This window comes from Hirundo rustica, chromosome W, assembly GCF_015227805.2.
Source record: "Hirundo rustica isolate bHirRus1 chromosome W, bHirRus1.pri.v3, whole genome shotgun sequence".
Lineage (NCBI taxonomy): Eukaryota > Metazoa > Chordata > Aves > Passeriformes > Hirundinidae > Hirundo > Hirundo rustica.
Genome location: NC_053487.1, coordinates 10,626,133 through 11,202,848, shown reverse-complemented (window position 1 = coordinate 11,202,848; position 576,716 = coordinate 10,626,133). Strand labels below are relative to the sequence as shown.

Below are 576,716 nucleotides of genomic sequence, written 5' to 3'. Positions count from 1 at the left end.
GCCCCCGCAGTGGCCTTTGACCCTGGCAAAGACATCGATCGCGGGCTTAGGAGGAATGAAGCAATGCTACGTGAGCCAGAATCCCGTGACCATCACGAACCCGGAGGGACAGACGGCCATAATTTGGCCTCATGTTACTGAGATTCCTCAGAACCTTTGGGGGAGGGATGTTTTGGCCGCGTGGGGGGTGCGATTGGGAACGGATTTTTGATTGGGGCCATTGTGATGAAGGGCACAGAGTGTCCCATGCCTCCTTTACGATGGCTGGTGGACAGACCCATCTGGGTGAACCAGTGGCCCCTCCCTCATGACAAGCTAGTCGCCCTTTGTGAACTCGTACAGGAGCAGTTGGATCAGGGGCATTTGGAACCATCTACCAGTCCCTGGAACACTCCTGTCTTTTGTATCAAAAAGAAGTCTGGGAAATGGAGGTTGCTACAAGACCTCCGAAAGATCAATGCTGTGATGGAAGGCATGGGGACATTGCAGGCGGGCATGCCATCGGCTACCATGCTTCCTGCGGACTGGCCGGTCCTCATTGTGGATCTGAAGGATTGTTTTTTTACGATCCCTCTGCATCCCAATGACAGACCAAAATTTGCCTTCACGGTACCAACAATAAATAATGCCGAGCCCGCACAGCGGTATCAATGGAAAGTTTTGCGTCAGGGAATGCGAAATTTCCAAGTGTTATGCCAATGGTATGTAGCCCGTGCCATGTCTGGAGTTCGCAAGCAGTTTCCTCATGCTCACATCTGTCATTATATGGATGACATTTTAGTGGCTACGCCCACCCAGGATGAGCTGCTGAGGCTACAGCCTCAGTTGTTGAATGCTCTGCATTCACATGGACTGCAGGTGGCTCCAGAAAAGGTACAACAACAACCTCCCTGGAAATATTTGGGCGTCAAAATTCTGGAATGGACAATCCGTCACCAGGAGGTGCAATTTGTGCAATCGGTGAAGACACTGAATGATGCTCAGAAGCTGGTAGGTGTCATCACTTGGTTACGTCCGTACTTGGGACTGACCACAGCACAACTGTCTCCCTTGTTTGAATTGTTGAAAGGGGACACTGATTTAAAGTCACCTCGTGAATTGACCCCTGAGGCACGCAAAGTGCTGGAGGAGGTTCAGCAAGCTGTTTCGGCTTGCCAGGTGTACCGCATTGAACCTTCCATTGATGTCACTGTGTTCATTACCACTTCTGATTTACATCCTACAGGTATCATCGGCCAATGGAATGATGTTTGGATTGATCCTCTGCACATCTTGGAATGGGTCTTCCTGCCTCATCAGCCACATAAGACGGTGACGGTGCTGTTTGAATTGATTGCGCGCTTGATAATCAAGTGCCAGTACCGCTGTTTGCAATTGATGGGTGCAGTTCCCTCAAAGATCATACTCCCGGTTCAGAGGGAGGAATTTGATTGGAGCTATGCGAACAGTGTTTCGCTGCAAAGTGCTCTCGAGGGTTTTTCAGGGCAGATCACTTATCATCTGCCTAGCCACAAGCTATTGCAAGTGGCCAAAAATACTCAATTTTCTCTATGACCCAAAAATAGCCAAGAGCCAGTACAAGGACCCACCGTCTTCACTGATGGTTCGTGAAGAAAAGGAAAAGCCATTGTTACCTGGCAGGATGGATCTAAGTGGCAGGTTTTGGAAGGCCGTGAGGATGGGTCAGCCCAACTGGTTGAACTAAAGGCTGCTGTCATGGCATTTGAGACATTTTCCCAGGAACCTTTCAATTTGATCACGGACGCCGCCTATGTTGCCGACATTGCACAGTGATTGGGTTGTTCAGTTTTGAAGGAGGTCAGTAACCCTGCCTTGTTTGATTTACTGAAGACTCTGTGGTGTGCAGTTCAGGCCAGAGTTCATCCATACTACGTTCTGCATGTACGGAGTCACACTAACTTGCCAGGATTTGTAGCAGAAGGAAATGCAAGGGCTGACAAGTTGGCTAACCCAGCGTGGGTAGCCCCTCAGCCTGACGTGCTCGTGCAGGCCAAGGCATCGCATGGGTTTTTCCACCAAAATGTGCATACGCTGCAGAAGCAGTTCCAACTGAAGGCCACTGAGGCTCGTGAAATTGTCGAGTCGTGCGACGACTGTCATGCCCTTGGTGCGCCATTGCCGGCAGGGGTTAACCCCAGAGGCCTTAAAGCCTTGGAACTTTGGCAGACCGATGTCACCCAGGTCGCTGAGTTTGGCCGGCTCAAGTATGTGCATGTCACGGTGGACACATTCTCCTCTGCAGTGTGGGCTTCTGCTCACACAGGAGAGAAAGCCCGTGATGTCATTGCCCACTGGAGGCAGGCCTTTGCTGTTCTTGGCATACCTTCTGCTGTGAAAACCAACAATGGTCCTGCTTATGCCTCACAGAAGGTACAGCAGTTCCTACAGTCATGGGGTGTGTCACATAACTTTGGCATCCCTCATTCTCCGACGGGACAGGCGATTGTAGAACGCGCTCATGGTACACTCAAGCATGTTCTTCAAAAACAGAAACGGGGAATGCAGGGTGAAACCCCGCACAGTCAGTTGGCAAAGGCTTTGTACACCATCAGTCACCTTACGGTGCCGCAGAACTCAAATAATCCTGTCATTTTGAACCATCATCTCTTGTTGCAGGCTTCGGACAGTGTGCAACAGCCGCGAGCGAAGGTACGGGTCCGAAATTTAGTCACCAAGCAATGGGAAGGACCCTATGACCTAATCGCTATGGGGCGTGGGTATGCGTGTGTGTCCACGGACACAGGGACACGCTGGCTACCTTCAAAGTGTGTCCGTCCTGACCTGTGACCACAAAGCCAGAATTCGGCCAACAGGCGAGGTGGAAGCCGTGATCAACTTGAAAGTCACCAAGTGGCTGAATCCTCAAGTGATCACTCAGCTGATTCCTCCACAGACAGTGATTGAATTTGTATATTCCCTTTGTAACTTTGTTCATTTTTCTTTTTCTGTTTTTCTTTTTTGTAAAGTTTAAAGGGTGAGATGTCACCCTGGTTTTTTTGAATTTTTTAAAGCCTTCTGATTGTTCATAAGATGGAGTCAGTCTTTTTAGCTTCTGTACAATATTAGGAGCAGTTTTTGCCTTTTCTCACACATGTAACATAAACAAATCCTTTGGTTTTCATTCTCTGTCCTTTGTTTGCATATTTCTAACATGAAAACCATTGTAACTGAAAATTTGTCTGGCCACTGAGGCTGAGGGGTGGAAACCCCAAAAAGCCTATCTTCTGCTAGACCCACTGTCCTAGGGTAACTTTATGATGCTTGTATCCCCAATCGTCTGTTCTGTTTGTGCTGTATATTGAGTCCTGTGCCTTTAAGACTGGTTCTAAGAGCAAGGAGAAGCGCGGAGTTTGTTTTGAGAAAACTGCCTGACTCCTCCACATTCTTCTGCAGACAGCGTGTTCAGCGGAGGCTTGGAGAGACGGCAGGACAGAGATCTTGTTTTGCTTTTAGTTAGTTTCAGCTAGCTAGGGCAGAGAAGTTCCCTGGTCTGTTTTTTTTTCCTTTTTCTTGGAACTGTTTAAACCTGCTCTGGACTGAAAACCCAGGGGAGCACTGGGGGCTGCACTTGCGGCCCACCAGGGCCTGGATCTCGGCATTTTCCAGCAGCGCCGGAGAGACTGGGACTGAGGAGAGGCACTGAGAGAGAGAGCCAAGCTACACCCACGGCAAGGACTTTCTCAATTTGCCATCTCACTTCAGAAGGAGAGGTTTTATTGTTTCATATTATTCATTCTTTATACTTGTATGCACTTCATTTGTTTAGTAAAATAGTTTTTTCCACTTTTCTCCAAAGAGGTTTTTTTTTTTACCGGACCGGTTGGAGGGAGGGGCCACTTGGGTTTGCTTCCTTAGAGGGATCCTATACAGGAGTTTTCTCCCAAATTTGTCCCAAACCAGGACATACTTCTAACTGGCGCCCACTGCGGGGCTCGAGAGAGTGGAAAAAACTTGTATTGATTTTTATTAACTGCATTTTTTTGTTTGTCCTTTGGGTGGGGATTAAACAGTCAGTGGCCATGTTGCTTCTTGAAGTCCTAATGTCTCTTAGAATGGAGTCTTTTCTGCATTTCTGTTCCCTAGGCTTTTTTGAGGTCTTAATACCTTTCTGGTCCCTAGGTTTGTTTTCTTACCCAGAAATAGCTCCAATATTGTCCCTAACATACAGCTTTTACACTAGGAATGCACAAATTAGAATAGTTATTTTGCTGGGTTCGGTGATTATGGTTTACAAGAACCTTATAAAGACACTAGAGTTTATTCTGGGTATGTTCAGTTTATGGTTTTTTCGTCCCACCCTGCGTCCTAGTTCCAGCAGCATGTTTTGGGGATTTATCAACAATTGTACCCAGTTTGTTAGAGGAGGAGTAGGGGATGAGGCTCTTCAGCCTCTTCTTTCCTTCTTCTCTTTTGAGTCAGTTACATCACTTTTAGCGAATGTTCAGGGTCTCCTGAACGTTAAAGACACCACCTTCCTGGTATTTCACCTGGTGACTTTCCTCTATATAGTTTATAGCTTTTCTAGAATAAGTCACACACTGCTAAACACTGTAGGGCAGCAGATAGAGGCAAGGGAGCAGGGAGATAAATCAGTCACTCAGGCTGCAGCCAATCCCACAGCTGTTCAGGCTGCAGCTAAACCAGACAGTGAGGCTGAGACACCAGCAGTTGCTGCAGTAAAGAAGGAAAAGAAGCACACGGACAAAATCGATCGACCAGTAGATGATGATTCAGGTGAAGAATCCTCAATGCCTCCTGACACCCAGTCAGGAGTCAAACCACCTGACACACAATCAGAAGCTGAAGCAACTGATGATACACAGTCAGAAACCGAACCAACTGATAGAAAATCAGAAGCCCAACCAGCTGCTACAAGATCAGGAGCCCAACCAACTGCTACAACATCAGGAGCCCGACCAACTGCTACAAGATCAGGAGCCCGACCAACTGCTGCAAGAGCAGGAGATACTATTGAGTCCTTTTCCCTGAAGGACCTTCGTGGCCTAAGAAAGGATTATACTCGACGACCTGATGAATCTATAATTAGTTAGTTAGTCCGTCTCTGGGATCCTGCAGGCGAGGCTACAATACTAGATGGCAGTGAAGCGAGACATCTTGGGTCCCTGTCACATGATCCAGTTATTGACCAAGAAATGATGAGGGAGGCTAGTCCTTGCAGTCTCTGGGAACGGGTCCTGGGAAGTGTGGCACAAAGATATCTGTGTGCCGACGATCTCTATATGCAGCAAACCCACTGGAAAACCATTGAACAAGGGATCCAGCGCTTGAGGGAAATAGCAGTGGCGGAGATTGTCTTTTCAGATGACATAAACACTAGGAACCCCGACTTGGTACCATGTACACCTGTGATGTGGCGAAAACTTGTATGACTTAGGCCACAAGAATACTCCTCTGCTTTAGCAATAATGAAGCGGGATGAGACAGAGGAGACTGTGCTTGATATAGCGAAGAAGCTCCGAACATATGCAGATGCCGTGCATGGTCCAACACATGCAAGAATTGCAGCTCTGGAAATGCGTATGAGGAAATTAGAAGACAAGATAGAAGAGAATCACAAAGAACTCAAGCAGGACATTCTCCAGATCTCTGCAGTACAAGTTAGGGGCTCTGGCACCACACGCAAACGTTCCCTAGATAGAGAGGGAAAAAGCATCCCACGGGCTAAGCTGTGGTCCTTCCTGCGTGATTGTGGAGAAAACATGAAAAGATGGGATGGAGAATCTACTGATGCTATGACGCAACAGCTGCATGAATTGTTAGATAGCAAGACTGTGAGAGGAAATTCTAGCAAGAAGGAAGCAGCTCCGGTTACCCAGGGAAATAAGGATAATCAGGCTTAGAGGGGCCCTGCCTCTAGCCAGGTAGAGGCTAGGGAAAACCGTGTTTTTTGGACTGTGTGGATTCGTTGGCCTGGCACATCAGAACCACAAAAATATGAGGCCTTAGTTGACACTGGTGCACAGTGCACATTACTCCCATCAAGACATGTGGGGGAAGAATCTGTTTCCATTGCTGGGGTGACAGGGGGTTCACAAGATTTTACTTTGGTGGAAGCTGATGTGACCCTGACTGGAAATGAGTGGAAGAGACACCCTATTGTGACTGGCCCAGAAGCTCCATGCATTTTGGGCATAGACTTCCTCCGAAATGGGTATTTCAAAGACCCAAAAGGATTTAGGTAGGCATTCGGGATAGCAGCTGTAGAGACAGAGGGTGTTAAGCAGTTGAATACCTTGCCTGGACTATCAGAGAACCCATCTTCTGTAGGTCTTCTGAAGGTGGAAGAGCAACAAGTGCCAATTGCCACTTCAATAGTGCATTGCCGACAGTACAGAACAACTCGAGATGCTGTGATTCCCATCCATAAGATGATCCGTGAGCTGGAGACTCAAGGTGTGGTCAGCAAAGCCCACTCACCCTTCAACAGCCCCATCTGGCCTGTGCGCAAGTCTGACGGAGGATGGAGATTAACTGTGGACTACCGTGCCTTGAACGAAGTGACTCCACCGTTGAGCGCTGCTGTGCTGGACATGCTGGAACTCCAGTACGAGCTGGAGTCCAAGGCAGCAAAGTGGTACGCCACAATTGACATTGCTAATGCATTTTTCTCCATTCCTCTGGCTGCAGAATGCAGGCCTCAGTTTGCTTTCACCTGGAGGGGCGTGCAGTACACCTGGAACCGACTGCCCCAGGGATGGAAACACAGCCCCACCATCTGCCATGGACTGATCCAGGCTGCACTGGAAAAGAGTGAGGCTCCGGAACATCTACAGTACATCGATGACATCATTGTGTGGGGAAACACAGCAATGGAAGTGTTTGAGAAGGGAGAGAAGATCATCCAGATTCTCCTGAAGGCTGGCTTTGCTATCAAGAAGAGCAAAGTTAAGAGACCTGCTCGAGAGATCCAGTTTCTAAGAGTAAAGTGGCATGATGGAAGGTGTCAGATTCCCACTGAAGTCATCAACAAAATCACAGCAATGTGTCCACCAACCAACAAAAGGGAAACACAAGCTTTCCTAGGCGCCATAGGTTTCTAGAGGATGCACATTCCTGATTACAGTCAGATTGTGAGCCCTCTCTACCTGGTCACCCGCAAGAAGAACGATTTCCACTGGGGCCCTGAACAGCAACAAGCCTTTGCCCAGATCAAGCAAGAGATCGCTCATGCAGTAGCCCTTGGCCCAGTCAGGACGGGACCAGATGTGAAGAACGTGCTCTACTCAGCAGCCAGGAACAATGGCCTGTCCTGGAGCCTTTGGCAAAAGGGGCCTGGGGAGACTCGGGGCCGACCACTGGGATTCTAGAGCCGAAGCTACAGAGGGTCCGAAGCCAACTACACTCCAACAGAGAAGGAAATCTTGGCCGCCTATAAAGGAGTTCAAGCCGCCTCAGAAGTAGTAGGCACTGAAACACAACTCCTGCTGGCACCCCGACTACCAGTGCTGGGATGGATGTTCAAAGCAGAAGTTCCCTCTACCCACCATGCCACCAATGCCACATGGAGCAAATAGATTGCCCTCATCACTCAGCGCGCCCGCATTGGAAACCCAAATCGCCCTAGGATTTTGGAAATAATTACAAACTGGCCGGAAGATGGAAACTTTGATCTCACAGATGAAGAAGAGCAGGAACAAGTGACACGTGCCGAAGAAGCTCCACCATACAACCAACTGCCAGCAGAAGAAACACGCTATGCGCTTTTCACTGACAGTTCCTGCCGCGTTGTAGGGATGAACCGGAAGTGGAAAGCAGCCGTATGGAGCCCGACACGACAGGTTGCACAAGCCACTGAAGGAGAAGGTGAGTCAAGCCAACTCGCTGAGCTCAAAGCTGTTCAACTGGCCCTGGACATTGCTGAAAGAGAGAAGTGGCCAAAGCTCTACCTCTACACTGATTCGTGGATGGTAGTCAATGCTCTGTGGGGATGGCTGGAGAAGTGGAAAAAAGCCAACTGGCAGCGTAGGGGAAAACCAATCTGGGCTGCAGATGAGTGGAAGGACATTGTCACTCAGGTAGAGAAGCTACCTGTCAAAGTCCGTCATGTAGATGCCCATGTCCCCAAGAGTCAGGCTAATGCGGAGCACCGAAACAACGAGCAGGTAGATCAAGCTGCAAAGATAAACGTGTCAAAGATAGACTTAGACTGGCAACACAAAGGAGAGTTGTTTCTAGCTCGATGGGCCCCTGATGCCTCAGGCCATCAGGGCAGAGATGCCACCTATAAGTGGGCCCGAGACCGAGAGGTGGATCTAACCATGGACAGTATTTCTCAGGTTATCCACGACTGTGAGACGTGTGCTGCCATCAAGCAGGCCAAGCGGGTGAAGTCGCTATGGTATAGCGGGCGATGGTCCAAGTATAAGTATGGGGAACCCTGGTAGATTGACTACATCACCCTTCCCCAAACCCGCCAAGGCAAGCGCTACGTGCTCACAATAGTAGAGGCCACCACAGGATGGCTAGAGACCTACCCTGTGCCTCATGCTACTGCCCGTAACACCATTCTAGGCCTTGAAAAACAAGTTCTCTAGAGGCATAGTACCCCTGAGAGGATTGAATCAGACAATGGAACTCATTTCAAGAACAGCCTCATCAACAACTGAGCTAGGGAACATGGCATTGAGTGGGTGTACCATATCCCCTATCATGCACCAGCTTCAGGGAAAATAGAAAGATACAATGGACTGCTAAAAACCACCCTGAAAGCACTGAGTGGGGGATCATTCAAAAACTTGGAGCAGCATCTAGCAAAGGCCACCTGGTTAGTTAACACCCGAAGTTCCACCAACAGAGCAGGCCCTGCCCAATCTGAGTACCTACATACAGTAGATGGAGAGAAAGTCCCAGTCGTACATGTAAGAGGTTTATTAGGGAAGACAGTTTGGATCAATTCTGCTTCAAGTACAGAGGATCCCATCCGTGGGATTGTCTTTGCTCAGGGGCCAGGCTGCACATGGTGGGTAATGCAGAAAGATAGAACCACACGATATGTACCCCAGGGAGATTTGATTGTTGGGTGAGAACTGTGTGTAATTATCGCTGTGTGCTGAATGGTACTGCCACTGTATGTAGCTGAATATTGCATATTGTTTTTTATATAGATGTATGTGTATGTAGAGCTGGAGTATACATTAGTTTTAGTAAATTGACGATATGGGGATAAGGGGTGGAATGTCCTAGGGTAACTTTATGATGCTTGTACCCCCAATCGTCTGTTCTGTTTGTGCTGTATATTGAGTCCTGTGCCTTTAAGACTGGTTCTAAGAGCAAGGAGAAGCGCGGAGTTTGTTTTGAAAAAACTGCCTGACTCCTCCACATTCTGCTGCGGACAGCGTGTTCAGCGGAAGCTTAGAGAGACTGCAGGACAGAGATCTTGTTTTGCTTTTAGTTAGTTTCAGCTAGCTAGGGCAGAGAAGTTCCCTGGACTGTTTTTTTTCCTTTTTCTTGGAACTGTTTAAACCTGCTCTGGACTGAAAACCCAGGGGAGCACTGGGGGCTGCACCTGCAGCCCACTGGGGCCTAGACCTCGGCATTTTCCAGCAGCGCCAGAGAGACTGAGACTGAGAAGAAGCACTGAGAGAGAGAGCCGAGCTACACCCATGGCACGGACTTTCTCAATTTGCCATCTCACTTCAGAAGGAAAGGTTTTATTGTTTCATATTATTCATTCTTTATACTTGTATGCACTTCATTTGTTTAGTAAAATAGTTTTTTCCACTTTTCTCCAAAGAGGTTTTTTTTTTTACCGGACCGGTTGGAGGGAGGGGCCACTTGGGTTTGCTTCCTTAGAGGGATCCTATACAGGAGTTTTCTCCCAAATTTGTCCCAAACCAGGACACCCACAAATGTATAAAAAGTAAAAAAATAAACAAAGGAGTCTTCTTCTCTCCACTCTTTCAGCTGGGAGCTGGATCGGAAGAACCTCTGTGAAAATCTCTTGTCTACGTGTGATTGCTTTGTGTGTCTCGGTGACAATAGGAGTGGTTATACAAATTACTTCTCGGAAGTCATTAATATCATAAATATATGTGACGTGCAAGCACAGTGTACTCTGGTGGTCGCATTGAGGAAGGCTCCGAGTCTTCCTCAGGGATTGCTCCAATGAAGGCTGGTAGTCTTCTTCACTGCACTTTTCACCTTTATTTCTGAAGCATGCACATTCCTTCCTTGTCTGGTTCAGTGGTTTTTTTCTTAGCTTAACAAGGTGCATTCTGTTTTTCTTATCTTGACAGGGCTAAGGCTCATCCTACTTTTTAGGCTTGTGATTAATATTTGCTGACTCTTAATTGTTAACTCATGCTTGCATGAGTTAACTATTGATCAACTCCTTTCAACAATAGTCCACTGTCTGTTTCCACTCTCCATTAGACTTACACACAGGTCATATAGGGCTATTAAAGGGTGAGCGAGCCTTGTTGACCATTCCCTGGCTCTCCAGTGCATCTCGTGGATGGGGGTCACGGAGCACCAGTTGGTGCAGTATTATTGATAGTGTACTGTTGTGGTAGCAATCAGTACCTGTTGTTCTTTGAGCCTCAGCAGTCCTACAGCAGAAGGGTCCTCTGTGAGACTAGGCAGGCTAATCAGCTGTCTAGTGCCCTCTGTCAGGAAAATCCGCGAACACCAGCGGTTTATGTCCAAAAAGAAGACAGAGGAGTCCTTCAGCTTTATTTGAATAAAGGAAGAGAGTCCACTGGGACACACACCTGTGAGGTTTTCTCTCTCCAGGTGTTGGAGGGCACAGTCTTATCCTAAACTCCCACCACATGTTGCACTCTTCCTTTCCCCATTGGCTGAGGTACTGGGAAGGTACAGCCTTCCCGAAACATCTTCCACATACTCCCCCACTGAACCTACTGTTTTACACCAAAGTTCAGAAGTTCAGGCTTGTGCAGACCCTTGTCTGTTTCAGGAGCCAAGCTGTCTGGGCCCAGTAACAAACCTGCTGCCCAAAGTCAGTAGAGACATTAAGACCCATTTCAAAGACATTAACACCCATACCTTCACCCATCAAATTTTTGTAAAGACATTAGCACACATCTTTCCTCTCACCTCTCTCTCCACTGCAGCTATCCCAAAAGCCCACTGATGTCCTTTTGGGTCTTTGAAATACCCTCCCTGAGGTAATCTATGAGGAGGATACACAGATCCTCTGGACCAGTCACAATGGGGTGCTTTTGCCATTTGTTCCCAGTCAGGCTCACTTTGGCTTCCAGTACAGTCAGCTGTTAGGATCCCCCTGTTGCTCCTGAAATACAGATGGATTCTGCCTCTACATATCTTGATCGCATCAGGGTCCATTTTGGACCAGTCTCAACTAAAGTCTTATACTTTTGTCTGATGTGCTTGGCCATCCAATCTACATAGTCCAATAAATCCTATTGTCCCTTTCCCCACCTGGATGGAGGCAGGGCTCCTCTAGTTCTGGACATAGCACTCATTGCTCACTTCTTGTAAATACAACCTGAAGGTCCCTTAAAGCGGATCGGACATAACATCCTTCCTTCTATTCTGCCTGAGGACTTGCCCACCAGAAACTAGAGTGGCATTTATCCTCAAAAAGTTTCCTTTGGTGGTCATTCTTCCTCTCAACTCACCTACCCGTGCTGCTGGGGCAGAGATGGGTTTTTCATCTCTTCTCCTTATGCCTTTGACTTATTAAAGAAATATGGGTATTGATCTAGTATCGATACCCAACTGTGATGGACAAAAACTCTCTAACAGTTTAAAGTTAGAAAGTGTATGTTTATTACGGCCGGGCAGCACGGCGGGATCTTTCCCTAATTCACACTGCCAAATTCACAGGTAATTACAAAGCCTTTTATTTACAAAAGTGTTATATACCCAAAATACAAATGCATATTCATACCCCTGTCACCTCCCATTCCTTGCTTCGTATGCTAATTGGCGAAAAGGCTATCAAGCATGCATACTTTGTTTCTTAAAATGAGTTGGGGGTCTATTTTGGGGAGGGGTCACCCAAAATGAGGAAGTAAGATGAGTCTTCCTCGTCCTGACCTTTCTACCTTTTCAATGCATTCGTGACAAATGAATCCTTGGTAAAACTTATCGTTTCCTGCATTGAATGGGTTCTTTAAGCAGGAAGTCTGCAGTTATCTTATATCTTATTTACCGCATCTTGTTTTTTCCTTACAGGCACAGCTACATAAACATAAAGCTGACAAGCAATGAGTTACTAAATCCGGGGTAGCTTATCTAAGATCCGGCTTCTGTTAACTGCGAACAAAGCTTACCTACTTCAGCTAATTCAGCAACTTATTATCTTAACTTTCCTAAAAATCCTTAGTTCTTCAAAATTAACGTCTCATCTTCTCCATGGTCATGCAGGTAAAACCACAGGTTACCTCATGGTGTGTCCCCACTTTCTCAAGCAGGGGAGTGCCTGCTCCTAATAGCAGGGACTCTGGTCACTACTGGCAGAGAATGGGACATTTCCTTCTGAATTTTCTGGTAGTCCTCTTTAATTTTGTCTTTAAATTGCTGGAAATCCTTAGACAGTTTTTCCACAGAAAGGAAGCATGTAAAGGTTTTGGCTTCTTTTCTTTCTGCCAAGGTCAGGATGAATAATACTTAGGAAATGCCAAGCACGAGTTCGAACTTGGAATGGTTATTATATCTTATCTATTTACAGGCTCACACAACATGAGCTCTTAGAAAACAAAGGTAAAATGGAGTGCTTGTAACTCTTTCTAAGGCTATTTAAGCAATAATCCCCCAATAAAGAGACTACACCTGTATTATTTATACTTTTGACCCAATAATGACCATCCAAGGCCTGCAATGTGGAGCTTTTTCACCCAATTACAGAAAACCACCCAAACCCATGAAGAAGGGCTTAGACAACACCCAAAATCCTCCATCTTGACTCATATGTATTACTATACACAAAACTGTCGCGGTGCTGTTCCTCGCGCTGATGAGCGCGGCCACGGGCTAGCTCAGTCTCACGCACCGCGGCAACGTGTGAGGTTGGGGTGGCAAGCCGGGTGAGCCACCTCCTCCCTGTGGGTCTTGGTTCCCCTCTCAGCGACGGCCAGCAGATGGCGTATGCAACCCATGGCAGCTAATCAAAAGGCGGACTCCTCTGGGCTCAGTTAAACAGGATTTTATTCAGGGGGAGAGGCAGCACGGGGCTCAGCACTCTCTGACCCACCGCCCAGAGGAGACCCCGGGGGCAGGCGTGCACGAGCTTTTAAAGTGGGGTGGAAACAGGGGTGGCGACAACCTGTCAGCCAGTCACAGGAATCGGGGGTTAACCGGGGGTGTGAACCATGGGACTGGGGACCAATCACAAAATGAGGGGAGGGGGTCTCCCGGGCCCCAGCCTATCACTCGGCACCCTTCCCGGAGGATTCTAGAAGCCAGGGAAGGGTCTCTGAGTGGCAGGCAGGCGACCACGAGGAGGGGGGGGGGCGGGGATTGACAGCGACAGGTGCAGGGAAGGGATGAATGACAGAAAACGTCGGGTTTTACAATAGACAAAACAACCAGTGCAGAAGGGAAAACCAATGCAGAACACAGGGGTATACAGTGAACTAAACCATTATAAAATAACTTAATCTTACAAAAATAACTTAATAACTTAATAAAACAATTCTCACACCACCACATCTCCTTTTTTGTTTTTTCATGAGGAGTGGGACTGGAACGGAGGAGGGAGGTCAGTGATGCTGTGTTGGGTACCCCAGTCTATGCTCTTCTTCATCCGGATTTCGTTCTCCGTCTTCTGGGGTCCCCTCCAGCACCTCTTCCAACTCCAGTCCTTCCTCCTCATGGTCCTCTTCTGATGGCATGGTGACATGGTTAACTGTGGGGGAGTGTGAGGTGGCAGAAACCAAATTATACAACATCTTTTTTAAAAGTCCGAAAGCAAGGATAACAAGTAATAAAACAAACAAACACAGCAACCCAGTTTTATCATAGATGAAGCCCAACCGGAGATTCCCCAATTAGAAGACAGTCCGCCCAGCCAGTCCTTGGTCTCCCTTTTGATGTTGGTCACTTGTCGGATGGTGGTGTAGTTGTTCGGTTGGTGGACCAGCCATCCGACGACTGGGAGACTCAGGCTGAGCGTTGCCAAGGCTCCGAGGGCTAGGTGGAACCTCCTCGGAGCGGGGAATCCGGCTCGGGTTGCTGTTATGAAAAACTGAAAGACACTAAACAAATACGTTACTTAAATTTGACAACAGCAGGGAAAGGGATGGCTCCGCCTGGAGCTGATGTTCAGCTCTCCTCGTTTGATGTTTTCCTTTTCCGCCTCCACGCTGCCATGGTGACTTGCGGACTGTTGATTTTGCCAGACCCTGGGCTTTTGGGAACATAGGGCCTCACCCACTTAGCTGGAATCCATTTTGGTCCCATGGGGGTGGACACGCAGGCGTACCCACGTCCCCACGTGACCAGATCGTGTGGCCCTTCTGCCCCTCCAGACCCAGGATCTCTGACCATGACCTGCGGTCGTTCTTTGACCCCAAACAGCGAGCTCGCGCCGAAGTGTCGGACAATGGGCGGATTGAGACCTTCGTAAGAACAATTCAGGAAATTAATGGTAAACAAAGCTCTGGCCAGCCTGACCGATGGTGACTCTGTCCTGAGGACCCTCTGCTGCTGATGTAGTACACGCTTGATGGCCCCATGGGTCCTCTCAACCATTGCTTGGCCTGTGGGGGAGTGGGGGATGCCGGTCTTGTGCTCCACCCCCCATTGCTGCAGGAAGCTACGAAGCTCCCTGGATTTATATGCCGGGCCGTTATCGGTTTTCAGTTCTCTCGGAATGCCCATGAAGGAGAAGGCGTGGATGAGGTGTTTTATGGCATCCCCGGCCTTCTCCCCTGTGTGGGCAGAGGCGAAGACGGCTCCAGAAAAGGTATCCACGGATACATGAACATACTTTTGTCGTCCAAATTGTGGGAAGTGTGTGACATCCGTTTGCCACACCTCACAGCTCCGCAGCCCTCGGGGATTAACCCCTGCATGTAAAGTTGGAACAGCCTGCTGGGAGCAGGATGGACACGCGGCCACGATCGCTCTGGCCTGTTCCCGCGTAAGGTGGAAACGGCGAACAAGGCCAGGCGCGTTTTGGTGGAAGAGCTGGTGGCTGAGTTTCGCCTGCATAAAGATGTTTGGCAGGGGGGCCATCTCAGCGGGGGCAGCAAGGGCATCAGCCTTCCTGTTCCCCTCTGCGATGAACCCTGGCAAATCGGTGTGTGATCTCGTATGCATCACAAAATAGGGTTGCTCTCGGTGGGAAACCAATCTAACTAATTTCGAGAGCAAGTCATAAAGTGCTATGTTGGACACCTCCTGTAAAATCGCCTGATCTGCTCTGGATACCACCCCCGCCACATAGGCGGAGTCTGTGACCAGATTAAAGGGTTCGGGAAACCGCTCAAATGCCCTAACGACAGCGGCCAACTCAGCGACTTGAGGTGATCCTTCCACCTCGGCAATATCAGCCTCCCACTGCTGAGTTTGAGGGTCCTTCCAAGTCAGGACTGACTTGTGGGACCTTCCGGACGCGTCTGTAAAAACGGTTAGAGCCTTGAGGGGCCTCCTACTGCGAAACTCTTTGAGTGATAATATAAATTTAGTTTCCGAATTAAAAATTTTGTGGGCAGGCCGATGAATAGAAATTTGCCCAGTGAAGGAGTCCAGAGCGAATTGGAGTGCTTCATTCTCCTGAAGCAAATGCTCCAACATAGCTTTTGAAATTTGGCCCGATCTCAAGCCAATTGGGATGTGAATACATTCGAAGTCGCAGCCGGCCAATTCTCTGATCCGGAACCTTGCCTTCCGGATCAGCTCAGCAACCAACTCCTGTGGCCGGGTCATCCTCTTGGACCGATGATGACTCAGGAAGACCCACTCTATGATCAAGAGTGGATCATTCCCTTCACGGTCCTTCTTCGGGATGCTCTTCCATTGGAAGATCATCCCATGGAGGTGTGGCAACTTTCCCATTATTATGAATTTGAAAGGAAGCTCTGGGTCAATTCTGTGAGCTTGCCTTTTGGACAAAGCGTCCTGCACCTTTTCCAAAGCCTTTTCTGCCTCAGGGGTAAGCACCCTAGGAGAACTCAGCTCCTCTCCCCCTTTCAATAAATTAAAAAGGGGGGCTAGGTCATTGGTGGTGAGACCTAGCCAGGGCCTTACCCAATTCAAACTCCCACACAGCTGGTGGACATCTGCAAGGGAACTTACTTTTGTTCGAATTACCAATTTTTGGGGAACAATGGTCCGCCTTCCGATTTCGAGCCCGAGGTACTTCCAGGGCGACATCCGCTGAACCTTTTCTTCCTGTAGCTCAAACCCTGCAGCAACCAGTGCATCGACTGTCAGACCAAGCACATGGGAAAGCATGTCATCATTCGGGGCGCACACCAGGACATCATCCATGTAGTGGTAGATGATGGCCTGTCCCGCGGCTGCGCGGACAGGGGACAGCAAGGAGGCCACATACCACTGGCAGATAACAGGTGAGTTCTTCATCCCTTGCGGGAGAACTCGCCAGTGATAGCGTCTCCTCGGGGCTTCCCGGTTGATGGTGGGAACCGAGAAAGCAAAACGTGGGGCATCGTCAGGGTGCAGAGGAATTTGAAAGAAGCAATCTTTTATATCTATTACAGCCAATTGCCAATTTTGGGGGAGCATAGTCGGGGAAGGCATTCCAGGTTGGAGAGACCCCATGTCTTCGATAACATTATTAATTTGGCGGAGGTCTTGAAGGAGCCGCCACTTGTCCTTCCCCGGCTTTTGAATCACAAAAACTGGGGAATTCCAAGGGCTGTCGGTTTCTACAATGTGGCCCTTGGCCAACTGCTCCTTCACGAGCTCCTCGAGCGCTTTTAATTTAGGTTTTGAAAGCGGCCATTGCTCCACCCAAACTGGTTTGTTCGTCAGCCAATTAAGTTTCTTGGTGGGACGCTCGTCAATGGACGCTGCGGAAATTTCCACTGAGGGGTCGGGTATGTCAATTTTGACCCCCCATTGTGACATGAGATCTCTGCCAAGCAGAGGCTCCTTATAATCTAAAACAAAAGGACGGATGTTAGCCAATTGTCCTTTTGGCCCCTTAATTTGCACTATGCTCCTGGATTGTCTCGCCAATTGCAACCCTCCAACACCTTGAACGTGTCCAGCCACGTCCTGCAGAGCCCAATGTGACGGCCAATCCTGGGCTGGCACAACAGTCACATCTGCCCCGGTGTCTAAAAGACCAGTGATGTTAATTGTTTCCCCACCCACCCTGAACTCACAGTCTACCCGGGGCCTTTCTTCAGTGATGGCTTGCACAGGGCAAGCCACCGGGGTGTTGTTCAGTCCCCGGGTAGGGATGATTTGTGCGATCACCTGTCCCTTAGGAATAAATGTGGGTGGATGGGTGCAGCGCAGCCAGAGGACGAGATCTCCGGGGTTGTTGACGAGAACCCCTGGAAGAATCTCGACCTCTTGCGGGGTGTACTTACAGTCCCCGATGATGACAAGCTCCTTTCCTTGGACTGGCCAGGCTCCTTGTTCTTTGGTGTTTATGGAAAGAAAGGTCCAATCCGCTGTCCTCAGATAGAGCGCTTCGGTGAGCCACAGCCGATAAGGTTCATGCCTTGATGATATTACTAAAATTGGCTTTGAAAGGTCATGGTCAGTATTGTATGTCAAGTTCGGTGTGTCACATCCGGTATTATTGTCTGTCTCAGTGAAAGGCAGCGTATCATTGGCGCTAGATGTTTCTTCCCCCTCCCCCGCTGCTCGGTCCGCCCTATTTCTATCTTCGCGCCGGGCGGACCTGCGCTCCCCCCTTAGTTTAACTGTCGGGAGCTATCTCCCGACCCTCCCCTGTTCCCACTCCCCCCGCCTTCCCCCCTTTTCTTTTTCAAAGCTTCAATGGCATCCCGCAGTGGGCAGGTGTTCGCCCAGTGCCCGGGCTCCCGGCAGATTAGACACCGGTTCTTCTGGGGCACATACGGTCCGCGTGTCGGTCCCTGGGTGCCAGACACTGCTGAAACTCTCGGTGTTATTGATTTCTCTTCCCGGTCGTTTCCCTGCATGTAGGGGACCTTTAGCTGACACACCCTGAGCATATCTGGAAGGGTCGGAGGGGGGTCCAGAGGGAGACTTAAAATTGCACTCCGGCACATATTATTTGCATTTGCAAACACCATCTCCCTCAAGATCCCATCCCTTACCGCCACTTCCATTACTTGCACCTCGATTGCTCGGGTGAGCCGCTCGACAAACTTAGTGAAACTTTCCTTGGCCCCCTGCATGATCTTGTAATAGGGTACGACCGGGCCGTCTGGCACCATTCCAAAAAATGCGGAGACCGCATGCTCCCTGGCAATCTGGAGGGCTTTGATGGGGATATCTGAGGTTTGGTCCGATGGGTCGGCCCATCTCCCCTCACCCATAAGGTGTTCTAAAGTGAGGGGGTTCCCGTTGTCGTCCACCGCAGTCTCCGGGTCTCGGAGGAGACTGGGCAAGGCCTCCCTGAGTTGCTGCCTCCATGCCGCTACCCACAGTTTGAACTCTGTTGAGTCAAGCAGGCAGGAGAACAGCTGCTTCAGGTCCGCAGGAATAACGACAGCAGCATCGAGATCTGAACGGAGCAAACCCCTGAAATAGGGGCTGTCCCGCCCATAATCTCGATGGGCCTTGCACAGATCCCAGATGGTGGACTGGGGGAACGGGTGATGGATCGCTCGGACCCGCTGCCCTCCTCGGGAGCCCTTATAAACGACTGGGGATACCGAAGGAACAGGGGAAGGCTCATGCATCCCTGCAGGCTCAGGCCCTGGCCCCGCCCCCTCCGGGCCCAGACCGTGGGAACCGGAAGGGGGAGCGTGGGAACCAGCAGGGGGAGCGTGGGAACCGGAAGCCCAGGAGGCAGGTCTTCCGGCAGGGGGCGTGGTTTGGGAACCCAATGATGTCATGTGGGCGTTCCCGTGGGAGGAGTAGCTGGGAGGAGCTGTGGGAGTGGTCTTGGAAGAGGGAGGAAGCATGGGTGGAGTCTTTTGGGGGATAGGAGGGGCTGAGGAGAGGAAGGGGTTGGGCTCATCAAGGGCAGGAAGAAAGGGATTGCAGGAAGGAGGGTAGGGGGATGGGGAAGACCGTGACATGCGGTCTCCTCCATCTTGGGGATAAGGGGTAGGGGAGCCATTTTGTGGTTGGGGAGTCTCAGCTAGACTAAATCTGACACAAGGTTTATTAACTGGGTAAGATGGGGAAGGGTGGAATTCTTGAGCAGCCCGGCCAGGGCTGCCCAAGAAGCCCCCAGCAGTCTGGCTAGGACTGCCCGGGCGGGGGGGGTCGAGAATTCCTGGGGGAGCCTGAGCCAGCAGGTTGGGGTCCTGCTGCTCCCTTCAGAACTCTCTTCTGGGGACAAGGAGAAGGGACAGAGGGACAGGGAGAACAAAGGGCAGGTTGTCTTGGACGTGGCTGTTTCTGCACTTTCCTATTCATTTGTGCAACAGCAGCTGAAAGCTGCAAAGCCAAACTGAGGAATTTGGAGACTTGTTTGTCCCCTGAGAGTGCCAAATTATGGATTTTGTTTTGTACAACCGTCCAAAACTTGGGGCTGTACACCTGCTCCTGGGACACACGAGGAAAGTGCAGGAAAAGCCACCTCACAAACCCCTTGAGCTCGCCCCTCGAAACCTTTAACTGGGCGAGCTCCACAACCGACTTAAAACTATAATACACACCTTTTTGGGCAGCGGAGAGTTTTGCGCCCATCTCTCCGAAACCGAAACCAAAATCAGGGGCTCGGGGACACCTAACAAATCCCCCTTGCCTGCTGCCCACCCGATAACACCCAGACAAAAGCAAACTTAACAGAAAACGAACGCGGAGGTCACTCCCCTAAAACCGGGCAAAACCTGAAACCCAAACCCGGGGGGTCCGCACCGAAAAATAAAATCGCAGTGTCTAAAACCCCTGTGGACACTTCCACCCAAAAGACAACTGCCCGAAACTTAAAGTTTACAAAACGAAAAAGAACAAAAGAGCACCCCGAGGAGAGTAACCCGCAGGGGAATGAGGCTAACCACCACCCCCCCGAGCTGCGCAGCCTGGGATCCCCCCCACTCCTGGAGGATTCCTCCCGAAATTAGGGTCTCCACACCTGGAGCACCCTCCGAAAGTAAGCCCCCTCACGAAGAAGGCTTACCCCCTCCTGGGATGCGATAAAGCCTGGGGTCTCGAGATTAGCTGCCTGAAGAGGACCTGCTGGGCGCTTCAGGCTGTCCTCTTCGTCCCTTGGGAGCGTGATCTTACGAAGCCGCTCGACCAAGGGTAGCGGGGCGTCCAAGGACTTTTCTTCAGGCTCTTGCAGCCTCAGTCCGTGCCGCGGGGTCCGCCTCGTGACCGGGGGGTGCCCCACGATGGACGCCAAACCGCTGTCGCGGTGCTGTTCCTCGCGCTGATGAGCGCGGCCACGGGCTAGCTCAGTCTCACGCACCACGGCAACGTGTGAGGTTGGGGTGGCAAGCCGGGTGAGCCACCTCCTCCCTGTGGGTCTTGGTTCCCCTCTCAGCGACGGCCAGCAGATGGCGTATGCAACCCACGGCAGCTAATCAAAAGGCGGACTCCTCTGGGCTCAGTTAAACAGGATTTTATTCAGGGGGAGAGGCAGCACGGGGCTCAGCACTCTCTGACCCACCGCCCAGAGGAGACCCCGGGGGCAGGCGTGCACGAGCTTTTAAAGTGGGGTGGAAACAGGGGTGGCGACAACCTGTCAGCCAGTCACAGGAATCGGGGGTTAACCGGGGGTGTGAACCATGGGACTGGGGACCAATCACAAAATGAGGGGAGGGGGTCTCCCGGGCCCCAGCCTATCACTCGGCACCCTTCCCGGAGAATTCTAGAAGCCAGGGAAGGGTCTCTGAGTGGCAGGCAGGCGACCACGAGGAGGGGGGGGGCGGGGATTGACAGCGACAGGTGCAGGGAAGGGATGAATGACAGAAAACGTCGGGTTTTACAATAGACAAAACAACCAGTGCAGAAGGGAAAACCAATGCAGAACACAGGGGTATACAGTGAACTAAACCATTATAAAATAACTTGATCTTACAAAAATAACTTAATAACTTAATAAAACAATTCTCACACCACCACACAAAACCTCCAAATTCTAAGTTTCTAGGATTCCAACAGAAGCAGGTCCATATCTGGGTGGAGGTAGTTTCTTCAGATAGTCAGAGTTTGGTAAACAAATTGTCCACTTTTTGTTCTCCTTCCTTCCATGACTGAAGTACTAAGGCCTGAACAACAGACCCTGAGCCAAGGTTGACCTCTAGATGAACCTTCCAACCAAATATTATATGTATTCTCTCATTAACAAAGTATTAGCAATATGATATATGTATCCACTCATTGGCAAAACATGTATTTACCTTTCCATTTTTAGAAACACGACAAGGCCACATCTGGCCTTTTTGGGGGTGTAGGATCAAAGAAAACTCCCTTGGTTCCTCCTTGAGGCCTGACCAGGCTTTGGGAGAAACCCAGTAGGAGAATGAAACCAGATGCTCCCGCACTAGAAATTATGGTAGCTTGTTTATTCAACAGTATAAAAACAGGACCCTATCACAGTAAATTTGGCAACCTCTTTGCTTGTAGATGGATGCACCAGCAGATTTCCCAACTGCTGGGAGTGGTTCTCCAGTGATGTGGGAAACATATTCATATGAAAATTTAGAATTTTAGAAACGTATAATGTGCTTAAACAGGTGAAGGGGAGAAGAGAAATATATAGAGTTTATTTAGCAATTTTGTAGTAGTAGAAGAAACAACTTGTACCAGAACACATAGAAGTGTAACTTGCTAGGTAGAAATAATTAACAGAATACATAGGAATTTAGTTGCTAGGTAAAGGCCGTAAAGATAAGATATATATTGTTAAAATTCAGTAAAGAGGGACTTAGGTATTGTGAAGACCCAATAAAGCAGAACCAGTTGATTAAGAAACCAGCAAGAACCAGGGTCCTACTTTTGGCCAGGACAAACTGGCCCGGTGTCTTGGATTATGTAACCTAAAAATGTGTATTCTATTTCATCTGTTGAAAGCTGTTTTTTGGGAGATGTTTTATCCTTCTCTTGTAACTCCAGAGGGGAGGGGGGCAGATGCCTTCTGATAATGGCCCAGCCATTAAAACCAGGTGGGGCAGTGTTTTATCTCTTTCACCACTCCTCCATCCTCCAGGGGGACATCTTCTGATAATGGGCCATTAGGGCCCACCAATGACATGACACATTCCATCATCCCATTGTGAGATGCTCCACCCAGTGGGGGAGGAGCCAACTGTTCCTAGTTAGATAAAAACTGGGACTGAAAACCACCAGGTGTTGCTAGAGGACACGAATAAATAGTGATAGATCTGACTCCATGAGATGAAGGCTGAAGAACAAGAAGAACTTTGTTGTTTACAAAGACCTCACTTTTATAGGTTTTGAAGAATGACCAGGGATTGGAGCACAAGGTTAACACTTCTCCATCCTACTGGCCAGGTTAGAAGTCTATTAGTTGACTATCATCAGAAAGGAATGTGGAAAACAAGATGTTTACATTAGAGACTGTGAGAAATTCAGTTACAGAGCTATAAACATCTCACAAAGCTCACATAATACGGCAACAACCAGGTATCTGGTTTTTCCACTGGATTCCCGGAGGAAGACCAGACCCATCTCATCACCACTGGACTTTCTACAGGACCATGTGTACTCCACAGAACCACATCTGTTACTCCAGGAGGACTTATTTGGACTGCTTCCAACACCCTGACCAACAGGGTGCCAGGTTGTATCCCTGACTCTGTCAGGGTTTTTCCAGGATTTTTGTTTGCTTCCTTGCTTGTTTTTTTGTATTACATTTGTATTTTTCTTTTTTTTAATATTCCTAGTAAAGAACTGTTACTCCTATTCCCATATCTTTGCCTGAAAGCTCCTAATTGCAAAATTATAATAATTTGGAGGGAAGGGGGTTTACATTCTCCGTTCCAAGAGAGGCTCTAGCTTTTCTTGGCAGACAACTGTCTTTCAAAACCAAGACACCTGGGAATTAGCCAAACCTTTACTGCGCCTGCTCAGAGATGGAGGTCAAACAGTGAACACTGAGGAAGACTTCTTACTTCATCAGAAGACCCCTGCCCACAACCACCAGAAGGCGTGGCATCACAAAAGACTAATTATAATACGAAGTGCAAGAAGGCCGAGAACAGGCAGAGAATGAGTGGGCAGGGAGGTATGGTTTTTTTGATCTATGCATATTTGAACCTGGAACCTGTCTCAACCAGGTACGCATGTATGGTGGAAAATCCCCCATGCGTCCCAGCTGGAAATAATACATACCTGCTTTAAATTTTTAATTATAAAGTCCTTATTCGGCATTTCACCAGTCCTTTACTGTAAAAGCTTCCCTCAGCTTGTGCCGATCTGGATGATGCTGAAGTATTAGGGTAACTGATGATGTATCTTTCTTAATCATTATAGGCATTCTTTTGTAGTAATGATTAGGTGCATTGGTTAGCTTATCCTTTTTTAATTCTTTGCAGTTTTGCATTATAGTAAATTACGCTTATTCCATAAGTTGGTGTCTGTCTTTTTTGTTGACCCTGCCCACCAGCAAAACAATGACATCACTGCCAATAAGTATGACACTGGTGCGTTCTGTAGGAACTTTTGCTACGTGGTTTGTATACACTGGGTGTCATCTGGATTTATAGGGGATTGCTCATTATTTAAATCCTTATTGATTACCTCCAGCACAGCTAATTCTCTCAGGTACTGGATACCTTGCTCCATGGTGTTCTACTTATGTCATGGTTGTAGCTGGCATGCATCTGCCAGATAAATATGGCCGTACCAGACCCCCAAAACTCGACCAACCTAGAAGTAAAAACAAGTCCCCAGATAAGGCAGGGATAGGTTGGATTCAAACCCAAGCAGGGATCTCAGCCAACCCCATTTGATCTTAAGTGCAGATATATCACTGGTCAAGGAGCTGGGCAGTGTTAAGACCCAGGCCAATTAGCTGTCTAAACCCAGAAAATTCAGACCCCTTATAAAAAGACCTGCTGTAATAAACGGGCTGTTTGTCTAGTGGTCATTGGACTCAAGTGATGATCCTGTCTCCAACCCATGACCGCATGTAACAATTGGCTACATCTTTTGTCTCTTAATTGAGGTCCATTTGCCATTTCCATGACAACAAATCTGAAGAAAATTCCCTGAAGAAACCTAACCCCCAGCAACGTGTTACCATTTCTTTAGCCCCCTACAATGGAAGAGCAGTAGTGGGTAGTAGTCCATGGACCACACCAGGCTTGGAAGTTTCCTGGTGATATCCTTAACCCTGGTCTCGGGGAGGCAGCAGACCTCCCTATAGGTTGGGCTTGGTTGACATATCAGGGCCTGTGTTCCATTTAGAAGGGACTCTCCTGTCACCAAGACACACAAAGCAGTCACACGCAGACAAGAGATTTTCGCAAGGCAGAGGTCCTTCCGATCCAGCTCACAGCTGAGAGAGCGGAGAGAAGAGACCCCTTTGTTTATTTCTTACTTTTTATACATTTGTGGGTCTAGCAGAAGACTGGCTTTTTGGGGTTTCCACCCCTCAGCCTCAGTGGCCAGACCAATTTTCAGTTACAATGGTTTTCAGGTTAGAAATATGCAAACAAAGGACAGAGAATGAAAACCAAAGGATTTGTTTATATTACATCTGTGGGAAAAAGGTAGAACGGCTCTTAATATTGTAAAATAACAAAAAAGATCTGACACCATTTAGGAAAATCAAAAGGCTCAGAAAAACCAGGGTAACATCTCACCCTTTTAACTTTACAAAAAAAGAAAAACAGAAAAAGAAAAATGAACAAATTTACAAAGGGAATATATACAAATTCAATCACTGTCTGTGGAGGAATCAGCTGAGTGATCACTTGAGGATTCATCCACTTGGTGGCTTTCAAGTTGATCACGGCTTCCACCTTGCCTGTCAGCTGAATTCTGCCTCTGTGATCGCAGGTCAGGACGGACACACTTTGAAGGTAGCCAGCGTGTCCCAGTGTCCATGGACACACACGCATACCCACGCCCCATAGCGATTAGGTCATAGGGACCTTCCCATTGCTTGGTGACTAAATTTCTGACCCGTACCTTCGCTCGAGGCTGTTGCTCACTGTCCGAAGCCTGCAACAAGAGATGATGGTTCAAAATGACAGGATTATTTGAGTTCTGCGGCACCGTAAGGTGATTGATGGTGTACAAAGCCTTTGCCAACTGACTGTGCGGGGTTTCACCCTGCATTCCCCGTTTTTGTTTTTGAAGAACACGCTTGAGTGTACCGTGAGCGCGTTCTACAATCGCCTGTCCCATCGGAGAATGAGGGATGCCAAAGTTATGTGACACACCCCATGACTGTAGGAACTGCCGTACCTTCTGTGAGGCATAAGCAGGACCATTGTTGGTTTTCACAGCAGAAGGTATGCCAAGAACGGCAAAGGCCTGCCTCCAGTGGGCAATGACATCACGGGCTTTCTCTCCTGTGTGAGCAGAAGCCCACATCGCAGAGGAGTACGTGTCCACCGTGACATGCACATACTTGAGCCGGCCAAACTCAGCGACCTGGGTGACATCGGTCTGCCAAAGCTCCAAGGCTTTAAGGCCTCTGGGGTTAACCCCTGCTGGCAATGGCGCACCAAGGGCGTGAAAGTCGTCACACGACTCAACAATTTCACGAGCGTCAGTGGCCTTCAGTTGGAACTGCTTCTGCAGCGTATGCGCATTTTGGTGGAAAAATCCATGTGATGCCTTGGCCTGCACGAGCACGTCAGGCTGAGGGGCTACCCACGCTGGGTTAGCCAACTTGTCAGCCCTTGCGTTACCTTCCGCTACAAATCCTGGCAAGTTAGTGTGACTCCGTACATGCAGAACATAATATGGATGAACTCTGGCCTGAATTGCACACCACAGGGCCTTCAGTAAATCAAACAAGGCAGGGTTACTGACCTCCTTCAAAACTGAACAACCCAATCACTGTGCGATGTCGGCAACATAGGCAGAGTCCGTGATCTAATTGAAAGGTTCCTGGGAAAATGTCTCAAATGCCATGACAGCAGCCTTTAGTTCAACCAGTTGGGCTGACCCATCCTCACGGCCTTCCAAAACCTGCCACTTAGATCCATCCTGCCAGGTAACAATGGCTTTTCCTTTTCTTCCCGAACCGTCAGTGAAGACGGTGGGTCCTTGTACTGGCTCTTGGCTATTTTTGGGTCATAGAGAAAATTGAGTATTTTTGGCCACTTGCAATAGCTTGTGGCTAGGCAGATGATAAGTGATCTGCCCTGAAAAACCCTCGAGAGCACTTTGCAGCGAAACACTGTTCGCATAGCTCCAATCAAATTCCTCCCTCTGAACCGGGAGCATGATCTTTGAGGGATCTGCACCCATCAATTGCAAACAGCGGTGCTGGCACTTGATTATCAAGCACGCAATCAATTCAAACAGCGCTGTCACCGTCTTATGCGGCTGATGAGGCAGGAAGACCCATTCCAAGATGTGCAGAGGATCAGTCCAATCATCATTCCATTGGTCGATGATACCTGTAGGATGTAAATCAGGAGTGGTAATGAACACAGTGACATCAATGGAAGGTTCAATGCGGTACACCTGGCAAGCCGAAACAGCTTGCTGAACCTCCTCCAGCACTTTGCGTGCCTCAGGGGTCAATTCACGAGGTGACTTTAAATCAGTGTCCCCTTTCAACAATTCAAACAAGGGAGACAGTTGTGCTGTGGTCAGTCCCAAGTACGGACGTAACCAAGTGATAACACCTGCCAGCTTCTGAGCATCATTCAGTGCCTTCACCGATTGCACAAATTGCACCTCCTGGTGACGGATTGTCCATTCCAGAATTTTGACGCCCAAATATTTCCAGGGAGGTTGTTGTTGTACCTTTTCTGGATCCATCTGCAGTCCATGTGAATGCAGAGCATTCAACAACTGAGGCTGTAGCCTCAGCAGCTCATCCTGGGTGGGCGTAGCCACCAAAATGTCGTCCATATAATGATAGACGTGAGCACCAGGAAACTGCTTGCGAACTCCAGACAAGGCACGGGCTACATACCATTGGCATAACACTGGGGAATTCCGCATTCCTTGAGGCAAAACTCTCCATTGATACCGCTGTGTGGGCTCGGCATTATTTATTGTTGGTACCGTGAAGGCAAATTTTGGTCTGTCATTGGGATGCAGAGGGATCGTAAAAAAACAATCCTTCAGATCCACAATGAGGACCGGCCAGTCCGCAGGAAGCATGGTAGGCGATGGCATACCAGCCTGCAATGTCCCCATGCCTTCCATCACAGCATTGATCTTTCGGAGGTCTTGTAGCAACCTCCATTTCCCAGACTTCTTTTTGATACAAAAGACAGGAGTATTCCAGGGACTGGTAGATGGTTCCAGATGCCCCTGATCCAACTGCGCCTGTACAAGTTCACGAAGGGCGACTAGCTTGTCATGAGGGAGGGGCCACTGGTTGTCCCAGATGGGTCTGTCCACCAGCCACTGTAAAGGAGGCGTGGGACACTCTGTGCCTTTCATCACAGTGGCCGCAATCAAAAATCCGTTCCCAATCGCACCCCCCACGTGGCCAAAACATTCCTCCCCCAGAGGTTCTGAGGAATCTCAGTAACATGAGGCCAAATTATGGCTGTCTGTCCCTCCGGGTTCGTGATGGTCACGGGATTCTGGCTCACATAGCATTGCTTCATTCCTCCTAAGCCCGCGATCGATGTCTTTGCCAGGGTCAAAGGCCACTGTGGGGGCCAAGCAGCCAGGGAGAGAATGCTCACATCAGTCCCGGTATCTAGGAGACCACGAAGGCAAATCTCCGATGACGTGGCACCAACCATGGACACGGTACACAGCGTCTCAGGATGGTCTTTGGTCAGGACAGTAGTCCAGCGCACCTGAGGTGGCCCTGTAGAGCCGAAGCCACCATCTCCTCGCGACCGGTCCTCGGTCCTGGAAACAGAAGACTTAAAAGGAAGAAGTTGAGCAATTCGTGTGCCTTTTGGGATAGTCGGGGGGGGGGGGGGGGGGGGGGGGGGGTGGGTGTGGAGACCATTGCATGAATCTGCCCTGAAAAATCCGCATCCATCAGTCCCAGGTGCACTATGATACCCTGAATGGTGGCACTGGACCTCCCCATCAGGAAGACGCTCATGCCATCACCCAAGGGACCAAAGGCATCCAGGGGAACCTTGTGTATTTTGTCCGAATCAATCACGACAGGCTCGGCTGTGCAGACATCAACACCTGCTGAACCACGAGTGCTGGCTGCAAGCGTGCTGAGCAGGTCTCCATTGGTTGGGGCTGAGGCAGAGACATTTGTGTCGGCACGCGTCTCGCCTTCGCGCTCTGCGTCGCGTTTCCTGAACTGCCCAACAGCTGACCATTCACATGCATTGTTGCCTTACACGCATTCGCAGCGTGATTCGGCCTTCCACATCGTGCACAATAAAACAAGACAGCCGTAGACTTCTGTGCCTTTCTGCTCTGTTTCTTCCTGGTCCGAGCACCCCACTGCTGCTGTTGCACCCCCTGGGGAACGACCCAAGCAGGCTGCACAGCAGCAGCCACAGCCGGTTTCACGGCCGCAGGCACGGCCGGCTGGACCGCTGTAGTCACCGTCAGTTGAACAATCTTAGCCACAGCTGGCTGCACAGCTGTAGGCACGGCAACCACCTGTTGGCTGGAAGGGGATACTTTTGCACAGGCCCCAACCATGTCCGACATGGATGGTTCCCCGGGAAGCGTCTCAATTATCCTCTTGCAAGCAGCATTACAGTTGCCCTGAGCAAGGGACTGAATCATGAGCTTCCTTGCTGCCGGAAGGGTTCATCAATTCCCTGGATGATAGTTGCAAAGGGCTGCTGTGGAGTAGCCAGCTGTATGGTCTGAACCAGGGCTGCCATGCCTGTCTGCTGGCACTGCTCCTGGACCAAGGGTTTATAACCAGCTTGCCCTTCGGCCCTGGTATAATTGCCTGTTCCCATTAGCATATCGATATTCACCATATGCCTAGGATCACCCTGACCCAGTGTCCTGTTTCGTTCCACTGCTCTGACTGCCAAATGAGTCCATTTATTCTCAAAGAAGTCATATTCAACCGGTGGACAAAGAGCTCGAGCTAAGCTCCGAATGTCAAAGGGTGTCAAAAGACTGGCATTAAAATAACGGAGAACCTGCATCACCTCGACTGAGCCCAAACCATATTTCCCGACTGCATCACGCAGTTCTGTCAAGGCCTGCCAAGCTAAGGGTTGATAGGTGTTATGAGTAGCACCCTGAAGGACAGGGAAGGCCTGAAGACCCTCAGATGAAACAACAGCACCTGCCTTATCCTGCCCTGTGGACCCCACAGGGTCAGAGGCAGGCACTCAGCTGGGGACCGGCTGAACATCAGACACCGCAGGTCCAGCACCAGCATCAGCACCATCATTCAGTCCTTCAATCTTAGCTTTCACTTCTCCCCAGAACCGCCAGCGGTCTTTCGGGCGTACAGTCACCTGACAAGGGGGAAGCATCCAGGCTGTTGATGAGGAACCAACAGCGCGGGAACTTTTGCTCTTGCCAAAGACCGGCCACATTCCGGCCGTGTCTCCGTTCGCGCTGAACTTAAACACCTCGCCGCCCATAGCCGCTGCAATGCTAGCAGCGGGAAGCGGGGGCAGGGTCGGACCAGTTGCTGGCATCGGCCCCGCCGCATCCTCAGCGGTGCCGCAGCCCGGTCAGATGGCTCCACGGCAGACACACATACCATCGCGGCTGGGGAGCTTGGGCTGCATTCAGGCGGAGACGGCGACTGCACCTCCGTCACCAGCAGGGCCGCGTCGGTCCCTGCTGGCAGCTCATTAGAACTAGCCACATCAGAGCCACTCCCTGCCCCGCGAGCACCGCCTGCAGCCCATGGGGCTGGCGCGGGAGGCGGAGTGTCCGGAACCCCCCCGAGCGGCAGGCGGCACGGGGGAAGAGGCGGCCAACGCAGCTGCCTCCGGGCCCGGTCCAGGCGGCAGGGCGGGAAGCGCCGCTTCACCCGATTCCATCGGGTACGTGACGGTCATGCGGCAGAACAGACAATGCACAGTGACTGAATCTCGGTCAAACAACAGTGGGGGCCGCCCCCCCGGGCCGCCCCCCCCCACCAATGCCAGAAAGGCATGGAGAGGAAGCGGCTCCGCCCCGCTCTGGTGGCTCCACTGCGCGGGGACCGGCGGAACCGGCCCCGGGCTCGGCAGGGCTCTGCCCCCCCCTCTGCCCGAGACCAGCGCCGGAATCCGAGGGGGGAAAACCCCCCGCGCAAGAACGGGAGAGGAAGGGGAAGAATCCATATCACAAAGGAGCTGAAGTTCAGATTCCAGGTCTGACATAACGACCCCGCCCCCCTCCAGCCCTCCGTCCTGCTTCAGACCAGGGCTACTAGCCTGCGAGCCAGAAGGGGTCGACTTAAACACCGCTCTCTCAAATAGCCTCCACTGCAGCAACAATTCTTCAGTTTCTTCATCATATTCTATATCAAGGGTGTCTAACATATAGTCCCCCAGGAGGTACCACTCCCGTCGACTGAGCACAGACCCTGGAGTGGGAAAAAACTCATGCTGTCTGCCCCATGCAAATAGACTCTGGAGTCCCTCCCGGGAGATCTGAGCGTTCTTTCGCTCCAATAGATCTCCCCAAAGTTCCAAAACTAAGGAATCCTCCATAATAAACACAAAACAGGGAAAAAAGGGAAAGGAAAAACCTCACCAAACTGCTCTCCACACTCGGGGTCACCAGTTGTCACCGAGACACACAAAGCAGTCACACGCAGACAAGAGATTTTCGCAAGGCAGAGGTCCTTCCGATCCAGCTCACAGCTGAGAGAGTGGAGAGAAGAGACCCCTTTGTTTATTTCTTACTTTTTATACATTTGTGGGCCTAGCAGAAGACTGGCTTTTTGGGGTTTCCACCCCTCAGCCTCAGTGGCCAGACGAATTGTCAGTTACAATTGTTTTCAGGTTAGAAATATGCAAACAAAGGACAGAGAATGAAAAACAAAGGATTTGTTTATGTTACATCTGTGGGAAAAAGGTAGAACGGCTCTTAATATTGTACAATAACTAAAAAGATCTGACTCCATTTAAGAAAATCAAAAGGCTCAGAAAAACCTGGGTAACACTCTCCTACAAATAAAGTGCATCTTTTCTTCCTCTCAGAGCAATTGTAATACAGTGAGTTGACCTTACTGATTGTGGTGGTGCCTCCAGTGTGACCAGACCTACATCTGCTTCATCCTTTGGCTGTTCTTCAACATACAGAGCCTCATATCTATTGTGCAGAGGCACCTGGGGAAATGAGGTGAGTGAAAAAGGATTTTACTTGCCGCCCCAAATATGCACTCTGCTCCATTCACTTCTTGCTTCACAACTAGTACCTGTGGCTTGCTGGGGGATGGAGAGAGGATCCCCTTGATCTTCAGTTGTTTCTGATAGCTGCTCCTGTCTTAAGGAAGCCAGATCCTGGTCCTACCAGTCTTCCTCTCTAATTCTCTGATGCTTATCAGCCTTTCTACTTCATCTCATAACTCTACTACTAGGCTGAGCTGGTTGTTGACCTGGTCACATCTGATGCACAGCTACATCGCTACAATCCACTGAGGATTCGCCCAAGGGTGAGTTTTCAGGCCTCCTGGATCAAGATAACAGTGGCTGCCATGGCCTTCAGGCATCCTGAACAGCCTTGGGCAACATTGTCTAGCTGTTTGGGAAAGTAGGCCACAACCCTCCATTGGTTCCCGAGGCACTGAGCTAGTAACCCCAAAGCCACATTCAGTCTCTCATATTTTAAGACTTGAAAAGGTTAAGTTTGGCAGTCCCAGCACTCGAGCTGACATTAGAGAGTGTTTTTGCTGTTTAAAAGCTGCTCTAGTGTTTTCAGTCCATATGATAATTTCCTTTTTCAGTTGCTTTTAATGCTCCATATAGAGGTTTTACCAGCAGTCTATGATTTGCTATCCGCGAATGACACCAACCTACCATTCCCAGGAAAGCTTGCATCTCTCTCACAGTATGGGGCTCTGGGAGTTGACAAATGGCTTCTTTCCATTCTTTGGTGAGCTGTTGGTGTCCATGGAAGATCTCAAGCCCCAAGTAAACTACTGCTTCTTTAGCAATCTGTGCTTTGTCTTTAGAAACTCTGTACCCACTCTCTTACCTCCGCTGAGGTGTAGCGACCTGGTTCAGGAACGACACGGCAGCCACACCCAGGCTGCTCGGTCCATCAGCTCACAGACACCAATGTGGTGGACGGCTAATGGCGTTTATTAACTGGTTACATGGGGTTATAAAACCTCTGTTTGCTACATCACATCCGTCTGCTTACGTTACAAGTTAGGTATTGCTTATCTTATCAAGGACACTGACCAACTAAGAGTTGAGGGAGGGGTTCTGTCTGCCCGTACAGCGCGATATCTTCCTACCGCCTGTCCCTGATCTCCCACATTTCCCCCCCCTCTCATGACTAAATAAAAAAGTATAAAAGTATAAAAGTATAAATGTTATAAAAGTATAAATGTTATAAAAATATAAATGTTATAAAAGTATAAATGTCATAAAAATACAAAAGCTGTTAAAGTTAGTATAATAGGATACAAAAATAATATAAAATGTTAGTAACAAACACACTTCACTATAATTGCATGCGTTCGACAAATAGGATGTCGACTTTGTCTAAACGTCTTCTAACAAACGACACTAACTTGTTCAAAATGCAAGGCCCAAAAATCAATGTCAGGAGTATCATGGTGAGAGGGCCTATTAATGTGGGAACAAGGGTGGCTAGCCATGGGGACTGATTGAACCATGACTCGAACCATCCTTGTTGGGCCTCTCTCTCTCTCTTTCTCTGGGCCAGTCTTCCTCTCAGTTCGGCCATGGAGTCTCGCACGACTCCGGTGTGGTCTGCATAAAAACAGCATTCTTCTCTCAAGGCGGCACACAGGCCTCCTTGCTGCATGAGCAAGAGGTCCAGTCCTCGCCTGTTCTGCAAGACGACTTCCGAAAGCGAGGAGATAGATCTTTCCAGAGAGGAGATGGATTTTTCAATTCTCAGTAAGTCTTCGTCAATTGTCATTTGCAGCTGAGAAAGTCTTTGATGTTGGGTCACGAGAGCTGAAACACCTGTGGCTGTGCCAGTGGCTCCTAGGCCAAGGAGCATTGCAATGGTTATACCTGTCATTACTTCTCTTTTGCGGAGCAGGATGGTTTCTTCTAAAAAGTGATACATTTCTTCTTCTTGGTGATACAGGACTCTAGGAACAATCAGAACTTGGACACAAAAGTCAGCAAGGTTATTGAATTTGCTAAGGTACACACAGGGGGTTATTCCGATTTGTTGACAGACCCACATTCCTGATAGGAACGGAACTGCCCACTTATCAGTCTTTTGACTAGGTTGGATGAACTCAGTACAGATATTTCCCATCTGCTTTGCTACGGTTACACTGCCAAAGCATTTGCCTCGGCCTGTGACTTGACTCAGGGTAATTTCTCTCCGGGGTGTGTCCCACTTACAGTTGTGTGGATTGTTTGCTGCAGAGTATTCAAAAGGAGCATCAAGGGCGACACCCTCATAAAAAGGAGGTTCTGCATTATAACATAACCAGCATGATTTTGTAAAGTTTGGATTGGATTGGTTCAATGACAAAAAGGTAGCATTTAACACACTAAGAAACAAATTGTAAGGATCTGACTTAGGTTTTTGGTAGATAGCTAAAGGACGGGATGAGGAGGAGGTGCCAGATGTGGCCTCTCTCCTGTGTCTGCATGCTGTGAGAATCTGATAGGGTTTGAATGATTGGGGCACTGAAGGTGGGAGTCTGATAATTTGCATGTTTGCCGAATTTAAATGCCTGGCTGCATTTAAAGCATGCCATTTTTATCTTCTTCCAGTCTGTGAGGGGAGTTCGTTCTGACTTCCCCTCAACCCAAGTAGAAACATTGTTGTTACTGATTTTATATACTGTTACTTCTTCTTTGTCAGAGCCGGAGTCAGAGCCGGCAGCAGAGGACTGGCTGTCCCAGTCCCAGCTGAAGTCCGGTTCAGAGCCGGAAGTCGACTGACTGGCTGCTTCCGGGCTCTGGGGCTTTTTGGTCGGGCTCCGACCCGGCCCCTTTCCCTCAGGACTGGGCCGTCCCTTCCCTCTGGGCCCGTGCCCCTTTCCCTCAGGGCTGGGCCACTCCTTCCCCCTGGGCCTCCGCCCCTTTCTCTCAGGGCTGAGCCACCCTCTGCCCCTGCGCTCCCCCCGCCTCCTGCTGTGGGAGCTTCTTGCCTTAGAAAAACGCGCTTTTTGGCAAAGATTGGCTTCAGCTCTCTCTTTGCGCTCTCCTCCCTTTTTCTGCTCGCGCGCCCCCGCATTCGCAAACGAGCTCTCTTTGTTTTCAGCGCTATCTTGAGGCGCATAAGGTGGAGGTCCCTCCCCCACTTTTTCAGCATTCCTAGCTTCTTCAGCTAGACCGCTGTAAAATGACTGCATCTGTTTTATCTCTTCAGTGAGCGGCCTTGAGCCCGGGGGCCTCGAAGCAAGCTCTTGACCTTCTGATCCCGAGCCCATACATTCAGCCAAACCGACTTCATCAACACTCTGAGCATTATCACTAACATTCAGAGTACATTCTTTTACATTCTGAAAATTCTCAACAACAGTTCCCTCTGAGAAAGTTTGCGTTGCTGCTGCGATACTTAATTGGGGGGAAACCTTTAAACAATTTCGCGCAGCTCTCCAGGTGTCCTGTTCATGCAACGCCTTCTGTAAAGATTTTACGACCCTCCCCCATGCTTTAAGATTTTTCCCTGAGCTGGAAGACATTGTGTCTTCGGCAAGAGCTTTAGTACATTGATCCCAAACATCTGGGTGGAGGATATCCACCGGACGATCAATAATACTAAGTTGCAAAAGCCTCGTCACTGCGAGGGTAAAATCTTTTGCTTTACAATCAATTCCCCACTGCTTATGAATCTGAGAAACGACCTTCACGAGAGCTTCCATCCTCTGCGTGGGTCCGGAGGCGTCCCTCCCGCCGAGCTGGACCAGCCGCTCGGCCGTCGTTCACCCGTCCAGGCGACTCCCGATGTCCAGGGCGACTCCCGGGTTTCTCGGCACCACTTGTTACCTCCGCTGAGGTGTAGCGACCTGGTTCAGGAACGACACGGCAGCCACACCCAGGCTGCTCGGTCCATCAGCTCACAGACACCAATGTGGTGGACGGCTAATGGCGTTTATTAACTGGTTACATGGGGTTATAAAACCTCTGTTTGCTACATCACATCCGTCTGCTTACGTTACAGGTTAGGTATTGCTTATCTTATCAAGGACACTGACCAACTAAGAGTTGAGGGAGGGGTTCTGTCTGCCCGTACAGCGCGATATCTTCCGACCGCCCGTCCCTAATCTCCCACACCACTCAGTCCCAAAAAGTTTAATAAACTTACTGTAAGTCATATGCAGTCATTTCTGGTTCTGGCTGCAATCAGGATGTCATCCATATATTGAAGGATAACTCCTTCTGGATCCTGTCTTTTCCAGTCTTCTAATTCCTTTGCTAACTGGTTCCCAAATATTGTTGGGCTATTCTTGAAACCTTGAGGTAAAACTGAGCAATTAAATTGACTTTTTCTCCCTGTCTTGGGATTTTCTCACTCAAAAGCAAAAAGATCTTTGCTATTTATGTGTACAGGAATGCAGAAAAAGGCATCTTTCAGGTCTACAACAATAAACCACCCTAATTTGTCTGTCAGGGTGGCCAAAAGGGTGTAGGGATTGGCTACCACTGGGTGTATGTCCTCTGTAATTTTGTTAATTGCTCTTAAATCTTGTACTAATTGATAACTCTTACTATCTGCTTTCTTAACAGCTAAGATTGGGGTGTTGAATTTGGACTCACATTGCACTAATAAACCATGTTGCAGGATTTTTTCAGTTACAGATACTGGTCCCTTACGGTTTTCGAATTTCAAAGGGTATTGTTTTTGCCTTACCAGTGTGGCTCCTGGTTTAAGTGCAATACTGGCTCTGCCCATTTGGATCTTCCTGAGATATCACTGGCCCACAGTATTGGATTGACTACATTTTCAACTACATTGAGAATTTCACCACATTTTTCCTGTATAAAAAGTGTATCAACCTGGACAAATTTAGATTCAGGAATTACAACTTGTATACCCTTCCCCTTTTTAAATTTAATTTCTGCTTCCAATTTTTCTAACAAATCCTTCCACAGCAATGGTTTAGGGGAGTTAGGCATATAGAGGAATTGATGGATTACCCAGGGCTTCCCCAGTTTAAATTTTAAAGGTTAGAAGAAAGGCCGTGTTTTGCTTACCCCAGTCCCCCCAACAACATGTAGAGTATCTTGATTTAGTTTCCCTTCTAAGGTATTTAACACAGAATATGCTGCTCCAGTATCTACCAAAAATTTGTTGTCATCTTTCCCCAGCTTAGCTATAACTGAAGGCTCTGCTGGGAGGGGTAGCCTTTGGTCCCCATCACTCAGAACTCCAGCTGCTTGAGCTTTGTAATACTGGGAGTTGGGGAACTGGGGATTTTTTTTTTTTCAAGGCTGGACAGTCATTCTTCCAATGTCCCTATGTTTTGCAATAGGCACACTGATCTTTCTCCATAGACAAAGTTTTCTTGGATGACTTTTTCCTGAGTTGCCTTCTTACTAGGTGTGCTGGCTTGAAGGCAAAACCAGCAAGAGACTCCAAGTCAGAAAAAACAATTTAATAGGAGAGAAAAAAAAGTAAAATAAAATCAAATAAAACACATGCAATGGTACAAAAGGTCACTGACAGAGTCAGAATACAACCTGAAACCGTGGTGGTAGCAGTCCAGATGAAGTGGTCTTGTTGAAGCAGTGATCCCCTAGAAAGGTCTGGTAGCTCTTGTCCTCTGGGAATCCAGTGGGTAAGGCTGCCTGTGCTGTCCCAAATCCCAGATTATATCCAGGTGGGAATGCTTGGCTCCTCCCTCTGGGCGGAGCATCTCACAATGGACTGATATCATTTTATGAGTTTTGTAATGGGTCCTTGATTGCCTATTAAACAGAGATAGCTCCTGGAGGGAGTTATCTATGAGTCATGCAGCAGGGCATTGATGGGCCATTAACAGAAGATAGTCTGGAGGGAGGGGGCAAGGGAAACAGTGCACAACTTAGTTTCAACATTTCATGTAGATGGTGATAGAATACATACTTTGGGCACATTTTACATTGTAACCTAGGACACTAGGTTGGGGTTTAATTCTTTCAGTTGGGCACCTGTCTCGAAATACCTTCCAGGCCACCTCTAGCAATGTATCTGTGTCTCAAACTCCCTCTATCTTTTGCAGCTTTCTTCTTACATAATTATATAATATATAATATTTATAATAATAGATATAAAAATAGATCTTCTTATATAATATAAACAAAAGAACTGTTGTGTTCCTCTGAGGAATGGTTTTCCCCCTCAGAGTCCCCCTGAAACCTGTGTCATGTAGTTTAACCCTTTTTCCCTATCATACATACCCCTGACCCTATTGGTCAGGGCCAATATCTTTCCTTGGCCCAAAACTAGATATACCCCTGTTTCTTCCTGGTTCTCTCTCTCTCTTCTTGGGCTCCTGGAACATCACATCGAGAATAAAGCTTGGACTGGAGCTGGGGTGAGAGCCACTCTTTTGAAATCTTTATTCTGTCTCTCTGAAATATATTTCCCTAAACCCCCTGAATAACTGAGCTAGCGAGAGCCGGGGGGGTGGCTAGAGGGAAGTATATTTTCAGAGAACTAGATGTGATTTCCCATCAGAGGATTCAGGATCTAGATCTGTATATTTGATAGCAATTTCTCTTGACCTATTTAAAAAATTAGGGGGTGATTCATCATAATTTTGCCTTACTTCATAAAGCTTTGGCCAATTTATAGCTTTAGGGACACTATGTTTTAACTTATATGCCACAAGACTTTGATATAGTTTTAACCTCGCCATATGTTCTGGAATGTTTGGATCCCGCTCCGGGTTTTCTAGTGGGAATATCTGTGTAACTGTGCCTTGAATCAACCCATTTGCTATGCTAGCCTCTACTGACCTTGTGATGGCTTTATTAACCATCTGTCTCTCAGTGGGATCAAGTAATGTGTCTAACAGAGTTTAAATCATCCCAGTCAGGGTTCTGTGAGTTAATTGCCCTTTCTACTAATGTTGCCACCTTATCTGTGTTCTCTTTATATTTCCTCACAGTAGTTTTCCACTGTTCCAAGTCGATAAGGGAGTATGGAACCTTTACATATTTTGGCCTCTGGTTGCCGATTGCTTGCTGCAGCGAGGCTTGCAAAACCAGTTCTTTTCCTTTTTTCTTTGACATAGTACGTTTGGCTATGGGGCTGTGTTCTTTGATGGCCTTTTTAGCTATCGTTCCCCTCCTTCACTTGCTCAGGGCAGCAATAATCTCATCTTCCTCCTCCTTGGAGCTACTTGAGTCAGAGTTGTCTGACTGTTGACTCTGCTCTAGTAGTAGATCTGCTTCAATCAATCCCAATTCTAGAAAGTGCTAAGCACGACTTACACCTCTGTGGGAACAGGGTTGGGTGCCTGCGTGCTTCGATGATGTCATCTCCTGAGGCAGCTCCCTGGTGCTTGGGGTTGCTATGGAAACTCATGGCCTGAGAGTGGAAGAAGCACCACTCCCTCCATGGGAGGGCCCCTCTCCGCCCTCTTGGCAGAAGGCTCTTCCCCCCAGCTTCTCCTTCACTGGCTAGGGCCCTGCCAGAGCCGCTCCCCCCCTTGCTGCGACAATGGCAGTGACAGCAGTGAAGCATAGAATAAGGACTTTACAATTAGAAATTGTAAAGTAGGTATGTTTTATTTCCAGCTGGGACACACAGGGGGATATCTCCTCCAAACCGTGCGTACCTGGTCAAGACAAGGTCCAGGTTTAAATACACATTGATCCCACAAACCCACACCTCCTCACCCGCCCATTCCCCACCTTCTCTCGCTTCATATTCTAAGTAGCTGTCACGCCTCCTGGTGGTCCTGAGTTGGGGTCTTAGGAGGAAGGCCGATGTCTTCCTCAGGTTGATCTTCGCTTCTGGGCAGGCACAGTGGAGGTTTGGCTATTTTCCAGGTCACTTTGCTCTTGCCAAAAATTAGGAGCTTGATTTTACTGGATTCAAGCCACAAAGTTCTGCCTTATCAATTTTTGACAAATACCTAGGCCCCGCTTTGCTAAGTGTCAACATTACACATCTTATCTATATGACTTCTACTTAGTAACTACCTAACAACCAAGCTTAATAGCTAATCTTCTATGTGTTCTCAGTACAAGCTGTTTCTCTACTTCTACAAAATCACCAAAAGCTGCTTCTAAGATCTTGTATTTTTATATTCATAAACATCCTCCATATCAGTGGCAGGGGGGCCAGCACGACTGAGGGGCGGGTTTGAGGGCCTGCACCCTGACCCAGGCCTGGGCCTGCTCAAAGCAAGAGCGACTAGATCTAACTCCACCTCCTCCCTGTTTTTTACAAGCCCTGTTCAATATCGGCTCTCCCTTTTTACTTTTCCCTACTTTTTCCCTTAAAATCAATATATGTTCTCTTTTCTCTGTTGGCGGGTATTGCTGACGTGATAAAACCATAAAAAGCCTAGCATATTCTAAGCCGTCAAAATATTTATCTTCACATATGCAGGATATCAAGCTTGATATTAATTTTTTATTGAAGCTACCAAATTCAGGCCACATCTCATTGTTATCAAGTTCATAAGTTGGCCACACTTTTTCTGAGAGTCTGGTAAGTCTGGATTTAAAACACAATGACTCTCCACTGGCTAGGTCCCCCCAGTTTTTCAATACTAATCCTAAAGGGCTGTCTCTGGGAATATTACTTTTACAATCACAGGAGAATACACACCCCATTGTCTTAACACTTATGAGTAAGAAAGTCTGCAGAGATCAAAAGAACTGGAGAGAGAAAGCAAGAGAGCAAGCAAGAACAAGTAAGATATAGGATAAGAACTCATGACCTTTGGAGCTGCAGGGCAGGAGCTAACCCACTGTACGACCCCTGGCCCCAGGCCATCACTTACCACTGCAATGCTAAAGCCCTGCTTTGTAGCATTGTTGCAGGATGGTGAAATGCTGCTACCTTCTCAAAGCATCTCCTTCAGAAACTGCTCAGAGCAGGCCACAGGAACAGCCATTTCAAGTCCATGCACACACATATGCCTCAGCGGAGGAAAGACAAGAAGGGCCTCCTGTATGATATGTTCCAGCAGGTTTTATTCCAGCATGCTGAAGGGATCAGGAACAGAAGACTCCAACCATGTGATGCTCAGTGGTTAAGTATAGGGCCAGTGGCGAATGACCTTGAGGCACAGGGGTGGTACAAAGGCAAGGCAAGGGGCAGCAAACCTATGGGGGGGATGAGGGATGAACAATTGGAGTGGGCAGGGTCAACTAGCCAATGGGGAAGCAATCCAAGGTAGATTGGCAGTAGTTCTGCAAGACACCATGAAAGAAGTCTTTTTTTCAGCCTAGGCAGAAAAAACTCTATGGTTGTTGGGGGTTAAGTTTTCCTGTGGAATTTTTTCCCCCCATAAGTTGCTAGGAGACTAAATACTGATAGTTGAAGGGTGCTTAACCTGTACAAAAGAAGTGGATCACTTAGTTTAGTGGGAGGGAAAGGCTCCTGGGAGCTGAGGGTGGTGGTTCTTTTCGGCTCTCAGTTTTCCGGGGAGGACGGTCGGGTGACGGGTAGCTGCGTGGATTCCACGGTTAACGGAGGGGTTCGGTCCTGAGAATTCTATCATATGTTGGAGCGCCCAGGAATTCAGAGTTTTCGCCTGCCCTGCTGGATTTTGGGTCAGCCCGGGTCCAGCTGCCGCAGCTTCTTCAGCACTGCTCACTTTGCCTGCTGGGACGCCCCCCTGCCTGCTGGGGACAACCCACCGTTTCCAGCCATCAGCCCAGGAGTTTCCACTGTTTTGGTTTGGTGCTCTTAGGGTCCCAAGAGATCAGACTGCCCGGGACTTGTGAGACAAAGCCCCTCGGGGTTCTTGGTTCTGTTTTATTATTATTATAATTGCTGTTGTTGTTTGTCTGTCCTGTTATATTTACTAGTAAAGGACTGTTGTTCCTTTCCCCATAGCTCTGACTGAAAAGTCTTTTTTTTAATCTTCCAAATTCTAATAACACAGAGGGAAGGGATTGGAATTCCCCATTCCTAGAGAGGCCTGCCTCTCTCTAGCAGATACCTGTCTTTTCAAATCAAGACAGAATTTGGTGCCCAACGTGGGGCACGAGGGCATTGAGAGAAAAAGGAATAACAGTTCTTAAGTGTCTACATTGTTGTGTACTGTATATCATGTGGTCTGGCTTACCCTGGTTCGGGTGGCATGTGGTGGTGACCGTATTTCTCCCATTTGCAGGCCCTTACCTAAACATGGGCCCTGTAACTAAGGTTACTGTGGCTGTCATCCAGTTTGCTATATGGGTTAACGAAGTGAGGAAATCGTGGATTTTTAATTTCCTCTGGAAGGCAGGCACATGGATTCTGGGCTATCATACACTAACTGTGTGTTTCTGGGGTTACTTTAACAACGGTACCTACTGTGAAGAAATGACACCGGGGGAAATTTTTTCACAACCCTTCACCCAGCTCTTTGGGTCTACCCCACCAGTCTTTGAAGGGTTCAAATCTCTGAATGTTAATGATATCATACAGTGGCTGGTGTTGCTAGTATGCCTGTTCTGTTTAGCATTTAAAGATAAGGGGAGACTGACCTGGATAACCACCCTGATACCTACCCTAGGGAATAAGGATACTGCCCCACAGCCTGACCCCGTCCCACAGCCTGACCCCGCCCCACAGCCTGACCCTGCCCCACAACCTGACCCTGCCCCACAGCCTGCCTCAGGAATAAACCACCCAGATTGGGTGAAGGAGATACATGAGATGCTGAGGAAGTACATTTCCCCTGTAGTAGCCTCATTAGCCCCAGCTGCTGGGAAATCCTCCCCCTGCCCCGACAAAGGAGAGTCTGATGGTGCAGCAGCAGAACACACAGACGTTACAACCGTCCAAGTTCCAGCTGAACCACAGGGGCAGCCACAGCCAGCAGCAGTGGCCCCTGTGGAAACAAAGGAGTATAAAGTGAAATCAGAGCACCCAGGCAACAAGGATAAGAAAGGAGGGCCCTCACAACCCACAGGGGAGTCAGAGGTTGAGATCATCACTGAGTCCCTGACATATGAAAGTCTCCATAATCCGCAAAAAGATCTTGCACGACAGGGACGTGAGGCTTATGCAACCTGGTTACTTCGGGTCTGGGACCTTATAGGTACAGGCGTGCAACTAGATAGTAGTGAGGCAAGGAATTTGGGACCCTTGACCCAGGACTCAGGTGTGAATCAGGTATTCCTAAGGGAGCCAGGGCCCCTTTCCCTTTGGGAGCGGCTTTTAATGAGTGTACGGGAGAGGTTTGTCCACAGAGACAGAATGCAGGAGCACCATCATAGAATGCGCTGGAAGACCCTTGAGGAAGGGATCCAACAGCTGAGAGAAGTTGCAGTATTGGAGGTACTCTTTGGGAGGGGTGGACAGCATGATAATGACCCTGACAAAGTCAGGTGCACAGAGCAAATGCTGTGGAATCTGGCAACTCTAAGACCATCTCAATACGCCACATACATTGCAACAATTCATCCTGATAACAACCGAGAGACAGTGGGTTCTGTAGCCAACAAACTTAAAAATTACAAGAGTATCATCAGTGGCCCAATGCAAGCTCAGGTCTCTGCCGTGGCTAAAGAACTCAGGGAGAAGATGGAGGAAGTGACAGAGGAAATAAGGGAAGTGAGGGAGGAGATGAGGAGGAACAGTTCCCATGTGGCACCTGTGCGAGTTACAGGCCCCAGAGTCAGAGCTCAACAGCCCCCAGCTAGAGAGAGAGGGTACACCCCACGAGCTGACCTGTGGTTCTTTCTGCGTGACCATGGGGAAGACATGGGAAGGTGGGATGGGAAACCCACTTCTGCCCTGACAGCACGGGTGCATGAGCTCAAGGAGAGAAATACTAACCGAGGGGGTCCCACTAAGATGAAGGTAGCCTCAGCATCCCATGACCAAGCTCCCAGGTATTATAGAAGTGAGGATATGTCAGATCCCTGTGAAGGAACCTCTACCATGTATGGCCAGGAAGGGAATAATGACCAGTGCTAGAGGGGCCCTGCCTCTAGCCAGGGAAAGGCACGGAAAAACCGGGTCTATTGGACAGTGTGGATCCGATGGCCTGGCACATCAGAGTCACAGAAATATGAAGCTTTAGTTGATACTGGTTCTCAGTGTACACTGATATCATCAGGATATGTGGGGACAGAACCTATTTCCATTGCCGGGGTGACGGGGGGATCACAGGAATTGACTCTGTTAGAAACCGAGGTGAGCCTGACTGGGAAGGAGTGGCAGAAACATCCAATTGTGACTGGCCCAGGGGCACCGCATATTTTAGGCATAGACTTCCTCCGGAATGGCTATTACAAAGACTCTAAGGGACTCAGGCGGGCTTTTGGAATAGCAGTTGTGGAGGCAGAGGGCATTAAGAAATTGAACACCTTGCCTGGACTGTTGGAGAACCCATCTGCAGTAGGACTTCTAAAGGTAGAAGAGCAACAAGTTCCAGTTGCCACCTCGACAGTGCACCCCCGACAGTATCGGACAAATTGAGATGCCGTGATCCCCATCCACAAGATGATCCATGAGCTGGAGACCCAAGGGGTGGTCAGCAAAACCCACTCACCCTTCAACAGCCCCATCTGGCCGGTGTGCAAGTCTGATGGAGAATGGAGATTGACTGTGGACTACCGCGCCTTGAACGAAGTGACTCCACCGTTGAGCGCTGCTGTGCCGGACATGCTGGAACTCCAGTATGAGCTGGAGTCCAAGGCAGCAAAGTGGTACGCCACAATTGACATTGCTAATGCATTTTTCTCCATTCCTCTGGCTGCAGAATGCAGGCCTCAGTTTGCTTTCACCTGAAGGGGCGTGCAGTACACCTGAAACCGACTGCCCCAAGGGTGGAAACACAGCCCCACCATCTGCCATGGACTGATCCAGGCTGCACTGGAAAAGGGTGAGGCTCCGGAGCACCTACAGTATATCGATGACATCATTGTGTGGGGGAACAGGGCAATGGAAGTGTTTGAGAAAGGAGAGAAGATCATCCAAATTCTCCTGAAAGCTGGTTTTGCCATCAAGCAGAGCAAGGTCAAGGGACCTGCCCGAGAGATCCAGTTCCTGGGAGTAAAGTCGCAAGATACTGAGACAGAGAAAATAAAGTAAGGGTGCCTGGCATTCGGCCAAGAACACACTATATTAACAGAGAACTGTTCCTTAAAAGCACCAGTGTGTTACATATATAGCTTCAAATCCCCCCAGCAGATCAACCTTCTCTCTCTGGCCCCAGTGGGTCTTCTAAATTCCTCCTTTAGGGCTCTAGTCACTGTTATGCTCACCTGGTACTGATTTTCTACTCATTCTTTGGGCCCCAAAACTGGGAAACATGATACAGAAGTTTGGAAGATGGCCAAAAGAACAAAAGAGCATGCGCAAGGAGATGAGTTGAAAAGTTCAACTCAGAGGATGACTATGTGCTTCATCCCCAAAGACCCCCGACGACCACCAGAGTGATCAATAAGGAGCAGTGCGCAGCCGCAAATAGGCATGGAACTAATTTTAATACGAAGCGGGGACAGGCGGGGTTAGAAAATGAATATGTATTAGGCGTATCGTATAACCCTAGTTTGTAGAGATAAAAAGGGAGAAACAAAGCTCCCAGGTGTGCATGTCTTTGAGGAGTTATCCCCATGCACCTCAGCGCTGAATAAATTCATACCTACTCTCATAACCACTCTGTGAGTTATAGAGTCTTCTCTCCACACATCATTTTGGCGAGCCAGGTAGGAGGATCTCTGTCCGGCTGTGGGAGCGGCTGAGGAGCGGATTCCCTGGCACGCCCCCAGGACCTTCCTGGGAGGGACCCTGGACCTCGGCTCGCTCACCGCGGGGACAGACAACGACCTGCTGGCCTTGCAGATAAAGGTATGAATTAAATATCAAGAAAGGAGCGGCTGATAAGTCGTGCAGAGACGTCCGATGCTCAGCACAGTCCCGGTGGGCTTGCAAGCAGCCGGCCAGGGAGAAGCCGGACACAGAGGGGGAGGGATCGATCCCCGGCCGATAGCATAGCCGATGAGAAGGGGTCTCACTGAGCTGATAGAGCAGCCCGCTAGCGACTCTGGGGGTGAGTCGAGTGAACCCTTGTTTTGCTGCTATTTTGTGTGAATGCTAAGTCCGGACACATTGAGTCATTGAGTATGATCAGTGAGTGAGATGCACCAGAGGTGTGGAGCAATTGTGGAGCTCTATCCGCTTTTCTGACCTCGGGCGACTGAGGCGGCCAGAGAAAGGCAAAGTGACTGGAGTCAGTGTGGGGCAAACCCGAGTGTGAACAAGGGGTGTTATGTTTGCGTGTGAAGTGGTTAACATTTGTTTCAACCGTGAACAGACAAATTGATGGAGTCTCTCCTCAGCAGTGGTTTGGGCTTGATCCCTGGGAATCGATTGATCCAGTGAATCATTGGCTAGAAAGAGGGAATGAACAGGTCTATCTAGAAAGAATATACAGAACTTCTGCAGGGAGATTGGTGGCCTTGGACTGGGAATAACCTGCAGTACAGACCCTAAGTATTCCAGGGGAGGTGAATGGGATAGCCTGTTCTTGTGGGAGACTTAGAGCTGTCAGAGAATCAAGACATTGGCATCTGGCATGGGTATTATTGCAGTGTAGAGATTGTGAAAAACGTTGGTATTGTTACTCTAATAACCAGCAGGGCATATGCCCCCTGTGTAAACTGAAATATTATCTTAATCAGGTTGACGTTGAACCTAAAACTCTGAAGGTTGTATGTGGAAAGTCACATAGCGTGCCTGCAGATTGGGGCTGTGTGTGTGAAGATGATTGGGAAGTGACTCTGAAATTGTGCAAGGAAAAGTTTGGGCGAAAACGGGACGGAACAAGAAGGAGGAGATAATGGGTATTGAACAAAGCAGAGAGATCCCCAAAGCGAGTCCACTAGGTTGTATTATTGCACATTGGAAAAATATTGCTGGACGTGGGGGAACTGAGAACAAGCGAGATCTTATCAGATTTTGCAGAGATCGGTGGCCACTATATAAATTGGCTGATGGAGCGAGGTGGCCACCTAGCGGAACTTTGGATTATAACACGCTATTGCAACATGCTATTTCTTAGGAGAGAAGGCAAGTGGACGGAGGTGTCATATGCCGATATGTTTTTCTTCCTTCGAAATCACCCCGAATGGCAGAGAGATTGTGGGATCAGGGCTCCATCTGACCCTCTGGTGTTAGCCCCGGAGAAAGAGAATAAGACTAAGAGAGGAGGGCTTAAGCCGTGTTGTTCAGCATGTAGCATAGGGCAAAGATGTACAAAATCAGATATGGTTTACCAAACTGTGGCCCAGGAACAAGAGCTGGTAGATGATTTGCTTAAGCCTCTCCACATAAGACAAGAAAGGGATGAGGAGGAGGATGTAGACTCAGAGGGTGCAGACACTTTCCCGATTGCACACCAGACTAGACAACAGACACACATATTACAGGCACCTCTGCGTGAGGCAGTGGGAGCAGAGGGAGGAGTGGTATTGGTTAAAGTTCCCTTCTCCACAATTGATTTGGAAGCATGGGAAAAGGTCGCTAAAAACTATCGCAGTGATCCAGTTAACACAGCCAAACGTCTGCGATATATAATAAAACAACACAATCCAGATTGGAGCGATATGCAATTATTATTGGATGCACTGACTGAGACAGAAAAACAATTAATCATAAAAATGGCAGGGGATCTGGCAGAAGATTATTATAAAACCCAACAGCTGGATGTGAAAGATTATTTCCCACTCCAAAACCCACAGTGGGATCCAAACAGAACAGCAGAATTGAAAAAATTGGAAAGCTATCAGGAGGGGATGGCAAAGGGCATGGAAAGAGCCATTCCCAAAACAATAAATTGGTCAGCCTTATATGCAATCAAACAGGGGCCCTCTGAGTCGCCATCTGAATCCCTTGAGAAATTAAGAGATGCTATGCGTCGTCACACATCACTGGACCCTGGGTCTGAAGTAGGGATACAGCAACTCGTTAATTTATTCCTAGGGCAGTCTACAGGTGACATAAGGCATAAACTTCAAAAGCTTCGGGGAATGGATGGGAGGAACTTAGAGACTTTGTTAGATGAGGCGTGGAGAGTCTTTAGTAACCGGGAAGAAGGATATAAACAAGGAATGAGGAAGCTTGTAGCTGTTGTAAGTGAGAGAGAGAAAGGAAAACGTGGGCAGAGACCACCTAGGCAAGGCCCGTCCCGGCTGGGCAGAGACCGGTGTGCGATCTGTAAGAAATATGGTCACTGGAAAAATCAATGCCCAGAACAAAGACGGGGTGGCTTTCAGGAAAAGGGAAACTGAGAGAAAGGAAAGGTGACTGCATATGTGGAAGAAGACTGAGGAGGACTGGTAGATCTCACCCCAGAAGATCCACTGGTTATAAAATTGGAACTGGGGGAAAAAGGGAAAGAAGTAGAATTCCTGGTTGACACAGGAGCAACATATTCAGCCTTAAATAAGACTTTGGCACCTGTGGGGAAGAATTATGTTACAGTGATAGGAGCAACTGGCCAACCTGAAAAAGCATATTTTTGTAAACCATTAAAGTATAAGCTTGGAAAGCAATGGGGCATTCATAAATTCCTATATCTGCCCAGCTCCCCGAGACACCTTTTGGGGAGAGACTTGCTAGAACAATTACAAGTAACCATTAAATTTAAAAATAGGGAGGTCATTCTGGAGGTAAATGATGAACAATATATAGAGGCATTAAGTTTAATGTTGACAACCGTTCAAACAGAGGGGGAAATTAGTGAAGAAATAATAAATCAAGTGTTTCCTGGAGTATGGGCCTCCAATGTACCAGGGAGAGCAAAAAATACACTTCCTATATTAATCAAACTTAAGGAAGGGAAACAACCAGTTAGAATTAAACAGTACCCCCTGAAAAAGGAAGATAGGGAAGGAATTAGTCCCATAATTGAAAACTTTTTGCAATTAGGGTTGTTAAAAGAGTGCCTGTCTGAGTTCAACACTCCCATTTTGCCAGTCCGAAAACATGATGGATCATACCGGATAGTACAAGATTTAAGGGCTGTTAACAAAATAACTGAGGACCTCTATCCTGTGGTAGCAAATCCATACACTCTGTTAACATGCCTAACACTTGAGTTAACTTGGTTTACTGTTTTAGACTTGAAAGATGCCTTCTTTTGCCTCCCTATCCATGAGGACAGACAGAAAATTTTTGCATTTGAATGGGAAAACCCCAAAAGCGGGCGCAAATCCCAGCTCACATGGTCAGTTCTACCTCAAGGTTTCAAGAACTCTCCCACTCTGTTTGGGGAGCAATTTGCCAAAGACCTGGAATCCTGGGAGGCTCCCCCAGAAGAGGGAAAGTTACTGCAGTACGTGGACGATATCCTCATAGCTACCCGGACGAAAGAGGCATGTGTAGCCTGGACAGTAAGTCTTCTAAATTTCCTGGGACTACAGGGGTACAGGGTAGCAAAGAAAAAGGCCCAGGTAGTGAAGCAAAAGGTAATCTACCTGGGTTATGAAATCAGTGCAGGACAGTGGACCCTAGGGCAAGATCACAAAGAAGCGATATGCCAAACCCCGAGGCCTCAAACGGTAAAGGAACTGCGAACATTCTTAGAAATGACGGGATGGTGTAGGCTCTGGATACACAGCTATGGGTTGCTTGTGAAACCTCTGTATGCGCTCATTACAAATGGGAACAGAAACCTCCAGTGGACAAAAGAGGCCACCAAGCCTTTCATCAACTGAAGAATGCTCTAATGTCAGCCCCGGCTCTTGGACTCCCGAATGTAAGTAAACCATTTTTCCTGTTCTCCCATGAAAAGCAGGGAATTTCCCTGGGGATACTGGCCCAGGTCCTGGGTCCATACCGGAGAGCAGTTGCTTACTTCTCCAAGCAACTAGACACAACAGCCAAGGGATGGCTGGGATGCCTCAGAGCTGTTGCAGCTGTGGTGCTGAATATTCAAGAGGCACGCAAATTCACTTTGGGCCAGAAAATGACTGTATTTGTGTCTCACACAGTGTCTGCAGTCCTGGAAGTAAAGGGCGGGCAGTGACTTTCCCCACAAAGGTTCCTGAAATATCAAGCCATCATGGTAGAACAAGACAATGTAGAGATAGTTGTAACTAACATTATCAACCCAGCTTCTTATCTCAGTGGGAGTCAAGGGGAGCCAGTACACCACGACTGCTTGGAGACCATCAAAGCCTCCTACTCCAGCCACCTGGATCTGAAAGACCCCTTTGGATGACGCAGAAACCTGGTTCACTGATGGGAGCAGCTACATCATCAATGGAAAGCGACATGCTGGGTATGCAGTTACCACCTGCAGAAAGGTAATAGAATCTGGACCCTTGCCAACAGATACCTCTGCACAAAAGGCTGAGATAATCGCTCTAACCCGTGCTCTAGAGACCGCGAAAGGAAAGAAAGTAAACATTTATACAGACTCAAGATATGCATTTGGGGTTGTACACGCACATGGAGCCATTTGGAAAGAAAGGGGACTGTTAAACTCACAAGGGAAAAGCATCAAGCATTCTCAGGAAATATTTTGGCTACTGGAAGCAGTCCAGCTACTTGAGCAGGTAGCAATTATGCACATCAAGGCACATCAGAAGGTGAGCTCTGAATTGGAGGAAGGAAACGAGCTGGCAGACAGAGAGGCAAAAGAAGCAGCAAAAGGTGAGATAACGATTGAGGGAGCCTTAATTCCTGATGGACAGGTCTCCCTTGAAGGTAAGCCAGTATATACCAGAAAAGATAGAAAATTAATTCAGGATCAAGGAGGAAAGCATAACCAAGAGGGATGGGCTATTACTGCAGGTGGGATAATAGTCATCCCTTCTCATTTGTTATGGTCTCTAGTAAGAGAAGAACATCAGAAAACACACTGGGGAATAGATGCCCTGTATAACTATCTAATTGAAAAGATTACTGCCAGGAATTTATATTCTACTGTCATTCAGGTAACCCGGCAGTGTGATATTTGCCTCCAGACCAAACCCAAAAATACTCCCAAACCAAAACTAGGTCAAATTGGAAAAGGCCACGGGCCTGGACAACAGTGGCAAATTGACTTTTCAGAACTCCCAAGAAAAGGGGGGTATCGATATTTGCTGGTTTTAACAGATACCTTTTCAGGGTGGCCAGAGGCTTTTCCCACCAGAACTGCCAAAGCCTGGGAGGTAACCAAATTATTACTACAAGAGGTAATACTACACTTTGGAGTTCCAGCCACAATATCTTCAGATAGGGGGCCACACTTTATTTCAAAAATAGTACAACAAATCAGTCGTCACCTGGGCATAGACTGGGAGCTCCATACCCCTTATCGCCCCCAATCAAGTGGCCAAGTGGAAAAAAATGAACCATTTAATAAAACAGCAAATTGTTAGGCTGGGACAAGAAGCTAATTTACCCTGGCCTCAATCTCTCCCACTGGCATTGCTGCGGATCCGAACCAAGCCTAGAGCTAAAGAAAAATTAAGTCCCTTTGAAATGCTTTACGGGAGACCATATGGAGTGCAAAAGGGGTTGTCCACCCAAGTAGGGGAGGAAAGGGTGACTGCCTATATGATAGCCTTAAGCAAACAGCTCAAAGCAATTGAGAAACATGTGGCTGGAACTTGGAGCAGAGGGCTGGATGGGCCAGTGCATGACATACAGCCTGGAGATTATGTGCATGTTAAGTCTCTTGCAGAAAAAACTTTGGAGCCACAGTGGGAAGGACCGTTCCAGGTGCTTCTCACCACCTTCACCGCAGTTAAAATCAAGGAACAGAGAGCCTGGATTCGCCATTCTCGAGTGAAGAAGGCTCCAGAAACTCCTTGGAAAGTAACCCCGGGTGACAATGAACTGAAATTAAAACTTACTCAGGCATAATGAATACATTGTGGTTGAGAATATTCCATAATTTAGCATACAGGAATCCAATCAGTAGAATTGTTTTGCTTGTTTTGCCTGTAGCTATAAGTGCAACCCAAGAATTGGAAAGTGTCTCTAACCAGAAAAATGCTGAATGGCCTTGGTCCCAGGGTTTCATTCAGTATACTGGATCCATGGGAAATCATTCTGATATAAAGGATTTAAACCTATCAACCGTGGTTATGCATGAAAGCCAGATATATGAAAAGCAAGAATGGCAGAAACAAAAGTTGTGGACCCTTCAAGGGACTATAGGGGAGGTAGTCAGAGTAGCATGCTGAATGATTAACGGGACTAACTATGAAAAGGCAATTCAAATTAGTGTCTCAACTTCTCCTACAGATTATCACCGGGAAATTTGTGATCGTCTAAGTAAATCGGATTGTTGGTATAATTTTACGTTAGTACAGACGGTGGATATGATCTGCCTTTGGGGTCGTGGTAATAAAGGGCTCTCATTTAAATTTAAAATAACAACTATACCTATTGCAACAACCAAGTCAACTGTAACCCAAGCTCAGACCACACCACCTAAAATTGAACATAAAGTTTATGAAATTGGCCCATATGTAATAAGGAATACGGGACAACAACAACTGTTATTTAATCCAGAGTGGTCTCTTAAGCGTATTGAAGTACTAATGCAAACAAACATTTCTGAGATTCAGCCAGCCTCCTCCTCTTTCCTAAGGACATCATCTGAGGGCTGGACAACATGGTTACAAAAGCAAGTACACTTCAGGAGCAGAATGAGAAGAGATTTAACCAGAATATTAGGAACAGGATTGGGGGTCTTAAATGGAATCAATTCAGAAATATTAATGAACAAATTAGCCACTGCCACAAATGATTTGATAAAACTAAGACAACCCCTACAATCCTCTTTATTAGCACTAGGAACTAACCAATGGGAAATTTCCAAAATACTACCAAAGTGGAAAGAAGCTGAGGACCAGGACCATAAGCTAATAATAAACGCACTAAATATAGCCCAAAACAATGTGTTGTTAGCCCTCAGCTGCATACAGGCACAATTATGGATACAATCAATAGTTGCTCTAGTAATAAGGGAGGGAAATGAAGGTACTTTTCCAATTGAAATTCGGAAAATTGTCTGGGACAATGCAAACAACCTAGAAAGAAAACTTCAGTCTTGGTGGACTCTGGTAAATTTTACCTATGACCCTACCACCGAAATAGCTACTACTTTTGTACTGACTATACGCAATGCCACAATTTATAATATCCACCCTATTATTGCATTAGGATTAAATCATGAAAAAACAGTGCTCTACCCCTCAGAACATAGAGCATGGGCCCGGATAATGAATGAAAAGTGGCAAACTGTGAATTTGGAATCGTGTGTTACCCGGGAACAACAAGGGTTCATTTGTGAGATTAACATGATTGATGCACAAGATATATGCCTAGACACTGAGCAAAACATTTGCCACTTTGAGATTCATCCAGATACTAGTCAAAAGACTATGCTTGTATATATTGACCTAGGCTGTGTATGTTTAAGAACTGCATGTGTTTCTGTAGAAATAGATGATAACAATGTAACCTTGACTGCTAAGAACTATTCTAATTTTTTGTATTTGTAATTTTGTTAAGATTGTAGGGTGTGATTTTTCATATTTAGCACCGGTTACATACCACCAGTTGATAAGATCCAATTACACAATGTATCATAAGTTATCACCAGCACCCATTGGAATGAACCTTACATTAGTAAGACAACTAATGAACCACCAAGACCTGACAGAAATTCTGAAAGAGATTCAGGAAAAGGGGCAAAAGACTCTGGTCACTGTCTATCATGATGTAAAAGAAATAAGCAAAGTATTACAAAGGGTAAACCGAGACACAAATCACCACTGGTGGGATGCACTCTTTGGATGGTCACCGACTGCAACTGGGATTTTGAACACACTTTGCCACCCCATCATTGTCATACTGACATTAGTAGGTATAAGTCTGGTGCTACCAATTGCAATGCTTGTTTGGAATTGGAGAATGTTAAAACGGATAGATGTACTGACTTCCCTAGCAGCAGCCTATGGTAATGCAATGAGGGATACGTATCGAGATGGGCAGGCTGCGGAGGTAGATTGGGAAAGGAAAAGGCAGTAAAAGAATTTACTGATTTTCTAGAAAAGGGGGGACTGAGACAGAGAAAATAAAGCAAGGGTGCCTGGCATTCGGCCAAGAGCACACTATATTAACAGAGAACTGTCCCTTAAAAGCACCAGTCTGTTACATATTAGTTTAAAATCCCCCCAGCAGACCAATCTTCTCTCTCTGGCCCCAGTGGGTCTTCTAAATTCCTCCTTTAGGGCGCTAGTCACTGTTATGCTCACCTGGTACTGATTATCTACTCATTCTTTGGGCTCCAAAACTGGGAAACATGATACAGAAGTTTGGAAGATGGCCAAAAGAACAAAAGAGCATGCGCAAGGAGATGAGTTGAAAAGTTCAACTCAGAGGATGACTATGTGCTTCATCCCCAAAGACCCCCGACGACCACCAGAGTGATCAATAAGGAGCAGTGCGCAGCCGCAAATAGGCATGGAACTAATTTTAATACGAAGCGGGGACAGGCGGGGTTAGAAAATGAATATGTATTAGGCGTATCGTATAACCCTAGTTTGTAGAGATAAAAAGGGAGAAACAAAGCTCCCAGGTGTGCATGTCTTTGAGGAGTTATCCCCATGCACCTCAGCGCTGAATAAATTCATACCTACTCTCATAACCACTCTGTGAGTTAGAGTCTTCTCTCCACACATCAATGGATGGTGTCAGATTCCCACTGAGGTCATCAATAAGATCACTGCAATGTCCCCACCGATCAGCAAGAAGGAAACACAAGCTTTCCTGGGTGCCATAGGTTTCTGGAGGATGCACATTCCTGAGTACAGCCAGATTGTGAGCCCTCTCTACCTGGTTATCCGCAAGAAGAATGACTTCCACTGGGGCCCTGAACAGCAACAAGCCTTTGCCCAGATCAAGCAGATTGCTCATGCGGTAGCCCTTGGCCCAGTCAGGATGGGACCAGAGGTGAAGAACGTGCTCTACTCAGCAGCCAGGAACAATGGCCTGTCCTGGAGCCTTTGGCAGAAGGCGCCTGGGGAGACCTGGGGCCGACCACTGGAATTCTGGAGCCGAAGCTACAGAGGGTCCAAAGCCAACTACACTCCAACAGAGAAGGAAATCTTGGCCGCCTATGAAGGAGTTCAAGCTGCCTCAGAGGTGATTGGCACAGAAGCACAACTCCTGCTGGCACCTCGACTACCAGTGCTGGGATGGATGTTTAAAGGAAAGGTTCCCTCCACCCATCACGCCACTGACGCCTCATGGAGCAAATGGATTGCCCTCATCACTCAGCGCGTCCGCATTGGAAACCCAAATTGCCCTGGGATTTTGGAGATAATTACAAACTGGCCGGAAGGTGAAAACTTTGGTCTCCCGGATGAAGAGGAGCAGGAACAAGTGACACGTGCTGAAGAGGCTCCACCATACAACCAACTGCCAGGAGAAGAAACACGCTATGCTCTTTTCACTGATGGTTCCCGCCGCATCGTAGGGATGAATCGGAAGTGGAAAGCAGCCGTATGGAGCCCCACACGACAGGTTGCACAAGCCACTGAAGGAGAAGGTGGGTCAAGCCAACTTGCTTGAACTCAAAGCTGTTCAACTGGCCCTGGACATTGCTGAAAGAGAGAAGTGGCCAAAGCTCTACCTCTACACTGATTCGTGGATGGTAGCCAATGCTCTGTGGGGATGGCTGGAGAAGTGGAAAAAGGCCAATTGGCAGCATAGGGGAAAACCAATCTGGGCTGTTGATGAGTGGAAAGACATTGCCACTCGGGTAGAGAAGCTACCTGTAAAAGTCTGTCATGTAGATGCCCATGTCCCCAAGAGTCGGGCTAATGAGGAGCACCGAAACAACGAGCAGGTAGATCAAGCTGCAAAGATAGAGGTGTCAAAGATAGACTTAGATTGGCAACACGAGGGAGAGTTGTTCCTAGCTCGATGGGCCCATGATGCCTCAGGTCACCAGGGCAGAGATGCCACCTATAAGTGGGCATGAGACTGAGGGGTGGATCTAACCATGGACAGTATTTCTCAGGTTATCCATGACTGTGAGACGTGTGCTGCCATCAAGCAGGCCAAGCGGGTGAAGCCCCTATGGTATGGCGGGCGATGGTCCAAGTATAAGTATGGGGAAGCCTGGCAGATTGACTACATCACCCTTCCCCAAACCCGCCAAGGCAAGCGCTATGTGCTGACCATGGTGGAAGCCACCACTGGATGGTTGGAGACCTACCCTGTGCCCCATGCTACTGCCCGGAACACCATCCTGGGCCTTGAAAAGCAAGTTCTTTGGAGGCATGGTACCCCTGAGAGGATTGAGTCTGACAACGGGACTCATTTCAAGAATAGCCTTATAAACACCTGGGCTAGAGAACATGGCATTGAGTGGGTGTACCATATTCCTTATCATGCACCAGCAGCCAGGAAAGTTGAATGATGCAATGGCCTGCTTAAAACCACCTTGAAGGCACTGGGTGGGAGGACTTTCAAGAACTGGGCGATTAATTTAGCAAAGGCAACCTGGTTAGTGAACACTCAAGGTTCCACCATCCTAGCAGGCCCTGCCCAATCTGAGCCCCTGAGAACAAGAGATGGAGATAAGGTTCCAGTGGTACACATGAGAGGTATGCTGGGAAAAACTGTTTGGATTAATTCTGCCTCCAGCAAAGACAATCCCACTCGTGGGGTTGTTTTTGCTCAGGGACCTGGCTGCACATGGTGGGTGATGCAAAAGGATGGAGAGACCCGATGCATACCTCAAGGGGACCTTGTTTTTCAGTGAACACTGTGACTGTGTCTGTATTCATATTCACATGTATATATATGTATATTATTTAAAGGTTTAAATTCAATATAATATGTTGGTATGGGGAAAAAATTCGGGGTGGATAATATTGGGGGTTAAGTTTTCCTGTGGAATTTTTCCCCCCATAAGTTGCTAGGAGACTAAATACTGATAGTTAAAGGGTGCTTAACCTGTACAAAAGAAGTGGATCACTTAGTTTAGTGGGAGGGAAAGGCTCCTGGAAGCTGAGGGTGGTGGTTCTTTTCGGCTCTCAGTTTTCCGGGGAGGATGGTCGGGCGACGGGTAGCTGCGTGGATTCCACGGTTAACGGAGGGGTTCGATCCTGAGAATTCTATCATCTGTTGGAGCGCCCAGGAATTCAGAGTTTTTCGCCTACCCTGCTGGATTTTGGGTCAGCCCGGGTCCAGCCGCTGCAGCTTCTTCAGCACTGCTCACTTTGCCTGCCGGGACGCCCCCCTGCCTGCTGGGGACAACCCACTGTTTCCAGCCATCAGCCCAGGAGTTTCCACCGTTTCGGTTTGGTGCTCTTAGGGTCCCAAGAGATCAGACTGCCCAGGACTTGTGAGACAAAGCCCCTCTGGGTTCTTGGTTCTGTTTTATTATTATTATAATTGCTGTTGTTGTTTGTCTGTCCTGTTATATTTACTAGTAAAGGACTGTTATTCCTTTCCCCATAGCTCTGACTGAAAAGGTTTTTTTAATCTTCCAAATTATAATAACACGGAAGGAAGGGATTGGAATTCCCCATTCCTAGAGAGGCCTGCCTGTCCCTAGCAGATACCTGTCTTTTCAAACCAAGACACAGCGATTGAAGGACATGGGCCATGCTTTGCAAGCAAAGCCAGTTTATTGCACTAATCACCAGTATTTATAGTTCTCTAACATCCGTACAAAATTTTCCACTCAGACTCCTTTGCCTCTGTTTCCTTAGCAACGCAATCTTTTCGGTTATCAAGTCGCTGTTACATTTTTTACAATGTCCTTGTTACATCTTCTGTCAGAGCAGTCAGAGTGACCAGACATGATGTCTTCACTTTTGTTCTTGCCTTGAGTTTGTCTCCCATGGCTTCTACTTTACCAGGGCCAGGAGGTCTGCAGCGCTACCCAGCTCAGCTTCTGTAGCTGTCTGATCTTCCACATCTCCCCCTTTCTGTTCAACAATCATTATTTGCTTTATCGATTTATTGATCTGATGCCTTAAGTTTTAACTTTCATAATTTTCATATTCTGTACTGCCTTAGTGTGTGACTCTAAACTTAATATAAAGTGTTAGCAAGTTCTCTTCTTAGTTTAGTTAGACAAAACAATCCTTTTCCAGCTTGAGAACCAAGGATGCTGTTGCAGCTTCAGGCCCAAAAAGTATAAACAACAGTGAATTGAGGAGAGCAAACTGGGAGGATGGAACTTCATAACCTGAAGCTGCAATTGGACAATTAACCCCAATATGTAAATGGACAAAAACTTATAAAAGACTCATGACTGGTTGTCTGTCTTGGGTGTAGCCTCATCTGAGCTCTTGTACTGCCCGAGGTGTATCCTGTAAAGGCCTTTTAATAAACACCTACTTTATTCTTTTAACACTGTCCAGCCTCTGTTCCAGGTAGCCTCTTCAGGCATCAAATCAATCTCTGAATACATTGAATCAAGCAAGGCAGGCATTTCACTATAACTAATAGCATCCCTAATAAAAACATTCCCATTTTAATTAAATTCTTGCTCCATCCAGTGATCCCTCAGTTTCGAAAAAGGCTGTTAAACTAATCAGTTCCATCTTCTATTTCTAATTTGGCTACATTATCTTGTAAAGTTTTAATACTTGCATGAATAGATTGTGAATGATCAGAAAGATTTGTACAACACATGCCATCAAAATCTTCACATCTATGTCTATGTGCTAAAAGCAAAAACTCAAAAGCAGCTCGATTCTGCAATGTAGCATGTCTAATCGAATCAACATCAGTTAACAATCCTGTTAAAACAAAGTAGCATTAGTTGGTTGAACTAACCAGCAGCCTAGTCTGTTTAACAATCCCACTGCCTTTGTGGCCACTACTCCTGGAACAAAGAAGGAGGCAGCCCAATGCTGTTGTAATGACCAAAAGTCAAGGTTATCATCACAATCAGGGGTAAACACATGAATACTGTGTTTCCCTCTCTGAAGAAATCTCTGTCGTGAAATCATGGATGTGTCGGGTGTTAACAGCGAGAGCCACCTTAAACTGCCGGGGCCTCCCTTAATATGCAATGGAATAACAGCCCAAGCTCTGTCTCCACAAATAAAAAACACTCCTGCTGGTAACGATAATGGAGCATTAGTAGAGCAAGAGATGGTGGAAGTGCAATTACACCAGGTACTTTAATTTCTGAATATGGGTTGGCTCGAAGAAACATCCCATACTTTATATTGGTTGGCCCCAGAATAATTAAATTTAGTACAAAAGTCCATTTTTACAGATCCCAAAAGTTCTAATTCTTGGGGCTCAAGGGTTGCATGAGAGAGATATGGGACCCATTGATCCCAAGCATCGGCATGATTTTCAAAATGAAGGATATGAGCCAAAGGGGGATGTGGCCCTGTATCTAAAGGCAAACCAATGACACAAGTAAAAAATGGGTTTTCAGGAGAGGCCGTGGCCAAGCATATAGCATCTTGTCCTGTTAAATTGGCTGAAGTTACCCATACATTTTTTTTGCTGATTAACAGGCCAAGTAAAAGTAACAGGAGGAAGCACTAATACTAAAAAAGCCATTGCTAGAGTAAGCTGAATATTACTTTGAGGCAATGGCAATAGAGGGCTCCCCATTGCTGCTGCGGGAGGAGTTAGAACTAACACTACAAAACATTAACAACGGCAAGCCAACTGCTTGCTTGATAATTCCTGATGTTCAGGCAAATCATATCGATGCCTGTTGGAGTCCAGGGCTTGTGAAAAATCCCTCGAACTGCCCTGGGGGGTCCAAGACCCTGGCTGGGACCCCAGGAAAGCATTGCCTTTGACCTTGGTCCATGGGAAAAACTTCCAGCACTTAGAGATAAATTAAAAGCAACAAAGATTTGAAATAAATAGTAGTTTCGTTTGTCACAGGGAGAAAATATGTAGTTTTGGGTTTTTAGTATGGAGATAGATGAGAGCAAGATGGAGGATTTTGGGCAGTGTCTCATCTTCTACTCCATTTTCTGCTGTGACAGTGGCACAAAGACATTGGTAGAATGGGTTTGATGCAGAAATTGCGTGTTTAGAATAGGTAGCGATTATTGGCACAAAACTGTAAATATAGCATGTTTTAAGAGTTAATTGGACTAGAAACCTTTAAAAGACCTTGGAATTCTCTGGCTGGCGTTCTTGCCAGCTGTGTTTTCCAGCGTGCTAAGCTAGGTGTTAGCGGCATGCAGACCTTGAGATAAGAAACTGAATAAACATCTCTAAAGACCAAAAAGCTGCAAGTTCCATTCATCTTTTAACCCTGGTACAGGACTTTGTGTGAGAGAAAACACTCAACTCTCACATCTGGCGTCCCTGGGTGGGCTCCCAATGGCCGAACTACCACCAACAGACCACCAAGAGATGACCAAGAGACCACCAAAAGACCTTCAAAAGCAAAGTACCAGGACTCTGAAGATCAAGCAAAAACATAGGAAGACCTGTGGAGGTGCCAAACTCAGGAATTCGAGACAGAACGAGACGAGGACCTAGGGTGTGGCTGTGTTCTATCTCCACACCGGGTGGACGCCGGCCTCTGGCTGGCTCAGATCTGCACAGCGACCAAGATGTTCCCAGTTCAGATAGGCACGCAGGTTATCTTTACCTGCTGGCTCGGCTTCTCAGCAGCAGCTGGACTAAATAGTGTCGTGACAGCAGCGGCAGTAGAAAAGGATGGCTCTCAGCTTAGCAGGTTAAAAGATGTTTATTCAGGCCTAACTGTGGTAGCACCACAGCTAGCCCAAAACCACAGGCCAGAGAGAGTTTGAATCTCCCTCCTCCACCTTATAACTGGGGGAGGGGTTAAGGGGGGGTTACAACAAGGCAACGAATCAGGGGATTCAGGGGGCAACAAGGGGGGGGTCCCCCTCCAAGCCTCTGACCAACCATCCCCAGAGGAAAGGAATTCCCCCCGGGCAATCAATCACCTGAAGCCCTCTCCATATGATTTCTCAATCTTGGGAGGGGTCCTGAAGTTATAGGCAGGTTGTCCCAGAGCAAGGGGGGGCAGAGGGGATGGTCCAGGTCAGGTGAGGGGTGGGAGGACTGACATACAACACCTAGTTATACAGAAAACTCAAAAGGGGATGGACTGTTACAAAACTGGGGATACAGTGAACTGAACCATAACATAAAACTTATAAAAACCTAATAAAACAATTCTCGCACCGCCACACTAGGGCCCAGGGAATCGTCTGCCGTGACCTACTGGACAGCGAACAGAACAGACCGGAATGGACCTGAGGGCGGCAGAGACCTATATAGGTCAGGGTAAACTGTCAGATATAGAAACATGGGGGGATCCCTTTCACAAACACAGTTAAACACTTTTTCTGCTCTGCAAAATTTAATTTTGGTCCATCTGGTGGCTGTGTCCAGACAGGAATTGGAGTCCTTGTTATTCTGGGTCCATAATTTATACCCAGATGTCAAGACCCAGGATTTGTTTAAGCCATATTTATGGCAGGATGTAAATAGGCAAACCCAGAGTGTTTCTGCCCACTCAGGGACGCCAGTTGTTTGGGGGCTTACCCCAACATTGAGGTGGTTTCAGGGTCCTTGCTCCCCTGCACAGCTCCAAGCCGAGCCGAAGGAAGAGACGGAGTTCTCAGGTTTAGATTTTTCAAGGTTGCATACTTCGTTTATTGTTTCTTATCTTACAATTTTCTCGGAGTCCGACAAGATGTTCGCAGCTGCATGGATTCCTCACGTCTCCCCCTGAGCTGGGCTGTCCTTATCTTTTATACTAATTACTACGTATTTCTTGTTTACTATTTCTTACCAATGTCTATCACTATTACTAAAAAGGTCATCTTTACTTTGACCCAATCCTCACTAACTACTTTGTGCCACGTCAATGCAGCAATGGAGTGAGGGAAGGAGAAGGAGAAGAAGAAGGAGACAACGCCCCAGATTCTCCATCTTGTCCCCATTCACTTCAATGCTAGGAACCTAAAACTACTATTTTCTCATTCTGTGATAAGCTAAACTACTATTTCTCACATTCTTGTGGCCTGTAAACCTTCTCTCAGTGTAGGAAGTTTTTCCCATGGACTGAAATCAAAGCCAGTGTCTCTCTGAGCTCTGGGCTGGGGTCCCAGACCCCCCTGCCCAGGTCCCTGACCCTCCAGGGCAACCAAAGGAATGCCCTGGACTCCAACACCAGAGAATTCCAGAAAATCCTCAAATGCTGCAGGACATGATGGGGGGGGGGGTCAGCTGCCCTTCCACTTTCTGGCACTGAGCCAAGGTATGTGACCACTCCCAGTGTTCTGTTAAGGGAAGGTTTTATCCTGGCAGAAGCAGGGGACACCATTCACCAAGGGGCTCAAACAGAATTAGAGCAATCCCCATCTTCAACTCTTGGAAAATTGAAATTACTTATACACCCTCCACATCAAGAAGAATGGGACATGGCATTCTTTGAGGCTTGTCCCACTGCACCTGTGCAGACGCCCCAGGAGGGGGGTCTGGGGAAATGGGGTCTAGCGGAACAGATGTCCTAACTCCACCTTCCTCCCCTCTCCAATCTCCACCTCAGGGGCAGTCCCAGACGCCTCAACCTACACCGAGACACACAATCCCTAAATCTATATCACTCGCGCCCCTCGACCTCTTCCATCCAACAGGGGCGGGTCCCGAGCCGCAGCTCGGGAGCTCTTTTCCATCCTCTTCCCCCTACGTCATGGAGAAGGCAGTGGAGGGGGGAGCGGCTGCGCCAGCTACCAACGTGCCCAAGGGGGCAGAGCCACTGCACGGGGGGGCAGCGGCAGCAGAGGCGGAGCTGCAGGAGTCAGTGCGCAGGGAGGCAACGAAGGCAGGTCAGGCAGAGCAAGCACAGTGGGCGGCAACAAAGGCCGGGTGGTTCCAACCTGAGCTCAGCGGGGCGGGGGTTGGGCCGAAGGAGGAGGAGCGGGACCACGCCGTGTGGAGACCTGCGGGGTTCGCGGAAGACGCTGGTTTGATGACGGCAGATGCTGGCACGGGGCCAGGAGGGGCGGGAACGGGGCAGGAACAGGGCGGAGGTTTCCCTCTGGGCGCCTCCCTCTCACAGCAAGCGGCGCCTCACCCGTCCCCACCCATCAGCGCCGAAGCAGCGGCAGCGGCGCTGATTCCTAGTGTTCACCCGAAGCAGAGAGAAGACTCAAAGCTGCTTTCAGAAACAACAACAGCCGGGGCAGGGTTTTTTTTTCAAAAACACCAGGCAGTTTCAACCGCGACTGCGGAAATTCCCATTCCATTCTGCTCGGAGCGAAGCTTCTATCCACCGCAACAGACTGATCTAGTGCCAGCAGCACACCTAGTGACAGAACAGCACAATTGCAGCAGTTTTACCCTACGATTTACAAAAAAATATTTCAATTCAGGACAATTTCCAAAGCAATTTAACACCGCAGAACAAGGATTTTTGCCAGTTTCTGAGGAACACGGAGCTCAAAATATTACTGCTTCAGAACAGCAGCAGACGTATATTGCTGATGAAAACGTCATCAGAATTACAGCCGCACAAGGTATTCCTAAATAATCTCAAGCCTCATCTCATTTCTGGACCACAGCAACTGATGCTACAGCTCCTCGCATGCCTGGTCCAAGGCTCTGGTTTCCAGAACAACCAGAGCAAAAACCTAGTTCCTCGAGTCATCCACACTCCTTTCCATTTTCGAAAGACTTTGAGGCAATTTCTGTCACTAGAGGACACGAGTAAATACTCACATATCTGACTCCAAGAGGTGAAGGCTGAAGGAGAAGAAGAACAAGAAGAACTTTATTGTTTACAAAGACCTCACTTTTATAGGTTTTGAAGAATGACTAGGGATTGGAGCACAAAGTTACCACCTCTCCATCCCACTGGCCAGGCTAGAAGTCCATCAGTTGACTATCATCAGAAAGAAATGTGGAAAACGATGTTTACATTAGAGGCTGTGGGAAATTCAGTCACAGAGCTATAAACATCTCACAAAAGCTCACATAATATGGCAACAAATTTCTCCTTCAGTTAAAGGACTGTGCTTTGGAATTTTACCCAGATCTGGCAACACACTTTCCTCAATTATCCCTTCCAGCATAAGGTCACCTCTCCCTTCCCACATCCCCTGTACATACTCCCTACATGTCTATGCCGAGGTTACCTGCTGGGCCCTGGCAGTTTCAGCCATGGTTTCCCCTGGGTGTGCTCCAGATGAACTGTACCTCTCCATGCCTCAAACAGGAGAGGGAGGGGTGCCTGGGATGCAAGTAACCCTCGGGTCAGAAGGGGCTGTATCAGGGCAAAATGCACAGCAATTGACTCCACTTTATAGACATATTCCTACAGGTTCATCCAGTGCAACGGACTGGGCAGATATTAGGAAGAAAGAATTAAAGGAGAAAGATTTTGAAATAGCAGATACAGAAAGTATCACATTGCCAGTTGCTTATGGCCCACAGAATGTACACCGTAGATGGGAATGTTTAGACCATGAAGTAATTAAAGACCTCATGAAAGCAGTGAAAGACAATGGTTTAGGATCTCTATATTTTAAATAGCTTTTGAAAGGCACATTTAATACTTATGATTTAACACCATATGACTGCAGAGCCATCACTTCAACAATTTTTACAGATTCACAACTCCTCATATGGGAGACGAAATGGAGAAGAGCTCTTGGAGAACTGAGGAACAGATATCAAGGAGGACCACATGCAGCTTTCACCATACTTCAGTTGGCAGGAGTCCCACCCAATGACAGACCTGAAGATCAAACAGAACATCTGCCTCAACATGTGCTTGCAGATATCAAAGAAGCATCACGGAAAGCAATTTTGCAAATTCCACCAGCTGGAACTCCTGAAGGCATTTATACAGAGATCAAGCAAGGTCTTTCTGAACCTTTTACTTCATTCCTCGATTGTCTCACACAAGCAGTGGAGAGGCAAGTGAGTGACGAAGCAGCAAAGCCACATCCACTTTGGAGCCTTGCATTTGCAAACGCCAATGTGGAATGCAAATGCATCATCAGTGCCATGCCTGGTCAACCCACTGTGACTGAGATGGTAGAGGCATGCAGTAAGGTGGGCACACCTCAGCATGTTGCAACAATTCAAGCAAGCATTTGGGGAGAACAAGTTGAAAAAATCCTCAAAGCCCAGGATGAAAAATTTTCAAAAACTCTTGCAGCGCTGCAACCAGCACTGCAACAAATCAACTCTACAGAAGTGATGGTGACAACATTTGTAGGAGGTCCATGCTACAAATGTGGTAAACATGGGCATGTCAGGAAAATTTGCCCAGAACTTGAAAAAAACATGAAATCACCAGGCCTTTGTTGAAGAGGAAAACATCATGTGAGTCAATGTTATTCCAAAACTGATGTGGACGGAAGACCTCTACCTCTTCTAGGAAACTCGAACAAAAGCGCAAATTGTCAACATGTGATGACACAAGTGATGGTGATGACTCAAACCCAGATTCCACAGGGGACGCAACCATCAGGGAGAGTCAATCAGACTCCCTTAGTAGGACCATCTGCAGGATCCCCAGCGATCCAGAATTATTGCCCCCAGGAGTGCAATGTGACTTGGCAACTCCCAAAATAATATGCTTCATGTATGAGAATCATGCAGTGATACCCACAGGGGTCACTGGAGCATCATGGAAAAGGCAAGATTTTTTAATTATCGGCAAAGAAAGAAGCAATATTTTAGGGCTCATTTATCCATCAATCATTTCAGCAGATCGCAATGAAGAACTAACAGTTTTAGCTCAACCTCTACGTCCTCCATTGACCATTCCTGAAAATACTTTAATAGCCATAACCATTGCTTTGCCATCTCATGCAATGGAACAAGTTATGCCAGTGCTGGATCAGCAGAGTTCTCCTTGTAGTGAACATGTTGAAATTCATGCCACATGGGTGAAACAAATAGGTTGGGATCAACCCATCATTGTCTGCGACTTGAGTTGCGGTGAGAAGATGACCTCAATCAGATGTCTCATGCCCACACACCAGCTGTTTAATTTGTATATTGTTCTGACTGCTCCTTAAAGGGTCACAATCCCGACAATCAGCTCTTCTTTTATGAGATGCATAATACCAAAGGCACCCACAACTTTGACACTCATACAGAGTCCACAGTTGATGATCCCCTGTGTGACAGGCCAAGCAAGGAAAGAAAGTTAACAGACCTGCTGAAAACACATGTTCAAAAGAGGTTACAAACTGGCCAGGGTCTGGGTGTTGCCAGTCTAATGCAAGAAAATAGTCATCAAAAGGAAAGGGAGAACAGTACAAACCACCTCTGGACGTATGGTCGACTGGTTCTCCGAGGACGGAAGATTTATCTTTTATTACTTTGATGTCTCTAGGAAACCCAAACCACTTCTTCAAGGGCATTAATCTTTTTCTATATTTTGATCAGCTGGCTGTTCAGTGAAGGGTCTGATGTTCTTCTCTGGAACCCAGCAAGGAGCCGTATCTGTGGAAACACAAGCATAACCCCTTCCCCATGTAATAAGGGGGAATGGGCGTATGATTTTTCCACTTTCTAGGTCTTTTTCGAGGACACGTGCTTTTTTCCCTGTGTTTAATGATTTTTTTTAGAAGTAAAGTGTTTTATTATAGGGGGAACTTTGCTATCAGCATAGCAATTTAAAAAATCGAAAATATACAGTGCTTTGTGTAGCCATTCCATTGGAGCACATCCCTGCATTCCCTTTCTGTTGAGCTAAAAGGCACTTAAGCATTGAACGAGCACATTCAATAATTGCTTGTCCTGTGCGGGAGTGAGGGATGCCGGTGATATGAGAGATACCCCATAGGACAAAAAAGGAGGAAAGTCATTGAGAAGTGTAAGCAGGACCATTATCAGTTTTAATCTGTTGAGGAATCCCTTAAGTTGCAAAAGCAGCCAAAAAATGGTGGCAAACATCTTTAGCAGTTTCACCTCTTTAGCATGATGCAAATAATGCACCTGAAAAGGTGTCAATGGATGAGTGAACATATTTGAGATGACCAAATTCAGGGTAGTGGGTGACATCAGTTTGCCATATTTGGAGGCTTTGTAAGTCATGGGGGTAATTCCTGGTGAGCATGTCAAAAAATTATGATGTTGACAATCAGGGCAAGCAGCAATAATGTCCTTTGCTTGTTGGCACTTTAAAGCAAATGTGTGACAAAGAGCTGCAGCATTTTGGTGAAAAAAGGAATGGCTAAATTTGGCCTGTGCAAAATGATCAGGGAGTACCTGGACAGGTAAAGTAAGTAAATGAGCCTGTCAGTTTCCTTCTGCTATAAAGCCAGGTAACGTTGTGTGAGAGCGAACATGCATAACAAAATAAGGGTGCTGTCTGGAATCTAAAAGGAAAATGAATTGTTGTAACCACTGGAAAAGATTGGCATTAGAATCTTCTCTTAAAACAGCAGCTTCAGCTCTTTCAACAATACCTGCAACATAAGCAGAATCTATTATTAAATTAAAAGGTGTAGCCCATTTTTGGAAAGCACGAACAACTGCAGCTAATTCCACAATTTGTGAGGACCCAGAAACTACATTTACATCAGAGGCACATGTACCAGTATCATTATCCCTCCAAAGTAAAACAGATTTATGGGATCATCTGGAGCTATCGGTAAATACTGTGAGAGCTTGTAAAGGAGCTTCACTGCACTTTGGTTTTAACACGATATTAAAGTTAGTAGTTAAAAACTTGTGAGGTGGTGAATGGAGAGAAATCTGACCTGAAAAATCAGCAAGTGCAATCTGAAAAGGTCCTGACATTTGCAAAAGCCATTGCAGGTAGACAGTAGTTATAGATATACAAATTCTTTCAAAATCACAACTGGCCAACATTTATAATCTCTTTCATGCCTTAATAATGAGCTGTTCAAATATTTCATGTTTAGTAACACTTGTCTTTGTCATTTGATGGGGCAAAAAAATCCATTCAATGATAAGTAAAGGGTCAGCTATATTAGGATCCCATTGGAACAGCAAGACATGTGGTTGTTATAAAGGATTTAAAAGGATTAGTGAAAATGCAAGATCAGGCACCCATCATGAGGCTTGCCTATGGGCAATGGCATCTGCCACATTTTGCAAGGCCAACTGTGCTTCATGATTCAGATGTCTTGGGGAAGACAAATCTGACTCTCCTTTTAACAATGCAAAAAGAGGAGTTAAATCTGAATTTGTGATTCCCAGTAAGGGTCTCACCCAATTAAAGGTCCCTAGCAATTTTTGTGCTTCATGTAAGGTAGAAATTTTGTTTTGAATTTGCAGTTGCTGTGGTTGTATGGTTTGGGATCTAATATGCCAACCTAAATACTGCCATGGAGTCATTTGTTGAATCTTGTCCTGAGCTATTTGCAATCCTGCACATTTTACAGCTTCTGTGTTGAGGGCTAAAGTTTCCTTCATGTCATCTTGTTTTTCAGCTGCAATGAGAATATCATCCATACAATGATATAGTAACACATGAGGCTTTGCCTGTCATACTGGGCTAAGGGCCTGTGTGACAAACCACTGGCAAATTGTGGGACTGTTTTTCATCCCCTGTGGTAAAACTACCCGGTGGAATCTTTGCAAAGTTCTTACATATTTAAAATGGGCACTGAAAAGGCAAATTTTGGTGCATCCTCTGGATGCACAGGAATTGAGAAAAAGCAATCTTTCAAATCAATGATTGTTGAATGCCAATTTCGAGGAATCATGGTAGGCTATTCTCGGGTTTTTTTCCTGAGATTCAGGTGGTTTTAGAGTCCTTTGCCTTCTGAAAAGCCATGAGCAAGACGCGAAAAAGAGATGGAGTCTTCTGGTTCTGATTTTTCAAGGTTGCGCGCTTTGTTTATTATTTCTTATCTTACAATTCTTTCTGTGCCCAGCTAAGGTCTGTGCAGCTGCTCGGGCATCTGATGACTCCCCCCACACTGGGATGTCGCTGCCTCTTATACTAATTGTCACGTATTTTTTATTTATCATTATTTGCCAATACCTACTACCTATACTAAATAGGTCATCTCTGCTCTGACCCAATCTCCTTAAATTACTTTGTGCCACCGTCACTACAGAAAATGGAGTGAATGAAGAAGAAAGAAGAAGCATGGGACAACTCCCCAAATCCTCCATCTTGCTCCCATCCACTTCCATACTAAAGAACCCAAACCTACAATTTTTCACCCTGTGATAAGCTAAACTACTATCTTTCACACTCTTGTGGCCTGTAATTCATCTTGTAATGTAGGAAGCCTTTCCCATGGACTGGGATCAAAGCCAGTGTCTTCCTGGGCTCTGTGCCAGGGTCCCAGACCCCCCCCCGTCCAGGTCCCAGACCCCTCTGCCCATGTCTCTGACCTTCCAGGGCAACCAAAGGAATGCCCTGGACTCCGACAGGCTATTGGAGGCCTGGCTGCAGGGCTACCATATCTTCTTAGAGTGCATTTATTTTTCTGAGATCATTAAGCAAATGCCACTTACCACTTCTTTTCTTAATGACAAATACAGGAGAGTTCCACAGGCTTGTGGAGGGGACAATACATCCTGCTTGCAATTGTTCATTAACCAGGTTTTGTAGAGTCTTTCAGTTTGCAGGGGCCACTGATCCACACATACCGGTTTGTTAGTTTTCCAGGTCAGTTTCAGGGTAGTGCTCAAATGAGTGACCTCCTATGAAAAATCAGACCCAATTCTGACTCCCATCTGTAAGAGCATGTCACCGCCCCATAATACCATGTGAATTTGCAAAACAAAAGGCTTAATAGTAGCATTATGTCCTTCAGGACCTACAATGTGGATAAAATCCTTGTTTTGAAAGCTGGTACTATTCCCCCCCAATACCAGTGAGTGCTTGGGGAACTGCAGTAAGTGGCCATCTGGGGGACCACTTGGCTTGTGAAATCTGTGACAACAGCTCCTGTATCAATAATACCTGTGAATGTGACATGCTGCCCTTGCCATGACAGCTTGCATTTACAAATGGGGCACTGAACAGTTGACTGCTGAATCCAGAAAATTTGAGGTGTTCCTGTTGACCCAAAACCCTTCTCCTACCTCCATTTTTGGCATTGTAAAAAATATTAATTGAGCAATTTTAGAACTCCGGGATACAGTACATGGGGGGAAGGGAGTCCAGACCATGATTTTGATTTCTCCTTAGAAGTCTGCATCTACTACTCCTGGGAGCACAAACAATCCTGTTAAAGTGGTTGAAGAATGCCTCAAGAGCAATGCACTCTGTCCCTGCCCTAAAGGTCCATTAACACCTGTGAGGATCAGATGGAAGGAGGAATCTAATAGTTACTGTGCAGGCAGCTGGCAGATCCATGTCAGCACTGCCTCTGGTGGCTGCCTGTAAGGTGGCAGCACTCATGCTGCAGAGTTTGGCTGAGGGATTTGTGTCTGAGCACGGCGCCGTCTCGTGCTGGAATTGAGAGACATGGACCCTGCTATCCAAGCAAAGCCAAGCCATTTATTAAACTAGTTCACCAGTATTTATAGGTCTCTATGTTCTGTACAAAATTATCCACTCAGACCCTGTCACAGTTGAGATAGACACGACTTGACACGCTGCAGTTCATGCAGCAATAGCAAAACTTTGTTGTTCACCATTTGCTTTTATGTGGTTAACCTCATCTGGCTAGAATCTTGGTGCCACCCAGTTCACTGACCAATAGTTGCCTTTGTACATGCTCGTCAGGGATTGACTGGTGTCCGTTCTCTGCAGCCAAATCCCTCCACCTCTCAGTGCCCTCTGTCCCAAAGATGTTTCCTTTCTTTCACAGGTATAGGCTGATTGAGTTATGGTTAGGGTTACTTGTGCCTGTGAGGCTTTCAGGCCAGATGTTAGCCATCACAGTTCCCCCTTTTTGTCTTTCAACTTGTCCTGGTTTAGGGCAAATTTGGGAGAAAACCCCTGAATGGGATCCCTCTGGGAAGCAAACCCAAATGGCCCCTCATCCCAACCGGTCCGGGAAAAGAACTTCCTTGGAGAAAAGTGGAAAAAATGATTATTTAACAAACAAAGTGCCCACAAACATAAAGAATGAATAATATGAAACAATTAAACCTCTCGTTGCTGTGAAGTGGGATGGTAAATTCAGAAAGTCCTTGCTGTGGGTAGCTCAGCTCTCTCAGTCTCTTATCAGTTTCTCCGGTGCTGGAAAAATGCCATCCTGGGCCCCAGTGGGCCGCAGGCACGAGATCCAGGTGTTTGTCTGGGTTTTTCAGTCCAGGACAGGTTTAAACAGTCCCAAGGAAAAAAACAGTCCAGAGAGCTTCTCTACCTCAGCTAGCTAAAACTAAGAACGAAGCAGATCTCCGTGCCACTACTTGTCTGTGCCTCAGACGAACACAGTCCAGGAGCAGGAATGCAGAGTAGTGAATGCTGTTTTCAAAACAAACTCCATGCATCTTCTTTGTCTCCCTTTGCTATCAGAACTAGTCTCACAGCAGTGATTATCTCCAGGATCCTGCTTCATGAGTCTCTCTTCTTCATGAGTCTCTCTTCTTCATGCTCCTCAAGGTTGCTCCTCAAGGTTGCTCCTCAAGGTTGCTCCTCAAGGTTGCTCCTCCATGATGATCCTCCTCTTATCAGCTAACCCCCTCTTTTATCTCACTCATCCTTATTGGATATAGATGTTAGTCATCAGGGGCAAGGCTGTATTGGTTAATTAACACAGCTGTTACTTATCAGGGGTTACTTAGTCTTAAAGGTACAGAACTTAACATACAGCATAAACAGAACAGACAATTGGGGATACAAGCATCAAAAAGTCACCCCAGGACACAACTGCAAAGGCAGTCTTTTTCATCCTTTGAGGGGCCCTTCACAGACAGGACAACAAACACAGCACTATGAATGAAGCAATTATGATAACAAGAAAGTGATGAGCCCAGTTCCAATGAGGCTTTTCACCCCACTTGACAAGCCTAACCTTTCCAGCCATTGATCTAAAATCTCTCCCACAACACGTCATCAAATTTTTTACAACCATGTCCAGGAGCTAATGAAAAATGATCAGTAACAGCACAATTTCACCGGGTGGCATGCTGAAGGCTATTTACATCTATAACTGAATCACTCAAACTTAAGGAAGTTTCATTTACCTTTTTTGTTACAAACAATTCAATTCAGAAGCTATCAGAGGAAACATTTTGCTTTCTTGTTTCAGTTTGGTCTTACAGATCATATCCAAGTTTATAATTAAAAGTTAAACAACCTTCTGCTAGTAATATCTTTAAATTGTTTGACTCTTGAAGTTTGTGAAGTCATAGGTTAATTGTTCTTCCAAAGGTTCCATATTTCCATACAGCAGGGGTAAAAAGGTTGTTCTGGTTACTGTTCTATGGCGTCTGCTGTGGGGCCATCAGGGAGGCATTGTTGGTTGTGATCCAGGGCAGAGCGTAGAGCAGGATGCACACACCAAGCAGGTACCCACTGAATGCTGGCATCTGTGGAAATACAGGCGTACCCGTGCCCCCAAGTGACAAGGTCCCAAGGACCTTCCCATTTATTGGTAATGAGGTCCCTTACCAGTACCTTAGGTTTAGGAGACCAGATGTCACTAGAGGACTGTAATAATAAAAAGTGATTTAAAATGACAGGATTTGGGGAATTTTTCAGTATTGTTAGATGATTTTAAGTGTACAGGGATTTGGCCACCCTGCTCTGCAGGGTTTCACCACATGTTCCCCCTTTTTGTTTTTCAAGGATGTGCTTTAAAGTGCCATGGACACACTCAAAAGTGGATTGTCCTGTAGGGGAATGAGGAATACCATTGTGGTGCAACACACCTCAGAGTTGTAGAAATTGTTGAGTGTTCTGTGAGACATATGCAGGGCCATTATCAGTTTTTATAGTATGTGGAATGCCTAGGGTAGAGAAGGCTAATTGCCAATGTGTGATGGCATCATGGCTTTTTTCCCCAGTGTGAACTGAGGCCCATATGGCAGATGAAAAAGTATCTATTGAAACATGCACATATTTTAGATGACCAATTTCAGAAATGTGTGCAACATCTGTCTGCCAAACTTGTAAGGCTCGCAGACCACAGGGGTTGATACCCATCTGCGTTGGTGCAGCGTAGCCTTGACAATCAGCACAAGTATTAACAATATTGCATGCCTCTGTATTTGTTAGCAAAAATTGTCATTGTGGGGCTTGAACACCTTGGTGGAAAAAGGCACGTGATACTCTTGTTTGTGCCAGCACATCTGGCTGTGGTGCTGTCCAGGCAGGGCTAGCTAACCAATCAGCTCAGGCATTACTTTCCACTATAAAACCTGGCAAATTTGTATGACTCCGAATATGTAATATATAATAGGGACTAATTCTAGCTTGGATTGTATGCCACAAAGATTTTAACAGTTCAAATAGTGTGGTATTATCAATTTATTTTAGTAATGCTTGGTCCAATCTTTGTGTGATGTCTGCAACATTGGCAGAATCGGTCACAATATTTAAGGAAATGAGGAAAATGTTGGAAAGCCATGGCTACAGCACATAATTCCACTAACTGAGGTGATCCACTATCGTGACCCTCTAGTGTTTACCATCCATTGTCATCTTTCCAGGTCATGATGGCTTTTCCTGTTTTCCCAGACCCATCAGAGAAAACTAAGACCTTTCAGGTGTGTGTGATTACTTAGTGGTTTCAAAGACAACACAGTGGTCCCACTTAGCTGCAGCAGTTTGTGACTGGGTAAGTGATAGGTAATTTGCCCTGTAAAGTTTTGTAGGGCACTTTGTAGCGCTGTGCTATTTGTAAAGCACCATTCTAAGTATTTTTGTTGTACAGATATAATAATTTTTGAGGGATCTTTAGCATTCAGATGCAAGCACCTTTGATGGCATTTATTAATCAATTGTGCAATCAATTAAAAAATAGTAGGTGCTGTCTTTTTAGGTTGACGGGGCAAAAAGATCCATTCTAAAATGTGTAGTGGGTCAGACCACTGAGTGCCCCATTAACCAATGATACCTGTAGGGTGTAAATCAACAATAACAACAAACACTGTAATACAATCTTCAGGACATATCTGATAAACTTGTCTGTTCATTAAGGCCCACTCTACTCTTTCAAGTGCGGTTTTCGCTTCTGGAGTTAACTTCCTTGGAGAGGTTAATTCAGGGTCACCTTTGAGAATATTAAACAAGGGTGATAATTGTGGGGTGGTTAACCCTAAATAAGGTTTTACCCAGTTGATGATACCCAAATGTTTTTGTGCATCATTTAAGGTTTGAACTTTGCTTGAAAATTGAATTGTTTGCAGTTGAATTGTTTGCTCTAATATTTTAACTGCCTGGTACTTCCATGGGGGTTGCTGCTGCACCTTTTCTGATGCAATTTGCAACCCAAACTCTTGCAGTGCTCATATCAAACTCAGCCGAATCTCACAAGGCCTTCTTTGGTTGGGGTTGCTATCAATATATAATGATAACAGTATGCTCCAGGAAATTGTTCTCTCACTATTGAGAGTGCCCATGCAACATGCCATTGACAAATTGTTGGGCTATGTTTCATACCCTGTGGCAGCACTTTCCATTGATAGCATTTGACTGGTGCTGCATGATTGATGGAGGGCACTGTAAATGCAGACTTTGGGGTGTCACCAGGATGTAAGGTAGCAGGTATCATTTGGGGATGGCATTCCAGGCTGTAAAGCACCCATACTTTCCATAGCTGCATTAGTTTTCCTTAAGTCATGGAGTAATCTCCATTTACCTGATTTCTTTTTAATTACAACCACAGGGGTGTTTTATGAACTTGTTGATGGCTCAATATGTCCTCGATTTAATTGTTCCTGGAATAGGAATTTAGGAGCATTTAGTTTTTCTTTCAAGGGGCTACTGAGGAACCCACACTTGCTGTTCAATTAGCCACTTCAAGGCTAATGAAGGATGCTTTACACCCTTCAGCACAGTGGCCCCTGTTAACAATCCATTCTCACCTGAACTCCCCTGCTGTAATTCTTTATCAAGACCCAGATGACCGCCGATAGCAAAAGGAAAGAGCCTGCTCTCTCACCGGGGGGATATCACGGCTTTATTCTGGAGTCCTGCTCCTGCCGGCTGGAGCTCTTTCCCCGTGGCTCACCGGTGCCAGAGAGATCCAGGCTCCGCCCGTCCTGGGGCTTTTTCCCTGGGGGGGACAGGCCCAGAGGCAGGGACAAGCCACTGCCCAATCAGGGACAAGGTGGGAGTGGAACAGAGTTGGGTTACATTCCAGTGTGGGAGATGGGCACAGCCGATCAGGGACAAACCATGTGATACAGTTAAAGGGGAACAGGGAAAAAACATTACAAATCCAATATAAAAATGAAACACAATATAAACCAAATCAACACACTGTAAGATCTCCCCATGCTGACAAGACATCCCTTCCTCACAAGTTGAGTGGCACAGCAATAACATAGGGATGTATTGCGGCCATCTGTCCTTCTGTATTCTTAACTAACACAGGTTTACGACTTAAGTAACTTTGTGTGGTACCCCCGAGGCCAACAACAGATCCCACAGCTGTGGTAGGCCATGATTGAGGCCATGTGATAGCAGATATGATGGTAACATGCCCTCCAGTATCTATCATCCCACTAACCTTGATGCGGGATGAATTTGTCCGAGGGTTTATAAGCATACAACCAGGTTTGGTCTTCTGTCGGAAGCGACCTGAGTCCAGTACACTTGAGGTTCTCCCGTCGATCCAAAGCCTCAGTCTCCTCTTAGCTTTGGATCTGTTTTAGGAACACAAGACCTAAAAGGTACAAGTTGGTGTACTGGTTTTACGTTCACTAAATTTTGGTCTTAGTACTCACTCTTTTTCTGCGGGAGAGAGACTAGGAGAAAAACAAAACAGGCTCAGCCTTAAAAATGAACAAATAGTTTTATTAACACACACTAAAAGAATGGAAAAAAGAAAGTTGGGAAAAAACGAAAACAGAATGAAACTTAAAAAACACTTTTCCCTCCCCTTACAAAATGTTCACTTTCTTACAAAACAATATAAAGAGACAAAACTTGTAATTTTCAGTCAGTTTTACTATCTGACAATAGTCTTTTATCAATTCTTTAGGGGAAGAGTCGCTCTTAGAGTCATGGATCTCACTGACAATTTAGAACAGTCCTCTTGTGGGTTTTTTAACTGTCACAAAAACAACCGCCCAGAGAAACTTGCCTTTGTGACCCCTCCCATTAGCAGCTTCCTAAGCTGCTTATGGGTCATGGGTCTTAGACTTTTGCATACTGGGGTGTCACCTTTTAAAGATGAATAACTCCAAAGCAAAGGATTCTTCATCTCAAGGTACAGAGATATCTTCTCACTTCTTCACTGGTGCAGGGGGCTTCTCATCTTTATCTCTGTTCAAGCATCTTATAGGATATTACTTAGTTCATCACAAACACCTTTGCTTAAATCTACACACAAATGAAAACAATCATCTCCCTAAATGCATATCTTTCCCATGATTTAAAGGAATGACCTAAATATAGAGTTCATTTCCATGGCTCAAGTAAGAATAGAACAACTAACTCTTCAACCCTCTGTTCCAATAGTCTTTTCACTCTTGCTTTACTGACTTCATCTTGTTCTTTATGTTCACTCTGTCTTCCCTTACTCTCGCAGAGAAGGGCTAAGTTCTGGAAGCTTCATGTTGCCAGGAAAGAGTTAAATCTGCTCGGAGTCTTTCTCTCTCTCTCTGTAGCTCCTGGTGTTAGATGTTCAAGGCCAAGCTGATGAGGGAGGAAGAACTCACAGAAACATCAGAGATTGGAGCACTCAGGCAGTCCAGAATCACAAAAAATCCCCAGGCAGGATCATAAATGCCTTCTCAGCCCACCCGTTGGTGTAAATCGGGGTGGCTTCGGCCCAAATGGTGCCCATAGCTCTTATCAGGGGCCTAGCAGAGACTTCTCCCTGCTCCAGAGAAGTCTGAAGAAAGTAGCTGTTGCAAAAGAGCAACCTCTCTTTCCCCCCCTTCACCCGGGAGCCGATGGAATCCGGCCAGGCCTCAGGCCAGCTCCCCCCCGCCAAAAAGGGGGAAAGCAGCAAGCCCAGCTCAATGTTACCTGTCTCTCTCTAGCCAAAGGAAGAAGAAAAAAGACCCACCTACAGGAAATCAAGGGGTTTTATATGGTACTTCCCAAAGTCACAGCTAACAATTTCAGTAGTCAGAATAGATGCCAATATTCCAACTAACTCTTTGATAGGCCTCTGTCTCTTCCAAAGCAATCCCCAGGTCTTGACCTGGAGAATTATTCTACATTCTTCTATAACTAAAAAATCAAACTATACTAACCCATGACAGCCGTGTAGCTAGTTGTCCATTTGGCCCCTTAATTTGCACAACACTTTTTGATTGTTTTTCCCATTTCATTCCCCCTATACCTTTGACGTGCCCGGCCACATTTTGCAGTTCCCAATGTGAGGCCCACATCCTTTCCGGTACAATCGTTATATCCGTGCATGTGTCCAAAACCCCTTTGAGGTTTATTACTTCCCCACCGTGACAGACTTCACACTGTATTATGAGTTTGTCCCTTCAAATAACTCGTGTGGGGCAAACATCAAGGTGTTTGATCTTTGTGCTGTATTTTTCAGGGTCAGGTGCTGGAATTGCCTGAGCTATTATCTGCCCCTTAGGCAGAAACAAAGTTGGGCGGACACAGCACAGCCAGAGAACTAGTTGTTTAGGGTTCGATGAGACGAGACCCGGAAGGATCTCGATTTCTCTCGGTGTGTACTTGGTGTCCCCAAGGATGACATACTTACTGCCAACATGTTGCCAGGAGCCTAGCACTTGTAGATACAATGAACTTAAATGCCAGCCTGTGTCAGGTGCAAGGATTCTGTCAGTTGTAACTTAAAAGGCTTTTGGAGACATTCTGTGGTTAGACAGGGTCTGCTCACATCATGATCTGAAAGGGTCGTATCTGGTGACTTTTGCTGAAAGGTAGAACTGGTTATAATAGGATTATTTCATTTAACATCCGCATTTTTTTAGTTTTTTCTCCCCCCTCCTCGGATTTGCCCTATTTATGTCGACACGCTGGGCAAGTAAGCACTGACATTTTAGTTTTTTGAAAAATTCCCTTTGAACTCTTGAGACCCCCTGCCCCCATTGTCCAGAAAGTCTAGAAATTGCTTCTTTAAAGGGCATTGAGATGCCCAATGTCCAGCCTGATCGCACAGGAGACACGTCGTTCTTCTTTTGGGCAGTGGCTGTGGCACAGGCGCAGGAGGCATGGCGTGTGCTACGGCAGCTCTTTGCGGTGGTCTGAATGCATCTCTGGAACTGTGATTAAGGTGTGCTGTCATGAAGGGGACTTTCTGGGTACAGACGTGAAGCATGTCATCTAAGGTTGGCACTGGTTCCAAGGGCAGGCTGAGGATGGCTGCCTTGCACTGTTCGTTTGCATTGGTCAGTGCCATCACCTCCAGGACTTGTTCTTGGGTTCCTTCATTTTTAACCTGTAACTCGATAGCTCTGGTTAATCACTCTACAAATTTTATGAAAGGTTCTGTTTGAAGCTGCTTTATTTTACTGTAAGGTTGGAAAGACCCATTGGACTGGGTTGCTAATTGAATTGGCAGATTCTTATTATCAACAGCCGTTTCAGGATTTTGCCAAAGCTCTGGGAGTAAATCTCTTAATCTTTTTTTCCATTTGGAGTCCCAAAGCCTAAACTGTGTGGAGGAAAGGAGGGCAGAAAAAAGCTGCTGGAGGTCAAAGGGAACAATAGGATTCCCTGCTAAATTTGCTTTTAAAAGGCTGCGAAAGTATTCACTTTTGCGTCCAAATTTGGCTTGAGCTTTGCATAACTCCTGAATCACTTCCTGGGGGAAGGGGTCCCAATTACTGTGGACAGCACCCCCCCTTTTTGATCGTCAGCATGTGACAGGGGTGGCAGAAAAGCCGGGATTGCTTCCTGCTTCCGGGTTCCCGGCTCGCCCCCCCCCAGGGTGTGGGAACTGGGACTGTGGGCAGGGAAACCGTGGGAACCAGGGGCAGGGAGGGGCTGGAGGCTTGACTTACACGGGGTGGAGTTGGAGGGTGGAGGTTTGAGGGTAGGGGGCGGAGTCAGAGGAGAGGGCAGTGCCAGGGGCAGCACCGAATGGAAGGGGGTTCTGGGGAAAGGAAGGGATTGCGAAAGGGTTTATGGGAAGGAGGGACAAACAAAGAGAGAGGCTCCTCGTGACTCGAGAACACATGGCTTCGGCCATTTTGGGGAACAAAGGAGTCCCCTCCATCTTGTGACCCCCCTTCCGAATTAAGACTAGCTTGCGATTCACTAAGATGGGGGCTTTGTGCACTCGAGCTGCCTGCAAAAGTAAACCTAACCCGGGGTTTACCAACTGGGGAAGAAGGGAGTTTTGGGAAAGTTTAGGGGTTTCTCGAGGAATATCTGATTTTGGGGAAGGGATTTTGGGGTTGTAACGAGTTAATGCTTTGTTCATTGAACTTGCAAACACAGGATGACTCATGATTTTTAAGAGAGCCTTTAAACTTGCAAACACAGGATGACTCGTCATTTTAAGAGAGCCTTTAAACTTGCAAACACAGGATGACTCGTCATTTTGAGAGAACCTTTAAACTTGCAAACACAGCATGACTCATGATTTTTTGGACACATATGCTATTGCTTAGCAAGGCTTTTTTAGCTCCAGGAAGGAGAACTGTTGCTGTTTTCGGAAGATAAAAGACGGTCTCCTAGCAACAAGATAACATCGATATGATAACAGAAGAAAAGAAATGCATAAAACGGAACTGGAAGACCGTAACGGCGCGGCAGTCGGCGGAGTGCAGACTCTCCCTGTCGCCCAGCGCTGCATTTGCTTATGCCCCGCTTGCTGTAATTAATAAAATTTTAATTGGGACTAAATCTTGAGTCGTGCAATTTATAACAATTTGGTGCCGTGACTCGGATGAGAATGTTCCGGTAGAATAGGAATACTGGGGAGGCGCCCCACCTCCAGGTGGCCCCAGGATCTCTGTAACCTACCCCGCTCTCACCGACGAACCTAAAACTCGGGACATAAGCAAAGGAGACCGGTCGACCCTATAAACTTTGTGCACAAAGGTCCGGACGAAGACGCAGGACGCGTAAGTATTGCGTGGAATTACACGTGGGGAGCCGTTCGGTCGGGGTTGGGTATCCTGGAGTGTGCTGAGTGTGCTGAGTGAGAGGGGAGCCGGCAGCCGGACAACCCAAGTGAGTGTGGACCCTCAGTAGTGCGGTTCCCATTGCCCGCGAGGGCGTGGGCCACGAACAAGGGGAAGCGATTGGTTGCACACGTGTGATAGAAGGCACTCCAGAAGATGGGACAGGGGAAGAGCAAGCCCCCTCCACCCATGAAACTCCCACCTGTGCCTAAAGACAGTCCGTTAGGATTCATGCTAGCTGAATGGAAGCAGTATCCTGGGACTAGAGATAAGGATAAGGCCAAAATGATACACTATTGTGTAGAAGTATGGGGTGGGAAAGAAATATCTGGAAATGTTTTTTGGCCTGTATTTGGATCATCAGAAGATTGGGTTAGGCAGAAACTCAACTTATGGGTAAACACTAAGACCCCCTTTAGTCAGGAGGAGAGTGACTATGCAAGTATATGGGTTGAGACCCCAGGTGTGTTCCTATTCAACCTAAAAGAAAAACCTGACTCTCGTGAAGATAAGAAAAGAGGGAAACGAGAGGAAGAAGTTCCCTTAGTTCCACCACCGTATGTACCACCACAAGCCCCTCCACTCCCGGATAATGAAAATGCACAGGAACAGGCTGAGGCTCCACCTAGAGGTCCGATGACTAGACAAAGGGCGAGGCAGCAGAATTTATACCCTTTAAGGGAAATGCCCATGGGGGGACCTCAGGCTGGGATAGGGTTTATCTCTGTCCCACTAAGCTCAGGGGATGTACGGGACTTCAAAAAGGAAATGGGGAACTTGTTAGAAGATCCACTAGGAGTATCAGAAAGGGTGGACCAATTCCTAGGTCCCAACATTTATACTTGGGACGAATTACAATCCATATTGGGCATCCTTTTCACATCTGAAGAGAAAAACATGATTAGACGTGCAGGAATGCGCATTTGGGATGCCCAGCATGCACAAGAGCCACAAGCAGACCTTAAATGGCCATTACAAAATCCCAACTGGAATCATCAGAACCCAGAACACCGGGGACACATGCAGGATTTAAGAACAATAATCATCCAGGGCATCCGTGAGGCAGTTCCAAGAGGGCAGAATATTAACAAAGCATTTAACGAAAGGCAAAAGAAGGAAGAAACCCCAACTGAGTGGCTAGAAAGATTAAGGAAGAATTTGCAATTATATTCGGGGATAGACCCTGAAGCCCCAGTGGGGCAAGCCCTGCTCAAAACACAGTTTGTTGCAAAATCATGGGAGGATATTAGGAAGAAATTAGAAAAGTTGGACAACTGGCAGGAGAGGGGATTGGACGAGTTATTGAGGGAAGCTCAGAAGGTATATGTGCGGAGAGAGGAAGAAAGCTACAAAAGACAAGTAAGAATGATGGTCACTGCAGTACGGGAAAGCAGAAGACAAGAAACACCCCGAAGGGACAGGTTAGACAGGCCTTCTCATCAGAAGTGGGAAGAAGTGTCGCCAAAGAATAGAGAGACACGAGCTTGTTTTTATTGTGGAGGAAAAGGACATCTAAGAAAGGATTGCAGAAAGAGAATGAAGGATGAGAGAATGTTTAAGGAAGACTAGGGAAGTCAGGGGCTCTATTTGCTGGGGACCAGGACACACCAGGAGCCCTTGATAAAAATAAAAATAGGTCCCCAGCGCCAGGAATTTGAGTTCCTGGTAGACACAGGGGCTGAAAGATCAACCATTCAAAAACTGCCCCTTGGGTGCACCTTTGCCCGAGAAACTGCCCTGGTAGTTGGGGCAAAGGGGGAGCCTTTTGAAGTAAAATCAGTAAAGGATGTAGTAATTGAAACAGACAAAAAGATTAAATTGGGTAACTTCTTAATAGTGCCAGAGGCAGAATATAATCTATTAGGAAGAGACTTAATAATAGAATTGGGGATTAATTTAGAAGTAGTAGATAAGGAGTTAAAGATTAAGCTATGCCCCCTTAGAGTGGAGGACGAGCAGAGAATAAACCCTGAAGTATGGTATACACCTGAAAGTGTGGGACAAATGGATATACCACCTTTTACAGTTACCCTTAAAAATCCAGATATCCCTGTTAGAATAAGGCAATACCCCATATCCTTAGAAGGACGAATGGGACTTAAACCTGAAATTGATAGACTGGTTAGCAAAGGACTACTGGAATCTTGCATGTCACCGTTCAACACACCAATACTCCCCGTCAAGAAGCCAGATGGAACTTACAGGCTAGTCCATGACTTAAGGGAAATTAACAAAAGGACTGTAGCTCGCTTCCCAGTAGTAGCTAATCCATATACCTTATTAAGTAACTTGGGGCCTAATAATTGTTGGTATAGTGTAATAGACTTAAAAGATGCCTTCTGGGCCTGCCCCCTTGCAGAAAGTAGCCGGGATTATTTTGCCTTTGAATAGGAAGATCCAGAGACCCATAGGAGACAGCAATTGAGGTGGACCGTGTTACCCCAAGGGTTTACGGAATCCCCTAACTTATTTGGACAAGCACTAGAACAAATCCTCCAAGACTACAAGACCAGGCCAGGAGTAACTTTGGTACAGTATGTAGATGATTTACTACTAGCAGGGGAAAGAGAGGACGACGTTCGAAAAGAGAGCATAAAGCTACTAAACTTTTTGGGACTTAAAGGCTTAAAGGTATCAAAGGCCAAGTTGCAATTTGTGGAAGAAGAAGTTAAATATTTAAGCCACTACCTTAGTAAGGGTGAAAAAAGAATTGACCCCGAGAGAGTGAAAGGTATATTAGCCTTGCCACCCCCAAAGAACAAGAGGCAAATTAGGCAGCTTTTGGGACTAGTAGGATATTGCAGACAATGGGTTGAAAACTATAGTAGCAAGGTTAAATTCTTATATCAAAAACTCAGTCAAGAGGATTTAATGAAATGGACCCGGGAAGATGAGGAAAGCTTAAAAAGAATACAACAGGACTTAATCCAAGCCCCCGTACTTAGTCTACCTGACTTAAAAAGACCCTTTTATTTATTCATAAACACAGATAATGGAACAGCCTACGGGGTATTGACTCAGGATTGGGCAGGGAAGAAGAAACCTGTGGGGTACCTATCCAAACTGTTAGATCCAGTTAGTAAAGGATAGCCTACTTGCTTACAAGCAGTTGTAGCCTGTGCGCTCCTGACGGAAGAGGCACACAAAATAACATTTAACAGCGAATTAAAGGCGTTATCTCCTCATAATATTAGGGGAATTTTACAACAAAAGGCAGATAAGTGGATTACAGACTCCAGACTTTTAAAATATGAAGGCATCCTCCTAGACTCCCCTAAACTGACCCTAGAAGTGACGAGTTTGCAAAATCCGGCCCAGTTTTTATATGGGGAGCCAGATGAAAAGGAATTAGCTCATAACTGCATGACAACTATTGAAGAGCAAACTAAAATAAGACCAGACTTAGAGGAGGAAGAATTAGAAACAGGGGAAAGGCTATTTGTAGATGGATCATCACGGGTTACAGAAGGAAAAAGAGTGTCAGGCTATGCAATTATAGGGAGACCAGAACTAGAGGTTATAGAATCAGGCCCCCTGAATAAAACTTGGTCTGCACAAGCCTGTGAATTGTATGCTGTATTAAGAGCATTAGAAAGATTAAAAGATAAAGAAGGGACAATTTATACAGATTCTAAATATGCATTTGGGGTAGTGCACACCTTTGGGAAAATATGGGAAGAAAGGGGATTAATGAACTCTCAAGGAAAGGATTTAATACATCAGGAATTAATCAAAAGAGTATTAATAGCATTGAGGAAACCTAAGAAAATTGCGGTAGTACATTTGAGAGGACATCAGAGAGGAATAGATTTTAGAAGTAGAGGAAACAATGCAGCAGATCAGGAGGCCAAGAAAGCTGCTCTAATGATAATACGACAAAAAGAAAAAGGGGGGCCCGTGACAGAGTCATTAGATGAGGAGAAAGCAGAATACAGATTTACTAAAACAGAAGAGCAGAAGTTATCTCAAATGGGAATATGTAAAGACCAGGATGGAAAATGGAAACTCTCTGATAGACGAGAAGTATTGCCAAAAGCAATAGCGCTGGAAATTTTGCATAGAATACATGAGAAAACTCACTGGGGAACCCAAGCTATAGTAGATCAATTTGGAATTAAATATATGTGTATTGGAATTCATAACCTGGCCAAACAAATAGTAGCGGGATGCACAACATGTTTGCAAGTGAACAAGGCCAGCTTTAGAAAACAACCTCTGGGAGGACGACCATTAGCCCAAAGGCCGTTTGCAAACATACAAGTAGATTTTACAGAATTACCCAAAGTCGGGAGAGTGAAGTATTTATTAGTTATAATAGATCACTTAACTCATTATGTAGAGGCATTTCCCACCACCAGAGCTACCACGCAAGCTGTAGTAAAAGTGCTGCTAGAAAATATAATCCCCAGGTATGGGGCACCTGAAACAATAGACTCCGACAGAGGCCCCCATTTTGTGTCCAAAATCCTTAATGAAACAATGGAGTCCCTGGGAATTAAATGGGAACACCATACTCCATGGCACCCTCAGAGTTCAGGACGGGTGGAAAGGATGAATGGGGAAATTAAAAAACAGTTAACTAAATTAATGATTGAAACCAAACTATCATGGACAAAATGTTTACCGCTTGCGTTGCTGAATATAAGAACCCAGCCAAGAACAGACATAGGTCTATCTCCTTTCGAAATGTTGTACGGGATGCCTTATCATGTAGAGAAGCCTTTAACCCATCCCAGTGTAAGAGACCAAGACATCAATCAATACATCACTGCCTTAATGACATACCGAGAAGAAATGTGGAAGAAGGGTCTTATAGTACAACGACCCCCATTAGACATTGCACTGCATCAAATAAAACCAGGGGACTGGGTATTAATCAAAACATGGAAAGACACTACCCTAGCGCCCCGATGGGAAGGACCTTACCTTGTATTACTCACAACAGAAACAGCAATAAGAACAGCTGAGAAGGGATGGACTCACGCTAGCAGGATCAAGGGCCCTGTTAGAGAACCAACTACCGAGTGGAAAGTTGTCAGCTCACCAGGAAGCCTGAAATTAAGACTGAAGAGATAAGTAAAAGACTGAATGAACGGATTTACAATTGAATATTTACCCAATCCATATTTAGTAATGATGATGTTAGAATAAGATAAAGCGAACTGTAACTGTTACCCATTTGTATGTTATAACTGTAAAGTGTGTGGAGAAGGGTAGTGGACTCACTGCTATAGGGGAAGACCCCTAAAGGGGTTTGTACCCCTTGCTAGAAATTACAAAGAAATATTACTGATTGGCTACTAAACCTAAAAGTATCTCTTGGAGAATTAACTGTAGAATCCAGCGAATGGTGGGAGATATTTGCCAAAGGAGCAAATCCAGACTCATATTATCTAAACATGCCCAGTCCATTCATGGCAGAAATAGCTGAAGGGCGTTGCCAAAAGGAGCTACAGGAGCTCAGGTGCAACTCTCCACAAGTTAAAAAAGCGAACTGGTATTCTCATGTTGTCCAAAGTCGTAAAGCAGGGCAATCCCTCCTGAAGAATTCCCCTGCTGCCGAGAAGATGATACCCCTCGTGGCTCGATGCACCCGAGTCGACGAGCGAGGCAGAGGGAGAAAAACTGGTGGAGGAAAGAGCCTCGCTTATGGGACAACAAGGCAATGTTCGCTGAACTGCCAAAAGAATGGGACTGATAGTATTACTGAGTTCTGGCATTGTTACCACCAGAGAGAGCTTTCAGAAAAGAAAGAATACAAAATAGCCAGTGAGACCAAGCACCCGAATCTGCACACCATAATATGGATGCTATCATTATTAGTATGTTGTACTACCGCAGAGCACGATAACCCCCATCAACCCTTTAAGTGGTCCTTGATCCGATGGGAAGACCATAAAGTATTGTCCTCCATGATTACCCCAGGGAATCCCTCTTTTCAGTGTGAATTGAAAGATCTTTTTCCAGTTTGGCCACCTGTATTCCTTGGGGCCTTTTATTTTTGTCCTGCCTCAAATCCGGGAAAACCATATTGTAACTATCCTGGGCATTATTATTGTGCATACTGGGGATGCGAAACAGTATCCTATGGATTCCCCCCCGGAGGAGGAAAAGATCAATTCATATCCGTAAAATGGTATCCCTATGGATGTAAAGAACCCCAAATATGGCGAGATGGAGGGCTAGGACGGCGGGGGAATTGTAAGGGAATTTGGATAAATGTTACTAAAGGTGAAGATCAAGCTTGGGTAACAGGAAAACTGTGGGGAGCACGATTATGGGAACCTGGTACAGACAGAGGGGGACACTTCTTTATCAAAAAGGAACCAGCACCACAAGACTCAGAACTTATTGGGCCAAATTCTGTGCTGCAGAAAGAACCGGAATTAGAACAACAATATAAGGGCCAAAGAGACGAGATAAAGAATAGTAACGTAGCCCCGACTGTCAAAGGAGTTGTAAAAACAGGACTAGAGTATAGTGCATTGTGGAAAATAATGCAAGCTAGTTACCAATTATTAAATATAACACATCCGAATTTGACCCAAGAATGCTGGCTGTGTTATAGCATTAGGCCTCCCTTTTATGAAGGTATAGGTAGTACACAAAAAGTACGACGTATCAATGGAACCAATCCAGCACAATGCCTTTAGAAACAGAATAAAACCGAAACACAAGGGGTAACCTTATCCCAAGTAACGGGTAAAGGGAGGTGTATAGGAAAAATACCACCAGAAAAGGAATACTTATGTGGAGTAATTATGACACAAAGAGAAGAGAATAAACCTGCAGGATGGCTCCTCCCTGCAGCGAATACAAAGTGAGTATGCAACAATATAGGCGTTACCCCCTGTTTATCATTAAAGGTTTTTAATTATGCTCGAGATTACTGTATCCAAGTAACCATTGTCCCCAGAATAATTTACCACTCAACTGATTATATTTACCAGCAACATACTACTGCAGAGCATCATCTAGTAAAAAGGGAACCCTTTACGGCCCTGACCATTGCAACCCTGCTGACTATAGGAGGAATAGGAGCAGGGACAGGAGTAGCCTCCTTGATAAATCAGCAGAAAGAAATGAAGACATTGCGAATGTCAGTAGATGAGGATTTAGGAAGAATTGAGCAAGCCATCGATGGGTTAGTAAAGTCAGTAAGATCTTTATCTGAAGTAGTGTTACAAAATCGCAGGGGTCTAGATCTTTTGTTCTTGCAACAAGGTGGCCTGTGTGTAGCCCTAAAAGAAGAATGTTGTGCATATGCTGACCACACGGGAGTAGTAATAGATACCATGACAGAATTAAGAAACCGACTAGAGCAAAGGAAGCGAGAAAGAGAGGCAAACCAAAACTGGTATGAATCTTGGTTTGATTATTCCCCTTGGCTGACTACCCTGCTATCCACGATTGCGGGACCACTGATTTTATTGATACTTGGATTAACCTTTGGACCATGTATTTTTAATAAATTGATAACAATTGTGAAGGGACGCTTAGAAACAGCACATTTAATGCTTATTAGAGCAAAATATGAATCGCTACCTAAAGACTCAGAAGATGAGAAATTAGAATGGGCCCGACAGGAATTAGAAAGATTCAATGAACAAATTTAGGCTGAAAAGAAAAAGGGGGGATTGTAACGAGTTAATGCTTTGTTCATTGAACTTGCAAACACAGGATGACTCATGATTTTTTGGACACATATGCTATTGCTTAGCAAGGCTTTTTTAGCTCCAGGAAGGAGAACTGTTGCTGTTTTCGGAAGATAAAAGACGGTCTCCTAGCAACAAGATAACATCGATATGATAACAGAAGAAAAGAAATGCATAAAACGGAACTGGAAGACCGTAACGGCGCGGCAGTCGGCGGAGTGCAGACTCTCCCTGTCGCCCAGCGCTGCATTTGCTTATGCCCCGCTTGCTGTAATTAATAAAATTTTAATTGGGACTAAATCTTGAGTCGTGCAATTTATAACAGGGTCAGGATAGGGAGAAACTGAGGAAACTGAGGAAAATCCACAAGGAACTGGCTTTTTTTTCTTTTCATTTTGTTTTTGCATCGCAAATAGAATCTGCAAGCTCCAAAGGGCAAAATTTGCTTTTTCTTTATCATTAGGGGAGCTTGATTGAGACAATTTTTTTAAAACAGTTTCCCAAAATTCTGGGGAGCTTATTTGCTCAGATGATACATCGGGAAATTGAGCAAATAACTACCGAAGGAAATTTTTTAATTGCTTCTTGGAAAAATGGGTTTTCCCATCCTCTGAGATACTTAAAATTTGATAATAGGCTCTTTGTTGAGACATAGACAGCCTAGCACCCATTTTTGGCTCAGATTTTAAGTTTCTATGTCCCCTTTTTAACTGTGACTGAGGAACCGAAAGGAAAAAACCTCACTAGAGAGAGAAAAAAAAAAAAAAGCCAAAAAGGAGAAACAGTTTCCTTTTCTACCCACCCCCAGGCTGCCGAAAGAAAGCACTTCGAAGGTTTTTTACTCTGAGAGCAAAAACCTTCCGCGAAAGGAGAAACTCTTTTCTCTGAGGTTTAATGCTCCTTAAAAAGATTTTCCCTTAAAAAAACGAAAGTGGTACTCACCGAAAATCCAGTGTTCCTTTCCCTTCTTTCCCAATCACTCCTTTAGCCTGAGATTGACCCATTTTGGTGCAAAAAGAGCTTCCAGTCTCAGTTCCCAGGGTTAGTTTTCCACTAACATGTGGTCACTTTTTCTGGGAGCAGCCTGTCATTCAGGGGGCTTCTTTGCAGCACTCTGATGGGTTTTTTGAGTCCAAAGGAGAAAACTGCAGCCCTGGCCTGTAGAATCCTGTGTTTCAGAGACTCCACAGCAAACGCCAAGCCTGATGGGTCTGTCTCTGTGTGGGATTCCTCAGCCACGTGCTCCCTAAGTGGTTCTTCCAGCTTTTTGGGAACTTTTTGTGGCTTCGATCCGCATGTAAGGTGCCGGTTGTGGAAACTCTCCACGAGACTAGACGACCGCCGATGGCAAAAGAAAGAACCTGCTCTTTGTCCAGGTGGAAAATATTGCTTTATTCTCCAGTCCTGCCCTGCCTTGGCTGGAGATCTTCCCCAATCGCTTTCCGGTGCCAGAGAGAGCCCGGCCCCGCCCAAGCGGGGGCTTTTTCCCCAGGGGGCAGGGCGAGAGGCAGGGACAAAACACCACCCAATCAGGGAGAAGCAACAGTGGAAGAGTTAGGTTACAGATGAGTAAGGACAACCCACATGATATAGATTACAGATCCAATAAAACATAACACAATTAATGCATTACAACAGTGATGTTCCAGGAGCCCGAGAAGAGAGAGCGAACAGGAAGAGACAGAGGTTTATCTAGTTTTGGGCCAAGGAAAGATATTGTCCCTGAGCCAATAGGGTCAGGAGTAGGTATGATAGGGAAGAAGGGTTAAACTACATGACACAGGCTTCAGGGGGACTCTGAGGGGAAAAACCATTCCTCAGAGGAACACAACACCACGGTTCTTCAGGTATCTCCCATTCAACAGGCACTAATAATTCCCATCCACAAAAAAAAGTTATTATTTCAGGTTCTTCGAGTTCTACCTGGAAAGGACATTGATTTGGCCCTTGACACCTGCTGCAACGAGGGCATCGATTGTGTGAACTACAATACCAATTCTTCCCACAATCTAAACATTTACATTTAACCTAGCTAGCATGTCTAGTATTTGGGTGGATCAAGCAGGGTATTTGGTATGGCACTGATGGAAGTTGCAACTCCTCTTCCTCTTTGCATAAATCACAGGCTAAGGCGTGAATACAAGAGTTCTCTGTCTGAAACAGTCCTGATCCTCCTGTTTGGAGTGGAAGTATTCCTCCCCAAGGAGGGTATCGGAGGCGTCTCAAAGCTTGTCCAGGCGGTACTTGAAACCACTGATATAAGCTTGGCCTTATCTCCCAATTAGGTGTGATCCTGTGTATGTTTCTTGGATCATTTGGGTCTTCCCAGTTCACTACCCCCTAGTCCTTGTTTAAGAGTCAGTTTTGTATCACCCGGTTCAGATGTAATCGTCCACTCCTTAGGTTCTTCCACAGGTCCTTTGATTCTGCTGTTGTGGATCCACGCTCGTTCCTTGGTCCAGATCGCAGCCTCGGTCGTCAGCAATACCTGAAAAGGACTTTCCCATTGAGGAGTTAAAGATTGTTCTTTCCAGGCTTTTACTAGCACCCATTCCCCTGGATGAATATTATGGATTTTAAAGTCTAAGGGTGTGATTTGAGGGATTATTCCTTTTAACCGTAAGTTTTCAAGAGTTTTTTGCAATGGTGTTGACATATCTTTTAACACTCATTTCCCCTACCTCATAGGGAGCATTTTCATGTTGGGTGATCAAAAAAGGTAATCCAAACATCATTTCATAGGGTGACGCTCCCAGGTCTGACTTGGTGTCTTGGTTTGAAAAGACAGGTGTCTGCTAAGGAGAGGCAGGCCTCTCTAGGAAATGAGGAAATTCAAATCCTTCCCTCCGTGTTATTATAATTTGGAAGATTAAAAAAACTTTTCAGTCAGAGCTATGGGGAAAAGGAATAACAGTCCTTTACTAGGAAATATAACAGGACAGACAAAAAAACAACAGCAATTATAATAATAGTAGAACAGAACCAAGAACCTCGAGGGCAAACGGTGGAAGCTCTGGCACTGATGGCTGGAAGCCGGGCGCGGTGGACTGTCCTCCACAGGCAGGGGGGTGTCTTGGCAGGCAAAGTTGGCAGTGCCGGAGAAGCCGCAGTGGCTGGACCCGGGCTGACCCAAAATCCAGCAGGACAGCGAAGAAAACTCCGAATTCCTGGGCGCTCCAACAGATGGTAGAATTCCCAGGACTAGACTCTTCCGTTAACCGTGGACTCCAGGCAGCTAGCAGTCGCCCGATCTGTGCTTCCCGGGAGACTGAGAGCCATGAGACCACCACCTTCAGCTCTCCCCGGAGCTTTTCTCCCTCCCCCAAAACTAAGTGATCAGCTTCCTTTTGTCCAGGTTAAGCACTTTCTAACTACCGGTATTTAGTCTCCTAGCAACTTGTGGGGGGGGGGAAAAATTCTACAGGAAACTTAACCCTCAACACTTGGGTTGTGTTTGGATCCTTAATAAGGCTAAAGGTAGGCATTGTACCCATGACATTCGGGTTTCAACTATTAATTTAGTCAAAGTTCTCTTTAAAGTCGGATTCATCCTTTCTACATGACCAGAACTCTGTGGATGCCATGGGGTATGCAGCTCCCATTTTATCCCTGAAGATTGAATTATTTGTTGTAACACTTTTGACGTAAAATGCGTTCCTCTGTCTGAGTCTATTCTATTAACCATTCTGTATCTGGGAATAATCTGTTCCAAAAAGGTTTTACTTACCATGTTGGCTGAGGCCTTGGTAGTGGGAACTGCTTCCACCCAATGAGTACGATGGTCTGTCATTACTAATAAATAATTCCATCTTTGTACTTGAGGAAGTTCAGTAAAATCTACTTGGATACTTTGAAATGGTCGAAGAGCTAACTCATGACCTCTTAATGTTGTTTTTCTCATTACCTTTTTATTTAACCTTTGGCAAGTTATACATTTTTCAGTTACTTGCTTTGCTACTCCAAAAATCCCAATGCATCCATAGTTCCTTTAAAAAATGATCACACAAAGCCTGAATACCCCAGTGGGTTTTCTGATGCATGTCTTCTACCATTTTTCTAGTATTTTATTAAGTAACTGTCTTCCATCAAGAAGTTTCAATTTCCCTGATTCATCTTGTTCTCCTCCTATCTTGTTTAATTCTTTTTTCTCTGCTTCACTAAACTTTGGGATTTACAATTTTTCCTCATTTGGAGTTAATATTAACATAACTCTTTCAGCTCCATTTTATGCTGCATCCTTAGTTTCCTGATCTACCAAATTATTTCCTCTTATTTCTGGGGGTCACTCCTCTTTGGTGTCCCTTAATGTGTACTATAGCTATTTCTTCAGGTAGTTTTTATGCCTCTAAAATCTCTAAAATGAGCCCCTCATGTACTAATCCTTTTCTTTTTAAATTAAGTCATTCTCTTTCTTCCCAAATTTTTCCAAAGGTATGTACTACACTAAAGGCATACCTTGAATCAGTATATATAGTTCCTTTCTTGTGTGCTAAATATTCCAGTGATCTTTTTAGAGCATATAATTCACAGGTTTGAGCTGACCAGTTTGAAGGTAATTTTCCTTTTTCAATAGTTTGCATGTTTTTTCCATCAACTACTGCATACCCTGACATTCTTTTTCCTTGTAGACATGTGGAGGAACCATCCACATAGATTATTTCCCTTCTGAAAGGGCTTGTCCTTCAAGATCTTCTCGAACTTTTGTTTGGTATTGGATAATTTCTAAACAATTATGTATTAGGTTATCTGCTGGTTCTCCATATAAGAATTGAGCTGGATTTAAACTTCTGTTTACTTCTAGTGTCAGGTCATCACTGTCTATCAAGATTGCTTCATATTTTAACATTCTAGAGTCTGTCAACCATTTTTCAGCCTTCTGATTTAACACATTTTGAACTGCATGAGGTGTGCACACAATTAGTTTACGTCCAAAAGTAAGCTTACAACTTTTTTCTACTAGGATTGCAGTAGCTGCTATAGCTTGAATACATACTGGCCAGCCATGGCTCACTGGGTCCAACATCTTTGATAAATGAGCTACTGGTCTCTTTACTCCTCCCCACTCCTGGACCAGAACTCCATGAGCTACCCCATTTTCTACATTCACATACAGATGAAAGGGTATTTCTAGTGAGGGTAAGCTTAAAGCTGGTATTGAGGATAGTTTTAACTTCAATTTTTCTAATTTATCATCATCTTCTTTGGTCCATTTTATATTATATTTCCCTCTGTCAACTTTTCATACAAAAATTTTACTGCCTGTGTGTACCCCTCAATCCATAATCTACAATATCCCAATAATCCGAGGAGTTTTCTAATTTCTCTCTTTGAAGAGGGAGGTGGAAGGGATAAAATTCCTGCAATTCTCTCTGGATTGAGCCTTCGACTACCCTTACTTATCAAGTGTCCAAGATATTTTACCTCTGGTTCTACAAATTGCAGTTTCCCTTTTGATACCCTTAATCCTTTTCCCCCAAGAAAATTCAAAAGTTTTATTGTAGCTTCTCTAACTTCAACTTCATCTTCCCCAGATAGTAAAAGATCATCCACATATTGGATAATTTGTATTCCAGGAGGAGTGGAGAAGGCTTGCAGTATTTTTTCTAAAGCTTGCCCAAATAAGTTTGGAGACTCCGTGAACCCCTGCGGTAATTTCGTCCATCTTAACTGCTGCTTTCTTCCAGTTTTTGGATCCTCCCATTCAAAGGCAAAGATATCTCGGCTCTCCTTGGCCAGTGGACAGGCCCAAAAAGCATCTTTAAGATCCACTACACTAAATCACTGATGCTGGGGTGGAACTTTACTTAGAAGTGTATAGGGATTGGGTACTACTGGGTAACGAGACCGAGTTCTTTTGTTAACTTCCCTTAAATCTTGTACTAGTCTATAACTCCCGTCAGGTTTCTTTACTGGGAGAATAGGGGTATTATGGGGAGACATACAAGGTCCTAATGTTCCATCCTGTTGGGAAGGATGAAGCCAGAAAGCCCTATAAATATGATTGCTTAGATTCTGAGAATGTGAAACCTGTAACTGAGATAGAATTGAAAGTAAGTTTTGATGTTTGAGATGTCCTAGCTGCTAGATGCCTGCAAAAACAACCCTCTATGTATGATTCATCCCACACATGTAACCCCCCCGAAGTATCACGTATCTGTAACCCCATTGGCACAAGCCTGTTACAGCCCACCTCGAGACCCCTTATCAGGGGGCTGCAGAGTGAGCCTCGCTCTTGTCTCTTTGTTCTCTTCTCCTTTGCTCATCTCTCTTGCCTCTTGCATCTTGCTCTTGGAATTTCTTTATCTCTCACTGCCCCCACCTTCCAAGGCCATGCTACAGCTGCGCCTGGCGGCTCCGAGCAAGGCCTCATGTCCCATAAAATAAACCTCTTCTTCTAAAACCTAACTTCAGAGATCTCTCGTCTACATTCATCCACACCGTCCTGGAGTCCTCAGCAGCAAGCAGGAGGAGGCATTTCTACACCATCCTTTATTAATCCTTCTATTACTGGCTTCAAACCTTCCCGTCCTTCTAAAGATATGGGGTACTGACGTACACGTATGGGACAATCATCTCTATTGTAACACTTATAGGGTCAGTATTTAATCCTCCCCTGTTTCCTTCCCCAGCCCAAACTTCCTTGTTAATTTTTTCTTCATCCTCTTGGCTTAATTTTAAAACTTTAGCTGTCATTTTCCCATCTTCTGGTATAACCCCTATTCCTAATTTCACTTGTAAGTCTCTCCCCAATAAGCTGCTACCTGCCCTTGGGACCAATAAGACATCCCCCATCCAAATTCTAGTTTCCCCCCTCAATTACCACATCTTTAACGACTGGAACTGTAAAAGTTTCTCCTTTTGCCCATGTTACTTTTGCAGTATCTTTACCCTTTATTTACACTATAACCTTTTGGTATATTTAGCAGGCAGGTTTTTTCTGCCCCTGTGTCTACCACAAATTCCAATTCTTCTCCTTGGGGACCCACTTTTAGAGTTATCACAGGCTCTAGATGGTATTTTTCCCCTAACAAAATAGAGCCTTTGACCTCCGTATTCCTCCTCTGTGCCCATCTCTTTGAAGATTTTCAGATCTATTACCTGCTTAGGACAATTTCTCCTATAATGTCCTTCGCCCCCACAGTAAAAGCAGACATTCCTGGAATGCTCCTGAGACTTGGCTTGTATTGGGGTTCTATTCTTTTCCTTTCCCCTGTCTCTATGACCTTCATATTTAGAAGTAGTGCCTGTGTGGTTTTGATTTTTCTGGAAATTGTTTTCTCGCATGGTGACTGCCATAAGTTTTGTTTTCAGTTTAGCTTTTTCTTCATCTCTTCGGACATAAACGTTTTGAGCCTCCTTTAATAAATCATCTAATGATTTATTATGCCAATCCTCATGTTTTTCTAATTTTTTTCTAATATCTGGCCAGGCATTAGTAACAAAGTTAATGCTTAACAAAGCTTTTCCCACATCAGTTTCAGGGTCTATTCTGGAGTATTGTTTCATATTTCTCTTAAGTCTGTCCAACCATTCAGTTGGAGATTCTTCTTTTCCTTGCTGTGCCTCAAAAGCCTTTTTAGTGTTTTGCCTTCGGGATGCTGCCTCTTTTATTCCCTTGATTATTAAATTACGATAGTCATTCATGTGTTTCCTCCCCTCCTCATTATTTTGACCCCACTCAGGAGGCGCAGTTGGCATTTTGTCTTCTCCGGAGGGACCCTGTGGGTTTTCTTTTTCCCAAACATTTATTCCAGCTGCTCTGATTAATTGTGTGATATGTGACCTAAAGTTAATTCGTGTTAGGTATTGTGATATCTAATTAATTCACGTTAAAATGTGGTGATATGTAATATAAAGTTTATCTGCGTTCGGTCGGATTTAAGATCTGTAGAACGTAAAGTGTGTTTAGGGTTAAAGAAAAAAAAAGCTAAACTGCAAGAAGAGGACACGAGGATTGAAAGACAAGGAGGATCCCTGCCGGGAAAAGCCTCAGGACAACCAAAAAAACTAAAAGAATGGGAAAAATGGGGAGATTCTCCGTGTCTCCCCCAGAGATGGGCCTGCTAACGACCGAGCGATTAAGAGGAGATTGATATCTTATCTGTTCCAGCCCGATTTAACATTTCCAAACCTTCTCCAGACCTGGCAATCATGGCATTGTTCTACTCTGAGAACCTATTCTACTGACCTGGGACCTGAACATGAATACCTAATGAAGCTACCACGAAGCAAGAACGCTACGGTCGCCATCCACTCTCAGCGAAAGACTGTATAAAAATCAGCGGCTCTGGGCACACTTTGTGAACAGAGTGGATACGGAGTGATGGAGTCCGTTTCTGCGTTCACCCAGTGCCGAAACCCCGGGGTTCGACACTGTTCCTTTTAATTGTGGCTGTTAGAGACTGAATTTAAGTCTCGAAATAAAATTCTAAATTTTGATTTACGGAATTGGGCTTGTTCATTCATTACAATTGCCTTTCTTCCTGAGAAAATATTATTTTCATTATAGACTGCATCTCTTCCCAAGTATAAATGTTTGGACTTAAAAATTGGTCTAATTGTTCAGCTGTGCCTATAGGATCCTCCTTTTTAAAAATTTCTGACCTCAGAAGAAGTTAAAGGGGCATTTACAAACCCCGTTCCACCCCCCTCTCATTGGGACCTCTCTTAGTGGAAATAGACTAATATCTTTATCTCACGTTTGGGTTTTATCCTCTATAGTCTTTTTCTCGTGTTTTGAGGAAGAATCAGGAGAGGGCTGTCATTTAACTGAACTTCCAGTGTTTCGGTAAGGTGCCTCTTCTAGAGAGTCTCTCTGAGCAGTAGCTGTGGTTACCAAGGGAACGGAGCTCAGGGCAGGAAGGGGGGTGAGGGCATAGCGCCGAGGCTTGGTCCTCCAAGGGCGGAGCGTAGGCGTGGTGTGCTGCCAGGACCAGCAGAGGAGGGGGCAGTTCTGAGGGATACCAGAGGGGAGTGTGGACAGCCTGCACGGGGCTAATGGCGGCTGAGTCAGCGGCTCCCGGCAGAGACAAAGCAGCAGCGGCAGCGCCCATCGCAGCTGGCACGGGCAGGGCAGCTGGGGATCGGGCAGTGGGGGAAGCAATCGGAGATGGGACGGCTATGACTGACGGGACCCCCGGCACGGTTGGGGCGGTGGTCTTAGACTACGCGTCAGAAGGGACCCCCAGCATGGCCGTTAGGGTGGCCGCAGACCAGGCGGCTGGGGCAGACAAATTCACCAGCGGGGCCAGGGTTGGGGTGTAGGCGAGGACCGGCGCAGCTGCCGCGGGCTGCGAGTCGGCACTTGGGACGGGAACTGGGGCAGGCGGGGCTGAAGCGCGTACCGAGGCGGGACCTGGGGAGAGGGGGCTCGAGGGGGAGCGCGAGCGGGAACGGAGGGGGCAAGACCTGCAAAGAATCCCACTCTTTTTCCTTTTTTTCTTTTCTTTCCCCTCCCTTTTCTTTCCCCTTTTTCTTTTCTCGTTTCATCTCGGGGGTTTCTGATACGTTAAAGATTTTTATTCTCCTAAAATCTCCTGTCCAACATGTGGCATATTCTCTTTCTTCAGGATTAAACAGTTCCTTTGAATTTACAAATACATTTAGAGCCTGACAAATCCAATTTTCAAAAGAGCCGTATCTGGGCCAATAAACGTGGTCAGATCTTATTTCCTTCTCTACCCATTCTATCATGCAAAATTGTATCATCTTTATCTTTTCCTTTCTTCTTGTACAAGGGTTTTTATCCCAGTTAGCTAACATAACTCCCAGAGGGCTATCTTGAGGTATTTCCATTGGTAATTTTTTACTCCCTTTTTTCTTCCATGTATCCAACTTACTGTTTTTCTGTCCCATTTTTCAAGATCTTATCTATTTGTCCCCCACCTCTGTTTTTCACTTTCTCTTATGACCTAAATACCACTTACTTCTAACTACATGCACACACACAAAAAAAAATTAAAATCCCCTTTTTCTCACAAAACTATTCAATACAATACACCTCCCTCCAAGGAGATATAGTGAATTTTAAAATAAACAATCTACATTACATATACTTTTATTCATCTACTCTCACTCACTTTATTTCTCATTCACTTTCACACATTCTTCCACACCCTTAAGACATGAAGCACATCCCTGTTGCCAGAGAATCGTGGGTCTGTGTGCCCCCCGCCCCCTCGCCTTGGGGTTGGCCGCTGGGTTCCAGTATAGCTAGGCCTCCGGGGAGGGCCCAGAATCTGGTCGCCTCTGGTGCCCGTTCACCTATGTTATGGACAAATCAGTAGCCAATTTAATATAAAGTAATTTTATTTTACCATTTTAAAAATAATAACAGTCTGAAATAGCCACAATAAAAGAGACAACCTTGATCCCGGGTTATCGAAGTTGGGTGAACATAGAGACGGTCACAAATGAACCGGTCCTCTCCCGTTCACGATTGCTTAGATCTAGTGGTCAGGTTTTATACAGCTTTTCTCCCCTGAGGCAGTTTTATTGTTAGTTCATATCTGAAATACATATTCATGTGTTTTCTTTCTCTGGCCGCTTGGTCCTGAATGCTCCTTCACGGCAGAGTTGGACGCCTGAATAAGGTTCCGAGAAATCGGTATTGGGATGCTGATGGTGACATTTCTGGGTCTTCCTCTTCTAGATTGGTACCATGTGTTAATCACCGGAGGAGGAAGGTGACTCTTCCTTGATGGATGGGACATCTCCTGTTTGGCCATTCCTTTTGGTTGCTAATCTGGGCTTCATCCTGCTATTTTCTGGAGTCTCTACATTTGCAAATCAGTCTTGGCAAACAGGAGGGTTTCCACAGCCTGGTGGAAACTCTCTGCTTGTAATACAGTTTATAGTTTATAACATATAGAACACAAATTTATCTCAAAACATCTATCACAACCTATGAGGCTGATTTGCGTGTCACTTACACTTTTACCACGGCCCCCCCTCCACCCGCCCGGGGGAACAATGGCCTGTTTGCAGGTCACTTACACCTCTTGCCACAGTCCCACCCGCCCGGGAAGCTGAGGTAGATTTTGTGCGTGACTCACTCTCACACAACAAAACAACAATAAGGTACCTTTTACTTTCAAATCACCTATTACAATTTTAGGTGTTACTGGCCAGTCCCGGTGCTCTTGGATATCCCCTCAATCCAGCTGTGTTGTCCAACCCTAGATGCTCTTGGGCATAACCTCCATCTGGCAGAACCCTGGATGCTCTTGGAATATTAATCCCTCAACCCAGCAGGTTTCAATTCTGGATGCTCTCGGGCACCCTTATCCCTCAAAACAGCAAAATTTTTAGGAGCCCTTTCCACACTTTTTTTTTTCCCCCCAATGGATTATACTAGGAAAACCCTCTGCTTTCTCTCTCCAAGGGGTCCCACCCCTTCCCTAAGACTCAGTCCCAATTTCCCCGGGTGGGGATTCTCTCGCTCTTCTTATCACCCGCTTCGTCTCTTTACTGACCACCTTTCTCGTGAAAGAACGGAAACGCAGCATAGGAGACTCCGCACTCACTTAGCAGGTCTGGGATAACCAGCTGCCTCTCACTCACACACATTCATTCCCCCCTTATTTGCCCCGTCCAAACCAGTACTTACCTATCCTTTGTCCTTGAGTCTTTGTCTTCGTGTACGCTTTAGTCTTAGGGGCTAATTACCACGGTTTTAGGGAATCTTTTCCCTTTTCTTTGTTTTATTGCCTCCTTTTGTCCATCATTGTAACCTGTGTCTGTTGGTCACACCAGAGGAACACAGAGCGAGGCTTCCAACTGGGCAGGGCGCGCAGTCCTCACCCTGACTCCCCTAAGGCACCGGCAGCAAGGTGTTATAACCATCCTATGCTACCGTAATTGTGAAAAATGCCAATCACTTGTTTTAAAATTTTAAAAGTTTAATAGTAATAAAATGGTTATGAAAATAGTAATAGAATTAGAGTAATACAAATTTGGACAATTAGGGTTAGGACAATACGAGACAATAAAAACAAAGTTACAGATGTCTGGGTGCTTTTCCGGGCAAATAAGCTCCAAAAAAGGACGCCCGTTAACAGAGGATTAACTCCTAAAAGCAACGGCCCGTTGAATATTCATACTTCTCATACATGGTGCATAAATTTTGTTCAAACAAAGAATTCTCTCTGGTCAGTGTCACTTTCTTCCTCTTAATCCCTACAGCGACTTCAGGGCTGAGCGAGGCAGGAGAAGTTAGTCTCTTCTGATAAAGGAATAATAAATTATTTTTCTCTGAAAGATTTACGTATCCTGTGGCTGCTATCTCTTTGCGAGTACCCCCTTCCTCTCTTTAAAAATATATCCCACATACGTAGTTTCTATTTTAACTACAAAAACTACATTTTAGCTACAAAACTACATTTACCATACTATCAAAATATTAATACAGCACTACTAATCAATACAACATAATACATATAGTAAATATCTTGTGTAGAGCCATATAATATGCACTTTTCACAGTAGATAAGGCCAGATACAGAGAGGTGAAAGAAGCAATGGGGGAAACCATAAATTCCATAAGAAATCCACTAATTGATACAGACTATTACTCAGAACTGTGGTAAATCTCTGGATTTAGATAAAAATATCAGAGACACAATTAAAAAGAAAAATGGGGGGGATATACATTAGAAGGGGTCTTATGTATTAGTGTCTTGGTTTTGAAAAGACAGGTGTCTGCTATGGAGAGGCAGGCCTCTCTAGGAAATGAGGAATTTGAATCCTTCCCTCCATGTTATTATAATTTGGAAGATTAAAAATAAAACTTTTCAGTCAGAGCTATGGGGAAAAGGAATAACAGTCCTTTACTAGTAAATATAACAGGACAGACAAAAAACAACAGCAATTATAACAATAGTAGAACAGAACCAAGAACCCCGAGGGCAAACGGTGGAAGCTCTGGCGCTGATGGCTGGAAGCCGGGCGTGGTGGACTGTCCTCAGCAGGCAGGGGGTGTCCTCGGCAGGCAGAGGTGGCAGTGCCAGAGAAGCCGCAGCGGCGGGACCCGGGCTCACCCAAAATCCAGCAGGACAGCGAAGAAACTCCGAATTCCTGGATACTCTAACAGATGGTAGAATTCCCAGGACCAGACTCCTTCGTTAACCGTGGACTCCAGCAGCCAGCAGCCCCTGATCTCTGCTCCCCGGAAAACCAGAGACTCCTGACCCCCACCCTCAGCTCTCTCTCCCTGAGCTTTTTTTCCCTCCCCCAAGCTAAGTTATCAGTTCTTTTGTCCAGGTTAAGTACTCAGCATTTAGTCTCCTAGCAACTTGGGGGGGGGGGAAATTCTACAGGAGACTTAACCCTCAACATTATCCACCCCGAATTTTTTCCCACACCAACATATTATGTTGAATTTAAACCTTTAAATGATATACATATATATACATGTGAATATAAATACAGACACAGTCACAGTGTTCACCAAAAAACAAGGTCCTCTTGAGGTATGCAGCGGGTCTTACTATCCTTTTGCATCACTCACCATGTGCAGCCAGGTCCCTGAGCAAAAACAACCCCAGGAGCGGGATTGTCTTTGCTGGAGGCAGAATTAATCCAAACAGTTTTTCCCAGCATTCCTCTCATGTGTACTACTGGAACTTGATCTCCATCTCTTGTTCCTAGGGGCTCAGATTGGGCGGGGCCTGCTCGCTTGGTAGAACCTCGAGTGTTCACTAACCAGGTGGCCTTTGCTAAATTATTCTCCTAGTTCTTGAAAGTCCCCCTACCCAGTGCTTTCAAAGTGGTTTTAAGCAGGCCATTGCATCGTTCAATCTTCCCGGCTGCTGGCGCATGATAAGGAATATGGTACACCCACTCAATGCCATGTTCTCTAGCCCAGGTGTTTATAAGGCTGTTCTTGAAATGAGTCCCATTGTCTGACTCAATCCTCTCAGGGGTCCCGTGTCTCCACAGGATTTGCTTTTTAAGGCCCAGGATGGTGTTCCGGGCAGTAGCATAGGGCACAGGGTAGGTCTCCAGCCATCTAGTGGTGGCTTCCACCATGGTCAGCACATAGCGCTTGCCTTGGCGGGTTTGGGGAAGGGTGATGTAGTCAATCTGCCAGGCTTCCCCGTACTTATACTTGGACCATCACCCACTATACCACAGGGGCTTCACCCACTTGGCCTGCTTGATGGCAGCACACGTCTCACAGTCATGGATAACCTGAGAAATACTGTCCATGGTTAGATCCACCCCTCGGTCTTGTGCCCACTTATAGGTGGCATCTCTGCCCTGGTGACCTGAGGCATCATGGGCCCATCGAGCTAGAAACAACTCTCCCTTGTGTTGCCAATCTAAGTCTATCTTTGACACCTCTATCTTTGCAGCTTGATCTACCTGCTCGTTGTTTCGGTGCTCCTCATTAGCCCGACTCTTGGGGACATGGGAATCTACATGACAGACTTTGACAGGTAGCTTCTCTACCCGAGTGGCAATGTCTTTCCACTCATCTGCAGCCCAGATTGGCTTTCCCCTATGCTGCCAATTGGCCTTTTTCCACCTGTCCAGCCATCCCCACAGAGCATTGGCTACCATCCACGAATCAGTGTAGAGGTAGAGCTTTGGCCACTTCTCTCTTTCAGCAATGTCCAGGGCCAGTTGAACAGCTTTGAGTTCAGCAAGTTGGCTTGACCTACCTTCTCTTTCAGTGGCTTGTGCAACTTGTCGTGTGGGGCTCCATACGGCTGCTTTCCACTTCCGGTTCATCCCTACGATGCGGCAGGAACCGTCAGTGAAAAGAGCATAGCGTGTTTCTTCTCCTGGCAGTTGGTTGTATGGTGGACCCTCTTCGGCACGTGTCACTTGTTCCTGCTCTTCTTCATCTGTGAGACCAAAGTTCTCACCCTCCGGCCAGTTTGTAATTATCTCCAAAATCCCGAGGCGATTTGGGTTTCTAATGCGGGCACGCTGAGTGATGAGGGCAATCCATTTGCTCCATGTGGCGTCGGTGGCATGATGGGTGGAGGGAACTTTTCCTTTAAACATCCACCCCAGCACTGGTAGTCGGGGTGCCAGCAGGAGTTGTGCTTCTGTGCCAATCACCTCTGAGGCAGCTTGAACTCCTTCATAGGCGGCTAAGATTTCCTTCTCTGTTGGGGTGTAATTGGCTTCGGACCCTCTGTAGCTTCGGCTCCAGAATCCCAGTGGTCGGCCTCGAGTCTCCCCAGGCACCTTCTGCCAAAGGCTCCAGGACAGGCCATTGTTCCCGGCTGCTGAGTAGAGCACGTTCTTCACATCTGGTCCCGTCCTCACTGGGCCAAGGGCTACTGCATGAGCGATCTCCTGCTTGATCTGGGCAAAGGCTTGTTGCTGTTCAGGGCCCCAGTGGAAATCGTTTTTCTTGCGGGTGACCAGGTAGAGAGGGCTCACAATCTGGCTGTACTCAGGAATGTGCATCCTCCAGAATCCTATAGCACCTAGGAAAGCTTGTGTCTCCTTTTTGCTGGTTGGTGGGGACATTGCAGTGATCTTATTGATGACCTCAGTGGGAATCTGCCGCCGTCTATCTTGCCACTTTACTCCCAGGAACTGGATCTCTCAGGCAGGTCCCTTGACCTTGCTCTGCTTGATGGCAAAACCAGCTTTCAGGAGAATGTGGATGATCTTCTCTCCTTTCTTAAACACTTCCATTGCCGTGTTCCCCCACACAATGATGTCATCGATATACTGTAGGTGCTCCGGAGCCTCACCCTTTTCCAGTGCAGCCTGGATCAGTCCATGGCAGATGGTGGGGCTGTGTTTCCACCCCTGGGGCAGTCGGTTCCAGGTGTACTGCACGCCCCTCCAGGTGAAAGCAAACTGAGGCCTGCATTCTGCAGCCAGAGGAATGGAGAAAAATGCATTAGCAATGTCAATTGTGGCGTACCACTTTGCTGCCTTGGACTCCAGCTCATACTGGAGTTCTAGCATGTCCGGCACAGCAGCGCTCAATGGTGGAGTCACTTTGTTTAAGGCACGATAGTCCACAGTCAATCTCCATTCTCCGTCAGACTTGCACACCGGCCAGATGGGGCTGTTGAAGGGTGAGTGGGTTTTGCTGACTACCCCTTGGCTCTCCAGCTCCCGAATCATCTTGTGGATGGGGATCACGGCATCTCGATTTGTCCGATACTGTCGGCGGTACACTGTCGAGGTGGCAACTGGAACTCGTTGCTCTTCTACTTTTAGAAGTCTTACTGCAGATGGGTTCTCTGACAGTCCAGGCAAGCTATTCAATTTCTTAATGCCCTCTGCCTCCACAGCTGCTATTCCAAAAGCCCACCTGAGTCCTTTAGAGTCTTTGTAATAACCATTCCGGAGGAAGTCTATGCCTAAAATACACGGGGCCCCTGAGCCAGTCACAATTGGATGTTTCTGCCACTCCTTCCCAGTCAGGCTCACCTCGGTTTCTAACAGAGTCAATTCCTGTGATCCCCCCGTCACCCCAGCAATGGAAATAGGTTCTGTCCCCACATATTCCAATGGTATTAGGGTACACTGAGAACCAGTATCAACTAAAGCTTCATATTTCTGTGGCTCTGATGTGCCAGGCCATTGGATCCACACCGTCCAATAGACCCGGTTTTCCCGTGCCTTTCCCTGGCTAGAGGCAGGGCCCCTCTAGCACCGGTCATTATTCCCCTCCTGGGCATACATGGTAGAGGTTCCTTCACAGGGATCTGACATATCATCCTCACTTCTATAATACCTGGCAGCCTGGTCATGCGATGTCGAGGCTACCTTCATCTTAGTGGAACCCCCTCGGTTAGTGTTTCTCTCCTTGAGCTCACGCACCCGTGCTGCCAGGGCAGAAGTGGGTTTCCCATCCCACCTTCCCATGTCTTCCCCATGGTCACGCAGAAAGAACCACAGGTCAGCTCGTGGGGTGTACCCTCTCTCTCTAGCTGGGGGCTATTGAGCTCTGACTCTGGGGCCTGTAACTCGCACAGGTGCCACATGGGAACTGTTCCTCCTCATCTCCTCCCTCACTTCCCTTATTTCCTCTGTCACTTCCTCCATCTTCTCCCTGAGTTCTTTAGCCACGGCAGAGACCTGAGCTTGCATTGGGCCACTGATGATACTCTTGTAATTTTTAAGCTTGTTGGCTACAGAACCCACTGTCTCTCGGTTGTTATCAGGATGAATTGTTGCAATGTATGTGGCGCATTGAGATGGTCTTAGAGTTGCCAGATTCTACAGCATTTGCCCTGTGCACCTGACTTTGTCGGGGTCATTATCATGCTGTCCACCCCTCCCAAAGAGTACCTCTAATACTGCCACTTCTCTCAGCTGTTGGACCTTTCCTCAAGGGGTTTCCAGCGCATTCTATGATGGTGCTCCTGCATTCTGTCTCTGTGGACAAACCTCTCCCGTACACTCATTAAAAGCCGCTCCCAAAGGGAAAGGGGCCCTGGCTCCCTTAGGAATACCTGATTCACACCTGAGTTCTGGGTCAAGGGTCCCAAATTCCTTGCCTCACTACTATCTAGTTGCACGCCTGTACCTATAAGGTCCCAAACCCGAAGTAACCAGGCTGTATAAGCTTCACGTCCCCGCCGTGCAAGATCTTTTTGCAGATTACGCAGACTTTCATATGTCAGGGACTCAGTGATGATCTCAACTTCTGACTCCCCCCCGGGTTGTGAGGGCCCTCCTTTCTTATCCTTGTTGCCTGGGTGCTCTGATTTCACTTTATACTCCTTTGTTTCCACAGGGGCCACTGCTGCTGGCTGTGGCTGCCCCTGTGGTTCAGCTGGAACTTGGACGGTTGTAACGTCTGTGGGTTGTGCTGCTGCACCATCAGACTCTCCTTTGTCGGGGCAGGGGGAGGGTTTCCCAGCAGCTGGGGCTAATGAGGCTACTACAGGGGAAAGGTACTCCCTCAGCATCTGGCCCATCTCACGGATCTCCTTCACCCAATCTGGGTGGTTTATTCCTGAGGCAGGCTGTGGGACAGTGTCAGGCTGTGGGACGGGCTCAGGCTGTGGGGCAGGGTCAGGCTGTAGGGCAGGGTCAGGCTGTGGGATGGGCTTAGGCTGTGGGGCAGCATCCTTATTTTCTAGGGTAGGTATCAGGGTGGTTATCCAGGTCAGTCTCCCCTTATCTCTAAATGCTAAACAGAACAGGCATACCAGCAACACCAGCCATTGTATGATGTCATTAACATTCAGAGATTTGAACCCTTCAAAGACTGGTGGGGTAGGCCTAAAGAGCTGGGTGAAGGGTTGTGAAAAAATTTCCCCCGGTGTCATTTCTTCACAGTACGTACTATTTTTAAAGTAACTCCAGAAACACACTGTTAGTGTATGATAGCCCTGAATCTATGTGCCTGCCTTCCAGAGGAAATTAAAAATCCACGATTTCCTCACTTCGTTAACCTATATAGCAAAATGGATGACAGCCACAGTAACCTTAGTTACAGGGCCCATGTTTAGAAAAGGGCCTGCAAATGGGAGAAATACGGCCACCACCACATGCCACCCAAACCAGGTTAAGTCAGACCACATGATATCCAGTACACAGCAATGTAGGCACTTAAGAACTGTTATTCTTTTTTCTCTTAATGCCCCACATTGGACACCAAATTCTGTCTTGGTTTTGAAAAGACAGGTGTCTGCTATGGAGAGGCAGGCCTCTCTAGGAAATGAGGAATTTGAATCCTTCCCTGCGTGTTATTATAATTTGGAAGATTAAAAATAAAACTTTTCAGTCAGAGCTATGGGGAAAAGGAATAACAGTCCTTTACTAGTAAATATAACAGGACAGACAAAAAACAACAGCAATTATAACAATAGTAGAACAGAACCAAGAACCCCGAGGGCAAACGGTGGAAGCTCCGGCGCTGATGGCTGGAAGCCGGGCGTAGTGGACTGTCCTCAGCAGGCAGGGGGTGTCCTCGGCAGGCAGAGGTGGCAGTGCCGGAGAAGCCACAGCGGCGGGACCCGGGCTCACCCAAAATCCAGCAGGACAGCAAAGAAACTCCGAATTCCTGGATACTCTAACGGTAGAATTCCCAGGACCAGACTCCTTCGTTAACTGTGGACTCCAGCAGCCAGCAGCCCCTGATCTCTGCTCCCCGGAAAACCAGATACTCCTGACCCCCACCCTCAGCTCTCTCTCCCTGAGCTTTTTTTCCCTCCCCCAAACTAAGTGATCAGCTTCTTTTTGTCCAGGTTAAGTACTCAGCATTTAGTCTCCTAGCAACTTGGGGGGGGGGGGAAATTCTACAGGAGACTTAACCCTCAACAATTAGGCATCTAAGAAGCCTGTACCTCTCAAGTACCTGAGCCAATGGGGAGAGAGGGAAATGTGGCCGAGAAATTAGGATAAGAAGGAGGCTGCGTCCCCTAAAAATTTCAGAGACCCCAAGGGAAATGCCCCATGGCCTCTCCCTTTATTCAAATAAAGTTACAGGACTTATCTGTCTCCTTTTTGGACATAAACCTCTGGGGTTTGTGGATTAATTTTCCTGACACACTGCTGCTTGGGGGTTGCTGCAGGATTTTTAGGGGATCCTGGGTCATGCAAGGTCGCTCCTCAAAACCCATCCTTTGTACAAAAGCTGCTCTATTTTTGACCGTGAATGCCTTATCAGTGCAGCAGCACAGACTGGCCGTGCCCCACCCGTGACCCCCACAGAACACCACCCCCTCCATCCCACTCATGGCTCTTCACCCAGCTTTTATTCCGCCTCATACTACATGTGGACCTTCCCCTTACGGGCTGATGCAACGCCAGAAACCACACACTCACGCACTCCGGAAATGGTGTGGCGGAGAGCGGTGCCCCTTTAAGTGCACCGGTAAGGGCGGGGCGGGGCTTGCCGTGCGGCAGGGCGTGGTGTGGTGCGACGCAGCGCGCCGCGCTGAGGTCAGATGCGAGTGGGCGCCGTCACAAAAGGAAGTAGTGGCGGCGACGGTTGTCAGCGTGGGGTGGGGGGTCTGTGGGGTAGCGCGACGGCGGCGGGGCAGCGGCGGCAGGAGCCTGGGCGGCGGGGGCCGCGCCGCGCCATGGCCCAGCAGCAGATGAGCAGCTCACAGAAGGCGCTGATGCTGGAGCTGAAGTCGCTGCAGGAGGAACCGGTGGAGGGCTTCCGCATCACCCTGGTCGACGAGTCCGACCTCTACAACTGGGAGGTGGCGATCTTCGGGCCCCCCAACACCCTCTACGAGGGCGGTTATTTCAAGGTACGGCTTTTCCCTGCTCCACCGGCGGACCGGGCCTCCCGCCGCCGCGGATATCCCGGCGAGTTGCCGCTGGGGCCTGCACCACTCCCCTCGCCGCCTGCCGGGCGTCTTTGTCGGGTTCGGAGGGGCCGCGGCGGGCCTTGCGGTCGCTGTCAGCTCCTCCACCCTCCACGGGAGGGGGCCGGGGCCTACGGAAGGAGGAAAGGCAGGGCGGCTCGGCGCCCGTAGATAATGCCCTGTGAGCTGCCCTTCCCCGCTCGCTGCCGGCGGCGGGGGACGATCTGCAGGGCAGGCAGGCTGGGAGCCTGCAGGGCCTCTTCTCTCAGGATGCCCTCTGGGAAGAGAAGGCCGTGTTATAGCTGTCTCTATTCTGTTATTTCTCGATTTTAGCCCCAAAGAAACGCAGGTACCTCATGGTAGAGAGCAAACTCTTCCCTTTCCACCCCCAGGTTTGTTCTCTTGGTTCTAGTCTGTGTATATTTATTTCAAAGGGGCTTCCCTTGATAGCTTTGTTTGTCATGTGGGAGCAGCCTGTGTAGGATAACTAGCTCAAGATAAAAGCTGTAAGTTGTTTTTTTTTTTTTTTTTTTTCAAGACTTCGTGGACTTCATGACTGTTTTTCATGATTTTTTCTCCTTCTCGTTTCCTTTTCTTCCTCTCCAAATTTCTAGAGGGCAGCCTTCAAAGGGTTACAGCAACACATAATTGGTGAAGGTAGATAAATTAAAAGCATTTATCTCTGAGTCTTCCTGTTAATCCAAAAATGCATTTTTTGTTCTCTTGTAAATACAGTAAGCAAGAAATCTGGCACTGCTGCCCCAGAAAAGGGGGAAACTTAAATTCTCAAAACAATTGAAGGAGAAATTGCATGTTTTTTCTTAAAGGAAGCAATTGAAATGCCACAGTGCCTGCAGAAGATCTGTTGCATCGGGCAGACCCCTTTGCACTTGATGTCTGCTTGGTCTCTAGCAAAATAATGTCCGCTTCAGCTCCCTTCTCCCAGGAGTTATTGTTTTAGTAGTGGCTCTTGTGTTTCTCATTTCATGCCCTTTGATTTCTGTCAAACCGAAATAAATTTTTTGATGAATTTTTTGCTTGGCTGACATGCATCTTGGCCTCTCTGGGTGTCTTGGATTCAACTGGGATGGAGTTAATTTCTTCTCGGTAGCTGTTACAGTGCTGTGTTTTGGATTCAGAATGAGAATGGTGTTAATAACACACCAGTGTGTTAGTTTTTTGCAAAGTTGCGTTTATCCTAAGTCAAGGACTTTTTTCCCTTGTCTCATGCTCTGCCAGTGAGGAGGTTAGCAAAAGAAACTGGGAGGGAGCACAGCTGGGACCGGTGACCCAAACTGACCAAAGGGATATTCCATACTTTAGAATGTTATGCCCAGTATATAAACTGTGGGGAATTACCCAGAAGAGTGGCCAATCTCGGTCCGGGGGCTGGGGGGGTGGTCTGGCATCAGTCAGCGGGTGGTGAGCAACTGTATTGTGCATCACTTGTTTTTTCCCTTGTTATTATCATTATTATTATCATTTACCACGATTACTGTATTTTACTTTATTTTCAATTATTAAACTGTTCTTATCCCAACCTACAAGTTTTACTTTGATTCTCCTCCCCATTCCACCATGGTGGGATTGAGGGGGGTTGAGCAAGCAGCTGCATGGTGCTTTATTTCCAGCTGGGCTTAAACCATGATGCTGGGTCAAGGTTTAAGAGCTTTGTTCCACAAATCCAGACTTAACTTGTAGCATGTGGAATAATAGACTTGTGTTCAGTTTGGCTTCATTATTTAGAAGGAAGGGAAGGCTTTGGCACAAGGCTTGCTTTTTGTAATGAGTTGGTAGACATGCTCATGTAGGTGTGGTAGGTATATTCTTAGACTTGCCTCTATTATTACTTATTCAGGAAGTTGCTCTAGTCTTGGGTTGGTAATTGGGCCATTTTTACATCTGAATGGTTTGACAGCCTCTTCCGGCACTTACATTACTCATCCATTTTTTTTCAAAGAACATCACAATGGTTCAAAATATTTTTGCTTGGAGACTGTGTTTGTAATTGTTCTTTGAAAGAAGTTAAAATAACCTATGAGATAATCTGGGGATGTGTATTAACAAGTGTAGACTTTAGGCAAGGTTACCAGTTGCCTTACCTCAGTTTTATGAATGTGATATCTCTTTTGGTATTTTACGTCCTTGAAATGTTGTACCTTTCTTGTAAATCCTTCTGACCAGTCCTGTGATGCTTATTTTGAGAGTGGGAGATGAAGGTCTCATGATGGCTTCACCCCTCCACAGCAGAGGAATTCTCTTCAAGCATCATGGCTGAAGTCTCTCATATGTTGTTTCTGTCTCACCTTCCCTCCACGAGGAGCTGCACATGGATTTTGTTTTGGTCATGTTTGACCTTTGGTTATGCATCTTAAATTCTGAAAGGTGATTTTTAGACCCCTGTTCTGTCACTAGGGAGAAGGAGTCCTGTGGTCCCAAGAAGTGATGTTGTTGACTTTGTATTGGGCCTTCAGGCAAACTTTTAGATGTGTTAGACTTGGCTTGCTGGATCATTTAGAAATAAAGTTGGGTATTAATCTTGTGGGGTGACTTCTATGATATAGCATATGCAAGGTGAGCAGTAGTTCAGATCAGCATCTGATTTGTTTTTCAGATTTCTTGACTTGATGAAATATTTAGCTTCATCTTGTTTGCTTTTTCATTTCCTAAGATTAGGTAAACAGGACTAGAAATACGTAATCTGTAACTTTTTAAACTTTGTGGCGATGAGAGTTTGGGAATTTTCTTCCACTTGAGGTGTGGTTTGAGGATAAGAACTGGAAGGGAAGTACAAAGGCTTCTAGTTAAGCTAAAGTATAAATATTTTGAGAAAAGCCTGTGCTTAATGTGACCTTAATAAAGTGTTAGTGCTAGTTGGTTGGGAATACAAATGCTTGATTTGTGCTCGTGAAACACTTGGACCTTTTCACAGGTTGTTTTTTCTTGAATGAATATGACCTTTATCTCTGGGTTGATGAACTAGCTGAATAAATTGAAATGAGGGAAGTGTTTTCTTTGTACCTTTTTGACAGGAGCTATGTTGTTAAAGGCTGGTTCAACATGTCAACAGATTCTGCTTTCAGTTGCCAATCCTGTAACCAGTATTTGATAAATTGAAGCAGAAAACCTGTCCCCCTGAATGTTTGCTTAAATGGTAGATTATCAGTATCTTAGTGCTGTCTACAATAAAGGTTTGGGACTTCTTAAAAATTCAAGTACAGCATCTAAGCATATTTTATAAACTAATATAGCATGCTCAGGTTTACTGCAGTACTTCATAGTTTAGGACCTCCTATCTAGATAGAAAGGGCAGCAGTCTTCAGAAGCAACCACTTTGTGGAGAGCAGCTTGTATCAGTGAGAGATAGGAGCAGTCCTGAACTGCAAGCCCCCCTCATGCAATCAGCTAAAAGTTTACATCTGCAGTGAAGGTTGTCACAAGCTCAGATGTTTCTGAATGGCTGTCCCTATCCCTGTCAATCTTTGCCTTATCTAGTGACTTTATGCAGCTATTCATTATGACCAGGAATAATATTTTGGGCAACCCTTTGCTCAGGTTCCAGATCACCACCCTCAGGGAAGGAGTTGAATTATTTCATACACTGGTTACCTCCCATTCTTGTGCTGGAAGCCAATATTTCAGGGAAGGTGCAAGTGGGATATTTTATATAAATAGAAACTTCATTATTAGATGTGTAGTGCTGCCCAGAAGCACAGTTTGACCAAGTTTGCTGTGTCAAGGAAACAAGAAGAATGAACTGCACTGTTAGAGTTTGGTAGTTCTTAGGACAATTTATTTCATAAGGTATTTTTGCTATATGAAGGAGCAAATCTTGAAACAAATGGGGAAGGGAGGAACCCAAGCATTATGCTTAGTTTTTGCAAGTAATTTGGGGGCTAAATACTTGTTAAAGCATTGCTTTCCCTGCTATTTGTAACTTGTTAACTGTGTGCTGCTTAGAGTTCTGTATTGTTGGATCTCAGTTTCTTCCAAGTGATTTGTTTTGATTTCAAAGCAACTTGAAATATGTGGGAATAATTTTTTTTCAGAGCAGTGAATTGATATAGAACTTAGAGATAACTCATGGCAAGTATAAGCACCATGTTTAAAAGTTTTGGTCTTATAGGATGCTTTTTAGAGAGCTTAAAATTAAGCAAATAGGAGTTATAACTGGTAGAACACAACTCCACAAAAATATTTCTTGGTGCCAAGGAACAAATGTGTGGTACTCTGAGCATAAAAGCTGCCTTCTGCAGGCCTCTGCATTGCAAGGGGCTACAAAGCTTCTCTCTCAGTGTAATTAAGCTTCTATTTTTGTTTTCTTTAGGTATTGTTGATGCTAGTAATCAACCCGCCTATCCATAGGATAGGATCACCTCTTGTTGACTATCTCCAAAGTGAAAGAGATATGAAGCTGTCTGTAGGCAGGAAGGCAACAAACATCTGATGTTGGTTCATGGATCATAAGCATACTTTGATCTCACTCTCAGGCCTGGGGAATACTTGATTGACCCTCACTCTGCTGTTGCATGTAGGTTTTTGGATGGTTGGGTCTGTGGAACCCACAGAACGCCCTAGACTGTAGACTCTTTTGGACATCTACCTGGCTTCAGGAAGCAACAGGCAAGGTAATGATGGTAGCTAGCTTCCAGCCCTTCCCCTAGGACTCCTGTGATCCAAGTAGGGATATTGCGTATGCTAAGAAGCACAGAGAATGATTTCCACTTCTAATACTGCATGAGAACAGAAAATTGTGTGCACTTAGGTCTTGTATGGCAAGAGGAGACCCTGCCTCTGCCATGAGGATAAAAATAGAGAGCTTTCCATTTGGAAAGATTGAGCACTGTCAGTTTGCATAATTCATTGTTTGGCTCTATTTCCACGAGTCTGCACAGAGTGATCCTTGGATAAGGTAAAATAAAACATGACTTTTTCTTGGATAGCAATGTGAAGAATAGTGCCTCTTGAGATTTCTTGTAAGAAACCTCTCTGTTCAAGAGATAATAACTAAAAACATGTGCATAACTTTAGATCTGGTTTATATTATAGAAATTAATGGAAGCTTTTGACTCTAGTGTTAGAAGGGTGTTCTTAATATTTTGTTTGCCTGGTAAATCCTTCAGATCCCTGCTATTGCAGTGAGGTTCTGCCAGTGTGAGTGTGGGACCACATCTATAACTTCTCAAAAGCTCAAACATGTTTTTACCTTGCTGTTTCTGAAGTCATGTTTACACTGCCTGTTATTTTACATAGTGATATATTCACAGTGCTTTCTTTTTAGTAACACTTTAGTTGTAATCCATGATGCTAATTTTACATCTAGAGGGTAGGAAATGCCAGAAAAAAATGCTTGCAGAACTTTATTCCTTTCTTTGACATCCAGCTTGGCGGTGTAGTTTATAGCCATCATCAGATAGTCATAGTAATGTGCAGTATAGGCTAAACAGCAGAGATAGTATCTTGAACTGAAGTGTAACTGAGTTAGTTGGAAATGTAGCAGTTACCGATGGACTGCAGTATGGCTGAACTAGAGGTCATGTGACTCATAATATGGCATGTCCTTTTATAATTTGGGCTGTGTGTCATCAGATGTGTGCATATACATGCATGTACACAAAATTAGCTTACTATTTCCAGCGTGCTACTTCATTTTTTAAAACTTTAGTGTTTTATCCAGCATTTTGAGTTAGAAGAATTGCAATTACTAAGCTGTTATGGTAGTGACTGAATAAGAACGTCTCATCGCACCAGATCAGTTTAATAGTAATTTGGCACTGTGTACCTTCCCCTGAAGCATTAGTAGCCAAGATGAGCCAAATTGATTGCCTATCTCCACATTTTCTGAAATATTTTAAATGCATAAATATATGCCCTAAGGGGCCTACAAATAGGTGAAAAATTATGAAGCTACTGAATTGGGATGCATGTATGACATTTTGGAATCTTGATTTGAAGAAATGTGACCTTCAGACTTTCTGGATGTTTGGGATTTTTTAATTGAGGCCATCACATGGAAAACAAGGGGAATGTAAAAGGGCTGTTTTAAGCGAGTGACACTTTCAGATACTGTAGTATTTGTTAATCCCAGAGGAGGCTGCCTGGAAAGCAGGCTGTTCTACTCCTTAAGATTTTAGTACTAAAACATGACATGATGAGTTTCCATTGGGCTGTTTTGTTTTCTTAAAATGATACAAGTAATTGAGAATATTGGGTAAAGGGCTTTTGCTTGGGAGAAGAAACATAAGTTGATAGCAGTAAGGACGTATTTGCAATAGCTATGTGACTCTTCCCCAAGTTAAGATATGTATCCTAGTTAAAGTATTTAAGACATATGTTTTCATATTCATTGTTGTGGAGTCCTGTTTTAAGGAGGCTGAAATCTGATCTTACTCTCCTTGTGTTATCTCCTCCCTTGACCCAAACCCTAAGACTCCACCCTATAAAACCCATGACCCTGCCCCTTCTTACATTCTTTGTTTTCACTCCTCTTTGTCCCTACCCCCTCTGCAGCCTGGGGTGGGGGGGAATAAATGGATTCTCGAGCTTAACAACAGACTTGTCTCGTCTGTTTCCCTGCCGGTGGTTGTAACCTCCCTGGACACGATAGTCACTTGTTGCCACATGACGCAACACATTGTAGCAAAATATTTGGAGGTGTTAAGATGCAAAACTCTTTGCCAGAGTATTGGAACAGTGTAAGGACCAATGTTTAGTCAATTGGGCCACTTGGGTCAATTTTTGTGTCATATACATTGTGCAAAAATGTTTGGTTTCAAATTAATCCTTAGGCATCTCTACAGCTAGAAACCTTTTGCTGTCAGACCTAGGCAAATGCTATGAATAATATTCTCTTTTGCAGCACCGTCTTTGGCCTTGTCAAAGCAAAAGTCATGCAATGGAGTAGCTTTAACTTAAAATGCATTCTGTGAATATGCATTTGGTCTTGCATAAAATCTGCTTGTATAGCCCTCTAATTCATGGGTATAAGCTACACTGGTGTTCAAATGTTTGCTGATCTTGGCTAGAATAACTATCTGTGAAAGCACTCACCTTTATTAAAAGAATGCTATAATGTGTTGATGAAAACTGAATTTCATCTCTGTGCTTCCAATTACTTCTCTTGCAGAATATTAACTCTGCCGATACTTGTGCCACCATAGCTGAATGCCTTTCAGCGATGTGTTAAGCTTGAGAGGTTAAGGCTTCTTTTGTACTTGTTCCAGTGTCTTGTAGCTATTATCTAAATCCCTTCTAATTTGTCATTAATGTGGTAACAAAATGCCCATACACAAATGTTTGATGAAGGCTTTGTTAGTTCTTAATGATATAGCTACTTCAATGTGATCTCTGCCTAATCTCTCATGTGGTTTGTTTGAGTTTTTTGTGACCATAAGTTATTCAAAATGCTAAGCAGAAAAGGCACTGAAGGCTCAACTTTTGATAAAAGCATAGATTTATACAGCAGAAGAAACATTACCATCATCTATTGAATTTTAACAGTAAGTGTTAAATGGCTGTCTCTTGAGGCAACTAGTCATGTTAACAAGTCCTCTATAGGGAATTATTTGTCACTTTTTTGAAAGACCAATTGTTGTCATTCAGGAATGGTACTCCCCAATCTGTTGTTCCCACTGAAACATTTTAGACCATGCGCTGCTTACTCCTTCCTTCTTTGATGGGATGGAGAGGAGAATTGGAGGCACGAAAAGATCACAGGTTGTGAAATGAACAATTGTAATGGTTTTAATTCAATTCCCAGGCGGAACACCAATTAATGTAGTGGTTTCATGCTCGCTAACTTTTGGTTGCCAAATTTAGTCTAGGGATCTTAGGGTTTATTCTCTTTTTGTGGGAGAAAGATTAGGAGAGAAGCAAAGCAGGCTCAAGCTTAAAAATAAACAAATAGTTTTATTAACACACACTAAAAGGGTGGAAAGAAAGAAAGTTGGGAAAAAACCGAAAACAAAGCAGAATGAAACTCCAAAACGGTCTTCCCTCCCCCTGCGAACTGTTAACCTTCTTACAAAACAACATAGAGATACAACCTGTGATTTTCAGTCAGTTTCACCATTGAAACATAAGCTTTCATCACTTTGGGAGAGGAGTCTCTCTAGAGTCCCATGGAGACATTTGCCACAAGACTACAACAGTCTAGTGGCTCCCAATGTCACAAATCTGCAACCGCCTGGAATTTTTGAAGATTGTGCTGTTTCACCCATTCTCAGCCTTTCCCCTGCCTACTTATGGGCCTCTCCGTGTATTTGGGATACTGTATGAGAATGCTTTTGCCAGTACAAAACAAGGATTCTCTTCTTCTATCTCTAAAATTGTCTCTGTCTCAAAAGAAATAAAGACCTCCTTTTACCCCAGGAGCAAGGGCTTTGAGATTTTCACTTAAATCTCAATCATATCAGTCCCCAATTTTGATTAGAATCAGCATTCCCCCAAACAACATTAAGATGTTACAAGAAACAGTTCATTTCTCCATAGTTTACCCCAGAGAAGTCCAGTTAAAAATGTCCACTTCCTCAATCCATTTGTCCAATAATATTATCAGTTCTTTCACTTCTGATCCACTGACTTCATGCGGTGTCTTTTCTACGTACTCTGTCTCTTTCTTCTCTCTCTCAGGGAAGGGTTAGGCCTTGGAAGCTTCATGTTGCCCAGAAAGGGTTAAATCTGCCCAGACCTGCAGTAGCCATGTGATTCTCTGTCCTGGGCTGCAGGGTTGTAGAGACAGAAAGCCGGGGGAGGCTGGTGGATGTTGTCCTTTCTACCCCTCAGTCTCATTTAGGGTGTCTCGGCTTGGAGTTATTATGAAGCTGCAGGCTTTCTTTCTCTGCTGCCAGCGGCTATTAAGCCATGCCATGGCTTGACCCCTTCTGCCACAGCCCCGGGCATGTGGCCAGCACTGCCAAGCTGCAGCCTCCCCTCTCCCCTGCCGGCAGCCGGGTGACAGGGGGCTCAGCCAACTTGGGCCGCTCCCCGTGTGGGCAGCGGTTTCCGGAGGCCTGGCCGGGCCTGGCCCGGCCGCCCAGAGGGAAGTGGGGCCTGAGCCAGGCCCTCCTCTGCTGCCCATGATATTACCTTGTGGCCGGCCTAGAAGGAATAGACTGACCTGCAGGAAATCAGGGTTTATATATAGGTACTTCCTGAAGTTGCATTTGACATCCTCAGTGGTCAAAACAGATGCCAATATACCAAACTAGTCTCCTGAAAGGTCCCTGTCCTTTCTAAAGCAATTCCAAGGTCCTGACAGGGAAAAACACTGCATATTCCTTCCTAACTACAAACCAAACTGTGCCAACCCATGACAACAGCTTACTAGAAACAGCAATAAAATAGGAAAATGAACAGTAACAACAGCAATACTGATAGAGAGAAAAACGCCACTGCCCTCCATCCTTCCCATACATGGCATGAGGTGGTATCTAATAACCTCAGTCTTGGCTATGCCCCTCCTGGCTGCTGTGAAAATTAATCTTGTCCTGGCTGGAACTAAGACATTATCTACCCCTTATTCTATACCATCTATGTCATGTCCAGATCCTACAACTTCCAAATATATATATATATATATTTATATATGTATATATACACACACATGCATGGGTATCATTCCCTTAGACAATGGCTGTCCTTCCAAGATGTCTGATGACTTCATTAAGTCCATGACTGGGATCTATCTGTCCTAGATGTCTTCTAGGGAAGGAGGGCTGGTGTGCTATCAGCTGGTTGCTGCATCAGGAGCTCATGACTCGTGTATCTGGAGCAGTCCATTCTCATTGTCTATGAGAGTTATGACATACAGTGGCAGTATCATTCAGCAACCAATATTATACAATTCAACATTACAGGCCATTCTCAGTCAAAAATCAAATTCCCTTGAGGTACACATCATGTTTCCCCATCCCTCTGCATTACCCACCAAGTGAACTCGAGTCCTTGTGCAAAAACAATTCCATGAATGGGTTTACCTTTCCTTGAGGCAGGACTAAGCCAAACTCTTCCTTAACACATTCCTCATAGGCACGTGGATGTTTTGATTGGGCAGGGCCAGCTCGATTGGTAGAGCCTCTAGTGGCCTTTGCTAAATGTAGATCCTAGTGTTTGAATGTCCCACCACCTATGCTTTCAATGTGGTCCATTGTACTGTTCCATCTTGCTATTTTACTCCTAAAAACTGACTTTCCTGGGCAGATCCCGTGACCTAACTTTGCTTTAAGGCAAAACCGGCCTTTAGAAGGGTATGGATTATCTTCTTCCCTTTCTCAAAAACATCCTCTGCTGTGTTGCCCCATATGATGATTTAATCAATGTATTTCAAGTGATCAGTACCTGTTGTACTTTGATCCTCTGAGAGTTCAGGCAAGGTATTCAGCTGCCTAATTTCCTTTTGTTTCTACAGCAGCTATCCCAAAAGACCAACAATGCCCCTTTTGAGCCCTTGAAATACCCTCTCCTGAGGTAATCTATGCCAAGGATACATGGGGTCTCTGGGCCAGTCACAATGGGGTGCTTTTGCTATTCATTCCCAGCCAGGCTCAGTTCAGCTTCCAGTACAGTCAGCTGATGGGATCCATCCCCCTGTCACCCCAGAAATAGAGATGGATTCTGCCCCACTATATCTTGATGGCATCAGGGTACATTGTGCACTGGTATAAACTAAAGCCTTATACTCCTGTGAGTCTGATGTGCCAGGCCATCAGATCCACACAGTCCAATAGATCCAATTGTCTCTTTCCTCCACCTGGCTGGAGGCAGGGCCCCTCTAGTTCTGGTCATGGTACTCATTGCTCACTTGTTGTAAAAATGATGAACCGCAGGTCCCTTCAAGAGGATTGGAAATAACATCAGCACCTTCCATTCTGTCTGAGGACCTGCCCACTGGAAACTGGAGCAGCATTTATCCTTGAAGAATTTCCCGTGGTGGTTGTTATTCTCAACTCACATACCCATGGCTCCTAGGGCAGAGGTGGGTTTTCCATCCCACTTCCTCACGTCCTCTCCATGGTCATGCAGGTAAAAGCACAGGTTACCTACCTCATGGTGTGTTCCCTCTCTCTCTTGAGCAAGGGCATGCTTGCTCTTAATAGCAGAGACTCTGGCCTGTACTGGCAGGGCACAGGACATTTCCTCTTTAAATTGCTGGAAGTCCTTGGACAGTCTTTCTGTGGCTGAGATGCAGGCCCACAGGGAGGAAGAGAGACTTTCCTCATGTTACCAGTTGAGAATGCAAATTATCCACTGTTTGTTCCCTTTCTTTCCATGACATCACCGCCAATGAGTTTGCATACGACGATGGCATGCTCCATAGGAACTTCTGCCACATGGGTTGTGTGCCCTAGACTCCACCTGGATCTATAGGGGACTGCTCATTACTTGAATCCTTATAGAGTACCTCCAGCGCAGCTAATTCTCTCAGGTACTGGATACCTTGCTCCATGGTGTTCCACTTGTCTCAGTGCACTGATAGATCATCTGTGAAAAGATACCTTTCCCTCATGCTTGACAGGAGTCATCTCCAGAGGCTGAGAGTTTCTGTCTTTATCCCAATCCCCTGGTCAATGCCCACGTCCCAGGACAGGGATCCCAGCTGCATGGCTTCACTACCATCTAGTTCCATATCTTGGGTCATGATATCCCAGCACTGGAACAGTTAGGTCACTGTGGGCTCACCCTACTGGCGGCTGAAATCTTTTCACATATCTCGCAGCTCACCCAGGGATAGGGATCAAATTACTATTTCTGGCCATGCCTTTTATTCTTGTTGTGAGGACCCTACTTCCTCTTCATCCCTCACTAAGTGATCTGATTTGGTCTTGGATTTTTTTCTTCTGTATGGGGTGACTGCTACCAGCACAGGTTGTTCCTCTGGTTCAGCTGCAGTTTGAGTGGCCACAATGCCAGTTGCTCTGCTTTCCTCCTCCTCCCCCTGAGGGTGCTGTCTAGTAATGAGCAGTGTCTGATAAATAGCAGCCAGGGCCCAGCAAAATGAAGTAATTTGTGCCTCTCTGGAGTCACCACAGCATTTTCCTTTCAAATATTCTTCCAGTCTAACAGGGTTCTCTGGTTGTTCAGAGATGACCTTCCAAACCATTGGAGGAGAGAAGTCCTCCAAATACTGGCCTGTTTTCTGCCACATTCCATGCCACTCATTACTATCCCACCCTTGTGGCAAATCTCTATTCTCCCTTGAAATTTCTTTCTTGTCTCTTTCATGGTGTGGACTGCATTGAGGAGACCTGGCAAACTTTTATTATTCTAAATTTGGCGTGGCTACCTTGAACTGTGGCTTGACAAGATTAAGAGTATAAGAGTAGGTATTTATTAAAGGCCTTCAAAAGGTACAACTTGGGCCGTCAAAGCCTCCGAGCAGTGCTACATCCAAGATGGACAACGGTCATGAGTTTTTCAGACAGATATAAGTTTAATCCATTTACATATCAGGGGTTAATCCTCCAGTTACAGCTTCAGGTATCGAAATCATTTACCCTGACTTTGCTTCCCACAAATTCACTTTTGTTTATAATTTTTGGGGCCTGAGGCTGTAGGGTGTCCTTGAATCTCAGAGGGATTGTTTTGTCTGACTGTCGTGGGTTAGTACAGTTTGGCTTTTTAGTTATAGAAGAATGTAGAATAATTCTCCAGGTCAGGACCTGGGAATTGCTTTAGAAAGGACAGGGACCTATTAGAGGGTTAGTTGGAATATTGGCATCTGTTCTGACTACTGAAAATTGTTGGCTACGACTTTGGGAAGTACTATATAAAACTCCTTGACTTCCTGTAAGTTGGTCTTTTTCCTTCTTTCCTTTGGCCTGAGAGAGACAGGTAACATCGAGTTGGGCCTGCTGCTCCCCCCTTTTTGGGGGGGAGCTGGCCTGAGGCCTGGCTGGATTCTATCGGCTCCCGGGGACGGGGGAAAGGAGAGGTTGCTGCTTTACAACAACTACTTTCTCTAAACTTCCCTGGAGTAGGGAGAGATCTCTGCCGGGCCCCGGATAAGAGCAATGGGCACTATTTAGGCTAAGGCCACCCCGATTTACACCAAGGGGTGGGCTGAGAAGGCATTTATGATCCTGCCTGGGGTTCTTTCTGTGATTCCGGATTGCCTGGGTGCTCTGATTTCTGATGTTTCTGTGTGAGTTCTTCCTCCCTCACCAGCGTGGCCTTGAACGTCTAATACCACGAGCTACAGAGGGAGAGACAAAGACTCTGGGAAGATTTAACTCTTTCCTGGCAACATGAAGCTTCCAGAGCTTGGCCCTTCTCTGAGAGAGTAAAAAAGACAGAGTGAACATAAAGAAAAAAACAGCATGAAGTTAGTAGAGCAAGAGTGAAAAGACTATTGGGACAGAGAGTTGAAGCATTGGTTGTTCCATTCTTATTTGAGCCATAGAAATGAACTCTATATTTAGATTATTCCTTTAAATCATAGGAAAGATATGCATTTAGGGAGATCATTGTTTAGATTTGTGTGTGGATTTGAGCAAAGGTGTTTGTGATGGACTAAGTAATATTAATCCTATAAGATGCTTGAACAGAGATAAAGATGAGAAGCCCTCTGTGCCAGTGAAGAAGTGAGAAGATATCTCTTTACCTTGAGATGAAGAATCTTTTGTTTTGGAGTTATTCATCTTTAAAAGGTGGCACTCCAGTATGCAAAAGTCTAAGACCCATGACCCATAAGCAGCTTGGGAACCTGCTAATGGGAAAGGTCATAAAAGCAGGTTTCTCCAGGCAGTTGTATTTGTGACAGTTAAAAATCCAACAAGAGAACTGTTCTAAATTGTCAGTGAGATCCATGACTCTAAGAGAGACTCTTCCCCTAAAGAATTGATGAAAGACTATTGTCAGATGGTGAAACTGACTGAAAGTCACAAGTTTTGTCTCTTTATGTTGTTTTGTAAAAAAGTGAACAGTTTGTAAGGGAAGAGTGTTTTTGGAGTTTCATTCTGTTTTCGTTTTTTTTCCAACTTTCTTTTTTCCATTCTTTTAGTGTGCGTTAATAAAACTATTTGTTCATTTTTAAGGTTGAGCCTGCTTTGTTTTTCTCCTAGTCTCTCTCCCACAGAAAAAGAGTGAGTACTAAGACCTGAATTTAGTGAACGTGAAACCACTACATTTATCAGTGTTTCCACCCGGTTTCGAAATTAAAACTATTACCCTGACCAAAATGTGAAGTCAATTAACTAACACTTTATATGGAGTTTGGATTTATGCACTAATGCAGTGTAGGATTTGAAAAATATAAAGGCTAAAATCTTAAGGCATCACTGGTACTGAGTAGACACAGCAACAAGAACATACTTTCCTTAGCATCCAAAAGAAATTCAAATATCTCAAATCTGTTGTAACAACCCTGAAGGAGAAAAGGGGTAAAAGCTGGGGGAAATCACCCTCCCCTGTATTCCTACAGATTAGGTACAGTTATTAATGAATTCCTATAGGTAGCACCCAAAGCTGGGGCAGGTAAGTGTCCTGGTTTGGAGACAAATTTGGGGGATAACCCCTGTATAGGATCCCTCTGGGAAGCAAGCCCAAGTGGCCCCTCCCTCCAACCAGTCCGGGAAAGAACTTCCTCAGAGAAAAGTGGAAAAAACTATTTTACTTAACAAACAAAGTGCCTACAAGTATAAAGAATGAATAATATGAAACAATAAAACCTCTCCTTCTGGAGTGAGATGGCAAATTGAGAAAGTTCTTGCCATGGATGTAGCTCGGCTCTCTCTCAGTCTTTTATCAGTCCCAGTCCCTCTGGCTCTGCTGGAAAATGCGGAGGTCCAGGCCCCGGTGGGCCGCAGGTGCAAGCCCCCCCGGTGCTCCCCTCGTTTTTTTTCAGTCCAGAGCAGGTTTAAACAGTTCCAAGAAAAAGGAAAAAAAAAAAAAAAAACAGTCCAGGGAACTTCTCTGCCCTAGCTAGCTGAAACTAACTAAAAGCAAAAAGATCTCTGTCCTGCAGTCTCTCCCAGCCTCAGCTGAACACCCAGTCCAGAGAAGAATGTGGAGGAGTCAGGCAGTTTTCTCAAAGCAAACTCCACACTTCTTCTTGCTCTTAGAACCAGTCTTAAAGGCACAGGACTCAATATACAGCACAAACAGAACAGACGATTGGGGATACAAGCATCATAAAGTTACCCTAGGACAGTAAGCCACTCCAAATATATATCGCAAAACGATCCTCATTGCCCTTGATGTTATGTCCTAAACTGATATCCCACAGTACAGCAACAAAGCAATCCTGATCCCTCTCTCCCTGCTCTGAAGAGCATCATGAGGAGCACATAGTGCATATATGGGAGCATATACATGGTTAGGTACCACAACCGTGTAAACAGAGGAAACAACATTAAAACTAGTGGCTCTGTACCTATTACAAATGCTTAGATCAAATTTGTTTCCAACCTGCTCTCTGCAGATTTGTTATCTCAACCCTTTGTGCCCCACACTGAGTCCCAAATAAGTCTGTCAAGGTTTAGGAATGTTATTCCCCAATTTAGTGTTCCCACTTGGTTTGAAAGACAGTTGTCTGCTAAGGCAGGAGCCTTCCTTGGAATGGAAAATATGACCCCCTTCCCTCCAAATTGTTATAGTTTTTGAAATCAAAGGGCTTTCAGGCAAAAATTTGGAAAAGGAATAACAGTTCTTTACTAGTATGTATAACAAGGCAAACAAACAACAACAGTGGCAGCGACAACAAACAAAACTGGAAACCTAGTTGTAGCAGTGTGTTTTGAAGATGTTGGAGCTGCTACCTATATCCCCATAAGCATCTCCTCTGGAAAAGCTGCTGGGAAGGATTCAGGCAAAGCAGACAAGCTCACACGTCCACACATGCCACGGCTAAGCTCAGCAAAGAGAGGCAAGAAGGGCCTTTGTGTGATTCAGTTCCAGCAAAGGTTTATTCCAGGTGCCAAAGGGGAGATCAGGGACAAAGACCAGGCCATGTGCTGTGCGGAGGCTTAAGTATGGTGTCAGCAGCCAATGAGGTCATGGGGGTGGTACAAAAGCAAGGCAAAGGTCAGTGACCTATAGGGAAAATGGGGCCGGCCACCCAGGATGCCACCACCAATAGGGAAGCAGGGAAAGGAGAAACCATGAGAACCAGGGGCATTGGGAGAGGAGAGACTGGGGCAGACAGCAGTGTGCAAAGCACCATGGGGGAGATCCTTTCCTTCAGCCTAGGCAGGGAAGACTCTATGGTCCATTCTTCCAAGGCAGAACCCTGGGAATTCCTCCAAGAGGATCAAGGCATTCCACACCCAGTAGCAGCCTTCTTGACTGCAGGCACTTTCCCCTTAGGTATAGTTATTGTTGCAGCCGGCAGGGGTGCTGTTGTCTCCCAGTTGGGCAGGGCAGGTTCCGATGATTCCCCCATGGCTGCAGGGGGGCACTGTGGTGTGGATTTCAGTCATCTCCCTCCACACAGTAATGGCGGATGTAGCCGGCAGAAATGGACGGAGAAAAGGCTTCCTTTGTGAACTCACAGGGGGACCTGATCCTGGTGCCCCCTCTGGATAGCAAAAAGAGCTGTAGCAGGAACATCGGAGCAGCAAGCTTGGAAGGCAGGGTTGAGCAAAGTCCCGGAGTGGTAGGTGAGATGTATCAGAAACTCAGCAGCTGTAGCTGAAACTGTGAGGTGTCCCAGCAGGGCAGGGGGTATGAGTTACAGTGTAGCAAAGAAACTTTGGAGAAGTGGCAAAAAATGGCAGGGGTGGGGCAGGAGCAACCCAGCTCCTGAGCAGGGCAAGGAAAAGGCTCCCTGGGAGGGGAAAGGGGTCAGGAACCTAGGGTTTTCCTCTGAGGTACCTAAGCAGATGATGAAAGTCCATTTTTAGTGAGGTAGGGTGTTAATAAGGTTCCAGTGCAATGGCCGCTCTTATGAGCAGAGCTCCACTCACAGTAGAAGGCAGCAGAAGACAGAACCCCGCAGTGGTGGTGAATTCTTTGCACAGCAACTGCAGCCTCCTTCCCCTCTGAATGCTGAGAGCACAAGAGCTAGCAGTTGCCCCAGCCCCTTCTTCTTCCAGCCCAATTCTCATGGTATCTCTGCCCTTCCCAGAGAAACCCCCAGGCAAAGAGGGAGTAGCCAGATGGACCTCTCCCCCAAGCTGTGGCTTCTTCTTTTGTCTCAAGCATCCAGTTGTTATGGTCTCCTAGCAACACATATGGGGAAAAATTCTTTAAGAGAAAGAACCAAAAGGAAGAATCTTAAACCCCAACACCACTGAAATCCCCCAGACCATGCATGGCTCACTTACTTCCCCCCTCCCCTGAGGCAGGATAGGGAGGAGAACTGGAGACATGCAAAGGTAAAGATCACAGGTTGAGATACAAGCAATTTATTCGAAACAGCAATGAAATAAGAAAGCAAACCATAACAACAATACTATTAACAGTGTGTACAAGACAGACAGATAATTCACACGCAATTGCTTACCACTTGGAACTCAGTGCAACTTGACCATACACACCAGCAAAACAGGAAAGAACATCACCCCACTTTATGTTGTCGTGTCTGTCCCCCCGTCGTCCCCTCCCCCCCCCCCCCACCATGCATAGCCATATCTAATAACCCCAAGGTTTGGGGTTGTGGCCCTCCTGGCTGCTGCAAAAATTAACCCTGTCCTGGACAGAACCAGGACACCAGTGAACTTCTAAATGAAACCAGCCATTTTATGTTACTGTGTGATCTCCATTGGAGCATATGAAAATTAGAGTTCTGAGACCAACATATGAAATGATTTCCATTTCTCAGTGTGTACCAGAAACCTGAAAGCTTATGTGCTTTAAACCTTGGCTAAGATGCTTTCTTCTTTCTGTGAGATTTGATTTGTGTGGAAGAAGCTTGGCTGCCTTTGACCTGAAATGCAGCAATTGTGGCACTACTGGGGGAAGCTGGGTAAGTGGTCTAGGCTTTATTGAGGCTATGAACATTTGGGCTTTTACACTTTGGAACTGGCTGGATTATTCTCAAAAATTTGTTAATACTGAAGTTTGTTTTGACCCCCAGAGGATTAGGAGCAAAACACCAGCCATATGCCTGGTGTAAAGGATATGCTTATGCTTGGACCCTTCAACCAAGGACCATATTTTGCCTGCAAGAGGCAATTAAGTAACATGCTGCCAATCAACAAAAGCTCTGAAAAGCCATACTGCTTAATGATCATGTCCATGAGATCACATCTAGGCTGGTTGCTGTAGGTATGTGCTGCCTACTGTCGTAGTAGAGACAGATGCAGCACTCCAAGGTTGAAGCAGAAATAGCAATCTTTATTGTTCACAGCTCACATTTATATGGTTTTCAAAAATTGCGCATTTGATCCCAATTGGCTAGTAACTTATTACCACCCACTTCACTGGCCAATAGCTGCCTACGTACGTGCTCGCTAAAGATTGGCGAGCATGCATTCCTTGCATTTAAGTCCTTCTGCTTTTCAGTGCTTTCTTCCTTAAAGATTTTTACTTCCTTTCCTCATGAGTACAGGCTGATCAAGTCAAGGTCAGGGTTACTTGTGTCTGTGAGGCCTTCAGGCCAGCTGTTAGCTGTCACAGTTCCCTGTGGCTTGTCTCTTCCACAGAGCTCTCCGGCTCCTTTTCGCCCAGGCTAACGAGACAAGCTGCAGTTAGAAGGAGTTTCCTCAGGGTCCTAAAACCCGGGAGGCAGCTGAGAACCTTTCCCTTAGCACGAGAGAGCGAGACTCCGGCGACGGCAAAGGAAGGAGGTCTGCACTTGATCCGGAGGTGAAACCAGGGCTTTATTCAGTCTTTCTTCTGTGGTGCTGCCCCAGACCTAGCCTGGGTCACAAGCCCCGTCCCACTGTCCAAACCAGGAGAGAGCCCAGCCGCATGGTCTGTGGCTTATATCCAGGGAAGGGGCTCTGGGAGGGGACAAGCCAATACCCAATCAGGGATAAGGTGGGAGTGGAACAGAGTTGGATTACATTCAAGGAAGGGGACTGGGAAGAGTGTGGGAGATGGGCTGGGGGAAGGGCAGGGACAAACTTCGGGATATTACATTTTCCAGAGAACAGGGGAGTGCAGAACAAACCATTATAAAACCCAATGTAAAAATGAAATACAATATGAAACCAAATAACACACAGCAACAGTTTCCTCTTGTTTTTCAACTACAAAGGCGGTCTTTGTCATCCTCTGCAGGGCCCTTTGCAGATAGAATAATATGGCACAATGAGTGAAATAATTATGATAATACAATAAATGATAAGCCCAGTTTGAATGAGGCTCTTCACCCAGCTTGATAAACCTAACCCTTCCAGCCAGTGGTTTATCCCAGAAAATTTTCCATACAATACATGCCATCAAACTCTTCACAACAATGTCCATGAGCTAACAAAAGAAAATCAATAGCAGTGTGATTTTTCAAGGTAGCATGCCGCACACTATCTACTTCTATATCCAAAGCACTCAGAATTAAGGAAGTTTCATTTACTCTTTTTGCTACAAAGCAAGCCAATTTATTTAATTCATAAATGATCAGGGGTAACATTTTGCTTTCCTGTTCCAATTCAGTCTCACATATCATGTCTCGGTGTATAAGTAAAAAATACACATCATTCTGCTGATAATGTCCTTAAAATGTCTGACTCTTGGGGTTTAAGTGCAGGAACAGGTAAATTGTCATCCCAAAGATCCCATAGTTCTATACAGCAGGTTGTGGTATTACAATACCCTGTGAGAGACGTCTCAGTTTAACAACATCTTGTGTTATTTGTGTACTTAGTGTGCCATTCAAAGGTACCCCCACTAAGCATGTGTGAAAAGGTTGTTCTGGTTTTGCCATACATGCACAAAATCATGTCTGATTTGATGCATAGAGCAACAATGCCTAAACATTGTTATTGTCCCACGGTGTCAGCTGAGGGGCCGTCAGGGAGGCATTGCTGGTTGTGATCCAGAGCAGAGCGTGGATCAGGGCGTGCGCTCTGGGCAGGTACCCATCGAATGCCGGCATCTGTAGAAATACAAGTATACCCACGTTCCCAAGTGACAGGGTCCCAAGGACGTTCCCACTTGTTGGTAATGAGGTCCCATACTAATACCTTGGCCTTGGGCAACTGGATGTCACTAGAGAACTGCGAGGACAAAAAATGATTTTAAATAACAGGGTTTTGGGAATTAGGCAGTATCGTGAGATGATTCAGCATATACAGAGCTTCGGCTGCCCTACTCTGTGGGCTTTCACCACACATTCCCCCTTTTTGTTCTTCAAGTATGCGCTTCAAAGGGCCATTAACACGTTCAACAATGGCTTGACCCATAGGGGAATGAGGAATTACCAGTGAAGTGTGACACACCCCAGAGTTGCAGAAGCTGTCAAGTGGTCTGCAAGACATATGCAGGGTCATTATCAGTTTTTACAGTATGGGGGATGCCTAAAACAGTAAAGGCTATTTGCCAATATGCAATAACATCACGACTTCTTTTCACCAGCGTGAACTGAGGCCCACATGGCGGATGGGTAGGTGTCCACAGAAACATGTACATATTTCATGTAGCAGTGCGTAGCTACTGAGTTCATCATGTCCAGGGAGGTTGCAGCTGCTGACACTGGTAGGGGAAAGAACGAGACGGGTCTTCCTTTATTTAAGCTTGAGAATCCATTTATTTATCCCCGGGGCTGGGGAGGGGGGTGAAGACGAAAGACCAGGCAAAGGCAGGGTTGTGGTATTTTTATAGGGCAGAGCAGGGGTGGAGTTTAGGGCTTGGGTTAAGGGAGGAGTGAACACAAAAGGAGGGTAATATCAAGTTCCCGCCTCCTTAGAATGGGAGCACTCCACAATTTCAGGCATCCAAATTCAGAGAGGTGAGTAACATCTGTCTGCCAAACTTGTAAGGCTCGCAGACCACGGGGGTTAACACCCATCTGCAGTGGCACAGCGTGGCTTTGGTAATCAGCACAGGTATTAACAATATTGCGTGCCTCAGTGTTTGTTAACATAAATTGTTGTAGGGCTCAAACACCTTGGTGAAAAAAGGCATGTGATCTCGCTTGAATCAGCATGTCTGGCTGGGGTGCTGTCCAGGCAGGGCTGGCTAACCAATCAGCTCGGGCATTACCTTCTGCTATATAGCCTGGCAAGTTTGTATGACTTTGAATATGCAAAACATAATAGGGACAAGTTCTGGCTTAGATTGTGTGCCACAAAGTTTTTACCAATTCAAACAGTGCAGCATTATCAATTTCTTTTAACAATGCTTGGTCAAATAATTGTGTGATGTCTGCAACATTGGCAGAATCAGTTACAATATTTAAGGGAACATGAGGGAAACATTGAAAAGCCATGGCTACAGCACGTAATTCAACTAGCTGAGGTGATCCACTATTGTGACCCTCTAGTGTTTGCCATCCATGGTCATCTTTCCAGGTCACAATGGCTTTTCCTATTTTCCCAGACCCATCATAAAAACAGTGAGACCTTTCAAGGGTGTGCGATTGTTTAGCAGTTTCAAAGACAACACAGTGGTCCTGCTTAGGTGCAACAGTTTGTGATTAGGTAGGTGATAGGCAATTCGTCCCGTAAAGTTTTATAAGTCGCTTTGTAGTGCTGTGCTATTTGCAAAGCACCATTCAAAGTATTCTTTTTGTACAGGTATAATAATTTTTGAGGGATCTTTAGTATTCAGCTGCAAACACCTTTGACGGCATTTAATAATTAATTGTGCAATTAACTCAAAAATAGTAGGTACTTTTTTTTAGGTTGATGGGACAAAAAGATCTATTTTAAAATGTGTAGTGGGTCAGACCACTGTGTGTCCCATTGACCAATGATACTTGTAGGGTGTAAACCAACAATAACAATAAACATGGTAATACAAACTTCAGGACATATCCAATAAACCTGTTGGTTTGTTATGGCCTGCTACACTGTTTCAAGTATGGTTTTTGCTTCTGGAGTCAATTTCCTTGGAGAAGTTAACTCAGGGTCACCTTTGAGAATATTAAACAAGGGTGATAATTGTGGGGTGGTTAACCCTAAATAGGGTCGTACACCATTTATGATACCCAAAATTTTTCATGTATTGAGGTTCTTCGCTCTCGGAGTCAAATCTTGGCAGGCTCCAGACCCCGGTGCGTTACCCCGATAATGGACTCAAGGTAAAAGACAGAGGCACTCATTTTCTTCCTCGGGACCACGGTCCCACAGGTTTATTGTAAAACTCACAGCCCAGGAGGAAAAGAAAGAGTAGGAGATTTTTTTCACGGGGATTTTTAAACCCAAGGGGGAAAGAGGCAGGGAGAGGAACCACAAACAATGGGAAACAACTTGGCGGGGAGGGGGGCATAGGGAGGGACTGACCAGAGGATACCAACACCAGAACTTAGAGGGGGTATAGAACATACCATGTGCAAAATATAACAAAACTATTTTTGTGTACAAATATGATAAACCACCCAGTGCAATCTAATAACAAAAATGAACTAACTATTTAGTGCACTACAATATCTCACCCTTTTTTTGTTAGAATAAAGTTAAAAGAAAGGCATTGGGCCTATTTTGATTCAGAATATTAATTTGTCCACCACTTGTGATTTGCGGGCAAGTTAGGCTGCTCTTGGTCCGCATATTCTCCATGGTTAATTTCTGAGGTAGTAGGGATAAAACTGTTAAGGGCTTTTAAAATTAAACTACATAGAACTTCGAATGCTAACACAATTATAAACAACACAACAAAAAACAACAGAATTGTTTTAACTATTGAAGTCCACTACCCCAAGAATCCCCAGCCTTTGAACAATTCGTTGAATCAGTCTTTGGATTCTTGCTATCCTTGTCCAACTAAGCTTCTTAGTTCTTTGAGGGCAGTGTGGACATTGGGTGCTTTTGATGTTAAATTCATTCAACAGAGTCCTTCAAATTCTTGGCACTCATGTCCATGCAGTAGCAGGAGGAAGTCTATGGCTGCACAATTTTGGAGTGTGGCCTGCCTGGTAATTTCCTCATCCCCTAGGAGGGAGCTGATGGCAGTGGATGTCAAGTTTGCCTGTTTGACTACCCAACACTCTAGGTGGCCCAATTCACCTAGGGCTTTGGCTGCTGTAACCCATGGAAGGAAGAGAGACCCAGCAATTCTTTTTGACTTGGCCCAATGAAAAATTTCTGAATTACAATTTGGGTCCAAATTGTTAATGTTTCGCTTATGAATTTTGTTGGCCGAATTGTTTTTTCAAGTCCATTCACCAGTCAAGGTTTGGTTGGGTGCCAACAGGGACAACTGCCTGATGGTACATGGCCCTCCTAAAAGCCGGGATGGGATTCCTGCCCATGTTTGATCTCCGCAAATTAGGAACAGTCCCCTAGAGAGGCTTTTGGGATGTGAATGGTATGGATTGTCTGCTGTAACATGGCTTAAAATATTATACCACCTTTTGGCAGTGAACTCGTCTCAATATTGTAGTATGTTGTGAAAGGCTTTAGTGTTAGACAATGGGGTAAAGATAAAGTGAATGCAGTATGGTGCTGGAGAGGAACCTAACAGCTCTAATTCTTGGGGTTTGTGAGCTGCTCTGGGCAGCTTTGGTAGCCACTCTTCTATGGGATTCTTAATCATTACAGCCCGCTGATGACGGACTTTGTTTGGATGTGTGTTGTGTGATTTGGGACCTGGGTTATGTATACTTGTGTCAAAACTGGCTGGATACTCTCCAGCTTGCAGGGTGTCCTAGGGTAACTTTATGATGCTTGTATCCCCAATCATCTGTTCTGTTTGTGCTGTACATTGAGTCCTGTGCCTTTAAGACTGGTTCTAAGAGCAAGGAGAAGCGCAGAGTTTGTTTTGAGAAAACTGCCCGACTCCTCCACATTCTGCTGCGGACAGCGTGTTCGGCGGAGGCTTGGAGAGACTGCAGGACAGAGATCTTTTTTTTGCTTTTAGTTAGTTTCAGCTAGCTAGGGCAGAGAAGTTCCCTGGACTGTTTTTTTTTCCTTTTTCTTGGAACTGTTTAAACCTGCTCTGGACTGAAAACCCAGGGGAGCACTGGGGGCTGCACCTGCGGCCCACCGGGGCCTGGACCTCGGCATTTTCCAGCAGCGCCTGGAGGGACTGGGACTGAGGAGACGCTGAGAGAGAGCCGAGCTACACCCACGGCAAGGACTTTCTCAATTTGCCATCTCACTTCAGAAGGAGAAGTTTTATTGTTTCATACTATTCATTCTTTATACTTGTATGCACTTCATTTGTTTAGTAAAATAGTTTTTTCCACTTTTCTCCAAAGAGGGTTTTGGTTTTTTTTCCGGACTGGTTGGAGGGAGGGGCCACGTGAGTTTGCTTCCTTGGAGGGATCCTATACAGGGGTTTTCTCCCAAATTTGTCCCAAACCAGGACACAGGGGAATCCCTACCAGGCAGGTAGACATAGGGTCTCTTGCTGCTGCAGTGGACAGTCATATATTTTCTTGTTGGAGTGTCTGTGCCAGAGTTACCAGATGTTTTGGCGTGGTTGAGGGACAATCCACGCAGCAGTCACACTGCTCAGCGCGAACAGGATGATAACTTGGACAGGGCTCATTGCGAGGTTGAGTGGGAGGTAGGGTTTTTTTCTTTAAAAGGAAAAACAAATATGTTTAAAGTCAGAGATCTGCTGGAATTAACTAGATCTTAGGAAGGGTTTGTTTCCTTTTTCCGGCGGCATCTTCTTTTTGAAGCAACAGCTGTTTGCTTCTCATCGTCTTCTGCTGGTGCTGGATTTTTGGGGACAAAAGGTTTTACCCACTTTTGGGGTATCCAATGTGGGCCTGAGGGGGTGGATACGCATGCATAGCCACTCCCCCAAGGTCACGAGTTCATAGGGACCCTTGATTTCCCAGGTTTCTGGGTCCCTAATTAGAACTGGTTGATGCTGTGACAACTTAAACTGATTACTGCTGTTAAAGTGACATACCACCGGAGGACTCATATTTTCAAATGAACAATTCATAAAATTGATTGTGAACAAGGCTTTGCAGAGTTTTTGTTGTGGTGACATCCACACTGTGGAACTGCTCTGCCTAGCCAGGAATTGTTTGAGCGTTTGGTGGGCACGCTCAACCACAGATTGACCTGTGGGGGAGTGGGGGATGCCTGTTGTATGCTCCACTCCCCACTGCTGGACAAATTCTAGGAATTCCTTGCTTTTGTACACTGGGCCATTGTCAGCTTTGATTTTCCTAGGGGTCCCCAGTATTGAAAAGGCTTGCACAAGATGCCATTTGGCCTGTGCAGCCACTTCCCCTGTGTGAGCAGAGGTATAAACCGCGTTTGAGTAAGTGTCAATGCTTACATGCACATATTTAAGGTGACCGAAACTGAGAATGTGTGTGATGTCTGTTTGCCACCCTTTGCAGCTCTCGAGCCCTCGGGGATTAACCCCCATACCTAGTGATGGCATGGCTTGGACCTGGCAATTAGGGCAGGTGGCCACAATGGCTCGAGCCTGACTGCGTGTTAGCTGGAATTGAAGCATCAGGCCTGGCGCCTTTTGATGGTATTGCTGGTGACTTAGCTTTGCCTGTTGGAAAACATCTGGAAGGCGTGCCATTTCTGCTGGGGCTGCAAGGGAATCTGCCTTGCGATTACCCTCTGCGATCTCGCCTGGCAAATCGGTATGCGACCTTACGTGCATCACATAAAATGGGTGCTCTCAATGCGAAACTAAATAAATTAGTTTTGAGAGCAGGTTGAAGAGACGCTCGTTCTCGATGTCTTTGAGAACTGCCTGCTCTGCCCTGGACGCTACCCCCACCACGTAGGCTGAATCGGTGACCAAATTAATTTGCTCTGAGAATTTCTCAAAGGTTCTCATGACTGAGGCCAGTTCAGCGACCCTCCACGAATTCCACATCAGCTTCCCAATGCTGAGTTTTGGGATTTCTCCAAGTCATCACCAACTTGTGGGACACCCCGGACGCGTCAGTGAACACTGTGAGAGCTTTGAGCGGCCTACGACTCCTTTTCTCATGAGGAATGAGGTGGAACTCCTCGTTGAATAATTTGCGTGATGGGGTGTGGACTGATATTTGTCCACTGTAGCTGTCCAGAGATAACTGGAGGCTGGCATTTCCCTGGAGCAGACACTCGAACATCTCTTTGGTCAGCCTCTCAGGAGAGTTCCTTCCCTCCCCAGAAAGCTTGACCGAGAGGTGAATACACACAAAGTCACAACCAGCCAGCTCATGCAGTCTCAACCTGGCTTTTTGGATTAGCTGAGCTATCAGCTCTTGTGGCCTTGTGATGGTGTTGGATCGTTGGTGGGAGAGGAAAACCCACTCTATCATTAAGAGTGAATCTCTCTGCCCTTCAACCCATTGGAATATCAAACCATGCAAGTGTGACAACTTTCCCAGAACAATGAATTTGAAAGGCAGCTCAGGCTGATAACGGTGAGCCTGCCTCTCAGTCAAAGCTTTTTGTGCTTTTTTGATTGCGGTTTTTGCCTCTGGGGTCAGTTCTCTGGGAGACATCAGCTCTCTCCCCCCTCAATAAATTGTTGAGGGGATCTAGGTCTTCGTTGGTGAGACCTAGCCAGGGCCTGGCCCCGTTCAAAGACCCACACAGGGAATGGAGTTCTGCTAGGGTTTTGGGGTCACTCTTGATTTCTAATTTTTGTGGAACAACAGTCCGCGCAGTGATCTCTAAGCCCAGGTACTTCCAAGGTGGCACCCTTTGAACTTTATCTTCCTGCAGTTGGAATCCAGCAGAGGTTAAAACTTTAACCACTAGGTCAAGTGTGTGTTGGAGTATAGTGTCATTGGGGGCACACACAAGCACATCATCCATGCAATGGAGAATGATGGATTCCCTTCTTTCAGCGCGCACTGGGGACAGCAATGAAGCCATGTACCACTGGCAGATGGAGGGACTGCATTTCATCCCTTGAGGCAGTATTTTCCAGTGGTAGCGCTTCATTGGGGCTTCTCGATTAATGGTAGGAACTGAGAATGCAAACCATGGGGCATCTTCTGGGTGTAGTGGAATTTGGAAGAAACAGTCCTTGATGTCTAGGACAACCAATTGCCAATTTTGAGGGAGCATTGTTGGGGAAAGCATCCCTGGTTGGAGTGACCCCATGTCCTCAATTACTTTGTTTATTGCCCTGACGTTGTGGACGAGCCTCCACTTATCCTTCCCTGGCTTCTTTATTACAAAGATTGGGGAATTCCAAGGACTGGTTGTCTCTTCTATGTGATCTTTGGCTAATTGCTCCTCTACAAGCTCCTCGAGTGCCTTCAGCTTTTCCTTACTGAGTGGCCACTGATTTACCCAGACTGGGGTGTCATCCAGCCACGTTAACTTTTGGGTAGGATGCTCCACAGTGGCCGCCTCTAAAAATCCTGGGGGGGTTTAGGCATAACTAATTTGACCCCCCACTGAGACATGGTGTCTCTCCCCCACAAGGGAGCCTTATAATCGATGACAAATGGACGGACACTGGCTAATTTTCCATCTGGCCCCTCAACTTGCACAATGCTTTTTAAGATTTTCGCTAATTGGAGCCCTCCTATACCTTGAAGTTTGCCAGCTACGGGTTGCAAGTCTCAGTGTGATGGCCACATCTTTTCGGGTATAATGGTAACATATGATCTGGTGTTAAGTAAACCTTCTACATGGAGATGGTCTGTCCCATGGGTCAGGTTGCATCCCATTATGGGTTTGTCCTCGCCAACCACTTCTGCCCAGTAGACATCAGGTGTTTTGTCATCTACTGGGACTCCCGCTGGAGTGGGAATGGCCTGGGTGATGATTTTCCCCTTGGCCAAACAGAAGGGTGGTTGAGGGCAACGCACCAGGAGAATGCATTTCGGCATTTTCCCTTAATGGTCATGGGAGCAGTCTCAGTCTCCATGGGTGTGTGTGCTGTGTCCCCAATAACAAAATACTCACTATTCAGTCCTGTGTGATCTACCATTAAATCTCATGATTCCTCTGGCAAGTGCACTTCAATGACTGTCCAGTGGTCAGATCTGAAAAGAAAAACCTCTAGTTACAAGTTTGAAACACCCAAGAGGCTGCCAAGCTTTGTTAGACAAACATTCCTTATTTTTATCTTTCTGCTGCCCCACACCCAGCTTCCCATCCTCTGCCTTTTTGGTTAAGAGTGAGTCTTTTTCCACAGTGGAGCCTGCTGCATTTATGTCATGGTGCGGCATGGGCTCGTGCTCTGGTCCTAGTTTTTTTGATTGTTGGTAGTTCCATCTTTCTGATTCTTTTTCTTCTTCTGCTGGCTTTGGGGACAGTCCTTGGCAAAGTTTCCAGGCTTTTTACACTGGAAGCAGATGATGTGTCGAAGTTGTCTTGGTGACGTTTGTTGCCGCTTTATTTCTGGTGTTGCAGCTGCTACAATCTTTGGGTTGGTTGATCTGGGCTTTCTCTCTGGTGTGCTGAACAGTTCTGCTTTCTTGGTACATGCTTCAATTATTTGTGGTAGTGTGGGTGAAGGGTCGATAGGCAGTCCTAGGATCACTCTGCGGCAGGCTTCGTTGGCATTCCTTTGAGCCATCTCTAATTAATTCTGCCTGTGCTGTTGGGTTTTGTACTTGTCTTTCTATTTGTGCTCGAAGCTGGTCGACGAACTGCAAGAAATTTTCTGAGGCACATTGTTTAATATTGACATAGCTACCAGTTATTTCAGTTGTTGGTAATTGGTTAAAAACCTTTTCTGCAACACTACAGATTTTATCTAGAAAGAATTTTGATAATACTCGAACTTGGTCCTCAGGGTTAGCCCACTGCCCCTCACCGCACAGATGTTCATAAGTGATATCACTACTTTCTATATCCTTTGCACCCTGGGTGCTTTGCTTAAGCTCTTCTAGGAGTCCCCTCAAAGATCTTTTCCAGGTGTTTTCTGAGAGATCAAACTCTGAGGGTGTAAGGAGACACTGGAAAATATATTTGAGATCTGTTGGTACTAATTCAGCTGATGTTAAAGTAGCTCTCATCATCCCCTTAAAGATCTCACTATATCGGCCAAATTGTATTTGGTTCTTGCATAATTCCTTCATATCTTTTTGAGAGAAGGGCTGGTAACTTCTAATTGTTTTTCTTTTACCAGTATATGTGACAGGGGCAGCTATGGGTATTGTTTGTTTTTCTTGGTTTTGATCTTTAGGGCTTTCTGAACTGGTCCCAGTTCCATGGGAACTGGCTGGGGTTTCACCTTTCCCCCCACCCTCTCCCCCAGCCCCATTCCCCCCTTGGGAACTGCTGGGAGGATCACCCCCCCCCCAGGGTCCCACCCTTGTGGGAACCGCTGGAACCATCACTCCCCACCACTAGCCCCACCCCCGTCAGCCCCGGCTCCACTCTCACCCCTGTTGGCCCTGGCCCCAACCCCACCCCCATCGGCCCCACCCCCATGGGAACTGGGTGGGGGGGTGTGGGAAACAGGAAGGGGGGTGGAGCTGTCCAGAGAGGTGGAGCAACTGTGGGAACTATGATTGCAACATCTGGAGGTGGGGTTGCAGTATGATGTCATGCAGGGCAGGAACATGGGGAAGAGGGAGGTGGTGTCCAGGGAGAGGAAGGGGTTGGGGGACCGGAAAGGGTTGGGGGAGGGGACGAATGGGAGAAAGGGATTGTGGGAAGGAGAAGGGTAAGATGGGGGGTTGGCTGCATGGCCGCCGCCATTATTAGTCTTGGCCACATGGCCCCCTCCATTTTGGAGATAAGGGGGTTTATTTTCAGGGCTAGCAAAACATGAAATTTTAGGTACAGCAAATGGGAAAGAGGGATACAGGGAAAGTTCTCTGTCAGCCTGCACACAGCTGTTAGAGCCAGGGTGCTGAGAGGGAAGCGAGAGACCAGGGGAACAGTGGCTTTCTTACCAGGTCCCCTGTGTTTCTCGGGCTGCCCCACGCATCTCTCCCAGCTTAGGGGCAGAGGAGATGGAAGAAGGGGTAGGAAAAATGGTGGGAGGGGGGGTTTGCTGTGGCTGTTCTTTTATATCTTTCTTATTTAGTTCTTTATGAATTAAAAGGAACACCGGGATAAACTGAGATGCAACTTTGTCTCCCTGTTCGACTCTGGAGGTTAATAATCCTCCCACTTTTTCCCAGGCAGAGACAGAACTTACATTCTGCTGGGTAATCTGAGACAGATGAAAAGACAACCATCGAACAAACCACTTCAATTTCCCTTTAGACTATTTAATGTTCCTACTATTTAAGGTATCTAGGACTTGGGAATATATGCCTCTTTCCTGCGCAGAGAGCTTAGGACCCATTTCGATTAAAGGCAGTCTGCATAGTTTCAATCTACCTCCTTTTGCAGCAAAACACACACCAAACTGAAAGCACTAAAACCAGACCTAGGAAAGAGTTAACAGTTTCTTCTCCCCTCAGCTCTGAGGTAAGAGGAAGAAATTCACGTGTGGGGAAGCCCTCGGCTTTTAAATTGCCACTGGCAGGTACACAGACGCCACTGCAGCACGTGGCTGATGGAGCTGGGGAAACCGCAAAAACCATGGGTCCGTGCCGCCTGCACCGATAAAATAACACCCATCCGCGTTTGCCCGCGCCCACCCCCCCCCCCCCCGCACCTGGGAGCTGCCGCCACCCCACACACCCAACCCCCACCCACATGGGGCCTCCCTTCCCTAAAGCCGGAGTTCTACGCTCTCCTGCCCCCACGCACCCGGGGATCACTTCGGGATCCCCAGCAAGGAGTACTCAAACCCCCGCTTGGGACCTCAGCTGGCTGGAACTGCTGCAAAAGGAGTCCTTTGTCCTGGAACTGATTCATCCTGGGTCTCAGACGAGTTGCTGGTCCCCGTCCTGAGTTGCTGTGCTGTTCAAAAAACGGCAGTCGCGACCAGGGTAGTTGACTTTCCAAAAGCTTGCAAAATCCACAAGTTAGATCCTCACATGGAAGTCCAGCTACGGAGTGGGGTCTCAAACCAAAATGGCAGAGCGACCATGTTGGACATCAACTTATCGAGGTTCCTTGCGCTCGGGGTCAAATCTTGGCTAGCTCCAGACTCCAGTGCGTTACCACGATAATGGACTCAAGGTAAAAGACAGAGGCACTCTTTTTCTTCCTCGGGACCATGGTCCCACAGATTTATTGTAAAACTCACAGCCCAGGAGGAAAAGAAAGAGTAGGAGATTTTTTCACAGGGATTTTTAAACCCAGGGGGGAAAGAGGCAGGGAGAAGAACCACAACCAATGGGAAGCAACTTGGGGGGGGGCAAGGAGGCAAGGAGTAGGGAGGGACTGACCAGAGAATACCAACACCAGAACTTAGAGGGGGTATAGAACATACCATGTGCAAAATATAACAAAACTATTTTTGTGTACAAATATGATAAACCACCCAGTGCAATCTAATAACAAAAATGGACTAACTATTTAGTGCACTACAACATTTGTGCATCATTCAATGTTTGGATCTTGGTTGAAAATTGTATTGTTTGTGGTTGTATTGTTTGATCTAATATTTTTACTCACAGGTACTTCCATGGGGGTTGCTGCTGCACCTTTTCTGGTGCAGTTTGCAACCCAAATTCTTGCAGTGCTCATATCAATTTTGTCTCAATCTGCAAAAGGCCTTCTTTGATTAAGGTTGCTTTTCAAATGTCATCCATATAATGATGACAGTATGCTCCTGGGAATTGAGTGCTCTGTAGTGAGAGTGTCTGTGCAACATACCATTGGCAAATTGTTGGCTTACTTTTCATACCCTGTGGCAGCATCTTCCACTGATAACGTTCTACTGATGCGGCATGATTAACAGAGGGCACTGTAAATGCAAACTTTGGGATATTATCAGGATGTAAAGGAATACTGAAAAAACAGTTTTTGAAATCGACAATCAAAATGTCCCAGGTAGCAGATATCATAGTTGGGGATGGCATGCCAGGCTGTAAAGCACCCATACTTTCCATAACTGCATTAATTTTCCTTTAAGTCATGGAGTAATCTCCCTTTACCTGATTTCTTTTTAATTACAAACACGGGGGTGTCACCGAGACACACAAAGCAATCACACGCAGACAAGAGATTTTCGCAGAGGTTCTTCTGATCCAGCTCCCAGCTGAAAGAGCGGAGAGAAGAGACCCCTTTGTTTATTTTTTTACTTTTTATACATTTGTGGGTCTAGCAGAAGATTGGCTTTTTGGGGTTTCTCCCCCTCAGCCTCAGTGGCCAGACGAATTGTCAGTTACAATTGTTTTCAGGTTAGAAATATGCAAACAAAGGACAGAGAATGAAAAACAAAGGATTTGTTTATATTACTTCTGTGGGAAAGGTAGAAAACTGCTCTAATATTCTACAGTAACTAAAAGATCTGACTCCATTTATGAAAATCCAAAGGCTAATAAAAAACTCAGAAAAACCAGGGTAACACGGGGGTGTTCCATGAACTTGTTGATGACTCAATGTCAAGTTTTCAGCACGTCTTCATTGAAGACTATAGAAACTGGGTAGTTGTAAAAGTCCTTTATTGCATAGCTAAATTAGCCTCATGAAGGCAGTTGTTACAGTCCGTGCCATTATGCAGAAAGCCTTCTTGCATGAAGTCCTCAAGTCCCATGCAGAAGCAGCAGCAACAGCATCTGTGATCTGTGTTCCATTTGTGGTGGTGGTTTGCATTCTTCAAGTAGTGCATTTTTGTTCTATTTTTAATCAATCAGTTACAAGCACGGTTCTATTACTGCCTTTTTGGACTTATCTGGACCTTAGATTGATGTGCCAAAGTGGTCATAATTTCTTACACACGTTCTACATACATACTCTACCTGTTCTATCTAGGAATGCTAGCAAGTCTACATCATGTTTTCGTTATGTCTAGAACTTAGTTAAATGTGTAAAAGGTGATGCCACTGAACGTTAAACTAGGCTTTAGGGCTTTTTCTTACTAATACTCTTTCTTATTCACTTAAGGCACTTAAAAGATTCTCTACTTATTTAAAACTAAACTTGCATTTCTACCTCATATCCGTATGGATTTATGTATTTTAGTTTCTCTGAAGGTTTTAATTCAGCCCTCACATTTCTGAACACCTTTGCGCCTGTGTGGATGGGGCACAGAGGGATTTGTATCCTGACAGCTGGATATGTCCTTGATTTAATTGTTCTTGAACTAAAAATTCATGGGCATTAAGTTTTTCTTTTTCAAGGGGCCACGGATCAACTCACACAGGTCATTCAGTGAGACACTTCAAGGCTAATGTAGGGTGCTTTATGGCCTTCAGCTCAGTGCTTAAAAATCCATTCCCACATGAACTCCCCATGCTGACAAGACATCCCTTCCCCATAGGTTGAGTGGTGCAGCAGTAACATAGGGACGTAGTGTGGCTGTCTGTCCTTCTGGATTTTTAACTAACACAGGCTTACTACTCAAGTGACCGTGTTGTACCTCCAAGGCCAGCAACAACAGATCCTATAGCTGTGGTAGGCCATGATTGAGGCCATATGTTTGCAGATATGATAGTAACATATGATCCGGTATCTATCATTCCACTAACCTTGATGTGGGATGGATTTGCCTGAGATATTGTAAGATACAAACCATATTTGGTCTTCGATCAGATACGACCTGAGTCCAGTATACTTGAGGTTCTCCTGTTGATCCAAAGCCTCGGTTTCCTCACAGTTTTGAGTCTGTTTTAGGAACACAAGACTTAAAAGGTACAATCTGAGCAATATGACTTTTAGCTGGAATGTTCTGAAGACCTGCTTGCCAGGCCACGCACAGAGGACCTCGGTTCTCCATGGGCCTTACATCCACCCTGGGGAAAGTCCCCGGACTGATGGCAGAGAGTGTTGGCTGCTGACGCGCCCCTGCCCAGCACCCCACACCACCCTCTGTTGAGACACCCTTGGGCTGAGCAGGTGAGCTCAGGGCAGGCCCTTGTCACAGACCACAGACGCAGGCAGTGCGGCAGGTGCGCCATCAGAATGGGGCTCACTCTCAGGCTTTGGCTGTGGACGCGGTGGGATGTGGCGTTCCATGGCCCTGGGCGCTGGCAGCTCCCTGCCGGAACTCTCAGTGCCGAGTGCTGCTTGGCTTCTGGCTCCTATTTGAGGCTGTGAATGGGCATATCAAGGAGCATAAGTTCATCATCACTCCAATCATCTGTAGGCAGAGGAGGATAGAACAACGGGTTTGTGGAAACAAGGGGTGTCGGACAAGGTGCACGTGGCGCGGGTGGTGTTGCAAGGATAGGAGGCTTGGATGACAGCCACTCCCCTTCTAGTTTTTCACCCGTCCTTTCCGCTTGCAAACTCAATGTGTCACCTACTCCCCCAACCGCTGCCCCCTGTGCTCCACCATCACTGAGTATTTTGGCAGTGGGCGCCTGTGGTGCCTCAGCTGCTGTTTTTTCATTCTGCTCAGCTTTTAGCAGTTTTAAGGTATCCAGCACCAGCCTCCAGGTAGTCATATTTTAGCAGTCTTATTGCCTCGAGAGGCTGACTCAAAAATAAATTCACCAGCCCATTCCCAGTTTTTAATACTAAATGCAGCTTCTGTGGTGGCATCTACTCCTTGGCTCTTGCACCACAGCAATAAAGTTCACAGTGCCTGTTCATCGTATTTTATCCCTTGTTTGTCCAACATAAGAGTCCATACATTCACTATAGCTTTTTCTTCAGCTGAGACTTGAGCTCCCATATTTCTCAGCGGCTCACCTTCTTATTTATGGGTCCAGACTTTTGCAGCTCTCCACGCTGCTTATTCTCTGCTGGACTCCATCTCTGCCACTCTCCACGCGGCCAGCTATTACCTATCATGTTGGGGTCACCAGATGTCGCAGTAGAGACGGTCATGACACTCCAAGGTTCAAGTGGCAATCTTTATTGTTCACAGCCTACTTCAGCCAGGGAGTTTCCTGCTTGAAGCTGTAGGTGGTATTGCTAAGTGGTAGATCAGGTCAGGTTGGGGTATGGGTAGTGAGTAACTGTGAGAAATGAACCTCAATCTTTAAAATTTTTAGAAGTTTAATAAGGGATAATAAGGGACAAATCAATAACAACGCTGGGTGCTTGGCAATGGCTAGAGGCACACTGGCTAACCATAGCAACTCTTCTTATATACTTTTCCCATTGCATTGGTCAAATACATATTCATAAAGACTATACATATTCAGACATTTCTTTGAACTCGTTTACATGTTCTGGGAATTCTTTAGCTTGGTTCGACCCCTGACTCACCTTTTTAGAGTATGTGCAGTAATTGTGGATTGTTGTTAGAGGGTCATGTGTCACTTCCTCACAACAGCCCCCTGTTCTATGGTTTCAGCAGGTGACAGTTATTGATAGTCAAAGGGTCAGTAGCAGGGGTTCTTATCACATCTGTTCCTTAAATGTTATCTTACCCTGCAGACGGTTTTAGCTATTTCAGTTATTTTAAGTTAACCACAAGTACTTGAAACCAACATCATCTATTTCACAAATATATCTGAGTTATTTTCATTATTGTCAGTTAGTTACAAAAATAAAAGCATTAGTTATTATTTCAGAACTACAGCTACTTCTGCAAAAGTTAACATTATAATGCACAACACATAGCATCCACTTTAATATAAATGTTTATCACACTGTCCACAAACTCAAATATCATCCATAAATGATGTTCTGAGGATACGAGCTACACAGGGGCCAGGGCACTGGCCACAAAAAGCTGACAAATGATACTATATCAAAAGCAATTAAAAGTGATTACAAACTATGCAATATCAAAATTGTTGTGATTAATAATAATTTGAAAAAGCCAATACATAACAGTGAAAGCTTACAACTACATAGTTATTTATAGCAGTAACCATCCCAAAGCATGGCATTGCCTGTTCCCATGCCTCATGGGCATATCTTCAGTGATCTTTGGCAAGTACACCATACTTGATCTTGCCTGGTGCCCAAGTAGCTAATGCCACATACTGTGGGGTCAGATCTGTCCAATGGCAGAGGCACAGAGGAAGGCTCTAGTATGTTTGGCCACAAAAGACTTGTAATTGTGATGCTACTAGGCCTTTTCATCTGTCTTGGGGTCTCTGAGAATCCAAGGCCATCTTGGATTTCTCCCTCTTCCTATACTGAACCAGCTGTACTTTGGGATGTAACTGAGGGCTGACATAAGGTCACCACATGACCTTATTAGAGTTGCTGGTGTCTCAGCCTTGTTGTTTCATCTTTTCCTCTGCAGTTATCAGTTTTGATGAGCATGTGGATGACTTTCACCTGTTTTCAAGAGAACAGTGAAGTATTTTTGACCTGCCTACTCTTTACCAACACTTCTAAAATAGCTAATTTCTGCTATTAAAACAAAAGTAGGCTTGCTGGTGATGCTAGAGGAGAGCCTGTGAATTATACTTCAACAAATCTAGCAAAGCTCTGGATAGAGGCTAGTGGATAGAAACTCTTGAGGTGTTGGAAGGCTGCATCAGTTCTGTATCCTTAATTTTTGTATAAACCAATTTCTTTGGGATATCCTATCTGTTTTGTTCAGTATTTTCTTCAAATTTAAGGGGTTTTCTTCCCTTTTGTTAAGTATAGAGTAGTGATTTCTCTACTCTGGAAAGAATATATGCAGTATGTTTCTTGGAACAAACTCTGTATGAATAGCATTTTTTTGTTTGCTTATTTTTACATTGTTGTAATTTCAACTCTATTCTAAATATCTTTATTTTAAAAAGTATGTATTATGAGGGAGGTGTGTTATGGAAAAACACCATGATGATGACACTGGGAAGAAGAGTCTGTGCTAGTAAGGGACTTCTGTTTTGTTAGGCTAGTTTTATGTGATACATAACTTCAGCAACTGTAGTGATACAGAAAACCTGAGGATGACAACATTTAAGCTGAGCCTAAAACCTACTAATAATGCTTGGTTGACATGTTGAATTTGGATCTTAATTTGCAGATTAATTACTAGATGATGTCAACTTGAAATAAGGGTATTATGGGAAATCAGTATCTTCTTTCCAAGAAAGGGTGTTGTGTCTGCTGCTACATGCTCATATGGTCAACAAAATATTGTCTTCTGCTAGGTAGCAGTCAACAAGCATTCTTTGGTACGTTTAGTTGAGTTTTGTTTGGTAGAGCTATTGAATATTGCTGTGTCACGTTTACTCTGAACATGAATTCCTACAGTCTGATATCAGACTGGGTGAAAGGGATGTACAATTTGGAATTCATCATGTTAGGCTCTTTGTGCGACTGAAGCATGGCACTTGTTGAGAATAGTCTGCAGATGCTACACAAACAGGATTAGAGAGCCAGTGCAATGCATTGTTTTAGATCTGTTGGTGACTGTAAGAGGTGCTCATCTGAAGGACACAGGGCTAGAATTGGAGGAGTCATGTAGACATATGGGAAGTTTGTACAGCTTTGAATATAAGGTAGCATCAAAATGTTCTTTGACAACAGTAAGAGGCAGTATAATTTAGTGAGCAGGATAGGGATCAAAAGCATTTTATCTGTAATAGATTTGTGTGCATGATATTGAATAAGTTAGCATTTTTAATGTAAAATGGGTGTATCTTTTAATAGCGTAGTTGACTAAATCTGTAGGTAGAAAGCATTTTACTCTTTATAAATAGCATATGGGAAAGCTTTCATCCAAAACAAATTCAACTTGCATGTTTGTAAGTACAGTATTTAAATTTGGAATAGCTGAAGAAATTGTCAAGTGAATAGCTTCCAGGCTGCTTAAGCACAAAACCAGGTTTTCTTTAAATAAGAACTTCTTCTTATTCCTGTTTTTTTAAAGATAAAAACCTGAGCAGTTTCCTGAAGCACCCCAGCACAGATCCTGATGTACTGACAAGTCACACTCCTCTGCACATACTGTCCATGTGGCAACTGCAGTAATTCTCTAAGTGCAAAAAATGAAGCTGGTGTTGTGTAACTTACCCTGGGGGAGGAGGGGAACATTCCTGATGTTGAAGAGAAAGTCATCAAGGCCTGGATATGTAGACTTGCTGTATGCTATGCAGGCTTCACAAATAATTTTTAGATTACTGGGGAGAATCTGGGTAAACTTGTTGGAGGAGGCAAAGCTATGCCTTGGCTACCTCATAATTTGAAATATTGGAGGGATCCACACTGATTTTAGAGCTACCCATTTTTTTTTTACCTCCCACCTCTATGATTTCATTCTTGTACTGTCTTAATTGCTCCAGTTCCTGAGCTCTTCTACTATAGCCACCTCAGGTCTTATCTCCTGTGCTTTGAAGATTAGGTTCAAAATAAAGCCTCTCAGTGTAGTAAAACTGGCATTCAGTATTTGATGTTAAGTGTGGAAGTGCGAAATGGCTCGTAACTCTGTAGTATGGCAAGTGGAAACAGCCTGGTATGGTGTGCTTTGTGGACCTGGCACCTTCACATGTTGATTAAATGGTTGTCTTGGCAACTGAAGTCATTTAAATATCTCTAGGAAAATAAAAAGCAAACGTTAAGATTGAGAAATGGTGATGGGTTGACAGAAGAACCCAGATCAATGAGCAGCTTCAGGTTTGTACAAGGAATTTATTTGACTACAATAGAAAGTTGCTGTTTTCAGTGGTGGGATCCTTGAGTGATGCAACCTTGCTGGTTCTTGTCTTGTAATGATAGTGTGTCTGGCTGCCCTCTTGTTGTATGAAGCAAGATCCTTGGGGAGAAATGCTTACCTCCCAGAGCGTATTCATTCCCAAAAAATGTCAGATGGATGTGGTGGGAATTCTGGCACTACTGGAGTGCTTAATTTTGCAGTCTCACTGTTCAATGTAGTCATACAAATATTGCAGCTAAACCCAGTGCAAAATAAATTTTGCATGCTAAAAAATATGTGTGAGAATTGTATTCCATGTCAGAGCTAAATTGCAGAGACTGTGTTGCTAATCATGATTGCACATGTTGTTTTTTGGTTCTGCAGGTAAAACTACTAATTTTGAATCTTTTTTTTTATGGAGCATTTGATTCTTTCACCTTTAGACAAAAAGCAAACCCCAGAGAAAGACTGACTGAACAAAACAAGCCGGGTTTGAACCAATTGTTTAACTGTTAACTATGACAGGTATTTCTACAGGCACAGAAACAGAACACCAGACGCTCAGAGAAACTTTAGATTAGGTGTATACTTTCTGCCTCTCATCTAATAACCAATTTCTGAGCTGCTGTCCTAGGGTGACTTTATGATGCTTGTATCCCCAATCGTCTGTTCTGTTTGTGCTGTATATTGAGTTCTGTGCCTTTAAGACTGGTTCTGGGAGCAAGAAGAAGCGCAGAATTTGTTTTGAGAAAACTGCCTGACTCCTCCACATTCTTCTCTGGACTGGGTGTTCAGCTGAGGCTGGGAGAGACTGCAGGACAGAGATCTTTTTGCTTTTAGTTAGTTTCAGCTAGCTAGGGCAGAGAAGTTCCCTGGACTGTTTTTTTTTTTTTTTTCCTTTTTCTTGGAACTGTTTAAACCTGCTCTGGACTGAAAAAAAACGAGGGGAGCACCGGGGGGCTTGCACCTGCGGCCCACCGGGGCCTGGACCTCCGCATTTTCCAGCAGAGCCAGAGGGACTGGGACTGATAAAAGACTGAGAGAGAGCCGAGCTACATCCATGGCAAGAACTTTCTCAATTTGCCATCTCACTCCAGAACAAGAGGTTTTATTGTTTCATATTATTCATTCTTTATACTTGTAGGCACTTTGTTTGTTAAGTAAAATAGTTTTTTCCACTTTTCTCTGAGGAAGTTCTTTCCCGGACTGGTTGGGGGAAGGGCTGTTTGGGTTTGCTCCCCAGAGGGACCCCATTCAGGGGTTTTCTCCAAAATTTGCCCTAAATCAGGACAGCTGCTCTTTATGATGTGACTTGTGAAATGTCATGGTCAAAGCTTAATTCAAATATAAGTGAAAAACTCATAAGGTACTACTTGCTGCAAAGGGCAGAAGTAGACAAAACTGGTGGTGGTAGGATCAATTTCCTATCACCTTTTTACTAGGAAATATCTAGAAATAAGGACAGTACCTCTGTATATATTTTTTAAAACCTACACGTTTAAAAGCTACTTGGCTCTACTGGTACTGGTACAAGTTACTAGGCAGGTAATGATGTAACTGTGATGCAGATTCAGCTAATGCTGTGGCTAATTCATTCAAAGCTTCTATCATATCAGCTATCAGCACTTTGTCTGTGCTAAAAAATGTGGCAAAATCTCTTCTGACTTTACTAGTAATGTAAGCTAGTGTTATAGTTAATCGTTCATTTGACTTGGTGAGTGACATTAGCTTCTACAGTACTGAAATATTAAAGTAAAAAAATTACAGTCCCTGGTGTAATGCAGATTCTGATGGTAGATTTTTTATTTATTAATAGCTTTTGCTGAAGGAGCAATGGTAAAAACTCTTGTTTAGGTTCCCACTGCCTTTTTGGTTTACAAACTTTTAATCTGTCTCACATCTCCCTCTGCCCCTTCAAGGTGTTATTACACTGAAAGTGCTAATCTCAAATACGAAACTTGTGACTTTTTAAGACTTCTGAAATGTCATCTGATACTATGATCAACAGATTAAGGTTCATAAATCACCTCTGAAAGTAGTGGTACATTTTCCAAATATTTCCTATCATGGGCAAATAAAATTTCATAAGAGTGAGGGAGTATGGGATGAAACCTGGATTGTCAAGTTTTCATGGTGTATTCATTGAAGACTATGGCGATGGGTAGTTGTAAAAGTAAAGTCCTTTATTGCATGGCTAAATCAGCCTCATGAAGGCAGTTATTAGAGTCTGCAGCAGCAAGCAGAAGCTTAGCATAGTTTCTAAGTCCCAAGCAGAAGCAGCAACAGCAGCAGTCTTAATCTGTGTTCTGTGAGCGTCTTATCAATAGCAGTGCCAGCAGTAGCAACAACAGTGGCATCTGTGTTTTTTGTGAGTCCCCGTGTGTTCGCATTCTCAAAGTAGTGCATTTTTATTCTATTTTTAGCCAATCAGGCTTAAACTCGAATTCTTTACAAAAGTGTTGGACCTATCCTATGCTTAAATTGATGTGTGACAATTTTCCTAAATTCTTACGCATATAGCTCTATCTGTTCTATCTAGGAATTTTCAGCAAGGCTACATTATTTTTGTTATGACTGGAATTTAACTAACTTTGTAAAAGGCAATGTTACTGAACTATAAACTAGGTATTAGGTCTTTTTCTTACTGTCACAGGCTCTTGTTTATTTAAGGCACTTAAAATTTCTCTATTTATTTAAAATTAAACTTGCATTTCTACCTCATGTCTGTGTGTATTTATGTATTTTAATTTTTCTAAAGGTTCTAATTCAATCCTCACATTTCTGGGCACTCCTGGGCCTGTGTGGATTTGGTCCAGGGGGATTCATACTCCAACACTGGATCACCTAATGTGAACTGTTTGAATACTGTACTAATAGTGGGCTGCTCTGTTGTTTGGATCTGTTTTTTTTTTTTCCCTTTTTTTTTTTTACCTTCTACTTTCACTATTTTAACAGCTAAAAGTTACAACAAGGCGTGGTACAATCAAAGCCACCCTCTTGTCAAAATGAAGCTCGATATAGAGAGCTTTACAAACGAGGCACATGAGTAGTAGTCTAGGTTTTCTGAAGAGAGCATATGGAAACTGGCACTTCAGCTGGAGATGACTTGGTAGTTATAGCTCCTTTGTCTGAATCCCTCTGCCATTTCATGGGGCTAATGGCAAATTAATCTGCTCTTTGGATGCAAGGAAGGCAGGCTGCTAAAATATTTGGTTTCTGCACATCTTTAATTATTCTATCAGATTCTCACTGAACCCAAAGCTTGCAGTCCAAGGTATGAGGTTAGAGTGGTGTGCTGGCTTGAAAGCAAAACTAGCGAGTGACTCCAAGTCACAAAAAAACAATTTAATAGGAGGACAAAAGGTAAAATAAAATAAATGCAACAGCACAAAAGATCACTGACAGAGTCAGAATACAACCTGACACCCTGTGGTGGTGGTGGTAGCAGTCCAGATTAAGTGGTCTTGTTGAAGCAGTGATCCCCTAGAAAGGTCTGGTAGCTCTTGTCCTCTGGGAATCCAGTGGGTAAGGCTGCCTGTGCTGTCCCAAATCCCAGATTATATCCAAGTGGGAATGCTTGGCTCCTCCCCTGGGGCGGAGCATCTCACAATGGGCTGATATCATTTTATGAGTCTTGCAATGGGTCCTTGATTGCCCATTAAACAGAGATAGCTCCTGGAGGGAGTTATCTATGAGTCATGCAGCAGGACATTGATGGGCCATTAACAGAAGATAGTCTGGAGGGAGGGGGCAAGGGAAACGCTGGCCAACCTAGTTTCAACAGCTCATGTAGATGGTGATAGAATACATACTTTGGGCACCTCTTACATTGTAACCTAGGGCAAGTGGTTAAACTCTTCAAAATTGAATGAATGGTCCTACCACTGGAGACAAATCTAAATGGACAAGGTTCTATATTCTCTGGTTGATCTGTTTTAGGACAGGACAAGGCAAACCTGTTGGAGACATTTGGTTTGTTTTGTGTTGGATTTTTTCCTCCTCTAGCTCCAGGTAGTAGCTGGTTACTGAAATCAGTGGAGTTGCTTACCTAGGTGTTTCATTTTAATGGTCTGGATGTTTCATTCATGTGACACCCTCAAAGCCAGATCACAACTACTTCTGTGATGTTAATGTTTCAATTCTAGTTTAATGTGTTGCAAGCATTTGTGAATATAAATCAGCTAAAGTTTGGTGTGAGTTGCCTTTGTTCCAAGATAAATATGTAATATGTAGTTGAACAAGCTCACTTGAGAAGCTTGAACCTGAGCAAGTGAAATCCAGTTTGATTTTGGTTTTTGTAAGCTGATCCTTGGTACAATTTAACTATCAGTTGCTAGAACAGTGGGCATGGTTTCAATTGCTTTATGCTAAGCAAAGCAATTGGAAAGAACAATTTATCTATGATCTAGTGGCTGATTCATGCCACAAGGCTTGGTAATTTTTAGATCTTTTTATAAACTGTTTTATCCTAGCTAATGTAATTGTGGATGTTCTTACTACTCAGATAATGCCTAATCCCTTTTGAATTCTGCTAAGTTGTTTGCCTTAATATTGCTTAGCAATGATTAGCAAAATACAGGTGGTTTGCGTATTGTTTAATTCTTGATCAAACCTTTGAAATTTTGCTTGTGGTGACCTGTTAAGCTTTTATGTTGGTACTACTTCCACAGCTAAATGGTGAATGGGAACCTGTTCAGATGCTTGCATCAGCCTGATTGCCAGCCCTGAGCTCAAATCCTTTTTAAAGCTTGCCTTCAGAGCTCTTGTGTTGTGTTTCCACTTGACATGACAGGATTTTAAGAGTAATTTATAGCCTACTTCACAAAGTATGGACTGTTTAGTAGGAAGTTTTGCATTCACAAAGAAAACAGAGCATCTGTGTCCTTTTTAATGCAAATTTGGAATCTAGCAATCTAGCTCACATTGTGATTTCAGTTTAACCATGCTGCTTTTACATGTAGCCATGGTAAAGAAGTGCATTGTCTTTGCATGGCATGGTTTGAAGGAGGACGTGGCAGCTACAGGGGTGACTTCTGGTAGAAGCTGCTGGAAGCTTCCTTCATGTCCGTCAGAGCCAATCCCTGGCAGCTCCAAATACTGATGTGCTGGTGGTCAAGGCTGGGCCAATTAGAAATGGTGTTAAGTCCTCTGTGATAACATATTTAAGAAAAAAGAAAAAAAAGTGATTGTGCAGTTGTAATTGCAGTCAGAGAAGGGCGGGGTGAGAACATGTAAGAGGAACAACTCTGCAGACAGCAGGGTCATTGGAGAAGGAGGGGGAGGAGGTGCTCCAGGCACCGGAACTGGGATTTCTCTGCAGCCCGTGAAGAAGACCATGGTGAAGCAGCTGTCCCCCTGCAGCCCATGGAGATCCATGGGGATGCAGAGATCCACCTGGAGCAGGTGGATGCCTGAGAGGAGGCACTGACCCTGTGGGAGGCCTGTGGAGAGAGGAGCCCCTGCTGGAGCAGCCTGTCCTTGAAGGACTGCACCCTGTGGAAGAGTGCCCCACGTTACAGAAGTTTGCAGAGAACTGTTGCCCATAAAATGGACTCATGTGTGAGAAGTTTGCAGAGAACTGTCTCCCATGGGAGGGATCCCACAGTGGAGGAGGGGAGTAAGTCCTCTCCCTGAGCAGTGAGATAAACCACAGGTGCTGAACTGACCATAACCCCCATTCCCTGTCTCCTGTGCCGCGCTGGGGAAGGAGATAGAGCTGGGAAGGAAGGAGGGATGGGAGGAAGGTGTTTTTAAGGTCTTATTTTACTTCTCATTATCCTGCTTTAATTTTGTTAGCAATAAATTCAATTCATATCTAATTCAAGTCTGTTTTGCCTGTGACAGTATTTGGGGAGTGATCTTTCCGGGTCCTTTTCTGAACTCATCAACCCTTTGTTATATTTCCTCTCCCCTGTGCAGCTGTGTAGGGGAGTGAGAGAGCAGCTTTGGTGGGTGCCTGGCATCTGGCCAGCATCAACCCACTACAAGAAGGAAGGTTGTTGGTGTTCAGACATTTTGGATGTCTGATCTGGATGTTGTTTAGCTCTGCTAGGATAATGGAAAGGACTTCACTTGGATTTTCATTCCTTGTTCTTCCATAGTTGCATTTGTTCTAGACAAGTTTGGTTGTCCAAGGTCAACGTTCTAATTAAAGTTAAGGAATAATAAAGGCTTCTTAAATAATCTCTGCTATGCTTTTTTGTTGCACTATTTTTAGCCCATATAATCTTGTCCTGTAACTATCACAATTTTGGAGTAGTCTGTGGTAAGCAAGGTAAAGAATTAAAATTGTGCAGAGGTGCCTGAAGTGTCAATAACTTCAGTATGGAAGGGTGATGTTAAGGGCTGCTCCACAAGTGCCCAGCTTTGTAGTGAGACTTGAAGGGGTTCTACCATTTCTTGTTTGGGGACAACTGCCCTCCTCAGAACTTTGGCTTCTGTAAGAAATGTAATATGTGGCTGTCATGGGTTAGTACAGTTTAGTTTTTTAGTTATAGAGGAATGTACAATGATTCTCCAGGTCAGGACCTGGGAATTGCTTCAGAAAGGACAGGGACCTATTAGAGGGTTAGTTGGAATATTGGCATCTGTTTTGACCATTGAAAATTGTTGGCTACAACTTTGGGAAGTACCATATAAAACCCCTTGATTTCCTGTAGGTGGGCCTTTTCCTTTTTCCCTTTGGTCAGAGAGAGACGGGTAACATCGAGTTGGGCCTGCTGCTCCCCCCTTTTTGGAGGGGAGCTGGCCTGAGGCCTGGCCGGGTTCTATCAGCTCCCGGGTGGGGGGGGAAGGAGAGGTTGCTGCTTTACAACAACTACTTTCTCCAAACTTCCCTGGAACAGGGAGAGATCTCTGCCGGGCCCCTGATAAGAGAAATGGGCACTATTTGGGCTGAGGCCGCCCCAATTTACACTGAGGGGTGGGCCGAAAAGTCATTTATAATCCTGCCTGTTTCTTTTGTGATTCCGGACTGCCCGGGTGCTCTGATCTCTGATGTTTCTGTGTGAGTTCTTCCTCCCTCACCAGCGTGGCCTTGAACATCTAATACCATGAGCTACAGAGGGAGAGACAAAGACTCTGGGCAGATTTAACTCTTTCCTGGCAACATGAAGCTTCCAGAGCTTGGCCCTTCTCTGAGAGAGAAAAGAAAGGGACAGAGTGAACATAAAGAAAAAACAGCATGAAGTCAGTAAAGCAAGAGTGAAAAGACTATTGGGACAGAGAGCTGAAGAGTTGGTTGTTCAATTCTTATTTGAGCCGATGGAAATGAACTCTATATTTAGATCATTCCTTTAAATCATGGGAAAGATATGCATTTGGGGAGATGATTGTTTAGATTTGTGTGTGGATTTGAGCAAAGGTATTTGTGATGGACTAGGTAATATTAATCTTACAAGATGCTTGAACAGAGATAATGATGAGGAGCCCTCTGTGCCAGTGAAGAAGTGAGAAGATATCTCTGTACCTTGAGATGAAGAATCCTTTGTTTTGGAGTTATTCATCTTTAAATGGTGACACCCTAATATGCAAAAGTCTAAGACCCATGACCCATAAGCAGCTTGGGAACCTGCTAATGGGAGAAGTCACAAAGGCCGGTTTCTCCAGGCGGCTGTTTTTGTGACAATTAAAAAACCCACAAGAGAACTGTTCTAGGTTGTCAGTGGGATCCATGACTCTAAGAGAGACTCTTCCCCTAAAGAATTGATGAAAGACTATTGTCAGATGGTGAAACTGTCTGAAAATTACAAGTTTTGTCTCTTTATGTTGTTTTGTAGGAAAGTTAAGTTTGTAAAGGAAGGGAAGTGTTTTTGGAGTTTCATTCTGTTTTGTTTTAGGTTTTTTTCCCAACTTTCTTTTTCCATTCTTTTAGTGCGCGTTAATAAAACTATTTGTTCATTTTTAAGGTTGAGCCTGCTTTGTTTTTCTCCTAGTCTCTCTCCCACAGAAAAAGAGTGAGTACTAAGACCAGAATTTAGTGAATGTGAAACCACTACAGTGGCTCAGCCAAAAGTACTGACCAGACTTGGCTTTATTGCTTGGAGATGGGTTCAGTTCCAGCTTCATCTTGAAGAGACTAGACCCGTATCTTCTGGGGTTTTTTTTGAAGTAAGTTATCAGGCTGTGAGTTTATACTGGGGAATCCTTCATTCCCTTGTTGAAACTTTTGCCTCGTGGGCTCTTGGCTGCATAGTGGGCTCGGGCCAAAACCCAGCCAGCAGTAAGGGAATGTGCCTCTGGTAGCTTAAGGTGCTCATCTGGAAGGAGGGCTTGGTCTTGTTTATCAGCTCACTTTACAGTGTGAAATATTTATAATCCTGGCAGCTTTTCCTAAGTTTTATGTTCTGAGACGTGTCCTGGTTCTGGCCAGGACAGGGATAATTTTTGCAGTAGCTGGGAGGGGGCATGGCTAAGACACAGGTTAATCTATACCACTTCATATAATTACCAGGGGTGGGGGGAAAGGGACTCTTGCTTCAGAGAAAAAGGGGTTCCTGTTGAGAAAACTTGTAAGGGGGAGCCATTTGGTATTCGTTGTTACAGGCTTTCTGTGTGAATCTTTTCTTATACCTTTTGTTATTAATGTTGTTGTTACTGTTTGTTTTCTTATCTCATTGCTGTTTCCAGTAAGTTATTCTTGTATCAACTGGTGATCTTTGCCTTTTGTGCCTCCAGCTGGATGGAGGGGGGGGGAAGGAGGAGGAGAAGCAGTGCATCGTTTTAGCAGGGGTACTGAATTGGAGAATACCATTCCTAAACAAGGACAGCAGTCAGGCTCCTTTTGTCTTCTAGCTTGGACTTTTGCATTTCTGTTTGGGCAGTAGGACATCCACCCAGAAGGTGGAGGACGCAGGTTAAAGTGCCTTTGGTCCAAATGCCCCAGTGCCAGCTGACTGAATAAAACATCCCACTTTAGGGTTTTTTTTTGAGGAAAATAAGAGTTATCTGAACTAAATGAGTGGTAAAGGTGATTATGTACAGGATTTCAGGCTCTGAGTCAACCTTGTACCAACACCTGCTTGTAACCTTGAGTTTAGTATTAAACTCAGAGTTCAGTGTTCAGGATGTGTCCGCATTTCCTTCCTTGTCACTTCTCTTGGGCAGCTCACCAAGCATTACTGAGAAGATATATATGTGGAATTCTGGGTTTAGACCTGGAGTTTCTCAGGGTGGGGTCCCCAGGTCAGCACTGGCTCCTGAGATGAACTTCACAAGCATCAGACTTGTAATGCTCATCCATGCAATGGTTATTGTGTCACTCCTGTTCTACCAGTATCCAGAAAATAAAAGAATGAACTATTTGTTAAGAATTATTTATTAAGTTTCTTCTGGAGAGCACAGGATCCTTTTTACCTGGGTAAACTTCTGTGCTTATCTTTTTGGAGGATACTTCTGTTACATATAGGATAAGGAGGTAGTCTCAACCAGTTCATGTTCTGTGCTATGTATTTATGGGGGAAATATGTGAGAAAATCTTTCTCTGTAAAAGGATGACTTTAAAATCTACACTTATAAACACTATCATTGGCTGCGGTGTTTTTTGGGGATTTTTTTTTTTTTTACATATTCTTAAGTTTTTCTGGTGAAATTTTCTCATTAGTTTGCTGTAGTCAATTGTCTCTTCAATGAAGCTATGATTTTAAAGACACCATTTCACATTGGAAGCAACTTTAATATCCTATGATACAGGAATGTCAGATTAGTCAGTGTTTAATTTGCAACTTGAAAATCTTGCTAATGTGGCTTTTTGTGTTAAACTACTGAACTGTAAGAATAATGAACTAGTGATGCACGCTTCCATGATCATTAATCTGATAATGCACTAGCTGTGTTTATAGCTAACCGTTCACAAAAAAAAAAGTAAATGAGCAATGTGTTACCTTATAATTAGATATGCTGCCTTGTATGTTTATTTTGGAGATTAGAGCAGAAGCATTAAAAAACCCTCTACAATACAGGCTGCATTGCCCAGTGTGGAAGTGTTTGTACAGTTAATGTGAGCTCTACAGCACATATGGCTTAGTGCACAGTATGGGTTACCCTGCTTTGAATTTGCTGAGGAATATTTTTTTCTCCCTACTGATAGAAGAATGACAGCATTTTAGTCCTGATGGCTGCAGCCAGTAAAATAGCCCTATGTGAAATACAAAATCTGGTGTCAACAAGTATGCTATCCTAAAAGATTGGACAGCCCTTTGTGTTTGCTGCATGTCATTGCTTGGATACTTCTAAGATCACTTGCCCAGCATCTGACTCCTTGATTTTTCCCTCTAAGATTGGGACTGTTGAGCCTGAAATGCTGTACCACTTGCTGTTAACATGGGCTATAAACAGCCACTGTATTCAACCTTTGTATCTCTGCAGGCTTTCTATCTTGAAAAGATGATGTGACTTTGCTGAGCAACACTAAACATTAGATAATTATGTAGATGTATTCCAGAGATTTGTTTTGAGATAAACACTTTGAAGCCATAAAATGTACTGGATCTGTAGTAAAGCTGACAGTATATTTGCTTTTAGCACAAGAGCCATCTTGCCAGCAGGACAAAATACTACTTCCTATAAAACCCAAATGGACTCAAATGTTTTTGGTTGGCTGTTTTTGGGTTGGGGATGTTGGTGTGGTTTGTTGTTTGATATTTTTAAAGCACCTGGAACTGACTCTAACTAGTGCTCTTGTGTTAATTTCAGCATCTGATTCTTCCTTTTTCTGTGATCACACATGAATACTTTGAATTATGTTCTATCAGGAAGAGGCCAACTGAAAACACTTGAGCAGCAAACAATCTACTTAAATGAGACTAATCTTTGCATAACAAGAGTAAAGGAGCATATTTTGAAACTTGCCTCCTTTTGCAGGAGGCAGGCAGTGCTGTTGGCATATTTTAAGGGCAAGATGTGTGTTACTGCTTGTCTAATGTCCAGTACAATGAAGCTGTGATTTGCTAGGTGCTCTCAAACCTGCAAAGTTAACCCAGACCATAAATGCAATAAGAGTTATCTGGCTACTAATGAGATGTAAAAATGATGGTTACTGTACAGCTTCCAGTATGCAAATAGAAGTAAATTAGAGCTCTCTTGAAAGCCCAGTATACTCTGAAGGGTGACGATGGGTGACTTTTTTTTTTTTTTTCTGTAACTAGACTCTATAACAGCTGGCTTCTGGTGAGTCCTTCTTTTTCCATTCTCAAAGAGTTAAACATGGGATGTTAATGATATGCTCTGTAGATGTACATGTGCTGATGAAGCTGTAATTTTAAAATCTACATTGTAAGTCAAGTGATCAGTCTGGTTGGCTTGGCTTTCTTTATCACTAAACAAGCAAGTAGGTAGCTGTCCTGGGTTTGGCCCAGATCAGTGGGGGGGGCATGGCCAAGACTAATGTTAATGGACACCACCTCACATCATTGCTGAGTTGGGGGAAAAGGGTGGGAGAAATCATGGTGGGTGAAATGGTCCAGTATTGTTTTATTTTACATGTAAATCCTTTCCTTGTCTTATACCTTTCATTATTCATATTGATGGTGTTACTGTTCCTTTTCTTACTTCATTGCTGTTTCAAGTAAGTTGTTCTTTTTTCAACCTGTGATCTTTACCTTTTGTGCTTGGGGGGGGGGAAGGGGGAGCTGGCTGTATCCACATGGCCCATCCCTAAACCATGACATTAATTAGCATCTAAGGTGGAGCACAAAGGGTTGAGATAACAACAGATCTGCCCAGAGCAGGTTGGAAACAAATTTGATCTAAGCATTTCTTGTAGTAGGTATGCAGCCACTGGTTACAGTGTTGCTTGGTCTGTTCAAGTGCGTGTGGTACTGTAGTGGTTTCACATTCGCCATTTTCTGTTTTCCAAATTTAGTGTAGTGGTTTGAGTGTCTCCTAGAATTATTTACTCTTTTTCCTGCTGTGAGATAGGATTAGGAGAAAAGCAAAGCAGGCTCAAACTTAAAAGGTATAAAGATAGGTTTATTAAAACACTGAAAGAAAAGAATTAGAATCAAAATGAAACCTTCAAAACACTTCTCCCCCCACAACTGTTCACTTTCTCACTAACAACATAAAGAGACACAACCTGGAACTTTTGGTCAGTTTACCACCTATAAAATAGTCTTTCATCAGTTCATTTAGAGAGAGGAGTCTCTTTTAGTCTGCCATGGAATTTCCCCACTAACACCATAGAACAGTTTTCTTGTGGGTTTTAATTCTCACAAAAAACAGCTGCCTGGGAACCTGCTTTTGTGAAGTCCCTCCTATTGGCAGCTTTCCCGCCAGCTGCATATGAGTCATGGATGCTCCTGGGATATCATTTTAAAAATGAATGATTCCAAATGCAAAGGATTTTCTTCATCTCATAGAACAGAGATCTCTTTTCTCTTTTTCCCTGGGGCAGAGGGCTTCATATCTCATTTCTCTCTCTGTTCAAGCTTCTCAATGGATCACAGCTTCTCATAAGATCACAGCTGCTTCGATATTTACTTAATCCATCACAAATACCTTTGCTCCAATCCACAATTTGAACAATCTTATCATCTCCCCAATGCATATTTTTCCATGATTTAAAGGGATACTCTAGTATATTACAGTCCATTACCATGGCTCATAAAAGACTTTCAGCCTAAAACCAAGGCATCTTCTCATCTCTCCTCTCACATAGGATCTTTACTCTTTCTTCACTAACTTCTGTCTAATGCCATGTCTCTCCACGTTTCACTCTAACTGTTCTCTCACTCAGAAAGATTTAATGTTTTGCAAGTTTCATCTGTCAAGGAAAGAGTTAACATTCTCCCAGGTCTGCAGAGGGCATGATTGTTCTTCCCTGGGAAATTGCCAAAGGTGGCAGACTCAGGCCCTGCTGGGGCTGGAGCCAGGATCTCTCTCGTGAGTGGGCTTTCCCTGGCTCCCCTTCCTCTGCCCGGCAGCTGCTGGAGGAAAGCAGGAGGCTTGGCCCAGGCCATGATGGAAGTGTGGCGTAGCAGCAGATGTTAGCAGCCACTTGGGCCCGGGCTCGGCCAGGATAGGGCATACTTTCCTCCCCTCCCTCTGCCCGGGAGTCATTGGGCCCAATCCGGCCGAGACGGCTGCAGCGGCAGGGCCTGGCCGGCCTGCCAGGCCCTGGGGGCCACACAGTGGAGTGGGGCCGTCCCTGTTACCTGTTCTGGGGCCAGGAGAAAAAGGAGTTTTCTCAGAATTCTTCTGATTTTTAAGCTGTGTAGCCCAGAGATGTATCTAACTCTCTAATTGTTTAATCAAGCTGTCAACTTCAAAGCCAGTCACTTATTGGTTTTTGCTATAACTCTTGGAAAAAAACACTTCCATGCTAAACCAGCACAGGTACCTAAGCCTGTATATATTCCCATATGTGCTCCTTGTGGTTTTGTTTTTCACAGCAGGGAGAGGCATCAGGATTGCTTTGTTGCTGTACTGTAAGATATCAGTTTATGACATGAAAACATCAAGAGCAATGCTGGTCATTTGGAACGTGTATTTGGTGTTGCACTCCTACCCTTAACTTGCTTGCTAGCTTTGGGAGTCCATTAATAATAGTACCCAGTGGGAGGTGGGAACTGGGGAAGATGATTTTCCCCAGCTTTTCACCCCCTTTTCTTCCTTCAGGCCTGTTACATCAGCTTTTGAGAAATTTGAATTCTCATTGCATGTTAAGGAAAGCATGTTATTATTGCTAAATTTGCCAGGTCTCCTCAGTGCAGTCCACACCATGAAAGAGACAAGAAAGAAATTTCAAGGGAGAATAGAGATTTGCCACAAGGGTGGGATAGTAATGAGTGGCATGGAATGTGGCAGAAAACGGGCCAGTATTTGGAGGACTTCTCTCCTCCAATGGTTTGGAAGGTCATCTCTGAACAACCAGAGAACCCTGTTAGACTGGAAGAATATTTGAAAGGAAAATGCTGTGGTGACTCCAGAGAGGCACAAATTACTTCATTTTGCTGGGCCCTGGCTGCTATTTATCAGACACTGCTCATTACTAGACAGCACCCTCAGGGGGAGGAGGAGGAAAGCAGAGCAACTGGCATTGTGGCCACTCAAACTGCAGCTGAACCAGAGGAACAACCTGTGCTGGTAGCAGTCACCCCATACAGAAGAAAAAAATCCAAGACCAAATCAGATCACTTAGTGAGGGATGAAGAGGAAGTAGGGTCCTCACAACAAGAATAAAAGGCATGGCCAGAGATAGTAATTTGATCCCTATCCCTGGGTGAGCTGCGAGATATGTGAAAAGATTTCAGCCGCCAGTAGGGTGAGCCCACAGTGACCTAACTGTTCCAGTGCTGGGATATCATGACCCAAGATATGGAACTAGATGGTAGTGAAGCCATGCAGCTGGGATCCCTGTCCTGGGACGTGGGCATTGACCAGGGGATTGGGATAAAGACAGAAACTCTCAGCCTCTGGAGATGACTCCTGTCAAGCATGAGGGAAAGGTATCTTTTCACAGATGATCTATCAGTGCACTGAGACAAGTGGAACACCATGGAGCAAGGTATCCAGTACCTGAGAGAATTAGCTGCGCTGGAGGTACTCTATAAGGATTCAAGTAATGAGCAGTCCCCTATAGATCCAGGTGGAGTCTAGGGCACACAACCCATGTGGCAGAAGTTCCTATGGAGCATGCCATCGTCGTATGCAAACTCATTGGCGGTGATGTCATGGAAAGAAAGGGAACAAACAGTGGATAATTTGCATTCTCAACTGGTAACATGAGGAAAGTCTCTCTTCCTCCCTGTGGGCCTGCATCTCAGCCACAGAAAGACTGTCCAAGGACTTCCAGCAATTTAAAGAGGAAATGTCCTGTGCCCTGCCAGTACAGGCCAGAGTCTCTGCTATTAAGAGCAAGCATGCCCTTGCTCAAGAGAGAGAGGGAACACACCATGAGGTAGGTAACCTGTGCTTTTACCTGCATGACCATGGAGAGGACGTGAGGAAGTGGGATGGAAAACCCACCTCTGCCCTAGGAGCCATGGGTATGTGAGTTGAGAATAACAACCACCACGGGAAATTCTTCAAGGATAAATGCTGCTCCAGTTTCCAGTGGGCAGGTCCTCAGACAGAATGGAAGGTGCTGATGTTATTTCCAATCCTCTTGAAGGGACCTGCGGTTCATCATTTTTACAACAAGTGAGCAATGAGTACCATGACCAGAACTAGAGGGGCCCTGCCTCCAGCCAGGTGGAGGAAAGAGACAGTTGGATCTATTGGACTGTGTGGATCTGATGGCCTGGCACATCAGACTCACAGGAGTATAAGGCTTTAGTTTATACCAGTGCACAATGTACCCTGATGCCATCAAGATATAGTGGGGCAGAATCCATCTCTATTTCTGGGGTGACAGGGGGATGGATCCCATCAGCTGACTGTACTGGAAGCTGAACTGAGCCTGGCTGGGAATGAATGGCAAAAGCACCCCATTGTGACTGGCCCAGAGACCCCATGTATCCTTGGCATAGATTACCTCAGGAGAGGGTATTTCAAGGGCTCAAAAGGGGCATTGTTGGTCTTTTGGGATAGCTGCTGTAGAAACAAAAGGAAATTAGGCAGCTGAATACCTTGCCTGGTCTCAGAGTATCCTCCTGCTCTGGGACTTCTTATGATCGAATAACAACAGGTACTGATCACTACCACAACTGTGCACTGTCGACAATACTGCACTAACCATAATTTTTTGGCCCCCATGCATGAGATGATTCATGAACTGGATAGCCAGGGAGTGGTCAGCAAGATCCACTCACCCTTTAATAGCCCCATATGTCCAGTGCATAAGTCCAAGGGAGAATGGAGACTGACAGTTGATTATTGTGGCCTGAATGAAGTCACACCACCACTGAGTGCTGCTGTGCCAGACATGCTGGAACTTAGGTACGAACTGGGGTCCAGGGTAGCAAAGTGATGCTGCCATTAAAATTGCCAATGTGTTTTCCTGCATTCCTTTAGCAGCAGAGTGCAGGCCAAAGTTTGCCTTCACCTGGAAGGGCATCCAGTACACCTGGAACTGCCTGCCCCAGGGATGGGAACACAGCCCCCTGATTTGCCATGGACTGATCCAGGTTGCACTGGAAAAGGGTGAGACTCGAGAACATTTGCAATACATTGATGACATCATAATATGGGGCAACACAGCAGAGGAAGTTTTTGAGAAAGGGGAGAAAATATTATCCTCCTGAAGGCTGGTGTAGCCATAAAGCAAAGTAAGGTCAAGGGATCTGCTTAGGAAATCCAGTTTTTAGGAGTAAAGTGGCAAGATAGCCATTGTCATATTCCAATGGACATGGTCAGCAAAATAGCAGCTATGTCCCCACCAACCAGCAAGAAGGAAACTCAGGCTTTCCTAGGCACTGTGGGATTTTGGAGGATATATATTCCAGATTACAGTCATATTAATTGCAAACCCTCTTATCATATCACCTGAAAGAATGATTTCAAGTGGGGTCCTGAACAAGAACAAGCTTTTGAGTAAAGTAAACAGGAGAGTTCATGCATTACCCCTTGGGGCAGTCAGGACAGGACGAGATGTGAAAAATGTACTCTATACTGCAGACAGGGAGAATGATTCTTTCTGGAGTCTCTGGCAGAAGTATCTGGGGAGACTCAAGGACAGCCCGAGTTTCTGGAGTCGGGGATACAAATGGTCTGAGGCCTTTTACACCCCAGCTGAGAAAGAGATACTGGCATGTTATGAAGGGGTTCAAGCTGCTTCAGAAATGGTTGGCACCAAAGCACAGCTCCTCCTGTCACCCTAACTGCCAGTGCTGGGTTGGATGTTCAAAGAGAAAGTCCCTTCCACACAACATTCCACTGATGTTATGTGGAGTAAGTGGATTGTTCTGATCACACAGCAAGCTCCAATAGGGAACCCCAGTTGTTCAGGGATCTTGGAAATCATCTGGAACTAGCCCAAAGCTGAAAATTTCTGACTATCATCAGAAGAGGAGGAGGAGAAGGTGACATGTTGAGGTGACCCCACCATATAATCAGCTACCTGAAAATGAAAAGCAACGTGCTCTTTTTGCTGAAGGTTTCTGCTCTATCATAGGGATGCATTAAAAAATGGAAAGCTGCTGTATGGAGTCATACGTTGGTGTGTCACAGAAGCTATTGAGGGACAAGGTGGATCAAGTCATGTTGCAGAGCTGAAAGCCATCCATCTGGCTTTAGGTATCGCTGAATGTGAGAAGTGGACAGCACTCCACCTCTGCATTGACTCATGGATGGTAGCAAATGCTCAGTGGGAGTGGCTAGACTGATGGAAAAAGACCAATTGGCAGTGCAGAGGGAAACTCATCTGGTCTGCAAGACATCGCTGTCTGGGTAGAGAAGTTGACTGTTAAAAGTCCCTCGTAGATGCCCACATACCCAAGAGTCAGGCTATTGAAGAAGATGGCAACAATGGTCAGGCAGATCAAGCTGTCAGGATTAAAGTGGATCTGGATTGGTAACGAGGGTGAATTGTTTCTGGCTCAGTGGGCCCATGACACCTCAGGTGATCAGGGATGAGACCCATCAAATAGATGGGATTGTGATCAAGGGGTGGACTTTACTGTACACTATCACACAGGTTTTCCATAGGTGTGAAATGTGTTGCAATCAAGCAGGCCAAGTGGGTAAAGCCTCTGTGATACAGGGGATGATGGCTGAAATGTAAATATGGAGAGACCTGGCTAATCAATTACATCACACTGTCACAAACCTGCCAAGGCAAGAACTGCATGCTGACAATGGTGGGAATGACTACTGGATGGCTGGAGATGTACCCTGTGCTTCACACCACTGCCTGGAACACCATCTTGCGCCTTGAAAACCAAGTCCTGTGGTGACATGGCACCCCAGAAAGAATTGAGTCAGACAACAGGACTCATTGCAAAAACAGCCTCATAAACACCTGGGCCAGAGAGCATGGGCTTGAGTGGGTGTATCATATTCCCTATTATGCACCAGCCTCTGGGAAAATTGAACAGTGGAATGGACTGGTAAAAACCACATTGAAAGCAAAGTGTGGTGAGACCTTCAACCATTGGGATCTACGTTTAGCAAAGGCCACCTGGTTAGTTAACACTAGGGGCTCTACCCATCGAACTGGCCCTACCCAATGAAAATATCCATGTGCCATAGAAGGGGATAAAGTCCCTTTGGTGCATATGAGGAATGTGTTAGGGAAGACAGTTTGGATTAGTCCTGCCTCAAGGAAAGGCAAACTCATTTGTGGGATTGTTTTTGCTCAAGGACCCAGGTGCACCTGGTGGGTAATGCAGAGGGATGGGTGTCCTGGTTTAGGGCAATTTTATGAGAGAACCCCTGAATGGGGTCCCTCTGGGAAGCAAACCCAAACGGCCCCTCATCCCAACCGGTCTGGGAAAAGAACTTCCTCAGAGAAAAGTGGAAAAAACAATTTATTTAACAAACAAAGTGCCCACAAGCATAAAGAATGAATAATAGGAAACAATTAAACCTCTCATTGCTCTGAAGTGGGATGGTAAATTAAGAAAGTCCTTGCTGTGGGTAGCTCAGCTCACTTAGTCTCTTATCAGTTTCTCCGGTGCTGGAAAAATGCTGTTTTGGGCTCCGGGGGTGCAGGCATGAGATCTGGGTGTTTGTCTGGGTTTTTCAGTCCAGGACAGGTTTAAACAGTCCTTAGATGAGCAGAGTCCAGGAGCAGGAATGCAGAGGAGTGAATGCTGTTTTCAAAACAAACTCCATGCATCTTCTTTTTCCCCCTTTACTCTAGGAACTAGTCTCACAGCAGTGATTCTCTCTCCAGGATCCTGTTTCATGAGTCTCTGCTTCATGCTCCTCAAAGTTGCTCCTCCATGATGACCCTCCCCTTTCCAGCTAGCCCCCTCTTTTATCTCACTCATCCTTATTGGATATAGCTGTTACTCATCAGGGGCAAGGCTGTATTGGTTAATTAACACAGCTGTTACTTATCAGAGGCTACTTAGTCTCAAAGGTACAGAACTTAACATACAGCATAAACAGAACAGACAATTGGGGATACAAGCATCAAAAAGTCACCCCAGGACAATGGGGAAACACAATGTGTACCTCAAGGGGATTTGATTTTTGGGTGAGAACAGCCTGTAATGTTGAATTGTATAATATTGGTTGCTGAATGACACTGCCACTGTATGTCATAATTCCCATAGACAATGAGGTTGTACTGTTCCAGATACAGCAGTCGTGAGCTCCTAATGAAGCAACCAGCTGATAGCACACTAGCCTTCCTTCCCTGGAAGACATCTAGGACAGATAGATCCCACAGTCATGGACTTAATGAAGTCATCAGACATCTTGGAGGGGTAGTCATTGACAATGGAAGTGATGGCTGTGCTTGTGCATGTTTATATATATATATATGTATATATTTGGAAGGTGTAGGATCTGGGCATGAGGGAGGTGGTATAGAGTAAGAAGTAGATCATGTATTGGTGTAAGCCCAGATCAGTGGGAGGGGCCATTGCCAAGACCCTAATGTTATTTGATACGACCTCACATCATTGCCAGGGGTGGGGGAAAGGGATTACCTCCCTCACTTCTGAGAAGGATGTTTCTTCTGGTTGGGGAAAGTGTGGTGAGCAACAGGGCAGATGTTGTTTTATGTGTTTGTTGTTTTCTTGTCTTATACCTTTTATTGTTAATTTGTTTGTGTTGCTGTTTGTTTTTATTTTCTCATTGATTACAGTAAATTGTTCTTATCTCAACCTGTGATTTCTGCCTTTTGTGCTTTCAATCGGTGGTGGTGGGGATGGGTAGCGCGTGGTTGCATGGTTTTAGCAGGACTACTAAATTGGACTCCTATTCCCCTGCAGTACAGCTGCCAAGACATTGCTTGGGTATTAGCATGGATACCACAAATGGTGCCAGGAGAGGTGGGAGGAAGAAGCTATGCTTTGATTTGTGCTGGTTTGTTCTTTACTCCACACTTAGGGCTTAGAGTGTTTGGATGCTAAGGTATTTCTTAGGCACAAATGCTGAGAATTTATCAGACCCATAGCTGAGCGTAAGAAGTAGGAAACAACAGTATGTACTTTTACTTTAAGAGTTTCAATTCCCATGACAATGACTCATTGATCTGTCTTACATATGTCCTAGGGTAACTTTATGATGCTTGTATCCCCAATCGTCTGTTCTGTTTGTGCTGTATGAGTCCTGTGCCTTTAAGACTGGTTCTAAGAGCAAGGAGAAGCGCGGAGTTTGTTTTGAGAAAACTGCCTGACTCCTCCACATTCTTCTGCGGACGGGGTGTTCGGCGGAGGCTTGGAGAGACTGCAGGACAGGTTTGTTTTTTTTGCTTTTAGTTAGTTTCAGCTAGCTAGGGCAGAGAAGTTCCCTGGACTGGTTTTTTTTTTTCCCTTTTTCTTGGAACTGTTTAAACCTGCTCTGGACTGAAAACCCAGGGGATCACTGGGGGCTGCACCTGCGGCCCACCGGGGCCTGGACCTCGGCATTTTCCAGCAGCGCCGGAGGGACTGGGACTGATGAGAGACTGAGAGAGAGAGAGCCGAGCTACACCCACGGCAAGGACTTTCTCAATTTGCCATCTCACTCCAGAACGAGAGGTTTTATTGTTTCATATTATTCATTCTTTATACTTGTATGCACTTCGTTTGTTTAGTAAAATAGTTTTTTCCACTTTTCTCCAAAGAGGTTTTTTACCGGACCGGTTGGAGGGAGGGGCCACTTGGGTTTGCTTCCCAGAGGGATCCTATTCAGGGGTTTTCTCCCAAATTTGTCTCCAAACCAGGACAACATAATAATTCTGATTTCTACTTGTGTCTTAATGTGACAGCACATTAATTGTGGTGCTCAGTGTCTGGATTAGGACACTGAGCTGTCCTGTATCTGGCTGGACAGCTGCTTTTATGGCACCTGTTAGTCCTGGCTTTTAAAGACTACAAACAAAGAAGATCTGGGACGCTTTTGCCAGTGAAATTCCATTGCTTTTCTGTTTCGCTTAGCAGTTTGTACACTGCAGCCATTTGTGCATAAGCAGAACTGTACATGTGAGCATTGTAATAGCTGCTACTTCAAACGTTTTTAGTGGTGGAGAGAGAAGGCATGTTAGTAGTGTGAGCAGGCTTAATACTGAGAAAATATGAGATGTTCTTTAAAGGTAGTGGGGGAAGGAGGGCATCTTCATTAAAAGGAAAATGTAGACACAAGCTCATTTTTCTAGAGATATTTTAAATTTATTTCCATGTAAATTTATCAGATGGTAGTATGGAAATTTTCTACCATCCTTTCTCATGTACAACTACAAGAATAAAGTTTACAAGAATGCTACTGCTTCTTTACAATACCTTCTTGGAATTGAAATCTCTTCATCTGCGAAGTCCAAGTCACAATTTAATTTCCTTTAAAAACTAATTTCTGCTCACCATTCAATATCCCTCAAGCTTCTTTAGTGCTTTAATGAATTGACAGTAACATTTTCTTTTACTTTTTAAATGCCTTCTTGCTGTTGAAAGGTTCTTCACATTACAGCACAGTGAAGCTGACTGCATGGAAAATCAGCTTGAAAGAATCTCCACATCTGGTTTTGATACTAATATATGGTTGCTTCCAAACAGTTGATATTTGAATCAAACTGTCATTTTCTAATTTTTTGTCCTTCCCAATACAGATTTATGCACTATGTCACAATTGTTAATACCTGTTTAAGTCCACTGTTTTTGTCTTTGATACTGCCTGGTATATTTTAATAAACTTAGACTATGCAAGTTCAGCTGCCTTATTTTAGTGGGGAGGAACAGAGCAACAAAATAAAGGCCCTAAATATGGTTTGGCCACCTCTTGTAAATTATCACACAGAATCACTAGGTTGGAAGAGACATTCAAGATCATCGAGTCCAAACCAGCCTTAACACCTCAACTAGACCATGGCATAGAGCGCTACATCCAGTCTTTTTTAAACATATCCAGGGATGGTGACTCCACCACCTCCCTGGGCAAACCATTCCAGTAGTTTATCACCCTTTCTGTAAAAAACTTTTCCTGATATCCAACCTATATTTCCCTTGGCACAGCTTAAGACTGTGTCCTCTTGTTCTGTCAGTTGCTGCCTGGAGAGAGACCAACCCCCACCTGACTACAACCATGTTTCAGGAAGTTGTAGAGAGTGAGGTCACCTCTAAGTCTCCTTTCCCCAGGCTAAATAACCCCAGCTCCCTCAGTTGTTCCTCACAGGGCTTGTGTTCCAAGCCCCTCACCAGCCTCATTGCCCTCCTCTGGACACGCCTGGGCACTGTCCAGCCATACTGTCCCCAGCCTATAGCATTGCAGGGGGTTATTGTGGCCAAAATGCAGGACATGGCACTTGGACTTATTAAACATCATCTTATTGGATTCCGTCCATCCATCCAAGTGTTTCAGGTCTCTTTGCAGAGCCTTCCTACCTTCCAACAGATCAACACACGCTCCCAGCTTAGTGTTGTCTGCAAATTTACTAATAAAAGACTCAGTACCCTTATCCATGTCGTCAATAAAAATATTGAACAGAACTGGCCCCAGCACTGACCCCTGAGGGACACCACTGGTCACTGGCTGCCAGCTGGATGCAGCACCGTTCACCACCACTCTCTGGGCCCGGCCATCCAGCCAGTTCTTAACCCAGCGAAGAATGCTCCTGCCCAAGCCGTGGGCTGCCAGCTTATCCAGGAGTATGCTGTGCGAGACAGTGTCAAAGGCCTTACTGAAGTCCAAATAGACAACATCCACAGCCCTTCCTGCATCCACCAGGCGGGTCACCTGGTCATAAAAGGAGACCAGGTTGGTCCAACATGACCTGCCGCTCCTAAACCCATTCTGGCTGGGTCTAATACCCTGGCCATTCTGTAAGTGCTGCATAATGACACAGTATAAACTGCTCCGTTACCTTACCTGGTACTGAGGTCAGGCTAACTGGCCTATAATTACCAGGATCCTCCTTCCCTACCTTTTTGTGAATGGGTGTCACATTGTATTGAATCCTTGCATGAGGCCAGTGTGGATTTGAGCCCCACGAGGGTTCAATACACTCTGTGGGTGTCCAACAACCTCTCAGAAATGGGTCATGAATAATTTGCAAGACGGCTGATCAGGTGTGTTTTGAAAAAGGAAAAAGGTTTAAATTAAAGCAGAAAATAACAAATTATACAAAACAAAAGCAGAAAGCCCAGCACAGTGCAGGGAAGCCCCTGGCACCTGTTAAGACACCCAAAAAAGCATCGAGCAACTCTGTGCTCTTTCTTAAGTGCATAACAGTCTAGGAGAGGTTTTTTTGGCAAGCTGCCCAATAAAAACAGCTACAGGTTTTGACATGCATTTCAAAGATCCAACTGGTGCCTTTGTGCTGGTACTGGGCCAACCACAATGAGGGAAGCACAGAAGGTTCTGGTTTTTCTCCCTTAAAAGTCCTGGGGTAGAACTTCTTAATATGGAAACATTCACTTAGTTTTGGGAGTGCACGGCAACAACATTGGCCAGCTTCCAGTCATCTGGAACCTCACCAGTGAGCCAGGACTGTTGGTAAATGATGGAGACCGGCTTCGCAAGCTCATCTGCCAGCTCCCTCATCACCCTGGGATGGATCCCATCTGCTCCCATAGATTTATGAGTATCCAAGCATCTCAGCAGTTCTCTGACTGCCTCCTCTTGGATAACAGGGGGACCATTCTGTTCCCTGACACCATCTACCAGCCAAGGAGGACAGTTATCCTGAGGTCAAGCTGTCTTCCCACTAAAGACTGAGGCGAAGAAGGTGTTAAGCACATCCACCTTCTCATCTGCAGATACTAAGTTCCCTCCCGCATCCAATAGAGAACAAATGTTGGTCTTACCCTTCCTTTTACCATAAATATATTTGTAAAAACATTTTTTATTATCCTTTACAAAAGTTGCCAAATTAAGTTTTAACTGAGCTTTGGCTTCCCTAATATTTTTCCTATATGCCCTAGCAACCCCCTTAAATACTTCCTGAGAAATCATAGGCATTTGTATGAACAATGTTTTCTGAGCATCTCATCTGTGTGTTCTTGTAAGACCCCAAATCCTGGCTTGATGAGCTTCTTAAAAAGGCTTATGGGATTTTTATGTGGTCTGAGTTAGATGAACAGGAGAAATACTGACAAGATACTCTCAAGATGTCAAAACAGCAAGAAACTTTACTGGCAACTTCAGAAACTCAGAGAACTTTGGCAAAAGTTTAGAGCAGCATTCAATCAACATAAAATATTTCACAAAGCGTTAACTCTGCCCATTCAACTTAGTAAACTCCAAATTCATCCAATTTTAAGTTACTCAAAGTCCCAAGAATAAAAAATTAGAAGAAGGAGGAGAAAGAGAGAAAATAAAGAACATATATCACTACCACTCCTGATTCCAGTGGTATTCAGCTGCTAGAAATTCCAAGGAAAGGTAGGGTCAAGAGAGTTGCTTGCCTCATGTTCTGGATTAAGTACCATTTGGCTTTCCTGGGCCTTTCCCCCAGGTGTGACTTCTGGTTATCTGGCCACTCTTGGCCTCGACTGGGGCTCCAGGGATGGGGAGTGGAGCATTGCTTCCAGTGTACCAGTGATCAGCGGCCACTGCAGGGCTGGGATACAGGCTCTTTAGGGGGTGGGGTGTGTGGAGCAGAGCGTCGCCTGACCAGAGCAAGACCTGACCTGCCCTTCCCTCCCGCACATGCCCAAAATCTTTCGAGCCAGCAATCCTTTCAGTCCCTCACAGTGCTGTTGATGTGACAGCCTGTCCCCTAGAGATAGATGCTAGAGGCTCGCCTGGGGTGTCTGCAGAGTGTTTTAATTGAATATGGCCCAATGCAATTTAGTACTCCTGATATTTCATGTTCTCAGGAAGATAATTCTGAATTTCTCAGTTAACCTTGTAAATTTAATTTTCTCCCACAGCCTTTTTTTGTATTATAGCAGTTTAAGTGCCACTGTTTTGTCACTGACTTGGTAAATGAGATGAGTTGGGGTGTTTTTATGTTGATACTTTAATGATATGATATGATATAGAGATCCAGATACTCAGAAAAAGTATAAATTGGGAGAGGATATGCTGATGCCATGCATTGAGGAAAAGGAGAAAAAGCAAGGGATTGTATGTTGCAGAGAGGATGAATTGCAAGTTGTGCAAATGTTAGTTGTCACCAAACGGAATTAAAGAAACTTATCCAAAACCATTTTGATGTGAATAAACAGATGGTTCTTTATTCAGGCACCAGGAAACACAGGGGATTGCTCCTCCATATGTATTCCATTTTAAAGACAAAATCCATCCATTTTTATATACTTTTTCTGCTGATTCATCATTATATAAGTTCTTTCTCATGCTATGGATAATATGCTTGCTCTTACTTTTAACCATTACAATAATTGGTTTGCTGGTTATATAACTTCATCAATATTCTTATTCTAAAACAATCATTGGGCATCTCTACTGAGCTCTATTGATTGGTAGTCTTCATATTCAAACCAAGATGGGAAGGGTAGGGGTTTCCAAGCGGCATAACTGTTGTGCATGATGGTCTTCATCATTTCTTGAACAAAACATAAGAAGTCCAGTAACTTCTTGGTGAAATTTCTATGGTTGCATACTTCAAATACAGCATTCCTAACATTCCTATACCTTATCCTTCACAAAATTCTACTTGTAATCATAACTAAATCTTTTATATTAATGAATCAATTATTTATCAGAATATTTATAACAGTTCCCTCCTTTTCACTCCCATATAACATTGAGGTGGGGATTGATAAAGAGGATACACATAAAAATAAAAAACATATAGGAAGGGAGGGTTTTAGTCTTGTTATGCGCTGAACTCAGAGACATTCCTGCCCAGTCATACAGGCACGTTTAAGAGAAGCAGTGGGGGCAGAGGGTCTACCAGTTTTTGTACATGTTGTCTAGGTTTGGAAAGACAGGTGTCTGCCAGGGAAAGCTGGAGCTTCCCTTGGAATGGAGAATGTAAACCCCCTCCCTCCAAATTAATATAATTTTGCAATTAAGGGGCTTTCAGGCAAAGATATGGGAATAGGAATAACTGTTCTTAGTTAGGAATATTAAAAATAAAAATGTAGTAGTACAAAAAAAAAAAAAAAACCAAAAAAAAAAAAAAACCCCAAAACAAGCAAACAAACAAACAAAAAATCTTAGAAATACTGACAGAGTCAGAATATGATCTAACACCCTGTTGGTCAGGGTGTTGGGAGCAGTCCAAATTAGTCCTCCTGGAGTGACAGATGTGGTTCTGCTGAAATAGAGATGATCCTGTAGAAGGGTCCAGTGGTGGCAAGATGGGTCCAGTCTTCCTCTGTGAATCCAGTAGAAAACAGGCTCTCCTGGTGTTCCGAATCCCAGGTCTTATCCAGGTAGGAATGCTTGGCTCCTCCTGCTGGGTGGAGCATCTCACAATGGGATGATGTAATTTTATCAGTGATTCGGTGAGCCTTAATGGCCCTTTAACAGAAGATATCCCCCGGAGGGAGGATGAGTCATGGAAGAGATAAAGAACACTGCCCCACCTGGTTTTAACAGCTGCCCCATTAACAGAAGGCACCCGCCACCTCCCCTCCGGAGTTATGAGGAATGGCTTGTACAAGAGATAAAGAAAACACCTCCCCAACCAGTTTTCAACAGATGGCAAATAGAATACACACTTTTGGTTACATATTGCAACCCAAGACACATGTCCCTTTTACTACTTTGGGTTTATTGAATTGAAACCATCTGTTGAATCATACTGAGAGAATCCTGAAGGAATGTATCAGCTTTTGGAAACTGTCTTGCTGACTTATAAGCCTGTTTTGGTTTAGGGATAAATTTGGGAGAAAACCTCTGAATGGGATCTTTTTGGGAAGTAAACCTAAATGGCATTTTTTTTAAATTGGTCTGGTAAAAAAACTTTTTTGGAGAAAAGTGGAAAAAACTATTTTACTTAATAAATAAAGTGCCTACAAGTACAAAGAATGAATAATATGAAACAATAAAACCTCTCATTCTGGAGTGAGATGGTGAATTGAGAAAGTTTTTGCTGTGGATGTAGCTCGGCTCTCTCTCAGTCTCTCATCAGTCCCAGTCCCTCTGACGCTGCTGGAAAATGCCGAGGTCCAGGCCCCGGTGGGCCGCAGGTGCAAGCCCCCAGTGATCCCCTGGGTTTTTTTCAGTCCAGAGCAGGTTTAAACAGTTCTAAGAAAAAGGAAAAAAAAAAAAACAGTCCAGGGAACTTCTCTGCCCTAGCTAGCTGAAACTAACTAAAAGCAAAAAGATCTCTGTCCTGCAGTCTCTCCCAGCCTCAGACGAACACCCAGTCCAGAGAAGAATGTGGAGGAGTCAGGCAGTTTTCTCAAAACAAACTCTGCGCTTCTTCTTGCTCCCAGAACCAGTCTTAAAGGCACAGAACTCAATATACAGCACCAGCAGAACAGACGATTGGGGATACAAGCATCATAAACTTACCCTAGGACATACCCTAACAGGGAATATGCAGGCTGTATTGAATACCTTTTAGCTGTGGAAAAAAGAGAGCGGTATTGGGAGAAGTTGAAAGAGAAGGAATGGGGGAGGTATTGGGTTTGGGGTCTGAGAGTGCCCCTCCTTCGTCCTGAATCAATGTGCTATTTGTAGGCAGGAAGGGTCAATTAGCAGATGTAAATGTTATGATGCTAGAGGATTTTGACAATGAATGAAGGGGACCAAGGGAAAATATCAAGGCATCCCCTGCTGATCCCCTGGTTTCAGTAAAGCTGGAGAATGAAACAGTAGACTCTCTAGTAGATAGCAGAGCCATGCATTTGGTAATAACAAGTCGTAAAGGACCCTTAAGTAAAGTAGTTACCTATCGGGGCCACAGGAAAGACAACTCTGCCACTGCTCCTGCAACCTATGAAATGTACAATTGGGGACACTAACTAATGAGTTTCTATGTATGCCAGAATGCCCCCTCCCCTTGATGAGATGTGTCTTGGTTTAAGACAAATGTCTGCCAAGGGAGGTGGGACCCTTCCTGGAATGGAAAGAAGACTACTCCCTCCAAATTATTATAACTTCAAAAATTATGGGACTTCCAAGCAAAAATGTAAGAAAAGCAATAACAGTTCTTTACTACTACATATACATATATATATATATATATATATATATAAAACAGAACAAACAACAAAACAATAACAGAAGTTTCCCACCCACTAAGTACTATTTTTCCCTTTGGGTGTAGGTATGACCTCAATTGGCAGGGAACGCTGGCTGCTCTGGCAATGCAAAGGGTGCAGTAGCTCACTCACAGCCAGCAGGGGGTGCTCTGATGCAAAACCAGAATTTCCCCAGGGGGTAATGGCAACTCAGATGCAAGAAAGGAAGGAGGTGATTCCACTGAGCACTTACGCCAGCGGCAACCAGTCTTGGAACTGCCAACAGCAGCAGGCACAACTTGGGGAAGGTAGGCAGGGCTTGATTGTGGTGCTGAGCTAGTGTGCAGAAAGAGATTCGGTGGAGATTGCCCCGACTCCAGGCAGCACACCATGCAACAGCTCTGGATTCCTGAGCAGAAGGGAAGAAGTCCCCACCTCCCAGCCTAATCTCGGGTCAGCCCTACCACCTCTCGCGACATTACTCCACAACTCCTGAAAAAAATCCCAATTGGGAGAGCCCACCCCCCAGCTAAAACTCCCCAACCGCAAAATTACTCCATTGGAATGCCAGAGCCATTGGCCACTTCCCCTTGTTGCTGACTATTCACCCATAAAAGCCACTGCCTCCCCCTTCTAGTATCTCCCTGATAAAAGTGGGGAGAAATTCACTGAGAAATGTACTCAGCACAAGATGAGATATATTATGTAAATTAAATGCACAAGTAATCTTTTTTGAGAATTCCATGCAGTTCCACATTCCACCTGAGACAGCATGGAAAGCTCAGTTTTGCCTGCTAATGAGAAAGCCATTGGAAGAAATCAGAAAACATTCCGGGTGCTGTTTCAAGTGTGGTGATTCCACTGGTATGGTCTTCAGAAAAAACAGGTAAAAGTGACTCCAAGTGAGATAAAATTGAAACCAGGAGCTAAATCATTAAGAGTGAGCTGATATCCTACAAGAATAGAAGCATAAAAAGGTTTCAAACCATCACTGGATCTCTCCAAACCAACTGGCAAAAACCAAGCTATGCTAATGGAACAGGGAGATGTAAAGGCTCTTGCTCTTCAGTAGGTACCAAAGTGGCTAGATTTAAAGTTGATGTCACATACATGGCTACAACATGGCCATCTGAATACCATAGAGCAAGTATATGCAAGTTGACCAGATTTAAGGGATGAACCTTTACAGAATCTGGATAAAGAACTCTACACTGATGGCAGTAGCTTTGTGCAAAATGGAGTAAGAAGGGCAGGATATGCAATAGTGACATTAGGGGAGGAAACAGAAGTGAAACCTTTGCCTCTGAATACCTTGGCCCAAAAGACCAAGATTATTGCACTCACTAGAGCCCTTGAGATTGGAAAAGAGCAGAGGATCGCTATATTTACTGATTCAAAATATGCCTTTGGAGTAGTACATGCTCATGGGGCTATATGGAAAGAATGAATATTGAATTCTTAGGGAAGTGGTATAAAATAGAGGCAGGAAATTTTGAAGCTTCTACAGGCAGTACTGGAACCTCAAGAAGTGGCTATAATGCACATCAAAAAGGACAGAGCAAAGTGATTCAAGGAAATAGAAAAGCAGACTTAGTGGCAAAAAAGGCAGTGAATCGAAACCAAATAATTGCAGCTTTAATACCTGAAAAAAGAATGGAGATTAAACCCCCTGAATATTCAGAAAAGGAAACTCAATTAGTGGGACTAAAGTGCACTAAAAATACAGAAGGATGGTGGGTCACTCCTGTTACGTGAGGTCATTGGTCAGAGACAAATAACATGAACTCATCAATGATCATGAGACAAACAGCCTGTTTTATTGTTCAGAACTTTCTTTTATAGGGGGTTTGAATTTCCCGGGTTTAGACAGCTGATTGGTCTGGGTCTTAACACTGCCCAGCTCTTTGACCAGTGATGTATCTGCACTTAGGATCGAATGGGGTTGGCTGAGGTCCCTGCTTGGGTTTGAATCCAACCTATCCCTGCCTTATCCAGGGACTTTACTTCTAGGCTGGTCGAGTTTTGGGGATCTGATATGGCCATATTTATCCGGCAGCTGCATGCCAGCTATAACCGTGACAGCTCCAAACCAACAGATTTTAACTAATGCTAAAATGATGGAGGCACTGCTCAAGAAATTATATGAAGAGACCCATACGGAAGCAGATGCTATAAGTAGTATCAGAAGACATGCTGTAGCATCAAAAGTGCAATTCCCTGGGGATGTCATGATAAGATGTCCTGTCTGCTGTGTAAATAATCCTAAAATCCAAAGAAATCCCCCAGTGGAAGAGGTAAAAAGAGGAATAGCTCTTGGGGAGTATTGGTACATGGTTACTGAGTTACCAAAAACATTATAAATAACACTATAAACGTTAACATTATAAAATGATAATATTATAAATATCTCTTTGTTTTAGTGAACACCTTTGCAGAATGGGCAGCGGCTTTCCCATATCATAACAATTGAGCTAGGGAAGTTGTTGGTCTTACTAAAGGAAATAATCCATAGGTTTGGTATCCCCAAAGGCCTACCCTTAGATAATTGACCCCATTTTGTTTCAGAGGTAGTTCAGGGAGTATCAAAATTTCTCCAAATGAAATGGGATTCACACACTCCTTGGACACTGCAATCAAGTGGGAAGATAGAATGAATCAGTCTTGAGTCAAATCACAAAATTATGTCAGGAAACACAGCTTAAATGGGTAGAGATTTTACCTTTTGTGTTGATGAAAATTAGGATAACTCGATGGGTTAGGGAGAAGTCCATTTGTAGTATTACATGGAAAACTATCCTGTTAGTGATATGGGAAATCAAACTGTCCAAATGCGCATAAAAGGGGAGAAATTGATGAGAAATTATTTCTTGTCTCTTTCTTGGGTATTATCCTCCCCACACAGGTATTAACCAGTGAACTTTGCTTCCTCTGGACTCTGGTGCATAATTTCAAACCTGGAGACTTGATCTATATTTGAACTTGGAAGAATGAACCATTAAAATACAAGTGGAAAGGACCCCATTTTAACTACCTACACAGCAGTAAAGGTAGAATGAATTAACTCTTGGATTTACTGTTCCAGAGTAAAGAAATCTGCTTTGGATCACAGTAGACATCAACACCATTGTGGACATGAAAAACAAAACTACACAAAGAACCTTAATTGCACCTGGGAATCTGAATCCCCTTGAATTACACTGTCCTTAAGGACTATTGTCATTGCTTTTGTATATTAGCGATATCATTACCTATAGTTATAGTGGTAATCTATAAAAATACTAATTTGTTTAAGCCTGGAAATAATAATAACATACTATAAGGAAAGTTCAAGTATTACATGAAATACAAAGGGATAATGCATCCTTAAGTATTGTTGAAGTATAGGAGTGGCTTACATTTTGGTTACCAGACTTGGGGAAATGGTTTAGGAGAATAATAGGACTAATTGCCATAGTGGTGCTAACTGCTCATGAAGTCAAAGAGAAATTTTACTTAAACTTTGTGCTAACCTTTAGTCATTAGCATAGTAAAATACTTGCCCATAGCCTGTAATTGCCCCTTACTCACATAAATCCCTTCACATGTTATCATAGAACATGCTTGATAAAATACTTGTGTACTGTATCTTTAGATGGAGATCAAGGGAGATGCAGCCAATGACTATAGCTTTAGATTGTGGGTTTAGGGGAAATGTTAATCTTTCACTGTTTGTAGTGTATAAAAGTGAGTCGCTGACATACTGAGGGTGTGCTAGCTTTGTGGATTCACCACCTAGCACCCATCTCTGCACAGACATGAAATAAGTAACTGTGTGGATTAGCTTCTTGCACATGGGGTAGAACTCATATTTAGGACAACAACGTGAACTTTGTAACACATTGAAAAAGAATGTTGGACTAATGGCTTTCTGAAAGCATCTTTTGAGAAGAATTCGGGAGTCTAAATGCTGACTTCTGGAGTGTGGGTAGTTGGTTTGGTATCTTCTTTGTACAAACAGATAAAAGCTTCAAGGCTATGAACTGGCAGACTAAAATGGCACACATGGTACCTGAAATAAATTTGGATTTTAGCCTAAAAGAGTCTATGTAGACTATTTTATGATTATAATGACCTAATAGTTCAGTTAGGACATTAAAATGACAAACTAAATATTACCATGTAGAAAACCTTACAAACAAAACCTTACAAACAATATGCTTACATTTTAGGGAAAGTCTAAATGTGTTTAATGAAGTTAAGGAGGCTTTCTTGAGTTACATGACCAAGGGGTCAATGGAGCCAGTTCTGAGGAAAGAAACCGAGTGACCATCTAGCTTGGGATACCCTTGCATCATGTGCTCACTTACTTCATTGTGCTACTCTGTGCAAGTGAACTAGGTTTTATACTGCTATCTGCAAATATGTAATCTGACCTAGCCAAAACATTTCTGAGATAGGAGTGTCCTGACTCCCCAGACATACTGTGCTTTTGCATGTGCAGTTCATGCTCAAGATTCTATAGGAGACCTGCTACTCTCCTTTGTAGATGCTACTTAACAATTGTAGAAATGCTGGTTATTGGGGGGGGGTTGCAGACATTTCTGCCATATTACACAACTTGAATCAAGTAGCTGCAGATGGTTTCCTGGGATAACGGAGCAGAAGGCATGAATAATTTAGATGTTGTTCTCCTTTTGCTCTTGGACTCACAGACTAGCTTGTCAATGTTGTCTAATTAACTTACATTGAAGGTTTGTTTAAAGTGTACAATATTTGGAATGGATTAGCAAAATCAATATGATGTAACATTTTGTAGCACATGAAGTTGAAAATTGATGATGTGGTTGAAGGCAGACATCATGATGTGATCTGGTTTTTATGGTAGATGCAGGACACCTGAATAACTTCAGACAACTGTATGAAGTTCAACAAAGGCAAGTGCAACAAAGTCTTGCACCTGAGGAAGAATAACCTCATGCATCAGCACAGGCTGGGGGCTGATCTGCTGGAAAGCAGCCCTGCAGAGAAGGACCTGGATGTCCTGGTGGACAAAAAGCTGTCCATGTGCCAGCAGTGTGTCCCTGTGGCCAAGAAGGCCAATGGTATTCTGGGGTGCATTGGGAAGAGCATTGCAAGCAGGTTGAGGGAGGTTATCCTGTGTTCGGCTGCAGATTGAGCTCTGGGTGGTGGAAGCCAGAGACAAGAGGCTGCAAACTGTCAACCCTTTGCATAACAAAGGACATAGGGACCTGTCAGGTACGGGAGCAGGAGCCGATGAGCTCAGACTATCATGCACTTAGACTTTGAGGGTACAAAAATCTTGGTTGGGGGTCCTTCTTCAAAGGCACCAGCTTGGGCTGTTTCTGTGTTACTGCACGGTGAATAAATTGCTTTATGGAACAAGACATCTGAGACTGCTATGGAAAACCTGGGGTGGAGCTGGTAAGGAAACCTGGCCTGACTGTGTGTGTGTGGTGTGTACGGAGTCAAGTGGGGTAGCTCACTGGAGCCACCCATTGTGAAGGGGTTTTGGTCCCAGCAGTTAAAGGCTCTGTCATTGGGAGTGACTGTCAAAGTGTCTCATGAATGGTCAGACTGGGAAATTTCCTTAACAATCCTGCCCCTCTACTCAGCCCTGGTGAGGCACATCTGGAGTGCTGTGCCCAGTCCTGGGCTCCTCAGTACAAGAGAGACATGGAGTTCCTGGAGCTGATCCAGTGCAGGCTACAGAGATGATGAGGGGACTGGAACATCTCTCACGTGGAAAGGCTGAGGGAGTTGGGCCTGTTCAACCTTGAGATGACTGAGAGGGGACCTCACAATGTCTGTCAGTATCTTCAAGGAGGGGTCAGAGGATGGACCAGGCTCTGCTTTGTGGTGCCAAGCAATGGGGCAAGAGGCAACAGGCAGAAACTGATGCACAGGAAGTTCCACCTGAACATGAGGAAGAAGCTCCTTAGTTGCTGGGTGACTGAACACTGGAACAGGCCGCTCAGAGAAGGTGTGGAGTCTCCCTCACTGGAGATATTCAGGAACTGTCTGGACATAATCCTGTGCTGTGTGCTCTGGGATGACGCTGCTTGGGCAGGAAGGTTGGATCAGATGACCCACTGTGGTCTATTCCAACCTTATCCATTCTGTGATTCTGTGACATCTACTTGTATAACTCCCAAGTATCCTGTTAGGAAGGTTAAGGATTCCTCACAATGCTGTATACTAGTGTCAATATCATCAGGCTTAAAATGAGACACAGGATAATTTGTCAAGTACTCTGATTTTGTTTGATACCCAGATGAGTTGCATGCTGTTTTTAAATACTGGTGCTGAAATGGAATAACCTCTGACCCAAGCACTTCAAATGTGAATATTAAAAGACTTCTTAAAAAAAAGTTATTATTTTACTTTTATTTAGAGCTTGTCTTTTCACATAGTGAATACCGAACTGTGGTAGCGGCACACAAAGCTAGATAACACAGAGACAAGAGGTCTGCAGTGCAGAGTTGCTCCCAGAGCCAGAGCGAGCCTGTTTATTTCTTTCATTTTTATACATTTGTGGGTCTGGTTGTGGATTGGCTTCTGGGGTTACTACCCTTCACTCCACTGGCCAGACTAGCTGTCAACCAACATTATTTTCAGGCTGGAAATATGTAAACAAAGGACAGGGAATGAAAACAAAAGGTTTGTTTATGTTCCCATGCGTGAGAAAAGCGAAACACTGCTCCTAATATTGTGCAGAAACTAAAGAAACTGACTTCATCTTATGAACAAGTAGAAGGCTTTAAAAAAAACTCAGAAAAACCAGGGTGACAACAAACAGTAACCTTCAGAACAAAGCTTGCATACTTTCAGTAACAGAAATTCTCTTGATGTTTGTAGTGGTGATTGGAGGGGTGAGGGGACAAGTTTTCTAAACTTCAAAGCATAGCATGCTAATTTGGAACTGTATTGAGTGTCATGAATTGCAGACTGATTAAGACAAATACTAACCCTACTCCTAAGACCTAATTTGGTTTGAATGTATATATCTTATGTTCATTATGATGATAATAAACTAAAAGTTAATATACTTTAGAGTCCTTCAGTAGTGGTGTGGCCAAGAGATTAGAAGACCAAACATCAAGAAATCTGTTTGGGTACCCTGTGGAGTCCTTCAGTCAGGATTTAGGTTCGTGCCTGGTGTGCAAGAGACAATGAGCACAGAGCTGAGATCCACCGTCTAACCTTTAATGTGGTTCTGTGCAGAAAGGGGTGCTAGGTGATAGTTTGCAAAGCTAGCACACCTCTTTGGAGAGTTTGCAGGCTTTTATACAAGCTAAAACAAATAAGTTGCATAAAACTTGTTCATTGGTCAGCTTAAACAACTAATTTCTGTGCATGCTCCAATTAGTGACTAGTTCAATATATGAGGTTGGTATGACATTAGCATACAAGGTCCCTTCCCAGGGGTGTGATTTTTTTTTTTACCATGCTAATTAGTCTTAGGTTACCTTTTGTGTAACCTTACCCCTTTCTTCCCCATCCCCCTGGTCCAGAGGTGATTCATCTTTGTTGACATTAGCATATTCTTGTCATTCTGCTGTTATCATAGACTATCCTGAGTTGGAAGGGTCATCGAAGTCCAACTCCTAGCCCTGCACAGGACAACCCCAAGAGTTCCATCCTATGCCTGAGAGTATTGTCCAAATCTTTCTTGAACTCTGTCAGGCTTGGAGTTGTGACCACTTCCCTAGGGAGCCTGTTCCAGTGCCCAACCACCTTCTGGGTGAAGAACCTTTTCCTAATATCCAACCTAAACCTCCCTACACAGCTTCATGCCATTCTCCAGGATCCTGTCACTGGTCACCAGAGAGGAGATTGGTGCCTGCTCCTCCGCTTCCCCTCGTGAGGAAGTTGCGGATTGTGATGAGGTATCTCCTCAGTCTCCTCTTCTCCAGGCTGAACAAGCCAAGTGACCTCAGCCACTCCTCATGTGTCTTCCTCTCTAGACCCTTCACTATCTTCATAGCCCTCTGTCCTAAGGTGACTTTATGATGCTTGTATCCCCAATCGTCTGTTCTGTTTATGTTGGATATTGTTCTGTACCTTTAAGACTGGTTCCAAGAGTGAAGGGGGGAGAAAGAGAAGTGCTGAGTTTGTTTTCAGAAACTGTACTCCTCCACATTCTGCTCCTGGACTGTGTTATTTGCAGCACAGACAGACAGCGGGACAGAGACCTCCTTTGCTTTTGCTTCGTTTTTAGCTAGCTGAGGCAGAGAACTCTCCTGGACTGATTTTCCTTTTTTTTTTTTTTTTTTTTTGGAACTGTTTAAACCTGTTTTGGACTGAAAACACAGAAAACACCCGGATCTCACACTTGCGGCTCATTGGGGCCCAGGACAGCATTTTCCAGCACCAGAGGGACTGATAAGAGACTGAGCAAGCCAAGTTGCCCTCCACAGCAAGGACTTTCTCAATTTTGCCATCTCTCTTCAGAATGGCGAGAGATTTTGTTGTTTAATATTATTAATTTTTTGTGCTTGTGAACACTTTGCTTGTTGAATAAACCGTTTTTTCCACTTTTCTCTAAGGAAACTTTTTTCTCAGACCAGTTGGGGCCGCTTGGGTTTGCTTTCTAGAGGGACCCCATTCAGAGGTTTCCTCCCAAATTTGCCCTAAACCAGGACACCCTCCTTTGGATGTTCTCTAATAGCTTTATATCTTTCTTTTTGGGGTGACCAAAAGTGCCACCAGGACTTGAGGTGAGGCTTCCCCAGTGCAGAGTAGAGCGGGACAACCACCTCTCTTGACTGGCTGGTGTTGCTTTGCCTGATGTCCCCCAGGACACAATTGGCCCTCCTGGCTGCCAGGGCACTGCTGACTCATATTCAACTTAGCATCAACCAAGACCCCCAGGTCCCTTTCTGCATTGCTGCTCTCCAGATTCTCATTCCCCAGTCTGTCTGTACATCCAGGATTGCCCTGTCCCAGTGGCAGAATCTGGCACTTACCCTTGTTAAGCTTCATATGGTTGGTGATTGTCCAGCCTTCTGATTTGTCAGGGTCTCTCTGCAGGGCCTCCCTGTCTTCAAGGGAGTCAACAGCTCCTCCCAGTTTAATGTTGTTGGCAAAGTTACTTAGTATACCTTTGAATCCTGTGTCCAAGTCATTTATGAAGATGTTGAAGAAAACTTGCCCTAAGATGGAGTCCTGCAGAACCCCACTTGTGACAGGTCACCAGCCTGTCACCCCTTTCACTATAACCCTTTGCACCTGACCTGTCAGCCAGTTGCTCACCCACTGCATGACATGGTTATCTAGCACACAGCTGGATAAACATATCATTTTGTCCATAAGGAACCTGTGAGGGACAGTATCAGAATTTGTACTGAAATCCGAAATGATCACAACTGGCTTTCTGTGGTCAACTAGGTGGGTTACCTTGTCATAAAAGGAAATTAAATTTGTCAAGCAAGGCTTTCCCCTCATGAGTCTCTGCTGGCTGTGACCAATAACTGTTGTCCTTCAAGTGTTTTTCAATAACTCCCAGAATAATCTTCTCTATAACGTTACCAGGCATTGGAGACTGACAGGACTACAGTTTTCAGGGTCATCCTTCTTGCCCATCTTGAAAACTGGGGCAACCTTTGCCAGCTTCCAGTCAGCTGGAACCTCTCCTCTTACCTTGCTGTGATTCTCCACCTTGAGGACGACATTGTTTGGGAAGTGGAAATCCTTGTTGAGCAATGTTTTTTCATTTCCTCCAACTCTAAATTTGACTTGAAACAAACACACATATAATTAATGTTGTAGATATGTGGATTCTGCTACTTCCTGGGATAGTAAGAGCATTAATTTTTCCCTTCCTAAATTCTCAGCAGTGGTAAGTGTACTGTCCTGCTTTCCAGCAGGTTTCAGAAAGCACCAACTTCTGCTGACCTAATTGATGCCAAAGATGATAATTATGTTTCTAAAAAGCTCAGAAGGCTGATGCCTTGGGAAGGCTGACCTGGAAAGGAGACTAGACAGAGCTAAGAGAATAAAGTAGGTATTAAAAGGCCTTTAAGGATACACCTTGGGTAGTACAGGAGCCTGGCCAGGGCTACACCCAAGATGGACCCAAAATGGTCACAGAATGGACGACCAGTCACAAGGACACACTTTTATAAGTTTGGGTCCATTTGCATATTGGGGTTAATTATCCAACTATTGCTTCAGATTATGAAGTCCCATCCTTGTTTTCTCTCTTCAGTCCACTGTTTATGCTTTTCGGCCTGAAATCTTGTAACAATTCTTCTTGGTCTCAAGCTGGAAACAGATTGTTTTGTCTACCTACTCTGTGAAGAGAGCTTACTAGCACTTAATATGAGGCTCAGAACTACACATCCAGGCAGCACAGAATCTGAAAAACATGAAAGCTAAAACTTAAGGCATCAAGGTAGTCCTATTAGAGTAGATGATTGGGACTGTACTAGCTAGTGGGTGCAAAGTGGGAGTTAAAAGGAATTCTCTTATTTTTGTATGATTGCTTAGCTATTGCTATGCAAGGGAGGAGAGCTCTTCTGTTACAGTAAAACATCTTTGTAGTAAGGAGATGTTTGTATTAAAATATAAGCATTGCATCTTGGTGTGTTCAAATGCACGAAAGTGTTTTAAAGAAAGCGGGGGATTGCATTTTTATTTTTGTACTTCAAAAAAATTTTCCATTTATAAGAGCATTGTGAAGATTTTCTTTAAAATTAACAAGTTTAAGATGGTAGTGCTTGTGTGAACTTTAAAATGAATGCTAGTGATATTCCTTGTCCACGTGTTTGCTGTTGTGCTGGCTTGAAGGCAAAACCAGCGAGAGACTCCAAGTCAGAAAAAACAATTTAATAGGAAAGAAAAAAGGTAAAATAAAATAAAATAAAACAAAACACATGCAATAGTACAAAAAAATCACTGACAGAGTCAGAATACAACCTGAAACCATGGTGGTAGCAGTCCAGATAAAGTGGTCTTGTTGAAGCAGTGTTCCCACAGAAAGGTCTGGTAGCTCGTGTCCTCTGGGAATCCAGTGGGTAAGGCTGCCTGTGCTGTCTCAAATCCCAGATTATATCTAGGTGGGAATGCTTGGCTCCTCCCCCTGGGTGGAGCAACTCACAATGGGCTGATATCATTTTATGAGTCTTGCAATGGGTCCTTGATTGCCCATTAAACAGAGATAGCTCCTGGAGGGAGTTATCTATGAGTCATGCAGCAGGACATTGATGGGCCATTAACAGAAGATAGTCTGGAGGGAGGGGGCAAGGGAAACACTGCACAACTTAGTTTCAACATTTCATGTAGATGGTGATAGAATACATACTTTGGGCACCTCTTACATTGTAACCTAGGACAGGTGTATAGGAAAAGATGCTGCCATTTCATTGAACCACTTGTCCTTTAAAGTCTGATAGAGTTGTTGAGTTTGAGGTGTTTGGCAATTAAAAAAAACAAGCTTGTTGTCCTTGTCCTTCAAGTAGCATAGTGTAAACTGTTTCCAGTGGGACAGTTAAAGGCCAAGTAGTTTTGGATATCTGCAGAATAATTCTGTATTGCACCAGAACTAACAATTTTAGAAATAAATCAGTATAATGCTGAGCAGGCGGGAGTAATTTTAAGGGTCAGATATGCAGAGGTCTTTAGAGAGTTAAACTGCTGTTGGTTGAAAACTGTTTGCATGTCCAATGCAGAAAATTATTGTGGTGGCATGGCCAAAGTCCCTGGATGTTAATCTGCTTTTGTAATGGGTATGTAAGTGTTTTTTGCACTTACAGCCCCAAATTCTGCCTTGGTGTACTTTATAGGCATTGACGGGGCTGTTCCTAAGAGATGCGTGACCATTGTTTCACAGGGGACAGTTCAGGATCAGAGGGATATGGAAGTAAATTGTACTGATCTGGAAATGCATAACCCTTTTGGTACAGCAAGGAAGATTCTTGGATATGATACTCAGCTTCCCAGAATGCCTTCAGTGCCGCTGAAGGTTACTGCTGTTACAGTCTTTGATGGAGACCATTTTGCTTGACTGAAAATGCTTTTCCTTAAAGGCTATGAAAACTGGGACAAGGTGGGGTGAGTAGGACAGAGCAGTGGCTCTAGTGAATAATGCTGAATGATCAAAAATTATAACAAAGGGAACTTTGTGGTGGGTTGTTTTTTTACCAACATCAGTTCTGTTATTGATTTGATTTTGGGGAGAATTTACTTTGCATATCAGATGGAGTCTAAAGGAAGATAGTGACCTATAGCTGTCAGACAAATCTTTCAGCTGCTAAAAAACTCTCGGGTTTTTTCTCCGAGATTCAGGTGGTTTTAGAGTCTTTTTGCCCTCTGCAAAGCTCTGAGCCAAACGCAAGAAAGAGACGGAGTCTTCAGGTTCTGATTTTTCAAGGTTGCATGCTTCGTTTATTGTTTCTTATCTTACAAATTTCTCAGTGCCCAACAAAGGTCTGTGCAGCTGCTCGGGCATCTGGTGACTCCTCGACTCCTCCCGGAGTGGGCTGTCATTATTTTTTATACTAATTGCTACGTATTCTTTATTTATCATTATTTGCCAATACCTATCACTTATACTAAACAGGTCATTTCTACTTTGACCCAATCTCTTTAAACTATTTTGTGCCACCGTCACTGCAGAAAATGGAGTGAGGGAAGAAGAAAGAAGAAGCAGGAGACAACGCCCCAAATCCTCCATCTTGCCCCCATTCACTTCAATGCTAAAAACCCAAACCTACTGTTTTCTCACCCTGTGATAAGCTAAACTACTATCTTTCACACTCTTGTGGCTTGCAATCCTTCCCGCAGTGTAGGAAGCCTTTCCCATGGACTGAGATCAAAGCCAGTGTCCCTCTGGGCTCTGGGCCAGGGTCCCAGACCCCCCTGTCCAGGTCTCTGACCCTCCAGGGCAGCCAAAGGAATGCCCTGGACTCCAACATCTCCCCCTCCTGTTTGAACCAAAAACACCTCTTTGGCAACCCTGTCCATGGCCTGCCGTATGCATCGAAGCAAACACAGCAAGATCATGAGAAGAATTACAAGCCCTACTAAAATATATACAAATGTTTTTAAAATTCCCTTCCACAATGGTGAAAGGTCAAACAAATTGAACACACCATCCATCCACGACCCAGTTGCCTCTCCAAGTTTGTTCACACTCTCCTGCAATTGCTTGATGTTCTCATGAATGGATTTGGAATGATCTGACAAATTCATGCAGCACATTCCCTCAAATTCTTCACACCCATGCCCGTGTGTCAGCAATAGATAATCTATTCCTGCTCTGTTTTGGAGACTTGCTCGTCTTACACTGTCAACATCCAATAACATGTCACTCAGTGCAAGAGAGGTGGCTCGGGCATGTTTGCTCAGCCAACAACCCACCCGATCCAATTGTGTCAAGGCTACGCCTGATGCTGCCTGTGGTGAAAAAAGTGCAACCGCAATTCTCTGGGCCTTGTTCCATGTGTGAACATTGTCATCACAATTCGGGTCATACATCTTGATAGATCTTTTCCCTCTATATTTTTTTTCTCTCATCAATGTCATGTTGGGTGTTAGCAATGAAAGCATTCCGATGCTGCATGGACCACCTTTGACATTAGCGGGGATTGCGGGCCAAATTCTGTCCCCACAGATGAAAAAGATTCCTCTCGGCAATTGCACTGGAACGTGGTTGGATGGCTTGTCCAGCATCCTAGTGTAATTACACCAAGATGATGAATTTCTGTAAAAATTGAGGTTTGGAGTGGCGTCTATTGTTCTGTTTTGTGCCACTCCAGAAAGGCCGAATTTAACACAAAATTGCATTCGGACCGATCCAAGAATTTCCAGTTCCTGAGGTTCAAAAGGAGCCACAGGAAGGAACTTCGTCCAAACATCCCATTGGTCCACCGGATTTACAATGGACTTTGAAATCACTGGAAGGATGTTTTCTGGAATCGGCCATTTGCTCACTGGCAAACCCACTAAACATGTTGAGGAGGGTTTCCTTGGCTTTGAGTGTGTCAGGCAGATGGTATCCAAACCTGATGCATTGGCTAGAGTTTCCCAAACATTCTCTTTTGGTTCGGCCACGGGCAAAACTGCCGCATTGCTCAAGGCAACCAAGGAGAGAATGAGGCTCAAGGATAGTTCTTTCATTTTCAATGGCCTTTTTCCCATAGGAATCCCTAAAAATGCAACACCACCCAAGCCCCCAAGAAAACTCAATTCCCAGAGTCTCTTTTGCATGTAAAATGAAGGGATGTCTGCTGTCTTGACACCAGCTCACGTCTGCGTGCCCACTTCTCTTCCTCCGGTCTTGGAGTCCGCCTCTGCTTGCGTCTGGACTCGGTACGGTTTCACGTGCCTCGCCGCCAGCCACTTTGGCCTAACTGCTGTGGAGACACAAGCATATCCCTTGCCCTAAGTTATTAATTTGAATGGCCCTTCAATCTGTCCTGTTTCTGGGTTTCAGACCAAAACCAAAGGATTTTCCTTCAGCTTCACTCTTGTGCTGTTTGAAAAATGTCTGATAATTGGTGGAGTTGGCTCTGCAAAAGAGCCATTTAGAAAATTCAACTCATACAAGGCTTTATTCAAGCGCATGTATGGTGTTGCATCTGCTTCTCCTCTTTTTTGTCTGTCCAAAAGGGATTTCAATGTGTGATGTGTCCTTTCAATGATTGCCTGACTTGTTGGAGAGTGTGGGATACCAAAGGTATGATGGACACTCTACTTCTTTAGGAATTTGTCAAGCACTTTCTCTATATATGTTGGTCCATTGTCTGTTTTGATTTCTTGTGGCACACCCAATGATGCAAATGCCTGCAAGAAATGTCGACAAGCATGTTGTGCTGTCTCACCTGTGTGCAATGATGCGAAGACTGCACCTGAAAATGTGTCAACTGAAACATGAACATTTTGGAGTTTCCCAAAGGATGGATATTTTGTGACATCAGTTTGCCATAACTGCAAACTGTGCAATCCTCTTGGATTGACTGCTCCCAGGGAAGTAGGAGGCTGTACAAGGTGACAATCAGGGCAAGCACTAATGATTTCCTTTGCTTGACTTTTGGAAATGTGAAAAGTTTCCATTAGTGCTTGAGCATTCTGATGGAAGAATGCATGACTCAATTTTGCCTGTTCAAAAATGTTCGGTAAAGTCCTTGAAATTGGCATGGTCAATTTGTCTGCATGTGCATTGCCTTCTACTAAAAATCCCGTGAGGGATGAATGTGCCCTGATGTGAGAAACAGCGTACTTACATTTTCTGTGTTACAACAATGTTCTCATGCACAGCAAGCATGAATACCACACCTTGGACAAGCATCCAGTGAGCTTGCGATCTCTGCAAATTCTGGACAGTCCTTCTTGAAGTGCCCTTGTTTGCCACACTTGTAGCATTGCCTTTGTTGAAAATTCACGAATGCATCTTTGACAGCCTTTTCCACCTGATCCCCCAAAATCGTTGCAACGTGCTGTGGTGTCCCCACCTTGCTGCATGCCTCTATCATTTCTGCCATAGAGGGTTGGCCAGGCATCGCACTGATGACACGTTTGCATTCTGGATTGGCATTTGCAAATGCAAGACACCGAATCAAATGTGGTTTCACCCCCTCATCACTGATTTTCCTGTCCACTGCTTGTGTGAGACAATCGACGAATGAGGTGAAAGATTCTGAAGGAACTTGCTTTATATCTGTGAAACTACTTTCTGTAACTCCTGTTGGTGGAATTTGCACCATTGCCTTTCTGGCCGCATTCTTGATGTCTGTCAACACTTCTCGAGGAAAAACTCTGGCTTGACGTGCTGGACTGTCAAGTGGTGCATCACCGGCCAATTGTGCAACGGTGAGGCCTGCATTCGCACCCCCCTGGTATTTGTCTCTGAGCTCATTAAGAGCTTTTCTCCATTTTGCTTCCCAGATGATGAACTGTGAGTCAGTGAGGATCATTGAAGCAAGGGATTTGAGGTCAAATGGTGTTAATTCATATATATTAAATGTCCCTTTTAAAAGTTGCTTGAAGTATGGAGACCCCAATCCATTATCACGAACAGCTTTCATCAGATCCTTGACGACTTCACGATCAACCGCTCCCATCTTGGGTTTGCATCCTGTGCATCATAGGTCACTGGCATGGCCATGCCTCTTGAACCCATCGGAAGCGTCTCCCCTTTCAATGCATATTTCCTTATGTCCGTCCAGTCTGTTGCAAGAAATTCCCGTGTACCAGAAGCCTGTGTCTTGTCCGACTCTGGAATTGATTGCTGTGTTTGCAGTTCCGCTGCTGCTTCATCCTTTCCAGGATCTACCTGTTTTTGAGGCTGCACCTCATCTTGTTTTGTTTCCTTTTCCTGAAGAACAGGAACCAGGGATTGCTGGGCATCATCCAATTTCTCTGCAGCACCTCTCCTCGGAAGAAAAATTCGAGAGAAAGAAGACATGGGGTCGTGTTGAAATTCTGAAGCTGCTTCACTGAATTGCTGGAAAAACTGCCTCATAAAGTCCTTAGATAACAAAAAAGATTATGCTTGACATGAAATTTCAAGTGCTTTTGCTTTCCGGATAGGAATGCCCTCTGAAGCAGTGATGCGGATGATGTCGTCATCAGTGATTGACATGTCCTGATCTTCTTCTGCAGCTTCATCATCCCTCACCATCAGCAAAGGTTCTCTCGGCTTTTGTTTGAACTGCTGTTCTGAAGAAGTTGATTTTTTATATGAAACTGGAAAAAAGCGATGTAATGTGGCTGTCTCGCTGCTGAAAGATGCTTTGCTCGGTGTGATTGATGCCCGCCGTGCTTGTGGTCTCACAGTCCCGCCCCTAGGTGACGATGACACATCGACAGCTGGTGTCTGCTGGCTCGCAGTACTATTTGGATTTGCTATTTCTTTCCCTGCCTTTGATGGAGTATGTCGAGTTCTCAAAAGGCTTTCAATTTCTGGATACATCTGTAAAATCTGAGATAATTTTGGATGCGCGCCCATCTGCAGAAATGCAGCAGCTGTGTTTGAATCACCGCGTGCAGGCGATTCAGAAACCAGCAAGCTGCTGGTGGGCGGAGTCGAGCTCCGTGACGTTTGCCGAGTGGGGGTGGCACCCTGGAGACACTCTCCGCCTTGGCCACGCCCTGTCCCTGCCTGTTCCACCTCCGCCTGTCCCGCCCCTGCCTGTCGCGGCCCGGCGGCGCCTGATGGAGTGTCCCCTCCCCGCTCACACCCAGGGTTCACGCCTTCTCCCTCGTCATCAGAATTTGCCCAGCCCAGAGCATGATCGCGTTTCGGGCCTCGTCCCGCCCCTGCCACACCTGCGCCTGGATTCTCCGCTGATGCTTCTGGGGTTTATAGTACTCTGCTCGGTGTTTCCGGGTTCGGGTTTCCCCCTGCACCCCCCGACGCGGATGTATTTTGAACTGTGTTGCTTCCCGTAGCTTGCGTCATCGGCGTGCGCCGAATCGCCAATCCGGATCCTGGCTCCCCCAATGGCTCAGTCCCACCGCTCGTCCGCGAACTGTTCTCCCTCACGATCCGCCCTGCCCCACCCGACGCGCTTCCCGACCACGCTCCGCCGCGTCCTGTGCCCCGGCGAGATAGGTTAGGATCGCCCCCGCGCGCATGCGCCACAGTCCCGCCCTCCGCTACCGACTCGGTCAGGACCTGTTGTTCTCCTGGCGCTTCCCCCGCCCCCTCCTCCCCCCGCGCACCCTGTTCCTGTGCGGAAAGGGAAAGGAGTGGTGGGGTGCTGCTGCGTGGTGATTGTGGAGGGGTAAAGGGACTTCGAGGTGGGCTTTGTGTCGGACCTGTCTCCCACCCCTCTTGCTTTCCTGGGACTGGCATTTGATCAGCTTTTGGGGTTTTTGATGAACTTTGTGACGAACCCTGAGAGAGCTGAGAGCTCCCCCCTCCCCCATCTCCCGGAGGAGGTATTAAACCTGGGGAAAGCAGCTGTCTGTCTCCTCCCTCTGACTGGCCGACAGATAAAGCGCTACTATCCTCCCCCCTGCTGCTTGGCAGCTGTCCAGTCCTGGAACTTTCACTAGTATTTTCCGATATAGCTTCTAACATAATTCTACCTGCGGACAACAGCTTAGCAGCTATTTTGTCCTTCTTTGTGGCTCTATCATACAACTCCCTATTTGCTTCCTGCCAAAACCCTGGCTCAAACAGGACACGCGTCTCACAGTGAGGGTAATTACAACGGACCCAGAGCATCAACGCCTGAAGCTCTTTCTCATTCAGAGCCACACCATGTTTTGAGACCACCCCCTTTAGGGCTTCTAAAATAGAGATTTGTTCCTGGGAAGTGGTTCCCCCCCATGATCTAGATCCAACTGTTCTTACCAAAGCACAAAGGCTTGTGTGCGGCTGTTGTCGAATTCGGCTCAGAGGTGTCCTGATCACTGTCCAGCAGGTTTCAGGGTGACGGATTCCAGGGCCCTTGGACATCTGTCGGTCTGGGACGAATTTGAGATGAGCTGCTCTGGCCAGAAATGTTCTTCTCTTCCGCGGAGCTGACCGTTTGGCTTTTGATCTTCTGAGAGCTTGTGATGTTCACTGCAGAGGGTTCACTGTGACCCTTTCGGTGCCCCTTTACAGGAGCCCACCCCCAGGGACGCCAGTTCTTGGGTTTTTTCTCCGAGATTCAGGTGGTTTTAGAGTCTTTTTGCCCTCTGCAAAGCTCTGAGCCAAACGCAAGAAAGAGACGGAGTCTTCAGGTTCTGATTTTTCAAGGTTGCATGCTTCGTTTATTGTTTCTTATCTTACAATTTTCTCAGTGCCCAACAAAGGTCTGTGCAGCTGCTCGGGCATCTGGTGACTCCTCGACTCCTCCCGGAGTGGGCTGTCATTATTTTTTATACTAATTGCTACGTATTCTTTATTTATCATTATTTGCCAATACCTATCACTTATACTAAACAGGTCATTTCTACTTTGACCCAGTCTCTTTAAACTATTTTGTGCCACCGTCACTGCAGAAAATGGAGTGAGGGAAGAAGAAAGAAGAAGCAGGAGACAACGCCCCAAATCCTCCATCTTGCCCCCATTCACTTCAATACTAAAAACCCAAATCTACTGTTTTCTCACCCTGTGATAAGCTAAACTACTATCTTTCACACTCTTGTGGCTTGCAATCCTTCCCGCAGTGCAGGAAGCCTTTCCCATAGACTGAGATCAAAGCCAATGTCCCTCTGGGCTCTGGGCCAGGGTCCCAGACCCCCCTGTCCAGGTCTCTGACCCTCCAGGGCAGCCAAAGGAATGCCCTGGACTCCAACAAAAATAAACCTCTGAAATATTTTGACCGCAGCTAGTCTGCAATTGTAATTGCAAAGTGCTGAAACAGCATTAACTTTTTCAGTGTCTGAACTAAGTGACAACTCTAAATCAACTGCCTTTGTCGTTATGGGGAACTTCATCTTGCCAGATGTTAACTGAGAACATCACACAGCTGGTACAAACAGGTCCAGAAGATTCCTAAAACACCTGGATGATATCTTCATGGCCCAGGTACTAAGAGAGATGACTAAGAAAGGTGACCTCCTTGATTTGTTGCTTGTTAACAGAGAGGGGCTTGAGAGTGAAGTAGCAATTGGTGGTTATCTTGGCCACAGCGACCACGAAGCAATCGAGTTTAAAATCTGTGGTGAGAAAAGGAAAAGTGCCAGCAAAACTTCAACCCTGGACATGAGGAGAGGAGACTTCAAGCTGCTCAGGGAGCTAGTGAGTAAGGTTCCCCTGGAAAATGCTTTGGAAGGTGCTGAGGTCTATTAGTGCTGGTCACTTTTTAAGCACCACCTCCTAAGGGCACAGGAGCAGGCAATTCCCAAATGTCAGAAGTCAAGCAAACAAGGCAGAAGGTCCACTTGGCTGAGCAGGGATGATTTTCTCGAGCTAAGGCAAATAAAGAAAGTGTATGGGCAGTAGAAGCATGGACAGGTGATGCGGGAGGAATACAGAAATGCTGCTCACCATTGTGGTGAGAAAATTTCTGTCTGTTGTGATTTGACACTGGCCCAACACCAGGCACCCACAAGAGTTGCTCACTCACCCTCCACTGCTACAGCTGGGCAGAAGAGGGAAAAAGGGAAAAAATAAATTAATGAAGACTTCATGAGTGAGATGAGAACCAGTAGAAATATTTCAAGGGAAAAGCATGCTCAACTTAAGTTGCAAAGTGAATTTATTACTAACAGAACCAGAGAAGAATAATGAGAAGTAAAATAAGCCCTTAAAACACCTTTCCCTCCCAGCCCTTCCCTCCTTCCCACCGACAGCACAGGGAGACAGGGCATGGGGGTTTTGGTCAATTCATCACCGAGATTTTCTTCCACTGCTCTGGGAGAGGAGTCTTTCCCCTGTGGGGCTGTGGGGTCCCTCCCATGGGAGACAGTTCTCCAATAACTTCTCCAGTATGGGTCCACTTTCATGAGCAGCAGTGCTACCACACCTGCTGCAACATGAATTCCCCCCACAGGCAGACAGTCCTCCCAAAACTGCTGTGATGTAGGTCTCTCTTTCCACGGGGTTCAGTCCTCCAAGGACAAGCTGCTCCAGCCTGGAAGCAAGGGCCCTCTCCCTCCACTGGGTCTTCCACTGGATCACAGCTTCCTCCAGGCATCCACCTGCTCTGGCATGGGCACCTCCCCCACAGGCTGTGGGTGTATCTCTGCATCTCCCGTGGACCCTTGGGCTGCAGGGGGACAGCCTGCTTTACCATGGTCTTCACCATGGCCTACAGAGGCATCTCGGCTCTGGTGCCTGGAGCACCTCCTCCCCCTCCTTCTCCACTGACCTTGGTGTCTCCATGTTGTTTTCTCTCACATGTTCTCACCTCCTCCTCTTCTCTGGCTAGGAAAAAACTGTACCCCCTTTGTTTTGATTTTCTCCTTAAATATGTTATCACAGAGGCATTACCAACCTCTCACTGGCCCAGCTTTGGCCAGCAGCATGTCCATCTTCAGAGCCATCAGGGACTGGCTCTGCTTGACATGGTGGAAACTTCCAGCAGCTTCTCACAGGAGCCATCTTTGTGGCCCCTCTCTACCAAAAACCAGGCCATGACAAACCAATACAGTGCTCAAAGCTCAATTGGAGTTGAAGCTGCCAGAACTGTGGAGGACAATAAAAACAGTTTTCCTGAATACATTTACAGCAAAAGGCAGTCCAGAAATAACATCATTCCATTACAGGATGAGGATGGTCATCTTAGAAACAGGGACATGGAGAAGGCAGATGTGTTTAACACATTTTTTGCCTCTGTCTTCAATGCTGGTGATGGATCAAGGGGGTCCGAGTGCCCTGAGCTGGGGAACCATGGCTGTGAGAATGATAAACTTCCAGTTGACCCTGAACTCATGTGGGAGCCGCTGCTCCAGCTGTATTCTGATAAGTCTATGGGGCCTGATGGGATTCATCCAAAAGTACAAGAGCTGGCTCATGTCATCACGATGCCTCTCTCAATGATTTTTGAATGGTCTTAGAAATCTGGAGAGGTCCCAGTTCACTGGAAGCTGGCTAATGGTGTCTCAATTTTCAAGAAGGGCAAGGAGGATGATCCTGAATTCAAGAAGTGTTTGGACAATGCTCTCAGGCACATGATGTGATTCTTGGGGTTGTCCTGTGCAGGATCAGGAGTTGGACTCTATCCTTGTGGGTTGCTTCCAATTTAGGCTAATGTTTGATTCTTTTAACTACCAGCAAATGTTTGCTGTTTCGTTCAGAACCTGATACCCGATAAACCTTTAAATCCTCCGGTTCTTTAAGGGCTCGTATTGGAACCTAAATGGTATGTGAGTAGATGCAGGCAAATCACTAAATGTGAGGGGGGTTTTGTTTTCTTTTGTTCTAGGCTAAAGAAAGTGTTGCATCACTATTAATGCTTAACAAAAAATGTAATGTTTCAGGGCTTCCTGAAAGGATGAAACTAGCTTTCCAGTTTTCCTGTGCTACATCAGTGTGGCAGCGGCAGGTTGCAAGACTGGAGAAACTGCATCATTAATACCTGCTCTCAGGCATACCAAATGGAGTGTAAACAGAACTGCTTCCAGTTGATACTGTCAAAGTTCATACTCTGGAAAAGTCCTTTTTCAGCAGCAAAATGTTCTTCAGTCTTGGCACCTATGGAAGATACTGCTCTAATGTCTGTGTAAAATTACTCAAAGGATGTGTTTCTGCCATGCAAATCTCAAACATCCTTACTTTCTGTGTGCTTGTGTTGAAAAAAAGTACCATTAGAAGGTTAAAATTTCACTGAAATATAGTACAAGAAAAATAAAATAACTTATGAAAAATGAGGGAACAACCAAACTGCAGGAACCAAGAGCAATGATCTAAGAAGTAAGAACAGGAGGACACTATAAATCAAACGACAAAGCCAAAGAACAACTTTACTTGAACTCTGTGCTCATTAACATAATAAAATACTCACTCATAGGCTGTGATTTCCCCTTACTTACATAAGCCTCTTTCTCAGAGCATGTGTGGTAAGATAAGTGTGCACTGTATCTTTAAACAGAGAGGAGAGAGAGAAAAGACAATGACTATAGCTTTAGGTTGTTACTTATACTGGAAATGCTGATTTTTTAATTGTTCAAACTACATAAAAGCAAGTAGCTGGCATACTGAGGGTGTGCTGGCTTTGTGGATCCACCACCTAGCATCTATCTCTGTGCAGACATGAACTAAACAAATATCCAAATTCTGTGTGTGGTTTGGCTTCTTGCATATTGGGTGAAAGAACCCGTTTGGGACAATACAGACATAGTTTTTAAAAAAATAACAATCTACCTGTGTCAGTACATAACTTAGTGCATAAATTGGGTATGAACACTGTTCCCTGAGACAGAGGTTTGGAAATCCTAGCTGATCTTTAGAGTAAACTTAAGAGCATACACTGTATTTTAGGATGTATTTTAAATAGTGCTTAGAAAAATACATTTTAGAAGCTGCTTAGTGAATATCGAGCACTGTGCCTGTTACCCTTTACATATTTTAAAGCAATACCAGCATATGGGGCCCCTCAGTGATAAGAAGGACTAACCTAAATACAAGAAGATGACAAGGCTAAGAATACAGATAAAGAAAAAACCACACTCTTAGCCAGCAGAAACTGACTTCTTGCCTTGAAAAAGTGCCAAAAGGGCCAAAGTACACGCGAGAGAGATAAAAGTGAGGAGTTCACTAAGGAAGATTCTGTTTCCTTCATCTTCTAGAGACTGAGACCACCGCGACAAACTGAGCATGCCCAGAAGGGCGTGGCGCTAATTACCATATGAAGCCAGGATAGGCGGAGCCAGGAAATGAATATATATGAGGCGGGTTGTGCAATTCATGCATATGTAAGACCTCAGGGAATAATAAGGGGGGAAAGCTCTCTGGGGTGCGTGCCTGTCTTTAGTGAAGTTATTCCCCACACATCTCGATGTCGATTAAATATATACCGCTCTAACAACTATTATTAGTTGTGGAGTTCTTTCCGCCCCCCATTTCAGTCGGCAACCACGAAGGGACCCCTCTGTCCGGCTGCGGGGAGCAGGCGGGGTAAGACTCCCCCGACGCCCCTGGTAACTTCCCGGTGGGGACTCCTTACTGGCGCGCTCACCCGTGGGGACAGAAGGACCTGATGGAGTCACTGTGGACAAAGGTATGCATTAAAAGGGAAAGCGTACGCTGAGATAGGGCTCCGGGTGATAGACCACGACCTTCCCGACGTTGGCTCCGGTACCACCGGCAGTGAACTGGGCTATAGCCCTGTATCCACTATAGTGCGCTTCTCCCCCCCCCCTCCCCCGCGTGTCTCTGGCACGGCGGGTGCATTTCTGAGTTGGCATGAGTGCTCCCTGCTCCGCCAGCCCAGCGCCCTGCTCCACCAAGACCAAAAAGTGAAGAGTTGACTGACTCTCTCAGCGCTGCTGGGGGCGGCAGGGGTTGCCTGCTTCCCTGCTAGCCGCGCCCTCCCCTACTTCTCGCTGCGCTTTGCCCGCCTGTCCCCCTGTCCATCGGCGCTGCTAGGTGCCAGCGTGCTGCGCCTTCCCCACGGCAAAACCCGCACTCTTCTGCCAGCACTGCTGGGTGCCACCGAGCAGGCTCGCTCGTCTTCCCCCCCGCCTTGCCTGGTACTGCAGGGTACCCTGTGTGGTGTATCTCAAATGCATTTCTGTAGTAATACTGCCCTCCTGTGTCAAAAGCTATAACTGCAACGAACTAATCATACTAGTGTGGCCTTTTCCTTTCTTTTACTTTCCTGCGGCTGCCTCCCCTTCCACAGGTTAACTACAGAGAAAGAGCAGCGTAGTCTCCTGCTCGCCCCTGAGGTGTAACGGTGGCGAGACAGGTAAGAGGGACGGACCCACTCCCTCAGTGGTCCGGACTTGACCTCTGGGAATTTGTTAATCCAGTGAGTAACTAGATAGAAAAGTGTGAGGGTTTATGCTTCTTTTCTTCTCTGCCAAGGTCAGGATGAATAACACGGGAAACAAGGATGCCAAGTTTGGACTTGGAATGTTTATTATATCTTATCTATTTACAGTATTTACAGGCTCATGAGCCATGAGCTTAACTAGCAAGCTAGGGAAACAAGGTAAAATGGAGTGCTTTAACTCTTTCCAAGGTCTTTTAAGCGATAATTACCCAATACCAAGGTGGCACCTATATTATTTATGTTTTTGACCCAATAATGACCACCCAAGGCTTGCAATGCGGACCTTTTTCACCCAATTACAGAAAACCACCTAAACCCATGAAGAAGAAGGAAGAAGAAGGTGAAGAAGGACAAAGACAACACCCAAAATCCTCCATCTTGACTCATATGTATTACTATATACTGATGTGCGGAGAGAAGACTCTATAACTCACAGAGTGGTTATGAGAGTAGGTATGAATTTATTCAGCGCTGAGGTGCATGGCGATAACTCCTCAAAGACATGCACACCTGGGAGCTTTGTTTCTCCCTTTTTATCTCTACAAACTAGGGTTATATGATACGCCTAATACATATTTATTTCCTAACCCCGCCTGTCCCCGCTTCGTATTGAAATTAGTTCCACGCCTATTTGAGGCTGCGCACTGCTCCTTATTGATCACTCCGGTGGTCGTCGGGGGTCTTTGGGGATGAAGCACATAGTCATCCTCTGAGTTGAACTTTTCAACTTGTCTCCTTGCGCATGCTCTTTTTGTCCTTTTGGCCATCTCCTATATCATGTTTCCATTTTGGGGCCCAAAGAATGCGTAGATAATCAGTACCAGGTGGGCATAACGGTGACCCGAGCCCTAAAGGAGGAATTTAGAGGTCCACTGGGGCCAGAGAGAAGATTGATCTGCTGGGGGACTTGAAACTAATATGTGACAGACTGGTGCTTTTAAAGAAGAGTTCTCTGTTAATATTGTGTGCTCTTGCCAGGCACCCTTGCTTTATTTTCTCTGTCTCAATACTACTATATACTAAAATCTTAAATCTAAGTTTCTAGCATTCCAACATTTAGTGAAGTTATTCCCCATGCATCTCAGTGTTGATTAAATACATACCGTTCTAACAACTATTATTAGTTGTAGAGTTCTTTCCACCCCATTTCACCTGTTCTAGGCAGTTTTCAGAACTTTTCTTTGGTTTATGTACTAAATGTTACCTACAAGCAGAAAAGGACAAGAAACAAGCTGGTTTGTTCCCTTATTTGAATCACAGCAAGGCAAAACTTGCAGGTAGGGCACTATTTAAATCATTCTACTTGTTACCAAGTATGTGGGTTTCAGATGCTGATTGCTGGTAACTTTACTAGGAATAATGCATTGTCGCAGTGTCCAGTTCGCGCTGACCAGCGTAGCCACAGGCTAGCTCAGTGTGTCTGACTGCGGCAGCGTGATAAGATCGGGGCGGCAGGCTGGGCGAGCCACCTCCTTCCTGTGGGGACTTGATTCCCCCTCACCAGCGACGGACACGATGATGAAATAGCAACCGCGGCAGCTGAATGAAAGGCAGACTCCTTTAGGCAGGGTATAACGGTGTTTATTGCAGGGAGAGGGGCACGTGGCTCGGCACTCTCTGTCTCCCTGCCCAAAAGAGCCCAGATCAAAGCTTGACAGCCACTTATAAACGGGGGAGGGCTGACAACGGGTCAGCCAACCAGGGAACACGGGGGTGGTAACAGGGGTGTCAACCTTTGAACCATTAACAAATCACAGGAGGGTAGGAGGGGATTCCCCGGGCACCAGCCTATCACTCGACACCTCTCCTGGATCTTTCCAGAATCCAGGGAAGCGTCTTGAAGTGACAGATAGGGCGACCAGGAGGAGAGAGGGGGATTGACAGCGACAGGTGCAGGGAAGGAATGAATGACAGAAAACGTCTGGTTATACAGTGGACTAAACAACCTAACTCATAAGGGGAAAACCAATACAGAACACAGGGGTATACAGTGAGCTAAACCATTATAAAAATAACTTAAAAATCTTACAAAAATTACTTAATAACTTAATAAAACAACTCTCACACCACCACAATGCATCTGTAGGCTAATGTGAATACTAGCAAGGCTGTTAGTTTATACTTCTGATTATGAATTAACAGATGCTCATCTTACTTTATCACCACTAGAGGTTCCTTCAAAGTCATGCTTTGGATATATTTGTCAGGAAGCAGCTCATGTTTTAAGTAGCATGCAGATATCTGAATCTTTCAGTGTAACACCTCTTTACAAGCAGTGAAATTTTTAATCAAAGTAATCAGTCATCTTCTTGATTGTATGATTGAACCAGAATCATCAATCTGAAATAGTTACTGATCACTAATGACTGATGAACTTTATAGTGATATTGAGTAGAAGCTTGTATTGTTGCTTGCTAGTAACTGAAAAAAACAAGCATGAAAATATTTGTAATGATGAGTGTGGGTAAATAATCTTCTTTTAACATAAACATATTTTATCCCAGCATAGATAAAGCTATAATTACCAGCACAAATTATTTTAAGGATCAGACACTTCCATGTATGTCTGGGGTAGGTTTCCCATGACAGGGCTGTACTTATGCTTTTATTTTTGAAACACTGTCAACTTGCTGCAAACCAATTATTACTGTATTGTAATTTGCTAGATTGTAGGCATCTTGCATCCAGTGCAGTGTGTATGAGATACAGGCTCAGATCAAATGGCCTAACAACATTAAGTTTTCAAGAATTAATCTTATAAGGCAAGAAAGAATCTCATGATGGGATCATGCCTAGCATGCAAGTAAGGATGAAATTTCTTCTGTCTGTCATTCCTGGGTTTTGGTAGCCTCAGCTTATTCCATATGCAAGCAAGTCCTGTGCTCAGATCTTAGGTTTTTACAGATGTGTGGGTATTATTTTTCCCAAATGGAGTAAGAGATAATCCAGTTCTCAAACTGACCAGGTGGATGCTACAATTTTTTGAGTGGGACATAATACTGGACCACTGTACTGGAACTATTGGAGACACAGCATGCATTTTTGTAGATTAAACATCAGTGTAGCCACCAATATTTGCATGTGATGATCATATTTAGAAAGTGGAGGAGCTTTTAGATGTGTTTTTGCAGAAAAGCAACATGACGTTTTTAGGGAGGCTTGAAAATAAGAAGGTGCTGTGTGACTACTGGCATACACAAGGACCCATCGGAAAGTTATTATCCATTTCTCTATTCAGCTAATATTCTTAAACTTCAAGATCTTAAAAAGGAGGGGTGAAGCTGAAAAATAAGTTATTCATAATTCACCAGAAGGTAGATACTAGAAGGGTCTAAGTAGAACATGATGTCTTACAGTAGAAAAATTGCTTTGTCTTTAAGTTCTCTACTTTCTTTTTCTTCAAGTATCTATATCTGCTCTCCGGTTCTTTTAGCAATGAAGACAGGGACCCTCTTGCTTCCGAATAGAATCAAGTTTATTACCAGCATACAAGGCCTTACATACTGTATGACTATTCAGGGCTTTATACTGTGCTAAAAATACTCTGGCTAAAATTATACTTGTTAGCATTTTTGTAAACCAAAACAAACACACATTGGCTGCATGCCACTTCCTGTGTTGCTGTTAATGTGTCCCCTTGACCAATTAGCACTCCAATCAGGCACTGTTCATGCAAGGCTTACAAACCTTCTTTTTGTCTTCATGCCAGTTGTACATTTCTGAAAGTGTTTTTCGTGAATTGTCAGAGAGCAAAAGTGAACAAAGTGAGCAAAGGCCTTCTACTTATTCTATAAGTCTTCTCTTTTCTGCCACAAGTTCTCACTAAAAGAAGACTGTCTTATCTTCCATAGATCTTGCCTTCTCTTCCCTGGTATGCCACTTATGGGTGATTGCTTATCTGCCACACAAATTTCTTCTAAAATTGTCAAATCTGCCACTTAAGGGTATAATTTATGACATGCTTAAATACAGGAAAAAAATTAAACTAGTTTTAATTTTCCCTCATTTTTTCTTGGTACTGGTAGGCAGTACTGCATCCCATTAGAGCTTTAAGAGTTGCTTTTAGTCACACAATTGTAGAAGTTTCCTTTCACTTTCTTTTAAGATCCCCCTGCAGCAGGATGGAGTTGAGAATTGGAGGCACAAAAGGCAAAGATCATGGGTTGAGATAAGAACAATTTACTGGAAACAGCAATGAGATAAGAAATCAAACAGTAGCAGCAACAACATTAATAACAAAAGTGTGCAAAAGAGCCAGTAATTCACATGCAAAAATGCTCACCAAGGAGCTGAGACAATGAACAGTGGCAGACAGCTTCCCCCATCCCATTTTCCTGAACAGAAAGAATGCCCTTCTCAGAATCAAGAAGCCCTTCCCCCCACCCCCACCAATGGAGTGACATGGTATAAAATAACATCTGGGTCCTGGCCATGCCCCCTCGGCCACACCTCCTCCAGGCTACTGCAAAAAAGTAACCCTGCCCTGGCTGAAACCAGGTCACCTGCAGTAGTCTGAAGTAGTTCTTCCTGACTGCTACTCTTACCTTGTATGCCTTCAAACTTAATGTAAATGGGTACAATTACTTAGATACAAACTTGAATTTCAAGGTTGTTCGTTTGCTTAGCTGAATTGCACTGGTTATGCTTTTATCAGAAGTATAAAGAAATTATACTTCTGTAAAAAACGAGGTTCCCTTTCTTGGTAAAATTTAAAAAGTTTAATAAAAAGACAATTAGGAGACAGAATAAAGCAAAATATCAATTACAGATGAGTGCTTGGCATTCAGCCAAGAGCACCTTTTACCATTTCAGAAACACTTCTTTAAAAGGACTACCATGTTGCATATTCATAGACCTTCATGTGTTATTCATTCTTTTGCTTTGTTTAAACCCCCAACCTGCCCCCCCCCCATTCCATCTTGCAGTCTCCTTGTGGCTCCATCCTGCAGATTAAATCTTGTAGCTCCATCCCACTCCCTGAAAACAGAGGATCAATAAATTCTTCCTTTGGAGTTCTGGTATCTGTGCTGTTATCTTCATCGAGACAGGGTAATCCAACAATGTAAAGGATTTCTTGATTATCCCCACCAATCTCTGAGTTATCTACAAAAAGCATTTTACATCACATAGTTTATATTTTAATATTATGGTATAGCCTAAGAAATATATACATTCATCATACCACCATTTCTAAGCCCTGTTAATAGCAGAAATAAAATAAACTATATTAATACAGCAAAGCCTTCCAATATTATACATATAGCATTCATTTTAATATTTGCGAAAAGCCAACTTTATAATATGTATCTATAACAATTTCTCTGAAGATGAATCAACCTGCTTTGCACTCTTTTTCTGGCTCTTTCAGGGGATATTTCAGTAAACTGAGCATCCAGTCCTTATCTGGATATCATATTAGTCATCAGCATGGCAACTAGTTGGAACATAGGTAGAAGTACTGATGCTAGCTTTTACTTCAGTGTTGCACTTCCTCTTATACATCTGACATAAAAGATATTTTTTAAGCATCAGTATATCAATAGTGATCATAGAATGGTTTGGGTTGGAAACAACCTTAAATATAGCCTAGTTCCAACCCCCCTGCCATTGGCAGGGGCACCTTCTTCTAGACCAGGTTGTTCAGGGCACCATCCAACCTGGCCTTGAACACCGCTAGGGATTAGGCAGCCACAGCTTCTCTGGGCAACCTGTGTGAGGGCCTCACCACTCTCACAGGGAAGAATTTCTTCCTAATATCTAATCTAAACCTACACTTTTTCAGCTTAAAGCCATTCCCCTTTTTCCTATCACTCCATGCCCTTGTAAAAAGTCCTTCTTCATCCTTCTTGTAGTCCCCCTTTAGGTACTGGAAGGCTGCTGGAACGTCTTAAGCTTTGTCCAGGCTGGACAGCCCTGACTCTCTCAGCCTTTCTTCATAGAAGAGGGACTCCAGCCTTCTGATCATCTCCATGGCCTCTTCTGAACTCCTTTCAACATGTCCATATCCTTCTTGTGTTGTTGGCCACAGAGCTGGATGCAGCACTGCAGGTGGGGTCTCACAAGAGCAGAGTAGACAGGAAGAATCACCTCCCTTGACCTGCTGGTCATGCTGCTTTTGATGCAGCCCAGGACACAATTGGCTTTCTGGGCTGCCAGAGCAAATTGCCGAGACATGTCGAGCTTCTCATCCACCAAGACCCCCAAATCCTTCTCCTCAGGGCTGCTCTCAATCTATTCTCTGCCCAGCTTATACTTGTGCTTGGGATTTGCTGGACCCAGGTGCAGGACCTAAAGGATCAAGAATAACCATTTTGTCGATGTTTTTGTCTAACCATATGTAACTAGCTTTTTAAATGGAGCGTGGTTGTTATAGCATGGAGGTGACTTTCTGGTGATCTGCAGGAGATGAGGACTCTGCGAAGGGATATGTTCTTCAGTAGCTGTTTCCTTCTATCCACATTGGAAGCATAAGGTGTATATGGTACTTAAGGCAACCTATGTGATTCAAACAGTAGCACTTTGGAGCCACTAAAGGCCAAGGCAGTTGAATATCTTGTCCTTATGACTACAGCAGCAGTGCTGTCTTATCTGCTTCCTTTTAAGCAGACGTTTAGTGTAAGAGCTAGTTGTCTGCCTGGTGTAATGTAGCTGATAAATCTATATTTGCAGGAGCTGGTACTGTAGCAGATTTGGGCTGGCAGCTGCTGCTTTTGTCCTTAATGCTCTGTGGGCCTCAGTGATGTGCCTCTGTGTTTTGATTTTTGACTTAAGGTGGATGTTTGTGATTTGAAATCATTAAATGAATTAAACATATCATTTGAACTGGGCTCTCTTTCTTTAGCAGGCCAAAGCTCTAATTGAGACTCTAACAGTTCAATAATATTGTACAATTTGGGGTTTTGCCTTGTTTTGAAAAAATAAACTTGTCATCTGATCTAGGATTCATCTTTCTTTAATTCTCATCCCTTGCAGTGCAGTTTGCTGGCAACCAAGTCATTGTTTCTCTCGAGTAAAGCTACAGTGATTGTAATGCTGTGAGCTCTAAATAATCTAAAGTACAAGGCAGGGGTGAAAAGACATAGATAATGACAGAATGCTGAATACTTCTTGAATTTAGCTCCTCACTAGCTTAAACTTTAAACTTGATCTCTTTGAAGAAGACTATGATAATGGAGCTGATAGGTGCATCATTATGCAATAATGTGAAAATCTGCTTTTGTGTCTCAAGCGCAGACTTCTCACTAGTGAATACCTTCTTACATAGTGCTGGTTCCTGCAGTGAACTGGAGGATACTGGGCAGGGAGGCAGTTTGCATAGGTGTATCAAACTTAACTGTCTCATACAGGATTATAGACACTTTGCAGATTGGTTGCACACTGGGTCTATGCATAATACAGTTGTATCAGTGTTACCTGTGTGTTTTGATTCAACACAGCCTGATTTTTTTTTTTTTTTTTTTTTGTAGCATGGGAGGGACAGAGGGATAGCTTCTGTTAGAAGCTGCTAGAAGCTCCCACCATGTCCAACAGTGCCAATCTCTCATGGCTTTGAAGATGGACATGCTGCTGGCCCAGTTAGAGAGGTTGGTAACGCCTCTGTGATGACATATTTAAGAAGAATATCAAAACAAAATGCATGCAGTTTTTTCCCCAGGGGTGCAGAGGCTCTGCGGCTGCTACCATGCCAGCACAGCCCGTGGTGAGCTTTGCCTGCCTGGCCACCCCTACCTAACCACTCTGCAGAAGAGAACCATTAAATAGTGCCGACACCGTGGTGGCTGACACTGCCCATGCAATTGCGGTGGGGCCACATGGCCAATGGTGAAAACATGGTGGGTGACACCCCGATGTGGAACCTGGACAAAATCAACCTCTCAGTGCTGTGGGATCCTGCAGGAATCTTTGAATTAGTGGAACTTGTTGGCAATGGTACCTATGAGCAGCAATTTTTCTTATAGTCAGAGAAGAGGAGGAACTGAGGACATGTGAGGAAAAACAACATGGCAGCATAAAGGTCAGTGGAAAAGAAAGAGGGGGAGGAGGTGCTCCAAGTGTCTGATCCAAAATTCCTCTGCAAGCCATAGTGAGCACTATGGTGAAACAAACTGTCCCCCTGTAATGCATGAAGTCCACGAGGGAAGCAGAGATCCACTCGCAGCCCATGGGAAAAGTTCTCATGCTGGAGCAGGTGGATGCCAGAGAAAGCTGTAATCTAGTGGAAGACTTGAATAGAGAGAGAGAGAGCCCCTGCTTCCAGAGATAGAGAGTAAAGGCCCTTGTTTCCAAACTGGAGCAGCCTAGCCCTAAAAGACTGCACCCCATGGATGAATGACCCACGCCACAACAGTTTTGGGAAGACTGTTTGCCCATGGGAGGGACTGCATGGCATAGCAGACAAAACACTCCTCTCCCTGAGTGAAAAAAAAAAATCTCGAATGACGAACTGACCAAGACCCCCATGCCCTTTCACCCTGTGCTATTGGTAGAAAAGAGGGAGGGGCTGGAGGGAAAAAAGTGTTTTAAAAGATTATTTTACTTCTCATTATCCTCCTCTGACTCAGTTCATAATAAATTTACTTTATACCTTTAAATTTGAACCTGTTTTGACCTTAGAGTCTTTGTTTTCTCACAGTCCTTATCTCAAATCATGACCCCATTATAATTTTTTTTCCCGTCTCCTCTGCTCAACTGTAGCAGAAGAAGCTAAGTGAATGACTTTTGTGGGTACCTGGCATTTGGCCAGTGTCAAACCACGACACCATGTCTCCCTTGTTTTACTGCCTGTGACCAGCTCCAAACGGGAGGGTTCCCAACTGGTAGTGCAGTGGTTGAAAAATAAGTAGCATGGCTGCATAAGTCCTTAGTTTAGCTTGTGTGGAAGACGGCATAGATAAGTTTTTAACTGTAGTTCCTAGCTGTTACTACTCAGTTTCTAGAAACCTATGTTCCTTGCTGTCGTGGTTTGATACTGGCCAAATGCCAGGCACCCATGAAAGTCGCTCACTTGCCCTCCCCTGCCACAGCTGGGCAGAGGCCAGAGAAAAATTTAATGAAGGCTTCATGAGTTGAGATAAGGACAGGGAGAAAACACTCCAAGGGCAAAACAGGCTTGGCTTAGAGGTACAAAGTGAATTTATTACTAACAAAATCAGAGGAGGATGAGAAGTAAAATAAGCCCTTCAAAATACCTTTTTCCTCCCAACTCCTTCTTCCTTCCCACCGACAGCAAAGGGAGACAGGGCATGGGGGTTTTGGTCAGTTCATCACCTGAGATCTTTTCCCACTGCTCAGGGAAAAGAGTCCTTCCTCGGTGAGACTGTGGGGTCCCTCCCATGGGAAGCAGTTCTCTGTGAACTTCTCCAACATGGCTCCAATCTCATGGGCAAACAATCCTCCCAAAACTACCATGATGTGGGTCATTCTTCCACAGGTAGCCTGTCCTCCAAGGACAGGCTGTTCCAGCCTGGAAGCAGGGGCCCCCCTCTCTCAACCGGGTCTTCCACTGGACCACAGCTTCCTCCAGGCATCCACCTGATCCAGTGTGAGCACCACCTCCATGGGCTGTGAGTGTATCTCTGCATCCCCCATGAACCCACATCGCCCATGGACCCCCATGGGCTGGAGGGGGACAGCTGCTTTACCATGGTCATCACCACAGCCTGCAGAGGAATCTTGGCTCTGGTGCCTGGAGCACCACCTCCTCCTCTTCTCTGGCTAGGAAAAAAATGTACCCCCTTTGTTTTGATTTTCTTCTTAAAATATGTTATCACAGAGGTGTTACCAACCTCTCATTGGCCCAGCTTTGGCCAGCAGCCTCTCATTGGCCCAGCTTTGGCCAGCAGCATGTCCATCTTCAGAGCCATCAGGGATTGGCTCTGCTTGACATGGTGGAAACTTCTAGCAGCTTCTCACAGAAGCCAACTCTGTGCCCCCCCGCTATCAAAAACCAGGATGTGCAAAACCAACACACTTGTTTAAATAAATGCTGGTATGCCAACTTGAGGAGTGAAGAACTACTGCCTGCTGCACTGAGAAAGGCAAAGTTGCATAACACCAAAGCACCGTATTATGGTTTACACTTACAGTGCTATAAATATTCCTTTCCTCTTGCTGCTTATGAAGGAGGTGACTGCATCAAGCCCTGCCCTGTTTTTTTAACAGAGCATGTGACTAGCTGTCCCTTGAGGAGAGCTTTCATCTTGCATCCAGACTTGCTTGTATACAAAAAGAATCAAGTCAATTAGTCATTCACTGACTTATGAATGGTGCTTATTAAAGAATTTTCTAAAAATAGTAAAAACAGGCTGAAAGAAAGGGTGTTCTTATACTGAGCTAGGTTGGACATAATTTAGCAGATTCAAATGATATGGCTTGCTTCACTGAACAATAAAGCAATCTGCTGTGTTTTGGTAAGTATGCAAATGGGAGAATGAATAAGTGAGTTCACTCTGTTAAGTCTGATGTAAAATGCTGTGAGACGGATATGCTTTGCTCATGATTACTTGAATCTGAGCAACCTAAACTTGAGAAATGACTTGGATAAATCCAAAGTATATCATACTGTCTCATGCTCAACCATTCCATAGACATGCCAGGGTGTAAATCTGCTTCAAGTAAGTAAATTACTTATCCAGGTCATGAAAGGTCAAAATATAAGACTGAACAGGATGCTGAAGATGTAGACTAATGCAGTTCCCAGTAAAAGAGACAATCTTTTGGACCCTGGAGCCTGGCAAGTGGAAGCAGGTGCCCAGGATATCAATCTCGTACACACATAACTGGAGGACTTCTACACGTGCTGCCAGAGATGCGAGTAATGTAACTTTGAATAAGCAGCTTCAAATATTCCTGCCACTGCTCCAGCAAAACTCTATTTGTAAATTGAAAGAGTTGGAAAATTGCTTTTTCAGAAGTGGGCACAAGCAGTTTCTAGAACAGCTGCACTAATGTTAGAGCTTTATCAATTCAGGTACCAGCATCCTCAGTTATACCTTCAGTAGGACTATTGCAAGTGCCAGCTTCTCCTTTACAGCAGACCTAAGGGGAGATGTATGATTTGGAGTAAACTTTAGGTGTAATGTTGCCAAGTGTCTTTGCCTCCTTCAACAAGTACTAGACACTTAAGGAAGACTTAGGTTTCACAAAGTTCACAGAATCACTAGGTTGGAAGAGACCTTCAAGATCATTGAGTCCAACCCATGTCCTAACACCTCAACTAAACCATGGCATGGAGTGCCACATCCAATCTTTTTTTAAACACATCCAGGGATGGTCACTCCACCACCTCCCTGGGCGGGCAATTCCAGTACTTTATCGCTCTTTCTGTAAAAAACTTTTTCCTAATATCCAACCTATATTTTCCTTGGTGAAGTTGAAGTTGTTTTGTCCAAAAGAGGAAGTCAGTGTGTTTGTTCAGGTATAAATGAGAACAGAGTCATTTTCTGCCTAAAAATTGTCATACTGTTTAATGTCTCTGCATAACACACACCCAGTGAACCTGACTACGAGCCATACAACTCATATACAGTCTGTGGGCAACCACATGTTAGCCTAATGTAGGTGGGTGCTCTTGTAATCTGCTTGTTTGCCTGAGCTCTGAGGGTTTTGACCTGAAGTGTCGACATCGGGGGGAGACGGAGAGATGACACATCGGAAGTTAATGTGGCAGAGAGAGATTTTAATGGTGTGCACAGCTCTTATATAGGCTGTTCAAAAGACTCCACGTTTGAACCTGATTGGCTATGATTTGGTTACCACTCAGCTCACTGGCCAATCGCTACCTGCTTACATTTTTGTCGGGGAATGGCTGGCACCTGCTCTCTAGCCACATCCCTCCTCCTCTCAGTATGGCCCACAGTCCAGCTGGTTCTGTCATAGTTCCCCCTTTCTGTTTCCAAAGTATAAAAGCTGTGTTTATCATCCCTCTGCAGGGCCCCTTGCAGAAAGGACAACAAAAACAGTACAAGGGGAATGAAATTCTTCACTAAACTCGACAAGCCTAATCTTTCTAGCTATTGGTGTGTCCCATCAAAAATTTTATCATTATGTCCAGGAGCTATCAAAGGCACAATTTTACTGAGTGACAGGCCACAGGGTAATCACTTAAAACTTACAACTTGAATGTTGCAAACAAATTAACTTAAAAACTATCAGAGGTAGCATTTGCTTTTGCTAGTAATGTCCTTAAAGTGTCCAACTCTTGAGGTCCAGGTGAAGTCACAGGTGAGTTGTCGTTCCAAAGGTCTCAGATTTACATCCAGCTGGTGCAGAAGGTTGTTCTGGTCACTGTTCTATGGCATCTGCTGTGGGGCCATTGTTAGTTGTGGTCCAGAGCAGAACGTAGAACAGGTTGCACACAGTGAGCAGGTGCCCATCAAATACCAGCATCTGTGGAAATACACGCATACCTGAGCCCACAAGTGACAAGGTCCAAGGGCCTTCCCATTTGTTAGCAATGAGGTCCCTTAACAATACCTTAGGTTTAGGTAACTGGACGTCACTAGAGGACTTTAATGACAAGAACTGATTTAAGATTACAGGGTTTTGGGAGTTTTGTGATATTGTTAGATGGTTTAAAGTGTACAGGGCTTTGGCCACCCTACTCTGCGGTGTTTCACCACACATCCCCCCTTTCTGTTTTTCAGGGCCACAGTTTAAAGTGCCATGTGCACATTCAACAATTGCTTGTCTTGTAGGGGAATGAGGAATACCTGTGTGGTGTGATGCACCCCAGAGCTGTAAAAACTGTCGCGTGTTCTGTGATATGTATGCAGGACTATTATCAGTTTTTATAATGTGAGGGATGCCTAGGGTAGCAAAGGCTAGTCACCAATGTGCGATGGCATAACGACTTCTTTCTCCAGTGTGAACTGAGGTCCATATGGCAGATGAAAAAGTATCTATTGAAACATGCACATATTTTAAGCGACCAAATTCCAAAATGTGTGTGACATCTGTCTGCCAAAATTGTAAGGTTCACAGACCACGGGGGTTAACCCCCATCTGCATTGGTGCAGTGTGGCCTTGACAATCAGCACAAGTGTTAACAATATTGCATGCCTCTGTATTTTTTAACAAGAATTGCTGTTGTAGAGCTTAAACACCTTGATGGAAAAAGGCATGTGATGCTCTTGCTTGTGCCAGCATATCTGGTTGTGGCGCTGTCCAGGCAAGGCTGGCTAGCCAGTCAGCTAGAGCATTACCTTCTGCAATAAAGCCTGGCAAGTTTGATGACTCTGAATATGCAAAAGGTAGTAAGGACATGTTCTGGCTTGGATTGTATGCCACAAAGTTTTTAACAATTCAAATAGTGCAGCATTAACAATTTCTTTTAGCAGTGCTTGGTCTAATTGTTGTGTGATGTCTACAACACAGGTGGAATCAGTCACAATATTTTAAAGGAACATGAGGGAAATGTTGAAAAGCCATGGCTACAGCACGTAATTCAAGTAGCTGAGGTGATCCACTATTGTGACCTAGTATCTGCCAACCATTATCATCTTTCCAGGTCACGATGGCTTTTCCTGTTTTCCCAGACCTATCAGTGAAAACAGTGAGACCTTTCAGGGGTGTGGGCTGGTTCAGTGGTTTCAGGGATAACAGTGGTCTCAATCGCAACAATTTGTGGCTGGGTAAGTGATAGATCATTTACCCTGTATAGTTTTGCAAAGCACTTCGTAGTGGTGTGCTATTTGCAAAGCACTGTTCAAAGTATTCCTGTTGTACTGGTATAACAATTTTTGAGGGGTGTCTAGCTTTTAACTGCAAACACCTTAGATGGCATTTGATAATTAGCTGTGCAATTAGTTCAAAAATAGTAGGTGTTGTCTTTTTAGCTTGGTGGGGCAAAAAGATCTATTTTAAAATGTGTAGTGAGTCAGACCACTGTGTGTCCTATTGACCAATAATTCCTGTAGGATGCAAATCAAAAATTACAATAAACACTGTAATACAAACTTCAGGACATATCCGATAAACTTGTCTGTTCATTATGGCCTGCTCTACTGTTTCAAGAGCAGTTTTTGCCTCTGGAGTTAATTGTCTCAGAGAAGTTAACGCAGTGTCACCTTCGACAATATTGAACAGGGGTGATAACTGTGAAGTGGTTAATCCTAAATAGGATCTTACCCAGTTTATGATACCCAAAAGTTTTTGTGCATCATTCAAGGTTTGAATTTTGGTAAAAAATTGAATTGTTTGTGGCTATATTGTTTGATCTAATATTTTACCTCCCAGGTACTTCCATGGGGGTTGCTGTTCGACCTTTTCTGGTGCAGCTTGCAGCCCAAACTCTTGCAGTGTTTGCATCAATTTTGGCTGAATTTGCACAAGGCCTTCTTTGGCTAGGGTTGCTATCAATATGTCATCCATATAATGGTAACAGTATGCTCCTGGGAATTGCTCCCTTACTATGGCAGGTGCCTGTGCAACATACCATTGGCAGATGGTTGGGCTATTTTTCATACCCTGTGGTAGCACTTTCTATTGGTGTTGCATTATTGATGGAAGGCACTGTGAGTGCAAACTTTGGGATATCTTCAGAGTGCAAAGGAATAGTAAAAAACCAGTCTTTTAAATCAACAATCAAAATGTCACAGGTAGCAGGTATCATGGTAGGAGATTACATCCCGGGCTGTAGAGGACCCATACTTTCCATAACTGCATTAATTTTCCTTGGATCATGAAGTAATCTCCATTTACCTGATTTCTTTTTAACTACAAACACCGGAGTGTTCCACGGACTTGTTGATGGCTCAATATGTCCTTGATCTAATTGTTCCTGAAGTAGGAATTTAAAGGTGTTTAATTTTTCTTTTTCAAGCGGCCACTGAGGAACCCACACAGGTTGCTTAGTAAGCCACTTCAACACTAATGTAGGGTGCTTTACGCCTTCAGTACAGTAGCCCCCGTTAAAAATCCATTCCTACCCGAACTCCCCATGCTGACAAAACATCCCTTCCCCACAAGTTGAATGGCGCAGCAGTGATGAAGGGGCAGATTGTGGCGGTCTGTCCCTCTGGATTTTTGACTAACATCGGTTTACTGCTTAAGTAACTGTGTGGTGCTCCCAAGGCCAGCAACAGCAGATCCCACAGCTGTGGTAGGCCAGGATTGGGGCCATGTGTTAGCAGATATGATGGTGACATTTGCTCTGGTGTCAATCATCCCACTAACCTTAACATGGGACGGAGTTGCTCAGGGCATTGTAAGTGTACAAACCATATACTGGTCTCCGATCAGAAACAACCTGAGTACAGTACACTTGAGGCTCTCCCATCAATCCGAAGCCTCCGCCTCCTTGCAGCTTTGAATATGTTTTAGGAACATATGATTTAAAAGGAATGAGTTGGGCAATGCGAGTTTTAGCTGGGATAGTCACAGGAGGGGTAGGTGTTGACATCATGGCACAAATTGTCGGGGTCGGGTTACCGGAGCCGCGGGAGAAATGCCTCATGCTGTCATGGTCAGCAGATCTCACTTTATTAAGGTTGCTTTACATTTTTATACTTTTCATAATTAGCTCATACATATTGCAAAAGCCAAGCTCATCATTGGACATAACTAATTAACGCAAGCATTACTTAGCATCGACCTTAATAATTGCAAAACAGCTAAAGTCAGTACATCATATCTTTAGTTTTCCTCATACTTGACTAATTTCACATCCGGCTTACATCCTGTTCTTCACATAAGCCTTCCTTCAAGGATAGCATATCCTTGAGGCCTAAATTCTTACTAGTTTAATCATATCATGTCCCTTTTCTGCGAGCCACTGCTCTGATAAGCTCTCAACACTTCCCCCGTTTTCTTTTATGGCAAACATCGACATTTTTACATTCTCTACCATTGACATCATCATGCGTTGTATACATTGGAAAATGCATGGTCCTAAAAGCAATACTAACAATAACAAAAGCACAGGGCCCGCAAACATTTTAATTAGCCCTCCCAGCCATCCTGATATGCCTATCGAAGCAAGCCAGCTGTCTAACGGGTTGTTCGTTACTTGAATGCTTTCGGTATGGCTCTTAAGCCACTGCAATTGTCTTTGAATAGATGCAGAGTTTGAGGAAAGGTTAAAGCAGCACATACCCTCAAACTCTTCACACCCATGACCTTGAGCGAGAAGCAAAAAATCGATAGCAGCCCGATTTTGCAAAACAGCATGTCTTAAACTATCCATATCTTGGGAAAGTTCTGACAGTATTTCTGTAGTAACGTTAGATTGCTTCACCATCCAACAGGCGACCCTGGCAAGTGTGGTGAGTGCGTGTGCGGTTCCTACCCCTGGAACAAGTGATGCAAACGCTCTGGCTGTGGGTCCCCATAATTCGACTTGATCATTACAGTTTGGAGATAAATTCACACTGCGACGATGACGCTGCCCTGTCTTGTTGAATAAGTAGTTGCTCACATCCGATATGTTGGGCATAAACAAAGTTAATTTTCCAAGATAGCATGGCCCTCCGTGAGCATATCTAGGAACTCCTTGCCAAGCACGGTCGCCACAGATCAGAAAAACATCCTTGGGTAATGCCATCGCACTATCATTAGCCCAAACCTTGGTGTCATTTATGTCCCATCCTTTTGACCCCCCATCTCCGCACATATATGTTGCGTTCCAGAAAGGGGGGGCTTTCGGGGTGAGCCACACAACGGTTTGATTGACACCCTGCCTCATAGCACCTAGCTTGACACATCCTGTTTCACTGCTTGCATTTAATTGCCTGCTACCTAAGAGGTCTATCTCTTGTGGATCCCATGGCAATGATGTATTCAAGTGGGCTAATAACTCAAGTGTACATTCACTGGTAGTTTTACCAGTGCAATTACCGGTGGAGTACTTGAGGAATTCCCTTTTGTCAAGGGCTGGGACACCTATCAAACAGGTTTGAAAAGGGTCAGTAGCAGATGCCATAGAAAGACAAAAGGAAGTGGTATTAGTTTTGTTGGCCCATGTAACCCACATATTCTGCCTAGGATTGATGCTTGTAATTGTATTGACGCCGCCGGGCATTATAATCAGCGAACCGACGGCACAAATAATCCCACTGATTAGGGAGCACTTGCCATGTTGTCGGAATCCTAACATCCTTCCCACATCTGACATCTAGAATGACAGACTTATTGGTAGCTATTGCCCGCCGTAGAGCGTGTCGTACTCCCCACAAAATCCACCTAAGTTCCAAATCCTCCCTATTTTCTATTCTCTGGACAGCAACGGGAAATGGCAGTCCCGTACTCTCAATTAGCGTCCTCTGAGGGGATTCTCTCTGCCAATCAAAGGAGCAAGTCAAACACCACAGTCCTCTTCCTAGAGCTCCCTGTGAAATCCAATAAATTTTTCTACAACTGCCACATAAAAGCTTAAGCCAAGCACTATGATTAATTTGATTACAGTTCAAACAGCACCGTGGCAAACAGCGCAAACAAGCATTTAAAGCTGGAAGAAGTCCAAGCTGCACGTCCTCTTCAGAGTTAATCACGAACTGAGTCCCAGTCAGTCCCGGCAGGCTGTCAGCCTGTATCAGCAGTGGTTGGAGCGTCTTTCTTAAGCGATGAAGCCTCCTCCCTTCGGGGCTGTTCATTTATTGCAGCTCGCGTCCATCTAGCAGGAATCCAGGCGGGACCTGTTGGGGACGAAACACAAACATATCCTCGGCCCCAGTAAAGCACTTGTGCGGGGCCCTGCCATATTCCTGTTTTTGGGTCCCTATACTGGACAAAAATAGGCGGTGAGGGAGGGGACGCTGTCTGGAAGTGGGTAATAACAGGAGGGACTGTCCTATCTCCAAAAAGACACAAATGGTTTAACACAAATAAGCATCTCAATAACTTCTCTTTCGGATCTGTAATGTCTGAGAATTTGAGCAAATAGCGTTTCAAGGTCCCGTTAGCCCTCTCTACTACGGCCTGTCCCGTGGATACATGCGGGATTCCCCGTGTGTGCTTAATATTCCAAAACTGCATGTATTGTTGTATGCGCTGGCTACAGTATGCCGACCCATTATCTGTTTTAATGTTCTGAGGTACACCCATTACTGCAATACAGCTGTTAAGGTGCTTTTCAACATGTTTGGCTTGTTCCCCTGTTTGTGCTGTAGCCCACAAATAGTGACTAAATGTATCGATGGTGACATGCACATACTTAAGCCTCCCAAAAGCAGGAACATGCGTGACATCCATTTGCCATAGTTCATTTGGAGACAATCCTTTCGGATTTACCCCTAATCCTAATCCCACCCCTCCGTTATGATGGCTGCACACAGAACATGTTCTAACAATCGCCCTTGCTTCATTAACTGAAATATTGAATTCTCGTGCTAGCCCTTTTGCATTCTGATGAAAAATATTATGGCTCTCTTTGGCTTGTAAGGTGCGGGGCAAAACAGTTTGCTGACTAATAGCCACTAATCGGTCAGCTCGAGCGTTCCCTTCTCCTAAACCTTCTGTCCATTTGTGGCTTCTGACATGAATAATAGCATACGGACATTCTCTCATTTGTAAAGTTCGTTGGAGCTGTACGAACAGTTCACCCAATCGAGGATTATTTACTTCCTTTAGGCTAGCGTCTTCAATCCTGGAAGCAACTCCAACCACATAAAGAGAGTCAGAAACAACATTAACGGGTCCCCAAAAGGTTTGGAACACCCATAGGACAGCTAGGAGTTCCAATGTTTGAAGGTTATCTTGTGGTGTTGCCAGGATAATGTGATCGTGCCATTGTCCATTTTCATTCCATGTCGCCGCTGCTCGGCGGGAACGCTTCCCGGCATCAGTAAACACTGTAGTTGCTCCAGGAATGGGGTGATCTTCTCTTAACGGCTTAGTTATCAGCTGCCATTCTCCGAACCAATGCAACAATTTTGGTTTGAGGGGGCCTGTAGTAATCAAACTGGGTGATTGCAATAATGCTTCAGCAAGGTTATTAGAGTTAAGCAAGAACCAGTCCAAAGATGCTTTTTCCATTGGTAGTTGTATTGCGTCGGGCTCTTTCCCACTAAGTTCGATTGCTCGAAGACGGCCTTTGACAATTAAGCCAGCTAATTTTTCAATTTTTTGTGTTATTGTTTTTCTTTGCTGCAAAGGAGGGCTTAACCATTCTATTATTCCTAAGTCTTTCCCCTTTTCTGCGCTCTCCCCCGTTTTCTTTTCTTGCGTGATCGCCCCTAGCAAATGATTTTTGCTATTCCAGATTGTTAAAGAAATGGGGCTGGAGGGGTTATAGCGTGTAACGAAACCGTTGGCAACACACCATAAAATGTTTTGAAGCGCAGTTTTCTGTTGAGGTGTCAGTGTAATAGGAGTAGATGGGTTAGTACCTTTTAGCAGGGGACGCAGTTCCTCTAAAAGTGTATTTGGGATGCCTACTACGGGCTTGAGCCACTGTAAATCCCCTAACAATTGCTGCGCTTCATGTAGGGTAGTTGGTTCAGTCTGAATGGTAAGTTTTTGTGGGCGCACTTGTTTTTGCGTGATGGTCCATCCCAAATATTTCCATGGGGCTTGTAGTTGAATTTTTTCTCTGGCCACAGTTAAACCATAGTCAGTCAATGTAGCGACAATAAATTGTACCTGGGATACATCAAATGGGTTACTCTGAGCAAACAAAATATCGTCCATGTAATGATAAATGATTGTGTCAGGTAAGGCTCTCCTGACAGGCTGTAAGGCTGTATCAACATATAGTTGACACAATGTAGGTGAATTGCGCATGCCTTGCGGCAAAACTGTCCATTCAAAGCGTTTGTCAGGCTCACCTCTATTTAAAGAGGGGAGAGTAAATGCAAACCTCTTAGTATCCGTAGGGTGTAGGGGAATTGTGAAAAAACAGTCCTTCAAATCAATGACTAAAATAGGCCAATCTTGCGGTAACATAGCTGGATTAGGAAGTCCTGGTTGTAAAGCTCCCATGGGTTCCATTTGTTGGTTAACTGCTCTTAAGTCCTGCAAAAGACGGTAACTTCCTGATTTCTTCTTGATGATAAATACAGGTGTGTTCCATGGGCTGGTAGATGGTTTAAGGTGTCCAAGTTGTAATTGCTCCGCTACTAAACGGTGTGCTTGTTCAAGATTTTCCCTTTTTAGCGGCCATTGCTTAACTACCACAGGATCATCAGTTGTCCAGGTCAGCGGTAGAGGGAATGTCCAAGCAATGGCCGTCATGATAAAGGGCGATCAGTAAGCACGTACCCAAGCTGAGTCAAAACATCTCGTCCCAAAATGCAATCAACTTCTGCTGGCAATGGTGTCAACGAAAACACTGCTTTGGCCAGTTTATCGTCAACTTCCACAGTGAGGAGAGGGGAGCGTTGTGCCAATCTAATGCCTCCAATGCCTGAAACCGTAGTATTAGATGAAAGGAGAGGCCACATCTTTGGGTATTTAGTCAAATCAACAATACAAGTGTCCGCCCCAGTATCGAGCAGCGCTTTATGCAAGGTGGCTGTTTGTCCTTGATAATGTAAATGGCAGGTTCTCTTAGGTCTTGTAGATAAGTCTATAACGGGAAGAGTAATGGCTCCTGAGGAGCCAAGGCATCCGGTACCGCGTGGCTCCTTGGATCGTGGCAAAATGTTCGCAGTCAATTGTGGCAGAGGTACAAATTGAGCAATCCTCTGACCCTTTAGAATTTTCACTGGTGGATGAGGAGTACTGGCAATAACAAAAATTTCTCCTTCGGAGTCAGCGTCTACAACTCCTGGTTCAATAAACAGGCCTAGCACCGATCCCGATGAGCGACCTAAAATAAGTCCTCCTGTAGGCTGTCCATTAACAATAATGGGGCCAAAAACTCCGGTAGAAATGACATGCGGGCTGTTGTTGAACAAGGTAACAGTTACTGCTGCTGCCAGGTCCAATCCGAGGCTGCCGGAGGTTGCTGGCACGAGCTGGTTGTCGGCAGAGCAGCTGGAGCTACTTGTGTCTTGGCGCGGCCCAACTTCGCGCTGGTTTTGCAGTTTCCCGATCCGGACCGGGCACAGGCGGCGCTGTTATGGGTGTTAGAGCGGCATTTCTCGCACCAGATACCAGTAGCGTTGCACTCACGACGGATATGCCCCAATTTTCCGCAGCGAAAACATTTCATTCTTCCTCCTGTATTAGAGCGCTGACGTGCCGTTGCCGCTTGGAGGGGTGCGAGGGCAGCTAAAACCTGAGTATGTGCTGAGGCGGTTTGCTCCCTAAAAGCCTGCGCTTGTTGCTGCAGTCCCTCCCCTATTTTCTGAAGAGCTTCTACCATAAAAACTTGAGTGCCTGAAGGCATGGATTCAGCTTTGTCTAACAAATCCTGCACATTCCAATGACCTGGGGCTGCAGCTATAAGGGAACGGGTATTAGCATTCCCATTTTGTAAAATACATTGCTTAACTAAAGCATCCTGCATGTGATCAGCAATACCTGCCTTGCTTAATGCTTCAATTATTTTATCAACAAAAGATCCTAGGGGTTCATCTCTACCTTGTTTGATTCCCATATATATGGGGGTACCACCTGGAGCTCTGATTTTGCCCATCGCTCTTCTTGCTACTGCCATAGCCTCTCTTAACTTCTCCTGTCCTAAAGCTACCTGTGCCTCGATTCGATGAAATGGTCCTTGCCCCATAAGTTCATTCATTGTAAGTCCTGTCAAGGGATCACCCTGAGGTCGCGGCAAGGCAGCACTCACGGCTGCCTCTTCTCGCCAGCGAGCCTCAAATAGTAGCCGCTGATGTGGCGTATAAATAAGTTTAGAGATCCCTCTAATGTCCGATGGCAAAAGGAGGTTGGCATTAAACAAAAACTCTAACATTTGTTTAGCAGGCTCACTCGTAACTCCGTAGCTGGCTACAGTAGCTCTAAGCTGAGAAAGCAGCTTCCAGTCAAGATTTACAAGCTCAGCTCTTTGGCCCCCTTGCGCATTAGGTTGAAAAATAACAGGAAAAGCGCAAGTATCAATCTGTTCTTGGGCAGCCGCCGCAAGCTCAGGGTCTTCCCTCTGCCACCCCTGTTGCGCCAGAGCCGCCCATGTCTCTCTCCTGCCCTGTGCCATAGCCTCCGCGAGGTCCGAAAGGGCTCCGGGGAACGGCTCCGTGGCGGGGGGGTCAGGAGGCGTGGGAGACAGGGGGTCGGCATTAGAGGGCAGTGGCGGGGCCGTCGGCGGCGGCTGCGGTGGGGGCAAGTCAATAAAAGCCACTCCCGGGGGATTAGGATCAGAAGGGTGACTATAATAAATCTTATTTTTCCCCTGTGCTTCCTTAGCAGCTACAACTGCCTGCTTCTCAGCCTCACATTTAAGCAGTTCATTCTGTACAATCTTCCAAAACTTGCTCATTTTCTTAGCAGATTTATCATCATCTAAAACTAATTCCCACAACTTGTCCCCATATTTACGCCATTCTGCTAATTCATGCACAGCATGAGGGTTAGCAAAGAACCCATAAGAGGCAGCATGCCCCAGGAGAGAAGGAAGATCCTTATCTAAATCAAGACCCTTCACACCCCGCCTTTTTAAAAGGGAAGCGAAGAGATCATACGCTGCTTGCCTGTCCATGCTTACCGGTACCGTCGCAACCCTCCAGGCGTCGGCAGCGCGTGTCAGCAGGGCACACCTTTATGTTCACCCCGGGTGAAAATCTCACCGTCGCAGAGGACCCGAGCCCAACGCAGCTCTGAGGAGGGAGGGGGAGAAGCCTGTTCGGGCGCCAGATGTCGGGGTCGGGTTACCGGAGCCGCGGGAGAAATGCCTCATGCTATCATGGTCAGCAGATCTCACTTTATTAAGGTTGCTTTACATTTTTATACTTTTCATAATTAGCTCATACATATTGCAAAAGCCAAGCTCATCATTGGACATAACTAATTAACGCAAGCATTACTTAGCATCGACCTTAATAATTGCAAAACAGCTAAAGTCAGTACATCATATCTTTAGTTTTCCTCATACTTGACTAATTTCACATCCGGCTTACATCCTGTTCTTCACATAAGCCTTCCTTCAAGGATAGCATATCCTTGAGGCCTAAATTCTTACTAGTTTAATCATGTCATGTCCCTTTTCTGCGAGCCACTGCTCTGATAAGCTCTCAACAACAAATCTGTCCTGTGTAGTCAGTATCTATAACATCTGGGTGGACAAAAATGCCTTGTAATGTTGCACTTGATGTTCCTAACAATAGTGCATTCAGTCCTTTCCCTATAGGCCCATTTACCTCAAGGGGGACTTTATGCACTTTTAATGAGTCTATAGTTATTGTACTGTCTGTGGAAACATCCATTCCAGCTGAGCCTCTTGTTCTCCCTGTGAGCTGGTCACATAGGCTGGGGCTGAGGGATGGGAAGGTGCTTGTGTCTTCGCATGCTTCCCTTGTGCACTCAGATTCCAGTTTCCCTGGTTACTGAGAGATTGCACATTAATGTGGAATTTGGATCTACAGTCCTTAGCAAAATGACCAGGTCTTCCACATCAGTGACAGTTTGCTACTATAGGCCCAGTCCCTTGTTTTTGGCATGACCCCAGTGAGTTGGACTTGCAGGGACAGCTTGCTTTCATGTGGCCCTGTTGTTGCTTTTCGTAGGATATGAGTGACACCTTTACAGCAGCTGCAAGAGAATTGGCTAATGAAGGTGATTTTTGAAAAGAAAAAAAACAAAACAAAAACAAAAACACGGGGAACAGCCAGAGTCAAACACCTTCTTCACAGAAGTAGTGGTGAATGCTCCATTTATTGAGGGTACACAGGGTTCTTTTATACATATATCATTCTTGTGCACAAGCTGTTCACACGGCACTTTACTACTCGCTATTGGCTAGTGTTATCTGCATAAGCATTCCTTTGCAGTTACCTGTTTACACTTTGTTGAGGGAAAAAGCTGGTTCTCAGGCTCAGTGTCCTGGTTCTCAAGCTCAACATCCTTGACAGTGCTAAAACAACAGAACTTTCCCAGCATTGTCAGGCCTCTCTGTGTCTGTCTCTAAAAATCCCGCTACAGGCTAACAAGTCCATGCTGTATGATTCAGTTTCAGCTTTAGCATATGCATTAATCATTTCATCTAAGGATCAATTTTCTTTGGGTAATGAATCTATAGCTTTTCTGCAGTCCTCATTTGCATTATCCCATGCCAATTGCAATATAACTGATTCCTTGCATCACTGTTTGCTATTTGCTTTTCCATAGCATCTTGTAAACGTTCTATAAATTGCATATATAATTCCTTGGGGCCTTGGTTTATGCTTGAATACCTTTGGGTTGTGTAGTGGTTTTACGTTCGCCAAAGTCTGGTTACCAAATTTAGTGTAGTGGTGCAGTGCTTATTCTCTTTTTGTGGGAGAAAGATTAAGAGAAAAGCAAAGCAGGCTCAAGCTTAAAACAGAGCAAATAGTTTTATTAACACACACTAAAAGAATGGAAAAAGAAAGTCTGAAAAAAACTAAAAACAGAATGAAACTCCAAAAACACTCTTCCCTCCCCCTACAAACTGTTAACTTTCTTACAAAACAGCATAAAGAGACAAAACTTGTGATTTTCAGTCAGTTTCACCATTTGAAAATAGTCTTTCACCAATCTTTAGAAGAGTCTCTCTTAGAGTCATGGATCCCACTGATAACCTAGGACAGTTCTCTTGTGGGTTTTTTTAACTGTCGCAAAAACAGCCACCTGGGGAAACCTGCTTTCATGACTCCTTCCATTAGCAGTTTCCCAAGCTACTTATGGGTCATGGGTCTTTTGCATATTGGGGTGTCACCTTTTAAAGATGAATAAGTCCAAAGGCAAAGGATTCTTCATCTCAAGGTACAGAGATATCTTCTCACTTCTTCACTGGTGCAGAGGGCTTCTCATCTCTATCTCTGTTCAAGCATCTTATGGGATTAATATCACTTAGTCTATCACAAAGACCTTTGCTCAATCCACACACAAATCTAAACAATCACCTCCCTAAATGCATATCTTTCCTGTGATTTAAAGGAATGATCTAAATATAGAGTTAATTTCTATGGCTCAATAAGAAGTCCAGCCTAAAATGGAATGGCAAACTCCTCAACCCTTGTTCCAATAGTCCTTTCACTGTCTCTCCACTGACTTCATGCTGTTTCTTCTCTATGTTCACTGTGTCCCTTTCTTTTCTCTCACGGGGAAGGGTTAGGCCTTGGAAGCTTCATGTTGCCAGGAAAGGGTTAAATCTGCCCAGAGTCTTTTCTCTCTCGATGCAGCTCATGGTGTTAGATTTTCAAGGCCACGCTGGTGGGGCGGGGAAGAACTCACACAGAAAGATCAGAGATCAGAGGACCTGGGCAGTCCGGAATCAAAAAAACAGGCAGGATCATAAATGCCTTTTTTGCCCACCCCTCAGTGTAAATTGGGGTGGGCCCCGGCCCAGCCAGGCCCGTAACTGGTATCAGGGGCCTGACTGGCAGGCCTGCCCGGCCCCCCCCCCCCTTGCCAGCAGCAGATGGGGGCCGGAGGCGCAGCCTGGCCAGGGCCGCTCCTCTGGGCCCAGGCAAGCCCGGCCCCGGCCACCCAGGCAAGGCGGCATGGCTCTGCCACACCCTGGCTGCTGTACGCTGTTACCTTTCTCTCTCTGGCCAAAGGGAAAAGGGGCTGACCTGCAGGAAATCAGGGGTTTTTATATGGGTACTTCCCAAGGTCGCAATTGACATTCTCAGTGGTCAAAACAGATGCCAGTATCCTAACTAACCTTCTGATAGGTCCCTGTCCTTTCTAAAGCAATTCCCAGGTCCTGACCAGGAAATACATTCCACATTTCTCCATAACTAAAAACTAAACTGTGCCAACCCATGACAGGTTGGAAAAGACATGTTTGCAATATTCATCAGGGCTCACATTCCTAAGTCTCTCCCTACTGAGGGATTTAAACATGCTTGCATTTGTGGACTTTCAATGGTGGGTAGTCCCATGAGCTGAGAAATCCCTGCCCAAAAGCAGGGGTCTTGCTGGGAAACCTCTGAGTTTCGCAGTCCCTGCTCCTCTGCATAACGTCCCCAGGTGGATTCAAACATCATGTATTGCACTGGAGTACAGAGTAATTTAGCAATTTGCTTCATGTCAAAAGGAGTAAATTCACTGGCAGTTAAAAACCGAAGCATATTTGCAACTGCAGGAGACCCCAGTCCATGTTTCGTAGCCAATTGGCGTAGCTCAGAGAGGACTTGCCAATTAAAAGGTACATGTTTATCAGGTGCGGTCCCACTACCTTTCAGGACTGGGAATGCTGCAATTGTCCCGCCCCCTTGCTGCCACTCCTCCAATGATACCGAAGGCATGGGCACAGAAATTCGGTCGGCCCCTTCTATATCCCCACTTGCAACCCCTATCCATTTTACTGCCCTCCAGAAGCTAACCAGATCATGTGCGGGGGTGGTATCTGATAGGAGCAGGGATGGACCCAGTACTGGCAGTACAGCGGAGGCTTCCTCTCAGGGGTCAGCAGAAGGGCGGGAGCTCGGGTTCCCTCTGTGGGGGTCTCGCGTATCCATCAGCGATATAGGTCCCTCAGGCTGTTCAAGCCTTGGCTGCAGGTACGGTGGGGCACAGTGCGATGTGGCAGCAGCCTCTGGCTGCACACGGCCAGCAATTCCGGGTTCTGGCACACTTCCAGGTTCCAGCAGGCGCGGTGGGGGAGTTCTGCTGGCAACTCAGCATTCCCTGTGCGGGCTATGTAGATGCAGCCGGTGCCAGTGGTGGGAGGGCTCTGGCTCTGGGGCTGCCGACTTCGCTTCTGGCTTCTGGCACCGCGATGCTTCCAGGTTCTCCAGGAGGCGCGGCTCCACTGTGAGTGGGTGGGCTATTGGCAGGGTTTCAGGACTGTACCAATCAGCTGGAGGGGGAGGCAGGCCGAGGGCTTCCATGGCAACTTGGGGTGTGGAAGAAATGGTGAATGGCTCCTGCAGGCACAGCAGGGATGACCCCAGCCACTGCACGGGCAGTCGTGACCACCGTGCTGGCTCTGCAGGGGCTTCTGGCCTTCATGGCAGGGCAGCCTCCATGCAGGTTATGTAGACACATCTGGCACCTGTGGTGGGGGGATTCCGGTCCTGATAGCGTGGTCTGCCAGCACTGCGGGGTTAGGGAGCTCAAATAACGGCCGTTCCCCCTCTAGCTGCTCCTCCCACATGCCCAGTGTGGCATGTCTCCCCCCACAGGCTGCCCCTCGCACTCTGCCATCTTGGGATGTTTTGGCAGACTGTACCTGTAGCGCACGGGCCCCGCCATCTTGCATGGGCAGCTCCCACGCCATGTGGGCAACCGACGGCCACAGCCCATGGCATCTGCCATCTTGCATTTGTATTGGCTTTTATCAATTTTGATGTGTCCATTAATATCCTCCAGGTAGTTAAAACAGAACAATTTTGTTGCCTCTAGAGGCAGAGTCAAAAATCAACTGGCTGGCTTGTTCCCAGATTTTAACACTAAAAGCAGCACCTACAGTGATTTCTACACCTTGGCTTTGCAAAACTGTAGTAAAGTCTCTAGAGCCTCTTCATTGCACTTAACCCCTCTTTTACTTATGATCAGAGTCCAAATATTCACTATAGCTTTGTCCTCTGCTGAAATTTGACCACCCATGTCCCCAGCAGTGGCTCACCCTTTTTATGTCCTTGTCTGGATGATCACAGCTACTCGGCTGTTGTCAGCTCTCCTGCTACCTTCCTCACACAGCTCACCAGGCTGTTTTTGTCTCACAGCTCTGGCCATTTTTCTTTTGCAGCTCTGGCTGTATTTTCCTCAGGTCTCAGCTGTCCCTCTCTGGTATGCCATCTCCTTTCTTTTCTCATGGCTTAGTTATCACGTTGGGGTTCACCAAATGTCACGGTCGGGGGGAGATGGAGAGACGACACAACAGCGGAAGTTCATGTGGCAGAGAGAGATTTTAATGGCGTGCACAGCTCTTATATAGGCTGTTCAAAAGACTCTGTGTTCGAACTTGATTGGCTATGATTTGGTTACCAACCAGCTCACTGGCCAATCGCTACCTGCTTACATTTTTGTCAGGGAATGGCTGGCATCTGCTCTCTGTAGCCAAATCCCTCCTTCTCTCAGTATGGCCCACAGTCCAGCTGGTGCTGTCATACTTAACTTTAGGCAAAAAATTGTCAAAGTAGCACTTCTGTGTCTTAATGGTTTATACTAAGGAGTTCAGAAGTGTAGACCTGTGTGGAAATGCTCTTGCTTTGCCATTATCACCCTGGAAGATATTGCTGAGGCAGGGAAAAAACCTGTCAAACCATGGGCACTACAGGACTGACCTGTGCACCTCCTGGCCCTGTGCTGGTGGGACTGTGCTTGGTTGTGCAACCAGGGAGATAAACAGCTTCAAGAGTGTTCAGGTGGCCTCTCTGCCTAAGGGAAACGTCTTATTCAACTTTCAGCCTTGTCCCCAGCTTTCTGTCCCCAGTAAGCTCTCCACACAAGAGCATTACAGCTGCCTTGTCTGAAGCTGTATGCTTCCTGATTTGAGAGCACTGACAATGCATGTTTCTAGGCACAGCCAGAGTGGTTGTTGCATTGTTCAAACTGAGCAGAACAATTAACTGGACAATACCATGGACCGTACTTGTAGTAAAATGCAGTTCAAGAAGGAAATATCTTCTCTAACTGCTGAACTGCTTGAGATCCTAAATGCGTGTCCTGCTTCCAGCCCAGATCAGTGGGAGGTCACACCTAAGATTTTTAGCTTTTAATATATTTCATATATTTGTAGCTTTGTAGATTGCTAAAGCATGACTGTAGCTTCTAGTATTTTACCTTTCTTTCTTACATTTAGGAACAATAAGCTAACCTTCTAAACACATTCCTAATATTGTTTAGTCTTATTCCAAGAAAAGAACCAACTACAAGGATGTTCTGTTTTCCAGCCGGAATCTGGACCAGACATAACAAAAGTGGGGCAAAAGAAACCTCTGGACTGCTTCCAGTGGGGAAGGACCCCAGGAATTATTACCTAACCAACTAACCTTTTAATTGGACAGTATATGACAGGTATATTAATTGACTAACATTATAAAAATTGTCAAATTACTATAACCTGTGCAATTTTCACCATATTGTGTACCTGAAAACTTTCAAGTAAAGGTTTGCTTTTATAGTCACTCTAACTTTCTTGGGAAGATCTAGTCTATTTTCAAGGCATCTGACAGGGCATGGCCAAGACATTGTGTTATTCGATAGAATCTTATGTCATTGCCTGGGGTGGGAGAGGGTCTGTCTGCCATTGTTTTTCATTGTCCTGGGCTTGGTGAGCATTTTGCATGCAAATCACCCTCTCTTTGTATGTTTTTGTCATTAGTATTGTTGCTATTCCTGTTTGTTTTCTTATCTCATTGCTGTTTCCAGGAAATTGTTTTTATCTCAACCCTTGATTTTTACCTTTTGTGCCTCCATATTTCAACTCCATCCCTGGAGTGAGAAGGGGGAGGGGAAGTCAAGGGGAGCAAGACAACTGCATCTGGTTTGGGAGAGTCTCAGTGGGGGCACTGAATTGGGGAGCACCATTCCTAAACCATGACAATGCAGCTGACTTCTGCAGGCTAATTCAATTTCTAGATGAGTAACACTGCCATGAGCAGTTATTATCATGAAGACTAGCACCTCCAGACTGAACTTCTAGGTTATCAAAGGGAGGCAATATTAAAAAAAATCCTTTTGAGTGTTAGAAGAAAATTGTTTGGTTTCCAGGCACTGCTTGTTCAGAGCAGTTTTATTTACTTGGATACCTTGAGAGATGGCCCAGGCAACAGGAATGTGAATGTATGAGATCATAGCTAGAATGCAAACCAGCTTAACAGGGCTGTACTAAATCCCTCATCATTCAGCTCAACCCTGTCTTCACATTAATTGTTAGTCCTGATTTCAGATCTAAGGAGCAACAAGATGAATATGTGGGTGAAAGCACTTTCTTTAAAGGTGCAATTGTTACTTTGACTTTCATATTGCAGGCTTACTGTTTGGTTTGGTGTCGGGGGCTTTCCCCAACATTCAGGTGGTTTCAGGGTCCTTGGCTCCCCTGCACAGCTCCGAGCCAAGCCGAAGGAAGAGACGGAGTTCACAGGTTTAGATTTTTCAATGTTGCATACTTCGTTTATTGTTTCTTATCTTACAATTTTCTCGGAGTCCGACAAGATGTTCGCAGCTGCATGGATTCCTCATGTCTCCCCCCGAGCTGGGTTGTCCTTATCTTTTATACTAATTACTATGTATTTCTTGTTTACTATTTCTTACCAATGTCTATCACTATTACTAAAAAGGTCATCTTTACTTTGACCCAATCCTCACTAACTACTTTGTGCCACGTCAATGCAGCAATGGAGTGAGGGAAGAAGAAGGAGAAGAAGAAGGAGACAACGCCCCAGATTCTCCATCTTGTCCCCATTCACTTCAATGCTAGGAACCTAAAATTACTATTTTCTCACCCTGTGATAAGCTAAACTACTATTTTTTCACATTCTTGTAGCCTGTAAATCTTCTCTCAGTGTAGGAAGTTTTTCCCATGGACAGAAATCAAAGCCAGTGTCTCTCTGAGCTCTGGGCTGGGGTCCCAGACCCCCCTGCCCAGGTCCCTGACCCTCCAGGGCAACCAAAGGAATGCCCTGGATTCCAACATCTCCCCCTCCTGTTTGAACCAAGAACACCTCCTTGGCTACTTTGTCCATGGCTTGCTGTATACATAGAAACAAACACGGCAAAATCATGAGAAGGATTACAAGCTCTACTAAAATATATATAACTATCTTCAAAATTTCTTTCCACAATGGTGAAAGGTCAAACAAATTGAACAAACTATCTATCTATGACTCAGTTACTTCTCTAAGTTTGTTCACACTCTCTTGCAATTGCCTGATGTTCTCATGAATGGATTTGGAATGATCCGACAGATTCATGCAGCACATTCCCTCAAATTCTTCACACCCATGCCTATGGGTCAGCAAAAGATAATCAATCGCTGCCCTGTTTTGGAGACTTGCTCGTCTTACACTATCAATGTCTAACAACATGTCACTCAGTGCAAGAGAGACAGCTCGGGCATGTTTGCTCAACTAACAACTTACGTGATTCAATTGTGTCAAGGCTGCTCCTGATGCTGCTTGTGGTGAAAAAATTGCAACTGCAATTCTCTGAGCCTTGCTCCATGTGTGAACATTGTCATCACAATTCGGATCATGCATTTGAACCGATCTTTTCTTTCTCTGTTTTAGTTTTCTCATCAGTGTCATGTCGGGTGTTAGCAATGAAAGCATTCCAATGCTGCAAGGACCACCTGTGGTATTTGCAGGAATTGCGGGCTAAATTCTGTTCTCACAGATGAAGAAATTTCCCCTCGGCAACTGAGCTGGAACATGATTGGATGGTTTTTTCAGCATCTTAGTGTAATTACACTAAGACGATGAATTTCTGTAAAAATTGAGGTTTTGAGTGACGTCTATAGTTTTATTTTGTGCCACTCCGGAAAGGCCGATTTTCACACAGAATTGCATTTGGACTGATCCAAGAATTTCCAGTTCCTGGGGTTTAAAAGGAGCTGGAGGAAGGAATTTCGTCCAAACATCCCATTGGTCCACTGGATCTACAATGGACTTTGAAATCTCTGGAGGGATGTTTTCTGGAATTGGCAATTTGCTCACTGGCAATCTCACTAAACATGTTGAAAAAGGTTTTCCTGGTCTTGAGTGTGTCAGGCAGATGGTATCTAAACTTGATGCATTGGCTAGAGTTTCCCAAACATTCTCTTTTGGTTGAGCTACGGGCAAAACTGCTGCATTGCTCAAGGCAACTAAGGAGAGAATGAGGCACAAGGATAGTTCTTTCATTTTCAACGCCTTCTTTTCTTTGGGGATCCCTAAAAATGCAACACTACTCAAGCCCAAAAGAAAACAAGTCCCAAAGTCTCTTTTGCATGTAGAACGAAGGGATGTCTGCTATCTTGACACCGGCTCACGTCTGCGTGCCCACTTCTCTTCCTCCGGTTTTGGGGTCCATCTCTGCTTGCGTCTGGACTCGGTACGGTTTCACGTGCCTCGCTGCCACCCACTTTGGCCTAACTGCTGTGGAGACACAAGCATATCCCTTGCCCTAAGTTATTAATTTGAATGGCCCTTCAATCTGTCTTGATTCTGGGTTTCTGACCAAAACCAAAGGATTTTTTTTCAGTTTCGCTCTCGTGCTGTTTGAAAAATGCCTGATGATGGGTGGAGTTGGCTTTGCAAAAGAGCAATTTAGAAAATTTAACACATACAAGGCTTTATTCAAGCGCATGTATGGTGTGGCATCTGTTTCTCCTCTTTTTTGTCTGTTCAAAAGGGATTTCAATGTTTGATGTGTCCTTTCAATGATTGCTTGACTTGTTGGAGAGTGTGGGATACCAAAGGTACCAAATGGACACTCTACTTCTTTAGGAATTTGTCAAGCACTTTCTCTATATATGTTGGTCCATTGTCTGTTTTGATTTCTTGTGGCACACCCAAAGATGCAAATGCCTGCAAGAAATGTCGACAAGCATGTTGTGCTGTCTCACCTGTGTGCAGTGATGCGAAGACTGCACCTGAAAATGTGTCAACTGAAACATGAACATTTTGGAGTTTCCCAAAGGATGGATATTTTGTGACATCAGTTTGCCATAACTGCAAACTGTGCAATCCTCTTGGATTGACTGCTCCCAGGGAAGTAGGAGGCTGTACAAGGTGACAATCAGGGCAAGCACTAATGATTTCCTTTGCTTGACTTTTGGAAATGTGAAAAGTGTCCATTAGTGCTTGAGCATTCTGATGAAAGAATGCATGACTCAATTTTGCCTGTTCAAAAATGTTCAGTAAAGTTCTTGAAATTGGCATGGTCAATTTGTCTGCATGTGCATTGCCTTCTGCTAAAAAACCTGGAAGAGAAGAATGTGCTCTGATGTGCGAGACAAAATATTTATGTTTTTTGTTTTGCAACAATGTTTTCATGCACAATAAATATGAATATAAATTTTCATTGTTAACTTCTCTTAAAAGTGAACCCTCAAGTCTTTTGACCACATTTGTTACATAAGCTGAATCTGTGATCAAATTAAAAGGTTGCTGGAACAGCTTAAAAGCTCTGACCACTGCTGCTAATTCCACTATTTGTGGTGACCCTTGTACTATTCTTATATCTGATTTCCTCTCCTCTGTGATGTCATCCTGCTATGTACTTACTGATTTGTGAGTTTTTCCAGAGCCATCGGTAAATACTGTTATTGCATCCAATGGCACCTCACTTATTTTTGGCTTTTCTCTGAAACTTAATTTTGCTTTCAACAGCCTGTGGCTTGGGAAATGAATAGTACAAACACTTGAGTAATCTAACAATGCAATCTGCAAGTCTTCTGATTTCTGCAATGCCCAATCAAAATAATCTTTTTTCAAAGGCAGGTAAATTGTTGTAAAATCTTTGCCTGCTATTGTTTGCAGCTTGGTCCTAGCTTTGATGATGATCTGAGCTATCATTTTCAGACTTGAGAGGATCGTCCTCAGAGACCTGTAAGATAAATAATCCACTCTAAAATCAACAATAGGTCTTTTTGTGATGAGTCCTACTGAAAAATCAACTCATATAACTGTATTTTTTCCCCTAACACTGCAAGAAAGAAAGGTAAAGATGTTACAAAACTATGTGCCTGTCTCTGCTGGAGGGCTCCAGCAATTTTCTCAAGGGCCTCCTGAGCCTCAGGAGTGAGGCTCCTGTGGGATTTGATGTTATTGTCCCCTTTTAAAAGATTGAACAACGGCGCAAGTTCATCATTTGTGATCCTCAAGATGGATCTCATCTAGTTGATCTCTCTCAAAAGTTGTTGCAAATCCTGTAAGTTGTTAACTTCTGTTCTAATTTCAATTTTCTGTGGTTTCACTGTTTGTTCAGTGATTTTTCATCCTAGGTATTTTCAAGGTGCAATTTTCTGAATTTTTGAAGTGGAAATTTCCAAACCTGCATTTTGCACCTCTGTGATCACACAGTCACGAACCTTCTGCAATTCCTGTTGTGTCGGGGCAGCAATGAGCAGATCATCCATGTAATGAATGATTTTTGCTCCTGGATGTTTCTCTCGAGCTGGACACAGTGCCTGTGCAACAAACCATTGGCAAATGGTCGGAGAGTTCTTGAGACCTTGAGGAAGAACAACCCAATGGTATCTCTGCAGAGGCTCCTCCCTGTTGACACTTGGGATGGAAAAGGCAAATCGAGGAGCATCATCTGGATGAAGTGGGATGCTGAAAAAACAATCTTTGAGATCAATGATCACAAGTGGCCAGTCTCTCGGAATCATTGAGAGAGATGGAAGCTCCAGCTGAAGTGGTCCCATTTCCTCAATGACCTCATTGATTTTTTTTGAGATCATGAAGCAATCTCTATGAGCCAGGGGCTTTCTTGCGAACAACAAACACTGGGGAATTCCAGGGACTGTTTGTTGGTACAATGTGTCCCTTTTCTAATTGTTCTCTGACCAAGTTTTTGAGAGCACTCAATTTTTTTCTCTCAAGGGGCCACTGATCTACCCAGACAGGATTGTCTGTTTTCCAGGTCAATTTCAAAGTGGTGAGTGCCACAGTGGCCCCCACTAAAAATCCACTTCTAACCTCACGCCCCATTGCACTAAAATGTCCCTTCCCCACACTGTGATGGGTCTTTGCACAACAAATGGACAAATGATTGCAGTCTTACTTCCTGGCCCTGAGACAACAATCACATCTTCACTCTGCAGACACAAGGTGTTTCCCCCTATGCCTGAAAGAGGACTCAAGGGAGCAATTAAATTCTAATTCTTGGGCTAAAAAAGATACAAAATTACTGTGACGTCCACCCCTGTGTCGAGCATCCCTTTGACTGCGATTGTTTTGTCACCCTGGGTCAATTCACAGATGAGAATTGGTCTGTCTCGGCCTATGTGTTTCACCCAGGAGGCATGAACCTCCATGTGCTCACTTGAAGGAGGATCTTGTTCCTGGAGCACCGGCAAGACTTGTTCTGCAGCATGGGGTGGCAATGCAATTGCCCTGGTAATTGAGGTGTTCGGGGGAATGATCAATGGTGGCTGATGAGGCTTCGCTAAAACTGTCAACTCATCATTGCGATCTGCTGAAATGACAGAAGGGTAAATAACAAGTCCTAAAACACTGCTTCTGTCCTTACCTATAATTAGAAAGTCCTGCCTCTTCCACGAGGACTCAGTGACACCAGTGGGTATCACTGCATAATTGTCATCCAAAAAGCATATCACTTTGGAAGTTGCCAAATCGCATTGCGCCCTTGGTGGGAGTAACTCTGGATCACTGGGGATTCTACAAATTGTCTTGCTGAGGGCATCAGAATGCTGTTCCCTGATGATTGTCCCCCTCGCGGAGCCTGCTTTTGAGTCATTGCCATCACTTGTGTCGTATTGCGCTGACGATTCGCGCTCCTTCTGGAGTTTCCCAACTGAGTTCCTCCACTCACATTGTTTCTTGCAGGGCGATGCTTCTTCCTCCCACATGCCGGACAATGATCTGATGAGTCTGCATTGTTTGTAACTTGTGGGCAGTCCTTCTTGAAATGCCCTGGTTTGCCACACTTGTAACACTGTCTTTGTTGAAAATTTGCAAATGCTTCTTTGACAGCTTTTTCCACATGATCTCCTAAAATCATTGCAACGTGCTGTGGTGTCCCCACCTTGCTGCATGCCTCTAGAATTTCTGCCATGGTGGGTTGGCCTGGCATCGCACTGATGACACGCTTGCATTCTGAATTGGCATTTGCAAATGCAAGACACCGGATCAAATGTGACTGCACTGTTTCATCTGTGACTTGCCTGTCCACTGCTTGTGTGAGACGATCGATGAATGAAGCAAAGGGTTCTGAAGGACCTTGCTTTACATCTGTAAAAAGACTTTCTGTGACTCCTGCTGGTGGAATCTGCACCATTGCCTTTCTGGCTGCATCCTTGATATCTGTCAACACATCTCGAGGAAAAAACCTGGCTTGACGAGCTGCACTGTCAAGTGGTGGATCACCGGCCAATTGTGCAACTGTGAAGCCTGCATTTGCCCCTCTCTGGTATTTGATTCTGTAATCATTTAAAATTTTTCTCCATTTTGCTTCCCAGAGAATGAATTGTGAGTCGCTCAAGATCATGGATGCAAGGGATCGAAGGTCAAATGGTGTTAAATCATAAATATTAAATGTCCCTTTTAAAAGTTGTTTGAAGTATGGAGACCCCAATCCACTATCACGAACGGCTTTCATCAGATCCCTGACGACTTCACGATCCAATCTCTCCCATCTTGGGTTTGCATCCTGTGCATCGTATGTCACTGGCATAGCCATGCCCTTCGGACCCATTGAAAGTGTATCCCCTTTCAATGCAAATTTCTTTATGTCTGTCCAGTCTGTTGGACAAAATTCTGGCTTGGCAGAAGCCTGTGCGGTGTCTGCCTCTGAAATTGTTTCCTTTGTTTTTTCTTTTGCTGCTGCTTTATCTTTCTCAGGACCAACTTGTTTTGGAGGTTTCACTTCCTCGGGTTTTGTTTCTTTTTCTTTTTCTTTTTCTTTTTCTTTTTCTTTTTCTTTTTCTTTTTCTTTTTCTTTTTCTTTTTCTTTTTCTTTTTCTTTCTCTTTCTCTTTCTCTTTCTCTTTCTCTTTTTCTCTCTCTTTCTCTCTTTCTTTTTCTCTCTGAACAGGAATCAGAGCTTGCTGAGCATCCTCAAATTTTTCTGAAACATCCTTTCTTGGAAGAAAAATCTGAGAGAAAGAAGACGTGGGGTCGTGGCGAAATGCTGTTTCAGTGAACCTTCAAAAAACTTGTTCATAAAGTCCTCAGATAACAAAAATGACGAAGCTTGTCGTGTAAAGTCAAGTGCCTTTACTCTCCTGGCAGGAATCCCTTCTGATGGTGTGATTCTGATTATATCTTCATCTGTAATTGACATCTCCTGGTCCTCATCCACAACGTCCTCATCCCTCATCCTCGGCAAAGGTTCTCTCGGTTTTTGTTTGAATTGCTGTTCTGAAGAAGTTGATTTTTTGTATGAAATTGGAAAAAAACAATGCAATGTGGGTGTGTCCTCCCAAACCGATGCCTCGGTGGATGCGGCTGATGATCTCCGTGCTCGCTGCCTCTCTGCCCCGCCCCTCGGTGACGATGGCACACTGGCAACTTTCCTCTGCAGGCTCGGAGTTCTCAAGTATCTTTTAAATTCTGGAAAAGCCTGTAAAATCTGAGATATTTTCGGATGAGTTCTTATCCGCAACATCTCTGCAGCTGCCCCCGATTCTCCATAAACGGGAGATTCGGGGATTGGCCACTTGCCAATGGGCGGAGTTGAGCTCCGCAGCTCCTGCTGCTTGGGGGTGGTACCTTTGAGACTCTCCCCGCCTCGGCCACGCCCCGTCCCTGCCCGCTCCGTCACTGCCCATCCCGCCCCTGCCAGCCCCGGCCCGGCGGTATCCGACGGGGTACCCCGTCCCGTCTGACGCTCAAGGCCCGCCCCATCTCTTTCGTCATCGGAATCAGCTCCCTCCCGAATAGAAACACGCCCTGGGCTTCTCCCTCCCCTTGCCGCGCATGCGCTTGGACCGGCTGCTGAGCCTTCTGGGGTCTGTAGTTCTCGGCTCGATACTTCCGCTTTCGGCACTTCCCTCCCGGCGCTCCGCGACGCGGTATTTTAAGCTGTGTCGCTTCCCATAGTTTGCGTCATCAGCGCGCGCCGAGCCACCTGCCCGGTTCTCATCCCCTCAGCCCCAGAATCTCCTCCCGCGGACTCCTTTTCGTCGCGATCCGCGTCTGTATCTCCCGACGCACCCTCCGATCGCGCCCCGTCGCGTCCCGCCGCATTTCGACGCGATAGGTTAGATTCCGTCCCTCGCGCAGCCTCTGTCCCCCGCGCAGTCTCGCCCCCCCGCTGCTCCAACGGCGCCTGACCCGCCTCTTTCCCCCCCTGTCATCTCTACCCGCACCCGGTTTTTCCACGGGAAGGGAAAGGAGCAACGGCGACTGAGGAGTGTGTCAGCATGGGGACTCCGGAGGCGTGAAGGGGCTCCTCGGTGGACTTATTCTCCCCCCCCCCTATATAAATGAGGGGTTTGTTCTGGGACTGCTTCAAAGAAAAGCATGTCAAATTCCTCCTGTTCTCTTGGATGTATTAAAAGTTTGGGTTTTTCCTGGTACTAATTTTGGGGTTTCTGACGAGGTTTCTGTTGGGCCTTGAGATACCTGTGTTCTTCCCCCTCCCCCTTCCCATTTTCGTGGGGGAGGTACCGACCTTGGAGTTAGCATGGCTCTCTGTTTTGGCTCTGTGCTATACTCTGTTTGCCTGGCTGCTGTCCAACCCTGCAGCTCTCTCTGCTATATTTTGTTATAACTTCTAACATAATTCTCCCCGCTGATAAAAGCTTTGTGGGTATTTTTTGCTTTCGTGTGGCCTTATCATAAAGATTTCTGTTTACTTCTTGCCAAAAACCTGGCTCAAAAAGAGACTGGGTCTCACATTGTGAATAATTACATGTGACCCATAACATCAGGGCTTCGAGCTCTTTATCTTTCAGCGCTGCATTATATTTTGATATCAATTCTTTTAGATTTTCTAATATTATTGTTCTCTCTTGGGAAATAGCTCCCCCCATCGGGCGGTGTGTTCTGAGTTTCATAGGTCTTACCAAAGTGAAACTTTCCCCAGCTGTGGTCCAATTCGTCTCAGAGGTATCCCGATCTCCGTCCAGCAGATCTCAGGATGACGGGTTCCTCGGCCCGGTGGAAAACCGTCATCCGGAACGAACTGGAGTGAGCTGGTGTTCTGGCCAGACAGGTGTTTCTTCTCTGGAGTTGTTGGCTTGGCTGTTTGATGTTCTGGGAGCTTTTTGATGTTTCTGCAGAGGTTGCTGCGACCCTTTTCGGCGTTCCTTTTCAGGAATGCCAGTCAAGAAAGTCAGATGTGCACCCAGAGATGCAAGGTGTTTCTGCACACTCAGGGACGGCAGATGTTTCTTCTCCCTGAGTGATGCCAGATGTTTCTGCCCACCCAGGGACGCCAGCTGTCAGGGGCTTTCCCCACCATTCAGGTGGTTTCAGGGTCCTTGGCTCCCCTGCACAGCTCCGAGCCAAGCCGAAGGAAGAGACGGAGTTCACAGGTTCAGATTTTTCAATGTTGCATACTTCGTTTATTGTTTCTTATCTTACAATTTTCTTGGAGTCCGACAAGATGTTCGCAGCTGCATGGATTCCTCATGTCTCCCCCCGAGCTGGGTTGTCCTTATCTTTTATACTAATTACTATGTATTTCTTGTTTACTATTTCTTACCAATGTCTATCACTATTACTAAAAAGGTCATCTTTACTTTGACCCAATCCTCACTAACTACTTTGTGCCACGTCAATGCAGCAATGGAGTGAGGGAAGAAGAAGGAGAAGAAGAAGGAGACAACGCCCCAGATTCTCCATCTTGTCCCCATTCACTTCAATGCTAGGAACCTAAAATTACTATTTTCTCACCCTGTGATAAGCTAAACTACTATTTTTTCACATTCTTGTAGCCTGTAAATCTTCTCTCAGTGTAGGAAGTTTTTCCCATGGACAGAAATCAAAGCCAGTGTCTCTCTGAGCTCTGGGCTGGGGTCCCAGACCCCCCTGCCCAGGTCCCTGACCCTCCAGGGCAACCAAAGGAATGCCCTGGACTCCAACAGTTTGGGTTGAGTGACAATGTCCCAGCTTTATGAACATAGTTACATGGACAGTGCTATGGTTTAACCCCAGCCAGCAACCAAGCCCCATGCAGCCGCTCGCTCTCTCCTCCACCAGTGGGATCAGGGAGAGAACTGGAGGGGTAAAAGTGAGAAAATTCATGGGTTGAGATAAAGACAGTTAAATAGGGAAAGCAAAAGCTGCACACTAAAGCAAAGCAAACCAAGGAATTTGTTCACTGCTTCCCATGGGCAGTCAGGTGTTCACCCATCCCCAGGAAATCAGGGCTCTGTCACGTGTAATGGTGATTTGTGAAGACAAATGCCATCACTCTAAATGTCCTCCCCCTTCTCCTTCTTCCCCCATCTTATATACTTAGCATGATGCCATTTGGTCAGAAATATCCCTTTGGTCTGTTGTGGTCACCTGCCCCAGCTGTGTCCCCTCCCAGCTTATAACAAAAACCATCTCTATATTATCAACACTGTGTTCAGCACAAATCCAAAATATACTAGCCCATACTAGCCACTGTGAAGAAAAATAACACCATCCCAGCCAAAACCAGCACAGCAGAAAAATATTTAATAACAACTTACTGTTTAAAGAAGTTTTAGTAAATGGAAAAAAATTATATGAGAAGAGTCTTCCTTAGAAGCGGCAGCTTTTAGTAATGACGCCTTGGGAAGGCTGACCTGGAACAGAGACTGGACAGAGCTAGAGAATAAAGTAGATATTTATTGAAGGGCTTTTAAGGGTACACGTTGGGCAGGACAAGAGCCTGACCAGGGCTACACCCAAGGTGGACTTTAAATGGTCACAAAATGGATGACCAGTCATGAGGTCTTACACTTTTATAAGTTTTGGACCATTTGCATATTGGGGTTTAATTGTCCAATTACAGCTTCAGGTTATGAGGTCTCATCCTTCTTGTTTCTCTCTTTGGTCCACCGTTTATGCTTTTGGGCCTGAAAGTTGTACTCGTTGTCCTTGGTCTTCAGCAGGAAAAGGATTTGTTTTGTCTACCTACTCTGTGAAGAGAGCTGGTTAGCACTTAATATGAAGCGCAGAACTACACCCCTAGGCAGCACAGAATCTGGAAAACATGAAAGTTAAAACTTAAGGCATCAGTAATGCCCCAGATAACTAAATTAGGGAGTGTATACAAGATATTAGTGTGAAACAAGAATGGGCTTCTGCTTGTCAAACCAGTCTGTGTAAGTTAACCTCGCTTCTTGACTCATCTTTGCCCCACTGACTTGTGGCTCTATTTTATTTCTCGTTTAGAAGCTTCACATCCTTTTTATGAGACCTAGTTCATTCTTCACATTCAGGTCTTTGATTTAAATCCCTTATTTAACAGTGCAGATAATACAGGGATTTGCTGCTGTTAGTGTTCACTGCAGCATCAAGGGAGTTTTCAGGACTCACAAGATTTAATTTATCTGGTCACTCATCTTCTAACTTGGATCAGATATGGTCCTAATTCTCTAAAAGCACAATGAATGTCAATAAATATTGTTATAGTGCTGCTGGGAAATGAACCCAGAACTGGGACTAAATCACCAGGTAGGTGCCCTGCTCTGGCACAAGAAATTCCTTTGGACCTAAGTCATAATAGCTGAAGCTGAAATAACAGTGTTGGCTCTACATTCATTTTTACTTTGTCAAATAGTCAGCAACACAGTGTGGTTAGCTATAATGTTGCCTTGCAGGTTCTGAAACTGCACGATATCAAGGTGCTTTAAACCTACCTCATTGATGTAAGAAACAGGCTGCTAGTACTTACTGAATGTTTTTTCTGGCACATAGTATTTAATACTGAATGCATGAATCCAGGCTTAATGTGGAAGAGGAGCATCCATTAGATGAATTGTATGCTTGATGCACTGGAAGCATTAAAGGGAAGTTTTTGGGATTAGATATTAACACTTAATTCAATAGTGGCCTGTAGTTCCTGTTCTTATTGGTTTTCTTGTATGTTAAATGTGTGGTGTAGTTAGCAGCATGCTGTCAGGAGCCATCATAAGGCATGCAGCTATGGGAAGTGGCGATGTGCACAGTGAGGAGCCTGGTTATGCCTGTTACAAAGAAAGATATACAACTAGTTTGGAATAACTACTGAATTTCTTGACAGCTGAAGCTAGGATGTAGTCCTGCCTGTTTTAGTGCTCCCTGCTGAGAGGGAGATGATATTAATATATGTGTCAAGTCACTGTAGTAGTTATTCATAGTGACTGAATCAAGATTTAATTCAGTGGTTGGTTGATTCAAAGGAATCTACTCCACAGTAAGGTACTGTAAAGTAAAGCACACCTTTATTGGCCTGGCCGGGGGGAGCATGCAGCATGCAGCATGCAGGGGTTAACAGCACACCTCCATGTGCATGTCCATTGTGTTCATCTTACAGAGGTTATTTATACAAGCTTACAAGTTCCGCATCCGCCCTTATTTCATTCATTTATCTAAAAGTTACAGTCTTAAGGGTTGGGGTCTTACATAACTTGTGGTTTTGTTGAAATAAGTCAGCCAACACTCCATTTTTTTCATGCAGGAAAAGCCAATTCTTTATTCACATAATTCGTTTTATACAGCTTTCACATACCTCATGTGCAACACCCATTGGTTGGTAGTTTTCTTATTGCTTCATTTATTGGTCAGAAGGTGATTTGTGTGTATGTGCTAAGGTTCAGGTTGTTTACATTTTCCTTTGTGGATTCTCATGGAACAGATTTAATCTTTATGCAGGTGGACTTATTTTTCTCCCCAAGAATAGATTGTTGTGCTAACAAACTTTTCATATCCAAGATTGTTTCGTACGAGAACTTGCAAGTTATCTGCACTTAGCTAGAGCAGCAGGGCTTAATCCATATTTTATAAGACCTTTCTTTATAACATCTTTTACCTATCTGCAACATGATTTCCTTATCTTAGGGTTACAAACACGGTGCACTATTCTTACTTAATACATTAATCACACCTATTTTGCTAATACATGCTTAATTTTACTATTACACACTTTTTTGCTATATTAGTTATACTTCATCTATAATTGTGTATTGATTATGTTCCTATTCTCTATTACATATAAAAACTACATTTTTCTACCCTTTGTGACAGCTCTCCCATTTGTCATTAAAACAGCAGTTAGCATGCTTCTTCCTTCTTATCACTTAGCCCACAGGGGCTAAGCCCTTGTTCTGCAGAAAAGTGGTTAGTCAGATGTGATGTTTTTAACTTCTTTTCTTTGTGTTAGAGCCGAGATTAATACATGGGAGTTGCAGTTTTGTGTTCGGACTCAGTGTTTATTAATTCTTATCTATATTACAGTCGCACAAGTCATGAGCTCTAGATAGCAAGATAGAAAATTGAGGTGTCTCTAACTCTTTCCAAGGTTATTTAAGCATAATTTGTCCAATAATGAGATGAAACCTAGATTGTTTATATTTTTAACCCAATAATAGACCACGCAAGGTCCGCAATGGAGGCCTTTTTCACCCAATTAGAAAAAAAACACCCAAAACAAAGAAGAAAAAGGTGAAGAAGAAGGACTTAGACAATGCCTTAAATCCTCCATATTGCCCCATATATATTACTATATACCAAAATCTCAAAATCTAAGTTTCCAGAATTCCAACAGTCAGACACATTAGCTCGCATTCCTTTTTCTTATCATCTTAGTCCACTTGGGTTTGTTTTTATCAAAAGCAGTTAAGTTTAGGTGCAGCATCTAGCATTCTCTTATCATCATAGCCCCTTCCAGGGCTAGGCTTCTTGTCTTGCAAAAGCAGCTTGTTCTGCAGAAGCTAAACACTTAATTTTTATTAATCTATACTTTATATTAAGGTGCTTGTATATTAAGGTGCTTATGTTAAAGGAGTCCTGTGTTTCAGGTAGAAACATTTAGGTTTGTATTTTCAGTCAAATGGTATGGTATCTAGTAAGACTTTTATTTTTCTGACATATATAGATTTCACTATGGCTTTGCCCTATCCAAATAGAAGAAAAATAGCAAACCTGAAGTACAGGCACTAATGAGGATGCCAGGAAGTAAGGCAGTAAAAGAGGAAACAAAGAGACTGTCCTGGTAGCAATATTCTGAAAATACTTGTCATAATGTAACTTAAAAGTTGAAGTTCTTGTGCAGTAGCTGTAAATGCCTATAAAGGGCTGAATCTTCTTCCAGGGTGATCTATTTGTTACCAAATATCTGAAATATCGGAATCAGACTCTCCAACACTAAAATTGTGGTAAAGAGGGCATCATTTTTTCAGGCCTGAGGTGCAGGCAGAGGATTCTAATCTAACATGGACATGTGATTCTACAAGAGAGTTACTTATATACAGTCGCTACATGCATAGTACAATTTACCTATTACCATAAATCCCACCCCATGTTCCCAGAGATTCAGTCCTTTGTTTTGTCTATCACTGCATTCTTGAGCCAAATGTCTTTTTATCTCCCAACTGTCCTTGCTGGAAGCAGCTTTCACAGGCCTTGTTTCTCTGCCAGAAGTTTCACAGGCACAGTAAAAATTGAACTAACCCTTTTGTATCATGTTGAGTATAACATCAGGGGAGTTTATTCTTTTTCTAGGGACTATAAGCATGATAGTTATAAACTGGGGAAGGGGGGAAGAGGTTGATGACTGTCATCTCTACCTCCTTGCCTACTGAGTGTGTTCAGTGGTGTCAGAGCTATGGTGAGCAGGCAGCTAAAATCAGGACACCAAAATGAGATTTCTTCACTTTAAGCTCAGCTAGAGGTATTATGTAAAGTGAATGCACTAATGGTTGGATACTTGTAGGTGGGGGACTGAATTGCATCTTTCCTCCTCCTAAATTAGTTTGTCTCGCTGTAACTGACCTAACAACAAGCTGCCCTAAAACTCTGATACTCTCTAGTACCTAGTAGCCTGGCTGAATTAAGCTCAGACAGCTGATTTGCCTTACATCAGTGAAATTGTGGGATGTAAATGGTTCTGTGAGCTACTGCTTTATTAAAAAAAGAAAAAAAAAAAAAAGCCTAATTTGATCTTTTTTTTGTCTCAACATAGAATTGGGCTTTTTAGTGAAAAAAATGACCTGTAATCATGGCTACTGCAGCATCTTTTTTTTCTTGTTCGCCTAGAAGCTATACCTGTGTAGAAGACACAGGTTCTGCCAAGAAAACTTACAGTTAGCTCAACCCTGAGTTTTGTTGTCTCATGCATTTTTAATCTCAGTCCTTGTGTTGTTTTATTGTGTTGGATCTCGTGAAGCTGCATGTAAGCAGAGGAGCAGGCTTTCCTGGGAAAACCCCGGTGGTCCAGAGTATTATGCAATGGTAGTATGTTGGGAGACAGAAATTATGACTGGAGTCCTCTTGATCATGAGAAAAACAGCCTGTTTTATTGTTCAGAACTCTCTTATGTAGGGAGTTCAAAACTCATGGATCTAGACACTGATTGTTCTGAGTCTTAGCCCTGCCCAGCTCCTTGACCAGTGATATGTCTGCTCTCTGGACTGTCTATGATTGGCTGAGGTCTCTGCACAAGCTCTCTTATTCACCTAGGGACTTCTAGAACAAGCCAGGTCAGCCGAACTGGACTTGCCATGACCAGATTTATTTTGTCTTAGCTAAAGACTAGCTGTCACAGCAGAGGAGTCTGCAGCTTACTCAATGCAAACACTTGAGCTGAAGTGAATGTGTTCTGCCCTGGGCAAATCTCTGCTCTGCTCCCATTGTAGGGTGGCATGTAGAGCTAGGCATGTCCTTGCTTCCGTAGCCATAGCTGCTCTCTTCTGTGGTGGTGTGGTGACAAGAAGCATTAGTTTGCTGCTCTTGGAGCCATGCCATTTGTGTAACTGACCTTGAACTGTGGGATAGGATTGTTTATGCAGATCATAAATGTTTTGGTTGTGAGGGTGCTGTGGCAAATGACTGAGGCAAGGACAGTTCTGCTGTAACATACCCACATAGAGTCAGGATCATGAGCAGGCTTGTACAGACTGTAAAGCCACATGAGTTTCTGATTTTGTTTCATAAAGGTGAACAGAAAAACATTTTCCTGTGTATCTGGCACTCTGGCCTCATAAAATTTGGGTTGCAAGGCAAAAGCATATGCCAGTCTAAGTAAAACAGTAGCCAGGTTTTCAGTGACTAATCCAATCTGCTTGCCTGCTCCTGTTTCTGGGAATAAAACTTCCCATAGCTTGTCCTGTTGAACAAGGTCAGCACCCTGCATCCAGGTTGCACGCTTAGGTGCTTAAGTGGAAGAGGGTGACACAGGATTCTGCTCTCATTGTATGTGACCTGCTTTTAGGGTCCCTTTTTGTATTCTCAGTTGATTGCGAGCCTAGCTGTGGTGCAGGTGCCAGGAGATGCTTCTCTGAAGATGGCACATTAGACTGGTGGGATTTTCTTGGCAGGTTGAGCAATGCCAAGGGAAGAATCTGTGCTCCACAATGCAGAAAGTGGTCTGCCAGTCCTCCTTTGAGGGGAGCATATTTGGCATTAATCAGTCCAGACACAGCTTGCTTTCCTACTGACTGGCTCTTCTGACAGCTGTAAATGGCAGGACAGCACAAGGAAGTTAGTATTCAGTGCTGGGATCTCTGCAGTCTTCCCACAACTGACTTGGCTCTGAGAGTCTTGCCCTACATCTGCCTATTAACCTCAGAGGCACTGGAAGGCAATTTTGCTGTCATTGCCCATCAATATTTGGTTCATCAAGTTATGCTGAGTTTTTAAACAAACAGATGGTATTCTGTTGTATTACCCCACGAGACTAGACGACCGCCGATGGCAAAAGTAAAGGAGTCTGCTCTCTTTCACCGGGTGGGATATTACAGCTTTTATTCTCAAGTCCTGCCCTGCTTGGCTGGAGCCGTCCCGATGGCTCGCTGGTGCCAGAGTGAGCTCGCCACTCCCCTGTCGGGGCCATTTTCCCCAGGGGGCAGGGCCCAGAGGCAGGGACAAGACACTACCTAATCAGGGAGAAGTGGGAGGGGAACAGGGTTTGGTTACATTTCAGTGTGGGGGATGGGCACTGCTGGGTAAGGACAGATCATATGACAGATACATAGAAAAAACATTACAAATCCGATGAAATATAAACCCAATTAATGCATTATAACAGTATTCAGACTTGGAAAAAGCTTTTGGTGGCAAGAAATGTAGTATTAGGAACACAAGTAGATGGACCAGTGTCCCGGTTTGAGACAAATTTAGGAGGAAATGTCCCGAAATGGTGTCTCCTCTGAAGAAAGCAGATTTCAGCAACCCCCTCCCCCACACAAGGTTCAGAAAAAATTCCCTTGGAGAAAGTGGAAAAAAGAACTGTTTATTTAACAAGCAGACTGTTTACAGGCATGAATAGAATCAATAATGTGAAATAATAAAACCTCTCACTGCTCTGAAGAAATGGTAAACTCAGAGTCCTGTGGTTCAGAGAGTCCTTCTGTGGGTGTGGCTTAGCTCGCTCTCTCTCTCTCTCTCTGGCGCTGGGATGCAGCGTTAGTGTTCCGGCCCAGAGCAGTGCAGGAGGGAGCCCCAGGCGATGGTATTCCAGACCAGAGAAAAGCTGAACAGTTCCAGAAGAAGAAGCCACAGTCCCAGGAAAACTTTTTTGCCTTAGCTACTAGAAAAACTGGCTAAAAGCAAAGAGGAACTCTCCGTCTCTCTTCCCTGCTGCAGGGCCGAGAGCAGGAAGAAAAACTGAGACCCTTATCTCTGTTTTTAAACACAAGCAGCAAAAGGAATTTCCACCACTTCGCCCCCTTCTCTTCGAGCTCGCTTAAAGGCACAGGACTTATATCTGGCGTAAAGCAGACAGTAGGGGATACAATACAGCATCATAAAGTCACCCTAGGACAACCAGTTTAACTCGCACAAGAAAGGCAAAAAAACCCCAACCCTTTAGATCTCAATTGAACAGGTATTTAATAATTTTTAATTTTTTCCCACAGAAAGAGTAACTAAAAACCTTTGCACTGGCAAATGTAGAACAGGTCTTTTCACCTTAGCAAGTGTTCTTATCCTGCAAGTGTTTTGAACCTAGCAAGAGTGCAGTTATATCTGGAGTTCTTGCTTTTCAAATCTAGTTTATCCTGTTGAACAACAGTTGTTGGATAGTACTGCTTGAATTGGGACTTGGTAAATGCCTTATGGCTTGTTTTCTGAGTGTTATCCACCCAAGTAAGGCCTGGTGTTTAAATTTTTCTGGTTCAGTTAGTATTTCCTTCATAAGAAATTGTGTAGAGTTATACTGTGGGTCCACATGGGCACTGATATATAAATCAAACTATTTAATGGACCTAATGGAATTTTTTTCCATGTTTTCACTGCAATGGTTGCTTGTTGATCTCTTTGTTCTGTTTCATAATTAAAATATTTTGCTTTATTTTCCAGGCTCACATTAAATTTCCTATTGACTATCCATATTCACCACCTACCTTCAGATTCCTGACCAAAATGTGGCACCCCAACATTTATGAGGTAAAGTGTTTTTTAAGCTATTTTTTTTTTTTTTTCCTCAGGTATATATAAAGGTTTCCTATGTCCTTAAATTTCTGGAAGTATTGAAGGTACTAAACATCTCTAGCCATAACTAAAGTAGTTAGCTGTTTGTGTTTAAATGCCAGCTTCATGGTTGCAGAGTTAAATCTAAATATTGTAGGAAATGCTGTTTCTGTAGACAGGGATGGAGCCTTTCTCATACCTGCAAGTGCAGCAAGCAGCCCCAGCTGAAGCATTTTTTAGTATATCCTACAAAATTGTGTGATGAGACAAGAAATTTTGGGGAAAAGTCTCCTGCAGCAGTCAGCTTATGATAAAGGGGTTTGGACTTGGGGTGCTCCAACTGCAGAAAGAACCAGACCTGGAGTCCAGCTTCAGGAGGAGCCCTGCACAGCCTTGCCACCCTAGGATCAGAGTGAACAGATACCTTTTGACTTAATGTCTGCTGGTCGATTTGAAGAGGCCCTTAGTCCAGTGCATGTATGAGTGACGTTCAGAGTGTAACACTGGGCTATCAAGTCCATGATTGGATCATGGTTCAACTATATAGTAGGTTCAGAAGGAGAATGATTTTATATAAATGCCTTTTAGAAAGAAGCACTCCCTAGCTTGAAAGCATTTTCATAATGATGCTGAGCATGGGCTGCTTGAAGAGATTTAAAGTTGTCAAGGACCAAAGCACTAGAGGAAATGCTGCCATGAGGTTGGTGTGGTGTTCTGCTGATGAACTAGCTCAGGGGCTTAGTGGTCAGGTTAACCTCTGCTGTTGCTGGGGCATAAGATACACTGCCCCGCATCTGGTGTGAATAGACTATGCTGTGTTTTTTGCTGGGCTTTCATCTGTCAAGTGACCTTTAAGGTTTCTCCTGGAGCCTGGTTGAGTTGAGCTGTTGTGTTAGAGCTCATGTGAGCAGCAGCTTGAGACAGTTTAATAGTGCTGCTGCAAAGACTGTGAGAAGCAGCATTTCATTTCATTTCATTTCATTTCATTTCATTTCATTTCATTTCATTTCATTTCATACAATCGGTTCAAAATAGCCAAATTTCATGGCTGTATTTGAAAATTGAAGGCCTGTTTTGGCTCAAAAAATTTTTTTAGTGGAGGCCAATCAAATCCCTGCTAAACTTTTGAATATCCTAGCCAAACATCAGCCTGCCAGGACTACTGCTTGAATACTTTGAGGAGTTAAAGGTCTTTCAAAAATGTTCTGTTTGGTGCAGCTCTGTTTCCTTATCACAGGTCTTCTGCAGGCTTTCTTTGTGTCTACTTCAAACCATGAATTAACATGGGGAAAGGCTCACCCCTTGACTACAGCAATGCCTAAAACCTTGTGCTGATCTCATCAAGCCCCATGACACCTTTACCCATCCAGGCTCTAATGCAGTGCTGCCCTGCTTGAATTCCCAGTCATGTAACATTGATTGTTGTAAAAGAGAAGCTTCTCACATTCTTGCTTCCCCCTATATCTTTGTATTGCTGAATATCTGCTTGTCCACATACTGTTGATCTGATCACATGAGGAAATTCTCCTGAGTGCAGTGATGGCTTCTCCTTGTCATCATCTCCCAGGAGATGGTTAAAGGAGAAACTGGGTAAACTAATGAAAATTATGAATAAAACCAGAATAGTCTGTGAACATAATCTAACATTAGTAAGGTTAACTTCACCTTAAAAAGATTGTACTGGATGTGTGTAGTGGTTTTGGTTCGCCAATTTGAGGTTTCCCGGCAAATGCATCAAATAATGTGGTGGGTTGAGTGCTGGCCAAATGCCAGGGCACCCACTAGAATTATTTACTCCTTTTCTGCTGTGTGATAGGATTAGGAGAAGAGCAAAGCAGGCTCAAAACTTTAAAGGGTATAAAGAAAACTTTATTCAAACAGAACTGAACGAAAAGAAAAAAATAATAAGAATCAGAATAAAACCTTCAGAACACTTCTCCTCCTCCCAACTCCTCTTTCCCACTGACAACATACAGAGACAAAACCTGGGACTTAGGTCAGTTTACAACCTCTAAAATAGTCTTTAATCAGTTCTTTTAGGGAGAGAAGTTTCTCTTGTCATGTCATGGAGACTTCTCCACAAGAAACAGTTCTCTTGTGGCTTCAATTTCCACAAATAGCAGCCACCCAGAAATCTGCATCCCTCCCATCTTTCACAGCCTTCCCACACCTGCTTTCATGGACCATGTCAAACTTATGGGGTACTATTCTAAGGATGAGCTGTTCAAAAGCAAAGGTTCTCTTTATCTATCTCTGAGATCATCTTCATCTCTGAGAAGAGAGGTCTTCTTCTTTCCCTGGAGGCAAAGGGTCTTCATCACTCTCATCTCTGTCTCTGTTCAAGCTTGTCATGGGATCACGGCTACTTCAACATTTACTTGCTTCAGCACGAATGCCTTTGCTCATATCTCCAATTTTAACACTCCATCCCCCCATGCTTTTTTCATGAATTAAAGGGATATTCTAGTGTATCACAGTCCATCACTGTGGCCTTAAAAAAGAATTTCAGCCTAAGATGAAGGCATCTCCTCATTCTCCTCCCATCTGGGACCAACCTTGGTGTCTTCATGTTGTTTCTCTACGTGTCTTCACTCTGTCCTTTACTCTCACTTGAGAGAGGATCAATGTTTTGCAAGTTTCACCTGTGCAGTGAAAGAGTCAATATCTCGCCTGGGGCCTGCAAATGGTCATGATTGTTTTCTGCCAGGCGGTGGCTGAAGCAGTCACAGTGATAGATTCAGGCTGTACTGGGGGCTGTGCCAGGATCTCAGGGGGCGCGGCCAGAATGATGGCAGCCGCTCTGGCCACATGGCTGGTCTCAGGCCTGTACTGTGTTTCATTCCAGCCGTGGGCCGGCCTGACTGTGATGAGGGGTAAACCGGCCCAGCAGCAAGATGTTAACAGACACAACCTGGCCCTACCTTGGCTGGGGCACCTCGGCTTCCCCTCCCCCTGCCTGGAAGCCACTGGGGCCTGGCAGACTCCCCGTGAAGGGGCCCAGCCCCTCGGCAGGGCCTGCCCAGCCCAGCCACATGGAGGGGGTCAGGCCAGCCTGTTGCCTATTCCCAGGCTGGAAGAAAAAGACATTTTTCCTGGGTTTGTTGGTCTTAAAATGTGAATGTCACAGAGGCACATTCAGCTCTTTAATTGGTTTAACAGGTTGTCAGTATTCAAACTAGCCACTGATTGGTTTTGTCAGGCACAGAGGAAACTGCTAGCAGCTTCTCTTAGAAAAATTGTTTCCGTGGGTGGCTTCTTCCCTCCTCACCAATGCCAGTTAATGCAAAACCAGCACTATGCGCAGCAGAAATCATTTCATCCACACATAGCCCAGGTTGTGCAGAGAAAATCAGTCCATGACACATAAATTTTCCTAGATTTTTCAGATACTTATACAGTCAAAACCCATAGAAATTCATTGGTTCAATGTTCATTGGTCCCAAGTTACGCAGTTCTTAGTATTTGGTTTCCTATTGGCTACCGATCTCTTCGCCTCCAATGCTAATTAGGTCCTTATTCTTATCTCTTTTCCCAGACCAGGTGTCTCTGACCATGCCAGGGATGATGTGTGAAGTTGGTGGTCCTTAATAGTTGTTGATAGTCACTATCTTTTGAGTATCTTCTGTGCTACTCCCAGTCTGTTGAGATGTTAAACTCATCAGACCTCACCTGGTAGACCAATCCCCTGAAAAGAAATTTCAATTCCCTTCCCCCCCCCACCCCATCCCCCATGGCAAGGGCAAACAAAACTGACTAAAGCTACATAAAACATTTTAACCTTTGTAGCATTTCCAACAGCATGGTTTACAGGGTGTTTCCAGCCAGCCAGTTGTAGCCTCCACCAAGGTGAGTATGTAGCTCTTGCCTTGGCATATTCATGACAGTGATCCAGTGTAGTCAATTTGCCAGACCTCACCACATCACAAACCCAGCCACTGCGCTCTATTCCAAGGAGATTTTACTTGCATGGCTGGCTTGATTGCAGCACATTTCACATTTCTGAATAACCTGTGCGTGAGAAATGATGCTCACTTTTTAAAATTTCAAAGGTTTATTAAAAACCTTAACAAAATACAACAAAGGACTGAATAAGGAATAATTACAGTGTGCTGGGAGTGCATGACTTGCCTGCCACGTGCTTGTTTACAAAATGAATCTTTTATAACCCTTGGTATTGCATCAGCCAACCCTGGCCCCTCCCAAAGTCTGCCAGTCAACTCTTCTTCGCCAACCATTGGTGGAGACTGCTTTCTTGCAACTTGATTGGATGTCAGGTGCTGTCATGCCGGGCCTCCTAGTAGCAAGACTTCCCTCCTCCCAAATGCCCCATGCAAGGGGCACAGGTACACACCCTCCTTCCACATGTCCCAACTACTAAGGCCGTCCCTTGGCAACCATACAGAGGGGGGAAAGGGGACTATGGGGAGAACAGAGGACATCCAAACAACAAATCATAATAACATAACTATACATCAATAAAACTTCTCTTAACATACACATTATATTCATCCCTTAATTGCAAGAGCCAGTCATCCCATTACTCATCTATAACACTGTGTGATGGCCTCCAGGGTCAGGTCCACTCCTCAATCACAAGCCCATCCGTATGTGGCATCTCTTCCTAGATGTCCCAATGTTTCATGGACTCATTGGGCTATAAATAGCTCACCCTTTCATTCCCAGTCCAAGTCTACCTGAACTATTCCAATTTCGGCAGCCTTATCTACCTGTTCATTGTTTTGATGTTCTTCAGTGGTGCAGCTTTTGGGCATGTTAGCATCTATGTACCTTTAGAGCCATATTTTCTACCTGTGCAGCAATGTCCTGCCACAATGCAGCAGCCCAGATGGGTTTACCTCTGCATTGTCAATTGGCCTTTTTTCATTGCTGCAGCCACCCCCATAGGGCATTAGTCACCATCCAGAAGTTGGTATAGAGTACAGGCTACTTTTCTTATTCTGCAATCTCTAAGGCTGATTGGATGGCTTTCACTTCTGCAAATTGACTTGACTCCTTCCCCTTCAGCAACCTCAACGACTCGTCCTGTGGGACTCCACACAGCAGCTTTCCACCTCACAGCAGTTTCCTATCACACAGCAGGATCCATCAGCAAATAGTGCAAAGCCTCTTTTGTTTTCTGGTAACTCATTATATGGTAATGCCTCTTGGGCATGAGTCACCTTTTCAGGCAATGCTCCAAAATCTTTGCCTTCTGGACAGTCTATAATCTCTTCCAGAATTCCTGGGCAATTAGTTTTCCCCAGTTGAGCTCATCGTGTGATAAACACTTACTCCATGTAGTGCTGGTTGTGTGATGTGTTGAGGGATGTTTATTTATTCTGAACATCCAGTGTAGCATGAGCAATTGCAGTGCTAAGAGGAGACACGCTTCTGTCCCAACAACCTCTGAGGCAGTTCAAATCCCTTCATAGTCTGCTAATATCTATTTTTCAGTTGGAATATAGTGGGCCTCTGATTTTTCCAGCTCCAAAACCCTAATGATCGACCTCAGGTTTTTCCTGATGTTCTTTGCCAGAGGCTGCAGGTGGGACCATGTTCCCCAGATACAGTGTAGTGTTTATTTTGCATGGCTAGTCCTGTCTGAACAGGCCCAAGGGCTACTGCATGAGCTATTCCCTGTTTGATCTGCTCAGAGGCCTGTTGCTGTTCAAGGCCCCACTCAAAATGGTTCATCTTCCAGCTATAACCTGGAATGTACATTCTCTAGAATCCTACAAGACCTAGGAAAGCTTGTGCTTCCTTCTTGTTAGCTGGTGGAGACATAGTTGCTATCTTGTTGACCACATCCATAGGGTCATGATGGTGTCCATCCTGCCATTTTATTCCCAAGAACTTAATCTTCTGTGCAGGTCCCTTGACCTTGCTTTTCTTTATGGGAAAATCAGCTTTCAGAAGAATCTAAATTATTCTTTTTCCCTTATCAAACATTTCTTCTGCCTTCTTGCCCAACACAATTATGTAGATGTTCAGGGGCATCACCCATTTCCAGGGCAGTCTGGATCCATCCATGACAGATGGTAGGGCTGTGTTTCCACCCCGGGGCAGTTGATTCCAGGTGTATTTGACACCCCTGCACATGAAAGCAAACTGTGATCTGCAGTCTGCTGCCAAAGGAATTGAGGAAAATGCATCAGCAATGTCAGTTGCAGCACACCACTTGACTGCCTTCGACTTCAGTTCATATTGGGGCTCTAACATGTCTACTACAGTAGCACTCAGTGGTGGTGTTATTTCAGTCAGGCCATGATAGTCTACTGTTAACCTCCACCCTCCATCAGACTTTTTCACTGGGACTATTAAAAGGTGAGTGAGTTCTGCTGATCACTCCTTGGCTCTCCAGTTGATGATTCAGATCATGGATGGGAGCTAGGGAGTCTCGGTGCAATATTGCCACCAGTGCAACAGTCCTGGTAGCAATTGGTACCTGCTGGTCTTCAACTCACAGCACTTCCACAATGAAGTGATCTTCTGAGAGGTCAGGCAGAGTGGATAACTCTTTGATCTTCTCTGTACTCATAGTGGCTACACCAAAAGCCCATTGGTACCCCTTTGGATGCTTGAAGTACTCTCTCCTGAGGCGGTTGATGCCAAAGATACAAGGGGCTTCTGGACCAGTCACAATGGAGTGCTTTTCCCACTCACCTCAGCCTCTAATACAGACAATTCTTGGCATCCCTCTGTCACTCCAGAGATCCAGACGGGTTCTGTGGCTCTATACCCTGATGGCACCAGTGCACATTGTGTACTAATGTCTACCAAACCATTATACTTCTGTGTATCCGGTATGCCAGGCCATGGAATCCACATAGTCCGATATATCTGGTCATCCATTTTTTCCTCCTGGCTGAAGGCAGGGACCCTCCATTCATGTTCCTCACTGGAGTGTTCACTGTCTGACCTTTGCAGTGCCGGACCAGAAGTCCCCTCACCTGGATCAAAGGACATGATTTCAGTTCTATGTGGGAGATCGCTGATTGCCTTCTTGTGTCTCTGCAGCAACTATACTGACAGTCATTTTGAATGACCCCTTCTTAACAGCTCTCTTCCCTCTCAGTTCACATATATGGGCTTCCAGCTGAAAGGTGGGTTCATCATCCCACTTTATGTCCAACACCTGGTCAAACAGGAAAAAACAGACTGCACCATGCAGCATGTGCCTGAGACTTCCTTTCCTTCTGACCAGGGCAGAAGACCAATCTCTTGGACAGATCCTAACAGCTGAGGCACTGGCCTGTAGGGATGAGGAGGTACAAAGATTTTCTTCAAAGTTTTTGAGCCACGAAGCTGCTCTCTCCACAGTTGGTGTATCTATTTGTGGGTAATACATTGCTGCCAAGCTGTTAGAATATGATGCAGGGGCGCCTTGAACCACCTTCCTCCACATGGCCAGTGTGCAAGGGACACCCTCTGGATCTTTAGAGACCCTGTCACTTTTTAGATCACTATAGATGACTTCCAGCACTGCTAATTCTCTCAAGTACTGAATACCTTCATCTGCAGTGGCCCACTTCTCTGGGGAATTCACAAGATCTTTAAATGGATATCTTCCCCTCAGACTTGAGAGAAGCCATCTCCAGAGGCTGCAAATTTCTGCCCCTTTTCCAATTCCTCTTTCAATTTCCCGGTCTCTAGCAAGAGATCCCAGCTGTTGGGCTTCATGACCTTCTAAGTCCTGACTGCCAGCCCCATTATCCCAGCATCAAAGCAGCCAGACAGAAATCCGCTGACCTGGCTAGTGGTTGTAATGTTTTCGCAAGTCTGGAAGTTCTGATGAGGTCAGGGACTGAGAAACTTTGGTTTCCTGTTTGAATTGTCTCACTCCTTTCTCCAATTTCTTTGTTGAAGGACTGGCTTCTTGATCAGACACTTCCTTTCCTGATTTTTTCTCCTCCTCTTCCTCCCTTTCTAATTGATGGTATGGATGTGTTGTTCTCTTTATCCACTTTTTCTTTTTCACTACTGGGGCAATTACTGTAGTTGTTTGAGTCCTTGTCTCAGCCATAGTGTCCTCAAATGCAGTTTGAGTTCCTGCCTCAACTACAGTCCTCTGAGAGTACTGAACTGTGGCTCAATAGGCACAGGCCAGGCCCCAGTACAAAGTGAGAAGCTGCTGGTTTTCATTGGGGTAGGCAAGGCACCCTTCTATCAGGTGACGGGTCAGTTTGTCAAGGTTGATTACCTGTTCAGGTGCAAAGTCCCAGGCAATGGGAGCTTTTAACCACCCTGGGAACCTGCCCAAATCCTGCCACCCAGGGACGGGGTGCTTCAGGGTGCATTTCAATGTTGCATCACCCAAAATTTGTTTTCTCTTACATCAGGACAACACCAGATTCCACAAACCCCGTAATATGCTAAAAGTTTTATTTAGTGGTATTAAACAGATCACATAACAATGAACAAGGATCTCAGGAGCCTACATAATAAAACCATCCACATTAATCCAAGGTAGGGAGAGGGAAATCACAGAATCACACAGAATCAACTAGGTTGAAAAAGACGTTTGGGATCATTGAGTCCAACCTATGACCTAATACCACCTTGTGAAGTAGACCATGGCACTAAGTGCCACATCCAGTCTTCTCTTAAGCACCTCCAGGGATGATGACTCCACTGATGCCTTGGAGTGGCTACCTGGAACAGAGGCTAGACAAGATTAAGAGAATAAAAGTGGGTATTTAATAAAGGCCTTCAATAGGTACACCTTGGGCAGTCAAAAGTCTCCAAGAGGCTACACCCAAGATGGATGATGGTCACGAGTTTTTCATACAGATATAAGTTTGGTCCATTTACATATCAGGGGTTAATCCTACAGGTTCAGGTAATGAAGTCATATGCCCCCAGTTTGCTCCTCCCCCCAACTCACTTTTCTTTATACTTTTTGGGGCCTGAGACAGTAAGGTGTCCTTGAGTTTCAGGCCTAGAAAGAAATTGTTTTGTCTGAATAAAATGGGAGAACAGTAGCTGACAGGCTATGGAGTTTTAGAATGATACACTAAAGCAGTACAGGATCTGAAAAATATAAAAGCTAAATCCTAAGGCATCACAACCACCTCCCTGGAGAAGCCCATTCCAATGCTGAACCACTCTTTCTGTGAAGAATTTTTTTCTAATATCAAGCTTAAGCTTCCCCTGGCACGGCTTCAGACTGTGTCCTCTTGTCCTGTCACTGGTTGCCTGGTGGCAGAGCCCAACCCCCACCTGGCTACAACCTCCTTTAAGGTAGTTGTAGAGAGTGATAAGGTCTCCCTTGAGCCTCCTTTTCTCCAGGCTAAACAACCCCAGCTCCCTTAGTCACTCCTCATAAGACTTGTATGCTAGACCCTTCCACCAGCCTTGTTGCCCTTCTGTGGACATGCTCCAGCATCTCAACATCTTTCTGAAATTGAGGGTCCCAGAACTGGACACAGTATTCAAGGTGCATACTAACCAGTGCCAAGTACAGGGGGAGAATCACTTCCCTGGTCCTGCTAGCCACACTATCCTTGATACAGGCCAGGATGCTATTTGCCTTCTTGGCCACATGGGCACACTTCTGGCTCATGTTCAGCCTGATGTCAATCAGTACCCCCATGTCCCTGTCTGCCTTGCCACTGTCCAGCCACTCTGTCCCCAACCTGTAGTTCTGCATGAGGTTGTTGTGACCAAAGAGCAGGACCCATCACTTGGTCTTGTTAAACCTCATATTTTTGGATTTGGCCCATCTATCCAGCCTGTCCAGGTCCCTCTTCAGAGCTCTCCCACCTTCCAGCAGATTGACCCCCCCCAACCTGGTATCATATGCAAATTTGCTAATGGTAGACTTGATCCCCTCATCCAGATCATCAATAAAGATATTAAACAGGACTGGGTCCAACACTGATCCTTGGGGAACACGACTAGTGACTGGTTGCCAACTGGATGCAACAGCATTCCCTAACATTCTGTGGGCCCAGCCATCCAGCCAGTTCTTAACCCAGCAAAGGGTGCACCTGTCCAAGCCGTGGGCTGCCAGCTTTTCCAGGAGTATGCTGTGGGAGACAGTGTCAAAGGCTTTACTGAAGTTCAGGTAGACAACATACACAGCCTTCCCCTCATCCACCAAGTGGTTCACGTGGTCATAAAAGCAGATCTGGTTCGTCAGGCAGGACCTGCCCCTCCCAGATCCATGCTGGGAGATGTATTTCCTCGTGTTCTCTACAAGATAACTCCCCCGGCACAGCAAGGCCATCAATGCCATGGCAAAGCACATAGCCATTGTTTGTATAACCATGTTCTTAAACTCAGCAAAATAAAGAGATAAGCAATGCAGCTGACAATCTCCATGTCTCACATAGGAGCTTGCTACTTAACTACTATAACATGCAATATATATAACTGCCTTTGTATGCCACCAAAAAGGACTGGTGGGTTGACCTGGGCTGGATGTCAGGTGCCCACCAAGCCACTCTACCATTCCCCCTTCCCAGATGGCAGAGAAGAGAAAATAAGATGGAAAATTACTCATAGGTTGAGATAAGGCAGTTTACTAAAGGAAAAGCAAAAGATTGCGCACACACAAACAAAGGGGAACAAAAAGAGGATTTTATTCTCTACTTCCCATCAGTGAGTGATGTCCAGCCAATTCCCAGGAAGCAGGTTGCTCCGGAAGGCAAACACTGCAAATAACAAATGCCCCCCTTCTTCCTCCTTCCTTTAGCTTTTATATCTGAGTTGATGCCATATGGTATGGAATATCCCTTTGGTCCATTTGGGTCAGCTGGCCTGGTTGTGTCATCAAATCTCTGCCTCAGGCCAGGCTCTTCTTAACTTTTTTTCTGTCTTGCAGAATGGAGATGTATGTATTTCAATTCTTCACCCACCTGTAGATGACCCACAAAGTGGAGAGCTGCCCTCCGAGAGGTGGAACCCTACCCAAAATGTCAGGTAACTGAATCTGTGATGTATAACAGTGACCTCAAAGGCCTATGATCTTTCTCCAAGTCTAAGGCCTGCGTTTGAAAAGTTTTGGAACAGAATTTAAGACTTTGGGAGCTTTAGGTCCTTAACTGGGTGGGAACCAGACTTATCAAGTTGTCTGAAGTGCTGGTGCTGAGGTGTCCTGATGATGGACTAACAATGTGGAGAATTCTGTCCTGTTCATAGGGTTTCATGCTCCTAAAGCAACTTATTTCAAATTTTCTGCCCTTCCCCAGTCATTGTTATCCTATAGTTAGGGTTTTCAAACTCTTCCAAGATACCACTAGTGGAAAAGAACATTTTTGGGTATTTGTGTCCAGTAGGAGTAATTTTGTTCATAATCCTGCCTGCTGTTTGCCTTACAGTATTTGTGTGTCTCCTGTCCTGCAGTGTGATATCTTGAGCAGTTAGCCAGGTTGATTTCTTCCTGACAAAAAGACCCAAAGGATCACTATATATTAGAGGCATTTGGGGCCGACCTGTCCTTTTTTTCTTTCTTTTTAAACACCAGCTGAATTTCATTCTAATTATAAGACACTGCCAATAAAGAACTGATAAAATTCATATTAATTAGCAGTTCACCTGTGCAGCTGGAGTAGTAAGTGATGTAGTGAAAAAACCCTGAAGTGAGGTGTTGCAGCATGGTGGGATGGTGGAAATGCTGTAACCTTCTTCGAAGTGTCTCCTTCAGAAGCCGCTCGGAGTAAGGCCATGAGAACAGACATTTCAAGTCCATGCACACACACATGCCACAGATAGCTCAGCAGAGGAAAGACAGGAAGGGCTTTCTGTAATATGAATTCCAGCAAGGGTTTATTATGTTCACCACGCCGAAGGGATCAGGGACAAAAGACCCAGACCATGTGGTGCTCGGAGGTTAAGTAAGGGTCAGGAGCCAATGGTCTGAGGGCACAGAGGAGTTACAAAGGGCAAGGCAAAGGGCAGCAAACCTATAGGGGGGATGAGGGATGAACAATTGGGGCGGGCAGGGTCAACTGGCCAATGGGGGAAGCAATCTAAGGTAGATTGGCAATAGTGCTGCAGAGCACCATGGGGGAAGTCTTTTCTTTCAGCCTAGGCAGGGAAAACTCTATGGTAGATCTTTCCAGGGCAAAGCCTGGAGGTTTCCCTGAGGAGTTTTAGGGTTCCCACAGTAAAGTACTTCCTGTTCTAACATTTTAATCTGATTTATTATCCAAATAAGGTTAGAATAATTGCCTCTAGATTCTTATCATATGAGAATTATTCTTGCTCTCAGATTTATTAGATGCTGGTTCCTCAACTTGAAATCTGTTATTTTTTGGTAAATCCAGGTAAGGATCTCAGGACATCTGGGGGAATACAGTGTTTTGAAAAGGATTGTCTGACAGTTTAACTCAGCTTTCATCTAACTTGGCTTCACAAAATTCATTCAAAAGGAGCCTCTGTCAAAGCAAAGATCTAGCAAGGGGGATTCAATGGATTCTTGACCCTTGAAATATGATTGTAACATACACTGCAAAGTTCTTAGCTAGAGCTAACATAGCAGGAGACTAGGAATTGTAGCAGTCAGCAAATTTTAAAAACTGATGTTCCTCCTGGAGCATGCTACTTGAAGGTTAAAAAGGCCCAAGAGAAATGGTGTATCTTAGCTGCATGAAGTTATGAAGGGTTGGGAATCTGATCCTTAGAGCTTGAGGTAAAGGTTATCCAATCCATCTGTACCAAATACATGGTCTAGTTCAGATTTTTAAAAAGAAAAATAGGCTTAAATAGTATCTTAAGTTGTTATATTGCTAAGCTATGTTCACCTGTCCCTCTGCTCAGATGGCTATTAAACTGGTTTTTTTCATACATCTGATATGGTTAGGACTAGGTGACAAGCTTCAACTTATAGTTAGAAAACATCTTTGGGCATTAGTTGCTTATAATGCACACACATTTTGAGTATTTCACAATATACAACCCTAAAGATTGACATGAAACTTCTTATGGTACTAGTTCTCTGATTTCTGCTTTCCCTTACCATGGTGCAATTTTTGGTGCTTACTCTTGGAACATGCTGGTCCTTAACAGTGATATTTGGAGAAAAAACATTTCCTCAGCTGTATCAGCAAGCAGAAATAAAACGTGTCCTTCACTGTTAGCCTGCTGCCTATGTAACTTAGGGCTTCTCTTCAGCTGCTGAATTTTGTAAATCCGCTTACTACAGATGACTGTGGTTGAAGTGTCTGGAGTGAGGAATGTCATTCTTCAACTTTGAGAGCACCTGCACATCTCTACACCTAATGGTTTCAAGCATGCTCATTATTTTTTTTAAACATAGTTAATATGGACTTCCCCATCACTTGGAGCTAGATGAGACCAGCATAAGTAAATATAGGAAACATCCAGCAAGAGGTAAAGGAATGCAGCTGTGATCTGTATGGCAGAAAGTATTGCTTTTCTTATGTCCCATAAAGCTGAGGAAGTGGTGGCAGGGCTGAAAGGGTTAAGGCTCTTTGATAGATTTTAGTTGCCTTTCTCCCTATATTGCCTGACTCTGTCTTTTGAGATGCACACAGGCCAGAATTCAGCACAATATTCAAGATGTTGGTACATCTGTATCCTCATCTTACTATTGCTTTGTTTTCTGAGAATACCCATTTTTTGTTGGCTTTTTTGGGCTGCTTTAGTGCATTGAGCTGTTTGCAGAAACTGTTCAGATGTAACATTACTTTTAGTACAGTCTAAGTTTGATACTTTTGTTGATATATGGAGAGAAAAAGGCAGATAACAGTTCTGATTACTTGAGCCTCTACTGGCTTCTCTCTTCTGCTGACAAAGGGGTGTGGAGGGACTGTCCTGGTTCCAGCCAGGACAGAGTTAAATTTTTTTGCAGTAGCCATGAGGGGGTGGAGCCTGGACCTGTGTGGGTGTAGCTAGGAGGTTATTTTATAACACCACACATCATTGACAGGGGTGGAAGTAGGGCACTCTCTGGTTTCTGAGAAGGGTAGGGCTTCTGGTGGAGAAAATTGTGGTGTGGCAGGAGGGGGAAACCCACCTGCCATTTGTTCATTGTTGCCCAGGATCCATGGTGAGCATTTTTGCATGTGAATCACCCTCCCTTTTGTACACCTTTGTTATTTATATTGTTGCTGTTATTGTTGTTTTCTAATCTCATTGCTGTTTCCAGTAAATTGTTTTTATCTCAACCAACCCGTGATCTTTTGTGCCTCCCATCAGAGGGGGGAGGGGAGCCAACTGCAGGTCATGGGTTTTTTAGTGGGAGTACTAGATTGGGGAATACCATTCCTAAACCAGGACAGGCACTCATTCTGAAGACAACAGCACTGTAAACGCTTAAACCAAAGTGATATGGTAGCTGATGAGCACACTGTTGTCAGGTGATTGAAGAGAGGGACTCATTGCTTGGATGCAAGAAGCTGATTTATTGACTTACAGGGCTCAGCTTATATAGCCTTACAGCTTTGAATAGAATATTCTACTGCCAAGCAATAACCACATTGTTTGTGTTTCTTATCAACATGCTTAACTACAATCTTGGCAGGTGCAGTTTTACATGGCTACCTAAAAACAAAACACAACATTCCTTTCCTACCTCCTCACGCTATCTACGTCTGTTAATAAGCCTGTTAAAGCAGAGCTAGTAGCGTTAGTTTGTTTTGCAAGCCAACAGCCAAGGTTATTCAAAGGTTTTAGTGCGTGTTCTGTGCCAATAGATGGAATAATTGAGGCAAATACTTGGGCTCCGAGATTCCAAGCTTCAATATTATCATTACAATCTGGGCTATACATGTGTGTACTACACTTTGCTCATACTAATTTGTGCAAAGATGGTAAGTTTTCTCATAAAGAGTGAAACATGGAAAGTCGCCCAAAAGTACAAGGACCTCCTACAGCCCTTCCTGGTATTCCTTTCCAAGCACTATTTCCACATATTAAAAATATGTTGTCTAATAACCCAATAGCACTGCTTCCAGGTATAACTGGTTGAGGCAAGGTATGATTACACCAGGCAGAAGTGTTGGCATAAATTCCTTTACCTGAAACATCAAGACCAAATATTTTCTCATTATAGGGGCTGGCAGTATAATTTAGAAAGAAACACGCAAAAAAATGCATGGATCCAAAAATGTCCAGTTCTTAAGGCTGAATAGAAAGAGGAGGAAAGTTCCCAACTTTATTTACTCTTAAACCACGGTTGTTAGAAAAATACCATCCAGCTGGTTCACCTGCTTTTTTATGCCAACTTTCATTGCACCACCACACGGGCTCAATTCGACCTGGGGCAGTACATTCTTTTCGGACTGTCAAATTGAATAACGCATCCCATTCACTTTTCTCTAAAGGCATGGCTATTAAGCAAGTTTGGAAAGGATCACCAGGGGAGGTCATGGATAGGCACAATGTAGTTTCCTTTAAAGCTTCAGCTAGCATAGGCCAAACATTGCATTCTGGAAGGGGTGGCATTGCAACCACTCCTGATTCATTGAGGGTGAGTCCTACCAAAAGGACTAGCTTGAAAAGGCAAATCTGACCCCCAATAATACCAATGTGGAAGCCAGCCATACTCTTGCCCACACACAAATTTTGAAACAATACAATCACCATATGAATAGCATAAAGGATCACATTGTGGGCAGTTACTATGGCAGCGATTCAAAATGCAATACCACCGTTTATGACACTTTCAACACTGACACAAAACCCACACTTGATGAGAATAGTCTCTGCAAATAAAGCAAGGAATAGGGTTATTTTCAAGTTCAAGCCTTTCTTTAAATCATTTCAACTGCTGCTCATGAAGAGAGGCTTGTTCTGCAATGATGGCTTTTACTGTCTCTGGAGTAAGTTGGCCACAGAATTCAAAGAGTGGTGTAAAATCAATAAGTCCTCTCAAATCAAGTAGAAGTTGGCTGAGATGGCAGCTGGGTGGAGGCCAGCCTCAGTGGTCTCTGGAACTGAGGCTGAGGGTGAGGTGCCTGGGATCGCCAGTGATAGAGTGCCAGGGTAATCAGGATCCTCAGGAGAGGTATTCAAGGATTCGCTGAAGGGTCTCAGATTTTTGGCTGGGATACACTTCAGACCGTTTTCTGGAGAGACACAAGCAAAACCTCTTCCCCATGTGACAAGGGGATAAGGTCCCATAATCTTACTGGTTTCTGGGTCTTTAATAAGGAATGGAGCCTTCTGTTTAACTTCTAACTGGCAGTTATTGCTAAAGTGCCTTACAATTGGAGGGTTAGGATCCATTAGGGAGCAATTAAAAAATTTAAAAACATACAATGCCTTCTGTAATTGCTCTGCTGGGGTAGCGTTCCTCATTCCCTCTTTTTGTTGTTAACCCTTCCCTGAGAGAGAAAAGAAAGAGATAGAGTGGACATAGGAAAGACACTGCATGAAGTCAGTGGAGCAAGAGTGAAAGAACTGATAAAGAATATTAGAAGAAGGATTGAGGATGTGGACATTTTTTAACTGGACTTCTCTGGGGTAAACTATAGCGAAATGGACTGTTTCTTGTAACATCTTAATGTTGTTTGGGGGAATGCTGGTTCTAATCAAAATTAAGGATTGATATGATTGAGATTTAAGTGAGAATCTCAAAGCCCCTTGCTCCTGGGTAAAAGGAGGTCTCTATTTCTTCTGAGACAGAGACAATTTTAGAGATAGAAGAGGAGAATCCTTGTTTTGTACTGGAAAAAGCATTCTTAAACAGCACCCCAGATACACTGAGAGGCCCATAAGTAGCCAGGGGAAAGGCTGCTAATAAGTGGAACAGTACAATCTGCAAAAAACTCCAGGCAGTTGCAGATTTGTGACACTGAGAGCCACAAGACTGTTTTTGTCTTGTGGCGAATGTCTCCATAAGACTCTACACAGACTCCTCTCCCAAAGTGATGAAAGATTATGTTTAAATGGTGAAACTGACTGAAAAATCACAGGTTGTCTCTATGTTGTTTTGTAGGAAAGTTAACAGTTTGCAGGGGGAAGGAAGAGTGTTTTGAAGTTTCATTCTGTTTTGTTTTGGGGTTTTTTTCAACTTTTCCATCCTTTTAGTGTGTGTTAATAAAACTATTGGTTTATTTTTAAGCTTAAACCTGCTTTGTTTTCTCCTAATCTTCTCCCACAAAAAGAGAATAAACACTAAGACCACTACACTAAATTTGGTAACCAGAATTTAGCGAACGTGAAACCACTACAGGGTTGACACTAGATTTTTTTCAGGAGCAACACAGAGTCCTGCTTGGGTTACAGCAGTGATGACAAGGGCTAGGGCTTCCTCCATAACCTCTCATTTTTCTGCTGCAATCAAAATGTCATCCATGTAGTGATACAAAAGGACATCAGTCATTTTTTTGGCGAATGAGACTGAGGACCCTTGCAACAAACCACTGACAAATAGTGGGTGAGTTTTTCATTTCTTGGGGTAGGACTACCCAGTGATAACTTTGCAAAGGTGCTTGAATATTAGTGCTTGGAACAGGAAAGGCAAATTTAGGAGCATCATCAAGATGCAAAGGGATGTCAAAAAAACAGTCTTTTAGGTTGATGACTGTCAAATGCCAATTTCGGGGATCATGGTGGGAGATGGGAGACCCGGCTGAAGGGTCCCCATGTCCTCAATCACAGAATTAATTTTGTGGAGGTCGTGTAGCAAGCTCCACTTGCTAGTTTGTTTTTTAATTAAACACAGGCGAATTTCAGGGACTGGTAGAGGGGACTATATGCCCCTTCTGAAGCTGTTCTTGGAGAAGTTCAGTGAGTATGCGCAATTTAACTAGCGGCAGGGGCCATTGATCCATCCAGACAGGTATATCAGTTTTCCAGGTTAATTTCAGGGTGCCACACACCACAATGGCCCCAATCAAAAATCAGACTGAATTTTGAAACCCCACTGAGAAAGTACATCCTATCCCCACAACACCATAGGCACAGGCAAAACAAATGGATTTACAGAAGCTATGTGGCCTTCTGGTCCCATCGCCTGAATTAGTGACTTTGATAACTGCAACTGCTTTCCCCAATCCCAGTGAGGGCCTGGAGCACCTCTGTGAGGGTCCAGGTGGGGGGGCCACTTGGATTGAGAAATAATAGTCACATTGGCTGCAGTATCTAAAATACCAGTGAGTGTTATCTGTTGCCCCTGTAACGACAGGGTACATTTGCAAGTGAGACATTTATCAGAAATTTCTTGCACCCATAATATTTGTGGGGTTCCTGTAGAGCCAAATCCTTCCCACCTTCATGTTGCATTCTTTTACAGGGGATGGTGAATCGTGTGGAAAAGGAATCAGCTGTGCAATATGGTTTCCCTGGGGGACAGTACAGGGTGGAAAAGGGGTCCATGCCATGATCTTAATTTCATCATTAGAGTCTGAGTCTATGACTCCAGGGAGTACAAAAAGTCCTATAAGGGCAGTTGAAGATCTCCCTAAAAGGAAGGTGTTTTTCTGGGGCCCGGGTGGTCCAAAAATTCCTGTAGGGAGCAAATGAACAGAAGAATCAAGCAATGTTACTGTAATGGAGGTTGCTAGGTCCAGTCCGGCTCTGCCTGCACTTGCTGGGTGAAGACTTGAGGCGACCCTCTGTTGGGCATCTGTGGAGTTGGCATCTGCGGTGGCAGCATCTGAAGTGGCTGAGGCATTTGTGTCTGTGCGAGGTGCCATCCCATGCTCCAGTTCTGGTTTCCCTGGATCTGGCGATCTTTAGCATCATACTTAGAGTGACATTGATTAGAAAACTGTAGGCCTCTATGGCATCATGAGCACACGACTGTGGATTTGGGCTTTTCTTCTTTTAAAGCAGGGCAGTCTCTTTTTAAGTGGCTGGGTTAACCACAACCAAAAGAAACTTCTGAAGTCCTAGAGGGACCTCTAACAGCTGCAAAAGCTGCAGCCATGGCTTCATATTGATGTTCTAATGTGCCGATACAGTTATACGCTTCAATCATTTCAATCAGGGTTGGGTCTTGGTTAGGTAAAGACTTAAGGAGTTTCTTAAAGTCCATGTTTGCATTTTCAACAGCAAGTTTTAAAAGAAAAATTTCACAAGCCTCTGGGTTATTAATTTGGTGTTCAAGCGTTTGCTTAAGGCAGTCAATAAACTGCATATAGAGCTCTTGAGATCCCTGAATGATGGTTGTGAACACTTTTTGAGGTGTTTTTGCATCTGGAATCTTAAGAAAAGCTTGGCAAGCTGCGTCCCAGACTCCCTTGAGGGCTTCCCTTGGGCAGTCCCAAGCCTGGTCAGTGGGATTTGAGTATGGTCCCATTCCCATAAGCTAAGTGTGAGACCTGCCAAGGTCTGATTAGCATGACCCATATATGATATAAGAAGGTTCTGCAAGCCTTTCTCCCACGCCTTTTCCCATAAAGCGTATTGAGTTGGGGTTAGCAAGTAGGTTAGTGTTCTTAAATCATATAGTGTCATTATGTGGGCAGCAAACACAGAATCTAGCAAGCTCATAAAATACGGTGAACTGATACCATGCTCTGTGACTGCCCACCCGAGCTCTTTAAGTTCTGGGAAAGATAACTGTCCCAAATATATATGACCAGTGCGACAATTCTTTTGGCAATGTCCAAATCCCCCTCCCTTAGCGCTTGCTGTTTCAGGCGAACCCAGGTGTCATTGGGATCGGGATTGGGGGGATAAAGGTCTGGTTCTTTTTCAGGGTTGACAGGTCCAAGGTGAAAGGGATCCCCTTCATCGTCTTCGCTGTCATCTGGGCAGTAGCCAGCAGCCAATGCCCCTACAGATTTTAAAGAGTCCTTTTCCATCTTAGTTGTAAAGGGGGGGGGGGGGCTGCGGGGGCCAAAGGCTGTACCAGGAGAGACGCAGTCTCTTCAGATTGTAAAGAGCTCTGAGGCTCTGCCGCAGAGGGAGGGCAAGTGTCATCCCCATTTATCTTTAGCATGGAATTTTTCTTGGGATTTTAAAGCCTCAAAAACCACCCTCCAAGAGGGAAGTAATTGTGCAGATGCTTTATCTCCTTTCCTTGCGGGATTCCATAGTTTCACTCCCACATTGTCCCATAAATCTGCCGTAAAGATTGTGGGCAAGGTAACTTCTGGGAGTTTAAATGCTGTCCATTTGAGCATAGCTTTCAAATCAAGCACAGGCAGAGAATTGCCATGCTTGTCTAGCAGCTTTGTCATAAGTTCAAATATGTCTCTTTCACGGGCAGGACCTCCCTGCCCCATAGGTCCCCACAGCTCACTTCCCTTTCCTCCGAGGAGATCGTTGCCGACTGGGTTCCCGCTTCCTGCCCGTGGTCTCTGAAGTTCTGTGGCGCATTACCACCTGCCACTCACATCGAGTGGTCCTCCTCACACATTGGGCACCAATTGATTTGCGGAATAAGACTCTACAACTATTAAGAGTTAGTTGAAGAGTAGGTATGTATTTTTGTTGGCAATGGGCACGATGCGGGATTTTTCCCAAAGGCATGTGCAACTCCAGTGTCACCTTTTTCTACTTATTCCCTAAAATGTTACATATGCATTAAGTTGTCTATACATATTTATTACTTAATTTAGCCTATTCTCCCTTTGTATTAAAATGAATTTATCAGTCCTTTGCACCTGCACAATGCCCTCTGATGGTCGTCAGTGGTCTTCATGATGAAGTAATACAAGTCTTCCGCTCATTTGAACTTTTCACCCTGTCCTCCTGCACATGCTCACTGGCTTCTTTGTTACAGTTTGAGCCGCAAGGCTAGCCTTGGTTGAAACGGGGTGGAAAAAACTCCACAACTAATAATAGTTGTTTGAGCAATATGTATTTCATCGATGTCAAGATGCATGGGGAATAATTTCACCAAAGACACGCATGAATATCAGAGAGCTTGCCCCCCCCTTATTAATCCCTGAGGTCTTACATATGCATGAATTGCACAATCCGCCTCATACATACATACATATTCATTCCCTGGCCTCGCCTGTCCTCACCTCGTATGGTAATTAACTCCACGCCCTTCTGGGCATGCTCAGTTTTTCATGGTGGTCTCTGGCGGTCTCTGAAGGATGAAGGAAACGGAGTCATCCTCAGTGAACTCATCACCTTTATCTCTCTCGTGTGTGCTTTGGCCCTCTTGGCACTTTTTCAAGGAAAAAACTCAGTTTCGGCCATCTAAGAGTTTGTGTTCTCTTTATCTGCATCCTTAGTCCTGTTATCCCATGGTGTTTAGGTTAATTCTTCTCATTATCACCGAAGGGCTCCAGATGCTTATAGTGCTTTAAAAATATGCAAAGGGTAACAGCCACAGCATTCAGTATTTACTAAATGCCTTCTAAAATGCAATTTCATATATGTTCTAAAGCACTACTTGAAATACACTCTAACATACAGTGTATGTTCTTAAGTTTACTATAAAGGATCAGCTGGAATTTTCAAATGCCTGTCTCATTCCCCCCTTTTCTACAAACCTAGTAAATTCTTTTACTACTATTAGGGCTCCTTTCTAGCCTTAATCACCTATCTTGATAATTCCCCTTTTAATATTATCTCATGTGTTTAGGTAATGAGGTTAAAATTGCTACTTGTTTCAGCATTTTCCAGTTCCATATAAGTATTATACATCTCGCCAATCATGCTTGCATACTACTGGAAGCCTGAGATACATTGCCTTGGACTACATTAAGCGCTTCTATTATTAGTTTATGGTCTTGGTTCTTAGTCTTTTTCCTTTTTGGTAATACCTTTGAAACTCACCATTGATTAGTTCCTAATGCCAATAGGGGTAACTGCAGAGGCTGCTCTAGTTTTCTTGCTATATCCTGCCCTCCAAATTGTCTGGTTTAGCATCTCGTGTATTTTCCCTGAATAACAAGGCCCACCAAGCAGATTACTCGGAGTTGCGGGCCATGCCCTGTCTCCACAGATTAAAAAGACACTTGGTGGAAGCATTCTTACAGTCACATTTTCACCAGCACTCCAAGGATGAATCCAATTGTGGCAATATTTAGTCATGCTCTGATACCATGGAGAGTTGGGGTTAAGATAGCATTATTTTGGGACATAGAACTAGGATATTGCTCATGTCAGTTGATTTTGGGTTTAAAAGAAATTAAAAATCAAGCAATAACTTCCAAGTACTGATCCTAACAGGTTCAGTTCTTGAGGTTCTAGTCCTCTTTCATTCAGTGATTATCATGCCTGCTTGGAAGCCCTCGCCATTTGGCCTAATCCCCAATCTTTTACATAGGTCCAATTTTGTACCAGCCCTGGTTATGTTACACCAGTGATTCTCCGCACTTGATCTATTTGCTCCTACATATGGCCTTCTTTCAGCTCCTATCCATTTTGTAAAACTAGTAAAGTTACTTATGGGCATACCAATTGAACATGTGCGGACAGGGTCTCTTGGTATGTCTAAGGATAAAGAAAAGGAGTCCAGCCCAGTAGCACTGGCCCAAGTAAGTCACATATTCCGTTGATGCCATCCTGGTGGGTTAATTTCTTCTATACTACAGATGTTGCCACATATCACAAGTAACAGAGGGAGACCCTCAAAAACCCGCACATCTAATTTAAAACTATTCTTCATCCTTATCACTAGAAAAAAACCCCTTCCCCTATGACATCAGGGAAAATCCCAACTGATTGTGTCTCTTGCTCTTTGCACTCTTCTCCTATTCCATCTTCTTTGGTTCTCCTCTTCCCACCTCCACTTTGTTTGTTCCCACTGATCAGGTCTAACACCCCAAGTCCCAGGGATAAATATTCCCTTCCCACATTTAATAGCCTTGACCTTCTTCTCCCTCTCTCTTTGCTCAAGCTTCCGGAGTTCATTATGATAGCACTGAGTAGCCTGCCCCAAATGCTCCCAATATTCAAACAAGCTCAGCACTTCCCAACAAGTTTTTGGGGAATCACAGAATCACAGAATTTTTAGGTTGGAAGAGACCTTCAAGATCATCGAGTCCAACCCATCTCTAATACCTCAACTAGACCATGACACCAAGTGCCACATCCAGTCTTTTTTAAAGCACATCTAGGGATGGTGACTCCACCACCTCCCCAGGCAAGCCATTCCAGTACTTTATCACTCCTTCAGTGAAAAACTTTTTCCTAATATCCAGCCTATATCTTCCTTGTCGCCGCTTGAGACTGTGTCCTCTTATTCTGTCCATTGTTGCCTGAAGGAAGAGACCAACCCCCAGCTGACCACAGCCACCCTTCAGGAAGTTGTAGAGAGTGATAAGGTCACCTCTGAGTCTCCTTTACTCCAGGCTAAACAACCCCAGTTCCCTCAGTCGTTCTTCATACAGCTTGTGCTCCAAGCCCCTCACCAGCCTCGTTGCCCTCCTCTGGACACGCTCAAGCATCTCAACGTCCTTCCTAAACTGAGGGGCCCAGAACTGGACACAATACTCAAGGTGTGGCCTCACCAGTGCAGAGTACAGGGGAAGAATGACCTCCCTGCTCCTGCTGGCCACCCCATTCCTGATACAGGCCAGGATGCCATTGGCCCTCTTGGCCACCAGGGCACACTGCTGGCTCATGTTCAGCCGGTTGTCGACCAGTACCCCCAGGTCCCTTTCCTCCTGGGCACTGTCCAGCCACACCATCCTCAGCCTATAACATTGCAGGGGGTTATTGTGGCCAAAGTGCAGGACTCGGCACTTGGACTTATTAAACCTCATCCTATTGGACTCTGCCCATCTGTCCAACCATTCCAGGTCTTTCTGCAAAGCCCTTTGTCCTTCCAACAGGTCGACACACGCTCCCAGCTTAGTGTCATCTGCAAATTTACTAATGAAAGACTCCATGCCTTCATCCATGTCGTTAATAAAAATATTGAACAGAACTGGCCCCAGCACAGACCCCTGAGGGACACCACTAGTGACTGGCCACCAGCTGGATGCAGCACCGTTCACCACCAATCTCTGGGCCCGGCCATCCAGCCAATTCTTAACCCAGCGAAGAGTGCTCCTGTCCAAGCCACAAGCTGCCAGCTTTTCCAGGAGTATGCTGTGGGAGACAGTGTCAAAGGCCTTGCTGAAGTCCAAATAGACAACATCCACAGCCTTCCCTGCATCCACCAGGCGGGTCACCTGGTAATTAACCATTATTCATTTCACTTGGGATAACAACACCCACGTATTAAAGTCTTGGGAGTGCCAATGTCTACATTCCATACATGTGGGGAAGCTGCTTCGTCTAAATTGATACCACCTGTCTAATCTACACTCCACACATTCTAACCTCACCCAGGGATAGCAAAAGCATTCACAGTTCTGAAAGCAATTGATGTTTTCAGGTAACGCTGGTTGTTGGTTCATTTGCGGTATTAGGGATCAGAGTGTCTTCTTCAAGCCAGGAGCAAACCCATTTCCTTGCTATCTATTGGGGTCTCCTGTCTGGTGTCACCCCCAAGAGTCTTCTGGAACTTTTCTTAACTCGGCTGTAGTGGATCCAAGCACTCTGTTCCTTGATCTTAATCACGGTGAAGGTAGTCAGGAGTACTTGGTACGGTCCCTCCCACTGTGGTTCCAAGGTTTTTTCTGCAAGAGACTTAACATACACATAGTTTCCAGGTTGTATGTCATGTACTGGTGCATCAAACATCAAGCCCCATATCCCAAGTTCCAGCTATGTGTCTTTTAATTGCTCTAAGTTGTTTACTCAAGGCTACCATATAAGTGGTGAATGTCTCTTCCCCAACTTGAGTTGACAACCTTTTCTGCACTCCATATGGTCTACCATACAGCATTTCAAAGGGGCTAGGGTTTCTTTGGTTCTCTACTTGGCCCCTTGACTGAGGGTGGTATGGAGTGTGGAGTTCCCAATCTGTGCCTAGGTGACGACTAATTTGTTGCACTACCTTTGAAATGAAGTGCAGTCCTCTGTCTGAGGATGTTGTGGCTGGAACTCCAAAGCGTGGTATTATTTTTTGTAACAATACCTTAATTACCTCCTGGACTTTTGCAGTCCTTGTGGGGAAGGCTTCTGGCCATCCTAAAAAGTTATCTGTTAATATCATTAAATACCTGTACCCTCCTTTTCTTGGCAATTCAGTAAAATCAATTTGACATTGTTCCCCAGGCCCCTGGCCTCTTCCAACTTGGCCCAGTTTTGGTTTAGGTAAATTCTTGGGATTGGTCTGGAGGTAAAGATCACATTGTCAAGTCACTTGAGCAACAGTGGAAGATAAATTTCTGGCCACTATTCTTTCAATTAGGTAGTTATATAGGGCATCTACTCCCCAATGTGTTTTTCGATGTTCCTCCCTTACCAATGACCATAATAAAGGAGAAGGGATGACTATTTTGTTGTCTTCTGTAACTGCCCACCCCTCTTGGTTATATGTTCCCTTTTGATTCTCAATCAACTTTTTATCCCTTTTTTTTTTTTTTTTTTTAATACACTGGCTTACCTTCAAGGGGAATTTGTCCATCTGGAACCAGAGCCCCTTCTGTTATTATCTCACCCTTTGCTGCTTCTTTTGCTTCCCTATCCGCCAGTTCATTTCCTTCTTCCAATTATAGGCTCACCTTTTTATGGGCTTTGATATGCATGATTGCTACCTTTTTTTGGGCAATTGGATTGCTTCTAGTAGCTGCAGCATTTCCGCTGCATGTTCAGCAGTCCTCTTTCTTTCCAAATGGCTCCACGTGCGTGTACCACTCCGAAAGCATACTTTGAGTCTATATAAATGTTTATTTTCTTCCCTTTTGCTAATTTGAGAGCACAGGTTAACACAATTATTTCAGCTTTCTGCACAGAGGTGTTTGCTGGTAAGGGTCTGGATTCGATCATCTCTACACGTAGTAACTGCATATCCAGTGTATCATTTTCCACTAATAACACAGCTGCTTCCATCAGTAAACCAGGTTTCTGCATCTGTGAGAGGGGTGTCCTTCAGGTCTGGGCGGCTGGAGTAGGTGGCTTCAATAGTCTACCAGCTCCCCTTGGTTCCTGCAGCTTGGAACCTTTGTGGGGAGAGCTAGTGTCCACCTTTTACTTCCATCACTGTAGACACTGTGTGGGACACCAGCACAGTCATTTTCTGGCCTAACATGAGTTTGCGTGCTTCTTGGATGTTTAACACAACTGCTGTGACAGCCCTGAGGCACTCAGGCCTTCCCTTAGCTGTTTAGTTGCTTTGAAAAGTTAGCAACTGCTCTTTGATATGGGCTTAGGTCCTGGACTAATATTCCCAGGGTAACCCCTTGTTTTTCATAGGAAAACAGAAAGAGTGGTTTACTTACATCTGTAAGTCCTAAGGCTGGAGCTGACATGAAGGCTTCTTTCAGTTGTTTATAGGCCCCATTGGCCTCTTTCGTCCACTGAATGTCTTTATTCCCATTCGCAATGAGAGTATATAAAGGTTTAATGAGCAGTCCATAGTTGTAGATCCATAATCTACACCATCCTGTCATTCCTAAAAAGGTGGGGGGAGCCAGCCTGACAAATTAGACAAATTGCCTCTTTGCGGCTCTGTCCCAGAGTCCGTTGTCTAGCACTAATCTAATAACCTAGGTAGATCACCTTCTGTTTTACCCCTTGGGCCTTCTTCTTTGACACCCAGTACCCCTGGAGTCCCAGAAAGTTCAAGAGGCTTACTGCCCAGGCAGCACATGCCTCCTTTGTTCTGGTGGCTATTAGAAGGTCATCTTCTGGTAGGGTTTCCCAGGACTCCAGATTGTGACTGGGATACGCAAAGCAATCACACGGAGACAAGAGATTTCGCAGGGCAGAGAGTTCCTCTGAGAGAGCTCAATCTGAGCCAAGGCCGAGAGCCTGTTTATTTCTTACTTTTTATACATTTGTGGGTCTGGCTGTGGATTGGCTTCTGGAGTTTTCACTCCTCAGCTGAATGGCCAGACCAACTGTCAGTTACAATTGTTTTCAGGTTAAAAATATGGAAACAGAGGACAGGGAATGAAAAACAAAGGATTTGTTTATGTTACATGTGTGGGAAAAGGTAGAAACTGCTCCTAATATTGTACAGTAGCTAAAAGGTCTGACTCCATTTTATGAACAATCAAAAGGCTTTAAAAAACTCAGAAAAACCAGGGTGACATCTCACCCTTTTAACTTAACAAAAAAAAGAAAAACAGAAAAAGAAAAATGAACAAATTTACAAAGGGAATATATACAAATTCAATCACTGACTGTGGAGGAATCATCAGAGTGATCACTCGAAGATTCATCCACTTGGTGACTTTCAAGTTGATCACGGCTTCCACCTCGCCTGTCAGCTGAATTCTGCCTCTGCGGTCGCAGGTCAGGACAGACACACTTTGAAGGTAGCCAGCGTGTCCCAGTGTTTGTGGACACACACGCATACCCTCGCCCCATAGCGATTAGGTCATAGGGTCCTTCCCATTGCTTGGTGACTAAATTTCGGACCCGTACCTTCGCTCGAGGCTGTTGCACACCGTCCGAAGCCTGCAACAAGAGATGATGGTTCAAAATGACAGGATTATTTGAGTTCTGCAGCACTGTAAGGTGATTGATGGTGTACAAAGCCTTTGCCAACCGACTGTGCGGGGTTTCACCCTGCATTCCCCATTTTTGTTTTTGAAGAACACGCTTGAGTGTACCGTGATTGTGTTCTACAATCGCCTGTCCCATCAGAGAATGAGGGATGCCAAAGTTATGTGACACACCCCATGACTGTAGGAACTGCCGTACCTGCTGTGAGGCATAAGCAGGACCATTGTTGGTTTTCACAGCAGAAGGTATGCCAAGAACAGCAAAGGCCTGCCTCCAGTGGGCAATGACATCACGGACTTTCTCTCCAGTGTGAGCAGAAGCCCACATCTCAGAGGAGAACGTGTCCACCGTGACATGCACATACTTGAGCCGGCCAAACTCGGCGACCTGGGTGACATCGGTCTGCCAAAGCTCCAAGGCTTTAAGGCCTCTGGGGTTAACCCCTGCTGGCAATGGCGCACCAAGGGCGTGACAGTCGTCGCACGACTCGACAACTGCATGAGCCTCAGTGGCCGTCAATTGGAACTGCTTCTGCAGCGTATGCGCATTTTGGTGGAAAAACACATGCGATGCCTTGGCCTGCGTGAGCACGTCAGGCTGAGGGGCTACCCACGCTGGGTTAGCCAACTTGTCAGCCCTTGCATTACCTTCTGCTACAAACGCTGGCAAGTTAGTGTGACTCTGTACATGCAGAACGTAATATGGATGAACTCTGGCCTGAATTGCACACCACAGGGCCTTCAGTAAATCAAACAAGGCAGGGTTACAGACCTCCTTCAAAACTGAATAACCCAATTGCTGTGCGATGTCGGCAACATAGGCTGAATCCGTGATCAAACTGAAAGGTTCCTGGGAAAATGTCTCAAATGCCATGACAGCAGCCCTTAGTTCAACCAGTTGGGCTTACCCATCCTCATGGCTTTCCAAAACCTGCCACTCAGATCCATCCTGCCAGGTAACAATGGCTTTTCCTTTTCTTCCCGAACCGTCAGTGAAGACGGTGGGTCCTTGTACTGGCTCTTGGCTATTTTTGGGTTGTAGAGAAAATTGAGTATTTTTTGCCACTTGCAATAGCTTGTGGCTAGGCAGATGATAAGTGATCTGCCCTGAAAAACCCTCGAGAGCACTTTGCAGCGAAACATTGTTCGCATAGCTCCAATCAAATTCCTCCCTCTGAACCGGGAGTATGATCTTTGAGGGATCTGCACCCATCAATTGCAAACAGCATTGCTGGCACTTGATTATCAAGCGCGCAATCAATTCAAACAGCACCGTCGCCATCTTATGAGGCCGATGAGGCAGGAAGACCCATTCCAAGACGTGCAGAGGATCAGTCCAATCATCATTCCATTGGCCGATGATACCTGTAGGATGTAAATCAGGAGTGGTAATGAACACAGTGACATCAATGGAAGGTTCAATGCGGTACACCTGGCAAGCCAAAACAGCTTGCTGAACCTCCTCCAGCACTTTTCGTGCCTCAGGGGTCAATTCACGAGGTGACTTTAAATCAGTGTCCCCTTTCAACAATTCAAACAAGGGAGACAGTTGTGCTGTGGTCAGTCCCAAGTACGGACGTAACCAAGTGATGACACCTACCAGCTTCTGAGCATCATTCAGTGTCTTCACCGATTGCACAAATTGCACCTCCTGGTGACGGATTGTCCATTCCAGAATTTTGACTCCCAAATATTTCCAGGGAGGTTGTTGTTATACCTTTTCTGGAGCCACCTGCAGTCCATGTGAATGCAGAGCATTCAAAAACTGAGGCTGTAGCCTCAGCAGCTCATCCTGGGTGGGCGTAGCCACCAAAATGTCGTTCATATAATGATAGACGTGAGCACCAGGAAACTGCTTGTGAACTCCAGACAAGGCACGGGCTACATACCATTGGCATAACATTGGGGAATTCCGCATGCCCTGAGGCAAAACTCTCCATTGATATCGCTGTGCGGGCTCGGCATTATTTATTGTTGGTACCGTGAAGGCAAATTTTGGTCTGTCATCAGGATGCAGAGGGATCGTAAAAAAACAATCCTTCTGATCCACAATGAGGACCGGCCAGTCCGCAGGAAGCATGGTAGGCAATGGCATGCCCGCCTGCAATGTCCCCATGCCTTCCATCACAGCATTGATCTTTCGGAGGTCTTGTAGCAACCTCCATTTCCCAGACTTCTTTTTGATACAAAAGACAGGAGTGTTCCAGGGACTGGTAGATGGTTCCAAATGCCCCTGATCCAACTGCTCCTGTACGAGTTCACAAAGGGCGATTAGCTTGTCATGAGGGAGGGGCCACTGGTTCACCCAGATGGGTCTGTCCACCAGCCATCGTAAAGGAGGCGTGGGACACTCTGTGCCCTTCATCACAGTGGCCCCAATCAAAAATCCGTTCCAAATCGCACCCCCCACACGGCCAAAACATCCCTTCCCCAGAGGTTCTGAGCAATCTCAGTAACATGAGACCAAATTATGGCCATCTGTCCCTCCAGGTTCTTGATGGCCACGGGATTCTGGCTCACATAGCATTGCTTCGTTCCTCCTAAGCCCGCGACCGATGTCTTTGCCAGGGTCAAAGGCCACTGCGGGGACCAAGCAGCCAGGGAGAGAATGCTCACGTCAGCCCCCGTATCTAGGAGGCCACGAAGGTGAATCTCCGATGGCGTTGCACCAACCATGGACACGGTACACAGCGTCTCAGGACGGTCTTTGGTCAGGACAGCAGTCCAGCGCACTTGAGGTGGCCCTGTAGAGCCGAAGCCACCGTCTCCTTGCAATCGGTCCTCAGTCCTGGAAACAGAAGACTTAAAAGGAAGAAGTTGAGCAATTCGTGTGCCTTTTGGGATAGTCAAAGGGGGGGTGGGTGTGGAGACCATTGTGTGAATCTGTCCCGAAAAATCTGCATCAATCAGTCCCAGGTGCACCATGATACCCTGAATGGTGGCACTGGACCTGCCTATCAAGAAAGCACTCATGCCATCACCCAAGGGACCAAAGGCATCCAGGGGAACCTTGTGTATTTTGTCCGAATCAATCACGACAGACTCGGCTGTGCAGACATCAACACCTGCTGAACCGCGGGTGCTGGCTGTAAGCCTGCTGAGCAGATCTCCATTGGTTGGGGCTGAGGCAGAGACATTTGTGTCGGCACGCGTCTCACCTTCGTGCTCTGCGTCGCGTTTCCCACACTGCCCAACGGCTGACCATTCACATGCACTGTTGCCTTACACGCATTCGCAGCGTGATTCGGCCTTCCACATCGTGCACAATAAAACAAGACAGCCGTAGGCTTCTGTTCCTTTCTGCTCTGTTTCTTCCTGGCCCTAGCACCCCACTGCTGCTGTTGCACCCCTTGGGGAACGACCCAAGCAGGCTGCACAGCAGCAGCCACAGCTGGTTGCACGGCCGCAGGCACGGCCGGCTGGACCGCCATAGTCACCGTCGGTTGGACAATCGTAGCCAAAGTTGGCTGCACAGCTGTAGGCACAGCAACCACCTGTTGGCTGGAAGGGGATACTTTTGCACAGGCCCCAACCATGTCCGACATGGATGGTTCCCCAGGAAGCGTCTCAATTATCCTCTTGCAAGCAGCATTACAGTTGCTCTGAGCTACGGACTGAATCATGAGCTTCCTTGCCGCAGAATCACTCACCTGCTTCTCAACCACAGCAGTTAACCTCCCTGCAAAGCACAGGAAGGGCTCATCAATTCCCTGGACGATAGTTGCAAAGGGCTGCTGTGGAGTAGCCAGCTGTAAAGTCTGAACCAGGGTTGCCATGCCTGTCTGCTGGCACTGCTCCTGGACCAAGGGCTCATAACCAGCCTGCCCTTCAGCCCTGGTATAATTGCCTGTTCCCATTAGCATATCAATATTAACCATACGCCTAGGATCACCCTGACCCAGTGTCCTGTTTCGTTCCACCGCTCTGACTGCCAAATGAGTCCATTTATTCTCAAAGAAGTCATATTCAACCGGTGGGAAAAGGGCTCGAGCCAAGCTCCGAATGTCAAAGGGTGTCAAAAGACTGGCATTAAAATAACGAAGAACCTGCATCACCTCGGCTGAGCCCAAACCATATTTCCCGACTGCATCACGCAGTTCTGACAAGGCCTGCCAAGCCAAGGGTTGATAGGTGTTATGAGTAGCACCCTGAAGGACAGGGAAGGCCTAAAGACCCTCAGATGAAGCAGCAGCACCTGCCTTATCCTGCCCTGTGGACCCCACAGGGTCAGAGGCAGGCACTCGACTGGGAACTAGCTGAACATCAGACACGGCAGGTCCAGCACCAGCATCAGCATCTCCACTTAGTCCTTCAACCTTAGCCCTTACTTCTCCCCAAAAGCGCCCGCGGTCTTTTGGGCGTACAGTCACCTGACAAGGTGGTAGCGTCCAGGCTGTGGACGAAGAGCCAACAGCGCGGGAATTTCTGCCCTTGTCAAAGACCGGCCGCATTTCGGCCGTGTCCCCGTTCGCGCTGAACTTAAACACCTCGGCGCCTGCAGCCGCTGCAACGCTAGCAGCGGGAAGCGGGAGGGGGGGGGCCGGACCAGCTGCAGGCGCTGGCCCCGCCGCATCCTCAGCGGCGCTGGAGCCCGCGCCAGCTGCCGGAGACTGGTCCGACAGCTCTGCGGTGGACACGCATCCCTGCGCACCTGAGGAGCCTGTGTTGTGTTCAGGAGGAGGCGGTGACCGCGCCTCCGTCACTGGGGGTGCCGCGTTGGTCTCTGCTGGCAGCTCCTTAGAACTAACTGCATCAGAGCCTCTCCCCACCCCATGAGCACCGCCTGCAGCCCATGGGGCTGGCACGGGAGGCGGAGTGTCCGGAACCCCCCCGAGAAGGGGTCCCGCGGGGGCCCGGGAGCTCATGGCCCCCCCACCCCGGAGCGGGGCGAAGCTGTCAGCCCGCGCAGGGAGGCGGTGCCCACCGAGGGACTGACCGAGGCTCTGCCTTCGGCAGCGACCCCGCCCCACGCTGCCGGCGGCGCAGGGGCAGGGGCGGCCAACGCAGCCGCCTCCGGGCTCGGCCCAAGTGGCAGAGCAGGAAACTCCACGCCACCCGACCCCACCAGATACGTAACAGTCGTGCGGCAGAACAGACAATGCACAGTGACCGAATCTCGGCCAAAAGAAAGTGGAGCCCACTTTCCCGGGCGGCCCTCATCCACCAACGCCGGAAAGGCATGGAGAGGAGGCGGCCCCGCCCCGCTCCAGCGACTCCGCTGTGCGGGGACAGGCGGGACCGGCCCTGGGCTTGGTGGGGATCTGCCCCCCCTCTGCCTGAGACCAGCGCCGGAACCCAAGTGGGGGAAGCCCCCCTCGCAGGAACGGGGGAGGAAGGGGAAGAATCCACATCACAAAGCAGCTGAAATTCAGATTCTGGGTCTGACATAACGACCCTGCCTCCCTCCAGCCCTCCGTCCTGCTTCGGACTAGGGCTCTCAGCTGGCGAGTCAGCAGGAGTCGACTTAAATACAGCTCTCTCAAATAATTTCAACTGCATTAATAGTTCTGCAATGTCTTCATCATATTCTATATCAAGGGAGTCTAACATACAGTCCCCCAGGAGGTACCACTCCCGTCAACTGAGCACAGACCCTGGCGTGGGAAAAAACCCATGCCGCCTGCCCCATGCAAATAGATCCTGGAGTCCCTCACGGGATATCTGAGCATCCTTCCGCTCCAAGAGATCTCCCCAAAGTTCCAAAACTAAAGAATCCTCCATTATAAACACAAAACAGGGAAAAAGGGGAAGGAAAAACCTCACCAAACTGCTCGTACACTCGGAGTCACCAGATGTCACAGAGACACACAAAGCAGTCACACACAGACGAGATTTTGCAAGGCAGAGGTCCTTCCGATCCCAGCTCACAGCTGAAAGCCAAGAGAAGAAGAGACCCCTTTGTTTATTTTTTTACTTTTTATACATTTGTGGGTCTAGCAGAAGATTGGCTTTTTGGGGTTTCCACCCCTCAGCCTCAGTGGCCAGACGAATTGTCAGTTACAATTGTTTTCAGGTTAGAAATATGCAAACAATGGACAGAGAATGAAAAACAAAGCATTTGTTTATATTGCTTCTGTGGGAAAGGTAGAAAACTGCTCTAATATTCTACAGTAACTAAAAGATCTGACTCCATTTATGAAAATCAAAAGGCTAATAAAGAAACTCAGAAAAACCAGGGTAACAGGGTAACAGCCACAGTGTAATGAATGAACAAGCCCAATTCCATAAATCAAAATTTAGAATTTTATTTTGAGACTTAAATTCAGTCTCTAACAGCCACAATTAAAAGGAACAGCGTCAAACCCCGGGGTTTCAGCACTGGGCGAGGACAGAAACGGACTCTATCGCTCCGTATCCACTCTGTTCACAAAGTGTGCCCAGAGCCGCTGATTTTTATACAGTCTTTCGCTGAGAGTGGACAGCGACCGTAGCGCTCTTGCTTTGTGGTAGCTTCATTAGGTATTCATGTTCAGGTCCCAGGTCGGTTGAATAGGTTCTCGGAGTAGAACAATGCCATGATTGCCAGGTCCGTAGAAGGTTTGGAAATGTTAAACTGGGCCGGAACAGATAAGATATCAATCTTCTCTTAATCACTCAGTCGTTAGCAGGCCCATCTCCGGGGGAGACACGGCCAGTCTCCCCATTTTTCCCATTCTTTTAGTTTTGTTGGTTGTCCTGAGGCTTTTCCCGGCAGGGAACCTCCTTGTCTTTCAATCCTCGTGTCCTCTTCTTGCAGTTTAGCTTTATTTTTCTTTAACCCTAAACACACTTTAGGTTCTACAGATCTTAAATCCGACCGAACACAGATTAACTTTATATTACGTATCACCATATTTAACGCGAATTAATTACATATCACAGTACCTAACACAAATTAACTTTAGGTCGCATATCACAACAGCATTCAGTATTTACTAAATGCCTTCTAAAATGCAATTTCATATATGTTCTAAAGCACTACTTGAAATACACTCTAACATACAGTGTATGTTCTTAAGTTTACTATAAAGGATCAGCTAGGATTTTCAAATGCCCGTCTCATTGGTCATAAGTCTTACTTATCACCACTTGAAGCAGACAGTTCCTTATCCGTTAGCCTTTTCATCTTGCTGTTGTAAGCAATGGCCTTGCCTGCTCTTGCAAGCCCTGCAAATGTTGAGCAAGATACATTATTCAGACTATTACCCCTAATTGATCACCCTTTGACTTTTAGCCCCCTTGTTTCAGTCCCCCCTTTTCTAGAAAATGAGTAAATTCTTTTACTTAACATACCGATTATTTTAATAATTCATGTAACAATTTGATTCCTCAGTACTTTACTATGTACTTTCGACAAGGAGGTTAATATTGTCACTTGTTTCAACATCTTTTAGTTCTAAACAAATATTACACAAGACAATAGTAAACTTACACTAATTAATATTAATAAAATAATAATGGGGTGACACAAGGTATTAAAAATCCAAGTCGTGGTTGGTGACTATCTAAAGAGGGTATCCCATCAGTTATGACTCGTGTCTTATTTTATTCTTTTCAAAACTCTGCTTTTTTTTTTTTTCTGTGCCATGATGGACAGTAGAGTTTTCTCTCTCTTTTCTTGGATTTCCTTAAAAATTTTAATTAGATCTTGGTGTCTCATTAATTTCTTTACTAATGTAAGATTTATTCTGATGGGCGTTGGTAATAACTTTTGATACATTGTGTAATTTGATGTTATCAGCTGGTGGAATACAGCTGGTACTTGATATATGAAGTCACACTCTGCAATCTTAATAAAATTATAAAAACAAAAATTAGAATAATTCTTAGCAAAGTTATATTATCATTATTTATTTCTATAAAAGGACAAGCAGTTCATAAAGATACACAGCCTTGACTAGCATATACAAGCACAGTCTTTTGAGTATTATCTGGATGTATTTCAAACTGACAGGAGCTTTGTTCAGTGTCAAGACATATGTCTTGAGCATCAATTGTATTACTTTTACAAATAAACCTTTGCTGTTCTTGGGCAATGCAAGATTCTAAATTTACAGTTTGCCATTTCTCATTCACCTTCCAGGCCCATACTCTATGTTTCGAGGGGTAGAGTACTGTCCCTTTATGATTTAACCCTAGTGCAATGATGGGATGAATAATGTAAACTGTGGCATTACGTATAGTAAGCACAAAGGCAGTAGCCATGTTAACAGTAGAGTCATAGGTAAAATTTACTAGGATCCACCAAGACTGAAATTTCCTTTCAAAGTTGGTAGCATTGTCTCAAACAGCTTTCTGAATATCAATTGGAAAAGCGTTTTTACTTATTTCTCCTATGATTAAGGCAGCTGTTGACTGCAGCTATAATTGTGCTTGCATACAACTGAAAGCCAAAAACATTACTTTGAGCCATACTAAGTGCATCTATTATTAACTTATGGTCTTGGTCTTCTATTTTTTCTTATCTTGGTAATGCTTTTGAAACCTGCCATTGACTAGTTCTTAATGCTAATAAGGATGACTGGAGGGGCTGTTTTTGTTGTGTTAGATCATTTGTTGCCGTGGCTAGCTTATTTATTAGTATTTCTTAGTATTTCTGAATTGATTCTGTTTAAAACTTCTACTCTTGTTCTTAATATTCTAGTTAAATCTTTTTGCACTCTGTCTCTAAGGTGTTCTTGCTTTTGCAACCATGTTGCTTAGCTCTCAAAGGATGTCTTTACGAAAGAAGAGCAGGCTGGCTGAACTTCAGAGACATTAGTTTGCATTAGTAATTCAACACGTTTGAGAGACCATTCTGGGTTAAGCAACAGTTGTTGGACTGTATTTCTTATTACATATGGGCCAACTTCATAAATTTTGAATTCAAGCTTAAATGATGTGAGTCGGGTTTGGGCTTCCATGCTGGTGTAAGTTGCAATGGGTCCAGTTATTGCATTTATTTTAAATTTGAATGAGAGCCCAATAGTATCATGGGTCCAAAGACAAATGACTTCAACAGTCTGTACTAATGTAAAATTATACTAACAGTCTAATTCATTCAAATTATTACAAATCTCTCCGTGCTCATCTGTAGGAGTTGTTGAGACACTAATCTCATTAATCATCTGGCATCTTATTCTAATTACCTCTCTTATAGTCCCTTGAAGTGACCACAACTTTTGCTTTCGCCATTCTTGCTTTTTATATACTTTGTTTTCGTGCATGACTACAGTTGATAGGTTTAGGTCTTTTATTTCAGAATACCTTCCTATGGATCCAATGTACCGAATAAAAGCTTGGGACTAAGGCTATTCAGCATTGTTCTGGCTAGAGGTACTTTCTAATTTTTAGATTATAATTATGATTATAAACAAAACTATTTTCTTGATTAAATTTCTACAGGCTGAATTACTCAATGTTCCTAGCTGTAAAGCATTAATTTTGTTCAAGTAAGTTTTAATTTCAGTTCGTCATCACCTGGTGTACTTTTCCAGGGGGTCTCTGGAGTATTCTTTACTTGAGTGTGATGGATCCACGCACTTTGCTCTTTGGTTTTAATTGCAGTGAATGTGGCAAGAAGCACCTGAAATGGTCTTTCCCATCATGGTTCTAGTCTTTTCTGTAAGAGACTTAACATATACATAATCACTAGCTTGTATGTCATGCACTGGCCTGTCTAATCCTATACTCTGAGTTCCAGCCACAGGTTTTTAGACTTTTCTGAGTTGTTTACTCAGGGCCACCATGTAGGTGGTCAGTGTCTCTTCCCCAACTTGGGTGGACATTCCTTTTTGCACCCCATATGGTCTACTATAAAGCATTTCAAAAGGACTTCTTCACTTTTTTTTGGTTCTGGGTTTAGTACGAATTCATAACAATTGCCAGTGGGAGACACTGGGGCCAGGGCAGATTAGCTTCTTGCCCTAGTCTCACAATTTGTTGCTTAATTAAATGATTTATTTTCTCCACTTGGCCACCTTACTGAGGGTGGTAAGGAATGTGCAGTTCCTAGTCCATATCTAAGTAACAGCTAATTTGTTGCACTTTGAGATAAAATGTGGTCCTCTATCTGAGGATATTGTGGCTGGAACTCCAAAGCGTGGTATTTCTTGTAATAATACTGTGGTCACCTCCCAGGCTTTGGCAGGTCTGGTGGGAAAAGCTTCTGGCCATCTTGGAAAGGTATCTTAACACTAATAAATATTGATGACCCCCTTTTCTTGGGAGTTCACACCGGGTACACACACTCCTTCTGCCTGGCAGAGGGGTAATACTAAACCCTGTACCTTACGTTGTACCAGCACTTAAGTGAGATGTCACCCTCTCAAACTAAAAGTGGAGGCAAAAGCTGCTCAGCCCAGGACCCCTTGCTGCCTGCCCGGGAATGGGGCAGAAGCATGGGCTCAGCGGCTCAGAGCGGGACAAAACCCCCCCCGCCCCCGCTCGCTCCTCTGCCTGGGAATGTGGAAGGACACAAATGCAGTCAAAGGTCCGGACTCAAAATCACAATACACAAACAAAAGACAAGGGTTCACACAAACAAAACCAAGGATTAACACAGTAAAAAAATAGGGTTCGCTCAACTCACCCCCAGAGCTGCTCGCGGCTGCACTATCAGACAGTGAACCCCATAATCCCTCTGCCAGGCTGCTCTATCAGTCCGCGGAATCCTTCCACTAGCCGTCCCATCGGTCAGCAACTGCTTGCAAGCTTCACTTACCTAGGGACTATGTTGTGCACTAGACGTCTCCAGTGGCTTACCAACTGCCCTCTGGCCCTGTGTATGACTTATGGGTTTCTCTAGGATCGATACATACCGTTTGTCCGCAGTGCCCACGGTCCGTTGTCTGTCCCCGCAGTGAGAGAGCCAGGGGACCGGGGTCCCTCCAGGAAATCCCGGGGCACGCCAAGGGAGCCCATTCCCTGGTCAGTCCCGCAGGGGCAGAAAAGGGTCCCTTTGTGGTAGCCAAAATGATTTGTGGAAAAAGACTCCACAACTATTAATAGTTGAAGAGTAGGTATGTATTTCTGTTGGTGCCAGGCGTGATGTGGGATCTTTCCCAAAGGCATGCGCAACTCCAAAGTCACCTTTCTCTACTTATTCTCTAAAATGTTACATATGCATTAATTTGTCTATACATATTTGTCACCTAACCCCGCCTATTCTCGCTTTGTATTAAAATGGACGTTTTAGTCTTTTACACCTGCACAATGCCCTCTGGTGGTCGTCGGTGGTCTTCATGATGAAGTAATACAAGTCTTCCTCTCGTTTGAACTTTTTGCCCCGTCCTCTTGTTCATGTTCACTGGGCTCTTGGTCACAGTTCGAGCTGCAAGGCTAGCCTTGGTCATAACAGTCCTTCTTATCACCACCTCAAGCAGACAGTTTCTTTCTTATCTGCTAGCATCACATTCTTTTCATCTTGGTGTTGCAAGCAATGGCCTTGCCTGCTCTTGCAAGCCCAGCAAATGTTGAGCAAGATGCATTGTTCAGACTATTACCCCTAACTGATCACCCTTTGACTTTTAGCCCCCTTGTTTCACCAATTGATGACGATCAAAGACAGGACTGATTGCTTGGATGCAAAAAGTCGGTTTATTGATCACAAAGCTGTGGGAGCTCAGGGCCTCTGAATGACAGAACCAATGATTTCAGCAGAAGCCATTTATTGTTTACATTACACTACATTTATAGATTCTAAGACTGCTTGTTCACGCGTTCACACATTTCTTGATTGGTTCCTCCACTTTGTTCACGAGCTCAGCATGCGTCCCTTAGGGAATTTGATTGGCTATAGTTTTGAGCCTTCATGGCCTCCTTTATCTCATTCTTGTTGTCCTGGTATTCAGTTTCTCAGGCTCTTCTTCTTATTTTTAGAACAGTTTGTGTCTCTGTAACCGTGATACATTCCAAAAGAACTGATAATAATAACAAATACCTACAGGTGGTAGTTTGGCTGGAGAACTTTGTATTCCAAGTTATTCAGATACATTGTAACACAAAGCTTTAGTATATATACCTTTTCAGCTGTAACTAAAAATAGCTGCTCGCTTAAGCAATAATAACTATAGCAACCATATCTTATGTTTCTTAATAATATTGCTTAACTATAGGCAAGCACAGACCCGTACAGGCATGTTCGGACTTAGATAAGCTAAGCATACTCAGCATACCATTATCTTATGCTTCCCTCTTCAGGATACCATCTGCCATAGGTGCACTGCCTGCCAAGGCTTACCGCCTACTAATGGTAACATGTCCACTTCTGTAATGAGCTGAGCAGTACTCTCAGTCCTGCTCTCTAGCTTCATCTCTACATATTCCAACACACTGTCCCCCAGAATGGGGTGAGGGATGTAAGAAAGCAAAGGTGGGTTTTAAATACCCACTCTTCCTGCAAACAACTTTCATGAAATAACATGCCAGAAGAACCTCACCTAAGGGAGAAACAGATCCATAACTATACTGGAGACGGTCAGTCTGTATCTAGTCTGGTGCAGTATGTGATGCTGAGGATGTTTTCAGTCACACATGGTGGAACTTTTTTATGGTTTCTGTCCTGTCACATCCCCTGTTCTTGGATCCTTTCCTGTTACTATACCTTGTTCACCTTGCTTACTCACAGCAGCAGGGTTTGAGTTGGAGAAGACTGGACAGCTCTTAAGGATATCAGCAGTGATGGAGCTGATCTAATGTGCTGGTCAGAAATTAAAAGTGCATAGTGTCTCACCTCTAATAGAGTGTGGTAGAGTGGATGCTAAATCCAGATATGAATTCCTGTCCTTGGCCTTCTCTAGATTTTGCTCGCTTTACAGTAATGATGCTGAAGCTGACATGCTTGCTTTGCAGCCTGATTGCTAAGAATTCAAAGGCTTTTAAAGGAATTCTTGAGTTGAAGTAAAAGATGGTTTCTTTTCTGCCCAACATTCCAGTCTGACCAGACAGCTTTCTCCAGAGCTGTTGTTCTATTTCCTACTGAATTATATTATTTGGAAAGTAAATTGTATATTACTCTTCTGATAGCTATGTTGAACAGTCTGGCTGGATGCAAGTGTTTAGTTTCAAAACCTTTCTATAAACTCTTCATCCAAATGGTCAAATGGTCAAACATTTCCTGGAATTATATCCCAGATAAATGATGTGCTTGTAGATATACTCAGCATGCACTGCTCTGAATGTGCCTCTAAATCAATTCAAGTACAGTCAGGGCTGTAGTCTCCTTTAATCATGTTCTGCAAAGCAGTTGTTATGTATTGACGATTGATAGAGAGACGGGAAGACTGATTTGGTGATCAGAATTCGATTTTACTCAGGTTTTCCAAAAACTTATATACCTTTTCAGGAAGGTTAATAATTTTCCACTACAATAATCAGGTTAAAAGATCATACAGACAACTCATACTTTCACAACATGTTTTGCTTGCAGAGGGTTGATTGAATCTCTTCCCATAAGCAGGTTTAATCCCATCTCTTGTAATCTTCAAGGATCTGTTTGTTCCTGCCATGGCATCTTGGTTATCAAACCAGCCATGCTAATTAAGTCTGTTTTGCTCTCTGTCTTGTGTATTCCCACAGTTATGTACTGCTGTATTTCAAGACTTATTTCCTTGTCTCTTGTTCTTCCCTTCTATTTACATTAAAAGCTGTTCAAAGCAGACTGTGGTAGCTACAGCCAGGTGGCCAGGTGTGTAGAACTGCCTGATGGGATTTGCTGTTGAGTTTTGTGCTGGTTGTGACACTGTGTGAGGAACAAAGGGCTGAATCTCTGAAGTGCAGAGTTGTAGGAAATGCAAAGGGATCTGAGTGAGGGAGGTGGTGTTTGTCCCTGGCAAATGACAGCAGAGCAGGGCAGCTGGCTAGCTCTGGGCTGCTGCTAGAAATCCAGGAAGCCTGTCTGTCTGCTAGGGGTTACGTGACTGGCTCATGCTGCCTTTGCTGAGTACCAGCAGCTCAATCTTGCTGGGCCCTTGGCAGCTTGCCTGAGTGCTGAGTACAGTAAGGGGAAGACAGTGCAGATACTTTTCAAGTACTGTGTCTGGGTTTGAAAGACAGGTATCTGCTAGGGAGAGGTGGGGCCTCTTTAGGAATGGGGAATTCCAATCCCTTCCCTCCAAGTTATTATAATTTAGAAGATTTAAGAGGCTTTTCAGTCAGAGCTATGGGGAAAGGAATAACAGTTCTTTACTAGTAAATATAACAGGACAAACAAACAACCAACAACAACAGCAATAATAATAATAATAATAATAATAATAATAATAATAAACAGAACCAAGAACCTTGGAGGGGCTTGGTTTCAAAAGTCCGGGGCAGTCTGATCTCTTGGGCCCCTCCCCAAGAGCACCAAGCTGAAACGATGGGACACTCCGGGGCTGATGGCTGGAAACAGTGGGTTGTCCCCAGCAGGCAGGGCGGGTGTCCCAGCAGGCAAAGTGAGCAGTGCTGAAGAAGCCATGATGGCTGGACGGGGCTGGCCCAGCTCCAGCAGGGCAGGCGAAGGGGTCTGAATTCCTGGGTGCTCCAGCAGATGATGGATGGTGGTAGAATTCCCAGGACCGGACCCTCCGTTAACAGTGGACTCCTCACACAGCTAGCAGCCGCCCTACCGTCCTCTTCGATGCCCAGAGCAGGAAAAAGCACACCCAGCTCCCAGAGCACTGTGCCTTTCCCTCCCCCAAACTTAAGTGATCTTCCCCCACCCTTGCCACTTCTTTTGTGTGTGTCAAGCACCTTTAAGCATCAGTATTTAGTCTCTTAGCAACTTATGGAGGGAAAAATTCTATAGGGGAAAAATAAAAAAAAAAACAAAACCAAACCTAACCCCCAACATACTGCTACAGCAGTCTTGGCACACAGGCTGAGGAGAGGGGAGACCTGGCCACAGCTCCAACCTCTTAATACACTGTGGGGTAGGGAAGGCAGCGCAGCCTCATCTGATGGCCTTGGGTTGTATCAGTCAGGGTAAGCAAAGAGCCTGGCTTTCTGCTGTGAGGCTGTATGTCATGAAGAACAGGCTCACCAAGCAGGTTTCCAACCCTGCACCATCTATGGGTGGTACAGATAAGCTGAATTCTGGTCTGATGCAAGCTTTACCTGCTGTCCTGTCACAAGCATGTGCACAGGCATGATAGCCTGTCATCAGATTAGGCCTTTGAGGTTTGTATTGTGTCATCTTCCCTATGCTGATTGTGAGAAACGACCTCTCACTTTAAAATTTTCAAGGTTTATTAAACCATAAAAAATACAACAAAGAACTGAATAAGGAAGAAGGACAGCGCACTGGGAGTCTGTTACCGGCTGCCATGAGCTAGTTTACAAAATGGCTGCTCTGCCTTTTATACCCCTTGGTGTTGCATCAGGCAACCCTGGCCGCTCCCAAAATCTGGCAGTCAACTCTTCTTCACCATCTATTGGTGGAGACTACTTTCTTGCAACTTAATTGGAGGTCAGATGTTGTCATGCCACCACCCCCCCCAGCAAGCTTTTCCCATTCCCAACTGCCCCATGCAAGGGGCACATGTACATGCCTTCCTTCCACATGTCTTGGACAACCAAGGCTGTTCTGTTGCAACAATACAGATGGGGGAAAAGGGGACTTTTGGCAAGAACAGAGGACATCCAAACAACAAACCACAATAACATAACCGTACATCAATAAAGCTTCTTTTAACTTACACACAATATTCATCCCCTAATTGCAAGAGACAATCATCATATTACCTATCTATAACACTGATCACCAGAGTGTGAAATTCATAAGTATTTGCTTTTACTTCAACAACTGTCCTGTTGCCTTTTTCCCAACGTGGAAATGAAACTCGAGATAATTTTAGTAAGGAGGTAATATAAAGGGTGATCTTTATTTGAAGGCCTTCAGAGGCAGTTATGGAAACATGTCCACAAAATCCCACCTCCTCAGGGGTGAGTAAATTTTTAAATTGTTTTAGGAAATTAGCATAATTGATAAAAAGTACCAATTAGGAGGACAAGTGGTGATGCAATTCCTCCCCAGGTCAAGCCCCTTCTCTGGAGCCCTCCCTTCAGCACTAGTTGTACTTTGTCCATGAGAATGTATTTCGAAGGGTTGTTCTCAGCCTTGGTTCCCAGGAAGAACCAAGATAGGATAGGGGTGCTATGGACAATCAATAGCCAATTTAATATAAAGTAATTTTATTTTGCCATTTTAAAAATAACAATCTGAAATAGCCACAATAAAAGAGACAACCTCTATCCCGGGTTATCAAAGTTGGGTGAACGCAGAGACGGTCACAAATGAACCAGTCTTCCCCCGTTCACGCTCGCCTAGATCCAGTGGGCAGGTTTTATACAGTTTTTCTCCCCCAAGGCAGTTTTATTGTTAGTTCGTATCTGCAACACATATTCACGTGTTTTCTTCCTCTGGCCCCATGGTTCTGAATGCTTCTTCCTGGCAGAATCAGGCGCCTGAATGGAGTTCTGAGAAGTCGGCATTGGGATGCTGATGGTGACATTTCTGGGTCTTCCTCTTCTAGATTGGTATCATGTGTTAATCACCGGAGGAGGCAGGTGGCTCTTCCTTGATGGATGGGACATCTCCTGTTTGGCCATTCCTTTTGGTTGCTAATCTGGGCTTTGCCCTGCTATTGTCTGGAGTCTCTACAATTGCAAATCAGTCTTGGCAAGCAGGAGAGTTTCCATAGTTTGGTGGAAACCCTCTGCTTGTAATACAGTTTATAGTTTATAACATATAGAACACTAATTTATCTCAAAATACCCATCACAGGGGCCTTGTACATCCCAGGGCTTGAAGCTCTGGAATTTGTTTTGTCTTTCTGCCTAGGGAAAGGCCATGGAAAAGTACTAGGAAAACTAGTCACTAATACAATAGGCTACAGAGCTACAAATATATGTGTGAAGAATATAGAAAACATATGAAAGAAAAAAAGGCAAAACCCAAACAGCATCAGTCCCTAGTGTATTCAGTTTGCATGGCCAGGTTTTGACAGTTGGGGGCTACAGGGGTAGCTTCTGTGAGAAACTGCCAGAAGCTTCCCCCATGTCCAGCAAAGCCAACACCAGCTGGCTCCAGGATAGACCCACTGTTGGCCAAGGCTGGGCCAATCAGGAATGATGGTAAAACCTCTGTTATAACATATTTTAGAAGAAAGAAAATAAAGTGACTGAGCAGTTGTAATTGCAGCCAGAGCGGGGTGAGAACATCAGAGGAACAGCTCTGCAGACACCAAGGTCAGTGGAGAAGGGGGCCAGGGGGTACTCCATATGCCAGAACTAAGAATCCCCTGCAGCCCATGGTGAAGACCATAGTGAAGCAGCTGTCCCCCTGCAGCCCATGGAGGACCCCACGCTGGAGTGGAGGGATGCCTGAGATGGGGCTGTGAACTTGTGGGAGGCCCATGCTGGAGCAGGCTACTGGTAGGGACCTGCAGACCCATGGAGAGAAGAGCCCACATTGGAGCAAGTTTCCTGGTGGGACTTGTGATCCCATGGGGGACCCACATTGGAGCAAGTGGTGCCTGAATGACTGCACCCCATGGAAAGGGACCCACACTGGAGCTGGAGAACTGTCTGTGGGATGGACTCATGTTGGAGAAGTTTGTGGAGAACTGTCTCCTGTGGGAGGGACTCCACATTGGAGCACAGGAAGGACTCCTGTCCCTGAGCAGTGGCAGAAACAACGGGTGATAAACTGACCATAACCCCCATTCCCATCTCCCTGTGTGCTGGGGGGAGGAGGTAGAGCTGGGAAGGAGGGTGGGATGGAGGAAAGGTCTTTTTTAAGGTCTTAATTTACTTCTCATAATCCTGCTCTGATTTTGTTAGTAATAAATTCATTTAATATCCCCAATTCAAATCTGTTTCACCCGTGATGGCATTTGGTGAGTGACCTCTCCCTGCCTTTATCTCAACCTATGAACCCTTCATTTTATTTTTTCTCCCTTGTACAGTTGCAGAGGGGAGTGAGAGTGGCTCTGGTGGCTGCCTGGCATCCAGCCAACATCAACCCACTACACTTAGATATCCTTAATTATTCATAAGTTTTGATTTTAAACATATTTCTGATGCATCACCTAAAGAAGTTGTCAGCATCCAGAATCTGTGAATGTGTTAGCTCTGACTGCTGTCGTGATTACCTGTTTCAGGACTATCTTACTGAGTGTAATCTCTTTGCTTAATGAGCCCAACACATTCTCTCCTGCCAACGTGGATGCATCAGTCATGTTCAGGAAATGGAGGGACAGTAAAGGAAAAGACAAGGAGTATGCTGAAATCATAAGGTAAGCTTTGCTCTGTGTGATGCTGTGCTGCTGGCCTGCTTTGAATCCTATGAAACAGGCTGATTTCAAAATTTGCTGAAACCAGCTTCTCACTGTGGTTGCTCCTTTCAAAATGAATTTTACAGCTTTATTGCAAGTTCATTCTTCTGGACAGAAATGGTGCAAACTTCTGTCTTTGTATTGTTCCTTTTCAGACTAATATGGCATGATGCTCTGCAAAACCTATTGACTACTAGTAAATTCTAGTCTGTCCCTGTGTAACCTTTGAGGACTGCTTGCATTGCTTGGGATGTGATTTAAACTGCCTTCATGCTACTAATTCTGTGCTTTATGCATTCATGAATCATAATCTTGTCCCTCCAATTTGAAGGAATATCAGTAGGATTTGGAAAGTGCTTGCACAGCTGGGTTTGATTAGCTGAAAGTGCTGTTTAGTCTTGACTGCCCTTTTCTGAGAAATTCATGGTTCATCAGATGCTGTAGGGAGATGATGTAAACTTGAGCCAAGATTGCTGGCAAATGGGCAGCCCATACTGCAGTGGGATTGCTGTCATGCTTGCCTGGGACAAGACCATGTATGCCTTGACTGCTAGCTGGATATATCCCAGGTTGGAGCTACTCAGGACAGTCAATCACTGTCCTGAGCTGTGCAAAGAGCCTTGCTGGGAAGTTATTTTAGTCCCCTCCAGCTCCATTGGCTTCACCTGGATGTACTCCATAAACAGACTATGGCAGACTAAGCATGTGAGTGGGAGTAAAGGAACAGGCTGACATCTGTTCATCTCCCTGCTGGGAGGCAGCAACAGTTCACAGCCCAAGTACTGCTGAGAAGCACCCACCAGAGCCCATCCTGGAGCAAAGGGAAACACTTGTTTCCTGCTATCCTCAGTCAGTGCTGAGGTTACAGCTGCATCTCGGGGTGCAGCCACATGCTCTTACCCTCCAGTGGAAGCTCAGAGCTGACAAATGCTTGTGGGAATTAGAGTTTTGAGCATGCTGGGGTAGAGTCATCAGTGGTGGAGAGTGGCTGTGGATAGCATCTCTGGATGGCATTTCCTAAGTCATCTTAGGAAATCGGTGACTAACCCTTCTGTAACAAATTTAATGGAATTTGCTCTGAGTTCTGGCAGGTCTCTAATGCAGAGTCCTGTAGAATAATTGATTTCATATGTTGCTGAGTGTGTGCTGCAAACACCCTTGGAGTTCTCCCAAGCCTGGGGCTGCAGGAACTAAATCTGTTTCTAGTGGTGCTTGTGGTGCTTCAGCCAAACTTCAGCTCTCCTGACTGAGCTGCCAGGAGGGCTGGGCAGGGGCTGGTTGGGAAGTGGGGAGTTGAGCCACACTGCTGTCAGCACATGGCCCTGCTCATGTTGCTGTGTCCTCCTCCCCACAGGAAACAGGTTTTGGCTACCAAAGCTGAGGCAGAGAAAGATGGTGTGAAGGTCCCCACTACACTGGCAGAGTACTGCATCAAAACTAAAGTGCCTTCCAATGACAACAGTTCAGATTTGCTTTATGACGACTTGTATGATGATGACATTGATGACGAAGATGAGGAGGAAGAGGATGCCGACTGTTATGATGATGATGATTCTGGCAATGAGGAGTCGTGACCTGCTCCCTCTATGCCCCTGTACTGCCCTGTCAACTCAGGCCAGAAGGGAGCAGTGGTAACCTAGCAGCAGTCCAGCAAAAAAGTAGTGGTGGGAGGGGGGGATCAAAAAAACTTTATCTCCTGCTGTCTCCTGTTGTATGGATCTGTTTGCTCCTTTTTTATGGACCTCTTAGAAACCCTCCACAGAATGTTTAAGTTCTTGCATTCTTAACCCTTTCATCACTGTATTATGATTTCTTTTTTAAAAAGAAATTCCCTTTTTCACTTCTCTACAAAATGCTCACAGCAAAACAGGTTTGCTTGTGTTTAGATTCTTGAATTAAATACAGTCTTGCATTGAGATGTTTAATGTATTTAAAGCTGGAACAAACCCATTGAAAGATAGATTTTCAGGAGCTCAAGTGCTGCATTTACTGGGAAAAAAAAAATCCACACAAAGCATATTGCCAGGGTTTAGCTGCTCCATTTACATTAATAGCGTGTGTACATTTGTTTAGCCTTGTGGTGATGGCTTTTCCTTTATAAGGCGTGGGGTGGAAAGTGTAAAGCTACTGTGTGTTGAGCTTGATGGGATGTTACTGAAAGGTACTGGAATCTGTTTAGCCTGCTCAAATTAGGAAATAGCTGGCCCCTGGATCCCCAGAGGGCACAATCAGCTTTGTCTCTGAAAAGGACTTGTGATATGAACCCTAAAATAAACACTTAACACTTCACAGCTGTACAACAGAGCCCTGGGTTGCATTATTTTTTTCAGACTTGGTTTGCTTTGGGTTGAAAAAGTTCCATTTAGCCATTCAGCTGGGATCTGCTGCCAGCTGCCCCTCTACTGAGGGAGGAAAAGAGAAGTACATCCCACTGCCCAGTGGCCCAGCATTCATCCTGAACAACTTTTTGGCAGTGGGAGAGTCTCCTTCTCCAGTGCTTGCTAGTAGCCCTTGCTTCCTGCAGCCCAAGTCCAGTGCTGGCCTGAGCCTTCTTTCTGTTGCTTATGTAGGTCACCTGTTGGTAAACACAGCTCTGCTGTAGCTCTGTGGGGTTGGCAGAAGATAAAGCTCCTTGGGGCAGACAGGCTGTTCCTGTGCCTGCAGTGGCTTCTGGGACATAGTGCAGAGAGATGGATGGGTGCTGTGCTCTCTCCTGCCTGGCTGGCTGGGGCATGGGTAGATGTGTGCAGCCCCACAAAGAGAAGGGTACACAGTGCTTTTAGGCTGAAAGAGAAAGCCAGCAATCAGGATCTGACAGCCTATTTAAGAGTATGCTTCAGCTGGTGCCCTGAGCTCAGCCTCCTGCATGTTTTTGGGAGCTCTTTGCAGAGCTTAGGGCCCTCAGCACCCTCACCCCATTGCAGTGTGCTCTTATTCAGCTGTAGTGCAGTGCCCTGAATTCACCTTTCACATGGATAGGCAGCCAGCCCTGCACTTCTGCGCTGAGCCCTGGCAGCCCTGGGAGCAGATCGGAGGTGCTGGCCCTGCTTGGGTGAGACCCTCTGTTCTCACAAGAGGCAGTCACCCTGATAAGAACTGCAGGCTCAGACATTTGGTATAGCTTGGTGGTTTTAATGATACATCACCAGCTGCAGTCCCTCAAGAGGTACTTTAGTAGAAGTAAACTTAGTTCTGTGATCAGCTTGGTGGGAAGCAAGGAGCAGGATGAGCGTGAGCAAGCTTCAAGTGTGTTGCCTGGATGGAGAGGAGGGGAAGGCAGCTCTTGGGGAGTGGAGGAAGGCCTGTGGGGCTGTTTGAAGCTATCAGAATGTTGCTTGGTTGGGGTTTGCTGCAGCAAGGACAGTCCCTCACTGTCTGCCCCAGCTTGTGCTAGTGTGCCCTCAGCAGAATGAAGGCAGCCCAAGTGGTAATACCTTGTTCCCAGTGTGTTCTATGATGGTCTGCCCCCCTGCTTGCTTTTTACCTGGGGAGGCAGCTGGAACCCTCCTGAAGTGTCCCACAAGGGCTCCTTCAGGTCATCCTTCCATTAAGGACTAACAGCCCCTGGTGGTTTTTGGAGCCAGCAGTGGGCCCCCCTCAGGTCCCAGCTTCACACCAGCCCTGGGAGAGTGGTGCCAGTGTTGGCAAATGGGTCCCTGGCATTCCTTGATGCAAGACTGGTCTCAAGGCCACACCGGGCCAGGAACATCAGTCTCCAGCTTTGCAGCTTTGGGGGGTTGTTGGGGGCATGAAGGAGCAGAGTATGGCAACACTGTCTGTGCTGACTTTGTTTGAAATGATACTGCATCTTTCAGGATTTCCCTTGTATTTTTGACTGCATTCACTGTATGCTCTCCAGTGAGTTGTATTTTCAAGCTTGGTGTTGTAAGATGCATTATCTCATGTTAACCTTTTTAAAGACAAAAAGCAACCTATTTTGAGAGCTCTGACCATAACCAGACTAATTTCTCTTCCCCACTGTCCTGTGCAGTGTCATTGCTTGTTGACTTGCTGGTTTCATTTTTTTGAGATACAAACTGAAATGAGGGTATTGTGTTTGGTTTTGTTGGATTTTTACCTATTTAAGAAAATGTGGAAAAATGTTTACCTGATCTTTGTATTGTTTTCTTCTTAACCTTTTTCTCGTCTCAGCCAATATTAGTGTTTACATTTGCAACTACCTGCCCTTTCAAATGCAGTTTTCAACCATTCTGAAACCAGCAGGGTACACTACATTTCTTAGTAGCTTTTTTAGCTGAAATCCCAGATGGTTTCCTTTTTTTCTTCAGTACAATTTATCCAAAATAATTAACTGATGCATTTTTGTGTTGTCTTCCCCTTCAGTAGTTGTTTTGTCTTTTCTGCACATCTATTAATAAAAATGTGACATGAAAAAATGCCAGTAGTGTTACTTCCCTGTTAATTGAGTTGGTTTATTTGCATGGGTTACTTAAAGCTTTGAATAACAGCTGTTCACAAATTCAGTGGTGCTCCAGTATCAATACTTATACATAAATATTTACAAGGTTATTGGAAAACTAAAGCTGCTGTTTGACAGCTGTCTATACCTTAACAAATGGATTTGGAGAAGCACTTTGGCAAAAGACCATGAGCTTTGCTGTTATATTTATTTATTCATCCTAAGTCAGCAAAGAGGAGACCAGGGAGAAGACTGTTCATGGTATCATATGACTGCAGCAGGATGCAAGGACTTGGGGTAAAGGTGCTGCTGGTGGCCAGTTTTCTGGGGCAAGGTGGTTTGACCTCATGCAGAAGACCAACAGAAGAACTGAGGTAATCACATCCAACCACCCCTTTAGGGTGCTTGCCCTGCCTGGCCCATGCTGTTCCCTCCAGGCTCAAGAGTGGAGAAGTATTTGTTTTTGCAGTGCTGAAATTAGCAGGACACATGTATAGGTGTTGTATTTGCCACACAACATTGTTTGCAGCACAGCAACTGCCGAGTCAACTATGTTTGGGGTCTGAAGGTTTCTGCTTCACAGCCATGCTGGAGGAATGGTTATGGCATTGCAGAGCTGACTTCCTAGAGGAGTCTCCATGTTGGGGAATGAGACGGTGCTGTCTGGGCCTTCTGACTGGGATCAAGCCTGCTTGTAGCTCCTGCCTGGCTTCTCTCATACCAGCCTGCCTTGAGCTGACAGTAGCTTCTTGATCTAGCAGAAGGTGTACCAAAACCAGGACAAACACTCCGCACTGCCCTGCACTGGACAAACCTGGCTGCCCCTTGTGCAGAGTGGTTGGGTTTGTTTTTTTTTTTCTCCATTTCCTTGATGGCCAAGTGCAGCAGAGCAACCTTGGTTCTACCATCAGACTCTGGAACAGAGGCTTAGAGAGGAAATTGCTGTACAAGAGCCCTGTTGGAGCTGACGATAAGGGGAAAACATCCTGTTTAGGCTTGCCAGGGGAGGGAAGGGAGGAAGTAAGTCTCCAGCCTGCAGAAACAGATTGCTGTATTCCCAGTGCAGGACCAAGCACTTCACCTTATTGAACCTCACCACAGACCCTCCTGATGGAGGCCATGGATTTCATGAGCAAAGCAAGGAAAGACAGTGCTGCTGTGCTCCCTCCTTACCACTCCCAGCTGCTCCACAGGGCCTCAGAGCACAATGTCAGATGACAGCAAATGCAGACATGATGCTTGTGGCAGAAGTCAGGGTGCTGCCCAGGATCCCAACCCAATGCAGCTGCCTATGAGCTTTCAGTACCAAGGTGTGCTCACCTTTGTCACAGTATTGAGAATCCCCTGCAGCTCCATCTCTTGCCCTTACCCTCCCAGCAGGAGGAGGTAGAAAGGGACAGGCTGTAAAAGCAAAACTGCTTGAGACCTTTGAAAATGCAAACACTAGTGATATGCTCAAATATTTATTAAGAGGAGGGAGAGTTAAAAAGAAATAAAACTCCTAAAACATTCACCGCAGTGGTGTAGGATAAGAAGGACCAGGAGTTGCCTCCAGGGTCTTGATTAAAAAATAATTGGGGAGGAACAGGCGAAGTTTCCATTAAGTAGCTGTGTTTTTCCTGGGCAGGGTGGCTTGAGGCAAAAAGAAGTACAAGACACAGCTTATACTTTTATTTAAGAAACCACTACATAGTTTTTGCCTCTAATGATGGAAAGGAAGTTGCAGGACCCACTGAGCCATCAAAAGTCTCTTGCTAGAGAAACAAAATACCCCAACCCAATATCAAAACACACAACCAACCCCTCAAAAAAAAACAAAAACCACAAACAAAAAAAAGGCCTTTATTATTAAAAACAAGTGGGGAAAAAAAAAAGGTGAGAGTGCAGCTCAGGGCCACAGTGAAAAAAACTGCCCACAAGAGTTCATCTTCCACAGCAGGAAGGAATGAGGAGATGAAAGAAAGAGGAAGACCCACAAACCTTTTTTTCCCTTCTCCCAGCCCCTTTTTTCTCTCTTTAAAGTAACAGCTATATTGGGGGCTGAGGGCAGAAATCAAACCAACAGGACACATCTTAATTTTGGTTTTTTTTTTTTGGGGGGGGAAGGCAGGTCTTATTTGCCTGAATTTAGAAATATATTAAATAAATGGGCTCCAGCTCAAAAAAAAAAAAAAAAAAAAAAAAAAAAAAAAAAAAGGGCACAGTTTGTCTTTTGGCAGAGTTAAAAAGCTTAAAAAAACCAAGGAAGTATGATCTAGTGCAGATGGGAATTTCATAATAAGTTTCCCTACAAAGAAAATAAAACAGGCTGAAAGATGCAGAAATCCACATTTAGCCTATATTACATTTGCAAATACATACATAAATATATTACATACAACAGCAACTTCAAGAGGAAACAGGCAAGTCACACTGAGAATGGCTGCCTGGCTGCAGTTCTCCCCACACAAAGGTCTGGCTGAGCAGTAATTTCTCATAATAATTCTAGGAATGGGGGTCAGCTTTTTCTTTTTCTCTTTTTTTTTGTTTGCTTCCTCTCCTTTCATTCTCTCCCCCCTCCCCAGTTCTGGATTTAGTTTGTCCAGTATGGAGAAGTGCCATAGGTTTTGGTAGCCTGAGACTTTTGCTGCATGGTGCTGGGTTGATTGCGTTGGCCAGATCCACCCTAGAAATCAGAAAGGAGACATGAGCACCAACACTACTAGGAAGACAAGCCTGTCCATACATCAGCAGAAGAGCTTCCACCAACACAGCGATGCTCCCCCCGGATGGATCTGTTTCTGCTCTGCAACATCTCTGCATCCTGCAATCCAGGACAGTCACAGAGAAACCAAGCAGAAGAGCAGAGACCACCATCCCACCACCTCTCACTCGGGTTTAAGGACAAGGAAGATGAGGAGCAGGACTGGGGACAACAAAGGAACTCTCCCAGGGTGAACAGAAGCAGTGCACCAGGTGTGGTGGTGCAGAACTGTTTTATTAGATTTTTGTAAGAAGTTTATGTTACGGTTCGTTTCACTGTATCCCCAATTCTGTATCCCTTTTGTGTTGTCTGTATAATAAGGTGTTTTGTGTCAATCATCCCATACCTCACATGACATGTAACATCCCCTCTGCCCCAACCCCCCTCTCTGGGGCAGATTGTCTATCACTCCCGGGGTCCCTCCCGGATTGTGAAATCTCCGGGAGAGGGCTTCAGGTGATAGGTAGCCTGGGGGAAATTCCTTTGGCTCTGGATTTTAGTGGTCTGAAGCTTGGGGGTGGGCACACCTTGTTACCCCCTGAATCCCCTGATTTGTTGTCTTGTTGTATCCTCCCTGGGACCCTCCCCCGCTTATAGGGGGTAGGAGGGAGGAAGAGGTTCTCTCAGCCGCTGGGTTCTCAGCCTGGAAGCTCTCAGCCGCTGGGTTCTCAGCCTGGAAGCTCTCAGCCGCTCGCCTCGGAGCTTGGAGATCTCTGCTAATAAACATCCTTTAACCTGCTAAGCTGAGAGCCAGCCTTTTCTCTTCTGCTGCTGTTGACTGTCACCTTTGGGTCCAGCTGCTAAGCCGAGAAGCCAAAACGAACTGGAAACTTTGTGTCTGTGTTGACCCGAGCTAGCTGGGGGTCAGCTCCCACCCAGAGCGGGGACACAACCGGACACAACCAGCCAAAGACAACACACATTCAGAAAGAGAAGTAATTTCCTATTTCTTGATTCTAAGGCAGAACCCTTTTTTCTGGGGAACATTTATAGTAAGGAAACACATGGACTGGTAAAACCAAATAAGAAAGTGGAACCAACATGCAACCTGCAAGGGGATGATTTCCTTCCCCCCAGAATTACAGTATAAGTGTTCACATCTTGCTCTCCTGCCACAGCCAGGGAACATCAATGCTTGCCTGGGCTTCACACCTCACAACCTATCTCTCCATGCCCCACATCAGGATGGCCTCTTCACAAAATCACAGCCTGGCTGAGGCTGGCAGGGACCGCTCAAGGTTTCTTGCCCAATCCTTCTGCTCAAGCAGGGTCACCTAGAGCTAGTTGTTCAGACCTATGTCTAGACAGCTCCAAGGATGGAGACTCTATAACCTCCTTGGGCAACCTGTGCCAGTGCTTGGTCACCATCCCAGTAAAAAAGTGTTTCCTGATATTCAGAGGGAACCTCCTGTGTTTCAGCCTGTGCCCATTGCCTCTGATCCTGTCACTGGGAACCACTGAAAAGAGCCTGGCTCCATCTTCTTTGCACCTTCCCTTCAGGTACTTATATATATTGATGAGATATCCCCTGAGCCTACTTTTCTCCAGCATGAACGGTCCCAGCTCTCTCAGCCTTTACAAATAAGGGATGACCCAGTCCTTTCATCATCCTTGTGGCCCTTTGTTGGACTCTCCAATACATCCATGTTTGTCTTGTACTGGGGGAGCCCAGAACTGGACATAGGACTCACCAGTGCTGAGCAGAGGGGAAGGATCACCTCCTTAATCTGCTGGCAGCACTCCTGCTAATGCAGCCCAGAATGCCTTTGCAGCAAGGGCATAATGCTGGCTCATAGTTAACTTGGTGTCCACCAGGATGCCCAGGGCCTATTCTGCCAAGCTGCTTTGGCCCCCAGCATATACTGATGCATGGGGTTGTTTCTCCCCAGGGGCAGGACTTGGCATTTCCCCTTGTTGAACTTAATGAGATTCCGTCCCCAAGCTGGCCAACAGCACTGTCTGTCAGTCTACAATTGCTGTCAAGGCCCTTTCCCAAATGAGTAAAGCAAAAACCAGAAGGAAGCAAAACCCCCCAAGACCTTGCTAGGAATCTGCCCTCAGGCACACTGAAGATGATGAAGGGGCTGACTCACCTGCCCATCTTGCTGAAGGTGGTGATGCAGCATCTGGGAATGAGGCTGCTGATGTGCAGGGAGGATATGGAGAAATGAGGCTGAAGCATAACCTGGGGCAGCACCAGGATTCAGTCCAGTTGATCCGAGAGCAGAGGGTAGGCTAAAAGAAGGTGGCGTGCCAGCATGGAATCCCTGTTTGTCAAATGTCTGCACAGGAGACAAGGAGGACAGCATCAGAGACTGGTGTGAGCAGCCCCATGGTGACCAAACAAGAACAAGCGTAGCCCAAACACACATCATCCGAAACTTTTATCAACCCCCCACAGAGCAAGCCAAGTTACACCTGCAAGCTCTTCAGCAGATGAGTTTCAGCTCCTTTTCTCATCCATTCTTCTGAACTAATGACTCCAACATTTTATTTTTATTTCCACAGCTACTATGCTCCTTTTTTCCCCTGACCTCTTTTTATCCAGTGGGACATGGGATGGCAGCAGCTGCCTGAAATCAGTCCTTCACACATTATGGGGGCTCAGGCTGGAATTACAAAAGCGGAAGAAACACAATAAGATTTTTCTCACCCTGACCAAAGCTCAACCAAGCCTCTTGACTCACTTGCTTTGAGGGATATTTTGACCAAAAACATTAGTGCCATCACACTTCATTTGCAACCAGGACACAGCACATGTGGTGCAGCATGAGCAGTGTAGAGTGCCCGCATCTATGCCAACAGCTGCCATCAGGAGCAGTGGGACAGAGGGTGAGACTCCTCTCCAACAGCAAACAGCCATCATAAGAAATGCCACAGCCTGTTGACCCTGAGAACCAACTGGCTTGGGAATAACCCTAGCCTCCTCCACAAGGAGAGCCATCAGTCAGGCCTCAAGACCACAGGGGAGGAGAATCCAGCATTGCTCACCTGAGTCTTGTTATAGACTGAGCCACTGATATCAGGCACACCCGTGTTACTTGAGGTCACAGAAACACCTGGAAAACAAAAAAACAGTCACCAACAATGGGAAAGTCAACCATCACCTAGCATGAGCCCTATGCTTTGCTCCCAGCACCTCTGACAGCTTCGGTGGATGCATCTTTGTCTGCAACCACTGCACCCCACACCCTGATGCTGCTGCTGGCCCACCTGGTACAGTTCTTCCTGCTGTCAGACCCATAGCACTGCACATGGGAACAGAAGAAATGGTTTGATTCCTCACTCCCACTGCAAAGCAGGAAAACAGTCAACTGGAATAAATCACTGTCATGGGGTGACTGTGTATCCCCAATCGTCTGTTGGGTGCAGGGGGGAGGGCAAGCGCGGTTTGTTTTTCCCCAGGAAAACTCTGCTCATCGGAGTGACCTTGAAGCGGGGGAGCTGGAACACAGCAAGACAAAAGAAGCTCTGTTGTTTTTTCCCCGGCAGTTAGTTAGTTTAGTGCTAGCGTAGTTAGACGCTGTAGAATAGCTGAAGCTTTTTGCTTTTTTTTTCTTTTTCTTTTTTTGTCCTTTTTTTCCTTCCTTTTTGCTTTTTTTGTCCTCTCCTCGGAACTGTTCCAACCTCTCCGGACTAAGGACCTGGGGAAGCACCGGGGGTCTCCACAGGGGATCCACCCCACCAAGACCAGCCCTGCACATCTCCTTTTCTCCCAGCGTCAGCAGAGACGGAGCGGTGGAGCACAGTGACGACCCTCGAGGAGACTTTCTTTAAGTTTGTTATCCCTCCGTAAGTGGCACGAAGCTCTTGTCATCGGGTATTGTGCTGGGAGTGCTTTGCCTGTTTAATAAACAGGTTTTTTCCACTCCTCTCTGAGGAAATCTTTTTTTCCCGAACCAGTTGGAGGAGGGGAGGGGGGCCACGTGGGAGGGTTTCTCCCAAAATCTGCCTGAAACCACCACAAATTTATTGGCGCCCATACGTGGGGCACGAGAGAGTGGAAAAACCCTGTACTGATTAGTATTTAGCAGTCGGTAACTATGCTGTTTGACCTCATGTCTCTTGGGATGGGGGCCTTGCTGTGTTTTGGATCCTTAGGCTTCTTTGAGGTCTTAATACCTTTGTGGTCCTTAGGTTTATTTGCATATCCAGAGATAGCCCCAATATTGTCACTAATACGCAGTTTTTACAGCAGAGGGACACGGATTAGAGTAGCTATTTGCCTTGGTTTAATCATAATCATTTGTAGGAAGTTTATAAAGGTGCTGAGATCTTTTCCTACTATGTATGGGTCATGGTTATGGTTATTCACCCTGTTTGTGGGAGGAGGAGCAGAGGATGAAGCGTTGCAGTCTTTCGTTTCCTTCTTCTCCTCTGAATCGGTTAAATCATTGTTGGAGAATGTTGAGTTTCCCCTGAGTGTTAAAGAGACCATCTTTCTGGTATGTCATCTGGTAAGCCTCCTCTATACAGTCTGCAGCTTCTCTAGAATATGGGCTGAGATTTCTAGAGGGGCTGATAAAACTCCTGACCCAGGCAGAGGAAATCCTGAGTGGTGTGGAGAATGGGAGGATATGGGCCAACTCCTCAAGGAATTCTCTGACCCTGTAGTCTGGGATTTTCCACGGGAACAAATTCAGAATCCAGTGGAGTTGGGGAAATACCTGAGAGGTACCATGATGGCTCTAAGGGGGAGAAGATGGCTGCAGTAAGCTGGGCCCTGGCATATGCTTATCGCACATTGCTAGAGACTGTAGGGCAGCAGACAGAGGCAGGGGGGAAAGGATACAAATCAACAGCCACCCCAGTCACTCAGGCTGCAGCCAACACCCCAGTTATGAAGCCAGCAGCTAGACTAGAACCTGAACCTGAGTTGGCAGCTAAAGCAGACAGTAAGCCAAAGCCCCTGGCAGTTGCTCCGGCAAAGAAGCACACAGTCAAAACTGATCGACCAGTGGACGATGATGACCCAAGAGAAGGACCCTCACCAAAATCAGAAGCCAAAGCTTCTAGCACAGGATCAGAAGCAAATATTGATTCCTTTTCCCTGAAGGACCTTCGGGGCCTAAGAAAAGATTACCGGCGACAACCTGATGAATCTATAATTAGTTGGTTAGTCCGTCTTTGGGATGCTGCAGGCGAGGCTACAATTCTGGATGGCACTGAAGCGAGGCATCTGGGATCCCTGTCACATGATCCAGTCATCAACCAGGAGATGATGAGAGAGGCTAGTCCTTGCAGTCTCTGGATACGGGTCCTAGGAAGTGTGGCAGAAAGATACTTGTGTGCAGATGATCTCTATATGCAGCAAACCCCATGGAAGACCATAGAACAAGGGATTCAACGCTTGAGAGAAATGGCAGTGGCAGAGATGGTTTTCTCAGATGATATAAACACTAGGAACCCAGACTTGGTATCATGTACATCTGTGATGTGGCGAAAACTTATACGACTCGGGCCATTAGAATACGCTTCTGCTTTAGCAGTAATGAAGCGGGAGGACATGGAGGAGACGGTGCTTGATATGGCAAAGAAGCTCCGAGCATATGCAGATGCTGTGCATGGCCCAACACACGCCAGGATCGCAGCTGTAGAAACACGTCTACAGAAACTAGAGGATAAGATAGATGAGAATCATAAGAAACTCAGGGAGGAGATTAGAGAGGACCTTCTCCAAATCTCAGCAGTGCAGATCAGAGGTTCTGGTACCCAACGTAGACGCTCCCCGGCTAGGGAGAGAGGATACACTCCACGTGCTGAGCTGTGGTTCTTCCTGCGGGATTGCGGAGAAAATATGAACAGATGGGATGGAAAATCTACAGCTGCCCTGGCACAACGGGTGCGTGAATTGAAGGAAGTCAAGACTCAAAGAGGGAGTTCCACCAAAAGGGAAGCGGCTCCAGTTGCCCGTAGCCGAACTGCCAGGTATGATGACGATGACATGTCCGACCCCCTTGAAGGAACCTCTAAGACATATGCTCAAGGAAAGAAGGATAACCAGGCTTAGAGGGGCCCTGCCTCTAGCCAGGTAGAGGCTAGGGAAAACCGTGTATTTTGGACTGTGTGGATTCGTTGGCCTGGCACATCAGAACCACAAAAATACGAGGCCTTGGTTGATACTGGTGCGCAGTGCACATTAATGCCATCAAGACATGTAGGGGAAGAATCTGTTTCCATTGCTGGGGTGACAGGGGGTTCACAAGATTTTACTTTGGTGGAAGCTGATGTGAGCCTGACTGGAAATGAGTGGAAGAGACACCCTATTGTGACTGGCCCAGAAGCTCCATGCATTTTGGGCATAGACTTCCTCCGAAATGGGTATTTCAAAGACCCAAAGGGATTTAGGTGGGCATTCGGGATAGCAGCTGTAGAGACAGAGGGTGTTAAGCAGTTGAATACCTTGCCTGGACTATCAGAGAACCCATCTGCTGTAGGTCTTCTGAAGGTGGAAGAGCAACAAGTGCCAATTGCCACTTCAATAGTGCATCGCCGACAGTACAGAACAACTCGAGATGCTGTGATCCCCATCCACAAGATGATCCGTGAGCTGGAGAGCCAAGGGGTGGTCAGCAAAACCCACTCACCCTTCAACAGCCCCATCTGGCCTGTGCGCAAGTCTGACGGAGAATGGAGATTGACTGTGGACTACCGTGCCTTGAACGAAGTGACTCCACCGTTGAGCGCTGCTGTGCCGGACATGCTGGAACTCCAGTACGAGCTGGAGTCCAAGGCAGCAAAATGGTACGCCACAATTGACATTGTTAATGCCTTTTTCTCCATTCCTCTGGCTGCAGAATGCAGGCCTCAGTTTGCTTTCACCTGGAGGGGCGTGCAGTACACCTGGAACCGACTGCCCCAGGGGTGGAAACACAGCCCCACCATCTGCCATGGACTGATCCAGGCTGCACTGGAAAAGGGTGAGGCTCCGGAACATCTACAGTACATCGATGACATCATTGTGTGGGGGAACACAGCAGCAGAAGTGTTTGAGAAGGGAAAGAAAATCATCCAGATCCTCCTGGAAGCTGGTTTCGCTATCAAGAAGAGTAAAGTTAAGGGACCAGCTCATGAGATCCAGTTCCTGGGAATAAAGTGGCAAGATGGACGGCGGCAGATTCCCACTGAGGTCATCAACAAGATTACAGCGATGTCCCCACCAACCAATAAGGAGACGAAAGCTTTCCTAGGTGCTATAGGTTTCTGGAGGATGCATATTCCCGAGTATAGTCAGATTGTGAGCCCTCTCTACCTGGTCACCCGCAAAAAGAATGATTTCCACTGGGGCCCTGAGCAGCAGCAAGCTTTTGCCCAGATCAAGCAGGAGATCGCTCATGCGGTAGCCCTTGGCCCAGTCAGGACGGGACCAGATGTGAAGAACGTGCTCTACTCAGCAGCTGGGAACAATGGCCTGTCCTGGAGCCTTTGGCAGAAGGTGCCTGGGGAGACTCGAGGCCGACCCCTGGGATTCTGGAGCCGAAGCTACAGAGGGTCTGAAGCCAATTACACCCCAACTGAGAAGGAAATCTTAGCAGCCTATGAAGGAGTTCAAGCCGCTTCGGAGGTGATTGGTACAGAGACGCAACTCCTCCTGGCACCTCGACTGCCTGTGCTAGGGTGGATGTTCAAAGGGGAGGTTCCCTCCACCCATCATGCCACTGATGCCACATGGAGCAAGTGGATTGCTCTTATTACGCAGCGTGCCCGTATGGGTAAACTGAATCGCCCTGGGATTTTGGAAATAATTACCAATTGGCCTGAGGGTGAAAACTTTGGCCTCACAGATGAAGAGCAAGAGCAAGTGACACGGGCTGAAGAGGCTCCACCATACAACCAATTGCCAGCAGAGGAGACACATTATGCCCTTTTCACTGACGGTTCCTGTCGTATTGTAGGGATGAACCGGAAGTGGAAAGCAGCCGTGTGGAGCCCCATACGACAGGTTGCTGAGGCCACTGAAGGAGAGGGTGGATCAAGTCAACTTGCAGAACTCAAGGCTGTTCAATTGGCCTTGGATATTGCTGAAAGAGAGGGGTGGCCGAGGCTCTACCTCTATACCGATTCATGGATGGTAGCCAATGCTCTGTGGGGATGGCTGAGGAGGTGGAAAGAGGCTAATTGGCAGCGTGGAGGGAAACCAATTTGGGCTGCTAAGGAGTGGAAAGACATTGCTACCAGGGTAGAGAGACTACCTGTGAAAGTTCGCCACGTAGATGCCCACATCCCCAAGAGTAGAGCTAATGAGGAACATCGAAACAACGAGCAGGTAGATCGGGCAGCAAAAATAGAGGTCTCAAAGATTGATTTAGATTGGGAACACAAGGGAGAGTTGTTCCTAGCTTGATGGGCCCATGATGCCTCAGGCCATCAGGGCAGAGATGCTACCTATAAGTGGGCCCGAGACCGAGGGGTGGATCTAACCATGGACAGTATTTCTCAGGTTATCCATGACTGTGAGACGTGTGCTGCCATCAAGCAGGCCAAGCGGGTGAAGCCCCTATGGTATGGCGGGCGATGGTCCAAGTATAAGTATGGGGAAGCCTGGCAGATTGACTACATCACCCTTCCCCAAACCCGCCAAGGCAAGCGCTACGTGCTCACAATGGTGGAAGCCACCATGGGGTGGCTGGAGACCTACCCTGTGCCCCATGCTACTGCCCGAAACACCATCCTGGGCCTTGAAAAGCAAGTCCTGTGGAGGCATGGTACCCCTGAGAGAATTGAGTCAGACAACGGGACTCATTTCAAGAACAGCCTTATTAACACCTGGGCTAGGGAACATGGCATTGAGTGGGTGTACCATATTCCCTACCATGCACCCGCTGCAGGCAAAGTGGAGAGGCACAATGCATTGTTAAAAACCCAATTGAAAGCATTGGGTGGGGGATCTTTCAAGAATTGGGAGCAGCATTTGGCAAAGGCCACCTGGTTGGTCAACACCCGAGGCTCCACCAACCGAGCAGGCCCTGCGCAGGCTGAGCCTCTGCATACAATAGATGGAGATAAAGTCCCAGTGGTGCATGCCAGAGGTCTGTTAGGGAAGACGGTGTGGATCAAGTCTGCCTCAAGTACAGACAAACCCATTCGTGGGGTTGTCTTTGCTCAGGGACCAGGTTGCACATGGTGGATAATGCAGAAAGATGGAACAACACGATGTGTACCTCAGGGAGATCTGATTGTTGGGTGAGAATCATTTACAAACATCACTGTCTGCTGAATGCTATTGCCATTGTCTGTACATTAAACCACGCAGAATGAAATAGAAGGAAATGTGTAAGTGAGAGGGTATTGCTTGTATTCTTTTTTTTCTGTGGGGAGAATGGATGGAAGTTTTATGTGGAATATATATTGGTTCTGTCTGTAAGTCAACGATATGGGGATAAGGGGTGGAAGATGTCATGGGGTGACTGTGTATCCCCAATCGTCTGTTGGGTGCAGGGGGGAGGGCAAGCGCGGTTTGTTTTTCCCCAGGAAAACTCTGCTCATCGGAGTGACCTTGAAGCGGGGGAGCTGGAACACAGCAAGACGAAAGAAGCTCTGTTGTTTTTTTCCCCGGCAGTTAGTTAGTTTAGTGCTAGCGTAGTTAGACGCTGTAGAATAGCTGAAGCTTTTTGCTTTTTTTTTCTTTTTCTTTTTTTGTCCTTTTTTTTCCTTCCTTTTTGCTTTTTTTGTCCTCTCCTCGGAACTGTTCCAACCTCTCCGGACTAAGGACCTGGGGAAGCACCGGGGGCCTCCACAGGGGATCCACCCCACCAAGACCAGCCCTGCACATCTCCTTTTCTCCCAGCGTCAGCAGAGACGGAGCGGTGGAGCACAGTGACGACCCTCGAGGAGACTTTCTTTAAGTTTGTTATCCCTCCGTAAGCGGCACGAAGCTCTTGTCATCGGGTATTGTGCTGGGAGTGCTTTGCCTGTTTAATAAACAGGTTTTTTCCACTTCTCTCTGAGGAAATCTTTTTTTCCCGAACCAGTTGGAGGAGGGGAGGGAGGCCACGTGGGAGGGTTTCTCCCAAAATCTGCCTGAAACCACCACAATCACCCACATTCACAACCCAGTGGTTACCACTTGGATTCAAATGCACTTCACCAGGCAGCAGTTGGCTGCACCAAACACTCATTTAAGCTCACAAAAAGACAGCTTTCCCCTAGGATTAGGGGTGCATTTGGCTCTACTGGAGCATTCAACAGCTTTCCAGTAGCGCACTGAGCAATGAGATTCAGCATCTGCTACACATTTGAACCCTTGTTCTTTTACATCCTGCAGAAGGGTGATGTCTGCAATGCTCTTCTGCCCAGAGAAAACTAATATCACTGATTCAGGCTGCCTTCCATCTAGACAGTCTGGTGCCATATCAGGCTCAGGAACACTAAGCAGCAAGGTGATTTTTCAAACCAGCCAGTTATTCAGTCTTATAAAGATTGTCTCTAATCATTTCACTTGCATCAGAATAAAACTACCTGTTACTTTGGCCAGTGAATCAGAGGACTGGGCTCAGAGGGTGTGCACTGCTTTATGGTTGTTCCCTTTCTAGGACATTGCTCCTTTTTGGATTGCTCCTCTACAGATGAGAGCATGATCAGCTCTTGGCTGAAGACAGCATTTCAAATACACAGCAAATGCTTGGTACTTGTTTAAGTCCAAGGATGAACTAGTTAGTGCTAAGCAGCTAAGTATACACTTCTCAGGTTGTCATGGGTTAGTATAGTTTAGTTTTTTAGTTATAGAGGAATGTAGAATGATTCTCCGGGTCAAGACCTAGGAATTGCTTTAGAAAGGACAGGGACTTATCAGAGAGTTAGTTGGAATATTGGCATCTGTTTTGACCACTGAAAATTGTTGGCTACGACTTTGGGAAGTACCATATAAAACCCCTTGATTTCCTGTAGGTAGGCCTTTTCCTTCTTTCCTTTAGCGAGAGAGAGACAGGTAATATTGAGTTAGGCCTGCTGTTTCCCCCTTTTGGGGGGGAGCTAGCCTGAGACCTGGCCAGATTCTATCAGCTCCTGGGTGGGGAGGGAAGGAGAGGTTGCTGCTTTACAACAACTACTTTATCCAAACTTCCCTGAAGCAAGGAGAGATCTCTGCCTGGCCCCTGATAAGAGCTATAGGCACCATTTAGGCTGAGGCCACCCCAATTTACACCGAGGAGTAAGCCGAAAAAGCATTTATAATCCTGCCTAGTTTTTTGTGATTCCAGACTGCCCGGGTGCTCTGATCTCTGATGTTTCTGTGTGAGTTCTTCCTCCCTCACCAGCGCGGCCTTAAACATCTAATACCAGGAACTACCGAAAGAGAAAGAAAGACTCTAAGCAAATTTAACCCTTTCCTGGCAACATGAAGCTTCCAGAGCTTAGCCCTTCTCTAAGAGAAAAAAGAAAGGGACAGAGTGAATATAAAAAAGAAACAGCAGAAAGTCAGTAGAGCAAAAATGAACAGATTATTAAGACAAAGGGTTAAAGAGTTAAATCATAGGGAAAATATACATTTAAGGAAATGATTGTTTAGATTTGTGTGTGGATTTAAGCAAAAGTATTTATAATAGACTAAGTAATATTAATCCTATAAAATGCTTAAACAAAAATAGAGATGAGAAACCCTCTGCGCCAGTAAAGAAGTAAAAAGATATCTCTGTACCTTGAGATGAAAAATCCTTTACTTTAGAGTTATTCATCTTTAAACAGTAACACCCCAATACGCAGAAGTCTAAGACCCATGACCCATAAGCAGCTTAGGAACCTGCTAATAAGAAAAGTCACAAAGGCAAGTTTCTCCGAGCAGCTGTTTTTGTGACAGTTAAAAAACCCACAAGAAAACTGTTCTAAGTTGTCAGTAAGATCCATGACTCTAAAAAAGACTCTTCCCCTAAAAACTTAATGAAAAACTATTATCAGATGGTAAAACTAACTGAAAATCACAAGTTTTGTCTCTTTATGTTATTTTGTAAGAAAGTTAACAGTTTGTAAAAAGAACGAGTGTTTTTAAAGTTTCATTCTGTTTTGTTTTAGTTTTTTTTCCCAACTTTCTTTTTTCCATTCTTTTAGTGTATGTTAATAAAACTATTTGTTCATTTTTAAGGTTGAGCCTACTTTATTTTTCTCCTAGTCTCTCTCCCACAAAAAAAGAGTGAGTACTAAGACCAGAATTTAGTAAACGTAAAACCACTACATTAACTGGTGTTTCTGCCTGGTTATTCAAAATTAAAACTATTACACAGGTCTAACTAGCATGTGCAGAATAAAGCTTTCATATGAGCTGTATAAAACATTTTCAGGCACAAAAGAAAGTGATGAGTTACAGGGTGTACAGACAGAAGTCAAACAGTCCAGAGATGTGTGAAGTGCCCTGTTCAACCCTAACACATGGCTACCTCAAGTGCCTACCAAGAAATCCAATTTAGTCTTCATTTGGCAGAGAACAATTTCAGCAACAGCATCCAACTGTTTAGGCTTCAAAAACACAGCACTGCTGCAGGATCACTATATTCTTCAGCAAACTTTGGCAGAGGAAACAGCTTACCATTTCTCCCATGTATAATTGTGGACAAAGCTGCACATCAGCTACACAAATCCTTATGCAAAGTTCATCTGTGAAGTTTAGAAGGAATGCTTGGGTCATTAAAAAAGCATTTTGTATATGTGAGATGGACAAACAGCTTGGATCGTGACCCTGTTTAGAGCTGGGTGCTGTGTTGACTGCACAGCACTGGGAGTTGGCCCTACTAAATCCCACTCAAGAGCAACCTCATTTTTCATGTTACCTTTCCCAGGTCCAGTACCAGCAGATTTGTTTTGTGCTTGAGATGACCCACTGTAGCCTCCTTTGCTGTAATCTCCAGCTGCTGTTCCCTGTGTTAAGTCATCGTAGCCTGCCGGTGTGTACAAGACAAGGTGTTACAGTGAGCAAGCAGCTCTACAGATATGCATGTGAAAAGCGCAGTGGTAAGCATACCTGCTCCATAGCCATGCTGCCCATAGACACTCCCTTGCTGAAAAGGAGTCAAAATGGTGTTCAGGTTGACTCCATGCTGTTTAGCAGATGCTGAAGGTACCTGGACAAAGGAAGGAAACAAAAGACTGTTGACTAGAGAATAACACACAAAACACAAGGTCCCCCTGCCATCTAGTGGAGAAGGCACCTTCACCTTGTGGGAAATTCAATCTGGAGTTGGGAGCACTGGGCTGACATGGGACATGGCACTCACGCTTCCAGAAGTAAATTGCTGTAGTGGCTTTATGCAAGCTCCAAGTTTTCTGCTAGACCTGCCCCCCTGATTACAGAACAACCCTCTCTCAAAACAGGCTGTGTATTTCTTTAGAATCATAGAATCATTAAGGTTGGAAAAGACCTCCAAGATCAAGTCCAACCTTCAACTGAACACCACCTTGTCAACTAAACCATGGCACTAAGTGCCACATCCAGTAATTTACTGAACACTTCCAGGGATGGTGACTCCATCACCTCCCTGGGCAGTCCATTCCAATACTTAACAACCCTTTCTATGAAGAAATTCTTCCTGATGTCCAACCTGAACCTCCTCTGGCACAGCTTGAGGCTATTTCCTCTTGTCCTGACCCTTGTTCCCCGGGAGCAGAGCCCAACCCCCACCTGGCTGCACTCTCCTGTCAGGGAGTTATAGAGAGTGAGAAGGTCCCCCCGAACCTTCTTTTCTCCAGGCTGAACACCCCCAGCTCCCTCAGCAGCTCCTCATAGGACTTACTCTCTAGACCCTTCCCCAGCTCTGTTGCCCTTCTCTTGACACGCTTCAGCACCTCAATGTCTTTCTTGTAGTGAGGGGCCAAAACTTCAACACAGGATTAGAGGTGTGGCCTCACCAGTGCCCAGTACAAGGGAATGATCACTGCCCTGGTCCTGCTGGCCACACTATTGCTGATACAGGCCAGAATGCCATTGGCCTTCTTGGCCACACTGGCACATGTTCAGCTGGCTGTTGACCAGCACCCCCAGGTCCTTTTCTGCTGGACTGCTTTCCAGCCACTCTGCCCCAGCCTGTGGCACTGTAGGGGGTTGGTGTGACCAAGTGCAGGACCCAGCACTTTACTTGGCCTTGTTGAATCTCTTTCATACACTGACTGTAAACAGCAAATTGTCACCCACAGAATCAAATGAAACACCAACTCCTGCCCGAGTCTGTTTCATAAGACATAGTAGTACAGGGCCCTGAAATAGTGTCATCTACCCTTCTGCTTGGAGCATCCCTCTTCTGAAATAACATTTTCCTTCCTGAGACTCCCTACTCTCTGACTTAATCCAGTCTCCTCCTTCCTCAAAAGGATTTCCTAGGCATTCTCAGCTCCCTGACAGCTTTGGATCTCCCTTTGAATATCTGGAGGGTGCTACAAGCTTTCAGGAACACCAAGTCCAAGAGCTGCAGCTGTCTGCTGTTTATAGTAACCTGCACAGGAATCCATGAGCTCTGGCCTTTAAATTTCCCATTTTCTCGAGGAAGAGACTGCAGCTATTTTCTCATGCTTGCATGTTTTTGGACATCCCTTACAGACTGGGAAAGATGACTATTCTGCTGCCATGCGACCTCACCTGGAGTACCATATCCAGTTCTGGGGCCTCCAGCACAAGAAAGACCTGTTAGAACAAGTCTAGAGGAGGGCCATGAAAACAATCAAAAGACTGGAGTGGCTCTCCTTTGAAGAAGGGCTGAGAGAGTTGGGGCTGTTTAGCCTGAAGAAGAGAAGGCTCCAGGAATACCTTATTGTGGCCTTTCAGTACTTAAAGGGAGCTTATAAGAAAGACAGAGAAACATTTTTTACAAGGGTCTCTAGTGACAGGACAAGGGGGAATGGCTTTAAAGTGAAAGAGGGTAGATTTAGATTGGACATAGGGAAGATGTTTTTTACAATGAGGGTGGTGAGACACTGGCGCAGGTTGCCCAGAGAAGTTGTTGCTGCCCCATCCCTGGAATTGTTCTGGGCCAGGTTGGATGGGGCTTGGAGAAACCTGGTCTAGTGAAAGGTGTCCCTGTTCATGACAGAGGCATTGGAACTACATGATTTTTAAGGTCCCTTTAAACCCAAACCATCCTGTGATTCTAAGATGTAGAAGGTTTGGGCTGAAGAGAGAAAAACCAGAGAGGCACACAGGGAGGGTTACAGTTTAGGCTATCACACTTACGAACATGGTTGGCCCATATTGGAATGCACTGGGAACACCGGGCACACCAGCATAATAAGGTAACCCAGTGTAGCTGTACCCCGGGGGCAGGGTCGGATTGAGGAATGGCTGCTGGGTTGTATGGTGAGTCTGAGTCTGGTTCTGCTGTGACTGGGCAAGTGTGGTAGCAGGAGCAGGGGAGGCAGAATCCCCACGGCCAAATTTTGTTACGTCACCTGCAAAAGAACAAACTCATCAGAAAAGCTATCAAAGCTACACCAAAAGTGGATAATTCAAAGGATTCAAAATCTCTGAAAACAAGTAGACAACTACAGAAGAGAACACATCCTATGCTTGAAAGCCTGCAGTTGTTCATGGGAAGCCCTCTCCCAGTCTCTTCCTGATGGCTACAGGGACATTGCCTGTTAGTGGAAGAGAACTCCATGCCATGGCTAATCCATTGTTAAAATGGAGATACCAATACTTACCTATCTCACACAATCTGAGCAGATTCATTATATCAGATCATTGCAATAAAACATGCTAAAAGCAAAAGTATGGTAAACAGCCAAAGAGCAAATAGTTGTTGGGTTAAAGTGTGACTCTCCTAGAGGTTAAATTGATTAGCTAAGTTTCATGGGCCGAAAGCAAGTTAGGATTTACAGGAAGTGATAGGCATATTTTTGTCAGTCTGTTTATTTACCAAGCATGACTAGAGTTAATATCTGGTTCCTCACACCACCAAAGTTCTGGAAACAATAGCTGAAGGCCAGGAAAGCAAGACTTGCATCGTGGGCCACCTTTTTTAAGAAGTAGGAAGGGAAATTTGGTTATTACCCCAAAAGCAGACTCTCAAGAGAAATGATTATGCAGCAGAAAAACTCCTGAACACTTGCATTTTCTGGTGGCCTACAGAGCACCATGCTCACATGTTTTTAGGGAGGTGACATATATCACTCATATCTCGCATTCCCAACTAGTATTCCTTTATGTTGGTTACCAAAAAGTATGACAACACTTAATAGCATTGTTGTAGGAATTATAACACGTATAGCTACAGTTTTAAGCTGTAATCAGATTGCAGTGAAAGAAAACCACTGGCTGAAAATCCTGGATAACATTAATGTCATCTTTGCACAACAATAACTGAAGAGTAAGAGCAGGAATGAACAAGAGCTTCTTAGACCACATGCTTTTAGGAATGAAGTCCATCAGATTTGGAGAGGGTGAGAGGGAGCCTGCTAGAGGCAGCTCCTGCTGAGAACATACAAGTACTAAAATAGCAGTAACAAAGGAAAGCAAGCCAGTCAAATTTCAAGAAGAATGATTAAACTATGGAATATTTTTCAAACACCTCTATGCACTTGGGAAGGACACTAGATGACACTACCATTTAAATTTGTAACAATTTTGCACTTATTCTAAAAGGGTATCCAACTTACTCCCAAGAACCTCCAAGTCACATGTGAATTACTGACCAAAACCATGAAGAAAAAATCAGTGAAAAAAAAATCAATGTCAGGGTTGAGAGAAAGTTGCTTACTTTTGTTTGGCTAGTTTGGACTGATGGGTTTAACTGCCTACAGAAGGGGAAAATTACTGCTTTTTCAGCAACAGCAGCATATCTCACTCACCATCCTCATGTTTAAATAATACTCACCTGAGTAGGGGTTGTTAGCAAGGCTTCCATCTCTGCCTGTCAAGGTTGCAGGAGCAGGGAATGTAATTCCGTAGTAATCCTTAGAAAAAGACATCATCATTTATTAATAGCTGAAATGCTGAAACCATAACAGAGCTGGACAACTCTTATGAACCCTTATATGTTTTATGATATAACCCTTATATTTCTTTTAAGCATAAGAAAATTTTAAAAGGAAGAACTAAAGGAAGTTTGGGCAGAAACTGACCTTATCATTTACAGCATAGCTGAAGGTTTACCTGTATCCTCAACTTCAAAATAAACCTATTTTACAGGCATTTTTAATATCATATACAAATACTTAATCTCTTAATGGTAAATTAAAGGCAATGACTAAACGCTTACCCCTCCCAACCCGCAGCTCTGAGCTGTCATATTCCAGCGAGACTGTGTCTGGAAGAGCAACAGACCATCGGGGCCAAAGACCTAGGTTCAAGCCAGGACCATAACCACAATGCAGATGTAGTCTAAGGGTTTTAACATGCTCTATTTTCTAAAAGTAAAAAACATCAGCTAGGAAAACAGCACAAACATTAAAAAAAATGTTGAAAAAGAGTTACCACCTGATGACTGGAAAATTTACTTAAACTATGTTACAAGAGAACTCAGATCAGTAGTCTCTAAAGTAAGGTGCACAAGACAATCCACTGGGGTGCATGAAGAAATTGTTTTTGGTACCATTAATAAATAAAATTTTAAAAAATTAAAAATAGAGCATGAAAATAAAAAATTGTTTTTTAAATTTGCATCCTTTTTTATTTTCATGTATGTTTTACAACATACATGTTAGTACAATAGTATACATATATAATTTATAAATAAAAATATATTGGGAGTGCTCACAAGTTTTTTTTGCTGATGAGGTGGTGCAATCAAAAATAGCGGCGACCACTGCCTTAGATCATTGTTCTACAGGAAGGTAAGAAAATGCTCACCCTAGAAAGCTCACACTTTGACAGGACATGCCAGCAAAACCAAAGCAATATTTTGTCTTCAGTTTGGGACAAAAAGAAAAATTTGGCCCTTCCTTTTCTGGGTGAACTCTACATATGAGGCAGGTACTTTTCCTCCTAATTTTCCTCCTAATTGTCATGGTTTTCTCCCCACCACCTCCAATCCATCAAGAGTGTCTTACATTACAATGTAAGGTATGTATTCTATCACCACCCTATATCACCTTCTGATGAGCTGTTAATAGTTGCTCATTTGCAACAGCTGCCCAATGCACACAGCCTGAAGAGGGGCCATCTCTGCTAATGGGCCAACAAGGACCCACCAGCATGACTCATAGAATTACATCATCCCATTGTGAAATTCCCCACCCTGGGGGAGGAACTGAACATTCCTACCTGTATATAATCTGAGGCTTGGAACACCATGATATAACCACTGGACCTCCAGAGAAGGACCAGATCTTTCTACAGGATCACTGCTTTGATAAGACCACATCCATCACTCCAATGGGATTGCTACCACCACCCTGACCAACAGGGTGCCAAGTCATATTCTTTGTTGGTTTAAGCCAATGTTCCTGTAATATTGCCATTTTTTTTAAATTGTCCTATTAAATTGTATTTCTGAATTGGAATCTCTTGCAACATATTTGTGTGGAGTTAGTTCTTCCTGCTGGCTTGCCTTCAAACCAGCACAAAGAGTTAATACTTTAACCATTTGCATATCAATTTCCACAGTCTTCAACACTGGAAAAGCATCCTCGTCCTTCATACCCCTCTCTGTAAATTCCCCAGCACCTGCCGCCTTGCTGCATTTCTGTGCATCCCTCCCATCTCCTAAACCCAGTCCTCCATCACTCAACATGAAACCATCTGGCAAGGATTTAGTATTGCAGATGTTTTCTGTAATTTGAAACATCATATTTCATCCTCCTTTCCTTTCCAGGTAATTCCACCTCAGCATCTCCAGCATGAATCACTTAGCAAAACACAACCAAATTCCTATTAAAAATCTTTGCAGGTTATTCAAAAGCAGCACTCCCATCTCCTTCTGAGGAACATCATAACAGAAAGAGCAGATTTGGAGAAGAGATCTGAACATGATTCATTGGACATGAACTGGAACTGACACAGTAGCATTTTTTCCCTATATTAATCAGAAAAAATATAACCAAATCTGTTGGGAAGGATGAAGCCAGAAAGCCCTATAAATATGATTGCGTAGATTCTGAGAATGTGAAACCTGTAACTGAGATAGAATTGAAAGTAAGTTTTGATGTTTGAGATGTCCTAGCTGCTGGATGCCTAGGAAAACAACCCCCAATGTATGATTTATCCCACACTTGTAACACCCCCCTGAAGTATCAAGTATCTGTAACCCCATTGGTACAACCCTGTTACAGCCCACCTCGAGACCCCTTATCAGGGGGCTGCGAGAGTGGGCCTCTCTTCTTCTTCCTCTTCTGTTTCTTCTGCTCCTTCTGTTTCTTCTGTCTCTTCTGTTTCTTCTCTCCTCTTATCTCTTTGTTTACCTCTTGCATCTTGCTCTTGGAATTTCCTTATCTCTCACTACCCCCACCTTCCAAGGCCATGCTTCAGCTGCGCCTGGCGGCTCTGAGCAAGGCCTCCCATCTTATACAATAAACCCCTTCTTCTAAAACCCAACTTCAGAGATCTCTCGTCTACATTCATCTACACTGTCCTGGAATCCTCAGCAGCAAGAGGCATATTTCTACACAAATCCACATGAGAACAGGATCTAAGGATCGCAATTATTACTACTGCCCCTCAGGTAGGGGATGTGCCGGTTTTAACCAGGGTAGAGTTAATTTTCTTCCCAGTGGCTGGTATGGGGCTGTGTTTTGGATTTGTGCTGAATGCAGAGTTGATAATATAGAGATGGTTTTGTTATTGCTGAGCTTACACAGTCAAGGCCTTTTCTGCTCCTCATATGGCCACACTGGGGAGGGGGCTGGGGGTGCGTGGGAGGTTGGGAGGAGACGCAGCCTGGACAGGTGACCCCAGCTGACTCAAGGGATATTCCAGACCATGAGACATCATGCTCAGCATATAAAGCTTGAGGAAGAAGGAAGAAGGGGGGGACGACACATTTGGAATGATGGTGTTTGTCTCCCCAAGTCCCCATTTACATGTGATGGAGCACTGCTTTCCTGAAGGTGGCTGACCACCTGCCTGCCTGTAGAAAGCAGTGAATTAATTTTTTGCTTTGCTTGTGTGTGCTGCTTTTGCTTTTCCTATTAAGTTGTGTGTATCTCAACCTGCATGTTTTCAAGATTTTACTCTTCTGATTCTCACCCTGATCCCCCTGGTGGGGGAGTGAGTGAGCAACTGCTTGGGGTTTGGTGCCTGGCTGGCATTAAACCATGACAGGAAAACCACATCAGCACTAAATATCCTTATCCCACACACCTGTGCATACACACATTCAAAACAAAAATCATTAGAAAATGCGAGTGCAAAGCAGTTATCTTTACATTTCATGCCCGCCCATAGGAAAACATCAGAAGAGATACTCTGCTCTTCAAGCAACATGGCTATTTCCTGACCTACAGAAGGCATGCAGGAGAAGGTGCCTAATGTCAAAACTGAAATATCAGGAATAGACTCTATATGTAAAACAGAAAATGACTGAAAAACAATAAGTGTTCTGATGTAATAGATGTAAGTTCCACCAAGCAGCTCACTAGGTACCACATATGTGGGACTATACAAGACAGAGAGTAAAACAGACTTAATTAGCATGGCTGGTTTGATAACCAAGATGCCATGGCAGGAACAAACAGATCCTTGAAGATTACAAGAGATGGGATTAAACCTGCTTATGGGAAGAGATTCAATCAACCCTCTGCAAGCAAAACATGTTGTGAAAGTATGAGTTGTCTGTATGATCTTTTAACCTGATTATTGTAGTGGAAAATTATTAACCTTCCTGAAAAGGTATATAAGTTTTTGGAAAACCTGAGTAAAATCGAATTCTGATCACCAAATCAGTCTTCCCGTCTCTCTATCAATCGTCAATACATAACAACTGCTTTGCAGAACATGATTAAAGGAGACTACAGCCCTGACTGTACTTGAATTGATTTAGAGGCACATTCAGAGCAGTGCATGCTGAGTATATCTACAAGCATATAATTTATCTGGGATATAATTCCAGGAAATGTTTGACCATTTGGATGAAGAGTTTATAGAAAGGTTTTGAAACTAAACACTTGCATCCAGCCAGACTGTTCAACATAGCTATCAGAAGAGTAATATACAATTTACTTTCCAAATAATATAATTCAATAGGAAATAGAACAACAGCTCTGGAGAAAGCTGTCTGGTCAGACTGGAATGTTGGGCAGAAAATAAACCATCTTTTACTTCAACTCAAGAATTCCTTTAAAAGCCTTTGAATTCTTAGCAATTAGATTCCCAGGCAGAATGGAAGGGCTGATTTCACTACTGATTCTATGGATCGAAGTTCTAATCCATTTCTACAAGACCTAAATGGAGAATTCTGTAATCAGTATTAGAGAGGCCCTGCCTTTAGCCTGGTGGAAGAGACGGACAACTGGGTTTACTGGACTATGTGGATCCAATGGCCTGGAACGTCAGACCCACAAGAGTATAAGCCTCTAGTCAATACCAGTGCACAGTGTACTCTAATGTCATCAAGCTATGGCAAGTTGAATATGAGTCAACAGTGTGCCCTGGCAGGCAGGAGGGCCAACTGTGTCCTCAGGGGCATCAGGCACGGCATCGCCAGCCAGTCAAAGGAGGTGATTGTCTCACTCCACTCTGCACTGGTATGGCCTCATCTTGAGTACTGTGTGCATTTTTTGGCATCACAGTATAAGAAAGATATAAAGCTATTACAGAGCATCCAAAGGAAGGCTGTGAAAGATAGTGAAGGACCTTGAGAGGAAATTGTGTTAGGAGTGGCTGAGGTCACTTGGTCTGTTCAGCCTGGAGGAGACTGACAGAAGACCGCATTATACAGCTTCCTCACAAGGGGCAGGCACTGATCTCTCCTCTCTGGTGATCAGTGACAGGACCTGAGGGAATGGCATGAAACCATACCAGGGGATGTTTAGATTGGATATAGGAAAAGGTTCTTCACCCATAGGGTGGTTTGTTGGGGTAACAGGTGTTGGTGTAAGGAAAGAGTTAAACAGAGAGCAACAGCAGTGCCGGCAGCAGAATATCTCTGGACAGGGTATACATGAGACAGAACTGGATGCATGAGTCTCTACTTCAACATAAAACTGTACTCTCTTCATGCTCCTTTACCATGGCTTTGGAGAGAACAATGGAAAATGTCAAGAAGACAGATTTATTGTAGAACTGTGATTACATCTGTAAGCTGTAACCAAACAAAAAGCTCTTAGGAGTAAAGATATATATACTGATGCTTCTGAATAAGTCTCAGATTCACTCTCTCTGCTGATGGGTCTCGTCCCTTCATGTATCACAGTGGTTGAGCACTGGAACAGGCTCCCCAGGGAAGTGATCACAGCACCAAGCCTGTCAGAATTCAAGAAACATTTGGACAATGCTCTCAGGCACATGGTGTGACTTGGGGGTGTCCTGTGCAGGGCCAGGAGTTAGAGTTTGATGATCCTTGTGGGTCCCTTCCAACTTGGGATATTCTATGATTCTATAAAGGGGCAGAACCCATTTGTATTTCTGGAGTGGAAGGGGGATCCCAAAAGCTGACTGTATTGGAGGCTGAAATCAGCCTGACTGGGAATAAATAGCAAATGCACCCCTCTGTGACTGGCCCAGAGGCTCTATGCATCCTTGGCATAGACTATCTCAGGAGAGGGTATTTCAAGGACCCAGAAGTGTAGTTTTCCCCACAAGACTAGACGGCCGCCGATGGCAAAAGCAAGAGTCTGGCTCTCTAGCACCGGGTGGGATATTACAGCTTTTATTCTCATGTCCTGCTCTGCTTGCTGGAGACCTTTCCCGATGACTCGCCGATGCCAGAGAGCCCTGGCCCCTCCTCCACCATGGCTTTTTCCCCCAGGGGGCAGGGCCCATAGGCAGGACCCAGAGGTACCACCCAATCAGTGATAAGTGGGAGGGAACAGGGTTAGGTTACATCTCAGTGTGGGGGATGGGCACTGCTGGGCAAGGACAGATAGAAAAGAACATTACAAATCTGATGAAATATAAACCAAATTAATGCATTACAACACAGAAGGGTATTGGTTGACTTTCTGTATAGCTGCCCTAGAGACAGAAGAAAGTTATCAGCTGCCTACCTTGCCTGGTCTCTTGGAGGACTCTTTAGTTGTGGGGTTGCTGAAGGTTGAAGAACAGCAGGTGGAAAGAGTGCACCAGCAGCAATATCACGCCAACTGAAACTCCCTGATTCCCATCCATAAGCTGACTCATTGACTGGAGAGCCAAGGAATGATCGGCAGGACCTACTCACCCTTTAATAGCTCCATATGGCCAGTGCAAAAGTCTAATGGAGAATGTAGACTGACAGTGGATTATCGTGGCCTGAATGAAGTTGGAGCAATATGACCTGGAGTCAAAGGCAGCCAAGTGGTGCCACAACTGATATCACTAGTGGGCTTTTCTCAGTCCCTCTGGCAGCAGAGTGCAGGTCACAATTTGCTTTTACTTTAAGGGGCATCCAGTACACCTGGAATCAACTGCCCCAGGGGTGGGCACACAGCCCTACCATCTGCCATGGACTGATCCAGACTGCACTAGAACAGGGTGAAGCTCTGGAACACCTATAATACACTGATGATATCATTGTGTGGGGCAATACAGCAAAGTAAGGTCAAGGGACCTGCCCAAGAAATCCAGGTTTTAGGAATAAAATAGCAAGATGGACGTTGCCAGATACCAGTGGATGTGATCAACAAAACAGCAATGTCTCCACCAACTCACAAGAAACACAAGCTTTTTTAGGCACTGCAGGCTTTTGGAGAACGTACATTCCAAAATATAATAAGCTCTCTACCAAGTGACCCAGAAGAAGAATGTTTTCAAATGGGGCCCTGAGCAATGAAGTCTTTGAGTAAATCAGAGGAGACAGTTCATACTGTAGCCCCTCGGGCCGGTCAGGACAGGCCAAGATGAAAAAAAATATGCTCTACACCACAGCTGGGGAGAATGATCCTTCCTGGAGCCTCTGGCAGAAAGCACCAGGGGAGACTCAAGGTTGACCCCTGGGGTTTTGGAGTTGGGGATCTGAAGCTCACTATACTCCAACTGAAAAAGAGATAGTGGCAGCTTATCAAGGGGTCCGAGCCACTTTGGAAGTGATTGGCACTGAAGCACAGCTCCTCCTGGCACCCCAACTGCCAGTGCTGGGCTGGATGTCCAAAGGGGGGGGGGGTCTCCTCTGCACATCATGCAACTGATGCTACATGGAGTAAGTGGGTCCCACTGATCAGACAACAAGCTCCAATAGGGAACTCCAGGAATCTTGGAAGTGATCATGAACTGGCCAGAAGGCAAAGGTTTCAGAATGTCACCAGAGGAGGTAACGTGCTGAAGAGGCCACACTATATAATAAATTACAAGAATGTGAGAAGCAATATGCCTTCTTTATTGATGGATCCTGCCATCAGTTTGCAGAGGTGAAAGCCATCCAGATGGCCTTAGACATTGTTGAACAAGAGAAACAGCCAATACTTTGTCTCTATACTCATTCATGGATGGTGGCAAATGCCCTGTAGGGGTGGTTGCAGCAATGGAAGCAGAAAAACTGGCAGCATAGGGGCAAATCCATCTGGGCTGCTGCATTATGGAAAGATATTGCTGCTTAGGTGGAAAACCTGGTTGTGAAGGTACATCACATAGATGCTCATGTACCCAAGAGTTGGGCCACTGAAGAACATCGGAACAACCAGCAGGTGGATCAGGCTGCTGGGATTGAAGTGGCTCAGGTGGATCTGGATTGGCAACATAAGGGTGAATTATTTCTAGCTCAGTGGGCCCATGACACCTCAGGCTATCAAGGAAGAGATGCAACATATAGATGGGCTTGTGATCAAGGGGTGGACTTGACCATGGACACTATCACACAGGTTATCCAGGTATGTGAAACATGCTGCAATTAAGCAGGCCAAGCAGTTAAAGCCTCTTTGCTATGGAGGATGATGGCTGAAATATAAATATGGTGTGGCCTGGCAGATTGACTTTATCATGCTCCCACAAATACACCAAGGCAAGCGCCATACACTTCCAATGGTGGAAGCAACCACAAGATGTCTGGAAACATACCCTGTGCCCCATGGCACTGCTCAGAACACTGTCCTGGGCCTTGGAAAGCACATCTAATGGGGACATGTTACTCCAGAAAGAATTGAATCAGACAATGAAACTCATTTCCAAAATAACCTCATAGACACCTGGGCCAAAGAACACGCCATTGAGTGGGTGTATCACATTCCCTATCGCACCAGCCTCTGGAAAGATTGAATGATGTAATGGACTGTTAAAGAATACACTGAGAGCAATGGGCGGTGGGACTTTCTAACATTGGGATACACATTTAGCAAAAATCAACCTGGTTAGTCAAGACCAGAGGATTTGCCAATCCGGCTGGCCCTGCCCAATGAAAACTTTTACGTATTGTAGAAGGGAATGAAGTTCCTGTAGCTCACAATAAAAATAAGCTGAGTAAAAGTCTGGCTTATTCCTACCTCAGGCAAAGGCAAACCCATCCATGGGATTGCTTTCCCTCAAGGACCTGGGTGTGCTTGGTGGGTAATGTGGGAGGATGGGGAAGTCTGTGTGTCCCTCAAGGGAATTTGATTTAGGGAGAACTGCCCATGAATTAAACTGTATGGTGTTAATAACTATATAACACTGTGCATTATCAACTCTGTGGCAGCTATATGCATCATCACACTGGGCACCTTGTGATATTCATTTTTGCCCCATCCATTCTGGAAATATGAACCTGACTTCCCTCTGATTGGCACATTAATGAAGAATGAACTTTCATAAACCAGAACAAGTGCAGCGATGATGGAATCAGAACTGGCTTCAACATGTAACAATCCAACATCATCCACCATCTTTCCTGCCTGAAAGACTGTTAGGACAGATGGACCCCAAACTCATGGACTAAATTAACTCAATGGACTTTTTTAGGGATGTTCCATAGACTAAGGGAATGATATCTTGTCTGTATATTTATCAAAAAACAGGAAAGGTGATGGGATATTGGGAAGTGTGGGACCTAGCATGATGCAAATGGTATGGAATAAGGGGTGGATACTGTCCTGGTTTCATCTGGGATACAGTTAACTTTTTCTTAGTAGCTGGTACAGTGCTGTGCTTTGGATTTAATATAAGAATAGTGTTGATAACACGCTGATGGTTTGGTTGTTGCTAAGTGGTTCTTACCCTGAGTCAAGGGCTTTTCAGTGTCTCATGCTCTGTCAGTGGGCGGGTGTACAAAAAGCTGTGAGGGAGCATGATCAGGACAGGTGACCCAAACTGGCCAAAGGGATATTTCATACTACAAAACATCATGCCCAGTATATAAACTGGGGGAGTTACCACAGTCCAGTGGAATTTTGTCTGGTGTGCTAATTCCAAACCTCCATTTAGACCTGGAATTAACGCCTTCCTGTTTGCCATCTGCACCTGTTGTGGTGGCTTATTTTATGGGAACTTTCCTCTTTGACAGTATTTTGAGACAAGTAAACTGCATTCCTTAAGTCCTGACAGTGATCAAGTGCTTAGACCCAGAGCTACCTCCTCAAATGACATCTGGACTTGGAGAGCTCCTGAGATTCCTGAGAAATACATAATTTTACAAATCAGCCAAAATGTAAAAAAAAATTATGTATTGACACAAAAAAAAAAAGATGACAAATATACCAAAACTAAAAAAAAAAAATAATCACAACCAATACTGACATATTACATAAGGAAAAGAGACTTGGGCAGGAAGGGAAATTCATTGGAACACAACAGGCATCAGAGCTCACTCGGGAGGGAAAGGAGAAACCACAAAAAAAACCCCCATCAGCAGTAAAACTGCCCCAGGTGTTGCTATCCCAATACTTTCACATCCCCCACTGAACCACTGCAGCCAACCTGCTCCCAACACATCACTACCCTCCCGAAGCACAGCCACCCCACCAATGCACTTCCCCAAGAAACCACAGCCAACAGCCAGAACTTAAAACCACAGTGGGAAACCTGTTCTGCTCAGAAAGCAAGGAAAGGAAAGCCATGACACCACAGAAAGCCACTCACATGGCAGCATCCAAAGCATAGCACCCACCCACACCACCACCAAGCCTGACCAGGCTCACACACCCAGCACTCACAGCCCCACCTAGGCTGTGCTCACAGACCTACAGCCCTGCCTGTGGTATGGTACCCTGTTGCACTGCACCAAGCAAATGATTCTATATAAGGAAAAGAGTTTTGGTTTACTTTTGAACATATAAGGAAGCCAAGCTAAAAAGTTCTGTCCCCTTTTCATCAGCATTGGCCCAGTGCCAGCACAGGGGCACTAGTTGGGTGAAACATGATTTTAAAGAGTTAAGATTTTAGCTAAGGGTTAGAAGCAATTTATATTGATCAAGATGTAAGTTAGATTAGTAAATGGTAAGTTAATGATTACTAGATGCTGTCATAGTTTAATTTTAACTGGGCAGAAACACTAATTAATGTAGTGGTTTCACGTTCACTAAATTTTGGTCTTGGTACTTATTCTTTTTGTGAGAGAGAGACTGGGAGAAAAACAAAGCAGGCTCAACCTTAAAATTAACAAATAGTTTATTGATATACACTAAAAGAATAGAAAAACAGAAAGTTGGAAAAAACTAAAATGGAATGAAACTTCAAAAAACACTTTTCCCTCCCCTTACAAACTGTTTACTTTTTTACAAAACAACATAAAGAGACAAAACTTGTAATTTTCAGCCAGTTTCATTATTTGATAATAGTCTTTTATCAATTTATTAGGGGAAGAGTATCCTTTTGAGTCATGGATCCCACAGACAACTTAGAACAGTTCTTTTGTAAGTTTTAAACTGTCACAAAAACAACCGCCCGGAAAAAACCTGCTTTTGTGACCCTCCCAGGAGCAGTTTCCTAAGCTGCTTATGGGTCATGGGTCTTAGACTTTTGCATATTGGGGTGTCACTTTTTAAAGATAAATAACTCTAAAGCAAAGGATTCTTCACTTCAAGGTACAGAGATATCTTCTCACTTCTTCACTGGTACAAGGGGCTTCTCATCTTTATCTCTGTTTAAGCATCTTATAGGATATTACTTAGTTCATCACAAACACCTTTGCTTAAATCTACATGCAGAACAATCATCTCCCCAAATGCATATCTTTCCCATGATTTAAAGGAATAACTTAAATATAGAGTTCATTTCTATGGCTCAAGTAAGAATAGAACAACCAACTCTTCAACCCTCTGTCCCAATAGTCTTTTCACTCTTGCTCTACTGACTTCAAGCTGTTGTTCTTTATGTTCACTCTGTCTTTTCTTACTCTCTCAGAGAAGGGCCAAGCTCTGGAAGCTTCATGTTGCTAAGAAAGAGTTAAATCTGCTCAGAGTTTTTGTCTCTCACTCTCTGTAGCTCATAGTGTTAGATGTTCAAAGCTGAGCTGATAAAGAAAAACTCACGCAGAAACGTTAGAGATTGGAGCACTCAGGCAGTCTAGAATCACAAAAAGACCCCAGGCAAGATCATAAATGCCTTCTCAGCCCACCCCTCGGTGTAAATCGGGGTGGCTTCGGCCCAAATGGTGCCCATAGCTCCCATCAGGGGCTTAGCAGAGATTTTTCTCTGCTCTAAGGAAATTTGAAGAAAGTAGCTGTTACAAAACAGCAACCTCTCCTTCCCCCCCCTTCACCCGGGAGCCGATGGAATCCAGCCAAGCTTCAGGCCAGCTTCCCCCCCCAAAAAAGGGGGGAGCAGCAGGCCCAGCTTGATGTTACCTGTCTCTCTCTGGCTAAAAGGAGAAGGAAAAGGGCCCACCTACAGGAAATCAAGGGGTTTTATATGGTACTTCCCAAAGTCGCAGCTAACAATTTCAGTGGTCAGAATAGATGTCAATATTCTAACTAGCTCTCTGATAGGTCTCTGTCTCTTCCAAAGCAATTCCCAGGTCCTGACCTGGGGAATTATTTTACATTCTTTTATAACTAAAAAACTAAACTGTACTAACCCATGACAGATGCCCAAGCTAGAGCTAACTGTTATATTATGAGCTTGTTTATAGAAAAAGTGGAGTAAGTGAACTGTCATAAGAACAGATTGAAACCACTAAGAACAATGGCCAGCACCTGGACTTGGTATCAATCAATCACGAAGCAGGGGACCTTGGATTGTGCCAGAGGGTCACAGAGACCCAATGAAGACTCTCCTGACTTCATCCTTTGAGACCACTGACCCAATTCAAGAGAAGAATTGCGCACGCGTAAAGGACTAATAGCCTTATTTTAATACAGAGCGGGGATGGGAGGTGCTGGGGTTATGCATATGTATTGTATGTAAGATCTTGGAGAATAAATAGAGAGCAAAGAGCCTTGTTCGGGGGTGGCCACGCCTTTTGGAGATGACTCCCGTGCCACCCGCCGGTGAATAAACATACCACTTTCTAACTTTAATTAGTTAGAGGGTCTTTGTCCGTGACTATCTTGGTTTTCAATGACTCATGGGCTTTGGAAATGTTTCTTAAAACATTTTCCTAAAAGCTGTTTTTATTGGTAGCAAGCCAAATTGTCCCTCCTAAAACATCAAATATTTAAGAAGGAACACAGAGGTGCTCAGCGCTTTTTTGGACTGCCTTAGCCAGTGCAAGAGTTTTTCCCTACACTGTGTTCGGCTTTATTTCTTTTGTTTGATATTGTTTGCTATTTTTGCCATTATTAAAACCTTTTCTTTTACAAAGCATGTCCAGAGAAGTTGTCCCGCTATTATTAAGCCACTCTGGGAGGCTGCAGGTCAACCCTCAGACTTGATACATCTTCACGGGGCTTATTACATTCTGGTCACATGTAAGACTGTATCAGTACCCTGGTGCTCCTGCCAGGCCTCACCACCACTCATCTCTCTGCAAAACACCTCCATCTCCTTCAGGCCATGGCTCCTAGCATGCCACAGCCCTGCCACCACCAGCAGGCACTCTTTCTCGTCCCCAAAACTCTCCTCCACACCTACAGCAGCTGCTGCTACCACACTCTGCATCCTCCAGGACCTCTTCACCACCCCCAGCAGCCCAAACACCCCCACCCACCACCACTGGGGTGCCAAGATATGGCATCACGTCCTCCACCACATCCAGCAGCTTGAGCAGTATGTGCCAGCCAGTGGCATACTCTTTGAAGGCCAAGGGCCCTGCAACCTGCTGCTCAGCATCAACAAATATTTTGGGCGCATCCAGGACTTTCTCTGCACCCACCACCACAGACCCTATGCCTGGGACCACATCTGCCTAGAAGCTCACACCTGCTTCTATCTCCACAACCACACCCACATCATATGTGATTAGCCCAACTATCCTGACCAACACGCCGAGCTCCACCCATGCCACCATCACAGCTTCTGGACTACTGCCCCATCCCCACCCCTGTCCTCCCACCTCCACAATCGGTGGCAAGATCCACCACAAGAACAACCATGGACCCTGAGCCTCCACTGACTACTCATTTATTCTATTTGACAAGGGTTTTTAACTATTTATTCTTTATTTATTTGACAGAAAATAAAGATCTGTTGCAAAAAAAGCATGTCAGTGCCTCTTGTCTCAGGAGCACAGGGACAAGCCTTTGGGGTGGGGAGAAGCGATCTCCACTCAACACCTGCTCCAAACAGCTCTGCAGTTCCCATGCTCCACAGCCCTGTGCACTCTTCGTTTTGGCATCTCCCCAAGAATGAAATTTCCTCAGTTTCTTTGGAAAATCTCTGCCAGGGTTTAGCCATCATCATCAGAATCATCTCTTCAGCCTGTATCTCCTCAACATTTTCCACCTTCCATCCCAGTTTAGACTGACTAATGATTAGCACTGGAGTCCTCAGTAAAAGGAAGGCATGGACCTGTTGGAGAGTTGGAGTTGTTCAGCCTGGAGAAGTGTTATAAACGGGTAATGTGATGATTGGCTCTCAGAATTAAGAGATGAATATTGTGTGTATGTTAAGAGAAGTTTTATTGATGTATGGTTATGTTGTAGTTTGTTGTTTGGACACCCTCTGTTCTCCCCATAGTCCCCTTTCCCCCCCTCTGTATTGTTGACACCAGACAGCCTTGGTTGTCAGGATTATCAGGGACATGTGGAGGGAGGGAATGTACATGTGCCCCTTGCATGCGGCAGTTGGCAATGGGGAAAGCTTGTTGCTGGGGAGGCGTGGCATAACAACTCACCTCCAATCAAGTTACAAGGAGGTCTCCACCAATGGATGGTGAAGAAGAGTTAACTGGCAGACTTTGGGAGGGGCCAGGGTTGTCTGATGCAACACCAGGGGTATAAAAGGTGGAGCAGCCATTTTTGTGGATGAGCTTGTGGCAGTCAATCACACTCCCAGCTCTGTCCTTTTTCCTTATTCAGTTCTTTGTCGTATTTGTTAAAGTTTAATAAACCTTTAACACTTTAAAATGAGAGGTCATTTCTCACAGAAGGCTCCAGGGGAAACCTTATTGTGGCCTTTTGGCCTTTCAATACATAAAGGGGTCTTATAAGACAGATGGGGACAGACATTTTAATAAGGCCTGTTGCAATAGAACGAGAGGTAATTATTTTAAACTAAAAGAGGGTAGATTCAAACTAGTTATAAGGAAGGCTTTTTTTGATGAGGATGGTAAAACACTGGAACAGGTTGCCCAGAGAGGTGGTGGATGCCCCATCCCTGGTGTGCTGGTTTTTCATGGAAGTGATTTTTCTAAGAAAAATCACTGATTAAACCAACCAGTGACTAGCTTTGAATATTGACAACCTGATTAACCTATTAGAGAGCCGGATACGCCTCTGTGGCCACATAGGTTAAAATCAAAGGAACCATGGGAAAAAGCTCTCTTTTCTTCCGGCCTTGGAAGAGGTAAAAAGCAAGCCCAGCTCCCTCCTTGCCACAGGGGCCAGGCCCCTTCCCGGGAAGCCTGCTGGATCCTGTGTTGGGGCTTGGCCCAGTGACTACCAGGCAGGGGGAGGGGAGGAGAGAATGCCCTGTCCCGGCTGGATCAGGCCTCCAGCAGCTGTTAACATCCTGCCACTAAGCAACCCCCCCATCATGGGCCCAGGAGGCCTGGCAGGGCCAGGCCAGGCTTCCCCCCAGCAGCTGCTGGGCAGAGGAAGGGGGGGAAGCCCCAGCTGCAGGCAGGCTGCTGTGAGATCCTAGCTGTTCCCCTCCCTCCAACACGCTCCAGCCACCACTACCAAGACCCCTTGCCGAGGGAGGGGCCCAGCCACGTGACAGATCATGCAGCTGAGACCAAGGGTGGCTCTGCAGCTGTGACCCATCATGCCGTCTGCAGACCTGGGAGAATATTAGCTCTTTCCTTGCACAGATGAAACTGGCAAAACACTAATTCTCTCTCTGAAATCAGAGAAAAGGACAGAGTGGAGACATGTAGAGAGACAATATGAAGACATCAAAGTCAGCGAAGGAAGAGCTGAGCCTTAGATGGAAAAGAGAAAGAGAAGATGCCTAGTCTTAGGCTGAAATTCTTTGGTAAAGCCATGGTAATGGACTGTAATATACTAGAATCTCCCTTTAAATCATGGAAATATGCATTGGGGAGATGAAAAGACTGTTCAAATAAGCAAAGGTATTTGTGGTGGACTAAGCAAATACTGAAGTAACTGTGATCTTATGAGAGGTTTGAACAGAGAGAGAGAGAGAGATGAGATGAAGTTCTGCCCCCAGGAGGAAGAAGAAGATCTCTGTTCCTAGAGATAAAGATGATCTCAGAGAGCAATGAAGAGAACCTTTGCTTTTGGAACCACTCATCTTTAAAATGGCACTGATATGGAGGACGTTTATAAATATAAAAATATAGGATTTTAGAAGCAGCTTTTAGTGATTTTGTAGAAGTAGAGAAACAGCTTGTACTGAGAACACAGAAGATTAGCTGTTAAGCTTGGTTGTTAGGCAGTTACTAAGTAAAAGTCATATAGGTAAGATGCATAATGTTGAAACTCGGCAAAGCGGGACCTAGGTATTTGTCAAAAATCTATAAAGCAGAACTTTGTGGCTTGAATCCAGCAAAATCAAGCTACTCATCTTTGGCAAGAGCAAAGTGACCTGAAAATTAGCCAAACCTCCACCGCGCCTGCCCAAAAAGCAAAGATCAACCTGAGGAAGATGTTGGCCTTCCTCCCAAGACCCCAACTCATGACCAACAGGAGGCATGAGAGCTACTTAAAATACAAAGCAAGAGAAGGCAGGGAATGGGCGGGTGAAGAGGTGTGGGTTTATGGGATTAATGTGTATTTAAACCTGGACCTTGTCTTGACCAGGTATGCACGGTTTGGAGGAGACATCCCCCTGTGTGTTCCAGCTGAAAATAAAACATACCTGCTTTACAATTAACTAATAGTAAAGTCCTTATTCTATGCTTTAGTACCCAATGAGTTTACATGGCCCATTAGGCAGCTGTGGGAAGGCTGTGAGATATGGGAGGGACTTAAATGCAGATTCCTGGGTGTTGTAATGCATTAATTTGGTTTATATTGTGTTTCATCAGATAGGTAATTTTTTTTTCTCTGTATCATGTGGTCTATCCCTGCTCAGCAGTGCCCATCCCCCACACTGGAATGTAACCCAACTCTGTTCCACTCCCACCTTGTCCCTGATTGGGCAGTGGCTTGTCCCTGCCTCTGGGCCCTGCCCCCTGGGGGAAAAGCCCCAGCACGGGCAGGGCCTCGGGCTCTCTGGCACCGGGGTCCACAGGGAAAGGACTCCAGAATAAAGCTGTTATATCCCACCCGGTGAGAGAGAGCAGACTCTTTCCTTTTGCCATTGGCGGTCATCTGGTCTCATAACCTGGGTGGCTGCTTTTGTGAGAATTAAAAGCCTCAAGAGAACTGTCTGTCTTGTGAGAAGTTTTCATGGCATACCAAAAGATACTTCTCTCTCTAAATGAACTGATGAAAGACTATTTTATAGGTGGTAACTGACTTTAAGTTTTAAGTTCTGTCTCTATATGTTGTCCATGAAAAGGGAAAGTTGTGGGGGAGGGGAAGTGTTTTGAAGGTTTTATTCTGATTCTTCTTATTTTTTTTCTCACTTGTAGTTTTGTTAATAAATCTGTCTTTATACTTTTTTAAGTTTTGAGCCTGCTTTGCTTTTCTCCTAATCCTATCTCACAGCAGAAAAAGAGAAAATAATTCTAGTAGGCACTCAAACCACTACACAATTCGGGAAACAGAAATTGGTGAACCTGAAACCACTACACCTGGAAAGATTCAAGGCCAGGTTCGGTGGGGCTCTGATCAACCTGATCTAGTTGGAGATGTCCCTGTTCATTGCAGGGGGGTTTGGAGGAAAGTGAATGTTATAATTTATGACTTAAACATCTTCATTGAGGACTTTTGTCTATTATGGCAAAATAATTGCTATAATATAGGCAAAATATAAGCATCAAAATGATGATTCTTCTGGGCAGTGGCCGAAGGTGGTACACTCAGGCTGCGCCAGGGCTGCGCCAGGATCCCATGGGGTCCCAGCCGCACCCAAACTCCAGCTGCAGGGCCACTTCGCACAGCTGGGCCACTGTCCTAGGGTGACTTTATGATGTGTGTATCCCCAATCGTCTGTTCTGTTTGTGCTGTATATTGAGTCCTGTGCCTTTAAGACTGGTTCTAAGAGCAAGGAGAAGCGCGGAGTTTGTTTTCAGAAAACTGCCTGACTCCTCCACATTCTTCTCCAGACTAGGTGTTCAGCTGAGGCTTGGAAAGACTGCAAGACAGAGATCTTTTTGCTTTTAGTTAGTTTTAGCTAGCTAGGGCAGAGAAGTTCCCTGGACTGTTTTTTTTTGGTTTTTTTTTTCCTTTTTCTTGGAACTGTTTAAACCTGTTCTAGACTGAAAAAACCCAGGCGACCAGGGGGCTTGTACCTGCGGCCCACCGGGGCCTGGACCTCGGCATTTTCCAGCAGTGCCGGAGGGACTGGGACTGATAAAAGACAGAGAGACCCGAGCTACACCCACGGCAAGAACTTTCTCAATTTGCCATCTTATTCCAGAGCAAGAGATTTTATTGTTTTATATTATTCATTCTTTGTACTTTTAAGCACTTTGTTTGTTAAGTAGAATAGTTTTTTCCACTTTTCTCCGAGAAAGTTCTTTCCCGGACCAGTTGAGGGGAGGGGCCATTTGGGTTTGCTCCCCAGAGGGATCCCATTCAGGGGTTTTCTCCCAAATTTGTCCTAAACCAAGACAGCCACCTACCCTTGGCTGGATGACTTGGTAGCAGTGGCCAGAGCTGTCTACGGTGAAGGATTTTTCAGAAAGCCGCGATGGGGGGGAGAAAGGGCCTGGCCCCACAGCAGGGACCGCCCAGCCCGGCTAGGCCTCCCAGTGCCATGATGGAGAAGTGGCTTTAGTGGCAAGATGCTAACAGCTGCTGGGCCCGATCAGGCCGGGACGGGGCCTTCTCTCCTCCCCCTCCCCCTGCCCAGCAGCTTCCGGGCCCAGCACCGCCAGGGATGCAGCAGTGGCAGGGCCTGGCCAGGCCACACCAGGCCCAGGGGCCACACAGTAGAGCAGAGCCCACCCTGCCGGGACCCAGTTACCTCTTGCCAGGCTGGAAGAAAAGAGAGTTTTCCCGGGATTCCTCTGATTTTTAACCTGTGTAGTCCAGAGGCGTATCACCACATTTAATTGGTTAATCAGGCAGTCAACATTCAAAACCAGTCACTAATTGGTTTTTGCCACAGCTTTCTTCAATCGATGTAAAACCAGCACACTGTACAAAAGCTGTAGAGAAAACCACCAAAATGATAAATGGGGCTCTGGACTGCTCGTTGATGGAGATAAAGTAACTCAGGGGGAGAAGAATACATTCACAGAGGGATCAAGCTTAGCACCTTTGGGGTGGAGACCACAGTCCTGGGGCTATCAGCTGCCAGGCTCACACAGACCCTCACACCAAAGGGTGGGAGGGAGGAAGAGAGGTTTTGGCTGTGTAATGAAAAAGCCTCTGGTTTGGGGCAGTGAACACCCATCCTCTACTGTGCAGAGGAACTCAGCTGTGGGGCCCCTTCATCCCATGAAAAGCTGCATCCACATGAAGGACAGCAGATGGGGTGTCATGGCCCATCAAAGGCCGCATCCCAAAGGGGTCCCCAGACTCTGCACCAGAGCACTGCAGTATGATGCAATAGATTCAAAGTGTTGCAAGGGACAGTATCAAACTTGCCCTCCCCAAGGGAGGCACGTGGGCATTCCCACCTGGCCCAAATGTATATTAAGCCATGGGATTCTATGTTGCCCTGAGATTTTAACCTTCTGATTGTTTGCATTTTTGTAGTGGAGCTTTCTCACAGACTGTAACATAAACAAAGTGATTGTTTTTGCATTCCTCCTTGGAGGAGGGACAATTGATGGACTTCTAGTTTGACCAGTGGGGTCGGAGAGGTGTCAACCTCATTCTCCAATCCCTGGTCATTATCCAGGATCTTTATAAATCGAAGTCGAAAATAAACTTCCCTTCTTTTTGCTCTGACCACTTGACTGTAAGTATCATTCTTTTTGTGTCCTGTAGCAACAATTCTACACTTTGTGGTGGCAGCAGGCAGTGTAGTTTAGGTGGCAGGAGACTATCACCACCACCAAGACCAGATGGAGGGGAACAATGAGATGTTGTTGGGACCCCGGGAAGGGTGATATGTTTCTACCTAAACCCTGTCCCCCCACCCCCACACACACCTCTTTTTCTATTTCTTTTCTTTTCTATAAAATAAAATATATCAAAATTTTTTGGCACCATCATCTAACCTCGTTTGATTTTAATCATGTTTTTTGGGTATATTTTGAACCTTTCTGGGTCTGATCTGATTTATTCACAGAGATTTAGTTTTCTTCGGTCTTCTATGTTAAACCAGTTTGTAACAGATTGAGCTAGATGACCTTTAAAAATTCCTTGTAACCCAACCCATTCTATGATTACATGAAGGAGAGACACAGCAGAGATCACTTTGGGCTGAATTCAGCTACTCTTACCACTTCAGGCACTTTTCATGCCAACTGTCTCATTGTGTTGCTTGAAAACACCTTGCAGCATGAGCTATTCCATGACAACATAGACAAAGTCCAGCCACGGACCTACAACATCAGTGTATCTCCTGCAGGGACATTGTTGGAAAATATACCAAGTTTACTTTTTTTTATTTTTTAACTTTAGTCAGGTTTGTTTACCTTTGCCCCAGGGGAAGAGAATTAAAGTTTCTTTCCAGGGTATTGTTCCACCAGGTGTGGCAGGACTTCCTCCCCCCTCCTCTCTCTACCGCAGATGGCTGGTACAGATGGGAGAGAGAACCCAGGCGGGTCAAAGGCCCAGCAAGGGGTCATCTCCTGGCTCCAAAAGGTCTGCAGCCCAACCAAAAATCAACATCTCAATATAGGGAGCAGATGTGGGAAGAGATAAAAGAACAATAAATATCATTGACCAAAGACACTGCTCTTTATTACTGTAAAAGTCACACAGATTATCACAGAGGTAGAAGACTCTTACACACTCCCTGGAAACGTGTAAGATGGTACTCCCCAAAGTCTGGATGCGTCTTCGTGGATAGTTTTCTGGAAATTGAGGGAAAGGATTTTGATGTGTGCCCCATCAGCAATTAGATGATAAGATAAATTGAATCCTAATCTATACTATTTCTTTATTAGCTGTAAATAGGTACCTTTAATTGTGCACTTGAATCCTAAGTAGTATGTAACAAAAGGTTAACCATAAGTAACATTGTAACAAGATGTGCAGGTAAAGCAAGCAAGATAGCAAAGAAAGCAAGACAGCAGGGCAAGTGAGAGAACCAACTCTATCAAGAGCAAGATAGCAAGTTTTAAGAAACTTGCAAACTGCAAAATTAGCTAAAAACAAGTTAGACTGAAAAAAAAGAAGCACCAGGCATGCACTGTAGACGTAAAAAGTTCAAATGTGAGGAAGACTACAGAAGCCTTCATCAAAAGACCACCAGAAGACTGATAACCACCACAGAAGGAACTGATGCATGTATAAAAACAACAAACTTATAAAACCATGACACAGCTTTATGCAAATATGAGTATGCTAATGATATGCTGCAATTGTGATGTTGCGCAGGAGGACTTTTAAAATGTAACTGTTATAGATGGGTAATTCGATGGTTGGTTCTCACAATTAAGAGATAAATATTATATGTATGTTAAGAGAAGTTTTATAGATGTATAGTTACGTTATTTTAGTATGTTGTCCCCTTTCCCTTCCCCTTTATATTGTTGTCACTGGTCAGGGCATTTGGGGGAGGGCAGGCTTGTTACTAGGAAGCATGGCAACACCTGACCTCCAATCAAGTTGTAAGAACGTGATCTCCACCAATAGATGGCAGAGAAGGAGTTGACTAATAAGACCTTGGGAGGGGCCAAGAGTATAAAAAGCAGAGCATACATTTTGTAGACAAGCATGTGGCTGCTAGTTACAGAGACTCCCAGTGCTGCTCTTTCTCCTTATTCAGCCTTTTGTTGTATTTTGTTAAGGTTTAATGAACCTTTGAAATTTTAAAAGTGAGTGTCATTTCTCACATAACTGAAGGCTAAAGAAGAGGGAGTGAGTTTTTGGTGGAAAGATCCCCTCACTCCCTGTGTTGAATAAACAATTACCTGCTCTATAGTCATCTGACTACAGAGTTTTATTTTCTTGCCCAGTTTTGGGCTTCACACTGTATGTTATCTACTAGTAGTTACCTTTTTTGTTGTTGTTGTTTATGCCTGTGTAATAAATAGTCTATTTAAAGTCTTAGTGTCTGTTGATTTTGTGTCTATAAAATAAATAATTCAGTCTATAATAAACCTAATCAGCCATTATTAAAAACTTGCAGACGAGAGTGGGTTTTGGGGTGTTGGCCACCCCAATAAGAGTATTGTCTGTTGCCAGAGGCCTGGGCAAAAGGCAAGGACTTATCTAAACTCTCATATCTATTCATAACACCAGGGGAGGCCTGATGATCTTAACATCTCAACAGTAGCACAGAAGATAAACAAAAGATAAGAACCATCAACAGTCATCCATGACCATTAATGGACCATCAACTCCAAACATCACAATCCAAATACTAAGAACTACATAACTTGGAACCAATGAACATTGAACCAATGAATTTCTGTGGGTTTTGGCTGTATAAGTATCTGAAAAATCTAGTAAAATTCATGTGTGATGGACTGATTTTCTCTGCACAACCCGGGCTACATGTGGATGAAATTATTTCTGTTGCACATCCTGGCCAGAACAACATCCTGGCCAGAAATAAAGTAATGCCTTGATTCCCTAACACTAAAAATGTTGCTGGAGGGTTTCTGGTTTTCCCGCAGTTTCGGTTACAAGGGCACCTAGGTATGCCAAAACATCATGCATATGCCAGCACCCAAAGCACAGCACTCCCTAACACAACATTGCCTGACAAGACCATGGCTCCCAACCTGTCAATACCACCACACAGACATTTTCCCTGCTCCAAAAGCTTTGATAAAACATATGACAATTGCTCTCGTAGAAGCAGAATGTGATCCTTGCTGTTGGAGGGGACCTTAAAACTTCAGCAAGTGAAACCACCACCTCCTCCTACTACTAGAGCTCTAACTAGATTAGTTGGTTCAGCTCCAGCTCCAGAGGACTCTTGGATATCCCTCCTCTTGAGGCACAGGGGCTCAAGGCCATCCCAAATGCAAGACCTTTTGCCTACAAACAGCCATATGAGAGGCATTTTCTTCTTGGCTCCCCAGCCATCTCAGGCAAAAAGGTAGAGAAAGCACAAGACTCTTGTTACAGGCACACACACATGAGACCACAGCCAGGGACCCAACCCAGCAGGAGGAGGAGCGATATATATACCCAAAGGAAAAGCCTTTCATCCTTATCCTCAGGAGCATCAAACATAGGAGCTGGGGTAGCTGTATCCAGGAACACATTCAACAATCAAGTGCCTACACCCAGAGCCACCTCCTCAGAAGCTGCCACCACCACCACTGCACCCTCCAAGGCCCTCAGTCCAGGAGGGGGCTCCCCAGGTTTTTCCAAACAACATCATTTCACAACCCTTCCAAATGTGAAAAGATCAGCTAATATGAAAATAAAGGCAACACACAAGGGAAGGAAAACAGACCACAACCAACACCAAGTCATTACAAAAAGAAGAGACTCAGGCTGAAAAGACTCAACCATTGCCCTGGGCAGCCTGTTCCAATGCTTGACAATGCTTTCCATGAAGAAATTTTTCCTAATATCCAGACTAAACCTCCACTGGTGCAACTTGAGGCCATTTCCTCTTGTCCTATCACTTGTTACATGGGAGAAGACACTAACACTCACCTCACTACAACCCCCTTTCAGGTAGTCATAGGGAGCAATAATGTGTCTCCTGAGCTTCCTTTTCTTCAGGCTAAACAACCCCAGCTCCTTCAGCCACTCCTCCTAAGACTAGCCTTAACTGCACTAAGAAATCTACACTACTGACTAGCATTTTCAGCATGCTTTATTTGCTGGCTTATAAAATAAAGTTGCCTGAGTTTGAGACAGGTGTTCAGGCTGTGCAGGTGGACAGGATTTTGTCTAGGACATCCCAGTATTTACCTTTAACTATCTGACTCTGGCTGTCCCCAGACTCCACATGAAAGACCTGGTTCTGACTTGGACCTTTATCTATAGCATTCATCCAGTGATACTTATTTTCAGATCACTGATTGTTGCTCCATTTCTGCATCTAGAGATACACCAAATCACTTAATCTGGTGACTTTTCTCAGTAACATACTAGCATTCTCTTCAAGATCCTTATCCTAGTTTTCTGAAAACAAAATTATTTACCTTTCTGCAATCTAGGCTCTTTGTGAATCTAACTCTCAGCTTCACTCATGCCATTTACATTCTCAATCCAGGTAAAGAAGAAAACTTAATATATTCTCCCTCCTGCAGCTCACCTGCATTTGCTGCCATGATGCACATGCAAAGATCACCTATGAGTGTTGGAAAACATACCAGTTTAAATTTTTTTGCATAACTTTCCTCAAGGGATTTTGTTTGCTTTTGCCCCTGGGAAAAAGAATTTTAAGTTTCTTTCCAGGGCATTGTTCCACCAGGTGGGGTCTGATGAACTCAACATATCAACAGACTGGGAGTAGCCCAAAAGATAAAGGGCCATCAGAGGCAATTAATGGAACATCAGTGTCTGTCTAGGAAACATGTACCCTCAGATGCAGCCTCTGGCAGAGTTGGAGACATCTGGTAAGAAAATCAAAGAATGAAGATCTAATTAACATCAGAGGCGAGGAGACTCGGATCCAATGGGAAACTGAATATTTGGGATTGCTCAACTCTGGACCAATGAACTTTAAAACAGTGCATCTCTATGAGTTTTGACTGTATAAAGTTTGGGAGAAAATCCTGCAATAGCGATTATCATGGAATGATTCTCTGCACATCCAGGCTATGTGTGCATGAGATGATTTCTGTGGTGCATCCTGGCCAGAACAAAATCCTGGCCAGAATAAAGTAATGCCTTGACTCTCTAACTTTAAAAATGTTGTGATAAGTATTTGGAGATAAATTCGTGTTCTATATGTTATAAACTATAAACTGTATTACAAGCAGAGGGTTTCCACCAAGCTGTGGAGACTCTCCTGCTTGCCAAGACTGATTTGCAATTGTAGAGACTCCAGACAATAGCAGGGAAAAGCCCAGATTAGCAACCAAAAGGAATGGCCAAACAGGAGATGTCCCATCCATCAAGGAAGAGCCACCTGCCTCCTCCGGTGATTAACACATGATACCAATCTAGAAGAGGAAGACCCAGAAATGTCACCATCAGCATCCCAATGCCGACTTCTCAGAACTCCATTCAGGCGCCTGATTCTGCCAGGAAGAAGCATTCAGAACCATGGGGCCAGAGGAAGAAAACACGTGAATATGTGTTGCAGATACGAACTAACAATAAAACTGCCTTGGGGGAGAAAAACTGTATAAAACCTGCCCACTAGATCTAGGCGAGTGTGAACGGGGGAAGACTGGTTCATTTGTGACCGTCTCTGCGTTCACCCAACTTTGATAACCTGGGATAGAGGTTGTCTCTTTTATTGTGGCTATTTCAGATTGTTATTTTTAAAATGGCAAAATAAAATTACTTTATATTAAATTGGCTATTGATTTGTCCATAGCAGTTGGTGCCGTGACTCGGATGCAATCTCGGTGCTACGGGATCCCATCTATTCAGGGGGCGCCCCGCTGATTTCAGCGGCCTGACTGAGTGCGAAACCCTGTAGAACCAATTGTATCACAAACTAATTTAGGCCAGAGCCACAATAAAAGAGGAGGGGGTCAGATTCAAGAGCTCTCGGAGAACTCAGGGAAGACTAGGAAGGTCTTCAGGAGCCGCGGCAGTCATTTTTACTCGTAAAATTCTACACGCACGAAGAGCCCACGCAAGAAAAGGAACTGTAAGTATTGCTGGTTGAGTAGGTGTGATTGAGCGTGTGAGTGAGACGTGATATTATCACGGAGCGAGAGTGGACCCCACGGTCGCAGTTCCACTCTCCCGCAAGGGACATGGTCGGCCAAGGGGGAAGCGTTCACAACGGGGTAAAACTCATCTCATGCATCAAGCCCAAAACTTGGGGAGTTTGGGGGATCGATCACGGGAAGCCAAAAGGGAAGGGACGTTCTTTGGAGTTTGGGAACTGGTAAACCTTTTGGCTTAGGACTTAGTAAAGTCTGGAACTAGGAGGAGGAGAGAGAGAGAGAGAGCTCATTACCGGCTGAAAACCCCCAGTCCAGTTCACCGAAGGGGTAAGTAGTCCGGTAATTTAGACCCCACTTAGTTAAAAGATTCAGGTAAAGAACTTAACTTTGTCCAGGCAGCCAAGAAAAACACAACGCAGAATCTCTAAAAGGTAAGTGAATTTCGAAATCTAAGAAAAAGATGGGACAGAAAAAGAGCAAACCCCAGAAAAAGACACAGGAAAACATATGTTAGAAGAAGAGAGCGGCGCTCTCGAAATTCCACGAGCTAGTCCATTGGGATGGATGTTAGAACACTGGGAGGATTGTCCTGAAAGGAGAAAAAGGTCCAAGGAAAAAATGATATATTATTTTATCGAAGTTTGGGGAGGTAAGGAAATAAGAAATCATGTAATCTGGCCCACGTTTGCCACTTTTGAGAAATGGACCTGCAGAGCTTTAAGCAATCATGTAGATAGAAAAGAAATCTAAGGACAAAGAGGAAAAGGATTATGCCAAACTATGGGAAGAATCAAGGATAGGATTGTTCCCCATAAAAGCGAAAAATGAAATTGCACCCCGGGACACCTGGGACCCCCTAGATTATCTCCCACCCCCATATCTTACGCCCTCACCGCAACCCGTCCAAGCCCAGGTCCCTCCATTCGCCCCACTGGGGCTCGTGCTTCAGCCCATACCGGCACAACCCCCCGATGCGATTCTCTTACAGGACTCGCATCCCCCTTCACAATTACCACCCCCACTCTCACCACAGCCCCTAGAAATCCCATTGTTGCAGACTGTGATTGGGATACGCAAAGCAATCACACGGAGACGAGAGATTTCGCAGGGCAGAGTTGTTCCTCTAAGCGAGCTCAAGGCTGAGCCAAGCTCAGAGCCCCTCTGCCTGTTTATTTCTTACTTTTTATACATTTGTGGGTCTGGCTGTGGATTGGCTTCTGGAGTTTTCACCCCTCAGCTGAATGGCCAGACCAACTGTCAGTTACAATTGTTTTCAGGTTAGAAATATGCAAACAAAGGACAGGGAATGAAAAACAAAGGATTTGTTTATGTTACATGTGTGGGAAAAGGTAGAAACTGCTCCTAATATTGTACAGTAGCTAAAAAGTCTGACTCCATTTTATGAACAATCAAAAGGCTTTAAAAAACTCAGAAAAAACAGGGTGACAGCAGACCCCCATTTCGCCATCCCCACCAACTTCGCTGCAAGCCCCATTCCCGTTACCTCAGCCTCCTGAGATTTCGTCCCCGCAACCCCCGGGACTACAGCTCCCACAAGTCTGTGTGCAACCCTAGTCATTAATTACCTCCCGGCCACCGGAAATTCCACCTTCCCTGGCACAGACACTTGTTTCCCCACCCTTGCCGCCTATTCCCCAGCCCCAGCTGGCCCCACACTCAATAGAAACCAGAAAGCAAGTCACAGCAGGCTGTCCCCCAGCCAGCAGAACGAGACATAAGACTAAGAAAGTAAATGATGAGAATAGCGAAAACGAAGAGGAGAAACATAATCTCTTCCCCTTAAGGGAAGTACCGACGGCACCTGGAATTATTAGTTATGTGAACGTGCCGATTAACACCGGGGATGTGAGAGATTTTAAGAAAGAAATGGGTCGACTGATGGATGATCCTTTTGGGGTTGCAGATAGGCTGGGTGAATTTTTAGGCAGTAGTTTTTTTACTTCTGAAGATTTAACCTCTATATTGAGGTCATTGTTTAATAATGAGGAAAGGGAAATGATAAGACAAGCTGGCATTCGGGATTGGGAATGCTGAAACCCCCAGGGGGCACCAGGTGAACAGAAATGGCCTAGCCAAAATCCATGATGGAATGCTCAATCAGAAGAAGGTAGGCGAAATATGATAGACCTAAGGCACATTATAATCCAGGGCATACGAGAAGCAGTGACAAGGGGGCAAAATATCAGTAGGGTGTTTGGAGAATGCCAAAAGAAAGATGAAACCCCGACAGAATGGTTAGATAGACTACGAAAAAGCCTGCAGATATACTCAGGGATGGACCCGAATTCCCCCATCAGGGAAGTGCTCCTGAAAACCCAATTTGTGGCCAAATCATGGGAGGACATAAGGAGAAAACTTAAGAAAATAGATAACTGGCAGGAAAAAGGATTACAAGAATTATTGAGGGAAGCTCAGAAAGTTTATATGAGAAGGGATGAGGAGAACCAGAAAATATAGGCAAAAATACTGGTTACAGCTGTCAAAGAAGTTCAGAAGCAAGAACATTCCCGAGCTGCGGTAAGAACAAAGCAGGACTGTAATACTCAGAGAAGACAGTTTGTTCTTCCCAGAAAGAGCAGAGACACTCAAAGGGAACTCTCAGAGTGTTTTTATTGTAAAAAGAAGGGACACTTTAGAAAGGATTGCAAAATAAGGGTGAGGGATGAAAAGATTTTTCAAGAAGATTAGGGATGTCAGGGGCTCTTTATTTTAGGGACCAGGACATTGAACGAGCCCTTGATACAGGTAAAGGTAGGTCCCCAAAAACAAGTAATAACCTTTTTGGTAGATACGGGAGCAGAAAAAAGTACATTGCAAAAATTACCGTTGGGATGCTTTAAAAGTGATGAAAAAATGATGGTAATAGGTGCAAAAAGGGATCCTTTCAAAGAACTTGTTATCAGAGATGTAGAGATAGAATCTGAAAATAAAATACGCCTAGGGAATCTGTTACTAGTAGAAGAAGCAGGCTACAATTTATTAGGAAGAGATATGATTATAGCTCTAAGAATAAATTTGGCTGTAAAGGATTCACAATTAGTGGTAAGTTTATACAAATTGACTACCAGAGATGAGAATAAAATTGATCTTAAAGTGTGGTTTTCATTAGAAAAAGCAGGAAAACTAGATATAGACCCTATAAAAATAGACATAGAAAGACCAGAGGACCTGATTAGAATTAAACAATATCCTATTTCTATGGAAGGGAGGAAAGGGTTGAAACCAGTGATAGATGACCTAGTAAAAAAAGGAACACTAGAACCATATATGTCAAGGCACAACACTCCCATCCTAGCAGTAAAAAAGGCAGATGGGAGTTACAGGTTGGTTCAAGACCTTCGAGCTGTAAATGAAAGAACCAAGACCTGATTTCTGGTGGTTGCAAACCCATACACTCTTCTGGACCTAATTTCCCCACCCCAGAAGATGTTTGGTACAGTGTAATAGACCTGAAGGATGCCTTTTGGGCTTGTCCTCTAGCTGAGAAAAGTAGGGATTACTTTGCCTTTCAGTGGGAAGATCCTGAGACAAATAGAAAACAACAATTCAGGTGGACTTCTCTTCCTCAGGGGTTTGTGGAGTCTCCACATTTATTTGGACAAGCTCTTGAGCAATTGAGTCAGTTTGTGCCCATCAGAGGAACCAAATTATTACAATATGTTAATGATTTGTTAGTCGCAGGCCCAAAAGAGGAGGAGGTAAGGGAAAGCACTATAGCACTGTTAAATTTCCTGGGAAACAAGGGATTGAAAGTGTCTAAATCAAAATTGCAATTCACAGAATCTGAGGTGAAGTATTTGGGACACTAGATTTCCAAAGGAAAAAAGAAACTGGACCCTGAGATGATGGCAAGTATCGTTACCTTACCTTCTCCACGAACAAAAAGGGAAATTAGGCAAGTATTGGGACTTTTGGGGTATTGCAGACAGTGGATTGAGGGGTATAGTGAAAAGGTAACATTCCTATATGAAAAACTAACAATTGATAGATTGAAATGGACAGAACAAGATGAACAGGGATTCAAAATACTAAAAGAAACACTGGTAACCGCTCCAGTGTTAAGCCTCCCTGATGTGAAAAGACAGTTTCAGTTATTTGTGGATGTTAGCAATCATACTGCTTATGGTGTTCTAACTCAGGACTGGGCAGGGAATAAAAAACCTGTGGGATATCTGTCTAAGCTTCTAGAGCCTGTGAGCAAAGGATGGCCTACTTGCTTACAAGCAATTGTGGCAGTTGCACTATTAGTAGAGGAAGCAAAAAAAGTGACCTTTGGAGCCCCATTAGTAGTATATATTCCTCATAATGTGAGGAGCATTTTACAGCAGAAAGCTGATAAATGGCTCACAGATGCCTGGCTCCTAAAGTATGAAGCTATTTTGATTCATTCACTGTCCTAGGTTACAATGTAAGATGTGCCCAAAGTATGTATTCTATCACCATCTACATGAGCTGTTGAAACTAGGTTGGCCAGTGTTTCCCTTGCCCCCTCCCTCCAGACTATCTTCTGTTAATGGCCCATCAATGCCTTGCTGCATGACTCATAGATAACTCCCTCCATGAGCTATCTCTGTTTAATGGGCAATTATTGTAAGACTCATAAAATATCAGCCCATTGTGAGATGCTCCGCCCAGGGGGAGGAGCCAAGCATTCCCACCTGGATATAATCTGAGATTTGGGACAGCACAGGCAGCCTTACCCACTGGATTCCCAGAGGACAAAAGCTACCAGACCTTTCTGCGGGGACACTGCTTCAACAAGACCACTTCATCTAGACTGCTACCACCACGGTGCCAGGTTGTATTCTGACTCTGTCAGTGATCTTTTGTACTATTGCATGTGTTTTGTTTTATTTATCCTATTTTTTTTTTTCTCTCCTATTAAATTGTTTTTTCTGACTTGGAGTCTCTTGCTTGTTTTGCTTTCAAGCCAGCACATTCACCCAGGATGGAATTACGAACAACCACTGCTCAGAACCCAGCCCAGTTTCTGTTTGGAGAAACATTAGAGAAACCTGCTCACAGCTGTGCAGAGATAATAGCGCTTCAGACAAAGATAAGGCCAGATTTGTAAGAAGAAGAATTTGAAGACGGAGAAAAATGGTTTGTGGATGGGTCAGCAAGAGTTGTAGAGGGGAAAAGAAAGTCAGGATATGCAATAGTAGATGGTAAGTCAGGAAGGGTAGTGGAGTCAGGTCCTCTGAATGTTAGTTGGTCAGCACAGGCTTGTGAATTATATGCAGTATTACGGGCACTAAAAAGGTTAAAAGGAAACAAAGGTACTATATTTACAGATTCAAAGTATGCTTTTGGGGTAGCTCATACCTTTGGGAAAATTTGGGAAGAAAGGGGTTTAATTAACACTCAGGGACGAGGGTTAGTTCATGGAGAAATAATAAAACAAATTCTGGAGGCTATTAGAGAGCCCAAAGAAATCTCCATTGTGTCTGTAAAGGGATACCAGGTAGGGATGCATTTTCAAATTAGGGGGAATAACCTGGCAGACAAGGAAGCAAAAAGAGCAGCATTACTCATGGTGAATACACCTGAGGTTGGGGAAAATGAGACTCAGGAGTATCCCCCATGTCCTTCCAAAAGAGAAATTGAGGGGTATGAGAAAACAGGAGGAAGACTAGAGGAAGGGAGGTAGAAGCTGCCTGATGGGAGAGAACTACTACCCAAAGACTATGCTAGAAAGATCTTAAAGAGATTGCACCAGCAGACTCACTGGGGAGCTCAAGCCCTCGTAGAGCAATTTTTAAAATTCTTTGGGTGTAAAAGAATTTATGAATTAGAAAAACAAGAGGTGCACGGGTGTATGATCTGCCAAAAGGTTAATCGGGCCAGATCAAGACAAATTGCCTTGGGAGTGCGCCCCATAGGCTATTGCCCCTTTGAAAGGATCCAGGTGGATTTCACTGAATTACCAAAGGTAGGAAGATATAAATTTTTATTATTAATAGTCGATAAATTAACTCATTGAGTTAAGGCTTTCCCCAGTGCAAGGGCTACAGCTCAGACAGTATCAAAGATTTTACTGGAAGAGATTGTTCCCCAATATGGAATAGTGGATCATATAGATTCAGACCAGGGAACTCATTTTACCTCAAAGCTTATCAAACAGATGGCAGAGGCCTTAGGAATTCGATGGCAGTATCACACCCTGTGGCACCCACAAAGCTCAGGACAAGTAGAAAGAATGAATCAAACATTAAAAGCCCAGCTATCAAAACTAATGTTAGAGACAAAAATGTCTTGGGTAAAGTGTCTTCCTTTAGCGCTTTTAAACATCAGGACTATGCCACACTCCGAAACTGGGCTGTCACCATTTGAAATGTTATATGGAATGCCTTACAAACATGGGATGCCGGTGGGGCATCCCCAAATAGAAAACGGCCAGATTCAACCTTACCTGATAGCTGTAAATAAGAACCTGCAGGACTTGCGAAAGCATGGACTGATAACTCAGAGCAACCCTTTAGGGTTTGCTATACACAAAAGACAACCGGGAGACAAGGTGTTAATCAAAACCTGGAGGGAGGTCCCGCTGCCACCTCATTGGGAAGGTCCTTTTCTTGTCCTCCTCACCACAGATACAGCTATCAGAACAGCAGAAAAAGGTTGGACTCACGCATCACGAGTGAAAAAGATCGAGCTTCAGGACTGCACCCCAGAGTGGAAAGTGTCCTCCTCTCCTGGAGACTTAAAGATCAAGTTACAGCGTCACCGTAAATGACAGAAGAAGACCAGATAAGTTGCAAGGAAAAGGATTGTGAATGTTTCCCATATATTTACTTCAAATGTGTTCTGTGTAAACAAATCTGGGTGGCCCACTGTAGAGGGGGGTACAAACCTAAGGGCTTGTGTACCAAGTGTTTGGAAAAGGAGGAGGAGGAGACTAGCCGTCTTCTAGTGCTTGCTACTTGGGCAGGTTTACTGGAGTTAGATTCTCCAGAGTGGTACTTATACAAAAAAGGTATAAGGGGAAAATTGGATGCAAAGGCTGAGGTCCTTGCAATCGAGTGCCGAAGGACTAATAAGGTACCCTGCAGAGCTGACACCGTCAAGCTATCGAGGTGGGGCATTTTTAAGAGGAGGTTTGCAGTTTGGACCAGCACTAGAACCCCTGAAGAATACTCCTGCTGCCAAGAAGATGGTTTACCTCGCCGCTGGCTGCTACCCCACGGGCGAAGGCAAAGGCAGAGGAGTACACCGGTGGGGAATCCTGATGGTCCTGAGCCTAGCCATGTGCCAGGCGGGCAGGTTGTATCCCGAGGATCCGCTGAGGCAGAACCCCACGAATGAATGCGAGCAATGCCTGAAAGGGCAAATTGCCACAAGAGTTACAAAATACCAAGGCCAGTATAACTGTCAGACAGGTAAGGAGAATGGGTATTGTACTTTCAACAGCACTTGATACTATTTATGTAAATTGGAAGAGGGGGTGATATGGCACAACCCGAAAGCAATACCTAGAGATGGGCAGTCTAAGTCTACATTCAAGGGGAGAAAAGCATCCTTCCATGCAATATACAAACGAGAGACTGGATGGATGCCAACCATCCCCACATGTAGCCAGTGTAACCGAACGGTGTGGATAGGAGGAAAAATGAAATCTACTTTTGTAGCATACTACCAAGTTAATAAGTTATGTTATGATAAAGGTCAATTAGAAATGTGTAGTATGGGTGGAAAGATGTACTGGGTAGGAAAGAACTTGAAACATGAAAAAGAGACATCACTAGGTAATGAACCTATCATACTTGATCTCCTCAGGAATGATGATGATAGACTATGCCTACAATTCGATAAAACTTTTTGTTTTTCAAGGAATGAGGAAGGATTAGATCCAGAAAGTAAAATGGAATTGATAGCTCAAGAACTGAAAAGGCAAGAATCAGAAGTAAGAAAGAAAAGGATGGAAGAAAAAAGGTTAAAAACGCTGAGTGAACATTATGAGCACTTGGAGAAACAATACAGTGACTGGGGACTACCTGCCCCCAATCAGAACCTATTTATAGACTTAATGCAAGAAATTGCCACAGAATTGGGTCTATCCAATTGCTGGATTTGTGGAGGGCTCAAATCAGCAGAGAACTGGCCATGGAAAGGGGAGAGTTTAGCTCTGGAACAACTTTTAAAGTGGGATAATGCCCACATCTCAAAAAGTATCCAAAGACTGGAAGGGTGGATGTTACATGAAAGAATAATTGGAACTATTTGTATAAGCAGGGAAGGCAAAGAATATAATGAGTTGGTAGGATATACCCCCTGTATAGCCACTTTAGCTGTAAATTCAAGTGACAAAACCAAGATTTGGCAACCAGAAACCCCAACAGGGTACTGGAGCCAAGGGAAAAAGGAAACATGTGAATGGCTTGACTCAATTGGATTATGTTGGCATAAGGTCTCTGGAGCTAACCCTTACCAGTCCCTGGAAGGTCTGAGAGAATATTGGAAAGAACCAGAGAAGGTAAATGTGAGATGGAAAGCGTCTGATGGTATATATTGGATATGTGGAAAGAAAGCCTATAGTAAATTACCCAGAAAGTAGAAAGGGTCCTGTACCCTAGGAATGATTCAGCCTCTTTTCTTTACATTACCAAGGGTAGAAAGCAATTTATTGGGTGCCCTTCTGTATGAGACACTAAATAGACAGAAAAGAGGATTAAAGAAAGAACTTCTGATGGCAGGCGGAGACCAGAGATGGGGAGAGGAGGAATGGCCAGCAACGAGAATTGTAGAATATTATGGTCCTGCAACTTGGGCAAATAATGAAAGTTGGGTTATAGAACTCCTATCTATCTATTGAATAGACTGATAAGACTCCAAGCTGTGGTAGAGATTGTTTCGAATCATACCTCAGATGCCCTAGAGTTGCTGGCCAGACAACACTCCCAGATGAGAGCGTTTGTATATCAGAATCGAATAGCTTTAGATTACCTATTGGTAGAAGAAGGGGGAGTTTGTGGGAAATTCAATGAATCAGAATGCTGTATAGAAATAGATGACTATGGGGAGACCATCAGGGGCCTAGCAGCTGAGATTAAAAAGGTAGCCCATGTACCTGTGCAAAAATGGAATTCTATCCTCCAGGCCTCTTGGTGGGACCAGTTGTTTAGACAAGGAGCCTGGTGGAAAAAAGTAGCATTTTTTGTATTATGTTCCATTGCTGGAATAATATTTCTGCCTTGCTTGATACCTTGTCTCATTCGACTGATTCACTCTGTGGTACAAGGCATGCAGGTTGCAGCCTTGCCCACAGATCCCGAACTTGCTGTTGGAAAACCTGGCCAGATCCCTAGGATGTCCAAAATAATGAAATTAGAGGAAAAGAAAGAGGCTAATAAAGCAGCAGAAGCTTTAGAAAAATTTGAAAAAAAAATAAATAAAGAAAATGCTGTCCACCAGAAATACTGTGAGATATCACAAGGAGAATGGGATGACTATAGCAAATTTGAGGATAACTTATCATCACTCTAAAATGTAAAAAGTATTGTTAGTAATATAGTAGAACATAGAAATTAGAAGAATTTGTTAAGAATTTTAAAAGAAACACAAATTTAATATGTTTATAAAAGAGGTGGGGGACTGTGATAAGTATTTTGAGATAAATTCATGTTCTATATGTTATAAACTATAAACTGTATTACAAGCAGAGGGTTTCCACCAAGCTGTGGAGACTCTCCTGCTTGCCAAGACTGATTTGCAATTGTAGAGACTCCAGACAATAGCAGGGCAAAGCCCAGATTAGCAACCAAAAGGAATGGCCAAACAGGAGATGTCCCATCCATCAAGGAAGAGCCACCTGCCTCCTCCGGTGATTAACACATGATACCAATCTAGAAGAGGAAGACCCAAAGATGTCACCATCAGCATCCCAATGCTGACTTCTCAGAACTCCATTCAGGCGCCTGATCCTGCCAGGAAGAAGCATTCAGAGCCAAGGGGCCAGAGGAAGAAAACACGTGAATATGTGTTGCAGATACGAACTAACAATAAAACTGCCTTGGGGGAGAAAAACGGTATAAAACCTGCCCACTGGATCTAGACGAGCATGAACGGGGGAGAATTGGTCCATTCGTGACCGTCTCTATGTTCACCCAACTTCGATAACCCAGGATAGAGGTTGTCTCTTTTATTGTGGCTATTTCAGATTGTTATTTTTAAAATGGCAAAATAAAATTACTTTATATTAAATTGGCTATTGATTTGTCCATAACAATGTTGTTGGAGGTTTTTGGTTTTTTTCTTGCAGTTTCGGTGACACGAGCACCTCAAAAACCTGCCAGATGCGCCTACTGGCTGTCAATTTGTTTACTTGCTGTTCAATCCTAGCTTTTGGTAAAAGAAAACATTGACACACAGACGTCAACTAGATTTGACAAGATGTCATACTCTCCCTATAACAATTAAAAATTTCTCCACTCAAAAGCACAGAGCACATTTTGCTTCTATTTGCAATTTGACAGTTTCACTGTATCAATTTATACCACCTAGAAAACTGGATGATTAAATAAAAAGCATATAGAACATAAAGATAAGCTCTCAGTCACTATCAAATGAATTACTTTGCATTGCACAAATGATCAACACTGAAGATAACTTGTTTAAAACTAAATAAACCAAGCCATATACTTACCATTGGCAGCCTGGATTGAAGCATCTGGAGATCATCATAACCATAAATCTGCTTAAAGACAGATAAAAATAAAACATAATAACACATTTCTCTGATGATGATAAATTTGGGGCTCTGTTTAAACAGTTTGACTTAGTCCCAATCTATTTTAAAGATGTACAGATATATGTCACATTGTGCTATCATGGTGCACTGTAGCATTTTAAGGCTAGTAGAACAAAGCTTAAAATGGCTTTTCACTCTGATGTTGTTTCCTTGTGACAGCAGTCCTCTTGAGGATATTACTGGCCCGTGTTCAATATGGTTTATGCAGATGCATCATTCATCAAATTGTGAAGAAACTACAGGGCATTCAGAATTAGGAGTAAGAGGAACAGCCTTCCTTGCTGTATTAATTACTTCTGAAAATAGCAGGATTTAAGATTTGATGGCTAGACCACAAAGCAATCTATGGTTTCCTCTCACATTTGGTGTGATATAGAATTATTAGAATAAAATTTCTGATTCAAAAAAACAGATAACCAAAAATATGTTGATCCTGGTCAGACACCAAAAAGTTATGCACAATCTATTAAAGTATGAGAGACAGGACACATGGCACATTTCAACCATTACTATGCACTATTACTATTACATTACTATGTAATACTATCTACTCCAGTAATACAAACCTAAATGGGTCTAATTTTATTCAAAGGGCCTAAAACCCGATAACGCTGAAAACCATAGCAACATGTATGTTTAGCTTCAACAACAGCCAGATCAGGTCTGTACCAACACTTATGCAGTTTACTATCAACAGTAAACCCTCACTGAATACATTTAACATTTTTCAACATTTGGAACAAGAATTCCAGGTGCAACATGTGCCAACAGAAATGCTTTGGCATAGACAAGAGCAGGTCTGGGAGGGCTCACTTGCACCAAGGCTTAAGCAATCAAGGACAAACAAATTGCTTACTGGGTAGGCAGGCAGAAGTCCTCCAGGTCCCACAATATACTGGTTATGCAACAAGGATGGTACACCTTGAGGCAGATTTGGGGGAGCTTTCCCTGTAGAATTAAAATACAGGCACTTTAACAAGTCTTTAGAAAAGAAAAGGCTTCAACATTGAGACAAGATAGCTCAAAGTCTTGGCAGCAGCACTGTCTTAGTTTGTAAAAGCAGAACTACACAGAAGAATTTTGTGCTGGTTCATGAAAATGCTCAAAATAGGCTGGAGAGTTTAACCATGCCTCAAGGAAGGGAAATCACAGACTACTTAAAACTGAAAAGAGTCCCATCAGAGAACAGTCTAATTTTGTTATTTACTCTGTCCAAGAGAATTGCAAGAATTACAGGAACTCTCCTTTCCTTGGTCCTCTCCTGAAGGCAAAATTCAGGCATTGTTTTCAATCTAAAAGCAAATTATCTCCTTTCATTTTCCGCTCCGTCAACACACTGCCCCTTATCACCAACAATAGACTGGAAAGCACTTAATATTGCCAGCATACTTTTTGTGGGTGACTTACTGCACCTGGGAATAGCAAAGAGGAAATTGAAACAATTCCAATTGCCTACATGAAGCAGAGCTAGGAAGCAGAAAAGTAAAAAAAAATGCACTTTGACCAGTCATCAAGACACTTTATTTACAAGCTATGGAAATGAGAAATTCTTCTGTAAGTCTGATCTTAATATTTAAATTGTTCCCTTCCCTCCCTAGGATTTCCTTTTATCAGTTCAGGCTAATTAGAAAAGAAAGAGACTTTATCATTGCTTTCACTTCAGTGCAAGAAGCCTCCCAACCTTCCCTCTGTGGTTCCTTTATCCGAAGTGCTATTTTCTGTGGAATGACCCAGTGTCATGGGTTAGTACAGTTTAGTTTTTTAGTTATAAAAGAATGTAAAATAATTCTCCAGGTCAGGACCTGGGAATTGCTTTGGAAGACACAGAGACCTATCAGAGAGTTAGTTAGAATATTGACATCTATTCTGACCACTGAAATTGTTAGCTGCGACTTTGGGAAGTACCATATAAAACCCTTTGATTTCCTGTAGGTGGGCCCTTTTCCTTCTTCCTTTAGCCAGAGAGAGACAGGTAACATCAAGCTGGGCCTGCTGCTTCCCCGTTTTTGGGGGGGGGAAGCTGGCCTGAAGCTTGGCTGGATTCCATCAGCTCCAGGGTGAAGGGGGGGGAAGGAGAGGTTGCTGTTTTGTAACAGCTACTTTCTTCAAATTTCCTTAGAGCAGAGAAAAATCTCTGCTAAGCCCCTGATGGGAGCTATGGGCACCATTTGGGCCGTGGCCACCCCGATTTACACCGAGGGGTGGGCTGAGAAGGCATTTATGATCTTGCCTGGGGTCTTTTTGTGATTCTAGACTGCCTGAGTGCTCCAATCTCTGATGTTTCTGCGTGACTTTTTCCTTATCAGCTCGGCCTTGAACATCTAACACTACGAGCTACAGAGAGTGAGAGACAAAAACTCTGAGCAGATTTAACTCTTTCCTAGCAACATGAAGCTTCCAGAGCTTGGCCCTTCTCTGAGAGAGTAAGAAAAGACAGAGTGAACATAAAGAACAACAGCTTGAAGTCAGTAGAGCAAGAGTGAAAAGACTATTGGGACAGAGGGTTGAAGAGTTGGTTGTTCTATTCTTACTTGAGCCATAGAAATGAACTCTATATTTAAGTTATTCCTTTAAATCATGGGAAAGATATGCATTTGGGGAGATGATTGTTTTGCGTGTAGATTTAAGCAAAGGTGTTTGTGATGAACTAAGTAATATCCTATAAGATGCTTAAACAGAGATAAAGATGAGAAGCCCCTTGTACCAGTGAAGAAGTGAGAAGATATCTCTGTACCTTGAAGTGAAGAATCCTTTGCTTTAGAGTTATTTATCTTTAAAAAGTGACACCCCAATATGCAAAAGTCTAAGACCCATGACCCATAAGCAGCTTAGGAAACTGCTCCTGGGAGGGTCACAAAAGCAGGTTTTTTCCGGGCGGTTGTTTTTGTGACAGTTTAAAACTTACAAAAGAACTGTTCTAAGTTGTCAGTGGGATCCATGACTCAAAAGGATACTCTTCCCCTAATAAATTGATAAAAGACTATTATCAAATAATGAAACTGGCTGAAAATTACAAGTTTTGTCTCTTTATGTTGTTTTGTAAAAAAGTAAACAGTTTGTAAGGGGAGGGAAAAGTGTTTTTTGAAGTTTCATTCCATTTTAGTTTTTTCCAACTTTCTGTTTTTCTATTCTTTTAGTGTATATCAATAAACTATTTGTTAATTTTAAGGTTGAGCCTGCTTTGTTTTTCTCCTAGTCTCTCTCTCACAAAAAGAATAAGTACCAAGACTAAAATTTAGTGAACGTAAAACCACTGCACCCAGACATCAGACACTTTTTTTCTTTCTCTAGATGTGGCAATAGGGATGTGGTGCATGATAACAAGGACACTGCAGTATATGTTGACATTGCCAAATTAATTTAAGTCACAGAGAAGACTGAAATTAAAGCTAATATGAACTCACAGCAAAGAGCTGATTATAACCTGGAATACAAACAGGGTGAACCTCCTAGTCCAAAACTTCCAAAGTCAGAATTGCTCTGGCTTCTATTTATAAAGCTCTTTGGGGATGGAATATGCTACATAAATGCCACATAATGTCCTATCAAACATCTCAAATACACAAACCCAGGCATTTTTATTTTATAACCCAGAAAATAAAACATGATGAAAATCCTAGTCAAGAATGTGGATTTCTTAGCGTAGCTATGGCCGGTAAGATGTTCAAATGACAGCCCTGCTTACTGAAGTCCTCTGTCTCTCCACATAAACTGTTAATATTGCAAACCTGAAAACATTAAAGGAGTTGCCCGTGTGGTAGCAGACACACTGGTAACACTCAGGCCAAGGCAAGCTGTAGTGTTCATACTGCTTGCCATGCTGACAACCGAAGAGGTGGTGCTAGTGGCTGAGGTTGAAGCAGTTGAAAAAGTTGTTGAAGGCTGAAGCGAAGTTGTGTTCTCAACACTAGTGTGCTAGAAAGGACACAAAAAGAATGAGGATCACAGAGCAAATGAAGCACAGTGAAAGATGCAGGGGGGAGGGAACAAAACTAAAAATCAAGCCCAACAATCTTTTAAGTAACATCAGCACATGTAAAAAATAATGCATTATCTATGTATCAGACAAGCAATTAAGTTGCATGCTTGTGATTTTTAAGTACTCAAAGAAAATTATTACATGAGAATTAAATTCAAATTGCTATATCATCACAAAATTATACCACAGTAATTCAAATGTCACTCCCTTGCATTATTTCTTGCCCTTTTTGCTTGTATACACCTTTAAGCTAATATTTGTTATGTTAAACTATATTCTTCCAAAAGACAATATTTGTTTTCAAAATACAGGACACTGCTATTGTGATTTCCTCAGGGCATTTGTGGAATTTAAAAGATTAAAACTGCAGTGCCCCACAACAGTCAACGTGGTAAACTGAAACACAAACAAAATGTATTACAGGAACAGATGAGGATAAAGGAGTTCCTGATTTGAATCTAGCACAATACAGTGCTTTAGCTGTAAGCTGATCACACCTGCAAAACAGCATCATCAACACACAGAAGCCAAAAAGATCTCTTGACAACAAAAAAAGAGGACATTTTGAAAAGTGTGATTTTTAAGTTACATATACAGCAGGGGTGGAGCATTGCAAACCAAAATTCAAGCATAAAGAAAAGAAGTAACCTATCTGCACACCCCAGCTGGGATTGTACAGACAGAACAAGGCAGCATCTCTGGCTTTCATTTGTGCAACCTCATCAAGTGTCATTTCGTGCCTGGTGATAAGGCACTTGACGGGGGAGTGACACAAGCCCCGGGGTCTTGAGAGTCCCAAGCAGTTGCTATAGGGTCAGTGTAGAAAGGAGCAAAGTGGGCCTCACATGCGGTCCAGGGATCGTTTATTAAAGCAACTTAAATCGTAACATAACTCGAACACAGAGCAGGGATGAGGACGGAGAACAAAGGCAGGACCATGGGTTTTAAGGGACAGAATCAGGGTGGAGTTTAGGGTCAAGGAGCCAATAGGGAGAAAACCGGGGATGGACACAAGATGAGGTTTACAGAACACAAACCAATGGGGAGGATAATGGGAGGATAATGGGAGGAGATTTATATAAAAACAGACCAATGGAGCCTCGAATAATAGGGGATTCTGGCAGTCAAGGCAGGGGCTGGTACCAGGGAGGACTGACAGAGAACATTTGGGAATAAGGGGGATGTATCAGGGAAGACTGACAACCCAATAGGCGGACACAATCCATCCAGGCTAAACCACCACCCTGGGGAGGGTGAAAGGAAACAAACCATATGATATTAAAACACAAAATCACACACCACTACAATCTAGAGCACTGTGTTCACTACCATTTGCCTTGTTATCTCTAATGCATTGAATACACAGGTGACAACAATGTCACATGGTAAACTCTAAAATCATGTGTCCTGAGGCATTTGTCATGACATATTGTCCTGGTTTAGTCACCCCAGGACATATATACCACTCTATCACTTGCACTTTGCCAGCTAACCTCTCCAGTGGAGACAGCGAACAGTCCACATTTTAGAGCAGTTTCAGACAGCCACATCTAAAGTTTTATTTGTTTTTTAAACACATTTGTTATAGGAAATTCTTTCTATATTACATCCTCCCTTGCTGGCACAAAAATTTCCTCAACAGTTGTGTGACTGGCAGGTCTCTGTAACAGCTAGTTTTGATCTAGTACAAATCAAGTGGTAAAGGCTTTTTTACCACTAGAGAGCTGGCAGTCCTCCTTCCCTGAGATAAAGCTCTTGTTTCAGTTATTAGTATACTGGAACACACTGAACTAAGAGAGGGTCTTAATCATCAGATAAACTGACTACATGCCAAATATCTCTGGAAATGCAAATAAGACTTACCACATGTGATGTGCTTGAAGACAACACTGAGGCAGGGGAGAGGCTGCTCTGATGATTGGAAATGGAGCTAAAAAGAAATTGCAGAGTTAATAAATTTTTTTCCTAAAACATTTTTAATATATATCTATGTATATACACACACATATAGATACACAAACAGAATAGGTAGTAGAATATTAGTTAAATAATAAAAATTGTAGCTATCTGTATACACATATCACATACTAGGAAAATAAAAAAAAATTGTCTGTAGAAGTGTGTGTGTATATATATATATATATATATATATATATATATATATATATATATATACACACACCCCTACATTTTCCCTTTAACTAATATCCTACTACGGTTTAATGAAAAAAATGAACTACAGAGACAACTATTACTAACAAGAAACATCTAAAAAGCCATTCATTTATATTTATCAAATTACTATATTTTTAGAAAAACAACTGCTGGTTCAAGAATTATGTAGCAATGACTCTAAGACATGTAAAGTCCAAAACCAGAAGAATGCTCACACAAGCACATGGCTTGTTTCTCATTCTTTCCATAAGCAACTGCTGCTGCTTGCCACAGGGCACAAGTATTAATTAGGTGAGAGAGTGCTTTGGTTTGACTCATTATGGTATTTCTCACATAACCTGCATAACATTAGTTCAACCAATTAGAACTGCAGGGTATTTGCCCCATAACACTACCAAAACCCCTAAGAAACTCTCAAAAGACGGGGCTCAAAAAAACCCCCAACAAATGAAGAGCATCTGTGAAAGCCCTAAAGTTAGCCATATTACTACAGAATCTGTCAATTTAATCAAGGCCAATTCATAGCACTATACCCTACCAAAACCAATTTCCTCTTTGAAAAGATGAAATGGAACTATTAGTTCAGTTTTATACATACACTGTAAAACATGAAAATAAAGAATCCCCTGATGAAAAACATTTGCAATAGCTTTGCTTTAGAAAGCAACTGCTTTAGCATCATCTTTTTTTCCTAACTGACCAGGCCTTTGAACTTTTGTCACTAACAGCAGCACTGACATACATCTGTAATACAAAGATCTCCCTGAAAAGTGACTGAAATGTTTTTTTTAAACATTTACAGTGACAGTTATACATTACATTTGAGGTCAAGAACATAACTTACAGCACAATAAACAAATTGGACACTGAGAAAGCAAATATATAAAAACTATGTATGGTTTGGTGCTCAAAAAAACCCTCCTTATGTGAAAACAGAAGCAAGAGAGATCCTAACCATAGCAAATATTTTAGTGTTCTCTATGGAGATAGTCACAAGAAAATACAGTAGTTTTCATAGCAAAGTTGCAGGCTAAATTATATGCCCTAATAAAAGGGCAAACACTTCTGGCAACTCTTTGACGTGTGGAACCAGAATAAATCTTGGCAGTTCCATAGATTAATTTTACTTTGACTCTTTAGAACTGTTCTCTGCCTGCACCGCTTCAAGCAGCAAGGACAGAAACAGTTCAGTCCTACATATGTTTTTAAACCACTCCCTTGCCTACTCTCCCCAGCTCTTCAAAAAGCCTTAATTCGATATCTGACCTATGGTAGAGACAGACAAGAGCTACCAGCACAGCCAAGTCAGACATGCTTGGAATTCAAGTATCATCTTTCATGGTGCTTTGTATCTGACCAACAGCATCAATCCTCCAACTAAAATTTCTACCAATGTACACAGCTTTTCAACAAACAAATGTGGGGATATATTTTCAATGTGAATTAATTAATTCTTGTTGTTTGACACATTTACCATTTTATTCAACAGAAAACACTAGTGTATTAAGAGACTATGTCCTAGCTGTGAAACAGAAAAAAAAAACTGTGATAGCCCATAAAATTAGTTTCTTATATTAACAAATACAGTACAAAGGTGAGTATTAAAACATAACCAGCACAGCCTCAGGATGTCACCTGTCCAAGGACAAAGCTCAAGTAACAGGCACTAAAAAAATCAGACAGTGTCAATGAGCTAAGCTGTGCTAAATTCATTTCCAGGAACACTAATCTGACATTCCAAAGTGTCTTAAGGAAACGTCTAAGAAAAAGGCACACAATTTCCCTGTGGAATCATTTCCATTTTCTAATTTTATGAAATACAAATATAAATGAAAACACGATATTTCAGAATTAGCCAGGAAGTAAATTGTTAGGGAATAATTTCAAACATATGACACTAAAGAAACAGCAGGCACTGCAGAAAAAGTAGGAAAAATAAACTGGGGGAATCAATTTAGCTGACATGATTGAAACAAGAGCTACTTGAAACACTAAGTTGTTTATATACCACTGTCCTGTGTAACCCAAAATGTTATTGTATTCCATATCTATCTGTGCCCAAAATTGTTACAGTCTCTTTAAGACCACACAGCAGGATAACAACCGTGCAAGGTGTGATAGTTTGGGAAGGAAGTGATTTTTTCAGGAAAGTTATAGCAAACCCAATCAGACTTTAGGTTTGAATATTGACATTTGGTATAGCCATTAGAAAGATGACACACCTCTGGGAACACACAGGGTTAAAATCAGAGAACTCCCAGGGAAAGTTCTCTTTCTTCTGGCCCTGGAAAGAGGTAAGCTGGTCCCGGCCCCCCTCCTTGCTCGGGTCGGGGCCGGGTCCGATGACTGCCGGACAGGGGAAGGGGAGGAGAGAGAGCCCCGTCCCGACTAGATCGGGCCTCCCGTGGCTGCTAACGTCTGCCGATAAAGGTGGGGCCGGGCCGGGCCCTGCTTTGCTGCAGTGCTGGCCCGACCGGGCCTCGCTCCTCCACGCAGCCCAGTTGGCTCAGCCCGCAGCGCGGCTCGGTTGAGATCCTGGCCGCTGAGATTCCTGACTGCTGTTTCCCCAGGTCGCTCTGATCTCTCGGAGTGAGTTCTCCCCTCCCCCCATTGGCACGGGTTTGAAATCCAACACCGTGAGCCACAGCCCAAGAGGGACAGACCCGGGCAGATGGTAACTCTTTCACTGCACAAAATGAGACCTGAGGATATTAACCCTTTCCCCAAGTGAGAGGAAAAGAGTCAGAGTGAGACATGGAGAGACACAGCATGAAACTAAAGTCAGTGGAGAGAGAGAGAGAGAGAGTAAAAGTCCTAATTGGGAGGAAGATCGAGGAGTTGCCTAGTTTGGGCTGGACTTTTCTTGTGAGGCCATGGAGAATGGACTAAAATATCCTTGTAACTTATAGAATGCTTTTTAGGGGCATTCAAAGTTCTAGTCATAGCCATGGACTGATATAGCTATGATCTAATGGAGAATTTTGAACAGAGGAAGATAAAGAGATATGAAGCCCTCTGCCCCCAGGGAAAAAGAAGACCTCTGTTTCTTGAGATGAAGATGATTTTGGAGACAGATAAAGAGAACCTTTGTTTTATACTAGAACAGTCATCCTAAAACTGTACCCTAAGAAAAAGCTGATACGCCTATGAGTGCAGCTGTGGGAAAGCTGCCAAATGGGAGGGACTTCACAGTTTGCAGGTTTGTGACATGGGAGCCACCAAAGAACTGTATCTTGTGGCAATGTCTCCATGGGAGTTCTAAGAGAGGCTCCTCTCCCTAAGAACTGATGAAAGACTATTTTAAGGTGGTGTCTTAGAGTGACTTTGTGATGCTTGTATCCCCAATCGTCTGTTATGTTTATGTTGGATATTGTGTTCTGTACCTTTAAGACTGGTTCTGAGAGCGAAGGGGGAGAAAGAAGTGCGAAGTTTGTTTTCAGAAACTGCACTCACTCCTCCACATTCCTGCTTCTGGACTGTGTCATCTGCAGCACAGACAGCGGGACAGAGATCTCCTTTGCTTTTAATTAGTTTTTAGCTAGCTGAGGCAGAGAAGTTCCCTGGACTGTTTTTTTCTCTTTTTCTTGGGACTCTTTCTTGGGACTGTCCTGGACTGAAAAACCCAGAGAGACCCCTGGATCTCATACCTGCGGCCCACTGGGGCCCAGGACAGCATTTTCCAGTAGTGGAGGGACTGATAAGAGACTGGGTGAGCTGAGCTGCAACCCACAGCAAGGACGTTCTGAGTTTTCCATCTCACTTCAGAATGATGAGAGGTTTTATTGTTTCATATTATTCATTTTTTATGCTTGTGGGCACTTTGTTTGTTGAATAAATAATTTTTTCCACTTTTCGCTAAGGAGATTTTTTTCCCGGACCAATTGGGGAACGGCTGTTTGGGTTTGCTTCTCCAGAGGAACCCCATTTGGAGGTTTCCTCCCAAATTTGCCCTAGACTAGGACAGGTGGTATCCCAGGTTTTCTCTCTTTATGTTGTTAGTGAGAAAGTAAACAGCCACGGGGGGGAGAAGTGTTTTGAAGGTTTCAGTTTGATTCCCATTCTTTTCTTTTAGTGTTTGTTAATAAACCTATCTTTATACCTATCCTTAAGTTTGAGCCTGCTTTGCTTTTCTCCTAATCCTATCTCACAGCAGGAAAAAAGTAAATTATTATGGTAGACACTCAGACCACTCCACTAATTTTGGCAAACAGAAATTGGTGATCGTGAAACCATTACACAGGGGTTGGGAGGTGCCCAGGTTTTTTGAGGTTGAGACACTCAGGCAGAGATCTCTCTTGCCTCATGGCTCTGGCTATTTTTCTTTTGTTTTTGCAGGGAGATAGAGCCAAGGCACCAGTAGGCATAGGCTCTCCTTTGGGTTTCTTTTGTTTTTGTTTTTTTCCTAGAGGGTTGCCTCAGGTATTCTTTTTTCTGAGAGGTGGTCCTGGACTGCCTCAAGGCAAATTCCACGAGTGCCTGCCTACAGCTGTGGCCTTGCAATGAGAAGAATGGAACAGCCTGGCTCCATACAATCGCCCCAGCCCACCAGCAGTGCCCAGTGGAAATGGGAAGGTGCAGAGTCTGAGTTGCCCCAGCTGGCTGCCTTGCCATCTTCTGCCAAGAGGTAGGCAAAATCTCTGCATGAGTTCTAGCCCTTGACTAAGTTCCAGCTGCCAGTGTGCCAGCCACCTTCACCAATGGAGCTGCTGCTGCCACTGGAGACAAAAGAGGAGGGAGGGCTGCTGCCATCTTTGTCTTTCCACACATGGTTGTCTGTGGAGGGCGCCATCTTGGGGGAGGGGTTACTCTGACATTTTTTAACTTCTTGTTCCCAGGGAGTTCTGTGAGATTTCAGCAATTTTGTAACTAGTGACTATTATTCTTATTATGTTTGCCTGTTTCTGTTTCAGTTTTTAGTAAACTGTTATTTTTTCACTTATATCTACTCATATTCATCTCTCCTTATTGGTGGAAAGGGATTGGTTAAAACTTATGGGGAGGTAACTTATTTCAGTGTCCACCTCTTAACTTGTCTTAAACCAAGACAACCATGAAAACTTCAGAGCAGCAGCTGCTCTATCATTAAGAGGCAACCCAAAGCTCATACTTTGCAACCAGAAACATCCTGGCCTCTTATGAATCTCCCTCCTAATTTTAGTTAATGTCAGAAAAGGAGACCCCGGTGCCTGACAACCCCATACACAATCACCCTTATATCTGTCCTTTCCTGACAATTGAACCCCTTTCAGTTTATCACATCTCCTACTGTACCTGCTTAACTGTGAGAGTGAGTTGCTGGCCAGATCACTGGACTGAGGCAAGCTGGGCAAATTTCCTGTGTGCTGTGATGCTAAAGGCAGAAGTGAAGCAGTAGTGGACATCATGCTGGGCAGAGAACCAGCAGAAGGTAGTGAGGGAGAAGGCTCTGTCTTAAGCGCAGGAACTGATGAAGTAGCTGCAACAAATTAAAAAGAGACATTCAAAGACAAATTCCAGCAAACTTGACATCCCAGCCTGGATTCAGGAATGCAAGTGTTCTCCCCTTGGTTTACAAAAACCTGACTATTAGGAACCAATAGCAATATCAAGAATCAGGCTATTAATGAAAATTCAAACAGCAACATAACTATTGTTTTTTCTCTTTAAGCTCTTCACCTACAGTAGATTTATAATGCTATGTGTGTAGCAAACTAGTCTTCTGCGCTTCACCTCCTACTATCTGGATTACTACCTTTTTGATCACAAGTCAATCCTCACTTTAAAAATCCTTGCATTTGGTTCCACAAACAGAAGTAATTTGTGCTGTACAAATCTGCTTTTACCTACAGCTCTGCTTCTTCATTGCAACCTACACAGCACCTTTGATGTTTAAGACTTGGATGGCTGGAGCACAAGGGCACATACAACTTATCAGTTCAGAGAACTGAGTCAAATGTTTAATGCAGTAGAATAGAAGAAGCTATGATAAAAGGCCACAACTGGGTACAGCATTAAGCACTTTTGATGGCTAGAGTTGTCAAATATTGTTTAACTTTATGACCTAGATAACAAAAAGCTTTAAGCATGAACAGTGCTTTTTCAGGTACACAGAGTAGAACTTGTTTACCACAGATGTACCTTTCTAAAGGATCACTATACTAAGACACTGAACAACTCTACTGCCCAACAGAATACCTAACTGTTTCTACACTTATCTCTTGTTCTCTGAAGATAATACAGAAAATCAGAGGTACTCATTCACCAATAAAGGAAGAGAGAGTTGAGCCCTGCCTTCTGCTGGGCCATGCTTTCATACCACATCAGAGGCCACTAGGCCAGGGAACATCACTAAATTGCAATGCATGTAAAGACAATCTTAGAATGGTCACAAAAGAAAATTCACATATACACTCAGAAGGTACACATCACAGTTTGTTCAAGTTACTGGTTTGCTTTCCTCGCTAAATGCCCCAAGTCAGGTTGCTGGATTGCTATACAACCAGAAATCAAGAAGTCTTGGCCTTGGAAATAAGCATGAGGGTAACTGACAACAGAGAAGGAAATTCTGTAGATCAGGTTCAAGACCATTTAAGGAACCTGAAATCCATGGGACCTAAAGAGATACATCTGTGGATCTGGAGGGAACTGGCAGAGGAAGTGGTTTAGCCACTATCCGTCATATTTGAGAAGTCATGGCAGTCCAGTGAAGTTCCCACTGACTGAAAAAGGGGAATGTGGTAGATGAGAGAAGAGCAACAGACATCATCTACCTGGACTTGTGCAAAGCATTTGGCACTGTCCCGCATGACATCCTTGTCTCTAAACTGGAGAGACATGGATTTGATGGGTGCACCACGCAATGCATAAGGAGTTGACTGGATGGTCACACTCAAAGAGTTGCAGTCAAGGGCTCAATGTCCAAGTGGAGACCAGAGACTCAGGGGTTGGTGTTGGGACTGGTGCTGTTTAATATCTTTGTTGGTGGCATGGACAGGGGGATTGAGTGCACCCTCAGCAAGTTTCCTGAAGAGACCAAGCTGTGGGGTGCAGTCAACATGCTGGAAGGAAGGGATGCCATCCAGAGTGACCTTGACAGGTGGGCCTGTGCAAACCTCATGAAGTTCAACAAGTCCAAGTGCAAGGTCCTGTACCTGGGTCAGGGAAATCCCAAGCACAAATACAAGGTGGGTGGAGAATGGATTGAGAGCAGCCCTGGGGAGAAGGACTTGGGGGGTCTTGGTGAATAAAAAAATTAATATAAACCAGCAATGTGCACTTGCAGCCCAGAAAGCCAAGTGTAACCTGGGCTGTATCAAAAGCAGTGTGACCAGTAGGTCGAGGGAGGGGATTCTGTCCCTCTACTCTTCTCTCATGAGACCCCCACCTGGAGTACTGTGTCCAGCTCTGGAGGCCCCAACATCAGAAGGAGGTGGACCTGATGGAGTGAGTCCAGAGTAGGGACCGTTGTAGTGCATTAATTGGGTTTATATTGTGTTTCATTTTTATATTGGGTTTTGTAATGTTTTCTTCTGTATCCCCTGTTCCCCTTGGAAACTGTATCACGTGGTTTGTCCCTGCTCGGCCGTGCCCATCCTCCCACACTGGAATGTAACCCAACTCAGTTCCACTCCCACCTTGTCCCTGATTGGGTAGTGGCTTGTCCCTGCTTCTAGGCCCTTCCCCCTGGATAAAAGCCCTGGGAGGGAGGCGGGGCGGTCTCTTTTGCCATGGAATGGGGACGGGGAAGGAGCTCAAGGGGCTGGAACCCAAATAAAGCTGTGATTCCCCCCCGGAGAAAGAGCAGACTCATTGCCTTTTGCCATTGATGGTTGTCTGGGTCTCTCTAAAGAACTGCCACAGCTGGTGCCCAAGCGTGCGGCTCGAAGCCACGAGGGGCTCCCAGAAAGCTGGAAGAACCACGCGTGGACCACGTGGCCGAGGAACCTCATGCAGGCATGTGAGTCCCAAAACGTAGCCCGTCCACGCAGAGAGACAGACCTGTCAGGCTTGGCATTCGCTGTGGAGTCTCTGAAACACAGGACTCCACAGACCAAGGCTGTAGTTTTTTCCTTTGGACTTAAAGAACCCATCGGAGTGCTGTGAAGAAGCCCCCCAAACGGCAGGCTGCTCCCAGAGAAGGTGACCACATGTTAGTGGAAAGCCGACCCTGGGAACCGAGACTGGAAGCTCTTTCTGCACCAAAAGGGTCAGTCTCAGGCAAAAGGAGTGATTGGGAAAAAAGGGAAAAAATTCATCTATATGCTGGATGTTTGGTAAGTATTACCACTTTGGGATCTAAGGAAAAATCTTTTCAGAGGCATTATTCCTCAGGGAAAGGGTTTTTTAACTTTGGGGGAAAGTTTTCACTTTCAGAGTAAACCTTCAGGGTGCTTTAATAGCACATTCGGTTTTGGCTGCACAGGGGGTGGAAAAGGTAACAGTTTCCCCTCTGGCTTTTTTTTTTTTTTTTGGTCTTTTCTCTCTCCGAGGTTTTTTTTTGTTTTTTTTTTCTTTCAGTTTCTCAGTCACAGTGAAAGGGGACACAGAAACTTAAAATCTGAGCCAAAAATGGGTGCTAGGCTGTCTGCGTCTCAAAAAATAGTCTATTACCAAATTTTAAGTGCCTTGGATGATGGGGGACCAATTGTTCAAAGAAACAGCTGAAAAAATTAATTTGGTGGTTGTTTTCTCAGTTTCCACATGTATCACTAGAGCAAATAAGCTCCCCAGAATTTTGGGAAGCTGTTGCAAAAAAATTGTCTCAATCAAGCTCCCTTAATGATAAAGAAAAAGCAAATTTTGCTCTTTGGAGCTTGCAAATTTTATTTGCATTGCAAAAACAAAATGAAGAGGAAAAAAAAGCCAGTTCTTTGTGGATTTTCCCCAGTTTCCTCAGTCTCCCTCTCTCCTGACCCTAAAACCCCTTCCTCAGGCTCGGATATTCTGAGGAAAGCAGCCCACCAGACAGGGCAGGGAAGCTGCAGCTCCCTGGGCTTTCCCCAAATTCCAGAGCTCCCCTGCTCAAGGAACTCTGGCCAGATTCCTCGAGAAACCCCTAAACTTTCCCCAAACCTCCCTTCTTCCCCAGTTTGTACTTTTGCAGACAGTTTGAATGCTCAAAACCCCCATCTTAGTGATTCCCAAACTAGTCTTAGTTCGGAAGGGGGGTCACAAGATGGAGGAGACTCCTTTGTTCCCTAAAAAGGCCGAAGCCATGTGCACTCGAGCCATGAGGAGCCTCTCTCTTTGTCTGTCCCTCCTTCCCACAATCCCTTTTGCAGTCCCTTCCTCTCCCCAGACCCCTCCTTCCCTTTGGTGCTGCCCCTGGCACTGCCCTCTCCTCTGACTCCACCCCCTACCCTCAAACCTCCACCCTCTGACTCCGCTCCGTGTGAGTCAAGCCTCCAGCCCCTCCCTGCCTCTGGTTCCCATGGTTTCCCTGCCCACAATCCCAGTTCCCATGCCCCAGAGGGGAAGAGGGGGTGAAACCGGGAACCCGGAAGCAGGAAGTGATCCCGACTTTTCTGCTACCCCTGTCACATATCGACAGTCAAAAACGGGGGGCGTTGTCTATGGTTATTGGGACACCTTCCCCCAACAAGCGATTCAGGATTTATATAAAGCTCAGATCAATTTTGGATATGAAAGTGAATACTGTTGCAACCTTTTAAAAGCAAATTTAGCAGGGAATCCTACAGTTCCCTTTGACCTCCAAAGAGATTTACTTCCAGAGCTTTGGCAAAATCCTGAAACAGCTGTTGATAATAATAATTTCCCAATTCAATTAGAACATCTATGTGGTGATAGTGAATGGGTCTCAGCCCTCAAGCAGGCTCAGGAAATTCCTTTGCTTCCATCAGAACCTTTTGTAGCATTTGTGGAGCGATTAACCAGTGCTATCGAGTTACAGGTTAAAGAAGAAGGAGCCCAGGAACAGGTCCTGGAGGAGATGGCTCTGACCAATGCAAACGAACAGTGCAAGGCAGCCATCCTCAGCCTGCCCATGGAACTGGCTCCAACCTTAGATGACATGCTCCAGGTGTGTGCCAGGAAGGTTCCCTTCATGACAGCTCACCAAAGCCACAGTTCCAGAGTCAAGCCACCACAAAAAACCGCTGCTGCAGACACCATGCCTCCTGTGCCTGTGCCACGGCCACCGCCCAAGAGAAGAATGTGTCTCCTGTGCAATCAGGCTGGACATTGGGCATCTCAATGCCCTTTAAAGAGAAAATGACTGGACTTTCGGGACGATGGGGGCGGGGGGTCTCAGGGGCCCAAAGAGAACCTTTCAAAAAACTAAAAGCTGAGCGCCGGCTTGCCCAGCGTGCTGACATAAATGGAGCAAGTCCGAGGAGGGGGGAGAAAAAACTAGAAAATGCAAATGTTGAATTAACAAATCGTGCTTTAACTAGTTCCGCTTTTCAGCAAAAGTTACCCGATGTGATATTAAAGGATCCAGCGACCAGAGAAACAAAAAGTTCTCATGATCTGGTCACCTAGGGTCGTGGGTATGCCTATGTGTCCACTCCCCCATGTCTCAAGTGGGTGCCAGATGAGTGGGTGAAACCTTTCATCCCTAAAAATGCAAACCCACCTGCAGAGGCCCCACAAGTGGCCAGTGCTGCCTGGAGGAGGAGAAAGCGCTGAACCCTCTCCTAATTATCCCTTAACAGTGTTTTTCTCGACAGTTTGTTTGCACTTGATGTAATTTTTTCTTTTTCAGCTTTAAAGGTATTCAAGGTCCAAACTCTGAGCATCTCCCACAGACTGAGCCTTCCTCCTTCTCAATTTAATAAGAAACGGGGAAATGTTGTAGTGCATTAATTGGGTTTATATTGTGTTTCATATTTATATTGGGTTTTGTAATGTTTTTTTCTATATCCCCTGTTCCCCTTGGAAACTGTATCACGTGGTTTGTCCCTGCTCGGCCGTGCCCATCCTCCCACACTGGAATGTAAACCCAACTCTGTTCTACTCCCGCCTTCTCCCTGATTGGGTAGTGGCTTGTCCCTGCCTCTAGCCCCTTCCCCCTGCATAAAAGCCCTGGGAGGGAGGTGGGGCGGTCTCTTTCACCATGGAACGGGGATGGGGAAGGAGCTAAAGGAGCTCAAGGGGCTGGAACCCAAATAAAGCCGTGATTCCCCCCCCCCCCCCCCGGAGAAAGAGCAGACTCATTGCCTTTTGCCATTGATGGTTGTCTGGGTCTCTCTAAAGAACCGCCACAAGGGACAAGGTGATGATCAGAGGGCTAGAGCACCTCTCCCGTGAAGACAGGCTGAGAGAGTTGGGATTGTTCACCCTGAAGAAGAGAAGGCTCCAGGGAGACCTAGTAACAGCCTTCCAGTACCTAAAGGGGCTCCAATAGAGCTGGAAAGGGACTTTTGACAAGGGCATGGAGTGACAAGACAGAGGGGAATGGCTTTAGGCTGAAAAAGGGTAGGTTTAGATTAGATATTAGGAAGTAATTCTTCCTTGTGAGGGTAGAGAGGCACTGGCACAAGTTGCCCAGTGTCCTGGGGTGTCTTTTTGATACTTGTATCCTCAATTGTCTGTTCTGTTTATGCTGTATGTTAAGTTCTGTACCTTTAAGTAACCCCTCATAAGTAACAGCTGTGTTAATTAACCAATACAGCCTTGCCCCTGATGAGTAACAGCTATATCCAATAAGGATGAGTGAGATAAAAGAGGGGGTTAGCTGGTAAGGGGAGGATCATAATGGGGGAGCACCCTTGAGGAGCATGAAGAAGGGAGACTCATGAAGAAGGGAGACTCATGAAGAAGGATCCTAGAGAGAATCACTGCTGTGAGACTAGTTCTAAAAGCAACGGGGAAGAAAGAAGATGTGTGGAGTTTGTTTTGAAAACAGAATTCACTCCTCTGCATTCCTGCTCCTGGACTGTGCTCATCCGAGGCATGGACGAACAGCGGCATGGGGTCCTGTTTTGCTCTTAGTTTTAGCTAGCTGAGGCAGAGAAGCTCTCTGGTCTGTTTTTTTTCCTTTTTTATCTGGACCGTTTAAACTTGTCCTGGACTGAAAAACCCAGAGAGACACCCAGATCTCATGTTTGCACCCCTCTGGGGCCCAGGATGGCATTTTTCCAGCACTGGAAGAACTGATAAGAGACTGAGCAAGCTGAGCTACCCACAGTAACAACTTTCTGAATTTACCATGCCCCTTCAGAGCAACGAGAGGTTTTATTGTTTCATATTATTCATTCTTTATGCTTGTGGGCACTTTGTTAAATAAATCGTTTTTTCCACTTTTCTCCAAGGAACTTCTTTTCCCAGACTGGTTGTGGGGAGAGGCTGTTTGGGTTTACTTCCCAGAGGGACCCCATTCAGGGGTTCTCTCACAAATTTGCTCCAAACCAGGACACTCAGAGAAGCTGTGGCTGCCTTATCTCTGGAAGTGTTCTGGGCCAGGTAGAATGAGGTTTGGAGCAACCTGGTCTAGTGGAAGTATTCCTGCCTATGGCAGGGGGTTGGAAATAGAATTGAAATCCCTTCCAACCCAAGCCATTCTATGAACTAAGAGTATTATCAGCATATGCACAAGGGAAAATGTCAGTACTTTCAAATGTTAAAAAGAGAGTATTATACAGTAGTTTGGATTCATGAAATAGATACATGGAAGAAGACTGATTCCAATTTAGGTGCTTGAGATACAGAAAAGACCAAAAGTGTTCTCAAAGGGGAACTGGCTCAGAAAAAGGGACTAATAAAGCTGTGAAAGAATAATTACAAAAATATTAGGAATTCTCAGGTCTTTGTTTTCCAAAGCAAAAAAAACAAGTCCTGTAATGAATTTCATATTTTGTTCATTAGTTCTGTGCACAAGAGTAAGAAACTTTTCCACTTGAAAAGTTGTTTTTATGTATAACAATCTTTCAAGTGGTAACTTGTTGCAGACAGGTAGAGATTATTATAAAAGAAAGACCTTATAAAATATGGTTTAGGCCCTGTTACTTCAGCTAAGCTAATAACTAACTTGTAAGTTCCCATAAGGAAGAATTAGAGGAATGAGAAAACAGCACAATAACCTATTTTAGTAAGAGAACCATTTGCACCTGTATAAACAATAAATCTATCCCATGAGAATCAGTGAACAAAATATGTAAACAATTAAGAATAGAGAGATTTGATGGAAAGGTAAAATACCAGTTAATAACCAATGAATTGAGTGGCAAGAAAACTACTAGCCAATTGGAGTTGAACATGAGGTCTGTGAAAACTGTATAAAAATAAGTTATGTGAATAAAGGATATGCTTTTTCCTGCATGAAGAAACGGAGTCCTGGATTTATTATTGCAACAGTAACTCTTTGGGCGTATACACTCCTCCTGCTCATTTAAATTTAACTTAGCACTAACAAAACATTGTTTATAGGCTTGAATGCCCAACTTCTTTCTACTCAGAAGTATAAAAAAAACAGTCCACCCTATTAGTGACCTACCTCAAGAGATGCTTAAGAGAAAGACAGACTTAAAGTGTTGGGGTTCCAAAATATGTTAATTCACACTGTTGCCCTTGAAAATTTCCACAGAGCAGCACATAAAGTTCAGAGGATTAAAATCTAGAAATTATTTTAATTATTTTAACTCCAGGAACAGTGATGTAGGGTTGCTACAAGTAAAATACCACATTAGAACCTAGCCAAGATGAAGATAACACTAACACCTGTATCAGAGCCAGTATTATGCTACTCCACTGCATGGGAGCAAGGTATCTGGCAGAGGGACCATGTTAGTCACCATTATTCCCCACGGGCATCTAATAGGGCACAAGTAGCACTACACCAAATGAGAGGTGCATTCAGAGAATGTGACTTTGTGTCATTATAGCTAAATGCTATTCACAGCTTCCCAACTGAGAATTGGAAGAATTACTATTAAATTTTATGTTAATTTTTCATTTTATATTTTTTTTATTTTCTACTAATTTTGGCAGATAAATTCAAAAGAAAAAGCAGCAGCAAATCAGCTGCTTTAATTCTAAGGCTGCTTAGGTTTGTAGATTTAATAGAGCTGCTTTCACCCTTCAGTTTTAGTCAAGCAGCAAGTAGTATATCCTATGGAAATACAAAATAAACTCAAAAGAGTCAGAAATAAAATAGTCGATGAGAACAATATAAAGCCTTAAACCAGACATCACTGCTCCAGTTGTGCACACAGCAAGTAGTAAGGAAAGATCAGAAAGCCCTGTGCACGACCAAGCTTTGTAAACTTACTGTCAAGAGTTGCCTGTGTTCTAACACTGCTGTGCCCATTCTGTAAACAAAGGAGAAATGGATTAATAAATTATCAAATAGGAATATTAAATTTTCAGACCCAACCACACACAGAACATGCTTCATGCAAAATTCTATATTCATTCTAAATTGAAAGACCAAAAAGACAGAAAATTAACTTTTTTATAGACTTTAACAAAACCACATAATAAAGTTGTCTCAAGTGTGAGGTGTACTGAACATACAGAATCTCATATACTGCCCATAATACACCCATCAGCAGGAGACCATCCCATCTACTGTATATAACATAAACTTCAGGTTCACACCAATATGAAAGAAAGAATTGCTATAACATATAGGAAATGGTTGTGCTTTTGATCTAATGCAACTCACAATTTTAACTATCCAAATTACACAGAGACGCCAATTTTTTTCCATTGAAAGATAAGACTTGAGAGGCACCAGTTGTTTTTTGGATAACGCTGGAGTACAGAAGTGGATAGCCTATGCTTGATCCTCACCAGTAAATATGAGCTAGTGCAGAAGACAAGTGTGACTGAGCCATTACATAACAAAGGCCAGGAGTAAATAAACTTACAAACTCTCACAAGTTCCTTAAATATTTGATAAAATAAATTCTCTTAAAACAAACCTACATTCCATATATAAATAGAGTAGGTGCTTTTCACTATCTCCTGAGACTCTCTCTGTCCTAGACTAGATCTCTCCTTATGCTTTTTAAAATAAAAGATGAAACTAATCTCAACTGCTGTTTAAATCCAACAAAAGAGTAATGCTGGAAGGGCCACAGTTTGGGATCAATTTTCTAGGTGCCATATTAATTTAATAAATAATATACCTTTGGATGGAAATGGTCAAGTGATGGCAAAATACTATGACTGATATTTCCATACAGAGATAGTTCCTTTTAAAAAAACTTAGCTTCAGGGAAGGAAACTCAGATAGAATCTTAAGTGTTACTAAGAATAAAGGTTAGACAGCAATTTAAGATGTCAAAACCCATAAAAGCAGAGGCTCTTATATCCCATATACAAGAAATGGCTACAAAATAGGAAAAGAAAAAACAACAGTAGCCTTGGGAATCAAAAATACCACTTGGCTTGATTAAAATATTACCATATCTGCATAATACAAGTCTAACACCAATAAGAATATTTTCTTTTTGTCCAAGTCTTATTTTGGAATTTCACTCACTGTAACTGCAACAGGGGTTGGTTCAGATGGAGCCATGGAGCTCTGGTACACTATCCTACTAAGCACAGAAGTCTGCTCATAGGAGGAAGATGTTACTGGGCTAGTGCTCTGGGATGAGCAGGTCAGACTGGAAGAGCTGATGGCAGAGGTTGTGAAGGTGGACTCCTGCACTGTATTGGATATTGGCAGATAGGTATTCAAAGGATCACTGGAAAAAGTAAAAATTATTTATCAACATGGCAAACTACATCTCAAATACCTTTGTGAAAAATATCAGCTCCTATATAGTTATCTAGAACGACCTTAAACATGCAGTCAAATTATTTATACTAGAAAATCTAATAATGAGAAAAAATATATACTTTTACTTTGGTCCCCAGTAATCACTGTTTCAAAACCATCAGCTGCACTAAGCACCATTCATCTTCCTCCTGCCAGCCCAACCAAAACAAGAGTTTACTCACAAGCACTTTTTTTGGTCATAATTTTCACCTTCTCAAAGTATATTTTTTATTAACATAAACTCTTTTTTAAACAAGTAGATCCATAAAGCCTGTTATATGATGAGAAACACACAGTCTCTTTTAACAACAGAATTCTGTCATTAAAGTATCAGTCTAACAGAACTATGCAGAGGAAAAGTACTTTAAAACATGCAGGATTGTTTTACTTTCTAAACAGCTGCTTTTTGGGTTTTTTTAGTTTACAGAACTAGAAATTAATGTGAAAGTTCATTTTTAATAATATTTCTGATTTATCTTTGGGAAACTTCTTTACTGAAGCCAATTTTTGAATGAATAGGGAAGAAAAAATGGGTTACTAGTATGTTGGCATTTATCATTTATCATTAGCCATTTTAGTATTTCAGTAAGAGGTTCAGCATAATGAAAGACTGGCTTTTTTTCTCATCCCATAGAAGCATCAGATTTGTAATCTGGTGCCAATCTACTAATACACATATATGTTACAAAGGTCATCTCTCCTGGACCAAAAAGCAGAAAAAAAAATTATGTTGTGAGGAACAAACCCTCAAACAAATTTAAAAATCAGGAAAATTAAACACAAAACCAGCAATTTTATAAAGGATAGCTTAATTATAAGATTATATACATTCATGTCATCGCCAGCTTCACACTGACCCATCAAGGGAGATTTTGATTGTAATTAGAAAATAAATTTCTTCTTTAAGATGTCATCCACAGAAAACACTTCACAGAATCACAAAATCAATTAGGTTGAAAAAGACCTCTGAGATCGAGTCCAACCTATAACCAAATAACACCTTGTCAACTAGACCTTGGCACTAAGTGCCACATCCAGTCTTTCCTTAAACACCTGCGGGGACGGTGACTACCACCATTCTAGGCAGCCCATTCCAATGTCTAATCATCCTTTCTGGGAAGAAATTCCTGCTAATGTCCAACTTGAACCTCTCCTGTCGCAGCTTAAGACTCTATCCTCTTGTCCCGTCCCTTGTTCCCTGGGAGTAGAGCCCAACCCTCACCTGGCTCCACCCTCCTGTCAGGGAGTTGTAGAGAGTGAGAAGGCCCCCCCTGAGCATCCTCAGCTCCCTCAGCTGCTCCTCATAGGACATGCACTCCAGACCCTTCACCAGTTCTGTTGCCTTTCTCTGGACTCATTCCAGCACCTCAATGTCCTTCCTGAATTGAGGGGCCCAGAACTGAACACAGGACTCGAGGTGTGACCTCACCAGTGCCAAGTATGGGGGAAAAATCATTTCCCTGGCCCTGCTGGCCACACTATTGCTGATACAGGCCAGGATGCCATTGACCTTGGCCACCTGGGCACACGTTCACCTTACATGTCATCATATTTCCCCCTCTCATTATATGGCAATTGTGCCTTGATGTTTTTGGCGCAAACTTGACCCCTTAAAGAAGACATGCAAGAATGCAGGAGGGGAACTCACACATACTTGACAGATTTTGAGTACAAGCTATTGTTGGTTGCCTGGCTGGTATTCTCACTGCTTGAAGTTGATCCAAATTCTGTGAGCGTAGGCTCTGATCCAAACTCCAAAGCTCCAAATTGAACATTTAATCCTGTCACATCTGCTGATCCAGGCATCTCCACTGCAGAGGCAGGAATCTTAAAGGAGGAAAAAATCCAACATAATTCCTTTGCATGCACTATCTGTATTAAAGATATAAGTAACTGACACTCTTGTCCCCTAACTACAGGCTTCTTCAGTTACTGGCTCAGCCTTTGTTGCTAACTAGATCTGTGACAACCCCTCACTTTACATAAATTAACTACATTCTTGTAACCTGAAATTAATTCATTGATTCTGTGCCCTGATCCGGAGCGGAAAGAGTAAGCCATACTACTCTACAATATCAGTGTCATCTGTGATCATCCCGCTCAGCCAATATTCATCTTGTGGCTACTAAGTCAATCCAAAAATCACATAGCAACAGTCATTTTCAACACAGAACAATTAGATATTTGCTTAGAAAAGACATCACTGTATTTTGAACCTAAAAACTCTTCAGCTTTGAATTTCCTGCTTTATAAACAAGAAACAGACCATCATCTTTGCTCTCCTTCTTCCTAGAAACTTATATATATAGAATCATTAAGGCTGGAAAAGACCCTTAAGATCAAGCCCTACCATTAATCTAGGTCCACAACTAAACCATATCTCTAAGCACCACATCGATGTTTTTTAAATACCCCCACCACCTTCCTGGGCAGCCTGTTCCAATGCTTGACAACCCTTTCTGTAAAGAATTTTTTCCTAATATCCTATCTAAACCTCCCTGGGTGCAACTTGAGGCCATTTCCTCTTGTCTTGTCAATTGTTACCTGGGAGAAGAGACCGACCCCTGCCTGGCTCCATCTTCCTGTCAGTTGTAGAGAGGGAGAAAGTCCCCCTGAGCCTCCTTTTCTCCAGGTTAAGCCCCCCCAGCTCCCTCAGCTGGTCCTCCTAGGACTTGTGCTCCAGCCCCTTCACCAGCTTCATTACCCTTCTCTGGACTTGCTTCAGAACCTCAATATCCTTCCTGAACTGCGGGGCCCAGAACTGGACACAGGACTCGAGGTGTAGCCTCACCAGTACCAAGTATAGAGGAACAATCACTTCCCTGGTCCTGCTGGCCATACTATTGCTGATACAAGCTTTTGTATGCTTATATGTTTACTAAGGACAAACTCAATTACCCACCTTGGATGCTGGAGTTATTCTCCGTTTTGGTGGTTTTATCTGCTTCTGCTGGGTTTGGCGAGCAGTCACTTCCTGGTTATCCATAGATATAGTGGGGAGCTGTAACATTTTGCTAACAGCGGTAGAGGTGTCTACTGGTGATGGCTTGTGGAGTTTTACCTGGGAGGAGGACTCCAGCCTAGGAGGAGGAACAGGGGCTGTCTGTGTTTGTTGTTGCTGTCGCTGGGTCAGATGGCTTAGAACTCGGGATGGTTGAGGCTGTGATTTCAAGTCTGGTCAGTGTTGGGAAAAAGAAACATAAAAATTAAAGCATTGAACTCTGCTCTTCATGCTTCTACCCTTTATGAAACAATCTGGGTGACCTGACAAAGGGGGAGAAATAAGATGTGTGGAGTTTGTTTTGAAAACAGCATTCACTCCTCTGCATTCCTGCTCCTGGACTGTGCTCATCTGAGGCATGGACGAACAGCGGCATGGGGTCCTGTTTTGCTCTTAGTTTTAGCTAGCTGAGGCAGAGAAGCTCTCTGGTCTGTTTTTTTCCTTTTTTATCTGGACCGTTTAAACTTGTCCTGGACTGAAAAACCCAGAGAGACACCCAGATCTCATGTTTGCACCCCTCTGGGGCCCAGGATGGCATTTTTCCAGCACTGGAAGAACTGATAAGAGACTGAGCAAGCTGAGCTACCCACAGCAACAACTTTCTGAATTTACCATGCCCCTTCAGAGCAACGAGAGGTTTTATTGTTTCATATTATTCATTCTTTATGCTTGTGGGCACTTTGTTAAATAAATCGTTTTTTCCACTTTTCTCCAAGGAACTTCTTTTCCCAGACCGGTTGTGGGGAGAGGCTGTTTGGGTTTACTTCCCAGAGGGACCCCATTCAGGGGTTCTCTCACAAATTTGCTCTAAACCAGGACAAACAGACTCACACCCAGACATCTGCCCTGTTGGCCTTCCCTTGGATTCCTCCCCATGAACCCTCAACTGTATCATCACCATCATTAAGCTCCAGGGAATCAAGACACTCCCTAACATACAGGGCTACCCCACTGCCTCTCCTTCCTTGCCTGTCGCTTCTGAAGAGTTTATAGCCATCCATTGCAGCTTTCCAGTTGTGTGAATCACCCCACCATGTTTCCATGATGGCAGCTATGTCATAATTTTCCTGCTGCACCATGGCTTCCACCTCCTCCTGTTGTCCATGCTGTGTGCTGGTGTAGACGCATTTCATTTGGGCTATTGATCCTGCTGCCTTTTTGGGGGGAAGAAGCTCCAACTCCTGTGTGACCATTCTCAGGCACTTCTGGGATTTCTAACAAATCAATAATCCTTGTGTCTTTGCTGCCTCATGGATCTCCATCTGATGCCGTTTAGGTTTTGCCTTTTTTTCTTTTATATGTTCTCTGTATTCTTCACACATATTTGTAGCTCTGTAGTCTGTATTAGTGACTAGTTTTCTCAGTACTTTTCCATGGCCTTTCCTTAGGCAGAAAGACAAAACAAATTCCAGAGCTTCAAGCCCCAGGAGGTACAAGGCTCCATGCTATCTTGATTCTTCCTGGGAACCAAGGCCGAGAACAACTCTTCGAGATGCATTCTCATAGACAAAGTACAATTAGTGCTGAAAGGAGGGCTCCAGAGAAGGGGCTTGACCTGGGAAGGAATTGCATCACCCCTTGTCCTCCTAATTGGTGCTTTTTATCAATTATGCTAATTTCCAAAAACCTATAAAAATGTACTCACCCCTGGGGGGCGGTGGGCTTTTGTGGACATGTTTCCATAACTGCCTCTTATGGCCTTCAAATAAAGATCCCCTTTTATATTACCTTCTTACTAAAATTATCTCGAGTTTCATTTCCAGGTTGGGAAAAAGGCAACATATCCCCTACCTCCACTGAGATGGCAGACCTAAGGACCTCACTGGCACATTGTCCCTCAAACACTGGTGTGCTGCTCAAAGGCTTCTCTCTAGTGAGCATGGGTTTATCCCCTTCCCCCTTCAAATCTAGTTTAAAGCTCTCTCAGCGAGCCCTGATAACTCCTGTACAAAGATCCTTTTCCTGTTTTGAAACAGGTGGACCTCATCTGTTGCCAGCAGGCCTGGTTTGCGTAAACTGACCCATGATCACAACAAAACAAAATTCTGATGGTGACATCAGGCTCAGAGCCAGGTATTCATCTACTGGCTCTTCCTGTTTCTTCCCTGTCATGGGTTGGCACAGTTTGGTTTTTTAGTTATGGAGGAATTGCTTTAGAAAGGACAGGGACCTATCAGAAGGCTAGTTTGGGATATTGGCATCTGTTTTGACCACTGAGAATGTCAGCTGTGACTTTGGGAAGTACCCATATAAAAACCCCTGATTTCCTGCAGGTCAGCCTCTTTTCCCTTTGGCCAGAGAGAGAAAGGTAACATCGTACGGCAGCCAGGGGTCGGCCGGGCCCCGCTGCCCTGGCTGGGCAGCCGGGGCCAGGCTTGCCCAGGCCCAGATGAGCAGCCCTGGCCGGGCTGTGCCTCCAGGCCCCATCTGCTGCCAGCAAGGGGGGGGGGGCCAGGCAGGCCTGTCGGCCGGGCCCCTGATACCAGTTACGGGCCTGGCTGGGCCAGGCCCACCCCGATTTACACTGAGGGGTGGGTAAAAAAGGCATTTATGATCCTGCCTGGTTTTTTTTATTCCTGACTGCCCAGGTGCTCTGACCTCTGATCTTTCTGCGTGAGTTCTTCCCCCTCGTGAGTTCTTTCCCCCCTCACCAGCGAAGCCTTGAAAATCTAACACCATGAGCTGCATCGAGAGAGAAAAGACTCTGGGCAGATTTAACCCTTTCCTGGCAAAATGAAGCTTCCAAGGCTTAACCCTTCGCCGCGAGAGAAAATAAAGGGACACAGTGAACATAGAGAAGAAACAGCATGAAGTCAGTGGAGCAAGAGTGAAAAGACTACTGAGACAGGGGGCTGAGGAGTTTGTCATTCCATTCTTATTGAGCCATGGAAATGAACTCTATATTTAGATTATCCCTTTAAATCATGGGAAAGATATGCATTTGGGGAGATGATTCTTTAGATTTGTGTGTGGATTTGAGCAAAGGTGTTTGTGATGGACTAGGTGATATTAATCCTATAAGATGCTTGAACAGAGATAGAGCTAAGAAGTCCTCTCTGCCAGTGAAGAAGTGAGAAGATATCTCTGTTCCTTGAGATGAAGAACCCTTTGCCTTTGCAGTTTTTCATCTTTAAAAGCTGACACCCCAGTATGCAAAAGTCTAAGACCCATGACCCATAAGCAGCTTGAGAACCTGCTAATGGGAGGGGTCACAAAAGCAGGTTTCCTTGGGCGGCTGTTTTTGTGACAGTTAAAAAAACTCACAAGAGAACTGTTCTAGGTTGTCAGTGGGATCCATGACTCTAAGAGAGACTCTTCTCCTAAAGATTGGTGAAAGACTATTTTCAGATGGTGAAAATGACTGATAATCATAGGTTTTGTCTCTTTTATGTTGTTTTGTAGGAAAGTTAAGTTTGTAGGAGGAGGGAAGAGTGTTTTTGGAGTTTCATTGTTTTGGTTTAGTTTTTTCCCCAACTTTCTTTTTCCATTCTTTTAGTGTATGTTAATAAGACTATTTGTTTATTTTTAAGCTTGAGCCTGCTTTGCTTTTCTCCTAATCTTTCTCCCAGAAAAAGAGAAGAAACACTAAGACCACTACACTAAATTTGGCAACCAGAATTTGGCGAACGTGAAACCACTACATTAATTGGTGTTTCTGCCTGGTTATTGAATTAAAACCATTACATTCCCTCATCATTCCCTGCAACTGGAAGCACTTCTTGTGCTCCTGATCCCTTAACCAGTCACCCCAAGACCCTGAAGTTTCTCTTGACTGCCCTCAGACTTCTTGTTGCAACTTCATCACTGCCTACCTGAAAAATCAATAATCTGAGTGTTGTACCAACATAGAAAGCTTTCTCTTCACATCTTTTACCTGGGCCCCAGGGAGGCAGCAGACTTCGTAAAGAAGTGGGTCTGGTCTGCATGTGAAGCCTTCTGTTCCTTTCAGAAGTGAGTCACCTATGACAATGACCTTTTTTTCTTTATGGAAGCAGTTTTGACACAGGGCATAGGCTGACTTAACCTTGGTGACACCTCCATGCCACATGAACCACTGTCCTCATTACTGTTTGTTGCTGTGTATTATTAGGGTTTATATTGTATTTCATTTTTATATTGGGTTTTGTAATGGTTTCTTCTGCACTCCCCTGGAAAATGTATCATCCCGAGGTTTGTCCCTGCCCCTTTTCCCTGCCCATTCTCCCATATTGTTCCCTTCCTGGAATGTAATCCAACTCTGTTCCACTCCCACCTTAGCCCTGATTGGGTAGTGGCTTGTCCCTGCCTTTAGCCCCTTCCCCTTGATATAAGCCAGAAAAGCACGTGGAAAGCCCTCTTGGCTGGGGGACAGGGAAGAGGCTCCTGACCCAGGTGGGGGCAGGGCCACAGAAGAAAGACCAAATAAAGCCCTGATTTCCCCTGGATCAAGTGCAGACCTTCCTTTGCCATCGATGGGGACCTACTCTCTCTAAAGGAAAAGGTTCACAGCTACTCCTGGGATTTTTGAGGCCCTGAGGAAAAAATCCTTCCAACTGTGGTTTGTCTCTCAAGCTAGCTGAGGCAAAAACAGCTCCGAGGGAGAGACTAACCACAATTGTTCAGCTCCACTTGCAGAGCCTCATACCTATTATGCCAGGGCACATGGGGAGGTGGGGTAGTCACAGATGAGTTGTGCCTGCTGCATTGGGTAGGAACTTGTCACCATTACCCCCTATCTTTTAGGTCACCATGTTAAGCCAAGCAGAAAGAAGACAGGATCTTCCCTATCATGTGCCTTGTCTGACTGGTGGGCCTGTTTCAGGAAAGGTAGGGTTTGGTTCCAGTAGTCTCTTCCTTGCACTCCCTGATACTCCTCAACCTACTCACCTCCCAGAGTTGTCACTAAGCAGAGGAATTCCTCTACTTGAGCACACCTCCCACAGGTGTGCTCACTACTGCTGTCCAATACTGGTATAAGAGCAGGGCACACCCTGTAGCCTGACACCTGGGTGACAGCATGTTCCCACCGGAGCTCTGTCTAGGCAGCTGTTTCAGTCATGGTGTGCAGAGCTTAGAGAGGTTGGCTGTGGCTGTCTGCCAGGTGGATACCATTGCTCCCTGATTGAGCTGGCAGGGCCTCCTACACAACCTGCCGCACCACTACCTGGCTTAAGTGCCACAGGGGGCGGCCACCATTACTCCTGGCCCTGCCCATGCCTCGTCAGTTACTCTCATACAAGCTGCTGGCTCCTGATGGGTCTCGGTGCTCTCCTGGGGTTTCCCCAGCTCAGGACACCATCACCAACCACTTCCTATAGATCCTCTGCTCTCCTGCAAAACGCACCTGCACCAGAGTGTAGAAGGGGCTAACAGCAGGCCTGTTAGCTATAGGAGGGAGAAGTTGAGAAGCAAGAAGAAGCTGATAAAGAGCTTTCTTCAAGGCTGTTACCAAGGAGACCGAGAGAAGAAAAGAACAGAAGAAAGATAAGGAGAGAAGTTTGCAGCTGGATGAAGTATTTTTAGAAGTCACTGTTACTTTCCACCTATGGTGTTATGTTGATTTATTGTAACCAATAGCTGGGGTAGAAGAAGTATAAACAATTAGAAAGTGTATAAAAGGTCAGCCATTTTCGATAATAAACAGTTGCCGTTTGAGACTGCTTCTGGTCTCTGCTTTGTATCGTGACCGCCTCAACTGCGACACCAGAGCTGCTTGCCTTGGCTTTCTTAAAAAATATAAAAGTAAACCTATTCATACAGTGATATAACATTATCACACATTAGGCCTCAAAAACTGATATGGATTATTTTAGTCAAACACTGTAAGTTTTACGGCAATTAACTGTGCCGATAAAATGCGATTACTTCTGAGGGGTCTAGAGTTGCAACTTAGTGGTATTATGAGTTAGGATTCCCCTGCCCCTACAAAAGAAATTATTTTCAACAGAAATAGGAAGTCATCTACCATCTAAATATGGCTGAAAGTCAAGAGACACTGGATGCTGACAGTTTTTTTCCCAAGACTTCCCCTTTCATATTTTCAGACACTAAAAGTATCTCAGAGCACTGGTCAACAACTGTAAGAGATCCACAGCATTTGCAGTGTGAAGGTTTTTTTAATCCAGTTGAAGTGTATTAGAAAGCAACTTAAAATGTACATAAACATTTTTTCATAATTTCTGCAAGTCAAAGATTATAACTGCTACTAAATTGGCTGCTTATCTATCTGGAAACATACATTCACACAGCAGAGAGATACAAGAGCTATCATTCTTCACAGTGAGAATACTGCTAGGAACTACACTGTAAAACCAAGTTTGTGTCATTTTAACTGTTTCTACTAATTTTACTCAATTAAATGAAAAATACATACAATTATGAATAGAAAAAATGGGTAACTTGCATCATTTTCAGCACACATAGACTTCACACTAGGGAAAGAATACTGAGTTGTGATGCACATTATGAAGAAATTATATAGTACTCATTCAAAATTCATGCAATGATGCAAAGAGAAAAAATTGGGGAAAAAGACAAAATATGGTACAACCTAGAAGCAGCATAGGCACACTGAAAATAGGTATTTTCCAGGATTTGTTAAGAAACAAAGTATACAGGTTTTGGCTGGGGTAGAGTTAATTTTCTTCCCAGTGGCTGGTATGGGGCTGCACTTTGGATTTATGCTGAACACAGGGTTGATATTATAGTTACTTTTGTTATTGCTGAGCTTACACAGAGTCAAGGCCTTTTCTGCTCCTTGTATAGCCACGCTGGGGAGGGGGCTGGGGGTGCATGGGAGGTTGGGAGGAGACACAGCTGGGACAGGTGATCCCAACTGACCCAAGGGATATTCCAGACCATGAGACATCATGTTCAGTATATAAGATGGGGGAAGAAGGAGAAAGAGGAGGACATTTGGAGTGATGGCATTTGTCTCCACAAGTCACTATTGCACATGATGGAGCCCTGATTTCCTGGAGATGGCTGAACACCTGCCTGCCCATGGGAAGGGGTGAATGAATTCCTTAGTTTGCTTTGCTTGTGTGTGTGGCTTTTGCTTTCCCTATTAAACTGTCTTTATCTCAACCCATGAGTTTTCTCACTCTTACCCTTCCGATTATCTCCCCAGTCCCACTGGTGGGAGAGGGAGTGAGCGGCTGCACAGGGCTTGGTTGCTGGCTGGGGTTAAACCACGACACAAAGTTAGATCAAAATTCTACTGGAATATTCAAGCACATTATCATGGGTTGGCACAATTTTGTTTTCTAGGTATAGAGAAATGTAAAACATTTTTCCCTGCCCTGACCGTAGCGTGGGTTGAGGGGGGGAGGACAAGGACCTATCAAAAAGGAGGCTGGGATATTGGCAGCTAAGTTGACCAATGAGAAGTGTCAGTGCGACTTTGGAAGGAACATTTAAAACTAATTTGCTGCTGACCGCCCGCTCTCTTGCTTCGGTGATCTGCTATGAGGTAACATTGTAGTCGGGCCAGGCCTGGCCCAGGTTGGGCTCTGCTGCCCCTCTGGGTGGCCAGGCCGGGCCCGGCCGGGCCTCCAGAAGATGCTGCCTGCATGGAGAGTGGGGCGAGCCCAGGTTGGGCCCCCCATTGCCGGCTGGGCAGGGTCTGGCTGAGCCTCTGAGAACTGCTGCCCACATGAGAGCAGCCCAGGTGAAGCCTTTTTACAGCTTAGTGATAGCTCCGAGCTGGACGACCCTGGATGAGACCGAGGGGTGGAAAAAAGGACATTTATCAGCTTCTTCTACCAGCACAGCCTTGCAATTTTTTTTCTTCAGCCCTGCAGCCTGGTGTGTGCACATGGCCTTTGCAAGCCCGGGCAAAATTTAACCCTTTCTTAGCAACATGGAACTTTTAAAGCACAATTCTTCCTCGAGAAAAAGAAGAAAGAAGAAAACAGAAGGTACATGGAACAGACACTGCATGAAGTCAGATTAGAAGTGAAAGAACTAATAATATTGGAATAGGATTGAAGAAGTGGACATTTTTAACCAGACTTTTCTAAGGTAAATTATGAAGAAATAAACTGTTCTTTGCAGCATCTTAGTATTAGGGTAGAATGCTATTCTAATCAAAATTAAGGACTGATGTAATAGAGATTTATTTGGGAACTTTGAAACCCCTGCTCCTGAGTCAAAAAGGAGGTCTCAGCCTTTTGAGATAAAGATAATTTTAGATCAGAAGAAGTATTCGTAAATAATACCCCAGATACACTGAGAAGCTCTGCGGATAGAACATCACAGTCTGCGAAAACTCCAGGCGGCATCAGAAGGTGTAACAATGAGAGCACTGGACTATTTTGTCTTATAGCAAACATCTTCATAAAAAGATCTTAGAAAGACTCTTCTCCTAGAGTAATGAGTATCACAGAATCACAGAATTTTTAGGTTGGAAGAGACCTTCAAGATCATCGAGTCCAACCCATCTCTAATACCTCAACTAGACCATGACACCAAGTGCCACATCCAGTCTTTTTTTAAACACTTCTAGGGATGGTGACTCCACCACCTCCCCAGGCAAGCCATTCCAGTACTTTATCACTTCTTCAGTGAAAAACTTTTTCCTAATATCCAGCCTATATCTCCCTTGTCACAGCTTGAGACTGTGTCCTCTTGTTCTGTCTGTTGTTGCCTGAAGAAAGAGACCAACCCCCAGCTGAGTACAGCCACCCTTCAGGAAGTTGTAGAGAGTGATAAGGTCACCTCTGAGTCTCCTTTATTCCAGCCTAAACAACCCCAGCTCCCTCAGTCATTCTTCATACGGCTTGTGCTCCAAGCCCCTCACCAGCCTCATTGCCCTCCTCTGGACGCGCTCAAGCATCTCAACGTCCTTCCTAAACTGAGGGGCCCAGAACTGGACACAATACTCAAGGTGTGGCCTCACCAGTGCAGAGTACAGGGGAAGAATGACCTCCCTGCTCCTGCTGGCCACCCCATTCCTGATACAGGCCAGGATGCCATTGGCCCTCTTGGCCACCAGGGCACACTGCTGGCTCATGTTCAGCCGGTTGTTGACCAATACCCCCAGGTCCCTTTCCTCCTGGGCACTGTCCAGCCACACCATCCTCAGCCTATAACATTGCAGGGGGTTATTGTGGCCAAAGTGCAGGACTCAGCACTTGGATTTATTAAACTACATCTTGTTAGACTCTGCCCATCTGTCCAACTGTCCCAGGTCTTTCTGCAAAGCCCTTTGTCCTTCCAACAGGTCAACACACGCTCCCAGCTTAGTGTCATCTGCAAATTTACTAATGAAAGACTCCATGCCTTCATCCATGTCGTCAATAAAAATATTGAACAGAACTGGCCCCAGCACAGACCCCTGAGGGACACCACTAGTGACTGGCCGCCAGCTGGATGCAGCACCGTTCACCACCACTCTCTGAGCCCGGCCATCCAACCAATTCCTAACCCAGCAAAGAGTGCTCTTGTCCAAGCCACGAGCTGCCAGCTTATTTAGGAGTATGCTGTGGGAGACACTGTCAAAGGCTTTGTTGAAGTCCAAATAGACAACATCCACAGCCTTCCCTGCATCCACCAGGCGGGTCACCTGGTCATAAAAGGTGATCAGGTTGGTGAAACATGATCTACCCCTCCTAAACCCATGCTGGCTGGGTCTGATACCCTGGCCATCCTGTAAGTTCTGTGTGATGGCACTTAATATAAACTGTTCCATTATTTTGCCAGGTACTGAGGTCAGGCTGACTGGTCTATAATTACCAGGATCCTCCTTTGCACCCTTTTTGTGAATGGGTGTCACATTGGCCAGCTTCCAGTTGTTGGGAACCTCACCAGTGAGCCAAGACTGATGGCAGATGATGGAGAGTGGCTTAGCAAGCTCATCTGCCAGCTCTCTCATCACCCTGGGATGGATCCCATCTGGTCCCATAGATTTATGTATATCCAGGCATTTCCGCAGTTCTCTGACTGCCACCTCTTGGATAATGAGGGGACCATTCTGCTCCCTGACACCATCTACCAGCCCAGGAGGGCAGTTGTCTTGAAGGCAAGTCGTCTCCTCACTAAAAACTGAGGCAAAGTAGGCATTAAGCACTTCTGCCTCCTCCTCGTCTGCAGATATTAAGTTCTCTCCCTTGTCCAGTAAAGAACAAAGGTTGGTTTTACCCTTCCTTTTAGCATTAATATATTTGTAGAAACATTTTTTATTATCCTTTACAGAAGTTGCCATTCTAAGTTCAAACTGAGCTTTGGCCTCCCTAATTTTTTTCCTACATGCTTTAGCAGCTCCCTTAAATACTTCCTGAGAGACCTGACCCCCCCTTCCAAAGCTGATACATCCTCTTTTTATTCCTAAGTTCCTCCAAAACCTCCTTGCTCATCTAGGCTGGACGTTTACCCCGTCAACTTACCTTTCAGCACACAGGGACAGTCTGTTCCTGTGCCCTCAAAATCTCTGTTTTGAGGCATGCCCAGCTTTCCTGAACTCTTGTTTTTAAGGGCTGCTTCCCAAGGGATGTTCTGAATAAGTCTCCTAAACAGGTCAAAGTCTGCCCTCCGGAAGTCCAATGCAAGGGTTTTACTGGTGCTCCTCCTGACTTCACCAAATATTGAGAACTCTATTATTTCATGATCACTCTGCCCCAAGCGACCTCCAACCACCACATTTCCCACCAGTCCATCTCTATTTGCAAACAGCAGATCTAACAGTCCCTCCCCTGGTGGGTTCACTCACCAGCTGTGACAAAAAGTTGTCCTCCATACACTCTAAAAATTTCCTGGACTGCCTCTTTTCTGCTGTATTAAGTTCCCAGCAGATGTCTGGTAGGTTGAAGTCACCCACAAGAACAAGGGCTGATGATCCTGAAACATTACCTAGCTGCTTATAGAATAAGCTATCCACCTCTTCTTCCTGGTTGGGTGGACGATAACAGACTCCCAGCAGGATGTCAGCCTTGTTGGCTTTCCCCTTAATTCTTACCCACAGGCATTCAACTCCATCTTCCTTAGTTTCAATTCCTACAGTATCAAAAGTCTGCTTAATATAAAGGGCCACCCCTCCACCTCTTCTTCCTTGCCTGTCTCTTCTGAAGAGCTTGTAGCCATTGAGTGCAGTGCTCCAGCCATGTGAGTCATCCCACCATGTTTCTGTGATGGCAGCATCATAGCTTTGCTGTTGCACCATGGCCTCCAACTCTTCTTTTTTGTTATCCATGCTGCATGCATTGGTATACATGCACCTCAGCTGGGCTACTGACTTCGCCCCTAACTCAGCCTTGCAACCCTTGGGCCTGCTTCCAGACAGCCCAGCTGCATCCCCTTCCTCCTTCAAACCTAGTTTAAAGCCCTCTCAACAAGTTCTGCCAGTTCATGAGTTAAGAATCTTTTGCCCTTAACAGAGAGATGTATCCCATTTGGTTCCAGCAGAGCAGGTGTTGTAAAAATTTCTCCATGATCAAAGAATCCAAAATTTTGCCGATGACACCAACCCTTAAGCCACTTGTTGATGATGTGGGTTCTCCTGTTTCTTTCATCATTTTCCTCTGCCACCAAAGGGACTGAGCAGAACACTACCTGTGCTCCTGCCCTATCAATTGCCTGACCCAGTGCCCTAAAGTCTCTTTTAATTGCCTTGACACTCCTCTTTTCAATCTCATCACTGCCAGCCTGGAGTATCAGCAGTGGGTAATAATCAGAGGGCTGAATCAGCACAGGAAGTCTCTCAGTGATATTTTGTACCCGAGCCCCAGGGAGGCAGCAGACCTCCCTGTGGGATGGGTCCAGTCGACATATGGGGCCTCTGTTCCTCTCAGAAGGGAGTCACCTACTACGATTACCCTTCTTCTTGATGTTAGAGGTGGTGATGCATCTTTCAGGTGAATCATAATTGGGGGACTCACAGGGCAGACAATTTTCTTCTAAATCATCTAGTTGGCCCTCTAGATCCAGGACCTCATATCTATTCTGAAGTGGCACCTGGCTGAGGGAAGGGGAGGAGTTTTTGTTATTATCTCCCTGAGCAGGGACCCATTTCCACTCCTCTTCATTTATCAGGTGCCCTTCTATTACCTGAGAGCAGGAGGCATGTAAGTCCTCAGACTCACAGTCAGAGGCCTCCCTTAAAGATGGAAGGGCTGAACTCCACCAGTCTATTTCCATTTCACTTTCTCTGATACTTCTTAATCTTTCAACTTCCTCCCTAAGCTCAGCCACCAGTGAAAGGAGATCGTTCACCTGTTCACACTGTAGGCAGGCCTCCTCCACAGCACCCCCTAAAGCCATCGATAAGCTCAAACACTCTGGGCAGGAATGGGTCCGTACAGACACATCCTTTTTGGAGGGCTCTATTTGGTCACATACACTTATACCAACCACAGTTTTTGACCGTGTAGAAACCATTACTAGCAGACACCCCAAAAGCAACCAGGCAGCAGAAATACTTCGAACAACACAGAGGACACCTTACTTGCAACTCTGCCTGCACAAACTGACGTGGGAACTGCCTTGTCCACACCCCAGTGACTCACCACACCCCTGTTTGCCCACTCCAGGTCGCCGTGCTCCCCAGAGACCTCTTATAATCAGCCACTCAGTATCAGCACAGGAAGCTCCACCCCTTGCTCCTCAATGACTCACAAATGCTAATCACTCACCTGCTCAACTATCTTATAATCAGCCACTCAGTATCAGTACAGGAAGCTCCAACCCTTGCTCCTCAATGACTCACTTAGTTTTGTCTAAGTGGTAAAACTGACTGAAAATCCTAAGTTGTGTCTTTCTATGTTGTTCAATAAGAAAGTTAATAGTTTGTAAGAGGAAAGAAGCGTGCTTTAAGGTATCATTCTGTTTTAGTTTAAGTTTTCTTGTTTCTCAACTTTTTTTTCTTTCCTCAGTCTTTTAATATATGTTAATAAAACTATTTTTGTTCATTTTTAAGCTTAAGCCTGCTTTGTTTATTTTTCTCCTAATCTCTCCCTCCCACAAAAATATTAACACTAAAACCCCTATATTAATTAGTGTTTCCACCCAGTTTTATTAAATTAAAACCATTACACACATTAAATCAAAGATCCCATTACATGAAGGCTCAACAACCTCTAAAAATTCAATGACATTTATAGATAGACTTAAGCCTCTCAAAACTAAGTTTGTGATATAATGTCTATTACCAGCAACTAAGTGTAACACAATGCTGTAACCAATTATATTATTAGGATTATGCTTATTTAAAAAAGCTTTTAATTTAAGGCCATTTTAAATTGCTATTGGTATTAAGACATCTTATAGGCTAACAGAGAGAGAAAGCTATGTCAAAGCACTTACCAAACTGACTAAGGACCGAGGCCTGGGTAATGGGCGGTTTTCGATCCCAGGATGATGTGGTAGTGGTAGTAGAACTATTATTGTTTTGTTGAGAGGTAAACTGACCCAAACCTGGAGATTCCAATTGGTCCAAGATTTGGGATCCAGTAGAGTTTGTCAGTTTAGGAGACCCACATTCTCCAAAGCCAGAACAAAGAACTGCAGACTACCAAGAGACAAAAAAAAAAAAAAAGGGGGAAAGAGTGGAGTTGAGTATTTATTTAAGAAATAATTTAGTTGAGTATTTAATAAATAATTTGAACACAACCATGACCATAGGGTCAATGCTTACAGCTGCTATTTGGCAGCAACCAAAACCTCTTCAGTCCTAGATTACTAAGTCACAGAATTGTTAGGGTTAGAAGGGACCTCTGGAGATCATCCAGTCCAACTCGTTGCCAAGGCAGGGTCACCCAGAGCAGGTGACACAGAAGCATGTCCAAGTAGGTTTTGAACATCTCCAGAGAGGGAGACTCTACACTCTCCCTGGGAAACTGTTGTAGAGCTTTGCCACCCTCAATGTAAAGAAGTTCTTCCTCATGTTGAGGCATTACTTCTTGTGTTTTAGTTTATGACCAGTAAAAAAATCAGCAGTTAGATCATATGACCAGACCCTCTCTGGTTATCACTGATATAACTTCATCACTGATTACGACAATACTGATTTTCTTTAATCCATGCATCTTAAAATAGCATGCATTTACTAATAGTTGCATTTATTCTGTGAAAATCAGTTTAAGTGCCCAATTTCAAGCCCTCACAATTGACTCAGAAATAATCAGGTTTCCACAAAAAGCAGTCAGATATGTGTTTGGAAATAACACATCAAAGTTTTCTGTCATAGAACTCTTCACTATAAACAAGTGATTTCATCCTAAATCAGTATGCAGTAAATGCATCTGCTCTCTACTCAAAAATTAATACAAGTACTTCACGTGAACTGAGAAACAACTACTTAGCAAAACCAGAAAAAAAAGTAAACTTGATTTTGTGTGTGTGAATGGAAGGAAAGAAATTAAGAATTCCTTCAACACTTGCAACCTGAATTTTATAAATACTGAACCATCTCATTAAATGGCCAGTACTGGAAAAGTTATTTAACCTGAAATATTTATTCATTAGGAATATTTAGAAAGCATAAGATATTTTTACCAGACTTTGAGGAGAATAAGAGTTTACAGCACTGGAGTTGCCAGTTCCTGATGCCATCTGGGTGCTGTGCTGAGAATTTGTGAAGACTAGGGCTTGGCCAAAGGTCTGTTGCTGAGGAGCCTCAAAGGAGTTGTCTTCTGTCTCTTGGGTAAGGGTCACAGGCTTTTCGGGCTTTTGAAGCAGTGTTACCAAATCAGTGCTGCAAGACAGAGCAAAGTTTGGCTGGAATAAACACAATGATTAGACTGTGCTGAAACTGAAGAAAGTACTAATACTAAAGCTGCCATACCAGCAACAGAATTATTAATGATTAAGTCTGTCACGGAGACACACAAAGCAGTCACACGCAGACAAGAGATTTCGCAAGGCAGAGGTCCTTCCGAACCAGCTCCCAGCTAAGAGAGCGGAGAGAAGAAGCCCCTTTGTTTATTTTTTACTTTTTATACATTTCTGGGTCTAGCAGAAGATTGGCTTTTTGGGGTTTCCACCCCTCAGCCTCAGTGGCCAGACCAATTGTCAGTTACAATTGTTTTCAGGTTAGAAATATTCAAACAAAGGACAGAGAATGAAAAACAAAGGATTTGTTTATATTACATCTGTGGGAAAGGTAGAAAACTGCTCTTAATATTGTACAATAACAAAAAAGATCTGACACCATTTAAGAAAATCAAAAGGCTCAGAAAAACCAGGGTAACATAAGTCTTTTCAAATATTGCTTGCCTGCTATACAAAAGAGGTAGAATAGATGTTTTTGCCAGAAAATAAAATTCTGCTAGCTGAAACTTACCACTACAGCTAGAATATAAATTGTCTTTGTTCTCATTTAAAACATTATCAAATGTTTATCATCATGTATCACATAAATAACCTATATGATTAATATAACCAAGTAACTGGAGACAAGTCATAAAAGATACATTGTGTTTAAGCTGATCCCACCTGCCAACTCTTTATATATATTGATAATTCACGTTCTCTGTATATCGCAGAGAGCAAGGGATCAGTCCTACCTCTGTATGGGGTAGGTAGACAGACAGTAAAGAATGAAGTCACATGCAGCAACTGAGTGAGTACGTGATGGTATGGAAGTCATAAGATCAGCGGAAATAAAAGCTACGTTTCTCAGATAGTAGGCAAATATCCAAAATTACTTTACCATACATACCTGAGCAGGATGAGAAATGTGAATTTTCTTACATTTAACATGGCCTACTAACACCTACATATGTTTAACACAGGTTTATCCAAGGAAAAGCAAAGCATTCAGACAATAAAATAAATCTACTCAAGAAATTCTGACTTAAGTTTATCCTAAATATACCACAGGCTTGGGCTGAAGAGCTGCTTCCAGCATTTTGATTAGCATGGATTTTTTTAATGTCCAAGCCTTTCTTATGGCAAGTAAAACCAAACAAACAACCAAAACAAAAAAACACAAACCACAAAACAATACACCAGAATTTGAGCTGATGAACTAAAATAATTTCTAACATAAATTGAGAGACATCCACTGGAAGAATATTTGCATTAAAACAATGAACATGTGAGCATATCACAGAATAGTTAGGGTTGAAAGGGACCTGTGGAGATCATCTAGTCCAACCCTCCTGCCATATCACCTTTAAGAAGGAAAGGAATGGAATATAAACTGTAAGCCAACTGACACCATGCCTCCTCCAGGTCACACCCACGTTATAATGAAAATTTTGCTGCAGTCTGAAGTATAGCAGTACAGCTGTATCAGGATGTTTGGGACCATTAGGCCATCTAGTTTTCAGATCTCATGCTATCCAACTACAGAAGTCTTCATCATACAACCTTAACCTGCTCTCTGAGGCTAATGCAGGCAGCTGATTCCACATAACTGGCCAGGCATTTGGTGAAGACAAAGACAAGCAAAGGCAGCAACTGCCATATTTTTTCTATTCTCTATCTTAACTCTATATCATCAGTTAAGGCAAATAATTGTGATGGCAAGAAGGTGATTTTCCTGGTAAGCAACACAAGCTTTTCTGTCAACATATTTGTCAAAGCACTACATTCTGAACACTTTCTACATCTACAGGGGTAGGGTTTTCATTTTCTGGACAGCAAAACCAGAGCTTCCTTTTCAACAACAGCAGCACAGTTTTCTTACCAGCTACTTTTGTTTCTGCCAGTAAGCAGTCTTTGTGTAGAAGTCAGTATTATGTTCATGGATTTGCAAAGTTTGGCTCCACTTCTGTAGTCAATAATAGGTAACACAGGAACCCACAAAAGCAAGACTTTCACAATTTTGAAACTAGCTTGACCAGTCTCTGACCAAGGCTGCCCTGTGTTTTAGTCAACATTTTATATGTGCAAGCTAGCATTGCTTCAACAAGCAGAATTTTTTTAAGGTATAGGGAAACTGGAAGATCTTACCTTTGCCTAGAAGTCACATGATTCTCAGCTGGAACAGAGGAAGCAGTGAAGACTTTTGTTTCAGAAAGCTGAAAAAAGTATGTAGGAGGGAGAGTTATTTTAATCATACACATGCTCACACTTCAGTACTGTGACATCTTCAGAAATTTCATCTTGGTCATGCACTTTTAAGATAAAAGTAAAGTCAAACTCATTACAACCAGTTATGCTGCAACTCTGCTTAAAAAGACAAAAACGTAGTCAAACTTCAGCAAAGTCTTCTCCACAGAATCAAGTACCAGTTTAATTAGAGTGTTAGGAAATTTGATCTGAGCACTGAATGGTATACTAATGTAACTACATCAGTTTGGGAAATAGTTTAGCTAAAAACTATACCAGAAGAAACTAATTAATGTGGTAGCTAGTAGATCATCAGCGTGCAGACATAATTTAGGACTCCATAGAGCAGATCTGATAAATCTCGTTGCAGAAGTCTAACACATTGCACCATTCTCACTCATTTCATGTATCTCTGTTTTACATTTCAGCTCACATCATCGGTGGAGGCAGGTTTGCACTCAGGTATGTACAGTGAACTAGCATTTGTGGTTCCTTCTTGGCACTTCTGCTAGAGGTGTGTCCTAGGGTAACTTTATGATGCTTGTATCCCCAATCGTCTGTTCTGTTTGTGCTGTATATTGAGTCCTGTGCCTTTAAGACTGGTTCTAAGAGCAAGGAGAAGCGCAGAGTTTGTTTTGAGAAAACTGCCTGACTCCTCCACATTCTTCTGCAGACGGGGTGTTCGGCGGAAGCTTGGAGAGACTGCAGGGCAGAGATCTTTTTTGCTTTTAGTTAGTTTCAGCTAGCTAGGGCAGAGAAGTTCCCTGGACTGTTTTTTTTCCTTTTTCTTGGAACTGTTTAAACCTGCTCTGGACAGAAAACCCAGGGGATCACTGGGGGCTGCACCTGCGGCCCACCGGGGCCTGGCCCTCGGCATTTTCCAGCAGCGCCGGAGGGACTGGGACTGATGAGAGACTGAGAGAGAGAGCCAAGCTACACCCACAGCAAGGACTTTCTCAATTTGCCATCTCACTTCAGAAGGAGAGGTTTTATTGTTTCATATTATTCATTCTTTTTACTTGTATGCACTTTGTTTGTTAAGTAAAATAGTTTTTTCCACTTTTCTCCAAAGAAGTTTTTTACCAGACTGGTTGGAGGGAGGGGCCACTTGGGTTTGCTTCCCAGAGGGATCCTATTCAGGGGTTTTCTCCCAAATTCATCCCTAAACCAGGACAAGGTGGCAAAACCATCTTGAACAGATTGCTCTGCAAGCATGAGTTTGAAAACAATAAAGGGAGAACTGTGTAATTGCTTATACTAGTATAACAAGTCAAACCATCCACAGCAGAAAACTGTACTGCTTCCACCATGCTGTTACAATAAAGACAGATATTTGCACAGGTAGCTGCAGAGGGTGGAGCAGGTTAGTTAGCATTTTTTGGGGGAAAGGGGGTGATTTTGGTTTGTAGGGGGGTTGATTCTTTCCTGTTTGGGATTTTTTTTAATATCTTTTCTTTTTAGAAAAATAGTAGTTAAACAACTACAACTTCCTATGGCTAATTCATTTCTATTGACAGGAATACTTGCAAACCAGAATAAGTCAAGCTAGTACAGGTTTGGTTTAACAAGGCAGAGATATTACTATAATGGTTATATTTTAAATCAAAATTTGCACAAAATCACCCTTAACTACTTTGGTGTAGCTCTGTATTTAGACTAAAGAATAACTGACCTATTTAAACATGCACAAAGTATGGTGGTGGGTTTTTGATAAGTTATTGTTAAGTTATTGTGAAGTTATCATCCCAATGGCTTGTTCCTGTTACCCCCCGATGGTTTGCTTCTACCCCAGGTTTTCCCCTCCCTCTCCCGGTTGTCCATCACTCCCCAGCCCCACCTGCTACCTCATTTACATTATGTCAATCCTTCCTAGTCCCCACCCTTATTTCCAGAGGTTTCTCTGTCGATCCTAAGCTCCGCCTGGGTTTTCCCCTTTTCCACGACACCCTGTTGGTGCATGTGGCCCTTTCCACACCCCTAGCCTTCCTTATAGGCTGAGTCGCTCCTCAGCCCCCTCCCCGTTGTGTCCCTGATTGGCTGGAAAACTGTACCTTCCCCCAGTGTAGTGGTTTCTCTGGCTCTTGCGTCAACAAAGAATCCCTTTAGAATGTGACATTTGAATGTAGCTCTTCCAGAAAATTATGCATTTTTAATTGCTAGCAGCACAGTTTAAAGGACATCACAGACATGAGGCAATATTATCTGCTATCCCACAGGCAGCTCTACTGAAAGCATGTATGTCCCTGTACATGGTTATCTGGGATTCTTCTATTTGATTTAAGCAGGATGCAGAAGGTCTGACTGAGAGCAAATCACTTACTACTCAAAAGCAAAGTTCAAATGTTTCATGTACTCTCTGCTAGCACTACCCTAGGTCATGAAAAAATTAGCACCACCACAATTCCTCCCTTCATTTCCTTCCCTTCCTGCTAATACAACATATTTTAATACCATCTTTCTGGAACACAACTGTGTCCTGAGCATAATGCTGCCAGCCTGCAACTCTGTGTACTGATCAAAACAAAGAAGATTCAGCTTAAGCATATTTCCAACTTAAACGGCTGCTTCTCTGTTGCTCAGCTCTTCTCCCACCATACGTGTTATTTTAGAACATGTACTGTACTTTCTGTGGTGTTATGAGACTCCTGCATTATATGGCACAAGGAGGTCAGCTAATGGCACAAGCAGCAGCTTATGGTTTGCAATCTCTTCATTAAATAGCAAATTCTTTCTAATGTCATGTTTCTTATGCTCACAATACCCAGGATAAGACAAACCATGGCCAAAACACTGATGAATCCTGAAAACTAAGCAAATTGAGGAGCCTGAGGATGTTTGTGACAATGCAAAAGCATGCTTGATGTGAGAGAGGAAATGTTCTCTTCAAGTGAACCAGCATGCAAAATAGACATCTCCAGCTACCAGCTTGGCTACACTGAAGTTTACACAACACTCTGCAGCAAACTCACTGGCACAAGCTCCAAACAATTCAAAAATCTGATGGGATTACAGCATTTGTCCAAACACATACTTTGTGCAGCAGTAGCTGAAAAGCTTTATTACACAGATGTATTTAGTATTTCTTAGAAGTAATATCAGCTCCTAACAAAGTTATTTACGCTCACTGTACACTATACTCACAAATCTTTCACTGAGGCTCTGGCATTTTCCCAGAACTGAATGAAAAGTTGTGAACTATTTGCAAGCAGCAGCCTCACAAGGTTATTTCCTCCATCTGCAGTGAAATGTCTGTGCTTTTCAGCTCCTGTTTCTATGATAAAAATCATTCTCCAATAACCAAATATACAATATATTTAACAAGTAAGCTACCAGGTCCTATGGACAGTTGATAAGTGAGGACCACCAGAAAATATACTCTAGCATACTCATAAAAATTCAACAGCAACAAATCAAAAATAACAAAACCTTATTAGTGTTTTGATATGATGTACTGAAGTTAAAGAAATTAAAACAAGTTCTTGTGTTGCCATTGTTTCAAATAAAAACTAAAACTACTAACATTATACAGAAAATGTTTGCCTTCATCCACTTTCCAGCAATTTGTATATGTTCTATTTCTTCCCTTCTGATAGCTTCTGTAGTTAAACTTAATTTTATTTAGCCAGAAAAATATAATCACAATTTTAAGAGGAAAACCCAGAGCCATCTACAGTACCTCAATATTTGTCTGGTCCTTCATTGTCCATACAACCTCTGATTTTCACTGCAAGGAGTTTCCTCTATTTAAAAGCACGCTGACAACATACTATACTTGCTCAATACTCACTACTAAAGATAATTACCATTCATGTCTAGTAATTAAATCACAGGAATCAAATTGTTCTCAGGTCAAACAACATGAAATTTCACTCCTCTGCACCTAACTTGTAGTTGACTAGGGAACACCACATTTAACAAAAATATTCTTCAAAAAAACACCAGGTCTTTACCTGCAGACAGCAAATACATCAGCTTCCTTGGTTGTTTCAATCATTAGTCATGCTGCTAGAATTGTTTATAATACATTTAAATGCATGGCTCCATTTTCCAGCCACAGGTTCACATTATGCCTTTTTCTGCTAGACTAAAACAAGAACCCATTATATGCTAATAAAGTAACCTTTTCAGATTCAGTAAACTAAAAATCTCACTCTCAAACACCAGTACTATCAGTAAATATTTTCTGCTATTTTCCACATTTTTTGTTTTGTAAAAGCAATGAATAATTGGATGCAGCATTTCAGAATCAAGTTCAGGAGAATCCACACACTGAAATATAAATCAAGAATGATTAAGAGACAGGGAAGACTGCCTACAGGCAAAAATACTACAACAGGGTTTTTTTGCTACAGCAACAGCTCTTTAGGAGATCATGCTAAGCTGTTCTTTTTTCATCATCCACTACAATGCTGAAAATATTTCAGTTGCTGCTTTCCAGACACCAGCCCTTTGTTCTGGAGGTGTGCCTTTATTCCTATAAAACAAATGGGCACTTGGATATATTATTTTTCATTTGAGAACAGGTCAAGTCTAGCAGAGCTTCAGATTTCTGTATGACTGGCTTACTTTTAATGGCCATTCCAATATTTTTTTTTTTATTTCTCACAAATTTTATTTAGCAGTGATCTTATTACTTTCAAATCATTGATAAAGACACTAGATGGCATCTGGCCTGGGACTGGATTATTTTATAGCCCTCCTAGAAATGCCCTCCTGCAAAAGATTTATTGGCTAAAATTTTCATGGCAGATTTCAATCCACTTAATATGTTTCATGATAGCATGTAATTATATTTAGAACAAAAGATGTGGATCAAATCTCTTACAAGGACAGATTCTATCTTTGCAGTTAATTTGAAATTTACTTAAAGACCAATATCAGGTTTATTTGAAGTGGACCTATTTTCATACAACTACACTGAATGGCACAAGGTGCATTCTTACGCTTCCTTTATTTTTTAAATCAAATGAATCAATTTTACTTTATTTTGTCCCCAGGGATGTTTTGGGCTAATTTTCCTGCAGCTCACTATTTCATTCGCTCTTTCTGAACATCAGCACATGAATAACTTTCTCCTAGGTTACGGGGATTTTTCCAGCACACCAAAATTAATAAAAATTAACAACAGGCTAGAGATTTCATTTGCTGTTCCTTCAAGATTCATACACAAATTACTTGGGTTTGATAGTTAATTACCTAACCAGCATTACTCAACACCCCTCCTGTATTACAAATGCTGCATTGTACCAGCAAACAGGGGTAAGACCAAGGCCATAAATTTTCAGTATCCTTATCCCTTAGTTTACTTCTAGTATATACTGCAGAAATAGAGGACAGGTTTAAAGAAGCTGCCAGCTTTTGCTGACAGTATCCAATACAGAAAACCTATGAATTTTAGAACTTTTTTTTCATTTTCTTGAAAGATATGGTAAGGATGGAGCTTTCGTATCTGTTATATGAGACATTCACACATTTCCGGGGATAACACTGACATGCCACCCTAGAGGAGGCCAAATGGATGACCTGCGAGACAATCTCTTACTCTTCTGAAAATAAACTTGAAATAATGGATGTTCATATAAAAGATGAAAGACTTCTTAAAAGCTAAGTTTTCCTTTACATGTTTCTGGTAACTGAATGCTTAAATATCAAGCCCTGTTATTAGAACAGGATGATGTTACCCTGAAAATAACTTCTGTTGCTAACCCTGCTATGTTTTTGTCCTCCACCTTAATTGACGGTGAGCCTGAACATAACTTTTTACAGACAATTGAAGAAATCTATTCCAGTCGATCTGACCTGAAAGATGTGCCCCTGGAAAATCCCTATTGGAAGCTTTTTACAGATGGGAGCAGCTTTACGAAAAATGATAAAAGGATGATGGGTTATGCAGTAACCACGCAGGATAAGGTGATCAAGGCAAAGGCCCTGCCAGCAGATGTGTCATCACAGAAAGCCGAACTGATTGCACTAACGAGAGCCCTAGACCTGAGCGAAGGGAAAAAAGTAAATATATGGACTAACTTTAAATACGTATTTAGTATTGTCCACATCCATGGAGCAGCAAGAGGGATTGCAGAAAAAGGTATTCTCGCAGTAATTCCACAAAAGGAGATTGATTTGTCAGGGTTCACCCCAAAATATGACCAAGCAGACCACAAACTAATCAAGTTCCTTGAAGCTAAGATCACAGAAAGTGGATGGGCTGTTACACCAGCAAACCAGGTTGTAGTCCCACCCCTGATCCTGCAGGAACTAGCTCAAAGAGAACATGAAAACACACATTTTGGGGTTGAAAACCTTCTAAAACATCTAAAAAGGAAGTAATAGGAAAAGGAATGACTGACATTATACAATCAGTAGTGAGCAAATGTGAAATCTGCTGTAAAAACAATCCTGATACGAGGAAAAGAGTTGTATTAGGAGTAACAAAAGCAGGAGATCTTCCTGGAGATTACTGGCAAATAGATTTTGTGGAGTTACCATGCAAGGAGGGATACCGGTACATACTGGTGTTAGTTGACACCTTCAGTAGATGGCCAAAGAACTGGTAAAAGTTTTACTCAACCATATAATTCCAAGGTTTGGGGTTCCCTTGGGAATATCATCAGATAGGGGACCAAACTTTGATGCAACAGTAGTTAAAGAAGTTAGCCAGATTTTGGGAATTACTTGGGATCTGCATACACCTTATAGACCCCAAGTGAGTGGGAAAGTTGAACGTATGAATGGGACTCTCAAAACACAAATTAGCAAAATTTGTCAGGAAATCTCTATGACATGGGTTCAGGCCTTGCCTATAGCTTTACTGAGAATTCACATACAACCAAGGAGGAGGGACAAAATTAGTCCCTATGAAATACTATATGGCAGGCCATATCAGATCCCACATATTCCAGGTGAAATTCACATGAAAGGGAAACTTGATTTACAGAGATATCTAATGGCTTTAGGTTCCACTTTGCAGAAGTTCCAGACTTGCATTGTGCTATCCAGACCCATAGGACTCGACACACCTGCACATCCCTTCCAACCTGGGAACTGGGTCTATGTTAAGTGGTGGGACAATGATCCTCTACAAGCCAGGTGTAGAGGACCATTCCAAGTTCTGCTGACCACTGTCACTGCAATCAAAATTGCTGGCAAAGGGCCCTGGATTCACTATTCCAAAGTTAAGAGAGCTTCTGCTCCTGAAACGACTGTAAATACAGAGACTGATGCAGACGAAAACATGCTTTAAATAATTTCTCCTCTACTTGAAGAACTGTGCAAAATAATCATTATTCTTCTTTGCCTGATACCTAACTATGCAAGACATTACTATTGCTAAATGCTTCTACTGTTGTCAATTATTTTATTGTTAATAGATATTTATCTATTATTAAATATTTACTAGTGTCAGATGCTTACTATTATTAGATGTTTATCGATGGTTAGATGTTTATTATTGTTAGTTGTTTACTATTGTTAGATACGTATCTGTTATTGAATACCTACTGTTAGTAGATATTTGGAATGGAGACTTGACAAGGAAAAGGCCTTGTCAAGCCTCTAAAGGGGGGAAATTATGCCTTAAGCTTTAGCTTTCATATTTTCAGATTCTGTGCTGCCTAGGGATGTAGCTCTGAGCCTCATATTAAGTGCCAGTAAGCTCTCTTCACAGAGTAGGTAGACAAAAAAAAATCCTTTTCCTGCTGGAGACCAAGGACACCTTTCAGTCCAAAAGCACAAACAACGGTGGACTGAAGGGAGGAACAAGAAGGAACCTGAAACTGTAATTGAACAATTAAACCCCAATATGCAAATGGACCAAAACTTATAAAAATGTAAGATCTTATGACCCCGATGCCATCTTTCTTTGGTGGCCACCCTGAGTGCAGCCTTGGTTAGGCTCCTGTCTTGCCCAAGGTGGATCCCGGAGGCCTTTCAATAAATATCCTATTTTCTAGCTCTGTCCAGTCTCTGTTCAGGTCAGCCTTCCTAAGGCATCAACACAATAGCTGAAAACTTAAAATCATAAATGCGAATAACATGCACGTTGATCACAAATGCCAAATATATTGCAGACGTGAAGACATCTGCCTGTTAAAGAATGAGAACCCAAATTCTTGTAAGTACTTTACACAACACATCATGATGAAACAACAGGAATGAAGAAATTAGGTGCCAACTTCAGCATATTACTAGCTCCTTTTTTAGGATTATGACCATGAAGTGGACTAAGTGGAACAATTATGCAGATTTAAAACAAAAAGCATCAAATGAGGAGTCTAAAGTTGATAGTAAACTTCAGCACTTAATTACATAAAAGTCTTGTGATATGGCTTTAAATCCTTACATAATAGGGGGAAGTATGCAGTTAACACCCATCAGCATTGAGCAGTGAAGAATTATAATTCATAAAAAATAATTTGGGATGAAACTTAAAATTTTATTATCTATGCATTGTCCACCAAGAAAAAAATAAATTAATATTTCTTGATTAAATTTTATTCTAAAAAAAAAGCTTATATAAATATATTTTAAAAACAAGAATTGCAGCAAAAAACACAATAAGAAATATCACTGCATGCATACAAAGTATTACTTCAAACATTTAATTTTTGAAGACAACACAGAAACTCTGAAAAGGGTAAATAATCAATCGGTCTACCTAACAAGGCACACTTACATCTTCATTCCAATCTTCTGCAGTCCATTCTTCTGTTGAGTTTTTCCATGCTCCTATTGGAATTAGAGGAAGGAAAGAAAACAATTACGAGCTAAAAGCACAATGTCATATTTCAACCATTCTGCTTTATAAGCAATCCTGTTTTCATTATTCATGGAACACAAAGCAAGGAGATAGTGGTTGGAAACATGGGAAGTTCTAGAAAACTGTTTTGCAGATTTAAAATTTTGGGAGGTGGGTTTGTTTATTTTCCCATTTAGTTTCTGATTTCAGGTGTTTCTTAGCCACTTTGGTACCAGACATCATTTGCATGAACGCATGTCTCTACCCAGTGATTAATTGCAAGCATTAGAAGAATCTCCTCCTATGACAGTGAGAGGTTACTCAACCCTCCCATGGGATCTCCCAGTTTCATGCACAAATTCATACAGAGCTTGAACAAAACATGACCACACCTCCTCTACCATCCATAATCCTACTCTCAACATACTCAAACTCAAGACCTAAACTACACCCCTGGAGGCTCCTTTGCAACATCTTAACTCTCTCCTTGAGGCAAAATAAGCGCAATACCTTCCCCTGAGAGAGAAATTAAAAAAAGAAACAACATATAATGGATATAACGGCAGCAGAAGAGTCAATAGCTTCCACTGTAGCTGCAAAACGCTTTGTCCCATAACTTGTCACAAAGTTTATTTGGCAAACACTGGAGGACAGCACGCAGCCCACAGCATCCAGCAAGAGGAAAACTACAGGAAACAATCCTACAGATGCAAAAACCTGATCCATCATGGTAGTTGTTTCATCATAGAAGGCAATCAGGCTGGTCAAGCATGACTTCCCTTTAGTGAATTCATCATATGGGCTAGAGATGGCCTCCAGAATGAGGGCTCCATCACATTTCCAGGGACTGAGGTGAAGCTGACTGGCCAGTAGCTCCCTGGGTGCTCCTTCTTGCTCTTATTGAAGATTCGGGTGATATTTGCTTTCTTCCAGCCCTCAGGCACCTCTCCTGATCTCAACGACCTTTCAAAGATGATTGTGAGTGGCCTCGCTATGGTGTCCGCCAGCTCTCTCAGCACTTTTGGATGCATCCCATCAGGGCCCATGGACTTGTGGATGTCAAGTTTGCCTAGGTGTTTTCTGACCCAATCCTCCTTGACCAAATGAATGTCTTCCTCCCACCATTCCTTTACCCTGCTCTCCTGGGTCAGAGATCCCTAAGGGCTGGTTTTGTCAGTGCAGACTGATACAAAGGCAGCATTCAGTAACTCTGCCTTCTCTGTGTCCTCTGTCACCGGGGTCCCTCCTGGATTTAGTAATGGGCACACATTTTCCTTAGTTTTCCTTTTGTTATTGTTGTATTTGAAGGAGCCCTTATTGTTGTCCTTAACATCCTTGGCCAGATTTAATTCCAGATAGGCCATGGCCTTCCTCATCTCATTTCTACTTACTCTGACATCCTCTCTATATTCATTCCAAGTGGCCTGACCCTGCTTCCATCTTCTGTGTGTTTTCCTGCTTATGCTCAAGTAGTGACAAGAGTTCTTTATTCATCCATGCAGGTCTCTTGCCCCCTTTGTCTGACTTCTTGCTGATCGTGATGCATCGTTCTTGAGTCTGGAAGAAGTGGTGCTTGAATACTGACCAGTGTTCTTGGACTCCTCTTCCCTGCAAGGCCCATTCCCATAGGATTCTTCCAAGATCCTTGAGGCCTAAGTCAGCTCTTCTGAAGTCCATGGTTGTGGTCTTATGTGCTGCCCTGCTTCCTCCTTGCCTGATACTTAACTCCACAATATCATGGTCACTGCAGCCAAGGCTGTTCTCAACCTTCACATCTCCAACAAAGCCTTCCCTGTTTGTCAGTATAAGGTCAAACAGCCCACCATTCCTTGTGGGATCCCTCACTACATGTGATAGGAAGTTGTCAATGTTTTCCAAGATCCTCCTGGACTGTTTGTGCTTCACTGTGTTGCTTCTCCAGCAAATGTCAGGGTAGTTGAAGTCCCCCACAAGAACAAGAGGCTGTGACTTTAAGGCTGCTTCAAGCTGCCTGTAGAAGGCCTCATACACTTCTTCCTCCTGCTCAGGCAGCCTGTAGCACACACTCACAACAGTGTCACCCTTACTAGCCTGCCTTTTATCTTAACCTATACGCTCTCAACTCACTCGTCATCCACCCCAAGACAGAGCTCCATACATTCCAAATGTAGCCTCACACAGAGGGCAACTCTACCACCGCACCTTAAGTTTTTCTGTTAAATTCATGAAACTATTAAAGTAGAAGTATCATTAAAGTACCAGAATACCATTTTTTATAACTTACTTTGAGAAGCGACCACCTCCAACATAATTTATTTAAAAGAACTGTTGTGATTTGAGGTTCCGGATCTCCCATGGACTTGTACATTACAAAAAAGGCTAAGAGACTGAACACTCAGCATGCCTGTAAGAAAATATCAATCATGCTATTCAAGTTTATTCCCTTTTGAATAAGGACTGGTTGGTTTGTTTTGTTCTACCTGTCTCTTCTCTTTACCATTCAGTTGTACATTATTTCTATAAAAATTAGGATGCAGAAAACCCAATGCTGAATTATTTAAAATACAATCACATTTAAACATTATAAACCATTAAAGATTTGTCCTTTACTCTCTCTTTTTAATTTTTTTTATTTCAGCCAACAACACTAAATTTTACCTCTACAGAACCAACTAGCTTTTCTATAAGATTATACAATGGTGCACCTAGAAACACCTTTCATTCAGGCTACTGCAATTCCTCTGGCACCTGTAACAATTCAGGACAAGAGGTGCTAGAGTGCTTTCATAGAAGGTATGGGGGAAAGTACATTTTGGAAACAAATAGTGTAATTATTTTTAGTTGAAAATGTTGATGTTGACCATTTCCCAGCACTGGTTTAAAGAGCAAATATCTAGTAAATACTCAAAACTCTGCAGAGTTTATATTTGTGTGATGTCTTTAGAAAATATTTTAATATGCAAAATTGGTTTTGATTCCCCAGGTAGTTGCCCAGTTACCTCCTTTTCAATGTAACTGCAGGTGTAAGATACTAATTCTCCATGTAGCTAGTATGTGCTATTTTTTTTTTTTTTTTTAAGATTAAAGAAGAAATAAGACTGAATAATAAGGAATAAAGACAGGGATTTACATCCTGCCCTTCCTCTTTCTGTATATACTTATCTGAAATCCTTTGCAAGCCCACTGAAAGCTAAATGGGTTTCCATACATAAACATCGCCCTCATTCACATCTTTAGTAACTCCACATTGGTAACATAATTATTACTGAGTCTGTTGATTTTTAATGAACATAACAGCACTGTAAGTTAAGAGAAAAAAATTTGAAAACTAATACTTGTGATTAATAAGCCAAATCAAAAGCTCAAATTTGTACAACTTGCTTCCAGTCCCACATCTTGTCTGCCACTCCTTTCCCCTACCTCTATTTCCATCTTCCTTTCCAGCACTTTCTTCTATTTTAAAACTATTACCTCAGCTGCAGCATCCTGTAATAACCCCCAAGATGATTTCCATCACAAGGTTGAAAGTGTTTCCCACTTGGACAAAACTAAATAATTCAATTTTAAAGCCTACTCTTTTTCAAGTCTTTGGCTCAGGGACTTATTTTTGACATTCCTACAGCTTGTCTAAAGAAGAAACACTAAAACAAAACACTCTCCCTATAGTCATATATAGAGATATATAGAAGCATGGAAGATAAGGGGCTAATGTGTGTGCCTCAAACACCAATAGCCGGATATCTGTGGAACCAACCAAGGATTGTTAGTAATAACACTGTGAGAAAGAACAGGATGTGGCTGGAGAAGGGGCCATATGGAGGTAGGGCAGCATTTTTCTGGGACAAACATCCTTGTTCTAGTTCCTGGAGATAAGCACAACACAGTCCAGCACAAGCACAAGAATGAGATTGAGAAGTGGGCATGGATGGGAGGGATGGGGGAATCAACATCACCAAAGACCCCCGGAAGCCCTCTGATCCATTTCCAGAAAGGTCTAGAAGAGACTGTGCATGAGAACTGATTTGCATAGAAACAAAAAACTTATCTCCAGGGTGGGGAAAACTTATCTATAAAGAGGCACCTCCACAGGGCCCAGGGTGACTGGTGATTTCTTTCTTTGTCCCCCCTCTTTAATTAATTTCTCTCTTTCTCTCTTCCCTTTCACCCTACCCCTTTATCCAAAACCCACTGCTATGTGTTTATATAGGAGATCAGAGACTAACACACCAATTTCCAAGCCAAATGTGCAATTTACAAATAAATCTCTCTAAGCTTCTGCAGACCTTCTGATTTTTGTTATTAATTTCAACCACAAACATTTACAAATCTTGGGTGCTCCATTTCCCTTAAGGGTGGGATGTCATAAGACATTTTTGTTTTGTCAGTTATGGTACCTTTTCCCTTTGCCTGAAAGTAAATAAGGATTAGCAGTAAAAAGGTACTTAGCACCCCAAAAGAACATTCATGTGTAACTAGCTTATTTTCAATTTCCACCAACCAAATGACTGCACAAACTCTTCACACTGACACTCACTCATTCATACCCCTAAGAATCATTAATCTGACAAGGACAGGGAAAATTCCCAAATGCCTTCTCACACCTTCTCTGTACCCTGTTTCCCAACTTTTCATACATGCCTCAAATTGTGTTACTGAAGTTCAGAGCAGTTCTCAGTGACACACGCACAGCCTAACAGCAACAATGCACTTGGCATCCAAACAGAAGTTCCATGTGTCACTTTGGATTCCCACCAATCTATTTACTCAGCAGCACACCCCTCATGTAGACACATTTGTATTCTTACTGGGATCTGTTTACCAACACCAAGATACTCTTATTCCTAGGCATAATTCTTCCATTACTGAAAAGTGAGGCAATGCCTACAAGAAGGAACAGAGGTTGCCATAGGAAAAGCACATAAAGGCTACCTTGAGTTAACAGAGGGTCACAAAACATTTGAGCTCACTTAGGAAGTGAAACACAAGTCAGTCATGTATAAGCCTTACAGTTGCATTCATTAATAACTAATCAGTGAATTTTCTACCTCTGGTCCAGTCTCCTCATGCCTTTCTTCTCTATCTTTTCTTTAGCTAACCTTATTGCTTCTACAATACTTGTGACAGCATACTTTGTCCTCTGCTACCATATAGCAAACAACAGTATCAGCATTCCTAGGTGGAATTTACAAGTCATTAGGCATTCTTCTAACTTATCTGTTAAACTTATTTGAAAAATTAACATCAGTGAAAGTAAAATATGTGTTTCTGATTGCACTATAGCAACAAGTAATTTCAAAAGGAATTCCTAAGAAAGATGCCATGATTTGGCCAGAGTGCTCCCTTTCAGCAGCCATTAATATACTCAAGGCCACTCTCCCACACTGGACTAGAAGGTGTTAGAGTCCAGGGCTCATGGAAAATCCCTCGAACTGCCCTGGGGGGTCTGAGACCCTGGCTGGGACCCCAGGAAGGCATTGCTTTTGACCTTAGTCCATGGGAAAAACTTCCAACATTTAGAGATGAATTAAAAGCAACAAAGATTTGAAATAAATAGTAGTTTAGTCTGTCACAGGGTGAAAATTTGTAGTTTTGGGTTTTTAGTATGGAGATAGATGAGAGCAAGATGGAGGATTTTGGGCGGTGTCTCATCTTCTTCTTCCTCTTCTTCTACTCCATTTTCTGCTGTAATGGTGACACAAAGACATTGGTAGAATGGGTTTGATGCAGAAATTGTGTGTTTAAAATAGGTGGCGATTACTGGCACAAAACTGTAAATATAGTACATTTTAAGAGTTAATTGGACTAGAAACCTTTAAAAGACCTTGGAATTCTCTGGCTGGCGTTCTTGCCAGCTGTGTTTTCCAGTGCACTAAGCTAGGTGTTAGCGGCATGCAGACCTTGAGATAAGAAACGGAATAAACATCTCTAAAGAACAAAAAGCTGCAAGTTCCATTCATCTTTTAACCCTGGTACAGGACTTTGTGAGAGAAAACTCTCGACTCTCACAAGAAGGGAATCAGAGTGACAAAACAGCTGTATCACAGGCCCTCCTAAGCTCTGAGCCTGTTATTTTCTTCTCTGGTTAAGTGAAAACTAGCTTATATGAAGTTTAGAAAGCTGCATCTCAAAAGGCTCACAGCTCACAGCAGAGCCCAACAGAGCATGTTCTGGCCTCCAGTCTTCTTCCACACTTGACACAAATTGATGAAAAATCATGAGTAGGCTTCAGCAATGAAGAGATCAGAAGCTACCCTTTGCTGGGGTTAAAAAATTCTCGTATTACTTAATGGTTCCCAAGTGTGGACAATAACATACATAAATTTCTCCATCCTGATGCAGGGTTTCCTGTGTCTTTATCTCCTGTAACAGAATACAGGAAGCAGAAAGGTATCCTGTTTTACCAATCATAGACAAGCAAGTCATATTCTTCATTTCTGAATTGCCATGAGATCACTGTTAAACAGTTCCTTTCCAAACTAGATCTGTCTCTTGCCTTTAGCCAGGAGTGTGTACTTCACATTTGAAACTTCATACAGAAACACACAGCTGCTTCTATCTTCAGACAGGCTGATTGCTCTTTTGGCTTTCATTCAATTGCCTACTCATACTTTAATTAATAATTCTTGTCAAAGATAGAACATCTTAGAATTCTCCTCCATCCTAGAGACTCACATTCTTATATTATACAGGTGGGGCTTCCAAAGCCATCCCAGCATCACGGAGTGAATTCATATTTGTAAATGTTTTTTCTTTTTCTACTTAAATATTCATACCCTTCTGTTCAATGCCCATGGACCAACCACTTTTAGTAGGACTTACGTGAGATATAAGTTGTTTAGCTTAATAAGTAAATTATAAATAAGAATGAGTCATTTAAGAGTCATAATGTTGTGTGATTTAGTATGCTGTTTGCTTAGCTTTACTTGCTTAGCACGAGTAGCTGTATTTGCTGAAGCCCTAGGCTGCAAGCTGTATTTTCACCATAGATATGGTTTTGGCTAGAATAAAGTTCACTTTCTTAGTAACTTTCCTAGTAGCTGGTTGTCCTAGGGTGATGTTATGATGCTTGTATCCCCAATTGTCTGTTCTTTTTGGGCTGTATATTGTGTTCTGTACCTTTAAGACTGGTTTTGAGAGTGAAGTGGGGAGAGAAGAAGCGCTGAGTTTGTTTTGAAAAAATTGCCAGACTCCTCCACATTCTTCTCCGGGCTGGGTGTTCGGCTGAGGCTCAGAAAGACTGCAGGACAGAGATCTTTTTGCTTTTAGTTAGTTTTAGCTAGCAAGGGCAGAGAAGTTCCCTGGACTGCTTTTTTTTCTTTTTCTTGGGACTGTTTAAACCTGCTCTGGACTGAAAAAACCCAGGGGAGCACCGGGGGGCTTGCACCTGTGGCACACCAGGTCCTGGACTTTGGCATTTTCCAGCAGCACCAGAGGGACTGGGACTGATAAGAGACTGAGAGAGAGCTGAGCTACATCCACAGCAAGAACTTTCTCAATTTACCATCTCACCCCAGAACGAGAGGTTTTATTGTTTCATATTATTTATTCTTTGTACTTGTGGGCACTTTATTTGTTAAGTAAAATAGTTTTTTCCACTTTTCTCCGAGCAAGTTCTTTCCCAGACTGGTTGGGGGTTTGGGAAATTTAGATGAACCAAAAACACCAACAGGGGGGAGGGGCTGTTTGGGTTTGCTCCCCAGAGGGACCCCATTCAGGGGTATTCTCCCAAATTTGCCCTAAACCAGGACACTGGTGCAGTACTGTGTTTTGAAGGTATAGAAGCCCAGGGATTTCTTTGTTCTAGGTGCCTATTCAGAGGCACCCAGCTCAAGCTGACCTGCTGCTATACCACTCTATTAATCTACTTATTTTTATTAAATCCAGCACCTGAGACTGCTGTGGAAAACCTAGGATTGAGCCTGAAAAAGAAGGAAGTGCACCCAAGAGTGAGTGTGTATTAAAATTCCATTAGTAGACTTATTGGAAACAGAGAGGGGTGTGTGGCCTCATCAGTGTAAACTGCACAAGGAGACAGGGCTGGTGCTTGGCCTGATCAGAGTAAAGCACACAAAGATAAGTGATGGGAAATATACCCAACACAGAAAAGGGGGTGCCCTTGACCAAGCTACTGCAAAACTGGAAAAGAATTTTGGTACAGAAAATTATCAAAAAGAAGTACACAGATATTTTATATCAAGAAGACTGGCCATTTATAACTAGAGATGGAACCCTGGCAGAACAGTGTCTACTGCTAGGGATCTTTGACCAGCACAGACTTACCTTTCAGCAACATAGACTAAAGGATAGGTTCCCAGGACAAATGGATTACTGTTACATTTGGGATGGTTGGGCGTGGGAGAAAAAACACCCAGGTCAGGTGCAAGATGAAAGAGGCATCACCAAAGGTAACGCTTGCAGTAGCTGAGCCTACTGGTCCAGACAAGCCTCAGATAATTGCTCTGCCAGCTGCCGAACTCTACCTATGCTTTCTAGTGTCTTGCCTAATCCTGCTGCCATGCAACAGAGGGCTGTGGTTGGAGCACCACCTGTATTGCGAATATTTACTAAACCACCTTGGAATCCTGGTGACTTGGCTCTATGTGGGAAGTAAAATGCGGAGACTAAGGAAGGATGCTGAGAAACATACTCAACTATTTTCCAATATATGCACTGGATACAAATCCAAGCTAGGGAGATACCAAGGTGTTGCTGAGGAAATTATTCCAACCTGATAAGAGATAACATAAATAATAAGGATGCTGAATTGGCTCAACAGGCAAGAGGTGACAGAAACCCTGGGTAGCAAATAATCCAAACTGGGACTATAACAACTACTCATTTTTTCACCTACCAGTTCCCTAGGGCTGCTCTCAATCCATTCTCCTCCCACCTTGTATTTGTGCTTGGGATTTCCCTGACCCAGGTACAGGACCTTGCACTTGGACTTGTTGAACTTCATGAGGTTTGCACAGGCCCACCTGTCAAGGTCACTCTGGATGGCATCCCTTCCTTCCAGCGTGTTGACTGCACCCCACAGCTTGGTCTCTTCAGGAAACTTGCTGAGGGTGCACTCAATCCCCCTGTCCATGCCACCAACAAAGATATTAAACAGCACCAGTCCCAACACCAACCCCTGAGTCTCTGGTCTCCACTTGGACATTGAGCCCTTGACTGCAACTCTTTGAGTGTGACCATCCAGTCAACTCCTTATGCATTGCGTGGTGCACCCATCAAATCCATGTCTCTCCAGTTTAGAGACAAGGATGTCATGCGGGACAGTGCCAAATGCTTTGCACAAGTCCAGGTAGATGATGTCTGTTGCTCTTCTCTCATCCACCACATCTGTAAACTCTGTCATAGAAGGCCATCAAATTTGTCAGGCATGATTCACCTGTAGTGAAGCCATGTTGGCTGTAACAAATCACCTCCTTATTTTCCTTATGCCTTAGCATAGTTTCCGGGAGGGTCTGGTCCATGATCTTGCCAGGCACTGAGGTGAGACTGCCTGGCTTGTAGGTTCCTGGGTCTTCCTTATTTCCCTTTTTAAAAATGGGGGTTATATTTCCCTTTTTCCAGTGCACATGAACTTGTGCACCTCCAGGTTCCTTAGATGATCTTAGACCTGATCTTCTCCTCTAGCAGGGAGTACCTCATTTTCCTATTCCCTGCCTTTGCCTTCTGCAACTAGGGTGGTGCAGCTGGAACACCTACTGGTGAAGACTAAGGCAAAAATGTTGTTGAGTACCTCATCCTTCTCCATGACCTGGATAACAAGGTCTCCCCTGTCCTTCGGGAGAGGGCCAACATTTTCCCTAGTCTTCCTTTTATCACCAATTTACCCACAGAAGCATCTCTTGTTGCCCTTGGCATCCCTGGCCAGGTTTAGTTCTGTAGGAGCTTTAGCTTTCCTAACCTGATTCCTGGCTGCTTAGACAATCTAAATTCCTCCCAGGCTACATGTCCCTGCTTCCACCCTCTGTAGGCTTTCCTTTTGTGTTTAGGTTTGTCCAGCAGCTCCTTCTTCATCCATGCAGGCCTCCTGGCATTTTTGCTTGATTCCCTCTTCATTAGGATGCATTGGTCCTGAGCTTAGACAAGGTGATCCTTGAACATCAACCAGTTCTCTTGGACCTCCCTTCCAGGGCTTTATCCCATGAGACTCTACCAAGCATATCCCCGAAGAGACCAAAGTCTGCTCTCCTGAAATCCAGGGCAGTGAGCTTGTTGTGCATCCTCCTTGCTGCTGCTCTAAGGTTCTCAAACGCCACCATTTCATGATCACTGCAGCCCAGTCTGCTCTTGAACTTCACATTCCCCACCAGCCCCTTCTTGTTGGCGAGAACAAGGTCCAATATAGCACCTCTCCTTGTTGGCTCCTCTATCACTTGGAGAAGGAAGTTGTCATCAACATATTCCTGTAAACTCTTGGATTGCTTGTACCCTGCTGTATTGTTGTCCTTCCAGCAGATACTGGGGTGGTAGAAGTCACTCCCTCTCATGAGGACCAGGGCTTGCGAACTTGAAGCCACTTACACCTGTCTGTAGAGGGCCTTATCAGTTTTGTCGTCCTGGTTGGGTGGCCTTTCACAGACCCCCACTATAATATCACCTGTCCCTCCTCTTCCTTTAATCCTGACCCATAAACTCTCATTCAGCTCTTCATCCATTCCCAGGCAGAGACCCATTCACTCCAGCTGGTCATTGACATTTTCATTTTGTCACAAGTTCTAAAAGACTAGAACTAGTATGTTATATATATGCAAAAGAGGTTTGAAGAAAAAAGGAAGTATGTTCAATTGTGTCAGTCCACACCACCTGAAATACAGGTACCTTATATACAACCTGGAGATGGAAATGTTAATTAAGGTATTTTCACAAAAATCCAAATTATAACCCAAATGGGAGAGGCCATATACTGTCTTAATGTGTTCTAATTTTGCTTTTAAAGTTGTATGAAAAGGAAATTGGATATACCATTCTCATGTCAAATGAGCAATGAATAACCAACCAGCCTCAAATATCTGCATTGGAAAGAATCTATATACCAAAGACATGAAGTGGAGCATCTCTACTCTTGGTGCTGTTAATCCAGAGGACCACAACTGCATGGCTAAGTATAAAGTCAATGGATGACCCACTGTGGTATAAAGTTAAAAAGACTAAAGGGGAGGTATGTGACATAGACTTTTATGGGATGGGTGACCAAACCTTGGAAAAATCAATGAAAGAGCTCTCTTTCTGCAAATCAGATACAGCTCAAAATCTAACTTTGATAGAGATAATAAGCAAGAGGAAAGTTCATTGTTCCAATGCTACTAACTGTTGTTTAACATTCAATTCTAGTTGTATATGGTTGGACACGGGATTTCAAGTAAGTAGAATATATGTTAGTGTGTGACATGCAAAAAAATTCACTTTCACCTAGATATGCTTTTGACTAGAATAGACTTAATTTTCTTCTCAGTAGCTGCTACACTGCTGTGTTTTAAATTCAGTATGAGAATAATGTTGATAATACACTGATGTTTTCGTTGTTGCTACATAGTGCTTACTCTAAATCAAAGACTTTTCAATTTTCCATGCTCTGTCAACTGAGCTAGTGCACAAGAAGTACAAACCAGAAGATAAGAAGGCTACAGCCATCAGCAGAAGTTGTGACTTGACAAGAGAAGAACAGTTAGTGGCCTGTCTGTGCGGACACAGAGAAAGAATACAATAAAGGGTTATAAGACCCCAGATCAAAAATCATCATTGGACCAAGAGGTATGTGCAAGGTATGTGAAGAATGGGTGAAGAACGTGTGCATAGACTACGAGGGCATAAAAGTCTAGGGTTTTCTTTGTTTGGGGTCCCTCTCCAGAAGCACCCAGGTCAAGTTGACCTGCTGCTGTACCACTCTTAAATTATTTATTTTTATAAAATCAGATGCCTGAGACTCTGCTGTAGGAAATCTAGGGTCAAGCCTGAAGAAGGAGGAAGCACACCTGAGAGTGAACGTGCGTTAGGAAGGCATCAAAAGGGGCACCCATTGGCTCACTGGAGCTGCCTACTACAAAGGGACTCTGGTATAAGCAGTTAAAGTCTCAGGTGGTATGTGTAACTCCTTGAATGGTGTGAGAATGCTCAGGCATTGGCTCCTCCTTTAACACAGTTCTTCACATACAAGACTCTTCCAATAACTTTTCAAATCCCTTTGTCTCTCAAGGGTTTGTTAGCATTAAACCAAAAAAGTTGCAAATTGCCTTCCCTTCATTTTAACAAGAGAGTCAGGCTACAGCATGTGCTCTGCACATTAGTAGCAATTAAGCTATAAAAAAGAACTAATATCTGTGTCATGTGAAATGTATTTACATTTTCAGAAGTTAACTGAACACTAACAGAATAGTTATTTCAACTGCAATTTGCTACAGGTATTCATTCCAATCCTTCCACTTCCTGAAGCATCTTACCAGTTCCATCATCTGCATCATTCTGACCAGTCTCCCAAATCCCTGATTTTGTCCCAAAGTCATCAGTGGCAGAAGACTCCATATAGTCTGCAGGGTTAAATGTCCTAGAGTTTTAAAAGTTTAAAAATGGAAGAGAACACATGGGTCATTCAATGAACATAGATGTCATCATTTTTATCTAAAGTTGCATTAGGTTTAACTTCTTGATTTCCACATAATCTATCTTGATAGTTTTGGCTTCAATTTTTTTTTTTCCTATATGAGCAGATACAGATTAAACAGGGAGAAAAGAAGGGGAGAAAAAAAAAAGTGAAGAGACTGAAAAAAATTACTGTAGAGAAACTGAACCAAACCAGCAATTCCTGAAATAGCAGTTAACAGCATACCTACTCCTCCAGTCTTATAAAGCATTAATTTATATGCATAATGATAAGCCTCTCAGCTGATAGTTTCTCAGAAGGTGGCTTACTGATGAGAAACCAGTATCATATCCTTTCAGAGCACCAGACCTGTGTAGGACAGGAGTCAGAACATCAGTAAGACTATTTCAGAATGTACTCTTGACACCAATGCCAAAAAAACCCGATGAAGCTAAAAAGGTGAAAAAGGATCATTGAAGAGAAACCTCTTTTCAGTTTATCATCTACAAGTATGAACAAGAAGAATTATCAGAAAAGTAGAATGAATCTTCTGTTCATCATGACATCAATGATGTTACATGAAATGTCATTAAAGGCAAACACTGAGTGAAAGTAGTGGAGGCTACACTTCATGAAGCAAGTTATTCCACCAAAACTGAAAACAAACTTTAGAGCTGCTGGGTAACTTATTTTGATTTTGTTTTAGGGTCAATGTACGTCCAAACAGCTAAAGCATGAAACCTCAAAAACAGGAGAAAGTTTAGAATCGCTAGTCTTTCTGGTTTTATATAGAACTTGAAAGTTCTACATTACAATGAAACTTTTTTTTTTTTTTTTTAATTGACCTAGAACTATATGCACCACACAAAACTTTCAGTCTCCAAGACGCTACTGATGGCTGCTACTGATAGATACAAATGGGTTCCCCAAGTTTGAGATATTAACATTGGGTGAACTTACATTAAGTTTGTATAGGTGTGTCTAGGTAGAAATACTGGTTTAAGACAAAAATAATCCATTAATAATCTAAGACATTTTGAATTTTTGTATCTATACAGGTTTATCAAACATACAGCAATATTAAGACATACAGTGGCAACACTGTCAATTAATATTGCCAGCGAGTTTGATCCTTGTCAAAATCTGTGCTCTGTGTTTCTTACCCCATGCCTTGAGCTGAAAACCTCCCTGCTCCTCTCCCTCTGCCACGTCCAAACCCTAGGAGAGAAAACACCATTTAACAGCAACAGCAGAGGAGCCACCAATTGCTAGTCTGTCACATTAGAAAATATAACAGTTGAAGAAAAAAAGGTACTGTGGTTAAATATCATTTACTTCCCAAATTTCCCTAACACATGCAAGTAAGCCACGGTTCATCTAAGACTTTGTGTTTCAGTAGGACTTGCAATTCTTTGCTATCTTTTCTGTATCTAGTGAAGTAGCTCCAAGACTTTAGGTAAAGAATTATCCCATGAGACTGCTATTGCCAAATCATTAGACATTGTTCAAAATTTCATTTAATTTTTCCCTCTTGCCTAAATGCTTTAAAATTCCAGCCTCCCTGCATACCTTGATCTCTCAAGAAATTCCATCACTTCTTATCTGTGAGAAGAAAGTTTAAACATTCCATTTGCTTCTTTCTCTGACTCAGCCCACCCCTACCCTCCTGTGCTTTCACCAACCTGTTCCAACACATTCCTTCTGTTTCCCCTTTAAGCATAACTACTGACATGAAAATTATCCAATTCAAATTAATCAAACTTCCTTGTTATCACCCACAATAATATTAATTTCTATTTTAACAATAACAAATATTTGTTACCTCCAATTTCAGTTACCAACCTCAGCTTACAAGCTTATTAATATAGTGAATGGCTTTATTTTTGCATGTTGCATAGTGTCAAGAAAGCATGAAAATTTTTGCATTATTTAACCATCCATAAAGCATATCTATGCAAACTGTTAGAAACTATTTCTTACATATGGCATATTTCTACATAGATTTGGTGGATTTTTTTTTTTATTATTTTTTTTATAACCTCAGTATCTGAGGCTTTTTCAGTTTGTTGGGGGTTTTTTTGTATTACAAAAGTTGCTGCTGAGAACAGTGATGTTTAATGACAAAATTATGTGGTTATAAAAAGTTACTGAACAACTACAAGCTTACCAGAGCACAAAAGTTATAATCCTAAGTCACTGATATACTGGTTGTCCAAACATCAGGATTACCTATGAAAGGCTTCAAATTTGGATCAAAATTACCACTTATTTTGGGGGGACCATCTAAACTGAATAAACAGTAGCTCCAAGAGATGGTAAATTCAGTTTAGAAAGTTCCTATTTTAATGACTTTTCCTCCCCTCACCACTTGTTCTCCTCCTTGCCCTAGTTCACTATCAATGTTTTAAAAGACATTTCTGGACTTCTAAAACACTGTGGTGGTTTGACCTTGGCTGGAGGTCAGGTGCCCACCAAAGCTGCTCTTATCACTCCCCTCCACAAATGGACAGCAGAGAAATCACTCACCAATTACCATCACAGACTAAACAAACCTGACTTGGAGAAATTAATTTAATTTATTACTAATCAAAATCAGATAATGAGAAGTAAAACAAATCTTTAAAACACTTTCCCCCCACTCCACCCTCCTTCCCAGGCTTAACTTTATTCCCCATTTTCTACCCCCTCTCCCTCAACAGTGCAGTGAGATGAGGAATGGAGGTTACGGACAGTTCATCGCATGTTATTTCTGTTGCTGCTTCCTCTTCAGGTAAAGGAGTCCTTCCCCTGTTCCTGCATGAGGTCCTTCCCACAGGCTGCAGTTCTTCATGAACTGCTCCAGCGTGGGTCCCTTTCACAGGGTCAGGCCTTCAGGAACAGGCTGCTCCAGCATGGGTCCCCCACGGGGTCACAAGTCCTGCCAGCAAATCTGCTCCAGTGTGGGCTTCTCTCTTCATGGGGCCACAGGTCCTGCCAGAACCCTGCTCCACCACAGACTTCCCATGGGATCACAACCTTCTTTTGGGCATCTACCTGCTCCAGTGTGGGGTCCTCCACAGGCTGCAGGTGGGTCTCTACTCTCCTGTGGACCTTCATGGGCTGCAGGTAGACATCCTGCAGGTCTTCACCATGGGCTGCAGGGGAATCTCAGCTCTGGCACCTGGAGCACCTCCTGCACCTCCTTCACTGACCTTGGAGTCTCCAGCACTGTTTCTCACATATTGTCACACCTCTCTTCCTTGGATTCAATTACTTCTGTGCAATATTTTTTTTCCCCCATCCTTAAGTATAGTATCACAGAGACATTACTACTGTAGCTGATTGGCTCAGCCTTGGCCAGTGGTGGATCCATCTTAGAGCCGGCTGGCATTGGTTCTGTCAGACATAAGAGAAGCTTCCAGCAGCTTCTTGGAGAAGCCATCCCTGTAGTCCTCCCCTCTCCTTGCTACCAAAACCTTGCCATGCAAACTCAAGGACTTCTTAGAAATATCAAATTAGCAGGATAGCTTTATTTGCATTTTGATGAAAGGGTTTACCCCTATTCTATACAGGATAACAACCATGTAAACCTGCAGAGGAAGGATTCCCATCCAGCAACGCAGAACAACAAGAACACAGAAGAATGAAGTCTGACACTAGGCCATTTTCCCCTCTGCACTCTTCACAATCATCTGGGGAGAAGAGGCAGAGATTAGGAAAGGGCTAACTGCAGCCTGGCAGTTGTCATCTCTCTTCACTGAGCCCACACATGGAGCTGTGCTCTTTGCTCTGTCATAAACAGTGCCCTAGACCCTGCTGTACCCATCTGATAACTCAGCCTTCTAAATCTCCTTGCTCAGCTTACCTCTTCTACTGCTCTTCTCTCCTTCACCCACCTAAAATCCACAATCTGGGAAGGTGATCCATGGCATTACAGGGTTGCAGCTTTAGAAGTTAGTGCACTCTTGTTTATCTTTCTGCCTAGTAAATATTGGTTTTGTTTGTTTTCTTAAAAGAGCAGAACCAGCTAGAAAAGCTTACTTGGGGACACTGTATTTCCTACAGCTATCAATACAGCATTAAACACCATTTACTAATGCACAGAAGAGAGATCAAAAGTTTTTTTACAAACTCAACTACAGGACTGACTGGGAGCTGCAAATCAGTAACAGTCAAGCAGAAATATTTCTGAGTGAGGCAGAAATTAGGTACAAAGAGAATAGTTGGAATAGCTAGCATGAAAGTAGAAATAGATTTTAGAAGAGGATGTAAGTCTCCCCAGCCTCCCAAGTACAAAAGTTTGAAAAAATAACATAAGCACATTACACATAAGATGAAGTTTTAGCAAACAAGGCATATGTAAGATACTATACTAGGATGGGCACAATAAACTACTGGCTAAAAACAGCAATAAGAACTTCTAACAATTTTAGAAACTGCTAGAAAAACATCATGTTCCTGAAGCTCCATGCACAGTCTTAGACTACTAGTCAGCAAGGCATTTTCAAGGTGATCTGGTATAAAAAGTTAATCCTAAACTTGAATTTCAAGTAGATTCCCTTAACTTCATAAAGCTGTGTCTATGCCTTCTGTCAAAACTGAAATTAAGTTTAATCAAAAAATGCAACAAAAAGTATTCTAGTGAAGACAAACGAGCAGTACCAAACCAGTAGGGTTAGCACTAAATTCAAATTTGTAAGACACTTATGAAGAACTGATTCAAAATATGGGACAGTGAGTACCCACTACTGAAAGACCACCCTGACACAGAATCTCATACATCATGGTCATTAATGCAAAATGCCAGTGGGAAGGGCTGATATTCTCCAACACAATCAAATCACTACTATAGTCTGAAATTCTCATGCTAAGAAAGGTATTTTGCTGCCAAAATCAAAACATGGCCTTAAAACAATTAAAAGGCACACAGCCTTCTAACATAGAGAAGTTAGTCACGAAGCAACTGTGAATGGCCATCAAGTATTTCCAAATTTTTGCGACTTTTTATCAGCGACTAAAGGGTCAGTGAGCAAACAGGGCTTCACACAATTCAGAGCAGGGACCCATATTCTGAGCATGCAATCCTACAGTAACTTAAACCCATTTCAATCAGAACTACTACAACAGAAGTTTCTCACTAGTGATCACAACTGCTCTTTCCTGCACTAAGCTTTGCACATACTGTCAAAAAGTAAGTGAGCACAAAACCACCATCAGAAAACAAAATTATTAGGTCACTTGTATCGGCTCTTCAAACCAGTTTCCTGCTTGCTAAATGCCAGAAAACCAGTCACCTTTACACAAGGATAAGTCACCAAAACCCCAGTTGTCCCCAGCTACCATACTGCCTGCCCCCTTTTTATTTTTTTGGCTTGGTTAATTTTAAACTTAGATCAATCCTCTAATAAAGTTCAAATGTACCAGGAGACAGACAAGATCAATTCCTCCCAGCAGTAATGCCAATTTGTGCTTTTACCATAAAAAGTATAGCTTTAACACTACTCTAAAAAGATGCTTAGATATGATCTATATTACAATAGCCAATGTTCACTAATTTTTTTCCCTGTGGTAATTCACAATCAGCAATTTTTCTAACATTTTTATAAACTGACAAAAAGACAAGTGATGTGGCAGTAGCTCATTAAATCTTCCACTGAGTCTAAAGGAATAGACTTTCTTACAATCAGCATATTGAGCACAAAAGCAAATAATGGAATCAGGCAAATAACAAAATTACACACACCTCCGTCAGTCAACTTGGTTCACATTAGCCACCACTTATTCAATTTATATTTTTATTTTCTGGAATTAATTATAGAAAAGTCAATCTAAGCAGGCAGTGAGATTTTGTTTCCATTAAAACCCACTGGGAGTTAAAAACACTTATTACACAATCAAGACTTCACTCTGGTACCATCCATGCATAGAAATAATTGTTCCTCTCATACACAACTATTCTTCCCAGAAAAGAAATGCACACTACATGGGAGAATGAGAAAGGTGTGTAGCATCACAACTCAGACTGGAGCACTCCATTAACTTAATAACCTAATCTGTAAAAAATCCAGTTTGCTGAGCTTTCAGACCTAAATCATTCCACTGCATCACAGATGCTTTATTTTGAAATTCAGATTTTCACACTGACAGGTTTAATTAGGTGAAGACATTTTAAGGTTAAGAAATAGGCTTAAGAACAGTAAGGGAAGGCAGACTGGAAGTGCAGGCAACACCTTAGATTTGTGCTTATCTCTGACTACACAATAATCAAACAGTCATGGTCTCTGCTTTGGAAATACAGAGCCAGCCATCCTCCCAGCAAGACACTAAGACAGAAGTTTAAGCCTTACAAAGAGATAAGGAGGCTAAGTATAGAAAATTCATATTCTAGGTATTCCATATTACCAAAATAAACACTGAAGCTATATTAAATATAATATCTTGATATTAATTATATATACATTACAATTAAAATAATTTTCTTATTAGTTATCATAAAGCTAGAAGCATTGAATCAGTTTCATAATATAATGCATGTACTCTAGTGTGATATGTGACCTAAAGTTAATTCGTGTTAGGTATTGTTATAAATAAGATGGACCAAATTAGATAAATCAAATTTTAGAATTTTATTGAGAGACAAAATGACAGTCTCGGACAGCCACAATTAAAAGGACAGCGTCAAGCCCGGGATCGGCGCCGGGTGAACAATGATAACACACTCTGCCAGTCTGTTATCCCCCAAGTTCACATCTTCGGTTTGCAGCAGTCTCTTTTTATACACTGGATCGCGGAGAAAGACTCGGGATTTTGACGGTCCTTCCTCCGAGGCATCTTCATTAATCATGCAGGACTCAGTTCCGAGAGTCTGATTAGATCGGCGGAGGAGGACAATACTGCTTATGGTTGGGTCCAGGTGTGGTGTGGAGATGTTAATTTCTGGCGGAGGTGATTTAGATATCGATCTAAGGTAATCATCTGGTTCTCCGGGCTATCATCTCCGTTTTCCGTCGCCTTTTGTTCCCTTTCAAGGATTCCCGACAGGGGCATTTTCTTGTTCCTCTTCCTGGTAATTCCAATCCTGTTTTTCTTGTGTCCCTCCCATGCCTTTTCGGGCTAGAGAAATTCCTTTATTTTGTTAAGCCACCTTCCCCTGAGTTAATTCACAATATGCTGGTTTGAACAAAACTTAACTTATAACATGCTAGTTTATACAAAACTTATATTTATATGGCTTGTATTACATTTTATATCCTATTAACACGAATTAACTTTAGAACATATATCACAGGTATTGTGATATGTAATTAATTTGCGTTAAATATGGTGATATGTAATAAAGTTAATCTACATTCGGTCGGATTTAAGATCTGTAGAACCTAAAGTGTGTTTAGGGTTAAAAAAAAGCTAAACTGTAAGAAGAGGACAGGAGGATTGAAAGACAGGGAGGGTCCCTGCCGGGAAAAGCCTCAGGACAACCAACAAAACTAAAAGAATGGGAAAAATGGGGAGATTGGCCGTGTCTCCCCTGGAGATGGGCCTGCTAACGACTGAGTGATTAAGAGAAGATTGATATCTTATCTGTTCCGGCCCAGTTTAACATTTCCAAACCTTCTACGGACCTGGCAATCATGGCATTGTTCTACTCCGAGAACCTATTCAACCGACCTGGGACCTGAACATGAATACCTAATGAAGCTACCACAAAGCAAGAGCGCTACGGTCGCCGTCCACTCTCAGCGAAAGACTGTATAAAAATCAGCGGCTCTGGGCACACTTTGTGAACAGAGTGGATACGGAGCGATAGAGTCCGTTTCTGTGCTCGCCCAGTGCTGAAACCCCGGGGTTCGACGCTGTTCCTTTTAATTGTGGCTGTTAGAGACTGAATTTAAGTCTCGAAATAAAATTCTAAAATTTTGATTTACGGAATTGGGCTTGTTCATTCATTACATCTAGTAACCATTTTTAGAATCATAATAATTAAGGTTGGAAAAGACTTCCAAGATTAAGTCCAACTGTTGACCCAGCATCAACATAACATCCCCAAGTACCACATCCACATGCCTTTTGAACACTTCCACTTTCTTGTAGTGAGGGGCCAAAAATTCAACACAGGATTCGAGGTGTGGCCTCACCAGTGCCCAGTACAGGGGAATGATCACTGCCCTGGTGCTGCTGGCCACACTATTGCTGATACAGGCCAGGATGCCATTAGCCTTCTGGGCCACCTGGGCTCATATTCAGCCGGCTGTTAACCAGCACCCCCAGGTCCTCTTTTGCTGGGCAGCTTTCCAGCCACTCTGCCCCAAGCCTGCAGTGCTGCAGGGGGGGTTGGTGTGACCCAAATGCAGGACCTGGCCCTTTGCCTTGTTGAACTTCATACAATTAGCCCATTGATCAAACTTGTCCTGATCCCTCTGTAAAGCCTTTAGACCCTCCAGCAGATCAACACCAACTTGGTGTCATCTGCAGATGTACTGAGGGTGCACTTGATCCTCTCAACCAACCATGGATAAAGATATTAAACAGGACTGGCCTAAACACTGAGTCCTGGGGAACAGCACTAGTGAATGGCCTCTAGCTGGATTTAACTCTCTTCCCCACCACTCTTTGAGCTCAGCCATCCAGCCAGTTTTCTACCCAGCTAAGAGTGCAACCGGCCAAGCCATGAACAGTAAGTGTCTCCAGGAGAACATTATGGGAGACAGTGTCAAAGGCTTTACTAAATTCTAGGCAGACAACACCCACAGCCTTTGCCTCATCCACCAGGAAGGGGGGGGCCTATCATAGGAGATCAGGTTGGTGAATGTGATATATGACCTAAAGTTAATTTGTGTTAGGAAATGTGATATGTAATTAATTCACGGTGAAATGTAGTTATATGCAATATAAAATTGATCTGCGTTCGGTCTGATTTAAGATCTGTAAACCTAAAGTGTGTTTAGGGTTAACTAAGACTAAAACTGCATGAAAGGGACACGAGGGTTGGGGAAGGAAAGAATTTCTGCCGGGAACAGCTTCGGGACAACCAAAAAAAAGAAAAGAATGGAAAATGGGGAGAGTGGTCGTACCTTCCCCGGAGATGGGCGTGCTAATGATCGAACGATTTGGAGGAGATTAGTATCTTAACTGTTCCGGCCCGATTTAACATTTCCAAACCTTCTCCTGACCCGGCAATCATAGCATTGTTCCACTCTGAGAATCTGTTCAACTGACCCAAGACCTGAACATGAATACCTAATGAAGCTACCACGAAGCAAGAGCGCTAAGGTCGCCGTCCACTCTCAGCGAAAGACTGTATAAAAACCGGCAGTGCTAGGCACAAAGTGTGAACAGAGGGGGTTACGGAGCAATAGGGTCCGTTACCACGTTCACCCAGTGCTGAAACCCCAGGGTTCGACGCTGTTCCTTTTAATTGTGGCTATTGGAGACTAAATTTAAGTCTCAAAATAAAATTCTAAATTTTGATTTACTGAATTTGGCTTGTCGATTTATTACAGTGAAGCAGGACCTGCCTTCAAAACCACATGCTGACAGGGCCTGATGCCCTGGTTGCCCTGTAGGTGCCACATGATGGCGCTTGAGATAATCTGTTCCATAACCTTCCCTGGCACTGAGGTCAGGCTGACAGGCCTGTAGTTCCCCAGATCCTACTTCCAACCCTTCTTATAGATGGCAACCCAGGACTGGTGGTAAATGATTGAAAGGGGCTTGGTGAGCACTGCTGTCAGCTCCCTCAGTACCCTTGGACAGAGCACATCCAGCCCCAAGAACTGGTGTGTGTCTAAGTGGTGTAGCCGGTCATTGACCATTTCCCCTTAGATTGTGGGGGCTACATTCTGCTACCTGTCTCCATCTTCCAGCTCAGGGGCTGGGCACCCAGAGAACAAACCAGTCTTGTTAGAAAAGACTGAAGCAAAGAAGGCATTGAGTACCTCAGCCTTTTCCTCATTCTTTGTCACTATGCTTTCTCACACACTCAATTAAGGATATTCTCCTTGTCCCTCCTTTTGCTGCTGATGTATTTATAGAAACATTTTTTATTGTCTTGTATGGCAGCAGCCATATTAAGGCTTTGGCCCTTCTAATTTTCTCCCTGTACAACATTATGACATCATTGTAGTCCTCGCAAGTTGCCTGCCCCTTCTTTCAAGAGTTATCAACTATTTTCTTCCCCCCAGCTTCCAGTCGAAGCTCTCTGTTAAGCCAGGCCCACGGTCTTCCCCAGCAGCTCATCTTTCAGCACATGGGACAGCATGCTCCTGAAGCTTTAAGAATTCCTTCTTGAAGAATGTCCAACCTTCTCAGATTCCTTTGCCCTTCAGGACTGCCTCCCAAGGGAGTTCATCAAGCAGTCTCCTAAAAAGGCCGGTACCTATAGCATGGAGGCTGAAATACTGAGTATCAGGGTTTTCCCCCCTCAGTGAACATTATATTTTCACCACAGTGTCAATCCCATTTCTGCTATTTTCAGTGCATATAGTTTCTTAAAATTATATTGTTCTACAGTAAAGAAGTAACACAATGGCCCAGACAACCTTCCCCTATAAAGCAGTCAGTAAGATAACTCCAGTCTCAGTAGGTAGCTTAAAATAGACAATGAATTGCAAAGATATTATCTGACCCCTATTTTTTTCTCCAGTGCCTAGATTCCTACATACACATGCTCTGCATGAAACATTTTTTAAAAATGATTCTGTAGTAATTACCAGTCACCTATTTACTTGCAGCTGAAGCGTGTTGTAATGCATTAATTGGGTTTATATTTTGTTCCATTGAATTTGTAATCACGTGGTTTGTCCTTCCTCAGCTGTAACCCAACCCTGTTCCCCTCCCACTTTATCCCTGACTGGGTAGTGGTTTGTCCCTGCCTCTGGGCCCTGCCCCCTGGGGATAAAGCCCCAGCACAGGTGGGACCTCACTCTCTCTGGCACCGGTGAGCCACCGGGAAAGATCTCCAGCCAAGGCAGGGCAGGACTCGAGAATAAAGCTGTTATATCCCACCCGGTGAGAGAGAGCAGACTCTTTCCTTTTGCCATCGGCGGTCGTCTAGTCTCATAAAGAAATACTACAATTGGCACCATTATGTGTGGCTTGAAGCCACAAGAGGTTCCCAAAAAGCTGGAAGAACCACTCGGAGAGCACATGGCCGAAGAATCTCACGCAGGTACGTGAGTTACGAAATGTAGCCCACATACGCAGAGACACAGACCTGTCAGGCTTGGCGTTCACTGTGGAGTCTCTGAAACACAGGATTCCACAGGCCAGGGCTGTAGTTTTCTCCTTTGGACTTAAAGAACCCATCGGAGTGCTACGAAGAAGCACACGACTGGCAGGCTGCTCCCAGGGAAGGTGACCACATGTTAGTGGAAAGATGACCCTGGTATCCGGGACTAGAAGCTCTTTTTGCACCAAAAAGGGTCAGTCTCAGGCAAAAGGAGTGATTGGGAAAGAAAGGCAAGGAACACTGGATTTTTGGTGAGTACCACTTTTGGTTTTCTAAGGGAAAATCTTTTTAAGAGGCATTGAACCTCAGGGAAAAGGGTTTTTTCCTTTCGGGGAAGGTTTTTGCTTTCAGAGTAAAAACCTTCAAGGTGCTTTCTTTCGGCAGCCGGGGGGGGGGGGGGGGGGGGGGGGGGGGGGGAGGGGGGGGTGGAAAAGGAAACTGTTTCCCCTCTGGCTTTTTTTTTTCTCTCCAGTGAGGTTTTTTTCCTTTCAGTTTCTCAGTCACAGTTAAAAGGGACACAGAAACTTAAAAACTGAGCCAAAAATGGGTGCTAGGCTGTCTGTGTCCCAAAAAAAGAGTCGATTACCAAATTTTAAGTACCTTGGATGATGGGGGGACCCATTGTTCAAAGAAACAGCTGAAAAAATTAACTCTGTGGTTGTTTTCTCAGCTTCCACATGTATCATTAGAGCAAATAAGCTTCCCAGAATTTTGGGAGGCTATAACGAAAAAAATAGTTCAATCTGGCTCCTCTAATAATAAAGATGATGCAAATTTTGCTTTTTATAGCTTAAAAATTAAGTTTGCATTGCAAAAGCAAAATGAAAAGGGAAAAAAAGACAGTTCTTTGTGAATTTTCCCCAGCTTGTACCTTTGCAGGCAGTCCGAGTGCTCAAACCTCCCATCTTAGTGATTCGCAGGTGGGGGGGTCACAAGATGGAGGGGATTCCTTTGTCCAAAATGGCCAAAGCCATGTGCTCCTGAGCCATGAGGAGTCTCTCCTTTTGTCTGTCCCTCCTTCCCGCAATCCCTTTTTCTTCCCAGACCCCTCCCTCCCTTCAGTGCCACCCCCAGCACTGCCCTCTCCTCTGACTCTGCCCCCTACCCTCAAACCTCCACCCTCCAACTCCTCCCTGTGTGACTCAAGCCTCCAGCCCCTTCCTGCCCCTGGTTCCCATGGTTTCCCCACCCACAGTCCCAGTTCCCATGCCCCGGAGGGGAGGGGGGGGGAGCCAGGAACCCAGAAGCAGGAAGTGATCCCAGCTTTTCTGCTACCCCTTTCACATATCAACAGTCAAAAAGAGGGGGTGCTGTCCACAGTAATTGGGACCCCTTCCCCCAACAAGCGATTCAGGGGTTATGCAAAGCTCAGGCCAAATTTGAATATGAAAGAGAATACTTTTGCAACCGTTTAAAAGCAAATTTAGCAAGGAATACTACAGTTCCCTTTGACCTCCAAAAAGATTTACTTCCGGAGCTTTGGCAAAATCCTGAAATGGCTTTTGATAATAAGAATTTGCCAATTTGATTAGCAATCCAGCCTGATGGGTCTTTCCAACCTTACAGTAAAATAAAGCAGCTTCCATCAGAACTTTTGGTAACATTTGTGGAGCGATTAACCCGAGCTATTGAGTTACAGGTTAAGAGTGAAGGAGCCCAAGAACAGGTCCTGGAGGAAATCGCTCTGGCCGATGCAAACGAACGGTGCAAGGCAGCCATCCTCAGCCTGTCTATAGAACCAGCTCCAACTTTACATGACATGCTCCAGGTGTGTGCCAGAAAGATTCCCTTCATAAAAGCTCATCAAAACCACAGTTCCAGAGTCAAGCCACCACAAAAAGCTGCTGCTGCAGACACCATGCCTCCTGTGCCTATGCCACAGCCACCGCCCAAGAGAGGAACAATGTGTCTCCTGTGCGATCAGGCTGGACATTGGGTATCTCAATGCCCTTTAAAGAAGCAATTTCTGGACTTTCGGGACGATGGGGGAGGGAGGTCTCAAAGGTCCAAAGGGAATTTTTTAAAAAGAATAGAAAATGTAAATGTTAAACTAAATAATCCTGCTTTAACCAGTTCTGCCTTTCAGCAAAAGTCACCGGATATGATAGTAAAGGAACCAGCGACCAGAGAAACAAAAATTCCTCATGATCAGGTCACCTGGGGTCATGGGTACGCCTATGTGTCCACTCCCCCAGGTCTCAAGTGGGTGCCAGCTGAGTGGGTGAAACCTTTCATCCCTAAAACTGCAAAGCCACCTGCAGAGGCCCCACAAGTGGCCAGTACTGCCTGGAGGAGGAGAAAGCGCCTAACCTTCTCCTTCTAATTATCATTATTCCTTAACAGTGTTTTTCTAGACAGTTTGTTTGCACTAAAGGTCATTTTTCTTCTGCAACTTTAAAGGTACTCAAGGTCTGAACTCTGAGCATCTCCCACGAACCAAGCCTTCCTCCTTCCTAATTTAATAAGAAAAGGGAAAATGTTGTAATGCATTAATTGGGTTTATATTGTGTTTCATTGGATTTGTAATCATGTGGTTTGTCCTTCCTCAGCTGTAACCCAACCCTGTTCCCCTCCCACTTTATCCCTGATTGGGTAGTGGTTTGTCCCTGCCTCTGGGCCCTGCCCCCTGGGGATAAAGCCCCAGCACAGGCAGGGCCTTGCTCTCTCTAGCACCGGTGAGCCCCCGGGAAAGATCTCCAGCCAGGCAGGGCAGGACTCCAGAATAAAGCTGTTATATCCCACTTGGTGAGAGAGAGCAGACTCTTTCCTTTTGCCATCGGCAGTCGTCTAGTCTCATAAAAGAAATACCACAGAAGCGCCTAATTCTGCGCAACAGAAAAGACTACCAAATGAAATGACAGATTTTTATTATTATTTTGTCTTGGTTTTGTAGACAAGTTTCAGGAGAAAACACCCTGGAATGAGCATTTCCTCTAAAAGGGAAAGGGCTTCAATAACCCCCTTTTCTTCTGCCAGTGAGAGAAATTGATACCAGTGGGTGAAAGTGAAAAAAAGAGAACTGTTTATTAAGAAAGGAAAAGGAGGGGGTGCCCACAAGGCATAGAAAAGGATTGAATAAATGCTAGATATGAATTCCCAGAAACTTATCCTCCACACACACTCACCCACAGCAGAACAAAAAAAAAAAAAAAACCAACCAAAAAAACAAAAACTCAAATGCCCAGGGAAGAAAAATACATAGGCTGACTGCATGGCCTGGAAAACAAAATGGTGACTGGTCCCTTTTGTCTCCAGGAAAGGGAAGAAGAGTAGTTCACACAGCAGCCCGGAGCAGAGCAGATGGGAAACTTGTTGATCCTCTGCCGTTGGTTTTCTTCCTCACAGCAGGCAAAACTGGTGGATTTTTGTTGCAGCAGCCTTCTTGTTAGAGGGTAGAAATGAGCTGAGACACAGACTTCTTGTTTATCACAGCATGAAAAGGGTCCTGAATTATTCCTCTTTACAGCTTAGCCATCCTGACTTCAACTATTCACTGACTCTGGCTGCAGCAAGCTCCTACTGTAGGTTTCCCTTGCAGCCTGACTGCAGGCTTTTACCTAGCTAGACTACAACTGCAGACCCAGACTGACCTCACAGCAGTGTTTCCCTCTCCCCAGGACCCTTCTTCATCATTTCCCCTTCCTCAAGGTTCCTCTTCCTCTTTCATAATTCTCACTCCCTTTTATCACACTTATCTTTATTGGATATAGCTGTGACTCATCAGGGGTGAGGCTGTATTCGGTAATTAACACAGCTGTTACTTATCAGGGACAAGGTCACTTGTATTCCCTTCTCCTACAGATTTTCATGTCTCTTCTTTTGCTGGCTAGGTCTTTCCTGGGGTTCAGACTGACCGTGGCTGCCCCACAGGCTCCCAGGGCCAGAGAGAGGAAAAAAAAAAAGTTGGCAAAAGGATTTGCCAGAGAAAAGCCTCCAGGCCAGGGGAAAGTAAAAAAAAAAAAAAAACACAAAAAACCCCAGAGGCTTCTTGCCTAAATTGGCAAAAATTAATCCAGCAAAAGGCAACAAAGTAACAATCCATGTAGCCACCGAGAGCTTGAACAGACCCCAGACCCAGTCCTCCCAGGCTCCGGTCCCACCCCCTGGTTCATAAAGATACTGCAGTGCAGACATTTCTGGGCATAAAGCAGATGATTAGGAAATAAAGTATCATCATAAAATCACCCCAAGATAATCTCTACTCATATCCAAAGAAAGGTCAGCCATCCCTGAAATACTGAGAAATAAATTACGCAGCTTTATACAACTCCCTGCAGATTTCATGGGTTTTGTCATGGTTTAAGAGCGGCACCCCCTAATTTGGTGCTGCACAACCACCACCACACTCACTTCCCTCTCCCCTCCAGTGGGAGATATGAGATAGAGATTATGGGTTGAGATAAGAACAATTTACTGGAAACAGCAACAAGATAAGAAAACAAACAGTAACAGCAACAATACTAATAACAAAAGCATACAAAAACCCCCACATTCACTAACCAACCTGGAGCTGTACAGCCCCCCAAGAAAATGAACAAAATGGCAGAGGGACCCTCTGCAAGCCACCTTTTTCTTCCTGATGGTAAGCAACATCCCCCTCATCCTCGGAAGTGAGAATTCCTTACTTCTGCCCCCCTGGCAGTGAGATAAGTGGTACAGAATAAAAACTTAGGAACACCCAGAGGCTCTAGGATCCGTGTTCTGGCAAGAAAAACAGGACATTATCCACCTCGGGTTCTATATCATCTAGCTCATGTCCAGATCTTATACCTTCCAAATATATACACATATGTATATATAAAAATATACACAAACACACATCATTTTCATTGTCAATGGCCATCCCTCCAAGATGTCTGTTGAGTTCATTGTCCATGACTGTGGGTTCTATCTGTCTTAGATGCCTTCCAGGGGAGGAGGGCTGATGTGCTGTCAGCTGACTGCTGCATCAGCTCATGACTGGTGTATCTGGAGCAGTCCATCCTCATTGTGCATGGTAGTTATGGCACAGTGGCAGTCATTCAGCACCCAATATTATACAATTCAACATTACAGACTGTTCTCACCCAGCAATCAAATTCCCCTGAGATACACATCACATTTCCCCATCCCTCTGCATTACCAACCAAGTGCACCCAGGTCCCTGAACAAGAACAATCCCACAGATGCATTTGCCTTTCCTTGAGGCAGGATTAATCCAAACTGTCTTCCCTAACACATTCCTCATATTCACCACAGGGACTTTCTCCTCTTCTATGGTACGTGGAAATTTTTATTGGACAGGGCCAGCTCAACTGGTAGAGCCCCTAGTGTTAACTAACCAGGTGGCCTTTGCTAAATGTAGATCCCAGTGTTTGAAGGTCCCATCCCCCTCCACTACTTTAAAAATGGTTTTTAACAGTCCATTGTACAATTCAATTGTCCCAGAAGCTGGTGCATGATAGGGAATATGATACATCCACTCAATTCTGTGCTCTCCAGTTCATGTGTCTATTTCTGAAATGAGTCCCATTGTCCAACTCAATTCTTTCTGGGGTGCCATGTCACCACAGGACTTACTTTTCAAGGCCCAGGATGATGTTCCGGACAACGACATGAGGCACAGAGTATGTCTCCAGCCATCCAGTGGTTGTTTCCACCATTGTCAGCACACAGTGCTGGCCTTGGTGGGTTTGTGGCAGTGTGATGTAATCAATCTGCCAGGCCTTGCCATACTTATATTTTGACCATTGTCCCCCACACCAGAGGCTTTACCCGCTTGGCTTGCTTGACAACAGCACGTTTCACAGTTATGGATAATCTGGGATATAGTGTCCCATGGTTAAGTCCACTCCTTGATAACAAGCCCATCTGTATGTTGCATCTCTTTCCTGATGACCTGATGCATCATGAGCCCATTGAGCCAGAAATAATTCACCCTTATTTCACCAGTCCAGATCCATCTGAGACACTTTAATCTTGGCAGCTTGATCTACCTCACCATTTTTCCACATGCACCCACGAGTCACACTACTGAAGAACATTGCATGTATATGACGTACTTTTACAGTCAATTTCTCTACCTGAGCAGCCATGTCTTGCCATGATTCAGCAGCCCAGATGTCTTTCCCTCTACACTGCCAACTGGTCTTTTTTTCATTGGTCCAGCCACCCCCACAAAGCATTTTCTACCATCCACAAGTCAGTGGGGAGGTGGAACACTGGTCATTTCTCTCCTCCAGTGATAGCCAAAGTCAATTGGACAGCTTTCAGCTCTGCAACATGACTTAATCCACCTTGGCCCTCATTAGCTTCTGCAACTCACTATGTATGAATTCATAAGTCACCTTTCCATGTTTGATGTATCCCTACAATATGGCAGAAACCATCAAGAAAAAGACCATATTGTTTTTTATTTCTTGTAGCTGACTATATGGTGGAGCCTCCTCAGCACATTACCTTTTCCTCTTCCTCCTCTGAAATTAGTCTGAAATTCTCACCTGCAGGCCAGTTTGTAATGACTTCCAAGATCCCTAGGTGACTGGGATTTTGAGCTTGCTGTGTGATCAACACAACCCACTTACTCCACCTAACATCAGTGGCATGATGTGTGGAAGGGACTTTCCCTTTGAATATCCAGCCCAGCACTGGCAGTTGGGGTGCCAGGAGGAGCTGTGCTTCAGTGCCAAGCACTTCTGAAGCAGCTTGAACCATTTCATAAGCTACCAGTATCTCTTTTTCAGTTGGGGTGTAAAAGGCCTTGGATCCTTTGTATCCCTGACTCCAGAATCCCAGGGGTTGTCCTTGGGTGTCCCCAGGTACTTTTTGCTAGAGGCTCCAGAAAGGACCATTCTCCTCAGCTGTGGTGTAGAGCATATTTTTCACATCCTGTCCTGTCCTGACTGGCCCAAGGGCTACTGCATGAACTATCTCCTGTTTAATTTGTTCAAAAGCTTGTTCTTGTTCAGGACCCCTGTTGGAGGCTAGAAAAAAAAAAAATAAAAATAAAAGGAAAAATCCTTTCTCTCAGGGATTTTTTTCTCCCATTTATTGCCTAAGAGATGATAACAATGATACTGAAACATGATTTTAAAGAGTTAAGATTTTAGCTAAGGGTTAGAAGCAATTTATATTGATCAAGATGTAAGTTACATTAGTAAATGGCAGGTTAATGATTATTAGATGCCTAAGCTAGAGCTAACTGTTATATTATGAGCTTGTTTATAGAAAAAGTGGAGTAAGTGAACTGTCATAAGAACAGATTGAAACCACTAAGAACAATGGCCAGCACCTGGACTTTGTATCAATCAATCATGAAGCGGGGGACATTGGATCGTGCCAGAGGGTCACAGAGACCTAATGAAGACTCTCCTGACTTCATCCTTTGAGACCACTGACCCAATTTGAGACCACCGACCCAATTCAAGAGAAGAATTGCACACACGTGAAGGACTGATAGCCTCATTTTAATACCGAACGAGGATGGGAGGTGCTGGGGTTATGCATATGTATTGTATATAAGATCTTGGAAAATAAATAGAGAGCAAAGAACCTTGTTCAGGGCAGCCACGCCTTTCAGAGATGACTCCCGTGCCTCCCGGTGGTGAATAAACATACCACTTTCTAACTTTAGTTAGAGGGTCTTTGTCTGTGATTATATCGGTTTTCAACGACTCAATACTGAAGAGACAAAAGATGTGGCTGGGAAGGGAAGGTGTGCAGTTGGCTGCAGTCTCTTAGCTGGGAAGTGAGCCTGGTAGCTGGGGAATTTTCTCTTGGGAAGTGCAGAGATACCAAGAGACTTGGCTGGGTGTCAGGGGCTGGGCTCAGCTCTAGCTTGCTCTCAGGATCGGAGGGGGGACGATGGTTTGTGGTTTTGGCGCCGGACTGTTGCTGCCCAGAGGATTCACTGCCACTGCGGAGTTTCATCCTTCACTGCTTCTCCTTCCTGTGGGTGAGCCTTTGCTCGCAGGAGTAGTCATTGAACTAGGCCTTTTAAACACTGGACCTCACTGGGAGGGACCTTCACCATCTACTTGGGTGCCTCAAGGGAAACCTGGGACCCCTCCCCCTCTCCAGAGGGAGCATCTCCCGACTGTTTGTGGCAGCTGCTTGCTGGAGCCCGGCTGCCACTGCCCAGCCCCACTATTTTCTGCTGCTGTTTCGGGTTTTTGCTACACTTTGCTTGCCACCCCAGGTGTGCTCGCCTCTGCTGCTCCAGCCTACAGCTCCGAGGTTTCTCCTACAGTCCATTTTGCCACCCAGAGTGACAAAGACCGGCTGCTCCCCATGAGTTTGCAAAGGGAGCCCCTTTTCTCTCTCTCCTGCTATCTGAGCCACCATCAATCACATGGAAAGAGGCCACTGAGCTCACACCACAGCGCTCCCTGCAGTCACAAGGGAATCATTGCACCAGCCCTGCCTGGCCAGGGGCCAACAGCACCCCTACCAGCTGTGACCATAACTACACGGAAGGGGAAAAGGCTTGATGGCCAAGAGAAAGGTGTTATTGGCTTTCTGGGTTTTTTGTTTGTTGTTGCTGCTGTTGTTGTTGTTTGTTTGCATTGGTATATACATTCTAGTAAAGAACTGTAATTCTTTTTCCTGTATCTTTGCCTGAAAGTCCCATAATTTCAAAGTTATAATAATTCAGAGGGAAGGGTATCATATTTTCCATCCCAAGGGAGGTTCCCACCTTCCTTAGCAGACACCTGTCTTTTAAACCAAGACAACCCCACTTGAAACCCTTTTTTTCCCATCACACATGATAGAGAGGGTTTACAATCTGACTCTAATCTGGAATATGCATCCTCTCTGCATCTTCCTCCTGTTTTGAGGGCCCTGCTTCATCTTCAACCCTTACTAAGCGAAATGATTTGGTCTTGGATTTCTTTTTGTGTATAGGTATGACTGCAACCAGGATGGGCTGTTCCTCTGGTTCAGCTGCAGTTTGAGTAGCCACAGTGTCAGTTGTTCTGCTTTCTTCCTCCTCCCCCTGAGGGTGCTGTCTAGTGACAAGCAGTGTCCAATAAATAGTAGCCAGGGCCCAGCACACTGCAACAAGTTGCTCCTCTGTGGAGCGGTCACAGCATTGTCCTTGCAAATATTCTGTCACTTTAACAGGGTCCTATACTTGTTCAGGGGTGAACTTCCAAACCATTGGAGCAGAGAATTTCCCCCTAAACTGGCTCATTTTCTCCCACATTCCTTGCCACTCATGACTATCCATCCACCCTTGTGGCAGATCTCTAAATAAACTCCCTAGATATCTCTTTCTTGGCTCTGAACATGGTGTAGACTGCACTGAGGAGACCTGGCAGATTTAGCAACAAGAAGAAACTTTCCCTAACACCCAAAGGAAATTCAAAATTCTCAAAAGTTGATGTAACAGGCCTGAAAGAGGAAAAGGGGGTAAAAAGCTGGGGAAAATCATCCTTCCCTGTTTCCCTCACAGGCTGCGTATGATTATTAATGAATTTCCAGAGGTAGCACCCAAGGCCATGGCATGAGAGCAGCACTGAAGACACATCCTTAATGACCCTCATTTCCCTTGATGTTATCATATCATAAACTGATATCACATAGTACAGCAACAAAGCAATCCTGATCCCTATCCCTGCTCTGAGAGGGAGCACTGTGATGGGCACATAGTGCATATACAGAAACACATACAGGGTTAGGTACCACAACCATGTGAACAGATCAAACAACATTGTGCCCAGTGGCTCCATACCTAATGCAACAAATTCTTAGATCAAAATTGCTTCCCACTGACTCCGGGCAAGTCTGTTATCTCAACCCTTCATGCCTCACACTGGGTGCCAATTAAAAGCTGTTTAGGAGCAGCACTCCTTAATTTAGAGTGTTTCCCACTCCTCCCCCCCCCCCCCCCCCCCACTCGCTCTTCCCCTTCAGTGGGAGATAATGGCAGAGATTAAGGGTTGAGATAGAACTATTTACTGGAAAAAGCAATGAGATAAGAAGATGAACAGTAACAGCAACAATACTAATAACAAAAGTGTACAAAAGGAGGGTGATTTGCATGCAAAAAAACAAAAAAAATCCCAACATTCATCAACCAACCTGGCACTGCATAACTCCCAAGACAATGAACCAAATGGTGGGGGGACACTCTATGTGCCATCTTTTTCTTCCCAACCATAAACCATGCCCTCCATCCTTCTCAGAAGTGAGAATCCCTTACTTCCACCCCCTGGCAGTGAGGAGTAGTATAGAATAACAACCTAGGCATGCTCAGATGGCTCCAGGCTCTTCTCACTCATGGCTACTGCAAAAAGAAATAACTGTCCTGGCCAAAAACCACAAGAGGTTTGCATTAAAATTTAATTAGGTATTTCCTGCCACAGAATACACACCTTTGTAGTATAGTAATACTGAAGTCAACCAGTTTATCCCAGACAGTTGAAAACATTTCATTAAGATACTTTTCTCACATGAATGCACAGTCTAAAATACTTGGTAGAGAGATACAGTAATACTTTGTACACTAAGCCAGTGAATGAAAATTGGTTGAAGTTGTTCCTATTTCTTCAGTCAGATAGGTCAGTGTTTTGGCTTAAGACATGATATTCATCTAGAGAGCTACAGTGTTGACAACAAAAGCAGTGTATTGTTCATAAGGTTACAAAGCAAAAAACAGACTGCATTTAAAGTTAACCTCTACGTTTCAGCCAACAATTTTAAAAACTCCTACCTTTATATTTATAATTTGAGTATAAAAGATTATTTTATAAAACAATTAACTGAAATACTTACATTCCATCTATTAACAGTGCTAACATACCAAAAAACTAGCTGTGAACTGTACCACATCCTCCCCTGCAAGGCTACCTCTCTACACATACCATTTGGTATTTGCTGATTCACAGGTACAACTGAGTCATTTTTGCAGTCCTTTGGAAGTTACATGTCTTTGCATGTTTCCATTCCTTCAAGATACAGATCTGGAGACAATGAAGTTGGGTGTGCCTGTCTTTGAATGCCCCATTACTTAATATTTCAAAGAAGAGAGCCTTTTGAAGGCAGTTTTTTTTGTCAATCAGACATTACTTAAGTACATTAGCTCTATGCACTTTCTCAATTTAATTAATTTAATACCCACTTCCGCACACAATCTGCACTGTACCCAAGTTACTCATTTTCATTCCACTTGCTCTTAGAAGAAACAAGCCTCTTTCCACTTCAACCCATGAAAATCAAACCAACTACACATCCCTTGATTCCACATCAAATCCATTATCAACACCTTTCCTATCTCTTCTACAGGATAAGATTGTTGTACCTAAGACTCTGCAGCATTCTTTTTCCACGGTTCTTCTCAAGTCCTTTATGCTGATTTCCTTCTCTTACCAAAAAGCCTCTAAAGTGGCTCGTACTTTCTCTGGCTACAAAAAACAGAAGGCAAGCCTGACAACCAGATCTACCCCAAAGAAACAACACAAGTACACATCAAATCCTTCCCTGAGAGCCATACAGATGGAATTGAGTGCTCTCTTACTGCCAAGGTACATCCTGCAGAGCCCAGCATACTCCCAGTCTCAAAAGGCTGACATGAGTCAATCTGGGAAAACAGCTCTCCATAGCCAGAGCACACAAGCCTGCTACACAGGAAATTACCATAGAAGTCATCTGTGTCAATTCTTTCAAGTTGTTCTGAGACCAAGACACAACAAGGGGCAAGGGAGAGGAATGTACCTAAATTAAAGGTGGATTAAATGCTTACAGAATCAAATTATAACCAATCAATGCTTAAAAACAAGTGTTCAAAGAAACAAATGGGAGAGTTTGATTTCAGGGTATGAAATCATTGGTGCCAATCCTGCACCAATACTACCACCTCACCTCTCCCACGGCCACGTTTCCCACGGTCTGAAGGCCTGTCTCCTTGACTGTTGTCCACTCCATTCTCTTCAGCTCTGACTGTGGAGAGAGGACAGCTTAAGAGACTCATGCATGAGACAGTATAGCCATCTGCTTAGCCTAAACCTCAAAAAAAAAGGCAAGATTTTAAAATGGGCTGGTTAACAGATGTCAGTCACCCCTCTTCTTCGGCAGCCTAGCTATAAGCAAGTTATGTTTACTTTGCACTAGACCATTAGGAAGCAAAATATCTAAGAGGAAAATGCCCTTCAGCAGACAAGCTACTATTGGGTTGGGGTTTTGGGGAGGAGAGGAAGGCAGTGTTTTGCAGCCTACACTATTAATTATGGCCTCACCTCTTTAACAAGGTAGGAAATAAAGCTGCCTCATACTATGCTTCCTCAATAACAGGCTGTGTGGCAAGTGAAAGAATAAGGGACAGCCAAGAATACCAGCTTTTGTCTGCCCATACCATATACCCGTACAACCAGGGAAGCTTAAAAGAACTCTCTGTATTTAAATCAGAAGGATAAAAAATGGAAGACAGTGAGGCATTAGAAAAGTACTAAGCACTGCACCTTAACTATTTCACAGAAAACTCCTGAGGAAGTACACCAAAAGATGGCTGGCTCTTTGAAGGAAAGAGAGAAAAAAAAGAAAAAGACTGACCACTTAAAACACTGTTGAGATTTTGTATGGCACAATTTTCCTAATGGCAGCAACAAAACCAATATTGCTTGCACTGGGAGGAGATATTAAGATATGTTAAAAACTTGAAAAAAAATCTTTACAGTTACAAAAACAGACAAGCAGCATCTGTCTCTGTCAAAAAATTTAACCTTCACTTTCATTTTGATGGATCTAATTTCAATTTTTCTAAGAATAGCTATATCTGGGTTTGGAAAGACAGGTGTCTGCCAGCGAAAGCCGGAGCTTCCCTTGGAATGGAGAATGTAAACCCCCTCCCTCTGATTTATTATAATTTTGAAATTAAGGGGCTTTCAGGCAAAGATATGGGAATAGGAATAACAGTTCTTTACTAGGAATAGTAAAAATAAAAATGTAGTACTACAAAAAGCAAACAAACAAAAAAAAGGAAACACTGACAGAGTCAGAATACAACATGACATCCTGTTGGTCAGGGTGTTCGTAGCAGTCCAATTAAGTCCTCCTGGAGTGACAGATGTGGTTCTGTTGGAGCAGAAATTATCCTGTAGAAAGGTGTAGTTTTCCTCTGAAGGTCTAGTGGTGGTGAGATGGGTCCGTTCTTCCTCTGGGAATCCAGTGGAAACAGGCTGCCTTGGTGTTCTGAATCTCATATTTTATCTAGGTAGGAATGCTTGGCTCCTCCTGCTGGGTGGAGCATCTCACAATGGGATGATGTAATTTTATCAGTCATGCAGTGAACCTTAATGGCCCATTAACAGAAGATATCCCGCTGGAGGGAGGATGAGTCGTGGAAGAGATAAAGAACACTGCCCCACCTGGTTTTAACAGCTGGCCCATTAACAGAAGACACCTGCCCCCTCCCCCCCCGGAGTTATGAGGAATGGGTCATAGAAGAGATAAAGAAAACACCTCCCCAAATGGTTTCAACAGATGGCAATAGAATACATACTTTTGGTTACATCTTGCATTGCACCCCAAGACAAGCTGCAAGTTTTATTACTATTTTTTGCTAACTTTGACATTATTTTACAAAGATTCACGTCTTCACTGGCACAATATTTGAAGGTCTTACAATAATTAAAATAATTGGCTAATATTGTACATTTTTTTACCTGCGTTTAAGTCAAAAGCTAAGCATATTTTTTTATTTGTGTTTCTCTGCTCATCTATCAGTGCATATGGTCCTTAATGGCAATTTATATAGCTTTGATACTGCTGATAAAACCTAAAGAGAAAAAAAGCAATGTGCATACAATGGCTATCTAATGTGAGGCTACTTAACTTGGAAACATCAGTTTGTTTTTGTACAATGTATTTTTGCACCCGTATAAGTTGTAGAAAAATTTTAAACATTTCAACTCTCAATGAACTTTCTGTATTGTAGAAACTCAGCTTTGGTTGGCTTATGAGTAACATATGCTAGAGAGTAATAATGCTCCCAGTCTTTTCATTTCCCTTTATAAAAAGGTAAGAACATCTTCAGGTTCTGCCACTCATAAAAGGAGATGCAATCAAAGCTGGATAATTTTTTCATTAAGAGAAAAAAATTGTATCAGCTATGCAGCAACATATTTGCTTCTCAAGCAGTTTTACAGAGAGACAGTTCTAAAACTTAAAATGAATAGCAATTTGTACAAGATCAATTAATCAAAAAAGGGCAGAAATTTAAATTTAGTGTCTTTATCATGGGTTGGCACAATTTTGTTTTCTAGTTATAGAAAAATGTGAGATATTTTTCCCTGGCCTAACCGTGGAGTGGTTTGGGGAAGAGAACAAGGACTTATCAAAAAGCTAGCCAGGATATTGGCAGCTAAGTTAACCAATAGGAAATGTTGATGTGACTTTGGAGGGGACATTTAAAACTAACTGCTGGAGATCAGTCACTCTCTCACTTTGGAAATCAGCCATGAGGTAACATCGTGGGTGGCGGGTGGCCCTGGGTCGGGCCCTGCTGCCCTTTTGGGCGGCTGGGCCGAGCCTGGCCCGGTGTCTGAGGGCCGCTGCCCACACAGGGAGGGCCTGGGCTGGCTGAGCCTCTTTCCCCAGCTGCCGGCAGGGAAGAGGGGCAGCTGCAGCTCGGCAGTGCAGGCCATGTGCTCAGACCGCAGCAGAAAGGGCCAAAACATGGCCCAGTTTAATCGCCGCTAGCAGCAGAAAAAGAAAGCCTGTAGCTCCATAACAACTCCGAGCCGAGCCGCCCTGGATGAGACCGAGGGGTGGAAAAAAAAAAAAGGACATCTACCAGCTTCTTCTATCAGCACAGCTTTGTATTTTCTTCAGTTCCTGCAGCCTTGCGTGGTTTTTGCAAGCCTGAACAGATTTAACCCTTTTCTAGCAACATGGAACTTTTAAAGCACAATTCTTCCTTGAGAGAAAGAAGAAAGAAAACAAGAAAGTACATAGAAATAAACACTACATGAAGTCAGTTAGATTAGAAGTGAAAGAACTAATAGTGTTGGAATAGGATTGAAGAAGTGGACATTTTTAACTGGACTTTTCTAAGGTAAATTATGAAGAAATAAACTGTTCTTTGCAGCATCTTAGTATTATTTGGGTAGAATGCTATTCTAATCAAAATTAAGGACTGATGTAATTGAGATTTATTTGGCAACTTTGAAACCCCCGCTCCTGGGTTAAAGGAGGTCTCAGCCTTTGAGACAAAGATAATTTTAGACTCGAAGAAGTATTCGTAAATAGTACTCCAGGTACACTGAGAAGCTTTGCTGATAGAACATCACAGTCTGCGAAAACTCCGGGTGGCAGCAGATGTGTGACATTGAGAGCACTGGACTACTTTGTCTTGTGGCAAACGTCTTCATAAAAAGATCTTAGAAAGACTCTTCTCCTAAAGTAATGAGTGGTTATGTCTAAATAGTGAAACTGACTGAAAATCCTAAGTTGCGTCTTTCTATGCTGTTCAATAAGAAAGTTAATAGTTTGTAAGAGGAAAGAAGCATGTTTTAAAGTATCATTCTGCTTTAGTTTAGGTTTTTCTTTTTCTCAATTTTTTTTTCTCATTCTTTTAATATATGTTAATAAAACTATTTTTGTTCATTTTTAAGCTTAAGCTTGCTTTGGTTTTTTTCTCCTAATCTCTCCCTCCCACAAAAAGAAAATTAATACTAAAACCCCTACATTAATTGGTGTTTCCACCCGGTTTTATTAAATTAAAACCATTACAGTCTTTGAATAAACTCAGACCATCCCAAAACCAAGTCAGACTGAGCATACCTGTTGCATAAACAGGTTATGATCCCTTCAGTGCTTAGCTATAGCTTGAACAGACTTTACTCCATTAAACATTTGCTCTTAACTCAACCAGCTTCAGCTGCAAAGTGTGTCTGAATCTCTAAAAATGAGCCCCTATACATACACTCTCGGCCACGGCTGCCTCCTCTTCCCGATCTGTTGGAACTTCCCCGGCCACGACTCATTTCTCTGTCCCCTCGTTTCTCTCTGCTGTCTTTGTTTTCCAAACCTTCTTTTCCAAGGTTTTTCTTCTTTCCCCCTACAGTCTCCCAAGAAGTCTATTTGGATAGAATAGAATTAGATACAAAAGTCAAAAAGGAAGAGCCAGCTCTCAGTGTATGATTGTACCTCACATCCCTCCAGTTCATGGGAAAAAAACAGACATACATACTTATTACACTGATACAAATGGAAACATAAGTTGTATTTTTTTAAAAAAATGAAAAAGAAACAAGTTTTAAAAGTTGGATTTTCTTATGGAATGTGAGAATCTCAAATTGAAGTGTAGAATAAGGACTTTACAATTAAAAATGGTAAAACAGGTATGTTTCATTTCCAGCTGGGACACACGAGGGGATATCTCCTCAAAACCGTGCGTACCTGGTCAAGACAGGGTCCAGGTTTAAATACACATTGATCCCATAAACCCGCACCTCTTCACCCGCCCATTCCCCACCTTCTCTCACTTCGTATTCTAATTAGCTGTCACGCCTCCTAGTGGTTGTGAATTGGGGTCTTGGGAGGAAGGCCAACGTCTTCCTCAGGTTGATCTTCGCTTTTGGGCAAGCACGGTGGAGGTTTGGCTGTTTTTCAGGTCACTTTGCTCTTGCCAAAGACGAGTAGCTTGATTTTGCTGGATTCAAGCCACAAAGTTCTGCTTTATCGATTTTTGAAAAATACCTAGGTTCTGCTTTGTTGAGTTTCAACATTATACATCTTACCTATATGACTTTTACTTAGTAACTACCTAACATCAAAGCTTAATGCCCAGTCTTCTATGTGTTCTCAGTATAAGTTGTTCTTTTACTTTTACAAAAACACTAAAAGCTGTTTCTAAAATCCTGCATTTTTATATTCATAAACATCTTCCATATCAAAATATTTCTGGCTATAATGGACTTTTACTAGTTCAAGGAAGCCTAGATATGACCACAACACAGAAAATCTGCAAAGCAAGCAACAGTTTCCCTCTCAACCACCTCCATAAATCTAGCAAGACAGCATGTACAGAGCTATCCTTTTCTCCAAAGGAAATGAAAAAATGCTTATAAGTATCATTGAACAATAGACAGTATGTGGCCAGGGAGAACCACTATCCAGATGTACTAGAATTCAAGCACCAAGAGACAGAATGGCAAAACAATAACTTGGGAAAACTGGAGATTTAGCTTTAATATTAAATTCCATCTTTAAAATAAATTCAGGGATCATATCAGCTCTATAGAAATTGAAAATAAAACAGCTAAAACACTAGTCAAGAATAGCACAGCAACTCATGCAATTGCACAGTTAGTCTATTGAGCTGTTAGCTGCAAAAGAAAGAAGAAATTACGTGCAAACCATTAAGATGGCAGATAGGATTATGTATACGCCCCCATCTCTATGAGCTTTTAGTCTAGGTAAGGTATTTGAGAGGTAAAATTGCACATGCAAATGAGATGGCATCAACTGCGAAGCACTACAAAAAGCCACGACCTCTGACAGGCACCTGCATTCAACAAAAAAGGATGGTTATCAATAGTTTCAGGTCCTGTCCTATCTCTTCTCAAATAACAGCAACTCAGCAGCCCTCACAAGGTAGGCAATGATCAGATAGTCCAAGATGCCTAGAATAAAGGAAACTAATTCTATTGAGAAAGCAGGTAACAGCAGTTTACGAGTACAAACTCAGTGTTTCAGTATCTCCTTTGGAGACAATAAGTACTAAAAGAATAGTTATTCTCATTTTTATTTTACATTATATAGGTGAGAAAGAAGGCTGAAATCACTTTTCAATTTCATCTCCTCTATAGAAGACTATATCGCCATAAACAAACTTAGGTAAAGCACAGACGGCACAGATTAGAAGTACAAAACTATGTGTGTGAGCAACACCACATTATTTGTGGGGCAGAAAACTGTTTCCCCCAGTAACTATCACATGGCTTTATCTGCCATAGACTGTGTAACTGTATCATGTATTAAAATACTCCTAAAACTCCAGTTATTTCACAGGAGAAAAAAACCCAACCTGCACTGACAATTGAAGAACCAAATCTATAACTTTCAGAATGTACTATTTTACTGATGGGCATGGGGCCAAAAATCTTGAACCATTGCAAGAAATACCCAAAACTGGATGAGTCTGCAAAGCTGAAGAGGAAGCAGCCTCTCCTTAGTAAGGTTGTACATGACTTAGGAAGGATCAGTAAAAGGATGACTATGAAAGCATCAGATCCATGCTTTCCCACAGTATAATTTTGAGCAAAGACTCAAAAAGCTGGGCATGTCCTTTGAGATACAGTATGATGCTACCTCTGGGCATGGGAATCCATCACAGACTATTGAAGCTGTCTCTTTTTGTAATCAATTAGCTCCCTTATAATTTCAGCTGAGGATGCCTGGGGCTACCCAAATGACAGCTGTGGGCCTGACCTTCAAAAATATGTAACAGAAGCTGTCTTGATGGCCTGGTCTTAGATGGAAAGAAGAATAATCTAAAAGGTCCCCTTTGTTCCATCTTAAAAGGTATAGGAAGTAACACATAGATATAAAATGGATCTTATGACAGCAGGAAGTTAAATGAATAGAAGTCTTGGGCAAAGAAATATGCCCTTCTCAACTCTCATCCACAAGCCTCTGTCTATCCAAAGACAGACTGACACAACCAATGCAAGTGAAGTCTTCATAAAGACTAACAGTTATGGAGCATAAAGCCTTAAATATTACAGCATTAAAAAAAAAAAAAGACAAAACTGGCAGAGTACCAAAGAAATTAAAAATAGACATTCTAGCTATCACTCCTTTTAATTCCTCAATTTGGATAGACACATCTTCTTCCAAATGAGGTAAAAAACCTTCCAGTGCATCAAAGAAGAGTGAAACTAAAAAAATAAGAGATTTGGGAAGCTGCATTCAGAACTAGCACCACCCCTGCTTCCAACCTTACATCAAATTCACAGTTAAAGTGTTCTGGAGTATAACGGCCTTCAAGTTGGAGGCCCACAAATTTGCATAAAGAATAAGTTTATTCACACTCTGATGAGAACCCCTTCTAATTAAGTCTCCTTCCTTCTTGACTCCTTCAAGTTGTCTGTATTTGTTTGAGTTGCATTTTGTCTACAGAGTGCTGTGAGTTCAGAGGAACTTGTCAAAAGAGGAATATATGGATATGCTGCTTCTAATTGATAAATGAGTTCAGAAAGTTTCTTCCATGCCATGATCACTTAATAAAATTTGCTAAGTAAGGAAGCATTTAAAATTCTCTATCAATCAGAAAACTATTTTCAACTAGAAAAGGACAAATATGAGAAGTACAAAAGAACACAAAACCAGCACATTAACACCACAGATTCATTCATGAGATGCTCTTTTCTATTCCCAGCTGGACCATTTGTTCAGTATTATATATTTCTGTCGAATCATGATTCTAAAGAGTTAAAATTTTAGCTAAGGGTTAGAAGCAATTTATATTGACCAAGATGTAAGTTAGATCAGTAAATTGTACGTTAAAGATTATTAGATGCTTAAGCTAGAGCTAATTGCTATATTATGAGTATGTTTATAGAAGAAAGTGAAGTAAGTGAACCATCGTAAGAACAGATTGAAACCAGTAAGAACAATGGCCAGCACCTGGATTTCATATTAATCAATCAATCACGAAGCAAGAGACCTTAGATTGTGCCAGAGGGTCACAGAGACCTAATGAAGACTCTCCTGACTTCATCCTTTGAGACCACTGACCCAATTTGAGACCACCGACCCAATTCAAGAGAAGAACTGTGCACGCATGAAGGACTGATAGCCTCATTTTAATACCGAACGAGGATGGGAGGTGCTGGGGTTATGCATATGTATTGTATGTAAGACCTTAGAAAAAAAATAAAGGGCAAAGAACCTTGTTTGGGGCGGTCGCACCTTTTGGAGATGACTCCCGTGCCACCCATCGGTGAATAAACATACCACTTCCTAACTTTAATTAGTTAGAGGGTCTTTGTCCATGATTATATTGGTTTTTAACGACTCAACTGGCGAGCCAGCCAGGAGAAAGTTCTGCTCATCTGAGACCAGCTCGGGTGCAGGACCCCCTCAGGGCGCCCCCAGGATATCCCTGGAAGTGTGGGCTCCACTGCCCGACCTGTTCATCCAGCAGCAGACAAGAACTCCTGACTACTAAAACTCCAGACAAAAGGGGATGTTAAGAAAAAAATTGAAACAGTTTGAACAGTGACCTGTAAGGCATATGCATGGTCAGGAAAGGCTGTTGGTAAGTCGTGGGAGACGTCCCATGCACAACTTGTGCCTCTGTAGTGTGCTTGCAAGCTGAATTAGTATCTGGCTAGTTGTATTTGGTTGCCAGCAGAGAAAGCTGTTAAGCTGTTGTACCAGGCCAGGAGGGGCTCAGGCTGTGGTTGCTGGTAGAAGGGGATTTTGCCATTTGTTGTGCTGTAGAGGGCTCAGCTGCTAGCAGTCCGGGGCAAGCAATTGTAAGGGCAAATCCTAATTTGTGGTTGCTACGCTGTGCGAATGTGTCCTGACTGTGAGAACAATTGTGAGAGACTGTGTTGAGACATGCTACTAGCACGAAGTGATTGAGGAGTTCGGACCCATGGTTCCATTTTCGGGCGACTGAAATGGCCAGGGAAAAACAAAGCGAGTGGGGTGCATGAAAACCCTTAATAAAAGCTCTGACTACTCTGCTTACTCCTAAATCTCTCCCACTGCCCAGTAGTGATAGTGGGGAAGAGGAGCCCTCTCCAAAGGGTCCTACAGCATCCCAGACTCAGAAAGAAACCAAAGAGGACATCGAAAAGGGGGGGCAGTGGCTTTTTTGTGGCTTTTTTTATTTTTTTTTGTGAGTCATTGAGTAGCAAGGGGTGGAGCTTCCTGTGCTGATACTGAGTGGCTGATTATAAGAGGTCTCTGGGGAGCACGGCGACCTGGAGCAGGCAAACAGGGGCGTGGCGAGTCACTGGGGTGTGGACAAGGCAGTTCCCGCAGCAGTTCCCACGGCAGTTCGCGCAGGCAGGGTTGCAAGTAAGGTGTCCTCTGTGTTGTTCGAAGTATTTCTGCTGCCTGGTTGCTTTTGGGGTGTCTGCTAGTAATGGTTTCTACACGGTCAAAAACTGTGGTTGGTATAAGTGTATGTGACCAAATAGAGCCCTCCAAAAAGGATGTGTCTGTACAGACCCATTCCTGCCCAGAGTGTTTGAGCTTATCGGTGGCTTTAGGGGGTGCTGTGGAGGAGGCCTGCCTACAGTGTGAACAGGTGAACGATCTCCTTTCACTGGTGGCTGAGCTTAGGGAGGAAGTTGAAAGATTAAGAAGTATCAGAGAAAGTGAAATGGAAATAGACTGGTGGAGTTCAGCCCTTCCATCTTTAAGGGAGGCCTCTGACTGTGAGTCTGAGGACTTACATGCCTCCTGCTCTCAGGTAATAGAAGGGCACCTGATAAATGAAGAGGAGTGGAAATGGGTCCCTGCTCAGGGAGATAATAACAAAAACTCCTCCCCTTCCCTCAGCCAGGTGCCACTTCAGAATAGATATGAGGTCCTGGATCTAGAGGGCCAACTAGATGATTTAGAAGAAAATTGTCTGCCCTGTGAGTCCCCCAATTATGATTCACCTGAAAGATGCATCACCACCTCTAACATCAAGAAGAAGGGTAATCGTAGTAGGTGACTCCCTTCTGAGAGGATCAGAGGGCCCCATATGTCAACCAGACCCATCCCACAGGGAGGTCTGCTGCCTCCCTGGGGCTCGGGTACAAAATATCACTGAGAGACTTCCTGTGCTGATTCAGCCCTCTGATTATTACCCACTGCTGATACTCCAGGCTGGCAGTGATGAGATTGAAAAGAGGAGTGTCAAGGCAATTAAAAGAGACTTTAGGGCACTGGGTCAGGCAATTGATAGGGCAGGAGCACAGGTAGTGTTCTGCTCAGTCCCTTTGGTGGCAGAGGAAAATGATGAAAGAAACAGGAGAACCCACATCATCAACAAGTGGCTTAAGGGTTGGTGTCATCGGCAAAATTTTGGATTCTTTGATCATGGAGAAATTTTTACAACACCTGCTCTGCTGGAACCAAATGGGATACATCTCTCTGTTAAGGGCAAAAGATTCTTAACTCATGAACTGGCAGAACTTGTTGAGAGGGCTTTAAACTAGGTTTGAAGGAGGAAGGGGATGCAGCTGGGCTGTCTGGAAGCAGGCCCAAGGGTTGCAAGGCTGAGTTAGGGGCGAAGTCAGTAGCCCAGCTGAGGTGCATGTATACCAATGCATGCAGCATGGATAACAAAAAAGAAGAGTTGGAGGCCATGGTGCAACAGCAAAGCTATGATGCTGCCATCACAGAAACATGGTGGGATGACTCACATGGCTGGAGCACTGCACTCAATGGCTACAAGCTCTTCAGAAGAGACAGGCAAGGAAGAAGAGGTGGAGGGGTGGCCCTTTATATTAAGCAGACTTTTGATACTGTAGGAATTGAAACTAAGGAAGATGGAGTTGAATGCCTGTGGGTAAGAATTAAGGGGAAAGCCAACAAGGCTGACATCCTGCTGGGAGTCTGTTATCGTCCACCCAACCAGGAAGAAGAGGTGGATAGCTTATTCTATAAGCAGCTAGGTAATGTTTCAGGATCATCAGCCCTTGTTCTTGTGGGTGACTTCAACCTACCAGACATCTGCTGGGAACTTAATACAGCAGAAAAGAGGCAGTCCAGGAAATTTTTAGAGTGTATGGAGGACAACTTTTTGTCACAGCTGGTGAGTGAACCCACCAGGGGAGGGACTGTTAGATCTGCTGTTTGCAAATAGAGATGGACTGGTGGGAAATGTGGTGGTTGGAGGTCGCTTGGGGCAGAGTGATCATGAAATAATAGAGTTCTCAATATTTGGTGAAGTCAGGAGGAGCACCAGTAAAACCCTTGCATTGGACTTCCGGAGGGCAGACTTTGACCTGTTTAGGAGACTTATTCAGAACATCCCTTGGGAAGCAGCCCTTAAAAACAAGAGTTCAGGAAAGCTGGGCATGCCTCAAAACAGAGATTTTGAGGGCACAGGAACAGACTGTCCCTGTGTGCTGAAAGGTAAGTTGACGGGGTAAACGTCCAGCCTAGATGAGCAAGGAGGTTTTGGAGGAACTTAGGAATAAAAAGAGGATGTATCAGCTTTGGAAGGGGGGGTCAGGTCTCTCAGGAAGTATTTAAGGGAGCTGCTAAAGCATGTAGGAAAAAAATTAGGGAGGCCAAAGCTCAGTTTGAACTTAGAATGGCAACTTCTGTAAAGGATAATAAAAAATGTTTCTACAAATATATTAATGCTAAAAGGAAGGGTAAAACCAACCTTTGTTCTTTACTGGACAAGGGAGAGAACTTAATATCTGCAGACGAGGAGGAGGCAGAAGTGCTTAATGCCTACTTTGCCTCAGTTTTTAGTGAGGAGACGACTTGCCTTCAAGACAACTGCCCTCCTGGGCTGGTAGATGGTGTCAGGGAGCAGAATGGTCCCCTCATTATCCAAGAGGTGGCAGTCAGAGAACTGCGGAAATGCCTGGATATACATAAATCTATGGGACCAGATGGGATCCATCCCAGGGTGATGAGAGAGCTGGCAGATGAGCTTGCTAAGCCACTCTCCATCATCTGCCATCAGTCTTGGCTCACTGGTGAGGTTCCCAACAACTGGAAGCTGGCCAATGTGACACCCATTCACAAAAAGGGTGCAAAGGAGGATCCTGGTAATTATAGACCAGTCAGCCTGACCTCAGTACCTGGCAAAATAATGGAACAGTTTATATTAAGTGCCATCACACAGAACTTACAGGATGGCCAGGGTATCAGACCCAGCCAGCATGGGTTTAGGAGGGGTAGATCATGTTTCACCAACCTGATCACCTTTTATGACCAGGTGACCCGCCTGGTGGATGCAGGGAAGGCTGTGGATGTTGTCTATTTGGACTTCAACAAAGCCTTTGACAGTGTCTCCCACAGCATACTCCTAAATAAGCTGGCAGCTCGTGGCTTGGACAAGAGCACTCTTTGCTGGGTTAGGAATTGGTTGGATGGCCGGGCCCAGAGAGTGGTGGTGAACGGTGCTGCATCCAGCTGGCGGCCAGTCACTAGTGGTGTCCCTCAGGGGTCTGTGCTGGGGCCAGTTCTGTTCAATATTTTTATTGACGACATGGATGAAGGCATGGAGTCTTTCATTAGTAAATTTGCAGATGACACTAAGCTGGGAGCGTGTGTTGGCCTGTTGGAAGGACAAAGGGCTTTGCAGAAAGACCTGGGACAGTTGGACAGAGTCCAATAGGATGAGGTTTAATAAGTCCAAGTGCTGAGTCCTGCACTTTGGCCACAATAACCCCCTGCAACATTATAGGCTGGGGACAGTGTGGCTGGACAGTGCCCAGGAGGAAAGGGACCTGGGGGTATTGGTCAACAACCGGCTGAACATGAGCCAGCAGTGTGCCCTGGTGGCCAAGAGGGCCAATGGCATCCTGGCCTGTATCAGGAATGGGGTGGCCAGCAGGAGCAGGGAGGTCATTCTTCCCCTGTACTCTGCACTGGTGAGGCCACACCTTGAGTATTGTGTCCAGTTCTGGGCCCCTCAGTTTAGGAAGGACGTTGAGATGCTTGAGCGCGTCCAGAGGAGGGCAACGAGGCTGGTGAGGGGCTTGGAGCACAAGCTGTATGAAGAACGACTGAGGGAACTGGGGTTGTTTAGCCTGGAGAAAAGGACACTCAGAGGTGACCTTATCACTCTCTTCAACTTCCTGAAGGGTGGCTGTGGTCAGCTGGGGGTTGGTCTTTTTCTTCAGGTAACAATGGACAGAACAAGAGGACACAGTCTCAAGCTATGACAAGGGAGATATAGGCTGGATATTAGGAAAAAGTTTTTCACTGAAGGAATGATAAAGTACTGGAATGGCTTGCCTGGGGAGGTGGTGGAGTCACCATCCCTAGATGTACTTTAAAAAAGACTGGATGTGGCACTTGGTGTCATGGTCTAGTTGAGGTATTAGAGATGGGCTGGACTCGATGATCTTGAAGGTCTCTTCCAACCTAAAAATTCTGTGATTCTGTGGTTGCTCATGTTAAGGAAAACTGAGGTGGACCAGAGGATCTTGCCCTAGGAGACCCTCTAGTTATAATGAAAATAAGGAACAAAGAAAAAAATGAAGTTTTTGATAGACACAGGGGTAACATATTCTGTGTTAAATAAAGCTTTAATCCCAATAACAGATTATTACATTATGGTAAAAGGGGCAACTGGCCAATCTGAAAGAGCCTATTTTTGTAGGCCATTGAAATATAAACTTGGGAAACAATGGGGAATTCACAGGTTTTTTTATATGCCCAATGCTCCATCAGCACTTTTGGGTAGGGATCTTTTGGAACTATTAGAGGCAAAAATAATATTTAAAAACTGAGAGATTATTTGGAGGTTAAGAACCAACAATATGTGGAATTGTTACGCTTGATATAGATAACTAATGAAGCTAAAGTTGAAAGTGAAGATGAGATTTACAGGAAAATAATGGATCAGGTATTTCCTGGGGTTTCAGCTTCTAACATACTAGGGAGAGCAAAGAATGCACCCCCAGTGCAAGTTAAGCTTAAAGAAGGAAAACAGACAGAGTTAGGCAATATCCCTTTAAAAGGAACAGAGAAGGGATTAGTCTAGTGATTGAAAATTTTTTGCAGAGAGGGTTATTAAAAGAATGTCAGTGTGAGTTCAATACTCCTATTCTACCTGTTAAAAAGCCTGATGTATCATATTGAATAGTACAAGATGTAAGAGCTGTTAATAGGATAACTGAGGATTTATACTCAGTGATTGCCAATCCCTACACTTTGTTAACTTGTTTAACACCTGAACTAACATGGTTTACTGGTTTATATTTAAAGGATGCTTTCTTTTGCCTTCCTCTCCTTAAAGCTAGTCAGAAAATTTTTGCATTTGAATAAAAAACTCAGCTCACATGGGCAGTGCTTCTGCAGGAGTTCAAAAAAATTTGCCCACCTTGTTTGGAGAACAGCTAGCAAAAGATCTGGAATCCTGGGAAGCTCCATCAGGAGAAGGACAGCTGTTACAGTATGTGGAGAACCTCCTGATAGCTACCAAAACTCAAGAGGCATGTGTGGAGTGGATGGCAATCCTCCTAAACTTTTTAGGCCTACAGGGTTATCATGTATCCCAGAAGAAAGCCCAGATGGTGAGGCAAACAGTTATTTATTTCGGCTACAAGGTTAGTGCTGGATAAAGAACCTTAGGACGGGATCACAAGGAAGCAATATGCCAGACCCCAAAACCCCAGACAGTAAAAGAACTGTGAATCTTTTTAGGCATGATGAGATGGTGTAGACTGTGGATTTACAATTATGGGCTGTTAGTTAAACCTCTGTATGCCTTGATCATGGAAGGGAGTGGGGATCTCTTCAATGGACAAAAGAAGCAATGTGAGCCTTCAACCAGCTAAAGAAGGCCCTTATGTCAGCTCCAGCCCTGGGACTTCCAGATATGAGTAAACCATTCTTTTTATTCTTGCGTGAAAAGCAGGGGATTGCTTTGGGAATAGCAGCATAAGACCTGGGTCTGTATCGCAGGTCAGTCCCCTACCTCTCTAAGCAGCTGCATGCAGCAGCTAAGGGATGGCTAGGGTGCCTCAGAGCCATTGCAGCAGTGTCAGCGAACATCCAAGAAACACGCAAGTTCACCCTAGTCCAGAAGATGACCGTGCTAGTGTCCCATACACTGTCTGCAGTCCTAGAAGTGAAAGGGGGACATTGGGTCTCCCCACAGAGATTCCTGAAGTACCAAGCCATACTGGTACAACGAGATGATGTTGAGATTGTAGTAACTAATATTGTGAACTCAGCTTCCTTCCTCAGTGGTAGTATGGGAGAACCAGTGATCCATGATGGCCTGGAGACCATTGAAACCACCTACTCCAGTCGCCCAGATCTGAAGGACAGCCCTCTCGAGGACACTGAGACCTGGTTTACTGATGGAAGCAGCTATGTCATCAGCAGAAAAAGACATGCTGGTGTCCTAGGGTAACTTTATGATGTTTGTATCCCCAATCATCTGTTCTGTTTGTGCTGTATATTGAGTCCTGTGCCTTTAAGACTGGTTCTAAGAGCAAGGAGAAGCGTGGAGTTTGTTTTGAGAAAACTACCTGACTCCTCCACATTCTTCTGCGGACGTGGTGTTCAGCAGAGGCTTGGAGAGACTGCAGGACAGAGATCTTTTTTTGCTTTTAGTTAGTTTCAGCTAGCTAAGGCAGAGAAGTTCCCTGGACTGTTTTTTTCCTTTTTCTTGGAACTGTTTAAACCTGCTCTGGACTGAAAACCCAGGGGAGCACTGGGGGCTGCACCTGCGGCCCACCGCGGCCTGGATCTCGGCATTTTCCAGCAGTGCCGGAGGGACTGGGACTGAGGAGAGACTGAGAGAGAGAGAGCCGAGCTACACCCACGGCAAGGACTTTCTCAATTTGCCATCTCACTTCAGAAGGAGAAGTTTTATTGTTTCATATTATTCATTCTTTATACTTGTATGCACTTTATTTGTTTAGTAAAATAGTTTTTTCCACTTTTCTCCAAAGAAGTTTTTTTTCGGACTGGTTAGAGGGAGGGGCCACTTGGGTTTGCTTCCCAGAGGGATCCTATACAGGGGTTTTCCCCCAAATTTGTCTCCAAACCAAGACAGCTGGGTATGTGGTTACCACAAGCAGAGAGGTAATAGAATCTGGACCATTACCAACCAACACCTCAGCACAGAAGGCTGAAAAAATTACCTTAACTTGGGCTTTACAGCTGGCAAAAAGAAAGAAAATTAATATCTACACAGACTCGAGGTATGCATTTAGGGTAGTTCATGCACATGGAGCCATCTGGAAAGAAAGATGACTGTTGAATTCACAAGGAAAAAGTATTAAACATGCACAAGAGATAATAAAACTGGTGAGGCAGTCCAGCTACCTGAAAAGGTAGCCATCATGCATATCAAGGTACATCAAAAAGTGAGCTCTGAATTGGAGGAAGGAAACAAGCTGGTGGACGGAAAGGCAAAAGGAGCAGCTAAAGGTGAGGTAATTGTTGAAACTGTTGAGGCAGCCTCAATTCCAGATGGGTGAATTTCCATTGAAGGTAAGCCAAGGTACAGTAAAAAGGACAAGAGGCTTATTAAGAAAGAAAATGGAAGTGATAATCAAGGGGTGGGCTATTACAGATGAAGGGAAAGGAAGGCTTGTGATCCCCTCTTACATGCTATGGTCATTAGTGAAAGAGGAACATGAGAAAACACATTGGGGAATAGATGCTCTATACAATTATTTGAAAGATAGCTAGAAACTTGTACAGTAATTCAGGTGACTTGCCAATGTAGCCTTTGCCTCCAAACTAATCCCAAAAATATTCCTAAACCAAAGCTTAGGCAAATTGGGAAAGGATACGGACCTAGGCAGCAATGGCAAATTCATTTTTCAGAATTACCCAAGAAAGGAGGGTACGGATACCTATTGGTGTTAACAGATACCTTTTCAGGGTGGCCACCAGCTTTCCCTACCAGAACTGCCAAAGTGCAAGAGGTAACGAAAGCATTGTTACAAGAAATAATACCACGCTTTGGAGTCCCAGCCACAATGTCTTCAGATAGGGGGCCATATTTTATTTTAAAAATTGTGTAGCAAATTAGCCGCCATTTAGGCATAGACTGGGAACTTCATACTCCATATCTATCATCCTCAGTCAAGTGGCCAAGTAGAGTAAATGAATCATTTGATTAAGCAGCAAATTATAATATTGGGACAAGAAGCAAAGTTACCTTGGCCTCAGGCTCTTCCATTAGCATTATTATGAATTCGGACTAAGCCAAGAATAAAAGAAAAGCTAAGCCTCTTTGAAATATTGTATGGAAGGCCATACGGAATTCAAAAGGGGACAACACCCACTCAAGTAGGGGAAGAAACCCTACAGAGATATATGATGGCCCTAAACAAACAATTTAGAGAAATAGGGAAATGTGACTGGGGCTCGAACCGTGAATAAACACACCACTTTCTAACTTTAATTAGTTAGAGGGTCTTTGTCCGTGATTATATTGGTTTTTAATGATTCACTGTGTTTTAGATGACCTCAACTCTGATAAAGGGAAAGGTGATCGGAAAGAAAGTCTTCTCAGTCAGAACAGTATGTGTTCTAGATTTAGAGTGAGTGGGGGTGGGTTTCCTCATTAACAATAAGACAGACCACACATCCTAACAAATCACAGGAAATACTGAATGTTCAGCATTAAGAAAGGAAGTCCATGTTTCTTTCCCAATTTAGATGAGATGGAATCTAGTTTACTGTCTTGGACAAACTGTAACAAGTCCCTCCAGCAAAAGTTTGAGCTGCAGCAAGACATTTTATTGGTATCTCTTGGAATAGAAAACTGCTCTGTGCAACATTCTAAGCAACATTATTTGTTGTTATATACATATTGTTTAGTCTCCTCTTTCTGGTTCTCAATGAATTTATGCAAATGAACAACAGTGAAAGGATACTTGCATCCTCTTTTGCCATTAGTAGTGCTGTCAATGCAACTTTCAGATGTAGAAACCTCCTTCAAATTCAATACTGACAATACAAACCTACATAAGGTGCACAGCTTAAAATATCTACCTGCACTTTAGGTTTATAAAGATTTTCCCTTGAGGCAAACACTTAGACTCAGGTCTCATGGGGTGGAGGTGCTACAAACATTGGAGCAAAAAACAGGCCTGTGTCTGACAGAGCAATGATTTCTGCTGCAGTTAAAATTATTGTATGTAAATGAAAACCAAAAGATTCTGCAAGAAAGCAGCTAAATACCCACAACATTTTCAAGGTTCAGCATGCAGCAGAAAAGCTGTCCTGGTCTCCATTTCCTTCAAATGAATTTGGAGGCATGGAAATTGAAAGCTTCCAAAATGTGACTTTCCCAATCACTTCTAAGAAGTGCAAACAAAAAGAATAGCTTAATAGGAAAGTAAAACCTTACCGTGTCTGAACTTCCTTCCAGCAATATGTTAATTGCTCTGTTCATGTCCCCATTACAATCATGTAGTGCCACTATGCACTCATCCTGGTTTTTCCCCGTCACTTCCATAAGCTGGCAGTAAGAGTCAGACATGTTAAAATATTCATATTATCTTTGTAAGAAAATAAGAATTAGTATCACCACAGATTCAGAAATGCACATAGCTGCTGTGTCAGAGCAAACTAAAATCCTAAATAAAGGTAAACACAAATTAAATGGTAATCAAGAAAGCACTCTCACTTTTTTTTTTTTTTTTCCCTTTAACTTTATGCTTGGAGATTTCCTATGCAGAACTTAATTCTTATCCTTCCCACCAGCACAGCTACAGGCATTACTGATGAGGGTACTTTGGCTTCAGGATGTACAAAACTTCACTTCTGGCACATCACCAAAACAAGTTTATAACAACAAAAAGCACTTAATACTTCAGAGGAGGTTTTACAAAGAAAAAGTCAATAAAGCTGCATACATAGCTCTGGGACGTCAAATTATTTTTTAAAATAATACCTCAATTTACCTTTAAGCTATGATGCTATGATTTTTACTTTTCCTGAAAAACAACCAATATATTGGCAAACTCAGTTTACACAGGTGACATTTTTCCCATATGTGTGTACACGTGAACATTCTGAATGCACTCTTTATTCTGACAATTATTCAATTGGGACCATACTAAAGAGATATAGTCTGGAAGAGATCAGCACAGATGAGTTTTGGCTTAAAGGCCAAAGGAAAATACACCAGTGTAACCATACAGTCTATATTACCACATAATTTCTTGAAAACAGACTTAACAGGGCAATAAGAGCACCTTTTTCTAGTTAAACTTCTATCCTTGTGAAAAAGGTTTAATCTAAACTAGAAACGTGCTCTAGCTCCAAAACACAAGCCAGTATTGTTGCAGGGCATAAAAACTCTGTATCATAAGAAACATACTTGTTTCACTTTATCCTCAAAATCAGTGTCATTCTTATCGTAGATCATCTGAGCAAGGCGAATCTGTTCTGCTGTTGCCTGAAAAACAAACATCCAATAAAGTACACAAAATTTAACTATATATTTTTTTAAGTATCTCCTAGTTATCACAATCACAGAATACACAGAGTTGGAAGGGACCCACAAGGATCATTGAAGTCCAACTCCTGGCCCTGCACAGAACACTCCAACATTCCCACCCTGTGCCTGAGAGCATTGTCCTAACCCTCCTGGAGCTCTGGCAGCCTTGAGCCATGACCATTCCCTGGGAAATCAGTTCAGTGCTCAACCACCCTCTGGGGGAACAACCTTTTCCTGATATCCAGCCTAGCCCTCCCCTGACACATCAGGCCATTCCCTCAGAACCTGTCACAGGTCACTAGAGTGTCACTTTATTTTTTTTCTCTCAAAAAGAATATACACAACAAGCACAGTGGTACTACAGGGAAGGGATTAACATCTCCTCTATGCCCATTTTATAGTTAAAAAGTTAGCTAGAACAGACGCAATTGCAACATATTCTAATGTGTTTGAATCACAATTAAAGCTCACCACATAGACAAGACAACCATATAATAGAATTTACCGCAGAAGCTAGAAGCTTACACTTTGGTATTACTTTTATTTAGTATTTACCACTTCAGAGATAGTTTTATCATAACAAACTGACAATGGTATTTCTAAATTAACCACATCTCTGATAATCTCTGTTCACATCACCTTCCACACCTCTCCCAAAAACCACTTTGTCACAGTTCAGACAGACACAACACAACACTCCAAGGTTCATGCGGCAATAACAAAACTTCATTGTTCATCAGTTGCTTTTATATGGTTGACCCCAATTAGCTAGAATCTTGGTGCCACCCAGTTCACTGACCAATAGTTGCCTGCATGCATGCTTCTCAGGGATTGGCTGGTATCTGTTCTCCGCAGCCAAGTCCCTCCGCCTCTCAGTACCCTCTCTCCTAAAGATGTTTCCTTTCCTTCACAGGTATAGGCTGATCGAGTTAAGGTCAGGGTTACTTGTGCCTGTGAGGCTTTCAGGCCAGCTGTTAGCTGTCACACCACCTGACTGTAGTTTTATGAGCACTTAGAGACTGAGTCATGCCTCAAGATTCTGCTTGTGAAAAGCTGCACTTCCTTTTTTAAGTAACTGAATACTAGTCTCTGAAAACTGCTAAAGAATCGTTCTCTTGACAAAATATTTGGTGTTTTTGTAACATTTCTGGACAACAAATCTATGCTGGCAACTTCTCCAAAAGCTGAAAGACTAAAATGGATGGATGCAGTAAAGAGCCATAAACCCAAATAGGCTATGGCTACCCTAAAGAGAAAACTACTCAAAAACATTAACAACACATCATACAGGCCACTCTTCATAATGCAGCATCTGAAGCTTACTTGAACTGTACTCCCATGAAAATACCAAAGATAACTGTATGCTACATGAACTTGGACCTCATTTGATCTCTGCTCAAACAGAAGAGGCTACTATATTATGCTAGAAAAGCCTGATACTGAAGGGAGCCAGGACCCAAAATGCAAGTTGATGTACTGCAGAAGACTTCATTATTTAGAAGGGGACCACATCATCCCCCAAAATTCTTGGCAGAAAGGATTCATCCTAGGCAGTCTCACTTCACAGGATACGCACATGAAATTCTGTACCTTATGAGTTCAGACTTAATCAGTCTCAAACTGCTTCACTTTTGGAATTTACCACAAATACAAGTTTTAGAGGAGATTATCAAGTGTAAATCCTGAGTCTAAAAAATTACTTCACTAAAACCAACAGCTGCGTATTGGCTGAGAAGTTACTGCAGCTGTCCCAGTTCCTTGAGGGAAGTAATATTTGCTTTGCTCAGTCAGTGTTCCAAGACAATTAGCATTTGTTACTGCCCTACGAGACCTAGATGACCCAAAAAAACCTCATGTATTTCATATCTTCTCCATGCCAACCTGCCCATTATTAGTCTCTTTAAGACCTGACAACCCAGAAAGTGGAACTTGTGTGTTTTACCCCAGTTCAGGGAAAGGAGGGGCACTGGGTCCTTTTAAAAACAGGGAATCCACAATAATGAGCTCTGTTGTTCTCTCTGGGCTCCCGAGGGGGTTGCCTTGGGCAGGTCTCCTAGTCACAACCCAGAAAGCTGCATTTTGCAATCCAAAGCTACTTCAGAGCAGATTTTGAAACACCTTTGCCACAGCTGCCTGCTGTTATGTTGAGGAGGGGATGAGTTTTTCAGCTACTACTCCAGTTCTAGCCACCTGCCATTTGCCAAAGAGGAGTTAGACCCATTCTCCACAAGTTTTCCAGCTGCTGCTCCAGTTCTAGCTATGCCAAGGAGGGAAGTTTCTTCCAGCGTTTCAGAAGCATTGAAGCCTTTTGGACAAAAATAGGATTTTTTCCGGGTTTTGCTTTGTCCCTGTCCCCTGTTGTTGTTTGAGGGAGAAGAGAGTTGTGGAACTGCAGAGACTCAGTTGCTGTGTTGATTTTCCTTTGTTCTCTCTCTGACAGTGGTCCAGAGAAGGGGGCTTCTCCACCATCTTGTTTTCTTTGTTCCCAGGGGGATGAGGTGACTCAGTACCTTTATATCTAGTGGTTATTGCTGCTTTTTCTTTTAAGTAAACTTATTTTTTTCTCTTATATCTTCTCACATTCATTTCTCCTTACTGGTAAAAGGGAAGTGATTAAAACTATGAGAAGGTAACTCCCTGTGGAGTCTCCACCCCATATAGTTGTCTTAAACTAAGACAGTAACTGAGTTAAGTACTCTGCACTACTTCACATTTTCAAAGTGCCATGCTGACAGCTTCATATGCCAGTCACAAGAGGAGAGCCTGCTCTGGAATTCCCTGTGCCAGCCCTAGTGCCACCCTCCACAAAAGCTTCCTGGGTCAGTGTGGTGCTCTGTGTGAAGGAGCTTGCTCTTGGTATCTATTGAGAGCTCAGCAGAGAGCAAAAATAAAAGATCTGCTGGTTTCAGAAATTAAGTCCTGATGATCCATCTTCTTCCTCTGACTTCAGCCTCCTCATTCCCACAGCAACTTTTTAGCTAGTGAAGAGATTTCCTTTAAAGATAACCAGAATACATTCAGTGTAATTTCTATAGAGACATGATGGGATATTTGACCAGAAACAGGAAATCATTGAGATTCAGTTCTTCTGTAAACCAACTTTTTTCAAGTCCATGTTAGAAGACAAAAATATACAAACTTTATAACACTATCAAATGAGTAATAATATCTTTAGTTTTCCTATGTAAAGAGAAACTTAGAAACACAAGCAGGTACAATATCACTAACATTTATGCCAGTGGATTGCACACAGATAGAATTGAAGATTCAGAAGAAAAAAAAAAAACAAGACCCCACAAGATATGTTTACTACACAAATACCAAATCAGTGTCACAAAAAGTTTTGGGTTTTTTTCCCCAGTGAGTGTTTCTTCATTTTAAGGTACTATTGTTACAAGTGACATTGTAGTATCCTATAAAACAGTATAATTAAATTTTAATTGCAACTAAGAACATGGTAGCATCTTAAGACAGGTAGAACTTTACTCAACCTTACAAGATACATTATCTTTGCAGCATAACAGTGAAGGAAATTTTTAACAACTTTGAACTACCAGAAAACAGAAGTATGCAAAACACAGTGACAGTAATAGGCCCAGAACTTAAAATAAAATAGCATATTTATTATCCAGAAATAATAAGAAAGAACTGTGATGTAATTTCTTAAATAACTTAAATGATGTTCAATGTGACAATGACAATGAAATCTCCATTTGAGAAAGCAACATTATTCTACATCCAAAAAATGAATCAGTGGTAATTGAACAGTATCATCCCATGTTTTTGTTGATCTGTAAAGCATAAGGAGGAAGGTTCATCTGATCTAAACAATAAAAATATATGGTACACTAAAACATATCTGCTGTATATTAAATAATCATCTTTTCCACTGAAATGACCAAACCAATATCTATTATGCAAGAGGTAGAATAAGTGGAAAAAATGCAGAAAAAGGTCTAAGACAATGCTTAAAATCAATGAATCACATCAGTTGCAAATATACCCTAGTGATAGTCAGTGCAACCTCCCATTGAGAGCATATCCCATCAGAGTAGTTGCTTGAGGCCAGATAGAGATCCCGCAACCTCTCTAATCCATGACAGTGTTTGTGGTAAACAATTATTGTTTTCCTTTTAACAGCTGGAATTTCCAGTGTTCCAACTTGTGCCATTGTATCTGAAGCTGGCTTCACCTTTTCTATACCCTTTCATGAGGTATCTGAATAGAAGACAAGCTGTCCTTGCCTTCTTAGGGATGAACAAATCCAGTTCCCTCAGTCACTACTCATTCATCCTGTGCTCCAGCCTCTCAACCATCTTCACATCTCCTCACTGGACTTGCTCCCATTTGCCAATGTCTGCCTTGCGTTAGGGAACTTAAAACTGGGCAGAGTACTCCACTGCTGTCTTGCAAACATCAAAAAAGGGGAACCCATCACTTCTGTCAACCTGATCATAATACTCCTGCACACTTACTTGTTATAAAGCAAAAACAAATTCAACTTAATTTGTTGAAAGTCACTTTCTAAACACACACATTACCATGAATCACCACTATGCAAAGCACTGTAACACAAGGAGATAAGGGCTTAAGGTCACATAATTAATACTGTACAGAGCAGAAGAGCCCCTCCATGTTAAAGATCAGTCTAGGAAATATGTCCTGGTTTGGGACAAATTTGGGAGAAAACCCCTGTATAGGATCCCTCTAAGGAAGCAAGCCCAAGTGGCCCCTCCCTCCAACCGGTCCGGAAAAAAAAAAACCAAAACCCTCTTTGGAGAAAAGTGGAAAAAACTATTTTACTAAACAAATGAAGTGCATACAAGTATAAAGAATGAATAGTATGAAACAATAAAACCTCTCCTTCTGAAGTGAGATGGCAAATTGAGAAAGTCCTTGCCGTGGGTGTAGCTCGGCTCTCTCTCTCAGCGTCTCCTCAGTCCCAGTCCCTCCGGCGCTGCTGGAAAATGCCGAGGTCCAGGCCCCGGTGGGCCGCAGGTGCAGCCCCCAGTGCTCCCCTGGGTTTTCAGTCCAGAGCAGGTTTAAACAGTTCCAAGAAAAAGGAAAAAAAAACAGTCCAGGGAAATTCTCTGCCCTAGCTAGCTGAAACTAACTAAAAGCAAAAAAAAAATCTCTGTCCTGCAGTCTCTCCAAGCCTCCGCCGAACACGCCATCCGCAGAAGAATGTGGAGGAGTCAGGCAGTTTTCTCAAAACAAACTCTGCGCTTCTCCTTGCTCTTAGAACCAGTCTTAAAGGCACAGGACTCAATATACAGCACAAACAGAACAGACGATTGGGGATACAGGCATCATAAAGTTACCCTAGGACATTCCACCCCTTGTATCCCCATATCGTCAATTTACTAAAACTAATATATATTCCAGCTCTACACACACATACATCTATATAAAAACAATGTGCAATACACAGCTACATACAGTGGCAGTACCATTCAGCACACAGTGATAATTACACACGGTTTTCACCCAACAATCAAATCTCCCTAAGGTACACATCGTGTGGTTCCATCTTTCTGCATTACCCACCACGTGCAGCCTGGTCCCTGAGCAAAGACAATCCCACGGATGGGATCCTCTGTACTTGAAGCAGAATTGATCCAAACTGTCTTCCCTAACAAACCTCTTACATGTACTACTGGGACTTTCTCTCCCTTGTGTTGCCAATCTAAGTCTATCTTTGACACCTCTATCTTTGCAGCCTGATCTACCTGCTCGTTGTTTCGGTGCTCCTCATTAGCCCGACTCTTGGGGACATGGGCATCTACATGACGGACTTTGACAGGTAGCTTCTCTACCCGAGTGGCAATGTCCTTCCACTCATCTGCAGCCCAAATTGGCTTTCCCCTACGCTGCCAGTTGGCCTTTTTCCACTTCTCCAGCCATCCCCACAGAGCATTGGCTACCATCCACGAATCAGTGTAGAGGTAGAGCTTTGGCCATTTCTCTCTTTCAGCAATGTCCAGGGCCAGTTGAACAGCTTTGAGCTCAGCGAGTTGGCTTGACCCACCTTCTCCTTCAGTGGCTTGTGCAACCTGTCTTGTGGGACTCCATACAGCTGCTTTCCACTTTCGTTTCATCCCAATGATGCGGCAGGAACCGTCAGTGAAAAGAGCATAGCGTGTTTCTTCTGCTGGCAGTTGGTTGTATGGTGGAGCTTCTTCAGCACGTGTCACTTGTTCCTGCTCCTCTTCATCCATGAGACCAAAGTTTTCACCTTCTGGCCAGTTTGTAATTATCTCCAAAATCCCAGGGCGATTTGGGTTTCCAATGCGGGCGCGCTGAGTGATGAGGGCAATCCATTTGCTCCATGTGGCATTGGTGGCATGGTGGGTAGAGGGAACTTCTGCTTTGAACATCCATCCCAGCACTGGTAGTCGAGGTGCCAGCAGGAGTTGTGTTTCAGTCCCTACTACTTCTGAGGCAGCTTGAACTCCTTCATAGGCAGCCAAGATTTCCTTCTCTGTGGGAGTGTAGTTGGTTTCAGACCCTCGGTAGCTTCGACTCCAGAATCCCAGTGGTCGGCCCCGAGTCTCCCCAGGCACCTTCTGCCAAAGGCTCCAGGACAGGCCATTGTTCCCGGCTGCTGAGTAGAGCACGTTCTTCACCGCTGGTCCCGTCCTCACTGGGCCAAGGGCCACTGCATGAGTGATCTCCTGCTTGATCTGGGCAAAGGCTTGTTGCTGTTCAGGGCCCCAGTAGAAATCATTCTTCTTGCGGGTGACCAGGTAGAGAGGGCTCACAATCTGGCTGTACTCAGGAATGTGCATCCTCCAGAAACCTATGGCGCCTAGGAAAGCTTGTGTTTCCTTTTTGTTAGTTGGTGGGCACATTGCTGTGATCTTGTTGATGACTTCAGTGGGAATCTGACGCCTTCCATCGTGCCACTTTACTCCCAGAAACTGGATCTCTCGAGCAGGTCCCTTAACTTTGCTCTTCTTGATAGCAAAGCCAGCCTTCAGGAGAATCTGGATGATCTTCTCTCCTTTCTCAAACACTTCCATTGCTGTGTTTCCCCACACAATGATGTCATCGATGTACTGTAGATGTTCCGGAGCCTCACCCTTTTCCAGTGCAGCCTGGATCAGTCCATGGCAGATGGTGGGGCTGTGTTTCCACCCCTGGGGCAGTCGGTTCCAGGTGTACTGCACGCCCCTCCAGGTGAAAGCAAACTGAGGCCTGCATTCTGCAGCCAGAGGAATGGAGAAAAATGCATTAGCAATGTCAATTGTGGCGTACCACTTTGCTGCCTTGGACTCCAGCTCGTACTGGAGTTCCAGCATGTCCGGCACAGCAGCGCTCAATGGTGGAGTCACTTCGTTCAAGGCACGGTAGTCCACAGTCAATCTCCATTCTCCTTCAGACTTGCGCACAGGCCAGATGGGGCTGTTGAAGGGTGAGTGGGTTTTGCTGACCACCCCTTGGCTCTCCAGCTCACGGATCATCTTGTGGATGGGGATCACAGCATCTTGAGTTGTTCTGTACTGTCGGCGATGCACTATTGAAGTGGCAATTGGCACTTGTTGCTCTTCCACCCTCAGAAGACCTACAGCAGATGGGTTCTCCAATAGTCCGGGCAAGGTATTCAACTGCTTAACACCCTCTGTCTCCACAGCTGCTATCCCGAATGCCCACCTAAATCCCTTTGGGTCTTTGAAATACCCATTTTGGAGGAAGTCTATGCCCAAAATGCATGGAGCTTCTGGGCCAGTCACAATAGGGTGTCTCTTCCACTCATTTCCAGTCAGGCTCACATCAGCCTCCACCAAAGTAAAATCTTGTGAACCCCCTGTCACCCCAGCAATGGAAACAGATTCTTCCCCCACATGTCTTGATGGAAGTAATGTGCACTGTGCACCAGTGTCAACTAAGGCCTCATATTTTTGTGGTTCTGATGTGCCAGGCCAACGAATCCACACAGTCCAAAAAACACGGTTTTCCCTAGCCTCTACCTGGCTAGAGGCAGGGCCCCTCTAAGCCTGATTATCCTTATTTCCCTGGGTAACTGGAGCTGCTTCCTTCTTGCTGGAACTTCCTCTCATAGTCTTGCCATCCAACAATTCATGCAGCCGTTGTGTCATAGCATCAGTAGATTCTCCATCCCATCTTTTCATGTTTTCTCCACATTCACGCAGGAGGACCCACAGCTTAGCCCGTGGGATGCCTTTTCCCTCTCTATCTAGGGAACGTTTGCGTGTGGTGCCAGAGCCCCTAACTTGTACTGCAGAGATCTGGAGAATGTCCTGCTTGAGTTCTTTGTGATTCTCCTCCATCTTGTCTGCTAATCCCCGCACCTGTGTTTCCAGAGCTGCAATTCTTGCATGTGTTGGACCATGCACAGCATCTGCATATGTTCGTAGCTTCTTCGCCATATCAAGCACGGTCTCCTCTGTCTCATCCCGCTTCATTATTGCTAAAGCAGAGGAGTATTCTTGTGGCCCAAGTCGTACAAGTTTTCGCCACATCACAGGTGTACATGGTACCAAGTCGGGGTTCCTAGTGTTTATGTCATCTGAGAAGACAATCTCTGCCACTGCCATTTCCCTCAAGTGCTGGATCCCTTGTTCAATGGTTTTCCACTGGGTTTGCTGCATATAGAGATCGTCGGCACAGAGATATCTTTGTGCCACACTTCCCAGGACCCGTTCCCAGAGAGTGCAAGGACTAGCCTCCCTCATCATTTCTTGGTCAATAACTGGATCATGTGACAGGGATCCCAGATGTCTCGCTTCAGTACCATCCAGTATTGTAGCCTCGCCTGCAGCATCCCAAAGACGGACTAACCAACTAATTATAAATTCATCAGGTCGTCGAGTATAATCCTTTCTTAGGCCACGAAGGTCCTTCAGGGAAAAGGACTCAATAGTATCTCCTGCTCTTGCAGCAGTTGGTCGGGCTCCTGCTCTTGCAGCAGTTGGTTGGGCTCCTGATGTTGTAGCAGCCGGTTGGGCTCCTGATCGTGTGCTAGTTGGTTGGACTCCCGATCTTGTGCCAGTTGATTTGGCTTCCGATTTTGTATCAGTTGGTTCAGCTTCTGACTGTGTATCATCAGTTGCTTCAGCTTCTGATTGTGTGTCAGGTGGTTTGACTCCTGACTGGGTGTCAGGAGGCATTGAGGATCCTTCACCTGAATCATCGTCTACTGGTCGATCGGTTTTGTCCGTGTGCTTCTTTCCCTTCTTTACTGCAGCAACTGCCGGTGTCTTAGCCTCACTGTCTGGTTTAGCTGCAGCCTGAATGACTGATTTATCTCCCTGCTCCCTTGCCTCTATCTGCTGCCCTACAGTGTTTAGCAGTGTGTGACTCATTCTAGAAAAGCTATAAACCATATAGAGGAAGCTCACCAGGTGAAATACCAGGAAGGTGGTGTCTTTAACATTCAGGAGACCCTGAACCTTCTCCAAAAGTGATGTAACTGACTCAAAAGAGAAGAAGGAAAGAAGAGGCTGAAGAGCCTCATCCCCTACTCCTCCTCTAACAAACTGGGTGCAATTGTTGATAAATCCCCAAAACATGCTGCTGGAACTAGGACGCAGGGTAGGACGAAAAAACCATAAACTGAACATACCCAGAACAAACTCCAGTATCTTTATAAGCTTCTTGTAAACCATAATCACCGAACCCAGCAAAATAACTATTCTAATTTGTGCATCCCTAGTGTAAAAGCTGTATGTTAGGGACAATATTGGAGCTATTTCTGGGTAAGAAAACAAACCTAGGGACCAGAAAGGTATTAAAACCTCAAAAAAGCCTAGGGAACAGAAATGCAGAAAAGACTCCATTCTAAGAGACATTAGGAATTCAAGAAGCAACATGGCCACTGACTGTTTAATCCCCACCCAAAGGACAACCAAAAAATGCAGTTAATAATAATCAATACAAGTTTTTTCCACTCTCTCGTGCCCCGCAGTGGGCGCCAGTTAGAAATATGTCCTGGTTTGGGACAAATTTGGGAGAAAACCCCTGTATAGGATCCCTCTAAGGAAGCAAGCCCAAGTGGCCCCTCCCTCCAACCGGTCTGGAAAAAAAAAACCCAAAACCCTCTTTGGAGAAAAGTGGAAAAAACTATTTTACTAAACAAATGAAGTGCATACAAGTATAAAGAATGAATAGTATGAAACAATAAAACCTCTCCTTCTGAAGTGAGATGGCAAATTGAGAAAGTCCTTGCCGTGGGTGTAGCTCGGCTCTCTCTCTCAGCGTCTCCTCAGTCCCAGTCCCTCCGGCGCTGCTGGAAAATGCCGAGGTCCAGGCCCCGGTGGGCCGCAGGTGCAGCCCCCAGTGCTCCCCCGGGTTTTCAGTCCAGAGCTGGTTTAAACAGTTCCAAGAAATAGGGAAAAAAAACAGTCCAGGGAAATTCTCTGCCCTAGCTAGCTGAAACTAACTAAAAGCAAAAAAAAAAAAAAAAATGTCTGTCCTGCAGTCTCTCCAAGCCTCCGCCGAACACGCCGTCCGCAGAAGAATGTGGAGGAGTCAGGTAGTTTTCTCAAAACAAACTCCACGCTTCTCCTTGCTCTTAGAACCAGTCTTAAAGGCACAGGACTCAATATACAGCACAAACAGAACAGACGATTGGGGATACAGGCATCATAAAGTTACCCTAGGACAAAAATAAGACAATTTCCCAGGGAAGCAACTCTAGACTGAGAACTGAGGCAATTCTGGAATTGGATCAAATTTTGAAAAGTACCTGACAAAAGAATAATGAGTTGCCAGGAACAGAGACATTTTGCACTTTAACCCAGGCAAGCACACAAGTATTCTGCTGCTGAGAACTAAGACAATGAGGTAAGAGCTTAATTTCAATCTTGCAGATGCTCAAAATAACTTTAGTCTGTTAGTGGACAACCATCTTCATTTCACTTTGTGAAGGCACTGCACAAAAAGTTTAGGATTTTGTGACTTCTAAATATGCTGAATCATGCTGTAGAACACAACATGGACCTAACAAAGCTTTTCCCACCCACCCAAATTCCTCTATTGACCAGAAATTTTCTAGCATCATGAGGCTGGCATATGAAAGAGCTGAGCTCTGAAGACTCTAAGGTAACAGGACAGAAATCCTGACAGGAATAGGCATAGAATTCCTCACTCATGGAAAATGTTGCTGAAGAATACAAAGCTCCTTCAGAGACAAGAATACAGGGACAACTTAATGCTGTGCTGGGTAACTAAGCAATTAAAGCAATATATCAAACAGACTTTTCCAAATAAGACCATAGCCCCCCCATCTTTTATCAGTTTTTACCAACTTAGGGAAGAAACAAATCATTGCATGCTCACTTTCAACTCAAAGATTATATAGTAGCACGTACCTGTACTACTTGTTTCTGTGGTTGTGTTGGCTGAGAGGTTGAAATTTGCATTTTGTCCCTAGTGCCCCGGGTACGTTCACTGCCCACCGAAGTCATCACATACAGTATATACAAAACAATGTATGTATAAAAAAGAAAATCTGAAAGGAAAAAAAGAGTTAAGGCAGGGTACTGATTCAATACCCTGATAATATACAAATGTAGTAGATTGAACTCTTCCTGTCTTTACCACAAACTCTATACAGAGACTCCTGAGAAAGGAGCTTCAATACACTATTTTTGGATTTATTGCAATCTTTACAGAAAAGGGGTAAATGAAGTGGATAAAAAGCATTTTTATCAGCTGACTGGGATCTGTCTAGATCTCTACTTCCAGACAACATCTGGATCTCACAGCTTTTCCCAGTTATTTAACATATAGACTTTTCTATCTGCTACTCTGCTGAAATTCCAACTCCATCTGGATCACTCCTTAATTTTCTTTAATATCTGCTGTCTTGTTCTGATGCCTAGAATTTAACCACTCATACCCACTCAGAATGCTAACAAAAAAGTCACACTCACAAACCAGGCCCTTCCTTTCATCCCCATCATTAAACTGCTTTCCTACACACATACATGAAGTCATAGACAATGCCCAATCTACTTCCCACTCTCATTTTCTCTTATAGAAAAATAATTATCCTTACCTTTAAATATAGCCTTTGTAGCCAATTTTTTCTTCTCCCTCACACTTGAAGAAATTATTTACAAAACTACTTATTAACCTGCTTTGAACATATATTGGTTGTATGGCAACAAAAGAAAACAAAAGAAAACTCAAACCACACCCACCCACCAGTGCTATCCCATTTGTGGTAGCCAGCTTTCATTCTAATTCATTTTCTATCATTAAAATTACTTTGAAACAAGAAATTTATTATTCCCCCTGTGTTTTTACAGCATCTGACACAAGGTTAATTGACAAGTATGGCTTATAGTTACTATGATAAACTGAAACAGATCTCTCGACTGGTCAGGTCAGAGTTAACTGCCTGGTTTCTGTCCCATGACACTGGGAAGTAAAACCTGCAAATTTAGGGAACTAAGGACAACCTACAAGTGGTATACCTAGGCAGGAGGATGTCACCGAGACACACAAAGCAATCACACGCAGACAAGAGATTTTCGCAGAGGTTCCTCTGATCCAGCTCCCAGCTGAAAGAGCGGAGAGAAGAGACCCCTTTGTTTATTCTTTTACTTTTATACATTTGTGGGTCTAGCAGAAGATTGGCTTTTTGGGGTTTCCACCCCTCAGCCTCAGTGGCCAGACGAGTTGTCAGTTACAATTGTTTTCAGGTTAGAAATATGTAAACAAAGGACAAAGAATGAAAAACAAAGGGTTTGTTTATATTACTTCTGTGGGAAAGGTAGAAAAACTGCTCTAATATTCTACAGTAACTAAAAGATCTGACTCCATTTATGAAAATCAAAAGGCTAATAAAAAACTCAGAAAAACCAGGGTAACAGGAGGAGATGTGCAAACAAGCAGCAAAATGCTTTTACTGCAGCCCCAATGTATGAACGTGCCTCAGCACACAACTTGTCAGGGCAGCAGCTTTGGTGCAAGCTGGTTAGCACTGAGTTCAGTGCACAATAAAGCTCAGATGAAAACTGATCACACTGTTGTGATCATATGGGCATATTCAATACCCAACTGCTCACTGGCATTCACAAGGAATGGGTACTCAACAATTAAAGTATCAATCAACTATTGGCAATTTGAGCATATGACAATAAGCAATGAAAAAAATAAAAACAAGCACCCTTAATAGAGAACTGTTGCAGTGAATCTATTAGCTAGACAAGATAAACCTGGTCATAACAAATCCAATTCGGCTAACCTGGCTTGTTCTACAAGTCCCTAAGTGAATAAGAGAACTCATACAGAGACCTCAGCCAATCATAGCCAGTCCAGAAAGCAGACATATATCACTGGTCAAGGAGCTGGACAGGGCTAAGACCCAGACCAATCAGTTGTCTAAGCACAGGAGTTTTGAACTCCCTATATAAGATGGTTCCAAACAATAAAACAGGCTGTTTATCTTATGATCAAGAGGACTCAAGTAATTTTTTGTCTCCAACTCATGACCACACATGTAATATGTGGTGCCCCTGATGTGAGGACAACAGCCACCCTGCCAGAGAGCAAAGGAAGACAGAGCAGCCCATCAGGCTGTATAAAAAATATGGTGAAGACAGTCACTAATGCGGCGTGAGAACCGGAAAAAACAAAAGCGAAAAGCTGAAAAACTAGAAAAAAAAACCTGCGGTAAACATGGAAAGATGAGTTTCACTGGAATAAAACCTCATCGTCAATGAAACGACTGGGCTAAAAGTCAAAGGGTGATCAATTATGGGTAATAGAATAATGTATCTCGCTCAACATTTGCTGGGCTTGCAACAGTAGGCAAGGCCATTGCTTGCAACACCAAGATGAAAAGAATGTGATGCTAGCAGATAAGAAAGAAACCGTCTGCTTGAGGCGGTGATAAGAAGGACTGTTATGACCAAGGCTAGCCTTGCAGCTCGAACTGTTACCAAGAAGCCAGTGAACGTGCGCAAGAGGATGGGGCAAAAAGTTCAAACGAGAGGAAGACTTGTATTACTTCATATTGAAGACCACCAACGACCACCAGAGGGCATTGCACAGGCACAAAAGACTGATAAGTTCATTTCAATACAAAATGAGAATAGGTGGGGTTAGGTGATAAATATGTATAGACAAATTAATGCATATGTAACATTTTAGAGAATAAGTAGAGAAAGGTGACTCTTTGGTGTTGCGCATGCCTTTGGGAAAGATCCTGTATCGCGCCCAGTGCTAATAGAAATACATACCTACTCTAACTCTTAATAGTTGTGGAGTCTTTTTTTCTGCAAATCATTTTGGCGATCATGAAGGGACCCTTTTCTGCCCCTCTGGGACTGACTGGGGAACAGACTCCCTTAGTGCACCCCAGGATTTCCTGGAGGGACCCTGGTCCCCTGGCTCGCTCACTGCAGGGACACACAACAGACCGCTGGCACTGCAGACAAACAGTATATATCGATCCTAGGGAAACCCATAAGTTGTAGGCAGGGCCAGAGGGCAGTTTGGTAAGCTATTGGAGACGTCTAGTGCACAACATAGTCCCTAGGTAAGTGAAATTTGGGCTTGCAAGCAGGCGCTGATCAATAGAGTGATTAGCAGAAGGATTCCGTGGACTAATAGAGCAGCCTGGCAGAGGGATTAGGGGGTTCCCTGTCTGATAGTGCAGCTGCGAGCAACTCTGGGGGTGAGTTGAGCAAACCCTTGTTTTTGTTTGTGTTAATCCTTGCTTTTGTTTGCATGAACCCTTGTCTTTTGTCTGTGTATTGTGATTTTGAGTCTGGACTTTTGACTCTGTGATCCTTTGTTTGTGTCCTTCCGCATCCCCGGCAGAGTAGCAAGTGGAGGTTCCACTTCGAGACACTGAGCTTATGCTTCCACCCCATTCTGAGCGGGCAGCGGGGGTGTCCTGTGCTGAGCCACTGCACTCGTGCTTCCTCCCCATTCCGAGTGGGCGGCAGGGGTGGAAGTCTCGTGCCGAGCCGCTGTGCTTGTGTCTCCTACTCCCCATTCCTGAGCGGGCAGCAGGGGGTCCCGGGCTGAGCCACTTCTGCCTCCACTCCTCCGGAGAGAGAGCGGGATAGCTTTTGTGGTAATTTTATGGCTTTTGGTTTGAGAGGGTGACATCTCACTTAGGTGCTGATACAGTGTAAGGTACAGGGCTTAGTATTACTCCTCTGTCAGGCAGCAAAGTGTATGCACCCGGTGGGAAAAGGAATAACATCTTAGCCTAATAGACCTTGAGCCCGTGATTTTAAAACTTGTGTGAAGAAATCACATTTGGTTCCTAAAACTTGGGAAGTGTAGGAGGAAGACTGGGAGAGGACTGTGATAGCATGTAAAAAAAGGTTTGGGTGGAAGTGAGACAAGGAAAGGAGAATGAGATAATGGGGACTGGCCAGAGCAAGGAAATTTCTAAAGCTAGTCCTCTGGGGTGCATCCTGGCACACTGGAAGGATATTGTGGGTTCTGGGGGCACAGAGAGCAAATAGAATCTTATTAAGTATTGCAGTCAGTGGTGGCCTTCGTATTGATTGGAAGATGGAGCAAGATAGCCACCTACATGAACATTAGAATACAACACCTTATCATAATTGGTGTTGTTCTTAAGGCAAGAAGGCAACTGGGACAAGATTTCGTATGAGGATATGTTTTTCTCCCTTCATAACCACCCTGAATGGCAGAGAGATTGTGGAATGAGAGCCCCTTCTGATCCCCTAGTACTAACCCTTGAAAAAGACCACAAAGCAAAAAAAGAGAAGTTTAAGCGGTGCTGCTCAGCTTGTAGCATTGGTCAGAGATGTACAAGAAAAGATAAAGTATACCAGACAGTAACACAGGAACAAGAACTAGATGACTTACTTAGGCCTCCCCCTGGGGAACAGGAGGAGGATGAAGACTCAGAGGAGACATCAGCTCCAGTAGCTCCAGCACGTCCCCCTTCTAGTAGTCCGATTTCTTCTTGGACTAGAAAGCAGGTATTCCAAGCACCCCTACAGGAGGCAATGGGGCCAGATGGAGAAGGAATGTTAGTTAAGGTGCCTTTTTCCAATATTGACCTAGAAGCATGGGAAAAGGTTGCTAAAAATTACCGGAGCAACCCAATAGCCACTGCCAAACGTTTAAGATATATAATAAAACAACATAACCCAGATTGGAGGGATATGCAATTATTATTAGATGAGCTGACCAAAACAGAAAACAATTGATTTTAAAAACAGCAGGGGATTTAGCGGAAGACTATTACAGAACTCAGCAGTTAGATGTAAAGGACTATTTCCCACTTCAAAAAACAAAGTGGAACCCAAATATAACAGCAGAAAGAGGAAAACTGGAAAGCTATCAGGAATGGATAGCAAAAGAGGTGGAAAGAGCCATTCCCAAAACTATAAACTGGTCAGCCTTATATGCAAACAGGGTCCCTCCGAGTCTCCATCTGAATTCCTAGAGCATCTGGGAGACGCAATACGCCACCACACCCCACTGGTTCCTGGATCAGATGTAGGAATACAACAGTTAGTTTAGTTTTAGGACAGTCTATGGGAGACATTAGATGTAAACTTCACAAGCTTCAGGGAATGGACAGGAAGAACCTAGAAGCCCTATTAGATGAGGCATAGAGAGTATTTAGCAATCGAGAAGAGGGATACAAACAAGGAATGAAAAAACTGGTGGCAGTTGTGAGTGAACAAGAAAAAGGTAGACGCAGGCAGGGACCACCCAGACAAGACCCACCCCGGTTAGGTAGAAAGCAGTGTGCGATTTGTAAGAAGATGTGTCACTGGAAAAATCAGTGCCCAGAATAAAGATGGAATGACCAACAGGAAAGAGGAAACCGGGGAAAAAGGGGGTGATCGCACAAGTGAAAGAAGACTGAGGAGTACTGGAGGATTCCACCCCAATGGATCCACTGGTAATAAAAATGAAGATGGGGAAAGAAGGGGAAGAGCTGAAATTTTTAGTTGACATGGGAGCGATGTATTCAGTTTTAAACAAAGTTTTAGTGCCCGTGGGAAAAGATTATGTTGTGGTTCAAGGGGCAACTGGCCAATCTAAAAAGACATACTTCTGTAAACCCTTAAAATACAAGCTTGGGAAGCAGTGGGGCATTCATAGTTTTCTATATATGCCCAAATCACCGCAATCACTTTTGGGTAGAGATCTATAAGAACAATTACAAGCAACAATTACCTTTAAAAATGGGGAAATTACTCTGGAAGTAAATGATCAACAATACGTAAAAGTATTGAGCTTAATGTTAACAGCTATGGAAATTAAAGAGGAAATTAGTGAAAAAATAATTAACCAGGCTTTTCCTGGAGTGTGGGCTTCCAACGTACCAGGGAGGGCAAAAAACACACCTCCTATACAAATTAAACTTAAGGAAGGGAAACAAACAGTGAGAATTAAACAAAACCCCTTGAAAAAGGAAGATAGGGAAGGAACTAGCCCAATAATTTAAAATCTTTTACAATTAGGATTGCTGAAAGCGTGTCAATCTGACTTTAACACTCCCATTTTGCCAGTTAGAAAACCTGATGGGTCATATCGAATAGTACAAGATCTATTAGCTGCCAACAAGATAACTGAGGATCTCTATCCTTTTATAGCAAACCCATATACTTTGTTAACATGCCTAACACCAGAGCTAATTTGGTTTACCATTTTAGATTTGAAAGATGCCTTCTTCTGCCTCCCTCTCCATGAAGCCAGCCAGAAAATTTTTGCACTTGAATGGGAGAACCATAAAAGTGGACGCAAAACCCAGCTCACATGGACGGTTTTGCCTCAGGGGTTCAAGAACTCGGGCACCTTGTTCAGAGAACAACTTGCAAAAGACTTAGAATCCTGGGAGGCACCATCAGAAGAAGGAAGGTTGTTGCAGTATGTAGACAACCTCCTCATAACCACCAGGACAAAAGATGTGTGTAGCATGGATGGTAAGCCTTTTAAACTTTCTAGGACTCTAGGGGTACAAGGTATCTAAGAAAAAGGCCCAGGTGGTAAAGCAGAAAGTGATCTACCTAGGTTATGAGGTTAGTACTGGACAACGGACTCTAGGTCAAGATTGTAAAGAAACAATATGTTTCTGTGGTTTCAGGCAGATTTTGGGAGAAACCCTCCCACGGGGCCCCCCTTCCCTCCTCCAACTGGTTCGGGAAAAAAGATTTCCTCAGAGAGAAGTGGAAAAAACCTGTTTATTAAACAGGCAAAGCACTCCCAGCACAATACCCGATGACAAGAGCTTCGTGCCGCTTACGGAGGGATAACAAACTTAAAGAAAGTCTCCTCGAGGGTCGTTACTGTGCTCCACCGCTCCGTCTCCTCTGCTGACGCTGGGAGAAAAGGAGATGTGCAGGGCTGGTCTTGGTGGGGTGAGTCCCCTGTGGAGGCCCCCGGTGCTTCCCCAGGTCTTTAGTCCGGAGAGGTTGGAACAGTTCCGAGGAGAGGACAAAAAAAGCAAAAAGGAAGGAAAAAGGACAAAAAAAGAAAAAGAAAAAAAAAAGCAAAAAGCTTCAGCTATTCTACAGCTAACTACGCTAGCACTAAACTAACTAACTGCCGGGGAAAAAACAACAGAGCTTCTTTTGTCTTGCTGTGTTCCAGCTCCCCCGCTTCAAGGTCACTCCAATGAGCAGAGTTTTCCTGGGGAAAAAACAAACCGCGCTTGCCCTCCCCCCTGCACCCAACAGACGATTGGGGATACACAGTCACCCCATGACATCTTCCACCCCTTATCCCCATATCGTTGACTTACAGACAGAACCAATATATATTCCACATAAAACTTCCATCCATTCTCCCCACAAAAAAAAAGAATACAAGCAATACCCTCTCACACATTTCCTTCTATTTCATTCTGCGTGGTTTAATGTACAGACAATGGCAATAACATTCAGCAGACAGTGATGTTTGTAAATGATTCTCACCCAACAATCAGATCTCCCTGAGGCACACATCGTGTTGTTCCATCTTTCTGCATTATCCACCATGTGCAACCTGGTCCCTGAGCAAAGACAACCCCACGAATGGGTTTGTCTGAACTTGAGGCAGACTTGATCCACACTGTCTTCCCTAACAGACCTCTGGCATGCACCACTGGGACTTTATCTCCATCTATTGTATGCAGAGGCTCAGCCTGCGCAGGGCCTGCTCGGTTGGTGGAGCCTCGGGTGTTGACCAACCAGGTGGCCTTTGCCAAATGCTGCTCCCAATTCTTGAAAGATCCCCCACCCAATGATGTCATCGATGTACTGTAGATGTTCTGGAGCCTCACCCTTTTCCAGTGCAGCCTGGATCAGTCCATGGCAGATGGTGGGGCTGTGTTTCCACCCCTGGGGCAGTCGGTTCCAGGTGTACTGCACGCCCCTCCAGGTGAAAGCAAACTGAGGCCTGCATTCTGCAGCCAGAGGAATGGAGAAAAAGGCATTAACAATGTCAATTGTGGCGTACCATTTTGCTGCCTTGGACTCCAGCTCGTACTGGAGTTCCAGCATGTCCGGCACAGCAGCGCTCAATGGTGGAGTCACTTCGTTCAAGGCACGGTAGTCCACAGTCAATCTCCATTCTCCGTCAGGCTTGCGCACAGGCCAGATGGGGCTGTTGAAGGGTGAGTGGGTTTTGCTGACCACCCCTTGGCTCTCCAGCTCACGGATCATCTTGTGGATGGGGATCACAGCATCTCGAGTTGTTCTATACTGTCGGCGATGCACTATTGAAGTGGCAATTGGCACTTGTTGCTCTTCCACCTTCAGAAGACCTACAGCAGATGGGTTCTCTGATAGTCCAGGCAAGGTATTCAACTGCTTAACACCCTCTGTCTCCACAGCTGCTATCCCGAATGCCCACCTAAATCCCTTTGGGTCTTTGAAATACCCATTTTGGAGGAAGTCTATGCCCAAAATGCATGGAGCTTCTGGGCCAGTCACAATAGGGTGTCTCTTCCACTCATTTCCAGTCAGGCTCACATCAGCCTCCACCAAAGTAAACTCTTGTGAACCCCCTGTCACCCCAGCAATGGAAACAGATTCTTCCCCCACATGTCTTGATGGAAGTAATGTGCACTGCGCACCAGTATCAACCAAGGCCTCGTATTTTTGTGGTTCTGATGTGCCAGGCCAACGAATCCACACAGTCCAAAATACACGGTTTTCCCTAGCCTCTACCTGGCTAGAGGCAGGGCCCCTCTAAGCCTGGTTATCCTTCTTTCCTTGAGCATATGTCTTAGAGGTTCCTTCAAGGGGGTCGGACATGTCATCATCATCATACTTGGCAGTTCGGCTACGGGCAACTGGAGCCGCTTCCCTTTTGGTGGAACTCCCTCTTTGAGTCTTGACTTCCTTCAATTCACGCACCCGTTGTGCCAGGGCAGCTGTAGATTTTCCATCCCATCTGTTCATATTTTCTCCACAGTCCCGCAGGAAGAACCACAGCTCAGCACGTGGAGTGTATCCTCTCTCCCTAGCCGGGGAGCATCTACGTTGGGTACCAGAACCTCTGATCTGCACTGCTGAGATTTGGAGAAGGTCCTCTCTAATCTCCTCCCTGAGTTTCTTATGATTTTCATCTATCTTATCCTCTAGTTTCTGTAGACGTGTTTCTACAGCTGCGATCCTGGCGTGTGTTGGGCCATGCACAGCATCTGCATATGCTCGGAGCTTCTTTGCCATATCAAGCACCGTCTCCTCCATGTCCTCCCGCTTCATTACTGCTAAAGCAGAAGCGTATTCTAATGGCCCGAGTCGTATAAGTTTTCGCCACATCACAGATGTACATGATACCAAGTCTGGGTTCCTAGTGTTTATATCATCTGAGAAAACCATCTCTGCCACTGCCATTTCTCTCAAGCGTTGAATGCCTTGTTATATGGTCTTCCATGGGGTTTGCTGCATATAGAGATCATCTGCACACAAGTATCTTTCTGCCACACTTCCTAGGACCCGTATCCAGAGACTGCAAGGACTAGCCTCTCTCATCATCTCCTGGTCGATGACTGGATCATGTGACAGGGATCCCAGATGCCTCGCTTCAGTGCCATCCAGAATTGTAGCCTCGCCTGCAGCATCCCAAAGACGGACTAACCAACTAATTATAGATTCATCAGGTTGTCGCCGGTAATCTTTTCTTAGGCCCCGAAGGTCCTTCAGGGAAAAGGAATCAATATTTGCTTCTGATCCTGTGCTAGAAGCTTTGGCTTCTGATTTTGGTGAAGGTCCTTCTCTTGGGTCATCATCGTCCACTGGTCGATCGGTTTTGACTGTGTGCTTCTTTGCCGGAGCAACTGCCAGGGGCTTTGGCTTACTGTCTGCTTTAGCTGCCAACTCAGGTTCAGGTTCTAGTCTAGCTGCTGGCTTCATAACTGGGGTATTGACTGTAGCCTGAGTGACTGGGGTAGCTGTTGATTTGTATCCCTTCCCCCCTGCCTCTGTCTGCTGCCCTACAGTCTCTAGCAACGTGCGATAAGCATATGCCAGGGCCCAGCTTACTGCAGCCATCTTCTCCCCCTTAGAGCCATCATGGTACCTCTCTTTCAGGTATTTCCCCAACTCCACTGGATTCTGAATTTGTTCCCGTGGAAAATCCCAGACTACAGGGTCAGAGAATTCCTTGAGGAGTTGGCCCATATCCTCCCATTCTCCACACCACTCAGGATTTCCTCTGCCTGGGTCAGGAGTTTTATCAGCCCCTCTAGAAATCTCAGCCCATATTCTAGAGAAGCTGCAGACTGTATAGAGGAGGCTTACCAGATGACATACCAGAAAGATGGTCTCTTTAACACTCAGGGGAAACTCAACATTCTCCAACAATGATTTAACCGATTCAGAGGAGAAGAAGGAAACGAAAGACTGCAACGCTTCATCCTCTGCTCCTCTTCCCACAAACAGGGTGAATAACCATAACCATGACCCATACATAGTAGGAAAAGATCTCAGCACCTTTATAAACTTCCTACAAATGATTATGATTAAACCAAGGCCAATAGCTACTCTAATCCGTGTCCCTCTGCTGTAAAAACTGCGTATTAGTGACAATATTGGGGCTATCTCTGGATATGCAAATAAACCTAAGGACCACAAAGGTATTAAGACCTCAAAGAAGCCTAAGGATCCAAAACACAGCAAGGCCCCCATCCCAAGAGACATGAGGTCAAACAGCATAATTACTGACTGCTAAATATTAATCAGTACAGGGTTTTTCCACTCTCTCGTGCCCCACGTATGGGCGCCAATAAGTTTGTGGTGGTTTCAGGCAGATTTTGGGAGAAACCCTCCCACGGGGCCCCCCTTCCCTCCTCCAACTGGTTCGGGAAAAAAGATTTCCTCAGAGAGAAGTGGAAAAAACCTGTTTATTAAACAGGCAAAGCACTCCCAGCACAATACCCGATGACAAGAGCTTCGTGCCGCTTACGGAGGGATAACAAACTTAAAGAAAGTCTCCTCGAGGGTCGTTACTGTGCTCCACCGCTCCGTCTCCTCTGCTGACGCTGGGAGAAAAGGAGATGTGCAGGGCTGGTCTTGGTGGGGTGAGTCCCCTGTGGAGGCCCCCGGTGCTTCCCCAGGTCTTTAGTCCGGAGAGGTTGGAACAGTTCCGAGGAGAGGACAAAAAAAGCAAAAAGGAAGGAAAAAGGACAAAAAAAGAAAAAGAAAAAAAAAAGCAAAAAGCTTCAGCTATTCTACAGCTAACTACGCTAGCACTAAACTAACTAACTGCCGGGGAAAAAACAACAGAGCTTCTTTTGTCTTGCTGTGTTCCAGCTCCCCCGCTTCAAGGTCACTCCGATGAGCAGAGTTTTCCTGGGGAAAAACAAACCGCGCTTGCCCTCCCCCCTGCACCCAACAGACGATTGGGGATACACAGTCACCCCATGACACAAACCCCAAAACCCAAGAAAATAAAAAAACTGAAAACCTTTTTGTGAATGACTAGATGGTGTAGATTATGGATATACAACCATGGGTTGCTGGTAAAACCTCTGTATGCGCTTATTACAAACAGAGCAAGAGACCTCCAGTGGACAAAGGAGGCCACACGAGCCTTTCACCAGCTAAAGAAAGCTCTCATGTCAGCTCCAGCTCTGGGACTTCCAGATGTGAGTAAACCATTTTTTCTGTTTTCCCGTGAGAAACAGGGGATAGCCCTGGGAATACTGGCACAAGACCTGGGCCCATATTGAAGGACACTTGCTTACTTTTCAGGGGAACTAGATGCAGCAACCAAGGGATAGCCAGAGTGCCTCAGAGCTATTGCAGCAGTTGTGCTGAATATTCAGGAGGCATGCAAATTCATCCTGGGACAGAAAATTACTATGCTAGTGTCTCACACAGTATTTGCAGTGTTGAAAGTAAAAGGCAGGCACTGGCTTTGCCCACAGAGGTTCCTGAAATACCAGGCCATCATAGTGGAACGAGATAATGTAGAAATAGTGGTAACTAACAGTGTCAACCCAGCTTCTTTTCTCAGTGGAAATCAAGGAGAGCAAGCATACCATGATTTCCTCGAGAGTATCGAAGCAACCTACTCCAGCCATCCAGACCTGAAGGACACCCCTTTTGATTATGCAGAAACCTGGTTCACTGATAGAAGTAGCTACATAACTGGGGGAAAACTACATGCTAGGTATGCTATTACCACCACCAGGAGGGTAATTGAATCTGGACCCTTGCCAGCAGGTACTTCTGCACAAAATGCCAAGATAATTACCTTAATTTGTGCTTTAGAAAGAGCAGAAGGAAAGAAAATAAATATTTACACAGACTCAAGGTATGCTTTTGGGGTTGTACATGCACGTGTAGCCATCTGGAAGGAAAGGGGGCTGCTGGACTCCAGAGGGAAGAACATCAAACATACAAAAGAGATAATGTCACTATTAGAAGCAGTTCAACTGCCTAAGAAGGTAGTAAATATGTACATTAAGGCACACCAGAAGGTGAGCTCAGAACTAGAGGAAAGAAATGAGGTGACGGACAGAGAAGCAAAAGAAGCAGAAAAAAGTGAGATAACAGTAATGGGAGATTTGATTCCGGATGGTCATATCTCCCTTGAAGGTAAGCCAGAATATAATAAACAAGATAGAAAACTAATTGAGAACCAAGGGGGAACATATAACCAAGAGGGATGGGCCGTCACCGCAGAAGGGAAACCAGTTATCCCCTTCCCATCTACTGTGGTCACTAGTAAGAGAGGAACATCAGCAAACACAGTGGGCAATTGATACCGTGCATAACTATTTAATTGAAAAAATTACCACCAAGAACCTATATGCTACCATCACCCAAGTGACTCGGCAATGTGACCTTTGCCTCCAGACTAAACCCAAAAATACCCCCAAACAAAAGCTTAGTCAAACTGGGAGGGGCCATGGGCCCAGGCAGCAGTGGCAATTTGACTTCTCAGAACTCCCAAGGGGGGTATCAATATTTATTTGTGTTAACGGATACCTTTTACAGATAGCCAGAAGCTTTTCCCACCAGGACTGCCAAAGCCTGGGAGGTGACCAGAGTATTATTACAGATCATACCACGCTTTGGAGTTCCAGCCACAATATCCTCAAATAGAGGGCCACATTTTATTTCAAAGACAGTACAACAAATTAGCTGTCATTTAGGTATAGACTGGGAACTTCACATTCCATACCACCCTCAGTCAAGTGACCAAGCGGAGAAAATGAATCATTTAATTAAACAACAGATTGTGAGACTAGGGCAAGAAGCTAATCTGCCATGGCACCAGTCTCTCCCGCTGGCAATGTTACAAATCCATACTAAACCCAGAACCAAAGAAAAGTTAAGTCCTTTTGAAATGCTTTATGGTAGACCATATAGGGTACAAAAAAGAATGTCCACCCAAGTTAGGGAAGAGACACTGACTGCCTACATGGTGGCCCTGGGTAAACAACTCAGAAAAATTGAAAAAAATGTGGCTGGAACTCGGAGTATAGGACTGGATGGGCCAGTGCATGACATACAACCTGGAGATTATATATATGTTAAGTCTCTTACAGAAAAGACTCCGGAACAACGAGAGGAATGAGAGGAATGAAATTTGTCTTTACAAACAAGCCCTGGGTCTGCTAGTAGATAAAACTAGCACTGAGAGATAAGAGAAACAATGGGAAGGATTCTATTGATTGATGAATGGAAAAGAAGATACTTCCCTTTACAAACAAAACATAGGTTTGTTTGTAAGTGAAATTGAATATTGAAAGATGAAAGCAACAATGGGGAAAAACCCATAAATCCCATAAAAATTAAAAAATAGGGGGGTTATACATTAAAAGGGGAATCTGAGGTCTTAGGCATTTCGCGAAGTCTGTACCTCTCAAGTACCTCAGCCAATGGGGAAAGAGAGAGGGAAATGCGGCCGGGAAATTAGGATAAAAAGGAGGCTGCGTCCTCTGAAAAATTGAGAGACCCCAGGGGAAATGCCCCATGGCCTCTCCCTTTATTCGAATAAAGTAAAAGGACTCCTCTGTCTCCTTTTTGGACATAAACCTCTGGTGTTCGTGGATTAATTTTCCTAACAATTTGGGGGCTCTCGTCCGGGATATTTCCACCATCCGGGGCGGCGGGCAGCAAGCGGAGCCGAAGGCATGCCTCACCCAGTTTCAGTGATCAGCTCCCCTTGGTGGCAGCCAGCACCGGGCGATCGATTGGCTTCCCGAGACTGTCCAGGAGACAGACGAGTGACGGACCAGGGGGGTCTGTGAAGAGTCCGCAGGGAAGGAACACTGAAAATCTCACCGGTGAGTAAAATGGGATCTTTGGGGAGCAAACCTGAGAGGGCACCCATGGAGGGCAGCACAGGTAAAACACAGCACCCATGGAGGGTTGCTAGGGTAAAGCCGGGAAGGGGCCCCAGCAAAAGGGATGACGATCCCATAATACCCCCGGAGAGTCCCTTGGGGAGAATGCTGAGGTCTTGGGACAGACTATGCATTCACCCAGAGGTAACTATGGAAATGATGGTAAAATATTGTTATTTTGTGTGGCTGGAGTACAAGTTTCCAAAGGGGCTTATATGGCCACCTTATGGAACAGATTTAAAGTATTTAAAGGAGAATTAAAAAGGATAAATTGAAAGGGAATGTGGATTGATATGGTTTAGACAAGCAACAAAAGAAATCTATGTGTTTAAAAAAACAAAAAAGGAGAAGAGGAAAAAAAGGAGGAAGGGGGAACTAATGAGAATTGGGATGTTCTTCAGGACCTTCCCCTGTCTTGTCCTCCAGTGTTGCCAGCTGAACCAGGACCAGCTGCAGATCCCCTGTATCCTCAACTCCCAGAGCAAAGGGATCAGGGGAATGGTGTTCCTACAGCCCCTCCTGAGAATAATAATGGTGTAGGGGGAAGGGAGCAGCCTATCATACCCCCATGTAGAACTAGAAGAGGAAATCAATTGAGCACACCATAAGGCCCCCCGGACCCAAGAGACAGGGGTACACCAGATGCCACTCCACCAAGTTCCTTTAGGGGGTCAAGGGGGAGGCTTTGGGTTTGTAATTGTACCACTTACTACCCAGGATTGAAGGGGGTTGAAAAAAGAATTACCCCCATATTTGGATGATCCCATAGGGGTGGGGGAAAAGATAGAAGAATATTTAGGAAATGCGGATTATACATGGAAGGATTGGGATTTTCTCCTGGGGATTTTATTTGGGTCATAAGAATAACGAATGATTTTGCAGAAAGCTCGGCAGCTGTGGGAGGATGAACATCCACAAGCAGCAGGGGGGGCTGGACCTAATGTACTTACAGTGGATGATGCCATCCCCCAGGTGGACCCCCAGTGGAACCCAAATGAGGAGACCAGTCTGTCTCGCCTCCGCGATTACCGTGCTTATTTGATTAGGGCAATTAAATCAGCAGTTCCCAGAACTAACAACATAGCTAAGGCTATGTCCTTAGAACAGGAGAAACATGAAAGCCCCTCTCATTGGTTAGAGAGGATTAGAGAGGCCTTGCGGAAACACCGGGGGATGGATCCGGAGGGACCAGCCTTTGACACACTGTTGAAGGTACAATTTGTTACAAAGGCCTGGCTTGACATACAGAAAGGGGTACAGAAAGATGAAGAGTGGCAGAACAAGCCTCTAGAGGAACTAGTTAGAAAAACACAGCAGATATATGTAAGGAGGGATGAGGAAAAATTAAAGGCTAAGGCAAAGATGATGGCAGAGTTTTTACAGCCACGGAAAAATAAACAACAGGGTCCAAGGGGTCCCCCGGGTCAGAGGGGATGGGGTCGGCCACAGGGAAGTGGCAGAGGCATTCCCTCCTCGGCAGGGGAGAGCCGACCCAAACAGGGGTTGGGAAGGAACCAGTGTGCTATCTGCCGGGCAGAAGGGCATTGGAAAAGGGAGTGTCTGCAGAAACAGCTGGACCCTCAGGAGGAGGAAGTCCAGAGGATAATGGAAATGGATTGTTAGGGGTGTCAGGGGCTCCCATTATATCAAGGACCCACCACTCAGAAGCCCTTGTTAACTTTTAAGGTGGGTCCATGTGATATGTGACCTAAAGTTAATTCGTGTTCGGTCTTGTGATAGGCAATATAAAGTTAATTCGCGTTCAGTCTGAATTAAGCTCTGTAAAATATGAAGTGTATTTGGGGTTAAAAATTGAACTGTGAGAGAGGGACACGAGGGTTGAGAGACAGGGAGGGTCTCTGCCGGGAAAAGCCTCAGGAGATGGACCTGCTAACGACCCAGCGATAAATGCCAGATGGATATCTTATCTGTTCCGGCCCAGTTTACCATTTCTAAACACCACTCCGGAGCAAGCAATCACGACATTGTTTTACCTCAAGAACCTATTCAACCGACCAGAGACATAGACATGAATACCTGATGAAGCAACAGAAGGACTGGAAGCACTACGGTCGCTCTCCACTCTCAGAGGAGAACTGTATAAAAACCAGTGGCTGAGGACACACTTCGTGAACAGGGCAGATTCAGAGCAATAGGGTCTGTTCCTGTGTTCACCCAGCACCAAAACCCGGGGTTCGACGCTGTTCCTTTTAATTGTGGCTGTTAGAGACTGAATTTAAGTCTTGAAATAAAATTCTATATTTTGATTTACGAAATTGGGCTTGATCATTTATTACAGTCCAGATCGAGAAGAGGTGTGTTTTCTAGTAGATACAGGGGCCACTTGATCCACTTTAAATTTTATACCTAGGGGGGGGAATTATCAAAAAGATCATTAGTTGTAATAAATACGATTCACCAAATTTGATAAATCAAAATTTTGGAATTTTATTGAGAGACAAAATGACAGTCTCGGACAGCCACAATTAAAAGGACAGCGTTGAGCCCAGGATCGGCGCTGGGTGAACGCGGCAACGCACTTAGCTAGTATGTTACCCCCCAAGTTCACATTTTTGGCTTGGAGCAGTCTCTTTTTATACACTGGATTCCTAAGAGAAACTCGGGACTCCGAGGTTCCTCCTTCTGAGGCAGTCTCATTAGACATTCATGTTCCAGTTCTGGGATTCTGAAGAGTTGCTCGAGAGGACAATGCCTTCAATCGTCGGGTCCAGGTGTGGTGTGGAGATGTTAATTTCAGGAGGAGACAGATGAGATATCGATCTGATGTAATCATCTGGTTCTCCGGGCTTCCATCTCCTTTTTCCGTTGTCTTTGTTCTCCCTTTAACGATTCCCGGCAGAGGCATCCTTGTGTCCCTTTTTCGGGTAATTCCGATCACAGTTTCTTCGTGTCCCTCCTATGTCTTTTCTGGCAAAAGAAATTCCTGCACCCTTCTCTGGGCCACTTTCATCTGAGTTAACTCTTGGTATACTGGATTAGAAACAAAACTTATATTTATAGGGGTTGAACTACATCTTACATCTTTTTAACACGAATTAACTTTAGGACATATATCACATTAGTCATTCAAGGAGTGAGTGGAAAGGATGAGCGAGTGTATTTTATTCAACCGCTATTAATAGATGTGGGGGACAGGTTTGAAATACACGAATTCCTGTTTGTTCCTAATTGTGATTGTAATTTACTGGGAAGGGATTTAATGGCTAAAGTGGGAATGCAAATTAGTATTGTAAAATAAATGACACAGAGTCCAACACTGTGATATCTTTGTATAAAATGTCTGAGAAGGCTTATGCTGAAATAAATCCGGAAGTGTGGGCAGCCCCAGGAAAATACGGAAAACTAGACATAGAGCCTCTCCAAATTACTTTGAAACAACCAGGACAAGTGGTGTCTAAAAAGCAATACCCTCTTTCAAGGGAGGGAAAGAAGGGGTTACAGCCTGTCATTGAGTCCCTGCTAAAGGAGGGTCTTTTGGAGCCCTGTATGTCTCCCTATAACACCCCTATCCTGCCAGTTAAGAAACCAGATGGAACCTACACAATGGTGCAGGATTTAAGAATAATAAATGAAATTGTCAAAGCAAGGCATCCCACAGTTCCGGATCCTTATACAATCCTGAATCAGATCCCTTCTTCACACCAGTATTATTCAGTACTGGACTTAAAAGATGCTTTCTGGGGGTGTCCGATTACAGATGATAGTAAACAGTATTTTGCCTTTGAGTAAAAACAAGAGGAAAAAAAAAAGTGTTTATTGATGGGTCTTCAAGGGTGATAAAAGGGAAACGATTTACAAGATACTCTATTGTGAATAAAAAGCAATTAAATGAAGGGAGGTGTCACCGAGACACACAAAGCAATCACACGCAGACAAGAGATTTTCGCAGAGGTTCTTCTGATCCAGCTCCCAGCTGAAAGAGCGGAGAGAAGAGACCCCTTTGTTTATTTTTTACTTTTTATACATTTGTGAGTCTAGCAGAAGATTGGCTTTTTGGGGTTTCCACCCCTCAGCCTCAGTGGCCAGACCAATTGTCAGTTACAATTGTTTTCAGGTTAGAAATATTCAAACAAAGGACAGAGAATGAAAAACAAAGGATTTGTTTATATTATTTCTGTAGGAAAAGTAGAAAACTGCTCTAATATTCTACAGTATCTAAAAGATCTGACTCCATCTATGAAAATCAAAAGGCTAATAAAGAAACTCAGAAAAACCAAAGTAACAGGGAGGAGGTTACCACCCACCTGGTCAGCTCAGACAGCAGAGCGGTATGCGCTTGTGAGAGCCTGTGAATTATACTGGGACAAGACAGTGAATGTTTTTACTAACTCTAAATATGCATATGGGGTGATACATGCATTTGGGAAACTATAGGAAGGAAGAGGTTTATTAACCTGCAGGGGAAAGAAGTTAGTTCATGAGAACTTAATCTCTGGCCTATTAGAGGTGGTGAACTTAACCAACAAGGGTAGCAATAATGCACGTTATGGGACACCAGGCAGAGTGCTCAGAGGAAGCAATAGGAAACCAACTGGCTGATGAAGAAGCTTGAAAAGCTGCATTGTCGCCAGAAATCTCCAAGATCCTTCCCTTGCTCCCAGTAACTACATCACTACCAGAAAAAACTGTCTTTTCCACCAGAGGAACTTGAGATAATTAAAAAGAGTAGAGCAGAAGAAAAATGAGGTAATTGGTTTTCAAGGGATGGTAAACAGTGGATACCAAAAGCTCTGGCCTTACAGTTATTAAAACAACTCCATGAAGGGAGCCATTGGGGCTCTCGAGGACAGGCAGAAGCTTTCCTCAAAATGTATGCTGCTGTGGGTCTTTTTACCCTAGCAAAGCGAGCTATTGACGGTTGTTTGATTTGTGCTAAAACCAATAACAGAGTTACAAAGAAATTTGCCAGGGGAGGGAGGCCTTGGGCTATATGTCCCTTCCAGAGATACTAGGTGGATTTTACCGAAATGTCACGAGTGGCAAGGTTTGAATACCTTCTGGTAATAGTATGTCAGTTAACAGGGTGGCCAGAAGCATTTCCTGCCATTTCAGCAACTACAGGATCAGTTATTAAAGTATTTTTGGAACAAATAATCCCAAGATATGGGATTGTAGAAGCAATAGACTCATATAGGGGATCTCATTTTATAGGAAAAATTCTTCAAAGAGTTATGACTGCTCTAGGGATAAGATGGAATCTCCACACCCCCTGGCATCCCCAGAGTTCCGGCAGGGTGGAGAGGATGAATGGAGAAATAAACACCTTTTGAAGCTAGTAACAGAAACTAAGATGCCATGGGTACGGCTCTTGCCACTAGCTTTAGCAAGGATAAGAGCTAGACCCAGGGGAGATAATTGAATATCTCCCTTTGAACTGATGTTTGGAATTCCTTACCCTTACAATTGCCAGCCTAGTGGGGGGGTAGAGATAAGTGATGTATATTTAAAACAATATGTGGCCAGGATACTGTCTCTTGTGAGATCTCTTCGACAGGAAGCTCAGCTGGCACAGACCCTACCTTTGGACTTTGCTGTTCACAACATCCAACCAGGAGATTGGGTCCTAGTTAAGGAGTGGAAAGAAGCACCACTAGTGGCTAAGTGGCGTGGACCTTTCCAAGTGTTGCTGACCACAGAAACAGCCGTCAAGACAGCAGAACACGGGTGGACCCACCACACTCGGGTCAAAGTCTCTGAAGCCCCAGAGATTTGGACATCTCAGCTGGAAGAGAAGGACGGGAAGCCACGACTGACACTCCGCAGGAGTGGACTGGAGCAGTAGCCAGTGCGTCGACATCGGGGGAAGCCTCGTGTGCCTACCCACAGAGTGCCTGCTGAAATAGTTTGTGTGGGCATCCCTCCTCTCAGATCTCCAGTCACTGAGGGCCAATCCTCGCTGTCATTGTTTTCCTTATGTTAAGCTGTTTCTGTGCCTTCGCTCGCCACAGGTGGTGTGGAGGACAACGTGAAAGTGAAAATTAGGTTAGGAGATTAGATTACACCATTAGAATGTTTCTCTTAATAATCTTACCTTTATATTGTCAGTTAAGGCCAAAAGTGGAAAATAGGAGAAGAAGTAGCAAAAACCTTAGCAATTGTTCGGTCTGCAGAGGGTCAAGGGGACCTAAAGACTGGCCATGGGTGGCCAGCCCAGTCGAACCCAAATAATGGGTTAGCACCCTGAGTAAGGTCCATAATAGAACAGGATTTTAAGATCAAAAAGGAAGTCCATGGCAGCTTCATTCTTCTAAAAGAGGCATTTATTGTCTAAATAAAACAGGAAGCATATATGTAGGAAAAAGTGTTTGTGACTAGACTTTAAGTTTAGATTGTTAGCCCGCCAACTGCCCTCCTTATGATTGTTCCAGATATCAAGGCAAATGGAATCAAACACATGTTAAGCTCACTAACAGTAGCTGGGTAAGGTGTTCCTTCCATAATTACCAAAAGGATTTTGAAGGCTGTAAAGCAGTGGGGAAGGATAAGTTTTTTTTTTTGACCCTTTACTTTTAAGCTACCCCTGAGATAATTCCACAAGTAGGACACATGTTGTCTGTGACTATCAGTAAAAATGGCAACACTGGAATAGAACTCGGACCCTTTTTAATAGGTTCTAGTCCAGATCCAACAAAACAGATTTGGGATGTAACTGCAAGTAGAAACCTTATGTGAGAGCTTAGAAATGCAATATTCCAACATCAGATAGTATTAGATTATTTATTAGCAGAAGAAAGAGAAGTGTGTGGCAAATTAAATTACTCAAACTGCTGTTTGCAAATGGATGACAATAAAAAACTTGTAAAACAAATAACAAAAGGAATAAAAAAGTTATCTCATGTGCCAGTCCAAACATAAAAAAAATAGAATAGGACATGTTTTCATAATTACCCGGTGAACTATGAGTTAAACAAATGTTTTTCTTTCCTCTTATGTGTTATAGCAACTCTAATGTTTTTACCATGCATGATCCCTTGCTTATTCAACATGTGATCAAAGAGATGCAAGTAGTAGCCATGCCTACTGATTCAGAGATAGCTACAAAAGGACAAAAATTAATGCCACTGCAAATAATTGCAAAACCAAAAAAGACCCAAGAACAGAAAATCAAGTCAATGATAACTAAAGTTTGTAAAGACAATTATTAAAAATAAAAGAGGAGGGATTGAGAGGAATGACAAGATTTGTCTTTACAAACAAGCCCTGAGTCTGCTGGTAGATAAAACTAGCACTGAGAGATAAGAGAAACAATGGGAAGGATTCTATTGATTGATGAATGGAAAAGAAGATACTTGCCTTTATGTTTTGTTTGTAAATGAAATTAAATATTGAAAGATGAAAGTACGTTTTGTTTGTAAATGAAATTAAATATTGAAAGATGAAAGCAACAATGGGGAAAACCCATAAAGCTCATAAAAATTAAAAATTTGGGGGGGGGTTATACATTAAAAGGGGAATCCGAGGTCTTAGGCATTTTGGGAAGTCTGTACCTCTCAAGTACCTCAGCCAATGGGGAAAGAGAGAGGGAAATGCGGCTGGGAAATTAGGATAAAAAGGAGGCTGCATCCTCTGAAAAACTGAGAGACCCCAGGGGAAATGCCCCATGGCCTCTCCCTTTATTCGAATAAAGTAAAAGGACTCCTCTGTCTCCTTTTTGGACATAAACCTCTGGTGTTCGTGGATTCATTTTCCTAACACTTCAAGAAACTATAGGAGAGGTAATTAAAATAGGATGCCAGATGATTAATGGGACTACCCACAAGAAAGCAATCCAAATTAGTGTCTCAACAACTTCTATAGATGAGCACTGAGATATTTTTAATCATTTGAATGAATTGGACTGTTGGTATAATTTTACATTAGTAGAAACTGTTGGCGTTGTTTGTCTTTCGACCCATGATACTATTGGGGTCTCATTCAAATTTAAAATAAATGCAATAACTGGGCCCGTTACAACCTACACCAGCACTCAAGCCCAAACCAAACTCACTCCATTTAAGTTTGAATTCAAAATTTATGAAATTGGCCCATATGTAATAAGAAATACAGTCCAACAACTGTTGTTTAACCCAGAATGGTCTCTCAAACGTGTTGAATTACTAATGCAAACTAATATCTGTAAAATTCAGCCAGCCTTCTCTTTGTGATATATGTTTTGAAATAAATTTGTGTTTCAAGTGTGTTATATGTTATAAAATAAAACTGTGTTACAAGCTAGGGTTTCCAAAAATTGTGGAGACATTTTGAGCTGCTGAAAGTAATTTGCAACTGTAAGAATTCCAGACAATTGCAGAGCGAAGTCCAAATTTACAACAGAAAAGGACTGGCTGGACAGGAGATGCCTCATCCATCAAGGGTGGGTCCGCTACTTCTCTGGTGATCAACACATGACATGGATCTAGGAGAGGGGAACCCGGAGATGTCACGCATCAGCATCCCAATGCTGAGTTCTCAGAACCCAATTCAAGTCCTCAACTTTGCCAGGAAAGGCATTCAAAAACCAAGCAGCAAGAGAAAGAAAGTATATGAATATGCACAGTAGACAAAAGCTAACAATAGAATTGCCTCAAGGAAGAAAAACTGTATAAAAACTGCTCCCTGAACCGAGGAGTTCGTGAACAGGGAGGGATTGGTTCATTTGTGGCCGTCCCTGAGTTCACCCAACCTCGATACCCGGGATCGGGGTTGTATTTTTTATTGTGGCTGTCCCAGATTGCTTTCAAATGGTGAAATAAAATGACTTTATATTAAATTGGCTATGTATTCTCTATAACATCTTTCCTAAAGACATCCTTTGAAGGCTGGGCTACATGGTTACAAAAACAAGAACACCTTAGAGGCAGAGTGCAAAAAGATTTAACTAGAATATTAAGAACAAGAGTAGAAGTTTTAAACAGAATCAATTCAGAAATACTAAGAAATACTAATAAATAAGCTAGCCACGGCAACAAATGATCTAACACAACAAAAACAGCCCCTCCAGTCATCCTTATTAGCATTAAGAACTAGTCAATGGCAGGTTTCAAAAGCATTACCAAGATAAGAAAAAATAGAAGACCAAGACCATAAGTTAATAATAGATGCACTTAGTATGGCTCAAAGTAATGTTTTTGGCTTTCAGTTGTATGCAAGCACAATTATAGCTGCAGTCAACAGCTGCCTTAATCATAGGAGAAATAAGTAAAAACGCTTTTCCAATTGATATTCAGAAAGCTGTTTGAGACAATGCTACCAACTTTGAAAGGAAATTTCAGTCTTGGTGGATCCTAGTAAATTTTACCTATGACTCTACTGTTAACATGGCTACTGCCTTTGTGCTTACTATACGTAATGCCACAGTTTACATTATTCATCCCATCATTGCACTAGGGTTAAATCATAAAGGGACAGTACTCTACCCCTCGAAACATAGAGTATGGGCCTGGAAGGTGAATGAGAAATGGCAAACTGTAAATTTAGAATCTTGCATTGCCCAAGAACAGCAAAGGTTTATTTGTAAAAGTAATACAATTGATGCTCAAGACATATGTCTTGACACTGAGCAAAGCTCCTGTCAGTTTGAAATACATCCAGATACTACTCAAAAGACTGTGCTTGTATATACTGGTCAAGACTGTGTATTTTTAAGAACTGCTTGTCCCTTTATAGAAATAAGTAATGACAATGTAACTTTGCATGTTAAGAATTATTCTAATTTTTTGCATTTGTAATTTTGTTAAAATTGTCAGGTGTAACTTCATATATCAAGTACCAGCTGTATCCCACCAGCTGATAAAATCAAATTACACAATGTATCAAAAGTTACTGCCAACGCCCATCGGAATGAATATTACATTAGTAAACCAGTTAATGAGACACCAAGATCTGATTAAAATTTTGAAAGAAATCCAGGAAAAAGGAGAGAAAACTCTAATTACGGTCCATCATGACACAAAAGAAATAAGCAGAGTTTTGCAGAGAATAAAACAAGACACAAGTCATCACTGATGGGATACCCTCTTTGGATAGTCACCAACCGCGACTGGGATTTTGAATAGCTTGTGTCACCCCATTATTGTTTTATTAATATTTATTAGTCTGTCTTGTGTAATGTCGGAGTCCAGGGCATTCCTTTGGATTCCCTGGAGTGTCAGAGACCTGGGCAGAGGGGTCTGGGACCTGGGCAGAGGGTTCTGGGACCCTGGCACAGAACCCAGGAAGACACTGGCTTTGATCCCAGTCCATGGGAAAGGCTTCCTACACTGCAAAATGAATTACAGGCCACAAGAGTGTGAAAGATGGTAGTTTAGCTTATCACAGGGTGAAATATTGTAGTTTTGGGTTCTTTAGTGTGGAAGTGGATGGGAGCAAGATGGAGGATTTTGGGCATTGTCTCTTGCTTCTTCTTTCTTCTTCATTCACTCCATTTTCTGTAGTGACGGTGGCACAAAGTAGTTTAAGGACATCGGGTCAGAGCAGAGATGACCTGTTTAGTATAGGTAGTAGGTATTGGCAAATAACTATAAGTAAAGAGTACATAACAATTAGTATAAGAGGCAGCGACAGCCCAGTGCAGGGCGAGTTGTCAGATGCCTGAGCAGCTGCACAGATCTTAGCTGGGCACAAAAAGAATTGTAAGATAAGAAATAATAAACAAAGCACATAACCTTGAAAATCAGAACCTAAAGACTCCATCTCTTTCTTGCGTCCGGCTCAGGGCTTTGCAGAAGGCAAGAGACTCTAAAACCACCTGAATCTCAGGAACAAAACCCAAGAGTGCAATACTTGTTTAGAACTGGAGGATGTTGAAACTAGTGACAATATTAACCTCCTTGTCAAAGGTACATAGAAAAGTATTGAGGTATACATATCATAGAAATTAGAAAGAATTATTATATTAGGTAAAAGAAGTTACTAATTTCCTAGAAAAGGTTGGACTGAAGCAAGGGATCTAAAAGTCAAAGGGTGATCAATTAGGGGTAATAGTCAAAATAATGTATCTCATTCAACATTTGCTGGGCTTGCAACAGTAGGCAAGGCCATTGCTTGCAACACCAAGATGAAAAGAATGTGATGCTAGCAGATAAGAAACTGTCTGCTTGAGGTGGTGATAAGAAGGACTGTTATGACCAAGGCTAGCCTTGCAGCTCGAACTGTTACCAAGAAGCCAGTGAACGTGCGCAAGAGGATGGGGCAAAAAGTTCAAATGAGAGGAAGACTTGTATTACTTCATATTGAAGACCACCAACGACCACCAGAGGGCATTGCACAGGCACAAAAGACTGATAAGTTCATTTCAATACAAAATGAGAATAGGTGGGGTTAGGTGATAAATATGTATAGACAAATTAATGCATATGTAACATTTTAGAGAATAAGTAGAAAAGGGTGACTCTTTGGAGTTGTGCATGCCTTTGGGAAAGATCCCACATCACGCCTGGCACCAACAGAAATACATACCTACTCTTCAACTAACTCTTAATAGTTGTGAAGTCTTTTTTTCCCTAAATCAGTCAAGGTATGGATTCTCCTTTTACCTAATTGGAACTTAAGTATATGCAGCAGGCATTGCTAGTCTTGCTGGCATGGTCTAAGAATCACGGACTAAATGTTATAAAGTCCTGGAAAACTATTTCGGACTTGCTGGGTGGTTGGAAGCCGAGCAGGATGCAGAGACAGCAGTAAAGATGCTGCGGACACTGCCCACCAAAAAACCCACCAAGGAAGCAGAGTGGGGCAGACCAGCAGGTGAAAAACCAAGAAGAAAGCAGCCATTATTCACCAGTTTCCCCACTGCCGCCCACACTGAGTCCATCCTCAGAATGCCCAGGTCCGCCTGCATCCCAGCTGCAAAGACCATCTTTGGGCTCTGCACCCTGTAATGTGCTCTGGAGACAGGCCAGCGAAAAACCCCAAGATGGTGGAGAGCACGTGGAACGAGAGACGCTCACCCAAGATGGCGCTCGCCACATGGCATGGGAAGTTCCTGCTCAAGATGGTGGAGCACGTGCACCAGATGCCGGAAGAGAAGCCAGCAGGCCCACCGCCGGAGCCAACCTGGCACCACCTGAGCCATGCACATGGCCGCCTGTCACCACCAACAAACCACATTGCCTAGCAACAACCGTGGCAACCATATCAACTCCTTCTACATCGCCAGCTAATGCCTGTAAGTCTGCCTGGGCTGGAGAGGGAGAACCAAAAGACAGCCCTTGGTCCCCCTATCCATATAACCCTAGAGGGGACCCTGACATAATCATAAAAGAATTCACGCCACCCAGCACTATGCAGTCTCAGACAGAGCCGAGTCACGGTGAGTGGCTGGGGCCGAGGGGACCCTTCCTGGCAGTGTGCCCCCTCTCAGCCCACCCTCTGAGAAAAGCGGAGCTGCGGCGACAGAAGTGGCATAAGGGGGGAGTGTGCAAAGCAGCGGGGAGCGGCAGAACAGAGCGAGGCCGTGGCAGAAATGGCAGGAGGGGGGCGCAGTACTGAGCACATGGCCCCAGCAGAGGCAGCTACCACAGAAGCAGCACCGCATCCCTGCCCCCTGCAAACAGCAGGCTTTGCCTGGTAAAGCACAGCTGGCATCTTGTAGGCTAACAAAGCCCTGTAAGCCACTCCCACCGCTCCTTCAACAGCCCAAGCTCTGTCTGCTGTGGACCCTCATAAGCTGATACTGTGCTAGAGAAAAGACCTGGCTAGATGAGTAACCACCATCCTGGAGGAGTCCCAAGTAGCCCCCCCCCACCCCCAGGATCAGGGGGTCCTCCAACAGCTGCTGCAGCACACCATCCTAGGGGGGGCCTTGAGCAGTGCTGCACTCCTGCCACCGAGACTGAGGAGCAGGACATAGGCAGGATGGCCACAGGGAGCAGTGGGCTCCCATCGCAGCCTATCAGTCTGCCACACCTACCACAGTCCATTCACCCATGGCGATGCAAGTAATCAGCATACAGAAAAAAAAAACCAGAAAAGACTAACCACGAAATTATGTTTTCAATAATCAGACACAACAAATAGTTACCATAGAAACAGATATCCATTCTAATATTTGTTTTTAAATACTCTCAACAGTTTAGTCCTAACAATATTAAACTCTTTTCTTTTCAGGTGTGGACTTAAAATATAGTGCTGTGTGATATTTAAGGATTTTGGTTTAATTTGATAATTTCTTCTGTATAAAACTCATTATAGTTTACAGGCTGTTTTTACCCTCCAAAGAAAAAAGGAAGCACTAAGATATTTATTTTCCTCTTCCAAAACTCCTACAATTTCAGTTATTTCAACAAAGCATTTTCATGCTAAAAACTACTAACAACCACCTTTCATATTTCAGTCATGCCAACTCCTGTTAAAGTCAATAACAGATTTTTAAATATAGCAAGTCTGTCACTACTATCCCTAGAATACTAATCGCATGTTTTCATATTTTCAAACCAAAATATAACCATAACTTTTAATGTTGAGTTTTTTGCAATTAAGTATGCAGATATTAATCACAGAACTAAAGTCATTTGAGATTACAGAAAAGTTAAAACCTATATATTAGAAGGTAATAACAAAAACTGCTAATTAACAAAAATAGTTTGCCTTGCAGCCTAGAGGTCATGTCTTTATACCTTTCCTAAAGAAAACATACACACGATAATCCCATACTGATACATGCAATATATTCATACAATATTCGTAGTAATATTCACCTAGACTTCCTCATCTTACAGCGTTAAAAGAGATTTTCTTGCTAAGAAATGAAGGTAATACCTCTATTTCAACCATATTAATAATATTTCACAGTTATATATCTTCTATAAACAGTTATCCTGTGTTACAAAGATACTGCCCTTTATTATAAATTTAATCTACCCTGTCAGTATGGAAACTTAGCAACTTTCAAGAAGTAAAATCCCAGAGTTATAGGGAAAAAGCACATATACCTTTCACTACTTCATGGAGTTTTCTTTGACATCTTGTTAACTTTATTTCAAAGGTATTTTAGACAACAGGATTACCAAAACATTTTGCATTTCATTTCAATAATGCTTACTGGTTTCTTTTATACGTAGCTCCTAAAATGTTCATTTCTTTAAAGTATAATTTGATTTATACAGAAAACAGAGATGTTTCCTTTGATGGTTTTAAATTAGTTTGTTGTAAAAAAGTGAATAGTACTTTCAAAGGAGTTGTATATACATGTACATAGTTATAGTTATTTGTAAGTTCTTTATAATATCATTGATTATTTAGTTGGGGATGGATGACAAAGCCAGCAGTTTTGTGAGTTATTGCTAAAAGATTTATTTTAAAGATATGAGAGGGAAGCCCACCCAGTCTAAGTCTCAGCTCTGGCCAAGCTGTGGCTTTGGTGGGAGAAGTGTGCCATCAAGCCCTCCCAGTCTAGGTCTTAGTTCTGGCCAGGCTATGGCCTTGACTGGCAGGAAAAGTATCAGACCCGGGTGATTCTGTGCTAAAAATGAAAGCAAGTCACTTTGACTAGCTGATTTGGCCTTACAGAAGCTGAACCCTTTTTTCTTTGAGATAAAACACAAAAAGCCTTGTCTAGAAGAGGTTCTTCAAGTCCTCATTGTGAAAAGGAGACCCTTCAGCAATTGCAGACCTGAAGTAATAGCAAAGCATATAAGGAGTTATAAGTTTCATCTTATTAATTTTGTTCAAAAATACATATTTTTTCAAAAACACATATTTTGTTCCTATTATAGTTGCTAAAACAAGAAAAGGGGAGAAGAGGGGTAGATGTACTACCCCCTCGAGAGTCTTTGGTGTTCTCATGTTCTCATGTTTTTCTCATGCTTTTAAATCGATTCACAACATAACCTAGCAAGCCAACAGCTTGTCAGAAGCAGAAGATTGTCAATAGTAAGACAATTTACCCACCACCTTACTTGAACTCCAAGACAAACATTTGGGAGACATCAGAGGCAGAAAGATGTGTGTTTTAACTGAAATGGTTTTAAGTTGGATTGTTTACTGTTTTCTAGTGTTAAGGTATAACTTGTAACTTCTAAGCAATTAACCTGTGACATGCTACCCTGGAAGATTGTGATATTAGTGAATTTCGCCTAACTGCTCCTAGATGTGAATGGTGCAGCTACAGTGGTACATGGAACACATCACTGGCTAGGGGAACTAAGTTTATCAAATTGAGTAAAAAGCCTCATTCAAATTAAATCCATACTGTCTTTGTCATTGTAACTGCAAGGTGCCTGCAAGGAGGATAACAAAGAACACTTTTGCATTTTCTTAAATTATAACCAAAAAGGATGATTTGTTGCAGTGAATCTATTAGCTAGACAAGATAAACCTGGTCATAACAAATCCAATTCGGCTAACCTGGCTTGTTCTACAAGTCCCTAAGTGAATAAGAGAACTCATACAGAGACCTCAGCCAATCATAGCCAGTCCAGAAAGCAGACATATATCACTGGTCAAGGAGCTGGACAGGGCTAAGACCCAGACCAATCAGTTGTCTAAGCACAGGAGTTTTGAACTCCCTATATAAGATGGTTCCAAACAATAAAACAGGCTGTTTATCTTATGATCAAGAGGACTCGAGTCATGTTTTCTGTCTCCAACTTATGACCATCATGTAATAGAGAACATGACAGGAGAGCACTAGCCTCTCTGAAAGACAAGCTAATAACTTCACCTATGATAGTCTGTAATTAGCCCGCTGTGATTTAAGATATGTTAACTCCACTGGGTCTCAATTTGTTGCTTAATCTGTTTGTTTTTCATTATGAAAGGGTACTTTAAGGAAAAAGGTATGCACACAAATATTTGAAATACTCCTGGGGGGGTGAAGCAGCACAGGAAGATCAGCCTACTGTGAAAACAGCCCAAACAACCTGAATATAACAAGATCTTTAGAGAATAGCCTCATCTTGCTGACTGCAACTCATGAGCAACACAATTTGGCAACAGGCCTGAAGCAGAAAACCAGTGATGGTAAGAGCCTCTTCCTGGCAGCAGTATGAACTTGCACTTGCTTCAGACAACTTGGAAACACACCCCCAGTTTGACAGTCTCCATCAAGCCAACATGGGCATGTTATAATCCATTTCAGATGTAATACAGTCATCTTAAAGCACAATTGGCAGTAGACACAACAACTAGCCCAGCCCCAGCATGAGAAGCAGCTGAAGGGCCCTGCTCCACCATCAACAGTGCACTGACCAGGGCAACATTGCACCTCCCTGGCATGGGCATACCTTCACCACACTGGGCTGAGGTTTCACACCTTACCACATCTACTTTAAAGTACCAAAGCAACAGGAAGGAGGAGGGAAGTTAATAACTGTCTTCAAATTACCATAATAACAACAATTTTGAGCATTAAGTGGGATATTGCTAATAAGATGGGGATGTAGCAGGATGCTCTGCCTGGAGTGGGGGTAAAACAACTTGTACAATACCCTATTTGCAAAGGTATCACTGGTGAATGGAGAAGGGGGGTCGTTGAAGAAATGCTGAAATCAGCCTGACTCATCAGCCCCAAAGTTAAACATCCTGATAGTGAGGTGAAAATATGGCAGACCTGGCAAAGTATCTGAGATAAAGGAACCAACAAGTGATAGCACTGATAGTTTATCTAAAGTTGCTGAGCTGACACAGCTGGCCCAGAAACAGGATTGACAGTCAAACACTAGTATAGACTGGGGATGCCCCCGAAGGTTATTCCTTGAGGCTGAGCAAGAGATTTGCTCACAGTCATTGGTTGTGGAGGCAGATAAGCTTGCCAAGCCTCTCCCCTGGAGGGATGTCCCTTGAATGGGCTGTGATAAGCTCATCTCAACCCTCGATGGGAGAGATACCCCTTAGATGAGGCTGTCCTCCCTGGTCATGGCGAGATCCCATCATGCTCTGGATACCCATTGTCTTGGTTTAGAGTAAATTTGGGAGAAAACCCATGAATAGGGTTTCTTTGGGGAGCAAACTTAAAGGGCTCTTTTTTTTAACTAGTCTGGGAAAAAACTTCTTTGGAGAAAAGTGGAAAAAAATTATTTATTTAATAAACAAAGTGCTCACAAGCACAAAGAATTAACAATATGAAACAATAAAACTCTTTGTTGCTCTGAAGTGAGATGGTAAATTTAGAAAGTTTTTGCCATGGGTTAGCTCAGCTCTCAGTTTTACTAGTTCTTTTGGAGGTCTAGGCCCCGGTGGGCCTTAGGTGCTGAGCTCCTGGTGCTCTTTTGGGTTTTTTAGTTTGGAGCAGGTTTAAACAGTTTTAAGAAAAAGGAAAAAAAAAACAGTCTAGGGAACTTTTCATCCTTAGCTAGCTAAAACTAACTAAAAGTAAAAAGATCTTTGTCTTGTAGTTTTTTTGAGCTTTAGCTCAGTTTGGAGAAGAATGTGGAAGAGTCAGGTAGTTTTTTTTTTAAAACAAACTCAGTGCTTTTTTTTTTTCCTTGCTTTACTCTTAAAACTAGTGTAATATATATCCTAAAGTTAATTCGTGTTGAACAATAAATAATGTAATTGATCATATCTTGTAACAAGATTTTAGTTGAAATAGAGTTTAAAATCTATAAACCAAAAAGTGTATACAGAGTTAACCGAGATGACAGCTGCACAGGGGAGACACGTAAATCGCTGCCGGGAACCTTGCAAAGGCAACACAAAAGGATGGAAATGGGAGATGGGTGCTCTGACGATCCCCTGATTGTATCAGATCACTATCTTATCTGTTCCAGCCCGATGTTACCATCTCCAAAAACTTCTCCAGACATGGCCATCAAGACATTGTTCTGCCTTCGAGAAACTATTCATCGGACCCCAGACACGGACATGAATATCTAATGAACCTACCTCAAAGCACGAGTCTCACGGTCTCAGCTGGTCCCCAGCGAGAGACTGTATAAAAATCCACAGCTTAGAGACACAAATTGTGAACTTAGGGGGTGACATACTGACAAAGTATGTTACCGTGTTCACCCAGCGCCGACCCCGGGCTCGACGCTGTCCTTTTAATTGTGGCTATCGGAGACTGTCATTTTGTCTCTCAATAAAATTCCAAAATTTTGATTTATCGAATTTGGTGAATCGTATTTATTACAATCTGGTGACCCCGGACGTGATGGTGTGATACTGGGACCCTTGGACCCCTGTCTCTGACCAGGAGGCGCCCTGCTGAATTCAGCGGCCTGGCAGAGCCGGGAGACCTTGTGGAACCGATCAAACCGCACGATGAACTTAAACAAAAGCCACACTTAAAAGGGGTTTCGGCGAGGTCAGAGCTCTTGGGGAACTCGGGGAGGTCTGGGGTACAGGACCTCCAAAGCCGCGGCAAAGAAAACACAACTCGTAAAAATCTATGTGCACGAAGAATCCGTGCAGGAAAAGGATCGTAAGTATTGCGTGGTTGAGTCGGAGTGACCGAGCATGTGAGTGAGACGTGATTTTATCACGAAGCGAGAGGGGACCCCAAAACCGTAGTTCCACTTCCCCGCGAGGGGTGTGGTCAGTTGCGGGGGAAGCAAAAGTTTCGGGGGTAAACACGCACCTCACACGTCAAGCCCAGAAACTCGGGGAGTTTCAGAAAGGGGATCGGTCACAGGAAGGCTGGAAGGGAAGGGTACGTCCTTAAGAGTTCCGGGACTGGTAAACCTTTCAGCCTAGGACCAGGAACGGTCCAGGGGAGAGAGTAAACAGGAGAAAGAGAGCTCACAATCACCAGGAAAACCCCAAGAGGGATCGATCACCCTTAAAGGGCCAGTAACTGGTGAACCTACTGTGATATATGTCCTAAAGTTAATTCCTGTTAATAGATAAAAATGTAATATTATCCCTAAAAATATAAGTTTTGTTTTAATCCAATAAACTATGAGTTAACTCAGAGGAAAGCAGCTCAGTAAAAGTACAGGAATTTCTCTCGCTTGAAAAGACAAGGGAGGAGGAGGCACGAGACATAACATGATTAAGAATTACCAGGAGGGAGACACAAACATGCATTGGCTACCAGGAGAGAGACACAAACATGCTTTGGCTACAAATCGTTAAAAAGGAATGTAACATCTGCTCTGAAGTTACTTCATGTTAATAGAATATAAATTGTAATACCGAATGTATAACTATAAGTCCTGTATAAACTAGCATGTTAGAAGTTAAGTTTTGTTTTAGCATTTTGTGGGTTAACTTGGGAAGAAGGGGATTTAATAGAATACAAAAACATCCCTAGCCTGAAAAGGTTTGGGAGGGACACGGAAAGAGCTTGATTGGAATTACCAGAAAGGAGGACAGAAGACTGTCACTGCCAGGAATCGCTGAAAGGAAACAAAGGGCAACGGAAAACAGAGATGATAGCCCGGAGAACCCGATGATAGTTTCAGATCCGTATCTAGATGGTCTCCGGCCAAAATTAACATGTCTACACCACACCTGGAACCGACCATTAACAGCATTGTCCTCCTCCGCTGATCCATTCAGACTCTTAGGACTGAAACCTGCATGTTTAATGAAGCTGCCTCAGAGGGAAGACTTTCGACATCTCAGGCCTCTCTCCGCGATCCAGTGTATAAAAAGAGACTGCTACAAACCACAGATGTGAACTTGGGGATAACAGACTGGCAGAGTGTGTTATCGTTGTTCACCCAGCGGCGACCCCGGGCTCGATGCTGTCCTTTTAATTGTGGCTGTCCGAGACTGTTATTTTGTCTCTTAATAAAATTCCAAATTTTGATTTATCGGATTTTGTCTTCTCATTTATAACACTACACTATGGGACAAGGGAAAAGTAAAACCAAGGAAAAAGTCACAGGAAAATCTAAAAAGGGAGCAGTTAAAGGTATCCCTGAAATCCCAATTGAAAGTCCTTTGGGATGGATGTTAGAACATTGGGAGGAATGTCCTGTACAGAGAAAAAAATCTAAGGAACAGATAGTATATTATTGCATAGAAGTGTGGGGGGGAAGTACGAGAACATGTAATATAGCCCGTCTTCAGGACATTTGAGGGGTGGATCTGTGCCGCCTTAGTAAACAATGTAAAGAAGGGAAAGAACAAAGAGGAATATGAATATGCTAGAGTTTGGGAAAAAAAAACTGATTCTAAACTTTTCCCAATAAAATTAAAAGGTCCCGCAGAAACCACAAGTGATAAATGGGATCCTTTAGATAATCTTCCCCCGCCCTACCTTTTACCTCCACCCCCACCAAACCCGGGGAACCCCCAGAACCTCCCAGGGTCCGGGTTTCCCCTGGGGCACGGGGTCCCCTCCCCCTCGCGGGCTGCATCGGCTCCGACACCTGAGCTACAGCTCTCACAAGCGGCTGCTATGCCCCCGCCGTCGGGGCTCCCTCCCCCGCTCAAACCCACGCCAGCTCCTCAGTTATCTCGGCAGAGCACGCCGCTTCCCAAACCCCAGACCCCACTCCTAGATTTCCCACCACCCAAATTAAATTAAATTTGGCTCCTTTTCTCAGCCCCGTGGTTTCTGTCCCGCAGAACACGCCACCCGCTAGGAGGACTAAAAGACAGTTAAAAAAGTTGAATGAAGCAGAGAGTGAAACTGAAGGAGAAAAGGGCAACCTCTTCCCCTTGAGGGAAGTACCTACAGCCCCAGGGATTATCGGATACGTAAACGTACCGATTAATACTAGTAATGTGAGATCCTTCAAAAAGGAAATGGGAAAACTCATGGATGATCCATTGAGGTTATCAGAAAAGCTAGAGGAATTTCTAGGAACTAGCATTTACTCATATGAAGATCTTACTGCAATTTTGAGATCGCTATTCAATACGGAGGAAAGAGAAATGATAAGACAATCCGGGATGAGGGAGTGGGAACGCAAAAACCCCCAAAGCACCCCCGGTGATCAGAAATGGCCTAGCCGGGATCCCCGGTGGATGCTCAAACAGAGGAAAGCAGGAGAAGTATGATTAATATGAGGAATATAGTAATTCAAAGCATCAGAGAAGCAGTACCCAGGGGGCAAAACCTAAGCAAGGTATTCAGGGAATGCAAAGGGAAAGAAGAAACCCCTACTGAGTAGTTAGAAAGATTAAGAAATAGCCTACAAGTGTATTCGGGAACTAATCCCGATTCTCCTGTGGGAGAAGTATTATTAAAAGCTCAATTTGCCTTTCAATGGGAAGACCCAGACACTAACAGAAAACAACAGTTGAGATGGGCTTGTTTACCTCAAAAGTTTGTAGATTCTCCTAATTTGTTTGGGCAAGCCTTAGAACAACTGTTGAGTGAATTTTCCCCGGGGGAAGGAACAAAAATCCTGCAGTATGTAAATGATCTATTGATCGCTAGACCCACAGAAAAGGAGGTCAGAAACTGCACAATATCGTTGTTGAACTTTTTAGGGGAGAAAGGGCTCAAAGTATCAAAGCAAAAACTCCAATTCACAGAGCCTGAAGTGAAATACTTAAGACATTAGATTACAAAAGGGAAAAATAAATTAGACCCCGAAAGGGTAGCTAGCATCATAGAACTGCCTCCCCCGAGGAACAAAAGGCAAGTGAGACAGCTGCTGGGGCTTTTGGAGTATTGCAGACAATAGATAGAGGGATACAGTGAGAAAGTAAAATTCTTATATAAAAAACTGACGACTGACAGAGTCAAACGGACTGAGCAAGATGAAAGAGAATTGGAAAAGGTAAAAGAAGCCCTGATAGCAGCCCCTGTCTTAAGCCTCCCTGATGTGAACAAGCAATTTCAGTTATTTATTGATGTTAGCAATCACACTGCCCATGGGGTCCTGACACAAGACTGGGCAGGAGATAAAAAACCTGTGAGTTATATCTCAAAACTGCTAGATCCAGTAAGCAGGGGATAGCCCACTTGCTTACAAGCAATTGTGGCTGTAGCCCTACTCGTAGAAGAAGCTAAAAAGATTACCTTTAAGGCCCCTTTAATAGTATATACCCCCATAATGTGAGAAATATCTTGCAACAAAAAGCAAATAAGTAGCTTACAAATGCAAGACTTTTAAAATACGAAGCCATACTAATACATGCACCTGAATTAGAACTAAAAACCACAAAAGCTAAGAATCCTGCTGAGTTCCTATATGGGGAAGCATTAAAAAGGCCCATGCATAATTGTTCTGACTTGATAGAACTCCAAACAAAAGTAAGAGCAGATCTAGAAAATGAAGAACTGGAGGAGGGGGATAAATAGTTTGTAGATAGATCTTTCCGAGTAATAAAGGAGAAAAGGAAGTCGGGATACGCTATCATAGATGGGAAAACAGGAGAAGTAATTGAATCAGGCCCTCTAAGTGCATCCTAGTCAGCCCAAACAAGTGAATTATATGCAGTCCTAAGGGCTCTGAAAAGACTAAAAGAAAGGACTGGGACCATTTACACTGACTCAAAGTATGCTTTTGGGGTAGTACACACCTTTGGAAAAATTTGGGAAGAAAGAGGATAAATCAATACTCGAGGGAAAAGTTTAGTACATGAAGACTTGATAAAACAGATCTTAGAAGCTATAAGGGAACCAAAAGCTATTGCTGTTGTATATGTAAAGGGGCATCAAGCAGAATTGCAGTTTAGAACTAGGGGAAACAACTTAGCTGATCAGGAAGCAAGAAGGGCAGCCCTTCTCACACTTAGCATCCTGGAGAACCCCAGGAGTGACCCCCAGGAATTTCCCCCTTGTCCCACTAAAAAAGAAGTTGAGGAGTTCAAAAAGATAGGGGGAACATTAGGAAAAAGGGAAGTGGAAGCTACCTGATGGTCGAGAATTAATCCCCAAGGCTTATGCCCGGAAAATACTAAGGAGATTGCATTCGCAAACCCACTGGGGAACCCAAGCATTAGCTGAACAATTCCTAAAATTTTTTGAGTGTAAAGGTATCTTCGAATTAGCAAAACAAGAAGTTCAAGGATGCATGATATGCCAAAAGATTAATAAGTCTAAAATCAGGCAAGTCACACCGGGGGGACGTCCCTTAGCGTACCGCCCCTTTAAGATTCAAGTGGACTTCACCAAATTACCTAAAATTGAGAGGCATAAGTATTTATTAGTAATAGTGGACCAACTAACCCACTGGGTAGAGGCATTCCCAAGTCCTCAGGCAACTGCCCAAGTAGTAGTGAAGAAGTTATTAGAAGAAATAATACCTAGATATGGGATCCCAGACTCCATTGATTTAGACCAGGAAACACACTTCACCTCCAAAATTATAAAACATCTAGCTGATGCCCTCGGGATCAGATAGGAATATCACACACCCTAGCACCCCCAGAGTTCGGGACAAGTGGAACGAATGAATCAAACATTAAAAGCACAGATATCAAAACTTATGTTAGAAACTAAAATGTCATGGGTGAAGTGCCTTCCCTTAGCACTCCTAAATATCAGAACACAACCCCACTCAGGATCTAAGCTGTCTCCTTTTCAAATGCTATATAGAATGCCATATGAACATAGAATGCCGGTGGGACACCCTCGAGTAAAAGACTGCCAGATCCAGTCTTATCTTGTCTCAATTAATAAAAATTTACAGGAACTCCGAAAACGCGGATTAGTAGCACAGAGCACACCCTTAGGATTTGCCATTCACAAAATTCCAACCAAGGGACAAAGCGCTAATCAAGATGTAGAAAGAAACACTGCTGACTCCGCATTGGGAGGGACCCTTCCTCGTCCTCCTCACCACTGACACGGCCGTGAGAACAGCAGAAAAAAGTTGGACACATTCTTCTCGAGTGAAAAGAATTGAACCACGAGGCAGCTCCCCCGCAGTAGAAAGTCACCTCAACTCCAGGAAATTTAAAGCTGAGGATTCACCGACAGACTCAATGACCAGTGCTTACCGGATAAGTTGTAACCAAGCAGGATGTCCCTGCTATCCTTTTGTTCATTTTAAGTGCAGTTATGGTAAACAAATTTGGGTGGCTCATTGTGACTGGGGAACGAAGCCTTAAGTTCTGTGTGAGAATTGCTTAAAAGAAGAAAAAAAGCTCACAGACCTTTTTCTACACATTGCCACGGTAGTGGGCATTTTTGAATTGAATTCTTTAGAGTGGTTCCATTTCTTCACAAACGGGATAAAGAGAAAATTGAATAAAAAGGCAGAACCACTAGTGATTAAGTGCAGAAGGACAGTAAAAGTACCCTGCATAGCTGATCAGATAAAATTGGCCAAGTGAGAACAGTACAAAAGGCGGTATGATCAAAAGAGCACCCACGGGGGCCCGGAAGAATATTCCTGCTGCCGAGAAGATGGCTTACCTCGCCGCTGGTAGCAACCCAGTGGGCAGAGGCAAAGGCAGAGGGATACACCTATGGGTAACCCTAGTGATCCTGAGTTTAGCCATGTACCTCACGAGTGGCCTCCCCAACCCTAAAGGAGGAATGGGGAAAGAAACAGACCCACAGGAGACTCAGCAAGAGCCTACCTAGGGCCAAAATAGAGAGCTCAGGGTATATTTTGACTGTCCAGAGATGTAAAGGGGGGAAAATTGCAAACACAATAATAGTGGGTTCCAAATGAACAAAAAGAAAGAGAAAACCATATACTATAACCCGATAGCAATGTCTAGAAAAAGGAGAGAGCTAAGTAACCTGCCCATAATCCCTATATGCAGAAACTGTAATAAAACTGTGTGGGTTAGGGGTAAGAGAGAGTCTACCTTCGTTGCATATTTACGGGTAAACAAATTGTGCTATGATAAAAATAAATTAGAAATGTGCCCCCTCAATGAGAAAACATATTGGGTAAGACAAAATGAAAAACTCCAAACGGCTTCTTTGAACAGCGGACCCATCATCCTAAATCTGTTAAGCGAGAACAATGAAAAAGGTCTGCTTAAAATTAGATAAGATCTTCTGTTTCTCTAAAGATGAGGAAGGAATAGACCCAGAAAACAAGATACAAAAAGTAGCCCAGGAACTAAAGAGGCAGGAATTAGAAACAAAAAGGAAAAAGATAGAGCAAGAGAGAATGAGGTCACTTAGTGAGCAATACGAACAATTAGAGAAACCATCTAGTGATTGGAGCTTGCCTGCCTCTAGCAAAAACCTCTTTGTGGATCTAGTGCAAGAGATTGCCACCGAATTAAGACTGTCTAACTGTTAGATTTCTGGGGGACTGAAATCAGCTGAATGATAGCCCTGGAAGGGGGAAGTTTAGCACCTAAACAACTCCTAAAATAGGATAGCAAAATCCTAAAAACAATGTCCCGACCCGAGGGGTAGACCTTGGATGAGAGAATTATAGGGACAAATTGCATTAGCAGAGGAAGGAGGTGTGTGTAGAAAATTCAGTGAATCTGAATGCTGCATAGAAATTAATGACTATGAAGAAACGATTAGAGGTTTAGCTGCCGAAATTAAGAAAGTGGCTCATGTGCCAGTTCAGAAATAGAATTCAATACTTCAGGCTTCCTGGTAGGACCAATTGTTTAGGGCAGAAGATTAGTAGAAGAAAGTGGGATTTTTCATTTTATGCTCAGTGGCTAGGTTAATCTTCTTACCAAGTTTGATACCTTGTTTTATCAGATTGATTCACACAGTAGTCCAAAGGATGCAAATCGCATCACTACCCTTGGATCCTGAATTAGCTTCAGGGGGTCTGACTAAAAATAATGCAGTACCAAAAATCATGAAGTTAAATGAGAAAAAGAGCAGAGCCGCTGAAGTACTTGCAAAGTTCGAAGCTAGAGTACAGGAAGGGAATGAGGAGAAAACTTATTAGGGTGAATCAGAAGAAGGAATGCAGCAGGAATAATGTACAAGGTTGTTAAAACAGTTAGTTAAGAGGCTTTTTTATCTTGAAAAGAAAAAAAAAGACTATAACCGAAACACGAATTAAATAGGTTAAGATAGAAGGGGAGGGATTGTAATATATGTCCTAAAGTTAATTCGTGTTGAACAATAAATAATGTAATTGAATATATCTTGTAACAAGATTTTAGTTGAAATGGAGTTTAAAATCTATATACCAAAAAGTGTATACAGGGTTAACCAGGACGACAGCTGCACAGGGGAGACACAAGTAAATCCCTGCCGGGAACCTTGCAAAGGCAACACAAAAGGACGGAAAAGGGAGGTGGGTGCTCTGATGATCCCCTGATTGTATCAGATCACTATCTTATCTGTTCCAGCCTGATGTTACCATCTCCAAAAACTTCTCCAGACACGGCCATCAAGACATTGTTCTGCCTTCGAGAAACTATTCATCAGACCCCGGACACGGACATGAATATCTAATGAAGCTACCTCAAGGCACAAGTCTCACGGTCTCAGCCGGTCCCCAGCGAGAGACTGTATAAAAATCCGCAGCTTGGAGACCCAAATTGTGAACTTAGGGGGTAACATACTGACAGAGTGTGTTACCGTGTTCACCCAGCGCCGAAGCCCCGGGGTTTGATGCTGTCTTTTTAATTGTGGCTTTCGGAGACTGTTATTTTGTCTCAAAAAAAATTTCTAAATTCTGATTTACTGAATTTGGTCTATCATATTTATTACAATCTCTTAATGCTTTTAAAGTGGTTCTTAACAGTTTATTGTATTTCTCTACTTTGCTTGTAGCTGGTGCATGGTAGGGGATACTGAGACGCTAATTTTGAGGAACTAAGGATTTTTAGGAAAGTTAAGATAATAAGTTGCTGAACTAGCTGAAGTAGATAGGTAATCTTTGTTCGCAGTTAACAGAAGCCGGATCTTAGATAAGCTACCCCGGATCTTGTAACTCATTTCTTGTCAGGTTTACGTTTATGTAGCTGTGCTTGTAATGAAAAACAAAATGTGGTAAATAGGACATAAGATAGCTGCAGATTTCCTGCTTAAAGGACCCATTGAACACAGGAAACTGTAAGTTCTACCAAGGAATCATTTGTCATGAATGCATTGAAAAGGTAGAAAGGTCAGGATGAGGAAGACTCATCTTACTTCCTCATTTTGGGTGATCCCTCCCCAAAATAGACCCCTGACTCATTTTAAGAAACAAAGTATGCATGCTTAATCGCCTTTTTACCAATTAGCATACGAAGTGAGGAATGGGAGGTGACAGGGGTATGAATATGCATTTGTATTTTGGATATTCAACACTTTTGTAAATAAAAGGCTTTGTAATTACCTGTGAATTTGGCAGTGCGAATTAGGGAACTATCCCGCGTGCTGCCCGGCCGTAATAAACATATACTTTCTAACTTTAAACTGTTAGAGAGTTTTTGTCCATCGCAGTTGGGTAGCGATACTAGATCAATACCCATATTTCTTTAATAAGTCATTTTGGCGAGCCAGGCAGGAGACTGCTCTCTCTGGCCATGGGGCCAGCGGGGTCCAGTACCCCTCTGGGCGCCCACCCGGAATTTTCTGGGAAGAGGGCTCCTGTGGTCCTGCTGACCACCCGGGGAAAGACCAGAACCTGCTGGAATTACGGACAAAAGGTATGTTTATATTTGAAAATAGGTACCTTGGTATAGGCGGTTGGTAAGACACTGAGAGACGTCTCGTGCACAACATACGCCTCTTGGGTTTGTTTGTAAAAGTTGTGACAGCTCTGTGGAGCCTGGTATCAGTGGTTTGGTAGTCCGTGTCCCGTAGTGGGGACAGCGGCAACCTGTCTTTGTTGTGTCATCTTGCAGTTTAAAGGTGCCTTGGTAGTCCATGTCCCGTAGTGGGGACAGCGGTAACCGGTTTTTTGTTATGTCATCTTGCAGTTTAAAGATGACTTGGTAGTCCGTGTCCCGTAGTGGGGACAGCGGTAACCGGTTTTTTGTTATGTCATCTTGCAGTTTAAAGATGCCTTGGTAGTCCGTGTCCCGTGAGGGGGCAGCGGCGGCAGTAAAATAACCGGTGTTGTTGTTGTGTATTAGGAGCAGCGGTGGCTCCGGTTATAGTTTGTGGTTTAAAGGCACCTTGACAATCCGTAATCCGTGTGGCGAGCCCGTTCTGGGATGCAAAGGGTCCCGTTGTGGGTCCTGGAAAATCCCGATTGCGGCCCCGCGCACACCGGGTGTGTGTGGTATGAATGGATCCGTGTTTTGTGGTCTCGTGGTTTTGTGTGTTTGTGTCTTCAGGTGTGGAAGAATTATTGGTGCACCGTATGTATCGTGGTCTGTGGGAGTTTGTGTAAGCGTTTTGATTTGTGTGATTTTGGAGTGTGTTAGTAACCTGTGTAAATGGTTTTAGGAGTTTTGCAAGCTTGAAGTTGTGAAAGCCTTTTGAATTCCCCGCCTGATCAGTGGAGGGATACCTCTGCAGGACGGAAGGATTTAAAGTATTTGTGTTGTATCCAGATTGTGTGCTGCAGGGGAATTAGACTGTGTGTGAGCTTGAACAGCGTGTGCTTTTGGCAACAAGATTTTGCTGACATTTTGTTAGGTGAGGAAAAAAAAAAAAAAAAGCATTTGTGTAAGTTTAAATTGTTTATCTTTTGAGCTAAAAGGAGCAAGCAGCATAAGGAGGTTTGAAACCTGAGTCAGCCCCAGCAATTGAGAACGGGTGATCTGTTTCCCTGGTAACTGCGGGGGAATCCAGGCTCTGCAGCCTCGGGCCGCGTCTCTAAACTCCCTGTAAAACCCTAAGAAGTTCTTTTGGCGAGTGAGTGTTTTAGTTAAAGGGAAAAAAGTTTTTGCTTGTTTGTGAGGCTTGCAGTTGCTAGAGTGTGTGGCAATATTTTAAAGTCCTGGTGGTGTAGTCCCTAACCACAGAGTGGAGAGGCAGCGTGTGATCAGGGTTACCCCCCCACCTCCTTTTCACGGAGGGATTTGTGTGTGGTGTCCCGGCCGAAATCCGTAGGATTTTTCGGCGAGACCTTGTTGAAACTTCTGGTGGAGTGTGTTTGGGGTCGTGAGGGACCCCTGGCTATTTTCTTTGCGAGCCTAAATCGGTTGGTGTTTGGAGTTGGGTCTCTCTAAGAAAAGGCTTTGATTGTGTGCAGAAAGCAGAGAGCCCTGAACCTATGCCCAGAGCTAGCAGAAATAGCCGAAAAATTTTTGGTGCTGAGATACGCAATTGAAGTAGTCTACTTTGTGTTTTGTAACATCTTGGACCAAAAGGGATTCTAAACATGGGGGCAAATGAGAGCAAAGAGATTCCCAGATGAAGCCCTTTAGGGTGTATCTTAACACACTGGAAAGAACTGGTGGGCTGTGGTGGTACTGAAACTAAGAGGGAGCTTGCTAAGCTTTGTACACAATGGTGGCCATTATATAAACTTGATGAAGGTGTGAAGTGGCCAGTAAACGGTACACTGGACTATGAGGCATTATTACAATTGATGCTTTTCCTTCGGCGTGAACAAAAGTGGCAAGAAGTAGCTTATGCTGATATGTTTTTCACTCTCAGGAATCATCCCGAGTGGCAAAGGGATTGTGGAATGAGGTCACCATCTGATCCTTTAGTATTGGCCCTTGAAAAGGATAATAAAGCTACTAAAGGGAAGCCCAAACGGTGTTGTAGTACCTGCTCGATAAATCAGAGGTGCACCCATCCTGACAAAGTATACCAAGCAGAGGCTTTGGAACAAGAGACAGAAGACATACTTAAGCCACCCCCTAGGAGGCAGGAAAGGAGGAGGGTGGTGGGGGACGCAAATTCAGAACCATCATTGACTCCAACCCCCCCACTTCATCTTTAGCTTCATCTTCCTTTGGGAGGACAGCAACTGAGGTAGGGGTTTCTCCACCCACTCCTAAACCCCGGGATCCACCACTGCCTAGCAGTGACAGTGAGTGGGATGAACCTGAACCCCTCCCACCAGGTCCTAAGATTCCCTCACGAGGACCTATAGCATCAAGGACCCGAAAACAAGCCAGAGAGGTCGTACAAGCACCTCTAAGACAAGCAATAACCTCTGATGGGGAAACAAAACTGATTAAAGTTCCCTTTTCCTCAATTGATTTAGAAATTTAGGAAAGGATTGCTAAGGGCTATCAAAGTGATCCAATAGGGGTTGCTAAGAAAATGAAGTTTATGATTAAGCAGCATTCACCTGATTGGGCAGATCTGCAACTGCTACTTGATGCCTTAACAGAAACTGAGAAGCAATTAGTTTTGAAAGTAGCTGGGGATCTGGCTGAGGATGATTGTAGAATAACACAGGAGGATGTTAAAGATGTATTTCCCCTTCAAGACCCAGGTTGGGATCCTAATGATGATGAGGGGTTAGGACAGTTAAAGAGATACCAAGAACTGATAGTAAAAGGGCTAGAAAGAGCAATCCCCAAAACCATAAACTGGTCAGCCTTATATGCTATCAAACAGGGCCCCTCTCAAACACCTTCTGAATTTCTCGATCACCTGCGAGACGCAATGTGCCGACACACCACCTTGGATCCTGGATCTGATGAAGGAACGCAGCAGTTAATAAATTTATTTTTAGGACAATCCACAGGAGATATCAGGCGGAAACTCCAGAAGATCCGGGGCCCAAACAGCCGGAATTTAGAAACTTTATTAGATGAGGCCTGGAGAGTTTTTAGTAACTGGGAAGAAGGGTATAAACAAGGAATGAAGAAACTGGTAGCAATAGTAAAAGAAGGAGAAAAAGGAAAACATGGACAAGGTCCACCAAATCAAGGACCACCCCGACTAGGAAAAGATCAATGTGCATTTTGTAAGAAATTTGGTCACTGGAAAAACCAGTGCCCAGAATTAAGAAAGGGTAATGAACATAGAAAAGGTGATCAGAAAAGGGAAAAAGTAGTTGCTCATGTAAAAGAGGACTGAAGGAGACCGGAGGGCCTTACCCTAGGGGACCCTCTGGTTATAGTTAAACTGGGGAACAAAGAAAAAGAAGTGAAATTTTTGATAGACACAGGGGCAACATTTTCAGTGTTGAATAAGGCCCTAATACCTGTAACCAATGACTATGTTATGGTAAAGGGGGCAACTGGCCAATCTGAAAGAGCTTATTTTTGCAAACCATGGAAGTATAAATTGGGAAAACAGTGGGGCATCCATCGATTTTTATACATGCCTAATGCTCCATCTGCACTTTTGGGCAGAGATTTGCTAGAGCAGCTGGAAGCAAGAATAATATTCAAAAATGGGGAAATTAGTTTGGAGGTAAAGGATCAACAATATGTAGAACTGTTAAGCTTAATGCTAATAACCAAAGAAATTGAAGTGGCAAGTGAAAAGGAAAATTTTAGGAAAATAATGGATCAAGTATTTCCAGGAGTGTGGGCCTCCAATATACCAGGAAGAGCAAAGAATGCACTACCAGTGCAAATCAGGCTTAAAGAAGGAGGACAGCCAGTAAGGGTTAAACAATACCCCCTAAAGAAAGAAGATATAGAAGGGGTTAGCCCAATTATTGAGAACTTTCTGCAACTAGGACTACTGAGAGAGTGTCAATCTGATTTTAATACTCCTATTCTGCCAGTAAAGAAACCTGATGGGTCATACAGATTAGTCCAAGATTTAAGGGCTGTTAACAAGGTAACTGAAGACTTGTATCCAGTGGTTGCCAATCCCTACACCTTGTTAACCTGTTTAACACCTGAACTAACTTGGTTTACAGTTCTAGATCTAAAGGATGCTTTCTTTTGCCTCCCTCTCCATGAAGCCAGCCAGAAAATTTTTGCATTCGAGTGGGAAAGCCCTAAAACTGGAAGAAAAACTCAGCTCACATGGTGTGTGTTACCGCAGGGGTACAAGAACTCCCCCACTATATTTGGGGAACAGCTTGCCAAGGATTTAGAGTCCTGGGAACCTCCACCAGGAGAAGGACAGTTACTCCAGTATGGGGATGATCTCTTAATAGCCACCCGGACCCAGGAGACATGCGTGGACTGGACGGTAAGCCTCCTAAACTTTCTGGGTCTGCAGGGGTATTGAGTATCCCAGAAGAAAGCCCAAATGGTGAGGCAAACAGTTATTCACCTGGGTTACGAAGTAAGTACTGGACAAAGGACTCTGGGGCAGGATCGCAAGGAAGCAATATGCCAGACCCCGAAACCTCAGACAGTGAAAGAACTAAGAACCTTTTTAGGCATGACAGGGCGGTGCAGACTGTGGATTTATAACTATAGGTTGCTTGTTAAACCTCTGTATGCCTTGATCACGGAAGGGAGCAGAGATCTTCAGTGGACAAAAGATGCAACCCGAGCCTTCAACCAACTAAAGAAAGCCCTTATGTCAGCTCCAGTCCTGGGACTTCCAAACGTGAGTAAACCATTTTTCTTGTTTTCTCATGAGAAGCAGGGGATTGCCTTGGGAATATTAGCACAGAACTTAGGCCCGTACCGGAGGGCAGTGGCCTATCTTTCCAAGCAACTGGACACAGCAGCTAAAGGATGGACAGGGTGCCTCAGAGCAGTTGCAGCAGGAGCAATAAACATCCAAGAAGCACGCAAATTCACCCTAGGCCAGCCAAGTCATACTGGTAGAACAAGATGATGTTGAAATCGTGGTAACTAACATTGTGAACCCAGCTTCCTTCCTCAGCGGGAGTATGGGAGAGCCAGTGATCCATGATTGCCTGGAGACCATTGAAGCCACATACTCGAGCCGCCCAGATCTGAAGGACACCCCGCTTGAGGATGCTGACACCTGGTTTACTGATGGAAGCAGCTATGTCATCAGTGGAAGAAGGCATGCTGGGTATGCAGTTACCACAAGCAAAGAGGTAATAGAGTCTGGACCATTACCAACTAATACATCTGCACAGAAGGCTGAAATAATTGCCTTAATCCGAGCCCTAGAGCTGGCAAAAGGAAAAGAGATCAACATCTACATGGACTCAAGGTATGCATTCGGAGTGGTTCATGCTCACGGAGCCATCTGGAAGGAAAGAGGACTGCTAAATTCACAAGGCAAGACATGCACAAGAGATACTGAGGCTATTAGACGCCATACAACTACCTGAGAGAGTAGCCATAATGCACATCAAGGCACACCAAAAAGTGACCTCTGAATTGGAAGAAGGGAATATGCTGGTGGACAGAGAGGCAAAAGAAGCAGCAAAAGGTGCGGTACCTGATAAGGCTGTTGAGGCAGCATTGATTCCAGATGGAAAAGTTTCTATTGAAGGTAAGCCAGTGTACAATAAGAAAGATAAGAAACTTTTCAAGGTAGAAAAGGCAAGTTATAATCAGGAGGGATGGACTGTAACAGAAGAAGGGAAACTTGTAGTACCCTCCTATTTGTTGTGGTCATTAGTACAGAGGGAACATGAGAAAACATACTGGGGAATAGATGCCTTGTATAACCATTGGAAAGAAAGAATCATAGCCAGGAAATTGCAGGGCACAGTGATACAAGTAACTTGTCAGTGTAGTCTTTGCCTCCGAACTAACCCTAAAAATACCCCAAAGCCTAAAGTGGGACAAATTGGGAAAGGTTGTGGACCTGGGCAACAATGGCAAATTGATTTTACAGAACTGCCCAGGAAGGGAGGGTATTGTTACCTATTGGTGTTAACTGATACCTTTTCAGGATGGCCAGAAGCTTTTCCTGCCAGGACAGCTAAGGCACGAGAGGTGACCAAAGCGCTGTTGCAAGAAATAATACCACGATTTGGAGTTCCAGCCACCATATCCTCAGATAGGGGACCACACTTTATTTCAAAAACTGTGCAGCAAATAAGTCACCACCTGGGAATAGACTGGGAATTGCACCCCCCATACCACCCTCAATCTAGTGGCCAGGTGGAAAAGATGAACCATTTGATTAAACAACAAATTGTGAGATTGGGGCAAGAAGCAAATTTGCCCTGGCCTCAGGCTCTCCCACTGGCCTTGTTGCGAATTCGGACAAAACCAAGGGCAAAAGAGAAACTAAGCCCTTTTGAAATATTGTATGGAAGGCCATATGCAGTTCAAGGGGGAACAGCATCCATTCAAGTAGGGGAAGAAACCCTACATGGATATATGGTGGCCCTAAATAAACAACTTAGAGAAATTGAGAAATATGTGGCTGGAACTCAAAACAGAGAACTAGATGGGACAGTACATGATGTACAACCCGGGGATTCTGTGTATGTTAAGTCTTTTGCAGAAAAAACCTTAGAACCACAGTGGGAAGGACCATTCCAGGTGCTCCTCACTACCTTCACTGCAATCAAGATCAAAGAACAAAAGGCCTGGATCCATCACTCTCGAGTGAAGAAAGCCCCAGAAGGAATTTGGAAGGCCACACCAGGCAATAATGAACTGAAGCTGAAGCTCACTCGGAACAACGAATAAATGGACTAAGAGTTATTTTGGGCATTATGTGGAAAGTTGTAACTATTGTAGTAATTACCTTAACCATAACAGGAGTCAACACAATACCACGAAGGTATAATGTGACTGGGATATACCAGTGCCAAGGAAGAGCTTATGATCCTTACTCTCGTAAGGCTTTAAACAAGATACTAAAAGTCACAAATGCAAGCTTGTGGGAGGGAAGAAATGTTTGGGGATGTAAGTATGCATTCGTACAGGATGGGTTCCATGAGGCTTACCATCCACCCATGAAACCCATCAGGGTTAGTCCTGAATGCTGTGATAAATGCTTGAGTAAATGTCTGGAGTTTAGACTCAAAATAGAGGGGTGTGCGATAAAGGGGTATGACACTGACTTTAACATCACTCAGGTATGTACTGAGTACCATAAGAACCAGACCAAAATTACTCCACCAGTGCCAAGAAAGGCTGTAAACACCAAGATGCCAGCTATTCCAGAAGTAGAGGAACAAATAACTCCTGTAGTTACCAAAATTGGGCCATATGCCATTAAAAAGACAGGAGTTCAGAAGCTGATAGTAAACCCAAAGTGGTCTTTAAAACAAGTAGAAATGGGAGTACAGGTAAATGCTTCACACGTTCGGACAGAATGTGCCCCATTTCTCAGGAACTCCTTTGTGGACTGGACTACTTGGCTTCAAAAAAGTATGCCTCCCAATTTTAGGAACAAGAGGCATCTCACTGGATTGCTAGGAACAGGACTGGGAGTGCTGAACACAATAGATTCAGAAGTGTTACTGAATAAATTAACCACAATAGGGAGCGATTTGGTCAAACTACAACAACCTTTGCAATCCTCTCTACTAGCACTAGGTAACAATCACTGGAAATTGACCAAGATATTACCAGAATGGGAAGACACCGAGGAGCGAGATCATGAAGTAATAATTAACGCACTAGGCACAGCTAGTGAAAACATCTCATTGGCCCTAGGGTGTACTCAGGCACAACTGTGGATGCAATCAGTGGCAAACTATTGATCTAGAGCCCTGTACTCTAAGGAGACAACAAGGATATGTATGTGAAGGGACATTAGAGGGTGACAAAGACACTTGTTTGGACACAGACCAAAGTATTTGTCACTTTGAAACACATCCAGGCAAACAGACAACTTCACTTGTGTATATAGGACAAGGTTGTGTCTGTCTTAGGACAGCATGCCCCATCATAAAGATAGACAACCAAATTGTGAATGAGACTCAATTCAATTTGTGTGTTTGCAATTTTGTTAGAATTAAGGGATGTGATTTTTCCGATCAAGTACCCGTAATATCACATCAATATATCAAGGCCAAGCTAGCCACTGTGCAGAAGATACTGCCTGTGCCCATAGGAATGAATTTGACTTTAGTTGCTCAATTGTTGAAACATCATGAATTGAGAGAAATTTTAAAAGAAATTAGAGATGAAGGGAAAAAGACATTAATTACTATACACCATGACACAGAGACCATCAAAGGGGTTTTTAAAAGGCTTGAGGAACATTTGTCTCATCATTGGTGGGATGTGCTTTTTGGGTGGTCACCAACAGCAACCGGAATATTGAATACCTTAATCCACCCTATAGTTGTGTTGCTTATTTTGGTCAGCATAAGTTTAGTGTTATCCATTGTAATACTTGTTTGGAATTGGAGGATGCTACGACGAGTGGCAGCTTTAACATCACTGTCAAAGGCATATGGCTTGGTCTTGAGAGACACTAGCTGTACAGCTTGGATAGATGAGGAAGACTCTGTATACTGAGTAAAAGAATTTACTCATTTCAAAGTAGAAGTGGGGAATGAGATGCTAATTTTGAGGAACTAAGGATTTTTAGGAAAGTTAAGATAATAAGTTGCTGAATTAGCTGAAGTAGATAGGTAATCTTTGTTCGCAGTTAACAGAAGCCCGATCTTAGATAAGCTACCCCGGATCTTGTAACTCATTTCTTGTCAGGTTTACGTTTATGTAGTTGTGCTTGTAATGAAAAACAAAATGTGGTAAATAGGACATAAGATAGCTGCAGATTTCCTGCTTAAAGGACCCATTGAACACAGGAAACTGTAAGTTCTACCAAGGAATCATTTGTCATGAATGCATTGAAAAGGTAGAAAGGTCAGGATGAGGAAGACTCACTCATCTTACTTCCTCATTTTGGGTGACCCCTCCCCAAAATAGACCCCTGACTCATTTTAAGAAACAAAGTATGCATGCTTAATCGCCTTTTTACCAATTAGCATACGAAGTGAGGAATGGGAGGTGACAGGGGTATGAATATGCATTTGTATTTTGGATATTCAACACTTTTGTAAATAAAAGGCTTTGTAATTACCTGTGAATTTGGCAGTGCGAATTAGGGAACTATCCCGCGTGCTGCCCGGCCGTAATAAACATACACTTTCTAACTTTAAACTGTTAGAGAGTTTTTGTCCGTCACAGTTTGGTATCGATACCAGATCAAAACCCATATTTATTTAATAAGTCAATACGGTACACTTAATGCTATGTTTCTTAGCTCAGTTGTTGATAAGGCTGTTTTTAAAATGAGTTTTATTGCTTGACAATTTTCTTAGGGGTACTATGCTTTTAAAGGACTTGCTTTTTAAGGCTTGGAATGGTGTTATGGGCTGTAGTATGAGGTACAGGGTAGGTTTTTAGTTATTCTGTGGTAGTTTTTACTATTGTGAGCATATAGCGCTTACTTTGGTGTGTTTGGGGTAGTGTAATATAATTAATTTGCTAGGTATCCCCATATTTATATTTGGACTACTGCTTATTATAGTATAGGGGCTTTACTCGTTTGGCCTGCTTGATCGTAGTACACGTCTTATAGTTATGGAAAACTTAGAAATACTGTCTATGGTTAGATCTATTACTTGGTTTTGTGCTTACTTATAGGTGGTATTTTTGCTCTGGTGGCTTGAGGCATGAGCTTATTCAGCTAGGAAAATTTTTCTTTTGTGTTGCTAATTTAAGTCTATCTTTGATACTTCTATGTTTGTAGCTTGATTTACTTGCTTGTGGTTTTTGTGCTCTTCATCAGCTTGACTTTTGGGGATATGGGCATTTACATGATGGATTTTTAAAGGTAGTTTCTCTACCTTAGTAGTGATGTCTTTCTACTTATTAGCAGCTTAAATTGGCTTTTGTTTATGCTGCCAATTAACTTTTTTTTACTTCTTTAGCTATCTCTATATAGCATTAGCTACTATTTACAAATTAGTACAGAGGTAGAGCTTTGGCTACTTTTTTTTTAGTAATGTCTAGGGTTAATTGAGTGGTTTTAAGCTTAACGAGTTGGCTTGACTTATCTTCTTTTTTAGTAGTTTGTGTGACTTGTTGTGTGGGGTTTTATACAGTTGCTCTTTACTTACGTTTTATCTTAACAATGCAATAAGAACTATTTGTAAAAAAGAGCGTAAGGTGTTTCTTTTGTTGGTAGTTGGTTGTACAGTGGAGCTTCTTTAGTATGTGTCATTTGCTCTTGTTTTTCTTTATTAGTGGGACTAAAGTTTTTTCTTTCTTTTCTTTTTGTAGGTAAATTGGCTGATGAGTTACTGTTTTGCTATTGTAAATTCTACATTGATCCTTAGTTAAATTGTTTAACTTCAGCTATCAATTAAGTGCTGTTAAAACCTTTGGGCCTGAACTGTCGGTCAAGTCTGGGGCTCAGTTTAGCAAGGGGGGTCTACTCTCAACTTTGTGACTCAACAGGAGAGTCTTCCTTATTCCTTTTTATCCTTACCCCTTGGGTAGCACAGGTTCCAAGCCAGAGGGAGTGGTCAGGCTGAGCATTTTGCATGTGAATCTCTCTCTTTTGTACACTTTTTTTTATTAATATTGTTGCTGTTACTGTTAATTTTCTTATCTCATTGCTGTTTCCAGTAAATTGTTCTTATCTCAACCCTTGATCTTTACCTTTCCTGCCTCCAATTCTCCTCTCCAGTAACCTGCAGGGGGAAGGGGGGAGCAAGCAGCAACATGGTTTTAGTGAGAGCACTAAATTGGAGAATACCATTCATAAACCACAATACTCTAATCACAAAGTTACTCAGGATTTCTCACTATGACAGGGCTGGGAAAAGGCTGCAGGATACGGCTTCATGATGGCATGACTACTGTACTATTGATGACCAGGAGTAGACCTGCATCACTGGCAGAACATCACAGGAGAGAGAAAACATATCATCAGTACGCTTTCATGTTTTACCAATAAAAGACAATTGCTGGGAGTAGCCAGAGTACCAACACAAACATATAAACTAACATATATACACTTCCACTTGTGTTAGCAAAGCATACTGAATAAACAAGTCAACACTCTTAAAACCCACTGAGTTGTTAGTTGTTATAAATGAGATGGACCAAATTCGATAAATCAAAATTTGGAATTTTATTGAGAGACAAAATAACAGTCTCGGGCAGCCACAATTAAAAGGACAGCGTCGAGCCCGGGGTCGGCGCCGGGTGAACAACGGTAACACACTCTGCCAGTCTGTTATCCCCAAGTTCACATTTGTGGTTTGCAGCAGTCTCTTTTTATACACTGGATCACGGAGAGAGGCTCGAGATGTCAAAAGTCCTCCCTCCGAGGCAGCTTCATTAAACATGCAGGTTTCAGTTCTAAGAGTCTGAATGGATCAGCGGAGGAGGACAATGCTGTTAATGGTCGGTTCCAGGTGTGGTGTAGACATGTTAATTTTGGCCGGAGACCATCTAGATACGGATCTGAAACTATCATCGGGTTCTCCGGGCTATCATCTCTGTTTTCCGTTGCCTTTTGTTTCCTTTCAGCGATTCCTGGCAGTGACAGTCTTCTGTCCTCCTTTCTGGTAATTCCAATCAAGCTCTCCTCGTGTCCCTCCCATGCCTTTTCAGGCTAGGGACATTCTTGCATTTTATTAAGTTTCCTTCTTCCCGAGTTAACCCACAAACTGCTATTTTAAAACAAAACTTAACTTCTAACATGCTAGTTTATACAGAACTCATATTTATACATTCGGTATTACATTTTATATTCTATTAACATGAAGTAATTTTTGAGCAGATGTTACAATCCTTATTAACGATTTGTAGCCAAGGCATGTTTGTGTTTTCTCTCCTGGAAATTCTAATCATGTTGTGTCTCGTGCCTCCCCCCCCTTGTCTTTTCAGGCGAGAAAAATTCCTGCACTTTTACTGAGCTGCTTTTTTCTGAGTCAACTCACAGCATATTGGATTAAAACAAAACTTTACTTATAGGGATGATATTACACTTTATATCTTTTGACACGAATTAACTTTAGGACATATATCACATAGTCAAAATTATTATTCTGTCAATTCAATCTATAATGACTTAAGAACACCCCCAATCTACAGAAATTGATACTTTTTCACTACCAGCAAAAATAAGATCATTTCAAGGATTACTATTCCTAAACAAATGTTATACAGATGAAGACAGAAATATATAAATAGGTCTTGCAAATAAAGAAAAGACAGCATTGTTTTGTAAAAGAAAGAAATGTTCACCATCAAAAGACTGGAGTTAGGCAAAGACTGGTTACACATCCAGAGCCCCTCTCAAAAGCATGATGTGGAAGGGGGACTAAACAGGGCATGTTTTCCACTAGTAGAGCAAGTTTCAATCACAAAAGTCAAGCAATATGATTAGCATTATTTTAAAAAATAAAATTTTCTAATCTTACAATATCCGTCTTTGGTATTATCCCAGTCTCTGCCTAACAGATGCTTTACATTTTAGTATATACTGCTGATGATTATCCTTGTTTTCATTAAAATCTGCCAGCTACACCCAATAAACATCCAACAGTCTTGCCCTCAATTTCTTCATAAACATTCAAACTTCAGATGCAACAAGTACCCTTATTCATACAGAAATTTCTGAAGGAATAATCTAAATTTCCCCAAAATCAACTTTCACTGGTATTTTAAAAAAATAACAAAGGACAATTGCACCAAAATTGGAGAAGTCTAACTAACTTCCACCTAGGGCTTTATCTTTCACACAACCAAGGCAATGTTCCGACTACTAAAAACCTGGTTAGCAAAACTCACCTAGCTCTGCTCATGTCAGAAGACAACATTCCTGATTTGTCCTGATTCTGGAAAATCAAGAGTGAATGTCCTAGAAGATTCAGAGGGCTCAACCTTACGTTTCAAACATCAATATGTAAAAAGTCACTACTGTCATCTTTTGATGCCTTTCTGCAAGAACACCACCATTTTAGACAACAACCAGCTGAACTTCCACATACAAAAAGAATAAAATCCTAATCCCTGTCCTAATTATAAGCCTCACATTTGCAAGGACCTGCAAGATGCACCAGTTAACAGCACTTACCATTGACTGTAATGGAACTTTAAGTAACACAGTTAGAAAATAACATGCAGTTAGTCTATATATCTAAGCACCGCTCTCAGGACCATCAGAACTAGAGGATCTTACTAGACCATAACACAGACCAGACCATAGCTATTGCCATGAGATAGAGAGGGATAGAAAGGGGAAAGAAAAAAAAAAAAAAAAGGCAGAACTGGTCCACATAGAAATATAATATAATATATAGAAAATAGGAATTCTCTTTGAGAGGCAGCCATCATGGAGTGAGACAAACTTTAGAGAATTAAGGATTTTTAGAGGGGTTAAGATTTTAGTTAGAGATAAGCTTTGCTGAAATTAACTAAAGTAGATAGGTAGGCTTTGCTGAAATTAAAAGTTAGTAATTAACTAAGAGAAATTTGGTTTGGGATCACTCTTCCATATTAGAATAACTGATTACTTGTCAACTTTGGTTAGCTGGGTTTATAATGAAGAATATAGAAACTGATGAATAGCTTTTAGGAACATAAGACAATTGTAGGCCTCCTCTGCCCAGAAACTTATTGAACAGTCATGAAGACATGAAATGGGAGTCCTACCAAGGGTTCATTTATCACATTTGCATTGAAAAGGTAGAAAGGTCAGAGCGAGGAAGACTTCTTTACTTCCTCATTTTGGGGACCCCTCCCCATGAAAAGGACCACCGATCCATTTCAAGGAACAAACTACGCATGCTTAATAGCTTTTGAGGTAATTACCATACGAAGCAGGGAATGGGATGTACCAGGGTTATGAATATGCATTTGTGTTTTGGGTATTCAATACTTTTGTAAATAAAAGGACTCTGTAATCACTTGTAAATTGCGGTGTGTATTTGGGAGCTATCCCGCACACTGTCCGGCGCCGTAATAAACATACACTTTCTAACTTTAAACTGTTAGAGAGTTTTTGTCTGTCTCAGTTGGGTATCGATACTAGATCAGTACCCATATTTTCTTTAATAACTCAGGAGAGCAAATGAGGAAAGGGCAACAGCAAGTTCATTTTTAAAGTATGTTTTTTTGCTGAGTAATAATTGAAGAAAACTTCTTGCCTGTCTGATATTCTAAGACCTGAAGGAAAAATTAAATACATGTTCCTGTCATCTTTGATAGAAGGACCTAATTTCTTGTTCTCTGTCATAGAAAAGGCTTTTCTTACACAAACCCTCTCTGAAAGGAGGTTGTAGCCAGGCAAGGGTTAGTCTCTTCTCCCAGATGACCAGTGACACAAGAGGACACAGTCTTAAGGTACCACCAGGGGAGGTTTAGGCTAGACAGTAGGAAGAAGTTCTTCACAGAAAGTGACTGGGCATTGGAATGGGCTGCCGAGGGAGGTGGTGGAGTTACTATCCCTGGAGGTGTTTAAGAGAAGACTAGATATGGCATTTAGTGCCATGGTCTAGTTGACAAGGTGGTGTTAGGCCATAGGTTAGACTCTATGATCTTGCAGTGGTTTCATGTTCGCCAAAATTCTGTTTGCCAAATTTAGTGTAGTGGTTTGAGTGTCTTTTCAGCTGTAAGATAGGATAAGAGAAAAAGCAAAACAGGCCCAAACTTAAAGCATACATAGATAGATTTATTAACACACACTAAAAAAAGAAAATTAGAATCAAGATGAAACTTTCAAAACACTCTTCCTCCACCAGCTTCTTTCCTCTCTCACATACAATGAATAAAGACAAAATTCAGAACTCTAGGTCAGTACCACTTACAAAACAGTCCCCCATCAGTCCTTTTAGAGAGAGAAGTCTCTCCTGATGTTCTGGTAATTTTCCACAAGAAAAACAGTCTGCTTGTGGCTTTTAGCTTTCACAACAGCAGCCGCATGGGGGGAAAAAAATCTGCAGTTGTGGACCTCCCTTATCACGTAGCCTTTCCCGTGACTACATATGGGCCGTGGACTCATGCATACTGAGGTGTCATTTTAAAAATGAACAGTTCAAACACAAAGGATTTCTTCATCTCATGGGACAGAGATCTCTTTTCACTTCTTCACTGGCACAGAGGGGTTCTTATCTCCCTGTTCAAACATCTCATAGGATCACAGGATCACAGCTACTAATTCCATATTCACTCAGTCAATCACAGATACCTTTGCTCAAATCCACAAATCTGAACAATTATTTTCCCCAATTCATATTGTCCATGATTTAAAGGAATATTCTAGCATATTCATATTAGTCTGTTACTACAGCTCATAGGAGATTTTCAGCCTAGGACCAAGACAACTTGTCATCTCTTCCACCTAAGGGGTCACTTCCTTCACTGACTCCAATACCTCCATATTGTCCCTTTACATGTCTCCAATTCAGCCTTTTCTCTCACTTAGAGAAGGGTTAGGGCTTTGGAAGTTTCATCTGTGCAAGGAAAAAGTTAACATCTTGCCCAGGGCCTGCAGCAGTCACATGATGTCTGCCAGGTGACAGCCTGTCATGCCAAGGGATCTCGATCTGGGCTTGAGCACGCTGGGCTTTCCTCTCCCCTCTTTTCTTCCTCTGCCTGGGAGTCACCAGACAGGGAGGAGGGGCTCAGCCCCTGCAGCTTAGTCAGAATGTTTTACAGCCATTGGAAACCCGATCTGGGCCGGGAAGGGGGCATATTCTCCTCCCATTCCCCGGCCCAGGAGTCACCGGGCCAGGTGGGCCTCCTGTGAAAAGCCTGGGCAGTCCTGCCCCCTTCCCCCCCGCCCCTGCAAGGAGGGAGCCAGGCTGCCTTCTTACCTCCTCCAAGGCTGGAAGGAAAAGCAATTTTCCCAGGATTCTCCTGATTTTTAAGCCTGTGTGACCCAGAGGTGTATCCCTATATTTAATTGGTTAATCTGGTTGTCAATTTCAAAGCCAACCACTAATAGGTTTTTTACCATCCATGCTAAATCAACACAGATCTCAAAGGTCTTTTTCATCCTATTTGATTCTGTGAAAAACTACCAAAGTAGAAGAATGTATTCCCATCATTCAGTACACCATATGTCATCCTGAACTGACTCAGTATCTTGGGTCAGGAAACAGAGAAACCACAGTGACTCAGAGGTGGGCCCTGGTGCTTGCACAGCCATACGCAGACTCTACTTCCTCTTGTTACAGGAGGAAAGGAACACTTCCATTTCCAAGTCCTCTGCTCTCTTATTTTCTAGCCTAAGGAAATAAAAGAAAATACTAGCCAAGTCAATACACAACTGCTGTTTATTCCATCACTGCTACATTCAGTGGTAAAGAACCATCGGTATTGCAAATTTCTTCATATCTGTTTCTCAACAAAGAAAACCAGAAAAGGTAAAGCCCTTGGTATTTTCCCTCCTAGGGTTTCCTTAGTAGCATTCAGTGAAAGGGCACTATGTTGTCTACAACTTCCAACAAAGAAACAGCTAGCAGAACTACAGCCTGGTCACCCCCTGCAACAAATATTCAGACTGAATTATACATTACATTAACTAGGAGGCTTGTAAAAAACATTAACTAGTTCTTCACAAAAGGAAAGTTTTTTCTAGTTAAGGGAAAAAAACAAAACACCAGGTTTTTCAGAGATGAAAATAATCCAATCTACACCAAAATGATACCAAACTATCTAAAAGAGATGAAGGATTAACAATCTTTACAACTTCAAACATACTACACGCTAGAAAGGAGCAGATAAATCAAGCGCCCTCCATACAATTTTATCAAAAAGTCATCCACGCTCTTCTTGTGAATTTAACATAAAAAGATTAAGAAACTAACTAGGAAGTGGAAGACAAATTTCATTTTGCTTTTTTAAAGATACCAAAGAGACAAGTTACATATGAAGCCAAATTGCCAAAATTCTTATCGCACTTAATTCAGTATTTATTTTCTTTCCAACAGAAGTGGGGGTGAACCACCATTAGACTTTTCCTAGACTCACAGACACTGCTCCAGCTTCCCATGCTTTTTCTGCATTTCTGGGGTTATATGTTGTTTGGCTGCCATGTGTTTTCTGTCTCTGAAAGCAGGTTCTCACTCTCCTCTACCATTTCTTTCCAAACCAGACTAGCTTATAATAAAACTTAAGAATGTGCAAAGAATCTTTTAAGTTTGAAAAATCTGAATTAGCAAATAATTTTTCTTAAAAACTTCCTTCCCATTGATAGACCATTAAGAATTTTTTCACAGGAATTTATTCACTTTTTTTTTTTTTTAAAGCTTATATCTCTTTTTAAGTATATTTTTGTATTCTACAGATTCATTCATTACCATGCTGTACTAAACTAACAGCCCTTGACCCCTGCCTTGGTTTTGAAAGACAGTTGTCTGCCAAGGAAAGCTAGAACCTCCCTTGGAATGGAGAATGTAAACCCCCTTCCCCTCCAAATTATTATAATTTTGCAATTAGGGGCGCTCAGGCAAAGATATAGGAATAGCAGTAATAGTTCTTTACTAGGAATATTAAAAAAAAAAGGAAAGTACGAATGTAGTAGTACAAAAAAAAAACAAGCAAGGAAGCAAACAAAGATCCTGGAAGAACCCTGACAGACTCAGAGATACAACCTGGCACCCTGTTGGTCAGGGTGTTGGAAGCAATCCAGATAAGTCCTCCTGGAGTAACAGATGTGGTTCTGTGGAGTAGAAAGGGTCCTGTAGAAAGTCCAGTGGTGACAAGATGGATCCAGTCTGCTTCCAGGGATCCAGTGGAAAAACAGGATACTTAGTGATCTTCACTCCCAGTTTTTATCTAGCTAGGAACAGCTGGCTCCTCCCACACTGGGTGGAACATCTCACAATAGGATGATGTAATATGTCATGCCATTGGTGGGCCCTAAGGGCCCATTATCAGAAGATGTCCCCCTGGAGGATGGAGGGGTGGTGAAAGAGATAAGAACCACTGCCCCACCTGGTTTTAATGGCTGGGTCATTATCAGAAGGCATCCACCCCCCTCCCCCCGGAGTTACAAGAGAAGGACAAAACATGTCCCAAAAAACAGCTTTCAACTGATGAAATAGAATACACATTTTTAGGTTACACAATCCAAGACAACCCCACAGACTGTGCTGACTTTATATGCTGTGAAACGCAACATTAAAATGCCTGAGTAGAAAGCCTGTTTTCTAAAACATACCAAGATGGGTCACCTATTTCACCATCAATCTATAAGACCAAGTGCTCTGCTGCAAGATCAAGTTATTAATTTTGAAAGAAAAGGGACTTGTACTCTTCATATCTCAGCTTATTCATATTAATTGCAGTACCTCACCCTTAGAATTCTGAGACTGCATCTGGAATATATGCTTTGCTAACTGTGGTGTTCAATTCTAGCAACAGTATTAAAATATTACAAGTATCAGCTTTAGAGATCATATTGCTCCTCAGCCTAAATTATCCTACATGCTATATGTACATTAAACCATCATTTACAATCCACACAATTCCAAGATAGAACATACACATGACTTGAGCAATTTTATCACTATCAGACAATTAAATGCTTGACCTGTTTCTTTCCTTACAGAACTGCCAAATTATAGCCTTCATTTCAGCTAGAGGAAAGATAGCCAACTACTCATTTGCAATAACAGAAGTTATTTGGATTTGAAATATGCATTTCATTGCATTTTCACAGCATTTTAAACACACATCTCAAACTGACCCACCTCTCTGACTATCAAGAATCACTGTTAACACCACCCCTACACTAAATTCAATCATTAATCCACCTCCTTCTCAAAGGCATGTAAGAGCATATGGCCTTGAGTTTGTCTGAAATACTAGACTTGACTATGTCAAGTAGCTTAACCTAGAGAAGAAGAAAGCTTTGAGGAGGGTGTCTCAAAGCATATAAATACCTGAAGGGAAGGTGCAAAAACAGAGCCAGGCTCTTTTCAGCAGTTGCCAGTGACAGGACCAGAGGCAATGGGCACAAGTGTTTTATGATAAAAAAAAAACCAAACCCACAATTCAGTTAAGATTTGAAACCAAATAGAGGAAACAAAAGGGTTTTCAGAAGCCATATGCTTCATTCTATATTATTATATCTATCATCCTCAAAACACCTAACAAAATAAATACAGTTGAAAATAACAAATTATTTTCTTTGCTCAAATACAGTTACAGATAATAATTATTTTCTTTGCTCAAAAGCAATCTCAATACGGTCTCTAAAACATCATCCTACTTCCAGGAACAGTATTTTAGTCATAAGAAATACAACTGAAATGTTCTAGGTGAAGCCTATATCACACAGAATAAAATTTCAGAAAAACTTCCTCTCTCTACAGCTAACCATTAAAAATGTTTGGGACTATGATCATGGCTACTGAATTTAAATTTTACACCTGTCCTAGAGTAACTTAATGATGCTTGTATCCCCAATCATCTGTTCTGTTTGTGCTGTATATTGAGTCCTGTGCCTTTAAGACTGGTTCTAAGAGCAAGGAGAAGCGCAGAGTTTGTTTTGAGAAAACTGCCTGACTCCTCCACATTCTTCTGTGGACGGGGTGTTCGGCGGAGGCTTGGAGAGACTGCAGGACAGAGATCTTTTTTTTGCTTTTAGTTAGTTTCAGCTAGCTAGGGCAGAGAAGTTCCCTGGACTGTTTTTTTTTTCCTTTTTCTTAGAACTGTTTAAACCTGCTCTAGACTGAAAACCCAGGGGAGCACTGGGGGCTGCACCTGCGGCCCACCGGGGCCTGGACCTCAGCATTTTCCAGCAGCGCCGGAGAGACTGGGACTGAGGAGAGACACTGAGAGAGAGAGCCGAGCTACACCCACAGCAAGGACTTTCTCAATTTGCCATCTCACTTCAGAAGGAGAGGTTTTATTGTTTCATATTATTGATTCTTTATACTTGTATGCACTTCATTTGTTTAGTAAAATAGTTTTTTCCACTTTTCTCCAAAGAGGTTTTTTTTTTTTACCGGACCGGTTAGAGGGAGAGGCCACTTGAGTTTCCTTCCTTAGAGGGATCCTATACAGAGGTTTTCTCCCAAATTTGTCCCAAACCAGGACAACACCTTAAACTATAGGGCTGCCGAACAGATTAAGATGGGTACTCCCCCTCCATTAAACCAGGTTAAAAAAGTACAACAATTTAAATCTAGAGGTTAAGAAAGTGTTTGTTTTCTCCATTTAACTTTGGATTCAAATAGTGAACGATCCTGTAACACAAATTCCACTGATTCTGCATCTTTTGCAGATCTTTAATAGCCAGTGGTTCCTGTACAATAAAGCAACCCCCCCCACCATAAAGTTTACAATATAAATGCTACTTTGAGCAAACCTTAAGTCTTGAGAAAGATCAAAGATCTCTCAATATGGAAAACATTTCATCATTTTTAATGCAAAATGCTACACACATTCAGGATAAGAACTCCAAGCTCATCTATTGGAAGACTGATTTAACAAGCTGGGGGGGAGGGAGGGGAAGAAAAGCTTGGCAATTTTACCTTCAAAAGAAGCCACAATGTCTTGCAACTTTCACAAAGACAGCTGAACAAATTCAAGAGAACTGAGAGTAGAAACAACTCCAAGGGAGCTGAGTAAAGTTGTTCACATAAGCTATCTTACAAGCTTTAGTCTAGAGGGAGCATAAATAAAACAATATGCTCAGCAAAATAATTATGCTATAGTAAAAGCAAACTGAGTAAGCCATGAGATCTTAGGCATCAGACTGTATCACCTCTAATCTGTCTTTAGTCACTGTTTACTCTTTGCAGCATTGCAAAGTAGTGGGAAGAAAAGGGCTGAGGGTACCATACCTGAAACAGCATGCAGAAGCCCCAGGCAGATGGGTAGTTCCAACAAATTCCCAGTTTGGATAGCCAAAATTAAAGAGAATGGACTTTCACGTCAGAACAAAACAGAGAAACCCTCTATTATTTTTGTAAAATATGAACCTGAGGCAATGGTAAAGGAGCTACTTCACAACTTTTCATCCTGGCACTCACTTTAATGAGCATAACCTGATTAGGAAAGTTATATGAAAAACAACACAAATCAAAACTAGGTCTCTGAGAAGCAAAGAGGACATAATGGGCTATGTGATATATGTCCTAAAGTTAATTCGTGTTGATAGATAAAATTTAAAATCATCTAAATAAATGTAAGTTTTATCTTAATCCAACAAACTCTGAGTCAACTCAGAGTTAAGCAGCTCAGAAAAGGTGCAGGAATTTCTCTCGCTTGAAAGGACAAGGGAGGGGGAAGCATGAGACATAACATGATTAAGAATTACCAGGAGGGAGACACAAACATGCATTAGCTACCAGGAGAGAGACACAAACATGCTTTGGCTACAAAGCGTTAAAAGGAATGTAACATCTGCTCTGAAGTTACTTCATGTTAATAGAATATAAATTGTGATACTGAATGTATGATTATAAGTCCTGTATAAAGTAGCATGTTAGAAGTTAGGTTTTGTTTTAGCATTTTGTGGGTTAACTTGGGAAGAAGGGGATTCAACAGAATACAAAATATCCCTAGCCTGAAAAGGTTTGGGAGGGACACGGAAAGAGCTTGATTGGAATTACCAGAAAGGAGGACAGAAGACTGTCACTGCCAGGAATCGCTGAAAGGAAACAAAGGGCAACGGAACACAGAGATGATAGCCTGGAGAACCCGATGATGGTTTCAGATCTGTATCTAGATGGTCTCCGGCCAAAAATCAGCATGTCTACACCACACCTGGAACCGACCATCGACAGCATTGTCCTCCGCTGATCCATTCAGACTCTTAGAACTGAAACTTGCATACTTAACGAAGCTGCTTCAGATGGAGGACTTACATCATCTCAGGCCTCTCTCCGCGATCCAGTGTATAAAAAAAGGCTGCTGCAAACCCCAGATGTGAACGTGGGGGATAACAGACCGGCAGAGTGTGTTATCGTTGTTCACCCGGCGCCGACCCCGGGCTCGACGCTGTCCTTTTAATTGTGGCTTTCTGAGACTGATATTTTGTCTCACAATAAAATTCTAAATTTCTGATAAATCGAATCTGGTCGATTTTATTTATAACAATTCTGGCGACCCCGACGTGATTGGAGTGATACCGGGACCCCCGTGGGACCCCCGTCTCTGACCAGGAGGCGCCCTGCTGAATTCAGCGGCCTGGCGGAGCTGGGGTAGCCGGGTGGAACCGATCAACCACACGACGAACAGAAACCGCAAAAGCCACACTTAAAAGGGAGATAGGCGAGGTCAGAGCTCTCGGGGAACTCGGGGAGGTTTTTCTTTGGAAGCAGAACCTCTGGAGCCACGGCGAAGAGAACTACACATAAAAATCTACGTGCACAAAGAATCCACGCAGGAAAAGGATCGTAAGTATTGCGTGGTTGAGTGGGAGTGACCGAGCGTGTGAGTGAGACGTGATTTTATCACGAAGCGAGTGGGACCCCAAAATCGCAGTTCCATTGTCCCGTGAGGGACGTGGTCGGTTGCAGGGAAAGCGAAAGTTTCGGGGGTAAAACGCACCTCACACGTTAAGCCCTGAAAACTCGGGGAGTTTTCGGAAAGGGGGGGTCGGTCACAGGAAGGCTGAAAGGGAAGGTTACGTCCTTACAAGAGTTCCGGGGACTGGTAAACCTTTCAGCCTTGGACCAGGAACGGTCCGGGGAGGAAGTAAGGAGAAGGGAGAGCTCGCACACACCAGAGAAACCCCGGGGGGGGAGCGATCACCCACAAAGGGCAAGTATCTGGTAAACCCACACCATGGGGCAAACAAAAAGCAAAACTAGTAAAAGGAATTTAAGGAAAACAAAACGGGGAACCGGTAAAGGAATCCCCGAAATCCCGGTTGAGAGCCCGCTGGGATGGATGTTAGAACATTGGGAAGAATGTCCCATAAGGGAGAGAAAATCCAAGAAACAGATGATACACTATTGCATAGAAGTGTGGGGAGGGGTGGAAATACGGGATCACGTAACTTGGCCCGTGTTTGGAACGTTTGAGGAATGGATATGTAAGGCACTGGTGCTTTATGTCAGAGAAAAGGGAAATGCGGAGGAACAGGAATATGCTGGGGTCTGGGGAAAAATTGATGCGAGGCTGTTACCCGTGAAGATAGAAAACCCCACCGCTGTCTCAGGGGATAAATGGGAACCCTTAGACAATCTACCCCCACCTTACATCGTGCCCTCACCCCCTCCCCTCCCAGAGCAGAATAATCCGCAAAACCCTGGGAGATTAGGACCTCCTTTAGGACGAGGAATTCCTATGCCTCCGTCTCTTCCATCTGCCCCTCCGTTAGAATCACAATCAGGGGCCCCGTTCCCACCGGTTGGGCTCCCTCCCCCGCTAGAACCTGTACAAGCCCCTCAGCCACTGGGAGGGAGGACACAAAGTACACACACCTCTACACCAACACGGGATGACCTGCTGCCTGATTTAGATTTGGCGGTTTTCTTTAGTTCCCCTGCAAATACACAGCAGGGTTGGGCAGAAGCAAAACACTCACCTCCCGCTAGGAGGACCAGAAGACAGCTAAAGAGAATGAATGAGGTGGAGAGTGAAGGGGAGGGTGAAAAAGCTAATCTTCTCCCCCTAAGGGAAATACCCACCGCTCCGGGAATTATCGGGTACGTAAACGTCCCGATTAATACCAGCGATGTAAGAGCCTTCAAAAAGGAGATGGGGAAGCTTATGGATGACCCTTTAGGGGTCTCCGAAAGGCTAGATGAGTTTTTGGGAACTAGCATCTATTCATATGAGGATCTCACAGCTATTCTCAGGTCCTTGTTCAATACGGAAGAAAGAGAAATGATAAGACAAGCGGGGATAAGGGAATGGGAACGGAGAAACCCTCAGAGCACTCCCGGAGATCAGAAATGGCCAAGCCAAGATCCCCGATGGAATGCTCAGACCGAGGAGGGTAGGAGAAGTATGATTGATATGAGGAATATCATCATACAGGGAATCAGAGAGGCCGTGCCCCGGGGACAAAATCTGAGTAAGGTTTTCGGGGAATGTCAGGGGAAAGATGAGACTCCCAGTGAATGGTTAGAGAGATTGAGAAAAAGCCTCCAGATATATTCAGGGACAGACCCCGATTCTCCCGTGGGGGAGGTACTGTTGAAAACCCAGTTTGTAGCAAAATCATGGGAGGACATCAGGAAAAAGCTGGAGAAGATCGAGGGATGGCAGGAGAAGGGACTGCAGGAATTGCTGCGGGAAGCCCAGAAAATCTATATGAGAAGGGATGAGGAAAAACAGAAAATACAGGCTAGGGTATTAGTAGCTGCTGTAAGGGAAGCCCAGAAACAGGAACGCCGGCAAGCTTCGGAGAAACCCTTAGGGAAAGCACCACCGAAGGGGCCAATACGTCCGCAGAAAGGGACCTCAGGGAATCGAATGGAGGGGTTGGAATGTTTTTACTGTAAGAAAAAAGGACACATGAAAAGGGATTGTCCAAAGAGGATAAGGGATGAAAAGATGTTTCAGGAGGACTAGGGACGTCAGGGGCTTTATCTTTTGGGGTCCATAACATCGGGGGAGCCCTTGATAACATTGAAGATAGGACCCAAAGGAACAAAAATGGATTTTTTAGTAGATTCTGGGGCTGAGGAAAGTACATTTAAACAGTTGCCCCCAGGGTGCCAAATAAGCAAAGAATCTATGGTGGTTATAGGAGCTAAAGGGGAACCGTTTAAGGTCCCCATTGTAAAGAATGTGGAAATTGAATCAGAGAATAAAATTTGCTTGGGGGACATGTTGTTAGTAGAAGAAGCTGATTACAACCTGCTGGGTAGGGACCTGATTGTTGCACTGGGTATTAACCTCATTGTAAGGAATTCACAGATAATGGTTAGCATATATAAACTAACCTGTGAAGATGAGGACAAAATTAACCTCAAGGTATGGCATACAGGGAAAGAAGCCGGAAAATTGGTTATGGAACCCATTTCAATTGAAATTGAGAGGCCTGAAGAGCCCATAAGGATCAGGCAGTACCCAATCCCTTTAGAAGGAAGACGGGGACTGAAGCCTGTAGTAGATGACTTAAGTGAGCAAGAGAATTTCAAAGCCGTGTGTGTCCTGATGTGGTAACCTGATGCTAGCCGTGAGAAAGACAGACCGGAGTTATAGATTAGTGCAGAATCTGAAAGCAGTGAATAAGACAGCTAAAACTCAGTAGCAAGCCCATGCACGCTTCTGAGCGGGGTCTCCCCAAAAGATACATAGTATAGTGTAAGTAACTTAAAAGGATGCATATTAGACCTGCCCTTTAGCCGAAGGCAGTCGCGATTTTTTGCATTTCAATGGGAAGACTTGAAACAAATGTAAGCAACAGTTGAGATGGGCCACCCTGCCTCAGGGCTTTTGTAAATTCTCCCAACTTATTTAGGCAAGCTTTAGAGCAATTGATAAGTCAGTTTTCCCTAAAAAGAGACAAAAATCCTGCAATATGTTGACGACTTATTAGTTGCAGGAGAAAGAGAGAAAGGTATAGTAAAAAAGGTAAAATTCCTGTATGAAAAATTAACCACAGAAAAAGTAAAGTAGACTGAGCATGATGATAAGAGTTTGCAGTGATTAAAAGAAGCTTTAATAGCAGCCCCTGTTTTGAGCCCACCAGATGTAAACAAAAAGTTCCAGTTATATGTGGATGTAAGTAATCACACAGCCTACGGGGTTTTAACACAGGAATGGGCTGGAGATAAAAAGCCTGTAAGTTACCTTTCAAAATTATTAGACCCTGTAAGCAGGGGATGGCCCACATGTTTGCAGGCCATAGTGGCTGTGGCCCTATTAGTGGAAGAAGCCAAAAAGATCACATTTAAAGCTCCTATAGTAGTCTATACCCCACACAATGTGAGGACTATCTTACAACAAAAAGCTGAAAAATGGCTCACGGATGCGAGGCTTTTAAAGTATGAGGCCATTCTTATCCATGCTCCAGAATTGGAATTGAGAACAACCCAAGCAAGCAATCCAGCAGGATTTCTGTATGGGGAAGCACTGGGGAAGCCTATGCATAATTGTTCAGACTTGATAGAATTGCAGACAAAAGTAAGGGAGGACTTGGAAGATGAAGAATTAGATGAGGGGGAGAAATGGTTTGTAGATGGGTCGGCCCGAGTCATAGAAGGAAAAAGAAAATCAAGGTATACCATCATAAATGGGAAAACCGGGGAGGTGGTCAAATCGGGTCCCCTAAGCAATTCTTAGTCAGCTCAGGCAGGTGAATTGTATGCAGTACTGCAAGCCCTAAGAGAGCTGAAAGGGAAAACAGGGACCATCTTTACTGACTCTAAGTATGCTTTTGGGGTGGTACATACTTTTGGAAAAATTTGGGAGGAAAGGGGACTAATAAACACTCGAGAAAAAAAAAAAAACCAAAAAAAAAACAACAAAACTTGGTGCATGAGGACTTAATCAGACAAATCCTCGAAGCAGTAAGAGAACCAAAAGCTATTGCCTTAGTATATGTAAAGGGTCATCAAGCAGGATTACAATTCAGAATAAGGGAAAATAATTTGGCCGATCAGGAAGCCAGAAAAGCAGCTCTTCTCACCCTTTGAAATCCCTGAGAACATACCAAAAAGTCCCCAGGAATTTCCTCCGCATCCCACAGAAAAAGAAATCAAGGATTTTAAAAAGATAGGAGGTACATTAGAGGATGGAAAATGGAAACTCACTGACGGTCGAGAATTAATTCCAAAAACATATGCCCAAAAAAAATACTGAAGAGATTGCATTCTCAAACCCACTGGGGAACTCAAGCATTAGCAGACCAGTTCCTGAAGTTTTTTGGATGCAAAAGTATCTTCGAATTAGCAAAGCAGGAAGTTCAGAATTGCCTAGTGTGTCAGAAAATTAATAAGTCAAGAATCAGACAAAATATACCAGGGGGACGACCTTTAGCATACCGTCCCTTTGGGAGGATTCAAGTAGATTTCACTGAGCTACCCAAAATAGGAAGGTATAAGTATTTACTGGTAATAGTGGACCAATTAACACATTGGGTGGAAGCATTCCCTAGCCGCAGGGCAACAGCACAAACCGTGGCCCGAAAGTTACTGGAGGAAATAGTACCTAGATATGGGATCCCTGACTCTATAGACTCAGACCAAGGAACCCACTTCACATCAAAGATCATAAAACACTTAGCAGAGGCCTTGGGGATCAGATGGGAATATCATACTCCTTGGCACCCTCAGAGTTCAGGCCAGGTAGAAAGAATGAATCAGACTCTGAAAGCTCAATTATCCAAACTTATGCTAGAAACTAAAATGTCATGGGTGAGGTGCCTTCCTTTAGCTCTCCTAAATGTTAGGACCCAACCCCATTCAGGTTCTGGTTTGTCCCCCTTTGAAATGCTATATGGAATGCCATATGAGCATAGAATGCCGGTTGGACACCCCCGAATGGAGGATTGTCAGATCCAGTCTTATATTGTCTTGATTAACAAAAATTTACAGGAACTACAGAGACGTGAATTAATAGCACAAAGCACCCCCCTAGGATTTGCTATCCACAAAATCCAGCCGGGTGATCGGGTGCTAATCAGAGCGTGGAAAGAAGCCCCGCTGTCATCGCATTGGGAGGGACCTTTTCTCGTCCTCCTCACCACTGACACAGCAGTGAGAACAGCAGAAAAGGGTTGGACACACTCATCTCGGGTGAAAAGAGTTGAACAGAAAAGCAGCTCTCCGCAGTGGAAAGTCACCTCAGCTCCGGGAGACTTAAAGCTGAAGATACATCGGGAAACCTAATGACCAGCGCTTATCGGATAAGTTGTAACCAAGCAGGACGTCCCTGCTATCCCTTTGCTCATTTTAAGTGCGGGTATTGTAAACAGATTTGGGTGACTCATTGTTACAGAGGGGCCAGGCCGTGGGGTTTATGTGAACATTGCTTTGAGGAGGAGAGCAGGCTTACGAATCTATTTCTATACATTGCCACAGAATCGGGTATTTTTGAATTGGATTCTCCTGAGTGGTTTCATTATTTCACAAACGGAATAAGGGGAGGACTAAATAAAAGAGCGGAGCCACTCGTGATTGAGTGTAGGAGAACAGTGAAAGTACCCTGTTTAGCTGACCAAGTGAAATTAGCCAGGTGGGAACAATTCAAAAGGCAATACGCTCAAAGGAGCACCTGCAGGAGCCCTGAAGAATATCCCTGCTGCCAGGAAGATGGTTTACCCCGCCGTTGGTGGCACCCCAACGGGCGAAGGGTTGAGCAGAGGGATACGCCTGTGGGTAACCCTGGTGACCCTGAGCCTAGCCGTGTACCCCACGAATGGCCTCCCCAACCTCAAGGAGGAGACGGGGAAAGGAACTGACCCCCCAGAGGTTCACTCAGAACTTACCTGGAATCAGGTCTCGAAATCCAGGGTACGAGTAGACTGGTCTACATTGCAAAAGGGAGGGGACTACAAATTGAATAGTGGGTTTCAAATGAACAGAACCAATAACCCGATGGCAATGTCTAGGAAAAGAAGGGAACTAAAAGGCTTACTGTAATATATGTGCTAAAGTTAATTCGTGTTATCAAGTTATAAAAGGTAAATGTTAAACTGTATGAATATGAATGTCAAAGATGTGCTCAAACGAACATAGGTAAAAGTAAAATGTAGAAACCAAAAATGGAAAATTTCCTCAGCTTGGGAAGCACAGGAGGGACACGAGGAAAGTATGATTGGAATTACCAGAGAGGGGGCCTTGAAACTATTGCTGCCGGGAATCCCTGAAAAGAAACAAAGAACCACGGAAGACGAAGATACAAGTCCAGAGACCAAGATAATAACTTCAGATGGATATCTCTACTCGTCTCCGCCGAAATTAACATATCCACGACACACCCGGGCTCGGCCATCAGCTGCATTGTTCCACCCTACCGGTCTATTCAGACTCCCGATACCGAGACTTGAATAATTAATGAAGACGCCTCGGAGAGGATAACGTCAGAATTTCGGACTTCACTCCGCGATCTCGTGTATAAAAAAGGGTGGCTGGAGACCAAAATTGTGAACTTGGGGGGATACCAGGCTGGCAGAGACTGATATCCGTGTTCACCCAGCGGCGATCCCGGGCTCGACGCTGTCCTTTTAATTGTGGCTTTCCGAGACTGATATTTTGTCTCACAATAAAATTCTAAATTTTGATACTTTAAATTTGGTCCATTTTATTTATATCACTTACCTTTCATTCCCACCTGCATGGAATGTAATAAAACTGTATGGATTGGGGGGAAAAGAGAAAGTACCTTTGTGGGATACTTAAAAGTGAACCAATTGTGTTATGATAAGAAAAAGCTAGACATGTGTACCCTTAACGGGAAAACATATTGGGTGGGACAGAATAAGAAATTGCAAACCAATTCTTTAAGTGGAGGACCCATATTACTGGATTTGCTGAGTGAGAATGATGAAAGGGTATGTCTGAAACTAGAAAAGGTGTTTTGTTTTTCTAAAGATGAAGAAGGATTGGACCCAGAAAACAAGATACAAAAGGTAGCCTTAGAGCTAAAAAGGCAGGAATTAGAAGCAAAGAGGAAAAGAATAGAGCAAGAGAGGATGAGGACACTTAGTAAGCAATATGAGCAATTAGAAAGAGAATCTAGTGACTGGAGCCTGTCGGCCTCCAGCAAGAATCTCTTCCTGGATATAGTGCAAAAAATTGCCACCGAATTGGGGCTAACTAACTGCTGGATCTGTGGGGGATTGAGATCAGCAGAAAGGTGGCCCTGGAAAGGTGAGAGTTTGGCCCCTGAACAACTGCTCAGATGGGATAACAAAATCTTAAAAACAATGACTAGATCAACTATTTGGGGCAGGAGATTGGTGGAAAAAGGTGGGATTTTTTATCCTGTGTTCTGTTGCTGGATTAGTCTTCTTGCCCTGTCTGATACCCTGTCTAATTAGATTAATCCATACAGTAGTCCAGGGAATGCAAATAGCAGCACTCCCTATGGACCCTGAATTGGCCTCAGGGGGAGCAAATAAAACAAAGGCAGTCCCAAAAATCATGAAATTGAGTGAGAAAAGGAGTAAAGCTGCTCAGGTGTTAGAAAAATTTGAAGCTCGAATGCAGGAAGGAAGCATAGGAAAAAAAACCTATTGGAACGAGACAACTGGAGAAATATAACCTGAATAATTAAAATGGTTAAGAGGCTTTTTTATCTTGATAGAGAAAAAAGACTATAACCAGAACACGAATTAAATTGGTGAATTTAGAAGAGGGGGGATTGTGATATATGTCCTAAAGTTAATTCGTGTTGATAGATAAAATTTAAAATCATCTAAATAAATGTAAGTTTTATCTTAATCCAACAAACTCTGAGTCAACTCAGAGTTAAGCAGCTCAGAAAAGGTGCAGGAATTTCTCTCGCTTGAAAGGACAAGGGAGGGGGAAGCACGAGACATAACATGATTAAGAATTACCAGGAGGGAGACACAAACATGCATTAGTTACCAGGAGAGAGACACAAACATGCTTTGGCTACAAAGCGTTAAAAGGAATGTAACATCTGCTCTGAAGTTACTTCATGTTAATAGAATATAAATTGTGATACTGAATGTATGATTATAAGTCCTGTATAAAGTAGCATGTTAGAAGTTAGGTTTTGTTTTAGCATTTTGTGGGTTAACTTGGGAAGAAGGGGATTCAACAGAATACAAAATATCCCTAGCCTGAAAAGGTTTGGGAGGGACACGGAAAGAGCTTGATTGGAATTACCAGAAAGGAGGACAGAAGACTGTCACTGCCAGGAATCGCTGAAAGGAAACAAAGGGCAACGGAACACAGAGATGATAGCCTGGAGAACCCGATGATGGTTTCAGATCTGTATCTAGATGGTCTCCGGCCAAAAATCAGCATGTCTACACCACACCTGGAACCGACCATCGACAGCATTGTCCTCCGCTGATCCATTCAGACTCTTAGAACTGAAACTTGCATACTTAACGAAGCTGCTTCAGATGGAGGACTTACATCATCTCAGGCCTCTCTCCGCGATCCAGTGTATAAAAAAAGGCTGCTGCAAACCCCAGATGTGAACTTGGGGGATAACAGACTGGCAGAGTGTGTTATCGTTGTTCACCCGGCGCCGACCCCAGGCTCGACGCTGTCCTTTTAATTGTGGCTTTCTGAGACTGATATTTTGTCTCACAATAAAATTCTAAATTTCTGATAAATCGAATCTGGTCGATTTTATTTATAACAATAACCATCTTATTTACTATTAAACTTTTAAAATTTTAAAACGAGTGATTGGTGTTTATCGCAATTATGGTAGCAGAGGATGGTTATAACACCTCACTGCTGGTGCCTTAGGGGAATCAGGGTGAGGACGGCGCGCCCTGCCCAGTTGGGCAGCTTCGCTCAGTGTTCCCCTGCTGTGACCGGCAGATGCAGGTTACGATCAATGGACAAAAGGAGGCAATAAAACAAAGAAAAGGGAAAAGATTCCCTAAAACCACGGTAGTTAGCCCCTAAGACTAAAGTGTACACGAAGACAAAGACCCAAGGACAAAGGACAGGTAAGTACTGGTTTGGAGGGGCGGTTAAGGGGGGGGATGAATGTGTGCGGATGAGAGGCAGCTGGTTATCCCAGACCTGCTAAGTGAGTGCGGAGTCTCCCATGCTGCGTTTCCGTTCTTTCACGAGAAAGACGGCCAGTAAAGAGACGAAGCGAGCGATAAGAAGAATCCCCCCCAGGGAAACTGGGACTGAGTTTCAGAGAAGGGGTGGGACCCCTAGGAAGTAAAAAAGTCTGCTGGATTGAGGGGTAATTGCCCCAAGATCATCCAGGACTGAAACCTGCTGGGTTGAGGGTTTATCCCAAGAACACCCAGGGTTCTGCCGGATTGAGGTTATGCCCAAGAGCATCTGGGGTTGAACAACACAGCTAGATTGAGGGGATATCCAAGAGCACCGGGACTGGCCAGTAACACCTAAAATTGTAATAGGTGATTTGAAAGTAAAAGGTACCTTATTGTTGTTTTGTTGTGTGAGAGTGAGTCACACACAAAATCTGCCTCAGTTTCCCCGGGCAGGTGGGGGCTGTGGCAAAACGTGTGTGTGTGACACGCAATTCAGCCCTTTTCCTCCGGGCGTGTGGAGTGGGGGGGGCAGTAAAGTGTAAGTGGCACGCAAATTAGCCTCATAGGTGGATCGGCACCAGAGGTGATCAGATTATGGGCCCTCCTCAGAGGCCCAGCTATACTGGAACCCAGAGACCAAACCCAAGGCGAGGGGGGGGCCACACAAAGCCATGATTCTCTGGTGACAGGCTTCATGTCCTAAGAGTGTGAAAGAGTGTGTAAAAGTGAAGGAGGAATGAAGTAAGAGTAGATGGAAGAAAGCACAGGTAATGTTGGCTGTTATATCTCCTTAGAGGGAGGTGTATTATATTTGTGTGGGATAGAAGGGATTTTTGTGTGTGTGCATAGATAGAAATGGTCTTTAGGTTGTAAGAGAAAGTGAAAAACAGAGGTGGGGGACGAATAGATAAAATCTTGAAAAATGGGACAGAAAAACTAAGTTGGATACAAGGAAGAAAAAAAGAGTGTAAAAAATTACCAACAGAAATACCTCAAGATAGCCCTCTCAGCATTATGTTAGCTAACTGGGATAAAAACCCTTGTACAAAAAAAAAGGAAAAGGTAAAGATGATACAATTTTGCATGATAGAATGGGCAGAGAAGGAAATAAGATCTGACCACGTTTATTGGCCCAGATATAGCTCTTTTGAGAATTGGATTTGTCAGGCTCTAAATGTATTTGTAAATTCAAAAGAACCGTTTAAGCCTGAAGAATAAGAATATGCCACATGTTGGACAGGAGATTTTAGGAGAATAAAAATCTTTAACGTATCAGAAATGCCCGAGACGAAACAAGAAAAGAAAAAGGGGAAAGAAAAGGGAAGGGAACAAGAAGAAAAGAAGGAAAAAGAGTGGGATCCTTTGCAGGCTTTGCCCCCTCCGTTCCCGCTCACGCTCTATCCGTCCGCGGTCGAGGCCCCTGTCCCGGGTCCCGCTTCAGCCCCGCCCACCGCCAGCGCGGGCTGGCAGTCCCCGGCAGCCCCGGTTCCCGTCCCGAGTGCCCGCTCACAGCCAGCAGCAGCTGCGCCGGTCCCCACATACGTTCCATCCCCGGCCCCGCCGGGGAATTCGTCTTCCCCGGCCGCCTGGTCTGCAGCCGCCCTGGGGGCCGTGCCGGGGGTCCCTCCTGACGTGTGGTCTAGGGCCGCAGCCCCGACCGTGCCAGGGGTGCCGTCGGTCCCAGCCGTCCTATCTCCAATCGCTTCCCCCACTGCCCCATCCCCGGCTGCCCTGCCCGTGCCAGCTGCGCTGGGAGCTGCTGCTGCTGCTTTGTCTCTGCCACGAGCCGCTGACTCAGCCGCCGTTAGCCCCGTGCAGGCTGTCCACGCTCCCCTCTGGTATCCCCCAGAACTGCCCCCTCCTCTGCCGGTCCTGGCAGCAAACCCCGCCTACGCTCCGCCCTTGGAGGACCAAGCCTTGGCACTATGCCCTGCCCTCCCCCCACTTCCAGCCCCGAGCTCTGTTCCCTCAGTAACCACAGCGACTGCTCAGAGAAACGACTTTTCTCTAGAAATGCCTTACCGAATCACTAGAAGTTCACTTAAAAGACAGCCCTCTCTGGATTCTTTCTCAAAACACGAGAAAAAGACTGCAGAGGATGAAAACCAAAAATGGGATAAAGAAATTAGTCTATTCCCACTGAGAGAAGTTCCAATGGGGGGGGGGGGGGGGGGGGGGGGGGTGTGGAACGGGTTTTGTAAATGCCCCTTTGACTTTCTTCTGAGGTCAGGAATTTTAAAAAAGAAATCAAAGGAATTTTAGAAGATCCTATCGGCACAGCTGAACAACTAGACCAGTTTTTAGGTCCAAATATTTCTACTTGGGAAGAGATGCAGTCTATAATGAAAATAATATTTTCTCAGGAAAAAAGGCAACTAATCAGAGCAGCTGGAATAAATGTTTGGGAAAAAGAGAACCCACAAGAGCCCCCCCTGGAGAAGACAAAATGCCAACTGCGCCTCCTGAGTGGGGTCAAAATAATGAGGAAGGGAGGAAATACATGAATGAATATTGTAATTTAATAATCAAGGGAATAAAAGAAGCAGCACCCTGAGGGCAAAACGCTAAAAAAGCTTTTGAGGCACAGCAAGAAAAAGAAGAATCTCCAACTGAATGGTTAGACAGGCTTAGGAAAAATATGAAACAATATTCCGGAATAGACCCTGAAACTGATGTGGGAAAAGCTTTGTTAAGGATTAACTTTGTTACTAATGCCTGGCCAGATATTAGAAAAAATTGAGGATTGGCATAATAAATCATTAGATGACTTATTAAAGGAGGCTCAGAAAGTTTATGTCCAAAGAGATGAAGAGAAAGCTAAACTGAAAGCAAAACTTATGGCAGTCACCATGTGAGAAAACAATTTCCAAAAAAATCAAAAACATACAGGCACTACTTCTAGAGATAAAATTAATAGAGACAGGGGAAAGGAAAGAAATAGAATCCCAATACAAACCAAGTCTCAGCAGCATTCCAGGAATGTCTGCTTTTACTGTGGGGGTGAGGGACATTATAGGAGAAATTGTCCTAAGCAGGTAATAGATCTGAAAATCTTCAAAGAGATGGGCACAGAGGAGGAATAGGGAGGTCAAAGGCTCTATTTTTTAGGGGACAAATACCATCTAGAGCCTGTGATAACTCTAAAAGTGGGTCCCACAGGAGAAGAATTAGAATTTGTGGTAGATACAGGGGCAGAAAGAACCTGCCTTCTAAATGTACCCAAAGGTTATAGTGTGAGTAAAGATACTGAAAAAGTAACAGGGGCAAAAGGAGAAACTTTTACAGTTCCAGTCATTAAAGATGTAGTAATTGAAGGGGAAACTAAAATTTGGATGGGAGATGTCTAATTGGTCCCAAAGGCAGGTAGCAACTTACTAGGAAGAGACTTACAAGTGAAATTAGGAATAGGGGTTATACCAGAAGATGGGAAAATGACAGCTAAAGTCTTAAAATTAGGCCAAGAGGATGAAGAAAAAATTAACAAGGAAGTTTGGGCTGGGGCAGGAAATAGGGGAGGATTAAATATTGACCCTATAAGTGTTACAATAGAGAGAGAAGATTGTCCCATACGTGTACATCAATACCCCATATCTTTAGAAGGACGAGAAGGTTTAAAGCCAGTAATAGAAGGACTAATAAAGGATGGGACATTAGAATCTTGTATGTCTCCCCATAATAACCCTATTCTCCCAGTAAAGAAGCCTGATGGGAGTTATAGACTAGTACAAGATTTAAGGGAGGTTAACAAAAGAACTCGGTCTCGTTACCCAGTGGTACCCAATCCCTATACACTTCTAAGTAAAGTTCCACCCCAGCATCAGTGGTTTAGTGTAGTGGATCTTAAAGATGCTTTTTGGGCCTGTCCACTAGCCAAGGAGAGCCGAGAATATCTTTGCCTTTGAATGAGAAGATCCAAAAACTGGAAGAAAGCAGCAATTAAGATGGACGAAATTACCGCAGGGGTTCACGGAGTCTCCAAACTTATTTGGGCAAGCTTTAGAAAAAATACTGCAAGCCTTCTCCACTCCTCCTGGAATACAAATTATCCAATATGTGGATGATCTTTTACTATCTGGGGAGGATGAAGTTAGAGAAGCTACAATAAAACTTTTAAATTTTCTTGGCAAAAAAGGATTAAGGGTATGAAAAGGGAAACTGCAATTTGTAGAACCAGAGGTAAAATATCTTGGACACTTGATAAGTAAGGGTAGTCGAAGGCTCAATCCAGAGAGAATTGCAGGAATTTTATCCCTCCCACCTCCCTCTTCAAAGAGGGAAATCAGAAAACTACTCGGATTATTAGGATATTGTAGATTATGGATTGAGGGGTACACACAGGCAGTAAAATTTTTGTATGAAAAGTTGACAGAGGGAAATAATATAAAATGGACCAAGGAAGATGATGATAAATTAGAAAAATTGAAGTTAAAACTAGCCTCAATACCAGCTTTAAGCTTACCTTCACTAGAAAAACCCTTTCATCTGTATGTGAATGTAGAAAAGGGGGTAGCTCATGGAGTTCTAGTCCAGGAGTGGGGAAGAGTAAAGAGACCAGTAGCTTATTTATCAAAGATGTTGGACCCAGTGAGCCATGGCTGGCCAGTATGTATTCAAGCTATAGCCGCTACTGCAATCCTGGTAGAAGAAAGTCATAAACTTACTTTTGGAGGTAAACTAATTGTGTGCACACCTGATGCGGTTCGAAATGTGTTAAATCAGAAAGCTGAAAAATGGTTGACAGACTCTAGAATGTTAAAATATGACGCAATCTTGATAGATAGTGATGATCTGACATTAGAAGTAAACAGAAGTTTAAATCCAGCTCAATTCTTATATGGAGAACCAGCAGATAACCTAATACATAATTGTTTAGAAATTATCCAATACCAAACAAAAGTTCGAGGAGATCTTGAAGAACAAGCCCTATCAGAAGGGGAAATAATCTATGTGGATGGTTCCTCCAGATGTCTACAAGGAAAAAGAATGTCAGGGTATGCAGTAGTTGATGGAAAAAACATGCAAACTATTGAAAAAGAAAATTACCTTCAAACTGGTCAGCTCAAACTTGTGAATTATATGCTCTAAAAAAGGCACTGGAATATTTAGCACACAAGAAAGGAACTATATATACTGATTCGAGGTATGCTTTTGAAGTAGTACATACTTTTGGAAAAATTTGGGAAGAAAGAGGACTACTTAACTCAAGAGGAAAAGGATTAGTACATGAGGGACTCATTTTAGAGATTTTAGAGGCATTAAAACTACCTGAAGAAATAGCTATAGTACACATTAAGGGACACCAAAGAGGAGTGACCCCAGAAATAAGAAGAAATAATTTAGCAGATCAGGAAGCTAAGGATGCAGCAGAAAATGGAGCTGAAAGAGTCATGTTAATATTAACTCCAAATGAGGAAAATTTGGAAATCCCAAAGTTTAGTGAAGCAGAGAAAAAAGAATTAAACAAGATAGGAGGAGAACAGGCTGAATCGGGGAAATGGAAACTTCCTGATGGAAGACAATTACTTAATAAAATACTGGCTAGAAAAATATTAGAAGACATGCATCAGAAAACCCACTGGGGTACTCAGGCTTTGTGTGATCATTTTTTAAGGAACTATGGATGCATTAGGATTTTTGGAGTAGCAAAGCAAGTAACTGGAAAATGTATAACTTGACAAAGGATAAACAAAAAGGTGATGAGAAAAACAACATTAGGAGGTCGTGAGTTAGCTCTTCGACCATTTCAAAGTATCCAAGTAGATTTTACTGAACTTCCTCAAGTACAAAGATGGAAGTATTTATTAGTAATAACAGACCATCTAACTCATTGGGTAGAAGCAGTTCCCACTACCAAGGCCTCAGCCAACATGGTAAGTAAAACCCTTTTAGAACAGATTATTCCCAGATATGGAATGGTTAATAGAATAGACTCAGACAGAAGAACGCATTTAACGTCAAGTGTTACAACAAATAATTCAATCTTTAGGGATAAAATGGGAGCTGCATACCCCATGGCATCCACAGAGTTCTGGTCGTGTAGAAAGGATGAACCAGACTTTAAAGAGAACTTTGACCAAGTTAATAGTTGAAACCCAAATGTCATGAGTACAATGCCTACCTTTGGCCTTACTGAAGATCCGAACACAACCCAAGTCAGACCTGGGAGTGTCACCCTATGAAATGATGTTTGGGTTACTTTTTTTAACCACCCAACATGAAAATGCTACCTATGAGGTAGGGGAAATGAGTGTTAAAAGATACGTTAACACCATTGCAAAACCTCTTGAAAACCTTCGGTTGAAAGGAATAATCCCTCAAACCACACCCTTAGACTTTAAAATCCATAATGTTCATCCAAGGGAATGGGTGCTAGTAAAAACCTGGAAAGAACAATCTTTAACTCCTCAATGGAAAGGTCCTTTTCAGGTATTGCTGACGACCGAGGCTGCGATCCGGACCAAGGAACGAGGGTGGATCCACGCCAGCAGAATCAAAGGACCTGTGGAAGAACCTAAGGAGTAGACGATTACATCTGAACCGGGTGATACAAAACTGACTCTTAAACGGGGACTGGGTGGTAATGAACTGGGAAGACCCAAATGATCCAAGAAACATACACAGGATCACACCTAATTGGGAGATAAGGCCAAGCTTATATCAGTGGTTTCAAGTACCGCCCGGACAAGCTTTGAGACGCCTCTGATACCCTCCTTGGGGAGGAATACTTCCACTCCAAACAGGAGGATCAGGACTGTTTCGGACAGAGAACTCTTGTATTCACGCCTTAGCCTGTGATTTACGCAAAGAAGAAAAGGAGTTGCAACTTCCATCAGTGCCAGACCAAATACCCTGTTTGATCCACCCAAATACCAGACATGCTAGCTGGGTTAAATGTAAATGTTTAGATTGTGGTAAGAATTGGTATTGTAGTTCACACAATCGACGCTCTCATTGCAGGAAGTGTCAAGGACCAAATTGATCTCTTATCCAGGTAGAACTCGAAGAAATTGAAATAATAACTTTGTTTTGTGGATGAGAATTATTAGTGCCTGTTGAATGAGAGATACCTGAAGAACAGTGGGAAATGAGAGTTAAGGAGTGTCAGAAATGATTTGTCTGGAAATTAGCTAAGAGGAAGTGACAAGGAAATAGAGGGCAAGACCAGATTGGCCTCTGTATTCGCCACCAAGAAGATCAAATACACCTGCTGTGGGTTGCAACCCCATAGGCATGGAAGGTGGGAGTATAAGCCATACTGGACCTCTGTTACTCCTTTTTCTGTCACCCAGTTTTTGTCTTCTCCCTTTTGGGATATCGACAAGGCCATGCTATAGGTGTTACCAAAAGCTGTACATGGAAAGACACCAAGGTTCTTTTTTCATTTTTCACACTCATGTCAACAGTCACTGTTATAACCCATCCAAATTAGGCAATTGCATACATAAAGGGAAAAAGTACTGGATTGCAGAGAACTTAGGAACAAGTGGTAGCAGGATGGGAAGTCAATGCCCAAAAGAGGAGAGATGGATTTGCTTTACCTACATTACTGGGCACAAAGCACAAGATTTTGTAAAAGAGCAATTGATAAACAAAAAGGCTAAGTCAGTACAACCACCTAAACCTGTGCCAATTTCAATTAACGATTTGTATACCAAACTTGAACAGCAATTAGAAAAAGAAATAGATATCTCAAGGATGGGTAAAAATCAGTTTGTAGAATTGGGGGAAAGAATAAGTAAGGAACTTAACATAACCAATTGTTAGATCTGTGGAGGGGCTCTGATGTCAGAAGAATGGCCATGGAAAGGCAGCAGCTTAGGCCCAATTGAGCTTCTAAAATGGAACCAAGCAAGTACAAGTGGAGAAAACAGACCAGAAGGGTGGATTTTAAGCTCAACAGTGATAGGGGAAGAATGTCTCTGGCACACTAGGAAAAGGTTCCTTCATGAAGTAGGAAAAACACCCTGTAAAAGATATAAGGTTAGTAATGGAACTTCTGTATGGTGGGTCCCAGAAGAACCAACCATGTATTGGACCCAAAAAAAAGCAAAGAAAGTGAATTGTAAGTATGATAACAAAATAGAACTTTTTCAATGTAATGATACAGATAAAAATCCTTACTATGGCATCCCAGAAATTTCCAAATTTTGAGAGAATATAGATCAACAAAAATTTAACTATTGGAAAGCTCCAGATGGCTTATTTTGGATATGTAGAAAAAGAGCATACCCAAAACTCCCCTCTCAGTGGAAAGGGAGCTGCACTCTGGGAATTATACAGCCAGGATTTTTTCTTTTACCCGGACCTGATGGGGATCAATTAGGGATACCAGTTTATGAGGATCTAAAGAGAAACAAAAGAGAATTGATTGGAGGATTCCAAAAATGGGGAGATGAGGAATGGCCCCCTGAACGCATACTGGAAACATATGGGCCAGCCACCTGGGCACAAGATGGGAGTTGGGGATATCGAACCCCAATTTATATGCTAAATCGTATTATAAGACTTCAAGCCGCTGTAGAGATAATAACGAACAAAACTGGTCAGGCAATGGAATTAATATCAAGGCAACAAACCCAAACAAGAGCGGCTGTGTATCAGAATAGGTTGGCTTTAGACTATCTATTAGCTGAAGAAGGGAGTGTTTGTAGAAAGTTCAATACATCAGATTGTTGTTTAAAAATAGATGACAATGGAGATGCCGTCCTGGACATAGTCAATGATATCAGAAAAATCGCCCACGTACCAGTTCAAAAGTAGGAATCAATGCTAAGTAATAGCTGGTGGGATAATGTGTTAGGAGTAGAATGGTAGAAAAAGTTAGGCTTCTTCCTTTTATGTGCTACAGCTGGTTTAATATTTCTTCCTTGTTTGATCCCGTTTCATTCGGCTCATCACCAGTGTGGTACAAGGCATGCAATTAGTGGACATGGACCAAAAGTTGCCTACAACAACAACACCACAAAGGATTATGGTGTTAAAGAAACAAAATAATATAGAAGACCCCTTCAAAGAAGCGAGATTGATTTGTGAAAAAAATGAGCGAATAATGAAAGCTAGAAAACAATGAATACTGCTCGAGCCAAATTAATTATAAAAAGAAAGAGGGAGGATTGTGAAAAGTGCATATTATATGGCTCTACACAAGATATTTAGTATATGTATTATGTTGTATTGATTGTTAATGTTGTATTAATATTTTGATAGTATGGTAAGTGTAGTTTTGTAGTTAAAATGTAGTTTTTATATACCAACCACAGGAAAACGTAAATCTTTCAGAGAAAAAAGAATTTACTACTTCCTTATCAGAAGAGAGCAACTTCTCCTGCCTTGCTCGGCCCTGAAGACGCCATAGAGATTAAAGGAAAAAAGTGATACTAACCAGAGACAATTCTTTGTTTGAATAGAATTTATGCATCATGTATGAAATATATGAATATTCAACAGGCTATTGCTTTTAAGAGATAATCCTTTGTTAACAGGAGTCCTTCTCCGGAGCTTTTTGCTCGGGGAGGCACCCAGACATCTGTAACTTTGTTTTTATTGTCTCGTATTGTCCTAACCCTAATTGTTCAATTTTTTACTCTAATTCTATTTTTATAACCATCTTATTTACTATTAAACTTTTAAAATTTTAAAAACAAGTGATTGGCGTTTTTCACACAAACCGTCCGGCGGAGCTATATCTACACCCCATGGCCTCTCCCTTTATTCGAATAAAGTAAAAGGACTCCTCTGTCTCCTTTTTGGACATAAACCTCTGGTGTTCGTGGATTAATTTTCCTAACATTATACTTACCAGTAAAGAACTGTTATTCCTTTCCCCATACCTCTGCCTGAAAAGCCCCTTTAATTTTCTAAATTATAATAACTTAGAGGGAGGGGATTGGAATTCCCCATTCCTAGAGAGGCCCTGCCCCTCCCTAGCAGATACCTGTCTTTCAAACCAAGACATATTAGTAATACTATCAATGGTAATTATTAACAGAATATTAACAGTCCATGATACATAAACTTCTCAAGCACTATTAATCAGCACACTATTCTGCTACAATCAGTAAGTATCACTAGGGGGTCACCAAGAAATGTAAAACATACAAAGAAATGGCATTCTATGAGGAAAGCATCACAAAGAAATCCCTGAAAGAAATGTAAAACAAAAAATCTGCTCCTAAGTTCTATAAAGGTAGCTTAAAAATTGGAAAAAAACCCCAACAAACCCACACCACAAAAAAAGCAACCAAAAACCACACACACACTCCTGATAACAGACAAGATTTTTTGGTTGAGTTTTCCCATAGCTTCCTTAGATTTTAGTGGTGAGTCTATAACTCCAAAGTCCTCCTGAACTGTCAAATCCTTTTGCAATTCATGACACCAGGAGCTTTTTTGAGGACTGGCCAAAACAATGCAAGTGAAACAGTCTAAGTTTCTGAATTTCCATGCCTTTGTTTTCATTACTATAAACACTTTTTTAAAAAAAATCAACATACTGATAAAACTGCAATTAGAACAGAGCTTGCCCCACTCCTCCCTACATCCTTTAAATTGCTGAGGTTATAAACACAGCTGCCTCATTTTCCACAAAATTGATTTACACTAGTTAATCCAGTTTCTCAGTGTAACCTTCCAGGAGTCACAAACATCATTAATGCTACAAAATTTTTTAGCCTTGCTTGTTTTCAAGTTACCTCATGTAAGGTTAAAAATATATTCTTCAAACAAGTTAGATCAAACCACCACAGAAAGATCAGGCCCAAGTATATTGAGGGAATTACTAAAAGGCCCTAGTAAATATTAAAAAAGCAAAGCCTCAGAAGACTGAATTGCTACCATTTGTTGTAAAGGGCTCTGTTTCAATGGCAAGTGCTACTTCCCCTACCCTCACATCCAGTTCCAATTTCTCTTCTTGAAAACAGCTGCTCTCACACCAGAATAGGCCCTCCATTTCACCAGGCACCACCACTACCCCAGAGGTTATCCCACCTTGATCTGCTGATATATTATAAGCATTCAGTGTTCACTCAAATTGAGGTTACTAATGACCAATTACTGCTTGGTAGCTAGAGACAAAGCAGGGTGACCCTCATGAGTTTCCCCTTACATAGCTCCACACCAAACCCGAAGTTTCTGTTCCACAAGACCGCATGTTCCTTTGAAGGTAACCAAGAGGGCTCTCTCTGCATGTCCATGCACCAAGCTCAAAGGTGCACCAGGTACCTTTCTACATCCAGTTTCTTGCAGAAGGGTTTCTACCAGCTCACTTTTCTGCTATAATTTTCTTCAGCAACAATAGCAGACACAGAAGAGCTCTTTTTTTTTGCTTTTAAATGAAAAAAGCCAGTCTGATAATAAAGCCCTGCACTGACTTGCAATTCTCAACAAGCACACATAGTCAGGGGTGAGGAAAGACCAAGTAGAAATTGTTAACAGAAATAACAATTCGTTCATTGTCATGTCCTTGAATAACCTAGTGTTGCTGCCAAAATGTTACTGTCAGTGAATTCTGTAGCTGTGACCGTGACACAGCTGCCCTACCACATCAGTGAGGGAGCACCGGGGAAGGAGATAAAGAAAACATTAAAGTAACACTCTACACAAGACACAAATCAATAGTTATTCACCCACTTGTCCCCTTCCCGTGCTGCCAGCCCTCCTTTGGCCCAACTCGAGATTAGGAAGAGACCCAAAGACGCCTCCCTCCACCAGATGCACTTCTCCGAAAGGTCCACTGCATCCCCTGCCCCTTCTTCACACCCACAAGCCCAAGGAACCAGAAGCACAAATGCTTCAGGAGAGAAACCCCCCCCCACAGCTATAACAAGATGAGAAAATAAGAGAAGGGGGTGCAAGACCTCTCTAGAATAGAAAAGGGCAGAAAATTAATCCACCTCTCCCGACACCCACCAGGTGGGCTTCCCCTCCCCACACGAACCTGGACTGGGGCAGGAGCTATCCGCAACCGCGGCCTACTCAGCAGCCCCTAACCGCGCCCCTGAGGGAAGGGGGGGAAGGGGGAAAGGTGGCAATCTAGAGCAGGGCGAAGCTTCCCTAGGGCGGCCGCCAGCATAAGTAGGGCAGAGCCACCTCCCCTCACGCCACCACCCTCATTCCCTGCCGCAGCTGGGAAGGGGCAGCAGGCCCGGCGGGGAGGAGCGGTCCCAGCAGGCACCCGCCGCCTGAGAAAAGCTCACACTAGAATGAGGAACCGGCCCTAGGCCGGCGGGCCCGTCCCAGGGCCTCAGACCGCTGAGGGACCAACAGCCGCCCCGGGACAGTTAAGATGAGAAGGGGCACCAGGCCTCCCTTAAGTGCACGAGTCCACCGCAGCCACTGCGCGAACGGGGCAGGCAGCAAAGAAGGGGGGCAGGCGCGCGCGCATTCCCGTCCATCCGTTACCCCCCCCCCGCAGGAGGCAGCCCCGACCCCCCTACGCAATACCTGCCCAATGTGCTCCCAAAGCAGCAGTGGCGCTCACCACCGTCACGTGACTACATGCCTAGCTCCTCCTCCTTGCCCACGCACACCCGAGCCCGCTCCCCTACCACGCGACGTCACGCGATATTACATACTACACTCCTCACCAGCCCTTCCGCCTACCCTGGCACGCGGATGACCGGGGCTTTACTCCTCCCTCAAAACGCCCGCGCAGCGGAGGGGTTGGTTAAACGTCTTAAAAGCAGCGGTGAGGGGAGGTGGCGTGGGGTGTGTTTCTGTGAGGGGTCTTCCCTACACTGGCTCGTCGGCGTTGCAAGCTGGTCCGCGGACGGCTCTGAGAGAAGGCCGCAGCCGTTCCTGGGATCGCTCCGTGGAGGACTGATGCGCCGGCGGAGCCCGACGGGGAAGGGTATCTGCAGGGACAGGCAGCCCCACCTTAGCTCTCTGTCAGGCCGTGGGGAGACAAAGACTTAGCAGCCTGGGCCCTGGTGGAATGAGTTTAAGAACAGGGTTGTTAGGAAAACTAATCCATGAACACCAGAGGTTTATGTCCAAAAAGGAGACAGAGGAGTCCTTTTTCTTTATTCGAATAAAGGGAGAGGCCATGGGGCATTTCCCCTGGGGTCTCTCAGTTTTTCAGAGGAGGCAGCCTCCTTTTTATCCTAATTTCCCAGCCGCATTTCCCTCTCTCTTTCCCCATTGGCTGAGGTACTTGAGAGGTACAGACTTCCCAAAATGCCTAAGATTCCCCTTTTAATGTATAACCCCCTGCTAATTTTTAATTTTTATGGGATTTATGGGGTTTTCCCCATTGTTGCTTTCATTTTTCAATATTCAATTTCATTTACAAACAAACCTATGGTTTGTTTGTAAAGGCAAGTATCTTCTTTTCCATTCATCAATCAATAGAATCCTTCCCATTGTTTCGGTTATCTCTCAATGCTAGTTTTATCTACCAACAGACCCAGGGCTTGTTTGTAAAGACAAATCTTGTCATTCCTCTCAATCCCTCCTCTTTTATTTTTAATAATTGTCTTTACAAGCTTTAGTTATGATTGACTTAATTTTCTGTTTTTGGGTCTTTTTTGGTTTTGCAATTATTTGCAGTGACATCAATTTCTGTCCTTTTGTAGCCATCTCTGGATCAGTAGGCATGGCTACTACCTGCATCCCTTTGATCACATGTTGAATAAGTTGTACTAAGCAAGGGATCATGCATGGTAAAAAAAGATAAAGAGTTGCTACCACACATAAGAGGAAGAAAAGCATTTGTTTAACCCGTAGTCCACCAGGTAACCACGAAAACATGTCCCATTCCCATCCTTTCCATGTTTGGACCGGTACATGAGCTAACTTTCTTATTTCTTTTGTTATTTGTTTCACCACTTTTCCATTGTCATCTATTTGCAAACAGCAGTTTGAGTCATTTAATTTGCCACACACTCCTCCTTCTTCTGCTAATAAATAATCTAATACCATCCGATGTTGGAATATTGCATTTCTCATCTGAGTAGATTGATCGGCAAGAAGGTCAAGAGCTGTAGCTGTCGGGTCATTATTACTTCAAAGACAGCTTGTAACCTAATTATCCCATTTAAATTATAAATGGGTTCTCTGGCACCTGATATTAATTCATTAGGATTCCATGTGGCTGGTCCATAGTGTTGTATGATTCATCCAGGTGGCCATTCATCCTTTCCCCACTTTTGGGTGCTCCCTCCCACCAGTGATGTATCAATTGACCGCTTTTCTCTAATTAGATCATCATAAACTTTGATTCCTAATTGATTTCCCTGAACTTGTGGTAGTAAAAAGAACAATGGTCTAATATACCCCACATAACATATCCCTGACCAGTCCGAGGGTAACCTGCGGTAAGCATATTGGCCACAAATCCAGTAACGCCCTCTTAAAGCCCAGGTCCCATTGGCAAACGGTCCTTTCCAATTTTTATCATCAATTGGTGGGTCAAAGTAAAGCTTGCGTCCTGGGCCTAGTGGTCCCCCAACAATAGTTGCCCTGCTATAAGCATCACAGTATTTGCACTTCCAAGCTCTCACATGAGGTTTCCACTTGCAATTACATCCCAGATCTGTTTTATTGGATCCAGACCAGAACCTATTAAAAAGGGTCCGAGTTCCATTCCGGTGCTGCCACTTCCACTGATAATCACGAACAACATGTGTCCTACTTGTGGAATTATCTCGGGGGCAGCTTAAAAATACAGGGTCAAAAAACCTATCCTTTCCCACTGCTTTACAGCCTTCAAAATCCTTTTGGTGATTATGGAAGGAACACCTTACCCAGCTACCATTAGTGAGCTTAACATGTGTTTGATTCCATCTGCCTTGATATCTGGAACAATCATAAGGAGGGCAGTTGGAGGTCCAACAATCTAAACCTAAAGTCCAGTCGCAGACACTTTTTCCCACATATACGCCTCCTGTTCTATTTAGACAATAAATGCCTCTTTCAGAGGAATGAAGCTGCCATGGACTTCCTTCCTCATCCCAAAATCCTGTTCCATTATGGACCTCACTCAGGGTGCTAACCCACCATTTAGGTTCAACTGGGCTAGCCACCCATGGCCAGTCTTCAGATCCCCCTGGCCCTCCGCAGACCCAACAATTGCTAAGGTTAAAGGTTTTTGCTACTTCTTCTCCTAAGGTTAAAAAATTATTTTCCCACTTTTGGCCCCAACCTAACTGGCAATATAAAGGTAAGATTATTAAGAGAAACATTCTAATGGTGTAATCTAATCTCCTAACCTAATTTTCACTTTCATGTTGTCCTCTACACCACCTGTGGCGAGCGAAGGCACAGAAACAGCTTAACATAAAGAAAACAATGACAGCGAGGATTGGCCCTTAGTGACTGGAGATCCGAGAGGAGGGATGCCCACACAAACTATTTCAGCAGGCACTCTGTGGGTAGGCACACGAGGCTTCCCCCGATGTCGACGCACTGGCTACTGCTCCAGTCCACTCCTGTGGAGTGTCAGTCGTGGCTTCCCGTCCTTCTCTTCTAGCTGAGATGTCCAAACCTCCGGGGCCTCAGAGACTTTGACCCGAGTGTGGTGGGTCCACCCGTGTCCTGCTGTCCTGACAGCTGTTTCTGTGGTCAGCAACACTTGGAAAGGTCCACGCCACTTAGCCACTAGTGGTGCTTCTTTCCACTCCTTAACTAGGACCCAATCTCCTGGTTGGATGTTGTGAACAGCAAAGTCCAAAGGTAGGGTCTGTGCTAGCTGAGCTTCCTGTCGAAGAGATTTCACAAGAGACAGTATCCTGGCCACATATTGTTTTAAATATACATCACTTATCTCTACCCCCCCACTAGGCTGGCAATTGTAAGGGTAAGGAATTCCAAACATCAGTTCAAAGGGAGATAATTGAATATCTCCCCTGAGTCTAGCCCTTATCCTTGCTAAAGCTAGTGGCAAGAGCCGTACCCATGGCATCTTAGTTTCTATTACTAGCTTCAAAAGGTGTTTATTTCTCCATTCATCCTCTCCACCCTGCCAGAACTCTGGGGATGCCAGGGGGTGTGGAGATTCCATCTTATCCCTAGAAGCACTCATAACTCCTTGAAGAATTTTTCCTGTAAAATGAGATCCTCTATCTGAGTCTATTGCTTCTACAATCCCATATGTCATGGGTTAGTACAGTTTGTTTTTTAGTTATAGAAAAATGTGGAATAATTCTCCAGGTCAAGACCGGGGAATTGCTTTAGAAGAGACAGGGACCTATCAGAGAGTTAGTTAGAATATTGGCATCTGTTTTAACCACTGAGAATTACTAGCTGCGACTTTGGGAAGTACCATATAAAACCCCTTGATTTCCTGTAGGTGGGTCTTTTTTCTTCTTCCTTTGGCCAGAGAGAGACAGGTAACATCGAGTAGGGCCTGCTGCTCCCCCTTTTGGGGGGAAGCTGGCCTGAGGCCTGGCTGGATTCCATCAGCTCCCGGGTGAAGGGGGGGAAGGAGAGGTTGCTCTTTTGCAACAGCTACTTTCTCTAAACTTCCCTGGAGCAGGGAGAGATCTCTGCTGGGCCCCTGATAAGAGCTATGGGCACTATTTAGACTGAAGTCACCCCGATTTACACCGACGGGTGGGTTGAGAAGGCATTTATGATCCTGCCTGTTTTTTTGTGATTCCGGACTGCCTGAGTGCTCCAATCTCTGATGTTTCTGTGAGTTCTTCCTCCCTCATCAGCTCGGCCTTGAACATTTAACACCACGAGCTACAGAGAGAGAGACAAAGACTCCGAGCAGATTTAACTCTTTCTTAGCAACATGAAGCTTCCAGAGCTTAGCCCTTCTCTGAGAGAGTAAGGGAAGACAGAGTGAACATAAAGAACAACAGAATGAAGTCAGTAAAGCAAGAGTGAAAAGACTATTAGGACAGAGGGTTGAAGAGTTGGTTGTTCTATTCTTACTTGAGCCATGGAAATGAACTCTATATTTAGGTCATTCCTTTAAATCATGGGAAAGATATGCATTTGGGGAGATGATTGTTTTAATTTGTGTGTAGATTTAAGCAAAGGTGTTTGTGATGAACTAAGTAATATCCTATAAGATGCTTAAACAGAGATAAAGATGAGAAGCCCTCTGTGCCAGTGAAGAAGTGAGAAGATATCTCTGTACCTTGAAGTGAAGAATCCTTTGCCTTTGGAGTTATTCATCTTTAAAAGGTGACACCCCAGTATGCAAAAGTCTAAAACCAATGACCCATAAGCAGCTTAGGAAACTGCTCCTGGGAGGGTCACAAAAGCAGGTTTTCTCCGGACGGTTGTTTTTGTGACAGTTTAAAACCCACAAGAGAACTGTTCTAAGTTGTCAGTGGGATCCATGACTCAAAAGGATACTCTTCCCCTAATGAATTGATGAAAGACTATTGTCAGATAGTGAAACTGACTGAAAATTACAAGTTTTGTCTCTTTATGTTGTTTTGTAAGAAAGTGAAGAGTTTGTAAGGGGAGGGAAGAGTGTTTTTGAAGTTTCATTCCATTTTAGGGGTTTTTTTCAACTTTTTTTTTTTTTTTCTATTCTTTTAGTGTATGTTAATAAACTATTTGTTAATTTTAAGGCTGAGCCTGCTTTGTTTTTCTCCTAGTCTCTCTCCCACAAAAAGAGTAAATACCAAGACCAAAATTTAGTAAACGTGAAACCACTACATTAATTGGTGTTTCCGCCCAGTTTAAAATTAAAACTATAACACCATATCTTGGAATTATTTGTTCCAAAAATACTTTAATAACTGATCTTGTAGTTGCTGAAACAGCTGGAAATGCCTCTGGCTACCCTGTTAACTGACATAATATTACCAGAAGGTATTTAAACCTTGCCACTCGTGGCATTTCAGTAAAATCCACCTGGCATCTCTGGAAGGGACATACAGCCCAAGGCCTCCCTCCTCTGGCAAGTTTCTTTGTAACTGTTACTGGTTTTAGCACAAATTAAACAACCTTTGATAGCTCGCTTTGCTAGAGTAAAAAGACTCACCGCAGCATACATTTTGAGGGAGGCTTCTGCCAGTCCCCGAGAGCCCCAATGACTCTCTTCATTAAGTTGTTTTAACAACTGTAAGGCCAGAGCTTTTGGTATCTACTGCTTATTATCTTTTGTCAACTAATTATCCCCCTTTTTCTTCTGCCCCACTCTTTTTAATTATCTCAAGCTCCTCTGGTGGAAAAGACAGTTTCTCTGGCAGTGATGTAGTTACTGGGAGCAAGGGGAGTGTAATAAATCGACAAGCCAAATTCAGTAAATCAAAATTTAGAATTTTATTTTGAGACTTAAATTCAGTCCCCAATAGCCACAATTAAAAGGGACAGCGTTGAACCCCGGGGCTTCGGCACTGGGTGAACGCGGTAACGGACTCTGTCAATCCGCCACCCCCTCTGTTCACAAATTGGGTCCAGCACTGCTGGTTTTTATACAGTCTTTCGCTGAGAGTGGACAGAGACCGTAGAACTCTTGCTCCTCGGTAGCTTCATTAGGTATTCATGTTCAGGTCCAGGGTCCGTTGAATAGATTCTCAGGGTGGAACAATGCCATGATTGCCGTGTCCGGAGAAGGTTTGGAAATGTTAAATCGGGCCTGAACAGATAAGATACCGATCTGATCCTAATCATTCGATCGTTAGCGTGCCCATCTCCCATTTTCTGTTCTTTTAGCCTTTTTGTTTGGTTATCCCGAAGGGGTTCCCTGCAGGAATTCCTTCTTTCCCCCCCCCCCGCCCCCCAACCCCCGTGTCCCTCCGTGCAGTTTTAGTCTTAGTTAACCCTAAACACACTTTTAGGTTTACTGATCTTAAATCAGACCGAACGCAGATCAATTTTACATTGCATGTTATTACATTTCACCGTGAATTAATTACATATTACATTACCTAACACGAATTAACTTTAGGTCATATATCACAGGAGGATCTTGGAGATTTCTGGCAACAATGCAGCTTTTCAAGCTTCTTCATCAGCCAGTCGGTTTCCTATTGCCTCCTCTGAGCACTCTGCCTGGTGTCCCATAACGTGCATTATTGCTACCCTTGTTGGTTAAGTTCACCACCTCTAATAGGCCAGAGATTAAGTTCTCATGAACTAACTTCTTTCCCCTGCCGGTTAATAAACCTCTTTCCTTCCCATAGTTTCCCAAATGCATGTATCACCCTATATGCATATTTAGAGTTAGTAAAAACATTCACTGTCTTGTCCCAGTATAATTCACAGGCTCTCACAAGCGCATACCGTTCTGCTGTCTGAGCTGACCAGGTGGGCAGTAACCTCCCCCCTTCATTTAATTGCTTTTTATTCACAATAGAGTATCCTGTAAATCGTTTCCCTTCTATTACTCTTGAAGACTCATCAATCAACACATTTTTTCTTCCTTTTGTTCTTACTCAAAGGCAAAATACTGTTTACTATCTTCTGTAATCGGACACCCCCAGAAAGCATCCTTTAAATCCAGTACTGAATAATACTGGTGTGAAGAAGGGATCTGATTCAGGATTGTATAGGGATCTGGAACTGTGGGATGCCTTGCTTTGACAATTTCATTTATTATTCTTAAATCCTGCACCATTGTGTAGGTTCCATCTGGTTTCTTAACTGGCAGGATAGGGGTGTTATAGGGAGACATACAGGGCTCCAAAAGACCCTCCTTTACCAGGGACTCAATGACAGGCTGTAACCCCTTCTTTCCCTCCCTTGAAAGAGGGTATTGCTTTTTAGACACCACTTGTCCTGGTTGTTTCAAAGTAATTTGGAGAGGCTCTATGTCTAGTTTTCCGTATTTTCCTGGGGCTGCCCACACTTCCGGATTTATTTCAGCATAAGCCTTCTCAGACATTTTATACAAAGATATCACAGTGTTGGACTCTGTGTCATTTATTTTACAATACTAATTTGCATTCCCACTTTAGCCATTAAATCCCTTCCCAGTAAATTACAATCACAATTAGGAACAAACAGGAATTCGTGTACTTCAAACCTGTCCCCCACATCTATTAATAGCGGTTGAATAAAATACACTCGCTCATTCTTTCCACTCACTCCTTGAATGACTAATGATCTTTTTGATAATTCCCCCCCCTAGGTATAAAATTTAAAGTGGATCGAGAGGCCCCTGTATCTACCAGAAAACACACCTCTTCTCGATCTGGACCCACTTTAAAAGTTATCAAGGGCTCCTGAGTGGTGGGTCCTTGATATAATGGGAGCCCCTGACACCCCTAACAATCCATTTCCATTATCCTCTGGACTTCCTCCTCCTGAGGGTCCAGCTGTTTCTGCGGGCACTCCCTTTTCCAATGCCCTTCTGCCCGGAAGATAGCACACTGGTTCCTTCCCAACCCCTGTTTGGGTCGGCTCCCCACTGCCGAGGAGGGAATGCCTCTGCCACTTCCCTGTGGCTGACCCTGTCCCCTCAGTCCCGGGGGACCCCTTGGACCCTGTTGTTTATTTTTCCATGGCTGCAAAAACTCTGCCATCATCTTTGCCTTAGCCTTTACCTTTTCCTCATCCCTCCTTACATATATCTGCTGTGTTTTTCTAACTAGTTCCTCTAGAGGCTTGTTCTGCCACTCTTCGTCTTTCTGTACTCCTTTCCGTATGTCAGGCCAGGCCTTTGTAACAAATTGTACCTTCAACAGTGTGTCAAAGGCTGGTCCCTCCGGATCCATCCCCCGGTGTTTCCGCAAGGCCTCTCTAATCCTCTCTAACCAATGAGAGGGGCTTTCATGTTTCTCCTGTTCTAAGGACATAGCCTTAGCTATGTTGTTAGTTCTGGGAACTGCTGATTTAATTGCCCTAATCAAATAAGCACGGTGATCGCGGAGGCGAGACAGACTGGTCTCCTCATTTGGGTTCCACTGGGGGTCCACCTGGGGGATGGCATCATCCACTGTAAGTACATTAGGTCCAGCCCCCCCTGCTGCTTGTGGATGTTCATCCTCCCACAGCTGCCGAGCTTTCTGCAGAATCATTCGTTATTCTTATGACCCAAATAAAATCGCCAGGAGAAAATCCCAATCCTTCCATGTATAATCCGCATTTCCTAAATATTCTTCTATCTTTTCCCCCACCCCTATGGGATCATCCAAATATGGGGGTAATTCTCTTTTCAACCCCCTTATATCCTGGGTAGTAAGTGGTACAATTGCAAACCCAAAACCTCCCCCTTGACCCCCTAAAGGAACTTGGTGGAGTGGCATCTGATGTACCCCTGTCTCTTGGGTCCGGGGGGGCTTCTGACGTGTTCAGTTGATTTCCTCTTCTAGTTCTACATGGTGGTATGATAGGCTGCTCCCTTCCCCCTACACCATTATTATTCTCAGGTGGGCCCGTAGGAACACCATTCCCCTGATCCCTTTGCTCTGGGAGTTGAGGATACAGGGGACCTGCAGCTGGTCCTGGTTCAGCTGGCAACACTGGAGGACAAGACAGGGGAAGGTACTGAAGAACATCCCAATTCTCACCAGTTCCCCCTTCCTCCCTTTTTTCCTCTTCTCCCTTTTTCTTTAACACATAGATTTCTTTTGCTGCTTGTCTAAACCATATCAATCCACATTCCCTTTCAATCCATCCTTTCCAATTCTCCTCTAAATACTTCAACAAAATTCTACACAAACAAATCCTATCTGTTCCATAAGGTGGCCACATAAGCCCCTTTGGAAACTTATACTCCAGCCACACAAAATAACAATATTTTACCATCATTTCCATAGTTACCTCTGGGTGAATGCATAGTCTGTCCCAAGACCTCAGCATTCTCCCCAAGGGACTCTCCAGGGGTATTATGGGATCGTCATCCCTTTTGCTGGGGCCCCTTCCCGGCTTTACCCTAGCAACCCTCCATGGGTGCTGTGTTTTACCTGTGCTGCCCTCCATGGGCGCCCTCCCAGGTTTGCTCCCCGAAGATCCCATTTTACTCACTGGTGAGATTTTCAGTGTTCCTTCCCTGCGGACTCTTCACGGACCCCCCTGGTCCGCCACTCATCTGTCTCCTGGACAGTCTCGGGAACCCAATCGATCGCCCGGTGCCGGCTGCCACCAAGGGGAGCTGATCACCGAAACTGGGTGAGGCATGCCTTCGGCTCCGCTTGCTGCCCGCCGCCCCGGATGGTGGAAATATCCCGGATGAGAGCCCCCAAATTGTTAGGAAAACTAATCCATGAACACCAGTGGTTTATGTCCAAAAAGGAGACAGAGGAGTCCTTTTTCTTTATTTGAATAAAGGGAGAGGCCACGAGGCATTTCCCCTGGGGTCTCTCAGTTTTTCAGAGGACGCAGCCTCCTTTTTATCCTAATTTCCCGGCCGCATTTCCCTCTCTCTTTCCCCATTGGCTGAGGTACTTGAGAGGTACAGACTTCCCAAAATGCCTAAGATTCCCCTTTTAATGTATAACCCCCTGCTAATTTTTAATTTTTATGGGATTTATGGGGTTTTCCCCATTGTTGCTTTCATCTTTCAATATTCAGTTTCATTTACAAACAAACTTAGGGTTTGTTTGTAAAGGCAAGTATCTTCTTTTCCATTCATCAATCAATAGAATCCTTCCCATTGTTTCGGTTATCTCTCAGTGCTAGTTTTATCTACCAACAGACCCAGGGCTTGTTTGTAAAGACAAATCTTGACATTCCTCTCACCACCCCTGTGGCACAAGTTTCAAAATTTTCATCTAAGACTGAAAGACAGCTTTATGAGTTGGTTTGAGATCAAAAACCAAGTGGCCTTTTTCTAAATACCCTTTGAATACTCATATTCCAAGACTGTATCTTGATAAGCAAAAACCTAGCTGAGTTATTTCATTCCACACATTACCATCTCAAGGCCTGTTGCTATTGTATTAGGAACAGCGGTAATAACGACACACAGACTCTCCAGTCTCCAAGACAAGAGAGAGCAATCTTTATTTTTCACCACCCCTTTATATAGACAGTTCCAAGAAAGAAACAAGATTGGACACTCAAAACAACACCTCTTGACCATTTTTTACAAGTAAACAACAAGTTAGAAAAACACCACCTGCTAATTGTTTTCCACCTTAACGGTTTTTTCCTTCCTAGGATTGTTTTTGATTCCTCCTCACAATTTCTCAGGCTAGTGTGAGAAAGTTATGTGACGATTTCACACAGGCTCAGACTCTGCTGTTGCTGCCTGATCTCTCTCTTTCAGTATCCACAAAGGCCTGTTAACATAACTTTAATGGCATGCCTACACTATGAATGCAGTTACCCACAAACTAGCTTCATGCAAGCCCAAGAAGGGATTTTCAGGCATGCCAAAATGAACTAGCTGAAATAGGAAGCAGCACACAATAGTAAGATGTTACAATCCACTTAATCACAGAGGAGCAGAGAGAGCACTCTGTGAATTGCAGAAAGAACTTCAGGTTTGAATATTCCCTGAAACGAGATTAAAACCCAAACAAAGTTAAATGTTGATACCAAAAACCTGATACTTTCACTTTTTTAACTGTAAAAGACGCAAAGAGAAAAAAAGGAAAAATAGAGAAAAGTTGGAAAAAGCTAAGATTATTTTAAGAGCATAGGACAGTTTACCACCACACTGCTACTTTTCTGCTGAGGTGGAGGGGTAAGGGCCCAAAGCAGTTTTTGCCTTTTTTTTTCCCTGCCACTTGAAGTAGTTTATCTGCATTTTCCTGTCTAAGGGTTGACAGCTTAGTTGGAATGCCTTCTGGAATGCAGATGCAATTCATGGTCCACTTGTGCTGCTCACTCCAAGGATGCAGGATTGGAGGGTGTAGCAGGATTTTTGGAGACAGACACAGAGAGGATTGACAGTGATGGGAAAGTTCTGTTGTTTTAGCACTGTCAAGGATGTTGAGCCTGAGAACCAGGACACTGAGCCTGAGAACCAGTTTTTTCCCTCAACAAAACTGAAAAAACAAGTAACTGCAAAAGAATGCTTATGCAGATAATACTAGCCAATAGCGAGTAGTAAAATGCCATGTGAACAGCTTGTGCACAAGAATGATATATGTATATAAGAACCCTGTGTACCCTCAATAAACTGAGCATTCACCACTACTTCTGTGAAGAAGGTGTTTGACTCTGGCTGTTCCCCGTGTTTTTGTTTTCGTTTTGTTTTTCTTTTTTTCAAAATCACCTTCAGTTGGCGCCCGAACAGGGACCTTGGGGTGACGACCTAGAGGAGAAATTAGCGGTGGGATGCTGAGCGGTTGGACGCTGAACTTGCCGACAGATGCAGCTGCATTGAGGTGAGACCCTCCGGAAAATAGCGGTCAGACGCTGATCTGCCGAGAGATGCATCAGCATTGAGGCAGAGGCTCGCCGTTCTTGCAAAGAGTGCGAGGCTGAGCTGGTAAGGGGAACCGGGGGCAGTTTCTTGAAAAAAGGTGGAAGGTTCTGAGTACTCACTTCCCTGCCCCATTGACGAGGCAAGCATGGAATGCGAATTTGCTGCCGCATTGAAGTTGCTTTTAAGTATACTCTCTAAGAGAGGAAATACAGTAGCAGAAAAAGTACTGCAAAAGCTGATTAACTGGGCGTGGGGACAAGGACATTTAACAACTCCGCCGGCGCTGTTTCGGGTGGATGCATGGCAAGCACTGGGAGATCTGATGTGGGAACTAACTGTTATTAATAAAGATAAAGATATAAAGGATTTTCGCTCCACATGGCATGTCGTAACTAACACTCTGAGAGACATGCAAGCTGAGGCAAAGATCGCTGCGGCCGCTGTTCAGGCTCTTACTTCACTTACTTCAGGAAGTGAAGCGCCGCCCCCCCCCCCCCCCCCCCCCCCCCCCCCCCCCGCTGCCGCCGCCATCATCGCATCCCCCATCAGCCCGAAAAAATCGTTTCGGTTTCGGAGTTTTTCTCGGGAACAAAGCTCCCCCTCCGATCAAAGGCTTGTCAGCAACCCAGTGTTGTACGGTGGCTGAGATGGTTCAAAAAGCCACCGGAACCACTCCCGCTCTGCCGCCGCCGGCGCCGCTCAACCCCGCTGCCTCCGCCACGCCTGCGCCTAGTGCCCCCCCTTTTCCAGATGTGCACGAAGAGATACGAGGCGACCAGGAAATGGCAACGGGTGGTCTCTGCTGTAGACCCCCTTCCCCTGACAGTGTTCCGCTGCCGGACGAATTAGAGGAGAGCCCTAATGAGGGAGCAGTACTTCCCCCGGCAAAACCCCCGGCAGAACCCACGATTGGTTTAAAAGAACTGACCGAGCAAATTCAGACGGTGATGCAGCGCCTGGATGAGAGGGCCCATGCCGCTACTGAACTGCTGCTAAATAAAGCCCAAGAACTATCGACAATAGATGCTAAAAATCAGGAGGAGCCAACATCTTTCAGCTCCCAGTTAACTCCAATGCAACGATTGCTACAACAAACTGCAGAAAGCAGTCCCCTTGCAACGCCTTCGCCTGCTCCACCTGTGGCTCGATGGTCCGGAATTATAGGTGATGTTGTTATAAATTGCACGACTCAAGATTTAGTCCCAATTAAAATTTTATTAATTACAGCAAGCGGGGCATAAGCAAATGCAGCGCTGGGCGACAGGGAGAGTCTGCACTCCGCCGACTGCCGCCCGGTTACGGTCTTCCAGTTCCGTTTTATGCAGTTCTTTTCTTCTGTTATCATATCGATGTTATCTTGTTGCTAGGAGACCGTCTTCTATCTTCCGAAAACAGCCACAGTTCCCCTTCCTGGAGCTCAAAAAGCCTTGTTAAGCAATAGCATATGTGTCTAAAAAATCATGAGTCATGCTGTGTTTGCAAGTTTAAAGGTTCTCTTAAAAATCATGAGTCATCCTGTGTTTGCAAGTTCAATGAACAAAGCATTAACTCGTTACAATCCCCCCTTTTTCTTTCAGCCTAAATTTGTTCATTGAATCTTTTTAATTCCTGTCTGGCCCATTCTAATTTCTCATCTTCTGAGTCTTTAGGTAGTGATTCATATTTTGCTCTAATAAGCATTAAATGTGCTGCTTCTAAGCGTCCCTTCACAATTGTTACAATTTATTAAAAATACATGGTCCAAAGGTTAATCCAAGTATCAATAAAATCAGTGGTCCCGCAATCGTGGATAGCAGGGTAGTCAGCCAAGGGGAATAATCAAACCAAGATTCATACCAGTTTTGGTTTGCCTCTCTTTCTCGCTTCCTTTGCTCTAGTCGGTTTCTTAATTCTGTCATGGTATCTATTACTACTCCCGTGTGGTCAGCATATGCGCAACATTCTTCTTTTAGGGCTACACACAGGCCACCTTGTTGCAAGAACAAAAGATCTAGACCCCTGCGATTTTGTAACACTACTTCAGATAAAGATCTTACTGACTTTACTAACCCATCGATGGCTTGCTCAATTCTTCCTAAATCCTCATCTACTGACATTCGCAATGTCTTCATTTCTTTCTGCTGATTTATCAAGGAGGCTACTCCTGTCCCTGCTCCTACTCCTCCTATAGTCAGCAGGGTTGCAATGGTCAGGGCCGTAAAGGGTTCCCTTTTTACTAGATGATGCTCTGCAGTAGTATGTTGCTGGTAAATATAATCAGTTGAGTGGTAAATTATTCTGGGGACAATGGTTACTTGGATACAGTAATCTCGAGCATAATTAAAAACTTTTAATGATAAACAGGGGGTGACGCCTATATTGTTGCATACCCACTTTGTATTCGCTGCAGGGAGAAGCCATCCTGCAGGTTTATCCTCTTCTCTTTGTGTCATAATTACTCCACATAAGTATTCCTTTTCTGGTGGTATTTTTCCTATACACCTCCCTTTACCCGTTACTTGGGATAAGGTTACCCCTTGTGTTTCGGTTTTATTCTGTTTCCAAAGGCATTGCGCTGGATTGGTTCCATTGATACGTCGTACTTTTTGTGTACTACCTATACCTTCATAAAAGGGAGGCCTAATGCTATAACACAGCCAGCATTCTTGGGTCAAATTCGGATGTGTTATATTTAATAATTGGTAACTAGCTTGCATTATTTTCCACAATGCACTATACTCTAGTCCTGTTTTTACAACTCCTTTAACAGTCGGGGCTACGTTACTATTCTTTATCTCGTCTCTTTGGTCCTTATATTGTTGTTCTAATTCCGGTTCTTTCTGCAGCACAGAATTTGGCCCAATAAGTTCTGAGTCTTGTGGTGCTGGTTCCTTTTTGATAAAGAAGTGTCCCCCTCTGTCTGTACCAGGTTCCCATAATCTTGCTCCCCACAGTTTTCCTGTTACCCAAGCTTGATCTTCACCTTTAGTAACATTTATCCAAATTCCTTTACAATTCCCCCGCCGTCCTAGCCCTCCATCTCGCCATATTTGGGGTTCTTTACATCCATAGGGATACCATTTTACGGATATGAATTGATCTTTTCCTCCTCCGGGGGGGAATCCATAGGATACTGTTTCGCATCCCCAGTATGCACAATAATAATGCCCAGGATAGTTACAATATGGTTTTCCCGGATTTGAGGCAGGACAAAAATAAAAGGCCCCAAGGAATACAGGTGGCCAAACTGGAAAAAGATCTTTCAATTCACACTGAAAAGAGGGATTCCCTGGGGTAATCATGGAGGACAATACTTTATGGTCTTCCCATCGGATCAAGGACCACTTAAAGGGTTGATGGGGGTTATCGTGCTCTGCGGTAGTACAACATACTAATAATGATAGCATCCATATTATGGTGTGCAGATTCGGGTGCTTGGTCTCACTGGCTATTTTGTATTCTTTCTTTTCTGAAAGCTCTCTCTGGTGGTAACAATGCCAAAACTCAGTAATACTATCAGTCCTATTCTTTTGGCAGTTCAACGAACATTGCCTTGTTGTCCCATAAGCGAGGCTCTTTCCTCCACCAGTTTTTCTCCCTCTGCCTCGCTCGTCGACTCGGGTGCGTCGAGCCACGAGGGGTATCATCTTCTCGGCAGCAGGGGAATTCTTCAGGAGGGATTGCCCTGCTCTACGACTTCGGACAATATAAGAATACCAGTTCACTCTTTTAACTTGTGGAGAGTTGCACCTGAGCTCCTGTAGCTCCTTTCGGCAACGCCCTTCAACTATTTCTGCTATGAATGGGCTGGGCATGTTTAGACAATATGAGTCTGGATTTGCTCCTTTGGCAAATATCTCCCACCATTCGCTGGATTCTACAGTTAATTCTCCAAGAGATACTTTTCGGTTTAGTAGCCAATCAGTAATATTTCTTTGTAATTTCCAGCAAGGGGTGCGAACCCCTTTAGGGGTCTTCCCCTATAGCAGTGAGTCCACCACCCTTCTCCACACACTTTACAGTTATAACATACAAATGGGTAACAGTTACAGTTCGCTTTATCTTATTTTAACATCATCATTACTAAATATGGATTGGGTAAATATTCAATTGTAAATCCGTTCATTCAGTCTTTTACTTATCTCTTCAGTCTTAATTTCAGGTTTCCTGGTGAGCTGACAACTTTCCACTCGGTAGTTGGTTCTCTAACAGGGCCCTTGATCCTGCTAGCGTGAGTCCATCCCTTCTCAGCTGTTCTTATTGCTGTTTCTGTTGTGAGTAATACAAGGTAAGGTCCTTCCCATCGGGGCGCTAGGGTAGTGTCTTTCCATGTTTTGATTAATACCCAGTCCCCTGGTTTTATTTGATGCAGTGCAATGTCTAATGGGGGTCGTTGTACTATAAGACCCTTCTTCCACATTTCTTCTCGGTATGTCATTAAGGCAGTGATGTATTGATTGATGTCCTGGTCTCTTACACTGGGATGGGTTAAAGGCTTCTCTACATGATAAGGCATCCCATACAACATTTCGAAAGGAGATAGACCTATGTCTGTTCTTGGCTGGGTTCTTATATTCAGCAACGCAAGCGGTAAACATTTTGTCTATGATAGTTTGGTTTCAATCATTAATTTAGTTAACTGTTTTTTAATTTCCCCATTCATCCTTTCCACCCGTCCTGAACTCTGAGGGTGCCATGGAGTATGGTGTTCCCATTTAATTCCCAGGGACTTCATTGTTTCATTAAGGATTTTGGACACAAAATGGGGGCCTCTGTCGGAGTCTATTGTTTCAGGTGCCCCATACCTGGGGATTATATTTTCTAGCAGCACTTTTACCACAGCTTGCGTGGTAGCTCTGGTGGTGGGAAATGCCTCCACATAATGAGTTAAGTGATCTATTATAACTAATAAATACTTCACTCTCCCGACCTTGGGTAATTCTGTAAAATCTACTTGTATGTTTGCAAACGGCCTTTGGGCTAATGGTCGTCCTCCCAGAGGTTGTTTTCTAAAGCTGGCCTTGTTCACTTGCAAACACGTTGTGCATCCCGCTACTATTTGTTTGGCCAGGTTATGAATTCCAATACACATATATTTAATTCCAAATTGATCTACTATAGCTTGAGTTCCCCAGTGAGTTTTCTCGTGTATTCTATGCAAAATTTCTAGCGCTATTGCTTTTGGCAATACTTCTCGTCCATCAGAGTTTCCATTTTCCATCCTGGTCTTTACATATTCCCATTTGAGATAACTTCTGCTCTTCTGTTTTAGTAAATCTGTATTCTGCTTTCTCCTCATCCAATGACTCTGTCCCGGGCCCCCCTTTTTCTTTTTGTCGTATTATCATTAGAGCGGCTTTCTTGGCCTCCTGATCTGCTGCATTGTTTCCTCTACTTTTAAAATCTATTCCTCTCTGATGTCCTCTCAAATGTACCACCGCAATTTTCTTAGGTTTCCTCAATGCTATTAATACCCTTTTGATTAATTCCTGATGTATTAAATCCTTTCCCTGGGAGTTCATTAATCCCCTTTCTTCCCATATTTTCCCAAAGGTGTGCACTACCCCAAATGCATATTTAGAATCTGTATAAATTGTCCCTTCTTTATCTTTTAATCTTTCTAATGCTCTTAATACAGCATACAATTCACAGGCTTGTGCAGACCAAGTTTTATTCAGGGGGCCTGATTCTATAACCTCTAGTTCTGGTCCCCCTATAATTGCATAGCCTGACACTCTTTTTCCTTCTATAACCCGTGATGATCCATCTACAAATAGCCTTTCCCCTGTTTCTAATTCTTCCTCCTCTAAGTCTGGTCTTATTTTAGTTTGCTCTTCAATAGTTGTCATGCAGTTATGAGCTAATTCCTTTTCATCTGGCTCCCCATATAAAAACTGGGCCGGATTTTGCAAACCCGTCACTTCTAGGGTCAGTTTAGGGGAGTCTAGGAGGATGCCTTCATATTTTAAAAGTCTGGAGTCTGTAATCCACTTATCTGCCTTTTGTTGTAAAATTCCCCTAATATTATGAGGAGATAACGCCTTTAATTCGCTGTTAAATGTTATTTTGTGTGCCTCTTCCGTCAGGAGCGCACAGGCTACAACTGCTTGTAAGCAAGTAGGCCATCCTTTACTAACTGGATCTAACAGTTTGGATAGGTACCCCACAGGTTTCTTCTTCCCTGCCCAATCCTGAGTCCATACCCCGTAGGCTGTTCCATTATCTGTGTTTATGAATAAATAAAAGGGTCTTTTTAAGTCAGGTAGACTGAGTACGGGGGCTTGGATTAAGTCCTGTTGTATTCTTTTTAAGCTTTCCTCATCTTCCCGGGTCCATTTCATTAAACCCTCTTGACTGAGTTTTTGATATAAGAATTTAACCTTGCTACTATAGTTTTCAATCCATTGTCTGCAATATCCTACTAGTCCCAAAAGCTGCCTAATTTGCCTCTTGTTCTTTGGGGGTGGCAAGGCTAATATACCTTTCACTCTCTCGGGGTCAATTCTTTTTTCACCCTTACTAAGGTAGTGGCCTAAATATTTAACTTCTTCCACAAATTGCAACTTGGCTTTTGATAACTTTAAGCCTTTAAGTCCCAAAAAGTTTAGTAGCTTTATGCTCTCTTTTCGAACGTCGTCCTCTCTTTCCCCTGCTAGTAGTAAATCATCTACATACTGTACCAAAGTTACTCCTGGCCTGGTCTTGTAATCTTGGAGGATTTGTTCTAGTGCTTGTCCAAATAAGTTAGGGGATTCCGTAAACCCTTGAGGTAACACGGTCCACCTCAATTGCTGTCTCCTATGGGTCTCTGGATCTTCCCATTCAAAGGCAAAATAATCCCGGCTACTTTCTGCAAGGGGGCAGGCCCAAAAGGCATCTTTTAAGTCTATTACACTATACCAACAATTATTAGGCCCCAAGTTACTTAATAAGGTATATGGATTAGCTACTACTGGGAAGCGAGCTACAGTCCTTTTGTTAATTTCCCTTAAGTCATGGACTAGCCTATAAGTTCCATCTGGCTTCTTGACGGGGAGTATTGGTGTGTTGAATGGTGACATGCAAGATTCCAGTAGTCCTTTGCTAACCAGTCTATCAATTTCAGGTTTAAGTCCCATTCGTCCCTCTAAGGATATGGGATATTGCCTTATCCTAACAGGGATATCTGGATTTTTAAGGGTAACTGTAAAAGGTGGTATATCCATTTGTCCCACACTCTCAGGTGTATACCATACTTCAGGGTTTATTCTCTGCTCATCCTCCACTCTAAGGGGGCATAGCTTAATCTTTAACTCCTTATCTACTATTTCTAAATTAATCCCCAATTCTATTATTAAGTCTCTTCCTAATAGATTATATTCTGCCTCTGGCACTATTAAGAAGTTACCCAATTGCTACCTCCGCTGAGGTGTAGCGACCTGGTTCAGGAACGACACGGCAGCCACACCCAGGCTGCTCGGTCCATCAGCTCACAGACACCAATGTGGTGGACGGCTAATGGCGTTTATTAACTGGTTACATGGGGTTATAAAACCTCTGTTTGCTACATCACATCCGTCTGCTTACGTTACAGGTTAGGTATTGCTTATCTTATCAAGGACACTGACCAACTAAGAGTTGAGGGAGGGGTTCTGTCTGCCCGTACAGCGCGATATCTTCCGACCGCCTGTCCCTAATCTCCCACATTTCCCCCCCTCTCATGACTAAATAAAAAAGTATAAAAGTATAAAAGTATAAAAGTATAAATGTTATAAAAGTATAAATGTTATAAAAATATAAATGTTATAAAAGTATAAATGTCATAAAAGTATAAATGTCATAAAAATGCAAAAGCTCTTAAAGTTAGTATAATAGGATACAAAAATAATATAAAATGTTAGTAACAAACACACTTCACGATAATTGCATGCGTTCGACAAATAGGATGTCGACTTTGTCTAAACGTCTTCTAACAAACGACACTAACTTGTTCAAAATGCAAGGCCCAAAAATCAATGTCAGGAGTATCATGGTGAGAGGGCCTATTAATGTGGGAACAAGGGTGGCTAGCCATGGGGACTGACTGAACCATGACTCGAACCATCCTTGTTGGGCCTCTCTCTCTCTCTTTCTCTGGGCCAGTCTTCCTCTCAGTTCGGCCATGGAGTCTCGCACGACTCCGGTGTGGTCTGCATAAAAACAGCATTCTTCTCTCAAGGCGGCACACAGGCCTCCTTGCTGCATGAGCAAGAGGTCCAGTCCTCGCCTGTTCTGCAAGACGACTTCCGAAAGCGAGGAGATAGATCTTTCCAGAGAGGAGATGGATTTTTCAATTCTCAGTAAGTCTTCGTCAATTGTCATTTGCAGCTGAGAAAGTCTTTGATGTTGGGTGATGAGAGCTGAAACACCTGTGGCTGTGCCAGTGGCTCCTAGGCCAAGGAGCATTGCAATGGTTATACCTGTCATTACTTCTCTTTTGCGGAGCAGGATGGTTTCTTCTAAAAAGCGATACATTTCTTCTTCTTGGTGATACAGGACTCTAGGAACAATCAGAACTTGGACACAAAAGTCAGCAAGGTTATTGAATTTGCTAAGGTACACACAGGGAGTTATTCCAATTTGTTGACAGACCCACATTCCTGATAGGAACGGAACTGCCCACTTGTCAGTCTTTTGACTAGGTTGGATGAACTCAGTACAGATATTTCCCATCTGCTTTGCTACGGTTACACTGCCAAAGCATTTGCCTCGGCCTGTGACTTGACTCAGGGTAATTTCTCTCCGGGGTGTGTCCCACTTACAGTTGTGTGGATTGTTCGCTGCAGAGTATTCAAAAGGAGCATCAAGGGCGACACCCTCATAAAAAGGAGGTTCTGCATTATAACATAACCAGCATGATTTTGTAAAGTTTGGATTGGATTGGTTCAAGGACAAAAAGGTAGCATTTAACACACTAAGAAACAAATTGTAAGGATCTGACTTAGGTTTTTGGTAGATAGCTAAAGGACGGGATGAGGAGGAGGTGCTAGATGTGGCTTCCCTCTTTTGTCTGCGTGCTGCAAGATTCTGATAGGGTTTGAATGACTGGGGCACTGAAGGTGGGAGTCTGATAATTTGCACATTCACCCAGAAGTTACGAAAGGCGCGAACAAACACTGACCATACCTTTCCTGTGGCCCAACTCACATGGGTTGGCTGCAAAATTGTCATTGCATAGTTCTTACAGGTGTGTCGTCTGCCGTTTCGGGGTATGTATATCAATCTGTCCATCCCGAACTTAGGTTTGCGACAGCCGCGGGGAGCGTACCTGACTTGTAGGAACTTGTCGGGTTGCTGCGGTTGCCATCTATCACTTGTCACGATAGTTTCGCATCCCCAGTACCCACAGTACCCGTACTTTGGATGGCTACAGTAGCTTTTACCTGGGTTGGAGGCAGGGCACCAATAAGTTTGGTACAGTGAAGAATCTCCAATTTTAGGGAATCCTAGCTGTGAGGGAAATATGTCTGTTAGCTTAAACTCAAAGGATGGGCTGTCTACTGTAATGGTTTCTTTGATTGCCTCATCACTTGAAAGATGGCGCAGGACCCATCTGAATGGTTGGTGAGGGTAATACACTACATTTGCTTGCCCTCTGCCTACAAGACCCAAAAATAAAATCACGCAAAGACACCGTGGTTGCTTGGATCTCACCGGTGCGGGATCTTTGGGTGTTGCTGGATTACTTGGAGGTTCATCATTCTCTTCTGGTACCGGAGTGTACGCATCACGGGGGCGT

The 576,716-nt window shown here is 44.2% G+C and overlaps 2 protein-coding genes, 2 non-coding genes and 1 pseudogene across 14 annotated transcripts; 2 read left to right on the top strand and 3 right to left on the bottom strand.

Moving 5' to 3' along the window:
• The first annotated feature begins 78,798 nt into the window (after window positions 1-78,798).
• LOC120764983 (MLV-related proviral Env polyprotein-like) lies at window positions 78,799-87,214 on the top strand (annotated as a pseudogene).
• A 19,940-nt stretch (window positions 87,215-107,154) lies between these two features.
• Window positions 107,155-296,612, top strand: LOC120764902 (ubiquitin-conjugating enzyme E2 R2). Its single transcript, XM_040089028.2, has 5 exons — window positions 107,155-107,365; window positions 246,439-246,525; window positions 257,375-257,472; window positions 292,037-292,171; window positions 293,565-296,612. Exons 1-5 carry the CDS (start codon window positions 107,189-107,191, stop codon window positions 293,782-293,784), a joined length of 717 nt encoding a protein of 238 aa, XP_039944962.1. The 5' UTR covers window positions 107,155-107,188; the 3' UTR covers window positions 293,785-296,612.
• Window positions 296,613-299,076: 2,464 nt separating this feature from the next.
• Window positions 299,077-555,277, bottom strand: LOC120764843 (ubiquitin-associated protein 2-like). Of its 11 annotated transcripts, XM_040088945.1 has the most exons (30): window positions 555,202-555,230; window positions 473,834-473,964; window positions 469,342-469,481; window positions 457,889-457,966; window positions 456,914-457,024; window positions 442,814-442,967; window positions 438,754-438,831; window positions 416,873-416,927; window positions 415,570-415,673; window positions 403,079-403,131; window positions 394,309-394,376; window positions 391,906-392,104; window positions 390,715-390,919; window positions 377,500-377,612; window positions 377,341-377,412; window positions 376,093-376,265; window positions 374,157-374,364; window positions 372,939-372,978; window positions 364,004-364,187; window positions 358,421-358,487; window positions 356,307-356,493; window positions 353,435-353,526; window positions 352,474-352,521; window positions 316,161-316,239; window positions 314,522-314,736; window positions 312,323-312,422; window positions 312,132-312,239; window positions 302,365-302,432; window positions 301,467-301,655; window positions 299,077-299,295 (listed from the first exon to the last, which is right to left on the bottom strand). In XM_040088945.1, the coding sequence occupies exons 3-30, from the start codon at window positions 469,435-469,437 to the stop codon at window positions 299,203-299,205; spliced, it is 3,237 nt and encodes a 1,078-aa protein (XP_039944879.1). In that variant the 5' UTR covers window positions 469,438-469,481; window positions 473,834-473,964; window positions 555,202-555,230; the 3' UTR covers window positions 299,077-299,202. The 11 variants fall into 11 exon arrangements, 10 of the variants coding, with proteins under 10 accessions (XP_039944879.1, XP_039944869.1, XP_058279883.1 ...); XM_040088935.1 differs by having other exon boundaries at window positions 352,474-352,524; window positions 376,087-376,265; window positions 377,341-377,612; XM_058423900.1 differs by lacking the exon at window positions 555,202-555,230 and having other exon boundaries at window positions 352,474-352,524; window positions 376,087-376,265; window positions 473,834-473,933.
• On the bottom strand, window positions 376,572-376,654 carry LOC120765013 (small nucleolar RNA SNORD121A). The gene has a single exon (XR_005704343.1). It is a non-coding gene; the product is annotated as a small nucleolar RNA SNORD121A (small nucleolar RNA).
• Window positions 391,511-391,594, bottom strand: LOC120765012 (small nucleolar RNA SNORD121A). Its single transcript, XR_005704342.1, has one exon. It is a non-coding gene; the product is annotated as a small nucleolar RNA SNORD121A (small nucleolar RNA).
• Window positions 555,278-576,716: the final 21,439 nt, after the last annotated feature.

What these genes read in the sequence shown, in the direction of transcription:
- LOC120764902 (XM_040089028.2), top strand. Translation starts at nt 107,189, where the DNA reads ATGGCCCAGCAGCAGATGAGCAGCTCACAGAAGGCGCTGATGCTGGAG. An exon ending in GGCACCCCAACATTTATGAG is followed by an intron (nt 246,526 to 257,374) that starts GTAAAGTGTTTT and finishes TCTGTCTTGCAG; the next exon opens with AATGGAGATGTATGTATTTC. An exon ending in AACCCTACCCAAAATGTCAG is followed by an intron (nt 257,473 to 292,036) that starts GTAACTGAATCT and finishes TACCTGTTTCAG; the next exon opens with GACTATCTTACTGAGTGTAA.
- LOC120764843 (XM_040088936.1), bottom strand. Translation starts at nt 469,437, where the DNA reads ATGACTTCGGTGGGCAGTGAACGTACCCGGGGCACTAGGGACAAAATG. An exon ending in CTTATTCTCCTCAAAGTCTG is followed by an intron (nt 390,920 to 391,905) that starts GTAAAAATATCT and finishes GTCTCTTGGTAG; the next exon opens with TCTGCAGTTCTTTGTTCTGG. An exon ending in TTCAATCCAGGCTGCCAATG is followed by an intron (nt 316,240 to 352,473) that starts GTAAGTATATGG and finishes TCTTTTTCTAAG; the next exon opens with GATTACTACGGAATTACATT.